General features: G+C 48.9%; 1 protein-coding gene and 1 pseudogene across 1 annotated transcript; one reads left to right on the top strand and one right to left on the bottom strand.

Annotated features, from left to right (window-relative positions):
• Window positions 1–41,060: 41,060 nt before the first annotated feature.
• LOC140398357 (vasoactive intestinal polypeptide receptor-like) lies at window positions 41,061–421,420 on the bottom strand. The gene is made up of 13 exons (XM_072486947.1): window positions 421,283–421,420; window positions 256,093–256,195; window positions 253,262–253,369; window positions 196,975–197,078; window positions 190,845–190,942; window positions 124,515–124,644; window positions 119,176–119,326; window positions 85,317–85,377; window positions 83,983–84,049; window positions 62,277–62,368; window positions 61,007–61,136; window positions 59,461–59,502; window positions 41,061–42,423 (listed from the first exon to the last, which is right to left on the bottom strand). The coding sequence occupies exons 1-13, from the start codon at window positions 421,331–421,333 to the stop codon at window positions 42,226–42,228; spliced, it is 1,335 nt and encodes a 444-aa protein (XP_072343048.1). The 5' UTR covers window positions 421,334–421,420; the 3' UTR covers window positions 41,061–42,225.
• Window positions 284,155–285,882, top strand: LOC140398715 (cardiolipin synthase (CMP-forming)-like; annotated as a pseudogene).
• Window positions 421,421–516,417: the final 94,997 nt, after the last annotated feature.

Raw genomic sequence — 516,417 nt, 5'->3', positions numbered from 1 at the left:
CAATTTCTTAATAGACATAGTTTTGGTAGAGTTTAAGGTTTTTATTGTATTTTCTTCTGTTTTGGTAATTTTGACCTGGGTTTTTCAATAAACCTCGATTTATTTGTAATTGGAGTCCGTTTCAATTCTTCGATCTCTCACCAGCGATCTCTGACCAAGTCACATTTAAAATACTCCTCACCCTAATTCCGGGGTCGAGAACCTAGGGTAATCTTGGAACGATTCGAACCCGTTCAGTCAAGACAGGCTGCTGGTTAGGTGATAAACAGCAGTGTCCTATTCTCTCTCTTGGGAAAGCTACTCCAGTGAAGTAGGAACAGGGTGGGTGTTGTACCACCGGCAAAAGAGAAAATCACCTGGGCATAGGTGGGGGTCTGGATATCTGTGCGACATAAGCCTCAGGCTTCCGGTTAGGGATAAACGGCAGGCTTGATTCAGTGCTCTCTCCCGCGGAGGTGTCCCAGTGCGGCATACCCTGGTCTCTGAAGTTTCAGTGCCAGCTGGAGAGAGACACACACAGATATACAAACCCCAGATATCAGCCCAGTAGTGCAGTAAAGCAAGAATGGAACCCGCTACACTGGCGACCACGGCAGGACCTCGGTGGTTTGGAGTATGTGACTTGGTAGAGGGGGTGAGGGAACAAAGTAAAATGGAGGAGAGGATCTCCTCATATATGTGGCAAAAGGTCAACCTCACCAATCCTTGGGTCTCAGAGTTAATCAATGCGGTGCGACCCGTAATGGCGGCGGCCGCATGGACAGAGAGTAAGGCACACAAAAGGCATTTGGAGAAGGCAGTGTGGCTGGTCTGCTTGTCCCAGCAGGTAGCCAAAACAGAGTGAAGGGTCAAAGAATTAGAGCAGGAGTTGGGAGAAGTTAGGGCCAGCGCAGGGGACAGCGCTAGCGCAGCTGAACGACTGCGGGAGGAATTAGCAGAAGTGAAACAGGGCAGCCTACAGGACAGCGAGTCTAACCGGTACGAGAAGGAGTATCTCCACTGCCAGATAGTGGAGGGTAAGGAAAAGGAACGGAGGTTCCAGGAACTCTATATTCGGAGTACAGAGAAGTACAGGAAATTGGAGAGAAGGTTTGAAGATATTAAGGCAGTATACCGGGTGGCTTGCCAGGAGGTAGGGGACTGTGAACACAGGCCGTGCCAGGCACAGATAGCAGAATTAAAGGAGGCTTTGTCCAAGGTCAGGGGGCGGATGCACCTGGTAGGTTCAGGGGGGCTCCCTAGGGGCAAGGCGCTACTCGCAGAGAATGATTCCCCCAGTGTTCAGGGGAATCAACAGCCTCCTGAGACGCCGGGAGCATGTCCGGGTCGGCAGGCAGGGAGCGAGACGTCCGGGGAGGGACGGGCCCAAGGGGGAGCCGAGAGGGATCCCCAGGTAACAGCATCTCCTGTGTGGGTAGTTAACCCAGGGGTGGTAGGGCCAAAGGACACAGGAGAAGAAGAGTCAGACAGTGAGGAGGAGGAACAGGAACCCCAGGTAGGGCAGATGTGCCCTGTAAGGCAGAGCTGGTCCCCCGGCGGGGCTGGCGAATAGGGGACCGGTTGAGGGCGCCATTATTATTCCTCATGGGGCATCCGCGCTCAGGGGGATGGTGGCCCACGTTCCCAGGCTAACTCCGAAAGGGGATCCGTCGCTTCATTTTATGGAGGTGCAGCAGGCAGCCGACATTAATGACTGCGACGAGGAGGAGCGGGTAAAGATGCTCCTGATGACCCTAGATTCGCAACTATGCAGGGCAGTGACCTCCGGGAATGGGGGAAGACCTGACACATGGGCGGCAGCACGGGCTGCTGTTCTGGAGGCAATGGGCTTAAATCTGGGTAGCCCTTTCATGAGGGTGGGGGAAACCAAGCAGCAGCTAGGGGAATCCCCAAATATGTTCGCAGACAGGCTGTGGACTGTCTATGTGGAGGCGTGCGGGACTCCCGCGGATAGGCAGAATTTAGATGAGAGAACAGCCCACTGGCTGAAGACCCTCGTAGCTAACTGTCTCCCTAACGTTAGGGCAAAGGACGAACACTGGTTCGACCCGCAGAATCCGGACCTTAATGGGGCAGAGGTCCTTAGAAAACTCACCCTTGCATATCGCAACGGGGAGAGGAGTGAGGAAAAGCCCCATAAGGGTAAGGTGCATGAAATCACACCAGCACCCCCTAAGAGAGAGTGGAAGCATGAGGGCACCCGGACCTCCGACAAGAGACCGGTATGCTACGGGTGTGGAAAGACCGGGAATTTCAAGAGGGAGTGTAAGAACCCTAGCAAGGAGGAGAGGGCTCCCGCAGTAGAAAGTCAGACCCCAGCGGCAGGAGCAGCTGCCCCGGAAAACATCAGCTTGAAAAGGCTTATAGCCTTTTTGCAGAGCCTAGCAGCTGGGTCGGGACAGGTGGCAATGGCAACGGGCCAGGACCTGCCCGCACCCACACCACAAGAACCATTATGACTACCCAGGGAGCAGCCTCAGGAAAAAGGGAGCGCAGGGATAGTTCTAGCCCCAGACCCTGGTCCGGTCCAGGTGCAGGGTCCCATTCTGGAGGCTGCCTCAGGGGCTATTTGCAGTTTAAATCCCTTAAAGTGGGACCCATGTGAACGCCACATCAGTCAATTTAAATTGTTCCACCCCATAAGGGCAAGAAAGAGCAAGTTGGGGGGAAGACTGGGGGTGGTAGTGGAGGAAGCCCTCGTAGAATTAAAGACGGTGGGGAAGGTCCCTGACTTCACGGTCACACAACCGGTGACAATGTGCTGTCCCAAAGAGGCAGCACTAGAAGGGGCAGTCCCAAAGAAACCGACAGTGCTGCAAGCACCCAGCCCAGGGACAGTAACAATCCCCAAGCCCCTGCCTGTGGGTCAGGTTGCCTGCCTTAGTATAGAGGCTAGGGAGGCAGAGGAGATGGAAGTATCACCTTTGGCTTGGGAACCATCCAGGGGACGAAGGAGCAATTGGGTCTCCAAGCCCCCGGTAAGATGGTCCCCATCACACATCCCTAGAACCCAGTCCCGCAGTAAGAGGGCCCGGGTAGAAGGGAACGGTGAGAAGTGTAGGACACTGCCCAGTGCTGCCACAAGTAGCCCAGTCTCCGGAGGGAGCAGCGAGGGATCCCCGTACCCCTTTGGGGAAGGAGAGGCAAGGGGCAGTCCGGACCCCCGGGCGGGGGAGGTCTGTACAGAGTGGTCGGGCCAAATGGATGACTGACCCCAGCCAAGTGGGGACCAGTTTTGAGATGGCCACCCTGGGGGGGTGGCTATGTAAGTTAAGGTTTAAGGTGTAAAGTATAGTTGTAGTGTAGGTTTAGAATTCCGTTAAGTTCTTGGTAAGGTGTATTAGTTAAATATGGTAAGAGTTTGGGATAACAGCAGGAAACCCTTTGAATCACTGCAAGATACAGTGTGTAAGGCATTGCTCCGTGCACTCCATGCATCGACCCAATTCAAAGGGGGTTTAATTTTACATGGAAATCACAGGACAAGAAAATGTGATATCAGGTTTAAGGATTAAATTACTGTTGTAGTTTAGGTTTAGAGTTCCATAAAGGTTTTGTTAGGATATTGCTCCGTGCACTCCACGCATCGACCCAATCAGAGGGTGGATGACAATTGCAGAGGACAGGAGGCCTTGTTTTTTTATCTTACAGATGGATCGTCCTGCCTTATGCTTGCTGGTGATCTTGGCAATGTTGCGACCGGGAAAACTCCGCAGAGGCGAGACGGAAGAGTCCTTTGTTTATGGGTGCTCTGGCGGCAGAGCTCCTCTTGTCACTACCGGACAGGGAGACCAGGTGGCCACGGAGCAGACCCGCTACTCCCACCTGGGGAGGTGGCCTGGATGGCTGGGGTCAAACTCGACCAGGTACTCCAGCCACCAGAGCTTCACCTATGGAGAGGCCTCTGTACTCTGCGAGGAGATACAGGTGGCGACTGACCGGGTTAGGGTGACTGAGGGCAGGCGGGTGTGTTTAACCTGTAAGGGGGACGTTCCTTTGAGGAGATGGTGGTGGCTCAGGAAGCTGAGCCTGGACATGAGGGATCGGTCCTCGGATTGGGAACGCCTGGACAATGACACCTACCGGACCATCACGGGATCACCGGGTGGGATCACTGTTTGTTGGGATAAGTGGTGGGCTTCTGACCAGGGAATTTATTTATGTTTATGGGGGTCTGCCAAGGCATGTCCACAAGGGGCATCGATCACTTTTGTAAGGTGGTGGCAGAACCCAGGGAACGGGATGAATTGGGACCGCAGTGGGAAGTGATGTGTAACCCCTGGGGGGGGGGGGGGGGAGAGACCGTGAGAGCTACCGAACTGCTGGTTCAGGTAAAGAGGCCCATACCCACAGCCCAATCAATCGACCCTCACAACTGTCCGATCACCACCCGGGGGCCCGAAAATGGTTTGGTGCTTGTCCCCACAAAGAAAGTATTGTATCAGGGGGTACATTACGCTGTTGCCTCTGTTGTGCTAAATATCACCGAAGTAAAGTTACCAGCATGGTGCCCTCGCGAGACAGAACTGTTGTATCAGGCATTGTTGAAGGACATGTTCCAGAAATTCCAGCGGCCCCTCACCGTGGCTGAGCAGAGGGCCCTGGAAGTGATCGGCAGGCCGGAAGAACGGGAAGTCACGGACGGAGGTCGGCCGCGGGTGAGGAAATGAGACCCCGCTTAGTTGCGGTTCCCCATGACACATCTGTGACCCCCAACATCACACCCACACCATCCTCAACCCCACACCACCCTCATCCCCCTCACCTCCATGCCACTCACACCCGCACACCCTCATCCCCACAACAATCTCACCCTCACTCCCATCTTCACCCACACGCCACCCTCACCCCCACATCACCCTTATCCCCACCACCCCCACTCCTCCCTGACCCGTGGTCCAATCATAGAATCATAGTTCATAGAATCGTAGAATTTACAGTGCTGAAAGAGGCCATTCGGCCCATCTAGTCTGCACCAGCCCTTGGAAAGAGCACCCTACCCAAGCCCACACCTCCACCCTCTCCCCGTAACCCAATTTAACCTTTTTGGATACTAAGGGCAATTTATCATGGCCAATTCATCTAACCCGCACATCTTTGGACTGTGGGAGGAAACCGGAGCACCCGGAGGAAACCCACGCACACACGGGGAGAACGTGCAGACTCCGCACAGACAGTGACCCAAGCCGGGAATCGAACCTGGGACCCTGGAACTGTGAAGCAACTGTGCTAACCGCTGTGCTAATGTGCTGCCCACAATCTTGTCTTGTGTCTTGCAGGTGTTGGGGTGGGTCCTTCTGGTGTCCCCCGCCCCCAGCCAGTGCCACAGTCTGAGCCCCCCTGTGTGCCGACCACCGACGAGAACGACGCCGACACAGGCCGGCGCTATTGACTCGAAACCCCGAATATACCAGAGCTCGAGTCACAGCTGTCTCCAACCCCTCCACCATCCCAGAAACACCCACCTCAGTTGGGCACTTTAGTGAACAGGCGCCTGGGACACCCTCTGGTGCGCACCACACAGCTGCTCTGGTACATCAGGTGAAAGTGGGATCTCCTGAGGGGGCTGATGGTCAGTGGGCAGGCCCACCCCAGGGACTATCTGGGCCGGCCCACCCCAGGGACTAGTTGCCGTCAAGACACGTTTCGGGCTTCTGGAAAGGACAGTCCCATCGATTGTGGAGATGCAGTCGCAGAGCCACGGACTACATGAGGGGTTGTCGGCGAGAATCCAGCACCTGCAGGTGCAGTTGGAGGAGTCCAACTGCATGCAAAAGCAGGAGGTGGTGCCAACTATGCGTGCTCCTTGAGCAGCACCAGCTCATACAGCCGCAGGGCATTCCTCAGGGCTTCAGCGACTAGCAGGAAGGCCACCATTGCTGGTTGTATTCAAGTAACCATTGTCTGCAGGAGGTGAAAGGCCGACATGTTAGCATATTGCGTACCTGGGCAAACCAGGTTCATCGGGCTGCATGCTGGCCCCGGCTGGCACTGCGGACTCTGCCCCCGCATGTCTCCCTCTCCCACCTCCTCTCCACACCCCCAGGCCCCACCAGTGTCCAGCACTGTGGGAGCCTCTGACCCTAGCACCGTCGGCTGGTGCTGCCCATGCCAGTGGTACGCTCTGCAGCCCCCGCTCGGCACCCCGTAGGAGCTCCAGTGGGTGGGTCGGCAGGTGGAGTCCAGGGGGGGGGGTGGTATGGTGGAGGGTGGGATGGAGGGTTGGGGCTGGGGTTCAGGGGTGGTGAGGTGGGGGCACCCATGTAAATGGTGTCAGTCTGGAGAACCAAGTATATTCAGAGAGGTGGGCAGCAAAATAGCTGGCTTGCACTCTGCGGCAATGACGGTCTGTGCCTGGGCACTGCCCCAACCCCGTGAGGGGCCACCCTAGCCACATGGCCCATTCCCCTGTCACCCCCCCACCCCGGCCCTGGCAGGGCCCCACCCGCCCAGTGTCCGGCCCGGCAGCCTCTCAATGTGAGAACAAACAAAGAACAAAGAAATGTACAGCACAGGAACAGGCCCTTCGGCCCTCCACGCCCGTGCCAACCATGCTGCCCGACTAAACTACATTCTTCTACACTTCCTGGGTCCGTATCCCTCTATTCCCATCCTATTCATGTATTTGTCAAGATGCCCCTTAAATGTCACTATCGTCCCTGCTTCCACCACCTCCTCCGGTAGCGAGTTCCAGACACCCACTACCCTCTGCGTAAAAAACTTGCCTCGTACATCTACTCTAAACCTTGCCCCTCTCACCTTAAACCTATGCCCCCTAGTAATTGACCCCTCTACCCTGGGGAAAAGCCTCTGACTATCCACTCTGTCTATGCCCCTCATAATTTTGTATACCTCTATCAGGTCTCCCCTCAACCTCCTTCGTTCCAGTGAGAACAAACCGAGTTTATTCAACCGCTCCTCATAGCTAATGCCCTCTATACCAGGCAACATTCTGGTAAAATCTGCTACCTCCTCTCTCTTCCTCAGCAGCCACAATGCCAGTTTCATGATTTTTAAAAGTACAAGTGTACGTTGCTGTCGGAAATTCGGCCCATTGGCGCCGGAGTATCGTGGAGGCCCTGGAGTATACTGAGTCAGGCTCGGTAATGATATGCAATAGTTTTTATTGTACGTGCATTCTGGAACGCATTGAAGTTGCTGTTGAGGCATGGAGAATTGTGATTTGGCGTCAAATTGGCACCTGCCACGATGACACGACGTCCGTTGACGAATCCCACTCAAGGTGTTACTCCAGAAAGCCTGGTACCTGTGAGTACTGTATTTTCTAACTTGCTGGGACCCTGAATGAATGACTCTACATAGAAGACCATTACCAGCTGTAAACCAGAGACTTTAATCAGCAGGCTTGCTGTGAAGAATGTGTGCTAAAGAACCAACATTTGAAGCAAAGATTTGACCTTCATCCTTATTATTTTACCCCTTTCCACCCCTCTGTGTTTGTCTGTCTTGTGTGTGTGGGTAGAGGTTGGGACATTTAAGGGGGCAATAGTTATTAGCTTGTCATTATCAGTTGTATCTGTTGCATATTTCATGACAGTTCTTGGTATAAATAAACAGTAATCGTGTTTAAACTTATAAACCCAAGACTTCGGGAATTTTTATAAGAATTATTGGTTAATTCACTTCTGTTGTGACTCCGCAGCGAGTGGGGCTGGCAGTGACCATGCACTTACCCAGGGTATCATAACGTGAAGGAAATCTGTCGTCCTTACCTGGTCTGGTCTACATGCAACTCCAGACCCACAGCCATGTGGTTAGCTCTTAAAATTAGGAATAGGCAATAAATGCTGTCCTAACCAGTGATGCCCACATTCCATAAGCGACTAAAAGAAAAACTATGGGCTGGATTCTCCGTTCCTGAGACTGTGGACTGGATTCTCCGATTTTCAGGCTATGTCCAGAAGATCCGTGGCGTTTTACATCAAAAAACAATCGTCACCGCCCCAGCATCAATCCTCTGACCGGTGAGGGGCTAGCAGCCACGCCACGTAAAACGCCAAGCCTCCACGCCAAAAACGGCCGGAGAATTTCCGGGTCCATGGCCATGCATGCGCATGGCGATGACCTGCAGCGGTCACACTGTACAACATGGCGCTGGCCGTGCGTTGATCTGACCTGCCAGATAGTGCCCTCCTGGCCACGCCCTCACCACCTCCCACCAGTCCCCCCAGCCTTCGACGAAAGCCCCCCGGCCAGCAGCATGGCTCCTGTATGACTGTGGCGACGCTGGACACATTCCGTAGCCGCCACACCGGGCTCCCGACCGGCAGCGTGCTCTCCCAGAGGACTGAAAGACTTTTACCACAAATGCTGCGGACCTCAGAGTGTGGTGGATAGCATCCTGCTATCGGGTTCTTGAGTGGTACTCCCCGAATGTGGCCAGGGAGCAATTTTGCAAGACCTCCATAGCAGACACCCGGGGTCTCTAATATGAAAACATTGGCCCGCTGCTGTATATGGTGGCCCAGCATAGACGCGGATATTGAGAAGGCAAAACAGTGTACACGGTGACAGGAGCACCAAAAGCTCCTCCCTGGCAACTCCACTTCACCCGTGGGAATGGCTGGACCAGCCATGGTCCCACCTCCATGTGGATTTTGTGGGGCCTTTCCAGGAGGCGATGTACCTAATTATAGTAGATGCGCCAAATGGATGGATGTGCACCGGATGATGACGACTACATCGCCTGTCACCACCTAGCGGCTCAGGCAAACTTTTCGTGTTCACGGACTCCCCGTTGTACTTGTATCAGACAATGGCACCGCTTATAAAAGGTCGGGGTTCGTGGATTTTCTGAAACAAAATGGGATCCGCCACGTCCATACCGCACCTTCTCACCCGTCCTCAATGGGTTTGCGGAACAAGCTGTGCAGATATTCAAACTCAGGACGTCAAAACAGACCTCGGATTCCCCAGAAACCCGCCTCACCCATTTCCTGTTCTACTATAGAACCAACCCGCACCCTTCTGCCGGGGTGATGCTCGCGGAACTTTTGTGGGCAGTCGCTTGCGCACATGATTGAGCTTCATATTGCTAGTCATCGGGGATAGGATCCGTGACCGGAACGAACAGGTCGGAGTGAAGCGAGATAGGTCAATTAGAGAATTCACTGCACCGTTTACGTCTGGAATTTTGCAGAAGGGCCGTTATGGATTTCGGGAACAATAATGAAAAGATCTGGGCTAGTGTCGGGGCCGAGGTGGAGATGGTTAGCAGTCTCAAATTCTTAGGGGTACACATCTCCAAAAATCTGTCCTGGTCCACCCACGTCGATGCTACCGCCAAGAAAGCACAACAGCGCTTGTACTTCCTCAGGAAACTAAGGAAATTCGGCATGTCCACATTAACCCTTACCAACTTTTACAGATGCACCATAGAAAGCATCCTATCAGGCTGCATCACAGCCTGGTATGGCAACTGCTCGGCCCAGGTCCGCAAGAAACTTCAGAGAGTCATGAACACAGCCCAGTCCATCACACAAACCTGCCTCCCATCCATTGACTCCATCTACACCACCCGCTGCCTGGGGAAAGCGGGCAGCATAATCAAAGACCCCTCCCACCCGGCTTACTCACTCTTCCAACTTCTTCCATCGGGCAGGAGATACAGAAGTCTGAGAACACGCACGAACAGACTCAAAAACAGCTTCTTCCCCACTGTTACCAGACTCGTTAACAACCCTCTTATGGACTGACCTCATTGACACTACACCCATGTATGCTTCATCCAATGTTGGTGTTATGTCATTACATTGTGTACCTTGTGTTGGCCTATTATGTATTTTCTTTTATTTCCTTTCCTTTTCATGTACTTAATGATCTGTTGAGCTACTCACAGAAAAATACTTTTCACTGTCCCTCGGTACACGTGACAATAAACAAATCCATCCATCCATCCATCGTATACTGTGCGGATGCAAGGCAAAGACTCCAATCAACACGCTCTGAAGCTGGGTGGAGCCAATGTTGCCCTGCCCTCTGGAACAGCTGCCGGTGATGCACAGCGAGGCAGCTGAACTTTGTGATTCTGAAATGCGGGAAGTCGACCAATCTGACCAGGAGTCGGACATGGAGTTTTTGCCCACGGAAGTCAACGCAGGTCCGGGGGTGACGCTGAGCAAGGGGTGGAGGGACCGCCCAGGCCTCCGACCAGGAAGCGATGCACCCTGGTCTGTTATACCCCTCCTGGCCCAGAGCGGCAGACGCTGGATAGACAACCCCAGGTGAAGAGGGCAAAGAATTTCCCCCCGCCCATCGAAATGGATAAGGTATCGGATTTGGGGTGTGGGGGGAGGGTGTTCTCACCCTACAGGAGGCCCAGGGATCTGCAACCTCAGAATCCCTGTGGCGTCACCTGAGCAGGGCTAACCCCCCCCCCCCCCTCCTTTTCCTAGGACTACTGGGACATAAATACCCCAGCCAATGTGTGGGCTGGGCGCAGGAGACCCTTTGGGGAGTAGGAGGTATGAATAGTAAGGAGAATAAATCACAACATTTTTACCGTCATCGCTTGCCTGAGACTTTACAAATTCCAATCTGCGTAAATTCAGAGGTAAATTCAAACTGAACTATTGAAAAAATGGGAAAAGAATAAATTCCATAAATATAACAGACCCTAAAAAAATTAAGGATGTGTCACTCAGAGGTAGAGTGAGCAGGAGGAGGCAGAAATGAATGTGAATTTGTCTTGGAAGAGCAGTAAAGAAGAAGGATTTGAAATGAGATAGGAAATGGATGGTAGATAGTGAAAGTGTTGGAAGGAAGAGAAAAAGCCAGAGGATCAAGGAGGCAGGGAAAGCCATAGCATCACCATGACGATCGACTGGTTGAGTGGCAGGAGGTGGAGAGTCGAGGTAATGGGCAGGTACTGCAGTAAGACACGACTCGTGATATCCCACAAGGGTTTGCGTTGGAGCTGCAACTACTCAATGTCCTTATTAGTGATTTAAATGATGGGATGTAAAACTATAAATCCCGATTTGCTGGTGACACAAAAATAGATGCCATTTGAAGCAGTATGGTGGAATCATACATTTACAGGGATATTAACAGATGAAGCGAAAAGACAAATCTGTGGCAAATAATTTCAAATAAGCAAATGGGATGTCACCCACTTTGGATTGATAAGGGTACTATCTACATGGGGAAACACTGGAGGCAGTGAGGCCCAAAATGCCACAGGAGTCTTTTACGTATATTATTAAAATACCATGCACAGAAAATAATTAGCACAATGCTAACCTTTATATCCAATGGACTAGAACATTAGAATGCTTGTTTCAAGGTCAATTAATGGGCAATAAATTCTGGCCTTGTCAGTGATGCCCACAATCTATGAATTAATAAAAAATCAATCAGGCTGCATACGTTGGGTGGGATTCTCCGTTGCCCGATGCCAATCAGGAATTGCGATTGGGCGAAAAATAGTTCCCAACGCCAAAATCGCGGCAGGTGCCAGTCTGGCGCCAAATCACGATTCTCCGCCCCCTCCAAATCAGCGTCAATGAGCCGCGCGCCACGTGCAGTTGCAACCACGTTCGCATCTCATTATTTGGACCGCCCGCAATGTTCCGCCTCCGATGGGCTGAGTACCCGACGGTATGGGCTACATGTGGTCTCAACAGTCGTGAGCCTGGCGTGGTGGCCGTGGAGAAAGAGAGAGGGTGTCTGGACAGTGTCCAGCACCGCCATAAGTCGTCAACAGTCATGCCGCTGTCTGTGGGCTTCTGCCAGGGCGGGGTGAGTAGTGGGACGTGGCCAGGAGGTGGGCTGTGTGGTTGGGATGGACAGGTATGCGGTCCAGCACAACCACGCCAGCTTTTTGGATGCAATCGGAGCATGTGTGGGTGGTGTAGGTGTACGCATGACTGCAGCTTGTCAGCCCTGCGCGTGTCCAGCACGGACCTGGCGATTTTCCCACTGTTTTTTGCGTGTTCCGCGGGTGTTTCACGCAACGTCGGTGCAAGTCCCTTACCGGTACCGGAATCGGTGTTGGTATGGCACAATTTTTCTGTCGTGGAATTCCACGGATCCTCCATTGGCGCCAGCACTCAGCCGCAGGAATGTAGAATCCTGCCCATTATGCTTTAGCTGTACAAAACCCTCGTTAGGTTACACCTGGAGCAGTGTGAGTAGCTCTGGGCACCATCCTTTGGAAGATATGCTGGCTTTGAAAGGATTGCAGTGTACGTTTGCCAGAATGATACTTGGAATCCAAGGGCTATTTACAAAAAGAGATTATGACTGCGGTTAACCCAAAAAATGACAAAGGGGGCAGCCCAACTAATTGGGAACAAAGTCCCAGAGGGAGCGCGTTAGCCACATGTTTCCCAGCGCTCTTGGCACCGTGAAACACATGGTTGTACAATGCAACTCATGTTATATAAGGGGCCTCAGCGGAGGATGTGCAGCCAAGGGTGCACATAGCCCCATTTTGTACATTGGGGAGCTCCGATCTCCAAGGCCCCCAAAGCGACCACTAAAACGCCCCCCCCCAGCCGCGCCCCCAACACCTGCACAGAGCACCCCAACCCAATTGCACGCGCACAAAAACTGCCAGCATGGCACCTTGGCTGTGCCAATCTGGCACCGTCACCTGGGCCCCTTAACTACTAAAACATATGAATTATGAAATTAGACCTTTTCGCAGTACACTGGACTAATAATGCAGGGGCCCAGGCTAATGCCTTGGAGACACAAGTTCAAATCCCACCATCATATAAAATTAAATTCATCAATAAATCTGGAAATGAAATCCAGTCTCAGTAATGGTGACCATGAATCATTTCACAAAAACCCATCTGGTTAACTATTTTCCTTTGGGGAAGGAAATCTGCCTTCCTTACCTGGTCTGGCCTACATGATTACAGCGATGTTGTTGACTCTTAGTTGCCCTCTGAAATGACTCAGTTGTACAAAACTACTACTGAAAAGTCTCCTTGACAGCACTGAGCATGTACCTGCACCAGGTGGACTGCAGCAGTTCAAGAATGTGGCTCACCACGACCCGCTCAGACGCAATTCAGGATGGGCAACACATACTGGCCTTCTTTTGTAAGGGCCACAAAGAATCCAGCACGAGTTTTAAGGATACAAAATAATAACGTTTATTTACAATATATACATAACAGTAGCAGTAACTTCCCTTGCTACCTTCTCCTTCCTGCTGGTTCCTGAACTGGCCAGCTTATTTATACTAGGAGTTTCTCCGCCCCCCTCATTGGGAAAGTTCACACTCCCATAGGATTGTGGGATAGTCATTAGTCCCCAGCCAATCGTAAGTAGACAGGTTATAACACCTTTCCAAATGCACCTGCATCCCATGACAGGAAAAAAACCCTCAACAGTGTATTCCTGGGTTTAGAAAATTAAGGAGTGATTTGATTGAAAATTTTAGTATTAAGGAAACTGCTAAGACAAATTGAGAGAAACCATTTCTCCTGGTTGACAAGGGACAATAAGAACTTTTCAGAGTGAAATTAGTAAACACTTCCACACACAAAGGGTGCTGGAAGATTGGGACTCTCTTCTGCACCTAGCAGTTAATATTGGATCAATTGTTCATTTTAAATCTGAGATTGATTATTTTTTGTTAACTATAGGTGGTGAAGGATATGGGACAAAGGCTTCTGGAGTTAACCATCAGCCACAATCTCATGAAATGCTGAAAGAGGCCCAAGAGACTAAATGACCTTTTCCTGTTGCTGTGTTCCAATAAATGGAAGTTATGTGATTTATCTATCGCAGAAAACTGGGATATTTACTCTAACAAGCCTGGTAAATATCATTCGAGGGACCCAGATAAATCTTCAATTATCTCATTGACTCCTTCTCAAAAGCTTTCTGGAAACTTTGTGTTCCCCATCTAGAGAAATATTAGATGCTTTAATTTGCCTTGATTGAACTGTCTTACATCAACCAAATCAAATTGTATTAATCTTTACACTACCAACCCCGAATTAGGATAAGGGTAACCTAACGAGTGATCAAATTCATCTTTTCTTACCAAAGTCATCAAGGAGAAGGTCAAATCGTAAATCATGCATGACCAATTATTCATTAATACATCAAGGATAATACGTCGGTAGAAGTTTGCGAGGATACAAGTGTTATGAAGGCAGCACGGTAGCACAAGCACTATGGCTTCACAGCGCCAGGGTCCCAGGTTCAATTCCCTGCTGGGTTACTGTCTGTGTGGAGTCTGCAATTTCTCCCTGTGTCTGCGTGGGTTTCCTCTGGGTGCTCCGTTTTCCTCCCACAATCCAAAGACGGCAGGTTAGGTGGATTGGCCATGCTAAATTGCCCTTAGTGTCCCCCAAAAAAAGGTTTAGGAGGGATGATTGGGTTATGGGGATAGGGTGGAAGTGAGGGCTTAAGTGGGTCGGTGCAGACTCGATGGGCCGAATGGCCTGCTTCTGCACTGTATGTTCTATGAAGGCAGTTTAAATATATCGCATCAACTCAGCATTGAGCTCCACATTACAGATTGATATTCTGCTCAATATTCATGACTGACTTAAAGAAAGCAAAACATGTCTAGACTCGACTTTATACTTCACCACCTTTTCCTTCGACTTGATTGTCTCTCAACCGTGGACTAACGGATTGTTCTGATTTTTTTGTGCCAAATGTATGTTTTAAACATTTAATTGTCAAAATGAATACTTTCCATTTAGTTTCTCGCAATCCCTGTGGTATACGTCTTCATTAATATAGTGGACAATCAGAGTGATATAGACTATAAATTTCCCTTATTTGGTGACAACTGTCTTTGTTGGACACATGTGAAGTGCCCACAATGAACAAATTCTTCATTGCTCAGGGGAGACGGGAGGTTTACCCATTAGCTGCAAGCCTATTCATTTGCTGAGCTGTAAATATTCTAGTGTAAGACTTTGCACTCAAGAATCAATTGTTCAAGGATGTATTTCATAGAATCATAGAATCCCTACAGTGCAGGAGGCTATTCGGCCCATTGAATCTGCACCGACCCTCTGAAAGAGCACCCTACCCATGCCCACTTCCCCACCCTCACCCTGTAACCCCACCCAACCTTGGACACTAAGGGGCACTTTAGTATGGCCAATCCGCTTTAGTATGGCTGCACATCTTTGGATTCCTTTCATCTTTGGTTATATTTAGCTTCTCCTGCTAAGGCACAGAGAGGGCATTGTTAGCCACACTCGTGTTTCACAGAGGTGGTGAAGGAAGGGTTGGGGATGGGGATTAAAGGCGGGGGGGGGGGGTGAAGGCAGGGTTTGGGCCACATGGAGGGTTGGGAGGTGGTGGATGATCTCATGGGGTGGAAAGGTCTGGGGGGGGGGGGTGTGGGGGGGGGGGGGGTGGTGCATTGGTATCAACTCACTTGTGTTGCTCGGTGTAGATTGTTGACCTTCTTGCGACACTGGGGGACTGTCCTTGTCCTTGTGCTCACGCTTCCCGAGCTGACGACCACTGCCACTTTGTCCCAGATGGTACTGGCTGCCCTGTGTCTCACCCTCTAGGACCTTCAGAGGCATGTTCTTGTCGAATGGCCTGATTCATATTACAAGAACACTTGTAGCTAAAGCTGTAAACGATTTATTAACATTAACTGTGGGTCAAATATATACAAAACAACAGATAAATAACAATATGAACATGCACCAGCATCCTTTCTCCCAGCTCCCTAGTCAGTCTGAGGTCACCAGACTCTAACATTCACTGATATACTAATGAGATACCTGGTAGTCAGTTGGTGAACTGCAACACAACCATGATATCACCACACTCGGGGTAACAGGACATCTCTCTTGGCCTCCACCTCATCTAGGAGCCTGCCCAGGTGCACGTCTTCAAATCTTGGGGCTGGTCTCCTCGGCGCCATGGCTGCGAGCTGAGTGGGGTTGGCTGTGCAATGCTGTTTAAGTGCTGTTCGACCTTGTTAGCGGGGGGGGGCTGGCGAGCACGGTCCCAGCAAATCAACTGACGAGCCTTCATTTGCGGCGTGAAGTCAGTGGGACCTTGTTAAGTTGACCAATTATTGTTGAAAAGCATTCACGGCCTCGCTCGGCCGTGCGCCTGAAAGATTGCGCTCGCTACCACACTTAGAAATCTTTCCGGAGATTCGCACCCTTTATCCCTCAAATGGAGAATTCCAGCCCTTAATTTTTTGAAACTTTCTTCAGCGTTTACCCGCCCTGCAGCCCTACATTCCTCTTTCTGCCTCTCGATGTGTGACCTGATATAAATGGGCAGTGACCAGGACTGTCCATCACTGAAGTTCCATCTTGTGCCGCGAGGACAAGAGAGATTCAGTCTGAGGGAACTTTAACCCCTAGATAGCATCAGATAGGAGGAAACTTTGACACTTTTTTTGAAGTTGTAGATAAAGTGTGTGGGCGTGAGTGGGCAGGAGTCAGAGATAGAAGTGGTGTGCCGTGAGAAATGTAAAAGGCAGCTTCCCACAGTAATAGCTCGACAGTGCGCTTGAAGTTAAAAGCCACTAAAAATAGCAGCAATTACCAGAAAATATCCAAAGCAAATAGGGACAATAATATGAAAAAGAACATCTCTATCGGGTGTTTCCTCAGTAATTAACCGTGCCCTTTAGTCCACCAATATCGAAAAATCAACCTGTTGACGCAAGGGAAGCTGCAGAGGCTGGCATAGTTGGAAATCCAAGAATTAGATTGTTAGATTTTTGGGGGCAATGTTGTTAAGGGTTGAAAGAGCAAGGCAGATAATTTAAGATAGAGATAAACCCTGACCTAATTGAATATTCAGAGAGGTTCAAGGAACTGATCTGGCTGAATCTTAGCTCCTTAAATAAATATGTGCTCTTCTCTTGTTCATCAGCTCCAATGACATCAGTAATCTTCCCGTCCAGTAAAGGCAACAATTCAATGCAGTTATAGGTGTTCTCTATTGTTACTGTAGGGGTGGTGGGTGGTTTGAGCGATGGTAATGTCATTGAATGTCAAGAGGAGAATGATTACATTCTCTCTTGTTGAGATGGTCATTGCCTGGCGCTTGTGTGACTCAAATGTTACATTTCATTCATCAGCCCAATTCTAGATATTGTCCAGGTCTTGCTGCACATGGACCTGGACTGCTTCAGAATTGGAGGAGTTGCAAATGGTGCTGAATATTGCAGAATCATCAGTGAACATCCCCACTTCTGACCTTATGATGGTGGGAAGTTCATTGATGAAGCAACTAAAGCAACGCGATTCTCTGGCCTCGTTGCACTCTCCTCAAGCGAAAGAGGGCCGGTGATAAGTGGGAGAGGCCGAAGATGAGAACTGCGCCAGGCGCCAAACAGTTTGCGATGCAACCGGCCCGCTCCCGCAGGCGAAATTGTGATCCTGCCGTAGCGTGGCGAGAAACCAATTATCACCACTTAAGCCCTATTTCCATACAGTTAACGGGAATGACCATATATCCAATGGACACCCGTGATTCATTGGCCTCCCCAGCAAGTGGTCACGCTGGCACCAATTAGTACTCCTTTTTAAAAATGTGAACTCGGCAGAAGGGCTTCTGCGGGGAGCCGAAGAGGTGAGTAGCCACCTTTGCCCACAGGCAAAGAGCCTGGGGGTGCTGGGTTTGCCGCCCAAAAACTCTGCAGTGCGTGAGGGACCCTCGGCTGGGGGAGGGGCACCCTCTGCAATGGTGGGCCGACATGGGAGGGTGGGGGGTCTCCACCATGTCAACCCCTGGATGGTGTTGACCCATTCCGGGGCACCCATTGTCCCTGCCCATCTGCCCCACCGACCACCCATAACCCCCACGGACTGCCAAGGCCTCAGGCCATGCTGCTAAAGTCTATTGATAATAGGGATTTGGCAATCGTTGTTACGTGAGCACTTCACACAACCCAAGTGGATTTCCGTGGGTCGGCAGGTCATGCAGCATGTGGCAGTCATTGCCTAGCAACTTGATCAGACCGCAATGCCTGGACAATGCAGGAGGAAATACCACACACGCAGCAGCCAACATCTGAACACCCAGGGGATGGGCACAGCTCCGGGGACATGGCCAGGGCTGGAGAGTGGGTGAGTGCCACGGGGAGGGGACTAGCACCCGGTCCAGATGTGCGTGTTTGTGGGGTGCAGGTTCTGGGGCCTGGTGAGGGGGGCCCGGTGCAGCTGGGAGTGCTTTGGCAGGGCATTCTGGGCATGGAGAAGGGGGAGATTAATGGGGGTACGGAGGGTCCCAGGGTGGGAGCTGCAGCGTCTGCCGATGCTCGAGGTGGCAGCCCATGTGCCGGGCCCCATCCCACACACTGCGGATCTGGCTGCCCATCAGGGGGAGGAGGGGGAGCCCCCCGATGGCCCAGGGTGTACAGGCGATGCTGATCGCTTGAAAAAATGACAGACAGGAGGCTCAACCTCAAAAAGGAAACGGTACGGCACCTGTGCCATGTCCTCCTGCTGGCCGTCAAGGGCACTGCTGCTTTAACTTTTACCCCTCAGTATTATTCCAGGGCTCAAGTGGCGACCTGTGTGGCATCTCACAGGCCTCAGCCCACAGGTGCATTGGCAGGTCATGGATGTTTGCCTCGGCAGAAAACTGGATCAACTTTGACATGGACCAAGCCCAACAGGATGCCCGGGGAGTAGTCTTCTCCGCCATCGCCGGGATGTCCCAGGTCCAGGAGGTCATAGATGCCACGCATGTCACCTTGCACTCACCAGGCCATCTGGGATGGCCTTACGTTAACAGGAAGGGGTAACCTGGGGCAGACAAACATCCCCGGCCTCTTTGAGGACCACCCCAGGATGGCCGGTTGGAAATTGGGGAATAAAGGGTACCCGCTGAGGACCTGGCTAATGATGCCAGTATGGAGGCTGGAGACTGAAGCGGAGACCTGGTACAATGAGGTCCATGTGGCCACCCAGGCTGTCATTGAGCAGTGCATCGGACTGATCAAAATGCCTCGACCGCACTGGTGGTGCCCTACAATACACCCCTCGGGGGGTTGCCCACTTTGTGGTGGTCTGCTATTCACTCCACACCATGTGCTCACCTCTGAGGAGGACAAGGATGATGATGAGGCACTGGACCAGCAGGAGCTGGAGGACCGCCCTGGGGAGGAACTGGAGGATCAGCCAGAAGCTGCAGAAAAGATGCCAGAGGCGGGGTCTGGCAAGACCCGAGGGCCAGGGAGGCCCTTATACTCGCCCGCTTCACATAGGATGTGGCCTTGTCCAGTCATCACTACCTTACCAACCGCCTCCCAACCCCATTTCCCAACCTCCCAGCGTCAGTGTTACATCACTCCAGGCTGTTGGGACTGTGCCGGCACCGTCAGTGGTCACTGCCAATGACAGGGGACTGATGATAACCTGCAGAGAGCTGAGCACCAGTGCTCCTCAATCTATGCCAGTCTGACCTCTGCCTGTCTGCTGAGTGCTCGCTCACATCCATCACCTGCATGCAGCCTGCCCAGGGAGGGGGAGATGCCTGGAAAGATGGGCCAAGGGTTTGGAGGTCGGGCTGCATTGTGGAAGAAAGTGACAGAGGTGTCATACTGCTTGTGGTCAATGATTTTTAATTTGTCACAGCTGTCCAATAATTCCCCACTCTCCTGATGATGGCAACCCACTCTCCCCACCTCTCCCTCACACCCCTCTCACCACCTATCTATTCCTCACCCTTTTCCCCCTCTCCCTTTGTCCTCAGTGATCTTCAAAGTGCTTAACCTTCCTTGCTCTACCACTAAGTCCATGTCTAGGTGTGTATCCAGGATCCTCTTCTGAGGTGGAGGCAATGAGCTGCTTACCACATCCCATTGCATTCGATGCGCCTGGAAGTTGTCCTCTGGATGCTCTGGGGCTGGTGGGCCCTGGTGCACTTGACGGTGGCATATGCGCAGCTGTGCCGCCCTGTCCTGTGTGCTGACTTTGAGATGCAGCCTCATCAGAGAGGTGGAATTCGGGGGAACTGGTGGCCACCATCCATGGGGATGGGTCCAGGTTGGCACCCAGCACCCTCTCCTCCTGCTCGGTGCCCATCGGGCTCTGGGGTTCACCTCGGGATGGAGGGGCAGCTGGTTCAAATCCCGGCTGCCCCTGCATCATCTGGTTCCGCCAGCTCTGCGAGCTCCCCGATGTCTGTACCATCGTGTTGACGCCTTTGGCGGTGCTCCTCAGTGACTGGAACATGCTCTGCAGTACCTCGACAATGCCCACCTGAGACTGGGACAAGCTCCGCAGTGCCTCGTCATTCTCATCTGAGAGCGGGACATGTCCCGCAGCATCTCATCAAGGTCAGCCTGGTACTGAGTCACATCCCCCAGCGAGGCAGACATTCTGTCAAGACCCTCAGCCATGGCCGTCACCGACTGCGCGACGCCTTGGACACCTCCACTAATGGTGCTGACACCGTGCACCAGGCTCCCACTGTGGTCGCCATCCTATCAGTGTTGGCCTCGGTGTCGTGCATTGCCGGCGGCATCTCCTATGCCCATTGGGACTCCTCCAATTGAGTATGGACCAGCTGGAGTGTCGCTGACATCTCCTCCTTAAAGGCTAGTCCATTTCAGCGGGGGCAGTGTGGAAGTGATTTCTGGGAGGTAAGTCTCTTCTTTAAATTTTTTTTTTTTTAAATTTTAGTGTTTAAGGTGGGAACAGGAAGTCGACCCGCGGACTTCTGGGAAGACCCTCACCAATAAATTCTGGTGGAGAGGAAACCCGAGACACTACACGTGTAGTGTCTCCCACCCGCCCTCCTCCTCTAACCTAATAATAAAACCCATTGGTGTGAGGTAAGTACCATATTTTATTATTGTTATTAATTTTTTTTTATATAAAAAAATTTAATTTAGTTGTTAGCCAGATCTTGGTAGAAAGTTAGAGGGATGGCAGGGAAGGGAGTGCAATGTTCCTCCTGCAGGATGTTTGAGGTGAGGGATGCCGTTAGTGTCCCTGCTGATTTTACCTGCAGGAAGTGCTGCCATCTCCAGCTCCTCCAAGACCGAGTTAGGAAACTGGAGCTGGAGTTGGAAGAACTTCGGATCATTCAGGAGGCAGAGGGGGTCATAGATAGCAGCTTCAGGTAATTAGTTACACCAAAGATTGGAGATAGATGGGTAACTGTAAGAGGGACTGGGAAAAAACAGTCAGTGCAGGGATCCCCTGCGGTCGTTCCCCTGAGAAACAAGTATACCGCTTTGGATACTTGTGGAGGAGGGGACTTACCAGAGGTAAGCCATGGGGTACGGGCCTCTGGCACGGAGTCTGTCCCTGTTGCTCAGAAGGGAAGGGGGGAGAGGAGCAGAGCATTAGTAATTGGGGACTCGATAGTCAGGGGCACAGATAGGAGATTTTGTGGGAGCGTGAGAGACTCACGTTTGGTATGTTGCCTCCCAGGTGCAAGGGTACGTGATGTCTCGGATTGTGTTTTCCGGGTCCTTAAGGGGGAGGGGGAGCAGCCCCAAGTCGTGGTCCACATTGGCACTAACGACATAGGTAGGAAAGGGGATAAGGATGTCAGGCAGGCTTTCAGGGAGCTAGGATGGAAGCTCAGAACTAGAACAAACAGAGTTGTTATCTCTGGGTTGTTGCCCGTGCCACGTGATAGTGAGATGAGGAATAGGGAGAGAGAGCAATTAAACACGTGGCTACAGGGATGGTCCAGGCGGGAGGGATTCAGATTTCTGGATAACTGGAGCTCTTTCTGGGGAAGGTGGGACCTCTACAGACAGGATGGTCTACATCTGAACCTGCGGGGCACAAATATTCTGGGGGGGAGATTTGTTAGAGCTCTTTGGGGGGGTTTAAACTAATGCAGCAGGGGCATGGGTACCTGGATTGTAGTTTTAGGGTAAGGGAGAATGAGAGTATAGAGGTCAGGAGCTCAGATTTGACGTCGCAGGAGGGGGCCAGTGTTCAGGTAGGTGGTTTGAAGTGTGTCTACTTCAATGCCAGGAGTATATGAAATAAGGTAGGGGAACTGGCAGCATGGGTTGGTACCTGGGACTTCGATGTTGTGGCCATTTCGGAGACATGGATAGAGCAGGGACAGGAATGGATGTTGCAGGTTCCGGGGTTTAGGTGTTTTAGTAAGCTCAGAGAAGGAGGCAAAAGAGGGGGAGGTGTGGCGCTGCTAGTCAAGAGCAGTATTACGGTGGCGGAGAGGATGCTAGATGGGGACTCATCTTCCGAGGTAGTATGGGCTGAGGTTAGAAACATGAAAGGAGAGGTCACACTGTTGGGAGTCTTCTATAGGCCTCCAAATAGTTCTAGGGATGTAGAGGAAAGGATGGCGAGGATGATCCTGGATAAGAGCGAAAGTAACAGGGTAGTTATTATGGGAGACTTTAACTTTCCAAATATTGACTGGAAAAGATATAGTTCGAGTACATTAGATGGGTCGTTTTTTGTACAGTGTGTGCAGGAGGGTTTCCTGACACAGTTTGTTGACAGACCAACAAGAGGCGAGGCCACATTGGATTTGGTTTTGGGTAATGAACCAGGCCAGGTGTTGGATTTGGAGGTAGGTGAGCACTTTGGGGACAGTGACCACAATTCGGTGACGTTTACGTTAAGGATGGAAAGGGATAACTATACACCGCAGGGCAAGAGTTATAGCTGGGGGAAGGGAAATTATGATGCCATTAGGCGTGACTTGGGGGGGATAAGGTGGAGAAGTAGGCTGCAAGTGTTGGACACACTGGATAAGTGGAGCTTGTTCAAGGATCAGCTACTGCGTGTTCTTGATAAGTATGTACCGGTCAGGCAGGGAGGAAGGTGCCGAGCGAGGGAACCATGGTTTACCAAAGAAGTGGAATCTTGTTAAGAGGAAGAAGGAGGCCTATGTGAAGATGAGGTGTGAAGTTTCAGTTGGGGCGCTTGATAGTTACAAGGTAGCGAGGAAGGATCTAAAGAGAGAGCTAAGACGAGCAAGGAGGGGACATGAGAAGTATTTGGCAGGAAGGATCAAGGAAAACCCAAAAGCTTTCTATAGGTATGTCAGGAATAAGCGAATGACTAGGGAAACAGTAGGACCAGTCAAGGACAGGGATGGGAAGTTGTGTGTAGAGTCTGAAGAGATAGGCGAGATACTAAATGAATATTTTTCGTCAGTATTCACTCAGGAAAAAGATAATGTTGTGGAGGAGAATGCTGAGCTCCAGATAAATAGATTAGATGGCATTGAGGTACGTAGGGAAGAGGTGTTGGCAATTCTGGACAGGCTGAAAATAGATAAGTCCCCGGGACCTGATGGGATTTATCCTAGGATTCTCTGGGAGGCTAGGGAAGAGATTGCTGGACCATTGGCTTTGATTTTTATGTCATCATTGGCTACAGGAATAGTGCCAGAGGACTGGAGGATAGCAAATGTGGTCCCTTTGTTCAAAAAGGGGAGCAGAGACAACCCCGGCAACTATAGACCGGTGAGCCTCACGCCTGTAGTGGGTAAAGTATTGGAGGGGATTATAAGAGACAAGATTTATAATCATCTAGATAGGAATAATATGATCAGGGATAGTCAGCATGGCTTTGTGAAGGGTAGGTCATGCCTCACAAACCTTATCGAGTTCTTTGAGAAGGTGACTGAACAGGTAGACGAGGGTAGAGCAGTTGATGTGGTGTATATGGATTTCAGCAAAGCGTTTGATAAGGTTCCCCACGGTAGGCTATTGCAGAAAATACGGAGGCTGGGGATTGAGGGTGATTTAGAGATGTGGATCAGAAATTGGCTAGCTGAAAGAAGACAGAGGGTGGTGGTTGATGGGAAATGTTCAGAATGGAGTTCAGTCACAAGTGGAGTACCACAAGGATCTGTTCTGGGGCCGTTGCGGTTTGTCATTTTTATCAATGACCTAGAGGAAGGCGCAGAAGGGTGGGTGAGTAAATTTGCAGACGATACCAAAGTCGGTGGGATTGTCGATAGTGTGGAAGGAAGTAGCAGGTTACAGAGGGATATAGATAAGCTGCAGAGCTGGGCTGAGAGGTGGCAAATGGAGTTTAATGTAGAGAAGTGTGAGGTGATTCACTTTGGAAGGAATAACAGGAATGTGGAATATTTGGCTCATGGAAAAGTTCTTGAAAGTGTGGATGAGCAGAGGGATCTAGGTGTCCATGTACATAGATCCCTGAAAGTTGCCACCCAGGTTGATAGGGTGGTGAAGAAGGCCTATGGAGTGTTGGTCTTTATTGGTAGAGGGATTGAGTTGCGGAGTCAGGAGGTCATGTTGCAGCTGTACAGAACTCTGATACGGCCGCATTTGGAGTATTGCGTACAGTTCTGGTCACCGCATTATAGGAAGGATGTGGAGGCTTTGGAGCGGGTGCAGAGGAGATTTACCAGGATGTTGCCTGGTATGGAGGGAAAATCTTATGAGGAAAGGCTGATGGACTCGAGGTTGTTTTCGTTAGGAGAGAAGAAGGTTAAGAGGAGACTTAATAGAGGCATACAAAATGATTAGGGGGCTGGATAGGGTGGACAGTGGGAGCCTTCTCCCGCGGATGGAAATGGCTGACACGAGGGGACATAACTTTAAACTGAGGGGTAATAGATATAGGACAGAGGTCAGAGGTAGGTTCTTTACGCAAAGAGTAGTGAGGCCGTGGAATGCCCTACCTGCTACAGTAGTGAACTCGCCAACATTGAGGGCATTTAAAAGTTTATTGGATAAACATATGGATGATAATGGTATAGTGTAGGTTAGATGGCTTTTGTTTCGGTGCAACATCGTGGGCCGAAGGGCCTGTATTGTTCTATGTTCTATGTAATGTTCAGGCTGCTTCCTAACCTCTCCATCAGCTACGGGTATACTGGTTCCATAGGCTCAGCATCTGGCTGGGACTGCTGTCTCAGCTGGGCATTCCTGCCTCCACCTGAAATACATCAGCAACTCTGTGGTGCTCACCAGATTGTGCCCCAGAGGTCTGTCCACTAACGTTTCCCGCCAAAGTGCATGTATCTCCGCTGGTGGAGGGTGGGGATGACAGCTGTGATGCGTCAATCATGGCATCCTTGGAGCTCTCCTCCGATGTGGTCTTGTGGGAGGAAGGGGAGGGGCCCAACCTGGATAGGCCAATGCCCACCCCAGATGGGCCAATGCTGCCCGCTGTTGGACCTGCGGGGAAATGGACATCTGGTCAGTGGGAGGGATGGGTCAGTCAGAATGGCAATAACAACTAACGTGTGACAGGTCCTCCGGGTAGGGCCTGGTGGAACCTCACTTCTTTGGCGTGCGTCAACCTCCGCATTGGCAATCACTCTGTCATCGGCCACCCCAGTCACCTCCAGGGCCCATCCTCGAAGGTGGTGGGGCACCCTCCGCCAATCTGGACCCTCTCCTGGCGATTGTGGTAGAGCTTCTCCTGTGAGACTCAGAGAGGGCATCGTTAGCCACATGCGTGGTTTACAGAAGTGGGGGGTTGGTGAACACAAGAACTAGGAGTAGGAGTAGGCCATCTGGCCCCTCGAGCCTGCTCCGCCATTCAATGAGATCATGTCTGATCTTTTGTGGACTCAGCTCCACTTTCCGGCCCGAACACCATAACCCTTAATCCCTTTATTCTTCAAAAAACTATCTATCTTTATCTTAAAAACATTTAATGAAGGAGCCTCTACTGCTTCACTGGGCAAGGAATTCCATAGATTCACAACCCTTTGGGTGAAGAAGTTCCTCCTAAACTCAGTCCTAAATCTACTTCCCCTTATTTTGAGGCTATGCCCCCTAGTTCTGCTTTCACCCGCCAGTGGAAACAACCTGCCCGCATCTATCCTATCGATTCCCTTCATAATTTTATATGTTTCTATAAGATCCCCCCTCATCCTTCTAAATTCCAACGAGTACAGTCCCAGTCTACTCAACCTCTCCTCGTAATCCAACCCCTTCAGCTCTGGGATTAAACTAGTGAATCTTCTCTGCACACCCTCCAGTGCCAGTACATCCTTTCTCAAGTAAGGAGACCAAAACTGAACACAATACTCCAGGTGTGGCCTCACTAACACCTTATACAATTGCAGCATAACCTCCCTAGTCTTAAACTCCATCCCTCTAGCAATGAAGGACAAAATTCCATTTGCCTTCTTAATCACCTGTTGCACCTGAAAACCAACTGTCTGCGACTCATGCACGAGCACACCCAGGTCTCTCTGCACAGCAGCATGTTTTAATATTTTATCATTTAAATAATAATCCCTTTTGCCGTTATTGTTACCAAAATGGATAACCTCACATTTGTCAACATTGTATTCCATCTGCCAGACCCTAGCCCATTCACTTAGCTGTCCAAATCCCTCTGCAGACTTCCAGTATCCTCTGCACTTTTTGCTTTACCACTCATCTTAGTGTCGTCTGCAAACTTGGACACATTGCCCTTGGTCCCCAACTCCAAATCATCTATGTAAATTGTGAACAGTTGTGGGCCCAACACTGATCCCTGAGGGACACCACTAGCTACTGATTGCCAACCAGAGAAACACCCATTAATCCCCACTCTTTGCTTTCTATTAATTAACCAATCCTCTATCCATGCTCCTACTTTCCCCTTAATGCCATGCATCTTTATCTTATGCAACAACCTTTTGTGTGGCACCTTGTCAAAGGCTTTCTGGAAATCCAGATATACCACATCCATTGGCTCCCCGTTATCTACCGCACTGTTAATGTCCTCAAAAAATTCCACTAAATTAGTTAGGCACGACCTGCCCTTTATGAACCCATGCTGCGTCTGTCCAATGGGACAATTTCCATCCAGATGCCTCGCTATTTCTTCCTTGATGATAGATTCCAGCATCTTCCCTACTACCGAAGTTAAGCTCACTGGCCTATAATTACCCACTTTCTGCCTACCTCCTTTTTTAAACAGTGGTGTCACGTTTGCTAATTTCCAATCCGCCGGGACCACCCCAGAGTCTAGTGAATTTTGGTAAATTATCACTAGTGCATTTGCAATTTCCCTAGCCATCTCTTTTAGCACTCTGGGATGCATTCCATCAGGGCCAGGAGACCTGTCTACCTTTAGCCCCATTAGCTTGCCCATCACTACCTCCTTGGTGATATCAATCTTCTCAAGGTCCTCACCTGTCATAGCCTAATTTCCATCAGTCACTGGCATGTTATTTGTGTCTTCCACTGTGAAGACCGACCCAAAAAACCTGTTCAGTTCCTCAGCCATTTCCACACCTCCCATTACTGTCCGAAGTGAAAGAAGTGTTGGGGGGGTCTGAAGGGAAAAGGGAGCTGCATGGCGGTTTGGGGGTGTGTGGATGATACTGTGGAGGTCGAAAGGTCTCGGGTGGGATTTAGGGGGTGTTGGTGTCATCTGGCTGCCCGATATAGGTTGGTAACCTTATGTCAATACTGGAGGCCAGTTCTTCTCGTCACACTCCCCGAGCTCACGTCCGCCGCCACTTTGTCCCAGGCTGCACTGGTTGCCCTGTGGCTCACACTCCAGGACTCTTGGGGGAATAGGGTATCCCTTGTGGCCTCCAAAACATTGAGGAGCCTCCTCAGGTCTGCATCCCCGAATCGTGGGGCAGTTGTCTTGGCGCCATGGCTGCGAGCTGAGTGGGGTTGGCTGTGCAAGTGTTGTTTACGTGCTGCTCGACCTTTTTAGCGGGGGTTGGCAAGCGAGGTCCGGGCGAATCGGCTGGCGAGCCTTCATTTGCAGCAAGAAGGGCTTCGTTAAGTGGACCAATTAATGTTGAATGGCGTTCCCGGCCTCGCCGGGTCAAGCGCCGGGAAGCACGCCGCAGTTCCCTCTCGTTACTATACTTAGAATCGCGCCCAAGATGTTGAGCCTGGGATAGTACCCTGAGGAACTCCCGCAGCGATATCCTGGGACTGAGATAATTGGACTCCACCAACCATACCCATTTTTCTTTGTGCAACTGAAATACATGATAATGCTTGAATTAAAATTCAGTTTGAGGGGACAGTCACATGATAAGCCAATCCTTTTTATGTTTAAGTACAAAGCACAACTCTTGAAGGCATTCCCAGTGATTCCTTTGAGTATTGCTTGGGCTCCTTGATGACTCACTTGGTGTCAAGGTCAGTCACTATCAGCTCTTTTGTCCCCAGTCTCCAGGCCAATATTTATCCCGTAATGCAAAACATAGGAGCAGCGCAGTAGCACAGTGGTTAGCAAGGGTGCTTCACAGCGCCAGGGTCCCAGGTTTGATTCCCGGCTTGGGACACTGTCTGTGCGGCGTCTGCACGTTCTCCCCGTGTCTGCGTGGGTTTTCTCCGGGTGCTCCGGTTTCCTCCCACAGTCCAAAAATGTGCAGATTAGGTGGATTGGCCATGATAAATTGCCCTTACTGTCCGAAAAAAGAAAAAGATTAGGTGGGGGTACTGGGTTACAGGAATAGGGTGGAGGTGTGGGGCTTAAGTGGGGTGCTCTTGGCCTTCTTCTGCACTGTAAATTCTATGTTCTATATTATCTGGTCATTGTTCTATATTATCTGGTCATTGTCATATTTGCTGTCTGCAAATTGCCTCCCTGTTTCATTCTTTACAACAGTGTCACTTCAAAATTGCTTCATTGCCTGATTTTGAGGTGTCGATAGTTGTGAAAAGCGTGACGTAAATGCAAGTCATTGGGCAAGATCCTCCGGCTGTTCACATGGATTTCCCGGCGGCGTGGGGTGGGTTCAATGGGAAGTACCATCGACAACGAAAGGTACGAAAAGATCCCGCCACCAGCCAACGGCAGGGCCATCTCCCGCCATCGAGAAACACGCCACGGGGAGAGGGTCAGAGAAACTCGCCTTTTGATTTCTTTCTTTTAGTCTGAAAACAAGTTCAATAACAACTCTATCTGACTCTCTATTTTATCTCTATCGCTCTGGTACTAATTTTATACTCTCATTATTTTATATGTAGGAGCAAAACAAAGTTTGAATTATTGACTTTAATCTTTTAATTTCTTTTGTTCCAATAATGATTTAAAAGTCCTTGTGTTATACAAAGTATTTTGTTTAAATTGGAACTGCTTGATTGACGTTCACTTTCTGCTGCTTGGTGCTGTTAAATATCAAAGAACAAAATGTACAAAGTATTTTATAGATTAAGATGGTCTATTCATTCACTTTCAAGAGACTCATTAACCTCTGGACTATTAACACCACAAAATTCATTGTGTCATGTCCCTTCTCCCATTTTTCATTTATGACTCAGTTTTCTCAGTATCTCTTCATTCCAAAAGAAAGCGATTTGCCAGTTAATATACATCTTGATCAATCAAGATAATATTTGAATTACTATTAGCAAGGTGCCCAGCTAATTTGTCAAAAACCTGGACCCAATCTTACTGATTCACTGCCACCATTAGAAAATACATTCTGCCTTCATGCTGCATTTGAAGTTTAAATTGACTAAACTTTGGTGTTTTTTGTTTGCAAATTGGTTGGCAACTAAAGCCAGGGGATATCTTGGTGTAGTGAAACCCTGTCCCTACCCTTTGCAGTCACGATTGGATATCCCCCTTGTGGCAGCTCGAGTAATACTCTGGAGGCTTCCAGTAGTAACAAAGGGGTTTATTAATGAAAGGCAAAGGTTGGCTGATATACAGGTGTGGGACATACTAGATTAGTTTCTTGTCTCTTCAGCTCCGGGATCCACACTTACTCACTAAGGTCCCGCGCTTACTCACTATTGGCTGGATTTCACGTGCTCCTGCGCAATTGGCCCCAAGCTGCTCACGTGGGCCATCAGGCCTGCCTCCATAAAGGGGCTGCGCTACCACACCCCTCTCCCGTTATTTTCCTTGTTGCCTTTTACACTGCAAAATTCATTGTGACACATTCCTTCTCCCATTTTCATTTAGAACTCAATTTTGTCAGTATCTCTTTATTCCAAAAGAAAGCAATTTGCCAGATAATATACATCTTGATCAATCTATGTATAGGTTCTATATACGTGGAAAAAGACATAAGGGGCAAAAGAGTTCATCTGAGTCAGACAGTCCAGGGACCTTGGAGTCCTGTAAGATGTCTTTTGTCCCTCTGTGTTGAGTGTTGACTTTTCTCGAAGGCCTGATGTGCCTCCACCCTCCCCGTGACTTTAGGAAACACCAAATCTAAGTGAGTTCTGAGGTGACGGCCCAGCAGTAACTCAGCGGGTGTGACCCCGTAGTGGTGTTGGGGTGAGAGTTGTACCATAACAGGAAACTTGTCAGCCATTGCCCCAGTGATTTGTCAGATTGTATCCTCATAGAACTTTTTAAAGTGAACAGCCCTCTCAGCCAACCCATTGGACACTAGGTGGTAGGGGGCCGTCCTGGTGTGGCATATGTTTGAATGAAATTTTGGAAGTCGTCCCCCGTAAAAGGATACAATATGTTATTCTCTAAGTCTGAATAAAGATTGTAGACTTCCAGTTAACACAAATACTTTATTCAGTGGGTTCATTCTGTTTCCAGAGCTTAACTAGATATAATACAGTCAAGAGGTATGACCAGTGAAGCTAAGGTAAACTGCCTAAGCTGAGCTGTCTCTGTCTGCTGCTGCTCACTAGCCCTGTGCTTCTGAAAGAGGTGGATCCTCCCTTGGGCTGGACCCTTTATACCCGTCTCTGATGCTGCCCTCTAGTGATGCTGTCGCTGTTACATCTGTAGCTGTATTCCCTGGTGTATGTACAGATGTACAGATCACTACACAATGGACTCCGGTAGTCCATGTATAGCGAACATTCGGCCTAAGGCGTCTAAGAAGTTTGAGGCCATGATGGTATTTTTGTGCATTGGGGGAGGTGGCACGGTTTCCCGTAGGACGAGTTGGCCCAATGCATCTACATTGGCAATCTGCGTGCCAGGACTTTGCTGGAAGGCATAGTTGTACGCCACTGGCAGCAAAGTGCAAAGCTGCACCCATGCCGAGGCTGTGGGTGGTATTGGTTTGTCCTAAGGCACCCAATAGTGGCATATGGTTGGTGATTGTGATGAATCGGCGTGCATACACAAATCGGTGGAATGTCTTGGCATCATGCATAAATGCGAACCCTTTTTTCTCGATCTGAGCATAGTTTTGCTCCGCTTCTGAAAGGGTGCTCGATGCAAAGGTGATGGGCCGCTCAGAACCACTGCTCATCTTGTGGGAAAGCACTGCCCCTTTTAGCCCTCTTGACTTCTTGCTTAAGTTTAAAGGCTGCAAATTTAAAGTTTGAGCTCTGGCGCAAATATGCTTGAAAGTCTGTTCCCCCACAACTGTCACCGAGGCCCGGTGCCGATTCCATATTCAAAGGCTTTATCCGCTCACCCTTCGGATAATTCCAATTCGGTCATACTGTTTAACTGGACTGTATTCAATCGGTGCATTGTGTGCTCCTCCTCAGAGCTCTTCTCCACTTTGTTCAGTGGCGCCGTGGACTCTGCTGTTGTTTCTTTTGCATTGGCCCGTGCATGGCAACATGATTGAATATGGCCCCGATGGTTACAACGGAAACACACAAACTCTTGACAATGTCCCAAGACATTTCATAGGAGTGTTATCAAACACAATCATACACTGAGTCCCATAAGGAAATTTTAAGACTGATAATCAAAAACGTGGTTAAAGAGGTCAGTTTTACTGAGTGTCCTAAAGGAGATCAGGGTGGTAGAGAGGGTGAGGGAAATAATTTCACAGCTTGGGGTTTCTGCAAGTCTGCCAATGGTGTAGTGATTACAAATCTGCGATGTACAAGAGGTCAAAATTAAAGGGGAACAGAGATCTTGGAGGGTTGTAAGGCACGGAGAGGTGGAGAGGGGTGAGGACATGGAGGGATTTGAAAACAAGGATGAGAGTTTTAGTATTGAGATATTGCCAGACCTGGATCCAAATTGCTCAGTGACAGATGAACAGGGCTTAGTATGAATTAGGATATGCACAGCAGCGATTTGGGGGAGTTCAAGCTTTTGGCTGATAGAAGATGGAAGCCAGCTGGGGGAGAGCATTGGAATAGTTAAGTCTAGAGGTAACAAAATCTCAATGAGGGTTTCAAAGGCAGATGAGCAGAGATAGGGTTGATGTAAGGCCACGTTACAATATGCAGTCCTCGTGATGGGAGTGCTCACAGGATTAAAGACTGCAAACAGTTTGGTTCAGTCTCAGGCAGGAATGGAGTTGGGGGCACTGAAGAAAATGGCTTTAGTCTCCCTGATGTCTAGTCGGAGGAAATTGCTGCTCATCCAGGACTAGGTGTTAGACAAGCAGTCTGCCAATTTTGAGATAGAGGAGCACTCGAGATAGAGCTCGGTGTTATCAGCAAATTTATGGAAACTGGGAGGCAGCATGTGAATGAGAAATAGGAGAGGACAAAGTTAGATCCTCGAGGGAAACCAGAGATAATGGTGTGGGAATGGGAAGAGAAGCCATTGCAGGAAATTCTCTGCCTATTACTAGATAAATAGGCCTGGACCGGGTGAGAGCAGTCACACAAAGTGGGATGATGGAGGACAGGCATTGGAGGAGGAGGTCAGGCTGAAGACAGGTCAAGAAGGATAAGGAGGGATAGTTATCCACAGACATAATCACACAGGATGCCATTTGTGTCATTGCTGAGGGCTGTTTCAGTGCTGTGATTGGGTGGAAATTTGATTGGAGATGTTCAAACATGAAACTGCAGGAAAGTTGGGAGGCGACAACACGTTCAAGGCTTTTGGCGAGGAAAATGAGATGGGGCTCAGAGCAAGTCAACCAAACTTAGAAATAGACAAAAACTGGGACCTGATGGTTTACATATGTGGATCCTGAGGAAATTTGATATTCTGAACATTCCGAACATCCTACACTTGACCGCACCCCATCTTTTTGACAATGTTACAGGCTTTATTGTTGGGAGCTGCTTTTGAATTTCTACTAAAGCTCTGCATGAGAACATGAATCTGCAGAATAAAGCCCCAGCGATCCCTCCTCCCCCACCCTCCCAAGCCCCCTGTGTGTTAGCAATGATTGATCTGAGAAAAACAAAAACAGGCTTTCAGCTTTGATTTATTTATTTAGATTGTACCATTTCATCCAGGTATTCAAAGCACATTTGCTGTTAGGATGTACAAGCTCATTTTAGAATGAACGTAAACATACACACCTCAAGCTTGGAGTTTCCAACATTTGCCACCTCTTTTTCCCCCTTGGGTCTAAAAGGTCTAAAGATCCTGTCAGGATCTTTACGCAAGGAGAACTTTTAGGAAGAAATCTTCAGGCAGCCAAATTGTTCAAACTTCATTTTAAGATATTATTGGCTTCTTTTACAATCTTAGTTGTGAATTACTAGGAATCCATCAGTCATTCTGCTGCGCATTGGGTAGTAAAGTGGTCGCAGTTCTGGCATGGACCTTGTCTGCTGCATATGGATCATGTTCCCACCACTTTCCCATATGGGAAGGCATTGTGGGCACATGCCCCTGTTCCCCAGTGAGAGAGCCTCTGTTCCAGCAGCACTATTCTATACATTTCATCCTTGAGAGTACAGCACAAATCGTTCAGAACAACATGGTTTATATAGTGATTTTTGTTGTAATGTATCTTTAAAGGATATCAGCATAACATCACGTGAAGGGAAATGTGTCAGGTGATCCAGTCTTGATTTCACCTTTGCTTTGAGCAGAGCAAACACACACAGCGCTGACGTCTTCAAGCTCTACGCCTATGTATAACAGTTCTCTTGTGCCTAGTCTTAATAAATGAACCCACAATGTGTATACTCAATTCCTTATGAGTGACTCCTTGTAAAAGAAATAAGCATGGGTATTATATCATCATAACCGCACAACACTTTTAATATAGAAAATGCTTGATGTTGCTTCACAGAGAGAAATGAAAGGCAAGGACAGTGGAGACTGAGCTATGAAGGAAGAGAATCAGAAAGTCACCGAGAGTGTGGTTGGGGTTTTCAGAATGGTTTCAAGACTGGAAAGAGTTGAGAAGGGATTTTGTCCCAGGGTTCGGGATCAAGGCAGCTTCTGGATTTATCCCCAATAGGGAGAAGAGTGAAGAGAGGGGGTGCTTTACAGAAGCCCAGGGTCAGTGGAATGATGGGTTAGAGAGAGAATATGGATGAGGAGAGAATATAGATTGCAGAGAGAGAGTGGGAAGGGAGGAATTGAGGTCTTGTTAGAATTTGTAAACAGGGCCAAAGATTTTAAATACATTGTGCTGTTGGGAATGGGAACAAATGTGGATGAGTGAGGGTGGGGAGGAGGACATGGTGCTGGACAGGATAGAGATGATTGTGTTTTGAACAATTCGAATTTCATGGCTGGTGGGAGCCAGAAAGCAGAATATTTCAGAAATCTCGGCCTGGATTCTCCAGTCGCCGAAATCACGTTTGACGAACGGCCGAGAATCACATTTCCCGACCGAAGCGGGGGTGGCTCCGCTTTCACGCTGCTCCGCCTTCTCCAAAGTGGCATACTCTATGAGTACGCTGTGCCAAGTATCGATGGCCTCAGGCCATCGATGCTCCGCTCCTGACTGGCTGAGTTCCCGACGGCACGGGACACGTGTGGTCTCATCCGTCGGGAACTCAGTGTGGCGGCTGCGGACTCAGTCCAGCCCCGCCACAGTTGGGGGAGGGCCGATCTGCGGGCAGGGCGGGACATTATTCGGGGCTGGGGGCACTGTGGTAGAGTGGTCCGGGGCACGTCGGTTGGCCAAAGGGGGGGGACTACTTCGCGGGCTGGGTCCACGAGCGGCCATGAAGCACGGCCGCCGCCACGCGCATGCGCGGCCATGGACCCGGCAATTCTCCGGGGCATATCGGCAGCTAGAGCCGGGTGCTCTATGCTGCAGTCCTGCTAGCCCCCAACAAAACGGGGAATCGGTGGCCGTTTTGCACCAGTTTTACTGGCATAAAACGCCACCGTTCCCATTCCGGCGTGAGGACATAGCCCCAGAATTGGAGAATCCAGCCCCAGATATGTGAAGAATTAAGGTAAGGGTTTCAGTGGAGTTGGGAACAGAGATGGCCCATGGAGAATTTTTTAAAAATCAGTCTTGGCAATGAATAGTCTATAAGATTTGAAGCTCAGAATAAAGGCAGCATTTTACAGAATATGTTCAGATGAAACTTGCTAATCATCAATACAGTTTACAGATTTGTGAAGCCTGTGACGGCTCTTTCAGAAATGTGGTTCCCTCACCTATTTGAGATTGGTGTGTAAACCTTCTGCGATGTATTCTCCTTCTGCACACCATTCGAAGGAAGAAGGATGGAAAATTGCTCAGTTGCAATAATGGATTGAGGGAAATTAGCAAGAACAGAAACTGAACTAACTTTTGTTTTTAAGACCGTATGTTCAATCTGATTTGGCTTCAAACCTGTCCTTGCAGCAGCTGTCTCATTAGGCAGGAGCACAGATTGGGGATATTGTTACATTACTGTTGGCCCAAATCCTTGCCAAGGGGCCCTTTTTCCAAAATCAGGAAATGTAATTCTATAGGACCTGAAATAGCTCGTAACCCTAGGAATAGAAGCCTGAGTAACTCCATACAGGACATGTATAAGTAACAACAGAACTTTTCATGCTGGGAACTTAATCTTCCTCATCTCCAAGTCTGAACCCCAGATATACACATCTCTGCGGTGGTCGGGATTCGACATTGAATGCAAATCAGCATGATCCAGACAAGAATGTAAGCTGGCCCTCCCCCATTTACAGCACTGTCACTAAACCCTAAAGTAACAACTTCCATTTCCCCCCGATATTCTCTCAACTTGTCAGAATTTGCGGGGGAAAAAATAAAGTTGTGGCAATTGTTGAACCTTTCACCTGAGGAATGTTTACCTCCAAATTGGACAATACGATTTCTTTAAAATGCATATGGCTACAATTACAACGATAATCAAGCAAATGAATGATATAAAAAAGCAAGCATTCTTCAGATGTAACAAGGTTCCAAGTTTGGGATGATCAATTCAAGCAACCAAACTGCAATAACTAATACTGGAGAAACTTGTGTAAGACTTGGGTGTGCTGGTAGAAAGAACACAGAAAATTAGCATGCAGATACAGCAAGCAATTAGGAAGGCAAATAGCATGTTGGCCTTTATTGCTAGGGGATTGGAATACAAAAATGAAGACGTTTTGCTCCAATTGTACTTTAGTGGACCACACCCGGAATACTGGGTGCAGCTTTGATCTCTGTATTTAAGGAAGGGTATACTCGCATTGGGGGCGGCACAGTGATGGTTTACCAGATTGCTCCCTGGGATGAGGGGGTTGTCCTATGATGAGAGACTGAGTAAATTGGGTCTATGTTCTCTGGAGGCTAGAAGAGTGAGAGGTGATCTCATTGAAACATATTTAGAAGGGGCTTGATAGGTTGACAGATTGCTTCTGCTGGTCAGGCAATCTAAGATCACAGAGCCACCGTCTCAGGGTAAAGGGCCAACCATGTTGGACTGAGATGAGAAGAAATTTCTTCACTCAGACAGCTGTGAAGTTTGGAGTATTCTCGTGAGAAATTTCACCACTTTCTGATAATTAACCCAGGCCAGAGTCCAAGCATTATAAGCTAGGTCACATGACTGTGTGGCTGGGAATGCCAATCAGAAATCCAGGCATGTGAGCTGTATGATGTTCCCGCCATTAATGTAATTGAGTGAAATATTACGTGGAACAAACCCTTAAGTTTTTGATTGTCACCCCCAGAAAAACAGAAAAAGGCCTCTATTCACCCCCGAAACAACACTCAAAATGACCTCTCGTCTACTCTGAAGCTACTTTGAGTTTATCCTGCTAAATGACCCCTGCTCTATGCCTAAATGACCCCCTACACTGCTCCAAACTGACCCCGAGCTGACCAGCAGACAGGACTTTGCTCCTGTGGCAGTAAAGTCACTTTGATTCTAAACCTTCTTAAATTCATGAGTCAGTGCATTGGCTGTTTCATGTGGAGATCTGGAGGTCCAATCAGGAAGCTTTTGCCAAACTTCATGACTGGGATTCTCCGGCCGTGGTGATTACCTGTGTCCTCCGGCATTGCAACCCCACTTGTGGGTTTCCTGGTGGTGTGTGGTGGCTTGAATGGGAAATTCCATTGACAAGCGGTGGGTGTTTGGAATCCCACCACCAGGGAATGGCACACCACTGAGAAACACGCAGCCTGGGGGGTTGGAGAATCCAGCCCCATGAAGCAGAAATGGTTGGATCACAAAATACAAAATTTACCTGAACCATTCCATACCTACAAAATACCACAGAAACTGAGGCCGGTAATTCACACCCCTCTCCTGGCTGTGAGCGTGTGGTTGGGAAAGGGGTAACTACCCTATTTCCAAGGCCTGTCTAACCAACCCTGCCATGGTCCTTTCATTCCTCAGTGGTACTGTTGGGCCTGGAGAACTGCCACTCAGCTGATTGGCTGGCAGCTCTTGGAGGCAGGACACGCTCACATGGTGTCAAAACCACAACCTCAGGCACAACCACAGCCACAACCTAAGAGAGATTTGGTTGTGACTTTAAGAGCCAGTGAGGCAGGCATACGCCCAACTTTTCAGCTGGTGGTCGGGGGCAGGGCCTTGGTGAAAAATCGGCCTGAATGAGCTCATGTGGCCCCCTCCAATGAACAGTTTGGCTGAAGTTGCTTTATCCCCTTCTAATAACCTGCTTGGTTGCTGCCAATCATATGACCATTCCCTCTAATTGGACACTCAATGCTTTACAAAGTCTGTCAGTGACAGGAAATCTTGGCTGGAAATTTCCAGGCCTTTCTGAGCAGGGGTCTGAACTGTAACCACACGAGCAGGGGTCTGAACTGTAACCACACGAGCGGGGGTCTGAACTGTAACCACACGAGCGGGGGTCTGAACTGGAACCACACGAGTGGGGGTCTGAACTGGAACCACACGAGCGGGGGTCTGAACTGGAACCACACGAGCGGGGGTCTGAACTGGAACCACACGAGCGGGGGTCTGAACTGGAACCACACGAGCGGGGGTCTGAACTGGAACCACACGAGCAGGGGTCTGAACTGGAACCACACGAGTGGGGGTCTGAACTGGAACCACACGAGTGGGGGTCTGAACTGGAACCACACGAGCGAGGGTCTGAACTGGAACCACACGAGCGGGGGTCTGAACTGGAACCACACGAGCGGGGGTCTGAGCTGGAACCACACGAGCGGGGGTCTGAACTGGAACCACACGAGTGGGGGTCTGAACTGGAACCACACGAGCGAGGGTCTGAACTGGAACCACACGAGCGGGGGTCTGAACTGGAACCACACGAGCGGGGGTCTGAGCTGGAACCACACGAGCAGGGGTCTGAACTGGAACCACACGAGCGGGGGTCTGAACTGGAACCACACGAGCGGGGGTCTGAACTGGAACCACACGAGCGAGGGTCTGAACTGGAACCACACGAGCGAGGGTCTGAACTGGAACCACACGAGCGAGGGTCTGAACTGGAACCACACGAGTGGGGGTCTGAGCTGGAACCACACGAGCGGGGGTCAGAACTGGAACCACACGAGTGGGGGTCTGAACTGGAACCACACGAGTGGGGGTCTGAGCTGGAACCACACGAGTGGGGGTCTGAACTGGAACCACACGAGTGGGGGTCTGAACTGGAACCACACGAGCGGGGGTCTGAACTGGAACCACACGAGCGGGGGTCTGAACTGGAACCACACGAGCGAGGGTCTGAACTGGAACCACACGAGCGGGGGTCTGAACTGGAACCACACGAGCGGGGGTCTGAACTGGAACCACACGAGCGGGGGTCTGAACTGGAACTACACGAGTGGGGGTCTGAGCTGGAACCACACGAGTGGGGGTCTGAACTGGAACTACACGAGCGGGGGTCTGAACTGGAACCACACGAGCGGGGGTCTGAACTGGAACCACACGAGCAGGGGTCTGAACTGGAACCACACGAGCGGGGGTCTGAACTGGAACCACACGAGCAGGGGTCTGAACTGGAACCACACGAGCGGGGGTCTGAACTGGAACCACACGAGCGGGGGTCTGAACTGGAACCACACGAGCGAGGGTCTGAACTGGAACCACACGAGCGGGGGTCTGAACTGGAACCACACGAGCGGGGGTCTGAACTGGAACCACACGAGCGGGGGTCTGAGCTGGAACCACACGAGCGGGGGTCAGAACTGGAACCACACGAGCGGGGGTCTGAACTGGAACCACACGAGCAGGGGTCTGAACTGGAACCACACGAGCGGGGGTCTGAACTGGAACCACACGAGCGGGGGTCTGAACTGGAACCACACGAGCGGGGGTCTGAACTGGAACCACACGAGCGAGGGTCTGAACTGGAACCACACGAGCGGGGGTCTGAACTGGAACCACACGAGCGGGGGTCTGAGCTGGAACCACACGAGCAGGGGTCTGAACTGGAAATACACGAGCGGGGGTCTGAGCTGGAACTACACGAGTGGGGGTCTGAACTGGAACCACACGAGTGGGGGTCTGAACTGGAACCACACGAGCGGGGGTCTGAACTGGAACCACACGAGCAGGGGTCTGAGCTGGAACCACACGAGCAGGGGTCTGAACTGGAACCACACGAGCGGGGGTCTGAACTGGAACCACACGAGCGGGGGTCTGAACTGGAACCACACGAGCGGGGGTCTGAACTGGAACCACACGAGCAGGGGTCTGAGCTGGAACTACACGAGCGAGGGTCTGAACTGGAACTACACCTTCCTGTCACGCTGCCATTTTGCCAGTGGAGGAAAAGGTTGGTGGCTTCAAAGTCCATTGGCAAATCAATTGAGCCGCGCCAGTGGGCATTTTGCCCAGTCCGGATGCCACCGAGGGAGATGCTGGGTGGGCACAGCAGGATTCCCTGCCAGTTCCAAAATGGAGAGGGTTTATCTGGTAATCCCCATTCGAACCATCTGTTTGATACATTTTAGTGTATTTTACAGGCTTCATCCACATTTAATTTATAGTTTGAATTATTTCTTGGTATCAGTTGGGTTCGTCATGACATTTGGAGACTTTGGCAGGTCTCACAGAAGTTGCCTCGAGAAACGCAGAATTAATTTCATTTTCCTGGTCCTCGTCTTTTGTACTAAACTTCAGAACACATCTGCTGTGCCGCCCTGCGCCCAACTTGTTCGCTGCCCCGGGCCCCACTCCTCCGCTGCCCCGGGCCCCACTCCTCCGCTGCCCGAGCCCCACTCCTCCGCTGCCCCGGGCCCCACTCCTCCGCTGCCCGGGCCCAACTCCACTGCCCCGGGCCCCACTCCTCCGCTGCCCCGGGCCCCACTCCTCCGCTGCCCGGGCCCAACTCCACTGCCCCGGGCCCCACTCCTCCGCTGCCCGGGCCCAACTCCACTGCCCCGGGCCCCACTCCTCCGCTGCCCCGGGCCCCACTCCTCCGCTGCCCCGGGCCCCACTCCTCTGCTGCCTCGGGCCAAACTCCTGCGCTGCCCCACTCCTCCGCTGCCCGGGCCCCACTTCTCCGCTGCCCGGGCCCCACTCCTCCACTGCCCCGGGCCCCACTCCTCCGCTGCCCCGGGCCCCACTCCTCCGCTGCCCTGGGCCCCACTCCTTCGCTGCCCCGGGCCCCACTCCTCTGCTGCCTCGGGCCAAACTCCTGCGCTGCCCCACTCCTCCGCTGCCCTGGGCCCCACTCCTCCGCTGCCCCGGGCCCCACTCCTCCGCTGCCCCGGGCCCCACTCCTCCGCTGCCCCGGGCCCCACTCCGCTGCCTCGGGCCAAACTCCTGCGCTGCCCCACTCCTCCGCTGCCCAGGCCCCACTTCTCCGCTGCCCCGGGCCCCACTCCTCCGCTGCCCGAGCCCCACTCCTCCGCTGCCCTGGGCCCCACTCCTCCGCTGCCCTGGGCCCCACTCCTACGCTGCCCTGCGCCCAACTTCTCTGATGCCTCGGGCCAAACTCCTCCGCTGCCCCAGGCCCCACTCCTCCGCTGCCCATGGCCCCACTCTTCCGCTGCCTCGGGCCCCACTCCTCTGCTGCCCTGGGCCCCACTACTCCCCTACCCGGGCCCCACTCCTCCCCTACCCACGCCCCACTCCTCCGCTGCCCCGGGCCCCACTCCTCCGCTGCCCTGGGCCCCACTCCTCTGCCGCCCTGGGCCCACTCCTCCCCTACCTGGGCCCCACTCCTCCGCCGCCCCGGGCCCAGTACTCCGCTGCCCTGGCCCCATTCTTCCGCTTCCCCAGGCCCCATTCCCCCATTGCCTTGGCCCACAGCACTGCCTCTACCTGTGAAATGCCATTGATCAGCAGTGCTCCTTCTTCAACACTGTTGGCCCTCATTCTCTATGGTTTCGCGTAAGGAATTTCCATGGGAAAATAAACTAGAACTGATTCAGGTGCCTGAGCTATACACGGCCACAGGAACCCATCAGTCTCTGAGGAAACAGTCACCGGTGAGAATGATGAATATGGTTTCCTGTCTGGATTGTGTTCTTTTTATTTGGTTTGGGTGTTTTTGGTGTAACTCAATAATGGGACCATGACTGCAGAATATTTTGCACTGATATAGCATTCTATCCAACTCCCCGAAACATCTGACAGTACTTCACGCTCAATGAATGATTGTGAAATCTAGAGTCAGATATAAAGAATAAAGGCAGCATGGTGGCTCAGTGGTTAGCACTGCAGCCTCATGGCACCGAGGTCCCAGGTTCTATCCCAGCTCTGGGCCACTGTCCGTGTGGAGTTTGCACATTCTTCCCGTGTTTGCGTGGGTTTCTCCCCCACAACACAAAGATGTGCAAGGTAGGTGGATTGGCCATGCTAAATTGCCCCTTAATTGGAAAAAATGAATTGGAACCCTAAATTTATATTTAAAAAAAGATATAAAGAATGGCCTTTGTTTGAGAGACGGGAGGAAAAGGGGCATTATTAGGATTCATTTTAGAAATGGAAATCCAATGATGGCACAACATTCCCTTGTCTGCTATCAATCAGGGCTAACTATGTTCAGAGAAACCTTACACAAATTAGATGTTGGTCTACCTATATTGCTGACAGCTATTTATCGGTGAGTGTGAAGCTATATTATTTCCTCCAGTATTTCGAATTGCAATGAATATCGTTGAATAAAAATCCTGAATCATACAAATTACTCTTTGTTGAAGCATTGAAGAGCTGACTTTCTGACTGCAGACAGCTTGACGGTGTGGCTTTGTCCAGTGACCATACAGATGAGGGATGGCCACCATTTCTTGGCTCCAATGTCGATAAGCGAGACTACCTCCAGCCCCCAGCACTCAGATAATCGTCCCTTCAAATGGAACATTCCGGTTGCCTTCAGCGACAAACCCAACTGAACTTTTACCTCACTACACTTCTGCAAAGGTCAAATCAGCTGGGTTGTTGTTGGCAGCCTGGATTTGGGAGTTGTAGCAGGATACCATGGATAGCTGAGTGCCTTCTTTTGTGCTGTGACTCTCCATGGAAGGGGGGCAGTATCTCGAATCAGCTGTGAGGTACCACTGAGTACACCATCTCCGCCACTTGTGGCCTAGCTCCAGTTGCACCTGAACAACCAAACACAAAACATTCAGAGGAGGCTCCAAGCAATTGCATTCCTCAACCATTTAATACATAAAACTTTATATAATGTCAATCCTTCTGGTCAAATGAAAGGAAACAATTGTCTGATTTTTAATGTCCTAGCTTGAGGAACATGGAGTTGATGTGTGGTGACCCAATGGGGGGGATGGACTGTGCCTGATCCTTTGTTAAGAGCGGGAGGAGGTGGATCATAGAATTATAGAACCCCGCCAGTGCAAAAGGAGGCCAATTGGTCCATAGAGTCTGCACCGACCCTTCGAAAGAGCACTCTACCCATGTCCGCTCCCCCATCCACCCCGCCCTAACCCCATAACACAATAACCTAACCTGCACATAGATACATAGAAGATAGGAGCAGGAGGAGGTCTTTTGGCCCTTCGAGCCTGTTCCGCCATTCATCACAATCATGGCTGATCATCCAACTCAATAGCCTAATCCTGCTTTCTCCCCATAGCCTTTGATCCCATTCTCCACAAGTGCTATATCCAGCCGCCGATTGAATATATTCAAAGTTTTAGCATCAACTACTTCCTGTGGTAATGAATTCCACAGGCTCACCACTCTTTGTGTGAAGAAGTGTCTCCTTATCTCTGTCCGAAATGGTTTACCCTGAATCCTCAGGCTGTGACCCCTGGTTCTGGACACACCTATCATTGGTAACATCTTCCCTGCATCTACTCTGTCTAGTCCTGTTAGAATTTTGTAAGTCTCTATGAGATCCCCCCTCATTCTTCGGAACTCCAGTGAGAACAATCCCAACCTAGTCAATCTCTCCTCATATGGCAGTCCCGCCATCCCTCAAATCAGTCTGGCAAACCTTTGCTGCACTCCCTTGAGCGCAAGAACATCCTTCCTCAGGGAAGGAGACTGAAACTGCACACAATACTCCAAGTGTGGCCTCACCAAGGCACTGTACAATTGCAGCAACACATCCCTGTTTCTATACTCGAAACCTCTTGCAACAAAGGCCAACATACCATTAGCCTTCTTTACCGCCTGCTGCACCTGCATGCTTACCTTCAGCGAAAGGTGCACAAGGACACCCAGATCTCTTTCTCTTCACATAGCTGTAGAAACTCTTAATAATAATAATAATAATTGCTTATTATCACAAGCAGGCTTCAATGAAGTTACTGTGAAAAGCCCCTAGTCGCCACATTCCGGAGTCTGTTCGGGGAGGCCGGTACAGGAACTTAGTGTCGGTCTTTATGTTCCCTACAAGCTTCCTTTCATACTGAACTTTCCCTTCTTAATCAATCCTTTTGTCTTTCTTTGCTGAATGCTAAACTGCTCCCAATCCTCAGAACTATTATTTTTCTTGGCCAATCTGTATGCTTCTTCCTTGTATCAGATACTACTTCTCATTTCCTTTGTAAGCCATGGATTGGCCCTCTTACCCCCTTTGCTTTTGTGCCAGACAGGAATGAACAGTTGCTGTAGTTCCTCCATGCATTCCTTGAATGTTTGCCATTGTCTATCCACTGTCATCCTATTAAGTAACTCTCCCCAATCTATCAAGGCCAACTCATGCCTCATATCCTCATAGTTCCCTTTATTAACATTCAGCATCCTAGTCTCCAAATCAACTACTTCACTCTCCATCTTGATTTAAAAATTCTATCATGTTATGGTCGCTCATCCCCAAGGGGTCTCGCACAGCCAGATTGGCAATAATTCCCTTCTCATTACACAGTACCCAGTCTAAGATGGCCTGCTCTGTAGTTGGTTCCTCCACATATTGGTCAAGAAAACCATCCCGTATACACTCCAGGAATTCCTCCTCTATGGCATTGTGGCTAATTTGATTTGACCAATCTATGTGAAGATTAAAATCACCCATGATCACTGATATTCCCTCATTACATGCATCACTAATTTCTTGTTTAATACCATTCCCAACCTCACCAGTGCTGTTTGGGGGTCTATATATGACACCCACTAATGTTTTTTGTCCCTTTGTATTTCTCAACTCTACCCATACAGATTCCACATTGTCAGAGCTAATATCCCCTCTCACTATTGTGTTAATTTCCTCTTTAACCAGCAGTGCCACGCCACCACCTTTTTTTTATGCCGTCCTTCCTAAATACTGAGAACCCTGGGACATTCAGTTCCCATCCCTGTTCACCCTGCAGCCATGTCTCTGTAATCCCACTTAGATCATACTCATTTATATCTATCTGGATTAGTTCATCCACTTTATTGCAAATCCTCCATGCATTAAGACACAGAGCCTTTAAGTTTGTCTTTTTCACAATGCTTGTCTTGCTCCCAATATTTTTCTCCACTGTCGTGTTTGAATTTTGTCCTTGGTTTCTCCACCTATCACTTTTCTTATTCACTTTTCTACCTTTTGCTTTTGTCCTTGCTCCCTCTTTCTCTGACTCCTTGCGTGGGTTCCCATCCCCCTGGCATTTTAGTTTAAATCCTCCCCAACTGCTCAAGCAAATAGCCCCCCAAGGAAATCAGTTCCAGTCCTGCCCAGGTGTAACCCGTCCAGTTTGTACAGGTCCCACCTCCCCCAGAATTGGTCCCAGTGCCCCAGGAATCTGAAACCCTCCCCCTGACACCATCTCTTCAGCCACGTATTCATCCTATATATCCTGTCATTTCTACTCTGACTAGCACGTGGACATCTTTGGACTGTGGGAGGAAACCGGAGCTCCCAAGGGAAACCCATGCAGTCAAAGGTACAATGTGCAAACTTCGCAGTCACCCGAGGCCGAATTGAACTCGGGTCCATGACGCTGTGAAGCCATAGTGCTAACTATTGTGTCACCGTGCCGCCCTGTACAAGAATTGTCTCATCACCAGTAGTCCAGGACCTAATTCTCTCCTGTTTGTGCACTGATTTTAAAGCAAGACTTCAATTTGGATTCAAAGCATCTTTTCTAAATATGAATTTAATCCTAATGCATTGCAATTCCCATCTCAGCATCATAGTTGGGTTGAAAAAGGGGATGGGTACAGGGAAATGCTTTCAATAAAATCTACGTATTGCCTTAGGCAGTAGAGAGTTCCCACTTAAAGCAGTGAATTTGCTTCTTCTAAAAATGATAGACTGCAAGAATCGAAAATGAGCCCAGTCCTCATTATTGTCACTTTGAAGCACATTGAGAGAGGCACAGAACCAATCCTGTGTGAGTAAGAATTCTTCTGAAAACTTGCTGCCCATGATTCTCTGAAAATAACAATCGGGGGCAATTGTTACCTGTGGTTTATGATATTCCCCCACATAGCCACCTCAATGCAGGCAGGAGGATTATGGAGGATAAGAGATTTAAGCAGGTCATTAAAGATAATTTAGGAGCCTGTTAGATAAGCTCTCTGAAAAGAGCCAAAGGTGTGAAAATTCATGAGGAAGTTGTAGAAAGATGATGATTGGGAATGGAAGATAAAATCATAAACTTTGATTCTGCTGTTGCTTCTGATCAATAGTTGCTATTCTCTTAACACATACATGGGGAGGCAGTGGAGTAGTGATATTATCACTGGACTAGTAATCCAGAGACCAGGGTAATGCTCTGGGGATCCAGGTTCAAATCACACCAGGGCAGTTGGTGGAATCTGTAGTTAAGAAAAAAAGTCCAATTGTTGTAAAAACCTATCTGGTTCACTTATGTTTGTGTACTATGATAATAAATGAATCAGTGTATGAAAGAACAACTAGTTATTTAATGTTGAATAAACTGTGGGTAAACTAAACTATTGCTCACCAAACTGTGGATCTTTTAACCATGCTACCAACACCTTCTGTAACTCTGATTAAGACTGGCACTGTCTGGCTCAAGTGTCCTGTCCGGATCAAGTGTCCTGTTCCTCTTGCAGGGTCGGAGGTTATATACACTGTTACATACACTGTTACTGCATATCATTACAATGTCATTTAGGGAAGGAAATCTATTGTCTTTACCTGGCCTACATGTGAATCCAGACCCACAGCAGTGTGGTTGACTCTTAAATGTCCTCAGGGATGGGCAATAAATGCTGGCTCTGCCAGCGATGTCCACATCCATGAACAAGTAAATAAAACAAAACATTGATCAAAGTTCTTTGTAATGGATTTGCAAATCCCAAGATAGAATGTGATTGGCTGATAATGATTTCCTAGGCTTGAAGTACACAAATGAATTATTTCTCTTCTTTTCCATTAAAGTCGTGTGATAAATTGATGCAATTTATGATGAGTGAGCGGTTTTCCTTGTGCAACTTGCAGATGTTTCTTACATGCACATCTTGGCTTTTTGAATCAGAATAGTCCCAACTGCAGAACACATGTGAGAACATTAACAAATGGGGTGTTTCCCAACAGACCCGGTAAATGTCAATGCAGACCCAGAAAGCCCAGAATCCTAGGGCCCACACTATTCACAGATCAGGACATCCAAACAATACCTCGAAACACCCTGAAACTCAGCAACAAAATGTTTTTACAAGCGTAATTCGCTAACCGAATACTCCCAGTGGGAATTTGGGCTTGAAGCGAATGCTTCAGCACTGGCACATTAGTTGCCCAAATTCCAATTCACTTTCTCTTAAGGCTAATTTATGTATCAGAGAATACATCCCTGCTGGTGAAACATCACCTGATCTGTAGTGACGCCAGTAGTGGGTGCTTACGCGGGCTTGAGCTCTCCATCTTAGGTTGTATGAGCAACATCCCTAATAAAACCTCTCTTCGTGTTTGTAAGAGTCCCAAGTGTGGGTGTAGCACCATCGATCACACACGAGGCGAGACGTAAAGAACTTCAATCGAGGCTTTATTGAGCAGACTTGTTCAGACACGTTCCCCAGCAGCCCACTCACAGAATGCAGCTGCGGGGTTTACCCAGGTTCTTATATCCCTCCTATCTGGGTGGAGCCCAGTAGGTGGAGGATCCAATCGGGATCCAGCATCTGTCCTCCAAAAGCTGCTCGGCCTTCCTGGTGTACTGTATTACCCCTAATACATACCACCACAGTGGGCATCTCCAAACTGTTTCTTTCTGCTACAAACTCAGAGTTAGAAAGCTACAGAATGGGGAAGTTTTGCTATGTATGTTATTCCTTGGCCTTGCTTTGGGCTTTTTGGGGCTTGAAGGATTGGCGGCAGCTTTTCTTCGGGTTCCTTTATAACCTCCATGAGACCCACAGGGACAAGCCAATTAATCTGCCCATGGAGTACAAGTTTCCCCGCTGAGGGGCAGAGGTCCAACAGCGGGATAGTTAACTCTGGACATTAAAAGCCGGTCCAGGTAGGAGTCGAGCTGCAGAGTAGTCGTGACTGGGACTGTTACTTGTACATATTTTACTTTAGCAATAAACCATTAATTTTTCCTTTCCATGTTCTTCTGTGACTATTCAATTGCCGACTATTAAAGTGGAATTACAGTTGGCGCTGCTAACCGTTTGGGACACAGCCACCTCTCTTTGTGGCGGAATAAGGTTTGCACCATTTTGAAAATGCCACCTCTTTGGCAGACTCAATGTTTTCGATGTGGGTATGGAGGACTGGACACAGTATACGGAGCATGTGCGCTATTTCTGAAAGGCAAACATTATTGTTGGGGATGATCGCCAGACGGTAATTCTTCTGACTGCCTGTGGGGCCTCCACTTTTAGGGTCATAAAGAGCCTGACACACCCCAGGGCCCCAGACTCCAAGTCATTGGAAGAGCCAGTAGCACTCGTGCCAAACCACGACGACCCCAAGCCGTCGATTATCGTACAGAGGTACCGATTTAATATGGCTGAGAGGACCCCAGGAGAGTCCGTTACTGAGCTTTTGGCATGATTACGAAAATCGGCAAAGTTTTGCAACTATGGGCCATCCCTACCAGAGATGCTATGGGAGTGCCTTGTATGCGGAGTAAATAATGTAGTGACCCAGCAGAAATTGCTAGCTGAGCTGTTGCTGGACCTAAAAAAAGCCGCTGAGATCTCCCTCTCACGGGTCAGTGAGGAGAAGGGAGTATTGTCCCGCCGCATGGCTAACAGAATAGAAAGGTTAACAGCATATCACATTCAGGACATTGGATGTGGCGGAGCAATATTATGCTTGGATCAAAAAAGAAGGGTTGTCCGTCATATTTGTGGTGAAGAAATTTCACCAGTGCCTGTATGGATGTCTATTCACTATTGTGATGGACCACGAGCCATTGCTAGGGCTCTTTAAAGAGGACAAAACGATCCCACCAATAACATCGGCCTGGATTCAGCAATGGGCCCTGTTGCTAGCAGCGTACGAGTATGCCTTTGAGCATCGTCCAGGCACGCAAATTGCAAACGCATACGTCGCTCCTGCTGCCAACCGACCCCCCGTCTCCACTGAGAGCCGACAATGTCGTTTTGCCATTTAACTTTATGGACAACTTGCTGGTCACCGCTCTCCAGAAATGCGACTGGACGCAAAAAGGCTCCGTATTGGCAAAAGTACAGCACCTTGTTTTATATGGGGGGACAGCAAGGGAAGCTGCCCGAAGAACTACAGGCCTTTGAAACCAAAATGCTGGAGCCCAGTGTTGAAAACGGCATCCTTCTGTGGGAGGCTCGCGTCACGGTCCCACGCCAGGGCAGAGATTCCATCCTTCGGGATCTGCACAATGGTCACCTCCGTGTATCATAAATGAAGATGCTAGCCCGTAACTATGTGTGGTGGCCAGGTCTGGATGGTGCGATAGAACGACTGGCTCAACAGCGCACATTCCAAGAACAGCAGAAGCTCCTGCCTGCTGTCCGCTGCATCCGTGGGAATGGCCAGGCCGACCTTGGGTACGTCTACACACCAATTTCGCCGGACATTTTCAAGGCTCAACGTTTCTTCTCTTAGTGGATGCCCATTCCAAGTGGTTGGAAGTCCATTGGATGTCATCCACCACATTGAAGGTAATGAAAGATAGGCCGGGTGGTTAACAGTGAGGCTGAGACTCTTGGGTTACAGGAAGTTATAGACGGGGCGGTCAAATGGGCAGAAACGTGGCATTTGGAATTTAATCCTGAAAAGTGTGAGCTGATGCAGTTTGGAAGGCGCAATTTGACAAGGAAATGTTCAATGAATGGCACCACACTGTGAAGTCCTGAGGAACAAAGAGACCTTGCCGTGTTTGTAAATAGATCTGTGAAGGCAGAAGGGCACGTTAATAGGGTGGTGAGAAAGGCATATGGGACACTTGCTTTTCTCAATTGGGGTATTGATTACAAAAACAATTTGAGTTCTATAGAACATTGATGAGGCCACAGCTGGAGTACTGTGCAGTTCTGGTCGCAACATTATGGGAAGAATGTGATTGCACTGGAGGGAGTGCAGAAGCGTTTCACCAGGATGTTGGCTGGGATGGAATATTTAAGTTATGAAGAGAGGTTGGATAGGCTTGGGTTGTTTTCATGGAGCAGAGAAGACTGAGGGGGGACCTGATCGAGGTGTGCAAGATTATGAGGGGCAAGGACTGGATGGATAGGGAGCAACTGTTCCCCCTAGTTGAAGGGTCGGTTACGAGGGTACACAAGTTCAGGGTCAGGGGCAGAGGTTTGGGGGGATTTGAGGAAAAGCTTTTTTACCCAGAGGGTGGTGACGGTCTGGAACACATTGCCTGGGGGTGGGGGGAGGCGAGTTGCCTCACATTCTTTAAAAAGTACCTGGATGAGCACTTGGCACATCTTAACATTCGAGGCTATGGGCAAAGTGCTGGCAAATGGGATCAGGGGCCTTTCATGCAGCAGTGTAGACTCAATGGGCCGAAGGTCTTTTTCTGATCTGTATTTTTTTGTGATTCTGTGATTGAGAAACTCTGGCTTTCCTTTAGCACCCACAAAATTCTGGAGGTGCTGGCCACAGATAATGGCACCCCCTTCACCATCGCAGAGTTTGAGCACTTCATGAAGGCAAACGGGGTGCGGCACATCCGCAGGGCCCTGTATCACCCCACCTCAAATGGGCTGGCTGAGTGGCTGGTGCAGACCTTCTCAAGGGGTCTGAAGAAGCAGACCACGGAGTCTGTGGAAACGGGGCTGGCTATTTTAGTTTTACGAACAGACCACGCCGCATGCTGTGACCGGCGTAGCGCCGACAGAATTACTGACGGGTTGGCGACTCAGGACCCACCTCAGCCTCACATCCCCCAATATTGGTGGGAAAGTGTGATCGAGTCAGGAACAGCAGGGGCGAAGTCAAGACAAGCGAACGCGGACCAGGAATTTCAAACCAGGAGACACAGTTTACATCTGCAACTTGGGGAAGGTGCCCGGTGGATTCCCAGGGCAGTGGTACAACAGACCGAGCCAGTTTCATACCAGGTACAGACGCGAGGGAGGACGATGCAGAAGCACCGTAACCCCTTCAGGAGCAGGGGATCAGCATCACGGCACCCCCCACCAAGAGAAACCATCTTCCAGCCATATTGCCCCGACACATGAAGGCCTGAAAACATCACCCCCTGGGGGTCCCGACACTGAGATGCAAGAGGTAATTGACTCTGACTCTAAAATGGAGACCCAGGCATCCAAGACGTCTGGCGGCGACCTGGCCAGGGATTAGCTGGGACTGGGACTGGGGCTCTTCCTTGTAAATACTTGGCTTTGGCAATAAATCATTCATTTTAACTCTCCTTTCCAGACTCCTCTGTGATTACTAAAGGTTCCTTCTCCTCTGGTGGTAATATGCTATGTTCCTAGATATTGATTAAGATATTTGAACATTATTGGGAAAACTGATTCTAATTTTGTACACTTGATCATTCTGAGACTATTGCCTGGAGAATGTAGAGATGTAGAGGCCTTGTTTACAGCCTCTGTACTTTGGCCTAGGGTTTCTGTGGAGATGATGTTTGTGCCTAATTTTCCTCTGGCTGACCTGGCAGGGTTCCCAGAAGCTGGGCCCCACAAGAGGTTGATGGTGGGTCTTGCACAACAATCCGCCAACAGACTGGAGAATTTGAGAAGGTCAAGGAAACCTGAGAAGCTGAATGACCTTTTTTCAGCTTCCATTATTTTTGGCCTGAAGGTTTTCTTTCTGGCCCTGAACCATCGGCCAATACTGCAGTTGTAAATATTATACTATCTCCGTCCCAATTACTGGAACAAAGTCCTATCAATGTGACTATTGGATTGGATTTGTTTATTGTCACGTGTATCGAGGTACAGTGAAAAGTATTGTTCTGCGTACAGTTCAGACAAATCATTCCATACATGAAAACAAAATACATCAGGCAAACATAAAATATACAATGTAAATACATCGACACAGGCATTGGGTGAAGCATACAGGAGTGTAATACTATTCAGTAGAAAAGACATGTGAAGAGATCAGATCAGTTCATAAGAGCATCGTTTAAGAGTCTGCACCAGCGGGGAAGAAGCTGTTTTTGATTCTATTACTGCGTGTTCTCAGACCTTTGCATCTCCTGCCTGGTGGACGAAGTTGGAAGAGTGAGTAAGCCGGTGGGAGGGGTCTTTGATTATGCTGCCCGCTTTCCAAAGGCAGCGGGAGGTATAGACAGAGCCAATGGAAGGTGGGTTTGTGTGATGGACTGGGCTGTGTTCATGACTCTCTGTAGTTTCTTATGGTCTTGGGCTGAGCAGCAATGCAGCCAGAGAGGATGGTTTCCATGGTGCACCTGTACAAGTTGGGAAGGGCCAATGTAGACATGCTGAATTTGCTTAGTTTCCTGAGAAAGTATAGGCACTTTTGTGCTTTCTTGATCGTAGCTTTGATGTGGGTGGACCAGGACAGATTGTTGGTGATGTGCACACCTAGAAATTTTAAGCTGTCAACCATCTTCACCTCGGCCCCGTTGATGCAGACAGGAGTGTGTACAGTACTTTGCTTCCTGAAGTCAATGACCAGCTCCTTAGTTTTGCTGACGTTGTGGGAGAGATTGCTGTCGTTACACCACTCCACCAGGTTTCTATCTCATCGTTGTTAGAGATCCGACCCACTGCGGTCGTGTAATCAGCAAACTTGTGGGACTAAGGTGGGTCAGCAGGAAAACTGGCCCCACAAGACTCCGTGGTACTTTGCTAAGGCAACCATGAAAACAAATCGCTTGGAAATTCTTGTAAAAGAGCAGCCACACTTCACATTTACATGGAGATTACCAAACAAAACAGCAGCACCTTATATGTATATACTGCCTTTGAAGTAGTAAAATATCCCAAGGTGCTTCAAAGGAGCAAATATGATAACCAGTCACATAAGCTTCATATTTATCCTGAAGAAGACAAGGTATATAGTGGAGAGGTGTTGGGAGGATATTCCAGAGCATGAGGCTGAGACAACTGAAGGTACACCACTAATGGTGGAGCAATTAAATCCCAAGTCAATTTTGCAATAAAGATGTGGGAGCACTCATGCAGATCTTTCTGTGTGTGCATGGGACACATTGTTCAGCACCATTCAAGACTCCGCAGATACTGAAACAGTCCAAATGCAGCAAGACCTGGACAATAACCAGGCTTGGGCTGCCAAGTGGCAAGTTACATTTGCACCACACAAGTGCCATACAATGACCATCTCCAATAAGAGAGCACCCAACCATCATGTCTTGACATTGAATACTATTGCTGAACCCGCCATTATCAATATCCTGGGGGGTTACCATTGACCAGAAACTGAACTGGACTAGCCATATAAATACTATGGCCACAAGAGCAGGTCAGAGGCTCGAAATCCTGTGGCAAGTAACTCACCTGACTTGCCAATGCCTGCCCCATCTACAGGGCACAGTCAGGACTGTGATGGAATACTCTCCATTTGTCTGGATGAGTGCAGCTCCAACAACACAATAAGCTCAACACCATCAAGGACAAAGCAATCCACTTGTTTGGCACCCTATCGACAAACATTCACTCCTTCCACCACCGATAGACAGTAGCATTTACAGATGTGTGTACCATCTACAGATGCACTGCAGGAACTCACCAAGGTTCCACAGATGGCACCTTTCAAACCACGGCCGCTACCATCTAGAAGGACAAGGCCAGCAGATACTTGGGGACACCACAAACCGCAGGTTCCCCTCCAATCCACTCACCATCCTGACTTGGAAATATATCGCTGTTCCTGTGGTGATATACATCACTGTAAATATACAAAGAGTTAATGTACATACACTACACCTCGCTAGACATTAGAGGGAACACCAGAGACATGACACACAGACAGTCAACCAATAGGTCAGTAAGATAGGACACGACCAATGGGCATTCACGATACACACAGAGGTGACACTACCACAGGAGGGCATTACACCAACCCATATAAAAGGACACATCACACCTGCTCAGTCTCTTTCCAGTGGAGACTCTCAGTGAGTACAGACACAGGGTTGATTGAACATCACTCCCACCATGTGGATTGTAGCAGACTGGTTAGTCAGTCTGAGTAGCTATAGAAGGATTAACAGTAGAGACAAATCCAAGTAGGAGAATTGTTAATAGCTTAATAAACGTGTTAAAGCTATCTCCAAGTCTGAACCTTCCTTTGTCAGAGTGCACATCAAGGAAGCAGCTTATGCTACGACAAGAGCATAACAAAACATAGTTCCAGAAGTGAACTGTTAAATCCATATAGTTTCAACTCAGCGAACAGTGACAACCAGCAACAACAGCCAGGCAAGGTGATGTTCGGGATTCTGGTTCCGCAGCGGCTCAGGTGCCACGGAAATCTCAGTGAAAACTGCCATTGTTTCAGGCAGAGATTCGAGATCTACCTGGTAGCGTCCGACCTAGATGGCGTGGTGGATGCAGAGAAAATAAAGCTTCTACTTACCATCGCGGGTCCAGAAGCAGGTGAAATCTTCCAGACCTTCAAATATTCAAAGGGGCAAAACAAGAGCGACTTTCAGGCAGTCCTGGACAAATTCCAAGAATTCTGCGAGGAACATACAAGAAGCAAAGGTAAAAGAGGCGCCAAAACTCACCGCGTGGTAGGCTTGCAGCAACGAACGGCAGTTTTGAATTGCAGCCATCTTGGAAAAGGTGCTGCACATGCGCAGTTGCGCGATGAGCGCACAGAACGGGAAGGTCCGTTTGCGCATGCGCGAGAAGCCGCGCATGCGCAATTGAGAACAAGGCCCCAAGTAACGGAACAGCGATCTGCGCATGCCCAATCGCTTCCTATGACCTATGTCACACGCGTCATGACGTCAGAGGCCCCAGACCACGCCCACTTAAAGGGAGAATGTCCCAAAACACGGAAAAAAAAAATTAAAGCCGTAAAACCAGATTCTTTCACCTGGAACGACAGCACAATGCCTGAAATTCGGCCAGTAGCTGAAAGTAACCACCGCAGAACCCTGCAACAAGCAGTTAGCACCGCCCAAAGAGATGATACAGTACTTCAAGACTATGACTCAGACCTTGAATTCTTCTTTGGACATCGCGAGCCCAATGCCAGCTCCACCACAAAACGTGATGATATGGTCTTGGAAGACAACGACTCAGCCGAACCTTTCACCTTGGGAGGCTACCCCAGTACCAAATCCAAACCGCAACTAGACGTGTTGCACATTGACGACCTCGACGACGAGGTCCTCGCACCACAAAGGGTCCCAGCCTCCACACTGTAAGCGATGAAAGCCTCCACAGCGCAGTCCTTGCAGGAACAAGAAGTGACTCGAGTGACACAAGCCTCCACAGAGAGCTCGTGGACAGACTCCATGATAGAAGCAACGCAAGGCTCCAGAGCGCAGTCCTTGCATGAACAAGAAGTGATGACAGTTTCCACAGAGAGACCAATGCACGATTCCACACAAGGAACGCAGCAAGACTCCACAGAGGGAGTGACACAAGCCCCCACAGCAAGCTCATGGACAGACTCCACGATGGAAGGAACGCAAGACTCCAAAGCGCAGTCCTTGCATGAACATGACCATGAGGGTCTAGCAACCTCCTCTGAGCAACCAGCAACAGACAATGCAAGTCTGCCACGCTCAAGTGAACAAGAAGAAGACTCTGACAGTCTACCCAGCTCAAGTGAACGACAAGAACACACTGAGGCTCTACCCACTGTATGTGCGACCAGTGACGACAGCATCCCACTTCCCATACCAGATGTGCAACGTGACAGACCTCAGCTAGAATGTACAGAGGCATCCGACAATCACAGTGAGACTATTGGTGACTAGGTGACACTACGTTACTTCAAACCTCACTCGCTCGAGCCTCTCCGCAAGCAAATGCATTCCTGACTGTTTTGACCCCGGACGGGGCATCACAAAACTTCAGACGATTCAAGTGAACCTAAAATGACTCTGGACGTGGACCAACAAGAAACCTCAGAAGATGCAAGTGAACCTGAAATGACTCCGGACGGGGGGCATCAAGAAGCCAAAACTGACTCAGGTGAAACAGACCAGACTCCAGACAGGGAGCATCGACAAACCAAAGCTGATTCAAGTAAGCCGGACATGAGTCCAGACGGGGAGCGCTGCAAACTCAGTGACGGCACGCTCAAGGAGACAGCAGATGCTACAAAGCACGCTGGCATGAGTAACTGTGTGAAGGACTCGTATTATCCACAGAGTGTGGTCCTTGAGCGCAGCAAACATGACAACAAACCCAACACAACAACAACATCAAAAACACTGGCAAGAAGCGTACCAAAGGCAACAACGTCGACAACAAGCACGACAAAAACAACACCAATGGAACTACGACTGGTACGACATGGTACAACTCTGCAAATGAGGAACACTGTTACTGCTCAGTTCAGTACAATGACATGCCATAGCAGGACAATGCATCTTACCAATTCACCTTTGCTGCACTACCAACAGGCAACCTGGCTTGCAGGACAGATTACCACCACAAGCATCGAAAGAAAGAAAAAGAGTCCAAATCCGACAACAAAATGATTTGACCACTTCTTGGTTCCTTCAGCACAGGGACACTGATGGCGTTTGCAATGCAATGCCACCATCAACATCACCAACTCACCAACCAAACAAGAAAGCCACTCAACCATAATAATTAATGAACTTTGGACTCATGCATATGATTTGGACTTATTGTTTAATGATCACTGTTATCATAACTTGTACAGAGTATCACTCATCTACATAGTTTGTTCAATTTTCTTTAACACTGTACAGAAAATATGTAACACGGAAAAAGGGGGGATGTGATGATATACATCACTGTAAGTACACAAAGGGTTAATGTACATACACTACACCTAGCTAGACACTAGAGACATGACACACAGACAGTCAACCAATAGGTCAGTAAGATAGGACACGACCAATGGGCATACACGATACACACAGAGGTGACACTACCACAGGAGGGCATTACACCAACCCATATGAAAGGACACATCACACATGCTCAGTCTCTTTCCAGTGGAGTCTCTCAGTGAGTACAGACACAGGGTTGATTGAACATCACTCCCACCTCGTGGATTGTAGCAGACTGGTTAGTCAGTCTGAGTAGCTATAGAAGGATTAACAGTAGAGACGAATCCAAGTAGGAGAATTGTTAATAGTTTAATAAACATGTTAAAGCTATCTCCAAGTCTGAACCTTCCTTTGTCAGAGTGCACATCAAGGAAGCAGCTTATGCTACGCCAAGAGCATAACAAAACAGTTCCTTCTCTGTCATTGGGTCAAATTTCAGGAACTCCCTCCGCAACAGCATTTTGGCATACCCATACTGCAGCAGTTCAAGAAGGCAGCTCACCACCACCATCTCATGGGCAGATAGGGATAAATAGTGATAAATGCTGGCGTAGCCAGTGATGCCCACATCCCATGAATAAATAGAAAAATATTAGCTCCTCTAGCAACCATTCGAAATGAACATGAAACAGTGCAACGTGGTACAATCAACAGGTCAAACGATATGCTGGGAATAGTCAGTCTGGCCGGTTCCTTAAGTGGATTGGTCAGGCTTTAGGAACTTTCAAGCGGTTATTGGAACTGCACATGGAGCACACCAGAATGACAGGGAGTGGGATAGCTTGATCTTGGTTTCGGACAAGATTCGGCACAACATCGAGGGCCGAAGGGCCTGTTCTGTGCTGTACTGTTCTATGTTCTATGTACTCCAAGCATTTTCAAAGTCAGGGGCGCGACCCGCAGGTTGGTCGCAGGCGGGTGTCGGGAGGGTCGCGCCGCCATCTGTCGCGGTGCTTCCGATTGCGTAAATTTGTGCGCAACAGCCGCTAAATGCAGCCACACCGCACATGTGTGCCCACTCATCGGTGCACATGCGCAGAGTTTTGCGCATACGCACCGATGAGCGGGCACGCATGCGCAGTGCGGCCACATTTTTTTTACATGGTCGCAGCCTTTCTGAAGGCTGCTCGCAGCCGGCATTGTTAAAAACCGGCTGAAAATGTTTGGGGAGAATTATGTGATTGGTTGCTTTCTGAACTTTGATACTGATGCTTACTCCCAAGAATGGTCAGGATCTGGCTGTCGCATTTAAGATTGGGAAAGACAGTCTCGCTGATAGAGCCTTATTTCCACATGTTCTGTGCCACAATTGTGCTGTGGAGCTTAACTTTGGATAGCTGGAGACTCCGACACCGGAAGGCTTCACCTTCATCCAACAGGTTCCATTGGACGAGCGTGTACGAGGGCCAAAGGGACCCAAAACCATTTCCTCCATTTTGTCAGCAGCAAACAAGGTAAGAGAAAAGGGTGGATTGCAAAGGTCAGCCGGCGTGGGCCGTGAAGGTCAGCCACCGTGGATCGCAAGGGTCTGCCCGCGTGGGTCGCGAAGGTCGGCCTGCGTGAGTCGCGAAGGTTGACCGGGCTGGGTCCCAAAGGTTGGTCGGTGGTAAAAATGGGTCCCGGGAAAAAAGTTTGAAAAACACTGATGAACTCTGATCATAGAATTTACAGTGCAGAAGGAGGCCACTCGGCCCATCGAGTTTGCACCGGCTCTTGGAAAGAGCACTCTACCCAAGGTCAACACCTTCATTCTATCCCCATAACCCAGTAACCCCACCCAACACTAAGGGCAATTTTGGACACTAAGGGCAATTTATCATGGCCAATCCCCCTAACCTGCACATCTTTGGACTGTGGGAGGAAACCGGAGCACCCGGAGGAAACCCACGCACACACGGGGAGGATGTGCAGAAATCGTACCTGGGACGCTGGAGCTGTAAAGCAATTGTGTTATCCACAATGCTAATAGATGCTGAATCGAAGTCAGGCACCTTCCTTTCAAATCAACACAGCTTGGATTATTCCTGTAGAAAGCTTTGGTCTGACTCCATCTGGAGCAATCTGTACCGTTTTGAACATTGGAGCAGGGATAGTTTAGTGGAGCAGCCAAGATGATAATTAATTATAAAGTAAGGTTAAAAAACAGTGAGATTTCTCAATTTGGAAAGAGAAGACTTTGAGGTGGCTTTCTTGACACTTTCAAGATTATGAATAGAGTTGGCAAAGTTAGTCTAGGCAATTGTCCCCTGTGACGAATGGCTTAAATTGTGGTAGGTAGGTTTAGAGAATCCCTACAGTGTAGAAGGAGGCCATTCAGCCCATCGAGTCTGCTCCGACCTTTCGAAAGAGCGCCCTACTGAGGCCAAACCCCCACCCCATCCCCGTAACCCCATAATCCCACCTAAACATTTGGACATTAAGGGGCAATTTAGCTTGGCCAAGCCACCTAACCTGCACATCTTTGGACTGTGGGAGGAAACAGGGGCACTCGGCGGAAATCCACACAGACACGGGGAGAGGGTGCAAACTCCATGAATCGAACCCAGGTTTCCAGGTGCTGTGAGGCAGCACTGCTAACCACTGTGCCACCCGTGCAGCCCCAGACCTATCCGAGACAATGTGGTTCATGTGCCAGTGCACTGAAGATGCCACCTTGGAGAGCTCACTTCGGTTGATGAAACAGTCAAAGATGCTAACCAGACATCCTGTCAAATTGGACAAGTTCACATTGGGCCAATATTTACCAAAATATCAATTGAGTGGGAAAAATTCAAATTTGCAACACAAAACGATAGTACAATCAATGTAATCCGACATATTACATGTGCTGTAATATATGGCTGATCTTACCTCTCCATTCAAGAAACAGTAGAGTATTGCAACAATGAAACCCTGGGAACAGAGAAAATAAGGTCACACTCTGCGCAATCTGTTCATATACTCAGGCACGGAACTCAGCTGGAGTGAAGATGCACTGTGCATGGAATTGCTGATAGACTGATAGTGAGTAAATTACTCTGAGTACTTGGTGAACCAGTGGAGCATGAAATAGAAATGTAATTAACTAACCAATTTTCAAACATGGATTTTGAGCACGGTCAGACTTTCTGATACGGTGTAAGGATCTCTGCACTGCATACACCCTGTAGAATAACAGTCCAGGTCCTCATGTACCTTGCATCAGTTGACACAAAGTACAATTCCTGACAGAAACCATCTTTCTCCACTGCAGAGAACAGCCTGTATGAAGTTTCAGAAAGGCAGAACTTCCTGATATCCTTCCAATACCATATGCTGCTTAAATCAAAACACCACAAGCGAATGAGTAGTGTTTGTGTAAACACTCCATTGGTGCTATCCTGCTCAATTAAATTGGAAGCCTATCTTTATATTTAAAGAATGTGGCATCAGTGTGATGCATGTAGTCTTGCTGTCTTCTCAGAAGAGCAGATGAAAGTCAAGTCTATTTATTACTAAAACCGAATGTAGCGGATGCTAAAGGTCCAAAACAAAATCAGAAAATGCTGAAAATGCTCAGCGGGTCTGGCGGCATCTGTGGACAGAGAGACAGAGTTCCGCTGGGGGGGGGGCGGGTCACAATTTGAAATATTAACTGTTTTTCCCTCCTGAGGAGCTGCCAGACCTACAGAGTATTTCCAGCATTTTATATTGTTATTTAAAATACCAGATAGTGAGATATTGGCAGATATTCCAGATTGATGTTGACAGCTCTCCCATCTAGACTTCACTCTTGTGTTGTAAAGTTTTAGTTTTAGCCCATTCCCAATTCCAGAAGATTCTTGCTCCACATCGTCGCAATGTGTGCCATTTTCCCAATTTCCACAGGATCTCTCTTGTGGGGTCTGATACCAATGCAAAATGAGAGACAGCTTGATAGAATGAGACAGAGATCATTAGGCTCATTTTATTCATTGCTGCTTGTATTCATAAACATCAGCACAGTTACCTGCTCAAACGGTAATCTTCTTTTAGCCAATTGAATTCAATTGAAAATTTTGAGACACTGAAATCAGTTTATTTTTATTAAGCGTGTGAAGGAGCTACGGAGCAAAGATGGGTAAATGGAGTTGAGGTACAGATTAACGATGATCTAAAAGGACAGTAGAATAGGCTAAGGGGCCGAATGGTCTATTTCTGAACGGCTGGAATCTTCCGGCCGTTCACGCCAGCGGGATCTTCCGGATCTGCCGATGGCTTTCCCGGCGGAGGGTGCATTCAAGGGAAAACCCCGATGTCGCAGGCCTCCTCCACCGCTGCGAAACTGCGCAGAGAATCATACCAAGACAGCTTTAACCAAAGTCACATTTATAATTAATTTCCATTCACATGCCCCATGGAGAACCAACTGTCATCTAAATGTGTCATGGTTACCCACCTGGAAGGATCCGAGAGCCAGATCAAACACCAGCCGGAAGTAAACGTTCAGATGGTCAGGGACAAATACAAAGACAATGTAGTTCACCCCAAATAATGGGATGAGGAGCAGCGTGGATTTGGCCAGTCTCCTTTAAATAAAGAAATGCAATGATTAATAGCAAATCTTTTTGGAGTGAAGATGAAATGATTTGATACAAATAATGTTCTTTAAACTGTTGCACTTGCTTAAGTGGGGAGGGAGCCTTCACCAGGTAGACAGGGGTTTCCTAATGCTTATTTGAAAATACACGGGATTTAAGATGAAGCTTTGAAGTCCCAGCAAAAACCTGCAACTTTGGATCTCCTCCCTGCCAACGACATTGACAGAAGATGCCACCTTGGTCCTGGGACAGTTCCACTTATTTTACCAAAGGTCAGCCCAGGATCTGACCAGAGGGTGGACCCCGGGAAAGGATCTGCCAAAAGGTGGTGGTTACCTGCCTTCTTGAACCGCTGCAGTCTTCAGGTGTATGTACATCCACTGTGAAGTTAGGTAGGGAGTTCCAGGATTTTGTCCCAGCGACAGTGAAGGAGCAGTGATCTATTTCCAAGTCAGGATGGTGATTGACGTGGAGGGGAATCTCCAGGTGATTGGGTTCCCATGTATCTGCTGCTCTTGTCCTTCTAGATGGTAGAGGTCATGGGTTTGGAAGGTGCTGTCGAAGGAACCTTGGTGAGTTACTGCAGTGCATCTTGTAGATGGTACACATGGCTGCCACTCTTCGTCGGTGGTGGAGGGTTTGAATGTTTGTGGAAGGAGGAGCAATCAAGTGGGCTACTTTGTCCTGGATGGTGTCAAGCTTCTTGAGTGTTATTGGAGCTGCACTCATCTAGGCAAGTGGAGAGTATTCCATTACACTCCTTGTAGATGGTGGACAGGCGGGTCAGGAGGTGAGTTACTCGCCTTGACCTGCCTGGTAGCCGCAGTATTAATGTGGCTCGCCACGTCAGTTTCTGATCAATGAAAACCCCCAGGATGTTGATTGTTTTAATGGGTGCAAAATTATGTTGTGTACTTGTGCTAAAAATATTAATCCTTTCCCCCCACCCCCGGTACTGTTTAAGGTCAGAAAGTGTTCAAAGTGGGAGCACCAAATGTTGAAAAGATTGGAAGAAGGGATTCATGTTCTGGAAACAATTCCTAGCTGAGATTCAATGGCAGGAGCACAAACTGAGCCCCCACGTCAGATGTTGCGATATGGATTAGGGGACACGCTCACAGTACTTACAGGTATTGCCGATACTCGCTTCCTCTGCTGTCAGATGAATACACTTTCTGGATGAGAATCTGGATAATGGAGATGAACAGGATGAAGTTCACCTAATTAAAAGGAGAATATTGCTGTTTAGAGGAATTCAGCATTTTGGCTTTATTCATTCAGGGGATGTGGGCGTTGCCAACATTGATTGCCCATCCCTAATTGCCCCTGAACTGAATGTATTTCAGAGGGCATTTTAAGAGTCACCTGCATTGCTGTGGGACTGGAGTCACATGGAGGCCAGATCGGGTAAGGACGGCAAATTTCCTTCCCTAAAGGACATTAATGAACCAGATTAATTTATACGCCAACCAACAATGTTTCATGGACATCATTAGACTTTTTAAAATTCCAGATTTTATTTGAATCAAAATTTCACCATCTGCCGTGGTGGGATTTTAACCCAAGCAGCCAGAGCATTACCCTGGGTCTCTGGATTACAGGTACAGGGACAATACCACAACACCACTGCCTCTCTTCTGAGCTGTGGTAAAGTGTCTGTCATAATGTTTAACTGCAAAAACAAATGTTTAGATTCTGCCTCAGGGTTTGTTTAGTTTTTGAACTTTCTCCAGTTTCTATTTGAAAAGCATCTTTGCCAAACTTAGGCTAAAGGGGGTAGTTTGATTGCCCCAGCATACAGCTATCTCCGAGTACTACATGGGGTAGTATCATGCTGTATGGTGCATGTTATAGAAACATAAAAACATAGATAGTAGGAGGCCATTCAGCCGTTTGAGCCTGCTCCACCATTCATTATAATCATGGCTGATTATCCAACTCAATAGCCTCATTCTGCCTTCCCCCTTATCTTTTGATTCCCTTCGCCCAAGTGCTATATCGGACTGCTTCTGCTTACCGTGGCACAGCGTGGCCATTAAAAGCCGGGAGCCCCCCTTCCTGGGATCTACCTGGCTCGCAACATCTTGGTTGATCCAACATGATCTCGTGAGGCGTTGCGATGCAAATCCCACCCATTGTGGGATTTGGCAAATCTGCATATTAGAGCGAGGCAGCTACCCTCACTCGAATGTGCAGATTCCTGAGGTACCTGAGGCTTCGGAATTTGTCCCCTTTGCTTCAGAGACCTCGGGTGGGCGCTGTTCAGCACTGGTCCCCACAAATAAACATGGCTATGTGTGGCCTCTCCCTTTGGGTAGTGTGGTGCCCTGACACTGCTGGTGCCACCTGTGTGCAAGCCTGGCACTATCAAGGTGCTGAACTGGCATATTTTGCATGCACGATTGGGCCGCAGGTGCCCTGTGTGGGTGTTGAGGGGGGGCAGTGGACCCTCCCATAGTGTGTTCAAGCTGGAGGGGGAGAATGCGGATCGCTTTGGGGCCCCGGAGATCTCTCGCTATACTAGGGAGTTCAAGCGAGTGGAACTCTCCGTTGTACAAAACACGGCTATGTGCGGCCTCGGTCGCACGTTCCCTGTTCAGGCCTCTCATACAACGCGAGTCGCGTTGAATAGCCATTTGTTTCTCAGCATTGCGAGCACCAGGAAACACATGGCTAAATGCGCTCGCTAGGGAACTTTGTTTCCTTTTCGGAGAATCGCAGCCGCAATGTTTTGGCCTCAATTGCTTTTTTTGGGAGCGAATTCCACAGGCGGACCACTCTCCTGGTGAAGTAATTTATTTTCATCTGTCATAAATGACCTACGCATTATCCTCAGACTGTGACCCCTGGTTCTGGATACTCCCACCATCAGGAACATCCGTCTTGCATCTTTATAGTCCAGTTAGAATTTTATCGATTCCTATGTGATCCTCCCGTTATTCTTCTAAATTCCAGTGAATACAACTCTAACCAACACAATCTCTCATTATACGCCAGTCTTGCCATCCCAGGAATTAGTCTGGTAAACCTTCTCTGCACTCCCTCTATTGCAAGAACATCCTTCCTCAGATATGGAGACCAAAACTGCACACAATATTCCATGTATGTCCTCACCAAATCCCTGTACAAATGCAACAAGACATCCTTGCTCCGTGCATCTGAATTCTCTTGCGATGAAGGCCAGCCTTCTTTACTGCCTGCTGCACCTGCATTGCTTACCTTCAGTGACTGGTGTACAAGGACACCCAGGTCTCATTGCACATTCCCCTCTCCTAAATTAAGACCATTCAGATAATAATCTGCCTTCCCGCTTTTGCTATCAAACCTCACATTTATCCATATTATACTGCATCTGCCATGCATTTTCCCACTCACTCAGTTTTTCCAAATCATACTGAAGAATCTCTGCAACCTCTTCACAGCTCATCTGCCCACCTAACTTTGTGTCATCTGCAAATTTAGAGATATTACATTTTGTTCCCTCATCTCAATCATTAATATATATTGTGAATAGTTGGGGTCCCAGCACCGATCCCTGTGGTACCCTACTAGTTACTGCCTGCCATTTGGTAAAAGACCCGTTTATTCCTACTCTTTGCTTCCTGTCTGCTAACCAATTTTCTATCCATCTCAATACACTATCTCAAATCCCATGCGCTTTAATTTAACAGGCAAATCTCTTATCTGGGACTTTGTCAAAGCCTTCTGAAAGTCCAAATATACCACATCCACTGGCTCTCTTTTGTCAACTCTACTAATTACACCCTCAAAGAATTCCAGTAGATTTGTCAAGTATGATTTCCCTTTCAGAAATCCATGTTGACTCTGTCCGGTTGACTGTTTTCTAAGTGCTCTGCTATAAAATCTTTGATAATGGATTCTGGAATTTTCCCCACTACCGATGTCAGGCTTACTGGTCTATGATTCCCTGTTTTCTCTCTACCTCCAATTTTAAATAGTGGGGTGACATTAGCTACCCTCCAATCTGTAGGAACTGTTTCAGAGTCTATAGAATCTTCGAAAATGACCACCAATGAATCCACTATTATTAGACGACTTCCTACAGCACTCTGGGATGTAGACTATCTGGCCATGTTGATTTCTCAGCCTTCAATCCCATCAATTTCCCAAATACCATTTCTCTATTAATGCTGATTTCCTTCAATCCCTCCCTCTCACTAAACCCTGTTTCCCTAACAGTTCTGATATGCTATTTGTGTCCTTCTTTGTGAAGACAGAAGCAAAGTTTGTATTTAGTTGATCAGCCATTTCTTTGCTCCCCATTATAATTGACTGACTTTTTCTCTTCACATATCTCTAGAAACTTTTACAGTCAGTTTTATGTTCCCCCGTAGGTTTACTCTCATACTCTATTTTCTGGAGTGTGTCAGGGATACTTTCCTACAGCAATATGTCCTGGATGCAACAAGATGACAAGTAATTTGGATTGAGTAATGAGTCAGATTTAATTAGTAACCTAATTACGCTTAAACATTAAACAGGGGCTGGTTTAGCACACAGGGCTAAATCGCTGGCTTTTAAAGCAGGCCAGCAGCATGGTTCAATTCCCGTACTAGCCTCCCCGAACAGGTGCCGGAATGTATCGACTAGGGGCTTTTCACAGTAACTTCATTGAAGTCTACTTGTGACAATAAGCGATTTTCATTTCATTTCATTTTCATTTCATTTCACATTTATCAAATAGTGATCATAACATGATCGAGTTAAACGTAATTAAAGTTAAATGTATCTTTGATTAACGATAGTCAGCATGGCTTTGTGAGGGGCAGGTCATGGGCAGCACGGTAGCACACGTGGATAGCACTGTGGCTTCACAGCGCCAGGGTCCTAGGTTCGATTTCCCGCTGGGTCACTGTCTGTGCGGAGTTGGCATGTTCTCCCCGTGCCTGCGTGGGTTTCCTCCGAGTGCTCCAGTTTCCTCTCACAGTCCAAAGACGTGCAGATTAGGTGGATTGGCCATGATAAATTGCCCTTAGTGACCAAAAAGGTTAGGAGGGATTATTGGGTTACAGGGATAGGGTGGAAATGAGGGCTTAAGTGGGTCGGTGCAGACTCGATGGGCCAAAAGGCCTCCTTCTGCACTGTATGTTCTATGTATCTTTTGTTCTTTGCTCACAAGCCTCATTGAATTCTTTGAGGATGTGACGAGACACATTGATGAAGCTTGGGCAGTGGATGTGGTGTATATGGTTTTCAGTAAGGCATTTGATAAGGTTCCCCATGGTAGGCTCATTCAGAAAGTATGAGGGGCATGGGATACAGGGAAATTTGGCTGTCTGGAAACAGAATTGGCTGGCTGAAAGAAGACAGTGAGTGGTAGTGGATAGAAAGTATTCCACCTGGAGGTCAGTGACCAGCGGTGTCCCGCAGAGATCTTTTCTGGGACCTCTGCTCTTTGTGGTTTTTATAAATGACTTGGATGAGGAAGTGGAAGGGTGGGTTAGTAAGTTTGCCGATGACATGAAGGTTGGGGCGTTATCGATAGTGTTGAGGTTGTTGCAGGTTACAACAGGACATTGACAGGATGCAGAGCTGTGCTGAGATGTGGCAGATGGAGTTCAACCTAGATAAATGTGAAGTGATTCATTTTGGAAGGTCGAATTTGAATGCTGAATACAGGGTTAAAGACAGCATTCTTGGAAGTGTGGAGGAACAGAGGGATCTTGGGGTCCACTTTCATAGATCCCTCAAAGTTGCCACCCAGGATGATAGGGTTGTTAAGAAGGCGTGTGTTGGCTTTCATTAACAGGGGAATTGAGTTGAAGAGCTATGAGGTTTTGCTGCAGCTTTATAAAACCCTAGTTCGACCACACTTGGAATATTGTATCCAGTTCTGGTCGCTTCATTATAGGAAGGATGTGGATGCTTTGGAGAGGGTACAGAGGAGATTTACTGGATGCTGCCTGGAATGGAGGGCATGTCTTATGAAGAAAGATTGAGGGAGCTAGGACTTTTCTCACTGGAGCGAAGAAGGAAGAGAGGTGACTTGATAGAGGTGTACAAGGTGATGAGAGGCATGGATAGAGTGGATAGCCAGAGACTTTTCCCCAGGGTGGAAATGCCTGTCATGAGGGGACATAGTTTTAAGGTGATTGGAGGAAGGTATAGGGGAGATGTCAGAGGTAGGTTCTTTACACAGTGAGTGGTGGGTGCGTGGAATCACTGCCAGCAGAGGTGGTGGAGTCTGAGTCATTGGGGACATTTAAGCAACTCTTGGACAGGCACATGGACAGCAGTAAATTGATGGGGTGTAGGATAGGTTGACCTTAGATTGGGATAAATGGTCGGCACAACATCGTGGGCTGTGCTGTACTGTTCTATGTGCTATGTACTATGTTCTATGTAATGTTTGATAGTGTAAAACACAAATCAGCTACTAGAATTTGGGATTTAGGTCAGGCCGACTTGAATGAGATGAGATGGAGACCGTCCACAGTAATCTGGGAACATCTGAGAATGGGTAAACCCCAGCGGCAGGGGCTGGTTTAGCACACTGGGTTAAATCCCTGGCTTTTAAAGCAGACCAAGGCAGGCCAACAGCACGGTTCGATTCCCGTACCAGCCTCCCCGAACAGGTGCGGAATGTGGCGAATAGGGGCTTTTCACAGTAACTTCATTTAAGCCTACTCGTGACAATAAGCGATTTTCATTCATTTTTTCATTTTCATTTCATTTCAAAAACAGTGGTAGATCTTTAAGGAAACTTTTGTGAGGGCCACGAAGAATCCAACACGAGTTTCAAAGATACAAGAAATAACATTTATTTACAATAATATATATATAAGCAACCTCACTTGCTGCTTACCCCTTCCTGCTAGTTCCAAACTGGCCAGCTATATTTATACAGGGAGTCTGCTAATGATTTCTCCGCCCACCCCTCATTGGGGAAGCTCATACTCCCACAGGATTGTGGGATTGTCATTAGTCCCCAGCCAATGGTAAGCAGGCAGGTTATAACATCCCTCCCCCCCGAAGTCCAAGGAATCCACCGAAGACCCTGGCGAAGGAGGGCGTCGGACTCGTTTTGCCGCAGGCCGGACACCATTTGCACGAGGCGCTGGATCGGGCGGCGAGTAACGAGACGGAGACCGGCGCTTCCGTGATGAACGGCGTAACAGTTGTACATACACGGCCCGTGGGCCCGAGGATTCCCCCTCTGATGCGTCCTGTGTCTCCATCTCGAAGTCAGAGTCTGCTGCCTCTGTCATCTCGGCGTCTCTATCCCGCGCGGTTCTGTAACGACCTGCGCAGGCTTTGAGTGAGGCACCAGAGGAAGATTGTGAGGACTACCTTCCATTGTCGCTGGTCTCTGCGGCTGTAGAAATGAGCTCCGGGGGCAGGGAATCTTTGGAAAGGATAGCCTTCTGGACTGAACGTGGTCTACATGTTTGCGCTGGAGACGACCCTGGGCTTGCACCTGGTAAGATATAGGGCCCATTTGACAAAATATTACGCCAGGGACCCACTGGGCACCACCTGCAAAATTTCGAACGAACACTGGGTCACCGGGCGCAAACTGCCGAATTGGCCGATGCCGATAAAAACCCTGTCCCTGCCGTTCTTGTGTGCGGCGTACTTTTGCACCAATGTCCGGGAAAACCATACTAAGGTGGGTGCGAAGTCTCCGGCCCATTAGGAGTTCTGCGGGAGTTACCCCAGTCACCGCATGGGGGGTGGTTCTATACGAAAACAAAAAGCGAGCCAGTCTCGTGTCCATTGAGCCGGAAGACTGCTTTTCTAGGCCTCGTTTGAATGTCTGCACTGCGCACTCCGCAAACCCATTTGAAGCCGGGTGGTAAGGGGCAGTGCGGATACGGCGTATGCTGTTCATCTTCATGAACTTCGCAAACTCCTCACTGGTGAATGGAGTGCCGTTATCCGTGGCCAGCACCTCGGGGAGGCCATGTGTACTAAAAGACAAACGCATCTTCTCAATTGTTGCGCAGGACGTTGTGCCCAGCATCTTATGCACCTCTAGCCATTTAGACTGGGCGTCGATTAATAAAAGGAACATGGATCCTTGAAAAGGGCCGGCGAAATCCGCATGCAAGCGTGCCCAAGGCCGCCCTGGCCATTCCCAGTGATGTAGGGGCGCAGCCGGCGGAAGCTTCTGATGCTCCTGACAAATGGAGCAACTTTGGGCCACCTTCTCAATGTTGGCGTCGAGGCCTGGCCACCAAACATAACTCCGGGCCAACATTTTTCATTTTGGTCACACCTGGATGCCCATTGTGCAAGTCTCTTAGTATTAGCTCCTGTCCTTTTTCCGGGACAATCACACACGTCCCCCACAAGAGGATGCCATCTTCCATGCTGAATTCTGACTGCTTGGAGGAAAATGCCCGCAACTCGCCTGGGAGCTGTCTATGCTGCCCACCATAGAGGACTATGTGTCGAACCTTTGACAGGACTGACTCCGTCTGGGTCCACTAGTGATGTCCCACAGAGATCTGTGTTAGGGCTCAATTGTTCACATTATTGATTAACGATTTGGATAATGGTCTAAAAAGTCACATGTCCAAATTTGCATAACGTTGCATGACTTTGTAGACAGTGTAGATGACAGCATAAATTTACAAAGGGATATTGATAGACTAGGTAAATAGGCAAAACTGTGGCAGATGGATTTCAATGTTAGAAAGTGTGAGGTTATTTATTTTGGCCCAAAAAAGGGTAGATCAGAGTACTTTCTAGATGGTATGAAGCTAAATTCAGTGGAATTCCAAAGAGACCTGGGGGTTCAGGTGCATAGATCTTTAAAATGCCAAGAACGGGGCAGCATGGTGGTGCGGTGGTTAGCACTGCTGCCTCACAGCCCCGAGGTCCCAGGTTCGAATCCCGGCTCTGTGTCACTGTCCGTGTGGAGTTTGCGCATTCTTCCCCTATTTACGTGGGTTTTGCCCTCACAACCCGAAGATGTGCAGGTTAGGTGGATTAGCCATGCTAAATTGCCCCTTAATTGGAAAAAAATGAATTGGGTACTCTAAATTTAAAAGAAAAAATGGCAAGAACAAGTGCAGAAAGTAATCAAGAAGGCTAATGGAATGCCAGCCTTTATAGAGTACTGGAGTATAAGGATGAAGAAGTTATACTGCAGCTTTACAATAGTCTAAAAATTAGGACCAGACCATTCAGGAGAGATGTTAGCAAGCACTTCTGCAGACAAAGGGTGGTAGAGGTTTAGAAACCTTTTCCACAAACGGTAACTGATGCTAGATCAGTGGGCAGCACGGTAGCACAAGTGGATAGCACTGTGGCTTCACAGCGCCAGAGTCCCAGGTTCGATTCCCTGCTGAGTCACTGTCTGTGCAGACTCTGCACGTTCTCTCGTCTTTTGCTTTTGTCTGTGATTCCCCTTCCTTTGACACCTTGTAGTTGTTCCCATCCCCTTACCATTTTAGTTTAAACCCTCTCCAACTACTCTAGCAAATACTTCCCCTAGGACACCAATCCCAGTCCTACTCAGGTTTCCTTATCCCATTCTGCTCTTGAGATGTTGGAAAGTCTAATTGAAATAGGTTAAGCCCCTCCATTAAAAAGTAAATAAGAAACTTTGTACGGACAGATTAAGAAATTGTTCTTATTGTTTGCAGCACGATTTTAACCTTCTTTCTGGGTTCTTGGAGTTAATGGCCATTCCAGTGAGGTCCCTGGTCAAGGACAGTTGACTTTGGAAATTAACTGAGATTCTGCTATTTAAACTCCATTGAAAGGGATCCCCAGCCATTTTTACATAGAATTCACACCACAGACATAGGCCATTCAGTCCATCGGGCCTATGCTGGTGCTTCTGCTTCACATAAGTTTCCTCCTCCCCTTTTAATAGGGTTCTATTATTCCATTCTCCTTCATGCCCAACTTTCCCTTAAATGCATCTACGCTATTCACCTCAAAGCCTCTTTATAGTAGTGAGCTCCATATTCTAACCAAGCATTTTATAAAGAGGTTTCTCTAATAGTAATACTTGTAAGATCCTGAGGGGTCTTGACAGGTTGATATGGAGAAGATGTTTCCTCTTGTGGGAGAATCGAATACTCGGGTCCATTTTAAAAAAACAAAGTATCAGCCATTTAGAACAGAGACGAGGGACGCAAGGGATCCAGGATAGATTGATTTCGGGGGCATGGGTTGGAGAAGGTAAAGTGTCGGAAATATACAGGGAGATGAGAGACGAGGGGGAGACGATGGTAGAGGAGCTGAAGGGAAAATGGGAAGAGGAGCTGGGGGAAGAGATTGGGGAGGGGCTGTGGGCAGATGCCCTAAGCAGGGTAAATTCCTTGTCCTCATGTGCCAGGCTTAGCCTGATTCAATTTAAGGTTCTACACATGGCGCATATGACGGGAGCAAGACTGAGCAGGTTTTTTGGGGTGGAGGATAGGTGTGGGAGGTGCTCAGGAAGCTCGGCGAACCACACCCACATGTTCTGGTCGTTTCCGGCACTGCATGAGTTCTGGGAGGGTGTGGCAAGAGTGGTCTCAAAGGTGGTGGGGGTCCGGGTCAAACCAAGCTGGGGGTTAGCTATATTTGGGGTTGCAGAAGAACCGGGAGTGCAGGAGACGAAAGAGGCCGACGTTCTGGCCTTTGTGTCCCTAGTAGCCCGGCGAAGGATTCTACTCATGTGGAAAGAAGCGAAGCCCCCGGGCTTGGAGGCCTGGATAAACGACATGGCAGGGTTCATAAGACTGGAGCGAATAAAATATGCGTTAAGAGTATCGGCTCAGGGGTTCACCAGGCGGTGGCAACCGTTCCTTGACTATCTCGCGGAACGATAATGGAAAAACAGAAAGGACAGCAGCAGCAACCCAGGGGGAGGTGGGGGGGTTGGTGGTGGGTATTATCCTGTGTTTTTGTTTTTTGCCAGTTGTTGATATTTGCTTTTTGTTTATCTCTTTTTTCATTTGTTGTTAGTTTAATATATTATTCAAATAACGTTTAATGCATATTTCTTTATTATGTTGTAAAAACTGAAAATCTCTGTTTGAAAAATGTCAATAAAATATATTTTTTTAAAAAAGAACAGAGACGAGGAAAAATAATTTCTCTCAGAAGGTCATGAATCTTTGGAACGCTCTCCCTCAAAGGGCGTTAGAAGCAGAGTCTGAATATTTTTAAGGCATAGGTATATAGATTTATGATGAGGGGGTGAAAGGTCAACAGGGGTAAGTGTAATATGGAGTAGAGATTACAAACAAGTCAGTTATGATCTTACTGAATGGCAAATCATGCTCTAAGGGCCAAGTGACCCAATCCTGCTCCTAAATGTGTATGTTTATATGTCCTGTTTCATAGAATCCATAGCCTCCTTATTTAGTAAGGACTCGGGGAGTCCACGCTAAGTGAAATAATGATCTTTGATTTATTTACAATACGATATATATACTTCCCGGTGGATCCCTAATGGATCTCTTGTTGGCCGACGTTTTAAACAATACTCAAAGAAGTTCCCTGTCCTTCAGCGGGCAGCACGGTAGCCTTGTGGATAGCACAATTGCTTCACAGCTCCAGGGTCCCAGGTTCGATTCCGGCTTGGGTCACTGTCTGTGCGGAGTCTGCGCATCCTCCCCGTGTGTGCGTGGGTTTCCTCCGGGTGCTCCGGTTTCCTCCCACAATCCAAAGATGTGCAGGTTAGGTGGATTGGCCATGATAAATTGCCCTTAGTGTCCAAAATTGCCCTTGGTGTTGGGTGGGGTTACTGGGTTGTGGGGATAGGGTGGAGGTGTTAACCTTGAGTAGGGTGCTCTTTCCAAGAGCCGGTGCAGACTCGATGGGCCGAATGGCCTCCTTCAGCACTGTAAATTCTATGATAATCTATGATACTCCACGAGGAAGACATGGGGAAGACAATCATTCCCACCCCGTAAATCCCGTACGGGATATTACACCCTATAGTACAGAAGGAGGCCATTTAGCTCATTGGGTCTGCACCGACCGTCCGAAAGAGCACCCTATTCAGATCCATTTCCCATTCTATCCTCATACCCCCACCTAACCTGCAAATCTTTGTGACACCCAAGAGGCAACTTAACATGGTAAATCCATCTATCCTGCACATCTTTGGACTGTGGGAGGAAACCGGAGCACCCGGAAGAAACCCACACAGACACGGCGAGAATGTATAAACGCCACACAGACAGACATCCAAGGCTGGAATCGAACTCGGGTTGCTGGTGCTGTCAGGCAGCAGTGCGAACCACTGTGTCATCGTGCCGACCCTTCAAAGTCCTCTGAAGTAGAGTCATATGGACTCAAAATGTTAACTGTCTCTCTCTCTCTCCAACAGGACAGCTGCCATGACAGCTGAGATTTTCCTACATTTCCTGTTTGTCTCTCAGACTTCCCTTTTAGTATAACCTCTGTTGTGTCGTCCTTTTTAAAAAAAAAATATTTATTAAAGTTTTTTACCAACACAATTTTTTCCCCTTACAAACAATAACTGCCCCCCCACCCCCCCGGTAACAAAATAACACGAAATCGCACTAAGCAAGATATATACATGGCAAAATGGTATACGGGGGTAACTCAAACTTCTCCTCCAGTGCCCCTAGGCTCGCAAATGTCCCGTCAATGAACAGTTCCCCCATTCTTCTAATTCCCGCCCGATGCCAGCCCTGGAACCCTCCGTCCATCTTCCCCGGGACAAACCGGTGGTTACCCCTGATCGGGGACCACACTGAGGCTTCCACTGCACCCCTGTGCCGTCTCCACTGGCCCCAGATCCTTAACGTTGCCGCCACCACCGGGCTCGTGGTCTACTTAGATGGCGAGAACGGCAGCGGTGCTGTCACCAACGCCCCCAAGCTTGTTCCTTTACAGGACGCCATCTCCATCCTCTTCCATGCCACCCCCTCTCCCTCCATAACCCACTTGCGGATCATCGCTGCCCAGGAGTAGCTCCCTAGGTTTGGCAGCACCAACCCTCCTCGGTCCCTACTGCGTTCCAGGAACCCTCTCCTTACCCTCGGGGTCTTATTCGCCCACACAAACCCCATAATACTCCTACCTACTCTCTTGAAGAAGCCCTTGGTGATCACGATGGGAAGGTACTGAAACACAAACAAAAACCTCGGAAGGACCACCATTTTGACCGACTGCACTCTACCCGCCAGCGAGAGCGGTAACATGTCCCATCTTTTGAAGTCCTCCTCCATTTGGTCCACCAACCTCGTCAGATTCAGTTTATGTAGGGCCCCCAACTCCTGGCTATCTGGATCCCCAGATACCAAAAACTCCCCACCACCCTCCTCAGCGGTAGGTCCCCTATCCTTCTTTCTTGGTCCCCTGCCTGTAATACAAAAAGCTCACTCTTCCCTACATTGAGCTTATAGCCCGATAACTCCCCAAACTCCCTCAGAGTCTGCATGACCTCCACCATACCCTCCATTGGGTCCGCCACATACAGCAACAGGTCATCCGCGTATAGCGACACCCGATGCTCTTCTCCCCCTCAGACAACCCCCCTCCATTTATTAGACTCCCTCAGTGATATGGCCAAGGGTTCGATCGCCAATGCAAACAACAGGGGGGACAGGGGGCACCCCTGCCTCGTTCCTCGGTACAGCCGAAAGTACTCCGACCTCCGCCGGTTTGTCACTACACTCGCCACCGGGGCTCTGTAAAGGAGCTTAACCCAGCTGATAAACCCTCCCCCGAACCCAAACCTACGCAGCACCTCCCAGAGGTACTCCCACTCTACTCGGTCAAAGGCCTTTTCCGCGACCATAGCTGCCACTATCTCCGCCTCTCCCTCCTCCGATGGCGTCATTATTACGTTTAAGAGCCGCCGCACATTAGTGTTTAATTGCCTGCCCTTTATGAATCCCGTCTGGTCCTCATGAATCATCCCCGGGACACAGTCCTCAATCCTCGTGGCCAGCACTTTTGCCAATAACTTACCGTCCACATTGAGGAGCGAAATCGGCCTGTACGATCCACATTGCAGTGGGTCCTTGTCTCGCTTTAGAATCAAGGAAATTGTCGCCTCCGACATTGTCGGGGGCAGGGTCCCCTCCTCTCTTGCCTCGTTAAAGGTCCTCACTAGTAGCGGGGCCAACAGGTCTACGTACTTTCTGTAGAACTCCACCGGGAACCCGTCCGGCCCCGGGGCCTTCCCCACCTGCATACTCCCCAAACCCTTGCTCAGCTCCTCCAACCCGATTGGTGCCCCCAAAGCAGCCACCTCTTGCTCCTCCACCCTCGGGAACCTCAGTTGGTCTAGGAATCGTCTCATCCCCTCTTCCCCCCCTGGGGGCTGGGATCTGTACAGCTCTTCATAGAAGGCCTTGAATACCTTGTTTATTTTCGTTACACTCCGAACCGTGGCTCCCCTTCCATCTTTGATTCCGCCTATTTCCCTCGCTGTCATCCTCTTACGGAGCTGGTGTGCCAGCATCCGACTAGCCTTTTCCCCGTACTCATAGGTCGCCCCCTGCGCCTTCCCCGTGGTCAACAGGTCAAACTCTGGCGCCGTCGTCTTTCCCCCAGTAATCTTTCCTCCGGGGCCTCTGCATATCTCCTGTCCACTCTCGAAATCTCCCCCACTAACCTCTCCCTTTCCATGCCCTCTGTCTTCTCCCTATGAGCCCTGATAGAGATTAGCTCTCCCCTGATCACCGCCTTCAACGCCTCCCATACCATCCCCACTCACACCTCCCCGTTGTCGTTGGCCTCCAAGTACCTTTCGATACACCCCCTCACCTTCCCACACACCACCTCATCTGCCAGCAGTCCCACATCCAGCCGTCACAGCGGGCGTTGGTCCCTCTCCTCTCCCAGCCCCATTTCCACCCAGTGCGGGGCGTGGCCCGAAACGGCTATGGCCGAATACTCCGTCCCCTCCACCCTTGGGATGAGCGCCCTGCCCAGAACAAAGAAATCTATCCAGGAGTAGGCTTTGTGCACGTGGGAGAAGAAAGAAAATTCCCTGGCCTGCGGTCTTGCAAACCTCCATGGGTCCACTCCCCCCATCTGATCCATAAACCCCCTGAGCACCTTGGCCGCCGCCGGCCTCTTTCCCGTCCTTGATCTGGAGCGGTCCAGTGCTGAGTCCAGCATTGTATTGAAGTCCCCTCCCATTATCAGGCCTCCTACCTCCAGGTCTGAAATGCGCTCCAACATGCGCTTCATGAATCCAGCATCATCCCAGTTCGGGGCGTATACATTTACCAACACCACCCACGTCCCTTGCAACCTACCACTCACCATCACATATCTCCCTCCATTATCCACTACGATAGTCTTGGCCTCAAATGACACATGCTTTCCCACCAAAATTGCCACCCCTCTATTTTTCGCGTCCAGTCCTGAGTGAAATACCTGTCCTACCCATCCCCTTCTTAACCTGACCTGGTCCGCCACCTTCAGGTGTGTCTCTTGGAGCATAGCCACGTCTGCCTTCAGTCCCTTCAAGTGCCCCCCCCCCCCCCCCCCTCAGAGTGTCCGCGTCTCCCTCGCCCCCCAGCCGGAGGACCTCCATCCTGACCACCTCTTCTGTGTCCCATTCCCTTTCGGCCAGTGCAGCAGCAACCCTTTCCCCCCCCTTCCCCCCCCTCCCCTCTCCCCCGCTAGACCCCTGTCTAGCTTTTTTGCTCCCCCCATGTCACTCCCGTAAGTCAGCTGACACCTGCTGACCCCGGCTTCCCCGCCATCCCTTGGACCCCCCCGTGTGGGAGTCTCCCAATCAATATACGTTCCTTCGTTCCCCTTCCCGCCTTTCTTCCCGCGTGCGGGAAAAAAAAGCCCCGCGCTTTCCAAAGCCTGCCCCGCCCCCTCTGAACCCCCTTGTCTCTTTCCCCCAGCCCATATAACATTTCCTGCGCGTGATTGACCCCCTATATACAACAACCATCATACTTCAACCCTCAAACACCCCCCACCCTCACAAACCCTCAGTTAGAGTCCAGCTTTTCAGTTTGTATAAAGGTCCACGCCTCTTCAGGCGTTTCGAAGTAGTAGTGTTGGTCCTTGTATGTAACCCACAGTCGCGCTGGCTGCAGCATTCCAAATTTCACTCCTTTCCGATGCAGCACCGCTTTGGCCCGGTTGAAACCCGCTCTCCACTTAGCAACCTCCGTGCTCCAGTCCGGGTATATTCGGATCTCTGCATTGTCCCACTTGCTGCTCCGCTCCTTCTTGGCCCATTTCAGGACCCTCTCTCTGTCCGTAAACCGGTGAACTCTCACCACCATCGCCCTTGGTGGCTCATTTGCCTTGGGCTTCCTCGCCAGCACCCGGTGCGCCCCGTCCAGCTCCAGCGACTTCGAAGTGGCCTCCGCTCCCATCATCGGCCCGATCATCGTGCCCACGTATGCCGCGGCATCGGCCCCCTCCACTCCTTCTGGGAGACCCAGGATCCTCAGATTATTTCTCCTCGACCTGTTCTCCAGGTCTTCGAGTCTTCCCGCCCACTTCTTGTGTAGCGCCTCGTGCCGCTCCACTCTCACCGCCAGGCCCAAGAGCTCGTCCTCATTCTCACTCACTCTTTTCTGGACCTCTTGGATCTTCACCTCGTGGGCCTTCTGGGTTACCCCTAGTCCTTCATTTACCGCCAGCATAGGCGCCAGCATCTCCTTACGCAGCTCCTCGAAGCAGCGCTTGATGAATTCCTGCATCTCCTCTTTGTCCCAGGCCGCCGCCATTTTGCTTTTTTTCCCTCGCTTCTCCCGCTGCTCCAATGCCGCTTTTTTGGCCGTTGCACTTCGGGTCCGGTCCATAAAAGTTGGTTGGGGACCTCTCTCTTCTCTTCCCCACGGGTTATCTGTGAAAAAAATTCCGTTGGGGCTCCTTTAGCGAGCCCGAAAGTCCGTGATCGCGGGAGCTGCCGAATCGTGCGGCTTAGCTCCGCATAGCCGCAACCGGAAGTCTATTGTGTCGTCCTTATGGATTTTTTTTGCACCTGCTCCAGTACCTCAACATTGTTTTTGTAATATGTTGTAATATGGAGATGAGAATGTGCACAGTATGATTGTTACAACAGAACCAGGGCTGTGGCAATATCAAGGAAAAATGCATGCATATTTACATATCTAAAACTCTACACACTGAGCTACTGTCCTCAGCCCAACCTCTTTATGTTGCCTGTGTCTCTGTGGTACACAAAATCTAAGTTGACAATCCTGTGCTGTACTGAAGGAGTGCAACACTGCTGGAGGTGATTTCCCCCCCCGAATGAGACATTATACCCTCTCCGATGGACTTAAATGGACTTATGGCATAGTTTCAAAGAAAAACGGGGAAGTTGTCTCTGCCATTTCAGCCAATATGGATTGAAAATGGTCAGAGGTCAAAGAACACGCAAAGAACAGTTCATCTGATTATTATTACATTGCTGGCTGTGGCGACTTCCTGTTGCAGTTTTTCTCTTTTCCCAGAAACAATCGAAGGGGTCTTAGGCACAGAACGATTGTTTATTGACCAACGCGTTTAGAGGGCACAACTTCAGAGAAAGACCTCGGAAGCTGACTCTGCCCACGTAAGAAATCAGGTAATATATATACAGAGTGTGTTTAGGTATGCCAGAGTATTGTATACATTGGATAATGTCTGGTTTAAATTTTACATTGAACAAGTTACGTATGTGCACCCAGGCAGAGTGAGTATCTGTGATGAACGGTTACTGCCTTATCATCATGTAAGGTGATGTCCCCTTTAAGACCGGGCTTGGAACCCTGGGGACTCCGCCTCTGGCTCCGCCCATCTGGGAGCCATACATAAAGGCCTGCCTCATGGTCTGTATAGCAGTCAGCTCTCATCCATAGCTGTAGCATAGTTATTAGTCTAATAAAGCCTTCTTTACAGTTTAATCTCTAAGCATCATTATTGAGATGTGGAGATGCTGGCGTTGGACTGGGGTGAGCACAGTACGAAGACTTCGTATCATTATTGAGGGTACCTCAATTTATTAGACTAAACTAGATTCAGGATGGACGCAGGCCTAAAACCAGAGAAGCTCAATCTGGAAGCACGAACGCCGGAGGCAAAGGAAATTTTTTAATACTGGCTGTGGTGCTTCGAGGCCTACCTGGACTCCTCAGAGACTCCCATCCTGGGGCCACGCAAGCTGCGTCTACTCCACGCACGCCCGGGTGAGTCACAGAATCTCCGCCACGCTCGAAAATGCGACGACTTATGAGGAAGCGATTGAGTTGCTCCGCAAGCGGTTTGTCAAACCCCTCAATGAGGTGCACGCCCGGCATCTGCTCTCTACCTGCCGGTAGCGCTCGGGGGAATCGCTCGACGAGTTTGTTGAGAAACTCACCGCGCTGGCCAGGGACTGTGACCATCAGGATGTGACAGGGGAAGTCCATATGAACCTGCACATCAGGGATGCTTTCGTGTCCGGAATCCGCTCGACCTACATCCGGCAGCGGCTGCTCGAAAACGGGGCAAACCAGGAGACGCTAACGCTCGCCTCCTCGCTGGAGGTGGCCCGACATAACTTGGGTACATACCCCGCGGACTCTGCCAGCCCCCCCCGGACTTCCTCATACTCACCCGTATTACAGGCCTGCGCCACGCGGCGACCCGCTCACCATGGGGGCATACCTTGCTACTTCTGCGGGTAGGGCCAGCACCCACGCCCACGCTGCCCAGCCCGCTCCGCGATCTGCAGCGACTGCGGGAAGAAAGGGCACTTTGCGAGGGTCTGCCTGGCCAGACCCAGGGGCCAGAAAAACAAAGAACAGCCGGCCCGAAAATCAGGCTCTCAGGCCCGCAGGCCTCGCAATGCTGCTGTGCACCGACCCGACACGCCCTCTTCTGGTGCATCATCAGCCTCGTGCGAATCATGGGAGCGGCCATCTGGTCGGTGGCCATCTTCTCGACCCGACACGTGCGACCGACGGCAGCGGCCATTTTACGAGTCCGACTCGGCTGACGACTCCGACGACTGGGGCACTGGGTGCGATCACCCTCGATCAAACTCGGCCAAAACACCTGCAGAACTCCATGATGCAGGTCCAGGTCAACGGGCACGACACTGCATGCCTCTTCGACTCCGGGAGCACGGAGAGCTTTATCCACCCTGAAACGGTAAGGCGCTGTTCCCTACGCACCCATCCCGCATCCCAAACCTGTACTGTATTGTGGATCTCTCGATCCAGGGTGCCAAATACACCCGTTTCAAATTTTATATCCTCCCTCACCTCTGTGCCCCCCTGCTGCTCGGACTGGATTTCCAGTGCAGCCACCGAAGCCTGACACTGAGGTTCGGCGGACCCTTGCCCCCCCTCACGGTGTGCTGCCTTGCGACACTGAAAGTCGCACCCCCCTCGCTATTCGCTAACCTCACTCCCGACTGTAAGCCCGTCGCCACCAGGAGCCGGCGCTACAGTGTCCAAGGTATGGCTTTTATCAAGTCAGAGGTCCAGCGTTTACTGTGAGAGGGGGTCATCGAGGCTAGCAACAGCCCTTGGAGAGCGCAAGTGGTGGTAGTCCGGTCCGTGGAGAAGAAACAGATGGTCGTGGATTATAGCCAGACCATAAACCGATTCACGCAGCTTAATGCGTACCCCCTTCCTCGCATCGCGGAAATGGTAAATCGGATCGCCCAATACCGAGTCTTTTCCACGGTCGACCTCAAATCTGCCTACCACCAGCTCCCCATCCGACCAAAAGACCGCCCCTATACTGCCTTCGAAGCAGCCGGCCGGCTCTTCCACTTCCTCAGGGTCCCCTTTGGTGTCACAAATGGGGTCTCTGTCTTTCAAAGGGCAATGGACCAAATGGTGGACCAGTACGGTTTGCGGGCTACATACCCGTACTTGGACAATGTCACCATCTGCGGCCATGATCAGCAGGACCATGACGCTAACCTCAAAAAGTTCCTCCAGACCGCCCGAGCCCTTAACCTGACCTATAACGAGGGCAAATGCGTTTTCCACACCACCCGGCTGGCCATCCTCGGCTATGTCGTGGAAGACGGGGTCCTAGGTCCCGACCCCGACCGCATGCGCCCCTTTAAGGAACTCCCTCTCCCCCGCAGCCTCAAGGCCCTCAAACGGTGCTTGGGGCTTTTCTCCTATTACGCCCAGTGGGTCCCCAAGTATGCGGACAAAGCCCGCCCACTCCTAAAGACCACCACCTTTCCCCTCTCGGCTGAGGCTCAATTGGCCTTCAACCGCATCAAGGCCGACATCATCAAGGCCGCCATGCACGCGGTGGACGAAACCATCCCTTTCCAGGTAGAGAGCGATGCATCAGACATCGCCCTGGCTGCTACCCTCAATCAAGGAGGCAGACCAGTAGCGTTCTTCTCCCGAACCCTCACCGCCTCCGAGATTCGACACTCTGCAGTCGAAAAGGAGGCACAAGCCATTGTGGAGGCTGTGCGGTGCTGGAGACACTACCTCGCCGGTAGGAGGTTTACCCTCGTCACCGACCAACGGTCGGTCGCCTATATGTTCGATAACACGCAACGGGGCAAAATAAAAAACGATAAAATTTTGAGGTGGAGGATTGAACTCTCCACCTACTCGTACGATATCAAGTATCGTCCAGGGGAGCTCAACGAGCCCCCAGATGCCCTGTCCCGCGGCACATGCGCCAACGCGCAGGAGGACCGCCTGCAAGCCATCCACAATGACCTCTGCCACCCGGGGGTTACCCGGCTCATCCATTTAATCAAGTCCCGCAACCTACCTTACTCAACCAAGGAGGTCAAGGCCATGGTCAGGGCCTGCCAGGTCTGTGCGGAGTGCAAACCGCACTTCTATCGACCAGACAAGGTTCGGCTTGTGAAGGCCTCGGGCCCCTTTGAGCGACTGAGCGTGGACTTCAAGGGGCCCCTCCCGTCCACCAACCGTTATGCCTATTTCCTCACCGTGATCGATGAGTTCTCCCGTTTCCCATTCGCCATTCCCTGCACCGACATGACCTCAGCCACGGTGATTAAGGCACTGCACAGCATCTTCACCCTGTTCGGTTTCCCTGCTTATATCCACAGCGACCGGGGTACATCGTTCATGAGCGATGAACTGCGTCAGTATCTGCTCAGCAAAGGCATCGCCTCGAGCAGAACGACCAGTTATAACCCACGGGGAAACGGGCAGGTGGAGAGGGAGAACGCGACCGTGTGGAAGGCTGTCCTTCTGGCCCTGCGGTCGAGAAATCTCCCAACCACCCGCTGGCAGGAGGTCCTACCCGATGCCCTACACTCCATTAGGTCACTCCTCTGCACGGCCACGAATGAGACCCCTCACGACTGATTGTTTCTCTTCCCCAGGAAGTCTACCTCCGGGGTCTCGCTTCCACCTTGGCTGATGGCTCCGGGACCTGTTCTTCTCTGGAGGCACGCGAGGAGCCATAAAACGGACCCCCTAGTTGAAAAGGTCCGACTGCTCCACGCCAACCCCAGTTACGCCTACGTGGAGTACTCCGACAGCAGGCAAGATACGGTTTCCCTCCGGGATCTGGCGCCCGCTGAATCCTCCACCACAGACGCCCCTTCCCGCGCCGCTCCCCTGCAGGACCCGTCGCCCCCTTTACACACCCCGCCGGCACCGGCTCCGCTACCCCCGGCCCTGCCTAGTTCCTCTGCCCTGACCCGGACCGAAGCTCCGACCGCTGTGCCCTCAACCGGGACGTCCGTGCCCGCCGCACCACCGCCCGAATTGAGGAGATCGAGGAGGACGATCTGGCCGCCGAGACGGATGGACCTATGATGGCACTTCACCCCCGCCGGACTCCTTTTTAAACAGGGGGTGAATGTGATGAACGGTTACTGCCTTATCATCATGTAAGATGATGTCCCCTTTAAGACCGGGCTTGGAACCCTGGGGACTCCGCCTCTGGCTCCGCCCATCTGGGAGCCATACATAAAAGCCTGCCTCATGGTCTGTATAGCAGTCAGCTCTCGTCCATAGCTGTAGCATAGTTATTAGTCTAATAAAGCCTTCTTTACAGTTTAATCTCTAAGCATCATTATTGAGGGTACCTCAGTATCATCTACCTTTATCTACCCTTCGTCTTTCTATGGATTCCTCCCTACGTGGTGCCAGACCTGAAAGACGTGTCAGGTCCTTAGGTCGAGTTAGAAAAACATGTTCGGCCAGAAAATTCCTGGCTACATGTAGATTGTGTCTTAAGAACAAGCTGTTAAGGTCACTGAAAACTGGTTTAACTGACATCTTTGTGAAATTGTCCTTTATTGTTTTAGTGTACGTACACTATATAGATTAGAAAATCCCTCAGAACAATTGCTAATTGCCCCAATAGATTGTTGTTAATAAATACAAATCATTTGTCTCCCCACACCATGCACAGGTTTGTACGGCATATCTCCTCCATTGCACCAGTGACTATACTTCAAGAAATTATGTTCTTGGTTATGTAGCTCTTTGGAGCACACAGAGGGCATGAAAAGCATTGTCAAAATGTGTGTCTTTCTTGTCAAGGAATGTGGATAGGGAAAACAAAACAGGAATGATCTAGGTCATGCCTGTCGGCCTCCCTGTCACCAATATCAGAATGGTACCAGCATGAGGGCACAAGGTTTTCCTGCCCTCCCTCTCAGCCAGTGCAAGTGAGAGATGTCAATGCAGCAGCATTTCAAAATCATTGGCTTTAACCTCCAAAAGAGTAGAAATGGACACAGCTGGGACAGGAGGTGGGTGTGGGAAAGCAGACGGGGACTGTTTGCTGAGCTGTTCGGAGCCCAATGTAAAAGACAGGCTTCAGGTTGATTCCTTCACCAGATATTATTATTGGAGTTAATGTGAGACCCAGGGAGATCAGTAACAGGGGAAAACAAAGAAAATGCCATCAAAACTGCTGTGCAATCATGACAATGTCATCACAGGTATACAGGAGGAATACTCACCAAAATTGTCAGAGAAATTGGAGCCTTAATAATCCAAAAATATGGAGAATCAATAGAATCCCAGCACCTAAAGGAAATATCCAGTTAAACTTTTGCATTTGGAAGTAATCTTGTGGAATTCCCAGAATTTCCGAGTGAGCTGATTTCGGCAGGAATGCCCGTGTACAAAGTGCATCAACTGACCACATACTGTGTAAAGAATGTGAACAGTTAATCCAGGATTCCTCATCCTGATCTCCATCCAGAGCCTCCCACTGAAAAGTGTGTGTGTGTGTTGGTGTGAGGTTGTGGTGTGTGCGAGGTTGTGGTGTGTGCGAGGTGTGGTGTGTGCGAGGTGTGGTGTGTGTAAAGGGTGTTTTGTTTTTGTGTGTAGGGTGTGTGAGTAGGTTGTGTGTAGCTGTGTATGAATGTAGGGGTCCATATGTGGATACGTAAGGCTGTTTTTAGGTGTGTTTGAGGGGCGGCATGGTGGCACAGCAGTTAGCTCTGCTGTCTCAGCTCCAGGGACCGAGGTTCAATTCTGGAACAAAGAAATGTACAAAGAAATGTACAGCACAGGAACAGGCCCTTCGGTCCTCTAAGCCCGTGCCGACCATGCTGCCCGTCTAAACTACAATCTTCTACACTTCCTGGGTCCGTATCTCTCTATTCCCATCCTATTCATGTATTTGTCAAGATGCCCCTTAAATGTCACTATCGTCCCTGCTTCCACCACCTCCTCCGGTAGCGAGTTCCAGGCACCCACTACCCTCTGTGTAAAAAACTCGGGTAACAGTCTGTGTGGAGTTTGCACATTCTCCTCGTGTCTGCGTGGGTTTCCTCCAGGTGCTCTGATTTCCTCCCACAGTCTAAAGATGTGCAGATTAGGTGGATTGGCCATGATCAATTGCCCCTTAGTCACCATAAGGATAGGTGCGGTTACTAGGTTACGGGGATAGGGCATGGATTTCAGTAGGATGCTCTTTCCAAGGAATGGTGCAGATTCGATGGGCCGATTGGCTTCCTTCTTCACTGTAAACTCTATGATTCTATGTGTGTGTATCTGTGGGATTGTGTGAATTATGTGTGTGTATATCTAGGTGTGTGTATGTATGTAGGGGTGAAGGTGTGGGTGGGGAAGAATGTCTTTGGGTTGGTACGCTGTCAGGATCAAGCTCAATTTTAAAAACTTGAATGGCCAAGTATCCAATAAAACCCATCGCCAAGACCAATACAGGGAGAATCACCTCTGCACTGGGCACTGAGCAGCTGATGTCTTGAATTGGAAACAGTAAGGGACAATTGGAAAACAGTGTTCACATTGCTCTGATTTAGATAGGCTTTTTCTCTCTTACCCGACATCATCATAGTGCAACATGGCAAGTGTCCAACTGACAGTGATCAACAGTGGGGCACCTGTAAAAACAGAAATAGAATCAATAGTACAGATAAGTGTTATACCTGAGGCTGAGATTCTCTCCACGGTGAACATCACAGCTGCAGTTAATCAGCAAGTCTACTATTTTCAAAATTAGTCTATTCTTTCATGGTGAAAGGGATCAAGGAAATCAGTTAAATAAAATTGATAGTAGGATTAAGGCATTAATGTAATCAGTTAACAAAGCGCTCATCTTACTGCTCGTTCTTTTGTCAGATTTAGAGGTTGAATTTTTGTTCGTAGGACAATGTCTTGTGTCAAGTATAATAAATGACAATTTCAATAGATTCCTCATTAGAGTTGAATAATATGATATACATTGCATTGCAATGGTGGATCATGGCTTTTCAGAAGAACAATTCTTGGGATATGACAGCCCTTCCCACCATTTTTCTGAGACTGGTATGACTTTGAATCATTGAATCATAGCATGGTTATAGAACAGAAGGAGGCCATTCAGCCCATCATGTCTGTGCTAGCTCTCTGCAAGAGCAACTCAGCTAATCCCATTACCTTGCCCTTTCCCTCCAGCTTCACAAATAGTTTCCCTTCAGACTTTGTCTCCTCCACAGTCTCAGGCAGTTCATCCCAGATCCTAACCACTCGCTGTGTAAAAAAGGTTTTTCCTTATGTCACTCTCACTTCTTTTGCCATTCATCTTCACTGTCCTCCAATTCTTCACTCTTCAGCCTGTTGAAACAATCACTCCAGACTCCTCGTGATGTTGAACGCCTCTCTCAAATCTCCTCTCAAGCATCTCTTCTCAATGGAGGACAGCCCCAACTTCTCCAATCTATCCACATAACTGAGGCTCCTCATCCATGGAGCATTCTGGTGAATCTTTTCTGCCCAGAATTGGACACAATCCTCCAGTTCAGGCCAAATCAGAGTTTCATAATGGCCCCACAGCGAGCTTGGTTAGCAGGAGGGAGGAAAGGTGATGGAACACAAGAGGAAAAATATGACACAGAGAGGAAAGAAAAGTAAGGGTTGCAACTAATGAAATATATAGAGCTACATAAATGACACTGAGCTTGGAACACAGAAACAGGCTGTTCAATTTCTCTCCTGTACTTTAGTCTTTGTGTTGCTCACAAAATCCTGCACCACCTCTTCATTTCTCCATACATTTGAACGGTCATCACTACTGTAATTTTGGAAACAAGCAGCTAATTTGTACACAGCAAAACTCTCACAAAATGCAATGTGCTGTTTTTTTAAAATATATTTTATTCAAGATTTTTGGCCAAACATAACAGTACGTAGTGTTTCTTTTACACAACAATAAAGCAATATAAATAACAGTGGCCAGTTTTAAACAGATAAATAAATAATATATAAACAAAAACAAAACTGAATGGCAACTGCCTTGTCCAAAATAAATACTCTCCAAAAATACAATCCAACAATCCAATATACAATTACCCACAACAAATACCTATACATATTATACATATACAATAACATCTCTGAGAGTCCGTTCGATTCCTCCCCCCCCTCCCCCCCCCTGGGTTGCTGCTGTTGTCTACTTCTTTTCCATTCCCTCTATCTTTCTGTGAGGTAATCGACGAACGGTTGCCACCGCCTGGTGAACCCCTGAGCCGAACCCCTTAACATGAACTTAATCCGTTCTAACGACTGCCATGTCGTTTATCCAGGTCTCCACACCCGGGGGTTTGGCTTCCTTCCACATTAACAATATCCTGCGCCGGGCTACTAGGGACGCAAAGGCCAACACGTCAGCCTCTCTCGCCTCCTGCACTCCCGGCTCTTCTACAACCCCAAATATAGCCAACCCCCAGCTTGGTTCGACCCGGACCCCCACCACCTTCGAAAGCACCTTTGCCACCCCCACCCAGAACCCCTGTAGTGCCGGGCATGACCAGAACATGTGGGTGTGATTCCCTGGGCCTTTCGAGCATCTCGCACACCTATCCTCTACCCCAAAAAATTTACTAAGCCGTGCTCCAGTCATATGCGCCCTGTGTAACACCTTAAATTGTATCAGGCTTAGCCTGGCACATGAGGACGATGAGTTTACCCTACGTAGGGTAGCCCACAGCCCCTCCTCAATCTCCTCCCCCAGTTCTCCTTCCCATTTCCCTTTCAGCTCATCTACCATGATCTCCCCCTCGTCCCTCATTTCCCTGTATATGTCCGACACCTTACCATCCCCCACCCATGTCTCTGAGATCACTCTATCCTGCACCTCCTGCGTCGGGAGCTGCGGGAATTCCCTCACCTGTTGCCTCGCAAAAGCCCTCAATTGCATGTACCGAAATGCATTCCCTTGGGGCAACCCATATTTTTCCGTCAGCGCTCCCAGACTCGCAAACGTCCCATCTACAAACAGATCTCTCAGTTGTACTACCCCAGCTCTTTGCCATGCTCCAAATCCCCCATCCATTCTCCCCGGAACGAACCTATGATTGTTTCTTATCGGGGACCGCACCGAAGCTCCCGTCCTTCCCCTATGCCGTCTCCACTGCCCCCAAATTTTCAATGTAGCCACCACCACCGGGCTTGTGGTGTATTTCTTTGGTGAGAACGGCAACGGTGCCGTCACCATTGCTTGTAGGCTAGTCCCCCTGCAGGACGCCCTCTCCAATCTCTTCCACGCCGCTCCCTCCCCTTCTCCCATCCACTTACACACCATTGAAACATTGGCGGCCCAGTAGTACTCACCTAGGCTCGCTAGTGCCAGCCCCCCCCTGTCCCTACTACGCTGCAAGAATCCCCTCCTCACTCTCGGGGTCTTCCCAGCCCACACAAAACTCATAATACTCTTCTCGATTCTTTTGAAAAAAGCCTTTGTGATCACCACCGGGAGGCACTGAAACACAAAAGGGAATCTCGGGAGGACCAACATTTTAACCGCCTGCACCCTACCTGCCAATGACAGGGACACCATGTCCCATCTCTTAAAGTTCTTCTCCATCTGTTCCACCAACCGTGTTAAATTAAGCCTGTGTAATGTACCCCAATTCTTGGCTATCTGGATCCCCAAGTACCGGAAGTCCCTTGTTACCTTCCTCAACGGTAAATCCTCTATCTCTCTGCTCTGCTCCCCTGGATGCACCACAAACAATTCACTTTTCCCCATGTTCAGTTTATACCCTGAAAAATCCCCAAACTCCCCAAGTATCCGCATTATCTCTGGCATCCCCTCCGCCGGGTCCGCCACATATAGCAACAAATCATCCGCAGACAGAGATAGCCGGTGTTCCCCCCGAGTACTCCCCTCCACTTCCTGGAACCCCTCAATGCTATGGCCAGGGGTTCAATCGCCAGTGCAAACAATAACGGGGACAGAGGACATCCCTGCCTCGTCCCTCTATGGAGCCGAAAATAGTCAGACCCCCGTCCATTCGTGACCACGCTCGCCATCGGGGCCCTATACAGCAACTGTACCCACCTGACATACCCATCCCCAAAACCAAATCTCCTCAGCACCTCCCACAAATAATCCCACTCCACTCTATCAAATGCTTTCTCGGCATCCATCGCCACCACTATCTCCGCTTCCCCCTCTGGTGGGGGCATCATCATTACCCCTAGCAGCCTCCGTATATTTGTATTCAGCTGTCTCCCCTTCACAAACCCAGTTTGGTCCTCATGAACCACCCCCGGGACACAATCCTCTATTCTCATTGCCATTACCTTGGCCAGAATCTTAGCGTCCACATTCAGGAGGGAAATGGGCCTGTTGGACCCGCATTGCAGCGGGTCTTTTTCTTTCTTTAGGAGGAGCGATATCATTGCCTCTGACATAGTCGGGGGCAACTGCCCCCTTTCCCTCGCCTCATTAAAGGTTCTCATCAGTAGCAGGGCCAGCAAGTCCATATATTTCCTATAGAATTCAACTGGGAATCCGTCTGGTCCCAGGGCCTTCCCCGCCTGCATGCTCCCAATCCCTTTCACCACTTCCTCCGTCTCAATCTGTGCTCCCAGTCCCACCCTCTCCTGCTCCTCCACCTTAGGAAGTTCCAGCTGATCCAGAAAGCACATCATTCTCTCCTTCCCATCCGGGGGCTGAGCTTCATATAATCTTTCGTAAAATGCCTTGAACACTCCATTCACTCTCTCCGCTCCCCGCTCCATCTCTCCCTCCTCATCTCTCACCCCCCCTATCTCCCTCGCTGCTCCCCTTTTCCTCAGTTGGTGGGCCAGCAACCTGCTCGCCTTCTCCCCGTATTCGTACTGTACACCCTGTGCCTTCCTCCATTGTGCCTCTGCATTACCCGTAGTCAACAAGTCAAATTCTACATGTAGCCTTTGCCTTTCCCTGTACAGTCCCTCCTCCGGTGCCTCCGCATATTGTCTGTCCACCCTCAGAAGTTCTTTCAACAACCGCTCCCTTTCCCTACCCTCCTGCTTTCCTTTATATGCCATAATAGATATCAGCTCCCCTCTAACCACTGCCTTCAGCGCCTCCCAGACCACTCCCACCTGTACCTCCCCATTATCATTGAGTTCCAAGTACCTTTCAATACACCCCCTCACCCTTAAACACACACCCTCATCTGCCAATAATCCCATGTCCATTCTCCAGGGTGGACGCTGTTGTTTTTCTTCCCCTATCTCCAGGTCCACCCAATGTGGAGCATGATCCGAAATGGCTATAGCCGTGTACTCCGTCCCCGTCACCTTTGGATCAGTGCCCTTCCCAAACAAAAAAATCTATTCGTGAATAAACTTTGTGGACATAGGAGAAAAACGAAAACTCCTTACTCCTAGGTCTACTAAATCTCCAGGGGTCTACTCCTCCCATCTGCTCCATAAAATCCTGAAGCACCCTAGCTGCAGCCGGCCTCCTTCCGGTCCTGGACCTCGATCTGTCCAGCCCTGGGTCCAGCACCGTATTAAAATCTCCACCCATTACCAACTTCCCCACTCCTAGGTCCGGGATTCGTCCTAACATACGCCTCATAAAGTTGGCATCATCCCAGTTCGGGGCATGCACGTTCACTAATACCACCGCCTCCCCTTGCAATTTGCCACTCACCATCACGTATCTGCCCCCACTATCCGCCACTATAGTCTTTGCCTCAAACATTACCCGCTTCCCCACTAGTATGGCCACCCCCCTGTTTTTTGCGTCTAGCCCCGAATGAAACACCTGTTTCATCCTTTGCGTAGTCTGACCTGGTCTATCAGCTTCAGATGCGTCTCCTGAAGCATAACCACATCTGCCTTAAGTTTCTTTAGGTGTGCGAGTACCCGTGCCCTCTTAATCGGCCCGTTCAGCCCTCTCACATTCCACGTGATCAACCGGGTTGGGGGGCTCTTTCCCGCCCCCCCCCCACCTGTTGACGACTAGCCATCTCCTTTTTCAATCCAGCTCCTCACCCGGTTCCCACGTAGCCGTATCTCCCCCAAGCGGCGCCCCCCCCGCCCCGACCACCCCCCCATACCAGCTCCCCCTTCTCCCCAGCAGCAGCAACCCAGTTAACCCCCCCACCCCCGCTAGATCCCAAACTAGCGTAATTGCACCCCCCATGTTGCTCCTAGAAGTCAGCAAACTCTGGCCGACCTCGGCTTCCCCCCGTGACCTCGGCTCACACTGTGCGAGGCCCCCTCCTTCCTGCTTCCCTGTTCCCGCCGTGATTACCATAGCACGGGAACAAAGCCCGCGCTTCCCTTTTGGCCCCGCCCCCAATGGCCGGCGCCTTCAGCTCCTCATCCTCCCTCCCCCCCTCCCCCACGACATGGGGAAAAGAGAAAAGTTACAGGGTCGCAGGATTAACAACTTCTTCCCTCTTTTCCCCCCTTCATCCCACATATTCACCCCCCCACTTTGTCCCAAACGTTCTTTTTATGGCCCACTCACTCCAGTTTCTCCTCGACAATAAATGTCCACGCCTCATCTGCCGTTTCGAAGTAGTGGTGTTTCCCTTGATGTGTGACCCACAGTCTTGCCGGTTGCAGCATTCCAAATTTAATCTTCCGTTTGTGCAGCACCGCCTTGGCCCGATTAAAGCTTGCCCTCCTTCTCGCCACCTCCGCACTCCAATCTTGATATACGAGGATCACCGCGTTCTCCCACCTACTGCTCCGAGTTTTCTTTGCCCATCTGAGGACCATCTCTCTGTCCTTATATCGGAGAAATCTCACCACTATGGCTCGAGGAATTTCTCCAGCCTTCGGTCTTCGCGCCATAACTCGATAGGCTCACTCCACCTCCAGCGGACCCGTCGGGCCCTCCGATCCCATTAACGAGTGCAGCATCGTGCTCACATATGCCCCGACGTCCACCCCTTCTACACCTTCGGGAAGACCAAGAATCCTTAAATTCTTCCTCCTCGCATTATTCTCCAGCACCCCCAGCCTTTCCACACACCTTTCGTGTTGTGCCTCGTGCATCTCCGTTTTCACCACCAGGCCCTGTATGTCGTCCTCATTCTCAGCAGCCTTTGCCTTCACGACCCGAAGCTCCTATTCCTGGGTCTTTTGCGCCTCCTTTAGCCCCTCAATCGCTTGTAATATCGGGGCCAACAGCTCCTTCTTCATCTCCTTTTTGAGTTCTTCCACGCAACGCCGCAGGAACTCTTGTTGGTCAGGGCCCCATATTAAACTGCCTCCTTCCGACGCCATCTTGCCTTCCTGGCCGCTGCTCTAGAGGATCCACCGCAATCCGGCCACTTTCCTCTCTTTTTTCCATCCGTGTCCAGGGGGGATTCCCTTCTGGATTACAGCGCAGTGTTTTTTGCCGTTAAAATTGCCGTTGGGGCTCCTATCAAGAGCCCAAAAGTCCGTTCCACCAGGAGCTGCCGAAACGTGCGACCTAGCTGGTCATCGCCGCACCCGGAAGTCAATGCAATGTGCTGTTGACCAGATAATCTGTTTTCGTTATGCTGGCTGAAGGGTAAATATTGTCAGGACACCGGCGAGAACTTCTTCAACTAGATTCATGGGGACTTTTGCAATCAGCAATAGAGCTGATATTCAAAACCTCACTTGAAAGACAGCAGCCGTAATTTCCTGGTTTCCCAGTATCGGATTTGCGGGGTACCCCAAAACTGCGCTGGAGAATCCCTCTTGGATGTTCCCAGGTAAGGGTTGAAGCAGAAATTGTCCAGAAGCACTAACTTGCTCTGGACAATGGCGCTGGGCTGGGAACCACCTGACAAAGCGATTTAAAATCGCTAACTTTGGATGGTTCTGAGTTTTATGTTGATTGCTACTCTGAAAGAGTTAGAAGGAAAAAAATGCATTTCTAACTTCAGAGTAACTATTTTAACGACCCAGACCCCGGGTTTTGCACAGGAAACCCCCCCACCACCCCATACCCCTCAGCAGATCCCACAGGCCCCAGCCAACTAAGCACTCCATTCCCACATGTTATTTCCCCAGTCCGCTACCTGCAGAATTTCCTCCACCAGGGATTTCCCATCCCTGACCCGACCGGGCCCGAACCCCCCCCCCCCCCCCCTCCTCCCATCTAAATTACCACCCCTCCGACCAGAGGCAGACTGACCAATGCACAGGGGGGCGGGGGGGAACTGAGAGGTGGCTGTGATGTGCCCCCAAAGCATAAGTCCGCCTTGCTAGCTGCGTCAAACTCGAGTGACATAACAAGCTCCAAGAAAGTCCTTCGAGGTCGTTTGGTCTACAGTGTTTTCAAAGGCCGGTAGCACACCCAATGCCCCCCTCCCTTCAATGTATATGTATTATCCCTGTATTTGTTGTCTCAGTATTTGTTGTCCTGCTCTGTCCCTCCCTCTGCCTCTCCCGGATGTCAGGCACCTGAACCTCCGGCTCAGAGACTCCGCTGAGTTTGCGGCTGAATAACGGCAGCTGCCGGAATCTGCGCAGCTCTCCTGTTGCTCTCGGCAGTCGCCACCTGAAGCCCAGCCGGCACTGATCCCTTCGGCGGCCTCCTGGGGCAGTGGCTAGGTGTCCGAGCCTGTGCCGCGATACCTTTCCCAGGCCAGCTAGCCCAGAGTAAGGCAGCCGCTCGACAGAATGGACTAGCCGGATTGACCCTTGAGGGTCCGCTGCAAATTTACACAGGAATGGAGGGAGGGAGAGGGTGAAGTTGTAATGAGAAGGGGGAGTGGGAGAAAGGGAGAGGGGGGAGTTGGAGGAAGAGAGAGTGGAGAAAAGGAGGGTGGAGGGATGAAGATTGGATAGAAGGAGGGGGAGAGCTCGTGAGTGCCGGAGGGAGTGAGGGGCTTCACTGGGCGATGGACAGTACTTTGCAATTTTGCAATTGAAAAAGGAGCAAATGTAATGTAAATCTCCTGCAGGTTGCAACCTACTGGCCAGTGAATCTCTGAAAATGTCCATCTGAGGGAGGGAATGTCAGTGAGTGGGTAAAATGCTTGATTCTAGCATCCCCCTCAGAGCTGTTTCTTTTCTCTTTTTAATATGATTTCAAATTATTGCCTCAATATTTATTGACCTGTGCTAGTACCAGGTATTGCGGTACCTAAGAGGCTGATGACCATTGGTTCAACCCAGGAGTTTACCATTGACTATTGTTACGTAGCTCCGCCCTGACAGGCGGAGTATAAGAAACGGTGCCATCCCAGCAGCCTTCACTTTCTGTACCGAAGCAGCTGGGGAACAAGTTCTAGTAGATTAAAGCCTTCAGTTATGAAATCACTTCGTCTTGAGTGTAATTGATCGCGCATCATGACCACTATTTGAAAAGCTTTGCCATTAATTTCTGCACATAATGCATTGGGTATATGTGTATTAAGTTGCAGCCAAGGTCCCATTGAGGTGTTTATGACAGATTGAGGTGTGCATAATGGCACCAGTTTTCCATCTGGCCTCTGTTGGGACCGAAGACAATGGGCGGGATTCTCCCTTCTGGGGACTAAGTCCCCCGCCCGCCAGAAAACGGGGGAGTCATTCCTGACTTTTCCTCGAAGGTCCGGGGTGATTCTCAGTTTTCCAGGGGGCTAGAAGAGCCCCGGCGTGCGTCCCAAAGCTCTGGCTGCCAGTAAGGCCCTGCTAGCCAGACCGCGCATGCACACTGCGGCGCAAGTGGGTCCGCGCATGCGCGCGGCGGCCCTCCTTGGCGCGGCCGCCGACGACATGGCGGAGCCACACAGCGGGCCCATGTGGAGGAAGGCAAGTCCCTCCCAGATCGCAATGGCCCGCCGATTAGTGGCCCCCGATCGTGGGCCTGGCCACCGCTGAGGACCCCCCCGGAGTCAGATACCCCCCGCCCCCCCACCAGGACCGCCACCGTGGCCGCGGGTCCCATATCCCGCCGGGTGGTACCACATGTAAACCACGCCGGCGGGAGTTTGGCCGGTCGACTGCGGAGAATCTGTGCGAGGGCCTGTTCCAACGTCCCCCGACCGGCGCCGCGTCGACTGCGTGGGCGGGACTGGCGAGTCTGTGGAGAATCGCGGACGCGCCGTCGCGCCGGATTTCCGGCATAAATGGCTGTTCTCCGCCCCCGCGCCATGCGCAATTCCGACACGGAGGGTCGGAGAATCCCGCCAGACTCCACACGTAGCCAGATAGAATTTACAGTGCAGAAGGAGGCCATTCAGCCTATCGAGTCTGCACCGGCTCTTGGAAAGAGCACCCCACCCAAGGTCAACAGCTCCACTGTATTCCCATAACCCTGTAACCCCACCCAACACTAAGGGCAATTATGGACACGAAGGGCAATTTATCATGGCCAATCCACCAATAGATACAACTCCGCAATACAATAACTTTCTACTCCACTCCCCTCAGGATCCTCTTCCTCGATCTGCTCACAGGTCGGGGTTTATATCCTGTGGGGATTCCTTCATGCGTGAGGAAGCTCCGTCCCCTAATCACCTGGGGAGTTTGTATTCCAAGGTGGATGCGGGGAATCTGATATAATGTAGGTTCTGACTCCTTAGGGGGTGGTAACACACCCCTTCGTCCCAAGTTTGGAGTAACGTCTTTATCTTCTGGCGATGGATCCATCAATCGCTTGGGTAGCGGGGTTGGGTGGGTGGGGGAGGCGTGTAGCCCACCGTGACCATCATTTCCGCGAAGAGTGACGAAGCTGGAATTGTTCGGGTGGCGAGGTTGTTGGTGCTATCGGTGCTGGTATGTGGTTGTCTGGTAGTATATGTCAGATCCAGCGTCATTGTTGCCATTGTCACTGGACGGATCCGTGGGCGCGGCGGTTACCCAAGCTTCCTGATTTCCAACGGGCGGTGGCAATAGGGATTGGGGGTCTCGGTGGGGCCTAGGCTACATGGGAGGAAGGCACTCGGATCCTGGAGGGGGGTCTCTGGAATTCGCTCCGCAGCTCTTCATTTCGTTGACGCATGTGGCCCAGGTGGCGGTGTGCTTCATTCTCCTGTATCCGACCGTGTGGGATACTGGTCCTGTGGCGCGGATGATCACGCCAGGGATCCACGGGGCTCCCACCCCGAAATTTCAGACATAGACTAGACCAAGTCACCAGTCTCGAAGGTCTACATCATTGGGCCCCCGGCATGAGTCTCTCGTCGAGCAGTCTTCACGCTGCCTGACCCAGGAGGACGAGACTGAAGTGTGTCCTGAATCGTTGCCCCATGAGTAATTCTGCTGGTGGAATGGTGATGGCATAAAGGCGTTGTGTGGTAACTGAAAAGGAAATGTGCCAAACACGTCTCCCAGGATCCTGCAGACATTTATTTTCATTTTGCAAAGGTTTGGACCGCTCGTTTGGCCAACCAGTTAGAGGCCTTGAGCTTTGGGACAGTGTGGTGAGCCACGTATGGCTACGTAAGGCTGTTGTATCTCTGTTCACTATTGTTCTATTAGTATTATCTCCACTGTTGTATATACTTATTCTTATTGCTGTTCTGTTATTGGTTGTTGCTGTTGTACTGTTGGAATGTTATTATTGGTGCTGCTGTTGGCTCCGCCTGTGGCTCCGCCCAGCTGTGGAGGTATGAAGCCTGTTGATCTGGGTCAGCCCTGCAGTGCGGGAGGAGCTACAGGTCGGCACATATTTAGTTTATTAAAGCATCGGTTCACTGCTTCTCAGTGTCTCGTCTGAATTGATGTCTATCAATTTAATAAACTAAAATTTTGAGAATGGATGCTGCCCTCAAACCTGAACGTCTAAGGGCAGCACGGTGGCGCAGTGGTAGCACTGCAGTCTCACGACGCTGAGGTCCCAGGTTCGATCCCGACTCTGGGTCACTGTCCGTGTGGAGTTTGCACATTCTCCCCGTGTTTGCGTGGGTTTCGCCCCCACAACCCAAATATGTGCAGGCTAGGTGGATTGAACACGCTAAATTGCCCCTTAATTGGAAAAAATGAATTGGGTACTCTAAATTTATTTTTAAAAACAAAATAAAAAACCTCAACGCCTCGAACTGGACCCGCAGGCCGCTGAAGTGCTGGCTATCTTTGAGCATTGGCTCAGCTGCTTCGAGGCCTACATCGAATCCTCGACTGCTGCAGTTTCCCCGGCACTCAAGCAACGTCTCCTCAACGCCCGGGTGAGCCACCGGATCTTCCAGTTAATCCAAGATGCGGGCTCGTATACGGAGGCTGTAGATGTACTCAAGGAACAGTTTGTGAGGCCCGTCAACGAGGTCCTCGCCCGACATCTCCTCACCACGCGGCGTCAGCGCCAGGGTGAGTCGCTCGCTGAATATGCCGGGACTGCCCCCTAACGACGCGTCATTCGCCGCTTGCCACCAGTGGAGGACGCCTTCTTGGTCGTCGTCGCCGACGCGGCCCACCACGTGCGACCTGTGGGTGCCGCCACCTTGACCGACATCGTCGACGCCACCATTTTGTGATCATACTGCTGCCACAGATAGTCCTTCGTATTACCTCAGCTCGATCCAGCTCGACCAGTCCCGGCCTTAGCATCTGCGAAATTCGATGATGGCTGTCAAACTCAACGGGCAGGATGAGTCTTGCCTCTTCGAATCCGCGAGCACAGATAGTTTTGTCAACCCGGATATGGTAAGGCGCTGCGCCTTCCAGGTCCTCCTCGCAGACTATATCCCCCGCGTCCGGTTCGCACTCTGTACAGATCCGGGGGTATTGCGCGCAAACCTGTCAATACAAGACGTTGAGTACACCAACTTTAAGCTCTACGTCCTCCCTCATCTCTGCGCTCCCCTCCTGCTCGGGTTAGATTTCCAGTGCAACCTCAGAAGCCTAACACTAAAATTCGGGGGACCCCTGCCCCCTCTCACGATCTGTAGCCTCGCAACCCTGAAGGTCGCCCCTCCCTCACTCTTCGCGAACCTCACCCCAGACTGTAAGCCCATCACCATCCGGAGCAGACGATACAGTGCTCAGGACAGGGCCTTCATCAGGTCAGAGGTTCAGCGTCTCCTGGAGGAAGGGATCATCGAGGCCAGCAACAGTACCTGGAGAGCCCAAGTGGTGGTCGTCAGGACCAGGGAAAAGAACCGGATGCTAGTTGTAGCGCACAAAGACTCATGAGAGACGAATAGAGATGAAGTCGATGAGGCTTTATTAAGCGTGACTTGTTCCCCGCAGTTCAGCAACAGACTGGCCTGCGGGGGAGAACTCCTGGTTCTTATACTCCGCCTTCAGGGCGGAGCTAGGGATCAACAGCCAACCAGGACCCGGGATCTGTCAGCCAATGACATCACGGCTTCACAGTCCCACATGAACCCTAATGCATACTACCACATTCACCCCTTGTTAAAAATGAACCCGGCAGGGTGGTGCTTCGCATGGTGGTAGGGGTTTACAAGGCTGGTCCTGGGAGGAAAAAACTTTTGCATGTCATCACAGTGCCCTACACTGGGCTATGTACAGGATTTTTTGTTTTGAACCATTTCCAGTATTCGTAAGAGGGAAAAAAATGGAAAAAAAATTCTCGTGAATGTCCACAACATTCTAGTGTTACACCGATGCCACGAGTCGGTCGGGCGGTCTGGTCGTCCTTGTCGATCGCCTCAGCCCCGGTGGTGGTGGTGCTTGTTCCAGTGTTGTCGTCTCCGGGAGCTTTACAGTGTCTGCTTCTGCTTCACTCCTGGTCGGACATGGGAGGAGGACCGATCCTCCCGGGAAGGGGGCGGTCGCGGGGTGCGCCGGTGGCAGGTAGGGGGTGATTGGTGTCGGGGGGGTGTGCGTGTTGCCGGCGGGTGCCAGGTCTCGCAGGGAGACCGTGTCCTGTCGGCCGTCGGGGTACGCCACATAGGCGTACTGCGGGTTCGCGTGGAGGAGGTGAACCTTCTCGACCAACGGGTCCGACTTGTGCGCCCGCACATGTTTCCGGAGCAAGATGGGTCCTGGCAAGCCTCTGTCGACAGAGGGAAGGTCGTGGTCTGTATTAGGGGGCGGGCCTTGTCTGCGTACTGGGGGACCCACTGGGCGTAATATGAAAAGAACCCCAGGCAGCGTTTTAGGGCTTTTGAGCAGTGAGGGAGGGGAAATTCCATGAGGGGGCGCATACGTTCGGGGTCGGGGCCTATTATCCCATTGCTCACTACATATCCCAAGATGGCTAGCCGGTTTGTGCTAAAAACGCACTTGTCCTCGTTGTATGTGAGGTTCAAGGCTTTAGCGGTCTGGAGGAATTTTTGGAGGTTGGCGTCGTGGTCCTGCTGATCGTGGCCGCAGATGGTTACGTTGTCGAGATACGGGAACGTGGCCTGCAACCCGTGTTGATCAACCATTCGGTCCATCTCTCGTTGGAAGACCGAGACCCCGTTTGTGACGCCAAATGGGACCCTTAGGAAGTGGTATAATCGCCCGTCTGCCTCAAAGGCTGTGTACTTGCGGTCACTTGGGCGGATGGGGAGCTGATGGTAGGCGGACGTGAGGTCCACGGTGGAGAAGACCTTATATTGGGCAATCCGATTGACCATGTTGGATATGCGGGGGAGAGGGTACGCATCTAGCTGTGTGTACCTGTTGATGGTCTGGCTATAGTCTATGACCATCCTTTGCTTCTCCCCTGTCTTTACTACTACCACCTGTGCTCTCCAGGGACTATTGCTGGCCTGGATTATGCCTTCCTTCAGTAGCCGCTGGACTTCGGACCGAATGAATGTCCGGTCCTGGGCGCTGTACCGTCTGCTCCTAGTGGCGACGGGTTTGCAATCCGAGGTGAGGTTTGCAAACAAGGATGGGGGCTCAACCTTGAGGGTTGCGAGGCCGCAGATAGTGAGTGGGGGTATTGGGCCGCCGAATTGGAAGGTTCTCCAGCTCCTCCAAGACCGAGTTAGGGAACTGGAGCTGGAGTTGGAAGAACTTCGGATCATTCGGGAGGCAGAAGGGGTCATAGATAGCAGCTTCAGGGAATTAGTTACACCAAAGATTGGAGATAGGTGGGTAACTGTAAGAGGGACTGGGAAAAAGCAGTCAGTGCAGGGATCCCCTGCGGTCGTTCCCCTGAGAAACAAGTATACTGCTTTGGATACTTGTGGGGGGGACGACTTACCAGGGGTAAGCCATGGGGTATGGGCCTCTGGCACGGAGTCTGTCCCTGTTGCTCAGAAGGGAAGGGGGGAGAGGAGCAGAGCATTAGTAATTGGGGACTCTATAGTCAGGGTCACAGATAGGAGATTTTGTGGGAGCGTGAGAGACTCACGTTTGGTATGTTGCCTCCCAGGTGCAAGGGTACGTGATGTCTCGGATCGTGTTTTCCGGGTCCTTAGGGGGGAGGGGGAGCAGCCCCAAGTCGTGGTCCACATTGGCACTAACGACATAGGTAGGAAAGGGGACAAGGATGTCAGGCAGGCTTTCAGGGAGCTAGGATGGAAGCTCAGAACTAGAACAAACAGAGTTGTTATCTCTGGGTTGTTGCCCGTGCCACGTGATAGTGAGATGAGGAATAGGGAGAGAGAGCATTTAAACACGTGGCTACAGGGATGGTGCAGGCGGGAGGGATTCAGATTTCTGGATAACTGGGGCTCTTTCTGGGGAAGGTGGGACCTCTACAGACAGGATGGTCTACATCTGAACCTGAGGGGCACAAATATCCTGGGGGGGAGATTTGTTAGTGCTCTTTGGGGGGGTTTAAACTAATGCAGCAGGGGCATGGGAACCTGGATTGTAGTTTTAGGGTAAGGGAGAATGAGAGTATAGAGGTCCGGAGCACAGATTTGACGTCGCAGGAGGGGGCCAGTGTTCAGGTAGGTGGTTTGAAGTGTGTCTACTTCAATGCCAGGAGTATACGAAACAAGGTAGGGGAACTGGCAGCATGGGTTGGTACCTGGGACTTCGATGTTGTGGCCATTTCGGAGACATGGATAGAGCAGGGACAGGAATGGATGTTGCAGGTTCCGGGGTTTAGGTGTTTTAGTAAACTCAGAGAAGGAGGCAAAAGAGGGGGAGGTGTGGCGCTGCTAGTCAAGAGCAGTATTACGGTGGCGGAGAGGATGCTAGATGGGGACTCTTCTTCCGAGGTAGTATGGGCTGAAGTTAGAAACAGGAAAGGAGAGGTCACCCTGTTGGGAGTTTTTTTATAGGCCTCCTAATAGTTCTAGGGATGTAGGGGAAAGGATGGCGAAGATGATTCTGGATATGAGCGAAAGTAACAGGGTAGTTATTATGGGAGACTTTAACTTTCCAAATATTGACTGGAAAAGATATAGTTCGAGTACAATAGATGGGTCGTTTTTTGTACAGTGTGTGCAGGAGGGTTTCCTGAAACAATATGTTGACAGGCCAACAAGAGACGAGGCCACGTTGGATTTGGTTTTGGGTAATGAACCAGGCCAGGTGTTGGATTTGGAGGTAGGAGAGCACTTTGGGGACAGTGACCACAATTCGGTGACGTTTACGTTAATGATGGAAAGGGATAAGTATACACCGCAGGGCAAGAGTTATAGCTGGGGGAAGGGCAATTATGATGCCATTAGACGTGACTTGGGGGGGATAAGGTGAAGAAGTAGGCTGCAAGTGTTGGGCACACTGGATAAGTGGGGCTTGTTCAAGGATCAGCTACTGCGTGTTCTTGATAAGTATGTACCGGTCAGACAGGGAGGAAGGCGTCGAGCGAGGGAACCGTGGTTTACCAAGGAAGTGGAATCTCTTGTTAAGAGGAAGAAGGAGGCCTATGTGAAGATGAGGTGTGAAGTTTCAGTTGTGGCGATGGATAGTTACAAGGTAGCGAGGAAGGATCTAAAGAGAGAGCTAAGACGAGCAAGGAGGGGACATGAGAAGTATTTGGCAAGAAGGATCAAGGAAAACCCAAAAGCTTTCTATAGGTATGTCAGGAATAAGCGAATGACTAGGGAAAGAGTAGGACCAATCAAGGACAGGGATGGGAAATTGCGTGTGGAGTCTGAAGAGATAGGCGAGATACTAAATGAATATTTTTCATCAGTATTCACTCAAGAAAAAGATAATGTTGTGGAGGAGAATGCTGAGCCCCAGGCTAATAGAATAGATGGCATTGAGGTACGTAGGGAAGAGGTGTTGGCAATTCTGGACAGGCTGAAAATAGATAAGTCCCCGGGGCCTGATGGGATTTATCCTATGATTCTCTGGGAAGCCAGGGAAGAGATTGCTGGACCTTTGGCTTTGATTTTTATGTCATCATTGGCTACAGGAGTAGTGCCAGAGGACTGGAGGACAGCAAATGTGGTCCCTTTGTTCAAAAAGGGGAGCAGAGACAACCCCGGCAACTATAGACCGGTGAGCCTCACGTCTGTAGTGGGTAAAGTCTGGGAGGGGATTATTAGAGACAAGATTTATAATCATCTAGATAGGAATAATATGATCAGGGATACAGCATTGCTTTGTGAAGGGTAGGTCATGCCTCACAAACCTTATTGAGTTCTTTGAGAAGGTGACTGAACAGGTAGACGAGGGTAGAGCAGTTGATGTGGTGTATATGGATTTCAGCAAAGCGTTTGATAAGGTTCCCCACGGTAGGCTATTGCAAAAAATACGGAGGCTGGGGATTGAGGGTGATTTAGAGATGTGGATCAGAAATTGGCTAGCTGAAAGAAGACAGAGGGTGGTGGTTGATGGGAAATGTTCAGAATGGAGTACAGTCACAAGTGGAGTACCACAAGGATCTGTTCTGGGGCCGTTGCTGTTTGTCATTTTTATCAATGACCTAGAGGAAGGCGCAGAAGGGTGGGTGAGTAAATTTGCAGACGATACTAAAGTCGGTGGTGTTGTCGATAGTGTGGAAGGATGCAGCAGGTTACAGAGGGATATAGATAAGCTGCAGAGCTGGGCTGAGAGGTGGCAAATGGAGTTTAATGTCGAGAAGTGTGAGGTGATTCACTTTGGAAGGAATAACAGGAATGTGGAATATTTGGCTAATGGTAAAGTTCTTGAAAGTGTGGATGAGCAGAGGGATCTAGGTGTCCATGTACATAGATCCCTGAAAGTTGCCACCCAGGTTACATAGAACATAGAACATAGAACAATACAGCGCAGTACAGGCCCTTCGGCCCACGATGTTGCACCGAAACAAAAGCCATCTAACCTACACTATGCCATTATCATCCATATGTTTATACAATAAACTTTTAAATGCCCTCAATGTTGGCGAGTTCACTACTGTAGCAGGTAGGGCATTCCACGGCCTCACTACTCTTTGCGTAAAGAACCTACCTCTGACCTCTGTCCTATATCTATTACCCCTCAGTTTAAAGTTATGTCCCCTCGTGCCAGCCATATCCATCCGCGGGAGAAGGCTCTCACTGTCCACCCTATCCAACCCCCTGATCATTTTGTATGCCTCTATTAAGTCTCCTCTTAACCTTCTTCTCTCCAACGAAAACAACCTCAAGTCCATCAGCCTTTCCTCATAAGATTTTCCCTCCATACCAGGCAACATCCTGGTAAATCTCCTCTGCACCCGCTCCAAAGCCTCCACGTCCTTCCTATAATGCGGTGACCAGAACTGTACGCAATACTCCAAATGCGGCCGTACCAGAGTTCTGTACAGCTGCAACATGACCTCCCGACTCCGGAACTCAATCCCTCTACCAATAAAGGCCAACACTCCATAGGCCTTCTTCACAACCCTATCAACCTGGGTGGCAACTTTCAGGGATCTATGTACATGGACACCTAGATCCCTCTGCTCATCCACACTTTCAAGAACTTTACCATTAGCCAAATATTCCGCATTCCTGTTATTCCTTCCAAAGTGAATCACCTCACGCTTCTCTACATTAAACTCCATTTGCCACCTCTCAGCCCAGCTCTGCAGCTTATCTATATCCCTCTGTAACCTGCTACATCCTTCCACACTATCGACAACACCACCGACTTTAGTATCGTCTGCAAATTTACTCACCCACCCTTCTGCGCCTTCCTCTAGGTCATTGATAAAAATGACAAACAGCAACGGCCCCAGAACAGATCCTTGTGGTACTCCACTTGTGACTGTACTCCATTCTGAACATTTCCCATCAACCACCACCCTCTGTCTTTCAGCTAGCCAATTTCTGATCCACATCTCTAAATCACCCTCAATCCCCAGCCTCCGTATTTTTTGCAATAGCCTACCGTGGGGAACCTTATCAAACGCTTTGCTGAAATCCATATACACCACATCAACTGCTCTACCCTCGTCGACCTGTTCAATCACCTTCTCAAAGAACTCAATAAGGTTTGTGAGGCATGACCTACCCTTCACAAAGCCATGCTGACTATCCCTGATCATATTATTCCTATCTAGATGATTATAAATCTTGTCCCTTATAATCCCCTCCAAGACTTTACCTACTACAGACGTGAGGCTCACCGGTCTATAGTTGCCGGGGTTGTCTCTGCTCCCCTTTTTGAACAAAGGGACCACATTTGCTGTCCTCCAGTCCTCTGGCACTATTCCTGTAGCCAATGATGACATAAAAATCAAAGCCAAAGGTCCAGCAATCTCTTCCCTGGCCTCCCATAGAATCCTAGGATAAATCCCATCAGGTCCCGGGGACTTATCTATTTTCAGCCTGTCCAGAATTGCCAACACCTCTTCCCTACGTACCTCAATGCCATCTATTCTATTAGCCTGGGGCTCAGCATTCTCCTCCACAACATTATCTTTTTCCTGAGTGAATACTGACGAAAAATATTCATTTAGTATCTCGCCTAGGTTGGTAGGGTTGTGAAGAAGGCCGATGGAGTGTTGGCCTTTATTGGTAGAGGGATTGAGTTCCGGAGTCGGGAGGTCATGTTGCAGCTGTACAGAACTCTGGTACAGCCGCATTTGGAGTATTGCGTACAGTTCTGGTCACCGCATTATAGGAAGGACGTGGAGGCTTTGGAGCGGGTGCAGAGGAGATTTACCAGGATGTTGCCTGGTATGGAGGGAAAATCTTATGAGGAAATGCTGATGGACTTGAGGTTGTTTTCGTTGGAGAGAAGAAGGTTAAGAGGAGACTTAATAGAGGCATACAAAATGATCAGGGGGTTGGATAGGGTGGACAGTGAGAGCCTTCTCCCGCGGATGGATATGGCTGGCACGAGGGGACATAACTTTAAACTGAGGGGTAATAGATATAGGACAGAGGTCAGAGGTAGGTTCTTTACGCAAAGAGTAGTGAGGCCGTGGAATGCCCTACCTGCAACAGTAGTGAACTCGCCAACATTGAGGGCATTTAAAAGTTTATTGGATAAACATATGGATGATAATGGCATAGTGTAGGTTAGATGGTATGCTTCGAAACAAGTCAGCCAGTGTTTAAAAACTGCTGCTGAGTTCACTGCGACGGGGGCTGATCCTCAGGCATTCCGGGATGATCCTGAGCTCCATAGTCCTTTAAGCACGCTTAATAAATTGTAGCGCACAAAGACTCACGAGAGACGAATAGAGATGAAGTCGATGAGGCTTTATTAAGCGTGACTTGTTCCCCGCAGTTCAGCAACAGACTGGCCTGCGGGGGAGAACTCCTGGTTCTTATACTCCGCCTTCAGGGCGGAGCTAGGGATCAACAGCCAACCAGGACCCGGGATCTGTCAGCCAATGACATCACGGCTTCACAGTCCCACATGACCCCTAATGCATACTACCACACTAGTCGACTACAGTCAGACGATCAACCGGTGCACGCAGCTCGTAACCCCTCCCACGCGTATCTGATATGGTCAATCAGATTGCGCAGTATCGAGTCTTCTCTACGGTAGACTTGAGGTCCGTCTACCACCAGCTCCCTATCCGGCCAGAAGACCGCCAGTACACTGCCTTCGAGGCAGATGGCCGCCTCTTCCATTTCCTCAGGGTCCCCTTCAGCGTCACCAACGGGGCTTCGGTCTTCCAACGAACAATGGACCGAATGGTGGTCCAGTACGAGCTGTGGGCCACATTCCCGTACTTGGATAATGTCACCATCTGCGGCCATGACCTGCAGGACCATGACGCGAACCTAGACAAATTCCTCCGCACCACCCGACTCCTTAATTTAACCGACAATAAGGAGAAATGCGTTTTCCGCCCAACCTGGCTAGCCATCCTCGGCTATGTCGTGGAAAACGGTGTCCTAGGGCCCGACCCCAACCGCATGCCCCAAGGCCCTGAAACGATGCCTGGGGTTTTTCTCGTATTATGCCCAGTGGGTCCCCAACTACGCGGACAAGGCCCGCCCACTCATTAAGTCCACCATTTTTCCCCTGACGGTTGAGGCCCGCTTGGCTTTCAACCGCATCAGAGCCGACATTGCCAAGGCCACGATGCACGCTGTGGATGAACCCCTTCCATTCCAGGTGGAGAGCAATGCGTCACACTTTGCCCTGGCCGCTACCCTCAACCAGGCAGGAAGACCTGTCGCCTTTTTTTCCTGTACCCTCCATGCCTCCGAGATTCGACACTCCTCCGTCGAGAAGGGGGCACAAGCCATTGTGGAAGCTGTGCGACACTGGAGGCATTTCCTGGCCGGCAGGAGATTCACTCTCCTCACAGACCAACGGTCAGTTGCCTTCATGTTTAATAACACGCCGCGGGGCAAGATTAAGAACAACAAGATTTTGCGGTGGAGAATCGAACGCTCCACCTATAACTACGACATCTTGTATCGCCCTGGGAAGCTCAACGAGCCCCCAGATGGCCTGTCCCGCGGCATATGCGCCAGCGCGCAAACAGACCGGTTACGGGCCATCCACAACACCTCTGTCACCCGGGGGACACCCGGCTTCTTCACTTCGTCAAGGCCCGCAACCTGCCCTACTCCATTGACGATGTCAGGGCTGTGACCAGGGATTGCCAAATCTGTGCAGAGTGCAAGCTGCACTTCTATCAGCCAGACAAGGCTCACCTGGTGAAGGCCTCCCGCCCTTTTGAACGCCTCAGCATGGACTTCAAAGGGCCACTCCCCTCCACTGACCGTAATGTGTACTTTCTCAATGTTGTTGATGAGTACTCCCGCTTCCTGTTTGCAATCCCTTGTCCTGATATGTCCTCTGCCACATCAAGGCCCTGTGCAGCATTTTCTCCCTGTTTGGTTTCCCCGCCTATATACATAGCAATCGGGGCTCCTCTTTTATGAGTGAGGAGCTGCGTCAGTACCTGCTCAGTAAGGGCGTCGCCTCGAGCAGGACTACCAGCTACAACCCCCGGGGGAACGGGCAGGTGGAGAGGGAGAATGCTACGGTCTGGAAGGCAGTCCTTCTGGCCCTACGGTCTCCCGCTGGCAAGAGGTCATTCCTGACGCGCTCCACTCCATCCGGTCATTTCTGTGTACTGCCACAAACGAGACCCCCTCACAACCGTCTATTTGTCTTTCCCAGGACGTCGATCTCCGGGGTTTCGCTCCCAGCCTGGTTAACGAAACCTGGGCTGATCCTCCTACGGAAACACGCGAGGAGCCACAAGGCCGAGTGGGTTCAGCTTCTCCACGCGAACCCTCAGTACGCGTATGTGGCACACTGCGATGGATGGCAGGACACAGTCTCCCTCCGGGACCTGGCTCCCGCGGGTACCCCCGCACCCATTATCACCACGCCCCTCCCAGCCACCTCCCCACCCATTTCCCCACCTATACCTTCACCAACATCTCCCACAGTGTCCTTTAGCCCTGCCTCTGCGTCGTCACCCTATCCAGGACCTTGTTGTGCGGACGATGTGCTCCCGGAGCCAAAGGTTTCGACGCCAGTGCCCACGCCGCAGCCGGAGCTGAGGCGTTCGCAGCGAACAATTCTTCCTCCTGTGAGACTGAACTTGTGAGTCCCTTTCACCCCCGCCGGACTTTTTTTTAACGAGGGGTGAATGTGGTGAGCCACGTATGGCTACGTAAGGCTGTTGTATATATGTTCACTATTGTTCTATTAGTATTGTTATCTCCACTGTTGTATATACTTATTGTTATTGCTGTTCTGTTATTGGTTGTTGCTGTTGTACTGTTGGAATGTTATTATTGGTGCTGCTGTTGGCTCCGCCTGTGGCTCCGCCCAGCTGTGGATGTATAAAGCCTGTTGATCTGGGGCAGTCTTGCAGTGCGGGAGGAACTACAGGTCGGCACATATTTATTTTATTAAAGCATCGGTTCACTGCTTCTCAGTGTCTCGTCTGAATTGATGTCTATCAGACAGTCCGTACATGCCGGATGCCATTTGTAGCCATGAACAACGCAAACCCCTGGCAGGATAGCAGGACTTTGGCAAACCGTGCATGCTGAAGATGTTCCGCAGTCTGTCTATGGTGGTTGCAGTGGGAAGCCGGTGTACCTCTAGCCATTAGGAGTGGCCATCCAGTAGTATGAGGAACGTGACCCCTGGAATGGACCGGCAAAATCTATGTGGACACGCGACCATGGTTTTCTGGGCCACGTCTAGGGGTGCATCGGGGTTGCCGCCAGGGATTTTTTGTGTTCCTGGTATGGAAAGCAGTTGTGGGCCACCTTCTCGATCTCAGGATTCTAAATATAACTGCAATCCAGCATTATTATATGGCCACTTCCCTGTGTCCGTTGTGGAGGTCATTCAACAAGATGTGTGAGTCTGCTTGAGCTCGAGCACTCGCGTCTCCCACATCTATGGCAGCTTCGAGGTGTAGGCCTTCAGTTCGTCTGGCAGTGCCCTATGCTGGGCCCCATATTGGACCATGTGCCGGACCGGTGATAATTGTGGGTCTACCTGGGTCCACTCTTTTTTTAAGGGCTGCCTTTACCGGCAGGGTCTTAAAAAGTGGAGGGTGGCTGTCACCTCCGCAGCTGCGTTGGGTGCTGCCAGATTTGTAGGGAGGGACAGGTGGCTTAACACGTCGGCATGCGGAATACTTGTGCCCGGACGATGCTCCTGGGTATATTTGTAAGCGGCGAGTAGCAACACCCATCGATGGACCTGGGCAGACGCAATCGGCACGATCACTCAGTCCTCTTTAAACAACCCCAGCAGGGGCTTGTGGTCCGTGTGTATCGTGAATGTGCATCCATAAACGTAATGTTGGAATTTTTACACCGTGAATATGATGGCCAAACCTTCGTTTTCCACCAGCGCATAATTCTGTTTGGCGTCCGCAAGTGTGTGGGACAGAAACCTATTGGCCACTTTGGGCCGTCGGGCATGCAGTTTGCCAGGACCGCTCCGACGCCGTATGGTGAGGCAGTGCACTTAAGGAGCAAATGTTTTGATGGGTAGAAATGGGTTAGTAACTCGTGCAACGAGAAGCGCCGTTTTACCTCTTGGAAAGTCCTCTGGTGCGAGGGGCCCCAGTCGCATCGCTGTCCTTTCTTCAATAGTTGGTGGAGCGGGTTGAGCAACATAGCCATCCGGAAATGAATTTCCCCTAATAATTCCGTCGGGTCATGAGGGATGGGGGCCTGACAGATCGCCCGTACCTTGTTCTCCACCGATGGAGGCTCCTGCTTTACACCCGGTAGCCCAAATATGTGACCTCAGGCGCATGTAAAGCACACTTCTCTCTCCGTAGATGGACCCCGGCCCAAGCAAACCATTCGCAGACCTCGGTGAGGTTCTCCATGTGTTCCCTGCAGGAGGTTCCAGTAATGAGGATGTTGTCCAGTTAGGCGGCCACCCTTGGAAATCTGGGTAATATGTTCTCCATGACATGCTGGAATATTGCACAGGCCGAGGAGACCCCAAATGGCAAACGGGTGTACTCGTACACACCCTGATGAGCGTTGCTCGTTACATATTTCCACTGCAGGTGTGCGTGGCTCATGTCCAGATTTGTGAATATCTTGCCCACACTGAGCCTGGCGTAAATGTCTTCAACTCAAGGGACCGCCTAATGGTCGTGACAGGACACGTGGTCGACGGTCATCTTGTAGTTGCCACACAGTTGCACTGACCCATCGGACTTCATTACTGGAGCCACTGGTGTTGCCCAATCTGTGAAATGGACGGGGCAGATAAGGCCCAACGGGTTCAGCTCACAGTCGACCTTGGATCGAAGTGCGTGTAGTACAGGGCGGATGTGGAAATACCTGGGTTGAGTGTTCTCATCCACGCTGATCGTGGCCATTGCTCTCTTTATTGTACCGAGGCCTTCTGAAAAACCCGATGGAAATTTAGCCAGCAACCCTTCTGGACCACGGGAGAACATTTCGTACACACACTGCCAATCCAGTCGCAGATGTCGCAGCCAATTGCGCCCAAATAGGCTTGGTCTGTCAGTGCTTACTACCACCAATAGTGGGCATGTGGGCTGATCCCCATATACCATGGACACATGGGCAGTGCTCTTGATTGCCAAAGGTTCTCCAGTATGGGTGGTCAGCCAGGCTCCTGTATCCCTATGTTCCAGCGTCTGGAGACTGGCCTGGATTGCTATGAATGTACGGAGACGGAGACCGCCGCCCCGTGTCAAGCTCCATCTCGGTGGGACGTCCATTAATCTGCAGAGTCACCCGGACAGGTGCGGCCCTGGGGCCCATGACACAGTGTAGCGGCAGAGGTGGTTCCTCAGCCTCCAGGTCTTCCAGGGAGTGTGTTCAGCATCTCGGGAGAAGATGATGATTGGCCTGTTGCCTGGGAACGGCTTCTTTATGTGGCCTCCAGGAGTCTTGTTTCTGGCCTCGTGTTCCACTTAATGTGGGCGGCCACCTTCTGGGAGTATTGAGTCGGAAAAGACTGCCGGTTGCTCCGGGGCGTGTCTCGGCGGCGGTCATTATCATAGGATTTACAGTGCAGAAGGAGGCCATTCGGCCCATCGAGTCTGCCCCGGCTCTTGGAAAGAGCACCCTACCCAAGGTCAACACCTCCACCTTATCCCCATAACCCAGTAACCCCACCCAACACTAAGGGCAATTTTGGACACTAAGGGCAATTTATCATGGCCAATCCACCTAACCTGCACATCTTTGGACTGTGGGAGGAAACCGGAGCACCCAGAGGAAACCCACGCACACACGGGGAGGATGTGCAGACTCCACACAGACAGTGACTCAAGCCAGAATCGAACCTGGGACCCTGGAGCTGTGAAGCAATTGTGCTATCCACAATGCTACCGTGCTGCCCTGCGATGACTCCCATCGTGTGAAGACCCCGGTTGTTTGTTACTGGTAGCTGCCGGCCGGCGGTCCCTCCGACAACATGTTGAGGACCGCTAATGACCTGGAGTTCCTGGAGCGTGAGTTCCGTGCTCGCCTGGGAAAGTGCTATGTCTGAGGCCCTCTTCAGGGATAGGGGCATCTCCAACAGCAGCCTTCGCTGTGTCTCCCATCTTGCAGGCCATAAACAAATAGGTCCCTCGGGGACTCAGCCAGGGCAGCTCCAAACTCGCAGGGGCAGCCAGACCCTGCTGCCGCACCCTACTCCCCGTTTGACTCAGTTGAAGCCTGTGAAGCAGTATGAAACCGGTACCATCGGACCATGATAGGGGCCTGCAGATTCAGGTGATGGCTGACCGGGTCGACCAGTGCAGCGTAGTCGCTGCATAGTTCATCCGGGTGAGCAAGGTTTTTAAGTAAAGCGTAAGATGGTCTGCCAATGGCTGTCAGCAAAGTCATGGGCTAGATTGTCTGATTTGAAGACTAGGTGCCGACGCCGATGTTGGAATGTGGTGTTTTACACTCAGAAAACAGTGGAAAAGCTGCACCGATCCTCTGTCTGGTGGGTGGGCTACCAGGAGTGGAGCGTAGAGGCCCTGGCTTTAGCTGCAGATGTGGCCGGAGAATTGCCGGGCCTGTGGCCGCGGATGCGCACGGCGGCGACCTGCAGCGGCCGTGCCGAGCAATATGGTGCCACACCCGCCTGCCAAAAACTGCCCTCCTTTGACCAGGTTCGCCACCCCGGACCAACCCTCACCAGTGCCCCCAGCCCCCATCAAAGACCCCCCTGCCCGTGAAACGGCTCCCACCCGACTGTGGTGGCACTGGACTCAGTCCGCAGCCACCATGTCGGGTCCCGGAAAGAAATAGGTTAAGTGTCCCATGCCGGGAACTCAGCCCATCAGGGGCGGAGCATCAGGGAGAGCCTCAGGTGACATCCTGAGGACATCCCGATGACGCGTGGTGGACTCTGCAAGTACGCCCTTTTGGAGGGGGCAGAGCATCATAAAAGCGGCTCCACCCAGGATTTCGGCGCAAACGGGGTTTCTCCGGCCGATCGCCGAACACGATTTCAGCATCGGAGACCGTAAAATCCCTACCCTGCCTGTCACTCACTGTCCCAATAGCATTTGTTTGAAAAAATAATTGTACCTTTTCAACATACTGGGCCCAATCATCAATATCGGTGTCAAAGGTTTCAAGCTTACCAATGAGCGCCATTGCCCTGTTATTGACAGAGGCCTCTCCAAGTTCCGTTGAGGCTTGCTGGGGGTGCAGAGTCCTATGGTTGCGGTAGTTCCACTTTATCTTGTCGCCAGTGTTGTGATCAAAGGCAAGGACTCCGCATGTAGCCAGATAGACAGGATACAACAAGGTTTATTCTACTACTCCACAACACAATAACTCTCTACTCCACTCCCCTCAGGGTCCTCTTCCCCGACCTGGGTGAAGGAGATGCGGATGGGGGAGGAGGGTGCAGGGGGGTGGGGCAGGTGCATATGGGGTGTAGAGGGATGGGGGTGGGGCATCGGGGCGGTGAGCACTACCTGAACTGGGGTCCCTGGCCCAAGCCCAACCCCAACATCTGCCCATCTCTCCTCCACCCGTCAACCGTCTGCAGCCAACCCAGTACAGTCCAGGCCATCCTTCACACCCTTCTCAGAGCACTGAGCCAGATTGAAATGCTGTGAACATGTTTTACACAGAATTTACTGTGTAATTCCTGATGCGTTAGGCAGGTTGGTTCGATGTGGACTGCACTCGATGCAGGGAAGTTAGAAACAGACGTCTAACACAGGAGAAGATCCAACACTGTTTTATTCAACTAGATGAACTGCTGTACATATTCAGCTGTGGGTCGACACTATACTGATCTGACTAGTGACCTTGTAGTAGCCTGACCAGACTTACTAGCTACCGCATGGTGTTTGTGCTTGCTAGCTTGTGGACTCTGACTGTCTCAGTAGCTGGGTCCCGAAAGAGCGGGAAACCTAGTGCCCTCTGGCTTTATAGTGGTAGTGTCCTGTCTGGTGATTGGCTGTGCTGTGTTGTGTGCTTATTGGTCATCCTGTGTGTCAATCACTGCCTGTCTGCATCTCATTATATACATGAGTGCATATTATGACATCTCCCTTTTTTTTTTGAGTTAAATACATATATATATGCCTGATTATATACAAACGGTGATTGAACAAACGTATATACATGGGAAGGTGTCGATAGTGCATGGCAAACTAAGCAATATTTACAAGAGTTAAGTCGATGGAATCAGTCACAAAAATTTACAGATGAGTCTACAGATTCAGTCTTTGTGGCGGGCGACACAGGAGCCGCCTGCACATGGAGAGGTGGGATTGCTGCCATTGCGGTGGTCGCGTGGGCCAGCAGGATCGCTGGCAGATCGGTGGCCTCGTGGCAGGGTACGTCCGGAGGAAGCATGATAGTCGGCGGAGCACTGCGGTCAGGTGGTGGGCGTGGAACTTTTCGCAATGCCCGTCTGTTGCGCCGTAGCAGGGAGCCATCAGCCATGCGAACAATGAAAGACCTCGGGGCAACTTGTTTGACAACAACAGCTGTGGCTGACCAACCGCCCTCAGAAAACTGGACGCGAACATGATTGGCTGGAGCCAGCTCAGGTAAATCCGTGGCATGAGCATCATATGTGGCCTTCTGTTGGGCCCGGGACTGCGGCACTTTTTGTAGTACCATGAGGTGGTCAAGATCTGGAACATGTTTGGCTGGAACTGTGGTCCTCAGAGTGCGATTCATGAGCTGTGCCTGGCGAACGTTTCTTTGCAGGCTTTGATGACCGCCTTCGACGTGAGGTCGGACAGTTTCACCACTTCTGGGTAAATGGAGAAATAGTCGACCAGGAGTACATAGTCACGCCCCTTGGCGTGGAAAAGGTCTACACCTACTTTGGACCACGGAGAGGTCACGATCTCGTGCTGTTGCAGTGTTTCCTTGGGGGTTGAGCCGGTTGAAACTTCTGACAGGTGGGGCAGTTGAGGATCGTGTTGGCAATATCCTGGTTTATGCCCGGCCAGTAAACCGCCTCTCGAACTCTGCGTCGGCATTTCTCGACTCCAAGGTGATCCTCATGGAGTTGACCCAGCACCATAGCCTGCATGCTTTGAGGAATAACGATCCTGTCGAGTTTCAGAAGGACTCCCTCCACAACCGTCAGCTCGTCTTTAACATTAAAGAATTGGGGACATTGTCCCTTCTGCCAGCCATGGATAAGGTGCTGCATCACACGCTGCAGTAAAGGATCCTTGGCTGTTTCCTCACGAATTTGGACCACCCGTTCATCAGAGGCTGGGAGGTTGGTGGCACACAATTGCACTTGCGCTTCTATGTGGCAGATAACATAAGAACTAGGAGCAGGAGTAGGCCATCTGGCCCCTCGAGCCTGCTCCGCCATTCAATGAGATCATGGCTGATCTTTGTGGACTTAGCTCCACTCTCCGGCCCGTACACCATATCCCCGAATCCCTTTATTCTTTAGAAAGGTATCTATCTTTTTCTTAAAAACGTTTAAAGAAGGAGCCTCAACTGCTTCACTGGGCAAGGAATTCCAGAGATTCACAACCCTTTGGGTGGAGACCAGTCACCTTGTTCACACGGTGTTGTGATGGACCGGGGTAGGGCATCTGCAATGATCAGCTCTTTGCCTGGCGTGTAGACAAGTTCAAAGTCATAGCGGCGGAGCCGAAGAAGAATTCGCTGTAACCCGAGGTCATGTCATTTTAATCCTTCTGGATTATGTGGACTAGAGGCCTGTGGTCCATTTCCACCGTGAATTTCGGCAGGCCGTAAACGTAGTCATGAAACTTGACTATTCCTGTCAGGAGACCCAGACACTCCTTTTCGATCTGGGCATACCGTTGCTCAGTGGGCATCATGGCCCTGGAGGCATATGCCACTGGAGCCCAGGACGAGGAGTCATCTCACTGGAGGAGCACTGCCCCAATGCCGTCCTGGCTTGCATCAGTTGATATCTTGGTTTCCTTGGTTGGGTCGAAGAACGCTAGAACTGGGGATGTGGTGAGCTTTGCCTTCAGCTCACGCCATTCCGCTTCATGTGTGGGCAGCCACTGGAATTCCGTTGACTTCTTGACGAGATGGCGGAGGGCCGTGGTGTGGGATGCCATATTGGGAATTAATTTCCTGAGAAAGTTGACCATCCCGAGGAAGAGGAGGACCGTTTTCTTGTCCTCCGGGGTCTTCATGGTGTTGATCGCCAAGATCTTGTCGGCGTCTGGCCGCACACCCTGCCGCGAGATGTGGTCGCCTAGAATCTTTATATCAGGTTGACCAAATGAGCTCTTGGCCCTGTTGAGCTGGAGACTATGTTCATGAATTCGCTGGAAGACCTGCTTGAGGTGAACAATGTGTTCCTGCGGCGTTGTGGACCAGATGATCATGTTGTCCACGTATACTCGTACCCCCTCGATGCCCTCCATCATCTGCTCCATGATGCGATGAAACACTTCGGAGGCAGATATTATACTGAAAAACATGCGGTTGTAACAGTCGCGACTGAACGGGGTGTTGAACGTGCACAGCTTACGACTGGACGCATCCAACTGCATTCGTCAAAAACCCCGGGAGGCGTCCAGCTTAGTGAAGAATTTGGCATGAGCCATCTCACTGGTTAACTCTTCACGCTTCGGGATTGGGTAGTGCTCCCGCATGATGTTGCGGTTTAGATCCTTGGGATCAATGCAAATGCGGAGCCTGATGGCTTCTTTACGCATACCATGGAGCTGACCCAGTCTGTTGACTCCATGACCGTCAAGATGTTAGCCTGGTCTTGGAGGTCCTGTAGTTGCTTTTTCAGACGATCCTTGAGGGGCGCCGGCACCCGGCATGGTGCATGGATTACAGGGGTGGCGTTCGGCTTGAGCAGTATTTTGTATCGGTACGGGAGTGTGCCCATTCCATTGAATACACTGTGGTACTGCGTGTTAATGTCGTTTACGTCGGCTTGCAAATTTCCATTGGACAAGGCCGTTGCCGGTGACGATGACATGGTATGGACTCGCTGAACCAGGTTCAGGAGCTTGCAGGCACAAGCACCGAGCAGGGATGCCCTGTCAGGCCTAACAATTTCAAATCGTAACGCTGCCTTGATCGACTTGTTGGATACCCCTAGTTGACATGAGCCACTAGCAGCTATGGCATTGCCATTGTAGTCAAGGAGCTGGCAGGCCACTGGAAGAATGCATGGTCAGGCCGGATGGTGTCGAGGTCGGATTGTGAAATGAGGTTCGCAGACGTGCCAGTGTCCAGTTTAAATCGGATGCAAGCCTTGGTAACTGTGAGGACAGCACACCACTCGTCGTCGGGATCCACACTGAGGATCGAGAGGCGTTGCGCAGGTGTGATGGAGGCCAGCTCATGTGTGGTTATGATGCCCATCCGATATGGAGACTTTTGTCAGTCAGCATCAGGGTCCGTTGGACTGTCGGGATCAGAATCTGGCATGCCTTGTTGTATTGAGCGGATACTTCTGTGCCGCAGCTGGGATCGCTGGCTGCTGAGCCGTGGAGCGGATCTGCAGAGGGCTGCGTAGCGGCCAAGCTTGCCACACTGGAGACATCGGCATGCCCTTGCCGGACATTGCCACTTTAAGTGGGCAGAGCCACAATTCGGACACGTCATGACGCTGACATCAGTGCGATCCGTGCGCCATCGCGTATGCGCAGTGCGGTCGGCCGACGTACGCACCTGCGCAGTCGAGTTTTCGGTCTCGTCGTCCACTCGGTCGTGGCACGCATGCGCAGGGATCCGAGAAAAGCGTGCAAAACGGCCACTCTCCTTGATGCTCAGGCACTGCATCTGTGCAATGGCCTGCACCCTTTCTGCCTCGTGGGAGGCCAGCTTTGCAGTTTCTGCCACCCTGATGTGGGAGTAACGATCCTTGGCATGCTCATGGACAACGCACGTCTCGATAGCGACAGAGAGGGTCAACTGTTTGATTTTAAGGAGCTGCTGCCGCAGAGAGTCGGAGTGGAACCCGAAAACGATCTGATCCCGGATCATTGAATCAGCCGTCGAGTCATAGTACATGACTGCGCTATGATGTGGAGATGGGTCAGGAAGAACTGAAAAGGTTCATCCTTACCCTGAAGCCTCTGCTGGAAGATGTACCATTCAAAGCTCTCATTCACCTCAATGTCGCAATGGCTGTCGAACTTCAGCAGGACTGTTTTGAATTTTGTTTTATCTTCGCCGTCGGCGAATGTAAGCGAATTGTAGATATAGATGGCGTGGTCCCCCGCAGTGGAAAGAAATAGCGCGATCTTCCTGGCATCCGATGCTGCTTCGAGATCGGAGGCCTCGATGTACAAGAGGAACCTTTGCTTGAAGGTTTTCCAATTGGCGCCGAGGTTGCCGGAGATGCGGAGTTGCGGAGGAGGCTGGATGTTTCCATTTTGCTGGATGGCTGCTTGCTGGTCGATGCTGATTCACTCGAGGTAGGTCTGTCAAGATCAATATCACTCTGGTACCATGATGTGTTAGGCAGGTTGGTTCGATGTGGACTGCACTCAATGCAGGGAAGTTAGAAACAGGCATCTAACACAGGAGAAGATCCAACACTGTTTTATTCAACTAGGTGAACTGCTGTACATATTCAGCTGTGGGTCGACACTATACTGATCTGACTAGTGACCTTGTAGTAGCCTGACCAGACTTACTAGCTACCGTATGGTGTTTGTGCTTGCTGGCTCGTGGACTCTGACTCTCTCAGTAGCTAGGTCCTGAAAGAGCGGGAAACCTAGTGCCCTCTGGCTTTATAGTGGTAGTGTCCTGTCTGGTGATTGGCTGTGCTGTGTTGTATGCTTACTGGTCATCCTCTGTGTCAATCACTGCCTGTCTGCATCTCATTATATACATGAGTGGATATTTGACATACACAGAATTTACTGTGTAATTCCTACATGCATTGGACTTTCCAAAGTGCATTACCTGACACTTGTCCGGATTAAACTCCATCTGCCATTTCTTCGCCCAAGACTCCAACCAGTTTATGTCTTGCTGTATCCTCTGACAATCCTCTTCATTATCCGCAACTCCACCAATTTTTGTTTCATCTGCGAACTTACTAATCAGGCCAGCTACATTTTCTTCCAAAGTATTTATATGCACTACGAACAACAAAGGTCCTAGAACTGGAGCGAGATTCTCCGACCCCCCGCCAGGTCGGAGAATCAGCGGGGGCTGGCGTGAATCCCGCCACCGCCGGTTGCCGAATTCTCCGCCACCGGATATTCGGCGGGGGCGGGAATCGCGCCGTGCCGGTTGGCAGGCCCCCCCCCCGCCATTCTCCGGCCCAGATGGGCCAAAGTCCCGCCGCTAAAATGCCTGTCCCACTGGCCTAGATTAAACCACCTACATTCCCGGCGGGACAAGGCGGCGCGGGCGGGCTCCGGGGTCCTGGGGGGGGCGGGGGCGACCTGGCCCCGGGGGGTGCCCCCACGGTGGCCTGGCCCGCGATCGGGGCCCACCGATCCGCGGGCGGGCCTGTGCCGTGGGGGCACTCTTTCCCTTCCGCCTTCGCCACGGTCTCCACCATGGCGGAGGCGGAAGAGGCTCCCTCAACTGAGCATGCGCGGGAATGCCGTCAGCGGTCGCTAACGCTCCCGCGCATGCGCCGCCCGGAGATGTCATTTCCGCGCCAGCTGGCGGGGCACCAAAGGCCTTTTCCGCCAGCTGGCGGGGCACCAAAGGCCTTTTCCGCCAGCTGGCGGGGTGGAAATTCGTCCGGCGCGGGCCTAGCCCCTTAAGGTTGGGGCTCGGCCCCCCAAAATGCGGAGCATTCCGCACCTTTGAGGCGGCGCGATGCCCGACTGATTTGCGCCGTTTTGGGCGCCAGTCGGCGGACATCGCGCCGATACCGGAGAATTTCGCCCCTGATCCCTGTGGGACGCCGCTAGTCACAGGCTTCCATTCACAAACGGACCCTTCTACTGCTACCCTCTGTCTTCTGTGCCCAAGCCAGTTCTGTATCCAATTTGCCAGCTCTCCTCTGATCCCTTTTATGTGGAGAGACTAGAGAGGGTGAGATTATTGTCCATAGAGCATAGAAGGTTAAGTGGAGATTTAATAGTGTTCAAAATTCTGAAGGGTTTGGGTAGAGTAGATCGGGAAGAATTATAAGGGTCAAGACGTTGGTGGACACAGATTCAAGATAATTTGCCAAATAAAAACAATAAGAGATGAGCAGTATTCATTTTTTAAGCAGTGGGTTTTCGAGATCGGAATGTGCTGTGTGAAACCTCCAAAAGAGAAATGTAGATGGCTAAATGTAAAGAAAAATGTAGATGGCTATGAGGGAGTAATGGTGAAAGTAGATAACTATTACATGGGGCCAAATGGCCAATTTCTGTGCTATACTATTCTATGATTGAAAAGAATGTGACTTACCCCAGGCCATCACAATGTACCACCAGAAATACTTCCTCTCAGTGAAGAAGACGATGATGAGCGTGTGGAGATACAGGCCTTCCGCCAACAACCAGAAGAAGTTTGCAGTGATGCTGAACTGGAAAAAGGCGATTGCAGCTTTACAGGATGACTGGGAAAGACAGAAATTGATATTACCCTCATTTCTGACCCTTTATCCACCCTGCGTACAGTCCTTCTGTGAATCGCCCTCAGAGTCACGCATTGCACCAAACCCTATGGGGTGGCACGGTGGTACAGTGGTTGGCACTGCTGGCTCACAGTGCCAGGGACCAAGATATGTTTCCGACCTCAAATGACTGTAGGTGTGGAGTTTGTGTGTTTTACCCGTGGCTGCGTGGGTTTCCTCCGGGTGCTCTGGCTTCTTCCCACAGTCGAAAGATGTGCAGGTTAGGTATATTGGCCATGATAAATTTCCCCTAGTTGGGGTTATGGGGATAGGGCGTAGAATTGGGTTTAGATGGGGTGCTCTTTCAAAGGGTTGGTGCAGACTTGATGGGCCGAATGGCCTCCTTCTGCACCGTAGGGATTCTATGATTCGGTGATTCTATTTAAGGAGGGGGCCGATTTAACTCAATTGGCTGGACTGCTGGTTCGTAATGCAGAGCGAGGCCAACAGCATGGGTTCAATTCCCGCTGAGATTATCCATGAAGCATTCTCTTTTTTTTTCTTTTTGTTTATAAATTTAGAGTACCCAATTAATTTTTTTCCAATTAAGGGGCAATTTAACATGGCCAATCCACCTACCCTGCACATTTTTGGGTTGTGGGGGCGGAACCCACGCAAACACGGGGAGAATGTGCAAACTCCACATGGACAGTGACCCAGAGCCGTGATCGAACCTGGGACCTCGGCGCCCTGAGGCAGCAGTCCTAGCCATTGCACCACCGTGCTGCCCCTTAGGCCCCGCATTCTCAAACTTGTCCCTCACCTGGTCCTCGTGTTAAATCACCATAGCCTATTGTCATCTGGGACTATGAAGTCTTTACTTATGATGTGGAGATGCTGTGTAGAAACTTTCCTGGAGATCCTCTCCACTTTGAGCCGGCAGTTTGCGGTGTCGATGGTAGCCATGATGTGGAGATGCCACCATCTCCACATCATGGAGCCATGATGTGGAGATGCTACCATGCTACCAATGGCAGGGACTCTGTCATTCTTTACTTATTGTAAAGAATCATAGAATCATAGAATTTACAGTGTAGAAGGAGGCCATTCAGCCCATCGGCTCTGCACCGCCCTTGGAAAGAGCACCCTACTTAAGCCCACACCACCACCCTATCCCCGTATCCCAGCAACCCCACAAAACCTTTTTGGACACTAAGGGAAATTTAGCATGGCTAATCCACCTAACCTGCACATCTTTGGACGGTGGGAGGAAACCGGAGCACCCGGAGGAAACCCACACAGACACGGGGAGAACGTGCAGACTCCGCACGGACAGTGACTCAAGCCGGGAATTGAACCTGGGACCCTGGAGCTGTGAAGCAACAGTGCTAACCACTGTGCTACCGTGAAGTCTGCATTATCGTGAAGTCTGTGCTCAGGTTATTTAAAGCAGGTGCTCTCTTTACCTCTGGGATTTAGTGGACATTTGTTACATCATAAAACAGCAATGTTACAAGCGTTTTAACCTTGCTATTAAGACCTAGGATGTCAGCCGTAAGGTGAATGTTGGTTTTAATCAAGGTCACAAAAATGTCTGCCTGTGGTAGCAAATGATTTACACAACACAGTCCCGTTGGGCCAACCAACATGCCCGTCCCTCTCTGGGCCAGCTTTTATACTGGGTTCTTTTGAGCCCCAGCTGGGCGAGCCTCTGCCTACGAGCAGAGAAGCTCATATTTCACGACTTCCACACAGAGAGCAATCAGTGTATCCCCGGGGCCTCGTGGGGATTATTGCATTTGCTAATGTTGACATTCTATGGGATCTCTCCTGGTACAAGTGACTATGAGTCAAGGACAACATCAAGTGATATTTATTGTTGCGTCTACATTATTGGACCATATCCCAAGTGGATATTTGCTGATTGTTTCCAGCATCATTGGTGATGGCAGTAGGGTGAAGTGGATGAGTCGATGGGGTCAACTGCAGGGACTCTGCCATCCTTCGCTATATCCGGAACTGTGCCAGCCTTGGATGTAATATAAATGCAGCTGAATGGCACAAAATACAGATTGATTGATGGCAAAATGCAGGTTAAAGTGTGATTGATGGTTGGTTTGAGCAAGGCACAAACAGTGCTTTACTGCAAGAACATAAGCCTGCTCCGACTCTCAATGAAATCATGGCTGATCTTTTGTGGACTCAGCTCCACTTTCCCACCCGAACACCATAACCCTATATTCCTTTATTGTTCAAAAAACGTTCTATTTTTATCTTGAAAACATTTAATAAAGGAACCTCAACTATTTCACTGGGCAGGGAATTCCATAGATTCACAACCCTTTGGGTGAAGAAGTTCCTCCTAAGCTCAGTCTTAAAACTTATTTTGAGGCTATGCCCCCTAGTTCAGCTTTCACTCACCTGTGGAAACAACCTCCCCGTATCTATTCTATCTATTCCATTCATAATTTTATATGTTTCTATAACCCCCCGCTAAATTCTAAATTCTAACGAGTACAGTCCCAGTCTACTCAACCTCTCTTCGTAATTCAACCCCCTCAGCTCTGGAATTAACCTAGTGAATCTCCTCTGCACACCTTCCAGCGCCAGTACACCCTTTCTCAGGTAAGGAGATCAAAATTGAACACAATACTCCAGGCGCGGCCACACTAACACCTTATACAGTTGCAGCACAACCTCCCCAGTCTTAAACTTCATCCCTTTAGCAATGAAGGACAAAACTCCCTGTTGCACCTGTAAACCAACTTTTGCGACTCATGCACTGGGACATCCAGGTCCCTCTGCACAGCAGCATGTTTTAATATTTTATCATTGAAATAATAATCCCTTTTGCTGTTATTCCGACCAAAATGGATAACTTCACATTTGTCAACATTGTATTCCATCTGCCAAACACTAGCCCTTTCACTTAAACTATCCAAATCCCTCTGCAGACTTCCAGTGTCCTCTGCACTTTTGCTTTACCACTCACCTTAGTGTCGTCTGCAAACTTGAACACATTGCACTTGGTCCCCAACTCCAAATCATCTATGTAAATTGTGAACAATTATGGGCCCAACACTGATCCCTGAGGGATACCACTAGCTACTGATTGCCAACCAGAGAAACACCCATTAATCCCGACTCTTTGCTTTCTATTGCACCCGCTGCAGTAACTCAGCATGATTCCTTAGACAGCTCCTTCTAATCCCACGACCAGTACCATCTGGAAGAACAAGAGCAAACCTGGGAACACCACCACCTGGAGGTTCACCTCCAAGTCACTCGCCAGCCTGACTTGGAAATATATTGCCGTTCGTTCACCGTTGCTGGGTCAAAAATCCTGGAACTCCCTCCCAAATAGCACAGTAGATGTACCTACAGCACATGGACTGCAGCGGTTCAAGAAGGCAGCTCACCACCACCTTCTGAAGGGCAACTAGGGGTGGGCAATAAATGCTGGCCTAACCAGCGATACACACATCCCATAAATGAAGTTTAAAAATACACAAAGCTCTCACAACTAACATCAACACACACACATAAAAAGCATGGCACTTGTCAATCTGAATGTAAAAAACTTACTGGGGAAACTGAGAATGGTCCTTCGAGCCATCTTTGCCATTCATTATGATCATGGCTAATCATCCAACTCAACAGCTTAATCTGTTTTCTCCCAATATCCTTTGATCCCCTTTGCCCCAAGTGCTCCCTCTATCTGCTTCTTGACCTGGAGGTGGAGTGTTGTGATTCCATAATTGCTTTCAATCGACCCCACAGAAACCTGGCAGGCCACAAGAATATGATAAATAGGAGCAGAAGTGGACCACTTGGCCCTTCAAGCTTGCTCGACTTCAATTCCACTTTCCTGCCTGCTTCCCATATCTCTTGGTTCCCTGAAAGACCAAACATCTGTCTATCCCAGAGTTTTTTTTAAATTTAAAGTACATAATTCATTTCTTTTCCATTTAAGGGGCAATTTAACGTGGCCAATCCACCGAACCAAAAATCTTTGGGTTGTGGGACTGCGACCCATACAGACACAGGGAGAATGTGCAAACTCCAGACAGACAGTGACCCGGGGACGGGATCGAACCCGGGTCCTCGGTGCCGTGAGGCAGCAGTGCTAACCACTGCGCCACCATGCCCCCCTCATCCCAACTTTGAATATATTCAACACTGGAGCAGTCACAACTCTGGGGCAGAGAATTACAAAGATTCACAACATTTTTAAGTGAAGGTATTTCTCTTCATCTCAACCTAAAGGATCAGCCCCTTATCCTGGAATTGTTCCCTGTGTTCGTGATTCTCCAGGGAAACAACATCTCGGTTTCCACTCTGCGAAAATCCCTTCAGAGGTGGTTGATGTCAGGATTCTGACCCAACGTTAACTTTAAGGGATCTGTCGCTACGCATGTGCACAAACCCACCTCCCCTTGCCTGGGAAAACTCATTCCATCGAATAGAAAAGCAAGTGAGTTATGCTGAGCCTTTACATAACAGTGGTTACTGTGGCCATTTCTGGGCACCACATTCTCGAAATGTGTCAAGGCCTTAGCGAGTATGCAAAGGAGATTTACCACAATGGTATCAATAATGAAGGGGATCAGTAATGAGGAAAGACAGGAGAAGCTGAGGTTGTTCTCCTTAGAGTGGAGAGGGTTCAGGAAAGATTTGAGAAATGTTCAAATCATGAATGGTTTTAGTGGGGTTAATTGAGACACTGGTTTGGATTTTCTGGCCGTGTCCGACCCAAGACCGGAAATTCCCATCAGAGGTCACGGACTTTTAATTGGTCCGTCAAACCTTCCACTCCGACCGCAACGATTCCTTGGCAGGTGGGACTGGGAAATTCATCCCATCGTTTCCACTGGCAGGAGGATTGGAAACCAGAATGGTGTCAATTGGACAGTGTGTCAGCTGGGTGACTGATCTGTTATCACCTGCCAGGGTGAGAAAATGAAAGTTCACCCCCACGAGTGTTCTGGAATCATATTTAAGAACTGAGGGAATCACCGCGGGTGGGATGGGAAATTCTGACAGACCAATGAGAGGGACCAGAGGGACCAGAAAACCCCACCCATTGTTTTGTTTAAAGCCGATGCTGAGAGTGATCACACTATTGGCCAGGCACTGTGAACTGCTTGACAGGTCTCTGCAACATTTGGCGTCAACACAAGCTTTCACTTACCGTAGAAAGGGTGCATTGGTCAGAGTCAGCGCCAAACAACACCATATCCTTAATAAACACAGCAATGGCTCTCATAATGAAGGAGACAAACAGGTTCATATGGATATAGTTCCTGGTGCAGTGAAGCTTTCTGTCTCAAAGAAAGTTAAAGAACAGAAGTTTTACAAATGAGAATACACTTTAATCCAAATCAATTTTTTAATCTATCGATCCATTCATAATGCCATCTCCCGACCATATCCCTCAATCCCACATGCCCACGATATCCCTCAATTCCACCACATATCTCAACCACACACATCCCACCACATCTCTAAATCCCACCATATCCCTCAATCCCACATCCCCATCATACCACTCAATCCCACCCCCGCATCATACCTCTCAATCCCACACCCCCATCATATCCCTCAATTTCACCATATACCTCAATCACACATCCTCACCATATCCCTCAATCCCACATCCCCACCATATCCCTCAATCCCACCACAGACCTCAATCCCACCATAGATCCCAATCACACACTCTCACCATATTCCTCAATCTGATTATACCCCTCAATCCTACCATACCACTCAATGCCACATGCCCACCATATCCGTCAATCCCACCATATCCCTCAATCACACCATACCTCTCAACCCCCCCCCCAACCATATCGCTCAATCCCACCACATTCCTCAGCCACACACCCCCACCATATCCCTCAATCCCATCATACTCCTCAATCCCACATCCCCACCGTATCCCTCAATCCCACCATATCCCTCAATCCCACCATAGACCTCAATCCCATCATAGACCACAATCACACACCCTCATCCTATTCCTCAATCTGATCATACCCCTCAATCCCAGCATACCCCTCAATCCCACATGCCCACCATATCCCTCAATCCTACCATATCCCTCAATCTCGCCATATCCCTCAATCCCACCATGTAACTGAACTACACGCCCCCACCATACTCCTCAATCTCATCATACCCCTTAATCCCACTATAGCCCTCAACCCCATCATACCCACCATATCCCTCAATACCATCTCCCCACTGTTATATTGCGAGGTGATCAACAAGGCAGTTTTGAAACACAAATGAGGCTTACTGATTCAAGATGTACTATATACACTGGACAGCACAACTAATACACTGAACTTGCTCCCACGACTCCAGGGCTACCTTTGGCCAAGCCCACAGGCCAGAACTGTAACTAAACCCCTGATAGGCTTATGCTCGCATGTTATATCCCCATAAACTCTAGGCCCGTCATGTGGCCCGTGAAGGATCGCCCCTTAAAAGAGGCCATGCTATCACACGCACCAAATGCAATCCCACCATATCCCGCAACTCTGCCGTCCGAAACTTCCTGGTTCAGTAAACAACTTAAAACCTACCCTGACATTTGATTTGTGGAGGTCAAAAAAGAAACAGTGGTGCCTGACAGTGTCTGAGGGAGTAGTGGGCGGGGTGGGCGGGAGGGCCGGGGGGCGGGGGGGGGAGGGTGTTACAGGTGGAGAAAGGTCATGGGGAATGGACGCAAGGGAGAGAGGTGGTGGGTGGATGGAGGTTGTAAAGGTCACAGAGGAGAGAGGTCACAGGGGACGGAAGTTGTGGAGGAGGGATGACAGGGAAGTGAGGTCATGGGGAGGAAGGTTGTGGGGGTGGGAGGTCTTGGGGGAGAGAGGTCTTGGGGAGAGGGGTCATGGGGAAGAAAGGTCATGGGGAGAGTGGTCATGCGGGAGAGGTCATGGGGAGAGGTCATGAGGGAGCATGATTGTGAGGGAGGGGAAGTGTGGTGGAGGGAGGTCATGGGGAGGGAGGTCATGGTGGAAAGGGGTTCTGCAGGAGGCAGGTTGTAGTGGAGGAGGTTGTGGGGACAGAGATGTTGTCGGGGTGGGAGGATGGTGGGGAGCGAGTTAGATCACAGAGAGGAGGCAGATGGTAGCAGGTTTGCTAAAAGGGGTTGAGGGGAAGCATGCATCTTGCTCCTGTCGTATGGAACCTTTGCCTCCTTTAGCTGTTAGGTTGCCTGAGCCCTGGGAAACCTAAGCCACAGTCATTAAATTAAAATAGCTGTCAACATAAGAGGCACACAGCTTCATTAACATATTATAAACACTGACCTGCCTCTCCAGAACCCGTTACTCAGGTATCCCGAAAGCCATCACAATTAAATTAGAAGTAAATTAAAACGTATCATATTTTTATCACTTTGACCCACATCCTGACCCTCTCCCACCTGTTGGGGACAGTCAAAACCCTCTCCCCCCCGCCCCCCTCACCCAACACCCCAACCCACTTCTATGTTTGAAACATCTTTTTAGAAAATTGGAAAAAATACATTGGCTTTGAATGGAAGTGTACAAAACTGTCCCTGATGCCTGGATCTTGGCAGCATATCATTACTTGGGCCAAATTTTGTTCAGTGACAGGAGGGATCTGAGGGGACAGCTGGAAGGCATTTCATAAATTTAAAGAAACATCAAACACCAAACTGAGGGAAGGATGGAGGCTTTGTGGCGCAGTGGGTAGCGTTCCTGTCTCTGAGAGAGAAGCTCTGCGTTCGAGTCCCACTCCAGGAACCGATGGCCAAGGAAGGTGCGTTCATAACGCGGCCAAACAGATTGAGTTAGGCTGGAGGTGACAGCGGGAGAGACTCCTGGTCAGCCATGCTTGATTGGAGTGGCGTTCCCTCAAGCTGAAAGCATCCCGCCGACAGACTAGCGACCTGTTCCGGGTGTTACTGGCTATGAAATTGGATGAAAGTCACTCTTAGTGCACCTCTAGGTGCAGGAAGAGGATTGGAATGAAAGAATATCATTCTGTCTTAATGACTTCAATCTCAATTGCTAAAACGAAGGGAAGTGCAAAGGGCACATTTTTATTTGAAACTCGTCCATTTCATAGAAGCTAATAATAATTTTGGCACTATTTTTTCTCTCTTATGAACACAAAAAACACCAATTTGATAATTGGCATTCAGTCTCTTAAGTTGCCCTCCCTGTCACTCCAGTGATGGAGAACATTCTTGCATGTCAAAGAGCATCTCCATAGCAAATAACTGCTTCAGATCACCCACAGAACTGTTTATGAGCTGCAAGGAGACAATTTACAGGAAAAGGAAATGTTTCAAACAAATAACCCTCCCTCCAGGACTTACCTTTCCTGTGGAGATATCAAAAATGCATCATTAAAAGCAGCATAACTCAAGTGAATGAATTTTCTGGAAGCAAATCATCACGTGGAGATGAATGACATATATTGGTAGTGCACTTATGCGTCACATGCTAAACATATCAATGAGAAAAGCAGTACTCACACAGATAGATGAATGAAAATCCAGATGCCAACTCAGTCATTCTTAATATGGAGATGGGATATGAAGTTAAAATATGCAAGAAATATTTTGAGTACACATTAAAGTCAGGAAGGATCGAACAAAGTAAGCAAAGAACAAACAAAGAACAAAGAAATGTACAGCACAGGAACAGGCCCTTCAGCCCTCCAGGCCCGTGCCGACCATTCTGCTACAATATAAACTACAATCTTCTACACTTCCTGGGTCCGTATCCCTCTATTCCCATCCTATTCATGTATTTGTCACGATGCCCCTTAAATGTCACTATCGTCCCTGCTTCCACCACCTCCTCCGGTAGCGAGTTCCAGGCACCCACTACCCTCTGCGTAAAAAACTTGCCTCGTACATCTACTCTAAACCTTGCCCATCTCACCTTAAACCTATGCCCCCTAGTAATTGACCCCCCTACCCCGGGGAAACGCCTCTGACTATCCACTCTGTCTATGCCCCTCATATTTTGTAGACATCTATCAGGTCGCTCCTCAACCTCCTTTGTTCCAGTGAGAACAAACCGAGTTTATTCAACCGCTCCTCATAGCTAATGCCCTCCATACCAGGCAACATTCTGGTAAATCTCTTCTGCACCCTCTCCACATCCTTCTGGTAGTGTGGCGACCAGAATTGAACACTATACTCCAAGTGTGGCCTAACTAAGGTTCTATACAGCTGCAACATGACTTGCCAATTCTTATACTCAATGCCCCGGCCAATGAAGGCAAGCATGCCATATGCCTTCTTGACTACCTTCTCCACCTGTGTTGCCCCTTTTAGTGACCTGTGGACCTGTACTCCTAGATCTCTTTGACTTTCAATACTCTTGAGGGTTCTACCATTCACTGTATATTCCCTACTTGCATTAGACCTTACAAAATGCATTACCTCACATTTGCCTGGATTAAACTCCATCTGCCATCTCTCCGCCCAAGTCTCCAAACAATCTAAATCCTGCTGTATCCTCTGACAGTCCTCATCGCTATCCACAATTCCACCAACCTTTGTGTCGTCTGCAAACTTACTAATCAGACCAGTTACATTTTCCTCCAAATCATTTATATATACTACAAACAGCAAAGGTCCCAGCACTGATCCCTGTGGAACACCACTGGTCACAGCCCTCCAATTAGAAAAGCATCCTTCCATTGCTACTCTCTGCCTTCTATGACCTAGCCAGTTCTGTATCCACCTTGCCAGCTCACCCCTGATCCTGTGTGACTTCACCTTTTGTACTAGTCTACCATGAGGGACCTTGTCAAAGTCCATATAATGACAACATCCACTGCCCTACCTGCATCAATCATCTTAGTGACCTCCTCGAAAAACTCTATCAAGTCAGTGAGACACGACCTCTCCTTCACAAAACCATGCTGCCTCTCACTAATACGTCCATTTGCTTCCAAATGGGAGTAGATCCTGTCTCGAAGAATTCTCTCCAGTAATTTCCCTACCACTGAAGTAAGGCTCACCGGCCTGTAGTTCCCTGGATTATCCTTGCTACCCTTCTTAAACAGAGGAACAACATTGGCTATTCTACAGTCCTCCGGGACATCCCCTGAAGACAGTGAGGATCCAAAGATTTCTGTCAAGGCCTCAGCAATTTCCTCTCCAGCCTCCTTCAGTATTCTGGGGTAGATCCCATCAGGCCCTGGGGACTTATCTACCTTAATATTTTTTAAGACACCCAACACCTCGTCTTTTTGGATCTCAATGTGACCCAGGCTATCTATACACCCTTCTCCAGACTCAGCATCTACCAATTTCTTCTCTTTGGTGAATACTGATGCAAAGTATTCATTTAGTACCTCGCCCATTTCCTCTGGCTCCACACATAGATTCCCTTGCCTATCCTTCAGTGGGCCAACCCTTTCCCTGGCTACTCTCTTGCTTTTTATGTACGTGTAAAAAGCCTTGGGATTTTCCTTAACCCTATTTGCCAATGACTTTTCGTGACCCCTTCTTGCCCTCCTGACTCCTTGCTTAAGTCCCTTGCTACTTTCCTTATATTCCACACAGGCTTCGTCTGTTCCCAGCCTTTTAGCCCTGACAAATGCCTCCTTTTTCTTTTTGACGAGGCCTACAATATCTCTCGTTATCCAAGGTTCCCGAAAATTGCCGTATTTATCCTTCCTCCTCACAGGAACATGCCGGTCCTGAATTCCTTTCAACTGACACTTGAAAGCCTCCCACATGTCAGATGTTGATTTGCCCTCAAACATCCGCCCCCAATCTATGTTCTTCAGTTCCCGCCTTATATTGTTATAATTAGCCTTCCCCAAATTTAGCACATTCATCCTAGGACCACTCTTATCCTTGTCCACCAGCACTTTAAAACTTACTGAATTGTGGTCACTGTTCCCGAAATGCTCCCCTACTGAAACATCTACCACCTGACCGTGGTACAATTTAAAGCCATAAAATGCACATTACATTTCAGTGTGTGGCAAGAAAATGTACTGCTTGAAGGGATTTACATGGCTCATGTCAATCTGTATGAAATTAAACAGCTCGTATGTTTCAAGGGTAAGCTCAGAGAGATTTAAGGCACGGTGGCACAGTGATTGGCATTGCTGCCTCACAACGCCAGGCACCCGGGTTCAATTATGGCCTTGGGTCACTGTCTGTGCGGAGTCTGCGCGTTCTCCCCGTGTCTGTGTGGGTTTCCTCCGGGTGCTTTGATTTCCTCCGACAGTCCAAAGATGTACGGGTTAGGTGGATTTGTCATGCAAAATTGCCCATTAGTGTCCAGGGATGCGCAGGTTAGGCTATGGGGTTACAGAGATAGGCTGGGATGGACGGAGGAATGGACATGGGTAGAGTGCTCTTTCGAGGGGTTGGTGTTGTCTCGATGGGCCCAATGGCCTCCTTCTACACTGTTGGGATTCTATGATGTCCCATCCTCTGTGTTGTCCTTTAGTCCTCTGTGTTCTATTTGCTTTCAAAAATACTCTGACAGTAGCTTGGCTTTTGGAGTTGAACATATAACAACAAGGTGTTGATTGTAGTGATCTCTGTATATCAATTTACATGATCAATATATGTAATACTAGTACAGGCAATTGAACACTAGATGTCTCACTATCAGGACCTCTTTCTGAAGGAGTGTGTATCAGGAGTGCAGAGAGAACAGACATGGTGAAGCTAGAGAGAAGAAGTTATTAGTTATCAATGCATTGTATTGTATAATTTAATTGTTATCTCTACAATTGTTTCTTTGTTTACTAATTGAGTATTAAGTAAAAAGAACTCACAATATCTATTTATATTACTCAATAAATTAGTTCATCTTTACAAGAAGACTACTGTTCATTTCAACAACTCGGCTGGTTCAAAATAATAATATATGTATTACATATGTATTACACAAAGTCATGTAACATGGTGCCAGGATTTATTAGGCTTTTAAGAAAGACTAGTAAAGAAATTTGAACAAAAAAAGAAGAAAAATCGGAACCAACTGGTGAAGTCTCGCAACTTCGGAATCCTCGACAAAAACAGAGTATCGATGGACCAAGTGCAAGCTCCCAGACACCTAAAGACCACTAGTAATCTGAATTTAAATTGAAAGTTGTTTAAACAACAATTTCAACTCTATCTGGAAGCTAGTGATTTAAACGCTGCATCGGATGCAAAACAAATCGCTTTGCTTCTGTCCCTAGTAGGACAGCAAGAATTGAAATATGTAATTTGTTTAATTTTGCTCCTGGAGAAGATAAGTCAAAGTCTGAACAAATAACCGTGAAATTCGATGACCATTTGCAAGATGCAAACTAATGAAATTTTAGAAAGATTCAGGTTTCATAAGCGAGTCCAAAAGTTGGTGAACCGCTGAATAACTTAATTACAGATCTCAAACTCTTTGTTCAAACCTGTAACTATGCGGATCTTCATGATTCTCTTGTAAGAGATCAAATTGTTTCTGGAATAACTGATGATACTGTATGAGAAGCTTTAATTAGGCAAAATTATTTCACTTGGAAAATCACAATAGAGAAATGCATCTCCAGTGAACAGGCCAAAAGTCAGTATTTAGAATTTTATCCCAAGGAAAAAGGCGAGAAAGTATACCACTAGGCAGCACAGAAAGCTGTTCGAAACTGCAGCTACCCAGTGCATGCATTTTTCAGCTCGGGACATTCGCACTTCGCAAAGCAGTGCGAGACTCCGCAAATGAGGTCTGCGCATGCGCGAACATCACAAATACGTCACGGCGGGAACGTGATGACGTGTCATAGGTGTGGCAATGTCCACTTAAAGGGACACTGCCCTGCATTTGTAAAACGCTGTCTGAGATGTTTCAAGCGAAATTATTATGCTTCTCAGTGTTAATCATCTGCACGTTATCCTCCTCCTGCACATAAAAAGAACTGCAATGTGAGAGCTGTTGACAAAGATGAACAAATCAACACTCAACAAGATTTCACACAAGATGACATTTTCTCGTCAGAAAATACTTTCTTTGTTGGAGTGGTTGAGGCATCCACGAAGACTAGTTGGCAAGCAAGCAAGAATGATCTTCAAGCAACACAAAATGCTCTTCATGAAAATAAAAAGGATCTTCAAGCAACACAAAAAGCTCTTCACGAAAATAAAAAGGATCTTCAAGTAACACAAAAAGCTCTTCACAAAAATAAAAAGGATCTTCAAGCAACACAAAAAGCTCTTCACAAAAATAAAAAGGATCTTCACATGAAGTTAGGGCCGGTCAAGGACAGTAGTGGGAAAGTGTGCATGGAGTCTGAAGATATAGGAGAGGCCCTAAATGAATACTTTTCTTCAGTGTTCACAAAGGAGAGGGGCCATGTTGTTGAGGAGAATAGTGCAATAAAGGCTGGTAGGCTGGAGGAGGTAGATTTTCGGAAGGAAGATGTGTTAGAAATTTTGAGAAGCCTGAGGATAGATAAATCCCTTGGGCCTAATGGGATATATCCTAGGATTCTTTTGGAGGCGAGGGATGAGATTGCAGAGCCTTTGGCTTTGATCTTTATGTCCTCACTGTCCACAGGAATAGTGCCAGAAGAATGGACAGAGGCGAATGTTGTCCCCTTGTTCAACAAAGGGAATAGGTATAACCCTGGGAATTATAGGCCGGTTAGTCTCATTTCGATCATAGGTAAATTATTGGAAAGTGTCCTGAGGGATAGGATTTAAGACCATTTGGAAAGATATATAGCTTAATCCAGGATAGTCAGCATGGATTTGTGAGGGGTAAGTCTTGCTTCACAAGTTTGATTGTATTCTTTGAGGAGGTAACTAAGTACATAGATGAAGGTAGAGCAGTTGATGTCGTATACATGGATTTTAGTAAGGCGTTTGATAAGGTGCCCCATGGTCGGCTCATGCAGAAAGTAAGGAGGCATGGCATAGAGGGAAATATGGTTGATTGGATCAGTAACTGGCTATCACATAGAAGACAGAGGGTGGTGGTAGATGGTAAATTTTCATCCTCGAGCCCAGTCACCAGCGGTGTACCACAGGGATCAGTGCTGGTCCTCTGCTATTTGTGATTTTTATCAATGACTTGGATGATGGAGTTGAAGGTTGGGTTAGTAAATTTGCTGATGACACCAAGATTGGTGGAGTAGTGGATAATGTGGAGAGCTGTTGGAGGCTGCAAAGAGACATTGATAGGATGCAGAGCTGGGCTGAAAAGTGGCAGATGGAGTTTAACCCTGATAAGTGTGAGGTGATTCATTTTGGTAGGACAAATTTGAAATCGGATTACAGGGTTAACGGCAGGGTTCTGAAGAGTGTGGTGATCTCGGAGTTCATGTCCATAGATCTCTGAAAATTGCCACCCAAGTGGATAAAGCTGTGAAAAACCCTATAGTGTGTTAGCATTTATTAACAGGGGGAGTGAGGTTCTGCTGCAACTGTCCAAGACCTTGGTTAGACCACATTTGGAGTATTGTGTGCAGTTCTGGTCACCTCATTATAGGAAGGATGTGGAGGCATTGGAAAGGGTGCAAAGGAGATTTACCAGGATGTTGCCTGGATTGGAGGGTAGGTCTTATGAGGAAAGGTTGAGGGAGCTCAGGCTTTTCTCATTGGAGCGAAAGGGGATGAGAGGTGACTTAATTGAGGTGTATAAGATGATGAGAGGGATAGATAGAGTGGACGTTCAGCGACTTTTTCCTGGGTGGATGTAGCTGTTACAAGGGGGCATAACTGTAAGGTTCATGGTGGAAGATATAGGAGGGATTTCAGAGGTGGGTTCTTTACTCAATGAGTGGCTGGGGTGTGGAACGCACTCCCAGCTGTGGTAGTGGAGTCGGACACTTTAGGATCTTTCAAAGGTTATTGGATAGGCATATGGAGTGCACTAGAATGATTGGGAGTAGGTTTGCAGTAGGTTTGGGCAGCAATTGTTTAGCACAATTGCTTCACAGCTCCAGGGTTCCAGGTTCGATTCCCGGCTTGGGTCACTGTCTGTGCGGAGTCTGCACATTCTTCCTGTGTGTGCGTGGGTTTCCTCCGGGTGCTCTGGTTTCCTCCGACAGTCCAAAGATGTGCAGGTTAGGTGGACTGGCCATGCTAAATTGCCCTTAGTGTCCAAAATTGCCCTTAGTGTTGGATGGGCTTACTGGGTTATGGGGATAGGGTGGGGGTGTGGGCTTGGAAGGGTGCTCTTTCCAAGAGCTGGTGCAGACTCGATGGGCCGAATGGCCTCCTTCTGCACTGTAAATTCTATGATTCTTGTTTGATTTGATCTTAGTTTCAGACTAGTTCGGCACAACATCGTGGGCTGAAGGGCCTGTTCTGTGCTGTACAGTTCTATATTCTATGTTCTAAGTAACGCAAAAAGCTCTTCACGAAAATAAAAAGGATCTTCAAGTAACAAAAGATCAAGAAGTCAACGTCGTCAGCAACGACTGGATGGCTACTGTCCGTATTAGTAATGTTCCAATCTCATTCAAATTAGACACAGGTGCTTCAGCGAATCTTCTAAATTCCAAAGATTTGTCTATGATTAAAAGTCACAATGACATAATTCCTCCAGAGTGTTCTTTAAAAGATTATAATGGCAATCCAATTTTCTCACATGGATCGTGTTATTTGAGTGCCACCAACAGGGACATTCACAAACAAATCAGATTCGAGATAGTGGATGACAATCGTTCTTCACTATTGGGTGCTCAAGCTTGTAAGGATTTGCAGTTCATGCAAAGAATTTTCCTCAATACTTGTGAATCACTACACTTAAAGAAGACATTTTACATGAATACCCTGATGTATTTCAAGGCATGGGAGCACTGCCATGTCAGTACAAGATACTTTTGAAAAAAGATGCCAAGCTTGTGACACATCCACCAAGATGTGTACCTGCTCCTCTCAGAGACAGATTGAAGGCTGAACTAACAAGATTGCAATCGCAAGGCATCATATCGAAGATAACACAACCGACTGACTGGTTAGCTCCCTAGTCTGTGTCAAAAAACCAACGGGTGACATTAGAATCTGTATGGATCCTAAAGATCTCAATCATAATATTAGAAGAGAACACTACCCAATACCAAAGAGAGAGTCAATCACATCAGAAATGGCCAAGGCCAGAATTTTTACCAAACTCAATGCCCCACAAGGATTTGGCAGATGCAGCTTGATGATTCCAGCAAGCTCCTATGTACCTTCAACACACCTTTTAGGAGGTATTGTTTCAACAGAATGCCCTTCGGAATTATTTCTGCATCACAAATATTTCATTGCATAATGGAACAAATGACAGAGAACATTGAGGTGTTCGTGTTTATGTAGATGACATAATCATCTGGTCTACAAAACCAGAAGAACACATGAGTCGTCTGAGAGAAGTGTTCAAGATAATACACAACTCCGGTTTAAAGATGAACCAAGATAAATGTATGTTTGCCGCCTCTTCTTTGAAATTCTTAGGTGGCAACATTACAGCCAATGGTATCAAGCCAGACAAAGACAAAGTACAAGCCATAAAATCAATGCAAATAACGCAAGACAAGAATGCAGTCTTACGCTTTCTAGGATTTGTCAACTTTCTAGGGAAGTTCATCAAGGATCTTTCCAGTAGAAAGACTGCATTACATTAGCTGATCAGAAAGAATATTGGTTTCAACTGGACTCCGAGTCATGCTAAAGAATGGGCAGATCTGAAACAACAGTTGATCCAAGCTCCCAGCTAGTCCTTCTTTGACCCGACCAGGCCCACCAAAATTTCAACTGATGCTAGTCAAAATGGCATAGGTGCAGTTCTACTTCAACAACACCATTTCAATGAATGGGTTCCCATAGCCTATCATCCAGATCCATGACTGTGACTGAGTGCAGGTACGCCCAGATTGAAAAGGAGTGTCTTGGACTTGTGACTTGAATTTCCAAGTTCCACGAGTATGTTTATGGCTTACCCAGGTTTACTAGAGAGACAGGCCATCGTCCACTTGTCCACATCATTGAAATAATTTAAATGTGATGACACCAAGACTACAATGACTTACGATGTAATTGCGCAGATATGGTAATCTTATATATACTCCAGGTAGAGATTTAGCCATAGCTGACACTCTGTCCAGATCCACCAACACTGGTATTCTTCAAGAGGAATCAATCAATGTCATGGTTAGGTGGATTGGCCATGATAAATTGCCCTTAGTGTCCAAAATTGCCCTTAGTGTTGGGTGGGGTTACTGGGTTATGGGGATAGGGTGGAGGTGTTGACCTTGGGTAGGGTGCTCTTTCCAAGAGCCGTTGCAGAACATAGAACATTACAGCGCAGTACAGGCCCTTCAGCCCTCGATGTTGCGCTGACCTGTGAAACCACTCTAAAGCCCATCTACACTATTCCCTTATTGTCCATATGTCTATCCAATGACCATTTGAATGTCCTTAGTGCTGGCAAGTCCACTACTGTTGCAGGCACGGCACTCCACGCCCTTACTACTCTCTGAGTAAAGAACCTACCTCTGACATCTGTCTTATATCTATCTCCCCTCAATTTAAAGCTATGTCCCCTCGTGCTAGACATCAGCATCTGAGGAAAAAGGCTCTCACTGTCCACCCTATCCAATCCTCTGATCATCTTGTATGCCTCAATTAAGTCACCTCTTAACCTTCTTCTCTCTAACGATAACAGCCTCAAGTCACTCAGCCTTTCCTCATAAGATCTTCCCTCCATACCAGGCAACATTCTGGTAAATCTCCTCCGCACCCTTTCCAATGCTTCCACATCCTTCCTATAAGGCGGCGACCAGAATTGCACGCAATACTCCAAATGCGGCCGCACCAGAGTGTTGTATAGCTGCAACATGACCTCATGGCTCCTAAACTCAATCCCTCTACCAATAAAAGCTAACACACCATACGCCTTCTTAACAACCCTCTCAACCTGGGTGCCAACTTTCAGGGATCTATGTACATGGACACCGAGATCTCTCTGCTCATCCACACTGCCAAGAATCTTACCATTAGCCCAGTACTCAGTCTTCCTGTTATTCCTTCCAAAATGAATCACCTCACACTTTTCTGCATTAAACTCCATTTGCCACCTCTCAGCCCAGCGCTGCAGCTTATCTATGTCCCTCTGTAACTTGTAACATCCTTGCGCACTGTCCACAACTCCACCGACTTTAGTGTCATCTGCAAATTTACTCACCCATCCTTCTACGCCCTCCTCCAGGTCATTTATAAAAATGACAAACAGCAGTGGTCCCAAAACAGATCCTTGTGGTACACCACTCGTAACTAGACTCCAGTCTGAACATTTCCCATCAACCACCACCCTTTGTCTTCTTCCAGCTCGCCAATTTCTGATCCAAACTGCGAAATCACCCTGTCCACCTCCGTATTTTCTGCAGTAGCCTACCATGCGGAACCTTATCAAACACTTTACTGAAATCCATATACACCACATCAACTGCTTTACCCTCATCCACCTGTTTGGTCACCTTCTCAAAGAACTCTATAAGGTTTGTGAGGCACGACCTACCCTTCACAAAACCGTGTTGACTATCTCTAATCAAATTATTCCTTTCCAGATGATTATACATCCTACCTCTTATAAACCTTTCTATGATTTTTCCCACAACAGAAGTAAGGCTCACTGATCTATAGTTACCGGGGTTATCTCTACTCCCCTTCTTGAACAAGGGGACAACATTTGCTATCCTCCAGTCTTCTGGCACCATTCCTGCAGACAAAGATGACTTAAAGATCAAGGCAAAAGGCTCAGCAATCTCCTCCCTAGCTTCCAGAGAATCCTAGGATAAACCCCATCCGACCCAGGTGACTTATCTATTTTCACACTTTCCAGAATTGCTAACACCTCCTCCTTATGAACCTCAAGCCCATAAGTAGCCTGAATCTCAGTATTCTCCTCGACAACATTGTCTTTTTCCTGTGTGAATACTGATGAAAAATATTCATTCAGCACCTCTCCTATCTCCTCGGACTCCAAGCACAACTTCCCACTACTGTCCTTGACTGGCCCTACTCTTACCGGAGTCATTCTTTTATTCCTGACATATCTAGAGAAAGCTTTAGGGTTATAGAACATAGAACATAGAACGATACAGCGCAGTACAGGCCCTTCGGCCCACGATGTTGCACCGCCATGGGAAGTCAAAAAACAAAAGCCATCTAACCTACACTATGCCATTATCATCCATATGCTTATCCAATAAACTTTTAAATGCCCTCAATGTTGGCGAGTTCACTACTGTTGCAGGTAGGGCATTCCACAGCCTCACCACTCTGCGTAAAGAACCTACCTCTGACCTCTGTCCTATATCTATTACCCCTCAGTTTAAGGCTATGTCCCCTCATGCTAGCCATTTCCATCCGCGGGAGAAGGCTCTCACTGTCCACCCTATCTAACCCCCTGATCATTTTGTATGCCTCTATTAAGTCTCCTCTTAACCTTCTTCTCTCTAACGAAAACAACCCCAAGTCCATCAGCCTTTCCTCATAAGATTTTCCCTCTATACCAGGCAACATCCTGGTAAATCTCCTCTGCACCCGCTCCAAAGCTTCCACGTCCTTCCTATAATGAGCTGACCAGAACTGTACGCAATACTCCAAATGTGGCCGTACCAGAGTTTTGTACAGCTGCAACATGAAATCATGACTCCGGAACTCAATCCCTCTACCAATAAAGGCCAACACTCCATAGGCCTTCTTCACAACCCTATCAACCTGGGTGGCAACTTTCAGGGATCTATGTACATGGACACCGAGATCCCTCTGCTCATCCACACTTCCAAGAACTTTACCATTAGCCAAATATTCCGCACTCCTGTTATTCCTTCCAAAGTGAATCACCTCACACTTCTCTACATTAAACTCCATTTGCCACCTCTCAGCCCAGCTCTGCCGCTTATCTATGTCCCTCTGTAACCTGCAACATCCTTCCGCACTGTCGACAACACCACCGACTTTAGTGTCGTCTGCAAATTTACTCACCCACCCTTCTGCGCCCTCCTCTAGGTCATTTATAAAAATGACAAACAGCAACGGCCCCAGAACAGATCCTTGTGGTACGCCACTTGTAACTGAACTCCATTCTGAACATTTCCCATCAACCACCACCCTCTCTTCTGTCAGCTAGCCAATTTCTGATCCACATCTCTAAATCACCCTCAATCCCCAGCCTCTGTATTTTCTGCAATAGTCCACCGTTGGGAACCTTATCAAACGCTTTACTGAAATCCATATACACCACATCAACTGCTCTACCCTCGTCTACCTGTTCAGTCACCTTCTCAAAGAACTCGATAAGGTTTGTGAGGCATGACCTACCCTTCACAAAGCCATGCTGACTATCCCTAATCATATTATTACTATCTAGATGATTATAAATCTTGTCTCTTATAATCCCCTCCAAGACTTTACCCACAACAGACATGAGGCTCACCGGTCTATAGTTGCCGGGGTTGTCTCTACTCCCCTTCTTGAACAAAGGAACCACATTTTCCATCCTCCAGTCCTCTGGCACTATTCCTGTAGCCAATGATGACATAGAAATCAAAGCCAAAGGCTCAGCAATCTCTTCCCTGGCTTCCCAGAGAATCCTAGGATAAATCCCATCAGGCCCCGGGGACTTATCTATTTTCAGCCTGTCCAGAATTGCCAACACCTCTTCCCTACGTACCTCAATGCCATCTATTCTAATAGCCTGGGTCTCAGCATACTCCTCCACAACATTCTCTTTTTCCTGAGTGAATACTGATGAAAAATATTCATTTAGTATCTCGTCTATCTCTTTAGACTCCACACACAACTTCCCATCCCTGTCCTTGACTGGCCCTACTCTTACCCTAGTCATTCTTTAATTCCTGACATACCTATAGAAAGCTTTTGGGTTTTCCTTGATCCTACCTGCCAAATACTTCTCATGTCCCCTCCTTGCTCATCTTAGCTCTCTCTTTCGATCCTTCCTCGCTACCTTGTAACTATCAAGCGCCCCAACTGAAACTTCACACCTCATCTTCACATAGGCCTCCTTCTTCCTCTTAACAAGAGATTCCACTTCTTTGGTAAACCACGGTTCCCTCGCTCTACGCCTTCCTCCCTGCCTGACCGGTACATACTTATCAAGAACACGCAGTAGCTGTTCCTTGAACAAGCTCCACATATCCAGTGTGCCCAACACTTGCAGCCTACTTCTCCAACCTATCCCCCCCAAGTCATGTCTAATGGCATCATAATTGCCCTTCCCCCAGCTATAACTCTTGCCCTGCGGGGTATACTTATCCCTTTCCATCACTAACGTAAACGTCACCGAATTGTGGTCACTGTCCCCAAAGTGCTCACCTACCTCCAAATCTAATACCTGGCCTGGTTCATTACCCAAAACCAAATCCAATGTAGCCTCTCCTCTTGTTGGCCTGTCAACATATCGTGTCAGGAAACCCTCCTGCACACATTGTACAAAAAACAACCCATCTAATGTACTCAAATTATATCTTTTCCAGTCATAGAATCATAGAAGTTTACAGCATGGAAACAGGCCCTTCGGCCCAACCAGTCCATGCCGCCCAGTTTTTACCATTAAGCTAGTCCCAGTTGCCCGCACTTGGCCCATAACCCTCTATACCCATCTTACCCATGTAACTATCTAAATGCTTTATAGAAATATTTGGAAAGTTAAAATCTCCCATAATAACTACCCTGCTACTTTCGCTCTTATCCAGAATCATCTTGGCCATCCTTTCCTCTACATCCCTAGAACTATTTGGAGGCCTATAGAAAACTCCCAACAGGGTGACCTCTCCTTTCCTGTTTCTAACCTCAGCCCATACTACCTCGGAAGAAGAGTCCCCATCTAGCATGCTCTCCGCCACCGTAATGCTGCTTTTGACTAAAAGCGCCACACCTCCCCCTCTTCTGCCTCCTTCTCTGAGCTTACTAAAACACCTAAACCCCGGAACCTGCAACAACCATTCCTGTCCCTGCTCGATCCATGTCTCCGAAATGGCCACAACATCGAAGTCCCAGGTACCAACCCATGCTGCCAGTTCCCCTACCTTATAGAACATAGAACAATACAGCGCAGTACAGGCCCTTCGGCCCACGATGTTGCACCGAAACAAAAGCCATCTAACCTACACTATGCCATTATCATCCATATGTTTATCCAATAAACTTTTAAATGCCCTCAATGTTGGCGAGTTCACTACTGTAGCAGGTAGGGCATTCCACGGCCTCACTACTCTTTGCGTAAAGAACCTACCTCTGACCTCTGTCCTATATCTATTACCCCTCAGTTTAAAGTTATGTCCCCTCGTGCCAGCCATATCCATCCGCGGGAGAAGGCTCTCACTGTCCACCCTATCCAACCCCCTGATCATTTTGTATGCCTCTATTAAGTCTCCTCTTAACCTCCTTCTCTCCAACGAAAACAACCTCAAGTCCATCAGCCTTTCCTCATAAGATTTTCCCTCCATACCAGGCAACATCCTGGTAAATCTCCTCTGCACCCGCTCCAAAGCCTCCACGTCCTTCCTATAATGCGGTGACCAGAACTGTACGCAATACTCCAAATGCGGCCGTACCAGAGTTCTGTACAGCTGCAACATGACCTCCCGACTCCGGAACTCAATCCCTCTACCAATAAAGGCCAACACTCCATAGGCCTTCTTCACAACCCTATTAACCTGGGTGGCAACTTTCAGGGATCTATGTACATGGACACCTAGATCCCTCTGCTCATCCACACTTTCAAGAACTTTACCATTAGCCAAATATTCTGCATTCCTGTTATTCCTTCCAAAGTGAATCACCTCACACTTCTCTACATTAAACTCCATTTGCCACCTCTCAGCCCAGCTCTGCAGCTTATCTATATCCCTCTGTAACCTGCTACATCCTTCCACACTATCGACAGCACCACCGACTTTAGTATCGTCTGCAAATTTACTCACCCACCCTTCTGCGCCTTCCTCTAGGTCATTGATAAAAATGACAAACAGCAACGGCCCCAGAACAGATCCTTGTGGTACTCCACTTGTGACTGTACTCCATTCTGAACATTTCCCATCAACCACCACCCTCTGTCTTCTTTCAGCTAGCCAATTTCTGATCCACATCTCTAAATCACCCTCAATCCCCAGCCTCCGTATTTTTTGCAATAGCCTACCGTGGGGAACCTTATCAAACGCTTTGCTGAAATCCATATACACCACATCAACTGCTCTACCCTCGTCTACCTGTTCAGTCACCTTCTCAAAGAACTCAATAAGGTTTGTGAGACATGACCTACCCTTCACAAAGCCATGCTGTATCCCTGATCATATTATTCCTATCTAGATGATTATAAATCTTGTCTCTAATAATCCCCTCCCAGACTTTACCCACTACAGACGTGAGGCTCACCGGTCTATAGTTGCCGGGGTTGTCTCTGCTCCCCTTTTTGAACAAAGGGACCACATTTGCTGTCCTCCAGTCCTCTGGCACTACTCCTGTAGCCAATGATGACATAAAAATCAAAGCCAAAGGTCCAGCAATCTCTTCCCTGGCTTCCCAGAGAATCATAGGATAAATCCCATCAGGCCCCGGGGACTTATCTATTTTCAGCCTGTCCAGAATTGCCAACACCTCTTCCCTACGTACCTCAATGCCATCTATTCTATTAGCCTGGGGCTCAGCATTCTCCTCCACAACATTATCTTTTTCTTGAGTGAATACTGACGAAAAATATTCATTTAGTATCTCGCCTATCTCTTCAGACTCCACACACAATTTCCCATCCCTGTCCTTGATTGGTCCTACTCTTTCCCTAGTCATTCGCTTATTCCTGACATACCTATAGAAAGCTTTTGGGTTTTCCTTGATCCTTCCTGCCAAATACTTCTCATGTCCCCTCCTTGCTCGTCTTAGCTCTCTCTTTAGATCCTTCCTCGCTACCTTGTAACTATCCATCGCCACAACTGAAACTTCACACCTCATCTTCACATAGGCCTCCTTCTTCCTCTTAACAAGAGATTCCACTTCCTTGGTAAACCACGGTTCCCTCGCTCGACGCCTTCCTCCCTGTCTGACCGGTACATTCTTATCAAGAACATGCAGTAGCTGATCCTTGAACAAGCCCCACTTATCCAGTGTGCCCAACACTTGCAGCCTACTTCTTCACCTTATCCCCCCAAGTCACGTCTAATGGCATCATAATTGCCCTTCCCCCAGCTATAACTCTTGCCCTGCGGTGTATACTTATCCCTTTCCATCATTAACGTAAACGTCACCGAATTGTGGTCACTGTCCCCAAAGTGCTCTCCTACCTCCAAATCCAACACCTGGCCTGGTTCATTACCCAAAACCAAATCCAACGTGGCCTCGCCTCTTGTTGGCCTGTCAACATATTGTTTCAGGAAACCCTCCTGCACACACTGTACAAAAAACGACCCATCTATTGTACTCGAACTATATCTTTTCCAGTCAATATTTGGAAAGTTAAAGTCTCCCATAATAACTACCCTGTTACTTTCGCTCATATCCAGAATCATCTTCGCCATCCTTTCCCCTACATCCCTAGAACTATTAGGAGGCCTATAAAAAAACTCCCAACAGGGTGACCTCTCCTTTCCTGTTTCTAACTTCAGCCCATACTACCTCGGAAGAAGAGTCCCCATCTAGCATCCTCTCCGCCACCGTAATACTGCTCTTGACTAGCAGCGCCACACCTCCCCCTCTTTTGCCTCCTTCTCTGAGTTTACTAAAACACCTAAACCCCGGAACCTGCAACATCCATTCCTGTCCCTGCTCTATCCATGTCTCCGAAATGGCCACAACATCGAAGTCCCAGGTACCAACCCATGCTGCCAGTTCCCCTACCTTGTTTCGTATACTCCTGGCATTGAAGTAGACACACTTCAAACCACCTACCTGAACACTGGCCCCCTCCTGCGACGTCAAATCTGTGCTCCTGACCTCTATACTCTCATTCTCCCTTACCCTAAAACTACAATCCAGGTTCCCATGCCCCTGCTGCATTAGTTTAAACCCCCCCAAAGAGCACTAACAAATCTCCCCCCCAGGATATTTGTGCCCCTCAGGTTCAGATGTAGACCATCCTGTCTGTAGAGGTCCCACCTTCCCCAGAAAGAGCCCCAGTTATCCAGAAATCTGAATCCCTCCCGCCTGCACCATCCCTGTAGCCACGTGTTTAAATGCTCTCTCTCCCTATTCCTCATCTCACTATCACGTGGCACGGGCAACAACCCAGAGATAACAACTCTGTTTGTTCTAGTTCTGAGCTTCCATCCTAGCTCCCTGAAAGCCTGCCTGACATCCTTGTCCCCTTTCCTACCTATGTCGTTAGTGCCAATGTGGACCACGACTTGGGGCTGCTCCCCCTCCCCTCTAAGGACCCGGAAAACACGATCCGAGACATCACGTACCCTTGCACCTGGGAGGCAACATACCAAACGTGAGTCTCTCACGCTCCCACAAAATCTCCTATCTGTGACCCTGACTATAGAGTCCCCAATTACTAATGCTCTGCTCCTCTCCCCCCTTCCCTTCTGAGCAACAGGGACAGACTCCGTGCCAGAGGCCCATACCCCATGGCTTACCCCTGGTAAGTCGTCCCCCCCACAAGTATCCAAAGCAGTATACTTGTTTCTCAGGGGAACGACCGCAGGGGATCCCTGCACTGACTGCTTTTTCCCAGTCCCTCTTACAGTTACCCACCTATCTCCAATCTTTGGTGTAACTAATTCCCTGAAGCTGCTATCTATGACCCCTTCTGCCTCCCGAATGATCCGAAGTTCTTCCAACTCCAGCTCCAGTTCCCTAACTCGGTCTTGGAGGAGCTGGAGATGGCAGCACTTCCTGCAGGTAAAATCAGCAGGGACACTAACTGCATCCCTCACCTCAAACATCCTGCAGGAGGAACATTGCACTCCCTTCCCTGCCATTCCTCTAACTTTCTACCAAGATCTGGCTAACAACTAAATTAAATTTTTTAATAAAAAATAATAATAATATAATAAAATATGGTACTTACCTCAGACCAAAGGTTTTATTATTAGGTTAGAGGAGGAGGGCGGGTGGGAGACACTGCATGTGTAGTGTCTCGGGTTTCCTCTCCACCAGAATTTATTGGTGAGGGTCTTCCCAGACGTCCGCGGGTCGACTTCCTGTTCCCGCCTAAAACACTAATTTAAAAAAAAAAATTCTCAGCTCCGGCTGAAATTGACTAACCAGCCAGCTCCACTCCCGCCAAAATCGACTGGCCTGCCCCTGCAAAGACAAGTGCTTTTAAAGGACAGACTTACCTCCCAGCAACCACTTCCGCACTGCTCCCGCTGAAACTGACTCACCAGCTGTTCTCCCGCCTAAATCGACTGGCCTGCCCCTGCAAAGACAAGTGCTTTTAAAGGACAGACTTACCTCCCAGCAACCACTTCCGCACTGCTCCCGCTGAAACTGACTCACCAGCTGTTCTCCCGCCGAAATCGACTGGCCTGCCCCTGCAAAGACAAGTGCTTTTAAAGGACAGACTTACCTCCCAGCAACCACTTCCGCACTGCTCCCGCTGAAACTGACTCACCAGCTGTTCTCCCGCCGAAATCGACTGGCCTGCCCCTGCAAAGACAAGTGCTTTTAAAGGACAGACTTACCTCCCAGCAACCACTTCCGCACTGCTCCCGCTGAAACTGACTCACCAGCTGTTCTCACGCCGAAATCGACTGGCCTGCCCCTGCAAAGACAAGTGCTTTTAAAGGACAGACTTACCTCCCAGCAACCACTTCCGCACTGCTCCCGCTGAAACTGACTCACCAGCTGTTCTCCCGCCGAAATCGACTGGCCTGCCCCTGCAAAGACAAGTGCTTTTAAAGGACAGACTTACCTCCCAGCAACCACTTCCGCACTGCTCCCGCTGAAACTGACTCACCGGCTGTTCTCATGCCGAAATCGACTGGCCTGCCCCTGCAAAGACAAGTGCTTTTAAAGGACAGACTTACCTCCCAGCAACCACTTCCGCACTGCTCCCGCTGAAACTGACTCACCAGCTGTTCTCCCGCCGAAATCGACTGGCCTGCCCCTGCAAAGACAAGTGCTTTTAAAGGACAGACTTACCTCCCAGCAACCACTTCCGCACTGCTCCCGCTGAAACTGACTCACCAGCTGTTCTCACGCCGAAATCGACTGGCCTGCCCCTGCAAAGACAAGTGCTTTTAAAGGACAGACTTACCTCCCAGCAACCACTTCCGCACTGCTCCCGCTGAAACTGACTCACCAGCTGTTCTCCCGCCGAAATCGACTGGCCTGCCCCTGCAAAGACAAGTGCTTTTATAGGACAGACTTACCTCCCAGCAACCACTTCCGCACTGCTCCTGCTGAAACTGACTCACCAGCTGTTCTCACGCCGAAATCGACTGGCCTGCCCCTGCAAAGACAAGTGCTTTTAAAAGACAGACTTACCTCCCAGCAACCACTTCAGCACTGCTCCCGCTGAAACTGACTCACCAGCTGTTCTACCGCCGAAATCGACTGGCCTGCCCCTGCAAAGACAAGTGCTTTTAAAGGACAGACTTACCTCCCAGCAACCACTTCAGCACTGCTCCCGCTGAAACTGACTCACCAGCTGTTCTCACGCCGAAATCGATCTTATTTCGTATACTCCTGGCATTGAAGTAGACACACTTCAAACCACCTAACTGAACACTGGCCCCCTCCTGCGACGTCAAATCTGTGCTCCTGACCGCTATACTCTCAATCTCTCATACCCTAAAACTACAATCCAGGTTCCCATGCCCCTGCTGCATTAGTTTAAACCCCCCCAAAGAGCACTAGCAAATCTCCCCCCCAGGATATTTGTGCCCCTCAGGTTCAGATGTAGACCATCCTGTCTGTAGAGGTCCCACCTTCCCCAGAAAGATCCCCAGTTATCCAGAAATCTGAATCCCTCCCGCCTGCTCCATCCCTGTAGCCACGTGTTTAATTGCTCTCTCCCCCTATTCCTCATCTCATTATCACGTGGCACGGGCAACAACCCAGAGATAACAACTCTGTTTGTTCTCGTTCTGAGCTTCCATCCTAGCTCCCTGAAAGCCTGCCTGACATCCTTGTCCCCTTTCCTACCTATGTCGTTAGTGCCAATGTGGACCACGACTTGGGGCTGTTCCCCCTCCCCCTTAAGGACCCGGAAAACACGATCCGAGACATCACGTACCCTTGCACCTGGGAGGCAACGTACCAAACGTGAGTCTCTCTCGCTCCCACAAAATCTCCTATCTGTGCCCCTTCCATAATCAGACACTGATGGCAATACCTTAGAACAAATAAAGAAACAACAGAATCTCCAACCAGAATCTTCCAAATAGCATTAATTATGGATTAAATCTGTGCTAGAGGGCTAGAAATTTTCCAATATAGCCTTTCTACTTCAAAAGGGGGAAAAGGGTAAATCAGGCAACTAGGGTTCTAGATATCGTAGAACATCCTTTATCCTACCTGCCAAAGACTTCTCATGTCCCCTCCTGGCTCTTCTTAGCTCTCTCTTTAGGTCCTTCCTAGCTAACTTGTAACTCTCGAGCGCCCTAACTAAACCTTCATGTCTCATCTTTACATAAGTCTCCTTCTTCCTCTTGACAAGTGTTTCGACTGCTTTAGTAAACCACGGTTCCTCACTCGACCACTTCCTCCCTGCCTGACAGGTACATACTTATCAAGGACACGCAGTAGCTGTTCCTTGAACAAGTTCCATATTTCCGTTGTGCCCAAGAATTGTGCAGTTTTCCTCTCCATCCGATGTATCCTAAGTCTTGCCTCATCGCATCATAATTACCTTTCCCCCAGATATAACTCTTGCCCTGCGGTAAATACCTATCCCTTTCCATCACTAAAGTAAACGTAATTGAATTGTGGTCACTATCACCAAAGTGCTCACCTACCTCCAAATCTAACACCTGTCCTGGTTCATTACCCAGTACCAAATCCAATATCCAGACTCCATGGGCCGAATGGCCTCCTTCTGCACTGTAAATTCTATGATAATCTATGATTGATTCTCACCTGCAACCTTTCAGAGAGTTACTTCCAGCCTCTGATTCAAAACTTCAACAAATTTGAACAGAAACACAGAAAGATACCGCTTTGACCAAAGTTATACATCATTTACAACATGGATGGCCCAAAGGTCATTGTCCACAATTCCAGAGCATACAGTCTGAACTGGCTATCTTGGATGATATTTTGCTGAGACAGGATCGAATCGGCATTCCAGACAGCATTAAGTCAGAAATGCTAACTAGACTTCACAAAGGTCATCTAGGCATAGAAAAATGTAAATGCTGTGCCAGACAATCAATATACTGGCCAGGTATAAATAAAGATATCTCTGACATGATATCATCATGTGCAACGTGTCAAACACATCAGAGTCAACAATGCAAGGAACCATTGCAACAGCATGACATCGATACGTCACCATGGGTGAAAGTGGGTATCGATCTCTTTCATTCATTGGGCAAGGATTATATTTTAGTCACTATTATTCAACTTTTCCAGAAGTCAAGAAGTTGAATGATCTTACATCCAATACTGTAATCAAAGCATGCATAGAAATATTTACCAGGCATGGTGTCCTCGTACCTTCATGTTTGACAATGACCCATGTTTTTTGAGTTATGAGTGGAAAGAATTTTCAACAATTTACAATTTTGTACACGTCACTTCCCTCAGTCCAATGGGAAAGTTGAGAAAGGCGTCCACATAATTAAACAGTTACTGAGCAAATCAAACGATTCACAATCTGATTTCTATTTAGCACTACTTATATAGATTATCACCTTTATCACCAGGATTATCTCCAGCTCAGATGTTATTGAACAGGAACATAAGAACAACTCTACCTCAGCTACATATTCCTGATCCTGAACAACATTTTGCTGTGAAAAAACTTCAGCAACAGAGACTGAATCAAAAACAGTATTTTGATCCACATGCAAAAGATTTGTCAATCCTAACAGAAAATGATACTGTTCGATTCAGACTTCCTGAAGGAGGTTGGTCAGACATTGCTCATTTCATTAGGCAATTCTCTCCCAGATCTTATCTGATTAAAAGTTCAGATGAAATGAAATGAAAATCGCTTATTGTCACAAGTAGGCTTCAAATGAAGTTACTGTGAAAAGCCCCGAGTCGCCACATTCCAGTGCCTGTTCGGGAAGGCTGGTACGGAAATTGAACCGTGCTGCTGGCCTGCCGTGGTCTGCTTTCAAAGCCAGCAATTTAGCCCAGTGTGCTAAACAGATGGTAACATCTATAGAAGAAATTGTCATGATCTACTTCAAGTCAAAGGTCAAACACAGATTTTTCCTCATCTTGACTTACGTCACACAATTTCAAAGCAAGTTGAACAACAACTACATTCCAATCTGACAATCAACAAGGACATTAAAACTTCTTAATCACCTTTGAGGTTAAGAAGATCCACAAGGAGAAGAAGAAGGCCGAATCGACTGAATTTGTGAACGTTTACATAATTCTAGTAATTGCTGTATTATGTAACCGCTGCATTTCAAATGAAAATGTTCTTTTAATATTTGCAAGAAAATGTAAAAAAGGGGGATGTAGTGACCTTTGTGTTTCCATATACATGATTAATATATGTAATGCTAGTACAGCAATTGAACACTGGTCTCACTATCAGGACCTATATTAATAGATTTTCTGCTCTTTCTGAAGGAATGTGTATCAGGAGTGCAGCAGGAACAGACATAGGAAAGCTAGAGAGAGAAGAAGTTATTAGTTATCAAAGAATTGTATTGTATAATTTAATTGTTTCTTTGTTTTACTAGTTGAGTATTAAGTAAAAAGAATTCACAATATTTATATATATTGCTCAATAAATTAGTTTACCTTTACAACAAAACTACTACTCATTTCAACAACTCGGCTGGTTCAAAAGATGTATGTATTACACAAAGTAATATAACATTGATCAGTTTTTTTGAAGCGACATGTAACTGTGTGATAGAAGCAGCGTGATGTAGAACGGGCAATCACACGGCTGATCAGATATTGGAGCATACACTTCCTGTTTTCAGCAAGGAGATGCTTGGGAAGGATTTTCCGACACTTTCCGCCGGTGGGATCCTCCAGTCCTTCTGAAGTAAACATCTGGGTTCCCTGGTGGCGGGATGGGCGAGCCATGCAAGACTCTAAACTTTGGCGGGACTGGAAGATTCCGCCGACAGCCGATGACAAGCAGCTTCAGTCACGGGAAAACCCACTGCAGTGTGTGTGTGTGTGTTGTGGGGGGGGGGGTTGCTGGATGTGTGCTAAGTTATACAGCTTGAGCTAGTTCTATAATCCAGTGTTTAAAATCACTTACAGGTACATTATACCCGTATGATGATCTTAGCCATGGCTGAATAAATCATAGAATTCCTGCAGTGCAGAAGGAGGCCATTCAGTCAACCGAGTCTGCACCAATTCTCCGAAAGAGCACCCCCCAGGCCCAAATCTCCGCCCTATCCCATAAGCCCACCTATCCTTTGGACACTAACAGGTAATTTAGCAAGGCCAATCCGCCTAACCAACACATTTTTGAACTGTGGGAGGAAAGCGGAGCACCCGCAGGAAACCCACACAAACACGGGGAGAATGTGTGAACTCCACACAGACAGTCACCCGAGGTCAGAATCGAACCCAGGTCCCTGGCTCTGTGAGGTAGCAGTGCTAAGCACTGTGCCACCTGGCTGGCACAGTAGCAAGCTTACCCCTGAAGTGGTAGGTTGTGGCTTCAAGACTCACCCTAAGAGTCTTTACAGTCCAGGGCCGTACTAAAGGAGCAGCTTTGATCATCAGGTTATTATCACATTGCTCGATGTGAGACATTGCTTTGCACAGATTAGCTACCTCACTGCAGTGATCGCACCACATTGACTGCAGCACTCTGGGACATCCCTGAAGCACAAGTCTTTCTTCCCAACAGGTTTTGAAGTAAATTGGCAGCAGGCATCACACAACTGAAGGAAGTTCAATTGTCAGTCGTCAGTTCGCATAATGATTGGCAATCATCAACCATTGTTCTCTGAAACCTTGCTCATTCCTTATTTTTTGCCAATTGTCATCGGCCTCTTTGCTTCGTACTTCTATTGATTTTGTGGTTAAAACTGAATTAACATTACTCTGTAGAGAGCTTTACATTACTTAGATCATAGAATCATAGAAAAGGTTCAGCACAGAAGGAGGCCATTCGGCCCAACTTGTCCATGCCAGCCCGTGGACACTCGGGTGCCTTTCTAATCTCACCCTCATGCGCCTGGTTTTTAAAGATCTGTCACACTCTGTCTGCTCTGGTTATCCACACCGCTAACTTTGCTACTTCCACTTCGGGCCAACAGTACTGGGGCAAACTTCCAAACCCTGCTAGAGTGCCTCACTAAAGGAGTGGCTATGATACAAGAACTTTTGGACCAGAAAATACGAGTTCAAATCTCACTGTGGCTGTTTGAATTCAATTTTAAAAGCACTATCTCAAAATTATAAACATTTTATTACTACACAAAACAGTCTGGATCATTAATGTTATTCAGGGCAAGAAAACTTCTGTCCATCGAGGGATTCTACAGCATTGGGTCAGGAGGAAAGGGCAGGCTTATGGCACATATTGAGGGCTCAAATCAGTGAAAGTGATAGAATATGTGAGAGGAAACTAGGAGAGCAAAAAGGAGACATGAAATGTTATTGCCAAAGGAAGATCCAAAGGTGTTTTATAAGTACATTAAGTGTAAAAAGATAACTAGGGAAAGAGTAGGGCCTTAAGGATCACTGTGGTAATTTGCACGGGGAGATAGAAGACGTAGGTAGGGTTCCAATCAAAACTTTTTTAAATTAATTTTTACAGGAAGTAAGAAACCATGCGATCCAAGGTAATTTGGAAAATTGGATCCAGAATTGGTTGAATGGCAGGAAGCAGAGGGTGATGGTTGAGGGGTGTTTTTCTGACTGGAAGCTCATGTCCAGTAGGGTCCTGCAAGGATCAGTGTTGGTGCCCTTGGTGTTTGTGGTTCATATAAATTATTTAGACCTGGACATAGGAGGGTTGATCAATAAGTTGATAGATGATATGAAACTTTGTGGTGTGGTAAAAGTGAGGAGGATAGCTTTAGATTACAGGAGGACATAGACAGGCTAGTCAGATGGGCTAATCAGTAGCAAATGGAATTCAATCCAGATACGTGTGAAGTAATGAACTTGGGATGGACAAACAAGGCAAGGGAATACATAATAAACAGCAGGACCCTGGGAAGCACTGGGGATCAGAGAGAACTTGGTGTGCATGTACATTGATCCTGTAATGTAGCAGGGCAGCTGGTTACGGTGGTGAATAAGGCATATGGCCTTTATTAACCGAGGCATAGAGTTTAAGTGCAGGAAAGTTATGCTGGAACTGCATAAAACTTTGGTTAGGCCACAGCTAGAGTATTGTGTGCAGTCTGGATTCCATATTAAAGGTGGGATGTGATAGTACTGGAAAGGGTGTTGCAGTGGAGATTTACCAGGATGTTGCCTGGGCTGGAGTGTTTTAGTTATGAAGAGAGAGTGGCCAGACTGGGGTTGTTTTCCTTGGAGCAGTGGAGACTGAGGGGGGACATGATTGAGATGTATAAAATTATGGCGAGCATAGATAGAGTAGACAGGAATAAGCTTTTCCCCTTTGTGGAGGGATCACTGAGCAGGGGGCATAGATTTAAGGTAAGGGGCAGGGGGTTTAGAGGGGATGTGAGGTAAAACCTTTTTTACCCAGAGGATGGTGCGAGTTTGGAACTCACTGCCTGAAAAGGTGGTGGTGGAAGCAGAGACGCTCATAACATTTAAGAAGTATTTAGATGTGCACTTGCAATGCCAAGACATGCAAGCATACACGACTATGGGCCAAGTGCTGGAAAATGGGATTAGAATAGTTAGACGGTTGTTTTTGACCGGTGCAGGCACGATGGGCCGAAGGGCCTTTTCTGTGCTGTAGACCTCTATGACTCATATTCTGTCTTATATGTGACACCAATATACTGAAATTTTAACTCGGTAAGTTAACCACTTACAGACCATTCAACCCTTGAGTTTAGTCTGCCATTCAACTCGATCATGTCTGATCTGTGTTTGAATTCCATTCACCCACCTTGGTTCCATAATCTTTAATGGCCAAAATCTATCAATCACGGTTTTAATCTTTTGTTAATTCACCCAGATCCTCAACAGACCTTTGGAGGAGAGTTTCAGATTTCCCCTCAGCTGTTGTGTTTACGTAATAAACGTCAGCCTTGCCACTGACATCCAAATCCTGAAATAAAATTAAACAACTGCAAACAAAGTTGTCAGCGCACACAGCCAGCTCTGAGAGAGACCAGTGACGAACACGCTGCAAAACCCTCGGGCTTTCAGCAATGACCGGCTTCCAATTGGTGACGTAGGTCTCTTCATTAAAGGTGCTCCTGCCACATTTATGATATCAATGCAGAACCTTAATAAATTCAGCACTTTTCCTCTTAACAAGACGTGTACATTCATGATTGTCAGTGTGACTAATTAAACTTTAACATGAATTTCATTTGTATTCATTCTACAAACTTAATTTTAATCTGCATGTATTTCTCACTGCAGAGAAATGGTTTCCAATACGTTTGCAATATAAGTTAAGGAACTTGCTCTAAGATTCAATTTTGATTATCTCTTTGCCTGATGTTTCCATAGCAACAGCACGTTGTTGCCTTAACCATACAAAACTTCAAATCGTTGGCATCTGTGGGTGGAATTTTGAGGCGATGGAGCCCTGGCCACCTGCAAGTGAGGTGGCGAGACACCCACGTTGCCTCTTTTGGAAAAACTCGCCACATCTTGTGCTGCTCAGGCACTTAACTTGACAGCAGCAGGCCCTCCCCAGAACCAAGGGCAGAGGTCCAGCCCACCAGGCGTAGCCACCCAATCAGAGACTGTCAGCTCTAATTTACTCGCAGCACCATTGGGCTGCGGGTGGCTGCTACTGGTACTGCTTGCACTTGAGGTCTCCGCCCGAAGAGTGAACCAGGCACAAGTGAGTGATGACGCAAGTGATGGGTTTGCTTGGTGAGGTTCGTCGATAAAGGGTGGGCGGGCCACCTCCCCCTCCCCCATCTTTCCCGATGCTGGGTTCCTCAATGAGACACTGACTGTCTCTAAGCGATGGACCGCACCTTAGTGCACAGAAGCAAACATGCCAGGGCTTACTTGTGGTGTTTCCTGCAAGGTGAGACCCAGCCCATCACTGTTTTAATAACTGTGGTGGTGCGATGAGGCCCTTAAATGGGCATTAATTGCCCACTTAAGGGCCTCAAATGGCAGCGGAGTCTGAAGGGCAATCCGTGGGCCATCCCACCATAGATGTAATTGGGGTGGAGATGGAAAGGTGGTGGGAAGTCCAGTTTGATTAAATGTCCCTTTGCCATCAAACTTGCCATGCGGCAGGGGACAAAATGTCACCCTTTTTGCTTGTGTACTGTCCCAACAACAGCCCTTATGACAACAATTTGCCTATCCCGAAATACAGCACTCCGGGTGAGATTATCCCCTAGTGTCAAGCTCCAGGTATTGGGAGGGTTGGAGGTACGTGGGGTAAACTTTCACCAAAGTCTGGATGACAAAGCAATGTGGCTGCTCAGCTACCTTATGCCTGCTTTTCATTTGCATCGAAATCAATGGAGGCGAAAATTGTGCAGCTTCTGTAAAGGGCGGCTGAGTCATAATATCTCTGCTACATTCGGGTGGCAAACAGAAAATTTAACCCCATCTCATTAAACCAGACGCAAGCTGCTCTCAGCTTTCTGCCTGTTCAGTTTAATGCAGTAATGTGTGCCCTATTTTGTAATTATGGATTGCTACCCCTCTGATTACTCTTATTTCCTTTGCCAATATCCTGATTCTTCGTCGAATAACATTATAGATGTTCGAACACATCTCTGCAGCCATCAAAGCCACCATCCTTCAGGTGATAATGCCGACCGTGAGTATCAACAGGCAGAAAACCTCCAGTTCTATCCACGTTGTGATCTGTGCTCAGTGGAAGAGGGCTTTTACCTTCTGAGTCAAAATGTTGTAAGCTCAAGGCCCACTCCAGGCACAGTGAGTACAAAATATCAGCTGACTCTGCAGTCTAAAACTGAGGAAGTGCTACAGGGTCTGAGGTGCTATCTCTCAAATGAATCGTAAAACAACGACATTGCCTACCCTCTCAGGTGGACCTAGAAGAGTCCACAGCGCTATTTTGAAGAAGAGTGTGCGAGTTCTCCTCGATGTCTGCTCAATTTTTACCACTACTTTTTTTAGCCATTATCCAACTGCAGTCTTTGGGAGCTTGTTGTTGATTGACAGCTCCGGCTCTCGGATCAATCCTGTAATGGGCAGGACCAAAACATTTGCCCCACAATGTTTGTTGACACAAGCTAAGTGTGTAGCCACCTAAAATGGCTGATTCCCGCTTAATTTGGCCAAAACCCGATGTAGAATGGCGAACTGAAAAGGGTGATGGTAAAATCAGCCAACAGGGCACAAATGGACAGCTGCAGACAGAACAGTGTATTCGGCTCTGGGGAAGTCAGCCCAGATCGATACCTGCAACCATTAGCAGCACATCAACCCAGCCATCTGCATTTTAATCAGCCATCCCAGGGAACAATTGCAACAAATTAGCAATTGAAAGCCGATCCAGACCTCTCGGCGCCAGCAGTGGCCGAGACAAAGAAAGGTGAACGACCACCCCCCCGATCAAGGAATCGCCCCATTATTGGAGCATATCGAACCCAGTGATTAGGACCAAGTCCAATCACTTGGGACCAGGGTCAAGGGCCACGCCGAGAGGCGGGAAGCCCCTGGGAACTATAAGAGTAAGGGGCCAAGTTCAGATCGACCCTTCTCTCCCTTCTTATCCTGCTCGCAACCTTCGCAAGAACCATCGACAAGAAACCGTAAGTTTGACTCCAGCGATCGCTACCCGTTAGAGACTCCTAGCCATCGACCTGTATCAGCCTTTGAATCCCGCAGGCCAGACCCAATTCGATAAGCCATTTGTTTCCCTGACCTGGTGGGCCATTCCCAAAAGTTAAGTATTGGCCTGTAGTGGTAGGTAGTAGTCTAGAAAATAGGATTATTGTGTAAGTATTTATTGCTATATATAATAAATGACCATTGATTTTACTCTTACTAAGCGGTGTGCTGTCTTATTAATCTTAACTAGAGCTTGAACCACGTGGCGGTATCAGAAAGATACCTGGCGACTCGGGAGCAAAGGTGACAGAATTAGAGCTAATAAGAGCAACAAGTGCTTTCAACGATTTGTGGTTTTTGAAACTTGAGAGGGCTTGGATGATTGACACTATCAGTTTGTCAACTCTGTTTTCCAAGTCTAGGAGAAAGTGATCAATGAATTACATTTCCTCAGAGCTATTTTGTACAAATACCACTTTACACTGGAATGTTCATTGGTTCTTGAAAGTGTACAGTAGGTCAGGGGTATGGAAGTGTCAGAGTTTGGCGTAGTGCACATGAGAGATCTGAGGGAGTGGGTGGAAGGGCAGAGTTTGGCATAGGGGTCATGAGAGGGACCCTTTGAACTTCACATTGAAAAGGTCCATCATGCACACTCGGGTTCACAAATATTTTATAGTGACGTGGCCCATGATTCTTTAAAAACCTGACCCTACTCTCCCCTTACTCACCCCCCACAAGTCATTCGACTCAGTGAAAATCCAGGCCGAAGTGTAGAGTCCCTATTTCTGCCCAGCTCAGGGCCAGGTAATTACTTCCGACTGGGCAATCTGTGCTGTCATTTCTGTTGACTGGAACTTGGATAGTCAGAAAAGTGCACTAATTGACATTCAGCTGCAAAGAAGCCACTAGACTCTCTTCAATCTGACTGTCTGCAGACACCATAAGGGCCATATGGATATCAGACGTTTGAGACACCATAGGATCCCTGCAGTGCAGAAGGTGGCCATTCAGCCCATCGAGTCTGCACCGACTCTCTGAAAGAACACCCTACCTAGACCCACCCACTGCCCTATCCCCACAATCCCAACTAACCTGCACATCTTTGGGAGATAAGGGGCAATTTAAGCATGGCTAATCCACCTAACCTGCACATCTTTGGACTGTGGGAGGAAAGCTACACAGACACGGGGAGAACGCGCAAACTCCACACAGTCACTCAAGGCCGGAATTGAATCCGGTCCCTGGTGCTGTGAGGCAGCAGTGTGCCGTGCCACCAGGGGCAGCTTGGATGGCGGGCGCAGGATAGTGGTGGAGGTAGTGAGGCAGAGGTCGGGAGTGGGGGTGGGGTGGGGGGGGGTTAGGACCCTGGTGGAGATGGGGATGTATTAGCGGGTTCGAGTTAGCAGCAGCTCACAGGTTTTTGGGGAAGGAATTTGGTGTAGCAGCCGCTCCCCTCCTGATCCCACAATCATCCCTTCCCAGGACTGCTTCAGAGCCAGCCTGGAGCTGCCATTGCTATTTCAGCCACCTGACATTTCTGCAGTCGTCTTTAACATCTGCAGCCAGCCAATCAGATTTATGTGGGGCCTTTGGCTTCTTCAAAGGCAGAACAGGGATATACCACCGGTGAAAGTTATCAGATGGAATTTACGATGCGGACTTTGATCAGTTTTGTTCTAAAGTGCCAATTGAGATCTTGTGCATGTCATAAGATCTGAGCTGAAAAATAATAGGGGCCTGTAGCCTGAAACAGTTCGCCAAGCTTTAACTGCCCTCAGGCCATCCCTTGTGCAAGTGAAGTTCGACAGAATGTCAGGGTTTACGGAGTTTCTGCGTGAGGGCCTAACCACTCCATCACCGTCAGTTTCAGCACATTAAACTGGATCTCTATGATTCTACAACTGAGGTTTCACTTTGTAAGTTAAGGTAGGTTTCTTCCTCTACTGTGAAATCAATGGTCTGTCTGAATCATTTGCTGATTTCAATTCTTAATTAGCGCTTTAATAATGTTCCTGAGCTATGGTACATTTCTTGCCTCCACTATCCTGTTTGTGAACATTGACTTTGAAATTAACTCAGGCAATTATCAGTGTGTGGCTGAAATTCCTGTTTATTTGAAATTGGCTGTCACTGCAATTAAAATAACAAAGTCTGGGAAAAATTAGGAAAGCGGGTCGGTGGGGTGTTACTATCGGGGGAGGTTGGGGACTTGTGGTTTCTGTTCATGTTGATGTTTTGGGTTTCTGATATTTTCATGTATATGTATAAAAAGCCTTGAATAAAAATATTTTTTTAAAAAAGTAATGTTGCCATAGTCCCAGATGACCATAGGCTGTTTTCCCCTTTGCGGGGGAGAGCTGACTGGTGGTGATTTAACCTGAGGATCACCACACCTCAGGTGTGGAGCAAGGTTGAGAAGATGGGGCCTTCATGAATAACCTCAGCCAGTATGGGAATTAAACCTCCGCTGTTGGCCTCAATCTGCATCACAAACAGTGGTTAGCACTGTTGTTTCACAGCACCAGGGTCCCGTTCGATTCCCGGCTTGGGTCACTGTCTGCGGAATCTGAACAGTCTCCTCGTGTCTGCATGGGTTTCCTCCAAGTGCTCCGGTTTCCTCCCACAAGTCCCGAAAGACGTTCTGTTAAGTAATTTGGACATTCTGAATTCTCCCTTAGTGTACCCGAACAGGCGCCAGAGTGTGGCGACTGGGGGATTTTCACAGTAACTTTGTTGTAGTGTTAATGTAAGCCTGCTTGTGACAATAATAAGATTATTATTACGAACCAGCTGTCCAGCCGATTGAGCTGAACCAGCCGTTAATTTTATTCCTTCGGTAGTATTCTGATTTCTGATTGTGCACCAGAGTCCTAGAAATGTTATTCAAGGGTACCCATCCCTGATTAATACCTTTGGATCATACCTTTATCTCACATACTTTAAGACTGAATTTGATCTCTTCTACTCAGTTAATTCTCTCTCTGATTTAAGCCCTTCAATCTTGTGGGAAACCTGCAAGACTTATGCTTGGGTTTGATCATTTCACACACTGCTAACAATAGGCGTAAAATGCTGGAGCGGCAGCATCGGTTAGAGGTAAAATTGGCTGGAACAGAGAGGGAGTATGACAGGAATTCTAGCTATTTGTTCCTGAAAGAAATGAATCTTGCTCAAATGGCTCTGGACTCCTTGTTGACTCAACATGTTGTGTGAAGCTTAAACTTTGCCAAACAAACATTATAGGAGTTTGAACACAAACCGAGTCTATACATGAACGAGGAAGAGAGTTGACTCCGAGACTAGTCCTTCTGTGCTAGACTCCAAGGGTAATAGAATGATGTAAACAGAGAATATTAATAATGCCAATTTATATAGACCAAAACAGACCAATCTGGGGATACTTTGACACTTATGGGCCATTCCTCGTCTTCCTTTAAACATAGGAATCAGAGTAGGCCATTCAGCCCCTCGAGCCTGTCTTGCCATTTAATGAGATCATAGCTGATCTGTGGCTTAACTCTGTATACCTGCCTTTGGCCCATATCCCTTAATATTTTTGCTTAACAAAGATCTACCTTAGATTTAAAATTAACAACTGTTCTAGCTTTAACTGCTGTTGTGGGAGAGAGTTCCAAACCTTTACCACCCTTTGAGTGAAGAAGTGCTTCCCAACATCTCTTCTGAACGATCTGGCCCTGAGGTTTAGACTATGCCCCCTAGGTTTTGAATCTCCAACCAGTGGAAATAATTTATATTTATCTACCCTGCCTTCCCCTGTTCATAGATAGTTACATGGGTAAGATGGGTATAGAGGGTTATGGGCCAAGTGCGGGCAACTGGGACTAGCTTAATGGTAAAAACTGGGCGGCATGGACAGGTTGGGCCGAAGGGCCTGTTTCCATGCTGTAAACTTCTATGATTCTATGATTCTATATCGTAAATACTCTGATCAGATCACCTCTTAACCTTCTAAATTCCAGCAAAAGCAGGCCTAATTTTTGTAATTTCTCTTCGTAATTTAACCCCTGTAATCCAGGCATCATTTTTGTAAACCTATGTGGCACTCCCTCCAAGGCCAAAATATCCTCCCTGAGGTGTGGTGCCCAAGACTGCTCACAGTACTCCATGTGGGGTCCAACCAGGGTTTTGTAAAGCTACAGCATAACCTCTGTGTGTTCATACTCCAATCTCCCAGATATAAAGGCTAGCATTCCATTAGCCTTTTTGATTATTTTCTGCACTTGTTTGTGGCATTTTAAGGATCTATGCACCTGAACCCCCATGAATCTTTGGACATCCACTATACCTAACCTCTTTCCATCTAGAAAGTACTCTACTCTATCCTTTTTATGGTCCAAAATGGATAACCTCACACTTGCTTACATTGAATTCCATCTGGCACAATTTTTCCCATTCACCTAGACCGGGATTCTCCGCCGGCATGATTCTCCATTATGCCAGCGCCCGGGTGTTTCCCGACGGTGTGGGGCTGCCCCACAATGGGAAACCCCATTGACCGGCTGGCGTAACGGAGAATCCTGCTGGCCGGTCGGGGCAGAAATGTGGTGCGGCGGGGGAGAATCAAATCCCTGTGGCACACCACTAGTCAGCTCCTGCCAATTAGAATAATTATTCATTATATCCACTCTCTGTCGCCTGCCACTCAACTGATTTCCTATCCATGTCAAGAATTTGCCCTTAACTCCATGGGCTTCCATGGAGTTAACTGTGGGACTTTATCAAATGACTTCTGGAAGTCCATATAAATAACAGCCATAGATATTCCCCTGTCACCTCTTCAAAAAGTTCAATAAGATTAGTCAGGCATGACCTTCCCTTCATGAATCCATGCTGGCCAAAGACCAAAGATTTTCAAGGTGCTCAGTTACCCCATCCCTGATTCTAGAGTCCAGCAATTTCGCAGCCCAGACGTTAGACTAGCAGGTCTGTAATTCCCTGGTTTCCTCCTTTCAACCTTCTTAAAAAGTGGAGTGACGTGGAATTTTCCAGGGACTATACCTGAATCTAGGGAACTCTGGAAGGTTATAGTTAGGCCATTTACAATGTGCTCCCTTACTTCCTTTAACATGCTTGGATGTAAACCGTCAGGGCCTGTGGATTTGTCACTCTTTTGTTCCATTAATTTCCTAGTTACTGATGCTGTACTTGCGTTAATTGTATTAAGTCCCTGTCCTTTATCGATTATAATTATTTTCCGGAGGTTACCGTCCTTTTCAACTGTAATCACTGAGGCAAAGTAATTGTTCAACATGTATGCCATTTTGAGACTTCCGGTTGCGGCGATGCGGAGCTAAGCCGCACGATTCGGCAGCTCCCGCGATCATGGACTTTCGGGCTCTCTAGAGGAGCCCCAACGGGAATTTTTTGAAGACGTTCCATGTGGGAAGGGAAGGGTGAGGTCCCCCTTCACCATTTATGGACCGGACTAGAAGCGAAACGGCCAAAAAAGCGGCGTTGGAGCAGCGGGAGAAGCGAGGGAAGAAAAACAAAATGGCGGCGGCCGAGGATAAAGTGGAATGCGGGCCAGAGCTGCAAGAGTTCATTAAGCGCTGTTTCGAGGAGCTGCGGAAAGAGATGCTGCCGCCTATGCTGTCGGCGATTGAAGGATTAGGGATGACCCAGAAGGCCCACGAGGTAATTTCCAGGAGGTGCAGAAAAAAGTCAATGAGAACGAGGATGAGATCTTGGGCCTGGCGGTGAGGGTGGAGACGCACGAGGCGCTGCACAAGAGGTGGGCGGGAAGATTTGAAGACCTGGAGAACAGGTCGAGGAGAAAGAATCTTCGGATCCTGGGTCTCCCTGAAGGAGTGGAGGGGCTGATGCCGGGGCATATGTGAGCACGATGCTCGAGTCGATGATGGGCGCGGAGGCCCCTTCGAGGCCTTTGGTGCTGGATGGGGCGCACCGGGTGCTGGCGAGGAGGCCCAAGGCTAATGAGCCGCCAAGGGCGATTGTGGTGAGGTTTCACCGTTTCACGGAGAGAGAGAGGGTCTTGAAATGGGCCAAGAAAGAGCGAGCAGCAGCTGGGAGAATGCGGAGATCCGAATATACCTGGACTGGAGCTCGGAGGTTGCAAAGAGGAGAGCGGGTTTCAACCGGGCCAAGGCGGTGCTGCACCGGAAAGGAGTGAGATTCGGAATGCTGCAGCCAGCGCGATTGTGGGTCACATACAAGGATCAACACCACTATTTTGAAACGCCTGAGGAGGCTTGGACCTTTATTCAAATTGAAAAGTTGGACTCAAACTGAGGGCTTGTGAGGGTGGGGGGGATGTTTGATGTTTGTTGTACATAGGGTGTTAATCACGTGCAGGAAATGTTCCACGGGCTGGGGGAGGGATGGAGATGGGGAAAGGGACCGGGTGAGAAGACCGTACGAGACGGTGGGCGCTGGTGCTGGAGGGAGAGGAGGCTCGGTGATGGGGGAAATGAGACAAGGCCGCGACAGGAGCTGCGCCAGAGGGGGCGGGGCAGGCTTAGGAAAGGGCGTTTTTTTTCCCGCGCTAGGGAAGAAAGGAGGGGGGGGAATGGAGGAGCGCACACTGATTGGCAGATTCTCACACGGGGGGGTCAATGGGACGGCGGGGGAAGCCGGTGTCAGCAGGTGTCAGCTGACTTACGGGAGTGCTATGGGGGAGCAAAAAAGCTAGACACGGGTCTAGCGGGGGGGGGGGGTGGGAAAGGGTTGCTGCTGCACTGGCCGAAGGGGAATGGGACACAGAAGAGGTGGTCGGGGCGGGGGTCTCCCGTCTGGGGGGCTGGAGGGTGAGGGCGGCGCGGGCACGGGACTGGCCTAGAAAAGGAGATGGCTAGTCAGCGGGGGGGGGTATCTGGCTGATAAGGTGGAATGTGAGGGGCCTGAATGGGCCGGTAAAGAGGGCCCGAGTGTTCGCGCACTTAAAGGGACTGAAGGTAGACGTGGTCATGCTCCAGGAGACACATTTGAAGGTGGCAGATCAGGTCAGAAAGGGATGGGTAGGACAGGTATTCCATTCGGGGCTGGACGCGAAGAACAGAGGGGTGGCAATATTGGTGGGGAAGTGGGTGTCGTTTGAGGCCAAGAATATCGTAGTGGACAATGGAGGTCGATACGTGATGGTGAGCGGTAAGTTGCAGGGGACGTGGGTGGTATTGGTAAATGTATACGCCCTGAACTGGGATGATGCCGGATTCATGAAGCACATGTTGGGGCGCATTCCGGACCTGGAGGTAGGAAGCTTGATAATGGGTGGGGATTTTAATACTGTGTTGGACCCAGCACTGGATTGCTCCAGATCTAGGACCGGAAAGAGGCCGGTGGCGGCCAAGGTGCTTAGGGGGTTTATGGATCAGATGGGGGGAGTGGACCCGTGGAGGTTTGCCAGGCCGCAGGCCAGGGAATTTTCTTTTTTCTCCCACGTGCACAAAGCCTACTCCTGGATAGATTTTTTTGTTCTGGGCTGATCCCGAAAGTGGAGGGAACGGAGTATTCAGCCATAGCCATTTAAGATCACGCCCCGCACTGGGTGGAACTGGAGTTGGGAGAGGAGAGGGACCAATGCCCGTTGTGGCGGTTGGATGTGGGACTGCTGGCAGATGAGGAGGTGTGTGGGAGGGTGAGGGGGTGTATCGAAAGGTTCTTGGAGGCCAACGACAACGGGGAGGTGCGGGTGGGGGTGGTATGGGAGGCGCTGAAGGCGGTGATCAGGGGAGAGCTAATCTCCATCAGGGCTCATAGGGAGAAGATAGAGGGCATCGAAAGGGAGAGGTTAGTGGGGGAGATTTTAAGAGTGGACAGGAGATACGCAGATGCCCCTGAAGAGGGATTACTTAGGGAAAGGCGACGTTTCCAGACAGAGTTTGACCTGTTGACCACAGGGAAGGCAGAGGCACAGTGGAGGAAAGCGCAGGGGGCGACGTATGAGTATGGGGAGAAGGCGAGTCGGATGCTGGCACACCAGCTCCGTAAGAGGATGGCAGCGAGGGAAATAGGTGGAGTCAAGGATGGAAGGGGAGCTACGGTGCGGAGTGCGACGAAAGTAAATGAGGCATTCAAGGCCTTCTATGAGGAGCTGTACAGATCCCAGCCCCCAGCAGGGGAAGAGGGGATGAGACGATTCCTGGACCAACTGAGGTTCCCGAGGGTGGAGGAGCAGGGGATGGCTGGTTTGTGGGCACCAATTGGGTTGGAGGAGCTGAGCAAAGGTTTGGGGAGTATGCAGGCAGGGAAGGCCCCGGGACCGGACGGGTTCCCGGTTGAGTTCTACAGGAAGTACGTAGACCTGTTGGCCCCGCTGCTAGTGAGGACTTTTAATGAGGCAAGAGAGGGAGGGACCCTGCCCCCGACAATGTCGGAGGCGACGATCTCTTTGATCCTGAAGCGGGAAAAGGACTCACTGCAATGTGGGTCGTACAGGCCGATCTCGCTCCTCAACGTGGATGCTAAGTTGCTGGCAAAAGTGCTGGCCACGAGGATCGAGGACTGTGTCCCGGGGGTGATTCACGAGGACCAGACGCGATTTGTAAAGGGCAGGCAGCTAAACACAATGTGCGGCGGCTCCTAAACGTGATAATGATGCCATCGGAGGGAGAGGCGGAGATAGTGGCAGCTATGGACGCGGAGAAGGCCTTTGACCGAGTAGAGTGGGAGTACCTTTGGTAAGTGCTGCGTAGGTTTGGGTTCGGGGGAAGGTTTATTAGTTGGGTTAAGCTCCTTTACAGAGCCCCGGTGGCGAGTGTGGTTACGAATCGGCGGAGGTCGGAGTATTTTCGTCTGTACCGTGGGACGAGGCAGGGGTGCCCCCTGTCCCCCCTGTTGTTTGCATTAGCAATTGAACCCTTGGCCATGTCATTAAGGGAGTCTAGGAAATGGAGGGGGGTGGTCCGAGGGGGAGAGGAGCATCGAGTGTCGCTCTATGCAGATGACCTGTTGCTGTATGTGGCGGATCCAGTGGAGGGGATGGTGGAGGTCATGCAGACTCTAAGGGAGTTTGGGGATTTTTCGGGCTATAAGCTTAATGTAGGGAAGAGTGAACTCTTTGTAGTACAGGCAGGAGACTAGGAAATGGGGGTAGACGATCTACCACTGAGGAAGGCGGAAAGGAGCTTTCGGTACCTGGGGATCCAAATAGCTAGGAGTTGGGGGGCCCTACATAAACTGAATCTGACGAGGCTGGTGGAGCAGATGGAGGAGGACTTCAAAAGATGGGACCTGTTGCCGCTCTCGCTAGCGGGTAGAGTGCAGTCGGTCAAAATGGTGGTCCTCCCGAGGTTTCTTTTTGTGTTTCGGTGCCTTCCCATCGTGATCACCAAGGCCTTTTTTAAGAGGGTAGGCAGGAGCATTATGGGGTTTGTGTGGGCGAATAAGACCCCGAGGGTAAGGAGAGGGTTTCTGGAGCGCAGTAGGGACCGAGGAGGGTTGGCGCTGCCGAATCTGGGGGGCTACTACTGGGCAGCAAATGTGGCGATGATCCGTAAGTTGGTGATGGAGGGAGAGGGGGCGGCATGGAAGAGGTTGGAGATGGTGTCCTGCAAAGGAACGAGCCTGGGGGCGCTGGTGACGGCACCGCTGACGCTCTAGCCGACAAGGTACACCACGAGTCCGGTGGTGGCGGCAACGCTAAAGATCTGGGGCCAGTGGAGACGGCACAGGGGTGCAATGGGAGCCTCGGTGTGGTCCCCGATCAGGGGTAACCATCGGTTTGTCCCGGGGAGGATGGACGGGGGGTTTCAGAGCTGGCATCGGGCGGGGATTAGAAGAATGGGGGACCTGTTCATTGATGGGACGTTTGCGAGCCTAGGGGCAGTAGAGGAGAAGTTTGGGCTACCCCCGGGAAATGCTTTCAGATACATGCAGGTGAGGGCGTTTGTGAGGCAGCAGGTGAGGGAATTCCCGTTGCTCCCGGCACAGGAAATTCAAGACAGGGTGATCTCGGGTGTATGGGTTGGAGAGGGCAAGGTGTCGGCGATATACCAGGAGATGAAAGAAGAGGGGGAGGCGTTGGTAGAGGAGCTGAAGAGTAAATGGGAGGAGGAGCTGGGGGAGGAGATTGAGGAGGGGCTATGGGTTGATGCCCTAGGTAGGGTTAATTCCTCCTCCTCGTGTGCCAGGCTCAGCCTGATACAATTTAAGGTGGTTCACAGAGCGCACATGACAGGGGCGAGGCTGAGTAGGTTCTTTGGGGTGGAGGACAGATGTGGGAGGTGCTCAGGAAGTCCGGCGAACCATGTCCATATGTTTTGGTCATGCCCGGCACTGGAGGGGTTCTGGAGGGGAGTGGCGGGAACAATATCTAAGGTGGTGAAAGCCCGGGTCAAGCCAAGCTGGGGGCTAGCAATATTTGGAACAGTGGACGAGCCGGGAGTGCAGGAGGCGAAAGAGGCCGGCATTCTGGCCTTTGCGTACCTAGTAGCCCGGCAAAGGATCTTGCTAATGTGGAAGGAGGTGAAGCCCCCCAGCGTGGAGGCCTGGATAAATGATATGGCAGGGTTTATCAAGCTAGAGAGGATAAAGTTTGCCTTGAGAGGGTCTGCGCAGGGGTTCTACAGGCGGGGACAACCGTTCCTAAACTATCTCGCGGAGCGTTAGATGAAGGTCGGTCAGCAGCGGCAGCAACCCGGGGGGGGAAAGGGGGGGGTGGGATGTCTTGCGAAGGGGGGCGGAGGGAGGTCTGTCTGGTGGGTATTTGAGCAGGATAATACATGAAGAATCTGAAAACTGGCATGTACGGGAGGAAGCCAATGTACAAAGTTCTGTAACATATCGTTTTACCATGTTTATGTCTTGCTATGTGCGTTTTCTTTCTATTTGTTATGAGGGGGGGGGTTGTTTTTTAAGGGTGAAAAATTGTGTTAAAAATTTTAATAAATATATATTTTTAAAAAACATGTCTGCCATTTCCCCATTATCACTGACAATATCTCCATTTTCAGATTTTACTGGGCTTACATTGTTCTTCACCACCTGCTTTCCTTTATATAACTATAACATTTCTTCTTATTAATTTTGATGCTCCTTGCAAGTTTCCTTTCATACTCCCTTTTAGTAGATCTTAAAAGCTGCTTCGTGACCCTTTGCTGGTCTTTGTATCTATCCCATTCGTCTGGATCTATGCTATGTTTTGCATTTTTGCAAACACTTCCTTTCAGCTTCACGCCGTCCCTAACCTCTTCAGTTGTCCATGAACAAAGAACAAAGAAATGTACAGCACAGGAACAGGCCCTTCGGCCCTCCAAGCCCGTGCCGACCATGCTTCCCGACTAAACTACAATCTTCTACACTTCCTGGGTCCGTATCCCTCTATTCCCATCCTATTCATGTATTTGTCAAGATGCCCCTTAAATGTCACTATCGTCCCTGCTTCCACCACCTCCTCCGGTAGCGAGTTCCAGGCACCCACTACCCTCTGCGTAAAAAAACTTGCCTCGTACATCTACTCTAAACCTTGCCCCTCTCACCTTAAACCTATGCCCCCTAGTAATTGACCCCTCTACCCTGGGGAAAAGCCTCTGACTATCCACTCTGTCTATGCCCCTCATAATTTTGTAGACCTCTATCAGGTCTCCCCTCAACCTCCTTCGTTCCAGTGGGAACAAACCGAGTTTATTCAACCGCTCCTCATAGCTAATGCCCTCCATACCAGGCAACATTCTGGTAAATCTCTTCTGCACCCTCTCTATAGCCTCCACATCCTTCTGGTAGTGTGGCGACCAGAATTGAACACTATACTCCAAGTGTGGCCTAACTAAGGTTCTATACAGCTGCAACATGACTTGCCAATTCTTATACTCAATGCCCCGGCCAATGAAGGCAAGCATGCCGTATGCCTTCTTGACTACCTTCTCCACCTGCGTTGCCCCTTTCAATGACCTGTGGACCTGTACTCCTAGATCTCTTTGACTTTCGATACTCTTGAGGGTTCTACCATTCACTGTATATTCCCTACCTTCCAAAATGCATTACCTCACATTTGTCCGGATTAAACTCCATCTGCCATCTCTCTGCCCAAGTCTCCAAACAATCTAAATCCTGCTGTATCCTCTGACAGTCCTCATCGCTATCCGCAATTCCACCAACCTTTGTGTCGTCTGCAAACTTACAAATCAGACCAGTTACATTTTCCTCCAAATCATTTATATATACTACAAAGAGCAAAGGTCCCAGCACTGATCCCTGTGGAACACCACTGGTCACAGCCCTCCAATTAGAAAAGCATCCTTCCATTGCTACTCTCTGCCTTCTATGACCTAGCCAGTTCTGTATCCACCTTGCCAGCTCACCCCTGATCCCGTGTGACTTCACCTTTTGTACTAGTCTACCATGAGGGACCTTGTCAAAGGCCTTACTGAAGTCCATATAGACAACATCCACTGCCCTACCTGCATCAATCATCTTAGTGACCTCCTCTAAAAACTCTATCAAGTTAGTGAGACACAACCTCCCCTTCACAAAACCATGCTGCCTCTCACTAATACGTCCATTTGCTTCCAAATGGGAGTAGATCCTGTCTCGAAGAATTCTCTCCAGTAATTTCCCTACCACTGAAGTAAGGCTCACCGGCCTGTAGTTCCCTGGATTATCCTTGCTACCCTTCTTAAACAGAGGAACAACATTGGCTATTCTACAGTCCTCCGGGACATCCCCTGAAGACAGTGAGGATCCAAAGATTTCTGTCAAGGCCTCAGCAATTTCCTCTCCAGCCTCCTTCAGTATTCTGGGGTAGATCCCATCAGGCCCTGGGGACTTATCTACTTTAATATTTTTTAAGACACCCAACACCTCGTCTTTTTGGATCTCAATGTGACCCAGGCTATCTACACACCCTTCTCCAGACGCAACATCTACCAATTTCTTCTCTTTGGTGAATACTGATGCAAAGTATTCATTTAGTACCTCGCCCATTTCCTCTGGCTCCACACATAGATTCCCTTGCCTATCCTTCAGTGCGCCAACCCTTTCCCTGGCTACCCTCTTGCTTTTTATGTACGTGTAAAAAGCCTTGGGATTTTCCTTAACCCTATTTGCCAATGACTTTTCGTGACCCCTTCTAGCCCTGCTGACTCCTTGCTTAAGTTCCTTCCTACTTTCCTTATATTCCACGCAGGCTTCGTCTGTTCCCAGCCTTTTAGCCCTGACAAATGCCTCCTTTTTCTTTTTGACGAGGCCTACAATATCTCTCATTATCCAAGGTTCCCGAAAATTGCCGTATTTATCCTTCTTCCTCACAGGAACATGCCGGTCCTGAATTCCTTTCAACTGACACTTGAAAGCCTCCCACATGTCAGATGTTGATTTGCCCTCAAACATCCGCCCCCAATCTATGTTCTTCAGTTCCCGCCTAATATTGTTATAATTAGCCTTCCCCCAATTTAGCACATTCATCCTAGGACCACTCTTATCTTTGTCCACCAGTACTTTAAAACTTACTGAATTGTGGTCACTGTTACCGAAATGCTCCCCAACTGAAACATCTACCACCTGGCCGGGCTCATTCCCCAATACCAGGTCCAGTACCGCCCCTTCCCTAGTTGGACTGTCTACATATTGTTTTAAGAAGCCCTCCTGGATGCTCCTTACAAACTCCGCCCCGTCTAAGCCCCTGGCACTAAGTGAGTCCCAGTCAATATTGGGGAAGTTGAAGTCTCCCATCACCACAACCCTGTTGTTTTTACTCTTTTCCAAAATCTGTCTACCTATCTGCTCCTCTATCTCCCGCTGGCTGTTGGGAGGCCTGTAGTAAGCCCCCAACATTGTGACTGCACCCTTCTTATTCCTGATCTCTACCCATATAGCCTCACTGCCCTCTGAGGTGTCCTCCCGCAGTACAGCTGTGATATTCTCCCGAACCAGTAGCGCAACTCCACCTCCCCTTTTACATCCCCCTCTATCCCGCCTGAAACATCTAAATCCTGGAACGTTTAGCTGCCAATCCTGCCCTTCCCTCAACCAGGTCTCTGTAATGGCAACAACATCATAGTTCCAAGTACTAATCCTAGCTCTAAGTTCATCTGCCTTACCCGTAATACTTCTTGCATTAAAACATATGCACTTCAGGCCACCAGACCCGCTGTGTTATGCAACTTCTCCCTGTCTGCTCTGCCTCAGAGCCCCACTGTCCCTATTCCCTAGTTCTCCCTCAATGCTCTCACCTTCTGACCTATTGCTCCCGTGCCCACCCCCCTGCCATACTAGTTTAAACTCTCCCGTGTGACACTAGCAAACCTCACGGCCAGGATATTTATGCCTCTCCGGTTTAGATGCAACCCGTCCTTCTTATATAGGTCACACCTGCCCCGGAAGAGCTCCCAGTGGTCCAGATAACGGAAACCCTCCCTCCTACACCAGCTGTTTAGCCACGTGTTTAGCTGCTCTATCTTCCTATTTCTAGCCTCACTGGCACGTGGCACAGGGAGTAATCCCGAGATTACAGTCCTAGAGGTCCTGTCTTTTAACTTTCTGCCTAGCTCCCTGAACTCCTGCTGCAGGACCTCATGCCCCTTCCTGCCAATGTTGTTAGTACCAATATGTACAACGACCTCTGCCTGTTTGCCCTCCCCCTTCAGGATGCCCTCTACCCGTTCGGAGACATCCTGGACCCTGGCACCAGGGAGGCAACATACCATCCTGTAGTCTCTTTCACGTCCACAGAAGCGCCTATCTGTGCCCCTGACTATAGAGTCCCCTATTACTATTTATCTTCTGCGTTTTGACCCTCCCTTCTGAACATCAGAGCCAGCCGTGGTGACACTGCTCTGGCTGCTGCTGTTTTCCCCTGATAGGCTATCCCCCCCGACAGTATCCAAAGGGGTATACCTGTTCGAGAGGGGTACAACCACAGGGGATTCCTGCACTGACTGCCTGCCCTTTCTGGTGGTCACCCATTTCTCTGCCTGCACCTTGGGGGTGACCACATTTACATAACTGCGATCTATGACGCTTTCCGCCACCTGCATGCTCCTAAGTGCATCCAATTGCTGCTCCAACTGAACCATGCGGTCTGTGAGGAGCTCCAGTTGAGTGTACTTTCTGGAAGCCTCCCGGACCTGCCACATCTCACAGTCAGAGCACTGCACCCCTCTAACTGACATTGCATCAATTAATTAAAATTTAAATTAAAAAAAAAACTTTTAAAAAATATATATATTTTTTTAAATTTCAAAGTTACTGTTAACTATCTGTTTCCTAGCACTAGATTTCTAATAGAAATGCGAAAGCTAAATATAGTACTCTCCGATCTCTGGCTTAGATACCCCTCTAAATTATAATTAAGTAATTATGTTTAATTAGTTACCAATGCTTAATTTTTTTAATTTAGTGTAGATTCCCAACCAGCCACTCAGGTCACAGCTTTTCTGTGATGTCACTTCAGTTTCCCACCGACACACACAATTTGAAAAAGGTATAAAAGTAAAAATGAGTAAAAATCACTTACTTACCTTCTTACCTTCTGAGTGTCTTAGATGTTCTCAGGTTCTCTCCCTGACAGAGACTGCTCCTCCACCTCCGAACCTTGACCTGCACAATGCTAATAATATAATATAATAATAATATAATATGGCACTTACCTCACACCAATGGGTCTTATTATTAGGTTAGAGGAGGAGGGCGAGTGGGAGACACTACACGTGTAATGTCTCGGGTTCCCTCTCCACCAGAATTTATTGGTTGGGGGGGGGGGGGGTCTTCCCAGAAGTTCGCAGGTCGAAAAAAATAAAACAGTAAAGAAGTGTTTTTTTAAAAGGATAAACTTACCTCCCAGAAATCACTTGCGCACCGCTCCCACTGAAATCGACTGGCCTGTTCCTGTGAAGGTAAGTGTTTTTAAAGGATAAACTTACCTCCCAGAAATCACTTGCGCACTGCTCCCGCTGAAATCGACTGGCCTGTTCCTGTGAAGCTAAGTGTTTTTAAAGGATAAACTTACCTCCCAGAAATCACTTGCGCACCCCTCCCGCTGAAATCGACTGGCCTGTTCCTGTGAAGGTAAGTGTTTTTAAAGGATCAACATACCGCCCAGAAATCACTTACCTTTACAGGAACAGGCCAGTCGATTTCAGCGGGAGCGGTGCGCAAGCTCCCGCTGAAATCATGGCTGTTTTTTTTTGTGGAGTTTACCTCTCAGGACTAGAAACTCGCTCTGTATCTCGTTAAATAAACATAGAACATAGAACAGTACAGCACAGAACAGGCCCTTCGGCCCTCGATGTTGTGCCGAGCATTGTCCGAAACCAAGATCAAGCTATCCCACTCCCTGTCATTCTCGTGTGCTCCATGTGCCTATCCAATAACCGCTTAAAAATTCCGAAAGTGTCCGACTCCACTATCGCAGCAGGCAGTCCATTCCAAACCCTAACCACTCTCTAAGTAAAGAACCTACCTCGTACATCCCTCCTATATCTCCCACCATAAATCTTATAGTTATGCCCCCTTGCAACAGCTACATCCCCCCGAGGAAATAGTCTCTGAATGTCCACTCTATCAATCCCCCTCATTATCTTATAAACCTCTATTAAGTCGCCTCTCATGCTCCTCCGCTCCAAAGAGAAAAGCCCTAGCTCCTTCAACCTTTCCTCATAAGACCTGTCCTGCAAACCAGGCAGCATCCTGGTAAATCTCCTTTGCACCCTTTCCAGTGCCTCCACATCCTTCCTATGAGGTGACCAGGACTGCACACAGTACTCCAAATGTGGTCTCACCAGGGTCATGTATAGTTGCAGCATAACCCTGCGGCTCTTAAACTCAAGCCCCGTTAATAAACGCTAACACACTATAAGCCTTCTTCATGGCTCTATCCACTTGAGTGGCAACCTTCAGAGATCTGTGGATATGAACCCCAAGATCTCTCTGTTCCTCCACATTCCTCAGAACCCTGCCTTTGACCCTATAATCCGCATTCAAATTTTTTCTACCAAAACGAATCACCTCGCATTTATCAGGGTCAAACTCCATCTGCCATTTTGAAGCCCAGCTCTGCATCCTATCAATGTTTACAACAGCTCTCCACCTCATCCACTACTCCACCAATCTTGGTGTTATCAGTAAATTTACTGACCCACCCTTCAGCCTCCTCCTCCAAGTCAGTGATAAAAATCACAAATAGCAGAGGACCCAGCACTGATCACTGTGGTACACCGCTGGTTACTGGTCTCCAGTCTGAAAATTTTCCATCCACCACCACCCTGTCTTCTGTGTGATAGCCAGTTACTGATCCAATTGGCTAAATTTCCCTCTATCCCACACCTCCCACTATCCCTCTATCCCACAAGATGCATCCAGACAAATATATGAACGGGCGGGGAACAGATGGAAGTCGATCCTTGGAAAATAGGCGACAGGTTTAGATAAAGGATCTGGGTCAGCGCAGGCTTGGAGGACCGAAGGGCCTGTTCCTGTGCTGTAATTTTCTTTGTTCTTTGTTCCTTACTTTCTTCATGAGCCGACCATGGGGAACCTTATCAAACGCCTTACTAAAATCCATGTATATGACATCAACTGCTCTACCTTCATCTACACACTTAGTTACCTCCTCAAAGAATTCAATCAAATTTGTGAGGCAAGACCTACCCTTCACGAATCCGTGTTGACTATCCCGGATTAAGCTGCATCTTTCCAAATGGCCATAAATCCTATCCTTCAGGACGTTTTCCATTATCTTCCCCACCACCGAAGTAAGACTAACTGGCCTATAATTACCAGGGTCATTCCTATTCCCTTTCTTGAACAGAGGAACAACATTCACCACTCTCCAGTCCTCTGGCACTATCCCCGTGGACAGCGAGGACCCAAAGATCAAAGCCAAAGACTCTGTAATCTCATCTCTTGCCTCCGTAAGAATCCTTGGGTATATCCCATCTGGCCCAGGAGACTTGTCGACCCTCAGGTTTTTCAAAATTGCTAATACATCCTTCCTCAGAACATCTACTTTCTCCAGCCGACCCGCCTGAATCACACTCTCATCCTCAAAAACATGGCCCCTCCCCTTTGTGAACACTGAAGAAAAGTATTCATTCAATGCCCCCTCCTAGCTCTCCTAAGCCCTTTTTTCAGCTCATTCCTTGCTACCTTGCAACCTTCAAGTGACCCTACTGAACCTTGTTTTCTCATCCTTACATACTCTTCATTTTTCCTCTTGACAAGACATTCAACCTCTTTTGTGAACCATGGTTCCCTCACACGGCCATTTCCTCCCTGCCTGACAGGGACATACCTATCAAGGACACGCAGTATTTGTTCCTTGAACAAGCTCCACTTTTCATTTGTGCCTTTCTTTCCCTGATAGTTTCTGTTCCCATATTATGCTCCCTAATTCTTGCCTAATCGCATCATAATTACCCCTCCCCCAATTATAAACCTTGCCCTACCGTATGGCCCTATCCCTCTCCGTTGCAATCGTGAAAGACACCGAATTGTGGTCACTATCCCCAAAGTGCTCTCCCACAAACAAATCTAACACTTGGCCCGGTTCATTACCCAGTACCAAATCCAATGTGGCCCCCCCTCTTGTCGGCCTATCCACATATTGTGTCAGGAAACCCTCCTGCACACACTGAACAAAAACTGCCCCATCCGAACTGTTCGACCTATAGAGGTTCCAATCAATATTTGGAAAGTTAAAGTCACCCATGACAACTACCGCGAGACCTCCACACCTATCCATCATCTGTTTTGCAATTTTGTCCTCCACATCTCTATGACTATTTGGGGGCCTATAGAAAACTCCTAACAATGTGACCATCTTCCTTACTGAAACATCTATATCCCAGAACTTCCAAAAACCATTCCTGTCCTTGTTCTAAACATGTCTCCGTAATGGCCACAACATCGTAGTCCCAAGTACCAATCCACGCTCCAAGTTCACCTACCGTATTCCGGATGCTCCTTGCATTGAAGTAGACACACTTCAACCCACCTTTCTGTCTGCCGGTACACTCCTGCGACCTTGATACCCTCCTCAGTACCTCACTACTCTCAACACTGGCTTCTGGAACACAGCTCGTTTTCCCAGCCCCCTGACAAATTAGTGTGAACCCCCCCCCCCCCCGAAGAGCCGTAGCAAATTTCCCACCCAGGATATTGGTGCCCCTCTGATTCAGGTGCAAACAGTCCTGTCTGTACAGGTCCCACCTTCCCAGAATGTGCTCCAATTATCCACGTACCTGAAACCCTCCCTCCTACACCATCCCTGCAGCCACGTGTTTATCTGCACTTTCGCCCTGTTTCTCACCTCACTAGCACGTGGCACCGGCAACAAACCAGAGATGACAACATGGTTTGTCCTGGCTCTCAGCTTCCATCCTAGCTCCCTAAATTCCTGTTTTAAATCCCTGTCCCTTCTCTTACCTATGTCGTTGGTACCGATGTGTACCACGACTTGTGACTGCTCCCCCTCCCCTTTAAGGATTCTGAAAACACGGTCCGAGCCGTCACGGACCCTGGCACCCTGGAGGCAACATACCATCCGTGAGTCTCTTTCGCTGCCACAGAACCGTCTATCTGTCCCTCTAACTATCGAGTCCCCAATAACTATTGCTCTCCTGCTCTCCCTCCTTCCCTTCTGAGTACAGGGCTGGACTCAGTGCTGGAGATCCGTTCACCATGGCTTACCCCTGGTAGGTCGTCCCCCTCAACAGTATACTTGTTACTGAGAGGAACGACCACAGAGAATCTCTGCACTGATTGCTTCCTCCCAGCCCCTCTCACCGTCACCCATCTACCTTGATTCTTCAGAGTAACTACATCCCTGAAGCTACTATCTATGACCACCTCTGCCTCCCGAATGATCCTAAGTTCATCCAGCTCCAGCTCCAGTTCCCTAACGTGGCTTCTGAGGAGCTGGAGATGGGTGCACTTCCCACAGGTGAAATCAGCAGAGACACTGATGGCGTCCCTCACCTCAAACATTCTGCAGGAGGAACATTGCACTGCCTTCCCTGCCATCCGCTCTAGATAAAGAAAGAAAAAGAAAGAAAGAGCGTACCTGTTATTCACTCTACCCCTTAGGTCAAAGGAGGTGGAAAGGTGGGGGACACTACAAGTATAGCGTGTAGGGTTTAGAAACTGTCCAACTTAAATACAGGTAAAATTAAAGCACTTAACCAGTAGCCACTGCGCCCCACATGAGAACAGCAATCAGATGTTATGGGCCTACGCAAACAATTTAAATCTTTACTACTTACCCAGCAGTCACCCTGTCCTCACTCCGACCGGATTCAGCTGGAAACTCCCAACAGTAAGTTTTTTAAAAAATGTACTCCCCTTCTCAGCAAGCACTCAATCAGCAGCCACTGCGCCCCGCACGATAACACCTCAGGGAAAATAAAAACTACTTACCAGTCACCAGCCAATCATTTACCTGCAGGCTGTGATGTCACGGTTCAGCTTATTTCTACTTCTACCTGCCCTCAAGTCACCCTCTGGATCTTTACTCGGCTGGGATCCATTCTGTGATTGTCTTTTTTTTTGTTAGAGGAGGAGGTAGGGAGGGAAACACTGAAGAAGTGTTTCAGGTTTAACTGTCACTTGACAACAGCTCCTCCACAAACCACCTTCAAGATACGGTGACCGCAATGCACTAATGCAGATTTTCCCCGCAATAGCCAATCAGCAGCTCCACTCTATTGCCCTCTGCTGGATGCTTGCCTTCACTTGAACACCTAGGGTGTCTTGCTCAGGTACACTTTCTGGATGCAGTGACCGCAATGCACTGATGCAAATATTCCCCACAACAGCCAATCAGCAGCTCCGCTCTACTGCCCTCAAATCCTGCAACAGTCAACCTTGACAAGTCTATAATTCTGGCATCTGAATCATGGCTTTTCACTTTCAATTGCTGCACTGAATACACAATAATCTCTGAGGACCAAAGGTCCATCTTGAATGCTCCCATTTCTGGGGGGAGGTGGCTCTTGCCCTGAGAGAGCTTCAACCTGGTAAGGCCCTGGGGCCCGAAGATTTTGGATATGAATTTTATAAGGAATTTAAAGAAGTGCTGATAGACGCTTTGATTTGTATGTATAACCACTCATTGGAAGCAGGTTTGCTGCTGCAGACACCTAGTGAAGCAAATATTTCCTTAATTCTGAATGCAGACAAGAATCCTGAAGAGTGCATCTCGTTCTTGAATGTAGATTTGAAACTGTGGTCGTAGGTGTTGGAGCGGCACCCAGAAAGAATCCTCCCTATGATCATCCAGGGTGATCAGACTGGGTTCATAAAGGGCCGGGATTAAAGTAACAATGTCAGCAGGTTTTAAATATCAGGCGTGATTTACCAGCCTGGTAGCGCCCGACTTGGTAATGTGATGAGGCAGTTGAATCTCGTGAGAGGCCTCTCGCGAGATATGCGATGCTCGAAACGTCTCGGGAGATTCAACAGAATCGCTGAGCAAAATCCAGATTAGCATATTTAAATGAGCCAATAGGCTCCTTTAAACATGTTTGCACTGGATTATCCCGGGGCCCGGGACCTAACGGCCACTGTTGGGAGACCACACGTCATCTTACTGCACCTTGGGAGACCACACTGCACCTTACTGCACTGGTCCATACAAACGTGGACCAGTGATAACAGCACCTGGAGGAGGGGGGCTCCCAGGTCATTAGAGACGCCTTGGTGGTTTTCCTCTGGGCAGGACAGTACCCTAGCACTCATGCTGGCAGCCGGACACCTTGGCACTATCCCCTGGGAACCCTGGCAGTGACACCCTGGCACTGTCCTGTTGGCACTCCCAGGCTAGTAGGAGCACTGCCAAGATGGTAGGCTGGCAGTGTCAGGGTGCCAGGTTGCCCGTGCCAGGGGTCAGGCCCGGGGTGCCTTGCCCATAAGAGCTGGCATGAGGGGACGCTCAAGGATCCTGTAAGAGGTACGTTAGTTGGAGTGGAGGGGTCCGGATCGAAAGATCAGGCAGCGTTTAATAATGGCGCCCGATCGTGAGCAGCATGAAATCACGTAAACGAGGCATTCGCCGCAGTGGCCAAAAAAAAGACAAGGGGCGGGATTCTCCACTCCCACGCCAAAGTGGCCGCGCTGTCGTGAACACCGTCGAGGTTCACGACGGCGCGGAATGGCCCCGGTCCCGACCGATTCAGGCCCTGACAATGGGCCAGTATCGGGGCTGCGTCATCTACACGGGCCAGGCTTTGTCACCCGCGTAAAAGCGGCGCTGCATAGATGACGCAGCCGGCGCCGCATCACGGGCTCCAACCCGCGCATGCGTGGTTGCCTTCCTCTCTAAGTCCGCACCGCAAGAAGATAGGGGACGGATCTTGCGGGGCCGCGGAAGGAAGGAGGTCCTCCTTCAGAGAGGACGGCCCGACAATCGGTGGGCACCGATCGCGGGCCACCCCACATTCCAGGTGAAGCCGGTGCAGGATTCCCCTCTCACCCCCACAGGCCGCCCCCCCCCCAGCGTTCACGCACCGCCCACGACTGCAGCGACCAGGTGTGGACGGCGCCGGGGGGAACCTGCCGTTTAGGCCTGGCCGCTCGGCCCATCCGGGCCTGAGAATAGCGGGGGTGCCGGAGAATCGCCATTTTCGGTGTCTCCGGCGATTCTCCGGCCTGCGGCCCGCGAAACTCGACCGGGCCGTTCCCGCCGCTTGGGTGAATCGCGGGGAGGGCGTCGGACCGGCGTCCCCAGAAATTTTGGCGGCCCAGGCGATTCTCCCAACCGGCGTGGGAGTGGAGAATCGCGCCCAAGGTGCTTATGAATAGCGGGATTTTTCTCGGTGCTGCACTCAACACGCCCGAAACAGGATGGACTCTGTTTTTGTCTTGTTGAATCGCGTCCATCATTCAGTTCTTTCTAAAACAGGTGTTAGATGTGTTGATGATCTCCTTGGATGCAGAAAAAGCGTTTGATCGAGTGAAATGGAATTATTTAATTGATATGCTGAAGAAGTTTGGGTTGGGAGGGAGTTTGTTAAGTATATACAAGTGCTTTTTGATGGCAGTTCTTGCAAACAGTTAGAGGTCTGATAATATTTCTCTCCAACGAGGGACTAGTCAGGGCTGCCCGTTATCCTTGTTATTGTTTGGAATAGCTATGAGCCCCTAGTGGAGGCAATTGGACAGTATCCCTCAGTTTTTGGGCTACACAGTGGAGGGAAGCAACATAAGATTACGTTATATGCGGATGACATGTTGCTACTTGCACCTAAACCGGGCATTTCGGTTCCCGCTATTATTGGCGTGGTGGGTAGATTCAGCCTTTTCTTGCATTATAATTTTACGACGTCTGAGACTGTGCCAGTGGGAAGGTTTAGAGGGCAACCTCCCCACTTTGCTAATTTCCCTTCAGGCATCCCATTCAAACTTTACTTATTTGTGTAATGTGGTTACCCCCCCTTTAGACATACGTATGGGGCCAACTTTTTACTCGCATCTATTAAGTAGGACCTGAACCGTTGGTCCACCTTGCCGCTATTGTGGTTGGGCAGGATAGCACTGAATAAGATGAATGTGTTGCCTAAGTTATTGTATCCTTTATGGATGCTGCCAATCTTGTTGTCTGTTAGGGTATCCTGAGATACTTATTTTTCAGATATCTGCAAATCAGAGACTTTATGCTTAATAAGACAATTTTATGCATCTTGATGATTTCCTCTCCCCAGTGGAAAAAAATCTTGATATCTTTATTAGTGTCACAAGTAGGCTTACATTAACACTGCAATGAAGTTACTGTGAAAAGCCCCTAGTCGCCACACTCCGGCGCCTGTTCGGGTACACAGAGGGAGAATTCAGAATGTCCAATTCATCTAACAAGCACGTCTTTCGGGACTTGTGGGAGGAAACTGGAGCACCCGGAGGAAACCCACGCAGACACGGGTAGAATATGCAGACTCCGCACAGACAGTGACTCAAGCTGGCAATAGAAACCGTGTCCCTGGCATAGTGAAGCAACAGTGCTAACCACTGTGCTGTCATGGTGCCGCCCATATCCACGGAACCTATGCAATTAACCAGGAATTTGTATGATATTTTATGTTCTGGATCATGTGTGAGTATATAGGTTTTGGGAAAAGGACTTGAGAGTGAATATTGATGAGGAGATTTGGGGTAATATATGGGAAAATACCAATAGAATCTCAGTCTGTAATAGAATGAAGGAGATTCTATTCAAAATGCTACACTGTCTGCATGTCATACCAGGGTTGCTGCAGGCATGACGGGCCGAATGGCCTCCCTCTGCACTGCAGGGGTTCTATGATTCTCAGGCCACCAAACTGAAATTCGACTAACTGACATCCTCCCCATCACATCATCAAATCGGCACCTTCACTTCTCTGTACAGAGACAATCCAAACATAAATCAACCTTTGCTCGAAGATGCAATTTCTGAGATTGCTCTGAAGTTTCCATTTCCCATGTTTAGCCAGCAACTCCTTTAATAACCTCAACCCAGTGAGGTAGTGCTAACATTTTCCAGAAGCCCAGACATTTGCTGAGTTTACCAACTCTAGAGCCTTTTAGAAGTGCTGGGTGGGACAAGATTCTGGGATCCCATCCCCATTCTCATTCTGACTATCTTTGCTGGTGTGGGATATGGTTGGCGAGCTGGCATGCACAACTCTCGCCCTTGCTGGCTCCATTGTGGAGTTGGGCAGTCCAAACATTCCCCCCTGCACCTTTTTGTGGAATTGAGCTTAGAACATAGAACATAGATCGATACAGCGCAGTACAGGCCCTTCGGCCCACGATGTTGCACCGAAACAAAAGCCATCTAACCTACACTATGCCATTATCATCCATATGTTTATCCAATAAACTTTTAAATGCCCTCAATGTTGGCGAGTTCACTACTGTAGCAGGTAGGGCATTCCACGGCCTCACTACTCTTTGCGTAAAGAACCTACCTCTGACCTCTGTCCTATATCTATTACCCCTCAGTTTAAAGCTATGTCCCCTCGTGCCAGCCATTTCCATCCGCGGGAGAAGGCTCTCACTGTCCACCCTATCTAACCCCCTGATCATTTTGTATGCCTCTATTAAGTCTCCTCTTAACCTTCTTCTCACCAACGAAAACAACCTCAAGTCCATCAGCCTTTCCTCATAAGATTTTCCCTCCATACCAGGCAACATCCTGGTAAATCTCCTCTGCACCCGCTCCAAAGCCTCCACGTCCTTCCTATAATGCGGTGACCAGAACTGTACGCAATACTCCAAATGCGGCCGTACCAGAGTTCTGTACAGCTGCAACATGACCTCCTGACTCCGGAACTCAATCCCTCTACCAATAAAGGCGAACCCCCTCTTTTTTTGAGGGGGTGACCAAGAAGGTAGATGAGGGCAGTGCAGTAGACGTTGTCTACATGGACTTTAGCAAAGCCTTTGACAAGGTACCGCATGGTAGGTTGTTGCAGAAGGTTAAAGCTCACGGGATCCAGGGTGAGGTTGCCAATTGGATTCAAAATTGGCTGGACGACAGAAGGCAGAGGGTGGTTGTAGAGGGTTGTTTTTAAAACTGGAGGCCTGTGACCAGTGGTGTGCCTCAGGGATCGGTGCTGGGTCCACTGTTATTTGTGATTTATATTAATGATTTGGATGAGAATTTAGGAGGCATGGTTAGTAAGTTTGCAGATGACACCAAGATTGGTGGCACAGTGGATAGTGAAGAAGGTTATCTAGGATTGCAACGGGATCTTGATCAATTAGGCCAGTGGGCCGACGAATGGCAGATGGAGTTTAATTTAGATAAATGTGAGGTGATGCATTTTGGCAGATCGAATCAGGCCAGGACCTACTCAGTTAATGGTATGGCATTGGGGGGAGTTATAGAACAAAGAGATCTAGGAGTACAGGTTCATAGCTCCTTGAAGGTGGAGTCGCAGGTGGACAGGGTGGTGAAGAAGGCATTCGGCATGCTTGGTTTCATTGGTCAGAACATTGAATACAGGAGTTGGGACGTCTTGTTGAAGTTGTACAAGACATTGGTACGGCCACACTTGGAATACTGTGTGCAGTTCTGGTCACCCTATTATAGGAAGGATATTATTAAACTGGAAAGAGTGCAGAAAAGATTTACGAGGATGTTGCCGGGACTTGATGGTTTGAGTTATAAGGAGAGGCTGGATAGACTGGGACTTTTTTCCTTGGAGCGTAGGAGGCTTAGGGGTGATCTTATAGAGGTCTATAAAATAATGAGGGGCATAGATCAGGTAGATAGTCAACATCTTTTCCCAAAGGTAGGGGAGTCTAAAACAAGAGGGCATAGGTTTAAGGTGAGAGGGGAGAGATTCAGAAGGGCCCAGAGGGGCAATTTCTTCACTCAGAGGGTAGTGAGTGTCTGGAATGGGCTGCCAGAGGTAGTAGTAGAGGCGGGTACAATTGTGTCTTTTAAAAAACATTTAGACAGTTACATGGGTAAGATGGGTATCGAGGGTTATGGGCCAAGTGCGGGCAACTGGGACTAGCTTAATGGTAAAAACTGGGCGGCATGGACTGGTTGGGCCGAAGGGCCTGTTTCCATGCTGTAAACTTCTATGATTCTATGATTCTAACACTCCATTGGTCTTCTTCACAACCCTATCAACCTGGGTGGCAACTTTCAGGGGTCTATGTACATGGACACCTAGATCCCTCTGCTCATCCACACTTCCAAGAACTTTACCATTAGCCACACATTCCGCATTCCTGTTATTCCTTCCAAAGTGAATCACCTCACATTTCTCTACATTAAACTCCATTTGCCACCTCTCAGCCCAGCTCTGCAGCTTATCTATGTCCCTCTGTAACCTGCTACATCCTTCCACACTGTCGACAACACCACCGACTTTAGTGTTGTCTGCAAATTTACTCACCCACCCTTCTGCGCCTTCCTCTACGTCATTGATAAAAATGACAAACAGCAATGGCCCCAGAACAGATCCTTGTGGTACGCCACTTGTAACTGAACTCCATTCTGAACATTTCCCATCAACCACCACCCTCTGTCTTCTTTCAGCTAGCCAATTTCTGATCCACATCTCTAAATCACCCTCAATCCCCAGCCTCCGTATTTTCTGCAATAGCCTACCGTGGGGAACCTTATCAAACGCTTTACTGAAATCTATATACACCACATCAACTGCTCTACCCTCGTCTACCTGTTCAGTCACCTTCTCAAAGAACTCGATAAGGTTTGTGAGGCATGACCTACCCTTCACAAAGCCATGCTGACTATCCCTGATCATATTATTCCTATCTAGCTGATTATAAATCTTGTCTCTTATAATCCCCTTCAAGACTTTACCCACTACAGACGTGAGGCTCACCGGTCTATAGTTGCCGGGGTTGTCTCTACTCCCCTTTTTGAACAAAAGGACCACATTTGCTAGCCTCCAGTCCTCTGGCACTATTCCTGTAGCCAATGATGACATACAAATCAAAGCCAAAGGTCCAGCAATCTCTTCCCTGGCCTCCCAGAGAATCCTAGGATAAATCCCATCAGGACCCGGGTACTTATCTATTTTCAGCCTGTCCAGAATTGCCAACACCTCTTCCCTACGTACCTCAATGCCATCTATTCTATTGGCCTGGGTCACAGCATTCTCCTCCACAACATTATCTATTTCCTGAGTGAATACTGACGAAAAATATTCATTTAGTATCTCGCCTATCAGACTCCACACACAACTTCCCATCGCTGTCCTTGACTGGTCCTACTCTTTCCCTAGTCATTCGCTTATTCCTGACATTCCTATAGAAAGCTTTTGGGTTTTCCTTGATCCTACCTGCCAAATACTTCTCATGTCCCCTCCTTGCTCGTCTTAGCTCTCTCTTTAGATCCTTCCTCGCTACCTTGTAACTATCCATCGCCCCAACTGAAACTTCACACCTCATCTTCACATAGGCCTCCTTCTTCCTCTTAACAAGAGATTCCACTTCTTTGGTAAACCACGGTTCCCTCGCTCGACGCCTTCCTCCCTGCCTGACCGGTACATACTTATCAAGAACACGCAGTAGCTGATCCTTGAACAAGCTCCACTTATCCAGTGTGCCCAACACTTGCAGCCTACTTCTCCACCTTATCCCCCCCAAGTCACGTCTAATGGCATCATAATTGCCCTTCCCCCAGCTATAACTCTTGCCCTGCGGTGTATACTGATCCCTTTCCATCATTAACGTAAACGTCACCGAATTGTGGTCACTGTCCCCAAAGTGCTCTCCTACCTCCAAATCCAACACCTGGCCTGGTTCATTACCCAAAACCAAATCCAACGTGGCCTCGCCTCTTGTTGGCCTGTCAACATATTGTGTCAGGAAACCCTCCTGCACACACTGTACAAAAAACGACCCATCTAATGTACTCGAACTATATCTTTTCCAGTCAATATTTGGAAAGTTAAAGTCTCCCATAATAACTACCCTGTTACTTTCGCCCTTATCCAGGATCATCCTCGCCATCCTTTCCTCTACATCACTAGAACTATTTGGAGGCCTATAGAAAACTCCCAACAGGGTGACCTCTCCTTTCATGTTTCTAACCTCAGCCCATACTACCTCGGAAGATGAGTCCCCATCTAGCATCCTCTCCGCCACCGTAATACTGCTCTTGACTAGCAGCGCCACACCTCCCCCTCTTTTGCCTCCTTCTCTGAGCTTACTAAAACACCTAAACCCCGGAACCTGCAACATCCATTCCTTTCCCTGCTCTATCCATGTCTCCGAAATGGCCACAACATCGAAGTCCCAGGTACCAACCCATGCTGCCAGTTCCCCTACCTTATTTCGTATACTCCTGGCATTGAAGTAGACACACTTCAAACCACCTAGCTGAACACTGGCCCTCTCCTGCGACGTCAAATCTGTGCTCCTGACCTCTATACTCTCATTCTCCCTTACCCTAAAACTACAATCCAGGTTCCCATGCCCCTGCTGCATTAGTTTAAAGCCCCCAAAGAGCACTAACAAATCTCCCCCCCAGGATATTTGTGCCCCTCAGGTTCAGATGTAGACCATCCTGTCTGTAGAGGTCCCACCTTCCCCAGAAAGAGCCCCAGTTATCCAGAAATCTGAATCCCTCCCGCCTGCACCATCCCTGTAGCCACGTGTTTAATTGCTCTCTCTCCCTATTCCTCATCTCACTATCACGTGGCACGGGCAACAACCCAGAGATAACAACTCTGTTTGTTCTAGTTCTGAGCTTCCATCCTAGCTCCCTGAAAGCCTGCCTGACACCCTTGTCCCCTTTCCTACCTATGCCGTTAGTGCCAATGTGGACCACGACTTGGGGCTGCTCCCCCTCCCCCCTAAGGACCCGTAAAACACGATCCGAGACATCACGTACCCTTGCACCTGGGAGGCAACATACCAAACGTGAGTCTCTCACGCTCCCACAAAATCTCCTATCTGTGCCCCTGACTATCGAGTCCCCAATTACTAATGCTCTGCTCCTCTCCCCCCTTCCCTTCTGAGCAACAGGGACAGACTCCGTGCCAGAGGCCCGTACCCCATGGCTTACCCCGGTAAGTCGTCCCCCCCACAAGTATCCAAAGCGGTATACTTGTTTCTCAGGGGAACGATCGCAGGGGATCCCTGCACTGACTGCTTCTTCCCAGTCCCTCTTACAGTTACCCATCTATCTCCAATCTTTGGTGTAACTAATTCCCTGAAGCTGCTATCTGTGACCCCCTCTGCCTCCCGAATGATCCGAAGTTCTTCCAACTCCAGCTCCAGTTCCCTAACTCGGTCTTGGAGGAGCTGGAGATGGCAGCACTTCCTGCAGGTAAAATCAGCAGGGACACTAACGGCATCCCTCACCTCAAACATCCTGCAGGAGGAACATTGCACTCCCTTCCCTGCCATCCCTCTAACTTTCTACCAAGATCTGGCTAACAACTAAATTAAATTTTTTTAAAAATAATAATAATAAAATATGGTACTTACCTCACACCAATGGGTTTTATTATTAGGTTAGAGGAGGAGACACTACACGTGTAGTGTCTCGGGTTTCCTCTCCACCAGAATTTATTGGTGAGGGTCTTCCCAGAAGTCCGCGGGTCGAACTTCCTGTTCCCGCCTTAAACACTAAATTTTTTTTAAAAAACAGCAAAGAGGGACCGAAAACAGGACCAGGTAAGTGTTTACCGCTGAAATTGACTAGCCTGCTCCTGTGAAGGTCTCCCAGAAATCACTAACGCACCGCTCCCGCTGAAATCGACTGGCCTGCTCCTGCAAAGGTAAGTGTTTTTAAAGGAGAAACTTACCTCCCAGAAATCACTTGCGCACTGCTCCCGCTGAAATTGACTAGCCTGCTCCTGTGAAGGTCTCCCAGAAATCACTAACGCACCACTCCCGCTGAAATCGACTGGCCTGCTCCTGCAAAGGTAAGTGTTTTTAAAGGAGAAACTTACCTCCCAGAAATCACTTGCGCACTGCTCCCGCTGAAATTGACTAGCCTGCTCTGCTCCCGCTGAAATCGAGTGGCCTGCTCCTGCAAAGACAAGTGTTTTTAAAGGAGAAACTTACCTCCCAGAAATCACTTGCGCACTGCTCCCGCTGAAATTGACTAGCCTGCTCCGCTCCCGCTGAAATCGACTCTTCTTTGGTAAGAATACATGATTCTTCGTGTCTCAGAGGTGATGAAAACCAGGGAGGGGGGGATGGGGACCCTAATCCCAAGATGTGTGGGGATGGACAATCCAAACTTCCTCCTGAACGTTTTGGTGTAGCTGAGCCCCTTTGATAGGAATACATGGTTTCTGTCTCTCAGAGATGGCATGAACCAGGGCGATCCCCATTCCCAAGAGGATACCCCAAATCAGTCACCAGCTTCTGGAATTATTTCATTGATGGACTTTTAAATGAAACAATTCTGCTCTTTCATTTTCAGTTACATATGTTTTATGTTTTTACTGCTGTGATTGTTGGGCTCTGAGGTAAGTTGAATATTACATTCATCAGCATTGTGTTAGTGTGAAGATGCATTACAGTACTTCTTAATCGGAGAAAGTGCTCTTCTAATAATAATAATAATCGCTTATTGTCACAAGTAGGTCTCAATGAAGTTACTGTGAAAAGCCCCTAGTCGCCACATTCTGGCGCCTGTTCGGGGAGGCTGGTACTGGAATTGAACACGCGCTGCTGGTGTTGTTCTGCATTACAAGCCAGCTGTTTAGTCCACTGTGCTAAACCAGCCCCTAGTGCATTCAAAACAGAAGAAAACATTGACTGGCAACTGAACTGAAGTGATTTAAATCAAACTCTGTTTGAAACGGGGAAATACGTCAGTAGCTTTCAGTTAGAGAATCACAGCATTATTAGAGCACAGAAAGCAGCCATTTAGCCCATTTTGTTTACACCGGCTCTCCAATTAAGCATTATGACTTAGCACCATTCTCCTACCATTTCCCCATACCCCTGCACACTGTTTCTATTCAAATAAACATCTAATGCCCTCTTGAATTCTCAGAATCAACCTGCCTCCACCACACTTCCAGGCTGTGCAGCCCATAACAAACCAATCATTGTGTGAAAAAGTCTTTGCTCACATTGCATTGGCTTCTCTAGCAAATTATTTTTAGCAAATATTCTCTTAGCTTCCTCCTCTCTAAGGAGAACAGTTAAATCTTCTCCAATCTATCTTCATAACTGAAGTTTTGTCATCCCTGAAAATATTATTGTAAATCTCTTCTTCACTCTCTCCAATGCATTCACATTCTTCCTTTTTAAAAATAAATTTAGAGTACCGAATTTTTTTTTTCCGAATTAAGGGGCAATTTAGTGTGGCCAATCCACCTAACCTGCACATCTTTGGGTTGTGGGGGTGAAACCCACGCAGACATGGAGAGAATGTACAAACTCCATACAGACAGTGACCCAGGGCCGGGATTCAATCCCGGGTCATCAGCGCCGCAGTCCCAGTGCTAACCACTGCGCCACATGCCGCCCTTCACATTCTTCCTTAAGTGTAGCGTTCAGAACCATGCATTATACTCTAGCTGAGGACTAGCTAGCCTCTGAAACAAGTTCAGCATAACCTCCTTGATCTTGTACTCTATGCCACTATTCATAAAGCCTAGGATACTATAAGCTTTATTAACTGTTCTCTCCACCTGTCCTGCCATTTTAAATGGCTTATGTACATATACACCCGTGTCTCTCTGCTCCTGCACACCCTTTAGAATTGTATCCCTTATTTTAAATTGTTTCGACATGTTTTTCCTACCAAAATGAATCATCTCACACTTCTCCACATTGGACGTCATCTGCCACCTATCTGCCCACTCCACCAACTTGTCGATGTCTTTTTGACATTGTCCTCCTCACAGTTTATAATTCTTCAATGTTTTGTAGCATGTACAAACTTTGAAACTGTCCCCTGCATACCAAAATCAAGATCATCACTAAGTATCAGAAAAAGCAAGGGGCACAAGACTGACACCTGGGAAACTCCACTACAAACCTTCCTCCAGCCCATTGCTCACTGTTTTCGATTACTTAACCAGTTTTGTATCCACGTTGCTACTGTCCCTTTCATTCCATGAACTATAACTTTTCTCACAAGTCAGTTGTGTGGTGCTGTATCGAATGCCTTTTGGAGGTCCATATACACCACATCAACACATTACCCTCATCACCGTTAGAAAAACAGAAAATGCTAGAAAGACTCAGCAGGTCTGGCCTCATCTGTGGAGCAAGAAACAGGTAACATTTTGAATCCTTATGACCAAGTTACAGAGGTGAAGAGGAGTAATGCAGACTCAAAACATGAACTCTGTTTCTCTGTCCACAGATGTTGCCAGACCTGTTCAGTTTTTCCAGGATTTTTTATTTTTATTTCAGATTTCCAGCTTCTGCAGTATTTTGCTTTGATTAACCCACTCTGTTACCTCTTCAAAAAATCTCATTAAGTTAGTTAAACATGATTTTCCTTTAAGAAATCCATGCTGACTCTTTCAGATCAACCACAGTTTTCCACGTGACTATTAATTTTATCCGAAATAGTTGTTTCCAGAAGCTCCCCCACCCTAGTGTAGTTAAACTGGCTGGTCTGTAGTTGCTGGGTTTATCTTTACAGACTTTTCTGACAAGGAACAAAGAACAAAAGCAGAAACCTGCTATTGGAGTGTATTGATTGGTAGGTCATCTTGTGTACATAGAACATAGAGTGCAGAAGGAGGCCATTTGGCCCATCGAGTCTGCACCGACCCACATTAACCCTCACTTCCACCTTATCCCCCTAACCCAGTAACCCCTCCTAACCTTTTTGGACACTAAGGGCAATTTAGCATGGCCAGTCCAGCTAACCTGCACGTCTTTGGACTGTGGTAGGAAACCGAGTACCCGGAGGAAACCCATGCAGACACGGGGAGAACGTGCAGACTCCGCACAGACAGTGACATAGCAGGGAATCAAACCTGGGACCCTGGCGCTGTGAAGCTACAGTGCTAACCACTATGCTACCGTGCTGCCCCACGCGTAGCTTAGAAAAAAATGTAGCTTAGAATCAAATGTAGCTGTCTGTTGTAATCTTTTCCAAGGGTTACTCTAACAGCTGAGCCAATTATGAATGCGTGGCTGAGAACCACTTATCACAGCAGGGACCTGCATTCACATTTTGATCAACAATTTCAACACACTATGAAAGGATGGGATGGTTAGATAAATAGATGTGTGCTTTTACAACAGTTTGACTAGTTTAGGGGATTTAATTTTTTTCTGAATAGCTTTCTTTGAAGGAGACCTGTTTTCATTAAGTGTATTTGCATAACTACTTCATTAGATTGTTAGAAGATTATTTTTAATGTCCATTTCAAAAACATCCTGAGGTCTGTTATATTGCACACTGGCTGAGTAGCTATGGAAGATACATGGGGGTCATGGAGGATATAAGGGGGAATGAAAGATAAACAGGGCTATGAGGGGCATGGAGGGTGTATGGGGTTTTGAGGAGTCATGGAGAGAGCATCGGTGATTTGAGGGGTCAGAGAGAGGGCATGGGGTGGGTGGAATGGTGGGTGCAGAGGGTGAGGGTGAGCATTGGAGTGCCTGACATTCATGTTTAGAACTTGGCCGATGTCTCAGTAAACGGAAGTGGGTGCTTGAGCCTACGGCCCAGTCACCCACCTGCCTCGGACCTGCCTCCAGAGGCTGTGGGATGATTCCATCCGGCTCTTGCCTCCCCGGCATGGACTCGTTGAGCCAAGACTGTTTACACAATGAATTTTCAAAATAGTTTCTGTAGATTTTCATCCCACTCCCTTCTGGCCTGGCCAATATTTATTTGCTTCATTTTTTCCCTTAGAAACTGCTGATGATAGGAGGTTGAGATTTCCCTCTTTGTGAAAGATGTAGTCCACATTTTAACATAGTTTAAAAGCAGTAATATCGTGACTGCTATATATTTTAAGGCCTTAAAATATGTGGGATGTTGTAAAGGTGTGGGGAGTGAACGAGAGAGTGGGATTAGCCTATGTGGGATATTAAAGGAGGCAGCGAGTGAGTGGGAGAGTGGGTGGATGTCTCTTGTGAGAAAATAAACTGAGGAAGCCTGTTTCTATCCTCCAACATTCTCAGATTCTATGAACATGATGTGTTGTAATCAGTGAAATGGTTTACCTGAAGAGACACAGAATGATTAATGCGGCACTCAGGAACATCAGAGATAGGCTATGTCCGACAGTGTAGCTTATCTTCACTGCCTGCAGGAATATTCCCTGAATTGAAAAAAACATAAGAGAAGAAACATAAGAAACAGGAGCAGGGGTAGAACACGGGCCATCAAGGCTGGTATGCCATTCAACATGATCATTGACCAATCTTGGGCTTCAACCCCATTTTCCCGCCATTTCCCATATCACAGATATTTGAAATATGAGATCAGTCCTTTTGATGTAAAACCAACTCAAGATGATGCGGCAGGAGGGAGAGTCTGTTTTAGAGCCATAGTGACACAGAAAATATACGCAAAATATTTCTAACAAAATAGCGGATCGAATCCCCCATTGCCCCCCCCCCCCCCCCCCCCCCCCGCCGCCTCTCCCCACGGCATGTTCTGCGGTGGTGGAGGAGGCCCACGAATGGCTGGCTGGTGAATCTTACGACCGGCTGCTAGTCAATGGAGTTTCCCATTATTCGCACCCTTCCTTTAAGACACTCCTTAAAACTTACCTCACTCCTTAAAACTCGTTGACAAAGTTTTTGGTCACGTGCCCTAACATCTGCTCATTTGGCTTGGTATCATTTTTTAATAAATACTCCTGTGAAGTGCTTGCAATATTAAAGGTGCTATACAAATACATGTTGCTGTTGTTGGCTCCAGTATGAACCAGTATAGATAAGAGACATAAAAGTAGAGAAACCTCTGGACAACAGTGACCATAATATCACACATTTTGAGATAATAATTGAGAAGGATAAAGTGTGACAAATTCCAAGAAAAATAGATTGGAGAAAAGCCAATTCTGAGAGGATGGCAAAGGAACTTAGGATGCATCGGATGGAGAGGAAAACTGCAGGGGATGGGCACAATGGAAATGTGGAGCTTGTTCAAGGAACAGCTAGTGCGTGTCCTTGATAAGTATGTACCTGTCAGGCAGGGAGGAAGTGGTCGAGCAAGGGAACCGTGGCTTACTAAAGCAGTTGAAACACTTGTCAAGAGGAAGAAGGAGGCTTATGTAAAGATGAGACATGAAGGTTCAGTTAGGGCGCTCGAGAGTTACAAGTTAGCTAGGAAGGACCTAAAGAGAGAGCTAAGAAGAGCAAGGAGGGGAGAAAGCGGGTAATTATAGGCCGGTAAGCTTAACTTCGGTTGTAGGGAAAATGCTGGAATCTATCATTAAGGAGGAAATAGCGGGGCACCTGGAGGGAAATTGTCCCATTGGGCAGACACAGCATGGGTTCACAAAGGGTAGGTCATGTCTGACTAATTTGGTAGAATTTTTGAGGCCGTTATCAGTGCAGTAGATAATGGGGAGCCAATGGATGTGGTATATCTGGATTTCCAGAAAGCTTTTGACAAGGTGCCACACAAAAGGTTGATGCATAAACTAAAGATGCATGGCATTGAGGGTAAAGTGGTAGCATGGGTAGAGGATTGGTTAACTAACAGAAAACAGAAAGTGGGGATAAATGGGTGTTTCTCTGGTTGGCAACCTGTAACTAGTGGGGTCCCTCAAGGATCAGTGTTGGGCCCGCAGTTGTTCACAATTTACATAGACGATTTGGAGTTGGGGACAAAGTGCAATGTGTGAAAGTCTGCAGACGACACTAAGATGAGCGGTAAAGCAAAAAGTGCAGAGGATACCGGAAGTCTGCAGAAGGATTTGGATAGGTTAGGTGAATGGGCTAGGGTCTGCCAGATGGAATTCAATGTTGCCAAGTGTGAGGCTATCCATTTTGGGAGGAATAACAGCAGAATGGATTATTATTTAAACGGTAAGATGTTAAAACATGCTGCTGTGCAGAGGGACCTGGGTGTGCTGGTGCACGGGTCGCAGAAAGTTGGTGTGCAGGTGCAACAGGTGATTAATAAGGCTAATCGAGTTTTGTCTTTCATTGCTAGAGGGATGGAGTTCAAGACTAGTGAGGTTATGCTGCAATTGTATAAGGTGTTGGTGAGGCCGCATCTGGAGTATTGTGTTCAGTTTTGGTCTCCTTACCTGAGAAAGGACATATTGGCACTGGAGGGAGTGCAGAGGAGATTCACTAGGTTGATCCCAGAGTTGAGGGGATTAGATTATGACGAGAGGTTGAGTAGACTGGGACTGTACTCATTGGAGTTTAGAAGGATGCGTGGGGATCTTATTGAGACATATAAAATTATGAAGGGAATAGATAGGATAGATGCGGGCAGGTTGTTTCCACTGGTCGGGGAAAGCAGAACTAGGGGGCATAGCCTCAAATTAAGGGGAGGTAGATTTAGGACGGAGTGTAGGAGAAACTTCTTCACCCAGAGGGGTGTGAATCTCTGGGATTCCTTGCCCAGTGAAGCAGTTGAGGCTCCTTCTTTAAACGTTTTTAAGAAAAAGATAGATGACTTTCTAAAGAATAAAGGGATTCGGGGATATGGTGTACGGGCCGGAGAGTGGAGCTGAGTCCACAAAGATCAGCCATGATCTCATTAAATGGCGGAGCAGGATCGAGGGGCCAGATGGCCCACTCCTGTTCCTAATTCTTATGTTCTTATGAGAAGTCTTTGGCAGGTAGGATCAAGGATAACCCAAAGCTTTCTATAGATATGTCAGGAATAAATGAATGACTAGGGTAAGAGTAGGGCCAGTCAAGGACAGTAGTGGGAAGTTGTGCTTGGTGTCCGAGGAGATAGGAGAGGTGCTAAATGAATATTTTTCATCAGTATTCACACAGGAAAAAGACAATGTTGTCGAGGAGAATACTTAGATTCAGGCTACTAGACTAGAAGGGCTTGAGGTTCATAAAGAGGAGGTGTTAGCAATTCTGGAAAGTGTGAAAATAAGTAAGTCCCCTGGGCCGGATGGGATTTATCCTAGGATTCTCTGGGAAGCTAGGGAGGAGATTGCTGAGCCTTTGGCTTTGATCTTTAAGTCATCTTTGTCTACAGGAATAGCGCCAGAAGACTGGAGGATAGCAAATGTTGTCCCCTTGTTCAAGAAGTGGAGTAGAGACAACCCTGGTAACTATAGACCAGTGAACCTTACTTCTGTTGTGGGCAAAACCTTGGAAAGGTTTGTAAGAGATAGGATGTATAATCATCTGGAAAGGAATAATTTGATTAGAGATAGTCAACACGGTTTTGTGACGGGTAGGTCGTGCCTCACAAACCTTATTGAGTTCTTTGAGAAGGTGACCAAACAGGTGGATGAGGGTAAAGCAGTTGATGTGGTGTATATGGATTTCAGTAAAGCGTTTGATAAGGTACCCCACGGTAGGCTGCTGCAGAAAATACGGAGGCATGGGATTCAGGGTGATTTAGCAGTTTGGATCAGAAATTGGCTAGCTGGAAGAAGACAAAGGGTGGTGGTTGATGGGAAATGTTCAGACTGGAGTCCAGTTACTGGAGTCCAGTTACTAGTGGTGTACCACAAGGATCTGTTTTGGGGCCACTGCTGTTTGTCATGTTTATAAATGACCTGGAGGAGGGCGTAGAAGGATGGGTGAGTAAATTTGCAGATGACACTAAAGTCGGTGGAGTTGTGGACAGTGTGGAAGGATGTTACAAGCTACAGAGGGACATAGATAAGCTTCAGCGCTGGGCTGAGAGGTGGCAAATGGAGTTTAATGCAGAAAAGTGTGAGGTGATTCATTTTGGAAGGAATAACAGGAAGACAGAGTACTGGGCTAATGGTAAGATTCTTGGCAGTGTGGATGAGCAGAGAGATCTCGGTGCCCATGTATATAGATCCCTGAAAATTGCCACCCAGGTTGAGAGGGTTGTTAAGAAGGCATGCGGTGTGTTAGCTTTTATTGGTAGAGGGATTGAGTTTCGGACCCATGAGGTCATGTTGCAGCTGTACAAAACTCTGGTGCGGCTGCATTTGGAGTATTGCGTGCAATTCTGGTCGCCATATTATAGGAAGGATGTGGAAGCATTGGAAAGGGTGCAGAGGAGATTTACCAGAATGTTGCCTGGTATGGAGGGAAGATCTTATGAGGAAAGGCTGAGGGACTTGAGGCTGTTTTCGTTAGAGAGAAGAAGGTTAAGAGGTGACTTAATTGAGGCATCCAAGATGATCAGAGGATTGGATAGGGTGGACAGTGAGAGCCTTTTTTCCTCAGATGGTGATGTCTAGCACGAGGGGACATAGCTTTAAATTGAGGGGAGATAGATATAAGACAGATGTCAGAGGTAGGTTCTTTACTCAGAGAGTAGTAAGGGTGTGGAATGCTCTGCCTGCAACACTAGTGGACTCACCAACACTAAGGGCATTCAAATGGTCATTGGATAGACATGTGGACGATAAGGGAATAGTGTAGATGGGCTGAAGAGTGGTTTCACAGGTCGGCGCAGCATCGAGGGCCGAAGGGCCTGTATTGCGTTGTAATGTTCTATATTCTATGTTCTAACTTTGGAAAATAAAATGGACAACAGTATTGTCAAGCAATGGTGGAATGCAATGGGAAACATTTAAAAATGGTGTCAACAGAGCACAGGAAAATCCATTCTGCTAAAAAACAAGAACAAGCTAACACTAATTGATTAACACAGACATAAGGGAAAAGTCACGGGTAAAGAAAATACCAAGGCTAAAGACAATAAAGAAGTTAAACTGAGCACAAAGTTTTATTTCCAAAAGCACAAAATTAAAAAGTAGCAAAGTTATGTTAAACCTGTATTAACCTAAGCTAACACTTAGAGCACTGTGTGGAGTTATGGTCGCCATATTATATAAAGGATATAGTGGCACGGGAGAGAGTACAGAGAAGATGTTCAAGAATGAGACCAGATATCAGTGGAGATAAAGAATGGGTTATGTAGATTGATGAGCCGAAGGGCCTCTCCTGCACTGCACATTCTTTCCTCTTGGAAGGATATGGCTAACCCTGATTTCTCTGCTCGATTTTCTTTGTCCCTCCCATCCACCAATAATGTAATGGGGGCCCGCCATGAAAGATCAGGAACCCAATTAGCATACACTCAGCGGGCATCCCCGCCGAACCGTGCCTCCATGTAGGGATTTCCCCTTCCCACTAGCGTGATGTCACATCGGCGGGGTTTACAATGGGTTTTGTGACATGTAAACCTGCTGAATGGTCCCCGCTGGGCCCATTATAGCCCTGGGTGGGTGTGGCGTGTGGGTGGGGAGGGTGGGGGTGATGTGGAAAGAGGGTCAGGTCTAGGCAGGACCATGGCAGTGCCAGGAGGTGGTGCCCAGACATTGTCAGGTGGAAGTGCCGGGGAAAGGGGAGCTTCTGGTGGGGAGGAGGTCTGTGTGGTTTGGTTTTGGAGGGGTGGGAGGGTCCTAAATCCATGGGGCTTCTTTTTATTTATCTATTTGATTGCCGCCCCGATTCCTTGAGAGCCGCTGTTGCTGAGGAGCTGGGCTCATCCAGTGTGACGATGTGTGGACCTGCCTCTCAATTTTTCTCAACAAAGTGTTTGAAAATATGGCGGGAAAGTCGGCAGTGCAGCTGGAGGGCTCCACCCCCTGTTTTACCTGCCCAAATGCACACTTTGCCAAAAAAAACCATGAAGGTTCTGCCCAATGAAGACACAAAAGGGTCATTGATTCCCATTATGAGAAAAGCAGAACTGGAGTCCAGTTCACTCACCATATTACACTGGAGTGTAAAATGCTCACAAAGAGACTGAGTCGGGAATTCAAAAGAAACTCCTACAAGATAAAATTTGTGCGAAAGTGGAACTTGCCAACACAGGGAGTAATTGAGGTGAGTAGTATGAATACATTGAAGGAAAGGTTCAATAAGTATACCAGGGAGACTCGTCGGGCTAATTATGAGTTATTAGGTTGGCTGCCTGCAATATTCCCGCATTGTATTCCAGTCTTTTGTGGTTAACAAAATGGAATAGCTATCAGGGAACAGCACAAGCAGCCAACATGATCCTGCCCATTCAATCCTGTAATCCAAAACAAATTTCTGACCAATTCAGCATGGTACAGATGTAATTATTAATTCTGCTGTGGTTGAATAGTAATTCCCATATTGAGGAAGCAGGAATCCAGCCTTAGTAAAAATGATGCGAGTCAACATTTCTAAGGAAGATATCAATCCAATACTTAGGGACAAAGGTTTGAACAGAATGACTGACCTCAACATCGGCCTCCATGTCACCGATGTCAATTCCACATGCGTCAGAGTAAGAGTGCGGCATCTCAGTCCAACCTTCACTAGTGCATTGCCGGCTCACATTCCCTATGGTAGGAGCAACATTATTAGAACCTGGTGAATAATGACTGATTGTTCCCACCCCCTGCCATAGTGATGCTGGACATTGGAAATAAAAACAGAAAATGCTGGAAAACCTCAGCAGGTCAAGCACCAACTATGGAACAGAGTTAACTACATTTTCAGGTTGCTGAAGTTTCATGAGGGTGTTAGCAACACAACTTTCCTCCCTTCACAGAAGCTGACTGACCTGCTGAGTGTTTCTGAGATTTTCTGGTTTTTACTTCAGTTATTCATGATCGCCCCCTTCTCAACCTTGCCCCTCACCTGAGGTGTGGTGATCCTCAGGTTAAATCACCACCAGTCAGCTCTTTCCCTCAAAGGGGAAAAGCAGCCTCTGGTCATCTGGGACTATGGCGACTTGACTTTATGAATTGCAGATTCAGTTTGTTACACTTTTCATGAATATCAGGGTGAAGGGTCAAGTTAAGGGTTCAGAACGAAAGAGTAAAAGGGAACATCAGGGAACCACCCCGAGCTGGGTGGCATCAATCTGGAGATCAAAAAACTAAAGCTGAGGGATGAGGAGTCCCATAGATTTAACATCCAGGAAAAGAATCATTAAAGCAGAGGGTTCGACAATGACCCTTAATGTCGAGAGAGGAGGAAAAAAGAATATCTGACTGTATAATTGAAATATTAAATTAATCGATATGCTAATAATTGAAATGTTATCCTCTTGGTGTTCTTAAAGTCACAGCAATTGTTAATTTGGGAGAAAGTATCAGTTTAACCAGTTTTGATCTTTAGCTTTGTCGCAATGGGAAGCAGTCTTACTCTGGAGTCAGAAGGTTGTGGGTTCAAGCCCCACTCGAGAGATTGGAAGATGAAAATCTAGGACGCTGGACCAGTACAGTACTGAGGGAGTGCTGCACTGTCAAGAGATGCTTTTCCCTTCAGATGAGATGTTAAACCTCAGCGTCCTTTCTGCTTTTGGTCATGAAAAGTCCCATGGCACAATTTGGAGTAAAGTAAGGGAGGTCTTTTGGTGCCATGGCCAACGTATATTCCTCAGCCAACATAAAACAAAATCCAATTATCTGGTCATTTATCCTATTGCTCTTTATGCGATCTTGCCCATGGGAAATTGGTTGCTGTTTTCTTACATTACAAAGTGATGAGAATTCAAAAGTTTTCAAACAGCTGTGCAGCATTTCGTGATATCCTGAAGTGTTGAAAGGTGCTACACAAATGCTTCTTTCTGAACTGTGACTTGAACTTCGTCAAAGCACGTTCATGTCCAAATCATTAATATATAACACAAAACAGTCCCAACACCAAGCCCTTTGGAACATGACTTAAAACAACTTTCCAATTGCAAGGGCAGCCAACAGTCATTACTGTTTGTTTCCTGTTACGAAGCCAACTCTTTATCCAATTTGCCACATTGGATACACCATGGGCTTTCACTTTCTTGACCAATCTGCCATGTGGGACTTTGTCAAATGTGTTGCTAAAATCCATGTGCACAATATCCACTGCACTACCTTCAAAGATAAATTAGTCACTCAAAATCTGTGACGTGTGACAGCAGACAATGCAGTCCAGTTTCATGATATTGGTTCCAATATTTCATTGTGGTCACCAAGAGCTTTTCATTTTATGAAATTCACTGGCAGGAAATATTTAAAGCAAACAAAAGGAGGAATGAGTCACACAGTGAGTTCGAATCCCAATGCTTTCAATTCCGAATCAAGAGTGTAATTAAAGCTTTGAGGGAATATAAATCAATATTCACATCAAACCCACAGACTCCCACAGCCACTTGGGGTGGCATGGTGGTACTGTGGTTAGCACTGCTGTCTCATAGCACCAGGGACCCGGGTTCAATTCCAACTTTGGGTGACTGTGTGGAGTTTGCACTTTCTCCCTGTGTCTAAGTGGGTTTTCTTTGGGTGCTCTGGTTTCCTCCTACAGCCCGAAGATGGAATGATAGAATCATAGAAAAGTTACAGCACAGAAGGAGGCCATTCGGCACATCTTGTCTATGCCAACCCGAAGGACACCGGATGCCCTTTCTAATCCTAGCTTCCTGCATCTGGTCCATAGCCCTGTAACTTAGAGCACTTAAAGTGCAGGTCCAGGTAATTTTTAAAAGATTTAGGGTCTCTGCCTCCATCACCAACTCAGGCAGTGAATTTCAGACACCCACTACCCTCTGCGTAAAAAAGTTCTTCCTCATGTCCCCTCTACACCTTCTGCCTCTTATCTTGAATCTATGTCCACTGGGTCTAGAATTCTCCACCTCAGAATTTTGTACACCACAAATAAATCATCCCTCAGCCTTCTTTGTTCCAAGGGATCTAATCCCCCCTCAGAACTACACTTTTCTAGCCCTGGCAACATTCTTGTAAACTTCCTCTGCACGCTCTGCAAATTAATTACGTCCATCCTGTAATGTGGTGACCAGAACTGCACACAATACTACAGTTGTGGCCTCACCAGTGTTTTACACAATTCTAACATTATATCCTTCACAGTGCCAGGGTCCCAGGTTCAATTCCCGGCTGGGTCATTGTCTGTGTGGAGTCTGCTCCTTCTCCCCATGTCTGCGTGGGTTTCCTCCGGGTGCTCAGGTTTTTTCCCACTAGTCCAGAAAGATGTGCTGTTAGGTGAGTAGGACATGAAATGAAAATGAAAATCACTTATTGTCACAAGTAGGCTTCAAATGAAGTTACTGTGAAAAGCCCCTAGTCGCCACATTCCGGCGCCTGTTCGGGGAGGCTGGTACGGGAATTGAACCGTGCTGCTGGCCTGCCTTGGTCTGCTTTCAAAGCCAGCGATTTAACCCTGTGCTAAACCAGCCCCTTCTGGATTCTCCCTCCGTGTACCGAATAGGCACCGGAATGTGGCGACTAGCGACTTTTCACAGCAATGTAAGTCTACTTGTGACAATAAAGATTATTATTATTAAATGAAGGCTCAATTCCATATGCTTTCTTAACAACCTTGCCTTTAGCAACCTGTGTACTTGTACGCCAAGATGTCTCACTTCACCTATCCTTCTTAGTATATTCCCATTTATTTTGTACTCCCTGTAACTGTTTGACCTCCCTAAATGCATGACCTCACACGTCTCTGTGTTAAATTTCAGCTGCCACTTTATTCCCCAAACCACCAATCCATCTATATCATTCTGAAGATTGTCGCTATTCTCTACACTGTCCACCACTTGGCCAATCTTTGTGTCGTCTGCAAACTCCCCAATCATGCTCCCCACGTTCACGTCCAAATCATTAATATATAACACAAAACAGTAAGGGTCTCAACACCAAGCCCTTTGGAACATGACTAAAAACAACTTTCCAATTGCAAGGGCAGCCAACAGCCATTACTGTTTGTTTCCTGTTACGAAGCCAACTCTTTATCCAATTTGCCACATTGGATACACCATGGGCTTTCACTTTCTTGACTAATCTGCCCTGTGGGACTTTGTCAAATGTGTTGCTTGTGGTGGTATGTATTAGGGATAATGTGGTACCTGTGAAGCCGAGAGGCTATTGGCTGACAGGTCCCGGGTCCTGGTTGGATCTGCAGACTTCTGGCTCCGCCCTGAAGGCGGAGTATAAGAGCTCGAGCTTCTCCCCGCGGCCTCATTCTGTTGCTGAGCTGCTGGGGACAAGTCTCGCTTAATAAAGCCTAGATCGACTTCATCGCTTCTCGTCTCGCGTAAGTCATTGTGCGCTACAATTTATTCAGCGAGCTTAAAAGACTATGGAGCTCCGGATCACCCCGGAGTGCCTGCGGATCAGCCCCCACGCAGCGAACTCGGCGGCCGTATTCAAACACTGGCAAGCATGCTTTGAAGGCTACCTCCGAACGGCCCCCGGCCGAATCACGGAAGAGCAGATTTTCAGAACAGGTCCTGCATTCGAGGGTAGGACCGGAAATTTCCTCACTAATAGAAGACGCAGAGGATTTCCCGACGACGCTCGCATTGCTGAAGGGCATCTACGTTCGGCCCGTAAACCAGGTCTACGCGTGCCACCAACTCGCGACGAGACGACAAATCCCCGGAGAATCGCTGGAGGAATTCTACGGCCGCTTCTAATTTTGGGACGAGGCTGCAACTGCCCGCCGGTGAACGGGATCGAACACACGGACCTGCTAATTCGTGACGCATTTGTGGCAGGTATGAACTCTCCCCAAATTCGTCAAAGACTTTTAGAAAGAGAGTCGCTAGGACTCTCAGAGGCACGGCCCCTTGCAGCCTCCCTTGATGTGGCCTCCCAAAACGCCCGATCCTACGGCCACGACCGTGCGGCAGCCCCTTGGGCTCCGTGGACCCCCGTCGCGACCAACTCCCCGGCACCCCCCCCCCCCCCCGCAAGCTTGCGCGGTTAAAGCGCCAGGCCATCCCGGGGGGGCCCGCTGCTATTTTTGTGGACAAGTGAAACACTCCCGGCAGCGCTGCCCGGCCCGCGCAGCTACTTGTAAAAGCTGCGGCAAAAAGGGCCATTTTGCGGCAGTGTGCCGGTCCCGGGGGGTCGCCACAATCCCCGGAGAAGAACGAGGAAAGCACATCTCAAACAGCCCAAACCCTCCCAGCGCCCCATGTGCGACCCGCGGGCGCCACCATTTTGGGTCCCGGGCACCACGAGAGGAGGGTGGGTGCTGCCATCTTGTGACCCCCCAGCCATGTGCGATTCATGGGGGCAGCCATTTTGTCCACCCCCGACCACGTGCGACCCGTGGGGGTGGCCATTTTGTCCACACCCGGCCGCGTGCGATTCATGGACGCCACCATCTTGGTTGACAACAAAGGACCCCAGCATCGACGGCTCCACGGGGTCCGAAGAAGACGCCACGACACTACTACCATGACTGGCTTCGGTGACACTGGATCAATCGCGGCCCCGGACACTCCAGACGACAACAACAATGGTGCTGGTCAACGGATACGAGACGCCATGCCTGATTGACTCTGGGAGCACTGAAAGTTTTATTCACCCAGACACGGTAAGACGCTGTTTTACAAAGAACAAAGAAATGTACAGCACAGGAACAGGCCCTTCGGCCCTCCAAGCCCGTGCCGACCATGCTGCCCGACTAAACTACAATCTTCTACACTTCCTGGGTCCGTATCCCTCTATTCCCATCCTATTCATGTATTTGTCAAGATGCCCCTTAAATGTCACTATCGTCCCTGCTTCCTCCACCTCCTCCGATAGCGAGTTCCAGGCACCCACTACCCTCTGCGTAAAAAACTTGCCTCGTACATCTACTCTAAACCTTGCCCCTCTCACCTTAAACCTATGCCCCCTAGTAATTGACCCCTCTACCCCGGGGAAAAACCTCTGACTATCCACTCTGTCTATGCCCCTCATAATAGACCTCTATCAGGTCGCCCCTCAAACTCCTTCATTCCAGTGAGAACAAACCGAGTTTATTCAACCGCTCCTCATAGCTAATGCCCTCCATACCCGGCAACATTCTGGTAAATCTCTTCTGCACCCTCTCTAAAGCCTCCACATCCTTCTGGTAGTGTGGCGACCAGAATTGAACACAATACTCCAAGTGTGGCCTAACTAAGGTTCTATACAACTGCCGGTCCTGAATTCCTTTCAACTGACACTTGAAAGCCTCCCACATGCCAGATGTTGATTTGCCCTCAAACATCCGCCCCCAATCTATGTTCTTCAGTTCCCGCCTAATATTGTTAGAATTAGCCTTCCCCCAATTTAGCACATTCATCCTAGGACCACTCTTATCCTTGTCCACCAGCACTTTAAAACTTACTGAATTGTGGTCACTGTTCCCGAAATGCTCCCCGACTGAAACATCTACCACCTGGCCGGGCTCATTCCCCAATACCAGGTCCAGTACCGCCCCTTCCCTAGTTGGACTGTCCAAATATTGTTTTAAGAAGCCCTCCTGGATGCTCCTTACAAACTCCGCCCCGTCTAAGCCCCTGGCACTAAGTGAGTCCCAGTCAATATTGGGGAAGTTGAAGTCTCCCATCACCACAACCCTGTTGTTTTTACTCTTTTCCAAAATCTGTCTACCTATCTGCTCCTCTATCTCCCGCTGGCTGTTGGGAGTCCTGTAGTAAACCCCCAACATTGTGACTGCACCCCTCTTATTCCTGATCTCTACCCATATAGCCTCACTGCCCACGGAGGTGTCCTCCCGCAGTCCGGCTGTGATATTCTCCCTAACCAGTAGCGCAACTCCGCCACCCCTTTTACATCCCCCTCTATCCCGCCTGAAACATCTAAATCCTGGAACGTTTAGCTGCCAATCCTGCCCTTCCCTCAACCAGGTCTCTGTAATGGCAACAACATCATAGTTCCAAGTACTAATCCAAGCTCTAAGTTCATCTGCCCTACCCGTAATACTTCTTGCATTAAAACATATGCACTTCAGGCCACCAGACCCGCCGTGTTCAGCAACTTCTCCCTGTCTGCTCTGCCTCAGAGCCCCACTGTCCCTATTCCCTAGTTCTCCCTCAATGCTCTCACCTTCTGACCTATTGCTCCCGTGCCCACCCCCCTGCCATACTAGTTTAAACCCTCCCGTGTGACACTAGCAAACCTCGCGGCCAGGATATTTATGCCTCTCCAGTTCAGATGCAACCCGCCCTTCTTATATAGGTCACACCTGCCACAAAAGAGCTCCCAGTGGTCCAGATAACGGAAACCCTCCCTCCTACACAGCTGTTTAGCCACGTGTTTAGCTGCTCTTTCTTCCTATTTCTAGCCTCACTGGCACGTGGCACAGGGAGTAGTCCCGAGATTACAACCCGAGAGGTCCTGTCTTTTAACTTTCTGCCTAGCTCCCTGAACTCCTGCTGCAGGACCTCATGTCCCTTCCTGCCTATGTCGTTAGTACCAATATGTACAACGACCTCTGCCTGTTTGCCCTCCCCCTTCAGGATGCCCTCTACCCGTTCGGAGACATCCTGGACCCTGGCACCAGGGAGGCAACATACCACCCTGGAGTCTTTTCCACCGTGGACCTCAAGTCCGCCTACCACCAGCTCCCCATCCGCCCAGGTGACCGCAAGTACACCGCCTTCGAGGCAGACGGGCGGCTATACCACTTCCTAAGGGTCCCATTTGGCGTCACGAACGGTGTCTCGGTCTTCCAACGGGAGATGGACCGATGGTTGACCAGCACGGGTTGCAGGCCACGTTCCCGTATCTCGACAACGTAACCATCTGCGGCCACGATCAGCAGGACCACGACGCCAACCTCCAAAAGTTCCTCCAGACCGCTAACGCCCTGAACCTCTGAAAAAACGAGGAAAAATGCGTTTTTAGCACAAACTGTTTGACATCCTGGGATACATAGTGCGCAATGGAGTAATAGGCCCCGACCCCGAACGCATGCGCCCCCTTATGGAATTTCCCCTCCCCCACTGCTCCAAAGCCCTGAAACGTTGCCTGGGCTTCTTTTCATATTACGCCCAGTGGGTCCCCCAGTACGCAGACAAGGCCCGCCCGCTAATACAGTCCACTACCTTCCCCCTGTCGACAGAGGCTCACCAGGCCTTCAGCAGCATCAAAGCGGATATCGCAAAGGCCACGATGCGCGCCATCGACGAGTCCCTCCCCTTCCAGGCCGAGAGCGATGCATCCGATGTAGCTCTGGCGGCCACCCTTAACCAAGCGGGCAGACCCGTGGCCTTTTTATCCCGGATCCTCCACGCCTCAGAAATCCGCCACTCCTCAGTGGAAAAGGAAGCCCAAGCCATAGTGGAAGCTGTGCGACATTGGAGGCATTACCTGGCCGGCAGGAGATTCACTCTCCTCACCGACCAACGGTCGGTAGCCTTTATGTTCAATAATGCACAGCGGGGCAAAATTAAGAATGACAAGATCTTAAGGTGGAGGATCGAACTCTCCACCTACAATTATGAGATCTTGTATCGTCCCGGAAAGCTGAACGAGCCGTCCGATGCCCTATCCCACGGCACATGTGCCAACGCACAAATAGACCGCCTCCAAGCCCTCCACGAGGACCTCTGCCACCCGGGGGTCACTTGATTCTACCATTTCGTAAAGTCCCGCAACCCACCTACTCTGTGGAGGAGGTCCGTACAGTCACCAGGAACTGCCACATCTGCGCAGAGTGCAAACCGCACTTTTTCAGGCCGGATAGAGCGCACCTGATCAAGGCTTCCCGCCCCTTTGAACGCCTCAGTTTGGATTTCAAAGGGCCCCTCCCCTCCACCGACCGCAACGCATACTTCCTGAACGTGGTGGACGAGTACTCCTGTTTCCCCTTCGCCATCCCCTGCCCCGACATGACAGCGGCCACAGTCATTAAAGCCCTTGGCACCATATTCACACTGTTCGGTTTCCCCGCGTATATCCATAGCGACAGGGGGTCCTCCTTCATGAGTGACGAGCTGCGCCAGTTCCTGCTCAGCAAGGGCATAGCCTCGAGCTGGACGACCAGCTACAACCCCTGGGGGAACGGGCAAGTAGAGAGGGAGAACGGCACGGTCTGGAAGACCGTCCTACTGGCCCTACGGTCCAGAGATCTCCCAGTTTCCCGGTGGCAGGAGGTCCTCCCGGACGCTCTCCACTCCATCCGGTCGCTGCTGTGTACCACCACTAACCAAACGCCGCATGAGCGCCTCCTTGTCTTCCCCAGGAAGTCCTCCTCCGGAACGTCGCTGCCGACCTGGCTGGCGGCCCCAGGACCCACCTTGCTCCAGGAACATGTGCGGGGTCACAAATTGGACCCATTGGTCGAGAGGGTCCACCTTCTCCACGCGAACCCGCAGTACGCCTATGTGGCGTACCCCGGCGGCCGACAGGACACGGTCTCCCTGCGGGACCTGGAGCCCGCCGGCAACACACACACACCCCCGACACCGATCACCCCCTCCCTGCCACCGGCGCACCCCGCGACCGCCCCCTTCCCGCGGGGATCGGTCCTCCTCCCGTGCCCGCCCAGGAGTAAAACAGGAACAAACAGCGAAACGCTCCTGGAGACGACAACGCCCGAGCAAGCACCTGCACCACCACCGGGGCTGAGGCGATTGACGAGGAAGACCAGACCGCCCGCTCGACTCGTGGAATCCGCGTGACACCAAGAAAAGCAAGAATGTTGTTGTAACAAATCTTTTCTTTTGCTCGTATTGTAAATAGTTCTCACAAACTTGTATATAGCCCAGTGTAGGGCTAAAGCTGTATTAACACAGTCCGAAATTTGTTCCAGGGCCAGCCTTGTAAACCCTTACCACCATGCGAACCACCACCCCACTGGGTTCCTTTTTAACAAGGGGTGAATGTGGTGGTATGTATTAGGGGTAATGTGGTACCTGTGAAGCCGAGAGGCTATTGGCTGACAGGTCCCGGGTCCTGGATGGATCTGCTGACTTCTGGCTCCGCCCTGAAGGCGGAGTATAAGAGCTCGAGCTTCTCCCCGCGGCTTCATTCTGTTGCTGAGCTGCTGGGAACAAGTCTCGCTTAATAAAGCCTAGATCGACTTCACGCTTCTCATCTCGCGTAAGTCATTGTGCGCTACATTGCTAAAATCCATGTGCACAATATCCACTGCACTACCTTCATCAACCCTTCTTGTCACTTCCTCAAAGAATTCAATCAAATTTGTGGGACAAGATCTTCCTTTCACAAATCTATGCTGACTGTCCATGACTAGTCCATGCCTTTCTATGTCACAGTTAATTCTATCTCTCAAGATTGATTCTAGTAATTTGCCCACTACTGACGTAAGATTAACTGGCCTATAATTGTTTGGCATTTCCTTCAATCCCTTTTTAAACAATGGGGCAGGTTTGCATTTGTTCAGTCCTTCGATACCTCCCCTGTGTCTAGTGAGGATTGGAAAATCATCCTCAGAGCATCTGCTATCTCCTCCCTGACCTCCTTCAGTAGCCTCGGAAACAATCCACCTGGACCGAGTGACGTATGAACTTTCAAGGATTCCAATTCTTTGAGTACTTCCTCTCTCTTCATGCTTATCCAGTCCAATATCTGTGTTCCTCCTGGACTACTACATCTGCATCATCCATTTCCTTTGGAAACACAGAGACAAAACATTCATTTCAAACCCCTCCCACAGCCTCTGCATCTATGCACAAATTCCCTTCTTCATCTCTGATAGGTCCCACATTTTGCTGAACGACCCATTTACTATTAATATATTGGTAAAACATCTTTGGGTTTTCTTTAACTGTACTTGCAAATCTTTTTTCATACCCTCTCTTTGATTTCCTTATTTCCTTCTTGACTTTGTCCCTGCACTTCCTATATTTGTCTAGGCTATCTGCACTGCTTAATTCTTTGTGCCTATCATATGCTTTCGTTTTCTGTTTGATCTTCCCCTGTATTACTCGAGACAACCAGATGTGCAGGTTAGCTGGATTGGCCATGCTAAATTAACCCTTAATGCATCCAGAGGTTAGGGTGGGGTTACAGGGACAGGGTGGGGGAGTGGGCCTAGGCAGGGTGCTCTATCAGAGGGTGGGTACAGACTCGATGGGCCGAATGATCTCCTTTTGCACTGTAGTGATTCTAAGTTCTACCGAAAGTACACCTCTTCACAGCCCATTTCCTGCAAGGTTTCTATCCCATTCCCCCCAGTTTTTCCATCCCTGCCACATCAGCTCTGATATAAAGCGGGATTCTCTGACCCCCCGCCATGTCGGAGAATCCCTGGGAGGCGTGAATCCCACCCTGCCGCTGGCTGCCGTATTCTCCGGCGCCGGTTTTCAGGCGGGTGTGGGGATCACGCCGCACCGGTCGGGGGCCGTTGGCAGCGGCCCCCCTGCAATTCTCCGGGCACCAATGGGCCGAGCGGTCATCGGTTTCTGGCCAGTCCAGCCGGCGTGAAATGGACATGGTCCCACACGGCGGGACCTGGCTGCTAGGCCGGCTGGTGCGGTCCTCGGGGAGTGCGGGGGGGATCCGGCCCGGGGCGGCCCACACGGTGGCCTAGCCCGTGATCAGGGCCCACTGATCTGCAGGCGGGCCTGTGCTGTGGGGGCACTCCTTCCTTCCGCGCCGGCCTCTGTAGGGCTCTGCCATGGCTGGCGCGGCGAAGGCACCCCCCTGCACATGCACAAAATACACCGGCTGTTCTGCACATGCGCTAACTCGCGCCGGCCCTTCGGCACCGGTTGGTGCGGCGCCAACCCCTCCACCGCTGGCTTGCCCCCGGAAATGCGGCGGATTCAGCAACTTCCGATTGGCCCGCGCCGGAATGGTTCCCGCCATTTTTGTATGCCAGCGTCGGGCCATCGGGGGATTCGGGAGAATCCCGCCCATAAACTTCCATACCAGCACTTCTGATATATCTTCCTTTAACTTCAACCAAAGATTCCCTGCTGACATTATTGACAGAGCTCTCCACTGTAATCAATCCATTTCACATGCTCCTTCTCTCACCTCTTCCACTACCTCCCAGAGTCATAATCGGGTCCCCCTCTTCCCTTACCTTCCACCCAACCAGCCTTCGTGTTAAAACAGATCATCCTTCATCATTTCCGCCAGCTCCACCAAACACTCCTTCCCCTATCCTCCTAATTTCAGTGCTTTGAAGGGATGATTCTTTCTGTGTCTCTCTGGTCCACTCCTCAGTCACCCCTAACATCCCCTCCCTCTCCGACAGCAGCTTCCCATTGCAGGTGCAAGAGGCATAACACCTGTCCTTTCACCTCCTGCCATTCAAGGCCCCAAACACTCCTTCCAAGTGAAATGGAAATTTACTTGTACTTCCTCCTATTTGGTCTACAGTATTCCCTATTCACCTACCCTGGAGAGACCAAACACAGATGTCATGATTTGCAGACATGCAGATAATGATATACAGACAGGCACAGACAGGCAGCTAATGAACACAGAGAACAGGACATGACCAATGGGCAGGCAGGACACTCAGGGGTGGTATTTCACTATAAAAGGCACGAGGCACTCACACTCAGTCTCTTCCCACTGATGAACATCTACAGAATGAGTCAGGGTGTATGTACAGCATCACACCTCCAGCACGTGGCTAAGAGCTAGTCTGGTTCAGTCAGACAGAGTAACCACACTTAGGTGAGCAGAGAGTTGAACTCATGGAGAACTGTGCTAACTGTGCTACTGGTTCCATAAATCAGATTGAACTAACTTCAGGGTCTGGAGTATCTTTTGGTTAAAGCTGCATCCAGTTGCAGCCTGTGTTATCCCAGAGTACATAACACAACAACAGACTGGGTGACCGTTTTATGGAACACCTTCCTTCAGCCCACAAGGACAACGGCAAGTTTTCTGTAGCTTGTCATTTCAATCCTCCACCTTGCTCTCACTCTGACCTTTCTGTCCATGGCCTGCGTGTTGGAACGAAGCTCAATGCAAGTCCGAGCTACATCAACTTATCTTTCGAATTGGCACTCTACGGCCCTCTGAACTCAGTATGGAGTTCAAAAACTTTAGATCAGAATCTCTGCCTCCATCTTGTTCTATCGCTTCTTTTTGTCATTTTGTTTTGTTTGTTTCTTTATCCATAGAATTTCATAGAATTTACAGTGCAGAAGGAGGCCATTCGGCCCATCGAGTCTGCACTGGCTCTTGGAAAGAGCAGCCTACCTAAGCCCACACCTCCACCCTATCCCCGTAACCCAGTAACCCCACCTAACCTTTTTGGACACTAAGGGCAATCTAGCACGGCCAATCTACCTAACCTACACATCTTTGGACTGTGGGAGGAACCCAGAGCACCCAGAAGAAACCCACGCAGACATGGGGAGAAAGTGCAAACTCCGCACAGACAGTGACCCAAGCCAGGAATCGAACCTGGGACCCTGGAGATGTGAAGCAACTGTGCCAACCACTGTGCTACCGCGCCCCCATCCATTTATGCTGTATTCAGAGGTCTGCTATTTCGTCCTGTTTCATTGCCATTCATACCTCATCTAGTCCCAACCTTTAGTCCTTTTCTATATCAATTACCGCTCTCTTTAGTTTTTGCATCATGCTATCTTTTGTTACTTAACATCTTCTGCCCTCCACCCTATCACGGACTTTCCCTTTTGTTAGCCTTTCTCTTTTCTTATGGGCAACAGTGGGTAGCACTGTTGCTTCACAGCTCCAGGGTCCCAGGTACGATTCCCGGCTTGGATCATTGTCTTTGCAGAGTCTGCACGTTCTCCCCGTGTCTGCGTGGGTTTCCTCCGGGTGCTCCGGTTTCTTCTCACAAGTCCTGAAAGATGTGCTGATGGGTAATTTGGACATTCTGAATTCTCCTTCTGTGTACCGAAACAGGCGCCGGAATGTGGCGACGAGGGGCTTTTCACAATAACTTTATTGCAGTATTAATGTAAGCCTACTTGTGACAATAAAGATTATTATTATTCCTCTTCCACTGGCGTAAAACCTATTACATTTCTACCTTTCCTCAGTTCTGCTGAAAGGTCATTGACTTGAATTATTAACTCTGTTTCTATCCAAGATGCTGCTTGATTTGCTGAGTATTTCCAGAATTTTGTCTTTTAATTTCAGATATCCAACATCCATGGTATTTTCCTTTTGCGTTGTTTTAGCAACTGCTTATTGTCCCCCTGACTCCACAATTTGTGGCCTTATTCATAAGTCTATTATGCGGCACCTTATCAAAAACCTTTTGAAAATCCAAAATTTACAGTTACTGTAAATTGTCAACTCTCGTTGCTGCCTCCTCCAAACATTCAACAAATATTATCAAGCAAGATTTTCCCTTTTGAAATCTATGCTGACTATTCATAACGATATTTCTCATTTCTAAATGTTCTTCTCTTCTCTCCTTTACTAAGAATTCTACTATTTTCCTGCAACTGATGTTATGCTGACCAGTATAATTGCCTGGACTTGTTACTTCCCCTTCTTAGATCTAGGAATTATTTAGCTGTCCACCAGTCCTCTGGCGCTACACGTTTTTCAAACTAATTATTAAATATGTGCAGTAACGGCTCCGCTATCACTTCCCTCGATTCTTCTAAAGTACGTGGATGCAACCTACCTGGACCAGGGGGCTTTGTCGTCATTGGGTTTATTTAGTTTACATTCAGTCCTCAGACTTATGACACAATTGGTTCCTGAAAATCATGGTGTAGGTCAAAACGTCATAAGTTGGAACTGATGTTCTTATGGAATAATGGTAGAAATGGGATATCGGATCCTGTACCAAGGACGGAGTCATTCATGGGGCGCCTGGTGGTGTTAAATGTTAAATCTCAACTGTTGCCCTGTCAGGTTGCTGAGGCGACTGTTGATGTCTGCATGCTCGTTTAGTGTAGGGAGACAAATGAAATCATCCGATTACTTTCAGTTACAATGTTTAACCTTGAACCTCTGTGAGTCTGAGCGCATATTAAATACAGCATTAGTGAATAAATGCATTAAAAGCGCAATGATAATGTTGAAAACATATAATAGAATAAAACACTCGCTGCCAACCTAATAAGCATGGTGTGGGATTCTCCAATAATGGGGCTATGTTACCATGCCGGCGTGAAAACCGGCACCAACCACTCCGGTGTCAACAGCCCCCAAAGGTGAGGAATTCTCCACTTTCCAGGGGGCTAGGTTGACGCCGGAGTGGTTCCCACAGCTCCAGCCGGCGCCGAAGGGCTGGCGTGAGTTTGCGCATGCATGGAACGTGTGGCGTATTTCCGCGTTGCGCAGAATGGGTGGCGTATTTCCGCGCATGCGCAGAACGGCTGGCGTACATCCGCGCATGCGCATCCCTTCTCTGCGCCGGCCCCTGGGCAATATGGCGGAGCCCTACAGAGGCCTGACGCGGAGGAAAGAATGCCCCTGCGGAACCAGCCCACCCACTGATTGGTAGGCCCCGATCGCGGGCCAGGCAACCGCGCCCCCCCCCCCCCCCCCCCCCCCGCTGGGTTGGATCCCCCCCGCAACCTCCCAGGATGGCCCCCGCACACTTACCTGCCAGGTACCGCCGTGTGTGAGATGAGTAATTCACCCCGGCGGGACTGGGCAAAATGTGTCGGCCCATTGGGGCCCGGAGAGTCGCCAGGGAGGCCGCTGTCAACGCCCTCCGACTGGCATGGCGGGAATCCCGCCGCCGCCCAAAAAACGGTGCCAGAGAATAGGGAAACAGGCATCAGGGCGGCGAGGCAGGATTCGCGCCTCCCCGTGGGGATTCTCTAACCCGGCGCAGGGTCGGACAATCCCGGCCCTGGTTCAGCCTATCCAATTCATATAGATGGGCAGCCCAGAACGTCAATGCAGAATGGTAGGTCACTTGGACATCCAGAGGACTAGCAGGACCTTGGGGTGCATGTCCATAGATCACTGAAGGCAGCAGGGCAGATGGATAAGGTGGTTAAAAGGACATATGAGATACTTGCCTTTATTAGTTGAGGCATAGAATATAAGAGCAGGGAGGTTGTAAAATGTATGTTAGGCCATAACTAGAGTATGGTGCACAGTTCTGGCCACTACACTATAGGAAGGATTTGATTAGACGAGGGAGGGTCAAGAGGCGATTCACCAAAACGTTGCTTGGGTTGGCTTAGTTCAGTTGGTTAGGCAGCTGGTTCATGATGCAGAGCAAGACTGGCAGCATAAGTTCAATTTTTGTACGGCTGAGTTATTCAGGAAGGCCCTGCCTTCTCAACCTTGCCCCTCACCAGGTTACCTCACCACCAGGCAGCTCTCCCGCTCAAAGGGGAAAGCAGCCTATGGTCTTCTGGGACTATGGTGACTTTATTTTACCGTCCCCGGGCTGGAGCATTTCAGCTATGGAGATGGTTAGGCTGGGGTTGTTCTCCTTAGAGCAGAGAAAGTGGACTTGATTGGGGTGTATAAAATTGTGAGGGACACAGATAGGAGGAAACGTTTCCCCTTAGTAGAGGGGTCAATAACCAGGGGACATAGATTCAGATTCAGGTAACTGAGGGATTTTGAGGAAAATCATTTTCACCTAGAGGGTGTTGGGAAACTGGAACTCACTGCCTAAAACGATGGCAGAGACGAAGACCCTTATAACATTTAAAAATCATTTGTATGAGCATTTAAAATGCCACAGCGTACAAGGATACAGGCCAAGTGCTGGAAAATGGGATTAGAATAGATATGTGCTTGATGGCAAGCACAAACATGATGGACCAAAGGGTCTCTTACTGTGCTGTAAAACTCTATGACTCGAATATTAGTGGGGTTCCGTGGATGAATAATGACTTAAGGGAACATTGGAATTGTTGGAAGTGAAGGATACATTAAACACATAGACAGCAAAGGAGCGCATGATGGGAGAGAATAGTTATCCCCTATTTAAAGCAACCTCCAATAGTGTCCTTTTGTTTTATTGCCTTCATATATCAGAGAGATTTTCCAAATAGTGCAGCCTTCATTTTCACTGTAGTGTAATTTACGGTGCATTCGTAGACTTTTTTTGAAACAAACTGCCCCTTGGCTTGCCACATCCCCGACAGGCCCTCTTGCCCCATCCCTCTCCCTCCCACTCGCTGCTTCCCTCTTCCAACCTTTGCAATCGTCACTTTCCTCTTCAACTCTCTCCCGTTCATCACTTCACTCCAGATCATCGCTTCTCTCTCCTGACCTTCCCACTCACAGCTTTGCTTTCTGTCCCTCTTCTAAACACAGGGGCAGGGCCAGCACAGGGGATAGAGTGAGCAAGGGAGCGAGCAAGGCAGTGAGAGGATTGGCAAGTGGGAGAGGGAAGCGGCGAGTAGGTCACTTGGCTGAGGAAGCGACAAGCAGGGTTTTAGGGGGCAGTGTGTGCCATTTAAGTTGGAAAGAGCAAGAGGTGCTTTTGGGCCAGTTAAATTTAAAGCAGCCACTAGGTTCTCAAAAAATACAGGTCAGGAACATAACCTATCCTTCCCACCTTATGGAAAATTGATTTCTGTTTCGCAAGGCATTGTTCAAGAACAGATTAGAAGTGGCAAACTAAGGGTAACTACACAAAGATTAAGAGAGAAATAAAACAATAATTCGGAAGGCAAAAAACATAATTCTCAAGGAACATAGAAACAGAACAGAAAAATATTTCACAGGTACTGCAGAGAAGGAAGGCTGTGATGGTAACAGGACCCATTCTGGGATAAACAGGATAATATCACAGGTAATGATAGAGATATATAAATAGTAAGTAAAGTCGCCATAGTCCCAGATGACCATAGGTTGCTTTCCCTTTTGACAGGGAGAGCTGACTGGTGGTGATTTAACCTGAGGATCACCACACCTCAGGCTAGGGGCAAGGGTGAGAAGGCAAGGCCTTCATGAATAACCTCAGCCGGTGCAGGAATTGAACCCGCGCTGCTGGACTTGCTGTGCATCATTGTCCAGCAAACTGAGCTGTACAGACAGATAGAGAGACAGAGAGACATACAAATATGGACAGACATATATAGACAGAAACATAGATAGATAGATACATATATAGACAGATAGATAGACAGATAGATAGATAGACAGATAGATAGATAGACAGAGAGAGACATAGAACATAGAACATAGAACAATACAGCGCAGTACAGGCCCTTCGGCCCACGATGTTGCACCGAAACAAAAGCCATCTAACCTACACTATGCCATTATCATCCATATGTTTATCCAATAAACTTTTAAATGCCCTCAATGTTGGCGAGTTCACTACTGTAGCAGGTAGGGCATTCCACGGCCTCACTACTCTTTGCGTAAAGAACCTACCTCTGACCTCTGTCCTATATCTATTACCCCTCAGTTTAAAGTTATGTCCCCTCGTGCCAGCCATATCCATCCGCGGGAGAAGGCTCTCACTGTCCACCCTATCCAACCCCCTGATCATTTTGTATGCCTCTATTAAGCCTCCTCTTAACCTTCTTCTCTCCAACGAAAACAACCTCAAGTCCATCAGCCTTTCCTCATAAGATTTTCCCTCCATACCAGGCAACATCCTGGTAAATCTCCTCTGCACCCGCTCCAAAGCCTCCACGTCCTTCCTATAATGCGGTGACCAGAACTGTACGCAATACTCCAAATGCGGCCGTACCAGAGTTCTGTACAGCTGCAACATGACCTCCCGACTCCGGAACTCAATCCCTCTACCAATAAAGGCCAACACTCCATAGGCCTTCTTCACAACCCTATCAACCTGGGTGGCAACTTTCAGGCATCTATGTACATGGACACCTAGATCCCTCTGCTCATCCACACTTTCAAGAACTTTACAATTAGCCAAATATTCCGCATTCCTGTTATTCCTTCCAAAGTGAATCACCTCACACTTCTCTATATTAAACTCCATTTGCCACCTCTCAGCCCAGCTCTGCAGCTTATCTATATCCCTCTGTAACCTGCTACATCCTTCCACACTATCGACAACACCACCGACTTTAGTATCGTCTGCAAATTTACTCACCCACCCTTCTGCGCCTTCCTCTAGGTCATTGATAAAAATGACAAACAGCAACGGCCCCAGAGCAGATCCTTGTGGTACTCCACTTGTGACTGTACTCCATTCTGAACATTTCCCATCAACCACCACCCTCTGTCTTCTTTCAGCTAGCCAATTTCTGATCCACATCTCTAAATCACCCTCAATCCCCAGCCTCCGTATTTTTTGCTATAGCCTACCGTGGGGAACCTTATCAAACGCTTTGCTGAAATCCATATACACCATGTCAACTGCTCTACCCTCATCTACCTGTTCAGTCACCTTCTCAAAGAACTCAATAAGGTTTGTGAGGCATGACCTACCCTTCACAAAGCCATGCTGACTATTCCTGATCATATTATTCCTATCTAGATGATTATAAATCTTGTCTCTTATAATCCCCTCCAAGACTTTACCCACTACAGATGTGAGGCTCACCGGTCTATAGTTGCCGGGGTTGTCTCTGCTCCCCTTTTTGAACAAAGGGACCACATTTGCTGTCCTCCAGTCCTCTGGCACTATTCCTGTAGCCAATGATGACATAAAAATCAAAGCCAAAGGTCCAGCAATCACTTCCCTGGCCTCCCAGAGAATCCTAGGATAAATCCCATCAGGTCCCGGGGACTTATCTATTTTCAGCCTGTCCAGAATTGCCAACACCTCTTCCCTACGTACCTCAATGCCATCTATTCTATTAGCCTGGGGCTCAGCATTCTCCTCCACAACATTATCTTTTTCCTGAGTGAATACTGACGAAAAATATTCATTTAGTATCTCGCCTATCTCTTCAGACTCCACACACAATTTCCCATCCCTGTCCTTGACTGGTCCTACTCTTTCCCTAGTCATTCGCTTATTCCTGACATACCTATAGAAAGCTTTTGGGTTTTCCTTGATCCTTCCTGCCAAATACTTCTCATGTCCCCTCCTTGCTCGTCTTAGCTCTCTCTTTAGATCCTTCCTCGCTACCTTGTAATTATCCATCGCCCCAACCAAAACTTCACACTTCATCTTCACATAGGCCTCCTTCTTCCTCTTAACAAGAGATTCCACTTCCTTGGTAAACCACGGTTCCCTCGCTCGACGCCTTCCTCCCTGTCTGACCGGTACATACTTACCAAGAACACGCAGTAGCTGATCCTTGAACAAGCCACACTTATCCAGTGTGCCCAACACTTGCAGCCTACTTCTCCACCTTATCCCCCCCAAGTCACGTCTAATGGCATCATAATTGCCCTTCCCCCAGCTATAACTCTTGCCCTGCGGTGTATACTTATCCCTTTCCATCATTAACGTAAACGTCACCGAATTGTGGTCACTGTCCCCAAAGTGCTCTCCTACCTCCAAATCCAACACCTGGCCTGGTTCATTCCCCAAAACCAAATCCAACGTGGCCTCGCCTCTTGTTGGCCTGTCAACATATTGTGTCAGGAAACCCTCCTGCACACACTGTACAAAAAACGACCCATCTATTGTACTCGAACTATATCTTTTCCAGTCAATATTTGGAAAGTTAAAGTCTCCCATAATAACTACCCTGTTACTTTCGCTCATATCCAGAATCATCTTCGCCATCCTTTCCTCTACATCCCTAGAACTATTAGGAGGCCTATAAAAAACTCCCAACAGGATGACCTCTCCTTTCCTGTTTCTAACTTCAGCCCATACTGCCTCGGAAGAAGAGTCCCCATCTAGCATCATCTCCGCCACCGTAATACTGCTCTTGACTAGCAGCGCCACACCTCCCCCTCTTTTGCCTCCTTCTCTGAGCTTACTAAAACACCTAAACCCCGGAACCTGCAACATCCATTCCTGTCCCTGCTCTATCCATGTCTCCGAAATGGCCACAACATCGAAGTCCCAGGTACCAACCCATGCTGCCAGTTCCCCTACCTTGTTTCGTATACTCCTGGCATTGAAGTAGACACACTTCAAACCACCTACCTGAACACTGGCCCCCTCCTGCGACGTCAAATCTGTGCTCCTGACCTCTATACTCTCATTCTCCCTTACCCTAAAACTACAATCCAGGTTCCCATGCCCCTGCTGCATTAGTTTAAACCCCCCCAAAGAGCACTAACAAATCTCCCCCCCAGGATATTTGTGCCCCTCAGGTTCAGATGTAGACCATCCTGTCTGTAGAGACACCTTCCCCAGAAAGAGCCCCAGTTATCCAGAAATCTGAATCCCTCCCGCCTGCACCATCCCTGTAGCCACGTGTTTAAATGCTCTCTCTCCCTATTCCTCATCTCACTATCACGTGGCACGGGCAACAACCCAGAGATAACAACTCTGTTTGTTCTAGTTCTGAGCTTCCATCCTAGCTCCCTGAAAGCCTGCCTGACATCCTTGTCCCCTTTCCTACCTATGTCGTTAGTGCCAATGTGGACCACGACTTGGGGTTGCTCCCCCTCCCCCCTAAGGACCCGGAAAACACGATCCGAGACATCACGTACCCTTGCACCTGGGAGGCAACATACCAAACGTGAGTCTCTCACGCTCCCACAAAATCTCCTATCTGTGCCCCTGACTATAGAGTCCCCAATTACTAATGCTCTGCTCCTCTCCCCCCTTCCCTTCTGAGCAACAGGGACAGACTCCGTGCCAGAGGCCCATACCCCATGGCTTACCCCTGGTAAGTCCCCCCCCCCACAAGTATCCAAAGCGGTATACTTGTTTCTCAGGGGAACGACCGCAGGGGATCCCTGCACTGACTGCTTTTTCCCAGTCCCTCTTACAGTTACCCACCTATCTCCAATCTTTGGTGTAACTAATTCCCTGAAGCTGCTATCTATGACCCCTTCTGCCTCCCGAATGATCCGAAGTTCTTCCAACTCCAGCTCCAGTTCCCTAACTCGGTCTTGGAGGAGCTGGAGATGGCAGCACTTCCTGCAGGTAAAATCAGCATCCCTCACCTCAAACATCCTGCAGGAGGAACATTGCACTCCCTTCCCTGCCATTCCTCTAACTTTCTACCAAGATCTGGCTAACAACTAAATTAAATTTTTTTATAAAAAATAATAATAATATAATAAAATATGGTACTTACCTCAGACCAATGGGTTTCCTCTCCACCAGAATTTATTGGTGAGGGTCTTCCCAGATGTCCGCGGGTCGACTTCCTGTTCCCGCCTAAAAAAACTAATTGAAAAAAAAAGAAAAGTTCTCAGCTCCTGCTGAAATTGACTAACCAGCCAGCTCCACTCCCACCGAAATCGACTGACCTGCCCCTGCAAAGACAAGTGCTTTTAAAGGACAGACTTACCTCCCAGCAACCACTTCCGCAATGTTCCCGCTGAAACTGACTCACCAGCTGTTCTCACGCCGAAATCGACTGGCCTGCCCCTGCAAAGACAAGTGCTTTTAAAGGTTGACTTACCTCCCAGCAGCCACTTCCGCACTGCTCCCGCTGAAACTGACTCACCAGCTTTTCTCACGCCGAAATCGACTGGCCTGCTTCTGCAAAGACAAGTGCTTTTAAAGGACAGACTTACCTCCCAGCAACCACTTCCGCAATGCTCCCGCTGAAACTGACTCACCAGCTGTTCTCACGCCAAAATCGACTGGCCTGCCCCTGCAAAGACAAGTGCTTTTAAAGGTTGAGTTACCTCCCAGCAGCCACTTCCGCAATGCTCCCGCTGAAACTGACTCACCAGCTGTTCTCACGCCGAAATCGACATATATCGACAGTGAGGTGGGCAGCACGGTAGCATAGCGGTTAGCGCAATTGCTTCACAGCTCCAGGGTCCCAGGTTCGATTCCCAGCTGGGTCACTGTCTGTGCGGAGTCTGCACGTTCTCCCCGTGTGTGCGTGGGTTTCCTCCGGGTGCTCCGGTTTCCTCCCACAGTCCAAAGATGTGCAGGTTAGGTGGATTGGCCGTGATAAATTGCCCTTAGTGTCCAAAATTGCCCTTAGCGTTGGTTGAGTGGTGTTACTGGGTTATGGGGATAGGGTGGTGTGGGCTTGGGTAGGGAGCTCTTTCCAAGAGCCGGTGCAGACTCGATGGGCCGAATGGCCTCCTTCTGCACTGTAAATTCTATGATTCTATGATATAGACAGATAGATAGAGACAGATAGATAGAGACATATATAGACAGACAGATTGATAGAGACATATAGAGACATATAGAAAGATAGATGCATAGACAGAGACATAGATAGATAGATCGACAGACAGACAGACAGACAGTTAGATAGATAGATAAAAAGACAGAGACATATATAGACTGATGGATAGACGGATACATAGACAGAGACATAGATAGACAGACAGACAGATAGATAGACAGAGACATAAGTAGACAGATAGATACATAGATAGAGACATAGGTAGATAGACAGACAGACAGACAGACAGACAGATAGCTAGATAGATAGATAGATAGATAAATTGAGAAATGGCTTTTTATCGAATAGAACATAACATAGAACATAGAACGATACAGCGCAGTACAGGCCCTTCGGCCCACGATGTTGCACCGAAACAAAAGCCATCTAGAGCTGCTGTAAATGTTTGCATGTTTTGTTTTGTTAAAAAGGAAACGTATATTCACTGGCCATATTTCTTAAAGGAAAGTGAAAAGGTGAAAAATGAAACCATCTTGAAGTTGATGGGGTTTTTTTTCTTGGGGGAGGTGTCATGTGAGAGTACCTTTAAGAAATGGGTGCTTATTAAATAGCTGTAGTGGATGTGCGCAAGTGATTTCTGGGAGGTAAGTTTCTCCTTTAAAAACACTTACCTTTGCAGGAGCAGGCCAGTCGATTTCAGCGGGAGTGGTGCGTTAGTGATTTCTGGGAGACCTTCACAGGAGCAGGCTAGTCAATTTCAGCGGGAGCAGTGCGCAAGTGATTTCTGGGAGGTAAGTTTCTCCTTTAAAAACACTTACTTTTGCAGGAGCAGGCCAGTCGATTTCAGCGGGAGCGGTGCGTTAGTGATTTCTGGGAGACCTTCACAGGAGCAGGCTAGTCAATTTCAGCGGGAGCAGTGCGCAAGTGATTTCTGGGAGGTAAGTTTCTCCTTTAAAAACACTTACCTTTGCAGGAGCAGGCCAGTCGATTTCAGCGGGAGCGGTGCGTTAGTGATTTCTGGGAGACCTTCACAGGAGCAGGCTAGTCAATTTCAGCGGGAGCAGTGCGCAAGTGATTTCTGGGAGGAGCAGATCTTGGAGTTTCAGCGGGAGCGGAACGCAGAGGCAGCTGGTGGGTGAGTATTTAGGTAAACACTTACCTGGTCCTGTTTTCAGTCCCTCTTTGCTGTTTTAAAAAAAATATTAGTGTTTAAGGCGGGAACAGGAAGTTCGACCCGCGGACTTCTGGGAAGTCCCTCACCAATAAATTCTGGTGGAGAGGAAACCCGAGACACTACACGTGTAGTGTCTCCCACCCGCCCTCCTCCTCTAACCTAATAATAAAACCCATTGGTGTGAGGTAAGTACCATATTTTATTATTATTATTATTTTTTTTAAATTTAATTTAGTTGTTAGCCAGATCTTGGTAGAATGTTAGAGGGAAGGCAGGGAAGGGAGTGCAATGTTCCTCCTGCAGGATGTTTGAGGTGAGGGATGCCGTTAGTGTCCCTGCTGATTTTACCTGCAGGAAGAGCTGCCATCTCCAGCTCCTCCAAGACCGAGTTAGGGAACTGGAGCTGGAGTTGGAAGAACTTTGGATCATTCGGGAGGCAGAGGGGGTCATAGATAGCAGCTTTAGGGAATTTGTTACACCAAAGATTGGAGATAGATGGGTAACTGTAAGAGGGACTGGGAAGAAGCAGTCAGTGCAGGGATCCCCTGCGGTCGTTCCCCTGAGAAACAAGTATACCGCTTTGGATACTTGTGGGGGGGGGGGACTTACCAGGGGTAAGCCATGGGGTACTGGCCTCTGGCACGGAGTCTGTCCCTGTTGCTCAGAAGGGAAGGGGGGAGAGGAGCAGAGCATTAGTAATTGGGGACTCTATAGTCAGGGGCACAGATAGGAGATTTTGTGGGAGCGTGAGAGACTCACGTTTGGTATGTTGCCTCCCAGGTGCAAGGGTACGTGATGTCTCGGGTCGTGTTTTCCGGGTCCTTAAGGGGGAGGGGGAGCAGCCCCAAGTCGTGGTCCACATTGGCACTAACGACATAGGTAGGAAAGGGGACAAGGATGTCAGGCAGGCTTTCAGGGAGCTAGGATGGAAGCTCAGAACTAGAACAAACAGAGTTGTTATCTCTGGGTTGTTACCCGTGCCACGTGATAGTGAGATGAGGAATAGGGAGAGAGAGCATTTAAACACGTGTCTACAGGGATGGTGCAGGCGGGAGGGATTCAGATTTCTGGATAACTGGGGCTCTTTCTGGGGAAGGTGGGGCTTCTACAGACAGGATGGTCTACATCTGAACCTGAGGGGCACAAATTTCCTGGGGGGAAAATTTGTTAGTGCTCTTTGGGGGGGTTTAAACTAATGCAGCAGGGGCATGGGAACCTGGATTGTAGTTTTAGGGTAAGGGAGAATGAGAGTATAGAGGTCAGGAGCACAGATTTGACGTCGCAGGAGGGGGCCAGTGTTCAGGTAGGTGGTTTGAAGTGTGTCTACTTGAATGCCAGGAGTATACAAAATAAGGTAGGGGAACTGGCAGCATGGGTTGGTACCTGGGACTTCGATGTCGTGGCCATTTCGGAGACATGGATAGAGCAGGGACAGGAATGGATGTTGCAGGTTCCGGGGTTTAGGTGTTTTAGTAAGCTCAGAGAAGGAGGCAAAAGAGGGGGAGGTGTGGCGCTGCTAGTCAAGAGCAGTATTACGGTGGCGGAGAGGATGCTAGATGGGGACTCATCTTCCGAGGTAGTATGGGCTGAAGTTAGAAACAGGAAAGGAGAGGTCACCCTGTTGGGAGTTTTCTATAGGCCTCCAAATAGTTCTAGGGACGTAGAGGAAAGGATGGCGAGGATGATCCTGGATAAGAGCGAAAGTAACAGGGTAGTTATTATGGGAGACTTTAACTTTCCAAATATTGACTGGAAAAGATATAGTTCGAGTACATTAGATGGGTCGTTTTTTGTACAGTGTGTGCAGGAGGGTTTCCTGACACAATATGTTGACAGGCCAACAAGAGGCGAGGCCACGTTGGATTTGGTTTTGGGGAATGAACCAGGCCAGGTGTTGGATTTGGAGGTAGGAGAGCACTTTGGGGACAGTGACCACAATTCGGTGAAGTTTACGTTAATGATGGAAAGGGATAAGTATACACCGCAGGGCAAGAGTTATAGCTGGGGGAAGGGCAATTATGATGCCATTAGACGGGACTTGGGGGGATAAGGTGGAGAAGTAGGCTGCAAGTGTTGGGCACACTGGATAAGTGGAGCTTGTTCAAGGATCAGCTACTGCGTGTTCTTGATAAGTATGTACCGGTCAGGCAGGGAGGAAGGCGTCGAGCGAGGGAACCGTGGTTTACCAAAGAAGTGGAATCTCTTGTTAAGAGGAAGAAGGAGGCCTATGTGAAGATGAGGTGTGAAGTTTCAGTTGTGGCGATGGATAGTTACAAGGTAGCGAGGAAGGATCTAAAGAGAGAGCTAAGACGAGCAAGGAGGGGACATGAGAAGTATTTGGCAGGTAGGATCAAGGAAAACCCAAAAGCTTTCTATAGGTATGTCAGGAATAAACGAATGACTAGGGAAAGAGTAGGACCAGTCAAGGACAGGGATGGGAAATTGTGTGTGGAGTCTGAAGAGATAGGCGAGATACTAAATGAATATTTTTCGTCAGTATTCACTCAGGAAAAAGATAATGTTGTGGAGGAGAATGCTGAGACCCAGACTATTAGAATAGATGGCATTGAGGTACGTAAGGAAGAGGTGTTGGCAATTCTGGACAGGCTGAAAATAGATAAGTCCCCGGGGCCTGATGGGATTTATCCAAGGATTCTCTGGGAGGCCAGGGAAGAGATTGCTGGACCTTTGACTTTGATTTTTATGTCATCATTGGCTACAGGAATAGTGCCAGAGGACTGGAGGATAGCAAATGTGGTCCCTTTGTTCAAAAAGGGGAGTAGAGACAACCCCGGCAACTATAGACCGGTGAGCCACACGTCTGTTGTGGGTAATGTCTTGGAGGGGATTATAAGAGACAAGATTTATAATCATCTAGATAGGAATAATATGATCAGGGATAGTCAGCATGGCTTTGTGAAGGGTAGGTCATGCCTCACAAACCTTATCGAGTTCTTAGAGAAGGTGACCGAACAGGTAGACGAGGGTAGAGCAGTTGATGTGGTGTATATGGATTTCAGTAAAGCGTTTGATAAGGTTCCCCACGGTAGGCTATTGCAGAAAATACGGAGGCTGGGGATTGAGGGTGATTTAGAGATGTGGATCAGAAATTGGCTAGCTGAAAGAAGACAGAGGGTGGTGGTTGATGGGAAATGTTCAGAATGGAGTTCAGTTACAAGTGGCGTACCACAAGGATCTGTTCTCGGGCCGTTGCTGTTTGTCATTTTTATCAATGACCTAGAGGAAGGCGCAGAAGGGTGGGTGAGTAAATTTGCAGATGACACTAAAGTCGGTGGTGTTGTCGACAGTGAGGAAGGATGTAGCAGGTTACAGACGGACAGAGATAAGCTGTAGAGCTGGACTGAGAGGTGGCAAATGGAGTTTAATGTAGAGAAGTGTGAGGTGATTCACTTTGGAAGGAATAACAGGAATGCGGAATATTTGGCTAATGGTAAAGTTCTTGGAAGTGTGGCTGAGCAGAGGGATCTAGGTGTCCATGTACATAGATCCCTGAAAGTTGCCACCCAGGCTGATAGGGTTGTGAAGAAGGCCTATGGAGTGTTGGCCTTTATTGGGAGAGGGATTGAGTTCCGGAGTCAGGAGGTCATGTTGCAGCTGTACAAAACTCTGGTACGGCCGCATTTGGAGTATTGCGTACAGTTCTGGTCACCGCATTATTGGAAGGACGTGGAGGCTTTGGAGTGGGTGCAGAGGAGATTTACCAGGATGTTGCCTGTTATGGAGGGAAAATCTTATGAGGAAAGGCTGATGGACTTGAGGTTGTTTTCGTTGGAGAGAAGAAGGTTAAGAGGAGACTTAATAGAGGCATACAAAATGATCAGGGGGTTAGATAGGGTAGACAGTGAGAGCCTTCTCCCGCGGATGGAAATGGCTGGCACGAGGGGACATAGCTTTAAACTGAGGGGTAATAGATATAGGACAGAGGTCAGAGGTAGGTTCTTTACGCAAAGAGTGGTGAGGCCGTGGAATGCCCTACCTGCAACAGTAGTGAACTCGCCAACATTGCGGGCATTTAAAAGTTTATTGGATAAACATATGGATGATAATGGCATAGTGTAGGTTAGATGGCTTTTGTTTCGGTGCAACATCGTGGGCCGCTGTACTGCGCTGTATCGTTCTATGTTCTATGATTGAAGTATACAAGATCCTGAATAGACTTGATGTGATGGATACGGAAATGTTTCCTCTTGTGGGTGAGTCCAGAACTAAGGGACAATATTTTAAACTTGGGATCGCCCTATTAGGACAGAGATGAAAAAAACATTTTTCTTTGAAGTTTGTAAAGCAAGGGAATCAAAGGTCATTGGGGTAGGTCGGGCCCAATGGGTAGCACTGTTGCTTCATAGCTCCAGGGTCCCAGGTTCGATTCCTGGCTTGGGTCACTGTCTGTGTGGAGTCTGCACATTCTCCCCGTGTCTGCGTGGTTTCCTCCGGATGCTTCGGTTCCCTCCCACAGTGCAAAAATGTCCTGTTAGGTGAATTGGACATTCTGAATTCTCCCTCTGTGTACCCGAACAGGCGCCGGAATATGGTGACTAGGGGCTTTTCACAGTAATGTCATTGCAGTGCTAATGTATGCCTACTTGTGACAATAAAGATTATTAAATTAAATTATTAGATGAGAATGTAGAACTCAAAACACAAAAAGATCCGCCATGATCTGCTTGAATGGGGCAGCACGGCAGTGTTTAGACTGCTGTCTCACAGTGCCGGAGACCCAAGTTCAATCCTGACCTCAGGTCTGTGTGGAGTTTGTACATTCTCCCCGTGAATGCTGTGGGTTTCCTCCGGGTGCTCCGTTTTCCTCCCACAGTCCAAAGATGTGCAGGCTAGATGGATTGGTTACATTAAATTGCCTCTTAGGGTGGAGTTTCATGAAGAGGACAGGGAGAGGACAGCGGATAGGGCATAGGTAGGGTGATTTTTCAAAGGGTCGGGGCAGACTCAATGGGCCAAATGGCCTCCTTTAGCTCTATAGGGATTCTATGGCAGAGAAAGCTCAAGTGCCTACTTTTGCTCTCCTGTCCATGTGACTATTTGAAATTAAATTTACTCTTTTATTTGACATGATATTTGCTTGTTAATCGATGGTTAATTTGCATTTGTTATTATTCATGTTAAAGTAAAAATAAAGTTTTCAAGAAGGAGTTAGACGTACCTCTTGGGGCTAAAGGAACCAAAGGTTATGGGGGAGGGGCCGGAACAGGCTCTCATGATTAGCTATCACAATGAATGGCAGAGTAGGCTTGTAGGGCCGAATGGCCTCCTCCTGCTTCTATTTCTGTGTTCTAAAAGCTACAAAAATTGGAATTGCGTAGGTAATTTCTTCATTTGTGGATCATCCAGTAAATTTGGTTATTTTGATTTATGGTATCCCCATGGAGATCATAACAATATTACCTTGACAACCAAGTGATCCTTCAAAATAAATTTTCCCATGGTTAATTGTAATAAGTTGTTTGCATTGGGCCTCTCTCTAAAGGCACTTATGAGTACACAAGGCACTGTTATCACTCAAGTGAACCTTGTATAACCTTTAATATGTAAGTTCAATAATAGGCCATCCGTAATAATCTTTAATCTTTTGCTTACAATTCATGAGCCTGTATTACAAATCTCAGAGGAAACTTTGTGCCAGAGGAGCGAATATCAAGAGTTTGCAGAATGATATTAATTCACCTGGTTTATGATCTCTGGGATTTTCTGGAAGTGAGGATTTAGAAAAGGGACCATTCTCTGATGAAATGAAATGAAATGAAAAGAAAATCGCTTATTGTCACAAGTAGGCTTCAAGTGAAGTTACTGTGAAAAGCCACTAGTCGCCACATTCCGGTGCCTGTTCGGGGAGGCTGGTACGGGAATTGAACCGTGCTGCTGGCTTGCCTTGGTCTGCTTTAAAAGCCAGCTATTTAGCCCTGTGCTAAACCAGCACCTGATTATTTGGACGTGACAGACGTTTTTGAAACTTTTCACAGTATTTATCAATGACTTGATATTGGTGGAGAGAGGGAATTACAAAAGAACATCGACAGAGTGGGAAAAATATAGTTCACTGCGGACTGTGTGCAGCGCAGCCACACTCATCCAGGATCCGTGCCGCTGGCCGGGGGGGGGGGGGGGGGCTTCTGCTAGGACTGGGGCACAGGTGGGGGGTGGCCAGGGGGTGGGCTGTGGGGTTGGGGTGGGCGGGTAAGCGTTCCTGCATGGTCGGGGCCATGTTTTTTGGTGTGGCTGGTACCGGACGAGGTGAGGGCTTCGTGCCAGTTTTCCTATCGTGATCCACCCGCGGAATCCCTGTTGGTGCCTGCACTTAGCCGTTGGGACAGAGAAATTCGCCCCATGTGTGGGGCCTTTCAGTGACAATCTCCCCAAGTTCCAAAAAATGATTGAGGGCCCGATTTAATGGCCACGTTGCGCTTGAGCAAGAGCGTGACAAAGCTGTTAAATCGTGGGAGAGGGCAAAATTGAGTACCTTATCTGGCGCCGATCTGTTTGTGATCTAACCAGCCTTCCACAATTGGCGAAATCAAGATCCCGCCGTAGCATGGCAGGAAACCAATAATCACCACTTAAAGCCAATCTCCATACAATTAATGGGAACAACCCCATATCTAACGGCCTCCCATGATCTAACCGGCTCACCAGCAAGTAATCAAGTGGGCACCGATTAGTGCCCCTTTTTCAAAACGTGAAGCTCGCTCGCGAAAGGGCAGCTGTGGGGACCAAAGGAGGTGAGCAGCCATCTTCCATCTTCGCTCCTGGGCAATGAGCCCGGGGGCACTGGGGTTGCTGCCCCAGTGATCAGAGCGGGTCAGGAGAGCCTCAATTGGGGTGGGCTGCCATTGGGGTTTGGGGGGTTGCGGATCGTGGGGGAACGCCACCGATGCCTATGGCTGGGGTGGTGGGGGGAGATGGGTGTTTCAGCGCCCTCGCATCTGCCATGCCAACCCTTGGGCCATGTGTTCCCATTCTGGGAGCAACCCCATCCCGTGTGCCCCACCGACCACCCAGAACTCCCACTGATGCGGAGACCTCTGGCCACACAGCTGAAGGCTGCTAATTGGAAATTGACAATTGTAGTTAACTGAACACCTCACAGTGGATCCCCAAGGGTGGGCGGGCCATGTAGCATGGCAGGCCATGCAATGGGTCACCCGGACTTGAAATATTACCTCTTTTCTATCCCTACAGATGCTGCCAGACCTGCTGAGATTTTCCAGCATTTTTTCTTTGGTAGCATGTGGGAGTTATTGCCTAGCATCCCAGTCAGGCCATGATTCTCGGACACTGCGCCTGAACACTGCAGGAGGCAACACCATGGATGCAGCCGCCAACACCCGAGCACCCTGGGGCTGTGCCCCAGCACCAGGGACATTTCAGCGACCAGAGGGTGAGCGTGTGCACCGGGTAGGGGACCAGAGCCCGGTCCAGGTAACATTATGTGCAAGTTTCTGGGGTACAGAGTCTGGTGAGCATAGGGCTTGGCTGCATCTGGCGGGTGCTTGGGCATGGGGATATGGGTCGGAGGGAGTAATATGGGAATGGCGGGTCTCGGTGTGGAAAACATCGCTGGTTGTCGGTCTCACACCCTCTCCTAATTCCTGACAGATATTACACGCGCTGGACAATATCTTGTACTTCACGGAAGCTGCCGTCATGACGCTGCTGCCAGCCCAGGTGGCCAGATGCCGTAGAACGCAGCAGTGTCAACTTAGTCACCCTGAGACCCGGCCGCCCCATCAGGCCAAGGAGGGACCCAGAGGGGGAGGCCGGCGACGGCCCAAGGTGTACAGGCGTCGCTGGTCTTTTGAAAAGATGATGGATAGTGTGTGTCGTAGGAGGCTCCTTATGGAGGAGCAGGATACCCGCTCTGAGTGGCTAGCAAGGTCACCGCAGCCCAGAACCACGGGCAGCTGTGTGGGCAGCACGGTAGCACAAGTGGCTAGCACTGTGGCTTCACAGCGCCAGGGTCCCAGGTTCGATTCCCCTCTGGGTCACTGTCTGTGCGGAGTCTGCACTTTCTCCCCGTGTCTTCGTGGGTTGCCTCCGGGTGCTCTGGTTTCCTCCCAAAGTCCAAAGACGTGGAGGTTAGGTGGATTAGCCATTCTAAATTGCCCTTAGTGTCCAAAAAGGTTAGGAGGGGTTATTGGGTTACGGGGATAGGGTGGAAGTGAGGGCTTAAGTGGGTTGGTGCAGACTCGATGGGCCGAATGGCCTCCTTCTGCACTTTATGTTCTATGTTCTAACCTCTATGCCTCAGGATCATTCTGGGGCTTGGGTGGGGACTTGTGTGGCACCTTACAAGCTGCAAGCCACAAGTGTATCCGTGAGATTATGGATACTCTGTTTGCTTAGGCAGCTAACTATATAAACTTCGACGTGGACCAGGCCCAACAAGATGCCCGAGCAGAAGGAATCTGCTCCATCGACGGGATGCCCCAGGTCCAGGAGATAATAGATGGCATGCATGTGGCCTTGCTCTTACCAGGCCATCGAGGAGTGCCCGTCATCAACAGGAAGGAGTTCCACTCCCTGAATGTCCAGCTCATATGCGACCACCACATAAAGATCATGCACATTTGTGCACGCTTCCCATGGAGTGTGTGCGACAGTTACATCCTGGGGCAGTCCGACATTCCCGGCCTCTTCGAGGACCACCCCAGGATAGCCGGTCGGCTCTTGGGGGATAAGTGTACCCACTGATGCCAGTATGGAAACCGATGACCGATGCGGAGACCAATACAACGTGAAGCATGTCGCCACCCGAGCTGTCATTGAGGGGTGCATTGGACTCCTCAAGATGCAGTTCCGATGTGTAGACTGCTCTGGTGGTGCACTGCAGTACACTTCCCAGAGGGCTGCCTGCTTTGTGGTGGTCTGCTGTGTCCTCCACAACCTGGCACAGCAGCAGGGTGACGTGCTGGAGGTGGAGAAGGAGCTACATGTGGCCACCTCCGAGGAGGAGGATGAGGAGGTATTGGACAAGGTGGGGCAAGAAGACAGCCAGGCGGGGCAAGAAGACAAGCCCAGGGAGGACCCCCAGGACTAGCCAGTGGATGGAGGACAGGCAGCAGCGGTGAGTGTGTGGCACACCCGGAGTGACAGGGAGGCTCTCATCCTCGCCCGCTTCATATAGCACACAGCTTTTCCTCGAAGCCATAGACAGGGAGGGCGCCTGGGATACGAGAAAGATTGCTCTTCTCCTCTCCACGGCCGGGGACCATGCCATCCACATTTTCAACTCTTTCACCTTTGCGGATGATGAAGATAAAACAAAGTTCAAGACGGTCCTCCTCAAGTTTAACACTCACTGCAGCGTAGAGGTGAATGAAAGTTTCGAGCGCTACGTGTTCCAGCAGCATTTGCAGGGTAAGGATGAACCTTTCCAATCCTTTCTCACGAACCTCCGCATCTTGCGCAGTCTTGCAGCTACGGACCCACCTCCGACTCCATGATACGCGACCAGATCGTTTTCGGTGTTCAGTCGGACCCCCTACGTCAGCAGTTCCTCAAAGTAAAGCAACTCACCCGAGCGACCGCCATCGAGACCTTACATGAAAACGCCATGACTCGGAATTCCCATGTACAAGCGGCTGAAACAAGCATGGTCCCCACGAGGCGGAACGGGTCCAAGTGATTGAGCACCTCCAGGGTCTCAGCCTGGATGAGGGCGGCCATTTTGCGTGCTTTTCGCGGACTCCCGCGCTTGTGCACACCAAACGAGGGGATGGCGACGTGGAGGAAAGTAATGCGCAGGTGCACACCATGCATGACCGCGCTGCACATGCGCGGTGGCGCAGTGAACATGCTGACGTCACGACGTGCTGCAACTGTGGCTCCGCCCATTTAAAGCCTAGCAGGAATGTTCGGGCAATTCAACCCACGGTCACCGAGTCCGATGCGGACCGCCCACGCAGCAGTGACACCGAGGACCCGAAGGCGCCTTTTCGTAACGAAAAACAGGGTGTCAAAGAACAAAGAACAAAGAAATGTACAGCACAGGAACAGGCCCTTTGGCCCTCCAAGCCCGCGCCGACCATGCTGCCCGACTAAACTACAATCTTCTACACTTCTATTCCCATCCTATTCATGTATTTGTCAAGATGCCCCTTAAATGTCACTATCGTCCCTGCTTCCACCACCTCCTCCGGTAGCGAGTTCCAGGCACCCACTACCCTCTGCGTAAAAAACTTGCCTCGTACATCTACTCTAAACCTTGCCCTTCTCACCTTAAACCTATGCCCCCTAGTAATTGACCCCTCTACCCTGGGGAAAAGCCTCTGACTATCCATTCTGTCTATGCCCCTCATAATTTTGTAGACCTCTATCAGGTCTCCCCTCAACCTCCTTCGTTCCAGTGAGAACAAACCGAGTTTATTCAACCGCTCCTCATAGCTAATGCCCTCCATACCAGGCAACATTCTGGTAAATCTCTTCTGCACCCTCTCTAAAGCCTCCACATCCTTCTGGTAGTGTGGCGACCAGAATTGAACACTATACTCCAAGTGTGGCCTAACTAAGGTTCTATACAGCTGCAACATGACTTGCCAATTCTTATACTCAATGCCCCGGCCAATGAAGGCAAGCATGCCGTATGCCTTCTTGACTACCTTCTCCACCTGTGTTGCCCCTTTCAATGACCTGTGGACCTGTACTCCTAGATCTCTTTGACTTTCAATACTCTTGAGGGTTCTACCATTCACTGTATATTCCCTACCTGCGTTAGTCCTTCCAAAATGCATTACCTCACATTTGTCCGGATTAAACTCCATCTGCCATCTCTCCGCCCAAGTCTCCAGACAATCTAAATCCTGCTGTATCCTCCGACAGTCCTCATCGCTATCCGCAATTCCACCAACCTTTGTGTCGTCTGCAAACTTACTAATCAGACCAGTTACATTTTCCTCCAAATCATTTATATATACTACAAAGAGCAAAGGTCCCAGCACTGATCCCTGTGGAACACCACTGGTCACAGCCCTCCAATGAGAAAAGCATCCTTCCATTGCTACTCTCTGCCTTCTATGGCCTAGCCAGTTCTGTATCCACCTTGCCAGCTCACCCCTGATCCTGTGTGACTTCACCTTTTGTACTAGTCTACCATGAGGGACCTTGTCAAAGGCCTTACTGAAGTCCATATAGACAACATCCACTGCCCTGCCTGCATCAATCATCTTAGTGACCTCCTCGAAAAACTCTATCAAGTTAGTGAGACACGACCTCCCCTTCACAAAACCGTGCTGCTTCTCACTAATACGTCCATTTGCTTCCAAATGGAAGCAAAGACACCAGCCGCTGTCGGTATACAGCATTGATTCAGACGATGAGTGGTGTGCCACCCTGACGGTCAACTGGTCCCAAATACGATTCTGCCTGGACACTGGTGCCTCCGCTAATCTCATGGCGTGGTCTGACTTCCAAAGCCTTGGTGTCAAACCAGCCATCCTTCCATCAGCCTGCCAGCTATTGGACTATAATGGCAAAGTCATTCCTGCTAGCGCCTCGTGCCAACTTGAAGTGACGCACAGGTCACGCAAAGCCATTCTTCCTTTCGAGATTGTGGGCTCCGCGAAAGACTCCCTGCTTGGCGCACAGGCATGCAAGCTGTTGAACCTCGTTCAGAGAGTGCACTCTCTCTCTCCTGATGACACGTCTGCCTTCCAGGACGCTGACTTCAGGGCTCAACTCAACGCCATCATCGACCATCACCGCGATGTCTTCGAAGGCATGGGCACGCTCCCATACACTTACAAGATCTTACTCAAACAGAACGCCACGCCTGTGGTGCATGCACCTCGCAGGGTCCAGCATCCCTTACAGACCGCCTCAAGCAGCAGCTGCAGGATCTCCAGGACCAAGGAGTGATCTCCAGAGTTACGGAACCAACCGACTGGGTCAGTTCCATGGTGTGTGTAAAAAAGCCTTCCGGCGAGCTGAGAATTTGCATTGATCCCAAGTATCTGAATCGCAATATCATGAGGGGGTATTATCCAATTCCCAAGCGCAAAGAGATCACATGCGAGATGGCTCGCGCCAAGCTCTTCACCAAACTCGACGCCTCGAAAGGATTCTGGCAAATCCAGCTCGACAAAACCAGCAGGAAACTGTACATTTAACACCCACTTTGGCAGATATTGTTACAAAAGGATGCCGTTTGGGATCATATCTGCTTCAGAAGTGTTCCACAGGATCATGTAACAAATGATGGAAGGCATTGACGGTGTTCGCGTCTATGTCGACGACATAATCATTTGGTCCACCGCCCCGCAGGAGCATGTCAGTCGCCTCCAGCGCGTGTTCAAACGCATACGTGAGCAGGGCCTATGCCTCAACAGAGCCAAATGCTCGTTTGGTCAGACGGAACTCAAGTTCCTCGGGGACCACATCTCCCAGTTGGGTGTGCGGCCGGATGCGGACAAGGTGGCTGCTATCACAGCCATGAAAACGCCAGAGGACAAGAAGGCAGTCCTCCGATTTCTGGGCAGGGTCAACTTTTTAGGGAAGTTCATCCCTAACCTCGCCTCTCACACCACGGCTCTCAGGAACCTGGTCAGGAAGACGACAGACTTCCAGTGGCTTCCTGCCCACGAGCGCGAATGGAGAGAACTCAAAACAAAACTCACCACGGCCCTGGTTTTAGCTTTCTTTGATACAGCAAAAGAGACCAAAATTTCGACCGATGTCAGCCAATCCAGCATTGGGGCAGTGCTCCTGCAACGCGATGAGGCCTCATCATGGGCCCCCGTTGCATATGCGTCACGTGCCATGACCCCCACGGAACAGCGCTAAGCGCAGATAGAAATGGAGTGCCATTGCCTTCTGACCGGTGTAGTCAACTTTCACGATTATGTGTACGGCCTTCCTCAATTCACCATCGAGACCGACCATCACCCGCTGGTCAATATAATACAGAAAGACTTGAATGACATGACGCCTCGCCTCCAGAGTATTCTTTTCAAGCTCCGGCGATACGACTTCCAGCTGGTATACACCCCAGGCAAAGACCTCATCATTGCCGACGCTCTCTCCAGGGTTGTCACCACTCCGTGTGACCCAGCGGGATTCGTCTGCCAGGTTGATGCCCATGTGGCCTTCGTGGCCTCCAATCTCCCTGCCACGGATGAACGCCTCGTTCAAATTCGCCGCGAGACGGCGGCTGACCCTTTGCTACAATGTGTCATGCGCCACCTAACAGACGGGTGGCTCAAGGGCCAATGCCCGCAGTTCTATAACGTCAGAGATGATCTGGCGGTAGTAGATAGTGTTCTCCTGAAACTGGACTGCATTGTCATCCCGCATAGCATGCGCCAGCTCGTCTTGGAACAGCTACATGAGGGCCACCTTGGCGTGGAAAAGTGCCGCCGACAGGCCCGAGAGGCAGTTTACTGGTCCGGCATCAATGACGACATAGCCAACACAGTGCTCAACTGCCCCACTTGGCAGCGCTTCCAGCCAGCCCAACCACGTGGGACCCTACAGCCCCATGAGTTGGTCACGTCCCCTTGAACCAAGGTGGGCCTGTTTAAAGGCGCGTGGCAGGGACTATGTCCTGATTGTAGACTACTTTTCCAACTACCCGGAGGTGGTACATTTACACGACATCACATCGTCTGCAGTCATCCGTGCCTGTAAGGACACCTTTGCTCGACACGGCATCCCACTCACTGTGATGTCAGACAATGGCCCCTGCTTCGCAAGCCAGGAATAGTCCAGCTTTGCCAGGAGGTACAACTTTGTGCATGTGACATCCAGTCCCCTGTACCCCCAATCTAACGGCAAAGCGGAGAAGGGCGTCCACATAGTCAAACGGCTCCTCTGCAAGGCTGCCGATGCTAGGTCTGATTTCTACCTCGCCTTGCTGGCCTATCACTCGGCCCCACTGTCCACTGGCCTGTCGCCTGCCCAGCCGCTCATGGGTCGCACCCTGAGGATGACGGTGCCATCCATTCATGTCCCAGACCTCGACCACGTTCCGGTCCTTCAACGAATGCAGCTGTCTCGGCACAGCACAAGGCGGCTCATGACTCCCGTGCAGCTGATCTCCTGCTCTGGCTCCACATGACAATGTCTGCATCCATCTTCCGGGTGGTGGCTGGTTTGCAACCGCTGTGGTTCTTCGGCAGGTGGCCCCCCCGCTCGTTCCTGGTTCGTCTACCGGATGGCTCCATTCTGCGCCGCAATCAACGTGCCGTTTGTCTCGTTCCGCGCTCGCTCTGTGATCCTCCACCTTTGCCACGCCCTCCTGTTGACCCTGACCTGGACTATGCAGAGATTCCGGTCACTCTGCATCCTCCTCACTCTGACGCAGTCCAGCCCGCTCCTCAGCCGGTGGGTCCCATCCCACCCTTGAGGCGGTCAACCGGAATTCGTCACCCACCTCAGAGACTTAACTTGTGAACTTTGTGGACTTATGGACTTTCTAATTTGTTCTGTTTTTCCGTTTAATCGTTCAAGTGTCGTGTTCATCTCGTTATTCTTGTGACACACTGTTTTTCTGCACCAGGCACCTTCCCATGTAAATAGCTTAGTTTTCATGCACATAGTCCTGTAAATATTTCGCGCGCACATAGTCAGGAACATTTACCATACACTATTTATTGCCACACAGGTACATTTTTTATAAAAGGGGAGATGTCATAATATACACCAGTATATCATGGTGCAGACACACACTGATGGACATACAGTGGGACCAATCAACACACACAACATCGCAGCCAATCACCAGTGAGAGCACACGCACTATAATGACAGGGGGCATCAGAGTTTCCGCTCATTCGAGTTGCAGCTAGCTAGAAGGACAGAGCTCACAGCCTGTAACACAGACATTCACCATGTGCTGAGTGCATCGACTGATTAGGACAAGGCAAAGGTCTTTAGTTAAAGCTAGTATCGTATTCACCCACAGTCTGAGTATGTTTAAACAGTTAATGATTCAATAAAATAGTGTTGCGCTATTTCAAGTGTTGGTGACCTGTATGTGATCCAGAACACCCAACACATCAATGGCCTTGTCCGTCATTCCCCTCCTCTCACCCTCCCCCACCCCTCAGCCTTCCACACCCCTCCCCCGATTCCTCAGTGCAGGAAGAGATCAGGTCACCATTTTTAAATGGCATCCCGATTTCTCAACGCTCCCGATGCAACCCCTGGACCCCCCCAAAGGCCTAACCGGCAGGTTTATCAACTACTACATTGAGGAAAAGGAATTAATTTGATAAATACGCTGGTCAATATACATGTCGGGATTCTCACAGCTTCATGTGTACAAGATGTGCCTCATTGGCAACCTTGTAAATTGGGGTCAAGCCATTTGCTCACCATGCTGTAATAGAGCACATCAAAAGAATCCTGCTGGATAATGGCTGTCCTGATCAGATAATTTTGCACTGTATAGCGTGTGGACTCTTGACTGGGCCTAAGGTTGCCACTTTGGGACCTGAAAGATGCCCAGTTTACCCCAGATTACCCTGGAAGGGCAAGATATCTCAGAAACCTGAGCAACAGGTGAAGCGGTTTACCATTACCCAATCAAAAGTCAAAACAGTGTCCAACATCAGAGATGATGTTATTCAGCATCGTGCGCAAAACCTTTCTTTTGACCATTTAGGAATTCTTGCACACAATGAGGCTGCTGGCTCTTCAATGTGCAGCCTACTCCTGTTTAGCACAGGGCTAAATCGCTGGCTTTGAAAGCAGACCAAGGCAGGCCAGCAGCACGGTTCGATTCCCGTAACAGCCTCCCCGAACAGGCGCCGGAATGTGGCGACTAGGGGCTTTTCACAGTAACTTCATTTGAAACCTACTTGTGACAATAAGTGATTTTCATTTCATTTTATTTCAAGCAGCGGCAGACCCCAACATGGCTTCTGCATCCCTTGGTTGCTTGTGCACTGCAGGCAGCTCCCGTGACCTGGTTCTGCTCGATGCTACTAACTGGCTGCTAATTAGGATATTGGAGCCAGGTTGGGACCTGGAAACTATCTGGGCATTAGGTTCTAGAACCGAAATTGGAATTTAAGCCATATGGAGCGGTACTGATCAGTGGAAGAATTTATGTAACCATTGCTGAGGGACATCATAAAATGTCACCCAGAAACAAATAAGCTGTCAAAAGCAGCTAATTTATGAATCCCCTCGACCAAATTATGTATTTGTGTAATGATGTTAGACAGAATGCATTGGAAATGCTCTGGTGCATTGAGCAAACCATAATGACTCTTTTGTGTCTCTGACAGTGAAATATTTTCATTTGTTAACAAATTATGCCAGAGAAGATACTGAACTGTGAGAGATAAATAATTCATGTTGTTTTAGTTGTTTTCATTTAAATTACGACTGGGGTGTAATGTGGACGTGCTGGGCCTGTCCACAGCTGGAATGTCGGGGTACACCTGCCTTCGCCGGCCTGGGAAGTCACAATGCTATTTTGCATAACCCAGGCAATTAGTTGTCTCAAGTTCTGGCTTCAGTCCCCCCCCCGAGGCAGGAATGATAGCTACTCCTGGGAATGTGGCCTATACTACCGAGGCAGTGATGGTGGCCAGAAGTGCATGTAAATGGAGCAGTCAGGCAGTGACTTGTCAAAAGGCAATGCATGGGAGGCCAGCATAGGGGACGGGGGAGGAAATAGTCAAACAAAACAGCCCTTTCTGCTGGGAGGACCCAGCCTTTCGTAGAGCACAGTGGCACAGTGGTTAGCACTGCTGTTTCACAGCGCCAGGGACCCAGGTTCAATTCCGACCTTGTGTGGAGTTTGCACTTTTTCCTAGTGTCTGTTTGGGTTTCCTCCGGGTGTTCCGGTTTCCTCCCACAGTCGAAAGATGTGCAGGTTAGGTGGATAGGCCATGCTAAATTGCCCCTTCGTGTCCAAAGATGTGCAAGCTATGTGGGGCTATGGGGATAGGGTGGGCGAATGGGCCTAGGTAGGTGTATTGTCAGAGGGTTGGTGCAGACTTGATGGGGCGAATAGACAGTTTCTGCACTGTAGAGGTTCTATGATGTTCCTTGCTACTGCCACTGACCCAGGGTGGGGCACGAGATGCCCAAGCAGAATATCTTTACAAGTGTGCACCTCAACCCATCCAGTTTTCAGATTAGCCCCCTGTGCCCAAGTGATCTAATCCCCTGGCGAAGACTCATGATAAAACTCCCTTAACAGATTTCACTATCTGTCACATGTTTTGCAGTTTCATTGGTGGGTCATTAATTATAGAAAATTATTAAACGATAAAAAAAGAAAATAAAGACTTGCCTTGATATTGCACCTTTCACAACCTCAGGGCACCTAAAGGGTTGTTATGTTGGGGCTGTATTAAACGCTGGTTAGTCCACAGCTAGAGTACTGTGTGTTCGAGTCACCACAATAAGAAGGATGTGATTGCACCAGAAAGCGTGCAGAGGAGATTCACCAAGATGCTGGAGGGTTTTAGCTAATCGGAGAGGCGAATAGACTCGGACTGTTTTCAGTAGAACAATGGAGGTTGAGGGGTAACCTGATACAGGTTCTCAAGAAACTTCTTCAGTGTTTCCCTCCCTACCCCCTCCTCTAACCAAAAAAAAACAACCGCTGTAAAGATCAAGAGGAAGGCTCGAGGTCAGGTAGAAGTAGAAAGAAGTTGAACCGTGACGCCACAGCCTGCAGGTAAGCGATTGGCTGGTGACTGGTAAGTAGTTTTTCTTTTATTTTCCCTCAGGTGTTATCGTGCAGGGCGCAGAGGTTGCTGAGTGAGTGCTTGCTGAGAAGGGAGTGAATAACAGGTAAGCTGTTTCGGTGAAGAGTGGGAGAAGGTGCTTTTTCCCTCCTGTTTTGTTCCCTCTCTTTCTTCTGGCCTAATTTCGGGAGCCGTTCGGAGGCGGAGGAGCAGTCTCTGTGAGTATAAAAACCTAACGGTAACTTCCTGTTTTCCAGTTTTTTTCTCCAAAAGTGACGTCAGAGGGAAGCTGTGATCTGATTGGTAGATAGCAAATCTGCCCCAAATTTAAAAAAAAACACAGCTAAACTCGTAAACTTAAATTAAACTAATTAATTAATTAGAGATGGCTGGTCAGGTGATGTGCTTGAGCTGCTTGATGTGGGGGCTGGCAGATCCCATTGCGAGCTGCAGCGACCACATCTGCAGTAAGTGTTGGCTGCTCGAAGAGCTCCGGCTCAGAGTTGATGAGCTGGAGTCTGAGCTTCAAACACTGAGGCACATCCGGGAGGGGGAGACTTACCTGGACACTGTGTTTCAGGAGGCAATCACACCTGTCAGAGTAAGTAGTTTAAATCCTGCCAGTGGCCAGGGACAGCAAGTCAGACAGGTAAAGGGAACCGGCAGTCAGGAACTCAGGAGCCTCAGACCTTGACCCTGTCCAACAGGTATGAGGCACTTGCTCCCGTGTGGATGGCGAACAGGGCTGCAGGAAGGATGAGTCAGCTGACCAAGGCACCATGGTTCAGCAGACCATTCAAGGGGAGGGAGTAAATAGGCAAGTTGTAGTTGTAGGGGATTCTATTATCAGGGGGATAGATAGTATCTTTTGTGAGCAGGATAAAGAGTCCCGCATGGTATGTTGCCTGCCCGGTGCTAGAGTGCGGGACATCTCTGACCGGCTTGAAAGGATACTGGAGAGGGAGGGGGAGGATCCAGTTGTTGTGGTCCATGTCGGTACCAACAACATAGGCAAGTCTAGGAAAGAGGACCTGTTTAGAGATTATAAAGAACCAGGATTCAAATTAAAAAACAGGTCCTCAAGGGTCAAAATCTCCGGATTACTGCCCGAGCCACGTGCAAATTGGCGTAGGGAGGCAAGAATAAGGGAAGTTAACACGTGGCTGAAAGAGTGGTGTGGGAAAGAGGGGTTTCTTTTCATGGGACACTGGCATCAGTTTTGGGACAGGGGGGACCGTTGGGATGGTCTCCACCTGAACCGAGCTGGGACCAGTGTTCTGGCGAAAAGAGTAAATAGGGTGGTCAATAGGACTTTAAACTAGAGATTGGGGGGAAGGGAAAGTCAGGGAACCAAGAGGTGAAGTAATCAGTGGGAAGCGTAGCTGCTTAGGAATACAAAAAAGCACGAAAAGACAGAAGTCAGGAGAGGTTACGATAGTCCCCATCCCACAAAATATGACACAGTGTATGGAAAGGCTCAGTAAACCAAGGTCCACCACACTAAGAAAACAAAAAGGGACGGTCAATAGAGAATTAAAGGTGCTATATTTAAATGCGCGCAGTGTACGGAACAAGGTCGATGAGCTTGTGGCCCAGATTGTGACTGGCAGGTATGATGTGGCAGGCATCACAGAGACGTGGTTGCAGGGCGTTCAGGGCTGGCATTTAAACATCCAGGGATTCACAACCTATCGAAAAGACAGAGAGGTGGGCAGAGGGGGCGGGGTTGCCTTGTTAATTAGGAATGAAATTAAATCAATAGCACTGAACGACATAAGGTCAGATGATGTGGAGTCTGTGTGGGTAGAGTTGAGGAACCACAAAGGCAAAAAAACCATAATGGGAGTTATGTACAGGCCTCCTAACAGTGGTCAGGACCAGGGGCACAAAATGCACCACGAAATAGAAAGTGCATGTCAGAAAGGCAAGGTCACAGTGATCATGGGGGACTTCAATATACAGGTGGACTGGGTAAATAATGCTGCCAGTGGACCCAAGGAAAGGGAATTCATTGAAAGGCTTTTTGGAACAACTTTTGATGGAGCCCACGCGGGGACAGGCCATTCTGGACTTAGTGTTATGTAATGAGCCAGACTTGATTAAAGATCTTAAAGAGGCCAACAGCGAACCCAAGCAGACTATCAATGAACCGGAACAGCAGACCGAGAGATCTGCGGTGCGGCAACCGAAGAGGAAAGAGTCGAATTGGACCCCTCTGGAAGGCCGCTGCCTTAGACTCGACATGTGCGCTCAAGCCGTCAGGAGTCGCGTCACTGCGAGATTCATCAGTCGCATTCACAAGACAGCCCCGAACATCACCCAAGCACAACGCAATGCCACCCGCGCTCTCAAGACCAACCGCAGCATCGTCATCAAACCAGCAGACTGTCGTACTGAACAGGACGGACGACTGCAAAGAAGGATACCGACAACTGAACAACCAAGAACACTGCAGACAGTTACCCGCAGATCCGACCAAGGAACACATCCGCCAACTTAACAGACTGATCAAGACCTTGGATCCAGATCTTCAGAGCACCCTACGTGCTCTCATCCCACGTACTCCCCGCATTGGAGATCTCTACTGCCTCCCGAAAATACATAAGGCCAACACACCAGGCCGCCCTATCGTTTCAGGCAATGGGACCTTGTGTGAGAACCTCTCTGGCTACATCGAGGGCATCTTGAAACCCATCGTACAAGGTACGTCCAGCTTCTGTCGCGACACGACTGACTTCCTACAGAAACTCAGCACCCATGGACCAGTTGAACCAGGAACATTCCTCGTCACAATGGACGTCTCGGCACTCTACACCAGCATCCCCCATGACGACGGCATTGCTGCAACAGCCTCAGTACTCAACACCGACAACTGCCAATCTCCAGACGCAATTCTGCAACTCATCCGCTTCATTCTGGATCACAACGTCTTCACCTTCGACAAGTTCTTCATCCAGACGCACGGAACAGCCATGGGGACCAGATTCGCACCCCAATACGCCAACATCTTCATGCACAAGTTTGAACAGGACCTACTCACCGCACAGGACCTTCAACCGACGTTATACACCAGATACATCAATGAAATTTTTTTCCTTTGGACCCACAGCGAAGAATCACTGAAACGACTACACGATGACATTAATAAATTCCATCCAACCATCAGACTCACCATGGACTCCTCTCCAAAATCAGTTGCATTCTTGGACACACTCGTCTCCATCAAGGACGGTCACCTCAGCACTTCGCTTTACCGCAAACCCACGGATAACCTCACGATGCTCCACTTCTCCAGCTTCCACCCTAAACACATTAAAGTGTCATCCCCTATGGACAAGCGCTCCATATACACAGGATCTGCTCAGACGAGGAGGAGCGTAACAGACATCTAGAGATTTTGAAAGATGCCCTTGTACGAACGGGATATGGCACTCGACTCATCGATCGACAGTTCCAACGCGCCACAGCGAAAAACCGCACCGACCTCCTCAGAAGACAAACATGGGACACAACCGACAGAATACCCTTCGTCGTCCAGTACTTCCCCGGAGCGGAGAAACTACGTCATCTTCTTCACAGCCTTCAACACGTCATTGATGATGATGAACATCTTGCCAAGGTCATCCCCACACCCCCACTACTTGCCTTCAAACAACCGCGCAACCTCAAACAAACCATTGTTTGCAGCAAACTACCCAGCCTTCAGAACAGTGACCACGACACCACACAACCCTGCCATGGCAATCTCTGCAAGACGTGCCAGATCATCGACATGGATACCACTATTACACGTGAGAACACCACCCACTAGGTACGCGGTACATACTCGTGCGACTCGGCCAACGTTGTCTACCTCATACGCTGCAGGAAAGGATGTCCCGAAGCGTGGTACATTGGCGAGACCATGCAGACGCTGCGACAACGAATGAACGGACATCGCGCAACAATCACCAGGCAGGAATGTTCCCTTCCAGTCGGGGAACACTTCAGCAGTCAAGGGCATTCAGCCTCTGATCTCCGGGTAAGCGTTCTCAAAGGCGGCCTTCAGGACGCGCAACAGCGCAGAATGGCCGAGCAGAAACTTATAGCCAAGTTCCGCACACATGAGTGCGGCCTCAACCGGGACCTGGGACTCATGTCGCATTACATTCATCCCCCACCATCTGGCCTGCGAAATCCTACCAACTGTCCTGGCTTGATACAATTCACACCTCTTTAACCTGGGGTTACCCCATCTCTGGATCTGTAAAGATTTAATCACCTGCTAATGGTCACATTCCAAGCATTGTTTGGCATCTTTGAATTTGTCTATCTATGTGTTTCTGGAACATACCTCTTCATTCACCTGAGGAAGGAGCAGCGCTCCGAAAGCTAGTGACATCGAAACAAACCTGTTGGACTTTAACCTAGCGTTGTAAGACTTCGTACTGTGCTCACCCCAGTCCAACGCCGGCATCTCCACATCAAAGATCTTAAAGTAAGGGAACACTTAGGAGGCAGTGATCATAATATGGTAGAATTCAATCTCCAATTTGAAAGAAAGAAGGTAGAATCAGATGTAAAGGTGTTACAGTTAAATAAAGGTAACTACAGGGGCATGAGGGAGGAACTGACGAAAATCGACTGGGAGCAGAGCCTAATGGGAAAGACAGTAGAACAGCAATGGCAGGAGTTTCTGGGAGTAATTGAGGACACAGTACAGAGGTTCATCCCAAAGAAAAGAAAGGTTATCAGAGGGGGGATTAGGCAGCCATGGCTGACAAAGGAAGTTAGGGAATGCATCAAAGCAAAAGAGAAAGCCTATAATGTGGCAAAGAGTAGTGGGAAGTCAGAAGATTGGGAAGGCTACAAAAACAAACAGAGGATAACAAAGAGAGAAATAAGGAAAGAGAGGATAAAATATGAAGGTAGGCTAGCCAGAAACATTAGGAATGATAGTAAAAGTTTTTTTAAATACATTAAAAACAAATGGGAGGCAAAAGTAGACATTGGGCCGCTCCAAAATGACGCTGGTAATCTAGTGATGGGAGACAAGGAAATAGCTGAGGAACTAAATAACTACTTTGCGTCAGTCTTCACAGTAGAAGACATGAGTAATATCCCAACAATTCAGGCAGAGTTAAATATGGTAGCCATTACAAAGGAGAAAGTGCGAGAGAAACTAAGAGGTCTAAAAATAGATAAATCTCCGGGCCCAGATGGGCTACATCCTAGAGTTCTAAAGGAGATAGCTGAAGAAATAGTGGAGGCGTTAGTTATAGAACATAGAACATAGAACGGAACAGCGCAGTACAGGCCCTTCGGCCCACGATGTTGCACCGAAACAAAAGCCATCTAACCTACACTATGCCATTATCATCCATATGTTTATCCAATAAACTTTTAAATGCCCTCAATGTTGGCGAGTTCACTACTGTAGCAGGTAGGGCATTCCACGGCCTCACTACTCTTTGCGTAAAGAACCTACCTCTGACCTCTGTCCTATATCTATTACCCCTCAGTTTAAAGCTATGTCCCCTCGTGCCAGCCATTTCCATCCGCGGGAGAAGGCTCTCACTGTCCACCCTATCTAACCCCCTGATCATTTTGTATGCCTCTATTAAGTCTCCTCTTAACCTTCTTCTCTCCAACGAAAACAACCTCAAGTCCATCAGCCTTTCCTCATAAGATTTTCCCTCCATACCAGGCAACAACCTGGTAAATCTCCTCTGCACCCGCTCCAAAGCCTCCACGTCCTTCCTATAATGCGGTGACCAGAACTGTACGCAATACTCCAAATGCGGCCGTACCAGAGTTCTGTACAGCTGCAACATGACCTCCTGACTCCGGAACTCAATCCCTCTACCAATAAAGGCCAAAACTCCAGAGGCCTTCTTCACAACCCTATCAACCTGGGTGGCAACTTTCAGGGATCTATGTACATGGACACCTAGATCCCTCTGCTCATCCACACTTCCAAGAACTTTACCATTAGCCAAATATTCCGCATTCCTGTTATTCCTTCCAAAGTGAATCATCTCACACTTCTCTACATTAAACTCCATTTGCCACCTCTCAGCCCAGCTCGGCAGCTTATCTATATCCCTCTGTAACCTGCTACATCCTTCCACACTATCGACAACACCACCGACTTTAGTATCGTCTGCAAATTTACTCACCCACCCTTCTGCGCCTTCCTCTAGGTCATTGATAAAAATGACAAACAGCAACGGCCCCAGAACAGATCCTTGTGGTACGCCACTTGTAACTGAACTCCATTCTGAACATTTCCCATCAACCACCACCCTCTGTCTTCTTTCAGCTAGCCAATTTCTGATCCACATCTCTAAATTACCCTCAATCCCCAGCCTCCGTATTTTCTGCAATAGCCTACCGTGGGGAACCTTATCAAACGCTTTGCTGAAATCCATATACACCACATCAACTGCTCTACCCTCATCTACCTGTTCAGTCACCTTCTCAAAGAACTCGATAAGGTTTGTGAGGCATGACCTACCCTTCACAAAGCCATGCTGACTATCCCTGATCATATTATTCCTATCTAGATGATTATAAATCTTGTCTCTTCTAATCCCCTCCAAGACTTTACCCACTACAGACGTGAGGCTCACCGGGCTATAGTTGCCGGGGTTGTCTCTGCTCCCCTTTTTGAACAAAGGGACCACATTTGCTATCCTCCAGTCCTCTGGCACTATTCCTGTAGCCAATGATGACATAAAAATCAAAGCCAAAGGTCCAGCAATCTCTTCCCTGGCCTCCCAGAGAATCCTAGGATAAATCCCATCAGGACCCGGGGACCTATCTATTTTCAGCCTGTCCAGAATTGCCAACACCTCTTCCCTACGTACCTCAATGCCATCTATTCTATTAGCCTGGGTCTCAGCATTCTCCTCCACAACATTATCTTTTTCCTGAGTGAATACTGATGAAAAATATTCATTTAGTATCTCGCCTATCAGACTCCACACACAACTTCCCATCCCTGTCCTTGACTGGTCCTACTCTTTCCCTAGTCATTCGCTTATTCCTGACATACTTATAGAAAGCTTTTGGGTTTTCCTTGATCCTACCTGCCAAATACTTCTCATGTCCCCTCCTTGCTCGTCTTAGCTCTCTCTTTAGATCCTTCCTCGCTACCTTGTAACTATCCATCGCCCCAACTGAAACTTCACACCTCATCTTCACATAGGCCTCCTTCTTCCTCTTAACAAGAGATTCCACTTCTTTGGTAAACCACGGTTCCCTCGCTCTACGCCTTCCTCCCTGCCTGACCGGTACGTACTTATCATGAACACGCAGTAGCTGATCCTTGAACAAGCTCCACTTATCCAGTGTGCCCAACACTTGCAGTCTACTTCTCCAACCTATTCCCCCAAGTCACGTCTAATGGCATCATAATTGCCCTTCCCCCAGCTATAACTCTTGCCCTGCGGTGTATACTTATCCCTTTCCATCACTAGCGTAAACGTCACCGAATTGTGGTCACTGTCCCCAAAGTGCTTTCCTACCTCCAAATCCAACACCTGGCCTGGTTCATTCCCCAAAACCAAATCCAACGTGGCCTCGCCTCTTGTTGGCCTGTCAACATATTGTGTCAGGAAACCCTCCTGCACACACTGTACAAAAAACGACCCATCTAATGTACTCGAACTATATCTGTTCCAGTCAATATTTGGAAAGTTAAAGTCTCCCATAATAACTACCCTGTTACTTTCGCTCTTATCCAGGATCATCCTCGCCATCCTTTCCTCTACATCCCTAGAACTATTTGGAGGCCTATAGAAGACTCCCAACAGTGTGACCTCCTTTCATGTTTCTAACCTCAGCCCATACTACCTCGAAAGACGAGTCCCCATCTAGCATCCTCTCCGCCAACGTAATACTGCTCTTGACTAGCAGCGCCACACCTCCCCCTCTTTTGCCTCCTTCTCTGAGCTTACTAAAACACCTAAACCCCGGAACCTGCAACATCCATTCCTGTCCCTGCTCTATCCATGTCTCCGAAATGGCCACAACATCGAAGTCCCAGGTACCAACCCATGCTGCCAGTTCCCCTACCTTATTTTGTATACTCCTGGCATTCAAGTAGACACACTTCAAACCACCTACCTGAACACTGGCCCCCTCCTGCGACGTCAAATCTGTGCTCCTGACCTCTATACTCTCATTCTCCCTTACCCTAAAACTACAATCCAGGTTCCCATGCCCCTGCTGCATTAGTTTAAACCCCCCCAAAGAGCACTAACAAATCTCCCCCCCAGGATATTTGTGCCCCTCAGGTACAGATGTAGACCATCCTGTCTGTAGACGTCCCACCTTCCCCAGAAAGAGCCCCAGTTATCCAGAAATCTGAATCCCTCCCGCCTGCACCATCCCTGTAGCCACGTGTTTAATTGCTCTCTCTCTCCCTATTCCTCATCTCACTATCACGTGGCACGGGCAACAACCCAGAGATAACAACTCTGTCTGTTCTAGTTCTGAGCTTCCATCCTAGCTCCCTGAAAGCCTGCCTGACATCCTTGTCCCCTTTCCTACCTATGTCGTTAGTGCCAATGTGGACCACGACTTGGGGCTGCTCCCCCTCCCCCTAAGGACCCGAAAAACACGATCCGAGACATCACGTACCCTTGCACCTGGGAGGCAACATACCAAACGTGAGTCTCTCACGCTCCCACAAAATCTCCTATCTGTGCCCCTGACTATCGAGTCCCCAATTACTAATGCTCTGCTCCTCTCCCCCCTTCCCTTCTGAGCAACAGGGACAGACTCCGTGCCAGAGGCCCGTACCCCATGGCTTACCCCTGGTAAGTCGTCCCCCCCACAAGTGTCCAAAGCGGTATACTTGTTTCTCAGGGGAACGACCGCAGGGGATCCCTGCACTGACTGCTTCTTCCCAGTCCCTCTTACAGTTACCCATCTATCTCCAATCTTTGGTGTAACTAATTCCCTGAAGCTGCTATCTATGACCCCCTCTGCTTCCCGAATGATCCGAAGTTCTTCCAACTCCAGCTCCAGTTCCCTAACTCGGTCTTGGAGGAGCTGGAGATGGCAGCACTTCCTGCAGGTAAAATCAGCAGGGACACTAACGGCATCCCTCACCTCAAACATCCTGCAGGAGGAACATTGCACTCCCTTCCCTGCCATCCCTCTAACTTTCTACCAAGATCTGGCTATCAACTAAATTAAATTTAAAAAATAATAATAATAATAATAATAAAATATGGTACTTACCTCACACCAATTATTATTAGGTTAGAGGAGGAGGGCGGGTGGGAGACACTACACGTGTAGTGTCTCGGGTTTCCTCTCCACCAGAATTTATTGGTTAGGGTCTTCCCAGAAGTCTGCGGGTCGAACTTCCTGTTCCCGCCTTAAACACTAAAAAATGTTTTTTTAAAACAGCAAAGAGGGACCGAAAACAGGACCAGGTAAGTGTTTACCACTGAAATTGACTAGCCTGCTCCTGTGAAGGTCTCCCAGAATCTTTCAAAAGTCACTGGAGTCAGGGAAAGTCCCAGAGGATTGGAAAATCGCTGTTGTAACCCCCTGTTCAAGAAGGGATCAAGGAAAAAGATGGAAAATTATAGGCCAATTAGCCTAACCTCGGTTGTTGGCAAGATTCTAGAATCCATTGTTAAGGATGAGATTTCTAAATTCTTGGAAGTGCAAGGTCGGATTAGGACAAGTCAGCATGGATTTAGTAAGGGGAGGTCGTGCCTGACAAACCAGTTAGAGTTCTTTGAAGGGATAACCAAGGTTAGACCAAGGAGAGCCAATGGATGTTATCCAGCTTGACTTCCAAAAGGCATTTGATAAGGTGCCTCACGGGAGACTGCTGAGTAAAATAAGGGCCCATGGTATTCATGGCAAGGTACTCACATGGATTGATGATTGGCTGTCAGGCAGAAGGCAGAGAGTTGGGATAAAAGGTTCTTTTTCGGAATGGCAACCGGTGACGAGTGGTGTCCCGCAGGGTTCAGTGTTGGGGCCACAGCTGTTCTCTTTATATATTAATGATCTAGATGACGGGACTGGGGGCATTCTGGCTAAGTTTGCCGATGATACAAAGATAGGTGGAGGGGCAGGTAGTATGGAGGAGGTGGGGATGCTGCAGAAAGAGTTAGACAGTTTAGGAGAGTGGTCCAAGAAATGGGTGATGAAATTCAACGTGGGCAAGTGCGAGGTCTTGCACTTTGGAAAAAAGAATAGAGGCATGGACTATTTTCTAAACGGTGACAAAATTCATAATGCTGAAGTGCAAAGGGACTTGGGAGTCCTAGTCCAGGATTCTCTAAAGGTAAACTTGCAGGTTGAGTCCGTAATTAAGAAAGCAAATGCAATGTTGTCATTCATCTCAAGAGGCTTGGAATATAAAAGCAGGGATGTACTTCTAAAATACTTATGAAGCATTAGTTAGGCCCCATTTAGAATACTGTGAGCAATTTTGGGCCCTACACCTCAGGAAGGACGTACTGGCACTAGAGTGGGTCCAGCGGAGATTCACACGGATGATCCCAGGAATGGTCGGCCTAACATACAATGAACGTCTGAGGATCCTGGGATTATATTCATTTGAGTTTAATAGGTTGAGGGGAGATCTAATAGAAACTTACAAGATAATGAATGGCTTAGATAGGGTGGACGTGGGGAAGTTGTTTCCATTAGCAGGGGAGACTAGGACCCGGGGGCAAAGACTTAGAATAAAAGGGAGTCACTTTAGAACAGAGATGAGGAGAAATTTCTTCAGCCAGAGAGTGGTGGGTCTGTGGAATTCATTGCCACAGAGGGTGGTGGAGGCCGGGACGTTGAGTGTCTTTAAGACAGAAATTGATAAATTCTTGATTTCTCGAGTAATTAAGGGCTATGGAGAGAAAGCGGGTAAATGGATTTGAAATCAGCCATGATTGAATGGTGGAGTGGACTCGATGGGCCGAATGGCCTTACTTCCGCTCCTATGTCTTATGGTCTTATGATCATAATATGAGAGGCATGGATAGACTGGATGGCCAGGCACTGTTTTCCAGGGTGGAGGGGTCAGTCACTAGGGGGCATAGATTTAAGATTAGTGGGGCAAAGTTTAGAGGAGAGGTGCTGGGGAGATTTTTTACACAGAGGGTGGTGAGTGCCTGGAGAGCGTTGCCAAGGGAGATTGTGGAGCAGATACATTGACGGTGTTCAAAAGGCATCTCGACAAATACATGGATAGGATGAGTATGGAGCGATATGTCACTAGGTAGTGCTGAAGATTTAGGCCAAGATGGTATCATGATCGGTACATGCTTGGAGGGCCGAACGGCCTGTTCCTGTGCTGTATTGGTCTTTGTTCTTCTTTGTTTTCCTCATAGTAGAGACGCCTGAAGGGGGGACTTAATTGAGGTGCACAAAATTAGGAGGGGCATAGATAGTGTCGAGAGGGAAAAAAATTCCCCTGGTAGAGAGGTGAATAACCAGGGGGCATAGTTTAAAGTAAGAGGCAGGAGAATTAGAGGGGATTTGAGAAAAACATTTTCACCCAAAGGTGGTTGGAATCTGGAACACACTGCCATGACATTGTGGTATTATCAGGTATTATAGTACCCAAGAGGCCGAAGACCATTGGTTAAACCTAGGAGTTTACCACTGGCTGTTGGTACGTAGCTCCGCCTTGACGGGCGGGGTATAAGAACTGGTGCCGTCCCTGCAGCCCTCACTTTCTGTACCGAAGTTGCTGGGGAACAGTTCTAGTCGATTAAAGCCTTCAGTTATGTTACAACCTCGTCTTTGAGTCTAATTGATCGTGCATCAGACATTTAAGTAGTATTTTGATGAGCACTTGAAACACCATAGTATACCAGGAAACGTGCCAAGTGCTGGAAAATGGGATTAGAATAGATAGGAGTTTGATGGCCAAAACAGACATGATGCGCGAACTCTTGACCGGCCCGTTCAGGCCTCCCACATTCCAAGTTATCAGCCGGATCAGCCATCCCCTTTTCTTGGCCAACCACGTGCCCGCGCCTCCCACACTCTCCATTCCCCCCAGGGGCAGACCCCTGCCCCGACTCATTCTCCGAGCTCCAGCTCACCTTTGGCTAATGCAGCAGCAACCGAGTGTCGTCCTTCCCCCCCCCCAGCTAGTGTCCCCCTAGGTGCGTTGCTCCCCCCATAGCACTCCCGTAAGTCAGCTGGCTCCTGCTGACCCCGGCCACTCCCTGCACTCCATCGACCCCCCAGTGTGGTAGTCTCCCCCCGCCCCCTCCTGTCCATCAGCGGGCGCTCCTCTCCAACACCGCCCTTCACCCCCCAGCCCTGCCCACTTCCTTCCCTAGCACGGGAAAAAGCCCGCGCTTTCCATCAGACCGGCCCACCCTCTCTGGCGCATCTCCGTTTTGCAGCCTATTCCCAGCTCCCCCACCTCGGGCCTCCCATCTCCCCTCCTCCCAACAGGGCCCCGTCCTTCCAACCACCGACGCCCACACTCTCACAAAACCCCCCCTTCGAACCAATTCACTCTACCCCACCCAGCACCCAAGGAAATAATACAGAACAGAATAGAGCACCCCAACATCCCCCAAAGCACCGTAACCACAGTAGCCCCCCGCGACCTCTCCTCACAACCGACCCTCAGTCCGTGGCCAACTTTTCGGCCTGAATAAAGGTCCACGCCTCCTCCGGTGTCTCAAAGTAATGGTGCCGGTCCTTAAATGTGACCCACAGTCGCGCCGGCTGCAGCATCCTGAATTTCACCCCCTTCCGATGCTGAAGCGCCTTAGCCGGATTGTACCCGGCTCTCTTCTTGGCCACCTCCGCGCTCCAGTCCTGGTATATACGGACCTCTGCATTCTCCCACCTGCTGCTCCACTCCTTTTTTGCCCATCTTAGGACACACTCCCTGTCCACCAAGCGGTGAAACCGCACCAATACCGCCCGCGGCGGCTCGTTAAGACTTGGGCCTCCTCGCCAGGACTCATAGAACATAGAACATAGAACATACAGTGCAGAAGGAGGCCATTCAACCCATCGAGTCTGCACCGACCCACTTAAGCCCTCACTTCCACCCTATCCCCGTAATCCACTAGCCCCTCCTAACCTTTTTTTTTGGTCACTCAGGGCAATTTGGCATGGCCAATCCACCTAACCTGCACGTCTTTGGACTGTGGGAGGAAACCGGAGCACCCGGAGGAAACCCACGCAGACACGGGGAGAACGTGCAGACTCCGCACAGACAGTCACCCAGTGAGGAATCGAACCTGGGACTCTGGCGCTGTGAAGCCACAGTGCTATCCACTTGGCTACCGTGCTGCCCTCGGTGGGCCCCATCCAGCTCCAGGGGCCTCAGGAAGGCACCCGAGCCCATCAACGTGTTCAGCATCGTGACCACATATGCTCCAGCATCCGACCCCTCCACTCCCTCCGGGAGACCCAGAATCCGCAGATTCTTCCTCCTCAACCGATTCTCCATGTCCTCGAACTTCTCCTGCCATTTCTTATGCAGCGCCTTGTGCGCCTCCACCTTCACCGCCAAGCCCAATATCTCATCCTCATTCTCCGAGGCCTTCTGCCACACCTCCCGGATCGCCGCCCCTTGGGCCTTCTGGGTCTCGACCAGCTTGTTGATCGAAGCCTTCATCGGCTCCAGCAGCTCTGCTTTCAATTCCGTGAAGCACCGCCTGAGAAACTCCTGCTGCTCTTGCGCTCACTGTGCCCACGCTGCCTGGTCTCCACCCGCCGCCATCTTGGCTTTCCTCCTTCTCACTTTTCGCTGCACCAGAATTACTTTTTTCACCGCTCCACTCCTGGTCCAATCCATCCAGTGCCGGGGAAATCGTACTGTCACCTTCCCACACTGGGAACCATCGAACAAATGCCGCTGGGGCCCCTCAAAAGAGCCCAAAAGTCCGTTTCTGGTGGGAGCTGCCGAACGTGCGACTTAGCTCAGCATAGCCGCAACCGGAAGTCTTTCAACTGATGGTTGTTTTTTTTTACTTTCATGAGCATTTCAAACACTTCGTAGTGTTACTGTATAGCTCATGAATTTTATATATAGTGGATACTGGGTGAGTGGTTGTGGAGAATTCATGGGTCCATGGTATGTTATTCTCTAATTCTGAATAACGACTGTAGACTTACAGTTAACACAAACACTTTATTCAAAGGGTTCGTTCTGCTTCCAGAGCTCAACTAGATGTAAAACAGTCAAGAGGTATCACCAGTGAAACTAAGGTAAACTGTGTATGCTAAGCTATCCCTGTGTGCTGCTGCTCACTAGCTCTGTGCTTCTAAAAGAGGCGGATCCTGCCTTGGGCTCGACCCTTTATACCCGTCTCTGATGCTCCCTCTAGTGATGCTGTGGCTGTTACATCTGTCTGTAGGTGTATGTGCAGATGTATGTACAGATGTACAGATCACTACACATGGGAGGTGTATGGAGGATATGAAGGGAAATAAAGGATGTTTTGGGAATGAAGGGGGAAAGGGGTGGGTGTGGGGGCTAGCGTGCTCACCAACCATGTAAAGATCTGGATCGATGACGAGGTGAACAGAAACAGGTGTTCTGCTGCCTGCCTTGGCATCTGCCTGCCTGTGTTCCAATCTAGGGGCTGCTTCCGGATGTGGCGACCTTGACTCCAGCCTGACTCCAACTGTGGAAGGTGAAAATTCTGTGTGAATGGGCTGGCCTCTAGAAGTTCGGAACGTGGCATTGAGAACTGGCTTGACCTGTGTTCCCCAACTCAAAAGGTGAAAATGCAGCCCAGTGCCTCAGCTAGAATTTCATTGAAAAGGCAACATTTGCGACAGTGCAGCTCTGTGCTGGAGTGTCAGCTTGGAGCTGTGTGTTCATGTCTCTGGAGTGGAGTAATGGGAGTGATGTGACACAAAGAGCAATTTCCAATTTTCAAACACGATGGTTTACCAGGTTCGTCGGCGTACTGCAGCAGAAGCTTGGGACAAGGAAGTACCACAGTGGCTCCAGTAACCGCAGTTGGCCAGCAGGATAGGTTGTCCCACATAGAGCCACATCCTGAGGCAGGAGACAAAAAGGAATGTATTAAGAATCTTCAATAAACCAACACTGCAGGAGCAAAAGTAAAGGAGAACATTGTAAGTGTAATTCTGTACGTACCATCACTGATGAAGCCTGCATTTATTGCCCATCTCTCGACACCCTTTAGAAGGGCTGGTGGGGGTAATGTTAAATAGGGAGTTTTTTCATAAAACCTTATAGAATCCTTTCAGTACAGAACGAGGCCACTGACCCACTGAGTCTGCACTGGCCCTCCGAAAGAGCACTCTATCTAGGCCCACACCCCTGCTCTATCCTCATAATTCCACCTAACCCAAACATCTTGAGACATTAAGGGAAAATTTAGCATAGCCAATCCACCTAACCTGCTCATCTTGAGACACAAGAATCCCTACTTTGCAGAAGGAGGCCATTCAGCCCATCGAGTCTCCATCAACCCTCTGAAAGAGCACCCTGCTTAGGCCCATCCCCCACCCTATCCCCATAACCCCACCTAATCTGCACATCTTGGACAGTGGGAGGAAACCGGAGCACAGGCATGGTGAGAAAGTGCAATCTCCACACAGTCACCTAATGCCCGAATTGAACCCGGGTCCTTTGTGCAGTGAGGCAACAGTGCTAACTACTGTGCCACCGTGCTGCCCCGAGGAGTTTTACCCAATGATGATAAACGAACAGCGATATATATCTATATTAGGATAGTGTGTGACTTGGAGAGGAACTCAGAACAGGTGGTGTTCCCATACATGAGGCAGCACGGTAGCATAGTGGTTAGCACTATGACTTCACAGCACCAGAGTACCAGGTTCGATTCCCACTTGGGTCACTGTCTGTGCGGAGTCTGCGTGGGTTTCCTCCGGATGCTCTAGTTTCCTCCCACAATCCAAAGATGTGCAGGTTAGGTGGATTGGCCACTCTGAATTGCCCTTAGGTTAAATGGGGTTGCTGGGTTACGGGTATAGGGTGGAGGTGTGGGCTTAAGTAGGGTGCTCTTGGGCAGCACGGTGGCGCAGTGGGTTAGCCTTGCAGCCTTACGGCGCCGAGGTCCCAGGTTCGATCCTGGCTCTGGGTCACTCTGGAGTTTGCACATTCTCCCCGTGTTTGCGTGGGTTTTGCCCCCACAACCCAAAAATGTGCAGGCTTGGTGGATTGGCCACAGTAATTTGCTCCTTAATCGGGGGAAAAAATGAATTGGGTACACTAAATTTATTTTATAAGTTAAAAAAATTAAGGTGCTCTTTCCAAGAACCGGTGCAGACTCGATGGGCTGAATGGCCTCCTTCTGCACTGCAAATTCTATGATTCTATGAACTGCTGCCAGTGCCCTTCTAGCTTTATGAGTTTGGGAGGTGCCACTGAAGCAAGTACGATATTGTGATAGAGGTGATGAATTGCACTTCAGTGTAAAATCAACTCACTGACCTTTTGCAAAGCCAGCCAATGCCTTACCTTCATTGCAATAGTGCGACCGTTCAGAGACTCACCTTGCAGAGAGATTACAGATAAGGTGTACTGCAGAAAAGTGTGAAGTGATTCATTTTGGTCAGAAGAATTTCAGGGAGACACTATACAGTAAATGGTATAATTCCAAAACCTTTTCAGGGGCAGAGGGACCCAGGTGTATATGTACCTAAGTCATTGAAGGTGGCTAGACAGGCTGAGACTGTGGTCAATAAAGTGGGACTGCACTCTCCGATAGCGCGGTGGGACTGCACTCTCCGAGAGCGTGGTGGGCCTGCACTCTCCGAGAGAGCGGTGGGCCTGCACTCTCCGAGAGCGCGGTGGGCCTGCACTCTCCGAGAGCGCGGTGGGCCTGCACTCTCCGAGAGCGCGGTGGGACTGCACTCTCCGAGAGCGCGGTGGGCCTGCACTCTCTGAGAGCGCGGTGGGCCTGCACTCTCCGAGAGCGCGGTGGGACTGCACTCTCCGAGAGCGCGGTGGGACTGCACTCTCCGAGGATATGGTCAAGGTTGGTTTAATCAGGGTATTTAAGAGTAGATTGGATTATGTGCAGGGCTCTGTGGAGAAGGTAGGTGAGCGACGTTCGGCGAATTGCTCCTTCGGCAAGCCAACACAATCAGGGCAGGCCGAATGGCCTCCTTCTGTGCTGTAATAATTCTGTGATTTTGGCTTTGTGCAAAGGTGGCAGAGTATCTAGCACTTCTGCCTCACAGAGCCAGGGACGTGTGGACTCCGCACAGACAGTGACCCAGCTGGGAATTGAACCTGGAACTGTGAAGCAATTGTGCTAACCACTGTGCTACCATGTTGCCCGGTAGACTGATGGTATTGCGATATTTAAAATCAATGTATACAAATGTGAGTGACTCAGCCAATTCCCTGAATGTCCTAACTTTCTAAGGGGAGGATAAGATCAAAACATCCCTGCTACTTTTCATAAACAGCAATTCTCCACCCAAAGTGGTGCGGCAATTCATCACCCAAAGTACCCAAACGGGGCTGTTTAGCACAGGGCTAAATCGCTGGCTTTGAAAGCAGACCAAGGCAGGCCAGCAGCACGGTTCGATTCCCGTAACAGCCTCCCCGAACAGGTGCCGGAATGTGGCGACTAGGGGCTTTTCACAGTAACTTCATTTTAAGCCTACTTGTGACAATAAGCGATTTTTATTTCATTTCATTTCATTTCAAGTGGGAGACACTCGAGGAACCTTATCCCACCATGCAACAAGCCCTTCCAGGAGTTCCTGCAATTTACTCACCAGACATCCAGTCCACATGGAATGTTGATACGTCAGACAGGCACATCTCCTCCGCTAGCTGGATCTCCAACAGCAGGTCACAGTCTGGGTGGATCATCAATGCCTGAAGAACAGAATTTGGTAAAATAGCTCATCACAAGGCTAGTTCTCAAAGGCTGGATTTGGGCTAAATGATTAACTTTACGGCTGCTGTGTTTAAAGAGCAGCTGATTGCACGTTCCTGTTGTAATCAGGGGCGAAATTCTCCACCAACGGCGCGATGTCCGCTGACTGGCGCCAAAAACGGCGCCAATCAGACGGGCATCGCGCCGGCCCAAAGGTGCGGAATAGCCCCAACATTGAGGGGCTAGGCCGACGCCGGAGGGATTTCTGCCCCGCCAGCTGGCGGAAATGGCGTTTGTTGCCCCGCCAGCTGGCGCGGAAATGCGGCACATGCGCGGGAGCGTCAGCAGGCGCCGACAGTTTCCCGCTCATGCGCAGTGGGGAGAGTCTCTTCCGTCTCCGCCATGGTGGAGGCCGTAGCGAAGGCGGAAGGGAAAGAGTGCCCCCACGGCACAGGCCCGCCCGCGGATCGGTGGGTCCCGATCGTGGGCCAGGCCACCGTGGGGGCACCCCCGGGGTCAGATCGCCCCGCGCCCCCCCCCAGGACCCCGGAGCCCGCCCACGCCGCCTGGTCCCGCCGGTAAATACCAGGTTTGATTTACGCCGGTTGGGACAGGCAATTTCTGGGCGGGCCTTCGGCCCATCCAGGCCGGAGAATTGAGCGGGGGGTCCCGCCAACCGGCGCGGCCCGATTCCCGCCCCCGCCCAATCTCCGGTACCGGAGACGTCGGCGGGGGCGGGATTCACGGCGGCCAACGGCCATTCTCCGAACCGGCGGGGGGTCGGAGAATGACGCCCCTGGTGAGTGCTCTGTTACTGCTGAACATTGGAGAATAAACATCAGGGAAACCCCTTTAGCCTCTGCATTACATTGCTCCCTTGACCTGTCCAGCACAGAACATGATAAAGTAGGTGAGCTGCATAAATATGGATATGGGAAAAACCTGTTGCTAAGTAGTTAAATGGGAGACTTTGTCCACACATAGATGCAGAACGGCTTGAATCCCTAAGGCAGCAATTTTCTTGAATGCATTAAAGGCTCTTCTCTGGAACAGTATGTCCTTGTTACAACAAGACAGGCAATATTAGATTTAGTGATGAGTAATGAGCTAGAATTAGTCAACAATCTATCAGTAAGTGAACACTTAGCTAACAGTGACATGATTGAATTTGATGTTTGACTGAGAGGGAGATGCGGGGATTAATTTTGGATGTAGCTGATTTTCGAAGAGCCAGAAATTCACCACAATAAACTTACACAGTAAAATTACAGAACAACAATTAGAAGTATTCAAAAGTATTAAGTTAAAAAAATGACATACAATAGTATACCATACAAGAGTTCTACTTGTGTAATTAAAGAACCTTGGTCAACACAAGATATGAGATTTGGATAACAGTTAACAGAGTGAATTGATATGATGTGAAGAATCGTGGTGGACCCGTGGACTGGGAGAGGTATGAAGAAAGGCAAAAGGGAAAAAGTGAAAATGGTAAGAATTGCAAAAAGGGAATACAAAAAAAAAATGCAAAGGGCATCAAGGACAAAGGTTTTTCATTTTTAAAGAGAAAAAGGATCGCTGTAGATTATGTGGCCTCTTTAAGACAGACACAAGTAATACTTGCATATGTAGCTATCAATTAGTCTACCTCATTGTGGTAAACCACTGTTGCACCTGTTTTAGGTGATGTAAGGTAGGACCTGTACTACAGGTTCGCCGGTAGTCCCTGCCTGCTGGCTCCGCTGAGTAGGCGGAGTATAAATATGCGTGTCCTCCTATCAGCAGCCATTTCGCCTGCTGCTGTGGGAGGCCACACATCTTAGAGCAATAAAGCCTCAGTTGTATCCAACTCTAGTCTTTGTTCAATTGATCGTGCCTCAATTTATTGCTCTAAGATTTTCTAAAAGATGGACCTCAGAATCAAACCAGACCGCCTGCAGCTGGATCCGCAATCAAGCAATGCCAAAAGGGACTTTAATCACTGGCTAGCTTGCTTCGAGGGGTACATCAACTCAGCGACCACCCCTGTTCCGGAGGCTCAGAAGATACAGATCCTGTACTCAAGGTTGAGCTCCAACATGTTTCCGCGGATCCAGGACGCCCTGAACTACGCCGACGCCATGGTGCTTCTCAAAGAAAACTACGCACAGAAAATGAACACGCTCTTCGCCAGGCACGTACTCGCCACTCGCTCTCAACTCCCTGGTGAGGCCATAGAAGACTTCTGGCGGGCCCTCATCCCACTCATCCGGGACTGTGACTGTCAGGCAGTTACGGCCACCGAACATTCCAACCTTCTTATGCGGGACGTGGTCGTAACGGGGATTGGGTCGCACCTCATACGCTAAAGACTGTTAGAAGGGGCCACGCTCGACCTAGCTGAAACACAGAAGCTAGCGCTCACCATGATGGTTGCCTCATGAAACATTCAGGCCTACCCCACCAGTCGCGCGGCCCACCCCTCCTACCCCTCCTACCCCTCGTGGACCCCACAGACAGCCGCCACAGCGGGGGCCTTACCCAGCCAGTACGCCTGCGCCACACGCCAGCCCCCGCACCCCGGGGGTCCCCGATGTTACTTCTGCGGCCAGCAGAAGCACCCTCGCCAACGCTGCCCGGCCTGCACTGCCCTTTGCAAGGCTTGTGGCAAAAAGGGGCACTTCGCCGCGGTGTGCCAGGCTCGCGCAGTCGCCACTATCGCCCCCACCCCCCTAGTCTACACACAATGGGCGCCGCCATCTTCATCTCCCCGGATCACACGCGGCCAGTGGGCCCTGCCATCTTCTCCCCCTCAGTCCACGTGCGGCCCATGGGCACTGCCATCTTGTCCAACTCCCGCAACGTACGGCCCATGGGCGCTGCCATGTTGTTCCCCGCAGGATCTTCAGGCACCGCCATCTTGTCTCCCCACGGAACATGGACACCGACAGCATTCCAGGATCTGTGCCCCCCAGGCTCCGCATCATCCAACAGCGATGACCGAGCACGACTCGCCTCAGTGACGATCGACCAGTCTCGTCCGCACAACCTGGCCACCGCATCGACCAGTGTGAAAATCAACGGCCACGTGAACTCTTGCCTGCTGGACTCCGGGAGCACCGAAAGCTTCATACACCTGGATATGGTAAGGCGCTGCTCCCTCGCGGTACACCCCGCCCACCAAAGAATTTCCCTGGCCTCCGGATCCCATTCCGTCGCGATCCGGGGGTTCTGCACGGTCACACTCACGGTCCAGGGCGTAGAATTCAGCAGCTTCCGCCTTTACGTCCTCCCTAACCTCTGCGCGGCACTACTACTCGGCCTGGACTTCCAGTGTAACCTCCAGAGCCTAACCCTCAAATTCGGCAGGCCCCTACCACCCGTCACTGTGTCTGGCCTTGTGACCCCAAAGGTCGATCCGCCTTCCCTCTTTGCCAATCTATCGCTGGACTGCAAACCCGTCGCCACCAGGAGCGGACGGTACAGCACCCAGGACAGGACCTTCATCAGGTCCGAGGTCCAGCGGCTGCTTCGGGAAGGCATCATCGAAGCCAGCAACAGCCCCTGGAGAGCTCAAGTGGTAGTCGTTAAAACTGGGGCGAAACACAGAATGGTCGTGGACTACAGCCAGATCATCAATCAGTACACGCAGCTCGACGCGTACCCCATCCCATGCATATCTGATATGGTCAATCAGATTGCGCAGTACCGGGTCTTCTCAATGGTAGACCTCAAATCCGCCTACCACCAGCTCCCCATTCGTAAATCAGAACATCCGTACACCGCTTTCAAGGTGGACGGTCGTCTCTATCACTTCCTCAGGGTTCCCTTCGGCGTCACAAACGGGGTCTCGGTCTTCCAAAGGGAGAGGGACCGAATGGTCGACCGGTACGGGTTTGCGGGCCATCTTCCCGTACCTAGACAACATCACCATCTGCGGCCATGACCAACAGGACCACGATGCCAACCTTGCCAAATTTCTCCGCACCGTCACTCTCCTCAACCTCACCTACAACAAGGAGAAGTGAGTGCTTAGCACGACCCGCTTAGCCATACTCGGCTATGTGGTCCAGAACGGAGTTCTGGGGCCCGATCCCGACCGCATGCCCCCTTATGGAGCTTCCCCTCCCACTGCCCCAAGGCCCTCAAACGCTGCCTGAGGTTCTTCTCGTCCCAGTGGGTCCCAAACTATGCAGACAAGGCCCGCCCACTCATTCAGTCCACCCATTTTCCCCTGACGGTCGAGGCACAGCAGGTCTTCGCCCGTATCAGAGCCGATATCGCCAAGGCCGGGATGCACACAGTAGACGAGACACCCTCAATCAGGCAGGCAGACCCATGGCATTCTTTTCCTGCACCCTTCATGCCTCAGAAATTCGGCACTCATCTGTCGAAAAAGAGGCCCCAGCTAACGTTGAAGCTGTGCGGCATTGGAGGCATTACCTGTCCGGCAGGAGATTCACTCTCCTCACTGACCAATGGTTAGTAGCCTTCATGTTCAATAACACACAGCGGGGCAAGATCAAAAACGATAAAATCTTGCGGTGGAGGATCGAGCTCTCCATCAAGAATTATGAGATTTTGTATCGTCCCGGCAAACTCAACGAGCTCCCAGACGCCCTATACCGAGGTACATGTGCCAGCCCACAAGTCGACCGACTCCGGGCCCTGCATGACAGCCTTTGTCACCCGGGAGTCACACGGTTGTACCATTTCATAAAGGCCCGCATCCTGCCCTACTCCGCCGAGGAAGTACGGACAATCACCAGGGACTACCAGGTCTGTGCGGAGTGCAAGCCGCACTTCTACCGGCCGGACCGTGTGCGACCTGGTGAAGGCCTCCCACACCTTTAAATGCCTCAGCGTGGATTTCAAAGGGCCCCTCCCCTCCACCGACCGAAACACGTATATTCTCAGTGTGGTCGATGAGTACTCCAGGTTCCCCTTCGCCATCCCATGCCCCGACATGACGGCTGCCACTGTCATCAAAACCCTAAACACTATCTTCGCTCTGTTTGGTTTCCCCGCCTATATCCACAGTGACAGGGGATCCTCATTCATGAGCGATGAGCTGCGTCAGTTCCTGCTCAGCAGGGGTATCGCCTCCAGCAGGACGACCAGCCATAACCTCTGGGGAAACGGGCAGGTAGAGAGGGAGAACGGGACGGTATGGAGGGCCGTCCAACTGGCCCTATGGTCCAGGAACCTCCCAGCCTCTCGCTGGCAGGAGGTCCTCCCTGATGCACTCCACTCCATTCGGTCACTGCTGTGCACCGCTACCAACACACCCCATTAATGTCTTTTTGCCTTCCCCAGGAAGTCCACATCCGGGGTGTCGCTCCCGACTTGGCTCGCAGCTCCAGGACCAGTCCTGCTCTGTAGGCACGTCCACCTCCACAAGGCGGATGTTGGTGGAAAGGGTGCAATTGCTCCATGCCAACCCCCAGTATGCCCCAGTACCCCGACGGACGCCCAGATACTGTCCCCCTCAGGGACCTGGCACCATCAGGTTTCACACACACACACCTCTCCGGCCCGGCTCCACCCTCCCCTCCCCCGGCGCTCCCAGCATTAACCCCACCAGGACCACCCGTCCTTCCATTGCCCACGCCCGAGGATGAAGAGGATTTCGGCATGCTCCCGGAGTCACCGAACATCAGGCCAGCATTGACATCGCCGCCACCGCTACGTCGCTCCCAGCAGAACATCAAGGCACCAGACCGGTTAAATCTCTAACTGGCACCAGACTTCAAAAGACATTTTTTTTCTGATCAAATACTGTAAATATAAATTCATTGCTGTGTATACTTCTCCACCACCACCGCTGGACTCAATTTTAACAGGGGGTGAATTTGGTAAACCACTGTTGCAGCTGTATTAGGTGATGTAAGGTTGGACCTGCACGACAGGTTCGCCGGTAGTCCCTGCCTGCTGGCTCCGCCCAGTAGGCGGAGTACAAATATGCACGTCCTCCTTTCAGCAGCCATTTCGCCTGTTGCTCTGGGAGGCCACACATCTTAGAGCAATAAGCCTCAGTTTTATCCAACTCTAGTCTTTGTTCAATTGATCGTGCCTCACTCATGCAGTTAACTGTTTGCTACAATACAAGATTACAAGAGTGTTTGAAGGGGGTAGACACTTTTTGATCTGTCTTTGGGGGGTTGGTTTTCGGTGTGTGTATCTGTATGAACTGGTTCTGTGTTTCCTTTGGTTCTTAGAAAACTATTTTCAAAGCCACCCGTGTCCTGTGTCCTTTTTGGAAAGATATGAACCCAACAAATTGCTGATGAATATGATTCAAAATAGACATATAACAAATTGTAGGGCATAGCAAGTTCAAATTCAGTGCCAACCCATCAATATTTTCCACCATTTCCAACAAATTATGATGATAATGAGCACTGAGATTGTAATATTGAACGGTTCGAGTTGTATCTCATTGTGAAAGCCTTGAAGGTGCAGGCGATATTGCAGACAACATGCTGATAGTGGTTATTCTACTGAATTCAATAGGAGCACATTATTATGGAACATAGAACGATACAGCGCAGTACAGGCCCTTCGGCCCACGATGTTGCACCGAAACAAAAGCCATCTAACCTACACTCCATTATCATCCATATGCTTACCAATAAACTTTTAAATGCCCTCAATGTTGGCGAGTTCACTACTGTTGCAGGTAGGGCATTCCATGGCCTCACCACTCTTTGCGTAAAGAACCTACCTCTGACCTCTGTCCTATATCTATTACCCCTCAGTTTAAAGCTATGTCCCCTCGTGCCAGCCATTTCCATCCGCGGGAGAAGGCTCTCACTGTCCACCCTATCCAACCCCCTGATCATTTTGTATGCCTCTATTAAGTCTCCTCTTAACCTTCTTCTCTCCAACGAAAACAACCTCAAGTCCATCAGCCTTTCCTCATAAGATTTTCCCTCCATACCAGGCAACATCCTGGTAAATCTCCTCTGCACCCGCTCCAAAGCCTCCACGTCCTTCCTATAATGCGGTGACCAGAACTGTACGCAATACTCCAAATGCGGCCGTACCAGAGTTTTGTACAGCTGCAACATGACCTCCTGACTCCGGAACTCAATCCCTCTACCAATAAAGGCCAACACTCCATCGGCCTTCTTCACAACCCTATCAACCTGGGTGGCAACTTTTAGGGATCTATGTACATGGACACCGAGATCTCTCTGCTCATCCACACTGCCAAGAATCTTACCATTAGCCCAGTACTCTGTCTTCCTGTTATTCCTTCCAAAATGAATAACCTCACACATTTCTGCATTAAACTCCATTTGCCACCTCTCAGCCCAGCGCTGCAGCTTATCTATGTCACTCTGTAACTTGTAACACCCTTCCGCACTGTCCACAACTCCACCGACTTTAGTGTCATCTGCAAATTTACTCACCCATCCTTCTATGCCCTCCTCCAGGTAATTTATAAAAATGACAAACAGCAGCGGCCCCAAAACAGATCCTTGTGGTACACCACTAGTAACTGGACTCCAGTCTGAACATTTTCCATCAACCACCACCCTTTGTCTTCTTCCAGCTAGCCAATTTCTGATCCAAACTGCTAAATCACCCTGAATCGCATGCCGCCGTATTTTCTGCAGCAGCCTACCGTGGGGAACCTTATCAAACGCTTTACTGAAATCCATATACACCACATCAACTGCTTTACCCTCATCCACCTGTTTGGTCACCTTCTCAAAGAAGTCAATAAGGTTTGTGAGGCACGACCTACCCTTCACAAAACCGTGTTGACTATCTCTAATCAAATTATTCCTTTCCAGATGATTATCCATCCTACCTCTTATAAACCTTTCCAAGATTTTGCCCACAACAGAAGTAAAGCTCACTGGTCTATAGTTACCGGGGTTGTCTCCACTCCCATTCTTGAACAAGGGGACAACATTTGCTATCCTCCAGTCTTCTGGCACTATTCCTGTAGACAAAGATGACTTAAAGATCAAAGCCAAAGGCTCAGCAATCTCCTCCCTAGCTTCCCAGAGAATTCTAGGATAAATCCCATCCGGCCCTTATATCCGACTTATCTATTTTCACACTTTCCAGAATTGCTAACACCTCCTCCTTATGAACCTCAAGCCCTTCTAGTCTAGTAGCCTGAATCTCAGTATTCTCCTCGACAACATTGTCTTTTTCCTGTGTGAATACTGACGAAAAATATTCATTTAGCACCTCTGCTATCCCCTCGGACTCCAAGCACAACTTCCCACTACTGTCCTTGACTGGTCCTATTCTTACCCTAATTATTCGTTTATTCCTGACATATCTATAGAAAGCTTTAGGGTTATCCTTGATCCTACCTGCCAAAGACTTCTCATGTCCCCCTCTTCTTAGCTCTCTCTTTAGGTCCTTCCTAGCTAACTTGTAACTCTCGAACGCCCTAACTGAACCTTCATGTCTCATCTTTACATAAGCCTCCTTCTTCCTCTTGACAAGTGTTTCGACTGCTTTAGTAAACCACGGTTCCCTTGCTCGACCACTTCCTCCCTGCCTGACAGGTACATACTTATCAAGGATACGCAGTAGCTGTTCCTTGAACAAGCTCCACATTTCCATTGTGCCGATCCCCTACAGTTTTCCTCTCCATCCGATGCAACTTAAGTCTTGCCTCATCACATCATAATTGCCTTTCTCCCAGATATAACTCTTGCCCTGCAGCATATATCTATCCTTTTCCATCACTAAAGTAAACGTAATGGAATTGTGGTCACTATCACCAAAGTGCTCACGTATGTTCGACTTTTTAGTTGCTGTGATATGAAGAGTCTAAAGTTCTGTTCCTTGTTCACAAACACACATTTATTTCCTTCCAACAGCCTTTGCACAAAACTCTCACGATACATCACCTGACAGAGGCCACCTGAAGCCCCTTTACATATCAGTGTCAATTAATGGATATTTAACATAAATGAGACAACTAATTATCCTGCGGTTCATTGCCCCCTACCCTCACACATGCTTCTATCTCCTTGGTTCTTGTGGAAGGGAAATTAACATAAATTAAATACTGCTGAAATATTCTGGTTTTGGCCTTATTATGAAAACACATTGTCCTCCGAAAGATAACAAATGTGTACTCGAGTTGTTTTTAGCCAAGGGCAAGAACATACCTACTATGTATTTCATCGTACGTACTTTTGAAGGTCTATTTAATATAAACATGCCTGTTTACTTCAGATAATAAAAACATGCTGTCTTCAATCGAATCTCAGAGTGCAGTGCAATGGATTTGCAGCTAGAGCACTCTCTCTCCGCAAATATATTTGTGTAAATAAATTTCCTTAAATCGAACCTCGAGGAATTTGTCTTTATTATGATTTCCACGACAGTTCTCAAGAAAGATAAAGACCCAAGTGTGTGGGTCGTTGTCATGTGAGAGTACCTTTAAGAAATGGGTGTTTATAAATGGGTGTGTATATAAATATCTGCAGTGTGAGTACGTTTAAGAAATGGGTGTTTATTACTGCAGTGATGTCAGAGAGTGGGTGGAGTTGGGCTGTCTGTCAGTTTTTTACTTTCGTTTTTGAGCAGGCTGCAGGGTGTGTTTTAGTTTCGTTTTCAGTGTTGGAGCCGGAGCCAGACCAAGCAGGTGTACTGCTGTTCTCTCTGCCATCAAAAGACTATCTCTTGATCATTTGGTGAATTCAGAATTATAAATGTTCTCAGTAGTGAATGTAAACCTGATGTGCTTCTGCTAAAAGGTGTTTCTTTTGTATGGATGTTGAAAGGAAAGCTTAAAGGATTACTTAGTGTTGTAGTCATTGGGTGTTGTATTTTAATTAATGGTTGCTAAAATGTTCACTGTATGTTTTAAAAAGGTTAACTTGAGTTCATAGAATAAACATTGTTTTGCTTTAAAAAATACTTTTCCATTTCTGCTGTACCACACCTGTACAGTGGGCCATGTGCTCTCCATACCATGGAGAGGAAAACTGCAGGGGATGGACACAATGGAAATGTGGAGCTTGTTCAAGGAACAGCTACTGCGTGTCCTTGATAAGTATGTACCTGTCAGGCAGGGAGGTACTGGTTGAGCGAGGGAACCGTGGTTTACTAAAGCAGTCGAAACACTTGTCAAGAGGAAGAAGGAGGCTTATGTAAAGATGAGACATGAAGGTTCAGTTAGGGCGCTCGAGAGTTACAAGTTAGCTAGGAAGGACCTAAAGAGAGAGCTAAGAAGAGCCATAGGGGACATGAGAAGTCTTTGGCAGGTAGGATCAAGGATAACCCTAAAGCTTTCTATAGATATGTCAGGAATAAACGAATAATTAGGGTAAGAGTAGGACCAGTCAAGGACAGTAGTGGGAAGTTGTGCTTGGAGTCCGAGGGGATAGGAGAGGTGCTAAATGAATATCTATTAAAAGTTGTGGGTCAGGGGAACTCCATGATACACTTTGGGGTTCTCTAAACCCTGGCCCATAACAAATTGGGGGCTCGTCCGGGAAAAAAGTCTATCTATTGGATTGGCTTAGAGAACTTAAAGGGGTGAGCATATTGTGGTTGTTATCAGGTGTGGTATTTTAGTTTAAGTAGGGAGAGTGTTGTGGACAATGGCTCTTTCAGAGGCTCAGAAGTTTTTGGGGGTGGAGACGGTCACACACAGTACCTTACGCACAGAGACTAAAAGCAGACTGTTAGATTTGGCAAAAACATTGCAGTTAACATTACCTGACAAAATGCGAAATGATGAGGTAATTATGGTGGCGGCTAAGCATTTAAAGTTGCCTGAGATACAGTTTGACTCATCGAAAATGGCAAAAATTCAGTTGCAAATTTTAATAATGGAACATGTAAAGAATTTAAGCAGCTTGAATAGGAAAGAGATAGTGAGGAAGAAGAAAGAAATAGAGAGGAAAAAGAAAAGGAGAGCGAAGAAAGGAGAAAAGAAAGAATAGCCCTAGCAGAACAAAACGAAAGAGAAATGGAGATACAGATCAGGGGAAAAGTTAAAGAGAGAGAGTTTGAACTTCAGAAAATGGCCATGAAACATGACAGTCAGTTAAAATTGGCAGACGTAAAGGGAAACATACAGTTGGATGATAGTGATGAGGATAGTGAGAAAGAGCGTCATAGTCAAAGACTTGGTGGGGATCTATTTAAATATGTCCAAGCATTGCCAACGTTTGATGAGATGGAAGTGGAAGCCTTTTTCATTTCATTTGAGAAGGTAGCTAAACAAATGAAATGGCCAAAGGACATGTGGGTATTACTGATTCAAACAAAGCTGGTAGGTAGGGCTAGTGAAGTGTTTGCATCACTACCGGAGGAGGTATCTGGGACATATGAGGAGGTGAAAAAAATCCATCTTCGATGCTTATGAACTAGTGCCTGAAGCCTACAGACAAAGGCTTAGAAATTTAAAAGGAAAGAATTTGGTCAAACATACACGGAGTTTGAAAGGATCAAACAGTAATTTTGATAGGTGAATAAGGGCTTTGAAAATAGACCAAACGTATGAAGCTCTCAGAGAAATTATACTTTTGGAGGAGTTTATAAATTCAATTCCTGATGTAGTGAGAATTCATGTGGAAGAGCAGAGGGTTAAAACTGCGAGCTTAGCAGCAGAAATGGCAGATGATTATGAATTAGTTCATAAATCAAAGCTTGGTTTCCGACAGCCTGTGAGGGATAGAAACTGGGGACATGAGAAATACTCAAGTGGTAAAGGTAAAGGTGATCTGATGGGAGATAATAAGGAGAGTGTACCTCAGATTAAAAAGGAAATCCAGGAGGGTGGAAAAGAAATGAAAAGTTTCAAATGTTTTTATTGTAATAAACTAAGCCATGTAAAGTCACAGTGTCGGGGGTTGAAGAAAAGCACTGGGAAGGCTGATGTGGTAAAACAGGATAAGACAGTGGGGTTTGTTAAAGTGGCAAAGGAAAGCCCAAGTGAAGCGAAGGAGGTGCAAAAGATTGTACAGCCTGATCAAGAGGTGATTGCTGAGAAGGTGCCAGATCTCTTTAAAGAATTTACTTGTGTGGGTAAAGTTTACTCATGTGTATCAGGAGGAGCAGATAAAGAAGTCACAATTTTAAGAGATACGGGAGCTAGTCAATCTTTAATGGTAAGAGATGAGGAGTTATGTAGTATGGGAAGAATGTTGCCAGAAAAGGTGGTAATATGTGGAATTCAGGGTGAGAGGAGGAGTGTTCCATTATATAAGGTAGGGTTGGAAAGTCCAGTGAAGATTGGTGAAGTGGTAGTAGGAGTAATAGAGAAACTATCTTGTCTCGGAATATAGTTTATCTTGGGGAATGATATAGCTGGATCGCAGGTGGGAGTGATGCCTACTGTGGTTGATAAGCCAGTGGAAAATCAGACAACTGAAGTGTTGAAGGACGAATATCCTGGGATTTGTCCGGATTGTGTAGTGACAAGAGGCGGGATTCTCCGACCCCCCGGCGGGTCGGAGAATCGCTGGGGGGCGGCGTACATCCCGCCCCGGCCGCCCGCCGAATTCTCCGAAGGGTGAAAAGTCAGCGGGGCGTCAATAGCTCCGCCCGCCTCAGAGAATGGCAGGGGTGGGCACGAGACAATGGACTCCGGGGCTGCCCATATTCTCCCAGCCGGATGGTCCGAAGTCCCGCCGATGTGACCATGGGTCACGTCGGGGTAAATCAAACCACCTTTTTAACGGCGTCAACCAGTGCTGATGGTTGACGCCATCCAGTGTGGAGGTAGGTCACGGCCTGGGGTGTGGCCGCAATAGAGGTGATGGCGTGGCCGCAGTCTGTGTGTGTGGGGGGGAGGTGTGTGTGGGTGTGTGTGCGGAGGGTGGGGTGGGGTGGGCTTCAGGCGAGTGCCGGGGACGGCGACGGTGAGTGCCGGGGACAGGGGGGTGAGTGCCGGGGACGGGGGCGGTGAGTGCCGGGGATCGGGGGGTGAGTGCCGGGGATGGGGGGTGGTGAGTGCCGGGGACCGGGGGGTGAGTGCCGCGGACCGGGGGGTGAGTGCCGGGGACGGGGGGGTGGTGAGTGCCGGGGACGGGTGGCTGAGTGCCGGGAACAGGGGGTGTGAGTGCCGGGGACGGGGGGGGGGGGTGAGTGCTGGCGAGGGGGCCGGGGGGGATGGGTGCCGGGGACGGGGGGGTGAGTGCCGAGGATGGGGGGGTGAGTGCCGGTGAGGGGGATGGGGGGTGTTGTGAGTGCCGGTGAGGGGGACGGGGGGAGGGGTGAGTACCGGGTCCGGGGGGGGGTTGAGTGCCGGGGAGGGGGGGGTGAGTGCTGGGGACGGGGTGGTGAGTGCCGGGAACGGGGGGGGTGAGTGCCGGGGATGGAGGGGTGAGTGCCGGGTACCGAGGGGGTGAGTGCTGGGGACGGGGGGGGTGAGTGCCGGGGTTGGGGGGTGAGTGCCGGGGCCAGGGGTTGAGTGCCGGGAATGGGGTGGTGAGTGCCGGGGGAGTGAATGCCGGGGGGGGGGGGGGGGGGAGTGCCGGGAACAGGGGGGGTGAGTTCCGGGGATGGGGGGGGGGGGTGAGTGCCGGTGAGGGGGTTGGGGGGGATGGGTGCCGGGTACGGGGGGGTGAGTGCCAGGGAAGGGGGGGGTGAGTGCCGGCGAGGGGGACGGGGTGATGGGTGCCGGGGACAGGGGGGTGAGTGCCGACAAGGGGGACGGGGGGGACGGGGGGTGAGTGCTGGGTATGGGGGTGTGAGTGCCGGGGACGGGGGGTGAGTGCCGGGGGCGGGGGGGTGGTGAGTGCCAGGAATAGGGTGGTGAGTGCCGGGGGCGGGGGGGTGAGTGCCGAGGAGGGGGGGTAACTGCCGGGGACGGGGGGGTGGTGAGTGCCGGGGGGGGGGGGTGAGTGCCGGGGACCGGGGGGGTGAGTGCCGGGGACGGGGACGGGGTGAGTGCCGGTGAGGGGGACGGGGGGACGGGGGTGAGTGCAGGGTATGGGGGTGTGCGTGCCGGGGACGGTGGGGTGAGTGCCGGGGACGGGGTGGTGAGTGCCGGGGACGGTGGGGGTGAGTACCGAGGAGGGGGGTAAGTGCCGGGGACGGGGGTGTGAGTGCCGGGGACGAGGGGGGGTGAGTTCCGGGAACGGGGGGGTGAGTGCCGGGGACCGGGGGGGTGAGCGCCGGGGACGGGGGGGGGGGGTTTGAGTGCCGGTGAGGGGGACGGGGGGGGGGTGAGTGCTGGGTATGGGGGTGTGAGTGCCGGGGACGGTGGGGTGAGTGTCGGGGACGGGGTGGTGAATGCCGGGGACGGGGGGTGAGTGCCGGGGATGGGTGATGAGTGCCGTGGACGGGGGCTGAGTGCCGGGGATGGGGGGGGGTGAGTGCCGGGGATGGGGGGTGAGTGCCGGGGACGGGGGTTGAGTGCCAGGAATAGGGTGCTGAGTGCCGGAGATGGGGGGGTGAGTGCCGGGGACGGGGGGTGTGTGAGTGCCGGTGAGGGGGCCGGGGGGAATGAGTGCCGGGTATGGGGGGTGAGTGCCGGGGATGGGTTGTGAGTGCCGGAGACGGGGGGGTGAGTGCCGGGGGTGGGGCGGGGGGGTGAGTGACGGGGACGGGGGGGGGGGGGTTGAGTGGCGGGGACGGGAGGGGTGACTGCCGAGGAGGGGGGGTAAGCGCCGGGTACGGGGGTGTGAGTGCCAGGGAAGGGGGGGGTGAGTGCCGGCGAGGGGGACGGGGGGATGGGTGCCGGGTACGGGGGGGATGAGTGCCGGGGACGGGGGGGATGAGTGCCGGGGACGGGGGGGTGAGTGCCAGTGAGGGGGACGGGTGGGGGGGGTGAGTGCCGATGAGGGGGACGGGGGGGGGGGGGTGAGTCCTGGGTATGGGGGTGTGAGTGCCGGGGGGGTGAGTGCCGGGTACGAGGGGGTGAGTTCCGGGGATGGGCGGTGAATGCCGGGGACGGGGGGGTGAGTGCCAGGAATAGGGTGGTGAGTGCCGGGGGCGGGGTTGAGTGCCGAGGAGGGGGGTAAGTGCCGGGGACGGGGGGGTGAGTGCCGGGGACGGGGGAGGGTGAGTGCCGAGGAGGTGGGGTAAGTGCCGTGGACGGGGGGGTGAGTGACGGGAACGGGGGGGTGAGTGCCGGGGACGGGGACGGGGTGAGTGCCGGTGAGGGGGACGGGGGGACGGGGTGAGTGCAGGGTATGGGGGTGTGAGTGCCGGGGACGGTGGGGTGAGTGCCGGGGACGGGGTGGTGAGTGCCGGGGACGGGGTGAGTGCCGGTGAGGGGTGGGGGGGGGTGAGTGCAGGGTATGGGGGTGTGAGTGCCGGGGATGGTGGGGTGAATGCCGGGGACTGGGTGGTGAGTGCAGGGGATGGGGGGGGTGAGTGCCGGGTACGAGGGGGTGAGTGCTGGAGATGGGGGGTCAGTGCCGGGAACGGGGGGGTGAGTGCCAGGAATAGGGTGGTGAGTGCCGGGGATGGGGGTGTGAGTGCCGAGGAGGGGGGGGGTAAGTGCCGGGGACGGGGGGGTGAGTGCCGGGGACGCGGGGGGGGGGGTGAGTGCCGGGGACGGGGGGGGGGGGTGAGTACCGAGGAGGGGGGGTAAGTGCCGGGGACGGGGGTGTGAGTGCCGGGGGCGAGGGGGGGTGAGTTCCGGGAACTGGGGGGGTGAGTGCCGGGGACCGGGGGGGTGAGCGCCGGGGACGGGGGGGGTGGTGAGTGCCGGTGAGGGGGACGGGGGCGGGGGGGTGAGTGCTGGGTATGGGGGTGTGAGTGCCGGGGATGGTGGGGTGAGTGTCGGGGACGGGGTGGTGAATGCCGGGGGGGGGGATGAGTGACGGTGACGGGGGGGTGAGTGCCGGGTACGAGGGGGTGAGTGCCGGGAACGGGGGGGGGGGGTGAGTGCCGGGGACGGGGGGGTGAGTGCCAGGAATAGGGTGGTGAGTGCCGGGTATGGGGGGGTGAGTGCCGGGGATGGGGTGTGAGTGCCGGAGAAGGGGGGGTGAGTGCCGGGGACGGGGGCGGTGAGTGCCGGGGACCGGGGGGTGAGTGCCGGGGACGGGGGGTGGTGAGTGCCGGGGACCGGGGGGTGAGTGCCGGGGACCGGGGGGTGAGTGCCGGGGACGGGGGGGTGGTGAGTGCCGGGGACGGGTGGCTGAGTGCCGGGAACAGGGGGGGTGAGTGCCGGGGACGGGGGGGGGGGGGGTGAGTGCTGGCGAGGGGGCCGGGGGGGATGGGTGCCGGGGACGGGGGGGTGAGTGCCGAGGACGGGGGGGTGAGTGCCGGTGAGGGGGATGGGGGGTGTTGTGAGTGCCGGTGAGGGGAACGGGGGACGGGGTGAGTACCGGGTACGGGGGGGGGTGAGTGCTGGGGAGGGGGGGGGTGAGTGCTGGGGACGGGGTGGTGAGTGCCGGGAACGGGGGGGGTGAGTGCCGGGGATGGAGGGGTGAGTGCCGGGTACCGAGGGGGTGAGTGCTGGGGACGGGGGGGGGTGAGTGCCGGGGTTGGGGGGTGAGTGCCGGGGCCGGGGGTTGAGTGCCGGGAATGGGGTGGTGAGTGCCGGGGGAGTGAATGCCGGGGACGGGGGGGGGAGTGCCGGGAACAGGGGGGGTGAGTTCCGGGGATGGGGGGGGGGGGGGTGAGTGCCGGTGAGGGGGTTGGGGGGGATGGGTGCCGGGTACGGGGGGGTGAGTGCCAGGGAAGGGGGGGGTGAGTCCCGGCGAGGGGGACGGGGGGATGGGTGCCGGGGACAGGGGGGTGAGTGCCGACAAGGGGGACGGGGGGGGGGGGTGAGTGCTGGGTATGGGGGTGTGAGTGCCGGGGACGGGGGGTGAGTGCCGGGGGCGGGGGGGTGGTGAGTGCCAGGAATAGGGTGGTGAGTGCCGGGGGCGGGGGGGTGAGTGCCGAGGAGGGGGGGTAAGTGCCGGGGACGGGGGGGTGGTGAGTGCCGGGGATGGGGGGGGGTGAGTGCCGGGGACCGGGGGGGTGAGTGCCGGGGACGGGGACGGGGTGAGTGCCGGTGAGGGGGACGGGGGGACGGGGGTGAGTGCAGGGTATGGGGGTGTGCGTGCCGGGGACGGTGGGGTGAGTGCCGGGGACGGGGTGGTGAGTGCCGGGGACGGGGACGGAGTGAGTGCCGGTGAGGGGGACGGGGGGGTGAGTGCAGGGTATGGGGTTGTGAGTGCCGGGGACGGTGGGGTGAGTGCCGGGGACGGGGTGTTGAGTGCCGGGGACGGTGGGGGTGAGTACCAAGGAGGGGGTAAGTGCCGGGGACGGGGGTGTGAGTGCCGGGGACGAGGGGGGGTGAGTTCCGGGAACGGGGGGGTGAGTGCCGGGGACCGGGGGGGTGAGCGCCGGGGATGGGGGGGGTGAGTGCCAGTGAGGGGGACGGGTGGGGGGGGTGAGTGCCGATGAGGGGGACGGGGGGGGGGGGGTGAGTCCTGGGTATGGGGGTGTGAGTGCCGGGGGGGTGAGTGCCGGGTACGAGGGGGTGAGTTCCGGGGATGGGCGGTGAGTGCCGGGGACGGGGGGGTGAGTGCCAGGAATAGGGTGGTGAGTGCCGGGGGCGGGGTTGAGTGCCGAGGAGGGGGGTAAGTGCCGGGGACGGGGGGGTGAGTGCCGGGGACGGGGGGGGGTGAGTGCCGAGGAGGTGGGGTAAGTGCCGGGGACGGGGGGGTGAGTGACGGGAACGGGGGGGTGAGTGCCGGGGACGGGGACGGGGCGAGTGCCGGTGAGGGGGACGGGGGTGAGTGCAGGGTATGGGGGTGTGAGTGCCGGGGACGGTGGGGTGAGTGCCGGGGACGGGGTGGTGAGTGCCGGGGACGGGGTGAGTGCCGGTGAGGGGGGGGGGGTGAGTGCAGGGTATGGGGGTGTGAGTGCCGGGGATGGTGGGGTGAGTGCCGGGGACTGGGTGGTGAGTGCCGGGGATGGGGGGGTGAGTGCCGGGTACGAGGGGGTGAGTGCTGGGGATGGGGGGTCAGTGCCGGGAACGGGGGGGTGAGTGCCAGGAATAGGGTGGTGAGTGCCGGGGATGGGGGTGTGAGTGCCGAGGAGGGGGGGGTAAGTGCCGGGGACGGGGGGGTAAGTGCCGGGGACGCGGGGGGGGGGGGGTGAGTGCCGGAGACGGGGGGGGGATGAGTACTGAGGAGGGGGGGTAAGTGCCGGGGACGGGGGTGCGAGTGCCGGGGCGAGGGGGGGTGAGTTCCGGGAACTGGGGGGGTGAGTGCCGGGGACCGGGGGGGTGAGCGCCGGGGACGGGGGGGGGTGGTGAGTGCCGGTGAGGGGGACGGGGACGGGGGCGGGGGGGGTGAGTGCTGGGTATGGGGGTGTGAGTGCCGGGTACGGTGGGGTGAGTGTCGGGGACGGGGTGGTGAATGCCGGGGGGGGGTGAGTGACGGTGACGGGGGGGTGAGTGCCGGGTACGAGGGGGTGAGTGCCGGGGACGGGGGGTGAGTGCCAGGAATAGGGTGGTGAGTGCCGGGTATGGGGGGGTGAGTGCCGGGGATGGGGTGTGAGTGCCGGAGAAGGGGGGGTGAGTGCCGGGGGGGGGGGTGAGTGCCGGGGGCTGGGGGGGGGGGTTGAGTGGCGGGGACGGGAGGGGTGAGTGCCGAGGAGGGGGGGTAAGTGCCGGGGACGGGGGGGTGAGTGTCGGGGACGGGGGGTGGGTGAGTGCCGGGAAGGGGGGGGCGAGTGCCGGTGACGGGGGGGGTGAGTGCCAGGGAGGTGGGTGCGAGGGCAAGGGAGTTTGTCCGCCTGGCTAGGTGCCATCCTCCAACAGTCGCGCCCATGAAACCTGGCTGGGGGAGGGGGGGTACGGGCAATGATGACATGTCGTCGTTTCCCCCCACCCCACCCGCAGGCTTCATGTTTTCTGATCAGCCAGCGATGTAGGCCGCTGTTGCGGCAGCTGCTATTCTCCATGTTGCCCTGGAGGACGAGGTGGAGGAGGAGGAGGAGCGTGCCAGAGAGACGGCGCAGGCTGCCGCAGAGGAGCATGCCGCAGAGGGGCAGGCGGCAGCCGCCCAGGCTGCAGGGACACCCGCCCGACAGCACGAGGAGGAGGAGCATGGGGAGCACGTAGTGGAGGAGGAATACGAGGAGGGGGAGGAGGACGTCGCGGCGCCATGGCAATGGAGGCACCCGAGGAGGCCCTGTGTGTACCGGCCCCGGTTGTCGTACCAGGACCTCACGGACCGGGAATGCAGGAGGACACTCCGGATGAGCCTGGAAACCGTGGCACACATCTGTCACCTGCTAGCACACCTGGCACCGCGTGGCACTGGGGGGTCACCCTCTTCCCGTGTCCGTCAAGGTTACGGTGGCCCTGAACATTTATGCCACGGGGCCATTCCAGACGCCAGGTGAGGACCTGTCTGGCATCTCGCAGGCATCGGTGCCCCGGTGCATCCGGGCAGTGACAGACGCCCTATATGCCATTGCGGACCGCTACATCCGCTTCCCTGTGGACCGGGCCAGCCAGGATGCCCGGGCTGTGGGCATCTCTGCCGTGACCGGGTTTCCCATGGTCCAGGGCGCGATCGATGGGATGCACGTCGCCGTGCGGCCAGCTGCAGATAACAGGGCCGTGTTCACCAATAGGAAGGGGACCTATTCGATGAACATCCAGGTGGTCTGCGATCACCGCATGATTATCCTGCAAGTCTGCGCCCGGTACCCGGGAAGTGTACATGACTCATACGTGTTAAGAACATAAGAACATAAGAACTAGGAGCAGGAGTAGGCCATCTGGCCCCTCGAGCCTGCTCAACCATTCAATGAGATCATGGCTGATCTTTTTTGGACTCAGCTCCACTTTCCGGCCCAAACACCGGGTTGTTGCGGTCTTACATCCCCGGCATGTTCGAGGGACGCCACCCCCGGCTGAGGGGTTGGTTGCTGGGCGACAGGGGTTACCCGTTGCGGTCGTGGCTGATGACGCCTATACGGAGGCCACAGAATGACGCGGAGAACAGCTACAATGATGCCCATACAGCGACAAGGGGAGTGATAGAGAGGTGCTTTGGTGTGCTTCACTTACTAGGGGGCGTGGGAATCGGCGAGTATGGCCACATACCGCACACCATGGCAACACCTGACCACCCTCACCCCCCCACCCAGCCACCCACCCAGCACCCTCACCCCTCCCCCAACCACATCCACCCCACCCTCCATTGCAGATCCACCTGTGGCACGACGGTCGGGCTCTCACGGGTGCCGGTGGAAGCGTGTCTATTGCAGGCCATGGAGGATGATGACAACCCGCTCTGCAATGAGCTCCTGGCTCCACATCGTTGGACGATGCCTGACCCATGGCCACAGTACCACCATCCACCCGGACCATCCCTGCATGAGGCTGTGACACTGCAGCGCACGGTCCCGGCCTCTGCCAGGTGGGATGGTGATGGCGGCCCAGGGGAAGGGACTCACCTGAGGCCGACGTAAGACCACCCCTCACACACACACTGGCGTTCAAAGTACATGACACCCCCGCACGCTTCGGACAGAGCACAAAGGCAGCTTCTGTAGGTGTTAAAGTGATTTTAATAACAAATAGTGCATACACGTGCCCTAGCCCCTAAAACTCGGCTGTGCCCTGCACCCGTGCCAACTTACTCAGCGTCTAATTGTTTGGCCTTACGAGCCCATTGACTACGCCTAGGTGGTTCCCCAGACGGTACAGCAGAACTGGAGGTGGACTCCTGCGATTCCTGCCCTCTGACTCGGGATCCCTCTGGCGGCCATTTCCAGGGGCGTCCTGGCCTAGATGGACCAGGTTGCGGCCCGGGCGACTGTGATGGCGAGCTGCCAGCCAGTCCTGCCCGTTGCCCACCCGATGCACCTGGGGCGGAAGGGGGAGAGTCCGAGGTGCTGCAGTGTTCCTGGAGCTCCCCTACAGGGGGACCAGGGATGGGCGCCAGCAACTCCTCCTCCCTCGGGGTGCACAATGGCCCCCAGGCCTCTACATGGGTCGGGGGTGCAAACGGACCGACCATCCGACGCCCCTCCGACACCTGACGCTGCCAGTCCTGGAGGCCCGTGCTGGTATCGACAAGGGTCTGCAGGTTTGCAGTCATGGAGCTCAGGGAGTTGGCCATCCCTGTCTGTGACTGTGCAACGCCGGCTAGCACATGGGCAATGGCGCCGATGCCCTCAGCGATGGCCTGCTGAGACTGGGCCATGGCCTGCAGGGATTGGGCCATTGCCTGCTGAGACTGGGCCATGGCCTGCTGAGACAGGGCCACGGCGTTGAGCGCCTCTGCCATCTGCCGCTGGCTCATGGCCTCCTGTGAGAGGGCAGCCATGTCCTGGGCCACAGATGCTGCCTGCACAGAAAGCCCCAGGCCTCGCATACTGCTCCCCATGTCTGACACCGTCGCACCCATTGCCTCCACCGCGGACGCCACCCGTGCGGTGTCGGCCTGGGTGGCATGCATGACCGGCACCACTCCCAGCTCCTGGATGCGGGTGCACTCCTCCAGCTGCGACTGCAGCCGCTGCAAGCCGACCGTCACCCTCTTCGCTCATCCTAGGTTCGGTGGTTGCATCGGGGCTATGGATGGGTGTGGTAACTCCAGGAACCCAGGATCCATCTGGGCAGCAGATGTTCGCTTGCGCCAGGATGCCCTCTGACCTCCTGGCCTTCCTGCTGCTCATACCTCCACCTGCTGTACCTGTACGGCTGTGTTGTGTGCACCAGTGAGTGTACCAGACGCCTCATCACTAAAGTGCCCAACCAAGGTGAGTGTCTCTGCGATGGTGGAGGGTGTTGGAGACAGCAGTGGCGTTGTGTCATGCGCATCGTCCAACTCTGAGTCCATGGTACTTTGGGGTGGCGGTTCGTCTCCACCCATCCACTCTGTGTCACTGTCCTGTATTTCAGTTTCCTGGGTAGGGTTGTCCTGGGTAGGGGTCTCCTGGATAGGGGTGTCCTGGGTAGGGGTGTCCTGGGTAGGGGTGTCGTGGGTAGGGCTGTCCTGGGTAGGGCTGTCCTGGGTAGTGGTTTCGTGGCTCAGCTGCGACGGGGGCCTGTGGCTGCCGCCCTCTCCGTGTCCCATGGTCGCCGTGGGGCATCCTGTGGGCATCGCGTGCCAGAGGGTCCGGGTCTCTCCGTATTCCGTGGTCGCCCTGTGGCATCCTGCGGGCATTGCGTGCCAGAGGGTCCGGGTCTCTCCGTATCCTGTGGTCGCCCTGGGCATCCTGTGGGCGTCGCATGCCAGAGGGTCCGGGTATCTCCGTATCCCATAGTCGCCCTGGGGCATCCTGTGGGCGGTCGGCATCTGTGGGGATGGATGCCTCGACGTTTGCTCCTGCAATACACAATGAAGCATGCACGGTTAGACACGCAGGCGGTGATCAGGTGATATGGGGGAGGGGGATATGGGGGATATGGGGGAGGGGGGATATGGGGGAGGGGGGATATGGAGGAGGGGGGATATGGGGGAGGGGGGATATGGGGACGGGCTGTCGGTGGCTCACTTGCTGGTGGGCCCCCGACCTCTGCATCGGCAACCTCCCGGTCCTCAGGTCCGCCACAGAGGAGATTTACCAGAATGTTGCCTGGTATGGAGGGAAGATCTTATGAGGAAAGGCTGAGGGACTTGAGGCTGTTTTCGTTAGAGAGAAGAAGGTTAAGAGGTGACTTAATTGAGGCATACAAGATGATCAGAGGATTGGATAGGGTGGACAGTGAGAGCCTTTTTCCTCGGATGGTGATGTCTAGCACGAGGGGACATACCTTTAAATTGAGGGGAGATAGATATAAGACAGATGTCAGAGGTAGGTTCTTTACTCAGAGAGTAGTAAGGGCGTGGAATGCCCTGCCTACAACAGTAGTGGACTCGCCAACACTAAGGACATTCAAATGGTCATTGGATAGACATATGGACAATAAAGGAATAGTGTAGATGGCCTTTAGAGTGGTTTCACAGGTCGGCGCAACATCGAGGGCCGAAGGGCCTGTACTGCGCTGTTGTAATGTTCTATGTTCATGTACGGTGAGTGGCCTCTCATCAGCTGGGCCCCCTCCAGTCCTCTCATGCTCCTTATTGTTGTGTGCGTGCTTCTCCTGTGGGGGGCGGGTGGGTGGCAGGGGTAAAGGGAAACAGTGTTAGACAGGTATATGAATGCACGCCATTGGTTGCGCGTATAGTGCAGGGGTTAGGGTTAGGGTTGGTTTCACCGTGTGCCGCACATCGGGCAGGGAAGGGGGGGGACTCACCCTGGCTGCCCTGATGAGGTCGCTCACCTTCTTGTGGCACTGGGTGCCTGTCCGTGGTGTCAGAGCCACAGCGCTGACAGCCTCTGCCACCTCCCTCCATAGACCCCGGCTGAGGCGTGGGGGCGACCCTGCGGCCATGTCCAGGGTACACTGCATCCAGGAGCGTCTCGATGTCGCGGTCCTGGAACCTCGGGGCTGCGCGGTGGGCGGCCATCTTGTCGGGTCTTCCGGGGTGGGGGGGGCGCGTCTTTTGAGCCGTCACGCCGTGTGGCGTCAATGACGCCGCATGGCGTCACCATCCACGTCGGGTGACGCCATCGCGAATGGTGTCACGCCGCTGCTAGCCAATTCGGGGCCAGAGAATTTGCTTTGTTTGGGGGGGCCTGACGCCGGAGTGATCTGCGCCGTTTTTGGCGCCGGGTCCCGGACATCGTGCCAGTTTAAGGAGAATCCCGCTCCAGGTCGCAAAGTCACAGGTTAAGACAAGAGGAGAAATCAAAGAGTGAAGATGACGTTGAAGTGCAATTATCAGAAACAATTTTTGATCAGATGGTTGAAAAAGAACAAGAGCAGGTGGAGGATGATGCGGATATTTTTAGTTCAGGAAATTTGGCGGGGTTACAACAAAAAGACATACAAATAAACCGGATGTATCAGAAAGCATACACAGAAGAGGAATCTGAGTGTACCAGAGTGAACCACTCTAAAGCCCATCTACACTATTCCCTTATCGTCCATAGAACATAGACATGTCTTGATGAGAAAATGGAGACCTTTACATATGCAGGTGGATGGAAAGTGGGCAGAAGTTCATCAAGTAGTGTTGCCGGTAGGGTATAGAAAGGAGGTGTTGCGAGTTGCACATGAGGTATCAGTGGGAGGTCATTTGGGAATAAGGACAACTCAAGATAAAATCCAGAAACACTTTTATTGGCCTGGACTACATAAAGATGTAGTTAAATTTTGCCAATCATGTCACACATGTCAAGTGATACGGACGGAAACCTCAAGCAGTGATAAAACCAGTGCCCTTAATACCCATTCCAGCATTTGAGGAACCTTTTACAAGGGCCCTAATTGTTTGCGTCGGACCGCTTCCTGAAAGAAAAAGTGCGAATCAATATCTTTTGACTGTAATGGATGTGCCTACTAGGTTTCCAGAGGCCATTCCAGTACATAATATTACAGCTAAAAAGATTGTGGAGGAGTTACTTAAATTATTTACCAGATATGGATTACCCACAGAAATACAATCGGATCAAGGATCAAATTTTACCTCAAGGTTATTCAAAGAAGTTCTGGATAGTAGAGGAATAAAACAATTTAAAATCAACTGCGTACCATCCAGAATCGCAGGGAGCATTAGAAAGGTGGCATTGGACATTAAAGACAATGTTGAGGGCTTATTGTCTAGATTATCCAGAGGATTGGGATAAAGGAATTCCATTCGTACTGTTTGCAATTAGGGATGCACCTAATGAGTCAACCAAATGTAGTCCTTTTGAACTAATTTTTGGTCATGAGGTAAGAGGACCACTTAAATTGATTAAGGAAAAATTGGTGAGTGAGAAATCGGAAATTACATTATTGGTTACGTGTCAGATTTTAGGGAATGATTAAATAGAGCAGGTGAATTGGCTAGACAACATTTAAAAGTTGCACAAAATGTGATGAAATGGGTAGCGGACAAGAAATCCAAAGTTGAAAATGAAAATCGTTTATTGTCACAAGTAGGCTTCAAATGAAGTTACTGTGAAAAGCCCCTAGTCGCCACATTCCGGCGCCTGTTCGGGGTGGCTGTTACGGGAAGTTCGTAGTTTTGCCAGTGGAGATAAAGTTTTAGTGTTGTTACCAGTGGAGTTTCATAGAATTTACAGTGCAGAAGGAGGCCATTTGGCCCATCGAGTCTGCACCGGCTCTTGGAAAGAGCACCCTACCCAAGGTCAACACCTCCACCCTATCCCCATAACCCAGTTTATCATGGCCAATCCACCTAACCTGCACATCTTTGGACTGTGGGAGGAAACCGGAGCACCCGGCGGAAACCCACGCACACACGTGGAGGATGTGCAGACTCCGCACAGGCAGTGACCCAAGCTGGAATCGAACCTGGGACCCTGGAGCTGTGAAGCAATAGTGCTATCCACAATGCTACCGTGCTGCCCCTAATGCCCCATTGCATGCCCCTAATGCCCCACTGCCCAGTGGTAGGTGAACCTTTAAAAGCAAAGTTTTGTGGACCTTATCAGATTGAAAGGAAATTAAGTGAGGTGAATTATGTGGTACAAACACCAGGTAGAAGGAAGACTCACCGAGTGTGTCATGTGAATATGCTTAAAAGGTACTTTGAAAGGGAAGGAGAGAAAAAGGAGGTTTTAATGATTCTAACTCAAAGTGATGAACCAAATCCAGATGACTGTGAATTTGACATACCTCAAATTAAATTGGAAAACGAGGATGTTCTTAAAAATTTGGATAAATGGTTGAGTTACCTTCCAGAGGAAAAACAAACTGACCTGAAAGAGTTATTGATATCACATGGGGAAGTTTGTGGAGATAAATTGGGAAGTACTAAAATGGTTATACATGATGTAGATGTGGGAAATGCTGTTCCAATCAAACAACATCCATATAGACTTAACCCTTTAAAATTGGCACAGGTTAACAAAGAGATTGAGAGTATGCTTAAAAATGACATAATTGAAGTGTGTTGCAGCCAATGGAGCTCACCCATAGTGATGGTACCAAAACCAAATGGTATCCAACGGTTGTGTGTGGACTGTAGAAACGTCAATGCAGTTACAAGAATGGACTCTTATCCTATCCCATGTTTGGAGGATTGCATTGAGAAAGTGGGACAATCAGCTTTTATTTCCAAACTGAATTTACTTAAAGGTTACTGGCAGGTGCCTTTATCCGAAAGTACGAAGGAGATTTCAGCTTTTGTGACTCCAGATGGGATATACCAATTCAAAGTTATGCCATTTGGCATGAAAAACGCACCAGCCACATCTCAACAGTTAACTAACAAAGTTGTTTCAGGATTACCAATTGTGCAGTATACATCGACGATATGGTAATTTTCAGCCAGACATGGACAGAACATTTGAAACATCTGATGGAGGTATTCGATTGACTTCAGGAGGCGGGTTTGGTGATAAACCTAGCCAAAAGTGAATTTGGAAAAGCCCAAGTCACTTTCCTTGAGGGGTTCCGATACCCTCAAGACGAAGGGAAATAATGCGATTTCTTGGCATGAATGGATTTGATCGAATATTTGTACGAACGTTTTGTAGCGTGATTGCTCCACTGATGGACTTGCTGAAGACACGTCGAAAATTTCAGTGCACAGCGGAGTGTCAACAGGCATTTGACTGCCTGAAAGCTGTGATAACCAATGCTCCTGTGTTGGAGAATTACAAGGGACTCTGCGATCAGATTGAACTAAAGTATCTGACTTTAAAGGGAAATGCCGAGGCGTAGAGAACTGGACAGATCGTGCAGAGACCTTCTTGTTCAAAGAGACTGTCAATCAGGAAAGATTTTAGTTGGAGGAAGAAAGAAAAATGGACTATATTATTGTACCTGTTTGCGTGTGTATATTTACTGTGAGCTTTCTTAAAGAATGGTGAAAAGATGAAAAATGAAACCATCTTGAAGTTGATGGTTTATTTTGTTTTTCTTGGGGGGGGAGGTGTCATGTGAGAGTACCTTTAAGAAATGGGTGTTTATGAATGGATGTGTATATAAATATCTGCAGTGAGAGTACCTTTAAGAAATGGGTGTTTATTACCTCAGAGAGTGGGTGGAGCTGGGCTGTCTGTCAGCGTTTTACTTTTGTTTTTGAACAGGCTGCAGGGTGTGTTTTAGTTTTGTTGTCAGTGTTGGAGCTGAAGCCAGACCAAGCAGGTGTACTGCTGTTCTCTCTGCCATCAAAAGACTATCTCTTGATCATTTGGTGAATTCAGAATTATAAATGTTCTCAGTCGTGAATGTAAACCTGATGTGCTTCTGTTAAAAGGTGTTTCTTTTTATGGATGTTAAAAGGAAAGCTTAAAGGATTACTTAGTGTTGTAGTCTTTGGGGATTGTATTTGAATTAATGGTTGCTAAGATGTTCACTGTATATTTTAAAAAGGTTAACTTGAGTTCATAAATAAACATTGGTTTGCTTTAAAAAATACTTTTCCATTTCTGCTGTACCACACCTGTAGAGTGGGCCGTGTGCTCCCCATACCACAATCTATTAAAAGTTGTGGGTCAGAGGAACTCCATAATACACTTTGGGGTTCTCTAAATCCTGGCCCATAACAGTCGTACTGCCCTATTTCACTCTTAAATGCCGGTGTTAAATTACTTGCCAAAGTGCTGGAGCCCTGCCTCCAAAGATGATCTTGGAGGATTGGTCAGGCTTTGTTAAGGGTCGGCAATTGCCGGCCAATATATGTCGCCTGTTAAACATTGTCCTTCCCCTCCTCGGTGCTCGAGCTGGGGGCAGCACGGTAGCCTTGTGGGATTCTTTCCCCAGATGCCAAAAAGACATTTGATAGGGAGGAGTGGGAATATCTGTTTGAGATTCTTGGGTGGTTTGGATTTGGACATCAGTTTATCTCCTGGATGCCATTACTGTATAGCGCCTCCACTGGTCGCATTTGTATGAATGCTCTAAACGTAGGCTACTTCCTGTTGAACAGGGGCACGAGACAGAGGTGTCCACTGTCTACGTTCCTGTTTGCTTTGGCATTAGAACTGCTTGCTATCGCGCTCAGGTCTTCTGTTTAAATGGAGAGGGATAAATCGGGAAGGGTGGAGCATCGGATGTCTCTTTAAGCGGATGACCTACTTCGATATAATACGGATTTCTATACATTACCATGGACGAGATAATGAAGTTGATCAAGAGTTTTGACTCCTTTTTGGGATACAAGTTTAAGTGGATAAGAGTGAATGCTTCCTGGTCAAGCCCCCGGGGAGGAGAGCCCCCCTTGGGGGCGCTGCATTGTTACCTTGCAAAGACTAGCTTTCATTATCTGGGGACTCTGATGGCCCACAATTGAGCCTCATTTCATGAATAAAATTTTTTAATTAAGTACCCAATTCATTCTTTCCAATTTAGCATGGCCAATCCACCTAGCTTGCACATTTTTGGGTTGTGGGGACGAAACACACGCAAACACGGGGAGAATGTGAAAACTCCACACGGACAGTGACCCAGGGCCAGGATGGATCCTGGGACCTCAGCGCCGTGAGGCCGCAGTGCTAACCCACTGCGCCACCGTGCTGCCTTTCATGAATTAAATAATAGTTTGGTTGATGGTATCAAATCAGACTCACAGAGATGGGACAACCTCCCCCTGTCCTTGGCGGGCAGGGTCCAGTCTATTGAAATGAACATACACCCAAGATTTTTATTTCTTTTTCAATGTCTACCCAAGTCCTTTTTTGTCAAAGTCAACAAGCTAATGTCCTCCTCTATTTAGACTGGTAGGACTCCAAGGATCAGTGGGGCTTTGCTCCAAAGAGATAGGCAGTCAGGGGGCTTGGCATGCAAACTCATGCAGCCACCCAAGGCTGCAGTGCTAACTAATAACTATCAGAAAACACCAGGTTGGGTTTCCTTTCTCAAGAAAAGGGAAGGCTGAGGGATCTCATGATAGAGTTTTGCAAATTATGAATGGACTTCATCTAGAGTTGGTGTACAGAAAATATTTTTGCTTGTGGGCGAATCCAAAACCAGGGGACATAAATATAACATAGCTCAGCGCCTTTTTACTTTGGTAGGAATTACCGATCTGTTGGATGGCTACACAGCACGAAACTGGGCTAATCAGAAAATGGCTTTGGGGAATGTCCTGGACCCATTGGCAGGTACCAGTGTCCTATACGTCGGTCTGAGTTGTGTTAAACGCATTCCAACTCTTCTTACTGCTGTGGTCTTTTTGCGAGACATCACTGATTATAGCTGGTTTCTAGATTAGATACTGAACAGTTCCACCACCAAGTACTTTGAGCAAATATTTCAACCCATGTTGTGCTACGGTTTTAATTAAAACCAACATTCTTCAGCAAAGTTAACACAGTGGTTCGGCTTGTACTAGTGGCTGCATCACTGGCGACCCCAGTTTTTCAGTATGTGGAAAGTACGTGTCTTCACATGTTAGGGCGGCACGGTAGCACAGTGGTTAGCACTGTTGCTTCACAGCTCCAGGGTCTCAGGTTCGATTTCCGGCTTGGGTCACTGTCTGTGTGGGGTCTTCACGTTCTCCCTGTGTCTGCGTGGGTTTCCTCCGGGTTCTCCGGTTTCCTCCCTCAAGTCCCGAAAGACATGCTGTTAGGTAATTTGGACATTCTGAATTCTCCCTGTGTACCCGAACAGGCGCCAGAATGAGGCAACTAGGGGCTTTTCACAGTAACTTCATTGCAGTGTTAATGAAAGCCTACTTGTGACAATAAAGATTAATAAAGATGGTATGTTACAGCATTGACGACAACGGCATCTGCATACAGATATTACATCCACAGCAAAAGTTTTGACAAAGTGTCATCCAGACTCGAAAGTTAGCTCCCCTCTCTCTCCACAGAGGCTGTCAAAACTGCTGAGATTGTCCAGTATTTTCTGTTTTTGTTTCAGATTCCAGTATCCGCAGTAATTTGCTTTTATCCTAGCGTATTGAAATCCTCATTTAAATATGCAGGATCTGTTCCATACCGGATCCTCCTGGCTCCTGCAATTCTCTCACCCGCCGGCACAACACGAAGCCGGAGCAAATCACTGCTGGTCCCCCCAAACGGAGATCAGGCATGATAACCATGCCAGGGGAGGGGGGCGGGGCTCAGAGGCTGCTGGCTGGTTGCGGACAGAGCAGGGCAGTGTCCTGGAACTGCCTCGTGGCGCTATGGCAATGACAGGTTTGCACTACCAGGGCACTTACGACCATATAGCAGGTGCCGCTCACATTGGGAGGGGCACACTGATAGACGATTGGGTGGGGGGCTGATGGTGCCAGCGAGAACTGCGGGGAGAGTGGGGAGGTGGTCTTGCTGATGAGAAGGGCCAGGGCTGACAGAGCGTTAGTCGGAGATCAGCGAGTCCTTTAAAAAGGGAGGAGGAGCTGGACCTGCCGTGACTTCAGGTCCTGCTCACCTCATGCAGTTCACTCCAATCTCCAAACAAATTTCTAAGTGTGAGTGGATTGCTATATGGATCGCGCTGAACCACTCAGCGGGATTCACACCTCATTTCCTGCCAGAGATCACACTTAAGAAAATACTTGGGAGAATGGCGGCCACTGTGTTCAGCCGGAGGTCAGTTTGAGGGGGGACAGTGGTATTTTTTGTATTGTCACTGATGCACGATCAATGACCACTAAAACAAGGTTGTAGTACAACTGAAAGCTTTAATAAGCGAGATGTTTCCCCCAGCAGCTCAGGTACAGAATGAGGGCTGCTGGGACGGCAAGGGTTCTTATACCCCACCTATCAGGGCAGAGCTATTATACTCTCTAGCCAATAGCAAGCATGTAGGTTCTACCAATGGTACTTCAGCCTCTCAGGTACCGTAATACCTATAATACCACAGTCACTACATGTGATGTGTACTGCTTAGATATCATTAAGCAGTCTTGTAGAAATCTTTATTAACATTACAGAACTATGTGCATATTTACAGTAGAGCAGGTCCTTACATGTTGCGACCAAATACTACACCCAAGCTCTAGGTCAGGTGTCTTGGATGGTACTGTACTCCGTCCCAGTTAAACCCTTACTGGACCCTTCTATTACACCTCCCCAACGTCTTTAGCCCCTGGATGTAGACTGTCAATAGTTACTTGCAATTTGATTCTTGTGCTGTCATACGGTTGCAACTATAACTACTTAACACAAAACTACTTCATGATTAACAGATCAATGTTGGATTGGATTTGTTTATTGTCACGTGTACCAAGGTACAGTGAAAAGTATTTTTCTGCGACCAGCTCAAACAGATCATTTAGTACATGAAAAGCAAAAGAAAAGAAAATACATAATAGAGCAATACAAGGTACACAATGTAAATACATTGACACTGGCATCGGGTGAAGCATACAGGAGTGTAGTATTAATCAGGTCAGTCCATAAGAGAGTCGTTTAGGAGTCTGGTAACAGCTGGGAAGAAGCTGTTTTTTAATCTGTTTGTGCGTGTTCTCAGACTTTTGTATCTCCTGCCCGATGGAAGAAGTTGGAAGAGGAGTAAGCTGGGTGGGAGGGGTCTTTGATTATGTTGCCCGCTTTCCCAAGGCAGCGGGAGGTGTAGATAGAGTCAATGGATGGGAGGTAGGTTTGTGTGACGAGCTGGGCTGTGTTCACAACTCTCTGAAGTTTCTTGCGGACTTGGGCCGAGCCATTGCTATACCAGGCTGTGATGCAGATAGGATGCTTTCTATGGTGCACCTGTAAAAGTTGGTGAGAGTCAATGTGGACATGCCGGATTTCTTTAGTTTCCTGAGGAAGAATAGGCACTGTTGTGCTTTCTTGGTTGTAGCGTCGACGTGAGTGGACCAGAACAGATCTTTGGTGATGTGCACAACTAGGAATTTGAAGCTGTCAACCATCTCCACCTCGGCACCATTGATGCAGACAGGGATGTACACAGTACTATGATTCCTGAAGTCAATGACCAGCTATTATGACATTAATAGCATGCATTAACAGAGTTCATACTACCCCATCTCCTCCTTTTAAGTCTTTGAACTCTTTGCGGTGGTCTGGAGGTCTTGTCCCCCAGCCATGTCTTATTGCTGCCTGGTCAGGGGAACGGTAGGATCTAGGGCTGATCATCTTGGTGATGTAATCGGAGGAGTGCAGGCATGGCTTCATGCATATTTTCCATTGGTGAGTGTTACACCACACCTGGTTGGTTGGGTAGCTATGGTAGTGGTGTGTTACCATGAGTGATGGTCATTTCTTTCATGGAGGATGGGAATGATATCCATCCAGCATCTGGAGTCCATCATTCAGGGGGCGTTGCCCTGTGGAGGGAGGACGATTGTAGAAGCATCTCACATTTGTTGAGGAGCCTCTGCATGGGCTTCGACATGGTTCCAGTTGACTCTGTGGTTTCATCACATTGACTGGTAGTTGCTGGGACTGTGTCTATGCCATCATCTCAACCAACTGTACCATGGTTGCTGGTGGAGGTCCAACATTGGCCTCGCAGCTTTTATAACCTGACTAACTCGGCAGCCTTGTTGAGAGTGAGTTTGGAAAGTGGTCAGCTCTGGTGTCATCTTCACAGGGTGTTTTGTTGTAACCTCCTGCATTGTGAGGTGGTTTGGCCCTTGATTCAGTTCAGGGACCTGCACACGAGATGGACTGACCTGCTCTGTGTACAGGTTATAAATAAAGTCAACATTGGTGAAATAAAGTGAACAAGAGTGAAAACAGCGCGGGAGGAGAGACAGCCGGCACATTGAAAACAGCGCGGGGGGAGAGACAGCAGGCACATTGAAAACAGCGCGAGAGGAGAGACAGCCGGCACAGTGAAAACAGCGCGAGAGGAGAGACAGCAGGCACATTGAAAACAGCACAAGAGGAGAGACAGCCGGCACAGTGAAAACAGCGCAAGAGGAGAGACAGCAGGCACATTGAAAACAGCGCGAGAGGAGAGACAGCCGGCACAGTGAAAACAGCGCGGGGGGAGAGAGAGCCGGGACATTGAAAACAGCGCGGGAGATTTTAAAAGCGCGTGAGGAAAGACAGCTGGGACAGTGAAAACAGCGCGAGAGGAGAGAAAGCCGGGAGATTTAAAAAGCGCGGGAGATTTTAAAAAGCGCGGGAGGAAAGAGCCGGGACATTGAAAACAGCGCGAGAGGAGAGAGAGCCGGGAGGTTTAAAAAGCACGGGAGATTTAAAAAGCGCGGGAGCTGCGAGTCAGAGCAGAGATTTTAAAAGATGGCGGCCTAGTTTTGGGAGCCGTTCGGAGGAGGAGGAGCAGTCTCTGTCAGGGATAGAACCTAAGGACACCTAAGACACTCAGAAGGTAAGAAGGTAAGTAAGTGATTTTTACTCACTTTTACTTTTATACCTTTTTCAAATTGTGTGTGTCGGGGGGAAACAGAAAACCTGTGACCTGAGTGGCTGGTTGGGAATCTACACTAAATTAAAAAAATTAAGCATTGGTAACTAATTAAACATAATTACTTAATTATAATTTAGAGGGGTATCTAAGCCAGAGATCGGAGAGTATTATATTTAGCTTTCGCATTTATATTAGAAATCTAGTGCTAGGAAACAGATAGTTAACAGTAACTTTAAAAAAATATATATATATTTTTTAAAATTTTAAACTTTTAATTTTAATTAATTGACGCAATGTCAGTTAGAGGGGTGCAGTGCTCTGACTGTGAGATGTGGCAGGACCGGGAGGCTTCCATCTGCAGAAAGTGCACCCAACTGGAGCTCCTCACAGACCGCATGGTTCGGTTGGAGCAGCAATTGGATGCACTTAGGAGCATGCAGGTGGCGGAAAGCGTCATAGATCGCAGTTATATAAATGTGGTCACACCCAAGGTGCAGGCAGAGAAATGGGTGACCACCAGAAAGGGCAGGCAGTCAGTGCAGGAATCCCCTGTGGTTGTCCCCCTCTCAAACAGGTATACCCCTTTGGATACTGTCGGGGGGCATAGCCTATCAGGGGAAAACAGCAGCAGCACCACGGCACCACGGCTGGCTCTGATGTTCAGAAGGGAGGGTCAAAGCACAGAAGAGCAATAGTAATAGGGGACTCTATAGTCAGGGGCACAGGGGATTCTGTGGACGTGAAAGAGACTCCAGGATGGTATGTTGCCTCCCTGGTGCCAGGGTCCAGGATGTCTCCGAACGGGTAGAGGGCATCCTGAAGGGGGAGGGCAAACAGGCAGAGGTCGTTGTACATATTGGTACTAACGACATAGGCAGGAAGGGGCATGAGGTACTGCAGCAGGTGTTCAGGGAGCTAGGCAGAAAGTTAAAAGACAGGACCTCTAGGGTTGTAATCTCGGGATTACTCCCTGTGCCACGTGCCAGTGAGGCTAGAAATAGGAAGATAGAGCAGCTAAACACGTGGAGGGAGGGTTTCCATTATCTGGACCACTGGGAGCTCTTTTGTGGCAGGTGTGACCTATATAAGGACGGGTTGCATCTAAACTGGAGAGGCATAAATATCCTGGCCGCGAGGTTTGCTAGTGTCACACGGGAGGGTTTAAACTAGTATGGCAGGGGGGTGGGCACGGGAGCAATAGGTCAGAAGGTGAGAGCATTGAGGGAGAACTAGGGAATAGGGACAGTGGGGCTCTGAGGCAGAGCAGACAGGGAGAAGTTGCTGAACACAGTGGGGCTGGTGGCCTGAAGTGCATATGTTTTAATGCAAGAAGTATTACGGGTAAGGCAGATGAACTTAGAGCTTGGATTAGTACTTGGAACTATGATGTTGTTGCCATTACAGAGACCTGGTTGAGGGGAGGGCAGGATTGGCAGCTAAGCGTTCCAGGATTTAGATGTTTCAGGCGGGATAGAGGGGGATGTAAAAGGGGTGGCGGAGTTGCGCTACTGGTTAGGGAGAATATCACAGCTGTACTGCGGGAGGACACCTCAGAGGGCAGTGAGGCTATATGGGTAGAGATCAGGAATAAGAAGGGTGCAGTCACAATGTTGGGAGTTTACTACAGGCCTCCCAACAGCCAGCAGGAGATAGAGGAGCAGATAGACAGATTTTGGAAAAGAGTAAAAACAACAGGGTTGTGGTGATGGGAGACTTCAACTTCCCCAATATTGACTGGGACTCACTTAATGCCAGGGGCTTAGACGGGGCGGAGTTCGTAAGGAGCATCCAGGAGGGCTTCTTAAAACAATATGTGGACAGTCCAACTAGGGAAGGGGTGGTACTGGACCTGGTATTGGGGAATGAGCCCGGCCAGGTGGTAGATGTTTCAGTAGGGGAGCATTTCTGGAACAGTGACCACAATTCAGTAAGTTTTAAAGTGCTGGTGGACAAGGATAAGAGTGGTCCTAGGATGAATGTGCTAAATTGGGGGAAGGCTAATTATAACAATATTAGGCGGGAACTGAAGAACATAGATTGGGGATGGATGTTTGAGGGCAAATCAACATCTGACATGTGGGTGGCTTTCAAGTGTCAGTTGAAAGGAATTCAGGACCGGCATGTTCCTGTGAGGAAGCGGGATAAATACAGCAATTTTCGGGAACCTTGGATAACGAGAGATATTGTAGGCCTCGTCAAAAAGAAAAAGGTGGCATTTGTCAGGGCTAAAAGGCTGGGAACAGACGAAGCCTGTGTGGAATATAAGGAAAGTAGGAAGGAACTTAAGCAAGAAGTCAGCAGGGCTACAAGGGGTCACGAAAAGTCATTGGCAAATAGGGTTAAGGAAAATCCCAAGGCTTTTTACACGTACATAAAAAGCAAGAGGGTAGCCAGGGAAAGGGTTGGCCCACTGAAGGATAGGCAAGGGAATCTATGTGTGGAGCCAGAGGAAATGGGTGAGGTACTAAATGAATACTTTGCATCAGTATTCACCAAAGAGAAGAAATTGGTAGATGTTGAGTCTGGAGAAGGGTGTGTAGATAGCCTGGGTCACATTGAGATCCAAAAAGATGAGGTGTTGGGTGTCTTAAAAAATATTAAGGTAGATAAGTCCCCAGGGCCTGATGGGATCTACCCCAGAATACTGAAGGAGGCTGGAGAGGAAATTGCTGAGGCCTTGACAGAAATCTTTGGATCCTCACTGTCTTCAGGTGATGTCCCGGAGGACTGGAGAATAGCCAATGTTGTTCCTCTGTTTAAGAAGGGTAGCAAGGATAATCCATGGAACTACAGGCCGGTGAGCCTTACTTCAGTGGTAGGGAAATTATTGGAGAGAATTCTTCGAGACAGGATCGACTCCCATTTGGAAGCAAATAGACATACTAGTGAGAGGCAGCATGGTTTTGTGAAGGGGAGGTCGTGTCTCACTAACCTGATAGAGTTTTTCGAGGAGGTCACTAAGGTGATTGATGCAGGTAGGGCAGTGTATGAGTGTATGTGTCTATATGGACTTCAGTAAGGCCTTTGACAAGGTCCCTCATGGTAGACTAGTACAAAAGGTGAAGTCACACGGGATCAGGGGTGAGCTGGCAAGGTGGATACAGAACTGGCTAGGTCATAGAAGGCAGAGAGTAGCAATGGAAGGATGCTTTTCTAATTGGAGGGCTGTGACCAGTGGTGTTCCACAGGGATCAGTGCTGGGACCTTTGCTGTTTGGAGTATATATAAATGATTTGGAGGAAAATGTAACTGGTCTGATTAGTAAGTTTGCAGACGACACAAAGGTTGGTGGAATTGCGGATAGCGATGAGGACTGTCAGAGGATACAGCAGGATTTAGATTGTTTGGAGACTTGGGCGGAGAGATGGCAGATGGAGTTTAATCCGGACAAATGTGAGGTAATGCATTTTGGAAGGTCTAATGCAGGTAGGGAATATACAGTGAATGGTAGAACCCTCAAGAGTATTGAAAGTCAGAGAGATCTAGGAGTACATGTCCACAGGTCACTGAAAGGGGCAACACAGGTGGAGAAGGTAGTCAAGAAGGCATACAGCATGCTTGCCTTCATTGGCCGGGGCATTGAGTATAAGAATTGGCAAGTCATGTTGCATAGAACCTTAGTTAGGCCACACTATAGTGTTTAATTCTGGTCGCCACACTGCCAGAAGGATGTGGAGGCTTTAGAGAGGGTGCAGAAGAGATTTACCAGAATGTTGCCTGGTATGGAGGGCATTAGCTATGAGGAGCGGTTGAATAAACTCGGTTTGTTCTCACTGGAACGAAGGAGGTTGAGGGGCGACCTGATAGAGGTCTACAAAATTATGAGGGGCATAGACAGAGTGGATAGTCAGAGGCTTTTCCCCGGAGTAGAGGGGTCAATTACTAGGGGGCATAGGTTTAAGGTGAGAGGGGCAAGGTTTAGAGTAGATGTACGAGGCAAGTTTTTTACGCAGAGGGTAGTGGGTGCCTGGAACTCGTTACCGGAGGAGGTGGTGGAAGCAGGGACGATAGTGACATTTAAGGGGCATCTTGACAAATACATGAATAGGATGGGAATAGAGGGATACGGACCCAGGAAGTGTAGAGATTGTAGTTTGGTCGGGCAGCATGGTGTGCACGGGCTTGGAGGGCCGAAGGGCCTGTTCCCGTGCTGTACATTTCTTTGTTCTTTGTTCTCTTTGTTTGGTTGCTGCTTTGTCGTTGGGCTTTTGAGAGGGTGGATTTTCTAATTGCGTGGGCACCGTAGTTGTTTTCTCATCTCCTGCCCATTGAAGCAGGATGAGAGCTCCACTGATGAGTGAAAAGGGCTGATTTCGCATATCAACATGACCTCTGTTTGTCACCATATTTTAATGACTCTTAGATCATTGGAAAGGCCAGGAGTTGGACTCCCTGTATCTTGGAACTGGGGGACCATGATTCAGACTCAATAGCCTTTGCGCCATGCTTCTTTGTCCGATAAGGTGGTCACGCTGATGCTGGAGCTGAATTTGAAATTGGTTAAATGGCTATTTACAGAGATGTCTGCATTCCAGAAGTAGAAGCAGTTTGTTGCTCAGGAAAAGGGCTGTCTGGTTTCTGGTTGGTGGCCTCGAATTAGTGGCTGGCTCCCTGATTGCCTGCACACTGCAGAGGCCTCAGCTGGCATAACCCGCTGAGGTGCCACCGTTTGAGAGAGTGGAAGTATTTATCAGTACTGGCTGGACATTGATCCTTCCAGTGTTGGCACAATTATTCAGCAGGCAGGTTGTCTCAATCTGGCTTGACGATCTCTGTGCTTCCGTGGCCAGATGTGGTGGACCGAGGTATGTCTTCTGCCCCATGCAGTTCGCTCATCCCTAAAAATGGTCCAACATTTTGGCCTCGCAGCTCAGTCAACCTGACTGACCCGACAGCCTTGTTAAGAGTGAGCTTGGAAAAGGTCAGAGTGAAATCGTGCTTGATACCCACCACGATTCAATCCTGGATGGGTTCGACTTTTAGATCTCTGTATTCACATTCTTTGACCATTGATCATTGATAAAGGGATCAACAGCCTCCTCAGGCTGCTGGACACTTCTGTAAAATATTTGGCTTGTCCCAAGATCTTGTTGGATCGCGGGTTGAAAAAGAGTTCAAGTTTCAAACTTAATCAGATGATTCATCTATGGCTTGTCTGGCAATGCTATCATCTGCAATTGGCCCAACTGAATAAAGTAATGTGCTAACTTGTTCTGCCTTTGACTTTTTATTTAATCCTGCAGCTGTGCTATGCCGAAGGAACCTTTTTCTCCAATAACTCCAAATACGAGATTGGTCTGGGTCGTAGGTAAGGCACATTGGAGGATTGTGTTCCAAAGAATTGTGATCCATGCATGAAAAACATTAAAGTGTGGTTGTCCCGGTTGGAGCAGTTCAAAAATTACCGATATTACCATGGAGAAGATTCTTTGAGTGCTTTGGACTTTTGGCACGGCTTTTAAAATGGCGAAGATGACCCAGGAGGAAGAAGCTTCAAAATGGCCAACAACTGAGAGTCAGCTGAACGGCGCTGGCCAAAGATTTGCTGAGGCACTCAGCCTTTCATTTCATCAGTGGCTTCAGGGTGTTGGATGTTTTGTTCTTGTGCACCGGACTGGGAGGCCCCTTGGAGGGACCGGCGAGACAGAATATGGGGTATTTTTCAGAGCAGCGATTCATTGCTCATGTCCTTGGGTGACCCCCAATGGCAGGTTCCCCATCTGCCAGGGCGTGAACCACCTCACTGCCGACAAACACAATGCGGGGTGGGGGCTGGAAAATCTCGCTCCTTTCCTTACTTTCCTCAGTCCTTTTACAGAAGATGTAGATTATGATCTCCAGCTGCCACCATATTTTTGTTGGTGTGGTATGTGTGCTTAGACGCCATGAAGTACTCTTGTCGAAGTTACCAAGAAGTCTTTATTAACATTACTAAACTATGTACATATTTATAGTCGAGGTATAGAGAGTCCCAGGTTAATCCTTCATATACTAGATCCTTCCACTTCAGTAATATCACTTAACTCGTATCTGAGGCTGGTTAAGCACAGTGGGCTAAACAGCTGGCTTGTAATGCAGGACATCGCCAGCAGCGCGGGTTCAATTCCCGTACCGGCCTCCCCGAACAGGCGGCGGCGGACTGTGGCGACTAGGGGCTTTTCACAGTAACTTCATTGAAGCCTACTTGTGACAATAAGTGATTATTATTATTAGTAGTAATCCAGAGGCCCAGTCTAATCCTCTGGGGGGGACAGGCTCAAATCCCACCATGACAACTGGTGGAAATTTAATTTAATTAATAAATCATAGAATCTCTACAGTGCAGAAGGAGGCCATTCAGCTCATCAAGTCTGCACTGACCCTCTGATGGGAGCAGCCCCCCCCCCCCCCCACCCCGCCTCGTAACCCAGTAACCCCACATAACCTTTTGGGCACTAAGGGCAATATAGCATGGATAACCCACCTAACCTGCACATCTTTGGACAAGGAGGAACCCAGATTGGGTCTCTGGTGCTGTAGGGGAGCCGTGCTAACCAGAGTGCAACCGTGCCCCTGGAATTAAAAGCTAGCCTGAGTCATGGTGACCATCAAACCTTTGTCAATTGTTGTAAAAACCTATCTGGTTCGCTAATGTCATTCAGGGAAGGGAATCTGCTGTCTGACCTGGTCAGGCCTACATGTAACTCCAGACCCAGAACAATCTGGTTGACTCTGAACTGTCCTTTGAAGTGGCTGAGCAAGCCACTCTGTTCAAGGGCAATTAGAGATGGGCACCCAATTCTGACCCTGCCAATGACACCCATGTGAAAGAAGAAACAAATAGTCTCCACTCGGTGTCCTTTAACAGGAAGCAGGAAGAGGCCCGATCAGACTGCTTTGTTGCTGCAAACTGTGTACAGTCCTCTCCCTGTCACTTCCATGATTTGCCACTAATACCTAATGTTAACTAAGTGACAAACAAAATAAAGAGGTGTGTTTAAGTTAATTTATTGGTTTAAAAAACCTTTGGGTCCTATAACTACCTGTGAATGTGTAATTCAGCCCTTGCTCAATTGAGAACACTCTCGTCCATCACTTTTGTTTGGATGTAATTATTTCCATGTGTCCTGTGATGTATACCTTTGTTCGATGAAAGTGTTAAGTGCCTATTTTGTCAATTTAATAACAGGTGCGGGTGGGTAGCGCAGAGGGGTCAGGTTGGGTGTCTTTATCTATGAGCACTGGGCATTAGGTTTCCATGGTATCTGTAATAACACCGATTTTTTTTCACCGGAGCGTGAGACCTCTGGGGCAGAATATGCAAACAGCAGGAGCCCATCAAGTCTGCACCACCCTCTGAGAGAGCTTAGATCCACCCCTCCTACCCTATTCCTGCAACCCCACCCAACCCGCACATCTTTGGACTGTGGGAGGAAACTGGAGCATTCAGAGGAAACCCATGCAGACACGGGGATAACATGCAAACTCCACGCAGTCACTCAAGGCCGGAATTGAACCCGGTCCCTGGCGCTGTGAGGCGGTGGTTCGAACCACTGCGCCAGTCACTTTAATTCCACTTCTACTACTGCAGGGATTATGGATGGTTGTCTTACGGGAACAGGTTGGACAGGCTAGGCTTATAGTTGCTGGAGTTTAGAAGAGTAAGAGGTGGCTTAATTGAAACATAAGATCCTGAGGGGTCTTGGCAGGGTGGATATGGAGAGGATATTTCCTCTCCTTGGAGAATGTAGAATGAGGAGAAACTGTTCAAAAATATTTGACAGGTGGGATCAAGGAAAACCCAAAAGCTTTCTATAGGTATGTCAGGAATAAGCGAATGACTAGGGTAAGAGTAGGACCAGTCAAGGACAGGGATGGGAAGTTGTGTGTGGAATCTGAAGAGATAGGCGAGATACTAAATGAATATTTTTCGTCAGTATTCACTCAGGAAAAAGATAATGTTGTGGAGGAGAATGCTGAGACCCAGGTTATTAGAATAGATGGCATCGAGGTACGTAGGGAAGAGGTGTTGGCAATTCTGGACAGGCTGAAAATACTTAAGTCCCCGGGTCCTGATGGGATTTATCCTAGGGTTCTCTGGGAGGCCAGGGAAGAGGTTGCTGGACCTTTGGCTTTGATTTTTATGTCATCATTGGCTACAGGAATAGTGCCAGAGGACTGGAGGTTAGCAAATGTGGTCCCTTTGTTCAAAAAGGGGAGCAGAGACAACCCCGGCAACTATAGACCGGTGAGCCTCACGTCTGTAGTGGGTAAAGTCTTGGAGGGGATTATAAGAGACAAGATTGATAATCAGCTAGATAGGAATAATATGATCAGGGATAGTCAGCATGGCTTTGTGAAGGGTAGGTCATGCCTCACAAACCTTATCGAGTTCTTTGAGAAGGTGACTGAACAGGTAGACGAGGGTAGGGCAGTTGATGTGGTGTATATGGATTTCAGTAAAGCGTTTGATAAGGTTCCCCACGGTAGGCTATTGCAGAAAATACGGAGGCTGGGAATTGAGGGTGATTTAGAGATGTGGATAAGAAATTGGCTAGCTGAAAGAAGACAGAGGGTGGTGGTTGATGGGAAATGTTCAGAATGGAGTTCAGTTACAAGTGGCGTACCACAAGGATCTGTTCTGGGGCCGTTGCTGTTTGTCATTTTTATCAATGACCTAGAGGAGGGCGCAGAAGGGTGGGTGAGTAAATTTGCAGACGACACTAAAGTCGGTGGTGTTGTCGACAATGTGGAAGGATGTGGCAGGTTACAGAGGGACATAGATAAGCTGCAGAGCTGGGCTGAGAGGTGGCAAATGGAGTTTAATGTAGAGAAGTGTGAGGTGATTCACTTTGGAAGGAATAACAGGAATGTGGAATATTTGGCTGATGGTAAAGTTCTTGGAAGTGTAGATGAGCAGAGGGATCTAGGTGTCCATGTACATAGATCCCTGAAAGTTGCCACCCAGGTTGATAGGGTTGTGAAGAGGTAGAGGGATTGAGTTCCGGAGTCAGGCGGTCATGTTGCAGCTGTACAGAACTCTGGTACGGCCGCATTTGGAGTATTGCGTACAGTTCTGGTCACCGCATTATAGGAAGGACGTGGAGGCTTTGGAGCGGGTGCAGAGGAGATTTACCAGGATGTTGCCTGGTATGGAGGGAAAATCTTATGAGGAAAGGCTGATGGACTTGAGGTTGTTTTCGTTGGAGAGAAGAAGGTTAAGAGGAGACTTAATAGAGGCATACAAAATGATCAGGGGGTTAGATAGGGTGGACAGTGAGAGCCTTCTCCCGCGGATGGAAATGGCTGGCACGAGGGGACATAGCTTTAAACTGAGGGGTAATAGATATAGGACAGAGGTCAGAGGTAGGTTCTTTACGCAAAGAGTGGTGAGGCCATGGAATGCCCTACCTGCAACAGTGGTGAACTCACCAACATTGAGGGCATTTAAAAGTTTATTGGATAAGCATATGGATGATAATGGCATAGTGTAGGTTAGATGGCTTTTGTTTCGGTGCAACATTGTGGGCCGAAGGGCCCATACTGCGCTGTATCGTTCTATGTTCTATGTTCTATAAGGCATCGCTCATTTGAGACAGAAATAAGGAGAAATTTATTCTGAGGGTCATGAGTCTTTCAAACCCCCTTCCTTAAAAGCTGGTGGACGCAGAGTATTAAGGCAGAGGTAGATTGATTCTGGATAAGCATGGGGGGGGGGGGGTGAAATTGGGGTAGGTAGGAATAGAACAAAGGACAAAGAAAAGTACAGCACAGGAACAGGCCCTTCGGCCCTCCAAGCCTGCGCCGACCATGCTGCCCGTCTAAACTAAAATCTTCTGCACTTCCGGGGTCCGTATCCCTATCCTATTCATGTATTTGTCAAGATGCCCCTTAAACGTCACTATCGTCCCTGCTTCCACCACCTCCTCCGGTAGTGAGTTCCAGGCACCCACTACCCTCTGTGTAAAAAACTTGCCTCGTACATCCTCCTCTAAACCTTGATCCTCGCACCTTAAACCTATGCCCCCTAGTAATTGACCCCTCTACCCTGGGAAAAAATCTCTGACTATCCACTCTGTCTCTGCCTCTCATTATTTTGTAGACCTCTATCAGGTCGCCCCTCAACCTCTGTCATTCCAGTGAAAACAAACCAAGTTTATTCAACCTCTCCTCATAGCTAATTCCTTCCATACCAGGCAACATCCTGCTAAATCTCTTCTGCACCCTCTCTCAAGCCCTCTTCTGGTAGTGTGGCGACCAGAATTGAACACTATACTCCAAGTGTGGTCTAACTAAGGTTCTATACAGCTGCAACATGATTTGCCAATTTTTATACTCAATGCCCCGGCCAATGAAGGCAAGGGTTGAGGTTACAATCAGGTCATCCATGATCTTATTGAATGGCGGAGCAGACTCGAGGGACTGAATGGCCAATCCTGCCCCTAATACTTATGTTGTATTATTCCCATCCAATGCACCTATTATTTCCTTTGTTAGTAGCCTGTTAAAACTGGGCAGTAAGCCGCAATTGCTGGAAAATAACAGGAGGAGAAAAGAAGAAACCAAAACAGGCCATGGGAATGGGATAGTAGTGCTTTGTTTTTTAAATAAATTTAATGTACCCAATTATTTTTATTCGAATTAAGGGGCACTTTAGGATGGCCAATCCACCTAATCTGCACATCTTCTGCACTGTAAATTCTATGATTCTATGATCTTTGGGTTGTGGGGATGAAACCCACGCAGACACGGGGAGAATGTGCAAACACAATACGGACAGTGACCCAGGGCCGGGATTCAAATCCGGGTCCTCAGTGCCGTAGGCAGCATTGCTAACCACTGTGCCACGTGCTGCTCCGAGTAGTGCTTTGTTACCCATTAGAAGTTTTGCTCATCTGAGCTAGGAAGCGAGCCTCTGTCTGTACACACTTGCAAGTGTGCTGTGCCTCTTGCGATGTCAGCCCCCTCTATGAGCATCCTCTCTGTTGCTCTCCCTCGTGTGCAATTCCCTTTTAAGCTCAAGCCTGCTGTACATCTTTGCTGTGGACAGATGATAGTCTATGGATGGTATTTATATGGACTACCAGAAGCTATTTGATAAAGTCGCTCACCAGAGATTGTTAATTCTGATGGAATTGAAGGCAAATTATTGATCTGCTGAGGAAATTAATCAAGCAGCAAGAGGCAGCAGGGATATTGGGCAGGTGTCTCATTTTCAGATGTATCTATTGTGGTGATGTACATCAATGTAAATACATGTAGGCTAGCTAGACACTAGAGGGAGCACCAGTGACATCACACACACACACTCAACCAGTAGTTCAAGTAGATAGGAAATGACCAATAGACATTCACGATACACAAGGTGATACGACCAACCCATATATAAAGGACAAGACACACATAATCTGCCTCTTTCCAGTGGAGACAGTCAGTGAGTACAGATACAGGGTTGATTCAATATTAGACCCACCACGTGGATTGCAGCAGCTGGTTAGTCAGTCTGGGTAGCTATTGTAGGATTAGCAGTAGTGTCGAACCCGAGTAATAGAAGTGTAAATAGTTTAATAAACGTGTTGAAGTTATCTCCACGTCTGAACCTTCCTTTGTCAAGTGCACCACAAGGACTGCTTATGTTACACCTACAACATAACAAATCATCTATGTTTTTCTCAAGGATGTGTGTTAGGGCTTGAACTATTCATCTTATTTATTCATGACTTAGATGACGTGGCAGAAATTCAGTACCAAAGATAGACAGCATTATAGGCTGTGCAGATGGAAGCTTGAAATTACAATACAATATTAACAGATTAAGGGCAAGATCTACCGGCCACGTTACGCCCCAATGGGAGCACAAGGTGGCTGGTAGGTTCTGGGTGGAGCCTTCCACAGGCGTCTTGACAAAAACGTGGACCAGGCGGAACGGCACCCAAGGGGTCTCTTAGGCTAGCAGAGGCCCCTGGGTGACCAGGGATAGTGCAAAGTGGCTCTCTGGCACTCCCCTGGAATGTGGGCACTTTGGCACTGTCAGGCTGGCACCTTGCACTGCCAACCTAACACTGCCAAGGTGTCCAGGTGGCACTGTCCAAGCCGATAGAAGCACTGCCAGGGTGACAGGGTGGCAGTGCCTGGATGGCAGGGTGGCAGTGCCAAGAGTCAGGGTCCAAGGTGGGCCATGTCTGTGAAAGGAGAGGGTATGAAGGGTGGGGTGCAGGGCAGGTGAGAAGGGAGGTTGGGGGTGGTGACAGGTGGAGGCCCTAGAATAGGGGGCCCTGTAAGGTGACCTCAGTTGGCGGGGGGTGGGGGGGGGAATGTACTGCTCATGTATGTGGGGGTGACATTCTCTATGGCTTTCCAAGCTCACGTAGAGATCAGAGCACTCTTTCAAAATGGCATCCCGATCTCTGAGTTCAGCTCCCCAGTGATGAAAGGGGCTAAACCAGTGAGAAACTCCCCAGGGCCCAAAAAAGTGACTAAGTGTCATTAGATAGCGATGGGGAACTCGCTGACAGAGCCGGCAGGCAACTCCCTTAAAAACCCACCGTAATTGATACTTTTCCATTAAATCATGCCCTAAGTGAATGAGCAAGTTTGTGGCATTTCTATAGCATCCTTCTTTGGACCCGAAAAGGATAGAATAGAGTGGCACAGTGGTATTGAGTCACAAGGGAGTGACTCCCGAGAGTCCTCAATATCGACTCTAGTCCCCATGAAGTCTCATGGCGTCAGGTCGAACGTGGGCATGGAATCCCCTTGCTGATTACCATCTACTACGACCCCTCAGCTGATGAAGCAATATTCTTCCATGTCGAATATCACTTGGAAGAAGCACCGAGGGTAATAAAGGCACAGTGTAATTTTAGCTTGTAATTCAATGTCCAGCACCAAGAGTGGCTCAGTGGGATCGCTACTGAGCGAAGCACATATCTTGGGGCTGCGGAAAGGGGTTTGAGAACAAACAAGAGACAAAACCTACTTGATCTCAACCTTATCCTCACCAATCTGCCTGTTGCGAATGGGTCTGGCCATGATAGTATTGGTCACAGTGACAACTGCACAAAGTCTATTGAGGATACCCTTCACAGTGTTGGATGGCACCATCACCCTGCTAATTGGGATTGATTCAGAACAGATCTAGGGCAGGATTTTCCATCCCGCCGCACCCATTTTCCGGTGCGGTGCGCCGCCGCTGGCTGTGGGATTCTCCGTCCCTGCAGCCGGCCAATGAAGTTTCGCATTGTGGGCACCCCCACGCCGTAGGGAAATCCGCGGGTGTGAGTGCACTGCCGGTGAAATGGAGGATCCCCCCGACGGAGCATCCAATTCCTAATGTTTCAGGCATCCGTGAGACACTGTAAACCAATCAGCAGCAGAAGTGAACTCAACCACAACCTGTAACCCATCCACATGGCCCGACATATCGCCCATTCTACCATTACCATCAGATCAACCAAGGTTCAGTAAAAGCATACCAGGCATACCTAAACATGAGGGTGCCACCTACATGTCAAATAGTAGAAGCAGCAAGAGACAGAAAGATCTAATCAATCCCACAACAAATGGATCAGATCAAAGCTCTGCAGTCCTGCCACATCCAATGGTGAATTGGTCATGGATAATGAAGCGACTAGGATGAGGAGGCAGCTCCATGGACATCCCTATCGTTGGACACGCCTATCCTATCCTCAGACCATCACTACCCACAGTAAGAACTGGAAGTCAATACAGAAAATACTGCCTGTTGGGGAACTTTCATTTTGATGATCGTACAGCTCAAGAATCTGTTGCTGCATAGAGTTCAGCAGAGGCTCAGATTACCCACTGTTTCTGCGGACTCCGGTCATGAAAACGTTAAATTGGTGATATTTTTGCAGTTTGGTGCTTTGACGTTTGTATGTTCTGTGTCCTTCTAGTCAGTCATCATGGTGATTGTCAGCTCCATATAATGTCCCCATAAACTCCCGCTGCCTCGATTTAGAGCTTTGTAAAAGACTTGCAATTTAACATGGCTGCAGGGAAATATATTCAGTTTTCTGTTCATATCTTGAATGAAAGAGCTCACAATTTAACCTGGTGCTCAATACCCAGGGTTATTCACACACATTCCACAATACAAGCTGTGCAGCGAATTCTCATTCTGTACAGTTTAACTTCCTCTTGCAGCATTGCAGATTGCTACTTCTAAATGTGTAAATTGTGTCAACACAATATTATTCATGGCAGCTTACGGCGAAGAACTTGCCTTTCCTTATATTACAACAGTAATGACGCTTCAACAACACTTGATTAGCTGTAAAGTGTTTTGTAACATCCTGTGGTTGTTACAAGGTGCGATATAAATGCAAGATATTTTTATCTCCGTCAGCAATTACATAGTGGGGCGATTCACCATGACAATGACAATTGTCACCTATCTTTGATCTTATAAGAATGGTACAGTAGTATATTAAAACATACTCCTTAATAAAGCCAGGTCAATTTATACAGCACCGTAATTGCCGTAAAACATTGCAAGATGCTTCGCAGGAATGTTATCAAATGTTATCATATAAAAAAGAAGGAACATTAGCGAAGAAAAATGTAATATGCAAGAGGCTACAACACAGATTCTGGAGGATTGTTGGGCTGAAGGAGGGTTTGAGGTTGTTCTCCTGCGAGTTAAAATAGATTTCCTGCTCCCAACATGAGCTGGAGATATTAGCCTCAATATTTCATTGCTACTTTCTGTCCTTCCCATGTCCCTGTCAGAGATCCTCGGCATTTACACATCATGGTGGGTGCCCACAGGATAATCATTCTTTGGCTTTTACTCTACAGACAGTAGTATAAAAGGGTTGATGTTAAATATGTAAACATATGGGGCGGGATTCTCCGTAGCCCGACTCCAAAATCAAGATGAGGTGGAGAATGGCTCCCAATGCTGGGATCAGGGCAGGCGCCGGTTTGATGCTGGTTCGCGATGCTCCACCTACTTCAAATTGGTGTCATCGGGACGCGCGCTGCGCATAGCCGCAAAGCTGTCAGTGCGTCATCAACCGACCCCGATGGGCCGGATTCCTGACGGCATGGGACCATCGATCAGGAACCTGGCGTGCCGGCTGCGGACAGTATCCAGCGCCGCCAGACTCGGCCGGGATCCGTGTATCTGGCTGGAGGGCTTCTACTAGGGGGACTGGTGGTGGGTGGCCAGGGGTGGGTTGTGGGGTCGGGGTGGATGGGTACGCGGTCCAGCACGGCCGGCGCCATGTTTTCCGGCGTGACCGGTGAGGGTGTAGATGTGCACAGCTGCAGCTCGTCAGCCCTGCGCATGTGTGGCCTGGGGCCCGCCGATTTTCCGGCCGTTCTCCACGCGATCTGTGGATGTTCCACACGGCCCCGGTGCTAGCCCCTCACCAGTACTGGAATCAGTGAGAGATTCGCCCCGACTTTCACACCACTTAGCCTCAGAAATGGAGAATCCAGCCCATGGTCTACATTTAAAAAAATAAATTTAGAGTACCCAATTCTTTTTTTCCCATTAAAGGGCAATGTAGCCTGGCCAAGTCCCTACCCTGCAGATCTATGGGTTGTGGGGGTGAGACCTACGGGGAGAATGTGCAAACTCCCCATGTACAGTGACCCGGGTCCTCGGTGGCGTGATGCTTCAGTGCGCCACCATGCCGCCCTATATATGGTCTACATAAATCAATGATGCAAGATCACATGATGACAGAGCATGAAGAGAAGAGAGGTAATTTGATGTTGAGAGTCGTTGTTTTACATAATTAACCTAATGTTAAATAAAGGTGAAAGGTCTAACAGCCTAGTCTCCAACCTCTTCGGTAAATTCAGATCCATGGCCACATTACAAGTGGTTCAGAAAAGGTTTATTAAACTAATACCATGAATTGGCAGGATGTCTTATGAGGAAAGATTAGTCAGACTAGGCTTTTTCTCCCCTGGAGTTTAGAAGAGTAGGAGGTGACTTGACTGAATCTTGCAGGGCCTGAACAGGATGGATGTGGAGAGGATGGTTTTTGGGATAAGGCAGATCAGTCATGATTTCACTGAATGGTGGAGCAGACTTTATATGGCCAAATGGCCTATTCCTGTTCCTAATTTCTAGCTCATATGTCCCACATCTAGGAGCCACACTGATAATGACAGATGATAATATCGATAAACACAACAAAATGTGAACCAAGTGAAGAGCCCAGTGACTGGAACGAGCAGCCAGAGAGATGACTACAGGCAAAGGACAGTGCAGGAAAGTCTTCAACCCAATTCCAGAGAAACCAGCAGTAAAAGCAAGACATGGGAAAAATCCTGGACTGGATTCTCCCAAAATGGGACTATGTCCCCACGCCAGCGTAAAACGCTGGTGTTTTACTCCAGAGATTCCTGTAAAAAAGATGAACTAATTCAATGCCCTGCGGGGGGCTAGCAGGGACCCGGAGTCAACCTTGCAGCTTTAGCTGCGGATACGCGCCCCTGCACTTCCGGTTTGGAGTCCGCACATGTGCACGCCGGCGGCCTCCAGCGGCCGCGCTGCACTTCGTGACGGACTCGGACCACGGTGCCAGACTCAAAAATTAGACCCCCCCCACCCGATCGGCCGTGCGCCCGAGCATCTAACCGCGCGGATCTAACCCCCGGCCGCCTATAAGGCCCCCCGTGTCCGATCCCCCCACCCCCCACCAGGGCGGCTGCCCAGCATCCTGACTGGCAATAGCAGGTTAGTTCCACGTCGTCAGGAACTCGGCCGGTCGGGAGCGGAAGATCGCTGGACGGGCCTCTGTTAATGGGCCCCCAGCCACGTGGCGTACTCTGCGATGACGTCGATTTTCGGGTCCCAGAGAATCGCCAGACCGGCGCTGGGCCCGATTTCGGTGTGAAAGTGGATTCTCCGCTCCCGTGCCAAACGTGATTTCGGCATGGGACTGCGGAGAATCCAGCCCCCTACCTTTATCAGAGTTCTTTGATCATTTGGAAGGCCTGGCATTGCAGGTTCTCCTGATACAGAATTTAGGGCAAAGGTTAATCATAGCATTTACAGTGCAGAAGGAGCCCATCGAGTCTACACCAGCTCTTGGCAAGAGCACCCTACTTAAGCCCACGCCTCCACCCAATCCCCGTAACCCAGTAACCCCACCTAACCTTATTTGGACACTAATGGCAATTTATCATAGCCAATCCACCCAACTTGTACATCTTTGGACTGTGGGAGGAATCCGGAGCACCCGGAGTAAACCCACGCAGACACGGGGAGAACATGCTGACTCCGCACAGACAGTGACCCAAGCCGGGAATCAAACCTGTGACCCTGTGCTACCGTGCTTCCCTGTGCTACCCTGTGCGGCATTGCAAGGGTTAATGTGGGACTCCGGCGTACATCCGAGCAAAATTCAATAGGTGCACCCAAAGACTGGGAGCATGGATTCCTTTATTAATGGCTGTATCGATTAGACAGAAATTGCGAATATGGTGCCCTGAAAGACAAAGTAATTTGTGTTTGCGCTGTTGTGGGAGTTCCTGAAGATACACAATTGGATTTTCTGCAGTCATGGAAGATTTGATCCTATCAAAAGTTTGTAGATAACAAGACAGGCAGAGGTGAGAAAGCAAAATAGAATGTTTTACGGTCAAGACTTGAAAGAAAATATAAATGTTTAACAATTGTTTTTTGTGCTTTTCAAAATGCACAATTGCTGAGCTCTAGCTGGTCACATGTTTACTTCAGGCAGCTTCGAAGAGAACAAAGGCAAACACATCAAACGCCTGGAATGTAACATTCCTTGCAGAGCACAAATATTCCAGCCCATCCAACACAATGACCCAGTAGACAGTCTGTCTGCTCCAGCCAAGTTTGAGCAAAGCCAACCCTTCACAGATCCGAATCTCCAATAATGGTTTATGCAGCAAGCACAAGGTTTTGAATCAAAGGGCATTGTTCAACAAAGCTAAAACCAGTTTCTCCAAGAACAAAAGGAATCCTGACTCCAATTAAACACTTCAATATTCCAACCATGGAAATATAATGGGCGCGATTCTCCGAAATGGAGTCAAAATGCCGACGCCGGAGTGAAAACCAGAGTGTTTCACTCCAGCGTCGGAGCCCGCTCCCAGCCCCCTATTCTCCCACCCCCGGGCCTTGGCGCCGCGTAAAAAGCGGCGCCGCGTAAATGATGCGCCCGGCGCCGTGTAAATTACGTCACCCGCGCATGCGCAGTTGCCTTCCTCCCCGAGGCTGCCCCGCAAGAAGATGGCGGATGGATCTTGCGGGGCGGCGGGGGAAAGGAGGTCCTCCTTTCTGCTGGTCCTGCTGATCAGTGGGCACTGATCGCGGGCCAGACCCCATCGGAGGCCACCCCAGTGCAGGAACCCCCCTCCCCCCCCACCCCCACAGGCCGCCCGCCCAGCGTTCCCACGCAGTTCCCGCCGGCAGCGACCAGGTGTGGACAGCACCAGCGGGAACCTGTCGTGTTGGGACGGCCGCTCGGCCCATCCGGGCCGGAGAATCGCCGCTCGCCTTTTGCAAACGGCGAGCGGCGATTCTCCGAGCGGCCATGCGTGATTCCCGACGCACTGGTTTGGGGGTGGGGAGAATTGCTTGCGGGTGTTGGGGCGGCGTGGCGGGACTCTCAGGATGTCTCTAATAAGTGTCTTCAAGAAGGAACATCCCAAGCTCCAGGGAGCAACAAGATACAAACCATGCACTGGACCGGGCCGAGTCCAGAACATCCTGACACACAGGAATTAACATTCCCAGGACCTCAAGCGTACCCCAAAACCTACATCCCAGCCAATCCTGCACCTTACCAGTGGGCAATGCACCACCCCCATTTACACTGAAAAAATGTATTACCCCTACCCCAGCTGGGGAGACCCCATCATCGAAAAGAAGGTCAATCATCAAGGCACTCAATAATTGGACGCCCTGGGAGGGGCAGATGAATACCTCCACCCCGGTACAATAAGGGGAACCTCCTATAGACCAACAGACCGGATCATGATTTAGAACAGCCCAAGCTGACATAGGACTATTACACACTGCCCAGCATTACATGCTGCCACAAGAAGGATAGCAAGGGATATGATGGCACCGCCTCAATGGAGACACAAACATTGCTTCCACATGGAAAACCCAACCAAAAACGAGGAGGACACTCAGAAACTATATGACTCCACTTAGAAGAGGGCACCTAATTCCCCCATCAAACCTACACCCACATGAAGGAAGGGCTCCAGCAATGTAGAGACATGGCCAACAGATTCCCTTTTAAACAGGACAGTCAAAGATTAACCAAACCCACATCAGTGTGCGTCACCACTCAATTCCTCATATTCTAATAACTCCAAAGAAAAAAAGAGCCCATGAAAACACTCCAACCTCGTGAAAAAGAACAAAGAACAAAGAACAAAGAAATGTACAGCACAGGAACAGGCCCTTCGGCCCTCCAAGCCCGTGCCGACCATGCTGCCCGACTAAACTACAATCTTCTACACTTCCTGGGTCCATATCCCTCTATTCCCATCCTATTCATGTATTTGTCAAGATGCCCCTTAAATGTCACTATTGTCCCTGCTTCCACCACCTCCTCCGGTAGCGAGTTCCAGGCACCCACTACCCTCTGCGTAAAAAACTTGCCTCGTACATCTACTCTAAACCTTGCCCCTCTCACCTTAAACCTATGCCCCCTAGTAATTGACCCCTCTACCCTGGGGAAAAGCCTCTGACTATCCACTCTGTCTATGCCCCTCATAATTTTGTAGACCTCTATCAGGTCTCCCCTCAACCTCCTTCGTTCCAGTGAGAACAAACCGAGTTTATTCAACCGCTCCTCATAGCTAATGCCCTGCATACCAGGCAACATTCTGGTAAATCTCTTCGGCACCCTCTCTAAAGCCTCCACATCCTTCTGGTAGTGTGGCGACCAGAATTGAACACTATACTCCAAGTGTGGCCGAACTAAGGTTCCATACAGCTGCAACATGACTTGCCAATTCTTATACTCAATGCCCCGGCCAATGAAGGCAAGCATGCCGTATGCCTTCTTGACTACCTTCTCCACCTGTGTTGCCCCTTTCAATGACCTGTGGACCTGTACTCCTAGATATCTTTGACTTTCAATACTCTTGAGGGTTCTACCATTCACTGTATATTCCCTACCTGCATTAGACCTTCCAAAGTGCATTACCTCACATTTGTCCGGATTAAACTCCATCTGCCATCTCTCCGCCCAAATCTCCAAACAATCTAAATCCTGCTGTATCCTCTGACAGTCCTCATCGCTATCCGCAATTCCACCAACCTTTGTGTCGTCTGCAAACTTACTAATCAGACCAGTTACATTTTCCTCCAAATCATTTATATATACTCCAAACAGCAAAGGTCCCAGCACTGATCCCTGTGGAACACCACTGGTCACAGCCCTCCAATTAGAAAAGCATCCTTCCATTGCTACTCTCTGCCTTCTATGACCTAGCCAGTTCTGTATCCACCTTGCCAGCTCACCCCTGATCCCGTGTGACTTCACCTTTTGTACTAGTCTACCATGAGGGACCTTGTCAAAGGCCTTACTGAAGTCCATATAGACAACATCCACTGCCCTACCTGCATCCATCATCTTAGTGACCTCCTCGAAAAACTCTATCAAGTTAGTGAGACACGACCTCCCCTTCACAAAACCATGCTGCCTCTCACTAATACGTCCATTTGCTTCCAAATGGGAGTAGATCCTGTCTCGAAGAATTCTCTCCAGTAATTTCCCTACCACTGAAGTAAGGCTCACCGGCCTGTAGTTCCCTGGATTATCCTTGCTACCCTTCTTAAACAGAGGAACAACATTGGCTATTCTCCAGTCCTCCGGGACATCCCCTGAAGACAGTGAGGATCCACAGATTTCTGTCAAGGCCTCAGCAATTTCCTCTCCAGCCTCCTTCAGTATTCTGGGGTAGATCCCATCAAGCCCTGGGGACTTATCTACCTTAATATTTTTTAAGACACCCAACACCTCGTCTTTTTGGATCTCAATGTGACCCAGGCTATCTACACACCCTTCTCCAGACTCAACGGGCGAAATTCTCCCCCAACGGCGGGATGCCCGCCGACTGGCGCCAAAGCCGGCGCAAATCAGACGGGCATCGCGCCGGCAAAAAGGTGCGGAAGTCTCCGCACCTTTGGCGGCCTAGCCCCAACATTGAGGGGCTAGGCCGACGCCGGAGGGATTTCCGCCCCGCCAGCTGGCGGAAATGGCGTTTGTTGCCCCGCCAGCTGGTGCGGAAATGCGGCGCATGCGCGGGAGCGTCAGCGGCCGCTGTCAGTTTCCCAGCGCATGCGCGGGAGCGTCAGCGGCCGCTGTCAGTTTCCCGCGCATGCGCAGTGGGGAGAGTCACTTCCGCCTCCGCCATGGTGGAGGCCGTGGCGGAGGCGGAAGGGAAAGAGTGCCCCCACGGCACAGGCCCGCCCGCGGATCGGTGGGCCCCGATCGCGGGCCAGGCCACTGTGGGGGCACCCCCCGGGGTCAGATCGCCCCGCGCCCCCCCCCAGGACCCCGGAGCCCGCCCACGCCGCCTGGTCCCGCCGGTAAATACCAGGTTTGATTTACGCCGGCGGGACAGGCAATTCCTGGGCGGGACTTCGGCCCATCCGGGCCGGAGAATCCAGCGGGTGGTCCCGCCAACCGGCGCGGCCGGATTCCCGCCCCCGCCCAATCTCCGGGAGCGGAGACTTCGGCGGGGGCGGGATTCACGGCGGCCAACGGCCATTCTCCGACCCGGCGGGGGGTCGGAGAATGACGCCCAACATCTACCAATTTCTTCTCTTTGGTGAATACTGATGCAAAGTATTCATTTAGTACCTCACCCATTTCCTCTGGCTCCACACATAGATTCCCTTGCCTATCCTTCAGTGGGCCAACCCTTTCCCTGGCTACCCTCTTGCTTTTTATGTATGTGTAAAAAGCCTTGGGATTTTCCTTAACCCTATTTGCCAATGACTTTTCGTGACCCCTTCTAGCCCTCCTGACTCCTTGCTTAAGTTCCTTCCTAATTGCCGTATTTATCCTTCTTCCTCACAGGAACATGCCGGTCCTGAATTCCTTTCAACTGACACTTGAAAGCCTCCCACATGTCAGATGTTGATTTGCCCTCAAACATCCGCCCCCAATCTATGTTCTTCAGTTCCCGCCTAATATTGTTATAATTAGCCTTCCCCCAATTTAGCACATTCATCCTAGGACCACTGTCATCCTTGTCCACCAGTACTTTAAAACTTACTGAATTGTGGTCACTGTTACCGAAATGCTCCCCTACTGAAACATCTACCACCTGGCCGGGCTCATTCCCCAATACCAGGTCCAGTACCGCCCCTTCCCTTATTGGACTGTCTATATATTGTTTTAAGAAGCCCTCCTGGATGCTCCTTACAAACTCCGCCCCGTCTAAGCCCCTGGCACTAAGTGAGTCCCAGTCAATATTGGGGAAGTTGAAGTCTCCCATCACCACAACCCTGTTGTTTTTACTCTTTTCCAAAATCTGTCTACCTATCTGCTCCTCTATCTCCCGCTGGCTGTTGGGAGGCCTGTAGTAAACCCCCAACATTGTGACTGCACCCTTCTTATTCCTGATCTCTACCCATATAGCCTCACTGCCCTCTGAGGTGTCCTCCCGCAGTACAGCTGTGATATTCTCCCGAACCAGTAGCGCAACTCCGCCTCCCCTTTTACATCCCCCTCTATCCCGCCTGAAACATCTAAATCCTGGAATGTTTAGCTGCAAATCCTGCCCTTCCCTCAACCAGGTCTCTGTAATGGCAACAACATCATAGTTCCAAGTACTAATCCAAGCTCTAAGTTCATCTGCCTTACCCGTAATACTTCTTGCATTAAAACATATGCACTTCAGGCCACCAGACCCGCTGTGTTATGCAACTTCTCCCTGTCTGCTCTGCCTCAGAGCCCCACTGTCCCTATTCCCTAGTTCTCCCTCAATGCTCTCACCTTCTGACCTATTGCTCCCATGCCCACCCCCCTGCCATACTAGTTTAAACCCTCCCGTGTGACACTAGCAAACCTCGCGGCCAGGATATTTATGCCTCTCCGGTTTATATGCAAGCCGTCCTTCGTATATAGGTCACACCTGCCACGGAAGAGCTCCCAGTGGTCCAGATAACGGAAACCTTCCCTCCTACACCAGCTGTTTAGCCACGTGTTTAGCTGCTCTATCTTCCTATTTCTAGCCTCACTGGCACGTGGCACAGGGAGTAATCCCGAGATTACAACCCTAGAGGTCCTGTCTTTTAACTTTCTGCCTAGCTCCCTGAACTCCTGCTGCAGGACCTCATGCCCCTTCCTGCCTATGTCGTTAGTACCAATATGTACAATGACCTCTGCCTGTTTGCCGTCCCCCTTCAGGATGCCCTCTACCCGTTCGGAGACATCCTGGACCCTGGCACAAGGGAGGCAACATACCATCCTGGAGTCTCTTTTACGTCCACATAAGCGCCTATCTGTGCCCCTGACTATAGAGTCCCCTATTACTATTGCTCTTCTGCGCTTTGACCCTCCCTTCTGAACATCAGAGCCAGCCGTGGTGCCGTGGTGCTGCTGCTGTTTTCCCCTGATAGGCTATCCCCCCCGACAGTATCCCCTCTACCTGTTCGAGAGGGGGACAACCACAGGGGATTCCTTCACTGACTGCCTGCCCTTTCTGGTGGTCACCCATTTCTCTGCCTGCACCTTGGGTGTGACCACATTTACATAACTGCGATCTATGACGCTTTCCGCCACCTGCATGCTCCTAAGTGCATTCAATTGCTGCTCCAACCGAACCATGCGGTCTGTGAGGAGCTCCAGTTGGGTGCACGTTCTGCAGATGAAGCCATCCGGGACGCTGGAAGCCTCCCGGACCTGCCACATCTCACAGTCAGAGCACTGCACCCCTCTAACTGACATTGCGTCAATTAATTAAAATTTAAAAAAATATATATTTTTTTATATATATTTTTTTTTTAATTTCAAAGTTACTGCTAACTATCTGTTTCATAGCACTAGATTTCTAATAGAAATGCAAAAGCTAAATATAGTACTCTCCGATCTCTGGCTTAGATACCCCTCTAAATTATAATTACGTAATTATGTTTAATTAGTTACCAATGCTTAATTTTTTTAATTAAGTGTAGATTCCCAACCAGCCACTCAGGTCACAGCTTTTCTGTGATGTCACTTCAGTTTCCCCCGACACACACAATTTGAAAAAGGTATAAAAGTAAAAATGAGTAAAAATCACTTACTTACCTTCTGAGTGTCTTAGATGTTCTCAGGTTCTCTCCCTGACAGAGACTGCTCCTCCACTTCCGAACCTTGACCTGCACAATGCTAATAATATAATATAATAATAATATAATATGGCACTTACCTCACACCAATGGGTCTTATTATTAGGTTAGAGGAGGAGGGCGGGTGGGAGACACTACACGTGTAGTGTCTCGGGTTTCCTCTCCACCAGAATTTATTGGTTGGGGGGGGGGTCCCAGAAGTCCGCGGGTCGAAAAAAATAAAACAGAAAAGAAGTGTTTTTTTACCTCCCAGAAATCACTTGCCCACCGTTCCCGCTGAAATCGACTGGCCTGTTCCTGTGAAGGTAAGAGATTTTAAAGGATACACTTACCTCCTGAAATCACTTGCCCACCGCTCCCGCTGAAATCGACTGGCCTGTTCCTGTGAAGGTCAGAGTTTTTAAAGGATACACTTACCTCCCAGAAATCACTTGCCCACCGCTCCCGCTGAAATCGACTGGCCTGTTCCTGTGAAGGTAAGAGTTTTTAAAGGATACACTTACCTCCCAGAAATCACTTGCCCACCGCTCCCGCTGAAATCGACTGGCCTGTTCCTGTGAAGGTAAGAGTTTTTAAAGGATACACTTACCTCCCAGAAATCACTTGCTCACCGCTCCCGCTGAAAAAAAAGTTAGAAGGAACCCAGTCTTTCCCATCAAAGGCGACAAGCATGGATTCTTCGCTTCAAAAGTAAAGATTTGATCCTCTGGTTAGCTTCTTGACACATTTCTCAGCAGGCTGGGATTGGAAATCTGAGTGAAAAGAAGTGTAGCTCCTGGCTAATGTAAGCAAAATGGAACAGCATGGCAAGCCTGGCTGGTCCAAATTTCAAGACTGGACTTGCCCATTGTGGAGTAGATAGTGGAGATGGGAAGGAACACATGGCTACAATTTGAAGACCAAGTTTGCAGAGGTCCCGAGGCCATTGAGACAGGTTTGCTTAGCACTTCCCTCACAAACTTGGAAGCATGAGGGGGAATGAAATGCAGGAATAATACTTAAAATCAGTGATGCACAGAAATAGACTAAAATACCCGGATAGATTCACTCTTCAAATCTGTTAAATTGATGTAATTAATAAGCTTGGTGAGTTACTTAAAGTAACACAGGGTTACAGTCTTTGGATTTGATTAAATGGAACCCAGCCAAAGCTGTAATACATTAAAACCACCATTGAGCTTGCAACTATTATAATTAAAATGATAACAATTTTAATGAAGTATTTCACACTCTCTTCATGCTTTCATCCAATTAATCATACTTATCACAAATCTGTTAATTAACCGTTGTGAGTTGATGTGCATCCATGCTTGACTTTGTTTTTTTTATGATGATTCTTGCCAGGAGTATTTAGCTAATTTCTCAGCGCTGGCAAGGTACTTGTTGGATTGATTTGTGGAACTGTTGTAACGCCACCCTGGGAAAGAGTGAGATCAATTCTAGCTCCACATGCCCCAGAGTCACAACACAACGTGAATTAACCAATAATTCTTATAAAAATACCCTTTGTCCCTTGGCTGTCCAATAATTACAGTCACCAGGTTTTGTAACACAATTACTGTTTATTCATACCAAGAATTATCATGAAATATCCAGTAAATGCAACTGGATAACAAGCTAATACTTACTACCTCCTTTAACTTCCCCACCCTCTGTCCACACACACAAGACAGACAAACACAGAGGGGGGAGGGGTGAAAAATAATAAGGATGAAGGTCAAAAGATAAGAGTTTTTGCTTCAGATGGTTGTTCTTCAGCACTCGTTGTTCACAGCAAGCTTGTAGAGCTTGGTTTGAAGCCTGAAATGATCTTCTCTGTAGTTTAGAAATGTATTACTCACAGCTCTTCCTGGAGGGACTCCTTTGCTTCACCTCAAACTTTGCTTTCAGTTTGTGGTTTATTTCCAGGCCTCTGCCTTGACTGGAGAGAGTTCATCGGTTCACATCAGCCTTTTCTGCAGAGAGTTGGGCAGTTCTGAATTCTGCGTGCACAGCCAGCAGTGGATCTCCTGTACATGGATGCATCCAAGCTCCTGGCCAGTTCAGAAACACAGCCTTTTTAGAGAGAAACAAAGAATGGACCTTCTTCAGGACTGCCAGGAGTCAAACTGAAACTAAACTCAGCCCTTGAAACTCTGAAAAACATTCCAGTGAGATCGGATCCAATTACCACCTGTTAGAGCAGAGCATTTTGGGCCACATCATTGGCCACCAGCCAATCAATCAAACCAAGTCCCAGGCAATCTCTGTCTATGGTGCCAGTCAGTCTACAGCTTCAGTATGAACCAGCACAGAGATCTCTCCTGCTGCTGAAAACCTCTGCTTCAATTAAAGGCACAGGCACTTGCCTCAAAGACACATGTCCATTAATCATCCATGAATCAAAAAATGCAATGGTAAAAATGAAAGGGGAAACAAGGGAACAAAAAAGACTAGCCCTTACACTGTTAATACATCTTGGACTGGTCAATGCAAGCCAACTTAAATCAGCTGAACCTGAGGCAACCAATAAACATTGGATGGGGAATTAAATTTCAAACTCTTTTCCCAGAATGGAGTTGAAGGAAATCGGTTGATATGCCAATTATTCTCTGGCTAATATTCCCCGTATGACTTACAAATTCTTTTTATTATTTCTGTGTATTATACATTGTGTATTAATCATGTGTCTATGTTTTTCATGTATGGAATTATCTCATAATGTAAGTGACACTGTTAAGGATTTGACTTGGCCTATGAAAGGATTAAACATTTCACTCAACTAAGAGCACAGCCAAATAACCTCCACAACGGAGTATATATAAACACACATATATGATAGATAAGATAGATAGATAGATAAGATAGATAAGATAGATAAGATAGATTGATAAGATAGATAGATAGATAGATAGATAGACAGATAGATAATATCTAACACCTCTCTCTAAATCCAAAACTTTATCATGGCAGGTGATGGAATTGAAACTCAATAAAATATCGGAATTAAAAGTCTAATGATGACCATGAAAACATTGTCAACTGTCGGAAAAACCCATCTGGTTCACTAATGTCCTTTAGGAAAGGAAATCTGCCGTCCTTACCTGGTCTGGCCTACATGTGACTCCAAACCCACAGCAATGTGGTCGACTCTAAACTGCACTTCCTCAAGGGCAATAAGAGATGGGCAATAAATGCTGGCACAGCCTGCGACAGTAAACGAATTAAAAACAAAATATGAACTGAATTATCTTGCAATTACACTCCAATATTCAAAACATTATTAGAATGTAATCCAAGATTTGAGCTTCAGAAAATATTAAATAACCATTATAAAATGTTGTAGACTTACTCTATATACCTCATGAACTCGTCTAGTGAACTAAGTTCTGGGAGAGGTAAAACATGGATATTTCTGCTAGGGCACAGTGGTTAGTACCGTTGCTGCACAGCTCCAGGGTCCCAGGTTTGAATCCCAACTTGGGTCACTGTCTGTGCGGAGTCTGCATGTTCTCCCCGTGTCTGTGTGGGTTTCCTCAGGGCGTTCCGGTTTCCTTCCACAAGTCCCGAAAGACGTGCTTGTTAGGTATACTGGACATTCTGAGTTCATCCCAGTGTACCGAATGGGCGCAGGTTTGTGGCAACGAGGGGATTTTCACAGCAACATCATTGCAGTGTTAATGTAAGCCTACTTGTGACAATAATAAAGATTATTATTGTTATTAATGTACCAGTAAGGTGTATGTTTTGTTGTGAGCTTTCATTGTTTAGTCTAAATACTCCTGGGAGAGGGGGAAATTATGTAAAGACCAAGTCCATAGCTAATATAGCTTTCTATGATGATTTAAAATTTCTTCTAGTTGAGAATTTAAACTGACAATAAGGTCAACTGAATACATTTACCTTGTTAGGGTGTAAAGATAGGACACACTAAAAATGCTGCAACAGCCACATTTACTGTCCATAGCTGAGATTGTAGTAACAGTGAGCATTCTCCATGAATGTCTGGAGGCCAGATGGTGAAGGTGCTCCTATGGTACTGTTTGGTAGGGAATTGTTAATTAACTTCCATTAGCATCCCCTCCAATCTTCAGTTAAGTGATGGAGGGAGTGATCATTAATTGATAGGTGATTCGCAATATGCTCTCATTGCTCAGTTGTGTTCCACCAGAATCATTCGACTCCAAATCTCATCAGAGCAATGATTCAGATATGGACAAAAGAGAATGACTGTCCTATATCCTATCAGAAAAATATACCTTGTTACACAATTCTGTGACTCAGGATCATGTTGCTTTTGAGCTTCTTTTCTTCATCAATATTTTAACCATGTCGGTTTAGATTCCTCCATCCGTTGCCCACATCATCAGGTTTGTCTGCTTCGGAGGCGGAGTGGAATGTGATTAATGATGAGTAAGACTCAGCTTTAACAATATTGGATCAGATTTCATCATCAAAATAATGGTGAGGCGAATGGAGTTCAGTCATTGATGTGGAAATTGTGCAGGTACATTTAGGGCAGCACGGTAGCATCGTGGTTAGCACAATTGCTTCACAGCTCCAGGGTCCCAGGTTCGATTCCCGGCTTGGGTCACTGTCTGTGTGGAGTCTGCACGTTCTCCCCGTGTGTGCGTGGGTTTCCTCCGGGTGCTCCGGTTTCCTCCCACAGTCCAAAGATGTGCAGGTTAGGTGGATTGGCCGTGCTAAATTGCCCTTAGTGTCCAAAATTGCCCTGAGTGTTGGGTGGGGTTACTGGGTCATGGGGATAGGGTGGAGGTGTGAGCTTGGTAGGGTGCTCTTTCAAAGAGCCGGTGCAGACTCGATGGGCCGAATGGCCTCCTTCTGCACTGTAAAGTCTATGATAATCTACATGATTAAATGTGGATATCAAAGTGTTGTTGCCTGTGTTGCACTGTTCATATGTTAAGAATTGTAACTGTTACCAGCCTCAGCCTCAACATCAACATGCACTGAATGTCCTGAAGTTGCATAGGATTAAATTCACTGCTTTTGGGTCTGTAATTAAAAGTATGAGAACCCCCTTAACGACATAATCACAGCTAATCAACCTCCCGGGTATTGAACATTAATAGTTACAAATGTGGAGCCTCGAATCTTCAGGGCTTTTCCAGAGAGTCTAGAAATGTAACATTTTTAACACATGTATTTACATTGTGTATTAATTATGTGTCTATGTTTTTCATGTATGGAATTATCTGCCTGGACTGTACGCAGTACAATACTTTTCACTGTACCTCGGTACACGTGACAGTAAATCTAAATCACCTCTTTTTCTGTTGTCTCTTTTAATCCAACCTTTCCTTCCCTCTTATTTATTTCTCTTGTTGCCTGGCATGACATTTAAGTCACCCACTCAAATATACACTTATTCTGCTGCCTATTTCCCAATTCTCTTCCCGCACCTAGTGGGGCACTGAGGCAGACTTTGTCTGTTTCCACAGCTACCAATTTGTGTAAGAGGTCGCTAGTCTGTCGCCAGGGGCTTATAGTTTGAGGAATGCTACTCCACATCAAACGTGGCTGACTAGGAGTCTCTCCTGCTCTTACTGCCAGCCACTGGAGTGTTTGGAAGGATTTGCAGGTTGACACTCTGCTGTATTATGAATGCACTTTCCTTGGGATGGGACTCGAACACGGAGCTTCTCTCTCAGAGGCACGCACATTGCCCACTGTGCCACAAGGCCTCCTGTAGTATTTTACAAACTGTAAATCTGATTGGTTAAGGAAGTATCCCCTTGGTTGCTCCGTTTTCCTCACTGTGCCATTATCAGCTCACATCAGCATCATGAGCAAAACTACTTTTGAACTGACGTGAACAGGGTCAAATCTAACAAATGGTAGATGGGGATAGATACCCAGCTGCAGCAAAATCTGGATTGTTCTTTTTTAAAAAATGTATTTTGTTGCAGACATGTATCAAAACAGGTTACAGCGAACAAACACTCCGGGAGGCATACTTCCCAGCAATCAATGATACAGTCTGTACAGATTTTTTCCCTTTTTCCCCACACATCCTTTTTCCCTTCTCCCGCCACCCCCCGCCCCCACTGCGATGAAGAGCTCCTCAAACACGGTCACAAACATCCCCACCTTCTCTCAAACCCTCCTGCAGAACCCCTCAACTCATACTTTATCTTCTCCAATCACAGGAAGTCATGCAGGTCACTCAACTAAGCCGCTACCCGCGGTGGCGATGTTGACTGTCACTCCAGCAAAATTCATCGCCATGCAATCAGAGAGACGAAGGCCACAACATCGGCCTTACTCCTCTCCATGAGCTCCGGCTTCTCTTAAACCCCAAATATCGCCACCAAAGGCTCCGGGTCCACTTCCTCCTCCACTATCCCAGGTAAAACCGCAAACACACCCGCCTAGAATCTTCCCAATTTTTTGCAACCCCAAAACATGTGCGCGTGATTCACTGGCCCCCGCCCACACCTCTCACACTCATCTGCTACCCTCTGAAAGAACCCACTCATTCTCGCCTGAGTCATATGCACCCTGTGCACCACCTTAAACTGTATCAGGCTCATCCTTGCACAAGAGCAGCCTTGCACTTGGGCAGCATGGTAGCACAAGTGATTAGCACTGTGGCTTCACAGCGCCAGGGTCCCAGGTTCGATTCCCTGCTGGGTCACTGTCTGTGTAGAGTCTGCACGTTCTCCCCGTGTCTGTGTGGGTTTTCTCCGGGCGCTCCGGTTTCCTCCCACAGTCCAAAGACATGCAGGTTAGGTGGATTGGCCTGATAAATTGCCCTTAGTGACCAAAAAAGGTTAGGAGGGGTTATTGGGTTATGGGAATAGGGTGGAAGTGAGGGCTTAAGTGGGTCGGTGCAGACTCGATGGCCTCCTTCTGCACTGTATGTTCTATGTTCTAAAGAGGAGGTCCCGTTTATCCTCTGCAGTGCTTCACTCCATACTCCACAATTGATCTCCCCTCCCAAATCTGCTTCCCATTTTTCCTTGATCTTCACCGCCCGTTTGCCTCCCTGCTCCCTCAGCCACTTGTATATAATCCCCAATTCTTCTCTCCCCTTCCACATCCAGAAGCAGCTGTCACTCCAGCAGGGTGTATCCTGGCAACTCAGGGAACCCCCTCCAGACCTTTTGTGCAAAGTGCCTAAGCTGCAGATACCTGAACTCACTTCCCCATGGCAGCTCTACCCTCTCCCATAGCTCCTTCCAGACTGGCAAACCCTTCCTCCAAATACAGATCATCTCACCTTGACCAGCCCCACTTCCCTCAACCTCCTGCATACACTATCCATCCCCCCGGCTCAAACCCATGATTCTTGCACAGCGGCGTTAACACCAAAATCCCTTCCATCTTAAAATGCCTCCTCAACTGATTCCACGTCTTCACCATGAACTGCACCACCAGGCTCCCTGAATACCTACTTGGAGCCATTGGCAATGCTGCCGTCACCATAGCCCTCAAAGTAGACCCCTTACAAGATTCCTCCTCCATTCTAACCCACTCTACCCCTTCTCCTTCCCACCACCGCCGCACCTTGTCCACATTTGTCACCCAATAATAATGAAGCAAGTTCGGCAATTCCAACACCCTTTGCTGCCTATGCCTCTGTAGCAAGGTCCTCCCCACCCTCGGCACCTTCCCCGCCCATACAGAGTCCAAAATGATCGTGTCCACTTTCTGAAAAAAGGCCTTTGGTATAAAGATCGGGATAGCCTGAACGATAAACAAGAACCTCGGCAGAATATTCATTTTCACCACTTGGACCCTCCCCGCCAATGTTAAGTGCAGTGTATTCCTCCACCAATTTCGTTAAGTTCCACTTATGGAGCCCTGTCCATTCCCTCGCTACCTGAATCCTCAAATACCTAAACCTTGCTACCATAAGTGGCATCCCCCCTAGATTAGATCTGGATTGTTTTTTCTGATAATGTCCCCTAATGTCCCTCCCTTTATATTGTAATTAAAATTTTCGCAGGTGCTGGCATTGAATCCCACTTGTGCTGACATTAAAAATGCATTCTCTCCTTCGCTCACATCTGGTGCCTTTGCAAATTGTGTCTGTCAATCACAATCTCAAACTGCAGCTACATCGCACAGTTAATGAACGCAATTTTTCATTCTAAAAGTAACAGGATTTTTGATGTACTTTTAAAAAAGTACACTGACTTAAAGCATCAATCAAAAGGGTAGAGAAATGGCACTGAGTGCTGTTATCATATGTACAATTAACACACTCCTGTCAAATTGCTCTCAGCTATTTAATGGCGTAATAAACTTTCATTCATAATAACCCATTCATTGTAAACATTCAGTTTGACTGATGGATTCTGTATTTCGCTCAAATCTGTTCAAACGACCTCTGCTGCTTCCTTCCTTCCCCTAGCAATTGGGCTAAATTTCCTCTCAGATTTTCCCTCGTCTCAGCCCTGGGTTCACATTTTTTTTTAATAGAATTTATAGAATTTACAGTGCAGAAGGAGGCCGTTCAGCCCATCGAGTCTGCACCGGCTCTTGGAAAGAGCACCCTACACAAGGTCAACACCAACCCACTTCCACGCTATCCCCCTGACCCAATAACCCCTCCCAACCTTTTTGGCACTAAGGGCAATTGATCATGGCCAATCCACCTAACCTGCACATCTTTGGACTGTGGGAGGAAACCGGAGCACCCGGAGGAAACCCATGCACACACGGGGAGGATGTGCAGACTCCGCACAGACAGTGACCCAAGCCGGAATCGAACCTGGGACCTTGGAGCTGTGAAGCAATTGCGCTAACCACTGTGCTACCGTGCTGCCCTTTAGTTTTCTTTAGTTTCTCTCCCATCGCCCCTCATGCCCTTGAGCTCAGTGTCCCAGCTCTTGCTCCCTTGACCACATTCCCACCAAACTACAAAACTTCCCTTCCTGGCTCCCATCCTTGCTGTAGTTAACCGTTGACCTTCCCAAGTACAAGCACCTTCTCTATCATCTGGAAAAACCCTGAAGACCCTGTCCTTGCAAATTATTGCTCCTTCTGAGTCGTCATTCCCCAAATTCCATCATCCAGGTCACATGTGTACATCAATAACTCCCAAGTCGACCTCAGGATCTCTCCTCTCAATTTCCCCTATCCCGGATTCCGATTTTTCATGCTGCTTATCTAACATTTTCTATTGGGAGAGCAGAAATTTTCTCGGTTGAAAGTTTAAGAGAAATTTATTGTCTTAAGTCCTTGCCAAATACTCTGCTCCCCTCACCTCCAATTGCATCCCACTGCCTGAATGGAGGCTGAAACAAACCACAGTCTGCTGTCCCATCTGACCCCAAGCTGAGTTTCCAATCCCATGTTTCCTCCATCACCGGCAAGTGCTATATCACAACATCATCTGTTTCCTCCCCGCCTCACACAATCTCATGTTTGTTTTCAAATCCCTCTGCAGGATTCACTGCCAGCATGTACTCCTGAGAGTTTTTCAGCACAGAACGAGGCACTTCAGCCCATTATGATCTCTCTACTCCACTAATTCTGCTCACTTGGAAAGCCCAGAATTTTCATTGATGCTCCATTGGCATCCATCCCTATAGTTGCCAAAGCCCAATGCTCAGGAATATCCTCCATAAACCATTACAGAGCAAAAGGAAGGAACTAATTCAGAGTCAGTTTTACTTGGAATAGATTTATTCACAGTGAAATATTACATGCATCTCTCTCCTAATTCCTCTATTCCTGTATCAGTAATGTGCTCAATTAACCATAAACATCAATGCCCTGGGAAGGATTCTCCCATTTGGCGGCAGAGTGTCCACGCCGTCGAAAACGCCGTCGCGTTTCACAACAGCATGAACGGGCTGCTGGGAGTACCGATTCTTGCCCCTACAGGGGGCCAGCACGGTGCTGGAGCGGTTCACGCCACTCCAGCCTCCCATCCCGACGCGAACTGTGCACCACGGTATTCACGCATGCGCAGTGGCGCTGGCGCCAACCCGCGCATGCGTGTGCCGGCCCCAATGCAACATGGCGCGGTAGTCCAGGGGCCGGCGTGGAAGAAAATAGGCCCGGGGAGTGAGAGGCTGGCCCACCAATTGGTGGGCCCTGATCGCGGGCTAGGCCCCATCGGAGGAGCCCCACTCCGCCCCCACAGGTTGCCCCCCCCGACCGTGAGCGCAGCGTTCCTTCTGGCTGCGACCAGATGTGGACGGCGCCGGCGGGACTCTGCCATTTTAGAGCGGCCGATCGGCATATCCAGGCCGGCCAATCGGCAGCCCAGCCGCATACAGCGGCCCGTGACCGGCGCCGCGCCAAGTGTGCCGGCACCAATGGCACCGATTCTCCGCATAGCGGAGAATCGCATGTCAGCATCGGGGCGGCGTGGCCCGGTTGCGGGATTCTGCGGCCCGGCCCCGGACTGGGAGAGTCCCTCGCCCTGTATCCACATATACTAATGGAATAAAACTCTCCAACACTTTTTGTTCTCCTTCCTTAAAAACCTCTTTGACCAAAAATCTGGGGCTGGATTCTCCGATTCTGAGACTAAGTGCTGATGCCGGCACGGGAACGGTGGCGTTTTACGACCGTAAAAATGACACAAAACAGCCACTGATCCTCCGACCGGTGGGGTGCTAACAGGCACGCAGCATAGAGTCCCCAGCTCTGACTGCAGATATGGCCGGAGAATGGCAGGGTCCGTGGCCATGCATGTGCACGGCAGCGGCCTGCAGCGGCAGCGCCGTGCAACATGGCGCCGGCTGCGCGCGGACCTAGCCTGCCAAATAGTGACCCCCATTGGCCAGGCTCACCACCCCGTACCACTGGCCACCAGTGCCCCCGGCCTCCGCCAAAGATCCGCCACCTGCCGATTGGCTCCCCCCCCCACCCCCCGACTGTGGCGGCGCTGGACCTAGTCTGCAGCCGCCACACCGAGTTCCCGAAAAAGAATACCACACGTGACCGGCGCCATCGGGAACTCGGCCTATCAGAGGCGGAGCATCGGGGAAGGTGCTCAGGTAATGTCCTGAGGCGTCCATACGGCGCGCAGCGTACTCCTAGAGTATGCTGTTTTGGAGGGGGTGGAGCATCGCAAAAGCAGCGCCGCCCCCGATTTCAACGGCAACATGGATTTTCCAGCCGATCGCCGAACGCGATTTGGGCGTCGCGGTCCGGAGAATCCCACCCTTGGTCTTTTGTTAGATGGGCTGGATTTAATGTGATGCCGTAGTCCCTGCTTTCTTGGCTAAAAGGGTCAGCAGGTGGGAGGTATCCATGCTCCTGACCACTGTTCGACAGCCATTTAAAAGCAGTGCAGTGTGAATCCGGCCCCTAGCTTGGGAGGACGTCCTTAAGAGCTGCTGGCCAATTAAGTGCCCAGAAGCTCCGTAGTGTTCGCAGAGCCACCAGAAAATGTGGACACCACTGGGAGGTGGAGGCCACTCAGCCCCTTGAGCCTGCTCCCCTAGTCAATAAGCTCATGGTTGATTGGACAGTAACCTCAACTTCACATTCCTGCCTACTCCTGATAATCTTTCACTCCCTTGCTCATCAAGAATCTGTCTAGCTCTGCCTTAAAAATATTCAGACTCTGCTTTTGCCACCTTTTGGAGGAAGAGAGTCCCAAAGACTACCATTGGAGAGAAAAAAAAATCTCCTTATCTCTATCTTAAGTGGGTGATCCTTGATTTTTAAATAGTGGCTTCTCGTTCTAGATTCTCTCACAAGAGGAAACATTCTCCGCACATCCACCCTTTCTAGACCCCTTGGTTTCAAATCAAGTTGTCTCTTTCTCTAAACACCAGTGGATGCAACACTAACCTATCCAATCTTTCCTCAGAGAACAACCCACTCCTTCCTAGTATTATTCCAGTAAACCTTCTGTGAATGGCTTCTAACATATAATTCTTACTCAAAAAAGGAGACCAATACTGTACACAATACTCCAGATGTGGTCTGGCCAATGCCTTGTACAACTGAAACATAACCTCCTTACTTTTGTAATCAATGCCCCTCACAGTAAACAACAACATGCTTTCCTTTTTTTTCTTTAAAAAAAAAATTTAGAGTACCCAATTCATTTTTTCCAATTAAGGGGCAGTTTAGCGTGGCCAATCCACCTAGCCTGCACATCGTTTTTGGGGTTGTGGGGGCGGAACCCACGCAAACACGGGGAGAACGTGCAAACCCCACATGGACAGTGACCCAGAGCCGGGATCGAACCTGGGACCTCGGCGCCGTGAGGCTGCAGGGCTAACCCACTGCGCCACTGTGCTGCCCACAACATGCTTTCCTAATTACTTGCTGTACGTATACTAGCCTTTTGCAATTCATGCACTAGGACACCCAGATCGCTCTGAATTGGAGCTCTCCCAGATTCACCATTTAGATAACACGCTTCCATTCTTATTCTTTCTGCCAAATTCCTGCAGCCGAGATAGTGAGTCCCGTATGGTCTGTGGCCTCCCAGGTACAAGGGTGCGGGACATAACGGATCGGATGGATAAACGTCTGGAAAGGGAGGGTGAACAAGGCAGGTTGAAACAGTTGTTAAGAAGGCTTTGAAGATCTTTGGGTTTATAAATAGAGGCAGAGTATAAAAGTAAGGAAGTGAGTTTACAAATCATTGGTCAGACCACATTTGAAATAGTGTGTTCAGTTCTGGGCACCTTATTTAAGGAAGGTGTTTAAAGCCCTAGAAAGTGCAGAGGAGATTTACTGGAATGATACCAGGAATGGGGAATTTTGGATACAGATTAGAAAAATTGGGCTTGTTCTCCTTAGAACAGAGAAGATTAAGACATGACTTTATTGAAGGGTTCAAAATTATGACCAATTTTGACAGGGTAAAGAATCATAGAATTTACAGTGCTGAAAGAGGCCATTCGGCCTATCGAGTCTGCACCGGCCCTTGAAACGAGCACCCTACTTAAGCCCAGGCCTCCACCCTACCCAGTAACCCCACCTAACCTTTTTTGTTTCCACTAGTTGGTAAGTCAGTGACTAGGGGTCACAATTTCAAGATGGTCAGCAAGAGAGCTCGGAGTGAGATGAGGAAAAACTTCTTTAATCAGAGAAGTGTTGGGATTTGGAATGCGCTGCCTGGGAGAGTGATGGAGATGGATTCCATAGAGGTTCAATAGAGAGCTGGGCATACATTTGAAAGTGATGAATTCAGAGGTCAATGGGGATAGGGCTGTGGAATGGGACTAGCTAGATAGCTCTTTTGGGAGCCGGTGCAGAAATGTTGGTCCGAATGGCCTCCTTTTGAGCTGTAAAATTCTATGGGCGCGATCTTCCCAAAAGGGAACAAAGTTCCCGAGCGATCGCGTTTAGCGCATGTTTCTGGGCACCTGCAGTGCCGAAAAACCCATGGCTATTCAACACGACTTGCTTTGAATAAGGGGCCTAAATAGGGAATGTGCAGCCGAGCCAACAGCATTGCACTTTTACAACAGGGAGCTCCGCTCGCCGGAACTCCCCGTTGTAACAAGAGATCAGGACGCCATTTGAAAATGGCGTTCCGATATCCAAGGCCCACAAGAAAAATCCCCCAGCACCGCCCCACATCCCCAACACCCACAGCGGACAACCCCAGCCATGTCGCACTGCCCCTGCCAGCTGGCAGTTCCACCTGGGCACCTTGGCAGTCCAGAATGACAGACTGGCACTTCCAGTGTGCCCAGATAGCATCAGCACTGCCAAGACACCACGCTGCCAAAGGGAATGCAGCTGGGAGCCGCCAATCCACTTTGAGACCCCCACGAGTGCCATTCCATCTGGTTCCCGTTTGCGGGGACCAGTACCAAATGGCACTCGCCCGAGATCCTTGAGGCAAAGGGATTGAATCTCAGGTACCTTGAGAATATGCACATTAGAGTGAGGTTTACTGCATCGCTCTAATATGCAGATTTGCCAAAAATTTACAATGTCTCCCGGCTTTCACCAGCCACGCTGTGCCACGGCAAGCTGCTTTTCCGTTGTAGCGTGGCCAGAAGATCGTGTCCTATGATTCTAAAATGGACAATTTCACACATTCACCCTTCATTTACTAGATCCTTGTCCACTCACTGAACCTATTTATATATTTTGTAGCCTCATGTTCCATATTAATAAATCCTCTTTTGCTTTGTCTCTACACTTTGATTCATCACATCTTCCCAAGTTTTATCCTTTGCCCCCTCAATTTGGCTTAAAACCCTTGCTATGGGAGGTAGAGCATCCCAACAGTATTGCCCCCACTTTCCCCAGTATTGGAAACTCTTCCCAGAAACCAGAACCCACTTCTATCACAACAGTCTTTGAGCCACACATTAATTTCTCTATTTGTCATCTGAATTGTTATATGGCTCAAGTAATAATCTGCAAATGGTTACTGTAGTGGTTTAGAATTAGGTCTGCAGGCTTCAAGAAGTTCAAACAAATGAAGAGCTTTATTCAGGAGATATTAACAGTACAGGCTGAAATGTTACATTGCCCATTTGCCCGTGCAAACGGCCGATCGCTGACGTCATATGATCAGTCTCCTGTTCCACTGCAAGGTTGTCTCCGCCTTTAAATCAAAAGACAAACAGTATAACATAATCAACCAATAACAGTCAACTAGTCAGAGGCTTAAGAGGCCTTTGTTCTGTGTGCTTGTCAGCAAACTTCAGGCATCTGCCTTTTAGTGCTTGTTGCAACGCCTGGTGTCTTTGGTTTGGTTGTCATCCATGGTTGAATTAACTGGAGTCGACACAGTGTTCCAAGGTTGACTCAGTGTCTGGTTCTCAACTGAGGTTCTGCTTTCCCCAATTTGTTCCATTAGTGTGAGGTTCTCGGGAAGGCCCAGGTGTCAGGTTCTCGGGAAGGCCCAGTTGTCAGGTTCTCGGGAAGGCCCAGGTGGTCTCTGGGCGCAGCTTGCCGGTTCGGTTTCTGGCAGACTGGTTCTCATCACCAAAGGTTGCTCCATATGTCTCAGTGCCAAAAGTTGATCCGCGTGTCGCGTACATATTATATCATCTTGGGTTTGTACGGTGTAGACTGATCTAGTCCAGTCTGTGCTAAAATGGTGGCAGGTATTCACATGTGGTATAATTCCTTGTCAGAACTTGATCCTGACGTTTTGTCTACTTCTCCCGCCATTTTACCTGATCCTGCTGCTTTTTCCTCGGATGTGTTGAATTGCACTACTCCTTCAAGTAGTGTGCAAACTTTTTCAAAATGAACTGCGGCCTATGAACTGTTGTTCAGGGGAACCGAATCTGCTGAAGATTTCACCCAATCCCATATTTTCTCCGCTGCTGTTTCTACACAAAGGCCATTTTGACTGAGCATCAAATAGAATGAGAAATATGTACCCTGAAAATAGTCTGGCATAAATCAACATTTACCTCTTGCCAAGGCAGAATGGTAGCATTGTGGATAGCACAATTGCTTCACAGCTCCAGGGTCCCAGGTTCAATTCCGGCTTGGGTCACTGTCTGTGCAGAGTCTGCACATCCTCCCCGTGTGTGCATGGGTTTCCTCCGGGTGCTCCGGTTTCCTCCCATAGTCCAAAGATGGGCAGGTTAGGTGGATTGGCCATGATAAATTGCCCTTAGTGTCCAAAATTGCCCTTAGTGTTGGGTGGGATTACTGGGTTATGGGGACAGGGTGGAGGTGTTGACCTTGGGTAGGGTGCTCTTTCCAAGAGCCGGTGCAGACTCGATGGGCCGAATGGCCTCCCTCTGCACTGTAAATTCTATGATAATAAGCTTAGTGTCATAGAATTTACAGTGCAGAAGGAAACCATTCGGCCCATCTAGTCTGCACCGGCCGTTGGAAAGAGCACCCCCACTTAAGCCCATGCCTCCACCTTATCCCTGTAACTCACTAACCCCACCCAACCTTTTTAGGCAATGTATCACGGCCAATCCACCTAACCTGCACATCTTTGGACTATGGGAGGAAACCGGAGCACCCGGAGGAAACCGGTGGGAGGAAACCGAAGCACCCGGATGTAATATGTCCACCGAGGCAGAAGTCCCGTCACCAGAATTCCTTTTATTTGCAAACCAACAGCTGACCAACCATGACCATTCAGTCTTCTGTCTACACCAGGAGTGCAGAGGATCTGACACTCCCTGTTATATACACAGAAAGGAGTTCCCTGATTGGGCCACTAATAAGAACATAAGAACATAAGAACTAGAAGCAGGAGTAGGCCATCTGGCCCCTCGAGCCTGCTCCACAATTCAATGAGATCATGGCTGATCTTTTGTGGACTCAGCTCCACTTTCCGGCCCAAACACCATAACCCTGAATCCCTTTATTCTTCAAAAAACTATCTATCTTTATCTTAAAAACATTTAATGAAGGAGCCTCTACTGCTTCACCGGGCAAGGAATTCCATAGATTCACAACCCTTTAACAAAGAACAACAAAGAACAAAGAAATGTACAGCACAGGAACAGGCCCTTCGGCCCTCCAATCCCGTGCCGACCATGCTGCCCGACTAAACTACAATCTTCTACACTTCCTGGGTCCGTATCCCTCTATTCCCATCCTATTCATGTATTTGTCAAGATGCCCCTTAAATGTCACTATCGTCCCTGCTTCCACCACCTCCTCCAGTAGCGAGTTCCAGGCACCCACTACCCTCTGTGTAAAAAACTTGCCTCGTGCATCTACTCTAAACCTTGCCCCTCTCACCTTAAACTTTTGCCCCCAGTAATTGACCCCTCTACCCCGGGGAAAAGTCTCTGACTATCCACTCTGTCTATGCCCCTCATAATTTTGTAGACCTCTATCAGGTCGCCCCTCAACCTCCTTCGTTCCAGTGAGAACAAACCGAGTTTATTCAACCGCTCCTCATAGCTAATGCCCTCCATACCAGGCAACATTCTGGTAAATCTCTTCTGCACCCTCCCTAAAGCCTCCACATCCTTCTGGTAGTGTGGCGACCAGAATTGAACACTATACTCCAAGTGTGGCCTAACTAAGGTTCTATACAGCTGTAACATGACTTGCCAATTCTTATACTCAATGCCCCGGCCAATGAAGGCAAGCATGCCGTATGCCTTCTTGACTACCTTCTCCACCTGTGTTGCCCCTTTCAGTGACCTGTGGACCTGTACTCCTAGATCTCTCTGACTTTCAATACTCTTGAGGGTTCTACCATTCACTGTATATTCCCTACCTGCATTAGACCTTCCAAAATGCATTACCTCACATTTGTCCGGATTAAACTCCATCTGCCATCTCTCCGCCCAAGTCTCCAAACAATCTAAATCCTGCTGTATCCTCCGACAGTCCTCATCGCTATCCGCAATTCCACCAACCTTTGTGTCGTCTGCAAACTTACTAATCAGACCAGTTACATTTTCCTCCAAATCATTTATATATTCTACAAAGAGCAAAGGTCCCAGCACTGATCCCTGTGGAACACCACTGGTCACAGCCCTCCAATTAGAAAAGCATCCTTCCATTGCTACTCTCTGCCTTCTATGACCTAGCCAGTTCTGTATCCACCTTGCCAGCTCACCCCTGTAGGTGAAGAAGTTCCTCCCAAACTCAGTCCTAAATCTACTTCCCCTTATTTTGAGGCTATGCCCCCTAGTTCTGCTTTCACCCGCCAGTGGAAACAACCTGCCCGCATCTTTCCTATCTATTCCCTTCATAATTTTATATGTTTCTATAAGATCCCCCCTCATCCTTCTAAATTCCAACAAGTACAGTCCCAGTCTGCTCAACATCTCCTCGTAATCCAACCCCTTCAGCTCTGGGATTAACCTAGTGAATCTCCTCTGCACACCCTCCAGTGTCAGTATGTCCTTTCTCAAGTAAGGAGACCAAAACTGAACACAATACCCCAGGTATGGCCTCACTAACACCTTATACAATTGCAGCAGAACCTCCCTAGTCTTAAACTCCATCCCTCTAGCAATGAAGGACAAAATTCCATTTGCCTTCTTAATCACCTGTTGCACATGTAAACCAACTTTTTGCAACTCATGCACGAGCACACCCAGGTCTCTCTGCACAGCAGCATGTTTTAATATTTTATCATTTAAATAATAATCCCTTTTGCTGTTATTCCTACCAAAATGGATAACCTCACATTTGTCAACATTGTATTCCATCTGCCAGACCCCAGCCCATTCACTTAGCCTATCCAAATCAGGGAACTCGTATTCTAATTGGCCAATCTCAAAGGCCTGGCCAAAGTCATTACACCCCTCCCCCCCCAAAGTCCGAGGAGCCCCCATGGTCCTCGTGACTCATGCTCTCCTGCTCCGTTTTTGCGCCGGGTCCGGCTCCTCCACTTCGGCCTCCGACATAGGGAGGGTATAACGGCTAGGCACCCGTCTTTTCCAATGTGAGCGCCTGAGGAGCGGTTTACCCCTTTCCTCCAGCGGCAGGGGCACAGCTGTGGCATCATCCATGGTGTCCATATCCGAGTCCAATGTTCTCACCAGTGGTGTCGGAGGGGCGTGAATAGTTTGTCGGGGAGGACTCTCCACGGTCCTTGGTATGCTGGTCTGAGTCAGCTCCGGAGGAGGAAATGGATCTGAGGCCCGCACCTGGTCCAGGTGTTTCATTATTACATGTTTTCCCACACGTATCTCAAATGACACAGGTCCTGTACTGGCTTTGACTGTTCCTGCTACCCATGTGGGGCCAAAAGCATAATTTCTGACCCATACATTTTCAACCGTGTTGAACTGCCTATCTCGGCGAGTGTTGTCGTGGCCTCTGCATTGGGCCTCTTGGTGTCGCTCTATTCTGCCACCTAAATTCGTGAATAGTAGACTCAGCCGGGTTCGGCGTCGTCTGTCCATGAGTAGCTCTGCCTGTGCCATTCCCGTTGTGGCGTGTGGGGTTGTTCTGTAGTCAAATAGCCAGCGCGACAGTTTGGTGTCCAATAAAGCTGCTACTGTTTCTTCAACCCGACGTTTAAGGTCTGGGATGGTTCTCTCCGCCAAACTATCCGATGCCGGGTGGTATGGTGCCGTCCTTATCTGCCGAGTGCCATTCGACTTCATAAATTTTGTGAAGTCCTGGCTGGTGAAAACCGATCCATCATCCAAAACTAACACCTCCGGGATACCATGAGTTGCGAACGAGGTGCGGTGTTTCTCAATGGTAGTTGTTGAATTTGCAGAGTTATGGGCAGCACGGTGGTGCAGTGAGTTAGCCCTGCAGCCTCACGGTGCCAAGGTCCCAGGTTCGATCCTGGCTCTGGGTCACTGTCCGTCTGGAGTTTGCACATTCTCCCCGTGTTTGCGTGGGTTTCACCCCCACAACCCAAAGATGCGCAGGCTAGGTGGATTGGCCATGCTAAATTGCCCCTAAATTGGAAAAAATGAATTGGGTACACTAAATTTATAGAAAGAAAAAGAATTTGCAGAGTTCATTTTGTAGACGTCCATCCATTTGGAATGGGCGCCTACTATTATAAAAACCATTGAACCCATAAACGAGCCTGCAAAATTGCCATGAAGTAGTGACCATGGTCTACCCGGCCATTCCCATGGGTGCAGCGGGGCTGCCAGTGGCACCTTCTGCCTTTGTTGGCATTCTTGGCACCAACCTACCAATGCCGCTATGTCAGTATCCAGGCCCGGCCACCAGACATGAGTCCTGGCCAGCATCTTCATTTTTGAGACTCCAGGGTGCCCATGTAGTAGTTCAGCCAGTATGGCTCGACAGCCTTGACTTGGAACTATTACTCGAGCCCCCCATAGCAGGATCCCGTCTTCCACGGTGATCGGCTCTCTTCTGCTCCAGCAAGGGTGGAATTCCTCCTGGACCGATCTTTCTATCTCCCCAGATAGCACCATGTGTTTTATTTTTGATAAAACCAGGTCCCTTTGGGTCCATAAACAAATATTTTGTGCGGCCACTGCAATTGTCCAGGAAATGTAACGTCATTATCGTTTCCTCTATTTTGGGTACTAATAGTGGGGGTCCGGTAATGGCAGCCTGCTTAGTGCATCGCCATTTGCCACCTGGATTCCTGGCCGATGCTCCAGTTGATACTGGTATGTCGCCAGTAGTAGGGTCCAGCATTGGATCCGGGCTGAAGCTATTGGTGGCACCGCTTTGTCTTCTTTCAACAAACCCAGCAATGGCTTGTGGTCTATGATTATAGTGAATTTCCACCCGTACAAGTACTGGTGAAATTCCTTTACCGCGAAGATCATAGCCAGTCCTTCCTTTTTGATTTGTGCATACTTTCATTCTGCTGCTGCCACATTCCTGGAAGCGAACGCTATAGGTCGTTTCTGTCTGTTTTGCCCTCTGTGTGCCAAAACTGCACCAACGCTATATGGAGACGTGTCGCACGTGAGCACCAACTCTTTCCTGGGGTCGTGGTGTGCCAAGACGTTCTCTGAGGAAAGCTGTTCTAATATCTTCATGCAAGCCCTGTCTTGGCAGGCGGACCACTCCCAGGCTTGCCTCTTTTTTAGTAATTGGTGTAGGGGGTCCAGATGGAAGCTCTGTTCTGTATGAACTTTCCATAATATGTCACCAGTCCTAAAAAGACCTTAACTCCTGGACTGCGGTGGGGGCCGGGGCATCTTTAATCACCCTCACCCGATCCTCCAAAGAGTGTAGCCCTGATTTGTCAACCTTGTACCCCAGATAGGTTACTTGAGGTGCTAGGAAAATACATTTCTCTCTCTTTAGGTGCACACCTGCTGCTGAAAACCTCCAGGTTTTGCAGGTGTTCTGCCTTTGTTTTTCCTTTGTAATGAGGATGTCATCCAGGTAAATGGCGACTTGTGGTAGCCCTTGCAATATATTCTCCATCGTCCTCTGGAATATCGCACCAGCTGACAAAGGGTAATCTTGTATACCGAAAAAGTCCCTTCAGGGTGTTTATAGTTGAGAATTTTTGGGGCTCTTCATCCAGCTTCAGCTGTAGATATACGTGGCTCATATCCAGCTTTGAGAATAGGAGTCCTCCAGCCAGCTTTGCATACAAACCCTCAATCCAGGGAATTGGGTATTTGTCCAGTTGTGAGTAGCAATTAATCGTTTGTTTGAAATCTCCACAAAGGGGGACCTAGCCATCAGGCTTAAGGATAGGCACCACGGGTGCCGCCCACTCTGCAAACTGGACCGGTTTCATTATTCCCTCACGCTCTAATCATTTTATTTCCATATCGACTTTCTGCTTTAATGTGAAGGGTATTGGTCGGGCCTTGTAGAATTTTGGGACTGCCTCTGGATCTACATGCAATGCCGCCTTTGCTCCCTTTATTGTTCCAAGCCCATCTCAGAAAACCTCTGGGTATTTGCACAGGAGTTCGCTCAGGCAGCCATTTTCCAGCTGGTAAATGTTTACCCAATCCAGCTGGATCTCTTTTACCCAGTTTCGTCCCAATAAGCTTGGCCTCACACCTTTCACTACCATTAAAGGCAGCCTAACCAGTTGCTCTCCATAAGCCACAGTTACATGCGTTGTGCCCAACACTCTCAGTGGTTCCCCTGTGTATGTCCTCAGTTTTTCCAATGTCCTGGTTCGGAATAAGAGTTGGAGTCCAGTGCGAATTTTACTGAATACTGTTTCCCCTATCACTGATACTGTGATCCAGTGTTGACTTCCATCAGTTTGGGATGTCCATTCAATCTTATGAATAATTTAATGGGTTTTGATTTCACCATTTTAGTTGTTCCTCGTCAGAGGTAGGTGGGGCTTCCAGGGTATGCATTTTCCTGTACCACGGCCTACGTGACCTGGTTCACTTATTATCCGAGTCGATCATGAGGGTGGCTGTGCAGTTGCCTATCCCCCAGCGGTAGTCCGTTAACTCAGTTTCACTGGTATGGGCGTCCACCTCCATCGGAGTACCCTGTAACTCATGCGCTCCGTTGGCGCTTTTTCTAAGGGCAAAGCCAGCTGTAATGCTTGTTTGCAATCCAGCTCGGCCTCTGCTAACAGACATTTCTGTATTGCTAAATTATTTATTCCACATACCAAATGGTCTCAGAGCATCTCATTTAGCATCAGGCCAAATTCACAAGCCTCTGCTAATCGCCTTCATCTTGTGAAAAAGTTTGTAACTGACTCCCCAGTGTCTCGGAATGCTAAGTAAAATTGGTACCTTCGCAGGATCAGATGTGGCTTGGGGTCATAGAGCTCTTTTACTAAGTCCGTCAATTCCTGGAAAGTTTTCGTGTTCGGTGAAAAGAAAAACTACTTACCAGGGATAAAAAGCACCTCCTCCCCCCCACCCCCCAAGCGTCGAAATCCCACCTAGCTTCAAATTCCCAAACTCACTCTTTGCTGTCTCACTCTGGCTGTCTCTTCTCTGGCTCACTGGAAGAACTCACTGGGAGTGAGTTCCAAGTTGCTCTTTTTAAATTGGCCTGAGTTGACTCCCCTCCCCCACCTGCTTTTAGATCAAAGTAGATTAAAGTGACTGACACTTAACTGCCAACCAGTTATGTGAGTGGGTGGGGCAGCCCTTGTTAACCTACACTGCACAATTCTAGATTAATTTAAATTAATTTAAACTCTTGAAATTTAAAAGGAACTGTCTTACCGATTGGATTGGATTCAATTCCCACCTAGATTCAAATTCCCATACTCACTCTTTCCTGTCTCACTCTGGCTGTGTCTTCTCTGGCTCACTGGGAGAACATGTACAGCTAGAAATTATACCAGGAGTGAAAAAACATATGCTCCAGCCATCATTCTAGTCAAGACAGGTCCAATATCACCACAGTTCAAACAGACTATAAAAGGTTTGGCATTGGCATGTTGACCAGTCATAACTTCACCAGAAATATTCATATCGGAGTTTGCGGACTCCATATAACAGAACTGGGAGCTACTACTGTGGAAATTACTGAAAATCTGTCACTACAGAATCGGCAGTGCTAACAGAGACAGATACGGAGTTAGTTTCTTGAGTACCACCAACAAATGAACAGGAAGATGTTATATTCCTTGCCTTTTCCTCCAAGACAGCCAGATATATAGTGTTGACAAATAATATACAAATCAGGGGCGTCATTCTCCGACCCCCGCCGGGTCGGAGAATGGCCGTTGGCCGCCGTGAATCCCGCCCCCGCCCCCGCCGAAGTCTCCGAAGGGAGAAAAGTCGGCGGGGCGTTAATGGCGCCGCTGCCGCGGAGAATGTCACGGGTCTGCGCAAGGCAGCCGATTTTCGGCCTGCCGATATTCTCCCTTCCGGATGGGCCGAAGTCCCGTCGACGTGATGACCGTTCACGTCGACGTGAATCAAACCTCCTTTTCATCGGCGTGACCCGGTGCTGCAGGCTCACGCCGACCAGCAAGGAGGTGAGTGACGGCCTGGGGGGTTGGCTCTGGGCAGGAAATGGCATGGCCGCAGACTGATTGCGTGAGGAGAGGTGTGTCTCGGCTTGTGTGTGTGTGTGTGCGGCGGGGGGGGGGGGGGGTGGTTAGAGTAGGCTGGGCTCCGGGGGAGTGCCGGGAGGGGGTCCGTGCTGGGGTGGAGGTTGGGGGTTGGGGGGGGTCCGTGCCGGGGTGGAGGTTGGGGGGGGGTCCGTGCTGGGGTGGAGGTTGGGGAGGGGGTCCGTGCTGGTGCATCTGGGCAGTGACAGATGCCCTTTATGCCATGGCGCACCGCTACATCCGCTTCCCCGTGGACCGGGCCAGCCAAGATGCCCGGGCCGTGGGCTTCTCTGCCGTTGCCGGGTTCCCCATGGTCCAGGGCGCGATCGATGGGATGCACGTCGCCGTGCGGCCACCTGCAGATAACAGGGCCGTGTTCACTAATAGGAAGGGGACCTATTCGACCACCGCATGATGATCCTGCACGTCTGCGCCCGTCACCCAGGCAGTGTACACGACTCATTCGTGTTGTCGCGGTCATCCATCCCCGGCATGTACGAGGGACGCCATCCCCGGCTGAGGGGCTGGTTGCTGGGCGACAGGGGCTACCCATTGCGATCGTGGCTGATGACGCCTATACGGAGGCCACGCAATGAGGCGGAGAACCGCTACAATGATGCCCATGTAGCGACAAGGGGAGTGATCGAGAGGTGCTTTGGCGTGCTGAAGATGCGTTTCAGGTGCCTGGACCTCTCTGGGGGCGCCCTCCAGTATCGGTCAGATAGGGTCGGCCGCATCATTGTGGTGTGCTGCGTCCTGCACAACATAGCCCAGCAGAGGGGCGATGTGCCGCAGGCAGAGGAGGGCGGAGTGGAGGAGCAGCAGGAAGAGGCACAGTCCTCCCCAGATGAGGGGGATGGGGGCAATGGTCAGGGCAGACGGGGTAGACACAGGCGGGTGGCTGTCCACCGTTACCGGCTGGCCCAGCGGGCACGGGACAGACTGATAGCCGCCCGCTTCACTGACTAGATGGGCGTGGGAATCGGGTAGTATGGCCACAGACCGCACACCATGGCAACAGCCGACCACCCACACCCCCACCCATCCGCCCACCCAGCACCCTCACCCCCCTCCCCAACCCCACACACCCCACCCGCATGCACACCACCCCCCCCCCCAATTGCCGATCCACCGGCGGCACAACGGGCCGGGCTCACCCAGTTGCGGGTGGACGCGTGTCTATCGCAGGCCATGGAGGATGATGAAAACCCGCCCTGCGGTGAGCTCCTGGCTCTACATCGTTGGACTATGTCTGACCCATGGCCACAGTACCACCATCCACCCGGACCATCACTGCATGCGGCTGTGACACTGCAGCGCACGGTCCCGTCCTCTGCCCGGGGGATGTTGATGGCAGCCCAGGGGGAAGGGGGCAGACTCACCTGGGGCTGAGGTAAGACCACCCCTCACACACACACTTGCGCTCAACGTACATGACACGCCCGCACACTTTGGACAGAGCACAAAGGCAGCTTCGGTAGGTGTAACATTGACTTTAATAACCAAAGGAGTTCATGCACGTGCCCTAGCCCCTAAAACTCATCTGTGCCCTGCACCCGTGCCAACTTACTCAGTGTCTAATTGTTTGGCCTTACGGGCCCTTTGACTACGTCTACGTGGTTCCCCAGACGGTACAGCAGAACTGGAGGTGGACTCCTGTGATTCCTGCCCTCTGACACTGGATCCCTTTGGCGGCCGTTTCCTGGGGCGTCCTGGCCTAGATGGGCCAGGCTGCGGCCCGGGCGACTGGGATGGCGAGCTGCCAGCCTGTCCTGCCCGTTGCCCACCCGATGCACCTGGGACGGAAGGGGGGGAGTCCGAGGTGTCGCGGTGTACCGGGACCTCCCCTACAGAGGGAGCCGGGACGGACCACACCACCTCCTCCTCCCTCGGGGTGCCCGATGGCCCCCAGGCCTCTACATGGGTGGGGGATGCGAACGGACTGGCCATCCGACGCCCCCCCGACATCTGGCGCTGCCAGTCCTGGAGGCCCGTGCTGGTATCGACAGGGGTCTGCAGGTTTGCAGCCATGGAGCCCAGGGGGTTGTCAAACCCTGTCTGTGACAGTGCGACGCCGGCTCGCACATGGCCACTGGCGCCGATGCCCTCAGCGATGGCCTGCTGAGACTGGGCCATGGCCTGCTGAGACTGGGCCATGGCCTGCTGAGACTGGGCCATGGCCTGCAGAGACTGGGCCATGGCCTGCAGAGACTGGGCCATGGCCTGCAGAGACTGGGCTATGGCCTGCTGAGACTGGGCCATGGCCTGCTGAGACTGGGCTATGGCGTTGAGCGCCTCTGCCATCTGGCGCTGGCACTGGCTCATGGCCTCCTGTGAGAGGGCAGCCATTTCCTGGGCCACAGACGCCGCCTGCACGGAAGGCCCCAGGCCTCGCAAACCGTTCCCCATATCTGACACCGTCGCACCCATTGCCTCCACCGCGGACGCCACCCGTGCGGTGTCAGCCTGGGTGGCACGCATGACCGGGACCACTCCCAGCTCCTGGACGCGGGTGGACTCCTCCACCTGCGACCGCAGCCGCCGCAAGCCACCCGTCACCCTATTCGCTCGTCTCCGTGTCGGTGGTTGCATCGGATCTATGTGTGGGTGTGGTAACTGCAGGAACCCGGGATCCATCTGGGCGGCAGATGTTCGCTTGGCCTGGGCTGCCCTCCGACCGCCCGGTCCCTCTGCTGCTCCTACCTCCACCTGCTGTACCGGGACGGCTGTGTTGTGCGCACCAGTGAGTGTACCAGACGCCTCATCACTAAAGTGCCCAACCGTGGTGAGTGTTTCTGCGATGGTGGAGGGTGTTGGTGACAGCAGTGGCGTCGTGTCGTGCTCTTCGTCCCACTCTGACTCCATGGCACTTTGGGGTGGGGGTTCGTCTCCACCCATCCACTCTGAGTCACTGTCCGGTATTTCGTCTTCCCGGGTAGGGGTGTCCTGGGTAGTGCTGTCCCGGGTAGTGCTGTCCCGGGTAGGGGTGTCCTGGGTAGTGCTGTCCCGGGTAGTGCTGTCCCGGGTAGGGGTGTCCTGGGTAGTGGTGTCCCGGGTAGGGGTGTCCTGGATAGTGGTGTCCTGGGTAGTGGTGTCCTGGCTCGGATGTGACGGGGGCCTGTGGCTGCCCCCCTCATCGCTGGGTGGTCGCTCCCGCACGTGACGGGGGTGTCGTCTCCCTGTTGCTCCAGGTCTCTCCGTCTCCCGTGGTGTGCGAGGGGCATCCTGCGGGCGTCGCATGCTGGAGGGTCCGGGTCTCTCCGTCTCCCGTGGTCTCCGAGGGGCATCCTGCGGGCGTCGCATGCTGGAGGGTCCGGGTCTCTCCGTCTCCCGTGGTCTCCGAGGGGCATCCTGCGGGTGTCGCATGCTGGAGGGTGCGGGTCTCGCCGTCTCCTGTGGTCTCCGAGGGGCATCCTGCGGGCGGTGTGCATCTGCGGGGATGGGTGCCTGGACGTTTGGTCCTGCGATACACAATGAAGCATGCATGGTTAGACATCAGGCAGTGATCAGGTGATACGGGGGAGGGGGATATAGGGGAGGGGGGATATGGGGACGGGCTGTTGGTGGCTCACTTGCTCGTGGGCCCCCGACCTCTGCATTAGCAACCTCCCGGTCCTCAGGTCCGCCAGCCAGTTCCAGGGCCCTTTCCTCGTGTACGGTCAGTGGCCTCTCATCAGCGGGCCCTCCTCCACTCCTCACATGCTCCCTATTGTTGTGTGCGCGCTTCTCCTGTGGGGGGGGGGGGTGGTGGCAGGGGTAAAAGGCAACAGTGTTAGGCAGGTATATGAATGCACGCCATCGGTTGCGCGTGCATTGCAGAGGTTAAGGTTAGGGCTGGATTCACTTGGGGATATGGGGGATATGGGGGAGGGGGGATATGGGGAAGGGGGGATATGGGGATGGGGGATATGGGGGAGGGGGGATATGGGGGAGGGGGGATATGGGGGAGGGGGGGATATGGGGGAGGGGGGATATGGGGGAGGGGGATATGGGGGAGGGGGGATATGGGGGAGGGGGATATGGGGGATATGGGGGAGGGGGGATATGGGGGAGGGGGATATGGGGAGGGGGGATATGGGGGATATGGGGGAGGGGGGATATGGGGGAGGGGGGATATGGGGGAGGGGGATATGGGGGATATGGGGGAGGGGGGATATGGGGGACATGGGGAGGGGGATATGGGGGAGGGGGGAAATGGGGGAGGGGGGATATGGGGGAGGGGGGATATGGGGGAGGGGGGATATGGGGGAGGGGGGATATGGGGAGGGGGATATGGGGGAGGGGGGATATGGGGGAGGGGGATATGGGGGAGGGGGGATATGGGGGATATGGGGATATGGGGAGGGGGGATATGGGGGAGGGGGGATGTGGGGGAGGGGGGATATGGGGGAGGGGGGATATGGGGGAGGGGGGATATGGGGGATATGGGGGAGGGGGGATATGGGGGAGGGGGATATGGGGAGGGGGGATATGGGGAGGGGGGATATGGGGGAGGGGGGATATGGGGGAGGGGGAGATATGGGGAGGGGGGATATGGGGAGGCTCACCCTGCCTGCTCTGACGAGGTCGTTCACCTTCTTGTGGCACTGGGTGCCTGTCCGTGGTGTCAGGGCCACAGCGGTGACGGCCTCTGCCACTTCCCTCCACAGACGCCGGCTGTGGTGTGGGGCAACTCTGCGGCCGTGCCCGGGATACAGGGCGTCCCTCCTCTGCTCCACCGCGTCCAGGAGCGCCTCCACATCGCGTGACTCGAACCTCGGGGCTGAGTGACGGCCAGCCATCCAGTCGGGTGTTGCGGTCGGGTGTTCCGGTTGGGTGGGGGGGAGCTGCGCGGCCTTATGAGCCGTCACGCCGTGCAGCGCGTATGACGCTGCACGGCGTGAACCACTGCGCAAGCGCGGATCCCGTTACGTCGCTGTTAGCCCATTTCGGGCCGGAGACTATCGTCCCATTTTTATGACGTGACGCAAGTGGGATTTGCGCCGTTTTTTGCGCCGATCGGCGGACTTTCCGCCGATAACGGAGAATTTCGCCCAAGAAGACTGAATCAAAACTAATATATTTTACTGCTAAACTAAAATGAAGTTTCCACACTCTACTGAGTTACCGATAATAAACTAATGGTACTTATACTGGCATTATATATATCATTACACCGCCCCCCCTTTGTTTTTAGACATTTATTTTCTATATGGCTAGAAGGAAAAAATGCATAACATCATTGTAGAATACATGACATGTATACTAAATTAACAGGTGAGTAAGAAAAAAAATTAATGAAACAGTTCACTTAAGATGATTCACAAGTTAAGTCTGTCTGGTTTCCTTCTTATTCTGGACGTTCTTCTCAATCCAGTAAGAGGAGTGTCAGAAGTCTTGAACGTCTTTAAACGTCTTGAAAGACTTTAAACTAGCAAGTTGGGGGGGAAGGGAAGGGTAAAGCTATGGACAGTATAATGGTTAATGGAGAGCAAGGCAGCAGGTTACGTGACAGGTTATTATGTCGAGATATGGGTTCAAAGACAAGGGAAATTAGGAGAAAGGGTAAGAGGAAAAATAATTTGCGAAAGGTTACTGATCAAGATGTTAGGATTCATAACAAACACATAAAAAACAGCATAAGTGTACTTTACCTGAATGCTCGTAGTATACGGAATAAGGTGAATGAGTTGATGGCGCAAATCATCGTGAATGACTATGATTTAGTGGCCATTACTGAAACATGGTTAAAAGATGGTCACGACTGGGAGTTAAATATCCAAGGGTATCACACTATACAAAAGGATAGAATGGACGGTAAGGGCGGTGGTGTAGCTTTGTTGTTTAAGGATGGCATCCGGGCAATAGTAAGGGATGATATTGGTGCTTTGGAGGACAAGGTTGAATCAATTTGGGTGGAAATCAGGAATAGTAAGGCGAAAAGGTCACTGATAGGAGTAGTCCATTGGCCACCAAATAGTAACAGGATGGTAGGGCAGGCAATAAGCAAAGAAAAAACGGATACATGTAGAAATGGTACAGCGGTTATCATGGGAGATTTTAATCTGCATGTCGATTGGTTTAATCAGGTTGGTAAAGGCAGCCTTGAGGAGGAGTTTATAGAATGTGCCCGGGATAATTTCCTGGAACAGTATGTAATGGAACCTACAAGGGAACAAGCGGTCCTAGATCTGGTCCTGTGTAATGAGGCAGGATTCATTAATGATCTCATAGTTCGGGATCCTCTTGGAAGGAGTGACCACAATATGGTGGAATTTAAAATACAGTTGGAGGATGACAAGGTAAAATCAAACACTAGTGTTTTGTGCTTAAACAAAGGCGATTACAATGGGATGAGAGAAGAACTAGCTAAGGTAGACTGGGAGCAAAGACTTCATGGTGAAGCAGTTGAGGAACAGTGGCGAACCTTCCGAGCGACCTTTCACGGTGTTCAGGAAAGGTTCATACCGACAAAAAAGAAAGACGGTAGAAAGGGGAAAAATCGACCGTGGATATCTAAGGAGGTGAGGGAGAGTATCAAATTGAAGGAAAAAAACATACAAAGTGGCAAAAATTAGTGGGAGACTAGAGGACTGGGAAGTCTTTAGGGGACAACAGAAAGCTACTAAAAAAGCTATAAAGAAGAGTAAGGTAGACTATGAAAGTAAACTTGCTCAGAACATAAAAGCAGATAGTAAAAGCTTCTACAAATATATAAGACAAAAAAGAGTGGCTAAGGTAAATATTGGTCCTTTGGAAGATGAGAAGGGAAATTTAATAATAGGAGACGGGGAAATGGCTAAGGAGCTGAACAGGTTATTTGGGTCAGTCTTCACAGTGGAAGACACAAGTAACATGCCAGTGACTGATGGAAATAAAGATATGATAGGTGAGGACCTTGAGATGATTGTAATCACTAAGGAGGCAGTATTGGGCAAGCTAATGGGGCTAAAGGTAGACAAGTCTCCTGGCCCTGATGGGATGCATCCCAGAGTGTTAAAAGAGATGGCTAGGGAAATTGTAAACGCACTAGTGATAATTTATCAAAATTCACTAGACTCTGGGGTGGTCCCAGAGGATTGGAAAGTAGCAAACTTGTCACCACTGTTTAAAAAAGGAGGTCGGCAGAAAGCAGGTAAATATAGGCCGGTAAGCTAAACTTCAGTTGTAGGGAAAATGCTGGAATCTATCATTAAGGAGGAAATAGCGGGGCACCTGGAGGGAAATTGTCCCATTGGGCAGACGCAGCATGGGTTCATAAAGGGTAAGTCATGTCTGACTAATTTGGTAGAATTTTTTGAGGACGTTACCAGTGCAGTAGATAACTGCCAATGGATGTGGTATATCTGGATTTCCAGAAAGCTTTTGACAAGGTGCCACACAAAAGGTTGCTGCATAAACTAAAGATGCATGGCATTGAGGGTAAAGCGGTAGCATGGGTAGAGAATTGATTAACTAACAGAAAGCAGAGAGTGCGGATAAATGGGTGTTTCTCTGGTTGGCAACCTGTAACTAGTGGGGTCCCTCAAGGATCAGTGTTGTGCCCGCAATTGTTCATAATTAAATAGATGATTTGGAGTTAGGAACCAAGTGCAATGTGTGAAAGTCTGCAGACGACACTAAGATGAGTGGTAAAGCAAAAAGTGCAGAGGATACCGGAAGTCTGCAGAAGGATTTGGATAGGTTAGGTGAATGGGCTAGGGTCTGGCAGATGGAATTCAATGTTGCCAAATGTGAGGCTATCCATTTTGGGAGGAATAACAGCAGAATGGATTATTATTTAAACGGTAAGATGTTAAAACATGCTGCTGTGCAGAGGGACCTGGGTGTGCTGGTGCACGAGTCGCAAAAAGTTGGTGTGCAGGTGCAACAGGTGATTAAGAAGGCTAATCGAGTTTTGTCTTTCATTGCTAGAGGGATGGAGTTCAAGACTAAGGAGGTTATGCTGCAATTGTATAAGGTGTTGGTGAGGCCACATCTGGAGTATTGTGTTCAGTTTTGGTCTCCTTACCTGAGAAAGGACATATTGGCACTGGAGGGAGTGCAGAGGAGATTCACTAGGTTGATCCCAGAGTTGAGGGGTTTAGATTATGACGAGAGGTTGAGTAGACTGGGACTGTACTCATTGGAGTTTAGAAGAATGCGGGGAGATCTTATTGAAACATATAAACTTATGAAGGGAATAGATAGGATAGATGCGGGCAGGTTGTTTCCACTGGTCGGGGAAAGCAGAACTAGGGGGCATGGCCTCAAAATAAGGGGAAGTAGATTTAGGACCGAGTTTAGGAGGAACATCTTCACCCAAAGGGTTGTGAATCTCTGGAATTCCTTGCCCAGTGAAGCAGTTGAGGCTCCTTCTTTAAACGTTTTTAAGAAAAAGATAGATACCTTTCTAAAGAATAAAGGGATTCGGGGATATGGTGTACGGGCTGGAGAGTGGAGCTGAGTCCACAAAGATCAGCCATGATCTCATTGAATGGCGGAGCAGGCTCGAGGGGCCAGATGGCCTACTTCTGTTCCTAGTTCTTATGTTCGTATGTCTTCTGTGAGCCTTCTGGTATCTTGGAAGATGTCAATGTAGTATCAACAACTCATCATCAGATGGACTGGTTGAGCCACTTTTGGTGTCTGACCTGGTCTTTTTTCTGTGCTTGTGGTATCGATTTTATGTGTCATTTTCCTTAAAAACCCAGTTTGCTTTTTGGTCTTTGCAAATGCGAACTCATTAAATTCATTGGTGTGAATTATTTTTTGTCTAAACAATGTTCTGTTCTTCCTGGCATTGTTAGATTCATTTTTTAACTTTTTAGTATCAGTGTCTTTTGTATTATTTAATGCTTCATTGCACTTAATGATCTCAGGTTCATGTGAATGATCTGATGCATCTTTGAGCTTGGTGACATCAGTCCTTTCTGGATGATTTGATTTATCTTTGATCTCTTGGTACTCCTCTTCTGGAGTCACCTTCTCCAAGGCGTCATTGTCTTTTAGGTTGTTTACAATTGATAAAATTGATTTGTACAGTCGAGCTGAGATCTGTCAGTCTCACTTTTGTCCTGGACATCTTGTATGCTACTTGTGATCACTTCGTCACTATTCGCAAAGACAGTGGGTAGACATTCATAGTCTTCTTGTTGTTGACCAAATAAGCTAGATAGACCTTTGTAGTCTTCTTCTTGTTCTCTCTCTGGAGTCCGTCATTGCTTCCGTTCTAGAGTCTGTCAATGCTCTCTCTGTGGAGTCTTTCAGTGCTCTTTCTGTGGAGTCGTTTTCTTCTTGATCATTTGACCGGTTACTGCTGTCCATTATAGCAACTGTATGCAATTCCATCAATGCATTGGATTCATCCACCTTTAGTAGTGGCATTTAGCTTTTCAATTGTGTTGCTAACACAATAATCATCAAATCCAAATATCTCTGCCATGTCTGAGTAATATTCTTCAATGTACAATTGATCTTCTTTAGTTATAGATCTTGTGACGTTCTCTTCCTGTTGCATGCTGCAAACATTTTGTGCCATGATGTTGCAAAAGTTTTCTTCAGCTGTTTGTTTAAATTCAGGCAATGATCGGCCTTGCGAGGTAAAAAACTTGGTTTTGTGCCTTTAAAACTTTTTTTTCCAATTTTCGGCAGTTACCCTTTAAGTGGGCGTGTCCAAAATGTGCTGACAATGCACGTCCGTATCATCATGCGCAAACATGCATTGCGCATGCACAAAGCGATCTTCTTCCGGATTGCGTTCTTTTTTCACGTCTATATGCGCAGCTTCACACGCATGCGCAGAACGGTATTTTTCCGATTCGCGTCTTTTTTCTCAGTGTACATGTGCGAACTGCTTCCGCACATGCGCAGAACATTCAGGATCTGAATCGGGTGCGTCTTTTTCAGCGTGAAGAGTTTCTAACTGTGCCATCGCTTCAACGGAGCTTATACTTTGACGATTTAACATTTTGGCACTTCTATTTTTAGATTGTTTCCTTACCTGGGACATTTTACTCGAATCTTCAAGCATCATTTTTTGTTGCTTTTGCATCTTTTGCTGAGATTTTCATTTCTTTCACAATAATGATCAAATTTTTTAACTACCAATTCAAGTTATTTTTGTCAACATCACTCTCAAAATGGAATGAGTTATATACTTCTATGGCCTGTTTTCCAGCCATTAGTAATAATAAAACAGTTTTTCGCTTATCACTGGCAGTTTCAAGGTTGGAGGGAGAGATGCAGTTGAAACTGTTGTTTAAAAACTTTCCAGTTAACATCGAGGTTACCAGATATCCTGGCTGTCGTAGAGATTAAACTTTCTCCATGGGTTTGGGATTCTTCTGTGTTTTGCAGTAACAGGTCTGTAAACAATGTGTTCTTCGAAGTCTTAGTCCCATTTCTGTTAGCTAGATTCTAACTAATCTATTTAAATAACTTCAGCAGTATCCTGGTACCATGTTATATTTCCACTGCTGGTAGTATTTTATATTCCTTGCCTTTTCTTCCAAGCTAGCCAGGTATGTAATGTTGACAAAGAATATACAAATAAGAAGATTGAATCAAAACTAATTTATTTTACACTATTAAACTAAAATGAAGTTTGCACACTCTAGTGAGTTACAGATAATAAACTAATGATACTGAATCAGTAGTACAGTATTAAATATTCTATCTAACTATTAAACTACACTATGACGACCTTGCGCTGTATTTCTCTCTTCAACTTTCACTCTGCTCTCTTCATGTTCTCTTCAGCTTCTCCCAGAATTCCTAGAGATGCTGTCTTTTATACAGTGAATTGCTTATATACAGCTGATTGCTGTTATAGTGCGGAGCGCAGTGGTTGCTGAGTGAGTGCTTGCTGAGAAGGGGTCAAAAAAAAATTTAAACTTACTGTTGGGGGTTTCCAGCTGAATCCGGTCGGAGTGAGGACAGAGTGACTGTTGGGTAAGTAGTAAAGATTTAAATTGTGTGCGTGGGCCCATAACAGCTGGTGGCTGTTATAGTGCAGAGCACAATGGTTGCTGAGTGAGTGCTTGCTGAGAAGGGGTATACATTTTTAAAAAACTCTTACTGTTGGGGTTTCCAGCTGAATCCGGTCGGAGTGAGGACAGAGTGACTGCTGGGTAAGTAGTAAAGATTTAAATTGTTTGCGCGGGCCCATAACAGCTGATTGCTGTTATATTGCGGAGCACAGTGGTTGCTGAGTGAGTGCTTGCTGAGAAGGGGGGTAAATATTTTTTTAAACTTACTGTTGGGGGTTTCCAGCTGAATCCGGTCGGAGTGAGGACAGAGTGACTGATGGGTAAGTAGTAAAGATTTAAATTGTTTGCGCGGGGCCCATAACAGTTGATTGCTGTTGTAGTGCGGAGCTCTGGTTGCTGGTTAAGTGTTTTATTTTTACCTGTATTTAAGTTGGGTGATTCCTAAACCCGAGACACACTTGTAGTGTCCCCCACCCTTCCACCTCCTCTAACCTAAGGGGTTGAGTGAATATCAGGTGAGCTCTTTCTTTCTTTTTCTTGTTTCTATCCGCAAGTTATCTAGGGGGGATGGCAGGGAAGGCAGTGCAATGTTCCTACTGCAGAATGTTTGAGGTGAGGGACGCCATCAGTGTCCCTTCTGATTTCACCTGTGGGAAGTGCACCCATCTCCAGCTCCTCAGAAACCGCGTTAGGGAACTGGAGCTGGAGCTGGATGAACTTTGGATCATTCGGTAGGCAGAGGTGGTCATAGATAGTAGCTTCAGGGATGTAGTTACTCTGAAGAATCAAGATAGATGGGTGACGGTGAGAGGGGCTGGGAGGAAACAGCCAGTGCAGGGATCCTCTGTGGTCGTTCTCCTCAGTAACAAGTATACCGCTTTGGATATTGTTGAGGGGGACGGCCTACCAGGGGTAAGCCACGGTGAGCGGATCTCCAGCACTGAGTCCGTCCCTGTGGCTCAGGAGGGAAGGAGGGAGAGCAGGAGAGCAATAGTTATTGGGGACACGATAGTTAGAGGGACAGATAGATGGTTCTGTGGCAACGAAACAGACTCACGGATGGTATGTTGCCTCCCAGGTGCCAGGGTCCGTGACGTCTCGGACCGTGTTTTCAGAATCCTTAAGGGGGAGGGGGAATAGTCACAAGTCGTGGTACACATCGGTACCAACGACATTGTAAGAGAAGGGACAGGGATTTAAAACAGGAATTTAGGGAGCTAGGGTGGAAGCTGAGAGCCAGGACAAACCATGTTGTCATCTCTGGTTTGTTGCCGGTGCCACGTGCTAGCGAGTTGAGGAACAGGGAGAGAGCGCAGATAAACACGTGACTGCAGGGATGGTGTAGGAGGGAGGGTTTCAGTTATGTGGATAATTAGAGCACACTCTGGGGAAGGTGGGACCTGTACAGACAGGACGGTTTGCACCTGAACCAGAGGCGCACCAATATCCTGGGAGGGAGATTTGCTACGGCTCTTCGGGGGGGGGGGAGGGGGTTTAAACTAATTTGTCAGGGGGATGGGAAAACGAGCTGTAGTCCAGAAACCAGTGTTGAGAGTACTGAGGTACTGAGGAGGGTATCAAGGTCGCAGGAGTGTAGCGACAGACAGGAAGGTGGGTTGAAGTGTGTCTACTTCAATGCAAGAAGCATCCGGAATAAGGTAGGTGAATTTGGACCGTGGATTGGTACCTGGGACTACGATGTTGTGGGCATTACGGAGACATGGTTAGAACAGGGACAGGAATGGTTGTTGGAAGTTCCGGGGTATAGATGTTTCAGTAAGAGTAGGGAAGGTGGTAAAAGAGGTGGAGGAGTAGCATTGTTAATCAAGGATAGTTTAACGGCTGTTTGAGGGGTATCTGCCTACTGAGGTAATATGGGCTGAAATTAGAAATAGGAAAGGAGCGGTCTTGTTGTTAGGAGTTTTCTATAGGCCCGCAAATAGTAATAGAGAAGTGGAGGAAGAAATTGCAAAACAGATTATGGATAGGTGTGGAGGTCTCAGGGTAGTTGTCATGGGTGACTTTAACTTTGATATTGATTGGAACCTCCATAGGTCGAATAGTTCAGATGGGGCAGTTTTTGTACAGTGTGTGCAGGAGGGTTTCCTGTGGATGTGCCGACAAGAGGTGGGCCCACATTGGATTTGGTACTGGGTAATGAACAGGGCCAAGTGTTAGATTTGTTTGTGGGAGAGCACTTTGGAGATAGTGACCACAATTCGGTGTCTTTCACTATCGCAATGGAGAGGATAGGGCCATACGGCAGGACAAGGTTTATAATTGGGGGAGGGGTAATTATGATGCGATTAGGCAAGAATTAGGCAGCATAAGATGGGAACAGAAACTGTTAGGGAAAGACACAAATGAAAAGTGGAGTTTGTTCAAGATACAAATACTGCGTGTCCTTGATAGGTATGTCCCTGTCAGGCAGGGAGGAAAAAGCCTTGGGAGGGAACCATGGTTCACAAAATGGGTTGAATATCTTGTCAAGAGGAAAAAGGAAGAGTACGTAAGGATGAGAAAACAAGGTTCAGTTGGGTCGCTTTAGGGTTACAAGGTAGCAAGGAATGAGCTAAAAAAAAGGGCTTAGGAGAGCTTGGAGGGGACATGAGAAGTCCTTGGCGGGTCGGATCTTTTGTGAGAAATAAAAGAATGACCAGGGTGAGGTTAGGGCCGGTCAAGGACAGTAGTGGGAACTCGTGCATGGAGTCAGAAGGGATAGGGGAGGCTTTTCCCCAGGGTAGAGGGGTCAATTACTAGGGGGCATAGGTTTAAGGTGAGAGGGGCAAGGTTTAGAGTCGATGTACGAGGCAAGTTTTTTACGCAGAGGGTAGTGGGTGCCTGGAACTCGCTACCGGAAGAGGTAGTGGAAGCAGGGACGATAGGGACATTTAAGGGGCATCTTGACAAATATATGAATAGGATGGGAATAGAAGGATACGGACCCAGGAAGTGTAGAAGATTGTAGTTTAGTCGGGCAGCATGGTCGGCACGGGCTTGAAGGGCCGAAGGGCCTGTTCCTGTGCTGTACATTTCTTTGTTCTTTGTTTGTTCTTTGTTCTTTGAATGAATACTTTTCTTCAGTGTTCACCAAGGAGAGGGGCCATGTTTTTGAGGATGAGAGTGTGATACAGGCGGGTAGGCTGGAGGAGGTAGATGTTCTGAGGAAGGATGTATTAGCAATTTTGAAAAACCTTAGGGTCGACAAGTCCCCTGGGCCAGATGGGATACATCCTAGGATTCTTTGGGAGGTAAGGGATGAGATTGCAGAGTCTTTGGCTTTGATCTTTGGTTCCTCACTGTCCACGGATATAGTGCCAGAGGACTGGGGAGTGGGGAATGTTGTTCCTCTGTTCAAGAAAGGGAATAGGAATGACCCTTGTAATTAAAGGTCGGTTAGTCTTACTTTGGTGGTCGGTAAGTTAATGGACAAGGTCCTGAAGGATAGGATTTATGACCATTTGTAAAGATGCAACTTAATCCGGGATAGTCAACACGGATTCGTGAAGGGTAAGTCTTGCCTCACAAATTTGATTGAATTCTTTGAGGAGGTAAGTAAGTGTGTAAATGAAGGTAGAGCAGTTGATGTCGATGAATTTTAGTGAGGCGTTTGATAAGGTTCCCCATGGTCGGCTCATGAGGAAAGTAAGGAGGTGTGGGATAGAGGGAAATTTGGCCAATAGGACAAGTAACTGGCTATCACATAGAAGACAGAGAGTGGTGGTGGATGGAAAATTTTCAGACTGGAGACCAGTTGCCAGCAGTGTACCATAGGGATCAGTGCTGGGTCCTCTGCTATTTGTGATTTTTATCCATGACTTGGAGGAGGGGGCTGAAGGGTGGGTCAGTAAATTTGCTGATGACACCAAGATTGGTGGAGTAGTGGATGAGGTGGAGGGCTGTTGTAGGCTGCAAAGTGACATTGATAGGATGCAGAGCTGGGCCGAAAAATGGCAGATGGAGTTTAACCCTGATAAGTGCGAGGTGATTCATTTTGGTAGGAAAAATTTGAATGCGGATTACAGGGTCAACGGCAGTGTTCTGAGGAATGTGGAGGAACAGAGATCTTGGGGTTCATGTCCACAGATCTCTGAAGGTTGCCACTCAAGTGGATAGAGCCGTGAAGAAGGCCTATATAGTGTGTTAGCGTTTATTAACAGGGGTTATTGAGTTTAAGAGCCGTAGGGTTATGCTGCAACTGTACATGACCCTGGTGAGACCACATTTGGAGTATTGTGTGCAGTTCTGGTCACCTCACTATAGGAAGGATGTGGAACCATTGGAAATGGTGCAAAGGAGATTTACCAGGATGCTGCCTGGTTTGGAGGATAGGTCTTATGAGGAATGTTTGAGGGAGCTAGGGCTTTTCTCTTTGGAGCGGAGGAGGATGAGAGGCGACTTAATAGAGGTTTATAAGATGATGAGGGGGATAGATAGAGTGGACGTTCAGAGACTATTTCCTCAGGTGGATGTAGCTGTTACAAGGGGGCATAACTATAATGTTCAGGGTGGGAGATATAGGAGGGATGTCCGAGGTAGGTTCTTTATTCAGAGAGTGGTTAGGGTGTGGAATGGACTGAGGAACTTTCAAGCGGTTTTTGGATAGGCACATGGAGCACACCAGAATGACAGGGAGTGGGATAGCTTGATCTTGGACAAGGCTTGGCACAACATCGAGGGCCGAAGGGCCTGTTCTATGCTGTACTGTTCTATGTTCTATGAATTAGTAATGCCCTCTAGTGTTTGATTTACACATAGATTCAGTTATCAAACCTTTACTATACTGGCATTATACATATCATTACAGAAGACACTTCCATGAGCTCAAGGAGCCAAATTCCTGAATGTAAGATAAAAACAAGACAGCAAAAATACTGTCTTGTTTTTATCTGACATTCAGGAATTGTCTTGTTTTTATCTGACATTTATACAAACAACATGTAATGAAATGCAATTTAACCAGGGTGGTGAAGAAGGCATTCGGCATGCTTGGTTTCATTGGTCAGAACATTGAATACAGGAGTTGGGACGTCTTGTTGAAGTTGTACAAGACATTGGTACGGCCACACTTGGAATACTGTGTGCAGTTCTGGTCACCCTATTATAGAAAGGATATTATTAAACTGGAAAGAGTGCAGAAAAGATTTACTAGGATGTTGCCGGGACTTGATGGTTTGAGTTATAAGGAGAGGCTGGATAGACTGGGACTTTTTTCCCTGGAGCATAGGAGGCTTAGGGGTGATCTTATAGAGGTCTATAAAATAATGAGGGGCATAGATAAGGTAGATAGTCAACATCTTTTCCCAAAGGTAGGGGAGTCTAAAACTAGAGGGCATAGGTTTAAGTTGAGAGGGGAGAGATTCAGAAGGGTCCAGAGGGGCAATTTCTTCACTCAGAGGGTAGTGAGTGTCTGGAATGGGCTGCCAGAGGTAGTAGAGGCGGGTACAATTGTGTCTTTTAAAAAACATTTAGATAGTTACATGGGTAAGATGGGTATAGAGGGTTATGGGCCAAGTGCGGGCAACTGGGACTAGCTTAATGGTAAAAACTGGGCGGCATGGACTGGTTGGGCCGAAGGGCCTGTTTCCATGCTGTAAACTTCTATGATTCTAATATTGTGTTGAATCTGTTGCTTAAGTGTTTAAAAAGAAAAGTAATTGACACCAAGGAGTAAAGGGAGAAGGGATGTCATATATTCAAGCAATACTATTGTCTGGTGAAATGCCACGTGATAGTGATGTCAGCGGATCATTTCGCAGGAGTTCACCATCTTACCCTGTAAAAGCGACGTCTCTTAATAAACCCTGCACTATGTTTTTTCAAACTTAAGCGTGGCACCTCTACTTTTTGTCTTTGCAACTATAACAAATATATAACACCTATGTTGTTGGAACCTACATGGACCATGGTTACTGGACCCTCCCCCCTCCCACGAAGTTCCTTTCCAGCCCTGAGCAGATGTTCTGAACTCTGGCACTGGACAGGCAACACAGCCCTCTGCATCGCTAACGATGTCAATCACACTCATGTCCTGTCCCTAATACCACTACATTCCTTTTTGGAATGGCCTCCAGTACATTTAACCTGCAGACCTCACTGTCATCCAGATTGTGAGCACGGAAACCTGTTTGAAAATTGCAAACTCTGAGGCTCCTCCTCTACTGTCTGCTCAGTCCCTTTACCTGTCTCACTTGTGGTCACATCTTCCTGTGCCTCACCACTGACTAAAATTAACAATCCTATTCCAAGGGGTGTGACTGCCTTCTGGTACAAATTATCCAGGTGTCTCTCCCTCTTCCTGATGTTAAGCAGTGTCTGCAGTTTGACTTCCAGATCAATAATCCTAATCCAGAATTCCGATAGCTGCTCACGCTTTCTGTGGACGCGTTTAATCTGGATATAGTAGCACAATGGTTATCACTGCATCCTCAGCATCAGGGACCCGGGTTCGATTCCAACCTTGGATGAATGTGTGTGGAGTTTGCATGTTCTCACAGTGACTGTGTGTTTGGTCCGGGTGCGCCAGTTTCCTCCCAGAATCCAAAGATGCTCAGGTTAGGCGGGGTGGGCCTATATAGGATGCTCTTTTGGAGGGCCGGTGCAAATCTTATGGGTCGAATAGCCTCTTTCTGTACCGTACAGATTCTATGAATTACACTGGCACCCAGGATATTCCACATTTCACACTGCAACATGACACTGTCCTGCTATTATTTAAGTTTAGATAATTACTGGGTGTATACCAGATGATTTTATGGACCAATACGTTGAGGAACTGACAAGGACAGGCCATCTTGGATGGGCACTGTGCAATGAGAAAGGATTAGTTGGCAATCTAATTGTGAGAGAACCCTTGGAGATGAGTGACCATAATATGATAAAATTCTTTATCGAGGTGGATAGTGAGGTAGTTGATTCTGAGACCAGGGGGTGGATAGTGAGGTAATTGATTCGGAGACCAGGTCCTGAATCTCAATAAAGATAACAATGGTATGAGGCATGAGTTGACTATGATGGACTGGGAAACATTACTGAAAGGAAGGACAGTGGACTGGCAATGGCAAGCATTCAAGGAACAAATAGGTGAACTCCAAATATTGCTTATTCCTATTTGGCACAAGAGTAGAAAGGGAACTGTGGTCAGACCATGGCTTACAGGGGAAATTAGAGATAAAAGTAACATCACAATAAGCAAGAAAAAACAATAGACCCGAAGATTTGGAAGAGTTTAAAATTCAGCAGAGGCGGGCGGACCAAGGGATTGGTTAAGAAAGGGGAAATACAATATGGAAGTAAGCTAGCGGGGAACAAAAAAACTGACCGTAAAAGTCACTGATTGTAAAAGTATGGGTATGTAAAGAGAAAAAGGTGGACAAAAAGGATTGTCGGCCCCTTAGTTGGAAACGGGGGAATTCAGAGCAGGGAACAAAGAAATGGCTGAGGAACTATATTCGTACTTTGTTTTTGTCTTCACAAAGGAAGACATGAAGTATGTACCATAAATTAAACTTTAGTGAGGAGTTAAAGGAAATTAGTATTAGTAGAGAATTGGTTTGGGGGAGATCAATGGAATTGAAGGTGAATAAATCTCCAGAGCCTGATAATCTTCATCCCACAGTACTTAAGGAAGTGGCCCTAGAAATAGTAAATCCATTGGTGATCATTTCCCAAAATTCTTTGGAATCTGGAATGGTTCCGACAGATTGGAGGGTAGCTAATATAATCCTGCTATTCAAAGAGGGTAGTAGGGAGAAAACAGGGAACTATAGACCAGTGAGCCTAACGTCGGTCGTATGGAAGTTGCTCGAGTCAATTATCAAGGATTTCACAGCACAGCATTTGGAAAGCAGTCGTATAATCAGACAAAGTCAGCATGGATTTATGAAAGGAAATCATGATTGACAAATCTACTGGAATTCTTTGAAGATGTAGTCGAGTTGACCATGGAGAACTGGTGGATATGGGCCAGAATTCTTCGAGCCCGCGTCTGCTCGGAGGATCAGAGTTGACGGTTGGATGGCCCGCGACGCCGGTCCGACGGTTGGAGGCGATTCTCCGGCGACTGGAGAATCTCTGCCAGTCGACTGCGTGCGATCGACGCGGCGCCGGTCGGGGCCTGTTGAAAGAGGCCCCCGCGGTGATTCACCGTGGTCAACTGGCCAAGTTCCCGCCGGTGTGGTTCTAACATGGTTCCACCCGGCGGGAGCTCGGACCCACGGCCGCGGTGGCCATCCTGGTGGGGGGTGGGGGTGGGTGGGGGGATCAGACTGGGAGGGGCCTCCACGATGGCCCGATCGGCGGTCGCGTGCGATCGGGGGGGGAGGCCTACCTTCTTCCACGCCGGTCCACTGTATAGCTCTGCCAAGTTGCGCGGGCCCGGCGCGGAACAGGCTGACGCGCGCACGTGCAGACCCACGGACGGCAGTGCAGTGCCGCGTATCGGCACTGGCGCTGCGTGGACCACTCCAGCACCGTGCTGGCCCCCTGTGGGCCCGTTGATGCTGGCGTGAAACACTCTGGTGTTTACTCCACGTGAACACGTGGCCGCCGTATTGCTGAATCCCGGCCATGGTTTATTTAGACTTTCAGAGGCCTTTCAAGGTCTTATCTACCTTAATATTTTTTAAGACACCCAACACCTCGTCTTTTTGGATCTCAATGTGACCCAGGCTATCTACACACCCTTCTCCAGACTCAACATCTACCAATTTCTTCTCTTTGGTGAATACTGATGCAAAGTATTCATTTAGTACCTCGCCCAGTTGCTCTGGCTCCACACATAGATTTCCTTGCCTATCCTTCAGTGGGCCAACCCTTTCCCTGGCGACCCTCTTGCTTTTTATGTACGTGTAAAAAGCCTTGGGATTTTCCTTAACCCTATTTGCCAATGACTTTTCGTGACCCCTTCCAGCCCTCCTGACTCCTTGCTTAAGTTCCTTCCTACTTTCCTTATATTCCACGCAGGCTTCGTCTGTTCCCAGCCTTTTAGCCCTGACAAATGCCTCCTTTTTCTTTTTGACGAGGCCTACAATATCTCTCGTTATCCAAGGTTCCCGAAAATTGCCGTATTTATCTTTCTTCCTCACAGGAACATGCCGGTCCTGAATTCCTTTCAACTGACACTTGAAAGCTTCCCACATGTCAGATGTTGATTTGCCCTCAAACATCCGCCCCCAATCTATGTTCTTCAGTTCCCGCCTAATATTGTTATAATTAGCCTTCCCCCAATTTAGCACATTCATCGTAGGACCACTCTTATCCTTGTCCACCAGTACTTTAAAACTTACTGAATTGTGGTCACTGTTACCGAAATGCTCCCCTACTGAAACATCTACCACCTGGCCGGGCTCATTCCCCAATACCAGGTCCAGTACTGCCCCTTCCCTAGTTGGACTGTCTGCATATTGTTTTAAGAAGCCCTCCTGGATGCTCCTTACAAACTCCGCCCCGTCTAAGCCCCTGGCACTAAGTGAGTCCCAGTCAATATTGGGGAAGTTGAAGTTTCCCATCACCACAACCCTGTTGTTTTTACTCTTTTCCAAAATCTGTCTACCTATCTGCTCCTCTATCTCCCGCTGGCTGTTGGGAGGCCTGTAGTAAACCCCCAACATTGTGACTGAACCCTTCTTATTCCTGATCTCTACCCATATAGCCTCACTGCCCTCTGAGGTGTCCTCCCGCAGTACAGCTGTTATATTCTCCCGAACCAGTAGCGCAACTCCGCCTCCCCTTTTACATCCCCCTCTATCCCACCTGAAACATCTAACTCCTGGAACGTTTAGCTGCCAATCCTGCCCTTCCCTCAACCAGGTCTCTGTAATGGCAACAACATCATAGTTCCAAGTACTAATCCACGCTCTAAGTTCATCTGCCTTACCCGTAATACTTCTTGCAATAAAACATATGCACTTCAGGCCACCAGACCCGCTGTGTTCAGCAACTTCTCCCTGTCTGCTCTGCCTCAGAGCCCCACTGTCCCTATTCCCTAGTTCTCCCTCAATGCTCTCACCTTCTGACCTATTGCTCCCTTGCCCACCCACCTGCCATACTAGTTTAAACCCTCCCGTGTGACACTAGCAAACCTCGCGGCCAGGGTATTTATGCCTCTCCGGTTTAGATGCAACCCTTCCTTATATAGGTCACACCTGCCCCGGAAGAGCTCCCAGTGGTCCAGATAACGGAAACCCTCCCTCCTACACCAGCTTTTTAGCCACGTGTTTAGCTGCTCTATCTTCCTATTTCTAGCCTCACTGGCACGTGGCACAGGGAGTAATCCCGAGATTACAACCCTAGAGGTCCTGTCTTTTAACTTCCTGCCTAGCTCCCTGAACTCCTGCTGCAGGACCTCATGCCCCTTCCTGCCTATGTCGTTAGTACCAATATGTACAACGACCTCTGCCTGTTTGCCCTCCCCCTTCAGGATGCCCTCTACCCGTTCGGAGACATCCTGGACCCTGGCACCAGGGAGCAACATACCATCCTGGAGTCTCTTTCACGTCCACAGAAGCGCCTATCTGTGCCCCTGACTATAGAGTCCCCTATTACTATTGCTCTTCTGCGCTTTGACCCTCCCTTCTGAACATCAGAGCCAGCCGTGGTGCCACTGCTCTGGCTGCTGCTGTTTTCCCCTGATAGGCTATCCCCCCCGACAGTATCCAAAGGGGTATACCTGTTCGAGAGGGGGACAACCACAGGGGATTCCTGCACTGACTGCCTGCCCTTTCTGGTGGTCACCCATTTCTCTGCCTGCCCCTTGGGTGTGACCACATTTACATAACTGCGATCTATGACGCTTTCCACCACCTGCATGCTCCTAAGTGCATCCAATTGGTGCTCCAACCGAACCATGCGGTCTGTGAGGAGCTCCAGTTGGGTGCACTTTCTGCAGATGAAGCCATCCGGGACGCTGGAAGCCTCCCTGACCTGCCACGTCTCACAGTCAGAGCACTGCACCCCTCTAATTGACATTGCGTCAATTAATTAAAATTAAAATTAAAATTAAAAAATTTTAATTTTTTTAAATATATATTTTTTTTAATTTCAAAGTTACTGCTAACTATCTGTTTCCTAGCACTAGATTTCTAATAGAAATGCAAAAGCTAAATATAGTACTCTCCGATCTCTGGCTTAGATACCCCTCTAAATTATAATTAAGTAATTATGTTTAATTAGTTACCAATGCTTAATTTTTTTAATTTAGTGTAGATTCCCAACCAGCCACTCAGGTCACAGCTTTTCTGTGATGTCACTTCAGTTTCCCCCGACACACACAATTTGAAAAAGGTATAAACGTAAAAATGAGTAAAAATCACTTACTTACCTTCTTACCTTCTGAGTGTCTTAGATGTTCTCAGGTTCTCTCCCTGACAGAGACTGCTCCTCCACCTCCGAACCTTGACCTGCACAATGCTAATAATATAATATAATAATATAATATGGCACTTACCTCACACCAATGGGTCTTATTATTAGGTTAGAGGAGGAGGGCGGGTGGGAGACACTACACGTGGCACTTACCTCACACCATGGTCGCAACGAATGGTGGAGCAGGCTCAAAGGGACGAATGGCTTCTGCCCGCTTCTATTTTCTACACATATTTCTGTGTAATTACTCCTAATTAAGTTAGAAAAGTGTCTAATTCCCGTAACAGCCTCCCCGAACAGGCGCCGGAATGTGGCGACTAGGGGCTTTTCACAGTAACTTCATTTGAAGCCTACTTGTGACAATAAGCGATTTTCATTTCATTTCATTTCATAAATATACTACAATTGACCTTGCTTATTGAGTGCTAGTACCACCTACAGCCAAAACTTCACTCCCCCCCCCCCGCCCCCACACACCACCAACCCGCTCACACTGCTGCACCAAAATAGACAATTCCGTGTCAGCTGTAACCCACAGATTTGTAGCCCAGGTCCGTTTCCCCCAAGTGCCCATCCAATTTCCTTCTAAAATAATGGAGTTGGTCCACTTGTTTTCTGCAAATTAAAATCACTCCCATTTTGTTATCAGCAATTTGGAGATCATTGACTCTTCCTCCAAATGGATCAATGGATCACATCTCTGTCGTACTTCACTATTCACCTCTTTTCATGCGAGGAACCCTTTTGTAAATAGACCTTCCGTGTTCTAACTTTACCAGATTGTTCTCCATTTTCCAGGATTTTCCCCATTCTGTACCTTTGTAACATTTGCCATGCTTCATAAGACTTCATAGAATCTCGACTCTGTAGAAGGAGGCCATTTGGCATACTGAGTTTGCACTGACCCTCCGAAAGTGCACCCTACCTAGACCCCCACCATATCTCTGGAACCGCACCTATTCTGCACATCTTTGGACAGAGACTACAGACTAGAATACAATCCCTCCAATGCAGGAGGCCATTCGGCCCATCAAGTCTGCAACAACCTTCTGACAGAGTGCTCCATCCAAGACTTCCTACCTGCCCCATCCCAATAACCCCTTAACCTAACCTGCATATCCCTGGACACTAAGGGGCAATTTATCGAGGCCAATCCACCTAACCTGCACGTCTTTGGACTGTGGGAGGAAACTGGAGCACCCGGAGGAAACCCACACAGACCAGGGAGAACATGCAAACTCCACACAGTTATCCTGGCTGGAATTGAACCCGAGTCCCTGGTGCACTGAGGCAGCAGTGCTAATCACTGTGCTACCCTAAATTGTATTTTATCAAAGGCTATGAGCAAGTCCCAGGGTCTCAGATTGTGTGGCAGAGGTCTAAGGCTTTGACCTATCCAATGTGGTAAAATGTAGCTAGTGCTTAACATACAAATAAGCAGTTTTTAGTGAGATCAGTGCAGACCTCAGGCACAGTTCATTTGGTGGTGGGGGCAGTCGCCTGCCTTTAATTGATCATAAGAAAATAGCTTCTGCAATTTGATAGGTCAAAGTCTTCAATCACTGCATCCACTTTTGGGAACGTTTAATATAAACTTAATAAAACACTGTAACAACATTTCTTTAAATAAAATAACCTCTTATGTTGAAGGCCTCTGAGACTCCAGAGACCGAAGAATTCTAAGACTTACTCAAAAATCTTCAGTCCCATTCTAATATTTATGTAAATTCACTCACAATTGCCTTATATTACATACTGATCCTATTAATTCTCTATTACATATTTTACAGGGGATACTTCAAAGGGAAAACTGCTTGTTGCAATGCGAAAAAATGTTAGAGAAGACAATTATTCTGAGTACTTTAAATGCTTATCCCATTCACTCTAGCATTTGAAGTAGATGCTGAAGTTTTATATAAACAGAAACAATTCAAGTCTGCATTGTAATATTATAACAGGTAAGTTAGCAACTGTGGATCGAGCAAGTTGGGTAATAGTCATCCTATCTCAACCCAGTTGCACTCACCAATCGCCTGTGCTGGCTGAACTACAATGGTTCTGGTCCATCAATGCCTTGACTTTCAATTTCGTGTCCCTCTCTTCCTCGAACCTTCTCCAGAGCTACAACCCACCAGGAACCCAGCATTATTTCCACTGGTGTACATTGAAGGCCCTGCTTTCAGCTGCCGAGGCTCAAAGCTTTGGAATTTCCTCCTTAGACATTGCAGTCTCTCTACCTCGTTCTCTATTCTGAAAGAGGTTCCTTTTAGACTCACCATTTGATCATCGGCCCAATATCTGCTGTGTGGCACAACCCTCCTGTGAAGTGCCCTGGGATGGGTTTACTTTGAAGTTGCTATATTAATGGAAGTTGCTGCTGCCTGTTGTTATTGCTGTTGAGTTGCCCACCCTTGCCACTATCGAAAGGCTCCTTCAACTGCTGACTACAAATGAAAGGCACAAAACCATGCTTGGATATAATTTCAAAATCTGCTGTTGGTTAGAGACTTATCATTGCTCTTTTAAATCACGATGATACTTTGCGAGTTGCTGAAAGTGGATCCGAGTGAACAGGGTAAGAAACTGGTATGGAAAGTGGGTTTTTTTTCAAAATAATCTCAAACAACAATTAAAACCTGAAGAAAAGAAACATTTTTTAAAATTTAGAGTACCCAATGTTTTTCCCCATTAAGGTGCAATTTAGCATGGCCAATCCACCGACCCTGCACATCTTTCAGTTTATGGAGGTGAGACCCACGCAGACACAGAGAGAATGTGCAAACTCCACACGGACAGTGACCCGGGGCTGGTATCGAACCCAGGTCCTCAACGCCGTGAGAAAAGAGACTTTCCAGTTGTAAATTCACTTTTCAGTGCTAGAGAAATTGATTGACAGAAATGAAGACTGATCACGCCATTAAAAAAGTCTCAGATTAAAATGGACAAGCCCTAACCTTTTGTTCTGATGCAAATACAGGAATTTCACACCATTCAATGCACACCATTGGCGAGGCAGTCAGTGAGATACTTCGTTTGCCGATGCTGATATTGCAAAACGTGTCGGCAAACGGAGAATAGGTTCCGACGCAAAATCACGGCGGGCGCCAATCTTACGCCAAATCGCGATTCTCCGTCAATTCGGCAGTGGTGTCAATGCGTACCGGAACGCATGTACAGTGGACACTGTTTGCATATCATTAGCGGGCCTGACCCAGTATTCTCCGGGGCCTCCGTGATGTTCTCTCTCCGATGGGCCGAGTCCCCGATGGCACGGTTCACTAGGGCTGGAGAGAGACGGGGTACGGTGTCATGGGAGTGTCCCTTTAATAAATGTTTTGTCGTATCACATGGCTTTAGTGATGTCATTGTGTGGGTGGAGCTGTGCTGTGGTTCTGAGTTTTACTTTCGCTTTGGTTTGGGTTCATGGGATCTGGTTTATGGGATTTTGTTGTTGTGATCCAGCTGAAGGGGGAAATATATTACGGATGATACATAGATTACTGTAGCTGTGTGGGGTGTTTATGTTTTTAGTTGATAAAAATACTTACTGTGTGTGTTAAAATGTTAACTGAATTCGTAGAATAAAGCTTGTTTTTGATTACAAGTGCTTAAGGCTTCTGTTGAATAACACCTGAAAGACAGGTGATACCAATTGCCTTCCAATGTGACACCATCCACGTGCTGCTGCCGAGGGCAGCAAGGTAGCACAGTGGTTAACACAGTTGCTTCACAGCTCCAGGGTCCCAGGTTCAATTCCTGGCTTGGTTCACTGTCTGTGCGGAGCCTGCACATTCTCCCCGTGTGTGCGTGGGTTTCCTCCGGGTGCTCCGGTTTCCTCCCACAGTCCAAAGATGTGCAGGTTAGGTCGATTGGCCATTCTAAATTGCCCTTAGTGTTCAAAAAGGTTAGGTGAGGTAACTGAGTTACAAGGATAAAGGGGATAGGGTGGAGGTGTGGGGCTTAAGTGGGGTGCTCTTTCCAAGGACAGGTGCAGACTCGATGGGCTGAATGGCATCCTTCTGCACCGTAAATTCGATGATTCTAGGATTCTATGACAGGCCCTCGTGCTCATCTTAACCAAAATCAATAAACAGTTGTAGGTCAGGTGAACTCCATGATATACTTTGGAGTTTTCTAAACCCTAGCCCATAACAACGGAAAGTATCCAACATCGCCATAGTTTGCCGCTGGCCGGGGGCTGTTGCCAGGGCTGAGGGGAGTAGCGGGGGGGTGGCCAGGAGGTGGGCTGTGGGGACGGGGTAGATGGGTAAGGAACACCAATGCCGCAGCCGGCAAGGCGGTCATGCAGCTGCAGTCAATCACGGACATGGCGAATCCCGCACTGTTTTTCATTGGAATTGATTGTGTTCCACGTGGCGCCAGTGCTAGCCCCTTAACAGTAGCGAAATTGGTCCAGGTGTGGCGCCAGTTTTGCTTTTGTGAAAGTCCACGTATTCTAAGTAGGCATCAACACTTGGTCACAGAAACAGCCCAGTTAGTCGACAGTTGTGTTGACAGCACAATTTGATCAATATCTCATGAACAGCTAGCATCTTAAGGAGCTAGACGGGGTAACTTTGTGGACAAGGAGATACACATGACAGTGGCTCACCAAGGCAAACTTCAAAGGCAAGGGCATACTCATTTCTTAATGAAACGGGAATGAAGTTTGTCTATTGGGAAGAAACAAAACACATTCGGCTGAAAATAGAAAATAATTTGCGATTTTAATTGCGTTGCTGAAGGGATTTTTTGTGAATGAAATGTAACTTGCAGTACTCTGTGTCCAAGTGCTACTCGCCACCTTGGGGATCTTGCCCTGTTCTGAGGGACTGTGAAGAAAATCAGCTCCTGATGCAGAAGGCAGGATGTCCACTGAAATGCTTTTTTGTTTCCTATGAAGTGCTAAGCTGTTAATCCTTGGAGGTCCAGCAGTACGTTATCTCATTGTGTCCCAGTCAGATTATTGTAGTTGAAATCATATTTAGCTGCCTTCTTGGGGAGCTACGTGTCACACTGGGCTAAATCGCTGGCTTTTAAAGCAGACCAAGGCAGGCCAGCAGCACGGTTCAATTCCCGTACCAGCCTCCCCAAACAGGCGCCGGAATGTGGCGACTGGGGGCTTTTCACAGTAACTTCATTGAAGCCGACTTGTGACAATAAGTGATTTTCATTTCCTTTTCATTTTCATGTCAGAAGTAGAAGCAAGAATGGACCTCATTCCTCTTCGGCTGGATGCACGTCAGGACTCAATTTACTGCTCTAAAATTATAAATTAAGAAATCATTATTGACGGTGTGATCAGGTTAATACCTCTCAATATATGGGGGAAAAAACCCATACACAACCAAGTAGGAAAAATACCGGGGGAGGATGGATTTAATCAGCATCAAGCATGTTTCCGAATTGAAACAAAGAGCTTGAAAGCTGAAAACAACAAAGGATGCCACTCATTAAAATCTTCCTAACAGGATAGTTGGGACTCTAAATTTGAAAGGCCAAAGGTTGGGTAAATTGAAGGCAAAATTAAAGTTCTGTAAGTGCTTGTCAGGTGTCAGTTGTGGTTCAGTTGGCAGCAGTCCTTGCTAGGGTCAAGAAAGTGTACATCCCATTCCGAAACCAGAACACAAAATCCCCAAAACACATGCTGCTGTTTGTAGAATGTTACAGAGCTTTACTGTGGGTTTTCCTACATTAAAATTGTGACTATGCTTCTCACATAATTAATTGGCTGTAAGATGCTTTGGGAACAATGCTGTATAAATGTTTTCATTTCACTGTTTTTCAGACTCACTTGCTGAAGGAGGAAACGTTAACTGCTCAATTCCAGCATTACTCAAATCTATATTCTGGAGGATTTTGAAGCAAAGGTCCTGAAGATTCAAAAGATGCTAGAGATGAGCTATTATTCGGAGGTGTTTTTAAGGATTAGAATTGTGGAACAATGTATACATTTTTGTATTCTGCTCATCTGCTAAAACAGTTCACTATCCCAGGATCATTCTGGAATCCCCAGTTACTTCTCCGCACTGCAAACTGTCTTCTTGAAACACACCCCGTCACCTTCACCTTCACCCCCAAAAAGACGTGCGAGGAGCTCAGTGTATCTTTGTCACCAAGATTGAGGTTATTCGATCAGCAGCCTCAGTCACTTCGCCCCCTTTTCCCGTCCTCAACTTGTAAATCTCTAGTTTCTTTCCTAACTCTTCTCATACCTATTCCACCAATTATCAGGCATGTGCCTGCCTACTACCTATCTACCCTCGCTGCAACTTTACCAGTGGTGGGGTAAGACCGTATAAGATATAGGAGCAGAATTAGGGCATTCGGCCCATCGAGTCTACTCTGCCATTTGATCATCCTGTCTTCTCCCCATAACCCCTGATCCCCATATTATTCAATAAATCCCCTTATTAAATCAAGAACACCAGATTTGTGCTTTAGGTGCTGTTATCTACAGGGCTACAGACCAAGAGCTGGAAGGTGGAATTAGACAGAGTAGTTCTTTCAGAGAACATTAGAACTAGGAGCAGGAGTAGGCAATTTAGCCTCTCGAGCCCACTCCACAATTCAATACGATAATGGCTGATCTCGTAATAGCCTCAACTCCACCATCCTGCCCATTCTCCGTAACCCTTCAACCCATTACCAATTAAAAATCTGTCCATCTCCTGCTTAGATTTACTTAGGTTGCTGGCATCACTAAAGCCAGCTATTGTCATCAATAACAAAAACAATGTTAGCTAGAAGAAACAAGGTTAGAAGAAACTAGAATGATAATTAACGTGGATGGTGTCACATTGGAACAAGTAGATAAGTTTGTCTGTTTCGATCAAATGATGATAGGAGGTAGTTGATGCGATGCCAATAGCAGGAGGATAGAGGGCTGAAAGTAATTTTGTGAAGATGAAGGATGCGTTAACAACAAGAAAACTCAAGCTTGTAACAAGGAAAAAAAACTAATTTTATCCACTTTCCTGTTTGCCTCAGAAACCTGGAAAATAAATAAAGACAGGCGGAACAAAATAAAGGCCTTTGGAATTCGGGTACTTAGACGTTTGATAAAGATTTTGCATACAGATCATGAGACAAATGGAGGAGTTTGAAATTTAAGAACAAAAAGAACTCAAGTGACATCCAGAAAAGAAAATGCCAGTATTTTGGCCATTTGATCAGAGCTGAAAAACTACAGACATTTCTGCGAGAGGGCAAAGTGGAAGGCAGCAGAAAGAGGGATTGGCCTAGGTGTATTGGATAATACAGTGTGGATGTGTAAAGATAGGGCAGGACAGACAAGTGTGACATAGCATGACAGCAGATCTCCTGGCAACATGCAAAGGCCCCACCTCCCATTCTCCACTCCCCACCCCCACCACCCCCAAGCTGGGCTGATCTACTGCTAAAATCTTCATAATGCCTTTGTTAACTCTTGAGTTGATTATTCCAAAGCACTTCTGACTGGTTTCCCACGTTTTAGCCTCCATAAAGTGGAGGTCATCCGAAATGCTGCTTCTGTGCATCTTTTACTTCTCTGTTCACTTGACTGTCTCCCAGTTAAACACTAACTCAATTAAAAAATTCCCATCCTTGTTTTCAAACCCAACCATGGCCTCGCCGCTCCCCATCTCTAATCTCCTCCAGCCCCACAACCCTCAGAGATATTTATGCTCATCAAATTCTGGCCTCCTTGTGCATTCCCTGATTTTAATTGCTCTAACATTGCTGCCCATGTCTTCAATTGCCTGAGCACCAAATTCTGGAGTTACCTCCCTAAACCTCTCTGCCTTGCTACTTCACTTTCTTACTTTAAGTGCCTCATTAGGGTAAAGATGCTATTCAAATGAAAGTTGTTTTTTATATTACATATCAAAGAGAGTTGTGGTCTCAACACAAACCCTGGAGGTGGCCAGGATCCCCATCCATTCAGTGGGAAGCATAATTATGTGATGAATGTAGGAATTTCAGATATATTGTCTGTATGTATTTGGTGCAGTAAGGGTTAAAAGCCTCGGTTAGTGTTGACTGCTGCAGTCACCATTTTAAACATTCTGGTATGAAAGGCAGCAGGCTTTTTGGAGGAAGGGGTGCGATTAAAATATCATAAATGCTGGGCTAATGGACTTTTGTTTATATTAAGAGGGTTCCTTGGGAGTAGATAATTAGAAACACTGTGTTCAGCCTAGTAAGATGATGTAGTTAATGGGAGGAACCAGGGGCTGAAGCAATTTCTGGAGTTTCTGTGAACAGGCTAGCTTCTTCTCCCAGCAGTATAACTAAAAAGATTTTTCCTGTGAACAGAACAGATGTTTCTGAAACGCTGGCAGTTTAAACAGTAGTTTGACAGGCAGGAATCTGCAAGCTGTATCCCAGAGGATCTCTTTCTCAAAGCAGTTTATCCAAGAATCGTTACAGCAAGTATTCCTGGGTTGGCTAACAGTATTTAAAAATGGATTGTGACCAGAGATGGGCTTTCTTTGAGGGGAGATAAAATATCACAGGTGGGAATTAGTGTTTCATTGTATGTTAGGCATTGTCTAATGGGCAATTGTGAAATGAAAATGAAAATCGCTTATTGTCACAAGTAGGCTTCAAATTAAGTTACTGTGAAAAGCCCCTAGTCGCCACATTCCGGCGCCTGTTCGGGGAGGCTGTTGTGTAATATTGAGGCTATTTTAATCCTGTGCTAGTATAACGTTTGCTGTTTGTTTTAATATACCATTTCCTTATTTGTGTGTGAAATCACTCCTGGAGCGAAGTATCCTTTCCTCACAGCGTTATGAAATTAAATTAAATATTGTGGTTTCTGTCCAATACCCTAGCAACTGTTGGGGTCTGCTCTGGGATCCAAATAGTTTTTCAGTACTACTTTCTGACCCGGAGCCAATTTCATATTCAATTCTCGTTACCAAGTCCCTTATGTAGTGGAGGTCTTGTGGCACAGTGGGTAACATCCCTGCTTCTGAGCCAGACGCTCTGGATTCAAGTCCCTCTCCAGGACTTGATGGCCAAGGAAGGGCTTTTCATAACTTGGCCAAACAGATCGAGAATCAACTAGTAAATCCTTTCAACACATGCCAATGGCTAAGAATGAGAGATATTCCTGGGTCAGCCGTGCAATGGAAAGATATTGGAGATACCAACATCACTATCCAAAGGGCCAAGCTACAACATGCATGCAAATGTTTGCGTTGCCACAGCAACTCAGGACTCTTTGGAGGGCCCAGCTGGCTAGATTAGACCGGTGCCAACTGCGCAGCGTTCAGTCCCTGCTCTGGCTCGGGTGGGTCACACCGAATGTCGTTTGAAAATTCAGCTATACATCAACTGCACTCGTTTCTTTACTTACTCTGCAATTTCATCAAATAACTAAATATGCTAATAAAGTGCTTATTCCCTTTTTATCTTCCCTTCTAATCTATTCTTATAGATGCTTTTTGTCCCTCTCCTCAATTCATCTGTGCATTTTGTTTTCAGTTTGAATTATGAAAATTGGCTTTGAAGAAAGAATGATCCAGGGTGGCAGTGCCAATGTAGCAGGATGGTACTTTTTGCACAGCGATCGGGCAGGAATTTGCCCTGCATGGGTATGAGGGGGTAGTGAAGCTGGGAGGGGGGGAGGAACCCCTCGCAGTGTGTTGGGGCTTGGGGAAGGACGGGGTTTAGGGGTCACCCAGGAGCTCGAGAGATCTGGTCGTTTTGGCGAGTGGGGCTCCTCAGTGCGGGAAATGGGACTAAGTGTGCCTCAGCTGCGCGTTCCCTGCTGAGGCCCTGTATCTAACCCGAGTCCTCTTTGATAGCGTTGTGTTTCTCGGTGCTATGAGCGCTGGCAATGGGACTCTGTTCCCATTTGGTTAAATCGTGCCCACAATGTTTTGGCCTCAACTGCTTCCTGTGGTAAAGAATTCCACAGGTTCATCAATCTCTGGGTGAAGAAATTTCTCACCTCAGTCTTTACCCCGTATCCTTAGACTATGACCCCTGGTTTTGTGCACACCATCGGGAACATCCTTCCTGCACTTATTGTTTCCAATTGCCTCATCACTTAGTCCCGGGTCCCAGGTTTCTGAAGTTCACCCTTGTCCACTATTTCCTAATTATGCATTAACCGGACTCATCTTACATAGGAAGACGAGTAGAGCATTCAGCCCCTCGAGCCTGTCCCACCATTTAATGATGTCATGGCTGCTATGTGGCACAGCTCCATATACCTGCCTTTGACCGATATCGCTTAATGGGCGGGATGCTCCTTTCATGGGACTAAGTCCCCACGCCGGCGGGAAAACCGGCGTGAACCACCCCGGCGTAAACAGAAAGTGCGAAATTCTCCACACTTCCCGGGGCTAGGTGGATGCCAGAGGGGTTGGCGCCGCTGTTGGCGCCGCTCAAGCGAGTTCGCGCATGCGCCGAAGGGCCGGCGTGATCTCGCACATGTGCGGAACCGCCAGCGTGGATCCATGCATGCGCAGACCAGTTGGCGTATTCTGGCTCATGCGTAGGGGGTTGTCATCTCCGCGCTGGCCATGGTGGAGCCCTACCGGGGCCGTGACGGAGCCCTACAGGGGCCAGCGCGGAAGGAAGGAGTGCCCCCATGGCACAGGTCCGCCCGCAGATCGGTGGGCCCCGATCGCGGGCCCAGCCCCACCAGGGTCAGTTCCCCCCCAAGGACCTCCCCCGCCGACTTACCTGCCAGGTCCTGCCATGTGGGACCATGTCTAACCCACGCCGGCGGGACTAGCCAAAAATGGACGGCCACTTGTCCCATCGGGTCCCGGAGAATTGCCGGGGGGGGGGGGGCGGCGCTGCCAACGGCCCCCGTCCGGCGTGGTGTGAATCCCGCACCCGACCGAAAACCGGCGCCGGAGAATACGGCAGCCGGCGACGGGGCGGGATTCACGCCGCCCCCCGGGGTTCTCCGACCCAGTGGGGGGGTCGGAGAATCCCGCTGAATATCTTTGCTCAACAAAAATGTATTTATCTCAGATTTAAAATTAACAATTAATCTAGCATCAATTGCAGTTTGTGGAAGTGATTTCCAACCTCTACCACCCTTTCTCTGTAGAATTGCTTCCCAACACCTCTCCTGAATGGTCTGACCCTAATCTTTAGACTAGCCCCACAAATAATAATCTCCATTAATGCCACAAGTAAGTTTACATTAACACTGCAATGAAGTTACTGTGAAAATCCTCTAGTCGCCACATTCCGGCACCTGTTCGGATACACTGAGGAGAATTCAGATAGTCCAATTCACTTAACAAGCACATCTTTCAGGACTTGTGGGAGGAAACCGGAGCACCAAGAGGAAACCCACGCAGACATGGGGAGAACGTGCAGACTCCACACAGACAGTGACCCAAGCCAAGAATCAAACCTGAGTCCCTGGCGCTGTGAAGCAACAATGCTAAGCACAGTGCTACCGTGCCGCCCATCCTAATTCTAGAATTTTCAACCAGTGGTACAGTTTATCTTATCTACCCTATATTTTCCTATTGGTATCTTAGTGGTTGTACATTAGCATGTAACACATGTCATGTGAGAGTACCTTTAAGAAATGGGTGTTTATAAATGGGTGGGTATATAAATATCTGTAGTGAGAGTACCTTTAAGAAATGGGTGTTTATTACTGCAGTGATGTCAGAGAGTAGGTGGAGCTGGGCTGTCTGTCAGCTTTTTACTTTTGTTTTAGGCTGTTTGCTGCAGGGTGTGTTTTAGTTTCATTTTGAGTGTTGGAGCTGAAGCCAGACCAAGCAGGTGCTGCTGTTCTCTCTGTCATCAAAATACTATCTCTTGATCATTTGGTGAATTCAGAATTATAAATGTTCTCAGTAGTGAATGTAAACCTAATGTGCTTCTGTTGAAAGGTGTTTCTTCTGTCTTCTGGATGTTGTTTGGGAAGTTATTAAGGATTATGTAGTGTTGTATTCTTTGGGGGTTGTATTTGAATTAATGGTTGCTAAGATGTTCACTGTATGTTTCCAAAAAGCTTAACTTGAGTTCATAGAATAAACATTGTTTTGCTTTAAAAATAACTTTTCCATTTCTGCTCCACACCTGTAGAGTGGGCCGTGTGCTCCCCATACCACAATCTATTAAAAGTTGTGGGTCAGGTGAACTCCATGATACACTTTGGGGTTCTCTAAACCCTGGCCCATAACACACAACTAATCCAGACTAGTACTATTATTAATCTGTCCTTCATTTCATGCTCTAAGGAGGTTGTCTCAACTCATAAGACCATAAGACCATAAGACATAGGAGCGGAAGTAAGGCCATTCAGCCCATCGAGTCCACTCCGCCATTCAATCATGGCTGATTTCAACTCCATTTACCCGCTCTCTCTCCATAGCCCTTAATTCCTCGAGAAATCAAGAATTTATCAACTTCTGTCTTAAAGACACTCAACGTCCCGGCCTCCACCGCCCTCTGTGGCAATGAATTCCACAGACCCACCACTCTCTGGCTGAAGACATTTCTCCTCATCTCTGTTCTAAAGAGACTCCCTTTTATTCTAAGGCTGTGCCCCCGGGTCCTAGTCTCCCCTGCTAATGGAAACAACTTCCCTACATCCACCCTATCTAAGCCATTCATTATCTTGTAAGTTTCCATTAGATCTCCCCTCAACCTCCTAAACTCCAATGAATATAATCCCAGGATCCTCAGACGTTCATCGTATGTTAGGCCTACCATTCCTGGGATCATCCGTGTGAATCTCCGCTGGACCCGCTCCAGTGCCAGTATGTCCTTCCTGAGGTGTGGGGCCCAAAATTGCTCACAGTATTCTAAATGGGGCCTAACTAATGCTTTATAAAGCTTCAAGTACATCACTGCTTTTATATTCCAAGCCTCTTGAGATGAATGACAACATTGCATTTGCTTTCTTAATTACGGACTCAACCTGCAAGTTTACCTTTAGAGAATCCTGGACTAGGACTCCCAAGTCACGTTGCACTTCAGAATTATGAATTTTGTCACCGTTTAGAAAATAGTCCATGCCTCTATTCTTTTTTCCAAAGTGCAAGGCCTCGCACTTGCCCACGTTGAATTTCATCAGCCATTTCTTGGACCACTCTCCTAAACTGTCTAAATCTTTCTGCAGCCTCCCCACCTCCTCCATACTACCTGCCCCTCCACCTATCTTTGTATCATTGGCAAACTTAGCCAGAATGCCCCCAGTCCCGTCATCTAGATCGTTAATATATAAAGAGAACAGCTGTGGCCCCAACACTGAACCCTGCGGGACACCACTCGTCACAGGTTGCCATTCCGAAAAAGAACCTTTTATCCCAACTCTCTGCCTTCTGCCTGACAGCCAATCGTCAATCCATGTTAGTACCTTGCCTCGAATACCATGGGCCCTTATTTTACTCAGCAGTCTCCCGTGAGACACCTTATCAAAGGCCTTTTGGAAGTCAAGATGGATAACATCCATTGGCTCTCCTTGGTCTAACCTATTTGTTATCTCTTCAAAGAACTCTAACAGGTTTGTCAGGCACGACCTCCCCTTACTAAATCCATGCTGACTTGTCCTAATCTGACCCTGCACTTCCAAGAATTTAGAAATCTCATCCTTAACAATGGATTCTAGAATCTTGCCAACAACCGAGGTTAGGCTAATTGGCCTATAATTTTCCATCTTTTTCCTTGTTCCCTTCTTGAACAGGGGGGTTACAGCAGCGATTTTCCAATCCTCTGGGACTTTCCCGGACTCCAGTGACGTTTGAAAGATCATAACTAACGCCTCCACTATTTCTTCAGCTATCTCCTTTAGAACTCTAGGATGTAGTCCATCTGGGCCCGGAGATTTATCAATTTTTAGACCTCTTAGTTTCCCTAGCACTTTCTCCTTTGTCATCTTTTGTCATTGACACCAATATGGACCATGACTTTAGGGTGGTGCCTTTTTTTCCTTCAAAATGTCCTGCAGCCCCATTAGACTCCTTTACCTTGACACCAGAGACAAGAGATAGGGAGGGGGGTATGGAGGTGACATGGGTCTCAGCCACCCATTGGTGATCCAGCGAGTGACCTGCACTGTGTCCTCCTGGGAAACCAGCCATATTACCAGCCAATGAGGCAATTGAAGTAACTAGCGGGCTTTTCACAGGAACAGGATCCTAAGGGGGTGGGAAGCCCTGCCCTCTGAGAGCTGCTCGCCAATCAGAGACCGGGCACCTCTTTTGCTCCCAAAGAGAAAATGCTGGACAATCTCAGCAGGTCTGGCAGCATCTGTAGGGAGAGAAAAGAGCTAATGTTTCGAGTCCAGGTGACCCATTGTCAAAGCTATAATATAGAGAACGTGGGAAATATCGATACTGTGGAGTGAGAATGAAAGATGAGCCATGGTGCAGGGTGCAACATGCACCGCATTGCCTGAGGATGAGCCACAGAAACTCAGGGAAACGGGGTGCTAATAGCCACAGAAACCACTGGGAAAGACTGCTAATGACTGCTAATGGCAGTCCCCAGAGAGAACAAAAGATGTTAAAGGCCAAACATCAGAGAAACTAACATCAGAGGGTAAATTGTGACAGATGTAGATGTGGGGGGAGGGGAAGGGGGAAGCTAAGGGGAAAAAGGGTAAGGCAAAGTGGATAAGATGGGGGGGGGGTTAAATATATATAAAGAAATTCACGAGAGAAAGAAATGGTAAAAGACAGTTAAAATGAAATGGGATAAAAAAAATGGGTCGCGGTGGGGTAGAGCTAATCATCTGAAGTTGTTGAATTCAATGTTGAGACCGGAAGGCTGTAGTGTGCCTAACCGGAAGATGAGATGTTGTTCCTCCAGTTTGCGCTGAGCTTCACTGTAACATTGCGGCAGGCCAACGACAGACTTGTGGGCATGGGAGCAGGGCCTTTTGTTAAAATGGCAAGGAACGGGAAGGTCAGGGTCCTGAATGCACACAAACCGAAGTTGCTCAGCAAAGCTGCACAGACTGAAGATGCTCAGCAAAGCTCTTTTGCTCAGCAGTTCCATTGACAAGGCAGTGGTTGCTGCAAGAAATACACGCACTGGAGGCCCAGGATTGTGGAGCAACTTAAATCAGAGATGGCGAGAAGGGTGGAAGTCACTGGGTTGGGGCGTTAGAGGTCGACAGCAAGGAGAGCAGTGAGATGGCTCTTAGTGGTGTTCGTCCCTCGATCAGGCATTGACTACTTCAATGGGCCTTCTTGCTACATATTTATCCAGGGCGAAGGCAGGGTCTTTACTTTCCATCATCTTACCCAATTAGCCTCCAAACTAGTCACAGGAGAGAACATAAAATTCTGCCAATTGTGTGAGACTGTTGTATCCCCTTTTGACAACTGCATTTCTACACTGTGCCCACCACCATTCCTCCCAACCCATCCCATTCCCCATGGTGCCATGAGTGCGCTGTAGTTTCACTCCTTCAAGAAGTTGCTTTCCTCCATACTGAAAACTGGTTTGAGGGCATCACACCTCAGGAGGACATCTCACACTGCTTACCACTTCCGATGCTGCCAGCCCACCACTCACTATTCCTTCTGACGTTTGTGGCTGAGGTGACCATCGCCTGCAACATGCACCACAGGAAATTGTCAGCCTCCCAAGACAGCCGGCAGTGATTCCAGTGGCTGCTCAAGCTCAGGAATCTTGAGCTCAAACTCGACCAGCAGGAAGTGCTTCTTGCATATGTAGTTATTGTAATATACAAACCATGGAGTAGTTCCCATATCGAATTACAGGCAATGAGTCTCAGTTATTCCATCAAAACCCTGTCTACTCATGTTACCGACGTTTGTCGCTTGTGGTATGTTAATATCCCCCTTATTTGCATGCGCCAGGTTTTATTTGATACATTTAGGATTCCTTTAATGTTACTATCCTCCAAATAATTTTCATTGGCTCCTGAGACCTAATTAATTACCGTGCTTATTTATTTAGTTGCTTCTTTTTAAAAAGATTTTTTCAATTAAGCGGCAATTTAGCGTGGCCAATTCACCTACCTTGCACATCTTTGGGTTGTGGGGATGAGACCCACGCAGACAAGGGGAGAATGTGCAAACTCCACGCAGACAGTGACCGAGGGTTACATTTGCTTCTTGGTTCAAATTAGTTAACACCTCCTTCCCACTCTGCACCTAATTTCCACTCTCACTCAATTCCCATTTTAAAGCCCTCAGTTTGCAATTCACTCCATTTCACTGGATTCACCTAGCTCTATTCACCAAGCTCAATGCTCATGGTTCTGTCCAGTGGAACCTGGTGTTCTATCATCCTTTTGAACTTTTGGAAAGGTTTTTTGAAAAAGTTCCACATGAACGACTTCTCAAGTTAAAAGCACATGTGAATCCTCCAGGACAGAATATCAGATTGGAAGAAAGAGAAAACAGAAGAGAAGCAGAGGGAACTATTGATTAAAGCTCGCCGCATTCTTGAATTCTGATTGCTTCCCATCTATATTGGCAACCTGGATACCAAACCCATTTGAGTTTGCAGGTGACATGAAAACAAGACAAAACTTTCAGACATAAGCTAATGCTCCTGATTTGCAAAAAGATTTAAAATTGGTTATCTAGCTGAACTGACAAAAGTGAAACTAAATTATTTCTGGCACATGTATAGTATTTCAAATGAGGTGAAAAATGTGTGACATACAGAATGGGGCACAAATATGACAATGACGTTTGGAATTAACTTTCTGCCAGTGATATTTGTAAAAAAAATCCAGGTGAAATTTCTTTTATATGTGTTAATCCATTTAAAGTAATCAGATTAACAAGACATCAAAACAGTGCACAGATGAATTTCATATAATTATGTTAATGTGTCTTATGAATAGTGCAAAAAATTTTGGTCAATTAGAAATTACCGAGGGAAGTCAATGGATTCATTGCTTTTCCTGTCTGGATAATGTTTTGTATTGGGTTTTTCGCACCAAGTATATTTACAGGTGTACACAAAGAGAGAGATAAAGAAAAAAGAGAAGATAATCGAAACAAGATAAAAACAACAACGCTATATGATTAGAAAAATCATGTAAATAAAAAAAATAGAAAACCCAAGGGAAGGGAAAGTAAAAACTGGGAAGTGTATATACATCGAGGTACTGGAGAGACAATTGCAGCATACATGTATACATGTCTTGGCGGGGGAGGAAGGGAAGCGGGAGGGAAGCCCCCCCCTTTCTTTTCTTGTTTTTTTTAACAAAGAGAGTACATACAACACCAGTAATAGAAAATAGATCTGGATGGGGGGGGGGGAGGGGGGGAAGGAGGGGCCTGGGTGGCACCCCTGATGTTGCTTGCTTCTCCCAACGGTTTTCTCTGTTGTTGTGCGTTTGCCTCCCCTTTGGCCGTCCTTCATTTCTTCCTCCTGTACTCTCTTACTCTCTGTGGCCGTGTTCTTCATGACCGTTGTCATTTCCTGTGCTATCCTTCCAGTTTGCGTTTTCTCGTCTCCCCCCCCCCCCCCCCCCCCCCCCGGCACCCTGCCTCTGGCTCCCCTCTATTGTTCTTTTCCCCCTGTCCTTCCTTCACCCCCCCGCCCCCTTCCCCCCTCCCCCCTTCCCCCTCTTCCCCCTCTCCTTCCCTGCAGCTCTCCTTTCAGCTAACCCCCTTGCACAACCCCCCCCACCCGCCACCACCGGGCTCTTGGCCACTTGATTATTTATCTGCTTGTTCATTGGCCACAAATAGGTCCCGGAACAGTTGGGTGAATGGCTCCCATGTTCTGAAGAAGCCATCTTCCGACCCCCGGATGGCGAATTTGATTTTCTCCATTTGGAGAAATTCCGATAGATCGGACAGCCAGTCTGCAGCTTTGGGTGGTGCTGCTGACTGCCAGCCGAGCAGGATTCTTAGAACATAGAACATAGAACATACAGTACAGAAGGAGGCCATTCGGCCCATCGAGTCTGCACCGACCCACTTAAGCCCTCTCTTGCACTCCATCCCCGTAACCCAATAACCCCTCCTAACCTTTTTTGGGTCATTAAGGGCAATTTATCATGGCCAATCCACCTAACCTGCAAGTCTTTGGACTGTGGTAGGAAACCGGAGCACCCGGAGGAAACCTGCGCAGACACGGGGAGAATGTGCAGACTCCGCACAGACAGTAACCCAGCGGGGAATCGCACCTGGGACCCCGGTGCTGTGAAGCCACGATGCTATCCACTTGTGCTACCGTGCTGCCCTCCGTGGTTCTACGGCGGTGATCAGGGAGGGAAAGGCAAGGACATCCGCCCTCTTCCCCATGAAGAGATCTGGCTGGTCTGATACCCCAAAGACCGCCACTTTCGGGTACAGCTCCGCCCTCACCCCCACCACTTTGGACATTGCCTCGAAGAAGGCTGTCCAGTACCCAGCAAGTCTGGGGCAAGACGAGAACATGTGGGCGTGGTTGGTCGGGCCTCCTTGGCACCGTTCACATCAATCCTCCACCTCCGGGGAAGAACCTTCTCATTCGGGTTCTTGTTAAGTGGACTCTATGTACCACCTTTAGTTGCATTAGGTTGACTCTTGTGCACGTGGAGCTGGAGCTGACCCTATGTCGTGCTTCATTCCAGAATCCCCACCCTATTTCGAGCCCCAGGTCTTCCTCCCATTTTTCCTTGTCGCGTCCAGGACAGTGTCGGCCCTCTCTACCAGTCGTTTGTACATGTCGCTACAGTTTCCTTTACCTAGAATGTCTGCGTCCAATAACTCCTCCAGTTGTGTCTGTCATGGTGGTCGTGGGTATGCCCTTGTCTCCTTCTGTAGGAAGTTTTGAAGCTGCAGCTACCTTAGTTCGTTGCCTCTAGCTAGTTGAAATCTCTCCGTCAGTTTGTCCAGTGTTGTGACCCTGCCGTCATTACATAGGTCCCTAACTCTCAGTGTCCCCCCCGTCCTGTCTCCACTTCTTAAATGTGGTGTCGGTGAGTGCTGGTACGAACCTATGGTTGTTGCAGATGGGGGCTTTATTGGCCATATCGGTGAGGCCGAATTGCTGCCGCAGTTGGTTCTAGATCTGGAGGGTGGCTACCACCATTGGGCTGCTGGAGTGTTTTTTAGGTGGGGATGGGAGTGCCACCGTGGCGAGGGCCCGGAGCGAGGTCCCCCTGCAGGAGGCCTCTTACGCGCGCACCCACTCGGCTTCTGGCTCCTTAATCCATCCCCTTACTCGTTCTGCTGTCGTCGCCCAGTGGTAGCATTGTAGGTTTGGGAAGGTGAGCATTTTTGGGACCTTTGGGATCCTAGCATTTCTCCCCGTCCCCGCCATACAAATATGTTGATTAATTTGTCCATTGAGTTGAAAAAGGCCTTGGGGATATAGATTGGGATAGATCGAAGGCACCAAACTCTTTCAGGAGCGCAATGATTCCTTCCATGCTGCTTTGTGGGTGCGAGATGTAGAGGAGCAGATCATCTGCATAGAGCAAGACTCTGTGCTCTCTGCCTCCCCGTTGGATCTCCCTCCAGTTTTTTGCTGTTCTGAGAACGATAGCTAGTGGTTCGATCGGTAGGGCAAACAGCAGTGGGGACAGCGGGCATCCCTGTCTGGTGCCCCTGTGCAGCTGGAAGTACTGGGAATTGGTGTTGTTTGTCCGTACACTCGTCATGGGAGCGTTGTATAGGAGCTTCACCCAGGAGGTGAACCTGATTCTAGCCCAAACTGCTCCAGTACCTCTAAGAGGTACTGTCACTCGACTCTGTCGAAGGCCTTTTCTGCGTCCAGGGAGACGATCACCTTTGGTGTTCACTCCCCAGATGGGGTCATTATCACGTTCAGCAAGCACCTGATGTTCGATGTTAGCTGTCTATCTTTGACAAAGCCTGTCTGGTCCTCTGAGACCACCTCTGGATCGCAGTCCTCCAGCCTTTTGGCTCGGATTTTGGCCAGTATTTTGGCGTCCACGTTTAGTAATGAGATGGGTCTGTAAGACCTGTATTCTATTGGGTCTTTGTCTTTCTTAGGTATTAGTGAGATTGAGGCCTATGCTAGTGTAGGTGCAGTGTGCCCCGAGCCAGTGAATCTGTGAACATCCCCCCGCAGTTGCGGGATCAGTGCTGTCGCAAATGATTTGTAGGTGTGCCAGCAGGCGGCTGGCCTTGTCCCCGCATTTGTATAGGGTACCGCTGGCAGAGTTGGTGCACTGCCTTCCTCGTGGAGAGCAGGTCAAAGTCCATTTGTAGCTCTTTCCTCTCTGCCAGGAGCTCTACGGTCGGGGCCTCGGAGTATTTACGGTCTACTTCCAGTATGGAGTCGACCAACTGCTGCCTAGCTGTCCTTTCCTCTCTGTCTCTTCGCGCTTTGAAGGCGATAATTTCCCCTCTAATCACGGCCTTTAGCGCTTCCCAGAACGTGGAGGGTGAGACCTCCCAGTTTTGGTTGTTCTCCGTATCCTCCGCTATGGCCTATGATACACTTTCGCTGACAGCCTTGTAAGTTAGTAGGGCAGTGTCCAACCTCCATGTGGGGCATTGGTTCCTTCCCGTCTCCAACCTCACATACATATAATGTGGAGCGTGGTTGGAGTTATGATTGCGGAGTATTTCATTTTGTCCAACCCTGGAAGCACCGCTTTCCCCACCACAAAGAAGTCAATCCTGGTTTACACATTGTGTACTGGGAAGAAGAAGGAGAACTCCTTCTCCCCTGTGTGGGTGAACCTCCAAGGGTCCACCGCCCCCATCTGCTCCATAAAGCAACTGAGTTCCATTGCCATGCTTGAGGTCTTCCCTGTTTTGGGGTTTGACCCGTCTGTCCTTAGGTCCCGTACACAGTTAAAGTGTCCCCCCCCCGCAATGATCAATCGGTGCGTTGCTATGTCGGGGATTTCCGCCGTGGTCATTTTCATGAACTTTGTGTCGTCCCAGTTTGGAGCGTATACGTTGACGAGTACTACTGGTGCCCCGACTGCTGACCATGACATACCGTCCCCCTGGGTCCGTAACCATCTTCGTCGCCTTAAACATCGTCCTCTTGGTGATCAATATTGCCATCCCCCTTGCCCTCGTCCCATAACAGGAATGGTAGGTCAGTCCCACCCAGACCTTTCTTACCCGCAGTCGGTCCTGCTCTCTCAGGTGTGTCTCTTGGAGGAAGACGATGTCAACTTTCATGTTTCTTAGGTGAATGAAGACTCTGAATCTTTTCACTGGGCCGTTGAGTCCCCTAACTTTCCAGGTGGCTATCCTGGTGGGGGGCTTCAGTCGTCCTCTTCCTGTGGGATTAACCATACTTACCTGGTGGACACGCCCCTGCAGGGTTTCCCTTTGTTCGAGGTCCGTCCAAGATGGCCGCTGTCACTGCTCTCCCCATGCAAACAAAGAACAAAGAACAAAGAAAGGTACAGCACAGGAACAGGCCCTTCGGCCCTCCAAGCCTGTGCCGACCATGCTGCCCGTCTAAACTAAAATCTTCCACACTTCTGGGGTCCGTATCCCTCTATTCCCATCCTATTCATGTATTTCTCAAGGTCCCCCTTAAACGTCACTATCGTCCCTGCTTCCACCACCTCCTCCTGCAGTGGGTTCCAGGCACCCACTACCCTCTGTGTAAAAAACTTGCCTCGTACGTCTCCTCTAAACCTTGCTCCTCGCACCTTAAACCTATGCCCCCTAGTAATTGAGCCCTCTACCCTGGGAAAAATATTCTGACTATCCACTCTGTCTCTGCCCCTCATAATTTTGTAGACCTCTATCAGATCGCCCCTCAACCTCCATCGTTCCAGTGAGAACAAACGGAGTTTATTCAACCTCTCCTCATAGCTAATGCCCTCCATACCAGGTAACATCCTGGTAAATCTCTTCTGCACCCTCTCTAAAGCCTCCACATCTTTCTGGTAGTGTGGCGACCAGAATTGAACACTATAATCCAAGTGTGGCCTAACTAATATACAGCTGCAACATGACTTGCCAATTTTTATACTCAATGCCCCGGCCAATGAAGGCAAGCATGCCGTACGTCTGTGAAGCCGAGAGGCTACTGGCTGACAGGTCCCGGGTCCTGGTTGGATCTGCCGCCTGCTGGCTCTGCCCAGAAAGGCGGAGTATAAGAGCCCGGGTTCTCCCAGCAGTCGCATTCTGTAACTGAGCTGCTGGGGAACAAGTCTTGCTTAATAAAGCCTCGATTGACTTCATCACTTCTCGACTTGAGTGAGTAATTGTTGCGCTATAATTTATTAAGCAGACTTAAAAAGACTATGGAGCTCCGGATCGCCCCGGAGTGTCTGCGAATCAGCCCACATGCAGCAAACTTGGCGGCCGTGTTTAAACACTGGCTAGCATGTTTCGAAGGTTACCTTCGAACGGCCCCCGGCCGGACCACGGAAGATCAGAAAATGCAGGTCCTGCATTCCACGGTGAGCCCGGAGATCTACACGCTCATCGAAGACGCGGAGGATTTCCCGACGGTGCTCACCATGCTGAAAGGAGTCTACATTTGGCCCATAAACCAGGTCTACGCATGCCACCAACTCGCGACGAGACGGCAAATCCCCAGAGAATCGCTCGACGAGTTCTACAGCGCACTGTTCATTTTGGGAAAGAAGTGCAACTGCCCGTCGGTGAGCGCAAATGAGCACACGGAGCTCCTAATCAGGGATGCTTTTGTGGCAGGTATGACTTCTTCTCAAATTCACCAAAGACTGTTAGAGAGAGACTCGTTAGGACTCACAGAGGCACGAGCCCTTGCGGCCTCCCTCGACGTGGCCTCACAAGATGCCCGCGCCTACGGCCCCGACCGCACGGCAGCCCCTTGGGCTCCGTGGACCCCCGTTGCGACCGACTCCCCAGCACCCCCCACCCCCCCACAAGCCTGCGCGGCTAGAGCACCAGACCATCCCGGTGGGCCCCGCTGCTATTTTTGCGGGCAGACGAAACGCCCCCGGCAGCGCTGCCCGGCTCACTCAGCTTTCTGTAAGAGCTGCGGCAAAAAGGGGGATTACGCAGCGGTGTGCCAGTCCCGTGGGGTCACCGCAATCTCCGGGGGAGAATGGGGACAGCAGACTCAACCCCCCCAGTGATCCATGTGCGGCCCGCGGGCGCCGCCATTTTGGGTCCCGGACACCACGCGGGGAGGATGGGCCATCTTGTGACCCCCCGGCCACGTGCGATCCATGAACAGGGCCATCTTGGCTCATAGCCAAGGACCCCAGCATAGACGGCTCCACGGGGTCGGAAGAAAGCGCCACGATGCAACAACCAAGACTGGCTTCGGTGACCCTGGACCAATCGCGTCCCCAGATGCTCCAAACGGCAACAACAATGGTGCTGGTCAACGGGTACGAGACGCCATGCCTAATCGACTCTGGGAGCATGGAAAGTTTTATCCACCCGGATACGGTAAGACGCTGTTTTCTTTCCATTCGTCCGAGCACCCAAAAGATTTTCCAGGCAGCAGGATCCCATTCCGTAGAGATCAAAGGGTTCTGCATCGTGAACCTAACGGTGCAGGGGAGGGAGTTTAAGAATTATAGGCTTTATGTCCTTCCCCAACTCTGCGCTCCCACTCTCTTAGGGTTAGTTTTCCAGTGTAACCTCCAGAGCCTAACGTTCCAATTCGGCGGCACAATACCCCCACTCACTATCTGCAGCCTCGCGACCCTCAAGGTTGAACCGCCTTCCTTGTTTGCGAACCTCACCCCGGATTGCAAACCCATCGCCACTAGGAGCAGACGATACAGCGCCCAGGATCGGATGTTTATCCGGTCTGAAGTCCAGCGGCTGCTGAAGGAAGGCATAATCCAGGCCAGCAATGGAGAGCCCAGGTGGTAGTTGTGAAGACCGGGGAGAAGCAGAGGATGGTCGTAGACCATCAATGGGTACACGCAGCTCGATGCGTACCCTCTCCCCCACATATCCGACATGGTCAATCGGATTGCACAGTACAAGGTGTTTTCCACCGTGGACCTCAAGTCCGCATACCACCAGCTCCCCATCCACCCGAGTGACCGCAAGTACACGGCCTTCGAGGCAGACGGGCGGCTCTACCATTTTTTAAGGGTCCCATTTGGCGTCACGAACGGAGTCTCGGTCTTCCAAAGGGAGATGGGCCGAATGGTTGACCAGCACGGTTTGCGGGCCACGTTCCCATACCTTGACAATGTAACCATCTGCGGCCATGACCAGCAGGACCATGGTGCCAACCTCCGCAAATTCCTCCAGACCGCAACGCCCTGAACCTCACCTATAACAGGTAGACGAGGGTAGAGCAGTTGATGTGGTGTATATGGATTTCAGTAAAGCGTTTGATAAGGTTCCCCACGGTAGGCTATTGCAGAAAATACGGAGGCTGGGGATTGAGGGTGAGTTAGAGATGTGGATCAGAAATTGGCTAGCTGAAAGAAGACAGAGGGTGGTGGTTGATGGGAAATGTTCAGAATGGAGTTCAGTTACAAGTGGCGTACCACAAGGATCTGTTCTGGGGCCGTTGCTGTTTGTCATTTTTATCAATGACCTAGAGGAAGGCGCAGAAGGGTGGGTGAGTAAATTTGCAGACGACACTAAAGTCGGTGGTGTTGTCGACAGTGTGGAAGGATGTAGCAGGTTACAGAGGGACATAGGTAAGCTGCAGAGCTGGGCTGAGAGGTGGCATATGGAGTTTAATGTAGAGAAGTGTGAGGTGATTCACTTTGGAAGGAATAACAGGAATGTGGAATATTTGGCTAATGGTAAAATTCTTGGAAGTGTGGATGAGCAGAGGGATCTAGGCGTCCATGTACATAGATCCCTGAAAGTTGCCACCCAGGTTGATAGGGTTGTGAAGAAGGCCTATGGAGTGTTGGCCTTTATTGGTAGAGGGATTGAGTTCCGGAGTCAGGAGGTCATGTTGCAGCTGTACAAAACTCTGGTACGGCCGCATTTGGAGTATTGCGTACAGTTCTGGTCACCGCATTATAGGAAGGACGTGGAGGCTTTGGAGTGGGTGCAGAGGAGATTTACCAGGATGTTGCCTGGTATGGAGGGAAAATTTTATGAGGAAAGGCTGATGGACTTGAGGTTGTTTTCGTTGGAGAGAAGAAGGTTAAGAGGAGACTTAATAGAGGCATACAAAATGATCAGGGGGTTAGATAGGGTGGACAGTGAGAGCCTTCTCCCGCGGATGGAAATGGCTGGCACAAGGGGACATAACTTTAAACTGAGGGGTAATAGATATAGGACAGAGGTCAGAGGTAGGTTCTTTACGCAAAGAGTGGTGAGGCCGTGGAATGCCCTACCTGCAACAGTAGTGAACTCGCCAACATTGAGGGCATTTAAAAGTTTATTGGATAAGCATATGGATGATAATGGCATAGTGTAGATTAGATGGCTTTTGTTTCGGTGCAACATCGTGGGCCGAAGGGCCTGTACTGCGCTGTATTGTTCTATGTTCTATGTTCTATAACGAGGAAAAATGCGTTTTTAGCACCAACCGTCTGGCCATCCTGGGATACGCAGTGCGCAATGGAGTGATAGGCCCCGACCCCGAACGCATGCAAATTTCCCCTCCCCCACTGCTCCAAAGCCCTGAAACGCTGCCTGGGCTTTTTTTCGTACTACGCCCAGTGGGTTCCCCAGTACGCAGACAAGGCTTGCCCGTTAATCCAGTCTACTACCATCCCCCTGTCGACAGAGGCCCGCCTGGCCTTCAGCCGCATCAAAGCGGATATCGCAAAGGCCACGATGCACGCAATCGACGAGTCCCTCCCCTTCCAGGTCGAGAGCGACGCATCCGATGTAGCTCTGGCGGCCACTTTCAACCAAGCGGGCAGACCCGTGGCCTTTTTCTCCCGAACCCTGCACGCCTCAGAAACCCGCCACTCCTCAGTGGAAAAGGAAGCCCAAGCCATAGTGGAAGCTGTGCGACATTGGAGGCATTACCTGGCCGGCAAGAGATTCACTCTCCTCACTGACCAACGGTCGGTAGCCTTTATGTTCGATAATGCACAGGGGGGCAAAATCAAGAATGACAAGATCTTGAGGTGGAGGATTGAGCTCTCCACCTATAACTATGAGATCTTGTATCGTCCCGGAAAGCTGAACGAGCCATCCGATGCCCTATCCTGCGGCACATGTGCCAACGCACAAGTAGAACGCCTCCAAGCCCTCCACGAGGACCTCTGCCACCCGGGGGTCACTCGATTCTACCATTTTGTGAAGTCCCGCAACCTGCCCCACTCTGTTGAGGAGGTCCGTACAGCCACCAGGAACGGCCAAATCTGCGCAGAGTGCAAACCGCACTTTTTGAGGCCAGATAGAGCGCACCTGATAAAGGCTTCCCGTCCCTTTGAACGCCTCAGTTTGGATTTCAAATGCCCCCTCCCCTCCACCGCATACTTCCTAAACGTGGCGGACGAGTACTCCCGTTTCCCCTTCGCCATCCCCTGCCCCGACATGACAGCGGCCACAGTTATTAAAGCCCTCGGCACCATCTTTACACTGTTCGGTTTCCCCGCGTACATCCATAACGACAGGGGGTCCTCCTTCATGAGGGACGAACTGCGTCAGTTCCTGCTCAGCAAGGGCATTGCCTTGAGCAGGACGACCAGTTACAACCCCCGGGGAGACGGTCAGGTAGAGAGGGAGAACGGTACGTTCTCGGTACGAGGGAGCCCTACAGTCCAGAAACCTCCCAGTTTCACGGAGGCAGGAAGTCCTCCCGGATGACCTCCACTCCATCCGGTCGCTGCTGTGTACCACCACTAACCAAACGCCTCACGAGCGCCTCCTTGTCTTCCCTAGGAAGTCCTCCTCCGGAGCGTCGCTGCCGACCTGGCTGTTAGCCCCAGAACCCAGCTTGCTCCGAAAGCATGTGCGCCCGCACAAATCAGACCCGTTGGTCGAGAGGGTTCACCTTCTCCACGAAAACCCTCAGCACGCCTACGTGGCGTACCGCGACGGCCGACAGGACACGGTCTCCCTGCGTGACCTGGTGCCCGCCGGAAACACACACACACACCCCCAACACCGATCACCTCCTCTCTCCCACTGGCGCATGCCACGACCACACCCTTCCTGGGTGTATCGGTCCTCCTCCCGTGCCCGGCCAGGAGTAAAGAAACAGAGACGAACAGCGCACCGCTCCCAGAGACGACAGTGCCCGAACCAGCACCTGCACCACCACCGGAGCTGAGGCGATCGACAAGGACGACCAGGGCACCCGCTCGACTCGTGGAATCCGCGTGACGAACATCTGTAAATATTTCTGACAAAACCTGTACGTAGTTAACTGTTGGGCTAAATGCATAGCCATTGTACAAAATTAGTTCCAGGACCAGCCTTGTAAACCCCTACCACCATGCGAACCACCACCCCGCCGGGTTCTTTTTTAACAAGGGGTGAATGTGGTGGTATGTACACCGAGATCTCTCTGACTGTCAATACTCTTGAGGGTTCTACCATTCACTGTATATTCCTACCTGCATTAGACTTTCCAAAATGCATTACCTCACATTTGTCCGGATTAAACTTTATTTGCCATCTCTCCGCCGAAGTCTCCAAACAATCTAAATCCTGCTGTATCCTCTGACAGTCCTCATCACTATCTGCAATTCCACCAAACTTTGTGTCGTCTGCAAACTAACTAATCGGACTAGTTACATTTTCCTCCAAATCATCTATGTATACGAAGAATAGCAAAGGTCCCAGCACTGATCCCTGCGGAAAACCACAAGTCACAACCCTCTAATCAGAAAAGCACCCTTCAACTGCTACTCTCTGCCTTCTATGACCTAGCCAGTTCTGTATCCATCTTGCCAGCTGATCCCATGTGACTTCACCTTTTGTACCAGTCTGCCATGAGGGACCTTGTCAAAGGCCTCACTGAAGTCCATATAGACAAATTCCACTGCCCTACCTGCATCAATCATCTTTGTGACCTCCTCGAAAAACTCTATCAAGTTAGTGAGACACAACCCCCCCTGTGGAAGCTTTGGAAAAGGTGCAAAGGAGATTTACCAGGATGTTGCCTGGAATGGAGAGTAGGTCTTACAAGGAAAGGATAAGGGTGCTACGCCTTTTCTCATTAGAACGGAGGAGGATGAGGGGCAACTTGATAGAGGTTTATAAAATGATCAGGGGAATAGATAGAATAGACAGTCAGAGACTTTTTCACCGGGTGGAACAAACCATTACAAGGCGACATAAATTTAAGGTGAATGGTGGAAGATATAGGGGGGATGTCAGAGGTAGGTTCTTTACCCAGAGAGTAGTGGGGGCATGGACTGCACTGCCTGTGGAAGTAGTTGAGTCGGAAACATTAGGGACCTTCAAGCAGCTATTGGATAGGTACATGGATTACAGTAAAATGATATAGTGTAGATTTATTTGTTCTTAAGGGAAGCACACGGTAGCATTGTGGATAGCACAATTGCTTCACAGTTCCAGGGTCCGAGGTTCGGTTCCGGCTTGGGTCACTGTCTGTGCGGAGTCTGCACAACCCCGTGTCTGCGTGGGTTTCCTCCGGGTGCTCTGGTTTCCTCCCACAGTCCAAAGATGTGCAGGTTAGGTGGATTGGCCATGATAAATTGCTCTTCATAGATTATCATAGAATTTACAGTGCTGAAGGAGGCCATTCGGCCCATCGAGTCTGCACCGGCTCTTGGAAAGAGCACCCTACCCAAGGTCAACACCTCCACCCTATCCCCATAACCCAGTGACCCCAGCCAACATTAAGGGCAATTGTGGTTACTAAGGGCAATTTATCATGGCCAATCCACCTAACCCGCACATCTTTGGACTGTGGGAGGAAACCGGAGCACCCGGAGGAAACGCACGCACACACGGGGAGGATGTGCAGACTCCGCACAGACAGTGACCCAAGCTGGAATCGAACCTGGGACCCTGGAGCTGTGAAGCAATTGTGCTATCCACTATGCTACTGTGCTGCCCCAAGTGTCCAAAATTGCCCTTAGTGTTGGGTGGAGGTGTTGACTTTGGCTCTTTCCAAGAGCCGGTGCAGACTCAATGGGCCGAATGGCCTCCTTCTGCACTGTAAATTCAATGATAATCTATGATTAATCTAGGACAAAGGTTCGGCACAACATCGTGGGCTGAAGGGCCTGTTCTGTGCTGCATTTTTCTATGTTCACAAAACCGTGCTGCCTCTTGCTAATACGTGCATTTGCTTCCAAATGGGAGTAAATCGTGTCTTGAAGAATTGTCTCCAGTAATTTCCCTACCACTGACGTAAGGCTTACCGGCCTGTAGTTACCTGGATTATCCTTGCTGCCCTTCTTAAACAAAGGAACAACATTGGCTATTCTCCAGTCCTCCGGGACATCCCCTGAAGACAGTGAGGATCCAAAGATTTCTGTCAAGGCCTCAGCAATTTCCTCTCTCGCCTCCTTCAGTATTCTGGGGTAGATCCCATCAGGCCCTGGGGACTTATCTACCTTAATATTTTTCAAGACGCCCAACACCTCGTCTTTTTGGATCTCAATGTGACCCAGGCTATCTACACACCCTTCTCCAGACTCAACATCCACAAATTCCTTCTCTTTGATGAATGCTGATGCAAAGTATTCATTAAGTACCTCGCCCATTTCCTCTGGCTCCACACATAGATTCCCTCGCCTGTCCTTCAGTGTCCTCACCCTTTCCCTGGCTACCCTCTTGCTTTTTATGTACATGTAAAAAGCCTTGGGGTTTTCCTTAACCCTATTTGCCAATGACTTTTTGTGACCCCTTTTAACCCTCCTGACTCTTTGCTTAAGTTCCTTCCTACTTTCCTTATATTCCTCACAGGCTTCGTCTGTTCCCAGCCTTCTAGACCTGACAAATGCCTCCTTTTTCTTTTTGACGAGGCGTTCAATATCTCTCGTTATCCAAGCTTCCTGAAATTTGCAGTATTTATCCTTCTTCCGCACAGGAACATGCCAGCCCTGAATTCCTTTCAACTGACATTTGAAAGCCTCCCACATGTCAGATGTTGATTTACCCTCAAACATCCGCCCCCAATCTAGGTTCTTCAATTCCTGCCTAATATTGTTATAATTAGCCTTTCCCCAATTTAGCACATTCACCCTAGGACCACTCTTATCCTTGTCCACCAGCACTTTACAACTTACTGAATTATGGTCACTGTTCCCGAAATGCTCCCCTACTGAAACTTCTACCACCTGGCTGGGCTCATTCCCCAATACCAGGTCCATTATAGGCCCTTCCCTAGTTGGACTATCTACATATTGTTTTAAGAAGCCCTCCTGGATGCTCCTTACAAACTCTGCCCCATCCAAGCACCTAGCACTAAGTGAGTCCCAGTCTGTATTGGGGAAGTTGAAGTCTCCCATCACAACAACCCTGTTGCGTTTACTCCTTTCCAAAATATGTCTACTGTCATGTGAGAGTACCTTTAAGAAATGGGTGTTTCAGAAATGTACCTTTAAGAAATGGGTGGTATCAGTGATGTCAGAGTGTGGGTGGAGCTGGGCTGTCTGTCAGCTTTTTACTTTCGTTTTAGGCTGTTTGCTGCAGGGTGTGTTTTAGTTCCGTTTTCAGTGTTGGAACTGAAGCCAGACAAAGCAGGTGTACTGCTGTTCTCTCTGCCATGAAAATACTATCTCTTGACCATTTGGTGAATTCAGAATTATAAATGTTCTCAGTAGTGAATGTAAACCTGATGTGCTTCTGTTCAAAGGTGTTTCTTTTGTCTTCTGGATGTTGCTTGGGAAGTTATTAAGGATTACTTAGTGTTGTATTCTTTGGGGTTGTATTTGAATTAATGGTTTCTAAGGTGTTCACTCTATGTTTTAAAAAGGTTAACTTGAGTTCATAGAATAAACATTGTTTTGCTTTCAAAAATACTGTTCCATTTCTGCTTGTAGAGTGAACCGTGTGCTCCCCATACCACAATCTAGTAAAAGCTGTGGGTCAGGTGAACTCCATGATACACTCTGGGGTTCTCTAAATCCTGGCTCATAACAAATTGGGGGCTCGTCTGGCATAAAAGTCTATCTATTGGATTGGCTTAGTGAACTTAAAGACAGTGAGGGGTGAGCATATTGTAGTTGCTTTTCAGGTGTGGTAGTCCAGTTTAAATAGGGAGTGTGTTGTGGACAATGGCTCTTTCAGAGGCTCTAAAGTTTGAGGGGATGGAGATGGTCACACGCAGTCCCTTACGGACAGCGTCTAAAAGCAGACTGTTAGATTTGACAAAAACATTGCAGATAACATTACCTGACAAAATGCAAAAAGATGAGGTAATTATGGCGGTGGCAAAGCATTTAAAGTTGCCTGAGATACAGTTTGACTCATTGGAAATGGCAAAAATTCAGTTACAACTTAAACAAATGGAACATGAGAAAGAATTAAAGCAGCTTGAATATGAAAGAGAGAGAGAGGAAAAAGAAAAGGAGAGAGAAGAAAGGAGAAAAGAAAGAATAGCCCTAGCAGAACAAAAAGAAGGAGAAAGGGAGATACAGATCAGGGAACAAGATAAAGAGAGAGAGTTTGAACTTCAGAAAATGGCCATGAAACATGACAGTCAGTTAAAATTGGCAGACATAAAGGGAAACATACAGTTGGATGCTATTGATGAGGATAGTGAGAAAGAGCATCAAAGTCGAAGGCTTGATGGGGATCTATTTAAATATGTCCAAGCATTGCCAAGGATTGACGAGAAGGAAGTGGAAACCTTTTTCATTTCGTTTGAGAAGGTGGCTGAACAAATGAAATGGCCACAGGACATGTGGGTATTACTGATTCAAACAAAGCTGATAGGTAGGGCTAGTGAAGTGTTTGCATACCGGAGGAGGTATCTGGGACGTATGAGGAGGTGAAAAAATCCATCTTAGGTGCATATGAACTAGTGCCTGAAGCCGACAGACAAAGGTTCAGAAAGTTAAGGAAAGAATTTGGTCAAACATACATGGAGTCTGAAAGGATCAAACAGAGTAATTTTGATAGGTGGATACGGGCTTTGAAAATAGACCAAACGTATGAAGCTCTCAGAGAAATTATACTTTTGGAGGAGTTTAAAAATTCAATTCCTGATGCAGTGAGAACTCATGTGGAAGAGCAGAGGGTTAAAACTGCGAGGTTAGCAGCAGAAATGGCAGATGATTATGAATTAGTTCATAAATCAAAGTTTGGTTTCCGACATCAGTTTCAGCCTGTGAGGGATAGAAACTGGGGACATGAGAAATATTCAAGTGGTAACAGTAAAGGTGATCTGATGGGAGATAAGAAGGAGAGTGTACCTCAGATTAAAAAGGAAATCCAGGAGGGTGGAAAAGAAATTGAAAATTTCAAATGTTTTCACTGTAATAAACTAGGCCATGTAAAGTCACAGTGTTGGTGGTTGAAAAAAAGCACTGGGAAGGCTGATGTGGTAAAACAGGATGAGACAGTGGGGTTTTTCAAAGTGATAAAGGAAAGCCCAAGTGAAGTGAAGAAGGTGCAAAAGATTGTACAGCCTGATCAAGAGGTGATTGCTAAGAAGGTGCCAGATCTCTTTAAAGAATTTACTTGTGTGGGCAAAGTTTTCTCATGTGTATCAGGAGGAGTAGGTAAAGAAGTCACAATTTTAATAAATACGGGAGCTAGTCAATCTTTAATGGGAAGAGGTGAGGAGTTATGTAGTTTGGGAAGAATGTTGCCAGAAAAGGTGGTAATATGTGGAATTCAAGGTGAGAGGAGTAGTGTTCAATTATATAAAGTAAGGTTGGAAAGTCCAGTGAAGAGTGGTGAAGTGGTAGTATGAGTAATAGAGAAACTATCTTGTCCAGGAATACAGTTTACCTTGGGTAATGATACAGCTGGTTCGCAGGTGGGAGTGATGCCTACTGTGGTTGATAAGCCAGTGGAAAATCAGATAACTGAAGTGTTGAAGGATGAATATCCTGGGATTTTTCCAGATTGTGTAGTGACACGGTGGCAATGTCACAGGTTAAGACAAGAGGAGAAATCAAAGAGTGAAGATGAACCAGAAAGGATTTTTGATCAGATGGTTGAAAAAGAACAAGAACAGGTGGAGGATAAGGCGGATATTTTTAGTGCAGGAACATTGGCGGAATTACACCAGAAAGATGTAGAAATAAAACGGATGTATCGAAAGCATACACGGAAGAGGAATCTGAGTGCATACCAGAGTGTTATTACCGTAAAGTGATGTCTTGATGAGAAAATGGAGACCTTTACCTATGCAGGTGGATGAAAAGTGGGCAGAAGTTCATCAAGTAATATCGCCGGTAGGGTATAGAAAGGATGTGTTGCGAGTTGCACATGAGGTCCCAGTGGGAAGTCATTTGGGAGTAAGGAACACTCAATTCAAGCTAAAATCCAAAAACATTTTTATTGGCCTGGACTACATAAAGATGTGATTAAATTTTGTCAATTATGTCACACATGTCAAGTGATAGGGAAACCTCAAGCAGTGATAAAACCAGCCCCCTTAATACCCATTCCAGCATTTGAGGAACCATTTACAAGGGTCCAATTGATTGCGTAGGACCACTTCCTAAAACGAAAAACAGGACTCAATATGTTTTGACGATAATGGATGTGTTTATTAGGTTTCCAGAGGCTATTCCAGTACGTAATATTACAGCAAAACGATTGTGCAGGAGTTACTTAAATTATTTACTAGATATGGACTACCCACAGAAATACAATCGGATCAAGGATCAAATTTTACCTCAAGGTTATTCAAAGAAGTTATGGAGAACTTAGGAATAAAACAATTTAAATCAACTGCGTACCTTCCAGAATCGCAGGGAGCGTTAGAAAGGTGGCATCAGACATTAAAGACAATGTTGAGGGCTTATTGTCACGATTATCCAGAGGATTGGGATAAAGGAATTCTATTCATACTGTTTGCAATTAGGGATGCACCTAATGAGTCAACCAAATTCAGTCCTTCTGAACTAATTTTTGGTCATGAGGTAAGAGGACCACTTAAATTGATTAAGGAAAAATTGGTGAGTGAGAAATCGGAAAGTACATTATTGGATTACATGTCAAATTTTAGGGAACAATTAAATAGAGCAGGTGAATTGGCTAGACAACATTTAAAAGTTGCACAAAATGTGATGAACGGGTAGCGGACAAGAAATCCAAAGTTTGTAGTTTTGCTAGTGGAGATAGAGTTTTAGTATTGTTAGCAGTGGTAGGGGAATCTTTAAAAGCAAGGTTTTGTGGACCTTATCAGATTGAAAAGAAATTAAGTGAGGTGAATTATGTGGTTAAAAACGCCAGATAGAAGGAAAACTCACTGAGTGTGTCATGTGAATATGCTTAAAATGTACTTTGAGAGGGAAGGAGAGAAAAAGGAGGAGGTTTTAATCATTCTAATTCAAAGTGATAAACCAAATCCAGATGACTGTGTATTTGACATACTTCAAATTAAATTGGAAAACGAGGGTGTTCTTAAAAATTGGGATAAATTGTTGAGTTACCTTCCAGAGGAAAAACGGACTGACGTGAAAGAGTGATTGATATCACATGGGCAAGTTTGTAGAGATAAATTGGGAAGTACTAAAATGGCTATACATGATGTGGATGTGGGAAATGCTGTTCCAATCAAACAACATCCATACAGACCTTTAAAATTGGCACAGGTTAACAAAGAGACTGAGAGTATGCTTAAAAATGGCATAATTGAAGTGGGTTGCAGCCAATGGAGCTCACCCATAGTGATGGTACCAAAACCGGACGGTACCCAACGGTTGTGTGTGGACTATAGAAAGGTTAATGCAATTACAAGAACGGACTCTTATCCCATCCCACGTTTGGAGGATTGCATTGAGAAAGTGAGACAATCAGCTTTTATTTCCAAACTGGATTTACTTAAAGGTTACTGGAAGGTACCTTTATCCGAAAGGACGAAGGAGATTTCAGCTTTTGTGACTCCTGATGGTATATACAAATTCAAAGTTATGCAATTTGGCATGAAAAACGCCCCAGCCACATTTCAACGGTTAATTCACAAAGTTGTTTCAGGATTACCAATTGAGCAGTATACATCGACGATCTGGTAATTTTCAGCCAGACATGGAAAGAACATTTAGAACATCTGATGGAGTTATTCGATCGACTTCAGAAGGCGGGTTTGGTGATAAACCTAGCCAAAAGTGAATTTGGAAAAGCCCAAGTCACTTTCCTTGGCCATACAATCGGACAGGGTCAAATGGTCAAATGGGATGTGAAACCAACAGTTATTGAGGGGTTTCCAATACCCTCAAGACGAAGGGAAATACTGCGATTTCTTGGCATGAGTGGATTTGATCGAACATTTGTGAAAAGTTTTTGTAGCGTGGTTGCTCCACTGATAGACTTGCTGAAGAAACGTCAAAAATTTCAGTGGACAGCGGACTTTCAACAGGCATTTGACTGCCTGAAAGCTGTGATAACCAATGTCCTGTGTTGGAGAATTACAAGGGGCTCTGTGATCAGATTGAACTAAAGTATCTGACTTTAAAGAGAAATGCCGAGGCGTAGAGACATGGACGGATCGTGCAAGGACCTTCTTGCTGTCAATCGAGAAGGATTTCAGTTGGAGGACAAAGAACAGAAAAAAAATGGACTATATTATGATACCTGTTTTCATGTGTTGTTTTTTGAAACGAAAAAGGATATTTACTGTGTGCATTTCTTAAAGGATAGTGAAAATATGAAAAATGAAACCATCTTGAAGTTGATGGGGGTTTTTTTCTTGGGGGGGGGGAGGGTCATACCTTTGAGAAATGGGTGTTTAAGAAATGTACCTTTAAGAAATGGGTGTTTATCAGTGATGTCAGAGTGTGGGTGGAGCTGGGCTGTCTGTCAGCTTTTTACTTTCGTTTTAGGCTGTTTGCTGCAGGGTGTGTTTCAGTTCCGTTTTCAGTGTTGGAACTGAAACCAGACAAAGCAGGTGTACTGCTGTTCTCTCTGCCATGAAAAGACTATCTCTTGATCATTTGGTGAATTCAGAATTATAAATGTTCTCAGTAGTGAATGTAAACCTGATGTGCTTCTGTTAAAAGGTGTTTCTTTTGTCTTCTGGATGTTGTTTGGGGAGTTATTAAGGATTAATATAATTTGAGAGAAGAAGGTTAAGAGGAGACTTAATAGAGGCATACAAAATGATCAGGGGGTTGGATAGGGTGGACAGTGAGAGCCTTCTCCCGCGGATGGATATGGCTGGCACGAGGGGACATAACTTTAAACTGAGGGGTAATAGATATAGGACAGAGGTCAGAGGTAGGTTCTTTACGCAAAGAGTAGTGAGGCCATGGAATGCCCTACCTGCTACAGTAGTAAACTCGCCAACATTGAGGGCATTTAAAAGTTTATTGGATAAACATATGGATGATAATGGCATAGTGTAGGTTAGATGGCTTTTGTTTCGGTGCAACATCGTGGGCCGAAGGGCCTGTACTGCGCTGTATTGTTCTATGTTCCATGTTCTATGTTCTATTACTTAGTGTTGTATTCTTTGGGGGTTGTATTTGAATTAATGGTTGCTAAGATGTTCACTCTATGTTTTAAAAAGGTGAACTTGAGTTCATGAAATAAACACTGTTTTGCTTTCAAAAATACTTTTCCATTTCTGCTGTACCACACCTGTAGAGTGGGCCGTGTGCTCCCCATACCACAATTTAGTAAAAGTGGTGGGCCAGGTAAACTCCATGATACACTTTGGGGTTCTCTAAACCCTGGCTCATAACACTACCTACCTGCTCCTCTATCTCCCGCTGGCTGTTGGGTGGCCTGTAGTAAACCCCCAATATTATGACTGCAGCCTTCTTATTCCTGATCTCTACGAATATAACCTCGGTGCCCTCTGAGGTGTCCTCCCGCAGTACAGCCGTTATATTCTCTATAACCAGTAGCACAACACCTCCACCCCTTTTATCCCGCCTGAAACATCCTAAATCCTGGAACGTTTAGTTGCCAATCCTGTCCTTCCCTCAACGAGGTCTCTATAATGGCAACAACATCATAGTTCCAAGTACTAATCCAAGCTCTAAGTTCATCTGCCTTACCTGTTATACTTCTTGCATTAAAAAAATGCACTTCAGGCCACCAGTCCCGCTGTTTTCAGCAACATCTCCATGTCTGCTCTTCCCCAGACCCATACTGACCCTATTCCCTAGTTCTCCCTCAATTTTTTCACCTTCTGACCTATTGCTCCGGTACCCACCCCCCTGCCATTCTAGTTTAAACCCTCCCGTATGACACTAGCAAACCTCACAGCCAGGATATTTATGCTTCTTCAGTTTAGATGCAACGCGTCCTTCTTAAACAGGTCACGCCTTCCTGAAAGAGCTCCCAGTGGTACAGATAACGGAAACACTCCCTCCACATGTTTAGCTGCTCTATCTTCCTATTTCTAGCCTCACTGGCACGTGGCACAGGGAGTAATCCTGAGATTACAACCCTAGAGGTCCTGTCTTTTAACTTTATGCCTAGCTCCCTGAACTCCTGCTGCAGGACCTCATACCCCTTCCTGCCTATGTCATTAGTACCAATATGTACAATGACCTCTGCCCTCCCCCTTCAGGATGCCCACTACCCGTTCAGAGACATCCTGGACCCTGGCACCAGGGAGGCAACATACCATCCTGGAGTCTCTTTCACATCCACAGAAGCGCCTATCTGTGCCCCTGACTATAGAGTCCCCGATGACTATTGCTCTTCTGCCCTTTGACCCTCCCTTCTGAACATCAGAGCCAGCTGTGGTGCCACTGCTCTAGCTGCTGCTGTTTTCCCCTGATAGGCTACTCCCCCCAACAGTATCCAAAGCGGTATACCTATTCGAGAGGGGGACAACCGCAAGGGATTCCTGCACTGACTACCTGCCCCCTCTGGTGGTCACCCATCTCTCTGCCTGGACGATAAGGGAATAGTGTAGATGGGCTTTAGAGTGGTTTCACAGGTTGGCGCAACATCGAGGGCTGAAGGGCCTGTACTGCGCTGTAATGTTCTATGTTCTATGCACCTTGGGTGTGGCCACATCTCTACAACTCCTATCTATGACGCTTACCACCACCTGCATGCTCCTAAGTGCATCCAATTGCTGCTCCAACTGAACCACGCAGTCTGTGAGGAGCTGCCATTGGTTACACTTGGTGCAGATGTAGTCGGCCGGAACGCTGGAAGCGTCACATATCTGCCACATCTCACAGCTGGAGCACTGCACCTTGCTAAGTGACATTTAAGCACTAATTAATTAATTTAAAATAAACAGTTGAATTATTGTTAGATTGAGTTACAATTAACTATATGGCCCTGACGCTAGATGATTTTTACTGTAAAATTAAATGCTAAATAACAATCTCTGCCCTCAGGTTTAGTTACTCCACTATCTAGTTAATCAATTAGATATTTTTTCAATATTTTTTTTCTTCAAATTTAACAGATTCCCAACCAACCAATCAGGTCACAGCTTTACTGTGATGTCACTTACAATCCCCCCCCCCAAACACAATTTGAAAAGGTAATAAAAATAAAAATCACTTACCTTCCCAGGGTGCTCTCTGAATACTATTTTTCATAGAATTTACAGTGCAGAAGGTCCTCTCCCTGCAGATTAACAGTTATAGGCCAGAAGAAAGAGAACGAAACAATCGGAAAAAAGCACCTTCTCCCACTCTGCACCGAATTACCTCGCTGCATCAAATTACCAAGTTCCAATTCCCACTCTGGACGTGTCTCACTCATTCAGGATGTGGCCCCTTCAGCAGCACAAAGCTTACTGAGTGCGCTTTCTGTCTGTCTTTTATACAGAACTCAGCTAACCAGGGTGACTCACACTGCTTAAGCTTCAGACAGAAGAATACAATGTGCGCCCTTGTGCCACTAAGCAGGCTTCAGGTGACTGACAGATAACTGCTTCTCAGCAAGCAGGGTGGGGGCAGCTTCACCCAATCAGACACTAAGTTACACTCTGCACTTTTAACTGAAAAACAGCAAAATTAGATTTACCGCTTACCTTTCCTGATTACCTCACTGCATCAAATTACCAAATTCCAATTCCCACTCAGGATGTGTCTCACTCACTGAGGATGCGATTGGGTCCCTCCGCTCCAGGGGTTTCCCTTTGTCCAGGGGACAGCTAACATGGCCACCAACACTGCGTCCGCCATGTGGAACTGCTCCTGCACTCCGGGGTCTCCCTTTGTCCAGGGCGCACCCTGCATGGCCGCCACATGTGCGTCCGCCACGTGGGTAGGCCCCTGCACTCTGGGTCTCCTTTCACCTGGAGACCGTACTGGGTGGCTACTTGCAGTGCTTCTTTGCTCCGGGCCCCTGGTTGCGGCCCATTTGTAGCCTTATTGCTGTTCTTGCTCTGGTCCTATTCTTCCCCCCATCCCTGTGCGCCCTCATGTCCCGATCCCTCCCTTTCCCCCCTTATCTCCCCTTTCCCGTGTTCCCCTCTTTTGTCCCTCTTCCCCTAGCCCCTATCCCCATTTGCTCCCCCATCCTTGTTGTGTATTCTCCCCCTCCCTGCCTGGCAGCATTCCCCCTGTTGGGGGAGCGCCACGGCCCTACTCTGCTGCATACGCCCGGCATGAGCTTTCCCGCTCATGCGGTGGCCCTCGTCCCAGGAGTTACTGTGTCGCTTCTCCTTCGCCCACTCTTGGTAGTTACTGACTGTTCTTTCCCCGTCTTACCCTGCACTCCTCTCGCTTGCCCCTTTGCTTTTCGCTTCTCCGCTGTGTTCGTTCTTTTGGACAAGATCCCGATTTCCGACACTTCCGGTTGCGGCGATGACCAGCTGAGTCGCACGTTTCGGCACCTCCCGTTTTAACAAACTTTTGGGCTCTTGTCAGGAGCCCCAATGGAAATTTTTCACGGCCAAACACAGTGTGAGGCAATAAAGGAAGGAGTTCCCCCGGGTGTGGATGGAAAGAAGCGATAGTAGTGGCCAGATTGCGGAGGATCCTCTGGAGCAGCGGCAGAGAAGAGAAGGGAGTAGCAAGATGGCGGCTGAGGGAGCCCAGATGGTATGGGACCCGGAACAGCAGGAGTTCCTCCGGCGATGTGTGGAGGAGCTCAAGAAGGAGGTGCTGGCGCCGATGTTGCTGGCGATTGAGGGATTGAAGGAGACGCAAAAGACCCAGGAGATGGAGCTCCGTGGAGTGAAGGCAAAAGCAGCCGAGAATGAAGACGAGATACAGGGCTTGGTGGTGAAGACGGAGACGCACGAGGCACTACAGAAGCACTACATAAGAGGTGTATAGAAAGGCTGGAAGCCCTGGAAAATAGCTCGAGGAGGAAGAATTTAAGGATTTTGGGTCTTCCCGAAGGGTCAGAGGGAGCGGATGTTGGGGCGTATGTGAGTACGATGCTCCATACTTTAATGGGAGCTGAGGCCCCGACGGGCCCCCTGGAAGTGGAGGGAGCATACCGGGTCCTCGTGAGAAGACCGAAGGCAGGGGAAATACCGCGAGCAATAGTGGTGAGGTTCCACCGCTACAAAGACAGAGAGATGGTCCTGAGATGGGCTAAGAAGACACGGAGTAGCAGGTGGGAGAACACGGTGATCCGCGTGTATCAAGATTGGAGTGTGGAGGTGGCGAGAAGGAGGGCGAGTTTCAATCGGGCCAAGGCGGTGCTCCACAGGAAAAAAGTGAAATTTGGAATGTTGCAGCCGGCAAGACTGTGGGTTACACACAAGGGCAAACACCACTACTTCGAGACGGCGGAGGAGGCGTGGGCATTTATTCAAGAAGAGAAGTTGGACTAGATTTGAGGAATGGATGTTTGGAAAGAAGTAGCGAGGTGGTGGCAAGGAATTGTAAAGGGGGGAGAGGGGGAGGGCTTATCTGTAAAAATGTTGGACGGGAGAATTTTTTCTCCCCCACCCCCGGGGGGGGGGGGGGGGGGCACGAAGAAAGGTGGGCGCCGGTGGGGAAGGGGACAGGGAAGGGGAGAGGGAACTGCGCCATTAGGGGTGGGGCCGAGGGGGAAGCGCGGGCTTTTCTCCCGCGCTACGGAAATTGTGGCGGGAAAAGTGGGCGCAGGAAGAAAGGGGGCCCCACACGCAGGGAGGCCAAGGGTAAACGGGGGAAGCCGAGGTCAGCCAGAGTTTGCTGACTCCCGGAAGCAATATGGGGGGAGCAATCAAGCTAGAAGGGAATCTAGCGCGGGGTGGGGGGGATTAACTGGGTTGCTGCTGCTGAGGGTAAGGGGGAGCTGATATGGGATGGGATGGTCGAGACGGGAGGGCGCCGTCTGGGGGACAAACGGGTGCGTGGGACCCGGGTGAGTCGACGATGGGGGGGGGGGGGGTAAAGGGCCCCCCAACCCGGTTGATCACGTGGAACGTGAGAGGGTTGAACGTGCCGATTAAGAGGGCAAGGGTATTTGCGCACCTAAAGAGGCTGAAGGCGGATGTGGTTATGCTTCAAGAGACGCACCTGAAAGTGGCGGATCAGGTCAGATTAAGGAAAGGATGGGTGGGACAGGTTTTCCACTCAGGATTAGATGCGAAAAATAGAGGGGTGGCAATACGGTGGGGAAACGGGTACTGTTTGAGGCTAAGACCATAGTGGCGGACAGTGGGGGCAGGTACGTGATGGTGAGTGGCAGATTGCAAGGTGAGGCGGTGGTGCTGGTGAACGTATATGCCCCGAACTGGGATGACGCGGGTTTTATGAAGCGTATGTTGGGGCGCATCCCGGACCTAGAGATGGGAAATTTGGTATTGGGGGGGGACTTCAACACGGTGCTGGACCCAGGGCTGGACCGGTCCAGATCTAGGACCGGGAGGAGGCCGGCAGCGGCCAAGGTGCTTAAGGGGTTTATGGAGCAGATGGGAGGAGTAGATCCCTGGAGATTTGCTAGACCGAGGAGTAAGGAGTTTTCCTTTTTCTCCCACGTCCATAAAGTATACTCCCAGATAGACTTTTTTGTCCTGGGAAGGGCGCTGATCCCGAAAGTTGCAGGAACGGAATATTCGGCTAGCCGTTTCAGATCACGCCCCACACTGGGTGGATCTGGATCTAGGAGAGGATAAGGAGCAGCGCCCACTTTGGAGATTAGACATGGGACTGTTGGCAGATGAGGTGGTATGTGGAAGGGTGAGGGGATGTATTGAAAGGTACCTAGAGGTCAACGATGATGGAGAGGTCCAGGTGGGAGTTGTATGGGAGGCGCTGAAAGCGGTGGTTAGGGGGGAGCTGATTTCCATAAGAGCCCACAAGGGGAAAGAAGAGGGTAAAGAAAGGGAGAGATTGATCGGGGAGATTCTGAGGGTGGATAGGCAATATGCGGAGGCCCCGGATGAAGGGTTATACAGGGAAAAACGGAGACTACAGACGGAGTTTTACCTGCTGACCACGGGTAAGGCGGAGACGCAGTGGAGGAAGGCACAGGGAATACAATACGAGTATGGGGAAAAGGCGAGCCGACTGCTGGCCCAACAACTTAGGAAGAGGGGGGCGGCGAGAGAGATCGGAGGAATTAGGGACGAGGAGGGAAGGATGGAACAGAGGGCGGAGTAGGTGAACAGGGTGTTTAAGTCATTCTATGAGAGGCTGTATAAGTCCCAACCCCCGGAGGGGAAAGAGGGAATGATGCACTTCTTGGACCAGTTGGAGTTCCCGAGGGTTGAGGAGCAGGAGGTGACAGGTCTGGGAGCGCAGATTGAGGTGGAGGAGGTGGTAAAAGGAATCGGGAAAATGCAGGCAGGAAAGGCCCCGGGACCAGATGGGTTCCCGGTGGAATTTTACAGGAAATATGTGGACCTACTGGCCCCACTCCTGGCGAGAACCTTCAATGAGGCTAAGGAAAGGGGGACACTACCCCCGACGATGTCGGAGGCGACGATATCGTTGATCCTGAAACGAGACAAAGACCCGCTGCAGTGCGGGTCATACAGGCCCATCTCCCTCCTAAATGTAGACGCCAAGTTACTGGCCAAGGTGATGGCGACTAGGATAGAGGACTGTGTCCCAGGGGTGGTACATGACGACCAGACAGGGTTTGTTTAAGGGAGGCAATTGAATGCCAACATACGAAGGTTGCTGGGGGTAATGATGATGCCCCCACCGGAGGGGGAGGCGGAGATAGTGGTGGCGATGGATGCAGAGAAGGCATTCGATAGAATGGAGTGGGACTACCTGTGGGAGGTACTGAAGAGATTTGGATTTGGAAAGGGGTTCATCAGATGGGTTCAGCCCCTGTACGGGGCCCCGGTGGCAAGCGTGGTTACAAACAGGCAACGATCCGACTATTTCCGATTACATAGGGTCACAAGACAGGGGTGTCCCTTGTCCCCGTTACTGTTCGCGTTGGCAATCGAGCCATTGGCCATAGCGCTGAGGGGCTCTAAGAAGTGGAGAGGGGTGCTTAGAGGAGGAGAGGAACATCGGGTGTCATTATATGCGGATGATCTGCTGCTATATGTGGCGGACCCAGTGGAGGGGATGCCTGAGATAATGCAGACACTCAGGGAGTTTGGAGAGTTCTCGGGATACAAATTGAACATGGGAAAGAGTGAACTATTTGTGATGCACCCTGGGGAACAGGGCAGGGGAATAGACGATCTGCCGCTGAGGAGAGTAGCAAGGGACTTTCGATATCTAGGGATCCAGGTGGCTAGGAACTGGGGAACCTTGCATAAACTTAACTTGACACAACAGGTAGAGCAGATGGAGGAGGACTTTAAAAGGTGGGACATGGTGCCCCTGTCATTGGCGGGCAGGGTACAGGCGGTCAAAATGGGGGTCCTCCCAAGGTTTCTTTTTGTGTTTCAGTGCCTCCCCATACTGATTACAAAGGCCTTCTTCAAGAAAGTGGATAGGAGTATTATGAACTTTGTGTGGGCTGGAAAGACCCCAAGGGTAAAGAGGGGTTCCTGCAGCATAGGAGGGACAGAGGGGGACTGGCACTGCCGAGTCTGAGTGATTACTATTGGGCTGTCAACGTGTCTATGATATGTAAGTGGATGAGGGAAGAAGCAGGAGCGGCGTGGAAAAGGCTGGAGATGGCGTCCTGTAGGGGAACAAGTTTAAAAGCACTGGCGACGGCGCCGTTACCGTTTTCCCCGAAAAAATACACCACAAACCCAGTGGTGGTGGCGACTTTGAAGATTTGGGGGCAGTGGAGATGACATAGGGGGGTGACGGGTGACTCGGTGTGGTCCCCGATAAGGAACAACCACAGGTTCGTCCCGGGAAGGATAGATGGGGGATTCCAACCTTGGCAACGAGCAGGAATTGTGAAATTGAAGGACTTGTTCTTGGACGGGACGTTCGCGAGTCTGGGAGCACTGGTAGAAAAATACGAGTTGCCACCTGGGAATGCCTTCCGATATATGCAAGTGAGGGCATTTGCAAGGCAACAGGTGAGGGAATTTCCGCAGCTCCCGGCGCAGGGGATCCAGGACAGATTGATCTCGGGGGCATGGGTCGGTGATGGTAAAGTGTCCGATATATACAGAGAAATGAGAGACGAGGGGGAGACGATGGTAGAGGAGCTAAAGGGTAAATGGGAGGAGGAGCTGGGGGAAGAGATTGAGGAGGGGCTGTGGGCAGATGCCCTAAGTAGGGTAAATTCCTCGTCCTCGTGTACCAGGCTCAGCCTGATCCAATTCAAGGTTCTACACAGGGCGCATATGACGGGAGCAAGGCTGAGTAGATTTTTTGGAGTGGAGGATAGGTGCGGGAGGTGCGCGGGAAGCCCGGCGAACCACACCCACATGTTTTGGTCATGTCCAGTATTGCATGGGTTCTGGGTGGGTGTGGCAAGAGTGATCTCAAAGGTGGTGGGGGTCCGGGTCGAACCAAGCTGGGGGTTGGCTATATTTGGGGTTGCAGAAGAGCCGGGTGTGCAGGAGGCGAGAGAGGCCAATGTTTTGGCCTTTGTGTCCCTAGTAGCCCGGCGAAGGATTCTACTTCTGTGGAAAGAAGCTAAACCCCCGGGCGTGGAGGCCTGGATAAACGACATGGCAGGGTTTATAAAATTGGAGCGAATAAAGTACGCACTAAGAGGTTCGGCTCAGGGGTTCACCAGGCGGTGGCAACCGTTCCTTGACTATCTCGCAGAGCGATAAGGGAAAACAGGAAAGACAGCAGCAGCAACCCAGGGGGGAGGAGGGGGGGTGGGTAGGGGAGGGTACATGTGGGCCCTTGTTTTTTTTGTTCTTTTCCATGCTAGTTGTTTATAATTATATTTATTTTTTCAATGTTACTATTTCTTTTTCTGCACTTGTTGTTAGTTAATATATTGTTTAAATAACGGTCAATGTACATTTTGTTACAAAGTTGTAAAAATGGAAAATTCTTTCTGATCGAAAAACTTTAATAAAATATATATTTTTTTAAAAAGAGGAATAAAAAAAAAAAATCCCGATTTCCCACGTGAGGCTATTATTTCCCCCTATTAAAGTTGGGCAATGGATTGCTATGCCATTTTGGCGAATTATCGTTGAAACGTGGCTATTTATCATGCCCACGGGAAGAGAGCCATCTAACGTGCAACTGTTCAGCATATCGTCATCACCGGAAGTCAATATATATATTTATATACACAAACACACATGTAAGCAGCATAGGCAAGGACTTCTACAGCGGGTTCTGAAGCAGGTGAGGGGGGGCATACAATTGCATGGACGGGTTTCCTTCCACCATCCCACCCTCACCAATCTGGCTGCAATTTTACGCCAGTAGGGGCAGGAAGCTCTCAGCCCTCACACACTCCCATGCCCCATCCATGCCAACCTACGCCACCCATGTCTTCTATCTACCCCCGCCAATGTCTCCTCATACTCCCAATGCTCCCATCGTCATGGCCTTTTATAACTTATGCCAACTTAGTGTCAACTCATGCAAACCCATAACCCCCATCCACCACTGTTTTCCCTTACCCCCTCCATGCCAACTCACCCAATATCTTTGACAGTTCATTGCCAGCTTGACAGATCTTTGTCAAGTGTGACTGTTCCAATGAGTTTCTCATGTTTACCTTTAACAATCCTAGTTCCAGGATTTTCAGCTTGACAGAGAAAGCTTCTCTTTCAAGTGCCTGGGGCTTTTCACAGTAACTTCATTTGAAGCCTACTTGTGACAATAAGCGGTTTTCATTTTCATTTCATTTCATTTGATTTCTTTGTTACAGCACAAATCTGAATCTCTGTCTATTCTATCAAGTCTCTCATATATTCAAGGACCTCTATCAGGTTACCCTTCAAATTGGAGAACTCCGCTGATTATCCATTTCTGTTAAAAGAGCAACACAAAAGATCCTGATGTAAAGGGGATAAGTATGGGTGTCACGGAAGCACGGTGGTTAGCACAGTTGCTTCACATTTCCAGAGTCCCAAATTCGATTCCCGGATTGGGTCACTGTCTGTGCGGAGTCTGCATGTTCTCCCCGTGTCTGGGAGGAAACCGGGTGCTCCGGTTTCCTCCCATAGTTCAAAGATGTGCAGGTTAGGTGGATTGGCCATGCACAACTTGCCCTTAGGTTAGGTAGGGTTGCTGGGTTACGGGGTTACGGGGATAGGGTGGAAGTGTGGCCTTCAGTAGGGCATTCTTTCCAAAAGCTGATGCAGACTCGATGGCCAAATGGCTTCCTTCTGCACTGTAAATTCTATGACTCTATGATCAAATGACTTTAAGGTCCTACAACCACAAGGATATTGCAAAATGGTTCTTGTTGTGATTTGTGTGTACGTGTGTGTGTGTGTGTGGGTAGAGTTATTTACCAACATTTAGATTATTTCTGGTAAGACAATCAATTACAGGCCAGTCAGTGATGGGGACAGTTCTAGAAACGATAATTGTGACAAAGTTAATAGTCACTGGTGCAAGTGTGGGTTAATTAAAGAAAGCCAGCATGGGTTTGTTGAGGAAAAATCATGATTAACTAAACTTGTGTGACTTTGATAAGTTAACGGGAGGGTTGATGAGGGTAATGCTGTTGATGTGATGTATATGGACTTCCAAAAGATTTTTGATAACATGCCACACAGCAAACATGCAAGCTAAGTTACAGCTCCTGGAATAAAAGGGAGATCAGCAACATGGATATGAAATTGGTTGAGTGACAGGAAAATAAGTTTCTTTCTGGACTGGAGGAAGGTGTATATTGGAGCTCCCCAGGAATCAATGTTGGTATCCCTGCTATTCATATCAAGGTTGGCCACTATCCGTGTGGAGTTTGCACATTCTCCTGGTGTTTGCGTGGGTTTCGCCCCCACACCCAAAGATGTGCAGGCTAGGTGGATTGGCCACGGTAAATTGCCCCTTAATTGGAAAAGATTAATTGGGTACTCTAAATTTATATTAAAAAAACAATTCATATCAAAGTTAATGGCCCAGACCTTGGTGTACTGGTCACAATTTCAAAATTTGCAGAGGATAGAGAATTTGGAGGTGAAATATGAGGATAGTGTAGAACTTTAAAAGAACAGAGGTTGGTGGAGTGGGCAGATAGGTGGAAGAAAGAATTTAATGCATAGAAATGTGAAGTGATTCATTTTGGACAAAAGAACACAGAGAGACAATATAAAATTAAAGCCGTAATTCTAAAGGGAGCGCAGGAGCAGAGGAGTCAGGGTATGCATATATGTGTGCAAATCTTTCAAAATGGCAAGACAGTTTGAGTGAGTGATTAATAAAGAATATGACATCCTGGACTTTATTCATTAGTGCATAAATCAAGGAAGTTATGTTAAACCTGTACAACACACTGGTTTATCCTCAAGTGGAATATTGTGTCCAGTTCCGGACACCGTTCTTTAGGAAGTATATGAAGACATTAGAAAGAAAGGTAGGGAGAAGGTTCACGAGATTGGTTCCAGGGACGCAGAACTTTGTACATAGATCAGAAAAGTTGGGACTGTTCTCCTTGGAGAAGGGAGAGGGATGTGAATAGTGTAGAGATAGGGAGAAACACTTTCGAAGCGAGAACAAAATGGAACAGGTTTATGATAAGTGGCAACAGAAACAATGGTGACATGAAGAAAAATCTCTTCACTCAGTAAATGGTTAGGACCTGGAATGCACTGTCTGAGAGTGTGGCAGAGGCTTTCGAAAGGGAATTAGATCATTACCTAAAAAAAGGAAAACATTGCAGCGCTGGAGGGAAAATGCAGGGAAGTGTCATTAGGCAAATTGCTCCTGCAGGAGTGTCATAATATACACCAGTATATCATGGTGCAGACACACACACACACACTGATGGTCATGCAGTGTGACCAATCAGCATACACAACACCGCAGCCAATCACCAATGAGAGCACATACACTATAAAGACAGGGGACAGTAGAGTTCCCGCTCTTTCAGCCAGTATCAGCCAGCTCACAGCCTGCAACACAGACATTCACCATCTGCTGAGTGCATCACCTGGTTAGGACTAGGCAAAGGTCAACAGTTAAAGCATTTACCCACAGTTCAAGTATTTTAATATAGTTAACTTATAATAAAAGAGAGTTGCACCACTTCCAGTGTTGGTGACCTGTTTGTGATCCAGAACACCCAACACATCAAGGAGGACCAGCAGTCATGGGCAGAATGGCATCCTTGTGTACCATAATCAAGAGTAAGGGGTCCGCGCACACACAGCATTGCTTTGCTAATGTCTCCTTTTGCTCCATTTTCTGGGGATGGATCTAGAACATTGGAAACATAGGAAGCCCCGAACTGCCCTCTCCCGAATCATAGGGGCCGGTCATCTACTCTTTAGTAGAGATGCCTGGCCAAACCTGTCCAGGTGAAATAACTACGACCCTGAAAATCAGAAACAGCCACTGACTCAAAAATCAAACACAGTCATCCTGGCTGCAGAACAGTATACTATAGATTATCTTAACTTGAATCTTTTCCAATAAAATGGTGCATCAACAGGTAATGCCATGGGAAGCTCATGATATGATGTATATATTAGAGTTAAAAGAAAGAATATCTAAATCAGGACACAGCAATATAATCCCATCTAATATTTCAACTAATCCCATACAATATTCCAGTTAATTACAATACAATACTCCAACTGATCCCATATAATTCTCAAACTGATCCTATCACAACACTCTATTGGACATCTCGGAGTGATGGACAGTGACTAAGGGTTCATTGCCAAACATTTTTTCCTCATGAAACAATAGACTTGGGAGGTCAACAGGATGGTTTTGAAGTATTAGGTGAGAGGAGCACAAATAGCTCATCTTCTATTTGAAAAATGTTCAAGCAAGGAAATAAGTGACAGTTATGTCTTTAACCATGGCTGATTAAGTGTAACTTTAGGGGTTTTAAACACAGATGGAGGAATCTATTGACTGTCGTGTAGAAAGAGAATGATTGATAAAGCCTGCTCTGGAAAAGGGTTAAGACCCGTTTCGTCAGGAAGTCTTGTTTGAGGGAAATAGCTGGCAATGTGATCAGACTGTCTTCAAAGAATTTAGGAATAATTAGGTAATAATAAGGTTTCGTCTGTGACATCTATCTTTGATGTAGGCAAAATAGAAAGGAATATGTTTTTCACCAACTCATTGTTTGAACATGAAGGCAAAAAATTACTTTTGATTCCTGATTGTGTTTCATCCCAGAAAATGAAGTCTGTTCCATCTTATACTATAGATAGAAGTGATCCAATACAATGCTCCCCTGTGAAGTCTAAATTTATAAGTGTTGCAATGCAATAATGTGTTGCTAACAACAGGTTTGTTGTGATTGTGTTACAGTAACTGTTGGAACTTTCTGTGGGAGAACAGTCTGTTCTTCAACATTAATTTGCCCAGTTATATTCACAATTGGCTGCTAGTTTCAGGTAAGCTCCCCATTTCACTGGTATCAAGACAACAGTGATCAGTGCTAATTACATGTCTTTCATGGGTTACTTAACTGAGCGGCAATAATTTTTTTTTAAAAATAATTTTTATTCAGGTTTTCATAAAATATCAATAACAAAATGAAAAAGGAACCCAACAAGGTTAAGTACAAAACACAGTCCAAAAAAGCAGCCCTCCATACCCCCCTCCCCCCTGTACATAAATAATAAATTAACATTAACACCCCGACTTAACACAACAGGTATATGCACCCCCTCAGACCCCCCAGTGTAAATAACAAAAACAATAATAAAGTAAACCCCCCCCCCCGCCCCCCCCCGAGTTGCTGCTGCCATTGACCAATGGCTACCGTTCTGCAAGGAAGTCTAAGAACGGTTGCCACCACCTATAGAACCCTTGTACCGGTCGATACCCTCTCAAGGCCTTTAAAAGCACTTGTCTTTGCAGGGGCAGGCCAGTCGATTTCGGCGGGAGAACAGTTGGTGAGTCAGTTTCAGCGGGAGCAGTGCGGAAGTGGCTGCTGGGAGGTAAGTCTGTCCTTTAAAAGCACTTGTCTTTGCAGGGGCAGGCCAGTCGATTTCGGCGGGAGAACAGCTGGTGAGTCAGTTTCAGCGGGAGCAGTGCGGAAGTGGCTGCTGGGAGGTAAGTCTGTCCTTTGAAAGCACTTGTCTTTGCAGGGGCAGGCCAGTCGATTTCGGCGGGAGAACAGCTGGTGAGTCAGTTTCAGCGGGAGCAGTGCGGAAGTGGCTGCTGGGAGGTAAGTCTGTCCTTTAAAAGCATTTGTCTTGGCAGGGGCAGGCCAGTCGATTTCGGAGGGAGAACCGCTGGTGAGTCAGTTTCAGCGGGAGCAGTGCGGAAGTGGCTGCTGGGAGGTAAGTCTGTCCTTTAAAAGCACTTGTCTTTGCAGGGGCAGGCCAGTCGATTTCGGCGGGAGAACAGCTGGTGAGTCAGTTTCAGCGGGAGCAGTGCGGAAGTGGCTGCTGGGAGGTAAGTCTGTCCTTTAAAAGCACTTGTCTTTGCAGGGGCAGGTCAGTCGATTTCGGCGGGAGTGGAGCTGGCTGGTTAGTCAATTTCAGCAGGAGCTGAGAATTAAAAAAAAAAAAATTAGTGTTTTAGGCGGGAACAGGAAGTCGACCCGCGGACGCCTGGGAAGACCCTCACCAATAAATTCTGGTGGAGAGGAAACCCGAGACACTACACGTGTAGTGTTTCCCACCCGCCCTCCTCCTCTAACCTAATAATAAAACCCATTGGTGTGAGGTAAGTACCATATTTTATTCTATTATATTATTATTTTTTATAAAAAATTTAATTTAGTTGTTAGCCAGATCTTGGTAGAAAGTTAGAGGAATGGCAGGGAAGGGAGTGCAATGTTCCTCCTGCAGGATGTTTGAGGTGAGGGATGCAGTTAGTGTCCCTGCTGATTTTACCTGCAGGAAGTGCTGCCATCTCCAGCTCTTCCAAGACCGAGTTAGGGAACTGGAGCTGGAGTTGGAAGAACTTCGGATCATTCGGGAGGCAGAAGGGGTCATAGATAGCAGCTTCAGGGAATTAGTTACACCAAAGATTGGAGATAGGTGGGTAACTGTAAGAGGGACTGGGAAAAAGCAGTCAGTGCAGGGATCCCCTGCGGTCGTTCTCCTGAGAAACAAGTATACCGCTTTGGATACTTGTGGGGGGGGGGGGGACTTACCAGGGGTAAGCCATGGGGTACGGGCCTCTGGCACGGAGTCTGTCCCTGTTGCTCAGAAGGGAAGGGGGGAGAGGAGCAGAGCATTAGTAATTGGGGACTCTTTAGTCAGGGGCACAGATAGGAGATTGTGTGGGAGCGTGAGAGACTCACGTTTGGTATGTTGCCTCCCAGGTGCAAGGGTACGTGATGTCTCGGATCGTGTTTTCCGGGTCCTTAGGGAGAGGGGAAGCAGCCCCAAGTCGTGGTCCACATTGGCACTAACGACATAGGTAGGAAAGGGGACAAGGATGTCAGGCAGGCTTTCAGGGAGCTAGGATGGAAGCTCAGAACTAGAACAACAGAGTTGTTATCTCTGGGTTGTTGCCCGTGCCACGTGATAGTGAGATGAGGAATAGGGAGAGAGAGCATTTAAACACGTGGCTACAGGGATGGTGCAGGCGGGAGGGATTCAGATTTCTGGATAACTGGGGCTCTTTCTGGGGAAGGTGGGACCTCTACAGACAGGATGGTCTACATCTGAACCTGAGGGGCACAAATATCCTGGGGGGGAGATTTGTTAGTGCTCTTTGGGGGGGTTTAAACTAATGCAGCAGGGGCATGGGAACCTGGATTGTAGTTTTAGGGTAAGGGAGAATGAGAGTATAGAGGTCAGGAGCACAGATTTGATGTCGCAGGAGGGGGCCAGTGTTCAGGTAGGTGGTTTGAAGTGTGTCTACTTCAATGCCAGGAGTATACGAAACAAGGTACGGGAACTGGCAGCATGGGTTGGTACCTGGGACTTCGATGTTGTGGCCATTTCGGAGACATGGATAGAGCAGGGACAGGAATGGATGTTGCAGGTTCCGGGGTTTAGGTGTTTTAGTAAGCTCAGAGAAGGAGGCAAAAGAGAGGGAGGTGTGGCACTGCTAGTCAAGAGCAGTATTATGGTGGCGGAGAGGATGCTAGATGGGGTCTCTTCTTCCGAGGTAGTATGGGCTGAAGTTAGAAACAGGAAAGGAGAGGTCACCCTGTTGGGAGTTTTTTATAGGCCTCCTAATAGTTCTAGGGATGTAGAGGAAAGGATGGCGAAGATGATTCTGGATAAGAGCGAAAGTAACAGGGTAGTTATTATGGGAGACTTTAACTTTCCAAATATTGACTGGAAAAGATATAGTTCGAGTACAATAGATGGGTCGTTTTTTGTACAGTGTGCGCAGGAGGGTTTCCTGAAACAATATGTTGACAGGCCAACTAGAGGCGAGGCCACGTTGGATTTGGTTTTGGGTAATGAACCAGGCCAGGTGTTGGATTTAGAGGTAGGAGAGCACTTTGGGGACAGTGACCACAATTCGGTGACGTTTATGTTAATGATGGAAAGGGATAAGTATACACCGCAGGGCAAGAGTTATAGCTGGGGGAAGGGCAATTATGATGCCATTAGACGTGACTTGGGGGGGATAAGGTGGAGAAGTAGGCTGCAAGTGTTGGGCACACTGGATAAGTGGGGCTTGTTCAAGGATCAGCTACTGCGTGTTCTTGATAAGTATGTACCGGTCAGGCAGGGAGGAAGGCGTCGAGCGAGGGAACCGTGGTTTACCAAGGAAGTGGAATCTCTTGTTAAGAGGAAGAAGGAGGCCTATGTGAAGATGAGGTGTGAAGTTTCAGTTGGGGCGATGGATAGTTACAAGGTAGTGAGGAAGGATCTAAAGAGAGAGCTAAGACGAGCAAGGAGGGGACATGAGAAGTATTTGGCAGGAAGGATCAAGGAAAACCCAAAAGCTTTCTATAGGTATGTCAGGAATATGCGAATGACTAGGGAAAGAGTAGGACCAGTCAAGGACAGGGATGGGAAATTGTGTGTGGAGTCTGAAGAGATAGGCGAGATACTAAATGAATATTTTTCGTCAGTATTCACTCAGGAAAAAGATAATGTTGTGGAGGAGAATGCTGAGCCCCAGGCTAATAGAATAGATGGCATTGAGGTACGTAGGGAAGAGGTGTTGGCAATTCTGGACAGGCTGAAAATAGATAAGTCCCCGGGACCTGATGGGATTTATCCTAGGATTCTCCGGGAGGCCAGGGAAGAGATTGCTGGATCTTTGGCTTTGATTTTTATGTCATCATTGGCTACAGGAATAGTGCCAGAGGACTGGAGGACAGCAAATGTGGTCCCTTTGTTCAAAAAGGGGAGCAGAGACAACCCCGGCAACTATAGACCGGTGAGCCTCACGTCTGTAGTGGGTAAAGTCTTGGAGGGGATTATAAGAGACAAGATTTATAATCATCTAGATAGGAATAATATGATCAGGGATTGTCAACATGGCTTTGTGAAGGGTAGGTCATGCCTCACAAACCTTATTGAGTTCTTTGAGAAGGTGACTGAACAGGTAGATGAAGGTAGAGCAGTTGATGTGGTGTATATGGATTTCAGCAAAGCGTTTGATAAGGTTCCCCACGGTAGGCTATTGCAGAAAATACGGAGGCTGGGGATTGAGGGTGATTTAGGGATGTGGATCAGAAATTGGCTAGCTGAAAGAAGACAGAGGGTGGTGGTTGATGGGAAATGTTCAGAATGGAGTACAGTCATAAGTGGAGTACCACTTGCTGTTGCTGTTGCTGTTGCTGTTTGTCATTTTTATCAATGACCTAGAGGAAGGCGCAGAAGGGTGGGTGAGTAAATTTGCAGACGATACTAAAGTCGGTGGTGTTGTCGACAGTGTGGAAGGATATAGCAGGTTACAGAGGGATATAGATAAGCTGCAGAGCTGGGCTGAGAGGTGGCAAATGGAGTTTAATGTAGAGAAGTGTGAGGTGATTCACTTTGGAAGGAATAACAGGAATGCGGAATATTTGGCTCATGGTAAAGTTCTTAAAAGTGTGGGTGAGTAGAGGGATCTAGGTGTCCATGTACATAGATCCCTGAAAGCTGCCACCCAGGTTGATAGGGTTGTGAAGAAGGCCGATGGAGTGTTGGCCTTTATTGGTAGAGGGATTGAGTTCCGGAGTTGGGAGGTCATGTTGCAGCTGTACAGAACTCTGGTACGGCCGCATTTGGAATATTGCGTACAGTTCTGGTCACCGCATTCTAGGAAGGACGTGGAGGCTTTGGAGCGGGTGCAGAGGAGATTTACCAGGATGTTGCCTGGTATGGAGGGAAAATCTTATGAGGAAAGGCTGATGGACTTGAGGTTGTTTTCGTTGGAGAGAAGAAGGTTAAGAGGAGACTTAATAGAGGCATACAAAATGATCAGGGGGTTGGATAGGGTGGACAGTGAGAGCCTTCTCCCGTGGATGGAAATGGCTGGCACGAGGGGACATAACTTTAAACTGAGGGGTGATAGATATACCCTCACCATCTCCCCCACCAGCCTCTCTCTCTCCCCCCGCTCCCTCCTCCCCTTGTGGGCCCTAATGGAGATCAGCTCTCCCCTAACCACCGCCTTCAGTTCTTCCCATACCATCCCCACTCGGACCTCCCCGCTATCGTTGGCCTCCAGGTACCTCTCTATACTTCCTCGGACACGCTCACTCACCTCCTCATCCGCCAACAGCCCCACCTCCAAGCGCCACAACGGGCGCTGGTCCCTCTCCTCCTCCAGCTCTAAGTCCACCCAACGCGGGGCGTGATCCGAAATGGCTATCGCCGAGTACTCGGTATCCTCTACTCTCGCTATCAGCGCCCTGCTCAGAATTAAAAATTTGATCCGGGAATAAGCCTTATGGACATGTGAGGAAAATGAAAATTCCCTAGCCCCCGGCCTTGCAAATCTCCAAGGGTCCACCCCTCCCATCTGGTCCATAAACCCCCTCAGCACTTTAGCCGCCGCCGGCTTCCTACCCGTCCTAGACCTGGAGCGATCCAGTGCCGGATCCAACACCGTGTTAAAGTCTCCCCCCATTATCAGGCCCCCCATTTCCAAGTCTGGGATCCGACCCAATATGTGCCGCATAAAACTCGCATTGTCCCAATTCGGGGCATACACATTGACCAGTACCACCCTCCCTCCCTGCAGCTTACCACTTACCATTACGTACCTACCGCCATTGTCTGCCACAATGCTCGACGCCTCGAATGACACCTTCTTTCCCACCAAGATCGCCACCCCCCAATTTTTGGCATCCAGCCCCGAATGAAACACCTGACCTACCCACCCTTTCCTCAATCTTACCTGGTCTGCCACCTTCAGGTGTGTCTCCTGGAGCATAACCACATCTGCCTTCAGCCCCTTCAAGCGCGCAAACACGCGGGCCCGCTTGACCGGCCCGTTCAGACCCCTTACATTCCAGGTTATCAGCCGGATCAGGGGGCTACCCTCCCCACCCTCCCCTGCCGATTAGCCATAACCCCTCCTCGTCCAGCCACGTGCCCGCATCCCACGCCCGGCCCGTTCCCCACGGCGGCAGATCCCCGTTCCGACGCCCCCCCCCACTCGCTCCAGATCCCCCCTGACCATAGCAGCAGCAACTCACCTGAGCACACACTCCCAATCAGCGAACCGATGAAACCGCACCAGCACCGCCCGCGGAGGCTCGTTAGCCTTGGGCCTCCTCGCCAGCACATTATGGGCCCCTTCCAGCTCCAGGGGCCCCTGGAAGGACCCCGCTCCCATCAGCGAGTTCAACATGGTGACCACATAGGCCCCCATGTCGGGCCCCTCCAACCCCTCCGGGAGGCACAGAATCCGCAGATTTTTCCGTCTCGTACGATTCTCCATCTCCTCGAACCGCTCCTGCCATTTCGTGTGGAGCGACTTGTGCGCCTCCACCTTTACCACCAAGCCTAAGATCTCGTCCTCGTTGTCGGAGATCTTTTGTCGGGCCTCGCGGATCGCCACCCCCTGGGCCGTCTGTGTCTCCAGCAGCTTATCGATAGAAGCCTTCATCGGCTCAAGCAGGTCCGCTTTAATCTCTCTGAAGCAGCACTCGATAACCTCCTGTTGCTCCTGCGGCCACTGCATCCACGCTGCCTGGTCTCCGCCCGCCACCATTCTGTTCTTCTTCCCTCGCACCCTCTTCGGGTCCACCACCACCTTTTTAGTCGCCCCGCTCCTGGTAAAAGCCATATACTGTCGGGGGACTATTGTAATCTCCTTCCCACACCAGGAAATGTCGAAATAATTCCGTTGGGGGCCCTGAAAGGAGCCCAAAAGTCCGTTTTTTGCGGGAGCCGCCGAATGTGCGACTTAGCTCCGCATAGCCGCAACCGGAAGTCTGAGCGGCAATAATACAACTGGGCTATAATACAAAAAGACTGCACTGGAACAGGTTGTTTAGAGTTTCCACCAAATTAACAGACTGTTCAATATTTGTAACATCATCCAATCTCTGAACTGGAACCGTTAGCACATTATAATTCAACTCACTCCATTTGCCTGTCTTCCTTTCCCTGTAGATCATTAGGTCTGTCTATCCTTAACTTCATCTGTCTCTGACTGACCCATCTGCTCTCCTCAATTTATCACAAGACCAAATCTATGCTGACAAGACATTGCAGTTCTGGGCGTCATAGAACATAAAACATTATAGCGCAGTACAGGCCCTTCGGCCCTCGATGTTGTGCCGACCTGTGAAACCACTCTAAAGCTCATCTACACTATTCCCTTATCGTCAATATGTCTATCCAATGACCATTTGAATGCCCTTAGTGTTGGCGAGTCCACTATTGTAGCAGGCAGGGCATTCCACGCCCTTACTACTCTCTGAGTAAAGAACCTACCTCTGACATCTGTCTTATATCTATCTCCCCTCAATTTAAAGCTATGTCCCCTCGTGCTAGACATCACCATCCGAGGAAAAAGGCTCTCACTGTCCACCTTATCCAATCCTCTGATCATCTTGTATGCCTCAATTAAGTCACCTCTTAACCTTCTTCTCTCTAACGAAAACAGCCTCAAGTCCATCAGCCTTTCCTCATAAGATCTTCCCTCCATACCAGGCAACATTCTGGTAAATCTCCTCTGCACCCTTTCCAATGCTTCCACATCCTTCCTGGCGACCAGAATTGCACGCAATACTCCAAATGCGGCCGCAACAGAGTTTTGTACAACTGCAACATGACCTCATGGCTCCAAAATTCAATCCCTCTACCAATAAAAGCTAACACACCGTATGCCTTCTTAACAACCCTCCCAACCTGGGTGGCAACTTTCAGGGATCTATGTACATGGACACCGATATCTCTCTCTCATCCACACTGCCAAGAATCTTACCATTAGTCCAGTACTCTGTCTTCCTGTTATTCCTTCCAAAATGAATCACCTCACACTTTTCTGCATTAAACTCCATTTGCCACCTCTCAGCCCAGCGCTGCAGCTTATCTATGTCCCTCTGTAACTTGTAACATCCTTCCACACTGTCCACAACTCCACCTACTTTAGTGTCATCTGCAAATTTACTCATCCATCCTTCTACGCCCTCAACCAGGTCATTTATAAAAATGACAAACAGCAGTGGCCCCAAAACAGATCCTTGTGGTACACCACTAGTAACTGGACTCCAGTCTGAACATTTCCCATCAACCACCACCCTTTGTCTTCTTCCAGCTAGCCAATTTCTGATCCAAACTGCTAAATCACCCTGAATCCCATGCCTCCATATTTTCTGCAGCAGCCTACCGTGGGGAACCTTATCAAACACTTTACTGAAATCCATATACACCACATCAACTGCTTTACCCTCATCCACCTGTTTGGTCACCTTCTCAAAGAACTCAATAAGGTTTGTGAGGCACAACCTACCCTTCACAAAACCGTGTTGACTATCTCGAATCAAGTTATTCCTTTCCAGGTGATTATACATCCTATCTCTTATAAACCTTTCCAAGATTTTTCCCACAACAGAAGTAAGGCTCACTGGTCTATAGTTACCGGGGTGGTCTCTTCTCCCCTTCTTGAACAAGGGGACAAGATTTGCTATCCTCCAGTCTTCTGGCACTATTCCTGTAGACAAAGATGACTTAAAGATCAAAGCCAAAGGCTCAGCAATCTCCTCCCTAGCTTCACAGAGAATCCTAGGATAAATCCCATCCGGCCCAGGGAACTTATCTATTTTCACACTTTCCAGAATTGCTCCTCCTTATGAACCTCAAGCCCTTCTAGTCTAGTAACCTGAATCTCAGTATTCTCCTTGACAACATTGTCATTTTCCTGTGTGAATGCTGATGAAAAATATTCATTTAGCACCTCTCCTATCTCCTCAAGCACAACTTCCCACTACTGTCCTTGACTGGCCCTAGTCATTGGTTTATTCCTAACATATCTATAGAAAGCTTTAGGGTTATCCTTGATCCTACCTGCCAAAGACGTCTCATGTCCCCTCCTGGCTCTTCTTAGCTCTCTCTTTAGGTCCTTCCTAGCTAACTTGTAACTCTCGAGCGCCCTAACTGAACCCTCATGTCTCATCTTTACATAAGCCTCCTTCTTCCTCTTGACAAGTGTTTCGACTGCTTTAGTAAACCACGGTTCCCTTACTCGACCACTTCCTCCCTGCCTGACAGGTACATACTTATCAAGGACACGCAGTAGCTGTTCCTTGGACAAGCTCCACATTTCCATTGTGCCCATCCCCTGCAGTTTTCCTCTCCATCCGATGCATCCTAAGTCATGCCTCATCGCATCATAATTGCCTTTCTCCCAGATATAACTCTTGCCCTGCGGTATATACCTATCCCTTTCCATCACTAAAGTAAACGTAATCGAATTGTGGTCACTATCACCAAACTGCTCACCTACCTCCAAATCTAACACCTGGCCTGGTTCATTACCCAGTACCAAATCTAATATGGCCTTGCCTTACGTTGGCCTATCTATATACTGTGTCAGGAAACCCTCCTGCACATATTGCACAAAAAGGACCCATCAAACTATAGCGTTTCCAGTCAATATTTGGAAAGTTAAAGTCCCCCATAACAACTTGCTTTCGCTCCTATCCAGAATCATCTTTGCAATCCTTTCCTCTACATCTCTGGAACTTTTCAGAGGCCTATAGAAAACCTCTCCTTTCCTGTTTCTAATCTCAGCCCATACTACCTCAGTAGACGAGTCCTCATCAAACATTCTTTCTGCCACCGTAATACTGTCCTTGACTAACAATGCCACCCCTCCCCCTCTTTTACCACCTTCCCTGAGCTTACTGAAATGTCTAAACCCCGGCACCTGCAACAACCATTCCTGTCCCTGCTCTATCCATGTCTCCAAAATGGCCACAACATCGAAGCCCCAGGTACCAACCCATGCCGCAAGTTCACCCACCTTATTCCGGATGTTCCTGGCATTGAAGAAGACACACTTTAAACCACCTTCCTGCCTGCCGGTACACTCCTGAAACTTTGAAACCTTACTCATGACCTCACTACTCTCAGCCTCCTGTATACTGGAGCTACAATTCAGGTTCCCAAGCCCCTGCTGAACTAGTTTAAACCCTCCCGAAGACCATTAGCAAATTTCCCCCCCAGGATATTGGTACCCCTTTGGTCCAGGTGTAGACCATCCCGTTTGTAGAGGTCCCACCAACCCCAGAATGAGCCCCAATTATCCAGAAATCTGAAACCCTCCCTCCTGCACCATCCCTGTAGCCAAGTGATCAACTCCTCTCTCTCCCTATTCCTCGACTCGCTATCACGTGGCACGGGTAACAACCCAGAGATAATAACTCTGTTTGTCCTAGATTTAAGTTTCCACCCTAGCTCCCTGAATTCCTGCCTTACATACCTATCCCTTTTCCTACCTATGTCGTTGATACCTATGTGGACCACGACTTGGGGCTGCTCCCCCTCCCCCTTAAGGATCCCGAAAACACGATCCGAGGCATCACCCACCCTGGCACCTGGGAGGCAACACAGATTCGTTTCCACAGAATCTCCTATCTATTCCCCTAACTATGGAGTCTCCAATAACTTATGCTCTACTCCTCTCCCCCCTTCCCTTCTGAGCAACAGGGACAGACTCTGTGCCAGAGACCTGTACCCCATGGCTTACCCCTGGTAAGTCCCCCCCCCCCCCAACAGTATCCAAAGCGGTATACTTGTTACTAAGGGGAACGTCCACAGGGGATCCCTGTACTGACTGCTTCCTCCCAGCCCCTCTCACTGTCACCCATCTATCTTTATTCTTCGGAGTAACTACATTCCTGAAGCTTCTATCTATGACCACCTCTGCCTCCCGAATGATCCGTAGTTCATCCAGCTCCAGCTCCAGTTCCCTAACGCAGTTTCTGAGGAGCTGGAGAAGGATGCACTCCCCACAGATGAAATCAGCAGGGACACTGACGGCGTCCCTCACCTCAAACATTCTGCAGCAGGAACATTGCACTACCTTCCCTGCCATCCCCTCTAGATAAAAAAAGAAAAAGAAGGAAAGAGCTTACCTGTTATTCACTCCCCTTCTCAGCAAGCTATCACTCAGCAACCTTTGCGCCCCGCAGGATAACACCTGAGGGAAAATAAAAGAAAAACTACTTCCCAGTCACCGGCCAATCCCTTACCTGCAGGCTGTGATGTCACGGTTCAACTTCTTTCTATTCCTACCTGCCCTCGAGCCTTTCTCTTGATCTTTAAAATGGTTGTTTTTTTGGGGGTTAGAGGAATGGGGAGGGAGGGAAACACTCCCTCATGGTGGCACAGTGGTAGCACGGCTCCCTCACGGCGCCAAGGACCCGAGTTTGATCCCGGCCCCAGGTTACTGTCCATGTGGAGTTTGCACATTCTCCCTGCATCTGCGTCGGTCTCACCCCCACAACCCAACGATATATAAGGTAGGGGATTGGCCACGCTAAATTGTACCTTAATTGGAAAAACTTTTAAATAGACATTATAGATCTGAGATAATCTTTTTCTCTCAGGGCCGGACAGTGTAATATTTTGTGTCACTAGTTCAGTATGTCTGCCCCCTCAGTGGGTGTAAAGAAAAATCCCATGGTGCCATTTTGAAAAATAGCCCCTGCTCTCCAATTTTATCCTCAATTTGGCTGATGTCTTTCCTACATTACCAACAGTAACTACACTTTGAAGTAAGTCATTGGTTGTCCAGTGTTTTACAACAACATGAGGGCTGTGCCAGGCCCTGTATCAATGCAGGTCTTCACACTCCTCTCCTCCTTCAGGATCCTCTGACTAAAAATCTCCCCTCTGACCAATCTGTGGCCATGAAGTGTGGCATCGCCATGGTCTTTGCACAGAGGGTGCTGGCAGGGAATAATGATCAAGTTATTTTTTTAAAAGTTGCCAGGACCACCAGCGGGTGAGAACTGACACCGCCAGGGTTTCAGTTCTGATGAAGGGTCATCGATGGACCTGAAACATTAACTGTTTCACTCTACAGGTGCTGCCACGCACCTGCCGAGACTCTCCAACACGCTCAGAATTTTTTTCCCTTACAGTGTCAGGAGCTGACTGACAGACCAACGCAGCATGATCTATTTTTAGCCAGGTTGGTTAAAATCTTCAAATTATCTGCAGGTTAAAATAAACTGGATTGATTTACACAATGTCTGTTCCAGAAAAAACAACAGTGTTCTGTTCTGAACACAATAGAAATAAGAAAGTAGCACAAACGTTTGAAAAATCTTTGTCCATTGCACAGGGAAAGCTGATATTTCACATGCACTGATGTATTTCACCAACCCCCCTCCCCCCCCCATCCCCCTCTTGTGTTGCCCCTATTGGGGCAGAGTGGGTGACAGTACTCACAGACACAGTGTAGAGATAGGTAAACAGCAACACCCTGGGTGGACGATTCATGCTCCGACTGTACCTCCAGGAAAGGGTCTCGGGCTGGTTGATACAGGGAGCACAGGGTAATCGGCGGAATCTCTCTCCTCTCTCCTCCCTCTCTATCTGCCAAGCGACACTCCTCCACACGAGGGAATGTTGTTGTGAAAGTGACGGGAGCGGAGAGTCACAGCAGCGAAGTGAACAGTTTCGAGCCAGACTGACGAATGAGTTAACAGAATCGAGACCAGGTCTACAGTAGCTGGAAGTAAAGAATCGAGACATCTGGAATCAGCATTCTAAGCACCCCCTCCCAATTTGATCAGGTTTAATTTCAGACAGAATTAACCTATGTAACTTCCCTCCCCCTCCCAATTTTATCAGATTAATTTAAAACAGAATTAAACTGTCTAACCGCCCCCACCCCGCAAAATCATTGTATCAGGTTTAATTTAAGGCAGAATTGAATTGCCTAACCACCCCCCAACGTTCATCAGTTTGGACCCAGAACTGATAGGAACACACAGCAGTGTGCTGGAATAGTTATTTCCATTTCTGGAATGAATCATAGAATTTACAGTGCCATTCGGCCCATCGAGTCTGCACCGCCCCTTGGCAAGAGCACCCCACTTAAGCCCACCCCTCCACCCTATCCCCGTATATCAGTAACCCCATCCAACCTTTTTGGACACTAAGGGTAATTTATCATGGCCAATCCACCTAACCTGCCACCTTTGGACTGGAAGGAAACCAGAGCACCCGGAGGAAACTCACGCAGACATGGGGAGAACGTGCAGGTTTTGCACAGATTGTGACCCAAGCCGGGAATCGAACCTGGGACCCTGGAGCTGTGAAGCAACTGTGCTAACCACTGTGCTACCGTGCTGTCCACTCGCCTCCTTCCTCTAATTGTAAATTCAGAAGTATTTCTCGGTTTCAGAGATCAGTCTCTGCAGACATATACAGTAAATTCTTCTCTTCGCCTATTGAGCAACACAGGCGTTAATCGAGGAGTTAAATCATTGACACTGACAACAAAATAAAACAAGGTAGGGATGAACCTGCCTCTTCCTTGAGTTTTGATGGGGCAAAGTTAAGAGTGGGTAAGCACTTCTTTACCCCCAGTAACCATTATGGATCACAATCCTTTATGCAATGCTGTTAGAACAGGACCTACAACCTTGTTAAGGTAAAGAAAACAAAGACTTGTTGGGCAGAAAGAAAAACTTGGAAATTACTGGTACTGGTCCGAATTGGACTAGTCTTGTATGCAGGGGAGGTTATGATGGATCTGTATAAAATGTTCGTTAGGCCAGAGCTAGTGTATTGAGTGGAATTCTGGTCGCCACACTACAGGAAGGATGTGGTTGAATTTGAGAGGGTGTAGAGGAGATTCACCAGGATGCTGCCTGGGCAGGAGCGTTTCAGTTATGAGGAGAGGCTGGTTAGACTGGGGTTGTTTTCCCGAGAGCAGAAAAGGCTGAGGGGGGACCTGATTGAGGTGTACAAAATTATGAAGGACTTAGATAGGGTAGATAGGAAGGAACTTTTCCCCTTAGTAGAGGGGGCAATAACCAGGGGGCATATATTTAAGATAAGGGCAGGAGATTTAGAGGGGATTTGAGGAAAAGCTTTTTCATCCAGAAGGTGGTGAGAATCTAGATCTTACTGCCTGAAAGGGCGGTAGAGGTGGGAACCCTCCCAACATTTAAGAAGCATTTAGATGAACACGTGAAATGCCAGAGCATTCAAGGCTACAGACCAAGTGATGGAAAATGGGATTAGAATAGATCGGTGCTTGATGGTCAGCACAGACACAATGGACCGAAGAGCCTCATTCTGTGTTCTGAAGCTCTATGATCTTACGCTCTAGTTTGGATCACATCTTACTGATTTTCCTTTCCCTTTTGGAGGGGGGACGGGGGGGGGGAGGGTGATGGCAGAAGATATTTTGCCTAAAATAATCTATTCCCTTCCCAAATGATCTGTCTGATCCATTTTTGCATGTTGCTTCAAGTATCCAAGATGTCCCCAACCTTTCATGCCTGACCTTTGGAAGGTTCCGGGTTCCGCTCCCGTGCAGAGAAATTAGATCAAAATCTGGCTGATGGTTTAGTGCAGTACTGAGGGAGTGCACCACTCTCTGAGATGCTATCTTTTGAACAAGATGTTAAACGGAGACACTATCTGCCCTGTCAGGTGGATGTTAAAGATCCCACAGCATTATGTTGACAAACAGAAGAGGGTTAATCCCCAATGTCATGGCCAATATTTATTCCTCAACCAGCAGCTAAATCTGGTCGTTATCACCAAACTGTTGAGGGATCTTCCTGTGCATAAATTGGTTACCTGTTTCCTAAATTACTAATCTGGGTTTCAGAATGATCGTTATGCCTCACGAGAGCGAATGAGATTTCGCAAGACGTTGCGATCTAGACCCTGCCTACAATGGGCAGGATGCAGACATGCACAGCTAAGTGAGCTTAAAATTTCACTTAACTCTGCCGACGCCAGATCCAGCCGGCTCACGGGATTTATCGGCCTCGTGGAGGAGACCCCAGCACTGTTTAGCACTGGTTGCCACAAAGGGGGACCAAGCAGAATGGCACTTGGGGGGGGGGGAGGGTCTCCCTGGTGATCGGACGCCCCTGGTTGGTATCTAGGAAGGGTGTCACCCTGTCAGTGCAACATGGGCAATCTGCCATTGCCAGCTGGGTGCCATTCTGGCACTGCCAGGTTGTCCGGGGCACTGCCAGGGTGTCAGACTGGCTGTGCCAAGGTGCCAGATGGCATTTTGCCCATGCTGGGGATTCGGCTTGGGGGTCCACTGCCTGTATGAGGTGGGGTGCAGGGGGCTGGAGAACCTTCCAACAGGTGAGTTGGTGAATAGGGGGTCTGGGGATCGCGAGGGAGGGTCGAGGGCAGGCCGTCTCAGTGCAGGAAATGCGGCTGAATGCAGCCCCGGCGGGGTTTTCCCCACTGTGGCCCGAAATAAAAATGCCATTAGAGAGCGGAGCCATTCCCAGCGCTACAAGCGCCAGGAATGAGCCCTCTAATCCCGCCCAGAATAGACTCTGCTTTTTTTTCATCAGGTCGTGCCCATTAGCTCTGACTCTCTCTGCACAGATGCTGCCAGAGCTGCTGAGGTTATCCAGAATTTTCTGTTTTTATTTCAAGTGAATGGGGTGTGTGTTTTGCACAGGGGTTCCACCTTGGTGAGCAGAACATGATTTATTGATAGATGCCCTCAGGAAGAAAAGTTCCCCATTCTGGAATGTTCCTTTGGAACATTGCAGTTATAGCCGGAGATAATTAAATGGTGAAATTCTATATGTTAACATGATTCTACTCAATTGCTTATTCAGCAGAATGATTGCTTCTGTGCAAGCAAAGAATTACATTTATAACGCATGTACCCAGCTCTCCAACTGCCCCAAAGCTCTTGAAGTACTTGCGAAGTGTATTCACTGCTGTAATGTAGAGAAATCCATCAATGTGCCCATATCAAATCGATAAATAGGCAGCTAATGAAAATGAATGAATGAAAATCGCTGTTATGAGTGATGTTGGTTGTGGAATAAATATTGGTGTACACAATTATGAGGTACATAGATAGGTAGATAGGAAGGAGCTTTTCTCCTTAGTGGGGCCATTAACCAAGGGGCTTATAGTTAAGGTAAGGGCAGGAGATTTAGAGGGGATTTGAGGAAAAGCTTTTCCACCCAGAGGTTGGTGGGAATCTGGAACTCACTGCCTGAAAGGGTGGTGGAGGCGGGAATCCTCCCAACATTTAAGAAGCATTTAGATGAGCACTTGAAATGTCACAGCAAACAAGGCTATGAAACAAATGCTGGAAATGGCATTAGAATAGATAGGTGCTTGATAGCCAGCACAGACACGATGGGCTAAAGGGCCTCTCTTTGTGCTGTAAAACTCCAGGGGAATGATTTTGAGCCCTCTCTCTCTGCCCGTGAGAAACGTGGTGCAGAAGCAAAATCTGGAGAGAATTGAAAAATGTGATTCTCTCCAGCATATTTGGTTTTTGAAATTTTCATCCCCACCCCCTTTCTGGTGGAGTTGTGTGAATCCCTCCCCGGGAAGCTCACTTTGATACGTTCGCAAGCACTCTCTCCAGACCTTCCCCCCTCATGGAATATTCACTGGGCGCCGATATGGCATCATTTACAACAGGTTTACAAAAGCTTGAACCTGGCGGCCTTACCGCTGAGAGGGATGTCAGAGGTGAGTGCTCAGGGAGCCATGAATCTTCAATCTCTTCAATGCACAGGGTGCACCAGAGGGGACATGGGAGACACAGATAAGTTTAACTCGAGGCTGGGAGTCAGTCGCTTAATCTCAGGGGGGAGTGGTCTCTAGTAGGCCTTACCTTTCATTCACGCAGGGCATCACTTGCTTTAAGGGGGTGCAGAGGCTGGCATATGTTATATCACAGAATTGTAATGAAAATATTACTAATTTGTCTTGCTGAGTTGTATTTAATTCTGATGATAAACAGTCGAAGTCTTCCAGTTGATGACAAGTTATTTATTGAGTAATGAAATAATATGCTTGTGAGTTCTTTCACTTTAATACTTTGACTAGTAAAACAAATAACTAAGATTGGATTAAGCTAACAATTATGATAATACACTACACTCTGATCTGGTCACGTCTTCACTCTAGCTGCCCTACACACATTAACCTAAGAAAGAGTGGGAAACTCCTTATATAGTTCTTGTTAGTGTTGCCATCTAGTGATCGTCTGTAATGACTTCACATTAACTAAACATGTATTAACACATACAAAGATCACTACATCCCCTTTTTTTGTGTTACACTTTTTTCTATTTACAGAATAAAGAAAATTGTACATAAGAAATGCAGTATTTTGTTATGAATTGTAGAGTAATTATGAATTTATCAATCAGATGTTCATAAATTCAGACGATTCGATTTTCTTCTACCTCTGGTAGATCTTCTCAATTCAATAGGAGAGGTAGAAATTTTGATGTTCTGCTCTTCAAACATATTGTTTGATTTGTACATGTCGATGTAAAGACTGATTTAAGTTTAAATCCAGGAATATTGGTTGAGGAACATGAACTTTTAAAATGTCACATCTGTTCCTTCTAATCAATCCACCTTCTGCAGTTTTCATTAAATAGGATCTTGGTGAGATTTGCCTAATAACCATAGCAGTACCAGACCATCCTCCATCAGGCCATCTGATTCTCACATCATCTGCTACGAGAGGTTTTAGCAGTTTTGCATGTCTGACGTAGTAACTTCGTTGTTTTTCACATTGCTGGTGAATTCTTTTCAAAACACATGAATTTTGGTAGAGTTGTTCTAATTTCATGATTGTACAACATTTGAGCTGGAGATAAACCTGAATTCAACAGAGAAGCTCTATAGGATAATAAAGCCAAGTAAAAATCAGATTGAGAATCTCTTGCTTTACTCAGCAATTGCTGCACAGTATGTGCACCTTTTTCCACTCTTCCATTTGATTGAGGAAAATGAGGACTTGAAGTATTGTGATTGAAGTGATATGTTCTCAAAAATTCCGTCCACTCCCAGCTTGCAAAGCACAGACCATTATCCGACATAACAGTTTGCGAAATGCCATGTCTCACAAAAATTTCTTTACATGCTTTGATAACAGCTGTAGAGTGAGATCAGGTAATCTCATTACTTCCAGAAAGTTGGAATAATAATCAATTGCAAGAACCTTTTCCATTTGATTGGAATAAGTCAATGCCTACTTTCTATTGATGGTGACGTAATAATGTCATGTTGTTGTAACGTTTCTTTGCATTGAGATGGTTGATGTCTTTGACATGTTGAACACAACATAATAATTTCTGCAATGTCTCTGTTTATACTCAGCCAGTACACAACTTGCCTAGCTCGTCGATTGCACTTCTCGATGCTGAGATGTCCTTCATGAAGTTTGCTTAGCATTTCTGACCTGAGCTTTTCTGGAATGACAATTCTATCGTTTCTCAATAGTATGCCATCTATTACAGTAAGTTCAGCTTGAATACTTTGATACTGAGGACAGTGCCCTTTTGGCCACCCATGCTGTAGATAATCGATCACTCTCCGTAAAATTACATCATTCTTTGTTTCGTCACATGTCTGCTGCAACTTTTGATCTGATGCAGGAAGTGTTTCTCTATGTAACTGCAAGTGAGCTTCTACATCGTTGATTGATTCCAACAGTAGATTTTCTGTGTTGACAGATCTCAAAAGTGTATCTGCAATTGCTAGATCTTTACCAGGAGTATAGATTAAAGTAAAATCATACTTCCTTAACTTCATCATCGTTCTCTGTAATCTTGGAGTCATATCATTGAGATTTTTATCAATGATATTTACTCGAGGTTGATGGTCAGTTTCAACTGTGAATTTAGGTAGACCATACACATAGTCATGAAACTTAGAGATGCCTGTTATGAGTCCTAAACATTATTTTTCTATTTGCGCATATCTGCACTCTATGACTGTCATGGCTCCCGATGCGTATGCAATGGGAATCCAATTAGTCTGGAGTAAGACTTACCTATGCCATCTTGACTTGAGTCTGTCGAGACTTGTGGGCTTAGTTGGATCGAAAAATTTAAGCTTGGAGCTTATATTAATTGTTGTTTGAGGTCCAGCTATTCTGCATTATGACGTGGGGTCCACTCAAAATCAGTGTTTTTCTTTATCAAGTTACACAGAGCAACAGTTCTGGAAGATAAGTTGGAGATTAATTTCCCGAGGAAATTTGCAAAACCAAGAAACCTTGAGACAACTTTCTTGGTTGCTGCATTTTCTGTATTGCTGCTATCTTCTCTTCATCCAGTCAGATACCTTTGGCTGAGATGGTATCACCTAGAAATTTTAACGACGAGGTAGCAAATGTGCGTTTAGACTGGTTTAATTTTAAACCATACTGATGTATGTATTTGAATATTTTCCTGAGCCTAGCAATTTGCTCTTCCTCAGTAGCAGACCATATAATGATGTCATCCACATAGATTCGAACACCATCTATGCTTTTAGTCATTTGCTCCATAATTCGGTGAAAAATCTCTGAGGCAGAGATGATACCGATAGGCGTTCTATTAAAGCAGTACCTTCCAAAAGGCATGTTGAATGTACAGAGTAGCTTGCTGGAGTCGTCAAGCTGTATCTGCCAAAAACCTTGTGATGTGTCCAACTTTGTGAAAATTCACACATTCGACATTTCAGAAGTAATTTCTTCTCTTTTGGGAATAGGATAATGTTCCCTACGTATGTTCTATTCAGATCTTTGGGTTCCATGCAAATTCTGATATCTCCTGACGTTTTTTTTTACACAAACCAAGGAGCTGACCCAGGTGAGATTGTAATCTCAGTAGTTCAGCTTTCAATCTCTCTCTTCGAGGGGCTGGACCTCCTCTGGACGGATGGATGACAGGCTTCGCATCCTATTTTAGCAGAATTTTATACTGATATGGCAATGTGCCCATACCATGAAATACATCAGGGTATTCACTGAGTGACTGTTGAATGTCACCTTCTATTCTTGATATCTCATTTGTGTGCATGAAGATTCTTTGAATTAACTGCACCTCCTTGCAAACCTGAGCACCAATAAAGAAGATCTGTGATCACCCACAATTTCAAAACACAGTGTTCTTTATACTTCTCTGTTGACAACTTTTAAATGGCACGAACCATGTGACACAATCTGATTACCATTATAATCTTTAAGTTTGGAAGCCGCAGGTAAAATCTCGTAATCTCCTTGGGTAGACGATAAACCTGGCAGTTGAGCAAATTGGTGGAAGCACCAGTGTCAAGCTTGAATAATATCGGGCTGTGATTCACATGTACGGTCGTTGTCCATTCATTGTCATTACTAATGATGTTTATTTGATGAGGAATCTTCTTTGTCGATTGAAGACCTTTTGTAGTTGCTTGAAGCTCTGTTGCTGTTGTTTGAAGATCTGTGCTGTTGCTTGAAGATCTATTGTTGTTTCAATGATTCCAACAAAAAATGTGTTTTCCAGAGAAACATTTCCATCTTCATCCGAAAAATTCTTTTGTGAATTTTTATTTTCAGTTTTCTCGATGGATCTAACATTGAAATACCTTTTCTGTGTAGTAGGGAGACAAATTGCTGTTGATTTACATTGAGAGGCAAAGTGATTTAATTTTGAGCACTTTAAGCAATGTTTCCCTCAGCAGGACAATTCCCTTTAAGTGGGCGTAACCACATCTGCAGCATGTCATGACGTCGTCTCTCTGACTCATGAGTGACGTCTGCGCATGCGCAGATTTCTCCTGTTGAGTCTCGCATTTCTGAATGAACTGCGCATGTCCCGAGTTGCAATGTGTGCGCGCAAGATAGCTGCCGTTCTGAACGTGCTTCTTTGCTTGCGACACGATTTTAACTTTCTCAACCTCGTGGTGGACTTTCGCGCCTTTTTCTCATGGATAAAATTCCAAGTATTGGTTTTGACTCTGCTCATGTGAAATGCACTTTTCTATAGCAATTTTTAGAGTTAAATCGTTTTGTCATAATAGAACTTCTCTTAGCCTTTCATCAGTTATTCCATAAACAATCTGTTCTCTGGTTAAAGAGTTGTGTAAATCAGCAAAATTACAAGTCTGGGCTAGAATTTTAAGATCAGTGACAAAGCTAGTGATTGATTCTCCGTTTCTCTGTAAATGCTTGTGAAATCTGAATCGCTCCAGTATTTCATTGCTTTGCATTTTGCAATGTTCATCAAATTTTGCAACAATCACTCTGAATTTACTTTTACCTTCGCCTTCAGAATTTATGAACGAATTAAAAGTTTTGATAGCTTGCTGACCTGCCATTGACAGAAGCAAAGCTATGCATCTAGTTTCAGAGGCTGTATTTAAGTCATGAGCTTCCAAATAGAGCTGGAAATGCTGTTTAAATAACTTCCAATTGAGATTTAAGTTACCAGTAGTCACTTCCGGTTGCGGCGATGCGGAGCTAAGCCGCACGATTCGGCAGCTCCCGCGATCACGGACTTTCGGGCTCTCCAGAGGAGCCCCAACGGGAAATTTTTGAAGACGTTCCATGTGGGAAGGTGAGAGTGAGGTCCCCCTTCACTGTATATGGAACGGACAAGAAGTGAAACGGCTAAAAGAGCGGCGTTGGAGCAGCGAGAGAAGAGAGGGAAGAAAAACAAGATGGCGGCGGCCGGAGATAAAGTGGAAGGCGGGCCGGAGCTGCAAGAGTTTATTAAGCGCTGTTTTGAGGAGCTGCGGAAAGAGATGCTGGCGCCTATGCTGTCGGCGAATGAAGGATTAAGGATGACCCAGAAGGCTCACGAGGTAAAGATCCAGGAGGTGCAGAAAAAAGTTAATGAGAACGAGGATGAGATCTTGAGCCTGGCGGTGAAGTTGGAGGCGCACGAGGCGCTGCACAAAAGGTGGGCGGACAGATTCGAAGACCTGGAGAACAGGTCGAGGAGAAAGAATCTTCGGATCCTGGGTCTCCCTGAAGGAGTGGAGGGGGCCGATGCCGGGGCATATGCAAGCACGATGCTCGAGTCGCTGATGGGTGCGGAGGCCCCTCCGAGGCCTCTGGAGCTGGATGGGACACATTGGGTGCTGGCGAGGAGGCCCAAGGCTAATGAGCCGCCTAGGGCGATTGTGGTGAGGTTTCACCATTTCATGGACAGAGAGAGGGTCTTGAAATGGGCCAAGAAAGAGCGGAGCAGCAGCTGGGAGAATGCGGAGATCCGAATCTACCCGGACTGGAGCACGGAGGTAGCAAAGAGGAGAGCGGGTTTCAACCGGACCACGGCGGTGCTGCATCGGAAGGGAGTGAGATTCGGAATGCTGCAGCCAGCGCGATTGTGGGTCACATTCAAGGATCAACATCACTATTTTGAAACGCCTGAGGAGGCTTGGACCTTTATTCAAACTGAAAAGTTGGACTCAAACTGAGGGTTTGTGAGGGTGGGGGGGGATGTTCGATGTTTGTTGTACACAGGGTGTTAAGCACGCGCAGGAAATGTTCCACGGGTTGGGTGATGGATGGGGATGGGGAAAGGGACCGGGTGAGAAGACTATGCGAGACGGTGGGCGCCGGTGCTGGAGGGAGGGGAGGCTCGGGGATGGGGGAAATGAGACAGGAGCTGCGGCAGAGGAGGCGAGGCAGGCTTAGGAAAGCGCGGGCTTTTTCCCGCGCTAGGGAAGGACGGAGTGGGGGGACTGGGGGAGCGCACACTGATTGGGAGATTCCCACACGGGGAGGTCAATGGGACGGCGGGGGAAGCCAGGGTCAGCAGGAGTCAGCTGACTTACGGGAGTGCTATGGGGGGAGCAAAAGAACTAGACATGGGTCTAGCGGGGGGGGGGGGGGTGGAATAGGGTTGCTGCTGCACTGGCCGAGGGCGAATTGGACACAGAAGAGGTGGTCGGGGCGGGGGTCCCCCGTCTGGGGGACCAGAGGGTGAGGGCGGCGCGGGCATGGGACTGGCCTAGAAAAGGGGATGGCTAGTCGGCAGGGGGTCGGGGGGGGGGGGGGGGGGGTGGGAGGCCTCCCAATCCGGCTGATAACGTGGAATGCGAGGGGCCTGAATGGGCCGTTAAAGTGGGCCCGAGTGTTCGCGCACTTAAAGGGACTGAAGGCAGACGTGGTCATACTCCAGGAGACACATTTGAAGGTGGCGGATCAGGTCAGGTTAAGAAAGGGATGGGTAGGACAGGTATTCCATTCGGGGCTGGATGCGAAGAACAGAGGGGTGGCAATATTGGTGGGGAAACGGGTGTCGTTTGAGGCCAAGAATATCGTAGTGGACAATGGAGGTCGATACGTGATGGTGAGCGGTAAGTTGCAGGGGATGTGGGTGGTATTGGTAAATGTATACGCCCCGAACTGGGATGATGCTGGATTCATGAAGCGTATGTTGGGGCGCATTCCGGACCTGGAGGTAGGAAGCTTGATAATGGGTGGGGATGTTAATACGGTGTTGGATGCAGCACTGGATCGCTCCAGATCTAGGACCGGAAAGAGGCCGGCTGCGGCCAAGGTGCTTAGGGGTTTTATGGACCAGATGGGGGGAGTGGTTCCGTGGAGGTTTGCCAGGCCACGTGCACAAAGCCTACTCATGGATAGATTTTTTTGTTCTGGGCAGGGCGCTGATCCCGAAAGTGGAGGGAACGGAGTATTCGGCCGGAGCCATTTCAGATCACGCTCCGCACTGGATGGAACTGGAGTTGGGGGAGGAGAGGGACCAACGCCCATTGTGGCGGTTGGATGTGGGACTGCTGGCAGATGAGGCGGTGTGTGGGAGGGTAAGGGGGTGCATAGAAAGGTACTTGGAGGCCAACGACACCGGGGAGGTGCGGGTGGGGGTGGTATGGGAGGCGCTGAAGGCGGTGATCAGGGGAGAGCTAATCTCCATCAGGGCTCATAGATTATCATAGAATTTACAGTGCAGAAGGAGGCCATTCAGCCCATCGAGTCTGCACTGGCTCTTGGAAAGAGCACCCTACACAAGGTCAACACCGCAACCCTATCCCCATAACCCAGTAACCCCACCCAACACTAAGGGCAATTTTGGACACTAAGGGCAATTTATCATGGCCAATCCACCTAACCCGCACATCTTTGGACTGTGGGAGGAAACCGGAGCACCCGGAGGAAACGCACACACACACGGGGAGGATGTGCAGACTCCGCACAGACAGTGACCCAAGCCAGAATCGAACCTGGGAACCTGGAGCTGTGAAGCAATTGTGCTATCCACAAGGCTACTGTGCCGTGCTCATAGGGAGAAGATAGAGGGCATGGAAAGGGAGAGGTTAGTGGGGGAGATTTTAAGAGTGGACAGGAGATACGCAGAGGCCCCTGAAGAGGGACTACTTAGGGAAAGGCGACATCTCCAGATAGAGTTCAACCTGTTGACCACAGGGAAGGCAGAAGCACAGTGGAGGAAAGCGCAGCGGGCGATGTATGAGTATGGGGAGAAGGCGAGCCGGATGCTGGCACACCAGCTCCGTAAGAGGATGGCAGCGAGGGAAATAGGTGGAGTCAAGGATGGAAGGGGAGCTACGGTGCGGAGTGCGACGAAAGTAAATGAGGCATTCAAGGCCTTCTATGAGGAGCTGTACAGATCCCAGCCCCCAGCCGGGGAAGAGGGGATGCGATGATTCTTGGACCAACTGAGGTTCCCGAGGGTGGAGGAGCAGGAGGTGGCTGGTTTGGGGGCACCAATTGGGTTGGAGGAGCTGATCAAAGGTCTGGGGAGTATGCAGGCAGGGAAGGCCCCGGGACCGGACGGGTTCCCGGTTGAGTTCTATAGGAAGTACGTTGACCTGTTAGCCCCATTGCTAGTGAGGACTTTTAATGAGGCAAGGGAGGGAGGGACCCTGCCCCCGACAATGTCTGAGGCGACGATCTCTTTGATCCTGAAGCGGGACAAGGACCCACTGCAATGTGGGTCGTACAGGTTGATCTCGCTCCTCAATGTGGATGCTAAGTTGCTGGCAAAAGTGCTGGCCACGAGGATCGAGGACTGTGTCCCGGGGGTGATTCACGAGGACCAGACGGGATTTGTAAAGGGCAGGCAGCTAAACACCAATGTGCGGCGGCTCCTAAACTTGATAATGATGCCGTTGGTGGAGGGAGAGGCGGAGATAGTGGCGGCTATGGACGCGGAGAAGGCCTTTGACCGAGTAGAGTGGGAGTATCTCTGGGAAGTGTTGCGGAGGTTTGGGTTCGGGGGAGGGTTTATTTGTTGGGTTCAGCTCCTATACAGAGCCCCGGTGGCGAGTGTGGTTACGAATCGGCGGAGGTCGGAGTATTTTCGGCTGTATCGTGGGACGAGGCAGGGGTGCCCCCTGTCCCCCCTGTTGTTTGCATGAGCAATTGAACCCTTGGCCACGTCATTAAGGGAGTCTAGGAAATGGAGGGGGGTGGTCCGAGGGGGAGAGGAGCATCGAGTGTCGCTTTATGCAGACGACCTGTTGCTGTATGTGGCGGATCCAGTGGAGGGGATGGTGGAGGTCATGCGGACTCTAAGGGAGTTTGGGGATTTTTCGGGCTATAAGCTTAATGTAGGGAAGAGTGAGCTCTTTGTAGTACAGTCAGGAGACCAGGAAAGGGGGATAGACGATCTACCGCTGAGGAGGGCGGAAAGGAGCTTTCGGTACATGGGGATCCAAATAGCTAGGCATTGGGGGGCCCTACATAAACTTAATCTCACAAGGCTGGTGGAGCAGATGGAGGAGGACTTCAAACGATGGGACATGTTGCCGCTCTCGCTAGCGGGTAGAGTGCAGTCGGTCAAAATGGTGGTCCTCCCGAGGTTTCTTTTTGTGTTCCAGTGCCTTACAATTGTAATCACCAAGGCCTTTTTTAAGAGGGTAGGCAGGAGTATTATGGGTTTTGTGTGGGCGAATAACACCCCGAGGGTAAGGAGAGGGTTTCTGGAGCGCAGTAGGGACAGAGGAGGGTTGGCGTTGCCGAATCTGGGTGGCTACTACTGGGCAGTGTGGTGTTGGGTGTTCTGACACACAGATGAGCCAACACAGTTGCATATGGTACAACGCTTCTTTATTTAAACTTACTATTTACAGTTTGGTCTTTGCACTCTGCACGTGGGGGGTTCCCTGCTTGTGGTGTTTCAACAGCTCTTTCTTGTTCCCTTCTCCCCAGACCTACTGACCACCAGGTGTCGTGCCCGTGCTTTTTATATGGTTGGTGTTCTTGTCTGTGATTGGTTGTGGTGTTGTGTACTCTGATTTGCCTGTTAGTGTGTCCATCATGATGTGTGTGTTTGAATATCATGACATCCCCCCTTTTTACAAAGATATGTGCCTACGTGGTGATAAATATGATCGTGTCGTGAGTGCATCTAGGAGTGTGTGTGTGTCGTGTGCAACATGTGCATATGACGGAACTATGTACATGGGGCGATGTCGGGTGCGTCACATGAGCCAAGTTGTACCATAACATAACATAAATGCGAACGAGAGAAGAAGAAAAAAAAAACTTGAACAGTTGTCCAGTCAGACGACCTCTGGAACGATAAACAACAACAGGTTATCATGTAAAATTGTGCAACTTGTTAAACATATAAACGGTATTATAAGTCCAGTCTAATGGGCTTGCGACGAGTTCGGGTTGACCGCCTCAAGGGTGGATCAAGAACCACCGGCTGCTGTGCAGGCCTGGCCATGGGCGGCGACGGAAAGGGCGTGATGCGCGGCAGCTCCACAAAGTCATCCTCGGAAGCCTGTTGAGGATCTGGCGTGTGCGTGCTGTGTGGCTGTGAGCGTGGAAGTCGGCGAAGGGCGCGCCGATTGCGGCGACGCACGGAACCATCCGGCATGCGAACCAGGAACGAGCGGGGAGCCACTTGTCGGAGGACTTCGGCCAGTGCTGACCAGCCACCATACGGTTGATGGACGCGTACTTTGTCTCCGGAGGACAGGGGGGGCAGGTCCGTCGCTCGTGTGTCGTACCGACTTTTCTGGCGATCACGCTGCAGTTGCATGTTCCGAAGAACCGCCTCATGGTCTGTCGTTGGTGCCAGGATGGACGGTACCGTCGTCCTGAGGGAGCGACCCATTAGTAGCTGCGCTGGCGAGAGACCCGTGGATAACGGGGCCGATCGATAGGCCAGCAAGGCAAGGTTAAAGTCCGATCCGGCAGCAGCCGCCTTGCACAGGAGCCGCTTGGCGATGTGGACACCCTTTTCAGCCTTCCCGTTCGATTGTGGATGCAGAGGGCTGGACGTCACATGAGTGAAACCATATGCTGCGGCAAAGGACGACCATTCACGGCTGGCAAAACAAGGTCCATTGTCTGACATGACAGTCCTTGGAATGCCATAGCGAGCAAATGTTTCCTTGCAGGCCCCAATGACTGCGGACGACGTCAGATCATGGAGAGGCATGACTTCCGGGTAGTTTGAGAAGTAGTCTATGATAACAATGTAATCTCTGCCGAGCGCGTGAAATAGGTCAACACCCACCTTCGCCCAGGGGGACGTCACCATCTCGTGTGGTAGAAGTGTTTCCGGAGGTTGCGCCGGCTGAAACCTCTGACAGGTTGTGCAGTTGAGCACCATGTTGGCTATGTCTTCATTAATACCCGGCCAATATACCGCCTCCCGGGCCCTTCGTCTGCATTTTTCGACGCCCAAGTGGCCTTCGCGTAGTTGATGAAGAATCATCTGGCGCACGCTGTGCGGAATAACGATCCTGTGTGATTTCATAAGGACCCCGTCTATGTTGGTGAGATCATCTCGCACATTATAAAACTGGGGGCACTGCCCTTTTAGCCACCCTTCCGTCATGTGGCGCATCAATCGCTGCAGAAGGGGGTCAGTCGCCGTCTCTGCGCGTATGTGGGCCAGACTAGGATCATCAGCTGGCAGATTTGCTGCTGTCAGAGTTACGTGTGCCTCAATTTGACGCACGAACCCCTCCGCATCTGGTGGTGTGCTCACTGCTCGGGAAAGAGTGTCCGCCACGATGAGTTCCTTCCCCGGAGTGTAGATCAGTTCAAAATCGTACCTCCTGAGTTTAAGTAAGATGCGCTGGAGGCGAGGAGTCATGTCGTTCAGGTCTTTGTTAATGATGTTGACCAGGGGGCGGTGGTCAGTTTCGACCGTAAATCGTGGCAGGCCATACACATAGTCGTGGAACTTGTCCAGTCCAGTTAACAAGCCCAGGCATTCTTTTTCGATTTGCGCGTAGCGCTGTTCGGTAGGGGTCATGGCTCGTGAGGCATACGCAACCGGGGCCCATGATGACGTGCTGTCTTTTTGCAGGAGTACCGCTCCAATACCAGATTGGCTGGCGTCTGTTGAGATCTTTGTAGGGCGAGTCGTGTCAAAGAAGGCCAGCACTGGTGCCGTGACCAGTTTGTGCTTGAGCTCCTCCCATTCCCGCTGATGCGATTGGTGCCAGTTGAATTCTGTCGATTTTTTGACGAGATGGCGCATATTTGTTGTATGAGAAGCCAGGTTGGGAATGAACTTCCCAAGGAAGTTGACCATGCCCAGGAATCTTAAGACAGCCTTCTTGTCAGCCGGTCGTGGCATGGCTGTGATGGCGCTAACCTTGTCTGCATCGGGACGGACCCCTGACCTTGAGGTGTGGTCCCCGAGGAATTTCAGCTCCATCTGGCCGAAGGCACACTTCGCACGGTTGAGACGCAGGCCATTTTGTCGTATGCGGGTAAAGACACGTCGTAGACGATGCATGTGTTCCTGCGGAGTGGTGGACCAAATGATGATATCGTCCACATATACACGTACCCCTTCGATGCCTTCCATCATCTGCTCCATAATGCGGTGGAATACTTCAGATGCCGAAATGATGCCGAATGGCATCCGGTTGTAGCAGAATCTGCCAAAAGGGGTGTTGAATGTGCATAGTCTTCGGCTGGCCGGGTCCAGTTGGATCTGCCAGAATCCTTTGGACGCATCCAATTTAGTGAATATTTTGGCTCGCGCCATCTCGCTGGTGAGGTCTTCTCGTTTCGGGATGGGATAGTGTTCCCGCATGATATTGTTATTCAGATCTTTTGGATCTATACATATACGGAGCTCGCCAGAGGGCTTCTTTACACAGACCATGGAGCTGACCCATGGCGTGGGCTCCGTGACCCTGGATAGGACCCCTTGGTCCTGAAGAATCTGCAGTTGTGCCTTGAGGCGGTCTTTGAGTGGCGCAGGAACCCTGCGAGGTGCGTGAACGACAGGGATGGCGTCCGGTCTGAGTCGAATCTTGTACGTGTATGGCAATGTCCCCATGCCTTCAAAAACCTCCTGGTTGTGAGCAAGGAGGGAATGGAGATTTGCGTGGAACTCAGCATCCGGGAAGTCGGATGTCTCATCTGGAGAGAGAGACATAATGCGCTGTACCAGGTGAAGGACCTTACACGCCTGTGCGCCCAGTAACGAGTCCTTTGATGAGCCGACAACTTCGAAGGGGAGTGTGGCCGTGTACCTCTTGTGAGTCACCTGTAGCTGGCAAGATCCTATGGACGGGATGACGTTCCCGTTATAGTCAACCATCTTGAGCCGGGATGGCGTGATGGGTGGTTTGACCTTCATGGCCTGGACTGCAGAGTAAGCAATCAGGTTGGCGGATGCGCCGGTGTCCAGACGGAAGGCGACGCGAGATCGGTTGACCGTCAGGGTGGCACACCACTCATCGGCTGGATTGATGGCATTGACCTTGTTGACATCAATGACGGAAACTCGGAAGGCATCCTGGTCATCTGCATCACTTAACTGGAAGTCTTGATGCGTGGGCTGGACGGTCCTGACTCGTCTGCGAGGTTGTCGAGGATGCGCCGGATCCATGGGTTGAGCCGAACGACAGTGGGCTGCGTAGTGGCCCATCGTGCCACATCTGTGGCACTGTCGGTTTTTTGCAGGACATTGCCCTTTTAAATGTAGAGCTCCACAATTGCCGCACATCATGACGTCACGGCGTTCGTTGCGCCACTGCGCATGCGCAGTGCGATCTTGTGGTGGGCGCGCCTGTGCAGTGCGTCCCTCGTTGTGGCCGTTATTTTTGGCGCGCACCTGCGCGGGAGACCGCGAAAAGCGCGGGAAGCGGCCGCTGTCGTCCGGGCCGTGGGTCGGGAAGTAATCGACGGCCTGGATGCGTTCGACGTCGTGGGCGGCCTGGCTTGCCGATTCGACGGCTGGGGACCCCCTCCGTGCCAACTCGGACGCCTGAAATCGGGCAAAACGGCAGGTAGCATTTTCGTGGAGGACACAGGCTTCCACAGCAGACGCTAAGGTGAGGCTTTTCATTTTAAGAAGCTGCTGGCGTAGGCCACTAGAGGCAACGCCAAAAACAATCTGGTCCCTGATCATGGACTCTGTGGTGGTGCCGTAACCGCAGGACTGCGCTAGAATCCGGAGGTGCGTCAAAAAGGGTTGAAAAAGCTCCTCCTTACCTTGCAGGCGTTGCTGAAAGAGGACTCTTTCAAAACTTTCATTTACTTCAACTTGAAAGTGCTGGTCCAGTTTGAGGATGACCGTGTCATATTTGGCTTGGCTTTCGCCTTCTTCGAACACCAGTGAGTTGAAGACGTCGGTTGCGTGCGGACCTGCGTAGAAGAGGAGCATTGCAATCTTCGAGTCATCCGAGACATTCTGTTTTTCGGTGGCACGGATGTACAGGTCAAATCGCTGCCTGTAGAGCTTCCAGTTGGTACCTAGGTTCCCCGTGACTTGCATCGGCTGCGGTTTGCCGGTGTGGTCCATGTCCAGAATGGCAGGTTAGTAGGCAGGTATCGATCCACTCCTGTACCATGTGGTGTTGGGTGTTCTGACACACAGATGAGCCAACACAGTTGCATATGGTACAACGCTTCTTTATTTAAACTTACTATTTACAGTTTGGTCTTTGCACTCTGCACGTGGGGGGTTCCCTGCTTGTGGTGTTTCAACAGCTCTTTCTTGTTCCCTTCTCCCCAGACCTACTGACCACCAGGTGTCGTGCCCGTGCTTTTTATATGGTTGGTGTTCTTGTCTGTGATTGGTTGTGGTGTTGTGTACTCTGATTTGCCTGTTAGTGTGTCCATCATGATGTGTGTGTTTGAATATCATGACAGGCAGCAAATGTGGCGATGATCCGTAAGTGGGTGATGGAGGGAGAAGGGGCGGCATGGAAGAGATTGGAGATGGCGTCCTGCAAGGAAACGAGCCTGGGGGCGCTGGTGATGGCACCGCTGCCGCTCTTGCCGACACGGTACACCACGGGTCCGGTGGTGGCGGCAACGCTAAAGATCTGGGGCCAGTGAAGACGGCACAGGGGTGCAATGGGAGCCTCGGTGTGGTCCCCGATCAGGGGTAACAATCGGTTTGTCCCAGGGAGGATGGACGGGGGGTTTCAGAGCTGGCATCGAGCAGGGATTAGAAGAATGGGGGACCTGTTCATTGATGGGACGTTTGCGAGCCTAGGGGCACTGAAGGAGAAGTTTGGGCTACCCCTGGGAAATGCTTTCAGATACATGCAGGTGAGGGCGTTTGTGAGGCGACAGGTGAGGGAATTCCCGTTGCTCCCGGCACAGGAGATTCAAGACAGGGTGATCTCGGGTGTATGGGTCGGCGAGGGCAAGGTGTCGGCGACATACCAGGAGATGAAAGAAGAGGGGGAGGCGTTGGTAGAGGAGCTGAAGTGTAAATGGGAGGAGGAGCTGGGGGAGGAGATTGAGGAGGTGCTATGGGCTGATGCCCTAAGTAGGGTTAATTCCTCTTCTTCGTGTGCCAGGCTTAGCCTGATACAATTTAAGGTGGTTCATAGAGTGCACATGACGGGGGCGAGGCTGAGTAGGTTCTTTGGGGTAGAGGACAGATGTGGGAGGTGCTCAGGAAGTCCGGCAAACCATGTCCATATGTTTTGGTCATGTCCGGCACTGGAGGGGTTCTGGAGGGGAGTGGCGGGAACAGTATCTAAGGTGGTGAAAGTCCGGGTCAAGCCAAGCTGGGGGCTAGCACTATTTGGAGTAGTGGACGAGCCGGGAGTGCAGGAGACGAAAGAGGCCGGCATTCTGGCCTTTGCGTCCCTAGTAGCCAGGCGAAGGATCTTGCTAATGTGGAAGGAGGCGAAGCCCCCCAGCGTGGAGGCCTGGATAAATGATAGAGTTTATCAAGTTGGAGAGGATAAAGTATGCCTTGAGGGGGTCTGCGCAGGGGTTCTACAGGCGGTGGTAACCGTTCCTAGACTATCGCGCGGAGCGTTAGATGAAGGTCGGTCAGCAGCAGCAGCAACCCGGGGGGGAGGGGGGGACGTCTTGCGTGAGGGGGGGGGGGGGTGGAGGGGGGGAGTGGGAAAGGGGGTTTGTTTGGGGGGTATTTGAGCAAGAAAATACATGAAGGATCTGGAAAACCGACATGTACGGGAGGAATCGGGGGTAGCCCAATAATCATCTAGATAGGAATAATATGATCAGGGATAGTCAGCATGGCTTTGTGAAGGGTAGGTCATGCCTCACAAACCTTATTGAGTTCTTTGAGAAGGTGACTGAACAGGTAGATGAGGGTAGAGCAATTGATGTGGTGTATATGGATTTCAGCAAAGCGTTTGATAAGGTTCCCCACGGTAGGCTATTGCAGAAAATACGGAGGCTGGGGATTGAGGGTGATTTAGAGATGTGGATCAGAAATTGGCTAGCTGATTGGTGGTGGTTGATGGGAAATGTTCAGAATGGAGTACAGTCACAAGTGGAGTACGACAAGGATCTGTTCTGGGGCCGTTGCTGTTTGTCATTTTTATCAATGACCTAGAGGAAGGCGCAGAAGGGTGGGTGAGTAAATTTGCAGACGATACTAAAGTCGGTGGTGTTGTCGATAGTGTGGAAGGATGGGTTGGTACCTGGGACTTCGATGTTGTGGCCATTTTGGAGACATGGATAGAGCAGGGACAGGAATGGATGTTGCAGGTTCCGGGGTTTAGGTGTTTTAGTAAGCTCAGAGAAGGAGGCAAAAGAGAGGGAGGTGTGGCACTGCTAGTCAAGAGCAGTATTACGGTGGCGGAGAGGATGCTAGATGGGGTCTCTTCTTCCGAGGTAGTATGGGCTGAAGTTAGAAACAGGAAAGGAGAGGTCACCCTGTTGGGAGTTTTTTATAGGCCTCCTAATAGTTCTAGGGATGTAGAGGAAAGGATGGTGAAGATGATTCTGGATAAGAGCGAAAGTAACAGGGTAGTTATTATGGGAGACTTTAACTTTCCAAATATTGACTGGAAAAGATATAGTTCGAGTACAATAGATGGGTCGTTTTTTGTACAGTGTGCGCAGGAGGGTTTCCTGAAACAATATGTTGACAGGCCAACTAGAGGCGAGGCCACGTTGGATTTGGTTTTGGGTAATGAACCAGGCCAGGTGTTGGATTTAGAGGTAGGAGAGCACTTTGGGGACAGTGACCACAATTCGGTGACGTTTATGTTAATGATGGAAAGGGATAAGTATACACCGCAGGGCAAGAGTTATAGCTGGGGGAAGGGCAATTATGATGCCATTAGACGTGACTTGGGGGGGATAAGGTGGAGAAGTAGGCTGCAAGTGTTGGGCACACTGGATAAGTGGGGCTTGTTCAAGGATCAGCTACTGCGTGTTCTTGATAAGTATGTACCGGTCAGGCAGGGAGGAAGGCGTCGAGCGAGGGAACCGTGGTTTACCAAGGAAGTGGAATCTCTTGTTAAGAGGAAGAAGGAGGCCTATGTGAAGATGAGGTGTGAAGTTTCAGTTGGGGCGATGGATAGTTACAAGGTAGTGAGGAAGGATCTAAAGAGAGAGCTAAGACGAGCAAGGAGGGGACATGAGAAGTATTTGGCAGGAAGGATCAAGGAAAACCCAAAAGCTTTCTATAGGTATGTCAGGAATATGCGAATGACTAGGGAAAGAGTAGGACCAGTCAAGGACAGGGATGGGAAATTGTGTGTGGAGTCTGAAGAGATAGGCGAGATACTAAATGAATATTTTTCGTCAGTATTCACTCAGGAAAAAGATAATGTTGTGGAGGAGAATGCTGAGCCCCAGGCTAATAGAATAGATGGCATTGAGGTACGTAGGGAAGAGGTGTTGGCAATTCTGGACAGGCTGAAAATAGATAAGTCCCCGGGACCTGATGGGATTTATCCTAGGATTCTCCGGGAGGCCAGGGAAGAGATTGCTGGATCTTTGGCTTTGATTTTTATGTCATCATTGGCTACAGGAATAGTGCCAGAGGACTGGAGGACAGCAAATGTGGTCCCTTTGTTCAAAAAGGGGAGCAGAGACAACCCCGGCAACTATAGACCGGTGAGCCTCACGTCTGTAGTGGGTAAAGTCTTGGAGGGGATTATAAGAGACAAGATTTATAATCATCTAGATAGGAATAATATGATCAGGGATTGTCAACATGGCTTTGTGAAGGGTAGGTCATGCCTCACAAACCTTATTGAGTTCTTTGAGAAGGTGACTGAACAGGTAGATGAAGGTAGAGCAGTTGATGTGGTGTATATGGATTTCAGCAAAGCGTTTGATAAGGTTCCCCACGGTAGGCTATTGCAGAAAATACGGAGGCTGGGGATTGAGGGTGATTTAGGGATGTGGATCAGAAATTGGCTAGCTGAAAGAAGACAGAGGGTGGTGGTTGATGGGAAATGTTCAGAATGGAGTACAGTCATAAGTGGAGTACCACTTGCTGTTGCTGTTGCTGTTGCTGTTTGTCATTTTTATCAATGACCTAGAGGAAGGCGCAGAAGGGTGGGTGAGTAAATTTGCAGACGATACTAAAGTCGGTGGTGTTGTCGACAGTGTGGAAGGATATAGCAGGTTACAGAGGGATATAGATAAGCTGCAGAGCTGGGCTGAGAGGTGGCAAATGGAGTTTAATGTAGAGAAGTGTGAGGTGATTCACTTTGGAAGGAATAACAGGAATGCGGAATATTTGGCGAATGGTAAAGTTCTTGAAAGTGTGGATGAGCAGAGGGATCTAGGTGTCCATGTACATAGATCCCTGAAAGTTGCCACCCAGGTTGATAGGGTTGTGAAGAAGGCCTATGGAGTGTTGGCCTTTATTGGTAGAGGGATTGAGTTCCGGAGTTGGGAGGTCATGTTGCAGCTGTACAGAACTCTGGTTCGGCCGCATTTGGAGTATTGCGTACAGTTCTGGTCACCGCATTATAGGAAGGACGTGGAGGCTTTGGAGCGGGTGCAGAGGAGATTTACCAGGATGTTGCCTGGTATGGAGGGAAAATCTTATGAGGAAAGGCTGATGGACTTGAGGTTGTTTTCGTTGGAGAGACGAAGGTTAAGAGGAGACTTAATAGAGGCATACAAAATGATCAGGGGGTGGACAGTGAGAGCCTTCTCCCGCGGATGGAAATGGCTGGCACAAGGGGACATAGCTTTAAACTGAGGGGTAATAGATATAGGACAGAGGTCAGAGGTAGGTTCTTTACGCAAAGAGTAGTGAGGCCGTGGAATGCCCTACCTGCTGCAGTAGTGAACTCGCCAACATTGAGGGCATTTAAAAGTTTATTGGATAAACATATGGATGATAATGGCATAGTGTAGGTGAGATGGCTTTTGTTTCGGTGCAACATCGTGGGCCGAAGGGCCTGTACTGCGCTGTATTGTTCTATGTTCTATGTTCTATGTTCTATGAATCCAATGTACAAAGCTCTGTAACATATCAATTTACCACGTTCATGTCTTGCTATGTGTGCTTTCTTTCTTTTTGTTACGGGGGGGAGGGGGGGGGGTTTGTTTGTAAGGGTGAAAAATTGTGTTAAAATTCTTAATAGATATATTTTATTTTTTAAAAAGTTACCAGTAATCTTCAGCTGTCTTGGAGCCTGCACATGGTCCATTGAATCGATTTTCTGTCAAGGATCCGTTTGCTGTGAGGGCTTCCACAGTAGAATATCCAGTATCGGAACTTTTGTTTTCTTTCCTAATCTTATTTCTAATTGTTCTTGAAGCTTGTTTTTACCTGGTACCATGTTATATTGCAGAATTGTAATATAAATATTACTCATTTGTCTTGCCGAGTTGTATTGAACTCTGATGAGAAACAGTCGAAGTCTTCCAGTTGATGACAAATTATTTATTGGGTAATAAAATAATATACTCGTGAGTTCTTTCACTTTAATACTTTGACTTGTGAAACAAATAACCAAGATTGGATTAGACTAACAATTATGATTCTACACTACACTCTGACCTGGTCACGTCTTCACTCCAGCTGCCCTACACACACACTAACCTAAGAAAGAGTGGGAAACTCCTTATATAGTCCACGTTAGTGTTGCCATTTAGTGATCATCTGTCTGTACTGACTTCACATTAACTAAACATGTATTAACACATACAGAGATCACTACAGCATGCAGACATCACTTTCTGTGTCCTTGTTGGGCTTGTGGCCAAATCACCGCTGAGGGAGTGCCCGTCCTTAGTGGGAGCTAGAAAGTGTATGGGAGGAGGTGAAGTACTGAGGGCTGGCATTGGTGGTGACTATGAGGTTCCTGGGTGGGATCCCATGAGAGGCCAGACAGCAAGGGCAGATTGGTGTTCTCAGAAATGCTTCATGAGAAATGAAGACGCTCTCACTTGGGGAAGCACAAACAAATTGTGAGTAGAACCTCACACCCAGGCAGAATGTTGAGGGCCAAGAGGTTAAGCTCTATTGAATATCAATTCTAACTTGTCTAGGAGGCTTGTCTCTCAGGAATAAGTGTGTAAGGCTATGAAATGGGAGAATGAGGGTGCCCTCTAGATATGTGCTTGACATGCTCATTTCAGGCTTCACTCAAATCAGCTGTATCTCGTCCGTCACAGGAGGCATTCAATTGCTTGATGTGCAATTTCACCCTTCAGTGAAAAGTAAATTGTGCCAATGAGATCTACAGAGCTTACGTTAACTGTCACTGATTGGGATCCCAAAGCAACTGTTGCAACTGGTCTTTCTGCTGCTGTTGTTGTATCTGCTGCTCTGTGAAGTTGCTGATTCTCCTAGACTGTCCTTTGCCTTGGAGGATGACCTGCTGTCTGGGCAGGAGGAGGCTGTCACTGCCTTCATCTAAACCACCACTGGTGAGGGATTGCACCTACATTTTTCCTCTGATCTGAAAAATTCCCACCAACAAAGAGAATATTGCAAGGAGCTGGAAAGACTGCAGGTGAGGTAGCACCACCTGAATGATGGCAACACCATCTTTGGCAGTGGCAGGGCCCTCCACCGCTACCTATGCAGGAGTGCCAGAGTCCCAGGCCCTGGCTGCTCCTGCGGCCCCATCATCATTTCAGCTATTGACCCAGAAATTTGGGATGACGGGCTACACCCATCCCACCGTGCCGATTGAGGAGTGCATCCAGGCAATGGCCGGCGTTTTCGGCCCCTCAAGCATTGTCGCCACCTCGACAATGTGCGGCAAAGCCATATTCCTTCCGAAGACCGAGCAGGCGGTCCATCTCGCTCTGGAATAGGGGCTCACATGAGTGGGTGGGACCTTCGTGGCGGAGGATCCTTTCAAGGCCATCACTAAGAGAATCATACACTAGAACATCCCGCCCTTCATTCCCGCTAAACTCCACCTCAATCTACTGGGGGAAGTACAGGGTAGTGCTGATCCCGCTCCGCCTCAGGGAGAGCACTCTTCAGCATATCTTCTCCTTCCCGTGCCAGGTCTTTGTCCGCCTGGTCTGGGAGGAGGTTATGGAGGGAGGCTTCAAAGGCCGCTTTGAGATAGACACTTACCGTGTTTCATGCCTGCAAAGCATGGGGCACATCCGATAGAACTGCCCTATCTCCAAGTCTGTTGCCAACTCCAAACCAGCCACGGCTGGCACCATCGCCCCTCCCCTACCATTGACACTCCAACTCTCCTGCACGCCAGTAGCAACCAACACCTCGGCTGCCGGCACACTCAGGCCCGTCGATGCCTTAGTGTTATGTGCTGGGTCCGGCATCATCTCCACGTGGGTCCGAAAGTTTGGCGGCAGTGGGGTGCTTAACCCTGAGCTGATGGTCGTACTGACCAGACCGAGACCCTCAGGTGGAGCATTGAGGGGAGGGGATATAGATCAGGGGGTGCCAGAAATAGAGGTTGCCTTCTCAAACTTCGACACAGGGCACCTCCGTTCTGGTCCGTAAACTCTTTAAATCCTCAGTTTCTTTACCCGTCAGTCTGGCCTCAATAAAAGTCGAGATGGATTTGCAGGTACAGCATTAGTTATTTTATTAGACTTGCAAGTCTTTCTCAGTTCACAGTAGTACAGATCACCTCTGCTCTCTGTACCTCCGGAATCAAGTGAGGCTATCAGACAAAGAGCTCTGTACTGATACATTCAAATGGCATCAAGTTTCACATACTCGACGCCCATAGGTCATCCTATGTCCCTCCTGACCTGTTTGATCTATTCTGATTGGCTCACTTCCAATTCCTTCCTCTGGCCCCTATTACTCAGCATCACTTTGGTGGACACACCTCTTCCTGCTTTTCCATGCGGTCTGAAATCCTTTGTCTGTGAACTAACCAGAATTAAACTGGCTTATCTTCTACATTACATTAACTAATATCTCGAAAGTAACTATTTTATATCACATTCGTCACAGGGTCCCAGGTTCGATTCCGGCTTGGGTCACTGTCTGTGCGGAGTCTGCACATCCTCCCCATGTGTGCGTGGGTTTCCTCCTGGTGCTCCGGTTTCCTCCCACAGTCCAAAGATGTGCAGGTTAGGTGGATTATCATAGATAGATTATCATAGAATTTACAGTGCAGAAGGAGGCCATTCGGCCCATCGAGTCTGCACCGGCTCTTGGAAAGAGCACCTTACCCAAGGTCAACATCTCCACCCCATCCCCATAACCCAGTAACCCCACCCAACACTAAGGGCAATTTTGGACACTGAGGGCAATTTAGCATGGCCAATCCACCTAACCTGCACATCTTTGGACTGTGGGAGGAAACCGGAGCACCCGGAGGAAACCCACGCACACACGGGGAGGATGTGCAGACTCCGCACAGACAGTGACCCAAGCCGGAATCGAACCTGGGACCCTGGAGCTGTGAAGCAATTGTGCTATCCACAATGCTACCGTGCCATGATAAATTGCCCTTAGTGTCCAAAATTGCCCTTCGTGTTGGGTGGGGTTACTGGGTTATGGGGATAGGGTAGAGGTGTTGACCTTGGGTAGGGTGCTCTTTCCAAGAGCCGGTGAAGACTCGATGGGCCGAATGGCCTACTTCTGCACTTTAAATTCTATGATAATCTATGATAAAATTTGATAAGGTTCCCCATGGTAGGCTGCTGCAGAAAATACGGAGGCATGGGATTCAGGGTGATTTAGCAGTTTGGATCAGAAATTGGCTAGCTGGAAGAAGACAAAGGGTGGTGGTTGATGGGAAATGTTCAGACTGGAGTCCAGTTACTAGTGGTGTACCCCAAGGATCTGTTTTGGGGCCACTGCTGTTTGTCATTTTTATAAATGACCTGGTGGAGGGCGTAGAAGGATGGGTGAGTAAATTTGCAGATGACACTAAAGTCGGTGGAGTTGTGGACAGTGCGGAAGGATGTTACAAGTTACAGAGGGATATAGTTAAGCTGCAGCGCTGGGCTGAGAGGTGGCAAATGGAGTTTAATGCAGAAAAGTGTGAGGTGATTCATTTTGGAAGGAATAACAGGAAGACAGAGTACTGGGCTAATGGTGAGATTCTTGGCAGTGTGGATGAGCAGAGAGATATCAGTGTGTTTGTACATCGATCCCTGAAAGTTGCCACCCAGGTTGAGAAGGCTGTTAAGAAGGCGTACGGTGTGTTACCTTTTATTGGTAAAGGGGTTGAGTTTCGGAGCCATGAGGTCATGTTGCAGCTGTACAAAACTCTGGTGCGGCCGCATTTGGAGTATTGCGTGCAATTCTGGTCACCGCATTATAGGAAGGATGTGGAAGCATTGGAAAGGGTGCATAAGAGATTTACCAGATAGTTGCCTGGTATGGAGGGAAGATCTTATGAGGAAAGGCTGAGGGATTTGAGGCTGTTTTCGTTAGAGAGAAGAAGGTTAAGAGGTGACTTAACTGAGGTATACAGGATGATCAGAGGATTAGATAGGGTGGACAGGGAGAGCCTTTTTCCTCGGATGGTGATGTCTAGCACGAGGAGACATAGCTTTAAATTGAGGGGAGATAGATATAGGACAGATGTCAGAGGTAGGTTCTTTACTCAGAGAGCAGTAATGGCGTGGAATGCCCTGCCTGCAACAATAGTGGACTCGTCAACACTAAGGGCATTCAAATGGTAATTGGATAGACATATGGACGATAATGGAATAGTGTAGATGGGCTTTAGAGTGGTTTCACAGGTCAGCGTAACATCGAGAGCCGAAGGGCCTGTACTGCTCTGTAATGTTCTATGTTCTAAGGCGGCCTTCAGGACACGCGGCAAGGCAGAATCGCCGAACAGAAAATTACAGCCAAGTTCCGCACACATGAGTACGGCCTCAATTGGGACCTTGGATTCATGTTGCATTACATTCACCCCCCACCATCTGGCCTGGGCTTGCAAAATCCTACCAACTGTCCTGGCTTGAGACAGTTCACACCTCTTTAAGCTGTGATTATCCCACTTTCCAGTTGCTCCATCTGGACCATTAGACTTAATTACCTACAAAGACTTGCATTCAAAGTATCGCCTTGCATCTTTGACAATGTCTATATAAATGTTTCTGGAACCCACCTCTTCATTCACCTGAGGAAGGAGCAGTGCTCCGGAAGCTAGCGATTCAAAACAAACCTGATAGACTTTAACCTGGTGCTGTAAGACTTCTTACTGTGCTCATCCCAGTCCAACGCCGGCATCTCCACATATTAACAATATTCGAAGACTGCTTCCATCACATGTTCAGGAACAAAGTTCCAAAGACTCATGACCCTCTTAGTGAAACAAAGTTTTCCTCATCTCTGTTTTAAATGGGGCGGTCAGTTCTAGATTCTCCCACAGTAGAAAACATCCTCTCCACATTCACCCTGTCAAGACCCCTCAGTATCTCATATATTTCAGTCACTCTTTTACTCTTCTAAATTCCAGCGAAAGCATGCCTAGCCTGTCCAACTTTTCCTCATAAGACAGACTGTCCATTCCTGGGTTGGGATTTTCCAGTCCTTCCCGTCACCGGGATCTTCAGGTCCTGCCGAGGACGACCCCTACCCATGGCGGGTTCCTCGGCAGCAGGCCGAAGAGAAACACAAATGGCCATTGACTTTGGTGGGACTGGAAGATCCTGCTGGCGGCCAATGGCAAGTCAACTCCACTGCCGGATAACACAACATAGGGTGGGGTGGGGGTGAAAGTAAACCATCCTCAGAACGTCTTTCAATTCATTTACATCCTTCCTTAAATAAGGTAACCAGTACTGCACACAGAATGCCCTTATTTAATTAATGGCCCTTTTTTAATTACCTCTCGCTAGACTTCTGCTTCGCATCTGTTTTCCTGTTTATTTTCTCATATTATCAGTAATTATATTAGTAATTATATTTTGACAGATCTGTATGATGGTTGGTTAAATTAAGGATTGAAAATGGGAAAGAACAGACTTTCACTGGTCTGATTGTTAGTTTTACTTGGTTTTACCCCTCCTTGGTTTGTTACAGTGAATAAGCGCTGATGAATTGGGGCGTGGACAAGGCAAGTCCTTTTTGAACAGGTTGCTGCAGTGGCTGCTCTTGATGCTAAAAGATGGGAGTGTGATACTGCAAAGTGTTTAGCCTACGGGCGTTGAAAGGTGAAAAATTAAAACATTCACAACCCTTCCTGCCTTCATCACAGGTTGTCAGAATAAAACGTGGCTGTCAGCCGCTATAGCAGAAGGTAAAGCCGTTAAAACCCGGAAATGAAGGTCCTTTTAATAGAAGTCAGATAGATTTATTTTTGCTGAAATGTGAACATTTCAAACTTTCCCCCCTTGGTTAATCTCCCATTGTGGAAAAACCTTAGACAATTCAGGATTTCTCCCCCTCTGGACGGGGCGGGGGGGTGGGGAGGCGGCGGCGGATACGGGATGTATCTGGACAATTCTATCTTCACCCCTCACCTTCATGGTCTTCCTAAAGTCGAGATTGTTGCAGTTAATTCCTCATCACCAACAGCAAACATGCAAGAGCCTCTTTCAATACCGAGCAGCTTTCAATAAACTACGATTAGGCTGCGAATCCAGTCTCGCTCATAGTGCAGGCTATTGCCAGAACTGTCTAAACATTGACAGTGTTGCTTCAGGAAGGTAAAGTGAGATTCACAGATACAGGCTCGTGTTCTCATGCTGTTTGCTTTGAGAAATCACCATCCATATTTGAGCTGGATGATGTTGTTCCTTCTGGAGATGACTTTGGGTTCTGCTTCAATGCCCTGACTATTAGATAATCCTTGAATATTTGAGGAGATTTGGCTTGTGAGGATTCCCAGAAACATCAACGTTAACTGATGTAAATGTTTTTTGTCCGCACCTGAATGCCATTACAGCATTGTGGGAGCAGTCACCGTTTTAGTGATGGTGATGTGAGCAGCTCGTATTTTGGAAATTCTCCTGAGCTTGAATTTTTCGGATGGCGGAGACACATTTTGTGTCCCGCCGACTCTCATCAAGTTGCGTAAACCGGTTAATGGTCTGGCTGTAATCAACCACCATCCGGAGCTTCTCCGCGGTCTTGACGACCACCACCTGAGCACTCCAGGGGCTATTGCTGGCCTCTTTGACTCCTTCCCGCAAGAGACGCAGGATCTGAGACCTAATAAATATTCTGCCCTGCATGCTATATCGCCTGCTGCGAGTGGCTACTGGCTTGCAATCAGTGGTGAGATTAGCGAAGAGGGAAGGAGGGTCAACTTTCAGAGTGATTAGGCTGCACACAGTGAGTGGGGGCAGGGGTCCGCCAAAGCTAAGCATCAGGCTCTTGAGATTACATTGAAAATCGAGCCCTAAAAGGGGGCGCAGAGCTCTGGGAGCACGTACAGTTGGAAATTAGTGTACTCGGCGCCCTGTACCACTAAGGTTGCCGTAGTGCACCCGCGGATTTGTACCGAGTGCTACCCGGAGGCGAGGGAAATTGTTTGTTGCGCCGGGAATATCGGGAGCGAGCAGCGGCTTACCAGATCAGGGTGGATGAAACTTTCGGTGCTCCCGGAGTCGAACAGGCAAGATGTCTCGTACCCGTTAACCATCATTGAGCTCTTGAGGTGCTTGGGTCCCGACTGGTCCAAGGTGACTGCGCTGAGTTGAGGGTAACTGGCGGTGTGGTCGGCTGTGCTGGGGCGGCCCCCCGGTGACTGTCCGAGCAGGTCGTACGCGCTGAGTGGCGTAGCAGATGGCGTCCAAGATGGCGGCCCCGGTTGATCAAGCATGGCGGGCGTCGAGGAAGATGGCGTCCAAGATGGCGGCCCCCATGGATCGCACGTGGCCGGCCGCGTGGGGGAGGATGGCCAAAATGGCGGCCCCCGTGAGTCGCACGTGCTCTGCGGAGTCAGAGTCGGCAGGCACGCTGCCACATTGCGATGTCTGCGGGCCTGAGAGTCGGTAGTCCGGGTCTGAGAGTTTGCGTGCTGAGGCTTGGTGAGGCAGACCTTGGCGAAGTGCCCTTTTTGGCCGTAACTGCTGCAGTGCACGTTGCGGGCCGGGCAGTGCTGTCGAGGGTGTTGAGGCTGGCCACAAAAATGACAAGGCAACCCCCCATGATGAGCGGGTGGGCATGCAGCACAGGCCTGGGGTAGTCTCTGGTCGGGAGCCCACGAGGGGGTCGAGTGTTCAGCCAGAAATGCAGTGAGGCTCTGGAAAGCGACCTCCAGTGAAGTCGCCAGTTTCACCATCTCGTCCAGGTCCTGGGCCCCTTTCTCGAGCAGTTGCTGCCGCACATAATTTGATCTGACCCCTGAAACCTAGACGTCTCGGACGGCAAGCTCCATGTGCTGAGTGGCCGTAACGGCCTGATAGTTGCAGTTGCGCGCGAGGGCTTTGAGGTCGCGCAGATAGTCGTCGAGTGACTCCCTGGGGCACTGGCATCGAGTAGTGAGAATATGCCACGCAAAGACCTCGTTCACAGGCCGCACGTAGATGCGCTCGAGGATTGCGAGAGCGGCGTTATATGAGGTGGCCTCTTCAAGTTGCACAGAAATGCGGTGACTCACCCGTGCATTGAGGAGACTCAATTTTTGTTTGTCCGTGACGGATGGCGCCGACGATGCGGCAAGATAGGCCTTGAAACACCGCAGCCAGTGTGAAAAAATTTCCTTCACCTACGCGGCCTGTGGATCGAGTTCCAGTCTGTCAGGTTTGAGGGCTGACTCCATAATCGTTTTTGTTCAGATAGTTAATTAAATTGATGCGAGCATCAATTCACTCAAGGACGCGTGTCGGAGTAAAACAGTGGTTTTAATTAACTATCAACTTTGCCTGCCTGCGACTGGTGCATACTGAGGACAGTCCCACAGGCCAGCTACTCTTATACTCCTTCAAAGGGGCGCAGCAATGGGCGGAGCCCGTACATGCTTCAACATCCTCCAACATCTCCCCCTGTGGGTGAAGCCATACAATGGCCCACAGATAAAACCCACAGGGTTAATAACATAAAACATAACTGGTGAATTAACTGTATTTACATTCACCACAAGCTCGTATTTTGGAAATTCTCCTGAGCTTGAATTTTTTAGATGGCGGGGACACTTTTTGTGTCCCGCCGACTCTCTCTGCCCCTCAGGCGTTTCACGCTCTAATGAACGTTAAGTAGCTGCAGGCAAAACTTCTGCCCCTCGCTCACGAGGCTGTCCCACTGGCAACTCTCTGGTCCCCACAGTTACAGCGCCACATGTAGACAGAAGAGGAAATGCAGGAGGATGTCAGAGCTGAAGTCCAGGCACCGGAGCCGCAGGTGCGTTCAAGGGGATCCCAGAGTGGGGAGGGTACACAAGGCCTGGTTGGGATGGAGCGCAAAGGGGACAATCAGGTTCTTGGGAGAGAGGTGGGGAGGTAAGGGAGGTCCACAGGACAGCGGACCTGAATGTGTCTTTAGAAAGGGGCTTCTGATGGAGATGCCTATCCCCCTTCCTGCCTGAGATGTAACCCTTTTGATTTACCGAAGCAAGTCTTCACCTATGCACGGTCAATCCCCATGCCAGCCTAAAAATTGAGGCTGGTCAGTAAATGGCCCTTAAGTACCCAACAATTTGCCACTTTGGGTGGGCTTCCTGTGGGAGACGTTGCCCCCATTAGCGTGAAATTGCTACGTGGTTGGGGTGGGCAAGAGCCCAAAGAGAATCCTGTTATTTAAAGATTGGGTCTATTTTTTCCACTGATACTACATGCTACTGTTGCACTCGATGTAAATTGACAAGTATTGAAAAGAACTTTGTTGTGCCAGAGGTAGAAACTACAGATATGCACAGGGGATGGTCCTGTGGATATCTGAAAAGACACACATGTTGCCCCTTCCGGGACGAGGGTCACGACCGGCACATCACATGAGTGGTCATTTTAAAATCATACTGCAGTCAAACAAACCTCAGAAAGTAGCCCAGATCGAGCCAGACTTTTCGTCACCGAGAGTACAGGGAGAGCCCCACGAATGCCTGACTCCCACAGTAAATAACTCCAAGGGGCCATTTCTGTCTAAACAAATGGGAGGGGGGAGAAAGCGGTGTAGCCAGACAGACTCAGAACAGCTTAAAGATTTATGTTGATGGATCCTCCATGATGGAGGACGTAAAAAGGAAAACGGGTTTCAGTATCTATGTGGAACACCACGAAGGCAAGCCTCTGAAGGAGATAGCCCTAAAACTTCCTGCATACATGAGTGCCCAGGCTGCAGAGCTAGCAGCTTACGTAGTCAGCCACCCCAACCTGTTTCCCACACCAGCAGGCATCCATTCAGATAGTATGTATGTCCGCAACAGTTTAATGGATTTTACGTCCCTATGGGCAGCAAGGGGATTTATCTCGGTGGATGGAAAGTGTTGCTCGTTTTAGCCTTAGTTTACTTATTCGTATTCTGTCACCTTTGCTCATGAGTCGCCAGGTATCTTTCTGATACCGCCACGTGGTTCAAGTCCAAGTAATGATTAATAATGCAACACACCGCTTAGTAAGAGTTAAATCAACGCTCATTTATTGATATACAGCAATTAATACTTATACAATAATCCTACTTCTAGACTACTACTTACCACTAATAGGCCAATACTTAACTTTGGAAATGGCCCACCAGGTCAGGGAAATGAATGGTCTTTTGAATTGGTTCTGAGCCTGCGGGATTCAAAAGCTGGTCCAGGTCGATAGTCAGGAGCGCCTATCTGGTAGCGATCGCTGGAGTAAAACTTACAGTTTCTTGTAGAAGGGTCTCGAAGGTTGCGAGCCGGAAGAGAAGGGTCGAGTTGAACTTGGCCCCTATTCTTATAGTCCCCAGGGGCTTCCCGCCTCTCGGGGCGGACTTTGTACCTGGTTCCAAGTGATTGGACTTGGTCCAAATCACTTGGTTCGATATGCTCCAATACTGGAGCGATTCCTTGATCGGGGGGGTGGTCATTTACCTTTCTTTGTGTTAGCCCCTGCTGGCGCCGAAAGGTCTGGGTCGGCTTTCAATTGCTAATTTGTAGCAATTGTTCCCGGGGATGGCTGATTAAAATGCAGATGGCTGGGTTGTTGTGATGTTGATGGCTGCAGGTATCGGTCTGGACTGACTTCCCCAGAGGCGAATACACTGTTTTACCTGCAGCTGTCCGTTTGAGTCCTGTTGGCTGATTTTCCCATCAGCCTCTTCCGTTCGCCATTTTAAATCGGGGTTTGACCATTCTAATCGGGAATCAGCCATTTTACGTGGCTACAAAAGCCTCTGCCATCAGCCCCACGATTGAGATCCATTTTCCAGGCCACCCAAGTCAGAGAGTATGGAAGAATAAAAGTCAAGGCCCACTACAGCACCTCCCCACTTGGGAATGTAAGCGATGGAAAAGCCAAACAATGTACCAGGGAGATGGAATTTTGGCAACAACCTGTCACTGAATGCATTGAAGCTGTTAGTGTCAGTCAGACCAAGGTCGAAGACCTGAAACAGGCCCAAAGCAACGGTCAGGCCCCCAAATATGTTGGACCCTATCCGGTGACAGATAAGACCAACCCCTTTGTAAACAATGTATTGATGGGCCCCAGGAAAGGCGGATGGTACCATATCAACCATTTGGCTTGCAGCAGAACTTCCACCAACACCATGTCATACTAGCAGGGATCTTCAAGCCCCAGATCCGCTTAACCCACATCCTATACTCCAGGCCCCAAACCTCCACCTTATACCTCCGGAATCGATTTCGGCCTGCCCGGTCCCAGCTCCGATTCACCAGTCAGGAAGAAGGCCTCGTCTGAGGGAACCTCAGCAAAAGGACTCCGGGGAACCAGAAAAGGTCACCTGCTATGGCGTCCATGGTACAGAGACCCACAGAACCGCCTGACCCGGCACTCACAACCAGAGGTGGTAATGCAGCGGGTACCCAGCACCAAAGCCCGCCCATGTAGGTTCCCTCCGCTGAGGAGGAATTAGGATATCATGGTCCAAATTGTCAATAGCTTTATCCATCCACTCCATGCATCACCCAATTGGAAAGGGCTTTTATCCGTCCACATTGTATTGTTTCCATGATCTCCCGACCCACCACAGTTTGGTTGTGTGGTGAATAAAGTGTAATGTTACTGATTGCTGACCAACCCTTCATTTGACTATTGGGCCTTTCTTATTCATTTACTTATTTCTTTGGTTATTTAAAAAAAATAGTGCCATACAACATTCTAGTAAATAAAAGGGAAAGGCGAATCAGATATTAATAAGAATTAACAGGTGTTACCATGATCTCCTCAGAACTGCATTCTGTCACACCTGGGCATTATAGGACTGGGATAGCAGTGTATCCCATCGTCCGAATTCGCCCGATGGAAAAAGGGATTCCTACAACATCTGGACTCGACAATCAAGAACGTTGATGTATTGTTTCTTCATTGCTTTTTTCAATTTGATCTTATTATTGTGGGTTAGGGATGATACTGTACAACCCGGATTCGGAGTACTTGCTCGTTGAGATGGTTTGGTAAGGATTGTGTGATCGGGTTCACTGACGCTCACTGGATCAAGAGGAGGGAATGTGGTCATTTTAAAATCATACTGCAGTCAAACCTCAGGAAGGCTGTTGTTCATAACCCAAATCCAAATCGAGCCAGAATTTTCATCACTGAGAGTATCTACTATTACCTTATATGGAAACAGGTCATGTGCAGCCCACACCACCAGAAATTGGACACTTGGGGTGGGCTCAGGTGGCCTGTCAAACAGTCATCAACCGGACCATTGGCAGCTGGGTCCCCCCCTCCCAAGATCTCATGAGCCAGAAGCTAGAGAAGTTTCTGGAAAAGCAAGTGGAGGGGGACAAAAGTAGGCACCTCAGAGACACCAGGGGCAGAAGGAGCAGAGCAAGCAGAAGAAGCAAAAGAACAAGCAGAGCAAGCAAAAGAGGCAGAAGGAGCTGAAGGCCAGCACGGTAGCACAAATGGATAGCACTGTGGCTTCACAGCGTCAGGGTCCCAGATTCGATTCCCCACTGGATCACTGCCTGTGCGGAGTTTGCATCGTTCTCCCGGAGGAGGTGGGGAGGCTGCAGAAAGATTTAGACAGTTTCGGAGAGTGGTCCAAGAAATGGCTGATGAAATTCAACGTGGGCAAGTGCGAGGTCTTGCACTTTGGAAAAAAGTATAGAGGCATGGACTATTTTCTAAACGGTGACAAAATTCATAATGCGGAAGTGCAAACGGAGTCCTAGTCCAGGATTCTCTAAAGGTAAACTTGCAGGTTGAGTCCGTAATTAAGAAAGCAAATGCAATGTTGTCATTCATCTCAAGAGGCTTGGAATATAAAAGCAGGGATGTACTTGAAGCTTTATAAAGCATTAGTTAGGCCCCATTTAGAATACTGTGAGCAATTTTGGGCCCCACACCTCAGGAAGGACATACTGGCACTGGAGCGGGTCCAGCGGAGATTCACACAGATGATCCCAGGAATGGTAGGCCTAACATATGATGAACGTCTGAGGATCCTGGGATTATATTCATTGGAGTTTAGGAGGTTGAGGGGAGATCTAATAGAAACTTACAAGATAATGAATGGCTTAGATAGGGTGGACGTAGGGAAGTTGTTTCCATTAGCAGGGGAGACTAGGACCCGGGGGCACAGCCTTAGAATAAAAGGGAGTCACTTTAGAACAGAGATGAGGAGAAATGTCTTCAGCCAGAGAGTGGTGGGTCTGTGGAATTCATTGCCACAGAGGGCGGTGGAGGCCTGGACGTTGAGTGTCTTTAAGACAGAAGTTGATAAATTCTTGATTTCTCGAGGAATTAAGGGCTATGGAGAGAGAGCGGGTAAATGGAGTTGAAATCAGCCATGATTGAATGGTGGAGTGGACTCGATGGGCCGAATGGCCTTACTTCCGCTCCTATGTCTTATGGTCTTATGGTCTGCATGTGTTTCCGCCAGGTGCTCTGGTTTCCTCCCAGTCCAAAGACTGGTTAGGTGGATTTTTTTTTAAAATAGAACATACAGTGCAGAAGGAGGCCATTCGGCCCATCAAGTCTGCATCGACCCACTTAAGCCCACACATCCACCCTATCCCTATAACCCAATAACCCCTCCTAACCTTTTTTTTTTGGACACTAAGGACAATTTAGCATACCCAATCCACCTAACCTGCACGTCTTTGGACTGTGGGAGGAAACCGGAGCACCTGGTGGAAACCCATGCAGACACAGGGAGAACGTGCAGACTCCGCACAGACAGTGACCCAGCGGGGAATCGAACCTGGGACCCTGGTGCTGTGAAGCCACAGTGCTATCCAATTGTGCTACCGTGCTGCCCCATGGATTGGCCATGATAAATTGCCCTTCGCGACCAAAAGGGTTAGGAGGGGTTATTGTGTTACGGAGATAGAGTTGGAAGTGAGGGCTTAAGTGGGTTGGTACAGACTCGATGGGCTGAATGGCCTCCTTCTGCACTGTATGTTCTATGTTCTAAGAGCAGAAGACAAGCACAAAAGCAGAAGACAATCAAAGACTAGAAGCAAAGTCTCAAAGCAAAGACTCGAAGCAAAGACTCAAAACAAAGGTGAGGTGACCCTGACCTGACCAGAAGGAAGCAAGCAAGCAAGAAACAGCCAGCGAGAATCACCTTTGCAAAGAGGAGCCAGAGGGACTCGGGGATCAGATCGACAACTTACCAAACCACGTTTACGGATAGTATAGTCGAATCCTGGGTGTTTCTTGTATGTATAGTGGGTAATTAACGGGTTAACTATATTTAATAAAGTGTGCCGCATTATATCAGTATCCATACTTTGTTCTACTCATAAATAAAGACATCTTGGTAAACTTTAATTAAAGAGCTGGCTGAAGTATCTGAATTGGCCAGATACAACACATGTATTCTTGAATTAAGTTTAATTTATTCATGACAAATGTATCGCACAGACTCTCATGCAGTTAATTATTGTCACACAGACTAATACCTAACCCTTAATAAAACCATCACACAGACTTTAACTCAATAAGTGTCACACTGACTTTAACTCAATAAATGATAACTGCTACTCAACTCACAAATCAAACTCAAACATCACCCAATCAGAACAGCTGGCCAAGCCTTTCTCGAATGATACTTGCCACCAAGCCCTTGACTCGGGGTAATCTTGTGCAATGGATGTTCCCAGAGTTTTTCTGATGTAGCTTCGAATCACTGCTTCTTTATATGATTTCTTCCAACTTTTCAAAGAGGACTCTAACCTCTTACGGGCCTCTAACCCTGATTCGAAGAGGACTCTAACCTCTTACGGGCCTCTAACCCTGATTCGAAGAGGACTCTAACCTCTTACGGGCCTCTAACCCTGTCTCGGGCCTCTAACCCGGACTGTAACAGGGGTTCGCCGGACTGACCTGGATCTTGTAAGAGTCTCTTCAGAAACAGACGGTAGGACTAGGTCGCACTCGGAACAGCGGTGGGGAAACCAAAGTGGTAACAAGGGTACTCACATTTGGGGGCCCAATCCCTCCTTCGCGTCCGGAAACGATCAGTCAGTTACACCGTCTGCCCCTGGCGAGGCTCCGTGAGATCCCACCGCTGCCACCAAATGAGAATTTGCTATTGTCAGTCCGGATGAAATGATCAATCGAACACCAAGTCACTTCAACGTACGTTTATTCACGGCCGGGGCTGCACCACTGTACTTCGGGGGAGCACAGCAGTAAGCCAATATTAGTACATTCGACGGTAGCTTATATACAGTATGACACTGTCCCTTTTCCGAGGGCAGCCCCCTTAGAGGCCCAAGTTAGGGACACATTCTGTTGCTCTCAGCTAAGTTATTGTTATCTTTAGGATGAGGAACCCATTCCCTCATCTGCGTCCTGTTTTCCTGTTATTGCAGACTGTCTAGTGCAAAAGCAGAAGCGATTCATCTCGAAAGTAACGTATACAGTTACAAAGCTTCGACATTCCAGTTTACACAAAGCTTTGACATTCCATTTCCCATCAAGCTCTATTTGACATTCCATTCCCCATCAAGCTTTATTCTATCTTGAGCCAAACTCTCACGCCGGGCATGGAGCTAATCATTGCGGATGCCCTGTCTCGCGCCATCACCTCGCCCTGTGAACAGGTTGACTTCATCCGCCAAATTGAGGCACAGGTGCAACTGTGTGCCAGCAACCTCCCGGCCTCAGACGAACGAGTCGTCAACATTCGAGAAGAACATAGAACATAGAACATTACAGCGCAGTACAGGCCCTTCGGCCCTCGATGTTGCGCCGACCTGTGAAACCACTCTAAAGCCCATCCACACTATTCCCTTATCATCCATATGTCTATACAATGACCATTTGAATGCCCTTAGTGTTGGCGAGTCCATTACTGTTGCAGGCAGGGCATTCCACGCCCTTACTACTCTCTGAGTAAAGAACCTACCTCTGACATCTGTCCTATATCTATCTCCCCTCAATTTAAAGCTATGTCACCCTCCGAGGAAAAAGGCTCTCACTGTCCACCCTATCCAATCCTCTGATCATCTTGTATGCCTCAATTAAGTCACCTCTTAACCTTCTTCTCTCTAACGAAAACATCCTCAAGTCCCTCAGCCTTTCCTCATAAGATCTTCCTTCCATACCAGGCAACATTCTGGTAAATCTCCTCTGCACCCTTTCCAATGTTTCCACATCCTTCCTATAATGCGGCGACCAGAATTGCATGCAATACTCCAAATGCGGCCGCACCAGAGTTTTGTACAGCTGCAACATGACCTCATGGCTCCGAAACTCAATTCCTCTACCAATAAAAGCTAACACACCGTACGCCTTCTGAACAACCCTCTCAATCTGGGTGGCAACTTTCAGGGATCTATGTACATGGACACCGAGACTGCGAAGGACCCTCTTCTGCAGCGGGTCATACATCACCTTGCAAATGGTTGGCAGAAAGGGCAATGCCCCCAGTTCTTTAATGTCAAGGATGACCTAACAGTTGTTGAGGGGATCGTCCTCAAGCTAGATCGTATCATGATTCCTCGCAGCCTCCAGAGCTTAGTGCTCGAACAGATCCACGAGGGATACCTCGGTATCGAGAAATGCAGGCGCAGGGCCTGGCAGGCTTTCTATTGGCCTGACATCAACGTGGACATATCCAACATGATTCTCAATTGTGCGACCTGCCAGCGTTTCCAGCCAGCTCAGCTCAAAGAAACACTCCAGCAACACGATATCATGACCTCTCCGTGGTCTAAGGTGAGAATCAACCTTTTTCACGCTAATTGGCATGACTACGTGCTTATAATTGACTACTTCTCGAGTTACCCCGAAGTGGTGCAACTGTCCGACCTCACATTAAGGACTGTCATCAAGGCCTGCAAGAAGACATTTGCGCTCACGGTCATGAGTGACAACAGTCCCTGCTCCTACAGCCAAGAGTGGTCCAACTTCGCAAAGATATACCAGTTCAAGCACATTACCTCGAGCCCACATTACCCGCAATCTAACGGGAAGGTCAAAAAAGGGGTCCATATCATGAAGCAACTGCTCTGCAAGGCTGCGGACTCAGCTTCTGACTTTAACCTTGCGCTCCTGGTGTACAGGGCAACCCCTCTGTCCACCGGTATGTCTCCGGCACAGCTCCTTATGAATCGTGACCTGCGGACGACTGTTCCGGCCATTCATTTACCTGACCTGGATCACCTCCCAGTGCTGCAAAAGGTGCAGCAACTCAGAAACCGGCAAAAGCTGACATACGATGCTCATGCTACTGATTTGCCTGTGCTGTCTCCGGAAGGTGCTGTTCGCATCACGTTGCCTGGTGGAGGCTGGTCAGCTCCAGCTGTTGTTGTTCGACATGCTGCTCCCAGGTCGTTTGTGGTTCGCATGGCTGATGGACCCATTGTCAGGCGCAACAGAAGGGCACTACGCAAACTTGCCTGCCCACCACCGGATCTCACGTTCCCAGCTGTCGTTATGCCTTTTCCGGACACCTCGCTACACAAGGCCACCAATCTGGCTGCAATCCCGCCTGTCAAGGTGCCGTCGTCCCCACCTCCACCTCTCAGGCGATCGACAAGGATCCGACGCCAGCCCCAGAGATTGGACTTATAAATATTTCCTTTGTACATATTGTTCTGTATCTGCACGCTAGACACCTTACATGGACATATGCATTCACTCGCCATTTGCTGTAAATTGTTATATCTGTAAATATGTCGTATATGCTCTAAGCAACCAACACATTTTTTTTAAAAATCATTGTCATAATATGCACCCATGCACATCATGAGGTAAAAACAGGCAGTGACAGACACCCAGGTTAGCCAATCAACATACAGGACAGAACACAACCAATCACCAGACAGAACACCAGAGGGGGGTTTCCAACTATAAAACACACGAGGCAACTGCACTCCACCTCTTTCCACTGGTGACAACTGTAGTAACAGTCAGGGTGTATATATCAGTCAGCACCTTCTACACGTGGATCAGAGCTAGTTAGTCTAGTTAGCTGGTCTAGTTAGTTAGAGTTAGTACACTTATAGTAGAGAGTCAACCCACAGCCAGCTGTGTGCATTGTTACAGAAGTTCAATAAATCGTATTGAAGCAATGCCTACGTTTGGTGTGTGCTTTACAGTTCATCTGCATCCTGTTGCAGTCCGTTACCCCAGGGTGAATAACACAACAAAACTGAGAATATTCCTTAAAGTACGGCCAGAGTTCCTGTGCTGAGTTCAGACAAAGGGAATAAAACCACGTTTACTCTGGAAGGTTGCAGTAATCTCACAGGAAGTCAAAAGCTCCACCTGGTGGCAGAAGAGTTTGAACATCCTTTGTACACCGCCATCTAGTGGCCGGCGATTGGAATTGCGCTGACCTGAAAATCCCTATACGTAGCTCCATCTGGTGAGGGAAAAATGGAACTGCAATGACCTGAAAATCCTTGAACAAATCGATTCCAGGATGCCACAACCACAGCAGTGAAGACTCATCTCAAACCAGCCTTTTAATCCCCATTTTTATTATCGTCACCAACCCTTCCCTTGCATCTGTCCTGTGTGTGCCTGGGTAGAGGTTGGGACGGGGTTTGGGGATTAAATAGACTGGTGGAACATTGTTCTGTTATTTCTTTATATTCCTTTCATTAATAAACAGTTTGTTAATGTTTTACTTATAAATTTGGTGCCTGTAACTCATTAGGGCAGTCAAGAGTTAAAGATCTTCGGTAAACACAAATTATTGGTTAATTCACTTATGTTGGAACTCTGGGGTCTGTGGGACTGGAATTGACCGCACACTGCCCAGGGTGCTGGAACAATATTAACTGTTCCATGATTCTAAACTGAGGCAATTTGACAGCAGCTGAGGGAGAATTCCGAAGGTGAAATATTGGTGTTTTTTTTCTTGGATCTTGAGTCCTGTTGTCAGGCCATTTTGCCAGTGATAGGAGTGGCAGCAGCTTGACTGTCCACTGACCAAAGCTGGGTGGACAATTTAGGCAATTGAAAGACCAAATAAGGGTCCTTTTCCAGGAGTAACCCTATTTGGCATTCGGGGTGGGTGGTGTTGCTCTCTCTGGTTGTTTCTAAATATGGCGTTCAATATGGTCACCTTCCTAAATACTTATTACATTTACGTTAGAGGAATTGAGCGTGGTGTGGGACCCTCCTGTGTCCCAAAGAAATTCTACGGGGTGTCCCCGGACTGAGCCTGCCACTACCGGCCTACCGGACCTGTCCCAAAGGGTGTCGCAGACCCAAGTTGGGGAGTCCGAACACCATCAGTCGGTGCCGTTCACATCTGTGTTCTCAGAATGGTAGCTAATGCTGTGGATTGGCTTTGCCCTATTCTTATTTAGGGTGCCTGTCTGTTGATTTGTCTGCTGCTTCTGGGGTGCGCATGGCACTCTCATACATAGTGTCCTAATTGTCCACAATTAAAACACTCCTGGGATTTGGGTTGCTGTGGGCTGTTCCTGCCCTCATTTACCCATGCGGGGTTCTGGTGCGTCCTAACTGGATGCATGTCTGCCTGTTTTATGCCTTGGACGGACTGTTCCCGAGGGCGGGACAATCTCTTCAAAACCCATTTCTCATTGTGGGACTCGTCTGAGGGGTCGTAATTTGCGCATGCTCTCTGTCCTGCCTCTGTCACATGAGAGACTAGGATGCGAGTCCATTTGGCCATATTATCTGGTGACAAATGGGCGCAGGCTAATTCACCGAACACTGCAGTAAAATGTATCCACAAGCATCCAGCAAAAGCTGTGGGGTGCTCTGTTTTCTTTTGCCTACACTTGTTGCGGCCTTGTTATAGCTGGTTGCATCGAGGATCGCTGTGTGCATTTCTTGTAGGGTGCCTCCTCCCACATTTTGTGGGTTGGGAAGGGCTGCCACGACTGAAGGGTCGAGGCTTAAAACTGTGAGCTTCATTTGCTCCTTTTCATCTAGGCCGTACATGGTCACCTGCTGTTTTACTCTAGCAAAGAACTGGTGGGGGTCCGATGTGGGTAGGAACGGTGTAACCTTATGACACGCGTCCCGTAATTGGGTGACGATTAACAGGGTACTGTACAGGAAATCTGAGTCTCCTTCTGCTGCGGCCGAGCGATGCGTGTTTACAGGGTTCATAGGGGTGTGTTCTGCTTGTGCGGTTGGGGGTTGGGGTGCTTTTCGTTTCTGGGGTTTTTACTGTGTACATATCTATGGGCAGTCTCATTTAACTCCTGCCAATCGGGGCCGTTTACAAGGTCTAACTGGGGTCCAAACATGCTTTGAAACCCATTTTGAACAGAAAGCAGAGATTGCAATTCTGCAATTTACTTCCGGCACTTTGCGTGATCTATCGGCTCAGCCTTTGTTCCGTTGTGGAAATGTGGAGTGCTCGTAGGGCTGCTTTTAAGTCATTGCACTGTTTCTGCCACTGCTCGACCTGTTGGTCGGTTTCCTATCTTACCAACACCGCACGTGGTAGGCTTTGTCATATTGGGACTGCAAGCTGCTCAAATGGGCGAAACAAGACTGGTGTGCCCGCTTGGCATCCTCCACCTCCTTGTCCCTCGCCGCTAACTGCTCTCTCAGTTCCTTGTTCTCTCTCTCATGTCCGTTCACATCTCCTTCACTACTCTTGTCTCTCTCTTCAATCTCTCTACGGAGCGAACTCACGACCTCCTCTGTGCCTCGCAATTGTGCCAAGCAGGACACAATTGCCATTGGCTTGCGAGCTTTCCCTAAGCTCTTCTTATGGATCTCTGTCAGGTTCTCCCACCAAGAATACCCTATACTCCCGGGACCTGTTTCATCATTTGCGCAGAATTCACTCCAAAGGGGCCATCCTTTCCCTTTGAGGTATTTTCTGATCTCTTCTTCCCATACGGGATACTGTCCTACTCTACTGGTCGCTGTGACCTCGAATTCCTGGCGGTTCATAAGGCGTTCCATTGCCTTCATTGCCATTTTTCCCTATCTATGGGGTTTCTACTGAATTTGGAACAGGGGGTGATAAAGTGGTGATGTAAACACGGGTACGGCTTACGCTAATTTCCATCCTACAAAACTCCCGAAAGTTTTACGCAACAAAATCTCTCAGGTTTACCTTATATACCTGTTAGTACGGATGCATTAACACACTTCCGAATCTTGGAGGTTTGATCAGTATCGTTCCTACACTTGAGGTTTTTCTGTTTCCAATTGGATTCAAATTCAAATTTGGGTTCTCTCGGAGTGACTAGGTCACTTCTAGGTCGAATCCCACCAAAGTCACCAGTAAATGTTGCTCTCTCCGGTTGTTTCTAAATATGACGGTCAATATGGTCGCCTTCCTTAATTCTAATTACGTTTGCTTTAGAGTCGCCAGGTATCTTTCGATACCGCCACAAGGTTCAAACCCGAATACTGATCAAAGACTCGGTACACCAGTTAGTTAGTTCAAAGTCAATACCATTTCTTTACACACACAGTAATATCTACTCATGCACAAAATACTACAGACTAAACTATCACTACTGCTAAAGCCTATACTTAGCTTTGGGCGCCCACTCAGTCAGAGAAACAATGGCCGTTGTTCGGTTCTGAGGCTGCAGTGATCGAAGTGGTAGAGGGGAACAGCTAAGGTCGTCCGTCTGGTAGCAAGTGTTGACTTACTTGCTTCTGGTGTAGCTGCTGGAAGGGTCTCTCCGCTGTGAGAGCCAATTCCAAGAGAGCGATTCTCTCTTGGGGCCTTCTTCTTATACCCGAAGGGGGCTTCGCGCGCTTTTGGGTGGGCCTTGAACTTGGCCCCAATCAATTGGGCCATTTCTTGATCATTCGCATTGATCCTGACCAATAAAGTGGTGGGTGCCCTGATGGCTGGGCATGTCCTAGGTGGCCGTTGGCCTGCTTTGTTTTCTGCTTTCGGTTTGGGGAACTGGTGCCGCGAGGTCTGGGGCCAGATCAGTTACTTAAGTATCTTCCTTTGTTCCTGGAGATGGGCCATCCATATGCTAATAGCCTACAGTTTCAGCCTCGTCTAGGCGCTGTTTCTCCAATATGCAGACAGGCTCTGTGCCTGCTTGCTTTCTTAACATTGTCCATTTTTCCCTGCAATCTTTGCAAATGTCCATTTTGTATCCTGGAAGTGGTCATCCCAGGTGGCTACACACCCTCCTTGTGATCCTCAAAGCGAAGCGTGAAGGATCAAATTACCGTGTCGTCTTCGTTCTCCTCCTAAGTTGGGCACCCATAAGCACTTGATAGGCTCTACACTGCTCTGTCCTATGAATTGCAACTTTTACCTAGATTATTTTATGTACAAACATCATTATAAAATTCTACGGGGTTCTATGACATTCAGGCATGCATTACAAAACAAAAAAACTGCAACCTCTAACTGTCCTTAACTAAACTAACCTCAATCAATCAAAATAATTTACAATATTTTAAACTGTACACTAGCAGCAACACTAGTGCACAGTCTGGCTTGGCAGTCAAGCACAGAGTTTTACATTTCTTTATTCAAACGAAATGAACACACACGAAGAAACGGATGTACTTTAATTCACAAAAAGGGGTTGGGGGGTTTGTTGAAGTCCGAAAATAGGGGATCGGAAGGTGTATACCGGGGTGCGGGAGGCTTTCCTCTGCAGGTAAGAATGGGTGGAATCCCTGGGTAGGACGGTGACCAGTGCCGTGTGTGCTCTACCCGAGCGTAGTTGACTAGAGGTGGGGTCCTATATAATCTATTTGCAAATTCGTCCAGGGGCCATTAACTGGGCGGGTGTGACGAAGCTGAGCCTTTCTTGCATATCTGTCTGCATTGTTCTGGGGCACAGATTAAGCAATTCTCATTGTAATGGGTAACATTGGCTTTTAAATCAGTCCATCAGCAGAGAGGTCTGAGGTGGGCTAGGGTGGGTTCAATGCCCTGGTGTCCATGATTGTCATGGAACTGGCAAATGATTTGATTCCTGTCCTGGCTGGGGACTACATAAATGCCATCTTTTAGAATCACACCGTCATGTTTGGTTATTGCGTTTTTAAACTTATCACAAGGGGCTGGGAAGTTGCCTTTTAAAACTTCCCTGAGCTTCTCATCTTCCCTTTGAGCCTTTGCCAAATCTTGAATGTTGGTCTGTGAGACTGGGGCGTGTACTGGGGCGCTTTCGGGGGGGTTCCAAAAGTGACCATGGCTGGAACCTGCTTTCACTAGGGCGTCTGCTTTACGTTACCAGGGGGGGAACAACGATGATGACTGTGAACTTTGATGATTCCATATTTACGGTCTTTGGCCGTTTTCAGAATATGCTGGAGTAATGGAGCTGAGGGTAGGGGCTTTCTGTCTGCGGAAACAAATCCTCTAGTTTCCCACAGGGGTAGGAATTCTGTTAAACTGTTGCAGACATATAAACTGTCCGAATATATGTCGGCTGGGGTCGGAAATGAGTCGGGGTGGTCCACAATATACGCTATGGCTGCCAGTTCCGCTGCCTGTCAGCCTAAATGTCCTGTCAATTTCAACTAAATCTCTTTTAGAACGCGTCCCTGCGCGTCCTCCACAGAAATACCACAACTGGTGATTCTTTTCCCATTTAAAACTGTGGAGGAGCCGTCCACGTAAATTCTAAGGGGTGCGCATGTGTCTGTGGGGTGTAGGACCTGCTTTCCTGGGGGCTGACTTTGGTATAAAGGGTCCTGTATTATGCTTTGTGGTGATGATCTCACGCTCATGTGGGGTACCTGTATATTGTAAGTTATTGGCTAGGAAAGTGTGGGTCTTGGTTCTCTTAACTGCGATGTCCCGTCCTGTAAAAGAAGAGTCCAATGGGCTGCGCGGATCTGGCTGACTGTGCCATCTTTAAGTCGACCATCTAGTAGTAGCTGTGTTGGGGTGTGTTCAGTGAGAATGGTGATGGGGTTGAGTCCTGTAATGTAGGCAAAGTATAGTGTTACCCAAAATACTGCGAGCAGGTGCCTTTCGCAGGCAGAAAATCCTTGCTCGACTGGATCTAATACGCGTGAGGCATATGCCACTGGGCCTAATCAATCATGTCGTTCCTGGGGGAGCACGGCCGGAAGGGTTTGGTAGTTGCAACCTCAATTGCGACGGGGAAAGTGGATCTTGGACCTGTAATGCGGGGGCTGTGCTGAGGGCTCTTTTTAAAGCATCCACGGCATCCGTGTGCTGTGGAAGCCATTCCCAAGGTGCTTGTTTCTTGAGAAGTTCGGATAGAGGCGCTGCTTTTGTGGCGAAACTGTCGATATGGTTCTGGCAGTAGCCAACCAGTCGGAGGGCTGAGACATTATGGGGCAGGGGTAATTTGACGATAAAGTCGATTCTTTTCTGCTCGATCTCGCGTTTGCCATGTGTGATTACTGTGCCTAAGTAAATCACTTTTTCCTGTAAAATCTGGACCTTCTTGGGGTTTACTTTACAGCCAATTTGTTGTACGCGTCCTGAAAGTTCGGCGAGAAGCGAAATGTGCTCTCCCTTTGTGTCCGTCTGTAGTAGCAGATCATCTACAAATTGGACCAGACAATTGGGTCAGGAAAAGTTTGCTAATCCATTTGCCAGCTGTCGGTGGAAAATGGAGGAGGGGTTGTGGAAGTCTTCTGGAAGGCACGTCCACGTATACTGCTGTCCCTAGAATGTGAATGCGAATTCATATTGGCACGCTTTATCCAATGGAATGGACGAAAAGCCATTGTTAATGTCCAAAACCAAATTTCTTTTTGACTGTAGTCCCTGTTTGAGCTTGGTCTTGGGACTCGTGGCTATGGTGGGGGCTGCTACTGGGGTTACTTTGTTCAGTTCCCTGTAATCAATGGTCAGTCGCCATGATCCAGTGGGCTTCCTGACGGGCCAAATTGGTGCGTTATTCATGGAGGCTACTGATCGGAGTACGCCTTGATCAAGCAAACTCTGTATACCTTTTGAGATTTCTCCCTCTGCTTCTTGGGGAAAACCGTACTGCTTTTGGGGTCTGGGGTCGGGTCCTGTAATATTCCCTGAGCCAGCGATCTTGCCACAGTCGTGCTTGTGCTGTGCAAATGTTGCTTTGTGTTGCTGCAGGACTTCCCTGACTTGTTTGTTCTGACTAATGGCTCGAGGGCCGAACCAGAAGTCTTCTACTGCGCTGATCCTATTTTCATACTCTCCAACTGTGAGCGTGGCAGGGGCTCGTGCTGCCTTTGCCGTTCTCCATACACATTTATTTACCGGACAAAATGAGAGGTTGTGGGAGCTCATGAAGTCAATTCCTAAGATGTGTTCGGCTGTCTGGGGTAGATCGACCAGAACTATGGGGTGTTTTGTTTTAATGTTCCCTATTTGGATTGCTACAGGTGCTGAGATGTGTCCCTGCTGTAAATGGCCTGTAAAACCGCTGAGTGTAATAGTGTCGGTGGTGGGCCACGTGTCTCGCTGAAACATCGTGGAAGAATTGAGCATGGTGCGGGACCCTCCTGTGTCCCCAAGAAATTCTACAGGGTGTCCCCAGACTAAACCTGCCACTACCGGTCTACCGGGCCAGTCTACCGGTGTCGCAGACCCAAATTGGGGAGTCCGAACACCGTCAGTCGGTGCCGTTCCCATCTGTGTTCTCAGAACGGGAGCTGATGCTGTGGATTGGCTTTGCCCTCTTCTTATTTAGGGTGCCTGTCTGTTGATTTGTCTGCTGCTCTGGGGCGCATTGCACTCTCGTGCATAGTGTCCTAATTGTCCACAATTATAACACTCCTGGGCTGTTCCTGCCCTCATTTACCCATGCAGGGTTCTGGTGTGTCCTAACTGGATGCATGTCTGCCTGTTCTTCCTCGGTTTTAACAAATGCGGTTTTGCCTTGGACGGACTGTTCCCGAGGGCGGGACAATCTCTTCAAAACCCATTTCTCATTGTGGGCCTCGTCTGAGGGGTCGTAATTTGTGCAAGCTCTCTGTCCTGCCTCTGTCACATGAGTGACTAGGATGCGAGTCCATTTGGCCATATTATCTGGGGACAAATGGGCGCGGGCTAATTCTCCAAACACTGCAGTAAAATGTATCCACAAGCGTTCAGCAAACGCTGAGGGGTGCTCTGTTTTCTTTTGCCTACACTTGTTTAGGCCTTCTACGGGGCCTACTTTGTTATAGCCGATCGCATCGACGATCGCTGTGTGCATTTCTTGTAGGTGCCTCCTCCTACATTTTGTGGGTCGGGAAGGGCTGCCATGACTGAAGGGTCAAGGCTTAATACTGTGAGCTTCACTTGCTCCTTTTCATTCAGGCCGTACATGGTCACCTGCTGTTTTACTCTGGCAAAGAACTGGTGGGGGTCCGGTGTGGGTAGGAACGGTGCAATCTTATCACACGCGTCCCGTAATTGGGTGACGGTTAACAGGGTAGTGTGTAGGAAATCTGAGTCTCTTTCTGCTGCGGCCCTGCGATGTGTGTTTACAGGGTTCATAGGGGTGTGTTCTGCTTGTGCAGTCGGGGGTTGGGGTGCTTTTCGTTTCTGGGGTTTTTCCTGTGTACATATCTATGGGCAGTCTCATTTAACTCCTGCCAATCGGGGCCATTTTCCAGGTCTAACTGGGGTCCAAACGTGCTCTGAATCCCATTTTGAACAGAAAGCAGAGATTGCAATTCTGTAATTTGTTCCGGCACTTTGCCTGATCTATCGAGCTCTGCCTTTGTTCCGTTGTGGAAATATGGAGTGCTTGTAGGGCTGCTTTTAAGTCGTTGCACTGTTTCTGCAACTGCCCGACCTGTTGGTCGGTTTCCTGTCTTACCAACACTGCGCGTTGCGTGTCCTGGTAGGCTTTGTCATATTGGGACTGAAAGCTGCTCAAATGGGTGAGACAAGACTGGTGTGCCTGCTTGGCATTCTCCACCTCCTTGTCCCTCGCCGCTAAATGCTCTCTCAGTTCCTTGTTCTCTCTCTCATATCTGTTCACATCTCCTTCACTACTCTTGTCTCTCTCCTCAATCTCTCCACGGAGCGAACTCACAACCTCCTCTGTGCCTCGCAATTGTGCCAAGCAGGACACGATTGCCATTGGCTTACGAGCTTTCCCTCAGCTCTTCTCATGGATCTCTGTCAGGTTCTCCCACCAAGAATACCTATACTCCCGGGACCTGTTTCATCATTGGCGCAGAATTCACTCCAAAGGGGCCATTCTTTCCCTTTGAGGTATTTTCTGATATCTTCTTCCCATATGGGACACTGTCCTACTCTACTGGTCGCTGTGACCTCGAATTCCTGGCGGTTCATAAGGCGTTCCATTGCCTTCATTGCCATTTTTCTCTATCTATGGGGTTTCTACCGAATTTGGAACAGGGGGTGATAAAATGGTGATGTAAACACGGGTACGGCTTATCTGCCTCCTCCCCGCCAGGGAGAGTGGGAGTGAGTTCCACCTCTGACCTTTCTTTACCTCTTGCACCAGACTAGTTCAGTTCCATTTATGGATCCGTCCAGTTGTGGGCAATTTGAATCCCCAGGTAGCGGAATTTGTTTTGGGTTTGTTTAAACAGCAGTGCCTCCAGTTCTGCCCCTTCACCTTGCGGGTTCATCAGGAAGATTTCACTTTTGCACAGGTTGAGTTTGTAGGAAAGACCAAAAAGAAAATACTGGAAAATCTCATCAGGTCTGGTAGCATCTGTAGGGGGAGAAAAGAGCTAACGTTTCGAGTCCAGATGACCCTTTGTCAAAACTGTAAGGCAGAGATTGTGGGAAATATTTATATTGTGGAGTGAGAATGAAAGATGAGTCATAGCCACAGAAACCCAGGGAAATGGGGTGCTATAAGCCACAGAAACCATGGGGAAAGAGTGCGAATGGCAGTCCCCAAAGAGAACAAAAGGTGTGAAAGGCCAAACAGCAGAAAAACTAACATCAAAGGGTGAATGGGGAAGCAAAAGGGAGAAAGGGTAAGGACAGGTGGATAAGATTGGGCGGGGGGGCTTTAAATATATATAAAGAAAGACAAGAAATAAATAAATGGTAAAGGACAGTTAAAAGGAAATGGGATGAAAATAAATGGGTCTAGGTGGAGTAGAGCTAATCATCTGAAGTTGTTGAATTCGATGTTGAGACTGGAAGGCTGTAGCGTGTTTACTCAGAAGATGAGATTTTGTTCCTCCAGTTTACATTGAGTATTGGATGAATATGTGGCTGAAGAGATGGTGTCAGGGGGAGGGTTTCAGATTCCTGGGCCATTGCGACTGGTTCTGCGTTAGCTGGGATTTGTACAAACTGGACGGGTTACACCTGGGCAGGACTGGGACTGATGTCCTAGGAGGGCTATTTGCTAGAGCGGTTGGGGAGGGTTTAAACTAATATGCCAGGGGGTGGCAACCTATGCAAGGACAAAAACAAAAGGTAGAAAAGTGAATAAGAAAAGTGATAGGTGGAGTAACCAAGGGCAAAATTCAAACAGGGGAAAAGAGAAAAATATTGGGAGCAAGACAAACAATGTGAAAAAGACAAACTTAAAGGGTGGGATTCTCCAACCCCCGCCGGGTTGGAGAATCTCCAGGGGCCGGTGCAAATCCCACCCTGCCGCCCCGATGCCGGCTGCCATATTCTCCGGTGCCGTTTTCCGGGCGGGGGCGGGGTTCACACCACGCCAGTCAGGGGGCCGTTGGCAGCGGCTCTCCGGCAATTCTCCGGGCCCAGATGGGCCGAGCGGCCGTCCGTTTTTGACCAGTCCCGCCGGCGTGGGTTGCACATGGTCCCACAAGGCGGGACCTGGCAGGTAAGTTGCCTGGGGCGTTCCTCGGGGGGGGGGGCGCGTGGGGGATCCGACCCCGGGCCCCACCGATCTGCGGGTCGGCCTGTGCCATGGGGGCACTCCTTCCTTCCACGCCGGCCCCTGTAGGGCTCCGCCACAGCCGGCACAGAGAAGAGAACCGCCAAAACACGTCGGCAGTTCCGTGCATGCGCGAGGTCCCTTTGGCGCATGCACAAACTCACACAGTCGCTTCGGCACCAGCTGGAGTGTCGCCAACCCCTCTGGCGTCCACCTAGTCCCCATGACAGGTGAGAATCCCTCACCTTGGGGGCCCATTGACGCCGGAGTCGTTGGCGCTGATTATCCCGTCAGCGTGGGGACTTAGTCCCCGGAAAGGACAATCCCGGCCAAAGGCTCTGTGCCTTCATGCAAGGAGCATTTGCAATAAAGTGGATGAACTAATCGAGCAGATAGATATAAATAGATGTGATATGATTGGGATTACGGTGACATGGCTGCAGGGTGACCAGGGGTGGGAACTGAATGTCCCAGGGTTTTCAGTATTTAGGAAGACATGAAAGAAAAGGTGGTGGTGTGGCACTGCTGGTTAAAGAAGAAATTAACACAGTAGTGAGAAAGGATATTAGCTCTGACAATGTGGAGTCTGTATGTGTAGAGTTGAGAAATACCAAGGGGCAAAAAACATTAGTGGGTGTCATATATAGACCCCCAAACTGCAGCGGTGATATTGGGAATGGCACTAAACACAAAATTAGAGATGCATGTAATAAGGGAATATCAGTAATCATGGGTAATTTTAATCTTCACATTGATTGGGCATATCAAATTAGCCAATGATGTTTGTAGGAGCGTTTCCCAGGCCTGAGTATTGAGCTAGGTTTTACGTGGGGTTCCTCCCTCATAGTTATGGCTCAGCTCATACACAGCTCAGCAGACACATATCAAATGGGTTAAGACGGCTTTATTATTCCAAGCTTGGTTTCATGTACATGATAGAGAGATCTGGATAAATGCCAAGATCAATCTGGCTAACACTGATAAAAACAAACCAATTATAGGATTTTCCAAAAATCAATAGGCCAGTTGAACTTGATTCAATCCTTGGAGCTGTCACTTCTATATTATCCAGTAAAATTTACTTTAAGCAAAATGATGACTTGTGATCAGCTCATCATCTAACCCCATTCTGTCACCTGTTGTTTACCAGGATCTTGTGTTCATTCTAAAGTTTTTTAAATTTTAAATACATTTTGAGTGCCCAATTCATTTTTTCCAATTGAGGGACAATTTAGCATGGCCAATCCACTTAACCTACACATCTTTTGGATTGTGGGGGCAGAACCCACGCAAACACGGGGAGAATGTGCAAACTCCACACGGACTGTGACCCAGAGCTGGGATCGAACCTGGGACCTCGGCGCCATGAGGCAGCAGTGCTAACCATTGCACCACCGTGCTGCCTCTAAAGTTGTTTTCCTGACATTCCCATCCTACGTATCGCAGTCAGTTCCTATTCCACCTCATTGTTCATCCAGGGGCAGGATGCCAAAGCTTGTTTCCTTTTTCTCTGGTTTATGAGTCCAGTGACAATAACACTACGCCACCATCACCCCTACTCCTGGAGTGAAGTATTCTTTCCTCAGTTTAAAAAATTGAAGAAAATTATTGCGGTCTTGTCCGGTTTCCTAATATAAATTGTCGGGATTATAATATAGAACAAAGAACAATACAGCACAGGAACAGGCCCTCTGGCCCTCCAAGCCTGTACCGGTCATGATACCAACCTTTGCCAAAAACCCTCAGCACTTCTTTGTGCAGTATCCAAAATATATGGCACAATTTACAGTAGAGGAGGAAAGGATGGCACAGTGGTAGCACTGCTGCCTCACAGCACCAGGGACTCGGGATCAATTCCGGCCTTGGAGTTGTGGAGTTTATGCGTTCTCCCTCTGTCTACGTGGGTTTCCTCTGCGTGGGTTTCCTCCGCGTGCTCCGGTTTCCTCCCACCATCCAAAGATGTGCCGGTTATGTGGATTGGCCATTATCAATTGCCCCTTAATGTCTAAAGGTTACGTGCAGCTACGGGAGAATGGGCATTGGTAGGGTGTTCTTTCATAGGATCGGGGCTGAATGGCCTCTTTCTGCACTGTAGGGATTCTATGATTCTATTCTATAATTCCTGCCAGTCCTGCCATGTGGTTAGTGTTGTCTGCCGGCTACGCCATTGGAGAACATGCTGCAAGGGGAGAATCGCCATTGGCAAGACTGGAAGATCGCACTGGGGGTAAGGGCAAGTAAATCCAGCCCATTTATTTTGACAGTTGCTGTGGAAGCAAACATAGTGGCCACAGAACAATTAAGTTGCGATTCTTAAATGAAAGCAGGAAATGCTGGAAAATGTGTGGAGGGAGAAATATGTTTTGTGCCCATATGACTCTTCTATGAAGAAGAGTGTGAAAAAGAGACACATGGAATCGAAACATTAACTCTGTTTCTACCTCCACAGATGCTGCCACACCTGTTGAGTTTCCCCCCAGAATTTCCTGTTTTTATTTCAGATTTCCAGCATATGCAGTATTTTGCTTTTACGTTGCAATTCTGTTTTTTTGGGTGATGATGCTGGCCAGACAATTGCATTTCTTTCAATAGAACCATGTGGTCTTTAATACCAGGCAGGGTCTTTGTTTAACATCTCAATCAAAAGGCAGCATCTCCGACACAATCAATATCCTGGGGGGTTAAGTGATCAGAAATGGAACTGGACCAGCCAAATAAATACTGTGACTGGCCCCTGACTCACCACAGCCTGCCCACCATCTACAAGACAGAAGTTAATAGTGTGATGCAATTATTTTTATTTTCCTGTGCTCCAACTGCAGTCAAGAGGCTTGACACCATCCAGGACAAAGCAGCACACTTGCAGCACACCTTAAACATCCACCACCGATGCACAATGGCAGCACTGTGTGCCATCTACAAGATGCACTGCAACAACTCACCTAGGCTGCTTCAACAAACTCACCATCTACACAAGCTCGAACAGTGGTGGGCAACCTGCGGTTCGGGGACCACATGCGGCCCATCTGGCGTCTCAGTGTGGCCCACAAGACATGTTGACTGGCTGTTAGAATCTTGTATTTGAAAGAATGTTAACTCCTGGCTGGCTCGCCAATTGTTAAAATCTTTAATTTGAAAGAATCTTAACTCCTGGCTGGCTCGCCAATTGTTGAAATCTGTAATTGATAGGATCTTAACCTGCCGAACTACGCCAAGTTTGGGGGAAGCTTAGTTGATGAATCAAAGTCCTGGCGCAATATGACAAGTTGTAAGATTTGTAATATTTCTGGACTATGCCAAGTTGTTGGATTCCTAGTATTATTCGACTGTAACGTTGAAGGAATTTATATCATTTCTGCTATTCGGTTACCAGTAGCACTTTGCAATTACTGTGACTCAGCAGAAATTTGAAATTAAAACTTCTCAGGTGCCAAAAAGAATTGTTTTATTTGTAGTTGCTTGATTTAGTCATTTGAAAGTCATTTAAAAGGCAATTCGTAGACAATTCGAAGCTTTCAGAGAATTACAGACATTGGGCGTCATTCTCCGACCCCCCGCCGGGTTAGAACATAGAACATAGAACATAGAAAATACAGCACAGAACAGGCCCTTCGGCCCACGATGTTGTGCCGAACCTTTGTCCTAGATTAATCATAGATTATCATTGAATTTACAGTGCAGAAGGAGGCCATTCGGCCCTTTGAGTCTGCACCGGCTCTTGGAAAGAGCACCCTACCCAAACTCAACACCTCCACCCAACACCAAGGGCAATTTGGACATTAAGGGCAATTTATCATTGGCCAATTCACCTAACCCGCACATCTTTGGACTGTGGGAGGAAACCGGAGCACCCGGAGGAAACCCACGCAGACACGGGGAGGACGCGCATACTCCGCACAGACAGTGACCCAAGCCGGAATCGAACCTGGGACCCTGGAGCTGTGAAGCAATTGTGCTATCCACAATGCTACCGTGCTGCCCTTAAGAACAAATAAATCTACACTATATCATTTTACCGTAATCCATGTACCTATCCAATAGCTGCTTGAAGGTCCCTAATGTTTCCGACTCAACTACTTCCACAGGCAGTGCATTCCATGCCCCCACTACTCTATGGGTAAAGAACCTACCTCTGATATCCCTCCTATATCGTCCACCTTTCACCTTAAATTTATGTCCCCTTGTAATGGTTTGTTCCACCCGGGGAAAAAGTCTCTGACTGTCTACTATATCTATTCCCCTGATCATCTTATAAACCTCTATAAAGTCGCCCCTCATCCTTCTCCGTTCTAATGAGAAAAGGCCTAGCACCCTCAACCTTTCCTCGCAAGACCTACTCTTGGAGAAGAGTTGGAGAATCGCCGGGGGCTGCCGTGAATCCCGCCCCCGCCGGTTGCCGAAGTCTCCGGTACCGGATATTCGGCGGGGGCGGGAATCGGGCCGCGCCGGTTGGCGGGCCCCCCCCGCTGGATTCTCCGGCCCGGATGGGCCCAAGTCCCGCCGATAAATTGCCTGTCCCGCCGGCGTGGATTAAACCACCTTTTGAACGGCGGGACAAGGCGGCGTGGGCGGGCTCCGGGGTCCTGGGGGGGGCGCGGGGCGATCTGGCCCCGGGGGGTGCCCCCATGGTGGCCTGGCCCGCGATCGGGGCCCACCGATCCACGGGCGGGCCTGTGCTGTGGGGGCACTCTTTCCCTTCCGCCTCCGCCACGGTCTCCACCATGGCAGAGGTGGAAGAGACTCCCTCCACTGCGCATGTGTGGGAAACTGTCAGCGGCTGCTGACGCTCCCGCGCATGCGCTGCCCGAGGATGTCATTTCCGCGCCAGCTTGTGGGGCAACAAAGGCCGTTTCCGCCAGCTGGCGGGGCGGAAATTCCTCCGGCGTTGGCCTAGCCCCTCAATGTTGGGGCTCGGCCCCCAAAGATGCGGAGCATTCCGCACCTTTGGGGCGGCGCGATGCCCGTCTGATTGGCACCGTTTTGGGCGCCGGTCGGGGGACATCGCGCCGTTTCGGGAGAATTTCGCCCATTATCTTTTTTGCTTAGGCAGACAGCTCGAAAGTAACTTGAAGGTCAAAGTCTGGCAATGAAACATGAAGAGAGAGAGAGCGAGCTAAACTTCAGCTAAACTCAAACTCAAAGCCAAAAGTACACTACATCACTGACACAGACTAACACAAAGACAGAACCCCCAAAAGACATCTCAAACAGAAAGACTATTAAGGACAAAACTGACTAAACTGACAGAAAGGCAACACAACAACACAAACAGAACACAACACAAAGACACTACAGAAAGACTAAGAGAATTAAAGACAGCAATTAAGGACAGACAACACTAAAATGGCGGGTGGAAACTTTTCAGTTATACACTTTCATATCTGTCTAAGTCATCTAATCACACCCCAATATAATCCTAATTGGTTTGGGTTAGACTCAAACACATTTGATTTGATGGCAAGCCGTCCATCTTCAATGTGCAACATCAGCTTTTAATTGTTTCATGTCTTATCTGCATTGTGAACAATGGTGCCTTTATGTTGCTATGGTATTCAGTCCTTGTCCTTGACAATTAGCACAAGCAGTGTCAAATTGTCTTGCAACTGTGCTGTTTTAATGTCACACTGATTTTGAAAATATGCATTTGCCAGAACAACGGACCTCAGTAAAAGTGAATTATGCTGTATAAATGGGTATTTAAAACTGGGGCTTAATATTTATGCTTAAACAGTTATCTTTTACCTATACTAGTTGTATTTGAAATACCTGGCTTCTACAGTGGCCCACGCTCAGGTTGCCACATTCTGCTGATTTTCCACGTAGCTTTTGCCTGACCGGTGCGTCAGTGATTTGCACATAAAAGTGAGGGCAAATGAAGTGAGGTGCGGGATAATTGCTCACAACATTGACTGTGAGAGCTGTGTGCTCCCTCTGCCTCCAAAGTGTAAATATTTATTTTGTTTTTACCATTTGAAGTTGATAATTGTTTTATTAATATATGAATAATTAAGCATTTTCTAATACCAGTTATGAAATAATTGGCATGTATTATATGTATTTAATCAAATTCTTGGGGGTCATGGTTAGTGAACAAGCCCAATAGCAATCTTGCGGCCACCACAATGAATGAGGGCCACGCATGCGGCCCACTCACTAGCCTAGGTTACTGTTGTAACCTATGAGACCCACGGGGCCGGGCGGATCAGGCTCCCCGTGAATCCCGTGGAGTACGAGCTTCCCTGGTGAGGGGTGGAGCTCTCTTATCAGTGGGAGAGTGAATCAGGACATAAAACCCCTGTCCAAGTATGGGCTGGCTGTGGATAGTCCCTTCTAGAACCAACGTACATATCGGGTGCGATTTAACGGAAACATTTCTATGTGTGATTGCGAGTGGGAACTGCCGCCAGCTTCCCGACCCTCGGCCCTGCGAGGCCGTCACTGGTATCAAACATTAATTGGCCCACTTGATGAGGCCCCACGGGCTTCACGGCCGCAACTAATGGTCCTGACGGCTGATTCGCCAGGGCTGTGCCCGCCAACTCCTCACTAGCAGGAGGGAACAGCTCTTAAACCGCTCCTGCAGAGCAAACCCCACACAGCTCACAGCCATGCCACCAAGGAGCGCAGCCCCACAAATTGGGGATGCCGACCTGGCCTGAATATTGGACACAGTCTTGACCAGACGGGATGCCCTAGTCCCCTGAGGGGCTCAGAGAGTCAGCCACAGGGCAGTCTGCGTCGCCTGTGTTGCCGGGAAGGAAGTGGCAGCGGCTGTCAGCTCAGGGAGCGTCATGAGGAGGACCGACATCCAGTGCTGTGAGAAGATCAGCGACCTCCACCGGACTGCATGGGTAGGTTGGCACAGGCCCCTTGGCACCGGCAGGGGCTGATGCAGTCGATAGTGTGCGGCTGTGATATTCAGCGGAGGATGTCAGCGACACTCCAGCAGGTTCATAGCCGACTGGAGGAGCCCCACAGGCTATAGTCTCAGGCGATAGCGCCAGGAATGCATGGCATTGAGGCCAATACTGCTCAGATGGAGACCGCAGTGGAGAGCCTGGTGCACAATGTCAGCAGCATGAATGACGGTGTCAAAGGTGTGGCTCAGTCAGTGACGGCCAATCCTGAGCACCTTGACAGCATGTCCCAGTTGCTGGGCGGTGTGTCGCAGTCCCAGGCCGACCTCTTTGCGGTACGGCAGAGCATGTCCCATTCCTCAGTGGACATCTCTGATGCAATGCAGGACATGTCCCAGTCCCAGGTCAACATCTCTGATGCAATGCAGAGCATGTCCCAGTCCTAGGTGGATATCTCTGAGGTACTCCAGAGCATATCCAAGTCGCAAGTGGGCATTGTCAGGGCCCTACAGAGTATACCTCAGTCACTGTGTAGCATCACCGAGGGCGCTGATACCATGCTGCAGACACTGGGGAGCCGCCAGCGCTGGCAGAGCAAAATTATGCAAGAGCAGTTGGGGACACCTCTGTATAGTATTGAAAAATGTTGCACCTGAGATATATGATACCTCTCGCAATTTCTTCTGCAACATGGGCCACCCATCTATTCCCTACCCCAGTACTCCGGGCATGGTGATCCTGGATTTTGCCCCCGCCGCTCCCCAAGCACACCACGTGAAGGTGTTGGGTATGAGCGAGCATTCAGCGCTCAGCTCACAGCGGGTTATCATCACCCCACTGCCATCGACAGTGACCCGTTAACAGCACCCATCACCCTGGAGTGATGTTACACAGACCCAAGGAGTGTGGAATAGGGTGGAGAGGTAGTGGTGGTGGGAGGGGGGGAGGGGGGGGAATTTGTGTGTGCGTGTGGGGCGAAGGAGGAGAGGAGGAGTAGGGGGGGTGGGTGGAGATGATAGACAAAGCCACGTCCTATGTGAAGGGGGCAAGGATGAGAGACTCTCTGGCCCTCTGGGCTTGCCGGACCCTCGCCGCTACCGCCTGTCCTCCATCCTCCAGCTGGTCCTACAGGTCCTCCCCAGGCTCCTCCTCCAGTTTGACCTGGTCTGGCACCTCCTTGTCCTCCGCCTCCTCAGTGGCCACATGTTCCTCCCCCTCTCCCTCCAGCACGTCGCCCTGCTGCTGTGCCATGTTGTGAATGATGCAGCAGATCACCACAAAGCGGGCGACCCTCTCGAGGGTGTACTGCAGTGCACCAGCAGAGCGGTTGAGGCATTGGAATGCACCGCTCAATGACAGCTCTCGTGGTTACATAGGCCTCTTTGTATCGGGCTTCGCATTGGTTATCGGTCTCCGTACTAGCGTCATTAGCCAGGTGCTCAGCGGGTACCCCTTTTCTCCCTCGAGCCAACCGGCCATCCTGGGGTGGTCCTCCAAGAGGTTGTGGTTGTCCGACTTCCCCAAGATGTAGCTGCCGTACACACTCCCTTGGAAGCGTGCACACACTTGCATGATATTGAGGTGGTGGTCGCACACGAGTGGATGTTCAGGGAGTGGAACCCCCACTCCCAGGCGGCCGTTGAGCACAAGGTGACATGCGTGCCATCTGTTATCTCCTGGACCTGGGGCATCCCTGAGATGGCGGAGAATCCTGCTGCCCGAGCATCTTGTTGTGCTTGGTTCAATTCGAAGTTTATCTAGCTTGCTGCACAGGCAAACAGGGCATTCGTGACCTCATTGGTTCACTTGTGAGCTGTAGCTTGTGAGATGCTGCACAAGTCCCTGCTCCAGCCCTGGAATGATCCGGAGGCGTAGAGGTTCAGGGGTAGGGCAGCACGGTGGCACAGTGCGCCGAGGTCCCAGGTTCCATCCCTGCTCTGGGTCACTGTCCATGTGGAGTTTGCCCATTCTCCCCGTGTTTGCGTGGGTTTCGCCCCCACAACCCAAAGATGTGCAGGCTAGGGGGATTGGGCATGCTAAATTATCCTTAATTGGAAAAAATTAATTGGATGCTCTAAATTTATTTTTTTAAAGTTCAGGGCTGTGGTGACCTCAAGGGCCATTGGGAGTGGGTATCTTCCTCCTCCACGTGCTGCTGCACCATCCCCTTGTTGAGGCAGAGCCTCCTGTGGCCCATGCTGTCTGTCATCTGTTTGAAAGCCAGCGATACCTGCACACCTTGGGCCATCACCGGCCTCCCCTTCTGGGTCCGTCCCTGGCCTGATGGTCCTGGGTGTGCTGTGGGGCCCTGCACAGGGGCCACCAACCTGAGTCTCTGTTGAAGCTGCTGTCACTGCCTTCTTCATCGTCTGGCCGTCTGGCCTGCCAGCAGTACCGTGAGGGCAGCCTCCGCAGGGTCCACGATATCACCCATCTCGTCTGCTATCGGTAAGGATTTGTAGAGGAATAGATATGATGTGGAGATGCCGGCGTTGGACTGGGGTGAGCACAGTAAGAAGTCTTACAACAACAGGTTAAAGTCCAACAGGTTTGTTTCGATGTCACTAGCTTTCGGAGCGCTGCTCCTTCTTCAGGTGAATGGAGACTTCCGACCCAGGACCCTCCATTCCCCCATTATTCCCCCCACCCCACATCCACTGCCATCCAACAGGCCTTGCCCACACACACCGGGCTGCAGTGGGTCCCCTGGCCACTGGACCCCAGACAACGGCACGTAACCTTACCTGGACCGGACTCTAGTCCCCTCTCCGGCGCACTCACCCACCCCCTGGTCACGGAAATGTCCCCACGGCTGAGGCCGTGCCCTTGGATGTTTGGATGTTGGCTGCTGCGTCAGTGGTGTTGCTTCAAAAAATGTTCAGGCACAGTGTCCACGCCTAACGGTCTGATTGGGATGCTAGGCAAAAGCTCCCTCATGCTTCATGGCACGCCTACCCAGGGGAATCCACTTGGGAGTTGTGAAGTGCTCACTTAACTACGATTGCCAATTCTCTATCAGCAATAACCTTCAGCCATGAGGCAGAGGCCTCCATGGTCAGTGGGTGTTATGGGTGGTTGGTGGGACAGACAGGCAGGGGCTGGGGTTGCCCCCGTTATGGGTACACATGACCCAGGGGCTGGCATAGCAGACCCGCAAGTGCTGAGACCCCCACATCCCAGGGGCCAGCCCCCACCGATGGCAGTCCACTCCCCGACTGAAGTGACCCCCATGGGGACATTTCCACCCTACCCCACCACCGAACACCGTGGCAGCAACCATAGTCCCCCAGGCTCATTGCCCGGGAGTGAAGATGGCTACTCACCTCCTCGGATCTTCAAAACAACCATTCTGCCACTTCACATTTTTATAAAGGTGTACTAATCGGCACCCACGTGACTACTTGCTGTGGAGGTGGTTAGATAACGGGAGACGATTAAATAGAGGTTCGCTCCCGTTAATGGTACAGAGATTTGCTTTAATTGGTAATTAGTGGTTTCTTGGCATGCTACAGTGGGGATCCTGATTTCACCAACGGGGGCGTGCCGGTTAGACCGCAAACTTATTGGTGCCCTCTGCAGTTCTCGATTTTGGCTCTCCCGCAATCTAACAGCCGCGTCGCGCTCTTGGTCAAGCGCAATGTGGCTATAAAATCACACCCATAGGCTTCGCTCTATGTTAATGAACCTTTTGATTCCTTACGCTTCTGTTTGGTCGCTTTGTTGAACTCAACAGTTACCCGTCACTGAAATAGGACAAGGACAGCAGACGCACATGAAAAACGCCACCTGCATGTTCCCCTCCAGTATCCTGACTTGGAAATATATCGCTGTTCCTTCACTGGCATTGGGTCAAAATCACTCTCGACCACCACTCTGGGTGTATCTACACCACATGGACTGCAGCGGTTCAAGCACCTTAGGGATGGACAATAAATGCTGGCCTAGCCAGTGATGCCCACATCCCATGAAAGAAAGAATAAATTACAACTGATGTACTCTGGGATAACACAGGTTGCAACTGGATGCAGCTTTAACCAAAAGACACTCCAGACCTTGAAGTTAGTTCAATCTGATTTATTGAACCAGTTGCACAGTTGGCACAGTTCTCTATGAGTTCGACTCTCTGCTAATCTAAGTGTGGTTACTCTGTCTGACTGAACCAGACTAGCTCTTAGCCACGTGCTGGAGGTGTGATACTGTACATACACCCTGACTCACTCTGTAGATGTTCATCAGTGGAAAGAGACCGAGTGTGAGTGCCTCGTGCCTTTTATAGTGAGATACCACCTCTGAGTGTCCTACCTGCTCATTGGTCATGTCCTGTTCTCTATGTTCATTAGCTGCCTGTCTGTGCCTGTCTGTATATCATTATCTGCATGTCTGCATATCATGACAACAACCCCCTCCCCACAAATAGCAGACTGGAATGGCAGCAGACATCTTGCAGGGGGTTCTTGAGTCTAGAAATCTCAGCCTCAAAAGTGAAAATGCTTTCAACGAAAGCAAATGAGGATGTGAAAGGAAATAAAGTAAAAATTTCTGCCTCATTGAAAAGTAACTGAATTTGCTCAGCTAATTAAATTCTCTGGTGGATCTTTGCAGCATTTCTATTGAAAATGAAGTAATTACTTGAGGAACAGCAAGGTACAAAGAGACAAGCTTGTGAGGTTATTGCGAGACTCACCGGAATATTCCTATGTCCCTGGCTGAACAGCGTGTTCCAGTATCAGGCACCACTGCTGTATCCAAGAACCCTCAGGACACAGAGGTTTCACCTTGAGCTGGACCTTTGTATTTAGATAAATTATTATGTATGGGATTCATTGCCATCTCTGTAGTTCTGGTAATTGTTTGATATGTAGAGTTTAATATTCAGCTGGGAAATTGCCTTTGATGTTTGCATGTTACATTCAGGGCCAGTGTCAAACAATCCTGCATCCACATTATCACGGCTTCACTCATCTTGTATGACAAGAATTTACTGAGGGGCTGAAGAAGATTTATTGGATTTCATTACTATTCAGGACTCCACCTCAAGATGAGACCTTTATGACCTTGACAATACTTACCTGCAGTATTCGGGACTTTTTAACCTTTGCCTTGTACCTTCTTTCTCAAGTAATTTACTGAAGGGATTTCTTGCTGCAATTATAAAGGGCCTTGCTGTGGCCATACCTGGAATATTGTGTGCAGTTTTGGTCTCCTTATGAGAAGAACATAAGAACTAGGCCATCTGGCCCCTCGAGCCTGCTCCGCCATTCAGTGAGATCATGGCTGATCCTTTGTGGACTCAGCTCCACTTTCTGGCCCGAACACCATAACATAGAACATAAAACATAGAACAGTACAGCACAGAACAGGCCCTTCGGCCCTCGATGTTGTGCCGAGCATTGTCCAAAACCAAGATCAAGCTATCTCACTCCCTGTCATTCTGGTGTGCTCCATTTACCTATCCAATAACCGCTTGAAAGTTCCTAAAGTGTCCGACTCCACTATCACAGCTGGCAGTCCATTCCACACCCGAACCACTCTCTGAGTAATGAACCTACCTCGGACATCCCTCCTATATCTCCTACCCTGAATCTTATAGATATGCCACCTTGTAACAGCTACATCCACCCGAGGAAATAGTCTCTGAACGTCCACTCTATCAATCCCCCTCATTATCTTATAAACCTCGATTAAGTCACCTCTCATCCTCCTCTGCTCCAAAGAGAAAAGCCCTAGCTCCCTCAACCTTTCCTCATAAGACCTATCCTGCAAACCAGGCAGCATCCTGGTAAATCTCCTTTGCACCCTTTCCAATGCGTCCACGTCCTTCCTATAATGAGGTGACCAGAACTGCACACAATACTCCAAATGTGGTCTCACCAGGGTCATGTATAGTTGCAGCATAACCCCGCGGCTCTTAAACTCAAGCCCCCTGTTAATAAACGCTAACACACTATAAGCCTTCTTCACGGCTCTAACCACTTGAGTGGCAACCTTCAGAGATCTGTGGACATGAACCCCAAGATCTCTCCCTTAATCCCTTTATTCTTCAAACAACTATCTATCTTTATCTTAAAAACATTTAATGAAGGAGCCTCTACTGCTTCACTGGGCAAGGAATTCCATAGATTTACAACACTTTGGGTGAAGAAGTTCCTCCTAAACTCAGTCCTAAATCTACTTCCCCTTATTTTGAGGCTATGCCCCCTAATTCTGCTTTCACCCGCCAGTGGAAACAACCTGCCCGCATCTATCCTATCTATTCCCTTCATAATTTTATATGTTTCTATAAGATCCCCACTCATCCTTCTAAATTCCAACAAGTACAGTCCCAGTCTACTCAACCTCTCCTCGTAATCCAACCCCTTTAGCTCTGGGATTAACCGAGTGAATCTCCTCTGCACACCCTCCAGTGCCAGTGCGTCCTTTCTCAAGTAAGGAGACCAAAACTGAACACAATACTCCAGGTGTGGCCTCACTAACACCTTATACAATTGCAGCATAGCCTCCCTAGTCTTAAACTCCATCCCTCTTCCATTTGCCTTCTTAATCACCTGTTGCACCTGTAAACCAACTTTTTGTGATTCATGCACGAGCGCACCCAGGTCTCTCTGCACAGCAGCATGTTTTAATATTTTATCATTTAAATAATAATCCCTTTTGCTGTTATTCCTACCAAAATGGATAACCTGACATTTGTCAACATTGTATTCCATCTGCCAGACCCTAGCCCATTCATTTAGCCTACCCAAATCCCTCTGCAGACTTCCAGTATTCTCTGCACACTTTTTGCTTTATCCCTCATCTTAGTGTCATCTGCAAACTTGGACACATTGCCCTTGGTTCCCAACCCCAAATCATCTATGTCTCGGATCGTGTTTTCGGGATCCTTAAGGGGGAGGGGGTGCAGCCCCAAGTCGTGGTCCACATAGGTACCAACGACATAGGTAGGAAAAGGGATCGGGATGTAAGGCAGGAATTCAGGGAGCTAGGGTGGAAACTTAGATCTCGGACAAACAGAGTTATTATCTCTGGGTTGTTACCCATTCCACGTGCTAGCGAGATGAGGAATAGGGAGAGAGAGCAGTTGAACACATGGCTACAGGGATGGTGCAGGAGGGAGGGTTTCAGATTCCTGGATAATTGGGGCTTATTCTGGGGTAGGTGGGACCTCTACAAACGGGATGGTCTACACCTGGACCAGAGGGGTACCAAAATGAAATGAAATGAAATGAAAATCACTTATTGTCACAAGTAGGCTTCAATGAAGTTACTGTGAAAAGCCCCGAGTCGCCACATTCCGGCACCTGTTCGGGGAGGCTGTTACGGGAATTGAACCGTGCTACTGGCCTGCCTTGGTCTGCTTTCAAAGCCAGCGATTTAGCCCAGTGTGCTAAACAGCCCCTGGGGGGCAAATTTGCTAATGCTCTTCGGGAGGGTTTAAACTAGTTCAGCAGGGGATTGGGAACCTGAATTCTAGCTCCAGTATACAGGAGGTTGAGAGTAGTGAGTTCACGAGTAAGGTTTCAAAGTTGCAGGAGTGTACCGGCAGACAGGAAGGTGGTTTAAAGTCTGTCTACTTCAATGCCAGGAGCATCCGGAATAAGGTGGGTGAACTTGCGGCATGTGTTGGTACCTGGGACTTCAATATTGTGGCCATCTTGGAGACCTGGATAGAGCAGAGACAGGAATGGTTGTTGCAGGTGCCGGGATTTAGATATTTCAGTAAGCTCAGGGAAGGTGGTAAAAGAGGGGGATGGGTGGCATTGTTAGTCAAGGACAGTATTACGGTGGCAGAAAGAACGTTTGATGAGGACTCATCTACAGAGGTAGTATGGGCTGAAGTTAGAAACAGGAAAGGTGAGGTCACCCTGTTAGGGGTTTTCTATAGGCCTCCGAAAAGTTCCAGAGATGTAGACGAAAGGATTGCAAAGATGATTCTGGATAGGAGTGAAAGAAACAGGGTAGTTGTTACAGGGGTCTTTAACTTTCCAAATATTGACTGGAAACGCTATAGTCCGAGTACTTTAGATGGGTCCGATTTTGTCCAATGTGTGCAGGAGGGTTTCCTGACGCAGTATGTAGATAGGCCAATGAGAGGCGAGGCCATATTGGATTTGGTGCTGGGTAATGAACCAGGACATGTGTTAGATTTTGAGGTAGGTGAGCACTTTGGTGATAGTGACCACAATTCGATTACGTTTACTTTAGTGATGGAAAGGGATAGGTATATACCGCAGGGTAAGAGTTATATCTGGGGAAAGGCAATTATGATGCGAAGAGGCAAGACTTAGGATGCATTGGATGGAGAGGAAAACTGCAGGGGATGGGCACAATGGCGATATGGAGCTTGTGCAAGGAACAGCTACTGCGTGTCCTTGATAAGTCTGTACCTGTCAAGCAAGGAGGATGTGGTCGAGCGAGGGAACCGATTTACTAAAGCAGTTGAAACACTTGTCAAGAGGAATAAAGAGGCTTATGTAAAGATGAGATGTGAAGGTTCAGTTAGGGTGCTCGAGAGTTACAAGTTAGCTAGGAAGGACCTAAAGAGAGAGCTAAGTGGAGCCAGGAGGGAACATGAGAAGTCTTTGGCAGGTAGGATCAAGGATAACACTAAAGCTTTCTATAGATATGTCAGGAATAAAAGAATGACTAGGGTCAGAGTAGGGCCAGTCAAGGACAGTAGTGGGAAGTTGTGCGTGGAGTCCGAGGAGATAGGAGAGGTGCTAATTGAATATTTTTCATCAGTATTCACACAGGAAAAGGACAATGTTGTCGAGGAGAATACTGAGATACAGGCTACTAGATTAGAAGGGCTAGAGATTCATAAGGAGGAGGTGTTAGCAATTCTGGAAAGTGTGAAAATAGATAAGTCCCCTGGGCCGGATGGGATTTATCCTGGGATTCGCTGGGAAGCTAGGGAGGAGATTTCTGAGCCTTTGGCTTTGATCTTTAAGTCATCTTTGTCTACAGGAATAGTGCCAGAAGACTGGAGGATAGCAAATGGTGTCCCCTTGTTCAAGAAGGGAAGTAGAGACAACCCCGGTAACTATAGACCAGTGAGCCTTACTTCTGTTGTGGACAAAGTTTTGGAAAGGTTTATAAGAGATAGGATGTACAATCATCTGGAAAGGAATAATTTGATTACATAGTCAACACGGTTTTGTGAAAGGCAGGTCATGCCCCACAAACCTTATTGAGTTCTTTGAGAAGGTGACCAAACAGGTGGATGAGGGTAAAGCAGTTGATGTGGTGTATATGGATTTCAGTAAAGCGTTTGATAAGGTTCCCCACGGTAGGCTATTGCAGAAAATACGGAAGCATGGGATTCAGGGTGATTTAGCAGTTTGGATCAAAAATTGGCTAGCTGGAAGAAGACAAAGGGTGGTGATTGATGGGAAATGTTCAGACTGGAGTCCAGTTACTAGTGGTGTACCACAAGGATCTGTTTTGGGGCCACTGCTGTTTGTCATTTTTATAAATGACCTGGAGGAGGGCGTGGAAGGATGGATGAGTAAATTTGCAGATTACACCAAAGGCGGTGGAGTTGTGGACAGTGCGGAAGGATGTTACAAGTTACAGAGGGACATAGACAAGCTGCAGAGCTGGTCTGAGAGCTGGCAAATGGAGTTTAATGCAGAAAAGTGTGAGGTGATTCATTTTGGAAGGAATAACAGGAAGACAGAGTACTGGGCTAATGGTGAGATTCTTGGTAGTGTGGATGAGCAGAGAGATCTCGGTGTCCGTGTACATAGATCCCTGAAAGTTGCCACCCAGGTTGAGAGGGTTGTTAAGGAGGCATACGGTGTGCTAGCTTTTATTGGTAGAGGGATTGAGTTTCGGAGCCATGAGGTCATGTTGCAACTGTACAAAACTCTGGTGCGGCGGCATTTGGAGTATTGCGTGCAATTCTGGTCGCCGCATTATAGGAAGGATGTGGAAGCATTGGAAAGGGTGCAGAGGAGATTTACCAGAATGTTGCCTGGTATTGAGGGAAGATTTTATAAGGGAAGGCTGAGGGACTTGAGGCTGTTTTCGTTAGAGAGAAGAAGGTTAAGAGGTGACTTAATTGAGGCATACAAGATGATCAGAGGATTAGATAGCGTGGACAGTGAGAGCCTTTTTCCTCGGATGGTGATGTCTAGCACGAGGGGACATAGCTTTAAATTGAGGGGAAATAGATATAGGACAGATGTCAGAGGTAGGTTTACTCAGAGAGTAGTAAAGGTGCGGAATGCCCTGCCTGCAACAGTAGTGGACTCACCAACATTAAGGGCATTCAAATGGTCATTGGATAGACATATGGACGATAAGGGAATAGTGTAGATGGGCTTTAGAGTGGTTCCACAGGTCGGCACAACATCGAGGGCCGAAGGGCCTGTACTGCACTGTAATGTTCTATGTTCTATGTAAATTGTGAACAATTGTGGGCCCAACACTGATCCCTGAGGGACACCACTAGCTACTGATTGCCAACCAGAGACACACCCATTAATCCCCATTCTTTGCTTTCTATTAATTAACCAATCCTCTATCCACTACTTTACCCTGAGTGCCATGCATCTTTATCTTATACAGCAACCTTCTGTGTGGCACCTTATCAAAGGCTTTCTGGAAATCCAGAAAAACCACATCCATTGGCTCCCCGTCATCTACCGCACTGGTAATGTCCTCAAAATGATGTTCTTGTTATAGAGGGAGTGCAGAGAAGGTTTACCAGACTGATTCATCGGATGGTGATACTGTGGTATTAGGAGAGATTGATTTAATTAGGATTGTATTCGCTGGAATTCAGAAGAATGACAGGGGATCTAACAGAAACCTATAAATATTGTAACAGGACTAGACAGGGTAGATGCAGGAAGGATGTTTCCATTGGTTTCCAGAACCAGAGGTCGCAGTCTGAGGATACACGGTAGACCATTTAGGACAGAGATGAGGAGAAATTTCTTCACCCAGGGAGTGGTCAGCCTGTGGAATTCCCACCGCCGTAAGATATTGAGGCCAAAATGTTGTATGTCTTCAAGAAGGAATTAGATACGGCTCTTGGGGCTAAAGGGATTAAAGGGTATAGGGGGAAGACGGGACAGGTTACTGAGTTGGATAATTAGCCATGATCATAATGAATGATGGAGCAGGCTTGAAGGACCTACTCCTGTTTTCTATGTTTTTATGTAAAAGAAATCGGAATTCTAAGACAGAATTTAATTGGTCAAATATTCTGGCTGGAATTCTCCGCCGCCATGATTCTCTGTTTCTGCTGGACATGCCCCCTGGTTGCGTGAGGTGGCTACAGTGGGAAATCCCATTGACAAGCGGCGGGAATAGAGAATCCTGCTGCCAGTGAACGATGCGCCGCCGAGAAACAGGCAGCTGGGGGGGAGGAATGCGGGTGTGCCGGAGGATCCAGCACTCTGTCTAGTTTATTAATGAACAGATTTCAGTAAAGCAGGAAGAGGCCTTGCTCTTTGAAATTCTGATCACCTGCTGACAGATAAAAACCACGGGGGAGGGAAATCTGTTATGCAGCTGTTTTTATGTGTGCACCATGAGGAATCAATGCTGCACATGACAGAAGAGTCTGGCCTGAGCACCACCCAAATCTGCTCTTTGGGGCTTTTCATAATAAGTAGACAGGCTGCCTGTTTCAACTCCGCAGGCAGGTCGGTCATTTCACACTGCTGAATGTTGGACCAACAGTGAGTATTTATGAATTTCGAGCCGACCAGGTTCATTGTAATCCAATTTATGTCAATTTCCCACCCTTGTTTACAGATTACACCCTTGTTTGGCAGCACGGTAGCATTGTGGATAGCACAATTGCTTCACAGCTCCAGGGTCCCATGTTCGATTCCGGCTTGGGTCACTGTCTGTGCGGAGTCTGCACATCCTCCCCGTGTGCGCGAGGGTTTCCTCTGGGTGCTCTGGTTTCCTCCCACAGTCCAAAGATGTGCAGGTTAGGTGGATTGGCCATGATAAATTGCCCTTAGTGTCCAAAATTGCCCTTAGTGTTGGGTGGGGTTGCTGGGTTATGTGGATAGGGTGGAGGTGTTGACCTTGGGTAGGGTGCTCTTTCCAAGAGCCGGTGCAGACTCGATGGGCCGAATGGCCTCCTTCTGCACTGTAAATTCTATGATAATCTATGATGTCAGGTCCAGCTGCCACCTGAAGAGGAGGTTGCATTCCTTCAGGCATCGTCAGAACAACAGATCCACCCACAAGTTGACACTTGTTGGAAATATTTCACAACTGTTGGGTCAAATTTGTCTATGTGAGTTTGTAGCTCTGCTAAGCCTCACATGATGGAGAATGATAATGCAGGAACATGAGAGAATACACCTCCAATTTTCTGTGGTGGAGAAAATAGACCATAAGAGTGGTGTCGTGGACTCTTTAAGGGAGTGAGCTCCATTGACCACGTGACTGGCCTCAGGCCAATCGCACGGGAATCCCGGCCAATGGGGAGTTTATGTGTGCCCCTGGGAGCACGGCCCCGGTCAGTGTGGACCAGGGGGCCAAAGAGCAACAATCTGGGGGTGGATTCGGTTTTCGGCCGCTTTGTGTTCCTGATCGCATTGCGCATGCGTCGGGCCCCAGGAATAGTGTGCGAAATGGCCGCTCTCGTCAATGTGGAGGCGCTGCATCCGGGAGATGGCCTGAACACTCTCCACCTCATTGGAGGCTTGTTTTTCACTTTCTGCCGTTTTGTACTGTGAATAGCGATTTTTAGAGTGCTCATGCACAGTACACGTTTCAATCGTGACTGGCAGCGTCATGTGCTTCATTTTCAACAATTACTCTCGCAGAGGATCAGAGAGGACTCCAAAAACGATTTGGTCTCTGATCATGGAGTCAGTGATATCACCGAAGTTGCAGGATTGTGTTAGCAGTCTAAGGTTAGTTAGATACAAAGAACAAAGTACAAAGAAAATTACAGCACAGGAACAGGCCCATCGGCCCTCCCAGCCTGCGCCGATCCAGATCCTTTATCTAAATCTGTCTTCTATTTTCCAAGGATCTACTTCCCTCTGTTCCCCGCCCGTTCATATCATCTTAAGTTATGTTATTGTGCCCGCCTCTACCACCTCCGTTGGCAAAGTGTTCCAGGCACCCACCACCCTCTGCGTAAAAAACTTTCCACGCACATCTCCCTTAAACTTTCCCCCTCTCACCTTGAAATCGTGACCCCTTGCATTGACACCCCCACTCTTGGAAAAAGCTTGTTGCTATCCACCCTGTCCATACCTCTCATAATTTTGTAGACCTCAATCAGGTCCCCCCTCAACCTCCGTCTTTCCAATGAAAAGAATCCTAATCTACTCAACCTTTCTTCATAGCCAGCGTTCTCCATACCAGGCAACATCCTGGTGAACCTGCTCTGCACCCTCTCTAAAGCATCCACATCCTTCTGGTAATGTGGCGACCAGAACTGCACGCAGTATTCCAAATGTGGCCTACCCAAAGTCCTATACAACTGTAACATGACCTGCCAACTCTTGTACTCAATACCCTGTCCGATGAAGGCAAGCATGCTGTATGCCTTCTTGACCACGCTATCGACCTGCGTTGCCACCTTCAGGGTACAATGGACCTGAACTCTTAGATCACTCTGTACATCAATTTTCCCCAGGACTCTTCCATTGACCGTATAGCCCACTCTTGAATTAAAGATCTTCCAAAATGCATCACCTCGCATTTGCCTGGATTGAACTCCATCTGCCATTTCTCTGCCCAACGCTCCAATCTATTTATATTTTGCTGTATTCTCTGACAGTCCTCCTCGCTATCTGCAACTCCACCAATCTTAGTATCATCTGCAAACTGGCTAATCAGGCCACCTATACCTTTGTCCAGATCACAAACAACAGTGGTCCGAGCACGGATCCCTGTGGAACACCACCTGTCACCTTTCTCCATTCTGAGACACTCCCTTCCACCACTACTCTCTGTCTCCTGTTGCCCAGCCAGTTTTTTATCCATCTAGCTAGTACACCCTGAACCCCATACGACTTCACTTTTTCCATCAACCTGCCATGGGAAACTTTATCAAACGCCTTACTGAAGTCCATGTATATGACATCTACAGCCCTTCCCTCATCAATTAATGTTGTCACTTCCTCAAAGAAATCTATTAGGTTTGTAAGGCATGACCTTCCCTGCACAAAACCATGCTGCCTATCACTGATAAGTCTATTTTCTTCCAAATGTGAATAGATCAGTATCTTCTCCAACAGTTTGCCTCCTACTGACGTCAAGCTCACAGGTCTAGAATTCCCTGGATTATCCCTGCTACCCTTCTTAAACAAAGGGACAACATTAGCAATTCTCCAGTCCTCCGGGACCTCACCCGTGCTCAAGGATGCTGCAAAGGTATCTGTTAAGGCCCCAGCTATTTCTTCCCTCGCTTCCCTCAGTAACCTGGGATAGATCCCATCCGGTCCTGGGGACTTGTCCACCTTAATGCCTTTTAGAATACCCAAAACTTCCCCCTTCCTTATGCCGACTTGACCTAGAATGTTTAAACATCCATCCTTAGCCTCAACATCCGTCATGTCCCTCTCCTTGGTGAATTCTGATGCAAAGTACTCATTAAGAATCTCACCCATTTCCTCTGACTCCACGCATAAATTCCCTCTTTTGTCTTTGAGTGGGCCAATCCTTTCTCTAGTTACCCTCTTGCTCCTTATATACAAATAAAAGGCTTTGGGATTTTCCTTAACCCTGTTAGCCAAAGATATTTCATGACCCCTTTTAGCCCTCTTTATTGCGTGTTTGAGATTTGTCCTACTTTCCCGATATTCCTCTAAAGCTTCATCAGATTTAAGTCACCTAGATCTTATATATGCTTCCTTTTTCATCTTAGCTTGTCTCACAATTCCACCCGCCATCCATGGTTCCCTAATCTTGCCATTTCTATCACTCATTTTCACAGGGACACGTCTGTCCTGCACTCGAATCAACCTTTCCTTAAAAGACTCCCACATTTCAAATGTGGATTTACCATTAAAGAGCTGCTCCCAATCCACATTCCCTAGCTCCTGCCGAATTTGTTATACTTGGCCTTTCCCCAAATTAGCACTCTTTCTTTAGGACCACGATCGTTTTTGTCCATGAGTATTCTAAAACTTACGGAATTATGATCGCTATTCCCAAAGTAATCACCAACTGAAACTTCAACCACCTGGCCAGGATAATTCCCCAATACCAGGTCCAGTATGGCCCCTTCCCGAGTTGGACTATTTACATACTGCTCTAAAAAACTCTCCGAGATGCTCCTTACAAATTCTGCTCCATCTACGCCTCCAACAGTAAATGAGTCCCATTCAATGCTGGGGAAGTTAAAATCTCCCATCACGACCACCCTTTTTCTCCTACATTTTCCTGTAATCTGTCCACATATTTGTACCTCTACTTCACGATCACTTTTGGGAGGCCTGTAGTAAAGTCCCAACAACGTTAGTGCACCCTTCCTATTTCTTAGCTCTACCCATATTGCCTCAGTGCTCGAATCCTCCATCGTGCCCTCCTTTCTCATAGCTGTGATATCATCTCTGACCAGTAATGCAACTCCTCCACCCCTTTTACCTCCCTCTCTATCCCTCCTGAAGCATCTATACCCTGGGATATTTGGTTGCCAGTCTTGCCCTTCCCTCAAACAAGTCTCCATCATACCAATAACATCATATTCCCAGGTATTAATCCAAGCCCTAAATACTAATGTAAGCCCTAAGCCTTACCTGCTACACTTCTCACATTGAAACAAATGCACCTCAGACCACCTGTCCCTTTGCATTCATCATCTCTTCCCTGTCTACTCTTCCCCTTAGTCACATTGAGTTTATTATCTAGTACCTTACTGGCTTTAGTTGCTGCCTCTCTACTGACCTCTAACTTCCTAATCTGGTTCCCATCCCCCTGCCACATTAGTTTAAAACCTCCCCAACGGTGTTAGCAAAAGCACCCCCTCGGACATTAGTTCCAGTCCTGCCCAGGTGTAGACCATCCGATTTGTAATGGTCCCACCGCCCCCAGAGCCGGTTCCAATGTCCCAAAAATCTAAACCCCTCCCTCCTGCACCATCTCTCAAGCCACGTATTCATTCTGACTATTCTTGAATTTCTACTCTGACTGTCTCATGGCACTGGTAGCAATCCTGAGATTACTACCTTTGAACATAAGAACATAAGAACATAAGAATTAGGAACAGGAGTAGGCCATCTGGCCCCTCGAGCCTGCTCCGCCATTTAATGAGATCATGGCTGATCTTTGTGGACTCAGCTCCACTCTCCGGCCCGTACACCATATCCCCGAATCCCTTTATTCTTTAGAAAGGCATCTATCTTTTTCTTAAAAAACGTTTAAAGAAGGAGCCTCAACTGCTTCACTGGGCAAGGAATTCCAGAGATTCACAACCCTTTGGGTGAAGAAGTTCCTCCTACACTCCGTCCTAAATCTTCCTCCCCTTATTTTGAGGCTATGCCCCCTAGTTCTGCTTTCCCCGACCAGTGGAAACAACCTGCCCGCATCTATCCTATCTATTCCCTTCATAATTTTATATGTCTCAATAAGACATAGTTACAGGTTGCCAACCAGAGAAACACCCATTTATCCCCACTCTCTGCTTTCTGTTAGTTAACCAATCCTCTACCCATGCTACCACTTTACTCTCAATGCCATGCATCTTTAGTTTATGCAGCAACCTTTTGTGTGGCACCTTGTCAAAAGCTTTCTGGAAATCCAGATATATCCAGATATACCATTGGCTCCCCGTCATCTACTGCACTGGTAACGGCCTCAAAAAATTCTACCAAATTAGTCAGACACGACCTACCCTTTGTGAACCCATGCTGTGTCTGCCCAATGGGACAATTTCCCTCCAGGTGCCCCGCTATTTCCTTCTTAATGATAGATTCCAGCATTTTCCCTACAACCGAAGTGAAGCTTACCGGCCTATACTTACCCGCTTTCTGTCGACTTCCTTTTTTAAACAGTGGTGTCACGTTTGCTACTTTCCAATCCTCTGGGACCACCCCAGAGTCTAGTGAATTTTGATAAATTATCACTAGTGCGTTTACAATTTCCCTAGCCATCTCTTTGAACACTCTGGGATGCATCCCATCAGGGCCAGGAGACTTGTCTACCTTTAGCCCCATTAGCTTGCCCAATACTGCCTCCTTAGTGATTACAATCATCTCAAGGTCCTCACCTATCATATCCTTATTTCCATCAGTCACTGGCATGTTATTTGTGTCCTCCACTGTGAAGACTGACCCAAAAAACCTGTTCAGCTCCTCAGCCATTTCCCCGTCTCCTATTATTAAATCTCCCTTCTCATCTTCTAAAGGACCAATATTTACCTCAGCCACTCTTTTTTGTCTTATATATTTGTCGAAGCTTTTACTGTCTGCTTTTATGTTCTGAGCCAGTTTACTTTCATAGTCTACCTTACTCTTCTTTATGGCTTTTTTAGTAGCTTTCTGTTGTCCCCTAAAGACTTCCCAGTCCTCTAGTCTCCCACTAATTTTTGCCACTTTGTATGTTTTTTCCTTCAATTTGATACTCTCCCTCACCTCCTTCGATATCCACAGTCGATTTTTCCCCTTTCTACCGTCTTTCTTTTTTGTCGGTATGAACCTTTTCTGAACACTGTGAAAGATCGCTCGGAAGTTCTCCACTGTTCCTCAACTGCTTCACCATGAAGTCTTTGCTCCCAGTCTACCTTAGCTAGTTCTTCTCTCATCCCATTGTAATCGCCTTTGTTTAAGCACAAAACACTAGTGTTTGATTTTACCTTGTCATTCTCCAACTGTATTTTAAATTCCACCATATTGTGGTCGCTCCTTCCAAGAGGATCCCGATCTATGAGATCATTAATCAATCCTGCCTCATTACACAGGACCAGATCTAGGACCGCTTGTTCCCTTGTAGGTTCCATTACATACTGTTCCAGGAAATTATCCCGGGCACATTCTATAAACTCCTCCTCAAGGCTGCCTTTACCAACCTGGTTAAACCAATCGATATGCAGATTAAAATCTCCCATGATAACCGCTGTACCATTTCTACATGCATCCGTTATTTCTTTGCTTATTGCCTGCCCTACCATCCTGTTACTATTTGGTGGCCTATAGACTACTCCTATCAGTGACCTTTTCGCCTTACTATTCCTGATTTCCACCCAAATTGATTCAGCCTTGCCCTCCATAGCACCAATATCATCCCTTACTATTGCCCGGATGCCATCCTTAAACAACAAAGCTACACCACCGCCCTTACCGTCCATTCTATCCTTTCGTATAGTCTGATACCCTTGGATATTTAACTCCCAGTCATGACCATCTTTTAACCATGTTTCAGTGATGGCCACTAATTCATAGTCATTCACGATGATTTGCACCATCAACTCATTTACCTTATTTCGTATACTACGAGCATTCAGGTAAAGTACACTTATGCTGTTTTTTTATGTCTTCGTTATGAATCCTAACACCTTGATCAGTAACTTTTCGCAAATTATTTTTCCTCTTACCCTTTCTCCTAATTTCCCTTGTCTTTGAACCCATATCTCTACATAATAACCTGTCACGTAACCTGCTGCCTTGATCTCCATTAACCATTATACTGTCCATAGCTTTACGCTTCCCTTCCCCCCAACTTGCTAGTTTAAAGTCCTTGTGACCAACCTATTTATCCTATTCGCTAGAACACTGGTCCCAGAATGGTTCAGGTGAAGACCGTCCCAACGGTACAGGTCCCTCCTGTCCCAGTACTGATGCCAATGCCCCATGAAATGGAATCCCTCTTTCCCACACCACTCCTTTAGCCACGTGTTAACTTCTCTAATTTTCTCAACCCTATGCCAATTGGCACGTGGCTCGGGTAGTAATCCAGAGATTATAATCCTGGAGGACCTGCTCTTTAATTTAGTCCCTAGTGTTTGTCCCTAGACTCTTTCCTAGTCTTACCTATGTTATTAGTCCCAACGTGGACCACAACTGGATCCTCCCCCTCCCTCTCCAAAATCCTTTCAAGCCGATCATAGATGTCCCTCACCCTGGCACCGGGCAGGCTACATACCATGCGGGACTCTCGATCTGGCTGACAAAGGATGCCATCAAGCCCCCTAATTATAGAATCCCCTACAACTACCACTTGTCTTTTTGCTCCCCCCTCTTGAATGGCTTCCTGTACCACGGTGCAGTGGTCAGTCAACGCATCCTCCCTACAGCCCTCTTCCTCATCCACACAGGGAGCAAGTACCTCATACCTGTTGGACAAGGTCAAGGGCTGAGGCTTCACAACTCCTAAACTCAGGATCCCCCTACCTGCCTCCCTTGCAGTCACACCACTCTGTCCCTGACCACTGTCCGAATTAACAGAACTTATTCTACCGGGTGTGACTGCCTCCTGAAACAAAGCGTCCAGGTAATGTTCCCCCTCCCTGATGTGCCGCAGTGTGTGCAGCTCGGTCTCCAGCTCATCAATTCTGAGCCGAAGTTCCTCGAGCAGCCAACACTTGCTGCAGATGTGGTCACTGACGGTCTCAATGGGACCCACCAGTTCCATCATCATACAGCAACAGCACATCACCTGTCCAGCCATATTCAACTAGTTAATTAATTTTTAAAAATTAAAAAAAAAAAATTCTTTATACAATCTCAAGGAGAACACCAACAAAAATACAGCCACTCACCCGAACTCAGTCACTCACCTAAACTCAGATGCAATCTGTTCCAATCAGCACTCAGTCACTCACCTAAACTCAGATGCACTCTGTTCCAATCAGCACTCCGTGACTAAAGGCACTCCTGCCACACCTTTTGTGCACTCACCTCTCCCAGCACTGTCCCGGCTTTCTCCTCCCGCGCTTTTTAAATCTCCCGGCTCTCTCCTCCGGTGCTGTTTTCGCTGTCCCGGCTCTCTCTGCTCCCGTACTGTTTTCGCTGTCCCGGCTCTCTCCTCCCGCGCTTTTTAAATCTCCCAGCTCACTCTTCCGGTGCTGTTTTCGCTGTCCCGGCTCTCTCTGCTCCCGCGCTGTTTTCACTGTCCCGGCTCTCTCCTCCCACGCTTTTTAAATCTCCCGGCTTTCTCCTCCGGTGCTGTTTTCGCTGTCCCGGCTCTCCCTGCTCCCGCGCTGTTTTCGCTGTGTCCTACTTTTTAACTTATCTCCTAACTCCTTAAATTCTGATTGTTGGACCTCATCCCGTTTCCTACCTATATCGTTGGTGCCTATATCCATCACGACAACTGGCTGTTCACCCTCCCCCTTCAGTATGTCTTGCAGCCGATCTGCGACATCCCTAAATGAAGTTTAATGCAGAAAAGTGTGAGGTGATTCATTTTGGAAGGAGTAACAGGAAGACAGAGTACTGGGCTAATGGTAAGATTCTTGGCAGTGTGGATGAGCAGAGAGATCTCGGTGTCCATGTACATAGATCCTTGAAAGTTGCCACTCAGGTTTGTTGCTCTTTTTAACCTTCGTCTATTTGCTCTGTTTAGGTCACCTTTGCTCATGAGTCGCCAGGTATCTTTATGATACCGCCACGTGGTTCAAGTTCAGGTTATGATTAATAACACAGCACACCGCTTAGTAAGGATTAAAACAATGGTCATTTATTATATACAACAAGCAATATTAATATCCTAATACTACTTTCTATATAATAAACCTATCACTACTGGCCAATACTTAACTTAGGAAGAGCCCACCAGGTCAGGGAAACGAATGGCTTGTCCAATCAAATCTGGCCCGCGGGATTCAAAAGGCTGCTACAGGTCGGTGGCTAGGTGTCTCTACCGGATAGCGATCGCTGGATTCAAACTTACTATACACAGTGGCTGGTCTTGCGAAGGTCTCGAGCAGGCGAAGATGAGAGAGAGAGAGATCTGAACTTGGACCTTCACTTTTATAGGGCCCAGGGGCTTCCCGCCTCCCGGGGCGGCCCTTGACCCTGAGTCCCAAGTGATTGGATTCTGTCCCCAATCTCTGGGGTCGATGTGTCCAATAGTGAGGCGATTCCTCGATCGGGGGGTGGTCGCTCACCTATCTTTGTTTCGGCCACTGCAGGCGCCGACATGTCTGGCCCGGTATTCAATTGCTAATATGTTGCAATTGTTCCTGGGGATAGCCGATTTAACTGTGGATGTCTGAATAGATTGGTTGCAAACAGTCCTGAATGCAACTGTGAATACCTGGTTTGATGGGCTGTCGATAGCCCTGAGTATCGATCTGGGCTACCTTCCCAGAGCCGAATATGCAAAACTGTCTGCAGCTGCCTGCTTGTGTCTTCTTGGCTGCTTTTCCCAGCAGTCTTTCGGGTTAGCCGTTTTAAACTGGGTTTTGGCCAGATTAATCGGAACGCAGCCATTTTACATGGCTACAGGTTGAGAGGGTTGTTAAGAAGGAGTACGGTGTGTTAGCTTTTATGTAGGGGGATTGAGTTTCGGAGCCATGAGGTCATGTTACAGCTGTACAAAACTCTGGTGCGGCCACATGTGGCGTATTGCGTGCAATTCTGGTCACCGCATGATAGGAAGGATGTGGAAGCATTGGAAAGGGTAAGGAGGAGATTTACCAGAATGGTGCCTGGTATGGAGGGAAGATCTTATGAGGAAAGGCTGAGGGACTTGAGGCTGTTCTCGTTAGAGAGAAGAAGGTTAAGAGGTGACTTAATTGAGGCACACAAGATGATCAGAGGATTGGATAGAGTGGACAGTGAGAGCCTTTTTCCTCAGATGGTGATGTCTAGCACGAGGGGACATAGCTTTAAATTGAGGGGAGATAGATATAAGACAGATGTCAGCGGTAGGTTCTTTACTCAGAGAGTAGTAAGGGTGTGGAATGCTCTGCCTGCATCAGTAGTGGACTCACGAACAGTAAGGGTATTCAAATGGTCATTGGATAGACATATGGACGATAAGGAAATAGTGTAGATGGGCTTTAGAGTGGATTCACAGGTCGGCGCAACATCGAGGGCCGAAGGGCCTGTACTGCGCTGTAATGTTCTATGTCCTATGACCCGTGCACCCGGGAGGCAACATACCATTCGGGCGTCTTGTTTTCGATCACAGAAACGCCTGTCTACTTCCCTCACGATTGAATAACCTATGACTATAGCCCTGCCAGTCTTTTTCCCACCCTTCTGTGCAGCAGAGCCAGCCACGGTGCCATGAGCCTGGCTACTACTGCCTTCCATTGGTGATTCATCTCCCCCACCAGTATCCAAAACGGTATACCTGTTTTGGAGGGAGATGACTGCAGGGGACACCTGCACTGCCTTCCTGCTCTTTCTCTGCCTTTTGGTCACCCATTCCCTGTCTCCCTCACCAACCCTAATCTTCGGTGTGACCAACTCACTGAATGTACTATCCATGACCTCCTCAGCATCGCGGATGCTCCAAAGTGAGTCCATCCGCAGCTCCAGAGCCGTCATGCGGTCTAACAGCAGCTGCAGCTGGACACACTTCCCGCACATGAAGGAATCAGGGGCATCGGCCGCATCCCTGAACTCCCACATTGAGCACGAGGAGCATAACACGGGTCTGGGATCTCCTGCCATTTTTAGGAGTTGAAGGATTCGTCTTTACTACCTTGCATCCTCTGCTTGAAGATGTAGTGCTCGAAGATTTTGTTGGTGTCCACCTCGCAGTGGCTGTCGAATTTGTCCAGGATGGTTTGGTAGTTCGTTTTGTCCTGCCCTTCAGAAAGGTGAAAGGAGTTGAAGATCTCTATCGCATGGTCACTCGCAGTGGTGAGTAGAAGATCTATTCTGAGTGTTCATTGGTTGCATGTTTGCATATCATGACAGTCCAGCTGCCACCTGAAGAGGAGGTTGCAATCCTTCAGGCATCGCCAAAGCAACAGATCCACCCACAAGTTGACACTTGTTGGAAATATTTCACATCTGTGGGGTCCAATTTGTCCTTCTGAGTTTGTAGCTCTGCTAAGCCTCACATGATGGAGAATGATAATGCAGGAACATGAGAGAATACATCTCCAATTCTATCTGTGGTGGAGGAAATAGACCGTAAGAGTGGTGTCAAAGAACAAAGAACAAAGAAATGTACAGCACAGGAACAGGCCCTTCGGCCCTCCAAGCCCGTGCCGACCATACTGCCCGACTAAACTACAATCTTCTACACTTCCTGGGTCCGTATCCTTCTATTCCCATCCTATTCATATATTTGTCAAGATGCCCCTTAAATGTCCCGATCGTCCCTGGTTCCACTACCTCCTCCGGTAGTGAGTTCCAGGCACCCACTACCCTCTGCGTAAAAAACTTGCCTCGTACATCTACTCTAAACTTTGCCCCTCTCACCTTAAACCTATGCCCCCTAGTAATTGACCCCTCTACCCTGGGGAAAAGCCTCTGACTATCCACTCTGTCTATGCCCCTCATAAATTTGTATACCTCTATCAGGTCGCCCCTCAACCTCCTTCGTTCCAGTGAGAACAAACCGAGTTTATTCAATCGCTCCTCATAGCTTATGCCCTCCATACCAGGCAACATTCTGGTAAATCTCTTCTGCACCCTCTCTAAAGCCTCCACATACTTCTGGTAGTGTGGCGACCAGAATTGAACACTATACTCCAAGTGTGGCCTAACTAAGGTTCTATACAGCTGCAACATGACTTGCCAATTCTTATACTCAATGCCCTGGCCAATGAAGGCAAGCATGCCGTATGCCTTCTTGACTACCTTCTCCACCTGTGTTGCCCCTTTCAATGACCTGTGGACCTGTACTCCTAGATCTCTTTGACTTTCAATACTCTTGAGGGTTCTACCATTCACTGTATATTCCCTACCTGCATTAGCCCTTCCAAAATGCATTACCTCACATTTGTCCGGATTAAACTCCATCTGCCATCTCTCCGCCCAAGTCTCCAGACAATCTAAATCCTGCTGTATCCTCAGACAGTCCTCATCGCTATCCGCAATTCCACCAACCTTTGTGTCGTCTGCAAACTTACTAATCAGACCAGTTACATTTTCCTCCAAATCATTTATTTATATTACAAAGAGCAAAGGTCCCAGCACTGATCCCTGTGGAACACCACTGGTCACAGCCCTCCAATGAGAAAAGCATCCCTCCATTGCTACCCTCTGCCTTCTATGGCCTAGCCAGTTCTGTATCCACCTTGCCAGTTCACCCCTGATCCCGTGTGACTTCACCTTTTGTACTAGTCTACCATGAGGGACCTTGTCAAAGGCCTTACTGAAGTCCATATAGACAACATCTACTGCCCTACCTGCATCAATCATCTTAGTGACCTCCTCGAAAAACTCTATCAAGTTAGTGAGACACTAACTGTCGTGGCCTCTTTCAGGGGGTGAGCTTCATTGACCACGTGACTGGCTCAGGGCCAATCACACGGGAATCCCGGCCAATGGGGAGTTTATGTGTGCCCCTGGGAGCATGACCCCGGTCAGTGTGGACCAGGGGGCCAAAGAGTAATAATCTGTGGTTGGATTCGCTGACAGCGGGTTTCGCGATCCGGTGGAGTATTGAGCGTTGGGCAGAAAGCAGGATCGGCGCCGGGCAAGCTTTCTGTGAGGATGTAGGCATGTGAGGCGCTCCTGTGTCATGGGCAGCCTGCCCGCTCCTATACACACGGCACATAGCCACCGCACGACATCCAGCCCCATCCATCTTTCTGCCCCGAGGAAGAGGGCAGAGGATGAATGGACTGGTGGTGCAAAAGATTTTAATTGTGATTATTTACAGTGTTGTGTGCCCTTCGCACTTACTTTCCAGTATCTAATATGCACTATACCGCTCCTTCTCGGTGGTTCCCCAGACAGAACATTAGAAGTGGAGGCAGTCTGTTGCTTGTCCCGCCCTCTGTCCAGTGATGCCCTTGGCGGGCGGCATGTGGAGGGCCTGGGTGGGCCCGGATAAATTTCGGGTGACACAGGTAACAACGTGTTGGCCTGATCAGCCTGTTGCCCAACAGATGCGCCAGTGCCAATTGGGGGTATTCAGATGTACTGAGGTGTTCCAGTACCTCCCCAGTGGGAGGCGCCGGGATGGGCCTCATCACTTCCACCTGCCTCGGGGTGCTCGCTGTAGTGATCTGTGCATCTGTACATACATCTGCACATACACCAGGAACTGCAGACAGATGTAACAGCCACAGCATCACTAGAGGGCATCAGAGACGGGTATAAAGGGTCCAGCCCAAGGTAGGACCGCCTCTTTCAGAAGTACAGGGCTAGTGAGCACCAGCACACAGAGACAGCTCAGCATAGGCAGCTTACCTTAGCTTCACTGGTCATACCTCTTGACTGTATTATATCTAATTAAGTTTTGGAAACAGAACAGACCTACTGAATAAAGCATTTTTGTTAACTGGAAGTCTACAATCTTTATTCATACTTAGAGAATAACATATGATACCAGGAGTGATTTCAGAAAGCTAGCTAGACACCAGCAAGCGAAGAAAAACTTAAACCGGATATTCGACTGTGGAGGACTTTGCAGCAAATGGATCCTCGATGACTAACTGATTCGATGGAACTTGTTGGAACTCCATGGTAGCTGGAAACAGCCGGTAATTTAAGTTATAACTGGAAAATGTTTGAACAGCTGTTCCAGATACTTATTACAGCTAATGATTTAAGCACTGCCTCTGACATAACAAAAATAGCCCAACAGGAGGGCATGAAGCTAAAGAAATCTATAATTGCTTTAATTACTTAGAAGGTGAGGACAACACCAAATTAGAAGTTAACTCAAAAAATTTGATGAATTCTGTTACAGTCCATCTGGTGAGATACTGGAAAGATTTAACTCTTGTCAGAGAAATGGAGGGCTCATCTCTGATTTTATTACAAATCTCAAGTTAATGCCACAAGGCTGTGATTATGCTGATTTCAGAGACACTGTGATAATGCCTCAATTAATTTCTGGACTAGCTGATAAAAATTTGAGGGAAGAACTTTCACAAAATAAGTATCTAACTCTAGAAATCGCTATACAACAATGCCTTGCTTATGAACAAAAATCAATACTTTGAGTCTCTACAAACACAGAATCATCAGTTAGAAAATAAAATCAGTAAAAAATGGCGCGAACACTCACCACGATGCGGAGGCAGGGGTGAATCGGAGGAAGACGGAGGTTCTGAGCAGCGGCCATCTTGAGAAGGGAGCCACACATGTGCAGTTGCGAAAAGAGCGCACAGGACAGGAAACTCGGAGTGCGTATCGGCAATCGAGTCCAAGGCATGACGTCGCGAGCGTCATGACATCAGAGGACCAGGACCACGCCCACTTAAAAAGGAAATGCATGAAAATGAACAAAAAGAAATTTAAAGCTGCAAAGCCCAATTTTTTTGCCTCACAAGACAGAACAATGCTCAAACTTACACCTGCAGTTGAAAATAACTTTCACAGCACCCTGGAACAAGCAGTTAGCACCGCCCTAGAAGATAATATGGTCCTTGTAGACTACGACTCAGTGAAGATTTCATCTTGGGAGGTGGTACTCCAGTACCAAATCCGAACCGCAACTAGAGGTGTTGTACCGTGAAGATCCCGACGATGAGTGCTTCGGATTGGGGAATCTTCAGCCCAGCATATATGACATCCCGACTCGTGAGTGCAGGATTATTCTGCGGCCTGACCCCAAGAAACAGAGAGTGGTCCACGCACCACGAAGGATCCCAGCCTCCACACAAGAAGATGATTTGTTCATTGAACATGAAGAGAACGATCACAACTCCGAAACAAAAAGCGATGATTTGAATATCGAACAATACACACAATACTACTCTGACATGGCTGAGTTATTCGGAGATCCTGATCACAGCATCAGCAACACGGTTGAAAAGCTCAATACGACTCTTCTCATGGTACATGAATCCAATACCATGGTTCCATGGCAGATCGTCAATACATGGGATGACAGCAATACCCAAGACGAAGACGACGCCACACAGAGAGCACAGAACAACTCCGCTGAGAGAGCACAGATCGACTCTACAGTCGACTGCACGACTCCACAAAGAGAGCGATGACAGACTTCACAGAGAGAGTGATGACAAACTCCACAGAGAGAGCGGTGAAGGACTCCACAAAGAGAGCGACACAAGCCTCCTCAAAAAGAATGACGCAAGTCTCCACAGACAGCTCGGTGACAGACTCAAAAATGGAAGCAAGCAAACACTCCATAGCGAACGCCATGCATGCACAAGACCATGAAGATCTATCAAGCTTATTTGAGCCACCGGAAGAAGACACTGAACATCTACCCACTGTGTGTGAGACAAGTGACAATAAAATCACAATTCACATACAGGATGTGCAGGATCACAGCGAGACTGACATATCTCAGCTCGTCTGCACAGAAGCACTCAATAATCATAGGATGGCCAGCCGAGAGTCCATAGAGACCACGTCAATAGAAATGTTGAAGATTTTGACTCCAGAAAAGGAGCACCACGACCCACAGCAAAATGAAATCGTGAAGATTTTGACTCCAGAAAAGGAACACAAAGAGATCACAGATGATTCAAATGAACCTGAAATGACTCCAAAAGAGGAGCACCAAGACCTCAATGATAATTCAAGTGAACCAGAAATTACTCTAGAAGAGGAGTACCAAGTAAGCAAAGAGGAATCGAATCCACCACAAATGACTCATGTCACCAACATCAATGCAACTACAGATCATTCTCACAATTCTCAAAAAGATACGCTCAATGTAGCAGAGACCACAAAGGACACTGACACCAATAACTGACAATGACTCAAATCATCCACATGGCACACTCATTGAGTGTAACAAGAACAAAAACCACAAGAAGCACAGCAGAAACAAGAACAACAACAGCAACAACTAAAACAACATGCAGCGCAACAAGAACGACAAAAGCAACAAGAAGCATCCCAGAAACAACAAGCACGGGGGGGGGGGGGGGGCGGTGTAGTGATCTGTACATCTGTACATACATCTGCACATGCACCAGGGACTGCAGAAAGATGTAACAGCCACAGCATCACTAGAGGGCATCAGAGACGGGTATAAAGGGTCCAGCCCAAGGTAGGATCCGCCTCTTTCAGAAGTACAGGGCCAGTGAGCACCAGCACATAGTGACTGCTCAGCATAGGCAGCTTACCTTTGACAAATCCCAAATTTCTTTACCCGTCAGTCTGGCCTCAATAAAAGTCGAGATGGATTTGCAGGTACAGCATTAGTTATTTTATTTAGCTTGCAAGCTTGTTTCATTTCACAGAAGCATAGGACACATCTAGTCTCCTACATCCCGGAAAGCGAATGAACAAAGAGACAAAGGGATCTCTGCAAATCAATTCAAATGGTATCAAATTTCACATACACGATTCCCATAGGTCAGCCTCCTGACCTAGTCAGACATTCTGATTGGCTCACTTCCAATCCCTTCCTCTGGCCCCTATTACCCAGCATCCTTTTCTCCTCCTATGGTGGACACACCTCTTCCTGCTTTGCCATGCGGTCTGAAATCCTTTGTCTGTGAACTCACCAGAATGAGACTGGCCTATCTCTACATTACAGTAACTAATATCTCTAAAGTAACTATTTTATATCACATTCGTCATTCCCTCCTTTTATCATTCCATGATAACCGAACTATCCAATCCATAGCTACGGTCCCTCATCTAAAAAGATCTGTCACTGCATTTCCAATTCCTGGTGTAGCCCCCCTTCATCTGCTGCACCCTCATGGATTTTGACAGCTAAGATTTTAGTGGCGTTGATCTGTTCCAGTGTACCCCGCATTCTACCCATCACACATTTAAGGATGGCTGGGCCCACAAAGATGCAGCCGATAACCACCACTAAATACATGACCATATTTATCAACCAGTCCTTTCAACCTCCAAATCCCCAGTTACCCCAAGCGCCAGGATCCTGCATTCCGTCCAGGTGATCCCGTATGTGATCCATAAATTTAGTGATGTTAGCGGTCAAGTCCTGAACTCCCATGATACACTTGCCCTGCACTATGGCGCATACCCCACCCTCACGGGCCAGAAGATAGTCAAGAGCATACCGGTTCTGCATTGCAAACAACCGTAGCTGAGACAATTCCTTGGTTATTGCCCCGAGGGCTCCCAAGGTTTCATTTCCCAAGATGGTAAGGCCACAAATAAAATAATTCCTATTGCTGACAGCCAAGGATACCCCCACACCTCCCAGTGTCAAGATGCTCAGAATCCCCCACCCGGCTGAGTGGCCCCGGTTGGGTGCGAGAACCTGAGGTTTTTTCCAGTTCTCGCAAAATTCAGCCGAGACTGCCCGGCGTGCTAACTGATTATGCAGCTTCCACGCCGAAGGGCAGGGGACTGTGGTACGGACTAGAGTCCCTATAGCAATTTGGCGGGGAAATAGGGGTGACAAAACATTGGTCGCTGTGCCATTAAATAAAAAGTAGTATCCTTGTTCCGTGTGCAGGCTAGCATCACAATCAGTATATCGGTTGCGTAAGGATCCCCCAGTAGCCCAGTTTATCCAGCTTCGAAATGCCCATTCGGGCCGCCTAGCAATGCGGAAAGCCCTAGTCCCAACAGTGATATGAGAGACATTCGCCCAGCCACAAAGGAGCTGGAGGCCGGCGTTCAATGGAACGCAAGTGGTGTTGTAACAAACGCATTGGCCAGACGCCTGGGTGATATGGCACCTCCTGTCCGTACAGGTGGGGAACAGACATGTTATATTCGTTTCCACCTCTACCAGCAAACAGCCGTATCCTTCACTGCTGAAACAATTCTCGTACGACCTGGAATCCCTATTGGGAGTGAAGTGGCTAGGTATATACGCCCTCCACCGTTGCAGCCTATCATACTGTGAATGGGAATTATCCCGAGGAAGGGGAAGGCAAATAGCCGGTGGTGCTGAACCCGGATCGTAAGGAAGAGTGACATGCTCGGGCAGTAGCTCGGAATGCTGACAATGAACCACCGTTTGGGGAGTGCCCCAAAGCGGTGAAACAGAAAATAACCTAGACACTGCTGCGGGGTTCGGGTAGCAGACAACCCGTCCGTGGCCATACAAGCGATGGTAAATCTGGTAGAAGAGATTCATACTACCCAGGTTTTCCTCAGTTTGGCCTTGAACTAACTTAAGTGTATCTCCCGGTAACCTACGTTCTAGCTGTACTTCCCTTCTCACACGCCCCGTCCTCTCTCTAGTCCCTCTCTCTTTCTCATAGCCTCTTCCTACGCTGTTCTGACGGCCTGATGTTACCTTTATTGCACCAATCTTAACACATCCAAAATCAAATTTACATGTATTCCAAAAACAAGGCAATGTCCATATAATATTCCCTTCCCATCGCCGGGACCGGTGCAATTGCTTCATGAGTCCTGCATTCTCCTTAACTTTGACGCCCTTCAATGAGTCGATACCATGTCCTTGTATATGGGGGCAGCGAAGAACATCACCTTTGCATAGGTGATGTATCCTTGTAGATTGGTTGGGGTTACAAATATAGATAATATTCCCCTTTTCCATGTCCGTCGCCAATAACACTCCAAGCGAAGTGAGGCCAAATATCACACAGACGGTGCGTAGCCACCCCATCATGCTCCACACCTGGAAAATAGCACTGGAGACGGGAGGCAGGTTAGTATCCGACCTTTTACAGTAGTGGAGATGGACTCAATTTACAGTGATGAAGGTGGACACAAGCACTTCGCCCCTCCACTTTAACTGCTGTGGGGGTGGTAAGGAGAACTTGGAAGGGCTCGTCCCATCGCGGCTCCGACCCCTTCCTAGTCCAATTTTTGACCATGACATAACTGCCGGGCTGGACTGAAAGTGAGCTAGGTACTGGGGGCGATGGCTGGTGAGCCGCGCGGACCTGGCCATGGAGCTCATTGAGCACCTGCGTGAGGGCTAGAACATAGGTGGTCATCTCTTCAGTCATCTGGTGAAACTGAACCAGTCTGGGAACCTGCAGGCTCCAGGGAGTTCTAAAAGGCCTGCCATAAAGAATCTCGGCAGGAGAGAGCCGGGCCGGTCCCGCAGGTGTAACCCGCAGCTGGAAGAGGGCAACGGGGAGCAACTTAAGCCATGTCTGTGTCTGCTCTTAATTTAGCCAATTTAGTTTTGAGGGTCTGATTGTGTCTCTCAACCAACCCGGCCGCCTGTGGTCTGTAAGCACAGTGTAACTGCTGGCGTATGCCCAACTGGGAGCAAAACTCCTTGTTAATTTGTCCAATAAAATGAGGCCCATTATCAGAACTTAACTGAGCTGGTATACCGTACCGGGGAATGATTTCCCGCATCAAGACTTTAACCACAGTAGCAGCTTTATTATCGATAGTCGGATACGCCTCGACCCATCTGCTGAACACATCCACAATGACCAAAACATATTTATAACATTGACACCTTTCCAACTCAATGTAATCCATTTGGAGCGTCTCAAAGGGACCACTGGGCAACGGGGTTTGCCCCATCCCACAAGGGATACCTTTTGCGGTGTTATAGATTATCATAGAATTTACAGTGCAGAAGGAGGCCATTCGGCCCATCGAGTCTGCACCGGCTCTTGGAAAGAGCACCCTACCCAAAGTCAACACCTCCACCCTATCCCCATAACCCAGTAACCCCACCCAACACTAAGGGCAATTTTGTACACTAAGGGCAATTTATCATGGTCAATCCACCTAACCTGCACATCTTTGGACTGTGGGAGGAAACCGGAGCACCCGGTGTTATATTGCTGACAAATCAAACACCGATTACTGATACTCTGGGCCAACCCCTGCATTTTAGCACATTCAATGACCCATAAAGCCAGTACATCAGACATAAAGAGGAAACAGAATCATATGTACAACCTAACCGTTTCCACATTTGTTTATCACTCTCAGGAGCGTCCTCCTGTAACCTTATCACGTCTTGGATGGTTGGCATTGACTTGTCAGAAGCAGACATATTTATAGTAGATCGTTAGTCTGACTTAACATTTTAGGCACCATCACTTGCTGAATTTGAGCGGCTGTCCGCGCTGCACAATCTGCTTGTTCATTACCAACGTCAACTGGGGTCTTACCATTTGCGTGGGCAGCGCATTTAATAACAGAAATCTGTGCGGGCATAAGAAGGGCCTGCAGTAAGTCATTAACTAAACCCCGGTGGGATATTTGACCACACATAATCATGTCAGGTTGTTCTGACGAAATCTCACTCAAATCGCCCCTTATTGTGGTAGTTTCCTGAATCAAGGCTAAACAGTCGTGGCCAGGTGCGTCTTCATGGACAGGGGGACCACTAAGAAAACAGGCAGGATTGATAGTGGTACAGTGGTTAAATGTCAGACGTGGATTGTTCAAAAGGTATACCTCATACCTATTCTGACGATCTGCGGTAAGATGCTGAGTCTGCAGTTGCCTCAGTAGTGCGATGACCGAGTGGGAGCTATACACCGTAATATCCTGTTGGAGGGTGAGAGCATGTAACGGCTATGCGATGGCATTGATTGAACGTAAATCCTGTACTAATCGGTACTGGTCTGGTTTGGCTGGTTTAGGCACAGCAAGGGTGTTACATTCTGATTGGCATGGGACCAAAATACCCTGTTGCAACAGCTCTTGAATTAATTTGTCTATAGACGGAGCAGCTTGGGATTTCAGGGGGTATTGCCGAATGGAAGGTAGCTTTACATGATCCTTAATCGTTACCTTTATAGGTGTAACATTTGTCTTTCCCACTTGTGATGGGTATTTCGCCCAGACCTGTGGATTGACATATTCCAAAACATCATGTCCCGAGTGATGCTGCAGTCGAGTGTTAATTGTTTCAGGGACCTCAAAATATTTTATGGCAGTGCCGTCTGGCATGACTTGAAGTGCATACTCTGTTGGATCCGAATGATCCACTGCCCTCCTTACCATTTGCCCCAGATCCCTGGCATGGTACTGGTCGTGGACCTGACGTGTAATATGAGGGCTTACCGAAGCTGACTGTGGCCATAAATGTGGTGGTATTGTAACAAAATCGGCTGTATCTTCTTTTCCCGTGACTGTGGCTGTAACCTTGCCTGCCATTCGGTCCCAATTAATGGCCGGTATTTGTCCTCCAACTCCCTGTTTTGTCCAGTTCTGTCATAGGCCAGGGTAACGTGATGCAGTGAATGTTCAATGTCTAACGTCCACCACTGGGGGGTGATAGAAATATAGCACTGTTGTCTCATCCTCCATGATTTAACCGTTACCCCATCGTCTCCGCACTCTAGCTGTAGCTGGAAGATACACAGTAAATCTCGGGCCAACAAGTTACAGTCCAATCCAGTAGTCACTACAAAGTGATGATCTGCAGACTTATTCTCGTAAGTGACTGTCACAGGTTCAGAAATAGGATACTCACACACCTGTCCTTGGAACCCCGACAATTGCTGCGTGTGGTCGGATAGTGGTAGTCGAAGTTCTGATTGCACAGAAGACATGGCTGCTCCAGTGTCGATTACAAATGAGTGATGTTGATCTCCTATCTGCAGAGAGATAATAGGTTCCCTGTCCGATTGGAGAGTCCTTATGACTAAATTAGCTAGTCAATCCTGTGTTGGGAAAGGGTTTGCCTGGGAGAAGTCAGTGTATCTCGTCTGTCCTCCACTTGGTGGGTACCCCCTCCTTTGGGTCGGATAATCTCCTTCTACTGCCTGTCTTTTAAAGGGGCATTCCTGTTGCCAGTGATCTGCACGGCCGCAATTAAAACATGCATTGCTCCCTCTATATCTGCCCCGTCCTCTTCTCCCAGTAGACCAATGGCCCCTCAGAAGGGGCGGCGGTTTTAAAGCTGTTGATGCATACGGTGGGCCATAAAAAGGAGCTGAGGGTCCCTTTGGGTGGGTTTGGTATCCTCCTAATCGGCAACTGTCTCCGAATCTCACCAGGGGGCACTCTAGCTATTTCCTCTGGTTCTTCCAAGACTTCGACGTCCCTCCCTGTCACTAGAGGGAGTTCTTTCTCTTCAAAATCATCTGTTGCAGCTCCCTTTGTTCTCGAACCTTGCGGTTTCCCCTTGGTTTGGAGGGATTTAGGTGGTATGCTTAATTGTTTTTGGTTAGGATCAAGCCCTTCTCTCGCTGTCCGAGATCTGGTCCTAGAGCTAACTGGGCTTGCGGAACAGAGCTCCTCTTTCTCTACTGATCGTGAAGATGGTAAATCAGGACCCACACTATCACCCAAAAGGGCTTGAGTTACTGGCATAATTGGAATCTGGGGAGCAGTGACTGGATATCAATTATTATACTCTGGTGGTTCTGGAATTAGTGCAGACAATGCTACAGGTGCAGTCGGAACTTTTAGTGACTTTTCTAAATTATTGAATTTATCATTTTATGTCAATTCAAGGTCAGCCATTGAACTACGTAGCTCATCTTTTGTTTGACCCGCGCCTTTCCTGTCTCTACTTGCGCGTTTTTTTTTCTTGCCAAAACGATTGAAAAGGTTCTAACAGTGTTTTTCTTTTTAAACTTAAAAATGTTTGAAAATTCAAATTGAATTACTGCAACTTGCAAGCTTAGCTCTGATCTCAACTCAGAACTAAATTTACGATTTGCTTAACACAAACTTGTATAACATTTACAACTTAATTAATTCTTTATCTTAACAATTTTTCTTTTAACAAGTTTTTCTTACATTCACAAAAATGTTGGCAAAGTCAACTATCATCTCCAGATTTACACTTTTTAAAATGGTGTCAGTGATCTTCTTTAAGTTTCTATTAATTCACAAATAAAATGAGATAAACATTATTTCAAGTAAGTAAAACTTAAGATTCTGGCAATTTCAATCAATTGCTTTCGAAAATAATAACTTTTATCAAAGAGGTGGAGAAACCCACTGGTTTCCTTTAATTAATTCAAAACGTAACTTTGCTGGAGTTCACTGACTCAAAGGAAAGGTATCCGATTACACTACAGGCTGCTGCCGTTATCTCAAGGCCTGAGTGAGAAGCACAGTCTGTCGTCTTTAACTTTGGCTGCTGCTGTTAACCCTTTGAGAGACTTCTGCTTCAACCAATATGCAGCATTCCCCACAATCTCAACTAGTCCTCAGAACTGCGCCCTTCGCCACCACAGTCCAAGGGTACAATTTTAGCTTAATCAACTATATATTTAAAAAATTCACACATGGAATTGAATCATCTTCAGATTTTAAAACAGTTATACAGGAATGAACCTTCACTACTGAAGTCCCATCAACCCTTAAACACATATACTGGACTGAACCTCCACTACTGAAGTCTCATCAGCCCTTAAACACATATACTGGACTGAACCTCCACTACTGAAGTCCCATCAGCCATAAAAACACTTATACTTGGAATTGAATCATCATTTTAGATGTCCCATCAACCCAAAAACCTAACCCAAGCCGAATCAACAATATGAAATCCCATCAATTAAATTTCTAATTTCGTCGAGACGATCTTTCCATACCAACCGCGAGTGACCAGACTAATCAGACGATAAAAAGAGGGGAAAAAGCAATGCGCGGTGATTTTCCAGTTATACATTGTGGGCCCCTTCTTCCCACTCTCCCTGTTCAGAATCAGTCTAATTCTGATTTTGCAGTTGGTCAGAACCGTCTTGAGAAATCCCGGGTTTTCGGCACCAATTGACAAATCCCAAATTTCTTTACCCGTCAGTCTGGCCTCAATAAAAGTCGAGATGGATTTGCAGGTACAGCATTAGTTATTTTATTTAGCTTGCAAGCTTGTTTCATTTCACAGAAGCATAGGACACATCTAGTCTCCTACATCCCGGAAAGCGAATGAACAAAGAGACAAAGGGATCTCTGCAAATCAATTCAAATGGTATCAAGTTTCAGATACACGATTCCCATAGGTCAGCCAATACCCCTCCTGACCTAGTCAGACATTCTGATTGGCTCACTTCCAATCCCTTCCTCTGGCCCCTATTACCCAGCATCCTTTTCT

Source organism: Scyliorhinus torazame, chromosome 21 (genome assembly GCF_047496885.1).
Source record: "Scyliorhinus torazame isolate Kashiwa2021f chromosome 21, sScyTor2.1, whole genome shotgun sequence".
NCBI lineage: Eukaryota > Metazoa > Chordata > Chondrichthyes > Carcharhiniformes > Scyliorhinidae > Scyliorhinus > Scyliorhinus torazame.
This window is presented reverse-complemented; position numbering and strand designations above follow the sequence as displayed.

Bases quoted from the DNA above. Each gene is read 5' to 3' on its own strand.
- LOC140398357 (XM_072486947.1), bottom strand. From the start codon at position 421,333: ATGAATCGTCCACCCAGGGTGTTGCTGTTTACCTATCTCTACACTGTG. The intron at 197,079-253,261 runs GTAAACCATCGT...CTCCTACCATAG, and splicing joins GCAGTACGCCGACGAACCTG to GGAATGTGAGCCGGCAATGC. The intron at 42,424-59,460 runs GTAAGATCAGCC...TTGGTTGTTCAG, and splicing joins ACTGTTTCTTGAATGGAGAG to GTGCAACTGGAGCTAGGCCA.